General features: G+C 42.2%; 4 protein-coding genes and 1 pseudogene across 21 annotated transcripts; 4 read left to right on the top strand and 1 right to left on the bottom strand.

The window, feature by feature from the left end:
• Positions 1–14,022: 14,022 nt before the first annotated feature.
• ESD (esterase D) lies at positions 14,023–44,405 on the top strand. 5 transcript variants are annotated; one of them, XM_079779473.1, is made up of 10 exons: positions 14,023–14,124; positions 15,549–15,597; positions 18,985–19,059; positions 19,626–19,714; positions 25,644–25,742; positions 27,043–27,167; positions 28,206–28,325; positions 29,825–29,923; positions 33,052–33,219; positions 44,177–44,404. In XM_079779473.1, exons 3-10 carry the CDS (start codon positions 18,992–18,994, stop codon positions 44,255–44,257), a joined length of 849 nt encoding a protein of 282 aa, XP_079635599.1. In that variant the 5' UTR covers positions 14,023–14,124; positions 15,549–15,597; positions 18,985–18,991; the 3' UTR covers positions 44,258–44,404. The 5 variants fall into 5 exon arrangements, with proteins under 5 accessions (XP_079635599.1, XP_079635602.1, XP_079635600.1 ...); XM_079779476.1 differs by lacking the exon at positions 14,023–14,124 and adding an exon at positions 14,226–14,433; XM_079779474.1 differs by lacking the exon at positions 14,023–14,124 and adding an exon at positions 14,440–14,655.
• Positions 44,406–49,221: 4,816 nt separating this feature from the next.
• LRCH1 (leucine rich repeats and calponin homology domain containing 1) lies at positions 49,222–279,793 on the bottom strand. Of its 6 annotated transcripts, none has more exons than XM_079778890.1 (20): positions 279,250–279,793; positions 181,821–181,965; positions 141,925–142,051; positions 127,322–127,427; positions 120,965–121,101; positions 120,101–120,228; positions 116,042–116,105; positions 113,106–113,211; positions 106,565–106,689; positions 100,873–100,940; positions 100,070–100,150; positions 95,610–95,699; positions 95,474–95,510; positions 91,350–91,403; positions 89,896–89,968; positions 86,672–86,776; positions 80,879–80,988; positions 78,378–78,515; positions 71,272–71,349; positions 49,222–51,603 (listed from the first exon to the last, which is right to left on the bottom strand). In XM_079778890.1, exons 1-20 carry the CDS (start codon positions 279,560–279,562, stop codon positions 51,493–51,495), a joined length of 2,196 nt encoding a protein of 731 aa, XP_079635016.1. In that variant the 5' UTR covers positions 279,563–279,793; the 3' UTR covers positions 49,222–51,492. The 6 variants fall into 6 exon arrangements, with proteins under 6 accessions (XP_079635016.1, XP_079635017.1, XP_079635012.1 ...); XM_079778888.1 differs by lacking the exon at positions 49,222–51,603 and adding an exon at positions 51,610–59,155; XM_079778891.1 differs by lacking the exon at positions 86,672–86,776.
• On the top strand, positions 154,149–177,671 carry LOC307104447 (small ribosomal subunit protein eS8-like; annotated as a pseudogene). Its single transcript has 2 exons — positions 154,149–154,199; positions 175,517–177,671. The product of its transcript is annotated as a small ribosomal subunit protein eS8-like (transcript).
• A 79,601-nt stretch (positions 279,794–359,394) lies between the features above and the next one.
• On the top strand, positions 359,395–363,562 carry LOC307104078 (TP53-regulated inhibitor of apoptosis 1-like; the record flags this gene model as incomplete). Its single annotated transcript, XM_079778722.1, has 2 exons — positions 359,395–359,499; positions 363,320–363,562. The coding sequence occupies 2 exons, from the start codon at positions 359,395–359,397 to the stop codon at positions 363,560–363,562; spliced, it is 348 nt and encodes a 115-aa protein (XP_079634848.1).
• A 53,685-nt stretch (positions 363,563–417,247) lies between these two features.
• RUBCNL (rubicon like autophagy enhancer) lies at positions 417,248–492,328 on the top strand. Of its 8 annotated transcripts, XM_079778880.1 has the most exons (16): positions 417,990–418,097; positions 418,836–418,979; positions 443,403–443,621; positions 443,709–443,795; positions 447,790–447,872; positions 448,526–448,736; positions 465,005–465,106; positions 465,603–465,663; positions 466,226–466,358; positions 468,446–468,591; positions 471,777–471,841; positions 481,977–482,215; positions 483,910–483,971; positions 488,160–488,313; positions 488,933–489,023; positions 491,827–492,328. In XM_079778880.1, exons 1-16 carry the CDS (start codon positions 418,022–418,024, stop codon positions 491,937–491,939), a joined length of 1,986 nt encoding a protein of 661 aa, XP_079635006.1. In that variant the 5' UTR covers positions 417,990–418,021; the 3' UTR covers positions 491,940–492,328. The 8 variants fall into 8 exon arrangements, with proteins under 8 accessions (XP_079635008.1, XP_079635005.1, XP_079635006.1 ...); XM_079778882.1 differs by lacking the exon at positions 417,990–418,097 and adding an exon at positions 417,248–417,306 and having other exon boundaries at positions 443,183–443,795; XM_079778879.1 differs by lacking the exon at positions 417,990–418,097 and adding an exon at positions 417,279–417,306 and having other exon boundaries at positions 418,825–418,979; positions 443,403–443,795.
• Positions 492,329–500,646: the final 8,318 nt, after the last annotated feature.

The following is a 500,646-nucleotide window of genomic DNA, read 5'->3' as shown; positions in this document are numbered from 1 at the left end:
AACATAGCAGGTGATGGCCACAGTGGGATGATGGAACAGGTGAGCAGGGGGCCAGACCAAGGCAGGGCACCAGTCACTGTCATCGGGGCTAACCTCTGGTGGTTACTGAAAATTCTTTCCTTCCATGCACTGCAGTCCCTCCCAGCACTCGCACCCACTGCCAGCACCAGCCCCGCTCGCACCCGCTGCTGGCACCAGAGCCACCGCTCACACCTGCCGCTGGTGCTGAGTGATCGGGGCCAGCACCAGGTGCCAGCAGCGGGTGGGAGTGGCTGCTGCCGGCTCCAATCGCCCCTGAGGGCTTCTCCACATCCCCCTGCTCCTGAGGGGAAATCGGGGCAGCAGCTACTGCTCGCACCCTCTGATGGTGCCAGCCCCAATTGCTCCACGCCGTCAGCAGGTGCAAGCAGGGCCAGTGCCCTCAGTGCGTGGGAGCGGTGGCGGCAGGAGCGGGGCTGCTGGCATACAGGAGACCAGGGGCCAAGGCAGGAGGGGCCAGGTGGGGACACAGAGGATGGGCCAAGACCTGCACTGTGCCCACTGCAGCTTCACGGCCCACAGTTCCTTTCAAGGTACATGATTTCATGCACTGGGCCCCTAGTTTATATATAAACTAGCCACACTAGCAATAAAAAGAATTATTAACTCAGTCAACCATGTACCCTGGCCACATCAAGCATTAAGGAACAGCAACCATGGCCCTGAGCTACACTGTGGCAGTGGTCTCAACAAGGGTCACAGGTGACCAATGTTGGAAGCTACCCATTGTCTTCACTATCAGAAAAGTGTAAACAAGGAGCCCAGAATGCTGGTGAACCTTGAGCTCTAGCAAGGGCCAAAGCTATGTACTGATTGTTCAGTTGAGACAATGGTGGCTCAAGCAATTTCCTGACCAAATAGTCTCAAAGTAAATCTTTGCTAATATTTACTGACCTTTAAGAGAGTCTGTCTGTTACCGGAATTGCCTGCCTGACTAAGGGCAATATGTGTATCCAAAATTGAATAAAAGGTTGGCAAGGCCTGGGCACCAGGGAAGTCCTTCCTCTTGCATTGGACTCTCCACCTGGCCCCCCATTATTTCCAAATTATTATTTCTTGTCTTGTCATTTGCCCGCGGCCCTTCTCCAGATCCTGAACCCTGAACCACGTGGGACGTCGCCTCACACAGACCAAGACCATCAGCAAACCAAGGCACGGTCAACCCAGCAGGCGTTTCATCAAGCACACAAAGTTCCTGAGGAACATGATCCCAGAGGTGTCTGTCTTTGCCACCTATAAGTGGCACCAGGGAGCTGCTCAAGGTCTCTAAGTGTAATAGGGCCCTAAAGTTCACCAAGAAAGGGTAGGGACACACATCTGTGCCCAGAGGAAGAGAGAGGTGCTGAGCAATGTCCTTGCAGCCATGAGGAAGGCAGGAGCCAAGAAGGACTGAGACCCATTCCCTCTGTGCGTCATAAAACCTGTTCAGGGTTTTTAAAAAGGAATGATAAACTGCTTCCAAAGGGCTGAGATGTATGAGCTGCATCATGAACAATGAGCATGAATTCACTAAGCTGACATGAGAAAAAGAGCATTTTATTTTTTTTCATAACTATTATTTTACTAGAGGCCTGGTGCATGAAAATTCATGCACTGGATGGGGGTTCCTCAGCCCGGCCTGCCCCCTCTCACAGTCCGGGATCCCTCAGGGCAGGAGGCAACCAGCAATCAGGGGAAGGTGATGCCCCCATCACACCTCTACTGCTGCCTCTGCCAGCAGCACAAGCCTCTGCTGGCCCTGGTTACCTGAGTCTCAGGTGGCCTGGGTGGCTGGGCAACCACCATCTAAGGCTTGCCTGCCCCTTGGGCCGGCCCTGGGAGGCTGGGCAGCTGCCATCCGAGGCTTTCCTGCACCTTGAGCCTGCCCTGGGTGGCTGGGGGACTGAGGGGACTGGGGGACTCCAAAGACAGGTGCGCAGAGTGGCCAGACCCACCTGGGGGTGGGCCTGGCCACGCCACGCACCTGCCGCCCCAGCGGGGCTGAGGGGACTGGGCGCCACCATCTTGTGGCTGTGGGTGCTGCCATCTTGGAGGGCGTGGCAGTCAATTAGCATGTTCTCTCCTTATTGGCTGTGGGCACCACCACCTTTGTGAGGGTGTGATAGTCAATTAGCATATTCCCTCTTTATTAGATAGGATTATAATCATAAGTAAATTGCTATTCTTCATAGTAATTTTTGACAATGGAATAATGACCTAAGTTCACTGAGTAATATCTGGTATACCTCCTGTAGATGAAAAATCAATTAGAATTTTTAATTATTTTTTGTAATATCTGTATAAAAATTTTATTCAAAGCCAAATTACGTGGTCTTCCTGATGATGGTGTGGGTAGATGCATTTAGGGCATTTTAATAACAAATGAGCCCAGAGTTGGAAAAGGTAAGGACAATCAGTGAGCTGTAAGTCTTAGATTGAAAGTGAAGAAGGAAGGAGATAGAAACAACAAAAGACTATGTGAAACTGTATAGGTAGGAGCCAAATCAATGAGAACCCAAAATTGGAAAGTTTCATGCTAGAAATCTCTCTAGTGGGCAGTGATGGGGCCACTGACAAAATTAGTGAGATAGCATGTAATCAAATGTGCACCTTTGATCACTCAGGTGCCAGTGGGGAGCCCACTGTTGAAGGTAGAGGTGTAGCAGGTGGAAGTGTTGAGGGATGCATGTGCACAGGCCAGAACCTTGTCTAAAGCAATGGTAGACAAAATGTTGAAATTGTTTGCTAGTGTAAAGGATGAACTGGAAATGGGAGAACTATAGCATCAAGCCCAACAGAAGTTATTATACAACAGGCCCACAATCATTTAACCTGAATTCCAAAATCCTTTATCCTGAATTCCAAAGCCAAAAACTCTGAACACTAAAAAAATAATTCTTACTAACTTATTTTCTAGCAAAACCTGACTGCCCTAAAGTTTTCTGTGGCAATACTTGCCCCACACTGATATGAGAATATGCATAATTTTTAGTTACCCCACTTGGTGTGACTATGTTTCACTGCAGAAATATTAATGTGTATGATTCCTGGGAGCTGTTCTAGATCCTTCTGGTGATGTTATAGAATATATAGTTTAGAATCCAGATTACCTTTATAAAACTAGAACCATTTGAATTCACACTTAGCAGCATAGAAAGTAGATCAACAAGACTTAACAGACAAAGGAGAGAAAGAAATATTGTTTCCGACATGGGTTTAGGACAAGAAAGACTATCACTATCCAGAATAGGGAAGAAGGAGCCAAAATATTAAGGAAAATTCTATAGGAGTTTTCCAATTCAAATTACTCACTTTTAAAAAATAGTATTTAAGTGGGTATACCATGCATACCTGAAAATCCACGTGTCTGGAATATCTCAAAGCTCTTCAGAAGTCGATAAGGGTAGTGCTTTAGAGCTTAGAGTACACTTTTCCAGAATTATTGCACTTAGTCCACAGAACAACCCAAAGGCATTTTTGTTTTCATGTGCAAATATTTAGCTAAATCTTAATTTCCATAAAAAGCATTTAATTTATTTTTTACATATGCCGTGTTTCAGAAAATATATTCAGTACCAGACAAGCCTCTGTGTGTAAGGAAAGGTTTAATAGTCTGGGGGGAAAGCAACTCAGAGCCATATGTGGTCAAATTAGTTGCACTCCCACATCAATGTGAAAAATGTTGAAATGTATACGGAATTCATCAAATAAAATGGCATTATAGGACTGCAATAGAAAAAAGTACAAGGCAGTCTGCTGTACCTCTCTCCTTTCAAGCATTCTAACAATACAGATTGATCACTATTTCTTTTCATCAGTAAATTTTTTCTCTTCTAAAAAATGCACCATAATCTATAATTGTACATCTATTAACCTCAATTGTATTTATACATCAATATACTGAGTCAAAAACAAGTTAAATTGTTCCATATATATATATATATATATATATATATATATATATATATATACATATATATGTGTGTGTATATATATATATTTCTTTATTGATTTCAGAGAGGAAGGAAGAGGCAGAGAGAGATAGAAACATCAATGATGAGAGAGAATCATTGATCGGCTGCCTCCTGCACGCCTCCCACAGGGGATCAAGCCCGCAACCCAGGCATGTGCCCTTGGCCGGAATCGAACCTGGGACCCTTCAGTCCGCAGGCCGATGCTCTATCCACTGAGCCAAACCAGCCAGGACAAATTGTTCCATTCTTGATTGCATTTTTTATAATCCTATATTTATCAGATGGTTTCATGGTACTTGGCAGTGACTTTGCCAACTCCAGATGCTAAATATTTGTCTCAATTAACCTACACCTCTAACAAGATGAAAAGTATTCTTGGAAAAAGTTGTCAGTATTAATTAGCTTTTTAAAAAGTTATACAAGCTATATACTGTAATTTTGTTGGAAATGATTCAAATATACAGCAGCACATAGTGAAATGGAAAATGCCCTATTTACAGGTATTTAGGCTCTCCTACTTCACACCACTGACAATAATTTTGTGTAATTCATTCCAGTCTGGATACTCAAAATATAGTTCAAAGAGAGAATTCACTTGTTTTTCCCTTTAGGTTCTCTCTTCTCTCTATCTCTCTCTATGCCTCAATACAGTTAATACCTTCTCCATCAGGAAATTCTGTTGGCTCAATCTTCGAAATGTATTCATCACTACACACTGCAACTGCCTTGGTCCAAACCATCAACACCTCTCACCTGGATGACCTCTTTCCTGGTCACCTGGCTTCTGTTCTTACCCAACCCTAAAAATCTTTTCACAACTCAACAGTGACAAGGATCCTTTTGAAAACAGTCTTCTTCTCAAAAGCCTCCAATTGCTCCCTATCTCATGCCTTTTGTGGTCTAGAAATTCCTATGTAATCTACCCCAGCCCATATCCCTCCAAGCCTGTCTTCTATATTTCTTCTGGCTCTTTTCCAGCCACACTGGCTTCCCTGAAGTTCTGGAATGTGCCACATCTGAGTCCACTTAGGGTCACTAGAATGAACACAACTCCACTGACACATTCATCTTAGCCCTGAAAGACTCATTGTGGATATCTGACCTTTAGAATGGGAAAATAATAAATTTGTGTTGTTTAAGCAATTAAATCTGTGGCAATTTGTTATATAAGTAATAGAAAACTAATACATAATCTGCCCTTCATGTCACAGTAGCCACAGGCAAGCACCCCTTCTAGATACAAGTCGCAAAGAGCTTTTTTCCTTTTTTTTTTTTTTTGAAAAGTGGTTTTACCTTTGAAATTTCACTGTTTCTAGTGAATGTGTGGCTTGTTCATTTATTTATTTATTTGCTTGTCTATTTATTTGTTTGCTTATCCTATATAATAAAAGCCTAATATGCTAAGTGTCCGGTTATCCAGTCATCCGTTCAACCAATCCTACTTAATAATAGACAAATATGCAAATTGACCATACCTCTGACACAACCACGAACCACGCCCACAAGCCACGCCCACCATCCAATCAGAGCAAGCATGCAAATTAACCCAAACCAAGATGGCTACAGCCACAGAGAGCAAGGTTTCCTAGGTAACAGAGGGAAACAAGCTTTCTGCCTGCCCTTGCCAGGCCTAAGCCTCCACTCAAGCTACAAAGTTTCAATTATAGAAGGTAAACAAATTCAAACAAATGGCGGCAGAATGGAGCTTGAGAGAGCAGGCCAGGGTTGCCGCCGGCAACAGGGGAAGCAAAGCTTTCTGCACACCCTGACGAGGCCCACCCGCTTAAGGCAACAAAGTTTCAATTATAACCCCAACACAAATGGCTGCCGCCGTGGAGGGAGCCCCAGGCTTGGCTCCGCTCCAGGCTACAAAGTTTCAATTGTAGAAGAAAAATAAATTCCAGATACCAGGGCTATTGTAAATAGTGCTGCTGGGAACATAGGGGTGCATACATTCTTTCTGATTGGTATTTCTAATATCTTGGGATATATTCCTAGAAGTGGGATTACTGGGTTAAATAGGAGTTCCATTTTTTAATTTTTTGAGGAAACTCCATACTGTTCTCCACAGTGGCTGCACCAATCTGCATTCCCACCAGCAGTGTAAGAGAGTTCCCTTTTCTCCACATCCTCCAAAGCACTTGTCATTTGTTGATTTGTTGATGGTAGCCAATCTGGCAGGTGTGAGGTGGTACCTCATTGTCATTTTGATTTGCATCTCTTGGATGATTAGTGATTTTGAGCATTTTTTCATATACCTCTTGGCTTTCTGTATGTCCAATTTTGAGTAGTATCTAATTAGGATCTTTGCCCATTTCTTGATTGGATTGTTTATCTTCCTTTTGTTAAGTTGTATGATTTCCGTATAAATTTGAGAGATTGAACACTTATCAGATGTAACATTGACAAATATGCAGTGAGCTTTCTTGTTATTTTGTTGATGGTTTCCTTTGCTGTGTAGAAGCTTTTTATTTGGTGTAGTCCCATTTGTTTATTTTTTCCTTCGTTTTCATTGTCCTAGGAAATGTATCAGTAAACATATTGCTACAAGATCCGACTGATATTGTGCTGCCTATGGATACTTCTAATATTTTTTTGGTTTCCTGCTTACATTTAAGTCTTTTATCCATTTTGAGTTTATTTTTATGTATGGCATAAGTAGGTGGTCTAGTTTCATTTTTTTGCATGTATTTGTCCAATTTTCCCAACACTATTTATTTATTTATTTATTTATTTATTTAATTCTTTATTGTTTAAAGTATTACATACAGTCTTACATATGTCTCCTTTTTCCCCCATTAACCTCTCCCCAGCCATCCCACAGCCCCACACATGCCATCACCCCTCTAGTGTCTGTGTCCATTGGTTATACTTATGTGCATGCATACAAGTCCTTTGGTTGATCTCTTACCGCTCCCCACCCCCACCCCTGCCTTCCCTCTGAAGTTTTACAGTCTGTTCCATGCTTCTCTGTCTCTGGATCTACTTATGTTCATCAGTTTATGTTATTTATTATATTCCACAAATGAGTGAGATCATGTGATATTTATCTTTCTCCGACTGGCTTATTTGGCTTAGCATAATGCTCTCCATGTCCATCAATCCTATTGCGAATGGTAAGAGTTCTTTCTTTTTTACAACAGCATAGTATTCCATTGTGTAGATGTACCAGTTTTTTATCCACTCATCAGCTGATGGGCACTTAGGCTGATTGCAGCTCTTAGTTATTGTAAATTGTGCCGCTATGAACATAGGGGTGAATATGTCCTTTCTGATTGGTGTTTCTGATTTCTTGGGATATATTCCTAGAAGTGGGATTACTGGGTCAAATGGGAGTTCCATTTTTAATTTTTTGAGGAAACTCCATACTGTTTTCCACAAGTAGGAATGCAGACTGGTGCAGCTAACACCATTTATTGAAGAGACCGTCTTGACACCATTGTATGCTCTTGCCTTCTTGGTCAACTATTAATTGAGCATAATGGCTTGGGTCCATCTCTGGGTTCTTTGGTGTGTTCCACTGGTCTATATGTCTGTTCCTGTGCCAGTACAAGGCAGTTTTGAGAACAGTGGCTTTGTAATATAGCTTGATATCTGATATTATGATCCCTCCAACTTTGTGCTTCTTTATCAGGATTGCTGTGGCTTTTCTGGGCCTTTTTTTTTTTTTTTTCTATATGAATTTTTGGAGAGTTTGTTCTAGATCTGTGAAATATGCCATTGGTATTTTAATGGGGATTGCATTGAATCTATAGATTGCTTTGGGTAGTATGGACATTTTAATGATGTTGATTCTACCAATCGATGAACGTGGTATATTCTTCCACTTGTTTATATCTTCCTCTGTCTCTTTGTTCAATATCCTATAGTTTTCCGAGTACAGGTCTTTTACTTCCTTAGTTAAGTTTATTCCTAGGTATCTTGTTTTTTTGTTGTTGTTGTAATGGTTAATGAGATTGTTTTTCTAGTTTCTCTTTATGTGAGTCATTATTGGTTTATAAAAATGCCATAGATTTTTGAGTGTTAATTTTGTATCCTCCTACATTGCTAAATTCATTTATTAAATATAATGGTTTTTTAATGGAGTCCTTAGGGGTTTCTATGAAAATATCATGTAATCTGTGAATAATGAGAGTTTTACTCCCTCTTTTCCAAATTGGATGCCTTTTATTTCTTCTTCTTGTCTAATCACTATGGCTAGCACTTCCAGTACTATGTCGAACAGGAGTGGTGAAAGTGAGCATCCCTGTTTTGTTCCTGTTTGTAGGGGAAATGGTTTTAGTTTTTGCCCATTGAGTATGATGTTGGCTGTAGGTTTGTTACATAAGGTTTTTATTATATTGAGGTATGATCCTTCTATTCCCACTTTTCTGAGAGTATTTACCAAAAAAGGGTGTTGAATTTTGTCAAATGCTTTTTCTGCATCAATTGATATGATCATTTGTTTTTTGTCTTACAGTCTATTAATGTGCTGTATCACATTTATTGATTTGCGAATATTGTACCAGCCTTGTATCCCGGAAGAAATTCCACTTGGCCATGGTGTATGAGCCTTTTTAATGTATTTCTACATCCAAGTTGCTAATATTTTGTTGAGGTTTTAGCATCTATGTTCATCAGGGATATCGAGCTATAATTCTCTTTCATTGTAGTGTCTTTATCTGGTTTTGTGATTAGGGTAATGCTGGCTTCATAGAAAAAGCTTGGAAGTTTTCCTTCATCTTGAATTTTTTTGGAATAGTCTGAGAAGGATAGGTGGTACTTCTTTTTGGAATGTTTGTTAAAACTCACCTGTAAAGCCATCCATACCAGGAATTTTGTTTGCTGGAAATTTTTTGAATACTGCTTCTATATCATCAGGTCTTATCCACCTATTCAGGTTTTCTGATTCTTTCTGATTAAGTTTTGGAAAATTGTATTTTTCTAGAAACATGTCCATTTTGTCTAGATTGTCCAGTTTGTTAGAATAGAGTTGTTTGTAGTGATTTGTTTGTTTGTTTTTGTTTTGTTTGTTTGTTTTTGTTTTTTTACAATCCTTTGTATTTATGTGGGGCCAGTTGTTACTTCACTTCTTTCATTTCCAAATTTGTTTATTTGGGTCCTCTCTCTTTGTTTCTTGGTGAGCCTGGGTAGAGGATCATCAATCTTGTTTATCCTTTTGAAGAACCAGCTCTTGGTTTTATTTATCTTTTATATTGTTTTTTTTTTTTTTTCTGTGTGGGGAGTCCCTATGTCATATATTAGTATTTCATCTCTGATCTTTTATTATTCCCTTCCTTTTGTTTACTCTGGGATTTTCTTGTTGCTCTCTTTTTAATTCTTAAATTATAGGGTTAGATAACTTATTACAAGTTTTTTTTTTTCTTTTTGTGGTAGGCCTGTAGTGCTATGAACTTCCCTCTCAGGATTGCTTTCACTGTATCCCATAGATTTGGGATGGTTGTGTTTTCATTGTCATTTATTTCTAGAATTTTTTTTTATTTCTACTTTGATCTCTTTGGTAATTCATTCATTGTTTAATAGCATGCTATTTAGCCTCCATATGTTTGATTGTTTTTTAGTGTTTTTATTGTAGTTTATTTTTAATTTTATGCCATTTTGATCTGAGAAGATGCTTGATATGTTTTCAATCTTGTTTAATTTTTAGAGACTTAGCTTGTGTCCAAATATGTGGTCTATCTTTAAAAATGTCCCATGTGCACTTGAAAAGAATGTATATTATGTAGATTTGGGGTGAAATGTTCTGAAGATGTCAATTAGTTCCATCTGATCTAGTGAGTTGTTTAGGATTGCTGTTGCCTTGATGATTTTTTGTCTATAAGATTTATACAGTGATGTCAATGCAGTATTAAAGCCCCCTACTATGATTGTACTGCTATTGATCTCTCCCTTGATATCTTCCTGAAGTTCTTTATTTATGTATTTGGCTGCTCCTGTATTGGATGCATATATGTTTACCAGAGTTATATCCTCTTGTTGTATCTATTCCTTTAGTATTATGCAGTGGCCTTCCTTATATTTTGTTATGGCCTTCACTTTGAGGTCTATTTGATTAGATATAAGTATTGCTACCCCAAGTTTTTTTTTTGTTTGTTTGTTTTCTGTTTTCATTTCCATTTGCCTGAAAATGTTTTTCCATCCCTTCACTTTCAGTCTGTGTGAGTCCTTTGTTCTGAGGGGACCTCTTATAGACAGCATATATATGGGTCATGTTTTGTTATCCATTCAGCCACCCTATGTCTTTTGATTGTAGCATTTAATCCATTTATGTTTAAGATTATTGTTGATAGGTACTTGTTTATTGCCATTTTTATTCTTTATGTCTGTGTTTCTCTGTCTCTTTCTTTTTCTTCTTCTTACACCAGTCCCTTAAGGATTTCTTGCATTGCTGGTTTGGTGGTAATAAATGCCATTAGCCTGTTTTTGTCTGTAAAGCTCCTGATTTCACCTTCAATTTTGAATGATAGCCTTGCTGGACAGAATATTCTTGGATTCAATCTCTTGCTTTTCATTACTTTGTATACTTCATTCCATTCCCTTCTGGCCTGATGTGTTTCTGTTGAGAAATCAGCTGAGAGTCTAATGAGATATCCCTTGAAGGTAACTTTCTGTCTCTCTCATGTAGCCCTTAAGATTCTTTCTTTTTCGTGACATTTGCTATTTTAATTATGATGTATCTTGGTGTGGGTCTTTTTGGGTTCATCTTGTTTAGGACTCTCTGTGCTTCCTGGACTTGTGTGACTTTTTTCTTCCCCAAGTCAGGGAAGTTTTCTGTCATTGTTTCTTCAAAGAGGTTTTCTATTTCTTGCTCTGATTCTTCTCCTTACGGAACCTGTATTATATGGATATTGCTTCATTCATGTTGTCCCAATGCTCCCTTAAACTCTCCTCCTGCTTTTTAATTTTTTTCCAATTATTGTTCAGATTGGGTTTTTTTCCCTAACCTGTCTTCTACCTGGTTGATTCGGTCCTCAGCTTCTTCTAGTCTACTGTTGAAACCTTCCATGGTGTTCTTTATTATAGCTATGCCATTCTTCATTTCCTCTTGATTCTTATCCATGTTGGTGAATTTCTCATTCAGCTCCTTATAATCCCCATTAAGTTCCTTGTAATTCTGTCAGATGTTTGAGCATCTTTATGACCCTTACTCTGAATTCTTTATCTGACAAATTAATCACTTCCATTTCATTTAATTCCTTTTCTGACGTTTTCTCCTTTTCTTTCCTTTGGGGATTGTTTCTTTTTCTGACCATTTTTGCTGTCCCTTTGAATTTGATTCTATGTAATATGAGTTGCTATCTCTTTCTGAATCTGGGCAACCTGATTAAGGTTGAGAAGTTAAATCCCCAAGTGGCCCAGTGGTCAGAGACTCTTTAGTCCAGAGGCTGAGTTCACCTTGAGTCTCAGATCTTTATTGTCTCTGCTCTGAATTGTACTTTCTTCCCCCACAGATCTGGTCTCTCAGGTGTGAACTGTAGATGCTCAGGGTCAGCAGGGGTGCATGCACAGTTACTCTGGTGTGTGACTCCCTGGGGGTCCCAGATCCCTCTGGAAGGCAATTCACTGCTTGGCCATGGAACCTGCAGCAGGGTGGCACACGAGGTCCTTCTGGCTTGACATCACAGGGCTCGGTCCACAGGCTTGGGCAGGGTTTCTGTTATGCGCTCACAGCAGGGTTCTGGTGCCTGGGTGGGGAGGCATGCGGGGTCCCTCTGGCATGCACTCACAGCACAGGGTCCTGAAGCCTGGCACGGAGGCAAGGGAGATCTCTCTGGTGTACACTCACTGAAGCCCCAGTGAAATAGCACACCACTCACTGCAGTGGCATGGTGGGGTTCACTTGTGACTTATGGCTAGTGAGCAGCCCACTGTGCATGTTCAGTGTGGTATCTGAGGCTAGTCTGGGTGTGGTGTGGCTATGCTCTTAGACTCTGCTGCTCTCCCCTTCAAGATGGCATAGTCTCTGCACTAGAGCCACATCCGGCCTGGGAGTGCCTGTAGCAGTAGCAGGGACTCCCTGTCCAAGAAAGCCTGATCTGTCAGTTCCTGAGACTCCTGCAAGATCTAACTGTCCTTATCACACATGTCCCCACACTCTCCTCTCACTCCTTTACTTGCTCACATTGTCCTCCTCACTGCCGTCCTGCTGGCCACCATGTTGGGATCCCCAAAGAGACTGTCTTGACTCTATTTGTCAAATATTAATTGAGCATAATGGCATGGGTCAATTTCTGGGTTCTCTGTTCTGTTCTATTGGTCTATATGTCTGTTCTTATGCCAGAATCAGGCTACTTTGATAACAGTGGCATTGTAATATAACTTGATACTTGGTATTGTGATCCCTCCAACTTTGTTCTTCTTTTTCAAGATTGCTATGGCTGTTTGGGGTACAGACACCAGCTAGAGTCAGTGAAGCTGGAAGGTGGCGGCCAGAGGGAAAGCCTGGGTCCCAGGTGCTGGAGAAAAACTGGTGCCGGCAGCCAGGTGAAGGAAGTCCTATTGCACGAATCTTCGTGCAACAGGCCTCTAGTTATTAATAATGAACTACAACATTTGCTAATGACTGATTACTATAATCATGTTACATTCATTTCCCTACGCGCCTTACACACAGGCGCACCATTTCTCTTCAATAATACTAGCAGTGAATATTTTAGCAGCCGATTGCCACGTCATTAGTCTTGTACTGACTTGTTTGGTGTGTGCAACAGGAAATATTTTGCTTTTGGAGAACAAGAAAAATAGGTTTATTTGCGTTACACTTATTAATTTGTGCAGTTAACAGTGTCTGGTAAGTTAATGTTCAAGAAAAAAATATTAATTTTTATTAAAATGTTCTATTAGTTTATGTTAACGATTACCCGTTTATTTCAGCCCTTTGTATTCAGCATGTCTCTATTGAAATAAACCTATGTTTCTATGAAAATTGAAGTTTTTTTTGTGTGGCCCACATAAACTTAAACCTTGTTTATTTGGCCTGTGTTAGCCTTTGAGTTTGACATGCTTGATCTACTGGCTGAGTCCCAATTGACCCACAGGTCCACAGGTTCAGACCTGGGCCACAAAACTGATTCTGTGAGGTAATTTGTCAGCTTCCATAGAGGTCATTCACCTACCAGTCCTTTCAGCAGGATCAGTCCAACAATTTGCAGGGCCCAGTGTAAATGAGACTATGGGCCCCTTGTTAAAAAAACAATAAACAATGTGGCATAGGAAAGAAGCCAACCAGAAAATTAAACCAAATGCAGGAATCTTGTTCTACTACACAAGAGTATACACCCATGAAACTAGTCCTGCCTTTCAGATGATATTATTTACAATCTGTGAGTCTAGCTGTTGGTTAAAAAAATTTTTAAAGCTTTTCTGTAATTAGATTCATTTTCTCCAGGGCAAAGTACACTCAATCAGTTAAATCAAGCAAAAGAAGAAAAAGGCCAAGGGAAGATTTGTTGTAAGCCATCAACTAGCAACCATTACTCAGTTCAATTAACTTTCATTGAGAGAAGGGAAAAAAAGGATATTGGTGGAGTTCTTATTATGTTTCCAGGGATTTAAAAATGGCCCTTGTTTAACTTCAGGTACCAAGTGGGTATACTGGAAAGATTTTCTGTGGGTTTGGGGGTGGGAAGCAGACTTGAAATTATGTCCTAGTTTCCAAATAACTTCACGTGGAAACCTTGTCCACCAGTTAACTTGGGCCAGAATTCAGGTTTATTCCAACGTGGGAGTTTTCCTGTTGCCTCTGGGAAGATGGTGCGCCATCCATGGAGGCCAGTCTTTGATGTGTGGACCCGGGAGAGCAGCAGCAGGAGGCGGAGCCTCCCCTGGGGCTGCGGGGAGAGACCTGAGGGAGGGGCGGGGCCGGCGGGGCGGGGACAGTGGGGGCGGGGACAGTGGGGGCGGGGCCGGCGGGGGCGGAGCTGCGGGCGGACTGGCTGAGGTGGGCGGGTTCCGGAGGGGCGGGTTCCGGAGGGGCGGGTTCCGGAGGGGCGGGTTCCGGAGGGGCGGGTTCCGGAGGGGCGGGTTCCGGAGGGGCGGGTTCCGGAGGGGCGGGCCCAGGCTCGGGCCCCAGCGGCCCTGTCGAGGCCCCGCCTTTCGGCTCCAACTTGGGTTACTGCCGCCGTCGCCGGAGGTGAGACTGGGTGTGCGCAGCGATGGCTGTGCTGGGCTCTCCGGGGTCGGGGGCTGCACCGGCCACGCGGCTGGGGCGGGGCGGACGTGATGCCGGCGGGGCCCGCGGGCGCGAGCGCCGAGACAGCGGCCCGGCCCGCTCGCTGCCCAGCCCGGGCCGCAGGCCGAGCTCTGGGAGGAGCACTTTGTCCCAAATCCCTGGCGTTCGCTGGAATCCTGGAGCGCGTTCGGGCGCTGAGAGGAAGCCGCGTCCGCCACAGGCCACAGAGTTTCCCATTCCGTGGCCTCTTCCCGCCCTGCGCCGCCTGAGGTGGCTGTGCGCCCGGTTTACTGGGGAGACCGGCCACACAGCGCTAGTGTCCCGGGGCCCTGTTCGGGGGGCCGGGAGCCCGCACCGGTGAACGGGGGCCCGCGTCTCCTGAAGCTCTGGCGACTCTGCACCTCCTGTTTGTGTGGTACAGGCCTGTCAGCGCTGTGGCGGCCTGGGGCACATTTCTGAGGGCGTCCTCGGAGACGGCCTCCCGCAGACCTGGTAGGAGGTCAGTGGAGGGTGGGGGAGTAACGGGGGCGAACCTCTGTCTGTTAGCGGCCGGCAGTGCTCTAAGCCAGGCCTGAGTTAACCCCGTAGCCCCGGGGCCGCCGCGGTGCCTGACCCAGGGATGCTGGGGGGAGCTGTGTGTCCGTTAACCCTTTGCACTCGCTTCCTTTTCTCTCGATTCCTGTATTCTACTCGGGATTTAATTTTTTAAATACCCCAGATTTTACAAAGCGCAGCAGTAGAATAAAAAACTGGAGTTTCTTTTCATACAAACTTATTTATTTGGATTTTTTTATATTTCAAATTATTGATACATTCAATACAATTCGACATACGAGCTGCTACTGATGCTAACCGTGTCGAGTCACACTCGACATCCGAGTGCAAATTAAGAGCCAGTGGAGTGGACACTGCAAATAAATGGATCAGCATCAGGGAGTGTGAGGGAGCAGGAGCAAAAACACTACTTGGGAAGAAGGAAAGAATGTGTAAAAACGCAAAAATATTCCTGGAGGTGGATGACATCTAGCTTCAATAAGAGTTGACCTACAATTCTTGGCCAGACACATCTAGGCTTTTTATCTTACTCTGCTTTCCTAGTCCCCACTCCTATTTTCTTCACTCTCAGGACTTGACTACATCTTATACTTCTAAATTATATTTTAAAACTTTAAAAAAATTATTATAGTACCTTAATCCTATGAAGTAGAAATGCTGTTTTATCAGCTGCATTTTCCATGCTACCATATCCCAGGGTCAACAGCCACCTGACTAAGGGGAAGAAAATGTCTCCGTTAAGAATGGTTGATTAATCTACTGTACATGTCTGTATAGCCTTTGTTGTGAAAAGTATGTCCTGTTTATAAACCACTTGTGTTTTTTTCCAGGATCATTTACTCTTTGGTATAGACAAAAGAGCAGTTAGCAACTGGACAGGTAATTTAAGTTTTATATCTTGTATGTTACTTTGAAGTTGAATGAAAAACCTAATGACTTGATTTGAAACATTATTTCACTCATAAAAAATTTTTAATGAAAAATGTAAATTACCTAGTGTGTCATATCATAAATCATAGTATATCTAGTTCTTAGCTTATGTCATATTTCTTAATGAACCTGACTTTTTTCTTGATTTATAATTGACAGTCGTTTCTAAAATGGATTGTTAGAGAAAAAAACATGTAGAGCTTTTATTTATTTTTTATTCATTTTACAGATTTAAAAAAAAGTATTTTTACTTTGTTTTCTCTGACCAAGTGGAAAGTATCTGATTTTGAATTTGAATAAAAACCAGAGGAAATAGACTAGTTGTAGTTTATTCAAATGAATAACAAAGTATGGAGTGATAAAGGACAAACTAATTTTAATTTTTTTTTTAATTTTATCGATTTCAGAGAGGAAGAGAGAGGGTGAGACAGATAGAAACATCAGTGATGAGAGTCATTGATTGGCTGCCTCCTGCATGCCCCCTACTGGGGATGGAGCCTGTAACCTGGGCACGTGCCCTTCACCGGAATCGAACCCGGGACTCTTCAGTCCTCAGGCCAATGCTCTATCCATTGAGCCAAACCAGCTAGGGCAGGACAAACTGATTTTTAAAACTTTCACATAATAGGTAGTAAGAAGTTAAAATTTAATCATTAACTCAACAAATAATTATTAGTAACTCTTATGTACTAGATACAGACTCAGTGTACCCTGTTTTGGGGAAGCAGCAGACAGTACCTGCTAGGTTTAAGAAAATAGGATTTCCCTGTAGAATAATTCAGCACATCATTAATGTATCTATTAGTTCATTATTTAAGATAGGATCTTGAGCAAGAGTAGCTGAAGTAAATATTCAGAATTAATAACATCTAGTGAGTAGTTTGTTGTTTAAGAATTTATCCTTTATAGATTAAAAGCATAAATCTATGAATAGAAGGTTATGTCTCTATAATTGTAGTACCTTAATACTATAAAATTAGTCAATCTTAGTGTCTAAAAAACAGAGTATTTAAAGACCATCTAGGGCAGTGGTCGGCAAACTGCAGCTCGCGAACCACATGCGGCTCTTTGGCACCTTGAGTTTTTAGCAAAGGTCAGCTTAGGAGTACCCTAAGCCTCTCTAATAAAAGGATAATATGCAAATTAACCATCACTCCGCTACATAAGCCACGCCCACCAGCCAAGCCACGCCCACCAGCCAATCAGGGCAAGTATGCAAATTAACCCCAGCTAAGATGGCTACCATTGGGTTTCCCCGGCAACAGAAGAAGCCAAGCTTTCCACACACTCTGGCGGGCCCAGGCCTCCACTCAAGGATACAAAGTTTTAATTATAGAAGGTAAACAAATCCAAGCGGCAGCCACGGATCCAGCAGGAGGCTTGGCTCCGCTCCAGGCTACAAAGTTTCAATTGTAGAAGGTAAATAAATTCCAGATACCAGGGCCTCTGCTTGGGTCACCAGCAGCTTGGCTGGCCTGCAAACCACCATAGGCCCCTTGCTCAGGCCTCTCCACGCCCCAAGGGAACCCCACCCTGATCTAGGACACCCTTCAGGGCAAACCAGCTGGCCCCCACCCGTGCACCAGGCCTCTATCCTCCTATCTAATAAAAAAGTAATATGCAGATTGACCATCAACCCAGCACACAATATGGCTGCCCCCATGTGGTCAAAGATCCTGCCCCTATGTGGACACAAGATGGCCAGCAGGAGAGGGCAGTTGGGAGGCACCAGGCCTGCAAGGGAGGGCAGTTGGAGGCAATCAACCCTGCAGGGGAGGGCAGTTAGGGGTGACCAGGCCGGCAGAGGAGGGAAGTTGGGGGCAAACAGGTTGGCAAGGGAGCAGTTAGACATCAATCAGGCTGGCATGGGAGTGGTTAGGGGGTGATCAGGCTGGCAGGCAGAAGTGATTTAGGGGCAATCAGGAAGGCAGGCAGGCGAGCAGTTGGGAGCCAGCAGTCCTGGATTGTGAGAGGGATGTCCGACTGCCTGTTTAGGCCCGATCCCCAGTGGGAATCGGGCCTAAACGGGCAGTTGGACATCTCTCGAGGGGTCCCAGATTGGAGAGGATGTAGGCTGGGCTGAGGGACACCCCCCCTCCGTGCACGAATTTTGTGCACCGGGCCTCTAGTTAAGTTAATAACAATGTACCTGCCTATATAGTTTAAGTTTAAAAAATTTGGCTCTCAAAAGAAATTTCAATCGTTGCACTGTTGATATTTGGCTCTGTTGACTAATGAGTTTGCCGACCACTGATCTAGGGAGGCAGGAGAGCATAGCAGCAGAGTCTCTGATATCTTTCTGGTTCAAATCCCAGCTTTCCAATGCAAATCTAAGTATTTGGATTTATTGAGGGGATTGCTTTAAGGTAGGATTGAAACTAATCTTGTTTAGAATTTTGCAAAGACATTTCCAAAATTAGCTTTTTAAGTATTTTTGAGGAATTACCCTAGTTCTGCATCTGATCAGCATACAGAACCCTTTACTGAAAAGACCACCAAAGTGGTAATACTTGAGGGAAAGGAAATCCTTTCTTGAGAAATACAAACCAGAGTTAGTCTGGTTCCTCTTTGCTCAGTAAGCACTTATTGATAAAGGTGATTCTCCAATTTTTAAGTTTATTTTTAAAAATTAATAATGTGTGGTATCATAACATTTAAATTTAAAATTATTTATGAAAACTTAAAGGCTTTGCTGGAGAGAAAATAATTACCAAACTTCAAAATTTCCCTAATACAAGCTGTATTTTTATTTATTTATTTTTATTATTTTTTAAAATTTAAATTCTTTATTGTTTAAAGTATTACGTAAGTCTCCTTTTTCCCCCATTGACCACTCCCCGGCCACCCCCACCCCCCAGCACATGCCCTCACCTCCACCCCCCTCTTCTCCTCCCCCCAGTTGTGTTCATTGGCTATGCTCATATGCATGCACACAAGTCCTTTGATTGATCTTTTACCCCCCTTCCCCCCCGCCCGCCTTCCCTCATAGGTTGGACAATCTGTTCGATGTTTCTATGACTTTGGTTCTATTTTACTTATTTATATTCTGCCTCTTTCTAAAAAGAATTTGGTATAGTCCACACATACACAAAAACACTTGCTAATAAATTGATAATGACACACCATAATATTAAAGTTTTTTAAAGTGGTAACAAGTAAAAATGTGTGTATGAAAGTTAGTTTCTTAATATTACTTATTAGAGAAAAATAGCATGTGAGGAAAAAGTACAGGTGAAAAAAAACAGTTGTATGATTGGATAGTTTATCTGAAAACAGTTTTCAAATTTTTCAGGAACTAGTTCTATAGAAATTAATGAGATTAATCTTCATTAATAGGAAAAGAATGGCATTGAAACAGATTTCCAGCAACAAATGCTTTGGGGGATTGCAGAAAGTTTTTGAACATGACAGGTAACCACTAAGAAGATACAATTTTATATGTCTCTCATTCTTCTTCCATCCATTTGATTCTTTAAGACCATGAAGGGTCATTGCTGCATAAATTACTGTTCACATGGACAAAATATGTTTGTTTTTCAATGAAAATTATCTAGCCTTGATAGTAGTGATTTTAATAAAATATTAGTGATAAAGAGCAAATTAAGGATGTGGTACATTTCAGTGCCCATGAGTGAACATATAATTTAATATTTTTAGAATAAATTTTTTATGAAATTTTATACATCATTTTAGAACAGAAACAGTTTTTCTTTTAATAATATTAGTGCTACATTGAGCATATTAAAATTATTTTTAAAATTTATTCTGGCCAAAATGACTGTGTTTTTGTGCACAGAATAGGCTTAGGTTGGTTAATAAATCACTAGCCTAAGTTAGCCCCATTCTTTAAGGGCCAAGGTACATTCCTTAACGTTAGTGGAATTACATTGGGCATTAAATCACTTATTTTATGTTTCTGCCTTGACTGATGAGGAGCATTGATTTTGTGTGTGTGTGTGTGACTGTTAAAATTGCAGTGTTGAACTGAACTGCAAAATGAAATTTGCTATCTACTTACCACCAAAGGCAGAGACTGGAAAATGCCCTGCACTGTATTGGCTGTCTGGTAAGTGTTAAGTATTTGAGTTTTAAAATGGAATTTCTTTTTCTTTTTAACTGGCTCATTTATTTTTACTCATTTATCTTGACTTACTAGTTTGCTTTCTGAGCCATTTATATAAGGCTTTAGGAAACTGTCATAGTTTACTCTTACTTTATCCTGAGAATAATTTCATGCCTACTGAATTACATTTATTTCACTTCTGTTTTGTTTTGTTTTGTTTTGTTTTAATTTTACCTGTTAAAAATTCTAGGGAGAGGAAGATGAAAAACAGTAGGACATGGTTTTGCCCAGGCAATATCTATCCCAGGGAAGACCTTGATACAATATTAAGGCCCAGTAGTCAGCAATTTTTTTACTAAAAGGATGATAGATTAAATTTCATGTAATCATAAAACAGCATGACTAAAAATTATAGCTAGAAATCTATGGATTTTATACAGTAATGTTTTATACACATATCACCACCCCCACAAAAATAGTAAAGCTATTTTACTAAATACAAAATCACATTTAAAAAATTACTTTTTTTTAATTAAATGTATTGGGGTGACATCCTATATAGTAAAGACGTAATATGCAAATGGTTGTTATTCCGTGAAGCATAACGACCAACCGTGTAACGACTGGATCACAGATCAGCAGGAGGGTGGGGCATCGAGCTATAAGCGGGCGGTGGAGAGCTACAGGAGGGGGCAGGGCAGCAAGCTATGGGGGCGGGTGCAGAGGGAGCTACAGGAGGGCGGAGCAGCGGGCGGAGAGCTACTGGAGGGGAGCTGCAAGCTATGGCACATGGATTCGTGCGCAGGGCTACTAGTTGCTTAATAAAATTATGTAGGTTTCAAGTGTATATCATCTGTATATTTATTACATTGTGTGTCCACCCCAATGTATTTCACCTTCTTTTTCAGTTAGACCAAGTAATTTAACAGAGAATGTAAAGTTCTGGACTCAGTGGCAAGAGCTAAGAAAAGTTACTTACCTAGTTTATACCTACATACCCACGTATTTCTTGTAGAGATTTTACCACTCACATAGAACAATATTAAGGTAAAACCAGGACACCAATGACACACTAATTTGGAACTACATACAAGTAACTTCTTATCCTGTTGTCTGGAATATTTTAATTGGACTCCATGGATCTTTTCTGGCAACAGTTTGGAAAAATTACAAATAATAGTAATGCTTCTTAATCAGGTGAATATTAAAGACTGTAAAATGGATATTAGAGAGAGTAAGGTTTGCCACCAGTAGTTTTGAACCTCTGTGTTAACTTTACTTTTACAAGATGTTGGCACTTCATCTATGGAAGCAAACATTACAAGGAGAGACGCAGAAACCAAATTATGGCACAGAGTGCTATCTTTGTTTCCTTGAAATTTCTTCTTATAACTTGTCTTAATAAATCCTCTCTTACGTATGGTTTCATCAAGGATAACCCTAAATACCAATCTTTAAAAATTAGAATGGATATTTTAAATGGCAAAAATTAAGTGCCTATCTGATTTTAACTCAACAACCCATTACTGTGATAGAAAAAAAGCAAACGGTTTTGCTAGAAGAATATTGGGTATTTCCAAAAGCAGTAATAACAAAATTACATGTTTAATTGTTTTAGAAACATAGCTAAAGATGATCTTCCAAATCATGTAAGCTATTTTATAGGCCCAGTGAAGTTATATCATAACACCTAAGATCTCATAACAGGGTGAACAAGTTTTCTAATTCATGGTCCAGAGCTGTATTTAGTCCTTTCTCCTGTTATTTTTGCTTTTTGTTTCTGATAAGATCAACTAAAGTCAGATCTCTTGGTTAAAAGAATAATAATCCAGATCAGAAATACCAGGTGTTGTATAATAGGTACTATAATAATAAGACCCTAAATTCCTAACCAAGATTTAAATCCATTAAGACAAAACATTGAGCTTCATGAGTATAAAAAACAGAATGTTTTTTTATTTACATGAAATAATGGGATAGTTTCCTTAGTGAGATGCTGAAGAACAGATATACCTTGGAAATTAAGGCTTGATTTTCTGAAAAAAGGTAAGATTAACTAGTACACTTGAGAAATAATGACAAAATAATTTTAGAAGATTTACTTTACAATAAATTGAAGGAAAATAATTACAGAAAGATTACATTATCTGTTATACTTCTAAAATTAAGAAACTAATCAAAATCCAAACATTCAAACTGCAATTCTAGAAGGTGGTCTGGATTCATTGTATTGCATCTGACCATCAAAACAGTCTTTCATTAGATTCATGCAAGAATGGGCCTTCCTTCCCCTGGCTGCCGGCACCGCCTTTGCTCCGACTGGAGCTGCCTTTCTGCCTTTGCTCCGGCCTGGAGCCACCTTTCTGCCTTCCCACGCTGCCCAGAGGCCTGGAGCGGCTGGGGTGATGTGGAACGCCTGCATTGTCACCATGGCAATGACACAGGCGTCCCTCCCCGCTCCCGGCTGCTTGGCACCTGCGTATGCAAATTAACCTGCCATCTTTGTTGGATTAATTTGCATACACACTCCTGATTGGCTGGTGGACGTCGTGAAGGTACGGTCAATTTGCATCTTTCTCTTTTATTAGTGTAGATACCCAAGAGAATTGAAAACATGTCCACACAAAAACTTGCACACAAATGTTCATGCATTATATTATACACTAGAGGCCTGGTGCGGATTTGTGCACTGGTGGGATCCCTCAGTCTGGCCTGCACTCTCTCGTAATCTGGGGGATGTCCGACTGCCAGTTTCGGCCCAATTTCTGCAGGCTGCAGCTGCGCTCGCCAGCCGTGAGCCCGGTGTCTGGCACCCATCGGTCAGATAAGTAGCACTCATTCTGTGGGAGCACACTGACCACCAGAGGACAGCTCCTGCATTGAGCATCTGCCTCCTGGTGGTCAGTATGTGTCATAGCGACCTGTTGACTGGTCATTTGGTCACTTAGGCTTTTATATATATAGACTAGTAGCCCATTTGCAGGAAAAATCCTGCAAGCGGCCGCATGCGCAGCCGCTGCCGCCGCTGTTGCAGCCGCCGTGCCTGCACCCGCGCGCCGCTGCCACCTGCCCCGCTTCGCCCCGCCCGGGCTTTCCCTCTGGCAGCCATCTTGCTTTCTGCTTTTCCTTCGTCTTCCTTCTAAGTTGTCATCAGTCTTCACTCCTCCCTCCATCAGCATATGCAAATTAACCTCCATCTTTGTTGGGTAATTTGCATACTCGCCCTGATTGGCTGGTGGGTGTGGCTTTGGATGGTGGGCGTGGCTTGGGCGTAGCGAAGGTGCGGTCAATTTGCATATTACTATTTTATTAGGTAGGATTATAATAGCAAAAAAGTAGAAAAAAAATCAAAGGTTCATCAATTGATGAAATTATAAATAAAATGTGGTCTATCCATTATTCAAAAACATAAAGTAATAAAGTCCTCATAGATGCTACATATAACGTGAATGAACCTTGAGAACTTTTTTTAAATAAATTTATTGATTTCAGAGAGGCAGGGAGAGGGAGAGAGAGAGATAGAAACATCAGTGATGAGAGAGTCATTGATTGGCTGCCTCCTGCACACCCCCTACTGGGGATCCAGCCCACAACCCAGGCATGTGCCTTTGTCCGGAATCGAACTTGGGACTCTTTAGTCTGCAGGCCAAGGCTCTATCCATGGAGCCAAACTGGCTAGGGCAAATCCATAAAGGTAGAAAGTAGTATGTGGTTGGTTACCTGGGGCTAACTAAGGTTGGAAGAAATAGGAGTGAGTACTTATGGGTATGGGGTTTCTTTCTGGGGTGATGAAAATATCCTAAAATTAGATAATGGTGATGGTTGCATAATTATAAATATACTAACAATCATTGAGGTAGTACATTTTAAATGGGTGAATTGTATGGCATCCGAATTGTACCTCCACAAAGTTGTTGCAAAAAAAACCTCGGCTCTTCATATAAAATAAATGCAGTTGATCAAGTAGATATTAAGTAGTAATAATCTCCAGACTCCTGAGAGTAATACTACTATCAGAAATATCTTCATTTCTATTAATCTACAATTCAGTCCCTACTACTTTAATAGAGGGACTTGTATTCTAATTAGAAAAATATTTTTTTTCCTCTGATCTCTAAACAGATTTACATTTCCCGAGTGCAAGGTACTATGCATTGTGTACCAGACACAATTCAAAGCTCTTCACATGTTAACACATTTAATCCTCACACTACTTTATGAAGTAAAAATAAACAATATTATGCCCATTTTTCTTTCTTTTTTTTGGTTACTCCTCACCTGAGGATATTTTTCCATTGATTTTTAGAGAGAGTGGAAGGGAGAGGGAGAGACAGAGAGAAACATCTATGTGAGAGAGACACATCGATCGGTTGCCTCCTGCACGCACCCCGACCAGGGCCAGGGAACCTGCAACCAAGGTAGGTGCCCTTGACTGGAATTGAACTCGGGACCCCACAGTCCGCAGGCCAACGATCTGTCCACTGAGCCACACCGGCCAGGGCTTATGCCCATTTTTTAAATGAAAGAACTGAGCTCTGAATATTTGAGTTACTTTCCTGATTTTGTTTAGCTATAGTAAGTGGTTGTGTGACATGGGGAACCCAGATCTTTCTGAAATCCAAAGCCCGGGCTTTCTACACTATTATCCTTCCTCTTTTGAATACATTTATGTCCAGGTCAGCAAAATTATTGAACCTTTATCTGTATTTGGAGCAATTCTTCACCATGATATGACTTTCATATCTCTGGAAGATGTGCTACAAGGGAACATGGTGGACAGAAAGGATCTTGTTTTCTTGCCATGACTAGTGAAAGTTTGTATATCCTGATGGTTTATTTAACCATAAACTTCCATAACACTTTATCCAATGATACTTGTAACTTTATATGACCTTCACAGGACAGCTATGGGAGCATTTAACCTAAGACAGATCTTAGAGTAATACTGTTACGAATTTTATGAAAAGGGGAACTTTAGCATCTTTTTTTAGAATTATTTCTAAAAAATTATTAATTTAGCAAATCTTGATTAGGCAATCAATTCATAAGTCTGTGCTGCTATTAGGGGATAAATAGAAACTATAAAAGTGTTCTGTAGTTACTCATATTGCATCATGCATATCAGTAAGCTTTGACAGTGCTAATTACCAGGTGTAGTGGGGTATTTATCATTGGCTACTGAAAAAGGGCTGTTGGGTTGGGTGCTTTTGGACTCAGGCATCTATTGCCAGTTCATTCTTGGCCATTCTCACATCTTGGCCAGTCTTATCAGACTCCCATAGTAAGAGAAGTAAATCATCTCTTCTGTCATATTACTGAAAAGCTTAGAGGTAGGAAAAATAGAAGAAACAATTGTAAGAATGGGCTTAAACTCAATTTAAGGAAGGTATGTGGTAGCCATTACCCTCTTCTTAGTACATTGAGGAATACAGAGATGATTAGGCTGGATTTTGTTGCTGTGAACTACTTGTATATAAAAACATTAAGTTATTTGTATTATGATTACCATAGTATTTTCTCACTGTGAATATTTATGTTTTGATGAAGAAATAGTAACATTTCATTAGCATGTTTGATAACATTGCACTGGAGTTGTTATAACACTGGTTCTATGCGCCATATTGCTATTCTACAGCTTGAAAATTTCTGAATTCCCAAATGCATCTGATCCTAATGATTTTAGTGATTGAAACTTTAATGAGTGACTTTCAACGGACAGCTAAGGGAGCACTTAACCCTAACTCAGGTCTTAGATTAATACTGTTATAAATTTTATAAGAAGGGGAACTTTAAGCATCTTCTTTAGAATTATTTCTTTAAAAAAAAGCTTTTTGATAATACCTAGTGAGATTGTTTTTTTATATTATAAAAATGTTAAAGCTTCTAAATCACTTGCAATATAGCATGAGATAACAGTATTTTTGATCTTCAGGTTTAACTTGCACAGAACAGAATTTTATATCAAAATCTGGTTATCATCAGGCTGCCTCAGAACATGGCCTTGTTGTCATTGCTCCAGATACCAGCCCTCGTAAGTGTTCTTGTTCCCAAGTACTTTGTAAATAATATAAATATTTAAGACTAAGTTATAAGTGGGATATTATATACACTTTAAAATTAATTTCATATTTTTGCTATATCTCTATTAATCTTTCAAATGACTCCATGACCCTAAAATACCATGTTATATACATTTTGTATTATATAGGTAAACTGTCTTGTCATATGATAATTATGTCTTTTTTCATCTCTGTTAGTCATCAAATCATCATGCAGTTTAAAAAGGATTAGTTTTAATATAAATGTCTAAAATGTTTACATTAGAGAATATTAAACATTGTGCAGCTTAATCCATCAGATAGTTAAAACTTCTTTTGTGGACCCTGGAAGTCTCAGGAAATGGAATTTAAAGGCCAGCTGAAACTATCTGGAAGTTAAATGGCTGACCTGGAGAAGTAGTGCATTTCCTTTCACGGCTATATTACACAAAAGCAAGACATGTCTCACTAGAAATGTAATAACAAATTTAATTCAACATAGCATCAAAAATATAAAATGCCTAGGCATAAACTTTAAAACTATGGAGATTTATTTTTTTAAATGATAAAATTTGCTGAAGATCATAAATTAAAACCTTAATAATTGGAAAATTGTTATGTTTCTGGAAGGGTAGACTGAATATTACAAAGAGGTCATTTCCTTCGAGTTACTCTACCTATTACTCTAATTCTATTCAAAATTTTAATGGTTGGTTTTTTAGCTACATGTAAATATATAGAATAAATCCTAATAAATTGAAAGGAATACAAAAAAATCCCAATGAGGCATGAGTAAATAGGGGAAACATGATGGAATGATTCCAAAGTACATGAGACACTCTAAGTTCATGATAATAAGTTGAACGCAAGCATTTGTCTCCTGTCACTTCTAAGACCACAGTGATAAAGAGAATTATAGGAAGTGTTGGTTAAGGGCGAGGGTCATCAGAGAAGGAATCTCAGCAGTTTTTGAAATAAAAGAGGTTGTAAGCCCTTTGACAGGTAAAACTGAGTGAGGAAGTACAGGTGGGGACTTCACCATCAGTGCCGGGTGCTTTGTGTTGGCAGTGAATACCCAGCCTGGAAGGGCATTCTTTCTCTCACCTCATTGGCTAGAACATGGCCTCACTCAAGAGGGTCAGGAAGTATGTGCCCCAAAAGGCAAAGAAGAGAGGCCCACAATATCTGGCTAACAGCTTTAAAGCAAATGAACGTTCAGATTCATTTAAAAGTGTGCAATTAAACATGGACCATTACTACAGAGTAGATGAAACCACAAGTTTTCCTTGATAGGTGGCTGCAATATTAAAGGAGAAGATGAGAGCTGGGACTTTGGCACTGGTGCTGGGTTTTATGTGGATGCCACTGAATATCCTTGGAAAACTAACTACAGAATGTACTCTTATGTAACGGAGGAGGTAATTTTATTTATATTGTAATTATTAATCCATGACTGCCAAAACACTTGATTTTGGACACAAAATCCTTCTAGTCCTGAGAATTTTAAACTAGGATATGATATTGTTGAATCTGCTTTCTACAAATTTATTATCTAGTGACAGTTCCAAGGTTTACTAGTATTATCATTCTATTTACTGCCATTTAAATTAACACTAAATACAATTTTAGAGAGTTTAATAATTATATTGGTATCTATGTGTACTGCCCAGGTTACACAAAGAAAACAGTTTATGAAAAATTTTTTTATTTCTCTAGCAGCTGGTTCATTCACACATTTTATAGTGATTAATCAAGGCTTAGAAAGGATAAGTAGTAAAACATTACTTTTATTAATAATATTTATGTTCAGATTATGCATTTTTCTAAATTTTATATCATTTTAATTGTTAATGTATGCTATATTATAAAAACTCAGAAACAATAACATGGAAGTCACCCATTATCCTGTCACTCCAAATAATGGCTGTGTTTGGTATATTCCACATTTTTTTGGTATGATTAGTTTTTCTATAATTGTGAAATATTTTTTATCTTATTTTTTTTTAATTGAAAAAATAAATATTTTTCAATATTTATTTATAACATACTTTTAATAATTGCTGTCATATGCCATAATTTACTTTGTCCTAATGTAGGATATTTATGATTACATAATAAATATTAGTGTGTTAATTGTCTTTTTGTATAATTCTTTTCACTTAAGGACTTTTCCCTTAGAATAGATTCCAAGCAATGGAATTACTAGGTCAAAAGTTTAGGACATTTTAAAGGTCCTTTATGCATCTTCTTAAAGTTGGTTTCTGAGGAAGATATGCCATATATTCTCCAGTGATATATTAATTACCATTGTCTACCTGAGATTTTAAAAAAACTTTAATAGTTCATACCATTGTAAGACTGTGACTTAGAACTATTGATTGTGTAATTATTTTATATAACTGAAAAAGTTTGAACTTTCTCTTATATCTTTTGTCACACTATTAAATCTTCTTTAGCTTCCGCAACTCATAAATGCCAATTTTCCAGTGGACCCCCAAAGGATGTCTGTTTTTGGCCACTCCATGGGAGGCCATGGAGCTCTGATTTGTGCTTTAAAGAATCCTGGAAAATACAAAGTAAGGTTACCTAAGCTTCTAGTGACAAATATGTCTCTTGGATAATATAATTTTAAGAACTTTCAAAGATTGAAGTTAGGATATTATTATAGTACTGGGACCATTCTAGAAGTGTTGGGAATTTCAAGAGGTTGTAGGGGAGGAGTATTAATTTTGACCACACAATGTATGCTACATATTCAGAAGCATAAGAATTCAATCACAGTGGTTTCTTGTGGGTTTACTAGAAGTATTAAAAAATTGTATCATATTTCATTGCTTCAATTCAAACTATAGTTTTCTAGGCATTTTCTTTTCTAAAGGTTATTCTTGATTAATATTATATCATGTACTTATATTTTTACAAAGAACATTTTTGTGAAGTTTGATTTAGGTTTTTTGAGAGAGAATTTATTCATGATTTGTAAAAATGTAAGATTTCTCGATTCTTAATGCCTCTGATGAAAATTGGAATGCAGCTTGATTGAAAAATATTACTCTCAGCCTTCCTATTTATTTATTTTAAGCTTTACTTTTTGTTTGTTTAAGCCAAATTGGAATAACCACTGTATGTAGAATGCTATACTGCGCAGCACAGCATAACATAATATGGAAAAAGGAAATCTTGAAGCAATGGTCATCTTAAGATTGCTTCTGTCTTTAGAATCACAAGACTATCAGAGACCTCAAGATATATTTAATCCATTTCTTTCCCTTAGAAAGAACTTCTTAATCATTTGTGTGTGCCACTGAGAAATGAAAATATTTCTCATAGCAGTTTCTTGCTTTGTTACCAAATATTTTCCTTTTGGTAAGCTTTATAAAATTGAATTAATTCATGTCATGACAGAAAACAAGGGTTTTATTTTTCTTCTTTTGTGCATAAAGCAATCAAATTTATTGTGTTTGAGGGAGAAAATCAAATTTGGTTGAATTTTTTTGTCCTTTAAAAAAGCTAGTAGACATGGATAAACATAACATTGACAAACACTCTGAAACTCAGTGATTCCATCTTTGCATTTTTATCCAGTGACAAACTATATTGCATAAAATTATATTGTATTAAAAATTCTTCCATATTTAATGGCATTGTTCAGGGCTTTTTTGGCACTGTTTAAGAGAAATAATGTGTCTCAGATTTAATAATGTGTTCAGAAACGTAGGCATAAACTGTTCCATATTACTACACATTAATTTTAAGCAAGAAAAGGAGTAGAATCTCAATATAAACTTCCATTGTGCATTACTTAATTGAAAATGTAATGTATCACTTTGTATTATTTTAGCACCTGTAGTTTATTAGCTCTCTTAATAGAACACACAAAAGATGTATTATAAAAAGATCTTACAATATAAGCTCATAATATAGCAAATTGAAAATTATTCACAGGTGTTATCATGGAAGTCAGAGTCATAAGCAAGTTGCAAATAAGTTTTGAGTTCCTAAGCAAGTTTCAAATATCTGTTCATATTTGATTTAGCAACATATAACTTGTTTTTAAATTTATTTGTTTCTAAAGTCTGTATCAGCATTTGCTCCAATTTGCAATCCAGTGCTTTGTCCTTGGGGCAAAAAAGCCTTTAGTGGATATTTGGGAACAGATCAAAGTAAATGGAAGGTAAGTACCAGATGGCTATCTCAATACTCATTCTGAAGTTTTCAATTTTTTAAAAAAGCTGTACATAGGTATTGTGTAATGTACATTTATGAGAATACTAGTGGCCCAGTGCACGAAATTCGTGCACATTAAAAGGGAATTAATTAAAGGAAATATTTTAATATTGCTATTTGCCCTTTATAATAAAAGTGTCAGAGATTAAAGAAAATTAGTAAAATGTATATGAAAATCTTTCTCCGGTCAGAGTCTGGAGCGCGCCACGGGACCTTGAGTCAAGTCCCCGCCCACCACCTGCACGCGCTTCAAAAACGCAGAAGGCCCAGACCCGCCAGCCCCCACCCCTATCAAGCCCTGCCGGGCGGGGTGTGCAGCCTCACGTCCCCTGGCCCAGCACCGGGGCGGGGGGTGTGGCCTGAGGTCTCCCGGCCAGTACTGGGATGGGGGGACACGGCCTGAGGTCCCCGTCAAGCCCTGCTGGGCTGGGGGCACAGCCTGAGGTCCCTTGCCCCAGCCAGGTGCCATGCAGCCTCAGGTTCCTGCTGTTCGGTTGTGATGTTACGGCATCCCAGCTAATTTGCATATTCCTCTATTATATAGATAGATTATATAGATAGATTCCTAGCAGCAAGATTGCTTTTTCAAGCATAGGAACAGATGCTTCAATATGAAAATAAAAATAGTTCTTTCTCCTGACACTCATTTTACTCTTGTGTAGAAATGAGCCATTTGCAGACTACATCCAGACTTTGAATATTTTACAAATGAACTCATCATGTGCCTGTTAAGTAGAAAATACTTGAGTGCTTTCAAGGTCATTTACACATGGACCCCTATTTTAAGATTGATCTTTGAAAGTCTAATAAACTGGAGAGTCAATTCTTTGCTCACTAGATTAGAATTTTCTTTGGTTTTGTTCAGTCTTAGATTTTTGTTGTATTGGAAGAGGGTTGAAAATGATTAGTTTAGGTGCTTTGAGACCTGACAATGTGCTTACACCAGTATTTTGAGTCCTCGCCAAGTGCAGAGTCTGTGCAGCGTTTGAGATCTGTGTCAGGAGGGTGATGACCCTTTCCTTTCCACAAGGTACTTATGGTCTAATAGAAGAACTGGGTGGAAAACTAACTAATTAAGAGGAGGTAGCGACACAGTAACCTTTAAGGAATCTATGTAATTTTTTCTCCAAGTGGCAGTAGATTTTATCTTAATTATGCTGTGTTTAAGCTATTATTTAATTTATTATTGTAATGAGGAGGCCATGCAGAATTATGAAATCATAGAACTAGTTGGACTTTATAAGTCACTTTCTACTTCTTCCTTTTAACACATTGCAGACGGAACATGAGAGTTCTCGTATTTTCATATTACACAGTGTTTTACAAAGTATCATACTTTAAAAAGATATTAGCTTGTAAGAACATGTAATAAATAACTTCAAAATGCGATGGGTATTTAATTTTAAGGCGTGCCTTTAACATTTATGTAAAATGTTTTTTGTACTCGTTCAATAGAAACTTATCTGGCCACTGGGTAAAGCTAGCAATAAAACAACTGGTCCACAATTTAAGATTAAAGAAAATAAGTCTTTTTAAGCATGATACTTTAGAACAGCAGCAGGGAACCTTTTTCTGTCAAGGGCCATTTGAATATTTATAACATTGTTTTCGGGCCATACAAAATTAATCAACTTAAAAATTAGCTTGCTGCCTTTGGTCAAAGATTTAATTAACTCACCCCTAATGTCTTGGCAGGGCCAGATCAAATGATTTCTCAGGCCTTATATGGCCCGCAGGCCAGACATTCCCCACTCCTGCTTTAGAAGGAGAAATATTTTTATTTTTGTTCTTCTTGATCAATGCATAAAAGTTGTGGTCACTAAGTAGATATGAATAATCAAGAATATTTAAAGGTGGATGCTAAAATATAAAATTGTAACTAGTAGCAGCTCCTTAATTTTGAGTTGTTAATATGATTCAGATTATTCAAATCACGATTTCGTGAAAATTCATGGAGATAGCAGATCTTTTGTGCTGTTCAACAGATAGCAAAAGGTAGGGCTGAATGTACGTATGTCTGGAATTAGAGCTAAAAGAAAGAGACAAAAAATAGACTATTTATTTGAAATAGAGAAGATTTGGAAATAGAAAAAGGTAATGGAATTGGAAAAAATAGTTAATTTTTGGAGGGATTTACAAAGGAAAATAATTAAGGGTTTTGTTTTTTTTGTTTGTTTTTTGAGGTGAGAGGTGATTAAGAACCTTAAAAGTTTAGAATAAAAAAGGCTATACTCTATAGAATGTTTGAGATACAGGATTCTTATCACTGGTATCTGTCTGCTTCAAAGTAGGGGAGAGCCTATCATTGGGAAAGAATTCTGAAAACTTCCTATCTAATAAAAGAGTAATAGGCAGATTGATCATCACTGCAACACACAATATAGCTGCCTCCATGTGGTCAAAGATCCTGCCCCCATGTGGACACAAGATGGCCACCACAAGATGGCCAGCAGGAGAGGGCAGTTGGGAGGCACCCGGCCTGCAAGGGAGGGCAGTTGTGAGGGACCAGGCTTGCAAGGGAGGGCAGTTGGAGGTGATCAACCCTGCAGGAGAGGGCAGTTAGGGGTGACCAGGCTGGCAGAGGAGGGAAGTTGGGGGCAAACAGGCTGGCAGGGGAGCAGTTAGGCATCAATCAGGCTGGCAGCAGAGTGGTTAGGGGGTGATAGGCTGGCAGGCAGAAGCGGTTAGGGGCAATCAGGAAGGCAGGCAGGCAAGCAGTTGGGAGCCAGCAGTCCTGGATTGTGAGAGGGATGTTCGACTGCCCGTTTAGGCCCGATCCCACCGGGGCCTAAACGGGCAGTCGGACATCCCTCAAGGGGTCCCATATTGGAGAGGGTACAGGCTGGGCTGAGGGGCAACCCCCCTCCGTGCACGAATTTCGTGCACCGGGCCTCTAGTTATAAATAAAAACCAGGCAAGCCAGCTTTTAAGTCAACTTAAAAGCATATTTCCAATTTAATCAGCCTTAGAGTTTAAATGGCTTTAAATTTCTATTTGGTTCTAGTATAGTATATTCTAAAAATATATATTTCTGGGCACTTTTAGATTTATTTTTTAATATTTTTCTTTTCATAGGCTTATGATGCTACTCATCTTGTGAAGTCCTTTCCAGGTTCTCAGCTTGACATACTAATTGATCAAGGAAAAGATGACCAGTTTCTTTCAGATGGACAGTTACTACCTGATAACTTCATAGCTGCCTGTACAGAAAAGAAAATCCCTGTTGTTTTTAGATTACAAGAGGCAAGTATTAGGAAATCTTAGCTTGTTCTAAATAAGTATTAAAAAGCAGGATTCCAAGTACTTTTAAATTTTATTTTAGAATTTGAAATGCTACCTGTAGTAAGATATTTTTTAATTATAATAAGATACGTAAAGCCTTTCCATTAAGTTAGTGATATGTAAGACAAAAATTCATAGAAATAAGCTTTTGGAGGTGAAAAATATTTACAGTTTTCTTTTCCACTGTAAAAACAGTAAATAACAAGAAGCTTACATACTTGCATGGTACTTAATCATCAACATTACTGAATATATCTTACTGTATACATGCAGGACAAGCTTCCACCTTATTTTATGTACACTTCTTAGCCCCAGATGCTTTATATTGTTTGTCTGACACACACGTGTGTACTTTATATTGTGCTACTTAGTATTTCTAGTTGTTCAAGAATAATTACTAGGTTTCAGTTGGTTTGCAAGTTTCCTTGATTAAAATACTTTTGACTATTTACTACTCACCTAACTCTATGTTAATATAGTTATAATTAAAGAAATTCTGCTTTTATTTTTTAAAATATTTATTCATAAGCTTTGGAGTATAATATGAACAAAAACCATTTTTTTCAGAATGAAAAGTGAACACTGAAAATTATACATGATTGTGATTTCTAAAAATATTTTCATTCATGTTTAAGGGTAATTTGTCAGGTACATTGATCTACAATTTAATTATAATGATAAATGTTCAAATAAATCTAGATCAATGTGTAATGTGATGCATTGCAGTTTATGAAATGTTTTCATAGCATTAGCTTATTTTATCCTAATGAGACCATATGAGAGACCATTCCTATTCTATCCATCTATTTTTTAAATTATTTTTCAAATTTTTAAGTTATGATAAAATATCATACCTAAATACCATATCATTTTAGCTATTTTTAAGTATACAGTTCAGTGGTATTAAATACATTCATAATGTTGTACAGTCATCACTATCATCCATCTCCATAACTCTCCTCATCTTTTAAAATTGAAACTCTGTACCTATTAAACACTAACTCCCTATCACCAACCCCTAGACCTTGGCAACCACCATTCTACTTTCTCTCTCTGATTTTGACTATTATAACTATCTCACGTAAGTGGAATCATACAGTATTTGTCTTTTTGTGACTGGCTTTTTTCATTTAATGTTCTCAAGGTCCATTCATGTTGTACCATGTGTCAGAATTTCCTGCCATTTTAAGGTAGAATAATATTCCATTGTATGTATAGACCACATTTTGCTTATCCGTTCATGTGTCAGAGGATTGATGATAGTTGATTACTTTTACATTTTAGCTGTTATGAATAATCCTGCTAATAACATGTATGACACATATCTCTTCAAGAACCGCTTTCAGTTCTTTTGGATATATACCCAGAAGTAGAATTGCTGCATCATATGGCAGTTCTATTTTTAGTTTTTTGAGGAACCTCCATACTGTTTTCCGCAGCAGCTGTACTGTTTTATAATTCTACCAACAGTACATAAGGGTCCCAGTTTATCCACATACTTGCCAACACATTTCTTTTTTCTTTTTTGGTAGTAGCCATCCTACTGGATGTGAGGTTATATCTTTTATGGTTTTGATTTTTATTTCCCTAATGATTAGTGATGTTAAGCATCTTTTCATGTACTTAATTGGCCATTTGTATAACTTTGGAGAAATATCTGTTCAAGTCCTTTGCCTATTTTCAAATTGGGCTGCTTTTTGTTCTGGAGTTTTAAAACTTCTCTATTCTGACTATTAAAACCTTACAAAGTACATGACTTGCAAATATTTTTCTCCCATTCTGTGGGTTGCCTTTTTACTCGTTGATACTGTCTTTCGATGCATAAAATTTTTTAATGTTCATAAGGTCAAATTTGACTGTTTTTCTTCTGTTGCCTGTGCCCTTCGGTGTCATATCCAAGAAATCGTTGCCAGGTCCAGTGTCAGGGAGGTTTTGTCCTATGTTTTCTTCTAAGAGTTTTACAGTCTTAGAACTTAAATTTGGGTGCTTGATTCATTTTTAGCTAATTTTTGTATATTGTATTAGGTAGGGATCCAACTTTTTTCTTTTTCATGTAGATATCTAGTTTTCCCAGCACAATTTGTTTAAAAGACTGTCCTTTTGCCATTGAATGGTTTTGGCACTCTTGTCAAAAATCACTTGAGCATACATGCAAATGTTTATTTCTAGACTCTCTGTTCTATTCTATTGGTCTATATTAGTCTGTCTTTATACCAGTATCACACTGTTTTGATTACTGTAGCTTTGTAATAAATTTTGAAATCAGGATGCATGAGTTCTCTAGCTTTGTTCTTCTTTTTCAAGATTGTTTTGGCTATTCTGAATTCTTTGAGATTTCATATGAATTTAGGTTGATATTTCCCATTCTGAAAAAAAAAAACACGTTATTGAGATTTTTGCTAGGGATCGCACTGTATTTGTAGATTGCTTTGGGTAGTATTGACATCTTAACAGTATTAAGTCTTCCTACCCATGAACATGGGGTGTGTTTCCGTTTTTTTGTGTCTCCTTTCATTTCTTTAAGGTTTTGTAATTTTCATTGTAAAAGTCTTTCACTTCTTTTGTTAATTCCTAAGAATTTTATTATTTTGGATACTATTGTGAATGAAATAGTTTTCATACTTTTCTTTTCAGATTATTCATTGTTAATGTATAGACATGCAACTGATCTTTTTTGTGTATTGACTTTATATCCTGCCATTTTGGTGAATTCATTTATTGGCTCTTAACAGTTTATTTTTGGAATATTTAGGGTTTTCCACATGTAAGATTATATCATCTGGGAACAGAGATCATTTTATCTCTCCTTTTTTAATTTGGGTGCCTTTTATTTCTTTTTGTTACCTAATTGCTCTTGCTAGAACTTCCAGACTATGTCGAATAGAAGTGTCAAAAGTGGGCATCCTCGTCTTGTTCCTGATCTTAGAGGAAAAGCTGTTAGTATTTCACCATTAAGTATTACATTTGCTGTGGGTTTCCTTATATGGCTCAAGTCCATTTGTTTTACAAATGAGAAGACAGGCTCAGAAAAGTAACCTATATATATATAAGGTCACACAGCTAGTTTATAGTAGAACAAAAAACTGAAGCAAAGTCATTTAACTGCAAATACTGTCCTCTTGTCATCTGTGTAACCATTCCTAAGCAAGGTGAAGCAATACGCCTAAGGAGCAAAGGGATGAAATTATAGCTAACACAAGGAGAAATTGTGTATGATCTGCTTCCTGTCTAACCTATGCAGCAGGTCTTAGCACTCTTCCTATTATTTTAATCTTTCTGATATTTTGTTCAGGTAAACAATACACATATCATGTGAGAAAATATGTCAAAAAACAATACATTCTATATACCTTGTTGTCTCTGAGTATCCATCCTTAAAAATAGACTTTTTAAGATTAATTTAAACATTTATTATCAGCATCACATATTTTAGATCAATAACCTACCTAGATATAGTAGAGTAGTAGAGTGTTTAATTCTGTTAATTATAGCTATAAGTGATGTAACAAACAATGTTTTTTTCCAAATGACTTTAACTTTTAGTAATATTGGATACTTCTTCTGATTCCTCCAAGGTGTGCTAGGAAATTTTGTTGTTAAAAACAAAGTTTCAGCCTGCTAATAATAAAGGCTGAAAAAAAAATCTCTGGAATTTGTTAGGACACTGATGAAATTCTTGGAAGGAAAAAAATAATTAACGTATTTATTTCTAAAATATTTATATCCCAGGCAACTAAAAAACATAGTTGGCTGTACTTAATGTGGAGTCAAGATAAAGCAGTCAATTTTTCTAAAAAAGTGAGAAAGTATTGAAATCAACAGTCACAGTCTTTATCTCAGGCACAATTTTCTGTTCATTTTATTTCTAACAGGGTCAAGTTAAAGAGTGAACTAAGTCTGAAGCAGATTGTTTAGGCTTACTGTCATTGAATGGGTAACTGAATGGACATGCCTGGGCTCCAGAGAGGCTTCTGTCAGATTTTTCAAGCTGACTTTTACTGACTTCGCATTACCTAAGTAAGGCCTGAGAGTCTTAACTGCTTATAATTTGATTATAAGTACAGTATAACTATTTCTTTATGAAATGGGAGCTATAAAGAAATGTTTAAAATAATGGTGGATATACTAGTATATAAATAAGTTATTTAAGGAGGAAGAAAGTTATTACAGTCATATGCATTGTTTACCCAATTTCATTTCTTTACTTCTTTTTAATGGTGTTAAGTGCTCACAATCTATATTTATACTCTCAACTGTCAAAAAAAATGGGAGGGGAGGGTAGTGCATAGGGATATTAATTTGGTTGTTACCTAATATAAGTTTTCTTTTTCTGTTTGGCTTCAGCAAATCTAAATTGAAAAAGCACAGGTAGCAGAATCTTATAGCTAGTATACAAAGATCAAATCTTAGTCTGAAGAAGAAAATAAGTATGTCTTATTTTCAGTAATTGAAGTTGCATACGGGAGGGCGGGGGGGGGGGGGGGGGGGCGGAATTCAGTGGCCTAATGGAAACTTCCAGAAACATTTGAAGATGCAGAGATTGTCTTGGCCTCTGTACCTGCCCATTAGAGAAAAGTAAGAACATGGCACAGACTTTCAGAAATGGAGGGATCTCTCACTCATCTCTGTATCCCATGTTTGCATAATTATCTAGCACATAGATTCTCAGGAAGTACTTATTAAATAAACAAATGAGTTTCTTTCAACAATCTTTGTTCTTTGATGAGACTTAGCTTGAGAATTCATATCTGAGTTTTTCTAATTGGGTCTGGGAAATATATAGGAAAACTGCCTCCTAGAATAAATTAGTTTCAGGTGTACAACCCAGTGTTTAGGCATTTATATAACTTGCAAAGTGATCGCCCCAATAAATCTGCTGGAACACTGCTGCTTTTGTGAGAATTGAGTGAGGAATGAAAGAATATGTTCATTTATTTTTGTACTCTTAAGAGTCAGAGTTTTATTACAGAGGATTTTTCCATTTAAAGTGTGAGGTTAGAAGGGGAAGGACCTTTCAAGTGTCACTAAATATATATAATCACACAAACTGCTTAACATACCAAACCAACTCAGAATATAATGAAAAGAGCCACCTCCATTTTTACTGATAAATAGAACTTGAAACTAGTCAAGAATGACATAATTAGCTCCAATTATATAAGCATCTTCTATCTACAAGAACACCAATAATTCAAATATCTTCTCTTGCCTTTATGTTGACATTTAAAAAAAATCTTTTTTGGTCCCTCATGACAGGCATTTTCTAGTTTCTCATAAAGGTGGATCTTTGTTAAATATTATGAAAATTAAGGATATATGCTTTGTATTTTAGATGAAATGCACTGTTATCTTGCAGTACACCTGAGAGCTCAAGATTGTCACTTTGGTTTACCCTACGATTTCTCTAATAAAAAATAACAACCATAATGGTGACTACCCACTATGTACCTGAAACTTCAAGGTGCTGAACACAGTGAAACTAAGCATAACAATACAACATACTCAGTCATATTGGATATTTTACACAAGTGTTTTGAGAGATTTGTTCCTAGCATCTGTGCCTATTTTCAGTCAGATCTGTTTTTATTTGTGAAAAATGACAGGTTCTACCTGGTACTGTGTTTCACAGATTTTGTGACCTGAAAACCACGGGCCTGCATAACCTCTTAATAATTCAAGAATTACATGGGGGGGGGGCGGGTAGGGGCGGGAAATGCTTCTATTTAAGTTTAAGAAACTGTCCTTTAGCTCTAAATTTAACTAATTAACTGACACTTGTCTAATCATTAAGAGGCATAAAACCAAGTAATTGCAAAGTTCAGCCTCAATTTTGACAATGCTTCTATAATATTTACTTCCATGGTATGGTCACAGAAAACAAGACAGATTGCTTTTAAGTTACTTTTATGACTTTAAAACTGTTAACTGTTATTCCCAAGATATGCATTGCAAACCTCTAAAAGTAAGATGTTGAGAACATTTACCAGGGCAACAAAAACTTAGGTGTTTGCCTTCCCTGAAACCCAGATGATATTTTCATTAGGTCTATTTTTGTTTCTTTAAGGACATAGAAAAATTTCCATTTTCTCCCATCAGAGACTGTTCACTAGATTAATTTAAAAACTTAAAAATCTTTCTTAGACTTTATTGCTTTCAGTTCATTCTGTCTTGTGCACGTTTTAATTGTCTATTGAGGGAGTGATGGGCTGTCCCAAGAATTATTTGGTTTTTAAAACCTTAGGTTCTTCCCACCTTAATTTTTTTTCTTTGAAAATTACTTCTTACCTTTTTAAATTTTTTTTTAATTTTCCAGTTACAGTTGATGTACAACATTCTATTAGTTTCAGGTGTACAACCCAGTGATTGGGCATTTATATAACTTACAAAGTGATCACCCCAATAAATCTAGAACCCATCTGACACCATGCATAGTTATTACAGTATTATTGACTATCCCCTATGCCAGTGATGGGCAACTTTTTGAGCTTGGTGTGTCAAACTTCGCCAAAAAACTGAGCATAACTCGGGTAGTGTGTCACTTTGAGGAAAAAATATTATTTCGCGATATTTATAGTTTAAATAACATAAATGTATAATTGTTATATATAATTATATTTAATAAACCTCAGCGGCCGCGTGTCATCAGAAATGGCTACGCGTGTCAGTGCTGACACGCGTGTCATAGGTTTGCCATCACTGCCCTATGCTGTACTTTACATCCCCATGACTATTTTGTAACTACCAATTTGTATTTTTTAATCCCTTTATTTTTTTCACTCTTTTCCTTAAACCCTCTTCTATCAAAATGTTCTCTGTATCTGTGAGTCTGTTCTGCTTATTTATTTTGTTTTTTAGATTCCACATGTAAGTGAAATCATATGCCACTTGTCTTTTTCTCTCTAACTTATTTCACTCAGTATAATATCCTCTAGTCCATCCATGTTGTTGCAGATGGCAAGATTTCATTGTTTTATATGGCTGAGTCATATTCCATTGTATATATTCACCACTTCTTCATCCATTCATCTACTGATGGACACTTAGGTTGCTTCCATATTTTGGCTATTGTAAATAATGTTGCAATGAACATATATCTTTTTGAATTAGTGTCTTGGGTTTATTTGGATCAATGTCCAGAAATGGGATTGCTGGGTTTTTCTTTGTCTTGTTATAGCCTTTTTGTTTTTTGGTTGTTTTTTTTAATAAGAAATTAAGTAATTGGTTTATTGACTAGGTATTCGACCTCTTGGTTTCTTATAGTATTAAGTGAGTATTATAAGACTGTGCCAATTCATTTAATTTGACATAGCTTATAAAATTATATAGATTTCAAGTGTACAATTCTATTAAAGTGATATTTATTTTATTATTTTATCTTTATTGTTATATTACATAAGTTCCTCTTTTCCCCCATTGACCTCTTCCAGCTCACCGACCCCCCCCCCCCATTGTCTGTGTCCATGGGTTATGCATATTTGCATACAAGTTCTTTGATTGATCTCTTTCCACCCACCCTCCCCTGCCTTCTGAGGTTCGACAGTCTGCTCCATGCTTCTATGTCTCTGGATCTATTTTTGTTCATCAGTTTATTTATTAGATTCCACATATGAGTGAGATCATGTGATACTTGTCTTTCTTTGACTGGCTTATTTCACTTAGCATTATACTCTCCAGGTCACTCCATGCTGCCTCAAAGGGTAAGATAGTCTTCCTTTTTTACTGCTGCATAGTATTCCATTATGTAAATGTACCATAGTTTTTTAATCCACTCATCTACTGATGGGCACTTAGACTGTTTCCAAATCTTAGCTATTGTAAATTGTGCTGCTATGAACAGGGGAGTGGTTATGGGGTGATCAGGCAGGCAGGCAGAAGTGGTTAGGGGCAATCAGGAAGGCAGGCAGGCGAGCAGTTGGGAGCCAGCAGTCCTGGATTGTGAGAGGGATGTCCGATCCTACCGGGATTGAGCCTAAACGGGCAGTCGGACATCCCTCGAGGTGTCCCAGATTGGAGAGGGTGCAGGCTAGGCTAAGGGACACACACCCCCGTGCACGAATTTCTTGCACTGGGCCTCTAGTCTTGGTTATAAGTCCTTGGTTTTGTTTGTTTTTTATCACTGTGAATATTTCGTGACACTTCCTTCTGGTCTACACAGTTTCTGTTGAGAAATCAGCTAGTTGAGTCTCATGGGGGCTTCCTTGTAGCTAACTAACTGCCTTTCTCTTGCTGCTTTTAAGATTCTTTGTCTTTACCTTTGGCATTTTAATTATGATGTGTTTTTGTGTGGGCTTCTTTGGGTTCATTTTGTTTGGGATTCTCTGTGTTTCCTGGTCTTGTATGTCTATTTCCTTCACTAGGTTAGAGAGTTTTCTGTCATTCTTTTTTTCAATTATTTGCTGTCTCTCCTCTTTTTTCCAGCATCCCCATGATGCAAATATTATGCTTGATATTATCCCAGAGGTTCCTTACATTATTCTCATTTTTGTAGATTATTTTTTTTAAATATATTTTTAATGATTTCAGAGAGGAAGGGAGAGGGAGAGATAGAAACATCAATGATGAGAAAGAATCACTGATCAGTTGCCTCCTGCATGCCCGACACTGGGGATCAAGCCCCCAACCTGAATATGTGCCCTGACCATGAATTGAACCGTGACCTCCTGGTCATAGTTCGACACTCAACCACTGAGCCACACTGGCTGGGCTTTTTTTTCTTTTTGCTGTTATGATTGGTTGTTTTTCTGCTACCTTATCTTCCAAATAGCTGATTTGGTCCTCTGCTTTATCTAATTTACTGTTGATTCCCTCTAATTTATTCTTCGTTTTATTTATTATATTCTTAATTTCAGACTTATTTTTTTATGTTATTTATCCCCATTTTTATGTTTTTTATCTCTTCATTAAAATTCTCACTGAGTCGACCCCATGGAAAAGGACTCACTTCAGCAAGACTCTGGTGCCCATCAAGTAACCCCCTTGAGAGTGTTACTGGTGGAGGTGGTTGGGTGGTGCTCTGGTGTGATCTGAAGCCAGATGTGCTGACTGAGCCTCCTAGGAGATGCAGGCCACTGCTTCTGTCCTGCTCAGGGCCACCCAGCATGAGCTACTGAGCGATCTGTAGATAGCTACTACTTATCCTGGTCTTGGAGGTACCTGGGAGAGGCTAGGTGGGGAACTGAAGCTAACTGCCACTAGTGCCAGGCTTGGGGCCACTTAGCTCTGGTATGGGGCATGCTGAGGCCAGATGCTGCTTGTTTGGGGTTTGTGGACCTTTGAGAGATTTTTAGGAAAGTTCACAGCATGAGCCAAGACAGATTGTTTTTATGGAAGAGCCACTGGAAGCCACTTGGGTGGGTCTAAAAAGTGGGGCAGAGTCTCAAGGAATCACCCAGTGGGGTTGGAGGGGAGACTCGGCTATTGCTCCTGCAGGGGAGGACTCAGCAAGGGAACAGTGGCCTCTGTTAGCACTTTTGTCAGGGAGAAAGCTGCCCCTCCAGCCTTCTGAAGCCTGGTGATTTAGTTCCTCATATGTTCCTGGTGCCTTTTGAGATGCTGACCCAGAGCTGTATCTCAGAGCAAGTGAGTCTGAGTAAGTTCATGCAGGCCCTTTAATAGGAATGCCTTGGGTTCCAGCAGCCCTCTGTCTTACTCATCCATAAGCCCCACTGGTTTTTATAGCCAGAAGTTATGGGGAGTTCTCTTTTGGCACTGAAACCCTGCACTCTGGCCAGGACCCCTCACTCTGCAGGGGAACTTCAGAGATATCCCTCCTGATTTTTATCCACTACACGGGGGTGTTGAGACCTGCCTGTTCCTTGTCTCTGCCCCACTAACTAGTCTTGAGTACTGTAAATCCTTAGTTATAGGACTTCTGTCCAACTAGGTTTCAGGCAGTTCTCAATGATGGTTGCTCTGTAGTGTAGTTGTAATTTTTGTGTGGTTGTGGAAGGATGTGAGTTCCACATTTACCTATACTGTCATCCCGACTGGAAGCCAAGTTTGAGGAAGGATTGCCTTTCCATTTAACCTATATCAATGGTTTTAATTGACCGGATAGATTGATACTTGTTTCAACTCAACTGCCTGGCACATTACATTTCCTCTCTGTTTTATAGTAGTTTTCAAAAGAATTTATTAACTTTTTCCCAGTTTGATTTATTGCTGAAGGATATCAAAGTTTAATGAATTATTCCTTTTTCCTTAAGAAGAGATATGGTATGCTTTTACTGCGTAGGTGGAATTCTTAACAAGATTTATGATGACTGTTTGCCTTCCCAAATAGTAATCGATCATTTGGGTATTTTTGTGTTCTTTCTCTATATTGTTTATGTATGCTCATTTTGTATTTTAACATTCCCTCTCCTATCCTTGTTAGTGCACTTCTTTTGTGAGTTGAAACTTCTTACCCGTGTTTCTAAGTTCTCTAAATTCTGATTCTTTCAGTCCTTGCTTTACTCTGTACATTTAATTAATGTGTTATTTCCTCTCTTTGCATATAAATGGCAGCATCTAGAAACAAGGTCATGCAGAATGTTTAATTTTTCTTCATATTTTTAAAGTATATTTTTATTGATTTCAGAGAGGGAGAGGGAGAGATAGAAATATCAATGATGAGAAAGAATCATTGATTGGCTGCCTCCTGCATGCGCCACACTGGGCACATGCCCTGACCAGGTTCATAGGTTGACGCTGAACCACTGAGCTACACCAGCCGGGCTTTCTTCATATTTTTGCCACTCTTTTAATGTTCAGTGAAAATATTAAAGTACAGTAAGCTTCATTTTGATTATAAACCTGCTTCATATTATAATATTTTGGCTATTTATAAACAAATTGAGATGAGAGATTTAATGTCTCTAATATCAGTGTTTCTGAATGGTGGATAAATGTCTTATCATCTCTCTATTTTGTCTTCTAGGGTTATGATCATAGCTACTACTTCATTGCTACCTTTATTACTGATCACATCAGACATCATGCAAAATACCTGAATGCTTAAAAAACTTCAGATATGAGAATCTCTTCAGGATTATAAAAATTATAATAATTGCAGGGAAAAATATTTCAAAACATTGTATTTCATAGTGCTAAAAATGCTTCATTCTATAGTTGAATCACCTTCTGAATAAATATATGAAAACTTCTTCTGATTTTAAAAGTTATTTACCAGTGTTCACATGGGAAATCCATAATACTTTATAGTTTTTTTGGTCATTTGGAAATATCGTTGTTTGACCTCAGGTCACAATATGAATGTAATCCCATTCAAATCAGAATGCCAACTGTGGAACAGAGGATTTAAAAGTAATTTAGCCCGAACTCTTCACCTTTCCATACTTTAACCCTTTGCACTCGTTTGCTTTTTTCTCGATTCCTGCTACCGATGCTAACCGTGTCGAGTCACACTCGACATCCGAGTGCAAAAGGTTAAGCCTCTGAAGGTGCAGACTGTTTTTGTCATGTCCATTGTTATATCTCCAGTGTCTAGCAACTGCTTGGCTTCTAGTAGTCATTTAATAATTACATGCTAGCTTTGAATCAGGAAGTAGGCTCAGAAAGGTTAAGTGAATTTTCCTTCTCATTATACAGTTATTTGTGGAACACCTAAGATTAGGAGCCAGATTTCCTAAATCCAATCCAATGATACTTCTTATCTTTTGAGCCAAGTAGATTTATGGACATTGGTTTATGGGTGTATCTCAAATATAAGAATATGAATTATCTGAAAATAGCTATTAAGGAAACATAAGTTTCATGTGTTACTATAAACAAAGATTTTTCTCTTAGTTACATGTAGAAATTTAGCTTGTTGAGTTCACCAAGAAAAGTAATCAGTCTCTTTGTAATACCAGATTGTGTTCCTTTAAGAACTTAATGGATAAACTTGAAACATGATAGATGAAATCTGGTTGTTTTAAAAAATATATATTTTTCTGTTAAAGAGCACAAAGTGTATATATTTTAAACATTCAATAAGAACGTGTATTATGTGGTAATGGAATAAGACATCAGGTTCTTAAAGTTATAAAATTAGTACTTTTTAAATATAAATTAGGTTGTTTTAAAAATTAGTGCTACTTAAATATTAGTGAAAATTGAGCCCTGTAGTGAGCTACATACAAAACTGTTCTAGTCTACACACTCTACTTTTCTCTAATAAGGTTATGTAAATCACAAATGTTTTACATGTTGGTAGTTCCTTTGTAAAGAAAATGCTATGTGGTCCTAAGGTCAGTGTATTAGTTGAGAATTTAGTCAGAGAAGAATAGCTAGTAGCAGATCCTATCTAATAAAAGAGTAATATGCAAATTGACCATCACTCCAAGACACAAAATCGCCGCCCCATGTGGTCAAAGATGTATTCATGAGCAGAATGGAACTCCATGAGCAAGGGCTGCAGCTATTATCCATAGGCAGAATTTCTTAATCTCTTGAGGAAGCCTCAGTCTTGCTTTCAAGACCTTCTAACTAAGTGAGGAAAATTATCCTTATTTGAAATCAGTTGATTAGGGATTTTATATTTGCAAAATCCCTTCAGAGCAATAGCTAGATTGAATAACCGGGAACTGTAATATAGCCAACTTGGTACCTCATTATAAGAAAATAGTTGCAGGGTAAACATAAAAACATTTAAATATTCAGTAAATAATTGCTGACATATAGCCAAGGATAACTGTAATAAAGAAAAAGACCTTCAGTTACAACATGGAATTGACCATTGAAGATATTTAGGAAGCCAATAAATTTGAGCTGCTATGTGCTGCAAATATTGGCCAGAAAAGGGATGAATCTTGATATATGCCTAAATGTAAAATCTTTCCCCCACCAAAATATTTCTCTTTTAAAGATGCATCTATAATAATAAAAGCATAATATGCTAATTAGGCCAGACGTCCTTCCGGATGAAGTCAGGGCTGCGAGGAAAGCTCAGGTCCCAGCAGCCAGGGGAAGGAAGGCCTACTTTTGCACAAATTTCGTGCATCGGGCCTCTAGTATGTTTATAAGAAACCATCTCATCAACTTTATAGTAAACAATAAATAACCTAAAAATGACCTAATATTAATTTTGTGTGCTTCTAAAAATCACCTGACAGAATCAGGTACAAAAGTAGGCAAAGGAATTGACAGATTTCCTGGGTTATGATAGATATAAAATCCTTTTAAACGTCCCTTTAAGAAACAGTACAGTAAAGCCACCATTAAACGAAAAAGGGAAAATGGCAGTGGAGTAAATGGATTCTACACAGACATGATCTCAGGACCAAACTGGAATTACAACTAGAATACAAAAACACTATCCTGAATAATCAACTGAAGACTAGCTGGAGAGAACCCCGATAACCAAGGATGGAAAGTGGAGACTGCATAGCGACTGGTAGGAAGGGCAGAGACATGAAAGAGCTGGCTGGGCTTCCCTTAGACAGCAGCTGAAGTTCCAGAGAGATATCTGGGGGGGGGGGGGGGGGGGGTTTGCTACTGAGAACACTAGGGTCTAACCCCAAGCATGGCCCCCAGCAGAGAGCACCAGACCTGAGAAAGGTGCCCACATAACATCTGGCTGTGAAAAGCAGCAGGGTTACTGTCTGCCAGGGAGAGACGGCTGGAAATGCAGACACCCTCTTAAAGGGCCAATGTACAGAATTTTGAGTGCAGCCACCCACTTTGGGATCCAGCAGAGGGAGGGCAGAGTGGATTGGAGCTGTGTAAACATAAGCCAGGGTTGGGGGCTTTGGGATTAGAGCTCAGAAGGCAGATGCCAATTTCCTGTGCTGAGTCATTCCCTCCTGCTGTGGAGATCATCTTTCTCAGGCAGAACTTTGCTATTCAGGCAGTTTTTGCCTGGGGGAGGATAGTTGACCCACTCTATTGGAAAACCCTGGTCCCACTCTGTGAAGTTTCTGAGGCCCATTAAGAGATTGAGGATACCAATAAGCCTCCAGGCAGAAGCAATTGCCCCACTCTGTTTGGAAACCTCTCACCACACCTGTGGACCATTGTTTAGGGCTACTCAAGACTGAATCCAATCAATCTGCAGGCAGAGGTGGTTCTCTGGAGCCTTTGAGTCTTTGCTTGATCTAATTAGTCAGAAACAGCATTTGGGGAAGAGACTAAGTCAATTGTGAATAAGGTGGCTGCTGCTGAATCAATAAACAATAGCCAGGTAAGCAGTGTCAAGTAAGAATCATAAAAACCTCATGATCTATAAGGCAGGGTTAACTTCCTAGAAGAAAGTGGTATTAGGTGGGTAACTCCATAGGTGTCTACTACAAATTCCTTTCATATAGCATTTTGGTAAGAATTTCTGAGATAATGTATGCAAAATTGATTAATTCTCCTACCTGGCATCTCTTCAAAGCCTACTACATAAGCACTGTTTTTGCTAACAGAATTAGCTGAGAACAAAATAGACAAGCAGCCTTGATTTAATGGTACTTATGATTCAGAAAAAAACACCAGCCACTAAAAAATACTGGCCATTGTGGTGGTCAATCAGCATGTGCATGTGGGGAGTAAAGACAGTGGTTTAGGGTAGAATCCTGCTTTACATACATGCCCCACACTCAAGCAGTACCAATTCTGAAGATAATACCAGACTCAATGTGGCCTGATCTCTGCTAGCTGACCTCCTGGAAGATGCAAAATTAAGAGAACCAGCTCTACTGGTTCACTGTTGCCCAGGTCTCCCAGGCTAACCCAGCAAGAACTGAGAAGCCCCCAGATACAGCTGTTGGCTAGAACTCGGTCTCTGGGATAGTTCCAGCTGTGGCCAATGCCATATGGCTGAACTGCATAGATGAACTTATTGCAAACATGTTCCTGCCAGGCTCTCCCGAGTGCTCCCGCTGCCATCTTTCTTTTTGCCCTCACACACTCCTCAGTTGCTCCAGCCAACTTACAATGCAAAGTGTTTGTGAAGCCCTTACTTCTATGATGTGCAGAAGACTAAGACGACTGAGGTTTTGAAGTTTGGCACAAGAGCAGCATTTCCAATGAGAACATCATGGGCCAGGCATAGCTGAACATGAATCTTAAATGTAGAGGACCTGACACTCGTCACTGCAGTTCTTGCTCAGGCTGTTGGTCTCAGGTCTGTGTCTATTGTATATGGGTTAGGATGAGAAGACAGAAACAATCCGTCACTATTTTGACATGAATTCTTCAAAGCAGCTGCTCTTCTATCACAGGCAGGCTGTCCATGGGAGAAAACAGTAACACTGGCCAGATCTACAGGAAGTGTAATCAAAGCAGCCACTTGCTCACGCGTGCTCTCTCTCTCTCTTTCTCTCTCTCTTTTTTATTAAATCCTCACCTTAGGATATGTTTACTGATTTTTTTTTTTGAGAGAGAGAAAGAAGGTACAAAGAAGAGTAAAACATAGATTGAACAGTTGTCTCTCATATACACCCCGATGGGGATTGGACCCACCACCTTTGGGCATGTGGGACGACACTCCAACCAACTGAGCCATACCAGCCGTGAGCCACTTTACTCTCTCAGTGTCAGATTCCACAGGAAGCAGTTGAGGAAGGAGGACCAGACCCTGTGGTTTTACAACATGCACCACAGAACCTTCAGGCTTTCTCCAAGAAACTTCTGGAGCCACCACCCAAGGGATAGGTGGAGGGACACTCCTATCCCACCATATTAACTCTATTTTAACTGTTGTATGTTCTGTGGTTCCAGGTAAGATTTAGTTTGGAAATCACACACACACACGCACGCGCACACACACACACACACACACACACACACACACACACAAACATGCACTAGATGATTGTCACAATCTTTTTAAACAATGACCCCCTAAGATTTCTGTTGTGACCAGTGTCAACCTTTGCATCACATGGGTAAGTCAATCAGAAAATGGTTTGTTCACACTCAAAGTTTTAATGGCCGTTAAATAAGAAAAGGAAGGCTTTTTGCACTACATACATTCTGTCCACTGATGGCACTGTTAGCTGGCAATGCACATTTTATTGCACATATAAACAGTGTACAACGATCTTAAAGATATTTTAGCTACACAAGGGCTGCATTTAAAAGAAAGAAAGCCATTTTACAAAATATAGAAGCCATTTGTATTATATAGACGTCAAGAAAATACTGAAGATTAATATCAAAAGAAAAATTTTAATCTTGAAAAAGAAATCTCTCAAAACAAGGATTACAGAGCTTCATGTTGCCATATATACACATAAAAAATATTTCAGGACCCTGCATCTGAATGCCCATCACGGTGCAGCAATCAAAACTCCTATTTCTATAATCAACCTCTGAATGATGCTTATATTGAATACGCTCCTTGTTCAAAATTACTTTCTGTTTACATCATTATGCTATTTGACAACAGATATTTGTGCAGTACAGAAAAATATTAAAATATATTTTAAGTTAGGTTAAAGTGCACAGTACATTTAACAGGAAAGAACTGAAAGCTGCAAATGCAAACCACCATGTTCAGTAACCCCTCACTTTGCCCTTGGCTGATGTTAGATTGTGCTCAATGCACATCATCTTCCTGGTATGTTTTCTTTTGTTCACCTTTTATTTCTCTTACAAATTGTGGCTGGTGCTGCTCTAAAAGCTTACAATGGCTTTTCACAGAGGTGAAGAGGCAATGAGCATTCACAAGACTGTGAAAGGTGACTGACTGGAATATCCGGGACAGCAGGGTGAAGGCTCATTCATGTAACTGCCTACCAACAGGCTGTCGTGTCTGGGAGGTCTTGTCTGAGTCTCGCAGACCAACACGGGTACCTTTCATTGCTGGCTCTCTTTTAGTCATGTTTCCTTTGAACTAGCTCCCTGCTAGGCCACTCAGCCTCACAAACGCAACCTTCCCCTAGCCCTCTCCTATCCCCCTGCACCCCCACCCGTTTTTGCATGCAGCTAACTCACCAACTTACTGACTTACTTTTATAGTTTCACTCCAGAGACCATGAACCTTGCAGTGTTTTATGGGCTACTCTGAAAGCCACCAACTAAATTACAATAAAATGAGCATGTCCACATCTCAAAATCTTTTCCTCTTTGAAAACTGGCAGTTGTAGGAAGTGTTGGTTTCCCGATCCAGGTCTTATGTGTCTGACGTAACTCTTGATCACTCTCAGTTGAAGCTGCCCTTTAAGAAACTTTTTGGTTAAACAATAAACTCAGTATCATCTCCACTTTCCTATACCATTTCCTTGTTTCCTTTGGTACTAGACTTTAATTCCCAAGTTACAGTGCAAAATTATACTTCAAGATACATGATGCTAACACATTACTTCTTTGTGTTAAAATGTGAATGTTTTGTGTATAGCAAAATAAGTATGAATCCAAAAAATAACTGTTCACATTTTATCTTCAAGTTTAATGTATTTTTCCTCATCACAGCTATTTACAAATAACTTTGGGGCGCTCTCTTGATTTCAGTCAGTTTATTGTATCAGGGGTCAACAGGGCTGCTGGAATGTAGGAAACTGGGTGGAATGCAGAAATATACACAAGACCAGTGTTCTATAAACCGAAGTGTAAGTAATGCCTCCCCAGAAAACAGGTCTTGTCACAGAAGCACCTGTTATTTTTCTGAGTCATATATACCAGAAAACATGATTATTGAGACCCAGACAATGCACACCAAAGAGGATAGAAAATAACTCAATATTTATAATTTAAAAAGTGTTTAACCACAAAAAAGCAGTAATAAAATAGTTTCCTAATTTACAATTTGCACCCAAAGGATGAATAACAACTCACTAATAAATAATATTTATATAAATATTTTGTATGTCGAAAATAGATTTTTAAAAGGCAATGGTCTCAAGAAATCTCTTGAAAAATTTGGTGATGAAAAACTTGATTGAGTCCCTCCCTCATCCCCCCACTAAATACACAATGAGTTTGGCTTTAGTGAAACAAGTGCATGTTGCTGCAAAGTAGTTGTGCTTGGTATTTTGGTAATGGCAGTGGGTGAGCATGGAAGGGGTGCAAGAGGTTGTAAAGGCATTGATGTGCTGTTAGCTCTTCGTAACCAGCTCCCTCACTGGCTTCAAGATAAATACCTGTCACATCTTAATGTCGGAGGTCAGTTCTGAAAGTAGAATATCTTCTCTTAGGTCCTCCCTTAAATGCAACTAGACTCATGAACACAGGCAATGCGTGGGAGGAGGGGGAACTGGTGCCGAGAGCAGAGTTCAGGATCTCTGATGGGAGAAGGGTTTGGGCCGACCCCAAGGACAGGAGTTGGTTTCATGTGAATACAGCCTTCGTTATAGTTACATCTAGCAATGCTTGAACAGTAATGCCCACTTTGACCAGGCCTTTCTCTTCAAGGATGTGATGGGGTAGACATAGTTTTTCCTAAAAGAAAGAACAAACATCAATTTTTAATGACTAGTACCTAATCATAAAATCTTGCAACAGCACTGATGGCAGTTGAGCTCAGACCATGTTCCTTTTCTTGTTTTCAGCCCATTACATAGAACTTTACTGTGTTTGCAGAGAAAATACTGACTTTACACAAATAAGGGTTGATCCAAAAAAGTGTCCAGTCATCCTGAAATCTGCAATAGATCTAAACATTTAACAAAACTTTATACTGAATAACTGAGCCATACACAGTCAGCTGGAAACCACACATCAAGGGCATATTAGCTTATATTATTATTTTTTAAAAGCATTCTTTATGATTCCTCTTTTTTTTTATTTCAGAGAGGAAGGGAGAGGGAGAGATAGAAACATCAATGATGAGAGAGAATCATTGATCGGCTGCCTCCTGCATGCCCCACACTTGGGATCAAGCCTGCAACCCAGGCATGTGCTCCCCACCAGAATCGAGCCTGGAACCCTTCAGTCTGCAGACTGATGCTCTATCCACTGAGCCAAACTGGCTAGAGCAGCTTATATTCTTATAAAGCAAAGTTGCAAATAGCCTTTCACACATATTTTAAAAAATATATTTCTTTATTGACTTCAGAGAGGAAGGATAAGGAGACAGATAGAAACATCAATGATGAGAGAGAATCATTGATAGGCTGCCTCCCACACACCCCCCATTGGGGACTGAGCCCGCAACCCAGGCATATGACCTGGACCAGAATCGAACCCAGGACCCCCTAGTCCACAGGTCCACGCTCCATCCACTGAGCCAAACCGGCCATGGCCCATTCACACATTTTTAAAGGAACTCAAATACTCATTTATACAGATCACACACTGTTCTATTGACCATGAACTTTGGTTCAATTTATTTTTTTCCTACGACCTCTGGAACGGAGGCATGCTGGTGGATTGGCATCTTTTCTTCTTGGTTTATGAACAGTCTTATAATTAATTTTAATAGCCTCTCTTTAAGTCTCTTTCATACTGCTGTCAAAGACACAAACATCCTGCTACTTTCTTATGTTGTAATTTTGCTCTTAGGAAATGTCCAGCACACACAACTCAAGGAAAACAACACGAGTCACTCCCGGTATGTAGAACCTTGCATGCTAAAGAGTTTATAAAATAACATGATGAAGTAATTTTATGCCTTTTTCACTTGGCTCTGGGGATGAGGGGATCACTTTCCAGAGTGTGTCTCCTTGACTCAGAAAAGACTCCACAGCAAACACTGCCTCTTTTCTACTCCATGATGGCTGTTTCTCCACAGCTCAATGACCGCTGTTTTTAAGTGAAGTTTAAATGGAGACAGTGTTCAACAGGAACAAATCAGGGTCTCTGGACAGACTGCTTCCTTTTCATGTGACTCTTGCTTGAGGAACTAGTTCTTCCTGTTGCCTCAATGGTAGGATTCTCCACAAATTAGTACAGATACAGGCCTTCTGGTCTCAAAAAGACATTCAAAGAACACACCATGACACATCCAGTAACTTGTTGTACTGCCTCAAAATGTCAGTTTTCCTACACTGTCTCAATCATCTTCCTACTCCCACCTCTAACTCCTTCCCTAACTTGAGGTAAATTCAGAGTATCTCTGAGACTAAATCTAGGCCTAAGAAGTAGCACATGTCAACATAAGACAGCTGATTACTGAAAGCATAATTCAACCATTATTTCATCTGGTTGCTATGCATTGAAATACAATTATCTTGTCGCCAATGGCATATTAGGTGGGCATGCAAGTTTATGCTCCTTGCCAACTTAGTAGCTGAATGTCAACCAAGAAAAAGGATGAGTTGAGCTGTGCACTGGGCCAGGATGGGCAGTGTGTGTCCTCCTTGTGCCATAGCTGGAGGTCAGTCTGTACCCTTTCCTGATGCCATAGGCTTGTGAAGTCACCCGAATCTGGCATTTTATTGCTAAGGTTGGTGGGATGTGCTTTTCTCATTCTTATGACTCTCATAGCACCCAAGTCAACACCTGGTTTGGTGGGTCATGACCACTAATATGGTTAAGCTCCTAGTGCAGGGCATTAGTTGGGGGAAAAAATAAAATCTTCACTTTACAACCTATGTTAAAATCAAACTGAAATGAATTAAAGAGTTAATTGTTTGTTTTTAAAAATCTCTCCTAATAAAATATAGATTAATATATAGTACTTTCTCTTATTGCCTAAGCTAAAAAGGCAAAATAAAAAAATCATGAGAAATATAAAAAAATTCCTTGCTTAAAAGTTTAAAGCCTGCATGTGTCAAAACTCCCTACATTAATTAAAGATTAAAAAAAAAACTATAAAAAAGTATTTACATCAAATTACAAGTGTTTTATATGACTCATAAACTCAATAAATCAGTAAGAAAGGCATTAAGAAACCGATGGAACATTGGGCAAGGAACACAAATAGAAATTTAAAAATGAAAGTTATGCCCCAGGCATTTTGAACAAGATATTTCGCTTCTCAACCTCAGTGTTTACTTACGCTTAATCCTGAATGTTCCTGAATTCTAGTATTATTTCCACAGGGCCTAATCTCTGTGTACATGGCTTTTACAGGGCTAGATGTCCTATCCTGCATCCAGCTTGAGAGGGAACAGGTCTCCATTAATAAATGTCCCAGTCCCCTTGATGAGCAGTGGCTCCTGTGGCTGAAGAGGTTCCAAGCTAATGGTCATGGAGACATAACAGACTGAATTAGCTTAAGGTCATTGTCTCTCCCGGGCCTTTATTTCTTAAACCAGCATTTCTCACCTTCCTGGTCTCCCGAGCCCTTTGGGAATGAGAACCAAATAGAAGACATGAAAAGGTACTCCATAGACCAGCCCCCCTGAAGAGGTACCCTCAGATTACTCTAATGGGGTTGGAGGTACTAAGAAGACTAGCATAATAGGAACCCTCTCATACAACATGGCAGCTCCATTATTTTATCACTGGACTGTGGTGAACATTGATGAGAATTACGAGGTGAGGCACTGGTTGACAAGATGAGCAAGGGGAGCCTGCCAGAAATGAGGAGGGGTAACAACGAGGACCGGGAAGCCATTATCCATCACCCTGGTCCTGCCACAGAGGAGGGGATTCCTGGAGTGAGCTAGAGGTTGGGATGGGAAAGGAACTGCTATAGATTTATAGCTGGTTGAGAAGTGACAGAAAAGGGCCACCTCACCTTGTATATAACAGAGTTAAAGGTGAGATCATTGCACCTTTACATTGACTTCAAATACATTTAAATTTTAATGTTCGAGGAGCCTAATGGCTTTCCTTGAGAATATGGCAGCACACTGTTCTAGTACACCCATGAGCTTCTTTTTTTCCTTTTTTCTTTTTTAGCACAGAACAGCCATAATTACTATCTTGCATAACAATAATGCTTCTGACCCCCTCTGAAGAAATCATGCTTTGTTTTTTTTCTCTGATGGTGGAGTCAATGAGGTTCACTCATCCCCTCACCCGCCCCTCTGTGAACCGCAGCAAACAGGGCTGGCAACGGCAGGCACACCATAAGGACTACATGCTGACTTAGACTTTCTGGGTACCTCCCAGATGCCTGGCACCAATGCTACAGATCTGCACTGATTATTTCTTTCTGACAACCTTGTCAGACAGACGTAATAATACCTTGGTTTTATAGACAAGAAAACTGAGATGTAGAGTCGGAAAACTGAAGTCACACAGATGGTATGACCTGGAACCAGATTTGAACATGTGAATCATATTAGAGTTGAGGCCCCTTCCAGACATCATGCCGCTTCTCATAATGTCCTTGATCAACAGCAAGTATGTTCCGTCTTGTGCCCATGAGACAGAAGAGGCTCTGGACTCTCAGAGTCCTATCTAGGCAAGACCCAACACATTCAGCATCAGGTCGGGGATCAGAGAACCTTCAACTTGGTGAAAGGCATTAGCTCTGCCACTCAGCTCAACTGGCTCCTTCTCACAGCGAGGGGCAGGAGCAGGCAGACTGCACCCTGCCACTGCCTGGCTTCTCTTTTGTGATCCCTTATTCTCCCAAACAGCTACACACCTCCTTCCCAGGCCAACTGCTGGACAAAATGAAGTCATTCACATCAGCACATTTCACCTAAAATGTACATGCCTTGCACTAACTTGATTGAAACTTGAACAAAATGGTCTCCAGTACTTTAACACAGGGGAACTTCATGTTCCTGCTCTGCCACATGAGCTCTCTGAGGAATGAATAAGTGAACACAAGCATAACCAAAATTGTGGTGAAAATCCAAAGAACTGGACCCTGATAGTTAAAGAAGGGAAAAAAAAGCAGACACTCTATATACCTGATGGTTTATTGAGAACTAATTTTAAAATCTGAAGCCTAATTTAAAGAAAAAATCTCCTAAATAAAATCACCAAAATATTTTTCACCTAATCAGAACTCAATTTAGACTCCTGAAATTTTAACCCATTGTACATTACCTTTACCCTGAAGGTGGAACAACTTTTGTCCTTAAAACGTTTTCCCTTTACAGCAGCAGTAGGTATGGATTATAGAGAGAATCCAAACCACCAAGCACTAAATTTAATTTCTTACTCACAAATGGCATCAGGATATCAAGTGCCTTCACTTATCTGCTCTCACTGATGAAGTCCCTACGGAATTATTTTACTTTTGAGCTCTGTAGGACCCCTTTTTCACACGCCCTGTTTCATAAGTGTCTCTCCCAGAGGACAGTAAGCTGCATGCAAACCACAAATCCATAAAAAGAGGGAACGAATAGGAACTAGTTATCACACATTGTAGAGATCCTGACATTGAGTGGTGAGTTGCCACCATTTGGAGGAACTAGAGAAAGAGAACCTTCTATTTCAAATAGATCAGTCTGTTTAAATAAGTAAGTAAGTAAATAAATAAATACTGGTTCTTGTTATCAGGCATTGGAAGAAAATCTGAAAAATGGTCTTTCTTATCGGAGGAAGGAGATTGAGTTTGCACATACACATCACACAACTAAACCCCTGACCACCTCGCAGAGGACAAGTCGGTCAGCCAGGTGTCCCCAGGCACACTGTAATGGCAGCATCAGAGGATGAGTTGTGGGTACCTTGGGGAAAAACCATGGAGAGGGTTAATATTCTGAACACAAATTAACAGCCTGATAATGGGCAAGACAGTTCATTCCAAGTTTTTCCTAAAGGGCTACATTAAATGTGTTCTGCTAGCTATCATACTACTTGATGAAAAAATGCCATCCAACAGATGCCTAGAGGAGCAGCACATTAGGGTGCAGATACAGGAATGATGTGAGAAATGAAAGCGTGTTCAAAAAATACTTTAGACACCCGAACTGAAATATGAACAAAGTTAGAGAATAATGTTGAATCAACCCAGAAAACTAAATCTGATCTCACATGATTGGTCTACATTGACAACATTTTCTTCTAGGTGGCTACCCAGTAAGTTATCTCTCTTCTCCCCTGTTGTACCCTCCTCCCCCTCAAATGAAAAACAAACAAACAGTGCTGATCATTAAAGGAAGCCTCAATGCACTGCAGAGCTAGATGGAAATGGTGAGCGCCACTCTGGGTATGCACAAAAAATGTATTGATGGGCTGATAAAAACTTGGAATAATCACCCAAAATGTGTTTATTAAGAACTTATGGCTCAGGGTGCTGGTTAGACATTGTATAAAGGGATTTTATTGTTACAGATTGAAGAGTACAAGATAGCACCAAAGACAATTCAGTACATCTGCAGGTTATTTATACACAACTGAGGTTAATTTGGTAACTTCACATACCCTGTATTTCACCAATCAACACAAACTCAGAATGAAAAGGTTAAGTTAACTCAAGATATTATCATGTCATCTCCTGTTAGAAAATCTGAGCTGATTAGCAACAAAGAATCTTTATAAATATACTTGTCTAACTATATGGGTTATCTACATCCTCAAGTAGCCTGGATTCATGGAAATGTTCATAAAAATACAATTATCATCTTAGTAGCTGTCTATGAAGATCACTTGCATTGCATTAAACTAGAAATTTACTAGTATCTTGAGGAAGTTAACTCCATCAGCTCCCCAACTTAATAAACAATATTTGGCAACCAGATTAGATGAAAAATAGGGGATATTGTCTTAACCTTGGAGCAGGGCTTTCTCATATTAGAAAAAGACAACCCAGAACCAGAAATATCTTGGCCTAGATTAAATTCTATTGGTTTTATCTTTTCAATACAAACTGACCACCCTACTCCAAAGCAGATATAGTTAATATATAATCCTTTAAGCTTACTTAAAAATAAAAGCAGTATGCTAACAATGGTTAAATGGAAATTTCAATTTATTAGATAAATTACATTCTTCTAAAATAAGAGCAATATTATTATTAGCTCCTGCCACAGAAACCAGGCTCCAGGACCAAGAATGTTCCATGACTCATGACTTTATTTAAAAACAAATAGTCAAGTTTATCACATTCTGGATCTGCTGTTAGAATGTGATGTAGCAAAAGCCAAAATGACCTATTACATTATTTAAAAATAGAAATCTCTTCTATAGAGGCTAACAAGGAGAAGTAAAAATATATGGGAATTGGTGTGCAAGCAAATCTCCCAGGTGGTGCTCTTAACACAGATGGCCCTTCCTTCCCTAGCGCCCTTCTGTGCAGCTGGCTCAAGCAGCAGGGCAAAAGGGCTGGCTCAGGGTAGAAGTGGGCGGCAACCCTCCCTGGTCCCCCTCACAGCTCCCATAGTAGGAAACAGCGAGGAATCCAACTAAATGACCAGCAAAGCAGTCATTCCCCAGATGGGATTTTTCAATTTGGTCAATAGGTGTGTTTTTTTGTGTGTGTGTGTGTGGTGTTTTTTTTACTGAAGAGTTTTATAGACCAAATTGGGCCAAAATGCTGGTTTTCTGTCTCCCTTGCAAGGGGCGTGGGGAACCTCTACAACTCAATTGCCCAGTCCTGAATTGGGTTGGACTTAAATACTGCAAAGGAAAGATTTTCATATTCCCTTTTGCTCCTGTTCTGGAAATTCTACTCTACCTAGGGCAGTGACGCTCACTGGGGAGAGGGAAGAGGATCTGTATAGCACTCCTGCTGGCATGATGGGCTGTGGCTGAGGAAGCATGAGGTGTGAATACACTTTGTTGTCACTGTTTTCAGTAAGTGAGAAGTTACTTAAAGGGAACTGCATTCTATAAGTTTGTGCTTTTGGAAAATCTGATTGGTAAAAGTTCAGCTTCAAAACTCAAGAGACTACTGAAGAGATAACAGGGAAGTTTGCAAGGCAAAGGGTCAGATGGAGGAAGGACCCCTAATGGATCAGGGACAGAGCAGAGCGCTTGGATGCACATGCAGACTTTATGCGGACAGGGCATTCCAGCGGTAAGTGATATAGATCAGCACTATAAAGAGAATATGGACAAGACAGAAGCTTATAAGGTCCCTGGAGCGGAGGGCAGAAGTTGGTTGTGGGGGTTTCTCCCCGAGTGCCAGCAGAGTGTCAACAGTCTTTCGAATGTGACGAAAATCCAACTGCAGGATGTCATACGGAGAGCAGAGGTCAGCCTATTCCGAGGGCAGCCATTAGAACAGAAAGAGATAGTGCATACAATTAAAAATACACAGAAGAACAGCTGAAAAGAAGCATACATTTTTGGTTACTAGCAAATGGCAAGAGAAACCTCTTATTTCAAGCAGGTAAAACTCGTTCCACCATCAAAGATTTTAAAACTTTATTCCAAAAGAAAAGTAGCATACCAAATATGAGGTTAGAATAAAATACATTCCCACATAGGGTTATTATGTAAATTTCTTCACCACTAAACAGGTGTGGGGGCAGGAACAGATCTCCATGCATGTTTTGTCTACTTTACAGTCACCATATAGGGAGGCAGAGCTCTTATTTTATCGATTAAATGCAAAAATAAGAAGCTCATTTACTTGAATTGACCTCCGGATGTCTATTACTGTCAGGAAGAAAACAGTTTTATGATGTACTAATTCCTGAACCAGAAATGACAATAGCTTAAAATTTATAGTAATTATAATTCATGTCAGTATGAAAAAAGTTGTAGTTTTGTGTCCAAGTTAAACAAGGATTGAAAATATCTGTGATATATTTCATAAATGCAGTAGGCAAAGCGTTTAAAGTATATATATATATATATATATATATATATATATATATATATATAATGTATAGTATATATTTTATAACATATTTTGATAATATTGCCCTTTGTTTTAGCCTCATTGCTAAGCAGATGTAAATCACAGAGCAATTAAAAGATGATTTTAAAGTAGAGTTATTTGTCTTAATTGTATCCTCTGAGGTTATCTTGATGCCCTCAGGTAAGGAGGAATACAACAATATCAAGTGGGTGAATAAGATTAAGAACATTCTCATCTTATTTTAATTTATGAAGGTAGAAATACTCAACAAAAGATTTTTTTACGATAATAATCATGTTATATCTATTCAGATTGTGTCTTTTCTCAGTAGATTTGGAAGAATCAAGCTGCCACTGTTATTTTCCCAACAATTAAAACATCTACACATAGATTGAATTTCACTGGGAGAGAGATAGTAGACAAAGATTAACAGATGGGGAAATATCTAAAAGAAATTTTCTATTGCAATAAAATTTCTCTATTGCAATGTTGTGCTTAACCAGTGAAATCAGAGCAAAGAAGACATAAGACAAAAGGCATCCAAGAACTAAAATGTGATTTTCACAAAAGTGGTATTTCCACGTTAAAAGCAAAACATCCTATCTCCAGTATATATTTCAATAACTTCCCCAAACCCCATGGAAAATGTATGGTCTGCTCCCCAGCCACTCCGTCAGAGAACTCAAGTCAGTTCCCTTTTGCCGTTTTCAGGGCACTTAGTCAGCAGGACACTTCACAGGCAGGTGGGCAGCAAAGACCACTCTTTTTATCCTGGAGGTAATTTTATGATGCCACAGATTCTGGGTTAATTCACACTAAAGAGGGTAGGGCCTAGACTTACAGTCCATGGGGATATAAAATTTTTAAAATATATTTTTTATTGTTGGTAATATTACATGTATCTCCCATTTTCTCCCCCTCTCCTCCCTCCCGTGGTGATTTACATTAAATCGTGATCGCTAAAGGAAAAGGCACGGGGTAAGATTGTACGGTGGGCGAAATTCCGAGTCATCCTAAAGGGTGGCGCCCGGGCTGCTGTGGCCGAGCCGCCCTCGGAGTCTGCCAGACGACACAAGTCCGCTGCAAGCACGCCACCATGGGAATGAGGGCTGCGGCGACTAGGGGAACCTGGGAATTCTCTGACTCTTGTGCTTCCCAAATCTCATTCTTTTTTTCTTTTTTAATATATTTTATTGATTTTTTACAGAGAGGAAGAGAGAGGGATAGAGAGTCAGAAACATCGATGAGAGAGAAACATCGATCAGCTGCCTCCTGCACTCTCCCCACTGGGGATGTGCCCGCAACCAAGGTACATGCCCTTGACCGGAATCGAACCCGGGACCTTCCAGTCCGCAGGTCGACGCTCCATCCACTGGGCCAAACCAGTCAGGGCCCAAATCTCATTCTTAATGAGAGGGATTTAACCATTATACTTTTTTCCTCCTTAAAATTGCAATAGAAAAATACTAAAAAGGAAATAAATTTAAAGAGGCAAAATTTCACTGTGCATTTACAAAGCATTAGTAATTACCGCAAGGCATTTGAAAAACACAGTAACTGTCCCTGGAGGCAAACGCAGCAGCTAATTCTCATTATAGTGAACAGAAATCATAATCACCAGAGAGGTATTGGATGGATTCTCTTAGAGGCAGCCGTCAGTATGTGGCTAAGATTACTCTTCAAGATCGGCGCAGGTGCTGGGGGTGTGGCTCAGTTGGTTGGGCATCCTCCTGTGCACTGAGGGGTCGCAGGGTTCAGGTTTGATGCCTGTAGGAGGCAGCTAATCGATGTTTCATTCTCTTGGAGGTGTTTCTCTTTATCCCTCTCCCTTCCTCTCTCTCTAAATATCAATAATTTAAAAAATTGGCTATGGACAATACTACAGACTCAAGCAGAAATGTAGACAGATCTGGCAAAAGTCTAGGTTATAGATGTTCTGAGTAAAATGAAATCTAAATTCAAAGAAATTTAGAAAAAATTCAACCTACTTAAATATTTTAATTTTGAAAGTCAGAATGCTTACAAAGGATTTATTTTTAGTCTAAAATATCATAGTTCAGAATGTTGATGGTCATTCTGAAAATTTGAGGCTCTAATTAACAGTATAATGTGTCAGAGAGTGAGGTAGGAAAGGGTTTCTAGAGTTTTCTCCAAATATATGAGAACTAATTGCCGATTTTATGAACTTAGAAGATAGCTCTAATATTGGTAAACTAATTAATCTAGAAATGTAATTTAAAACTTTTTGAAGATACTGCTCATAACATGTTTATTCACAACTGTGTACATGTGAAAGGCTGTCAGACCGCTGGTAACTGCCACCAGGAAACACATAGTGGAAATGGTAAACACATACTAACTGTAAGAAATGTGAGTGACTTTAAAAGCTAAAAACTGGTTCTTTTTAATAAATTACTAATTTAAAAACTGATGTTAAAAATAAACATGTTGGCCTGCACTTCTGATTACTCAGAATTAACCATATAAATGGAAAAATAAAATAAATCTTAGAAGAAGAATCTCACCCTCCCCCCAAAAGTGTTTATTAGCTATGATTTAAATTGATACTAAAGTCTTTGATTTAAGAAGAAAAAGAGGCATTAGGTTCAAAGAGGAGAATGAACTCATTTATCCTACTCTCAAGATTCTTAAGAAACAAAAAATATATAGCAGCTTCAACTTATAAAATGTCTTTTAACAAAAAACTTCAGAGCAGTTACATATGTATAATTGCCTAAATTCTCACAACAGGTATTAAGTAGGAAAGTTGTTACTATTATTTTCAAATATAATGTCTCATTATAAAAGAATGAAATGCAAATATGAAAGCTACTGAAAACAGGCGTCTGAATTAATTTTGATAAGCACTTAGTAGGAATAGAATCACAGTTGTTGAATAATTATTCACCTTACTAACTATAGAACAAGAGGTTTTCTTAGGGATCCTCCTTGGAAACTGTGGAGGGCATGCTGTAAGAAAGTCAGAGTTGTAGAGATAAGCAGTCTGGGAGCCCAAATGGGCCTATCACTCAAAAAGAAAATAAATCTTGACAGCAGATCAAGGACAGGACCTGTCTGAAAGGAGACAGCATCTAGGTGCTAATTTTTATGGGGACAATGATAGGTTCCTCCCCCACTTAACCTTAGATAATAGCTGGCTCAAAAGGAGGTGTTCAGGGCAGTTTTTTCAAGGTATTGTGCCTGTCACTCTGTCGGATCACAGGCCATCTGAATAATAAAATGCACCACAAGATTCAACATTTTCTCTACTTATTTGACTCTGGTAGGGACAAGCTGCAGGACCCTGTCGTGTCCAGTTTCAATTCCACTATATCAATGTGATCATTGTTAGCATCTGAATGTACTTTAGGATTTTATTTTTAACTCTATTTGGCTGATGCAGAAGCTGAGGGACACCAAATCTATCCTTGTGGACACACAACGAAAACCTCCACTTCCAGCAGTATTGCGCTTCCCAGGCAGGCAGCACAGGCCAGGAATACCAGGTGTCTACCACATCCAGAGAGTTGCTGCCCTTAATCCTCTATTCTCTCTCTGGAAACAATCCTATATAATAAAGAGGTAATATGCAAATTGACCATCACTCCAACACACAAGATGGCTGCCACAAGATGGCCGGCAGGGGAGGGCAGTTGGGAGGGACAAGGACTACAGGGGAGGACAGTTGGGGGTGATCAGGCCTGTAGGGGAGAGCAGTTAGGGGTGACCGGGCTGGCAGAGGAGGGCAGTTGGGGGAACCAGGCCTGCAGGGGAGAGCAGTTGAGGGGGACCCAGGCCTGCAGGGGAGGGCAGCTGGGGGGGGGGACCAGGCCTGCAGGGAAGGGTAGTTGGGGGCAACCAGACCTGGAGGGGAGGGAAGTTGGGGGCAACCAGGCCTGTAAGGGAGGGCAGTTGGGGGTGACCAGGCCTGCAGGGAAGGACAGTTGGAGGGAACCAGGCCAGCAGGGAAGGGCAGTTGAGGGGGACCCAGGCCTGCAGGGGAGGGCAGTTGGGGGCAACCAGGCCTGCAGGGGAAGGCAGTTGGGGGCAACCAGGCCTGCAGGGGAGGGCAAATGGGGGTGACCAGGCCAGCAGGGGAGGATAGTTGGGGGAACCAGGCCTGTAGGGGAGAGCAGTTGAGGGGGACCCAGGCCTGGAGGGGAGGGCAGTTGGAGGTGACCAGGCCTGCAGGGGAGGGCAGCTAGGGGCAACCATGCCTGCAGGGAGGACAGTTAGGGGCAACCAGGCCGGCAGGGGAGGGCAGTTAGAGGTGACCAGGCCTGCAGGGGAGGACAGTTAGGGGCAACCAGGCTGGCAGGGGAGGGCAGTTATGGGTGACCAGGCTGGCAGAGGAGGGCAGTTAGAGGCAATCGGGCCGGCAGGGGAGCAGTTAGGTGTCGATCAGGCTTACAGGGGAGTGGTTAGGGGGTGATCAGGCTGGCAGGCAGAAGCAGTTAGGGGCAATCAGACAGGCAGGTGAGCCATTGGGAGCCAGCAGTCCTGGATTGTGAGATGGATGTCTGACTGCCCGTTTAGGCCCGATTCTGGTGGGATCTGGCCTAAGGCCTAAACGGGCAATGGGACATCCCTTGAGGGATCCCAGATTGGAGAGGGTACAGGCTGGGCTGATACTCCCCCCGCCCCCGTGCACAAATTTCATGCACCGGGCCTCTAGTAATAAATATGAAGAGAACACAAAGTGCATTTCTAGTCCAAGTTCCCTCCTCATCTAAAGAGGGCAAATCTAGCTCTGATTGGTTTGGCTCAGTGGATAGAGTGTTGGACTGAGGACTGAAGAGTCCCAGGTTCGATTCCGGTCAAGGGCATGTACCTTGGTTGCGGGTACATCCCCAGTAGCGGGTGTGCAGGAGGCAGCTGATTGATGTTTCTCTCTCATCGATGTTTCTAGCTCTCTATCCCTCTCCCTTCCTCTCTGTAAAAAAAAAAAAAAAAAAAAAAAAGCAATAAAATATATTTTTAAAAAATAGAGGGCAAATCTATTAACCTTTTGCACTCGGATGTCGAGTGTGACTCGACACGGTTAGCATCAGTAGCAGCTCTTTTTATACTCTTTGAATGTATCAATAATTTGAAATATTAAAAAATCCAAATAAATAAGTTTGTATGAAAAGAAACTCCAGTTTTTTATTCTACTGCCGTGCTTTGTAAAATCTGGGGTATTTAAAAAATTAAATCCCGAGTAGAATAAAGGAATCGAGAAAAAAGCAAGCGAGTGCAAAGGGTTAAATTAAGGAAGGACCTTGGTCCTTTAAAGAGGTCTGAGGCCAAAGCTATTTATTTAAAATCAAGTAGAAAAATTTCCCCAGTGAACCAAATATCTACTTTTTAACACTTTTGATGTTATTAAATCAGATTTCTCTCAACCTAAGTCAATACTACAATAGCCCTAAATTTGGATCAATGTGAAAACCCCTAAGAGCCAACCATGAATGCCCTCCATCAAGGTCAGAGGCCAGGAATGGCCACGCTGGCTCCGAAAAGGCAAAGGAAGCCTCAGTATGCCCATAAATGGCCCATGACCCCTAGGCTTAATTGGAGTCAGATTCCTGATTGAAACAAAGAATATTTCCTAAATAATTTGGAAGCCCACCTAGGGTAGGCCTGTCTTCAAAATCAAGTTGAAGCTTGCACCAGAGGTCACAGACAATTGCAAAGTCTGACCACGGGCAACAACACTACAAGGTGTGATGGGATGATGCCAGCAACATCATCCAATCCCCAGACTTTTCAGGGTGCCATGATGCATGACTCTTTGGTAATTCTCTGGCTGCTAAGCAACTGAGGAAGGAGGAAAGCAATTATGGAGCTGCAGGATGTAACCGAGCTTTCATGAAAATTAGAGCTCAGAGAAACCTGGGGGTCCAGTGATTCTCAAACTGTGTTTAGCAGCAGGACACTTTCTCTTTCCCCTAAAGGAAAAGGTAGCTGGCAAAAGGGAACTGCTCTGGCTGAAGCAAGGGGATGGGAGTGATCTGTAGACTCCCACCTGGCTTTCCCTGGATTCCTGTGCAGGCCATTCAAAAGAATCAAGGGCTTGGGAGAATGCGGTTTAAATCCGTTGTTTAATTCCAACACTTCCACTTTGCAGAGCAGGGAGCTCAGTCACAGAGAGCCTGTTTGTGCCGGAAAGACAAGCAGGGGACTCTTCATGCGCATAGACCGGGTCCAAATGCCAGCTCTGCTGCTTCCCAGCTTTCAGTACAACTTAGCAAATTACGTAACCTCTCTGAACCTCAGTGTCCTCACAGTGTGGTAATAAAATATTTACCTCACATCCTCAACAGTATTATATAATTTTATTAACCAGTGTCAGTTGCCCAGTCAATTTAATTTAAAAGATTAAAAAATAAAAGAATTAAAAAAAAAAAGAAATTAGTGCTTAAAAACAAATCCTCAACAGTGAGCACTTGAAATGATGCAGGCACAGGAAGTGCTCAGTAAATGAGTATTTTAAAGTGTTTGCCCTAAGGCGCATAACTAGTTATCAGCACAGGTGGGACTAATTCACCCCAAACCTACTCATTCCCTCACTCTTCTTCCAGGTTAGGCTCATTTGTGTCCCTTTAGCTGGGGAACTGGTCCCAAACAGAAAACCAAACCCCGAGGAAAGGGCAGCAGACAGGGAAGTGACCTGCTGAAAGAGCCATCGGAGGTCTCCTACACTGAAAGGAAACTTGCCAGAGAGAACGATTTTCTATCCCTTTTCTACAATCTTCCCTTGGCATTCTCATTAACAACCTTTCCCTCATCCCAGAATCCTTCACAGTTGACGGCAAATAGGCCTGCTGTCACTCGAACAGAATTTCTCCAGAACCCAACAGCCAACTTCCTTCTGTGACATCATCTGCTTTTCATCTGAGGTGTCCACTGTTCCAATCCTGTCTAAGATCCCTGACCCTGGACTAACATTCAAGGGTATAGATCCAGCCTTCTTCCAATGTCACAATTAGCAGAGGTCTGCAGTACCTGACCTTTCTACATACTGCAACCTGCAAATAATTAGGTTGTGCAATTCTGAATGCAGCCAATTTGAAGACACCAGGTTTATAGGTAAGTCACACCAGAATCACTCTAATAAAGCATACATGAACCTTGACTAACTCCAAGGCAGATATCTGGGAATGTGTCCATGGGGACTTCTCAAGATAATATAATAAACTATAACCAGAACAATTTTTAAATTGCTTCCATCCCATTAAATTACTTTATATGTAATAATTTTAACTAAATCTACTCAGCAACCACATTCTACCTATATGAACAATCATAAAAGCTGCCAACCGACTGGCTTGTAGTTTCAAGCTGTGATTCTGTTACAAAGGGCTTAGAGCATAGCTGTGCCTTTTCAGTCTCTACAGAATAATATATTATTGTCAATTAGATATTTAGCTTAAAACATACAGAATTCAAGATCTCTGTGACTTATGAGGGTAAGTTATGAGTAGAAAAGAAAGCAGGAAAAGCTTACAAATTAGGAGGAATTATCTGTTTGTCACTGGGAAGTCAATGAATATTTTGTTACCCAAATATTGTCTGATGCAAATAAGAAAATGTAATGTTACAGGTTCTCTGTTTTTAGGTAATATTCTTTTAATTTTATTTACTTATTTATTTATTTTTATTTTTTAAATATATTTTTATTGATTTCAGAGAGGAAGGGAGAGGGAGAGAGAGATAGAAACATCAATGATGAGAGAGAATTATTGATCGGCTGCCTCTTGTACGCCCTCTACTGGGGATTGAGCCTGCACCCCCGGGCATGTGCCCTTGACCAGAACCAAACCTGGGACCCTTCAGTCTGCAGGCCGATGCTCCATCTGCTGAGTCAAACCAGCTAGGGCTTATTTACTTATTTATAAATTGAATTTATGGGTGAGTTGGTTAATAAAATTATATAGGTTTCAAGTGTACAATTCTATGATATATAATCTGTATAGTGCATTTTAAGCCCACCACCCAAAGTCAAATCTTATTCCATCATTATATGTTTGAACCCCTTTACTTTTTACTATCTCCACACCCCCCTTCCTTCTGTTAACCACCATACTGCTATGTCTATGAGTTTTTATTTGTTTTTCTTGTTTGTTCATTTGTTGCTTTCAGTTTTATATCCCACATATGAGTGAAATCATACAGTTCTTAGCTTTTTCTGTCTGACTTATTTGCTTAGCATGATATTCTCAAGATCTATCCATATTGTCGCAAATGGCAGTATTTCATCTTTTCTTATGGCTGAGTAGTATTCCATTGTATATATGTACCACATCTTCTTTATTGAATCATTTATTGAAGGACATTTCGGTTGTTTCAAGGTACTGGCCAACATGAATAATGCTGTAATGAACATAGGGGTACATATATCTTTGCAAATACATGTTTTCAAGTGTTTTTGGTTACATACCTAGGAGAGAGATTGCTGGGTCATGTGGTAACTCTTCTAAATTTTTTGAGAAACCTCCATACTGTTTTCCATGGGGGCTGTACCAGTCTACATTCCACCAGCAGTGAATGAGGGTTTCTTTTCCTCCATAATCTCTCCAACACTTGTCATTACTTATCTTGTTGATAATAGCCATTCTAACAGGTGTGATGTGGTATCTCCTAGTTTTTATTTGCATTTCTTTAATAGCTAGTGAAGTTGAGAATCTTTTCATGTATCTGTTGATCATCTATATGTCTTCTTGAGAGAAGTGTCTATTCAGGTTCCCATTTTTTAAATTGGTTTGCTTGTTTGGTATTGAGTTGTAGGAGTTCCTTATATATTTTGGATATTAACCCTTTGTCGGAACTGTTCTTTGCAAATATCTTCTCCCACACTGTTGGTTGCCTTTTTGTTTTGTTGGTGGTTTCTGGGCTGTGTAGAAGCTTCTTAGTTCGAAATAGTCTCATTCATTTATTTTTGCCTTCACTTCCCTTGCCTTTAAGGTCAAATGCATAATAATCTCTCTTACACCAAAGTCCATAAGTTCAGTACCTGTTTTCTTCTGTGTAATTTGTTTCAGGTGATATTTTTAGGTCTTTAATCAATTTTAAGTTAATTTTTGTATATAGGGACAAACAGTGGTCTAGTTTTAATCTTTTGCATGTGGCTTTCTAATTTCCCAGCAGCATTTATTGAAGAGGATTTCTTTTCTCCATTGTATGCTTTTTGGCTCCTTTGTCGAAAATTATTTGTCCAAAACACAGTTTTATTTCTGGGCTCTCAATTCTGTTCCATTGTACCAGTCTTTTTAAATTTCTGATTGCAAATGGAGAATTTCTTCAACTTCACTTGTGATATAACTATATTTTTAGTGTAAATCACCAATTGTGTACCACATATTCATTCAAAACATCAACCCTCTTGAAAGAAATATAACTAAGTGGGAGGGTGTCATTTCACCCTCCCCAACTCATTATCATATTCTTAATGAAAATATTTCCTTATTTTCAATAACTTATTCCTCATTGATTCTGTGAGAGATTAAATCATGCTCTTTTGAGTGTACAGGAAGATTTGCCAATTGACTTTCAACTGGTGATTTATGCTTTTCCACTAGAATATTCCTTCCTTCTTTTAACATATCTTGTTAAAGAAGTTCAAATGAATTTTTTCTAGTAGCAATGAACTTAATGTAACTCTAGTCACCAGTAAAATGCAATTGGATTATCCATCAGGATGAACATACATGTACATACACACATAACACACACACACACACACACACACACACACACACACACATATGCACAATGCAAACGTAAAATCACCTCAGATCGTAAAAGTTTTTTCAAAAAAAAAAAGTTTTTTCAAAAATGGTTTAAGTGGGATATTGGCAAAAAGTCATTTACTCCTTGCAATTCTTCTTAGGAATTATGAGTTGCCTATTAGTGCCAGAGACATAACGCAGAAATTATTATAAAAATTTCTTTGCATTTTTCTAAATCCCATTTGCCCACCTTGAAAGGAAATCGTAATTACCAACCTTTACTAATGATAAATGAGAAAGTGCATTTCCATTGCATTTTGTATTACCATAAGCCAAAAAAACTTTGATGAGTTTAAAAATATCACAGGGGATTAGGTCATAACTCATTAGTGCTTTCTAGCATAAGCATGAATAATTTACCACCCAATTTGGTATGATAGTTTTGATTCACACATGAGAAATCTTATCAGTCCATGACAAAATAAAATTATTTTAAAAGGTAGGTGTATAAGAATTTTCACAAATATTTGCCTTAATAATTATTTTTCTTCAAATAAGATCAGAAAGCCACCACTAATTTCTCACCAAACTAAAAATTATGGAGAAAAGGAAGGAAGGAAGGAAGGAAGGAAGGAAGGAAGGAAGGGAGGGAGGGAGGGAGGGAAGGAGGGAGGGAGGGAGGGAGGGAGGGAAGGAGGGAGGGAGGGAAGGAGGGAGGAAGGGAGGGAGGGAGGGAGGGAGGGAGGGAGGAAGGGAGGGAGGAAGGGAGGGAGGGAAGGAGGGAGGAAGGGAGGGAGGGAGGGAAGGGAAAGAGAAAAGGGAGGAAGGAAAGAAGAACGGGAGGGAGGGAGGGAGAGAGGGAGGGAGGCAGTCAAGTCTTTCTCAATTTCAATAAACTCCTATCACTGAGTAAAATGTAATTTCTTCACATACTCAAAAACAGTATTTTATGATAGAATCTGTAATTATCCCTGGAACATTAGAAAAGATAGAAGAAGTTACAAGAAATGGAATTTCTGTTGATCCCAATGATGATAAACTTCTCAACTTACCCCCAAATCCTGAGTGAATTGCTTTTTTTCTCCCTAAGAAACCATCTTATGATATTATTAGCAAAGTCTTTAGAAGCCCCAAATTGGCTGAGGCTGGGGTTTAGCTTGTGAAAAAGAAAAGTAGCAAACTAGAGTTGGGCTGGCTATAGGGACTTGCCAAATGAGTCTACAGCAGACTAAAGAGGGAAATATAAATGCAAACAGTTAACAAACTATAAAGCAACATACAAACATTATTATTATTAATGGTAACTATTAATAATAATAATTAATATTTTAATGCTGATTATTGTGATCCACATACCCAAAATGAAATTCAACAAATTAGTTGTCTTACAGCTCTGCTTTACTTAAGAGTCTTGGAAAAGGAAAGTGATCAGTTCCAAATTCTTCCCTATGGGACCCGACTGAGGCTCATTGAAGGCTCAGGTTTTCTGCTCTTGGGGTAGGAGATCAAGCAAACTAAGTTTTTTTTTTTTTTTTTTTTTTTTCAAGTTTGGAATTACACACTTACTTTAAAACCTCAAAGAAATTATATTCTCCTTTTCTTCAGAATTGACCATAATGACTTAAGACATTTTAATTTCATTGAAATAGAACAATTTAAACTAAAATTTTATGACTTATTTAATATTTCTTTAGAAAGACAGATTAAAAGGATGTACAAAGTTGTACAACTATTCAGTAGGTTCAAACACATAAATAAAATATTTTCTAAAACACAGTATTTGGATAAGTTTGGTGTTACCTCTGGTACTCCTAATTTTCGGCATGCTTCCAAAAAGTTTTCCACATTTCTTCTGCATTTGGCCATGCTAAGCTTGGGCTATAAATACAAATATGCAGAAATAATGAATTATTAAAAGAGAAATAATTTTAATAATAACTTAAAATTTAAACTTTCTAAATGGCACAAGTAATATGTGTTTATGAAGAAAAATTATGTATGCAATTAAAAGACAATAAAAATTTACCTACCCAGAAATGTCCACATAGAGATAAGAACTATTAGTAGTTTTTATTGTATTTTCCAGACATTGTATGCATACATGTTTGTGTATACAAAGACATACATATATATGTGTATACATAGATATGTGTCTTATATGCAGAATTTCTGCATATCTATACTAATAAGAGATAAATATGGTGATTGACCATCACTCCACAACACCCATAGCCAATCAGGAGGGAATATGCAAATTAGCAGGACAAAGATGGCGGCGGCACAGACCCAGCCGGAGCAGGTGGGAGGCTTGGGTTGTCCCCGGTGATGGAGGAAGCCAAGCTTCCCACCTACCTGGGCCGGCCGCCAAAGGAGGGGCCTTTGTGCAGCGGCCATGGAGCAGGCCGGAGTGAGTGGGAGGCTTGGGTTGCCCTCAGCGATGGAGGAAGCTTGGCTTCCTCTGTCGCCGGGGGTGACCCAAGCTTCCTGCCTGCCCTGGCTGACCACTGAGGGAGGGGCCTGTGGGCGGTGGCCACAGAGCCAGCCTGAGCGTTTGGGAGGCTTGGGTCGCCCGGGACGGCCGCCGAAGGAGGGACCTGCAAACAGCCCTCAGTTCCTCACCTAGGCTGGCCACGCCACCATTGGGGTGAGGGTCCCCGCTGGGGGGCATGGCCAGCCTGCAAACAGCTATCAGCCCCTCACCCAGGCTGGCCAGGCACTCCAGTGTGGACCACCAACCTGAATGGGGTGTGGCCAGCCTGAAAACGGCCCTCAGCCCCTTACCCAGGCTGGCCACGCCCCCATGGGGTGAGGGTCCCCATTGGAGGGCGTTGCCAGCTTGAAATCAGCCATCAGCCCCTCACCCAGGCTGGCCATGCCCCCCAGTGGGGACCTCCACCCAAATGGGAGCATGGCCGGCCTACAAACCACCACAGGCCCCTTGCCCAGGCCGCCCCACCCACCAAGGGAACCACCACCCTGATCCGGGACACCCTTCAGGGCAAACCAGCTGGCCCCTCCTATGCACCAGGCCTCTATCTATACTAATAAAAGGGTAATACGATAATTAGACTGGGAGACCTTCCAGGAGACCTTCTGGACATTCTTCTGGACAAAGCCATAGTGGCGGGGCCGAGGTAGAGGTAGTTAGGGGCCAAGAGGGGAGGGCAGTTGTGGGTGATTAGGCCAGGATGAGATGGCAGTTGTGGATGATCAGGCCGGTAGGGGGGTTGTTGGGGGTGATCAGGCTGGCAGGGGGGGAGGCAGTTGGGGGTGAGCAGGCTGGCAGAGGGGGCCAGTTGGGGGTGAGCAGATCATCAGAGGGGATCAGTTGGGGGCAATCAGGTTGGCGGGGAGGGCAGGTGGGAGCAAGTAGGCTGGCAGGGGGGGAGTTGGGAGCGAGCAGGCTGGCAGGGGGGAGTTGGGGGCAAGCAGGCTCGCAGGGGGGCAGTTGTGGGTGATCAGGCTGGCGGGGGGGCAGTTGGGGGCGAGCAGGCAGGCAGGCAGATGACCGGTTAGGAGCCAGCAGTCCCAGATTGCAAGAGGGATGTCCCAGATTGGAGAGGGTGCACACCAGGCTGAGGGACACCTGCCCCCCCCCACCCCGCGCATGAATTTCATGCACGGGGCCACTAGTATGTATATATTTATACAAATACATACATGTATACATATATGCAAAATTTTCTGCATATATATGTATGTGCTTGTATACATGTATTCACACACACATACTTATCCACAATTTTTAAGGGGGCAAACTCTTGTGTGATATACTTTAGTTCACCTAAAAATACACCTTTTCCTATCAGCAATTCTATTTGTATATGAAGGGTTAAATTCAGCAGGCCAATTAAACTCCTTCCCATTAAAGCAATGAATTTAATTAGAAAGAGGCTACATCAAGATAAACAGCACTGAACAAGGTGGATGTTAAGGACTTAACCAAGAGCCTCTCACAAGAGTGCTGACCTGGTGAGGTGACTTCTGAGGTGTGTGGCATGGATAACAGGCACATCTTGATTCACATATTTTTATTTTTTACATGCTATGTTTTAAAAGCTTTACTGCTAAACTTAATATTCCACTATTAGTTCTTTTAAAAAGGGAGGCAAGAAGCATGAATAACTCCAACCGTCTACGTATAGAAGCAATGTTTTATAAAGACTGACCTTACCCTGCTAACAGCAACTAAGAGTGAAGCAACTCATTCCATCACTTAGGGGCCTGCACCAATCTTCATAAAACTAAATTTACACAGTATTTATTAATAAAAGGGACTTCCTCTATCCCACCCCTGAAAAAAAGAAAGAAAGAAAGCCTGCCTCCAGGTGGAACAATTTAATTTAAAGGCTAAACAAATATTCTCCATTCTGGCTAGAGAGGACATGAGGTCTGCAAAGATGGGTCAAGAAGCTGCTAGGTGGTTATGCCCACCCCTTGTATATCTTAGGACAAGACAGCTACATTCAGCCTCATGCAAAGAGAAGGCACAGAAATGGGTAATGTGATATGGGGATATCAGACGAATAGGTCCTGGCCCAGCACACAGGATACTGAGAGGCAGTTCTGACCCTCTTTTGCCTAATTACGATTTAGGGGAGTCTGTTCTGAAACTCCAAAGATGCTCAACATCATTCAAAATACTTAGGTCAGCCCAGTAAATCAATGAAAGTGTGCTTCAAGCTACATAAAGAAAATGTTCCATCTTTGGAAGTGAGAGAGCGCCCATTCTAAGATTGTTGCCTAGTATCAGTTAGAAAAGTACTTGCCGCAAATACAATAGTTCAAAGAATCAAAAATTACACCAACCTCGATGCCAGTGGTTAGCTTACCAAATTGTCAAAGACTCAGAAAGTCTATTTTAAGAGACTCTTAGCATCTATATTATAAAAGCCTAAGCACTCGAACAACTGGTCACCATGATGTGCACCAACTACCAGGGGGCAGATGCTCAATGCAGGAGCTGCCCCCTGGTGGTCAGTGCGCTCCCACGGCCCCTCCAACCTCCCTCGGCCCCTCCCCCCACTGGCCAACCTCCCGCAGCCCCAAACAGCCTCAATAGCTGGCCAGGCTGAGGGACCCCACCTGTGCACGAATTCGTGCACCAGGTCTCTAGGATTGACAATAATAGTGATTCTGTTTACCACTGTATTCCCTCAGTTTGGCATTAAAAATGGACAGTATTGGTTTCATGAATGAAAAATTAGCATGCTTAAAAAGCTGGCAATCACATGGATGGAAAAGGCTCCCATTCATGACTGATCAAGTGTTTACTATGTCTCAGATTCTTTATCTGGTGCTAAGGATGCACCTGTGAAACTGAAAGATACAACCCTCATGGTCACTTAGTTCTGGTCTAGTTCAAAATATTAACAAGTTCAAGAAAATTACAGTACAGTATGGTATAGGTCTTAGTTGTGGGGACGTTGTTATAAGAAAGGATAAAAAAAGGAAAACACTCTATCTCAGTGCTGAGTCAAGAATGGCTTGTGTCCTGTAAACACTACAGTAGAGAAGAAATGAGAGCTAGTGATGCTGCAGGTGAAGGATCTGGAGGCAGGGTGGGGAGCCGCCTTCTCGTTCAGAGAGCAGCCTCTGCAAATGCTGACGTAGAGATAGCACGCCACACGACACTGTGGCTTGGACCTTGTCGAAGAGGCTTTAAGATGCTCTCTGAAGGATTTTCGAAAAGTGGACATTTAGCAACCAGCTGCATTTCTAAAAAGGAAGCATAACATATGCTGTCGTATGTTACAATTACTAAAATGGATGTTTACGAAGAATTTTAGTGACCTGGGAAATATTTAGGTTTTAAAAATAAATTTTAAAAACAATTAAATATATATCAGATGCTCACAATTCAAAAAAAACTTAAATACAGACAGTGCTAATAGTATAGTAACCAAAATGTTTTGATTGTCTTTGGGTGATGATTTATTTTTCTTCTGCATTTCTCTATTTTTTCTTTTTTGCCAACTAGGCATTACTTCTCATATTTTCATTTAAAATGTTATTTAAAGAAGAGTAAAGGTGAAAAACCAAAGAATTGCTAATAAAATGTAGCATTTTCCTTAATAATAAACTATACAAATGCATATAGATACATGATTCATAGTGTCCTCTTACACCTTACAAAATGACAACTGTACATTTAAATTGGAAGCTGAGAAATCATAGGTTCTTTCTTATAATTTGGGAAAAATTATTTAAATGAGAATTTGGCACACAGCTCAGACAATATTATAACAGTTTGGATAAACTATTTCTAGTAAAAAATCCTAGAAAGTTTCCCATTGGATAATAGGACAAAATTTACTGCCCAGCCTAAGGCTGCTAGAGGCAGATTTGAAAGAGAAGACAAACTGATCATCCCCTTTCTCCCCCCGACCCACCTGTTCTCTGAAGCAAAAATGACCAAACTTTCCAAAGGAAAAACATGTTCAATAGTATAAAAGAGAAACTGAGAATTGAAATGGCATCATCAGCTAAGAGAACAGAGGAAAGAAATTAGGACAAATAGTGTCAATGTGAGGCTTTCCTGGAGGCCGAGGGAGGGCACAGATGGCTTCACAGCGGCTTTCCCCCAGTGCCCCTGCCATGTGGCCATTTTATGAGCACTGTGCCTTGGGATTAAGAAGTCTGAATTTTGAAAATTTGCTCTATTAACACTAATGATAAGAACGGCTTACATGTATGGGAATATCATATGTAGTACTTTATTTCATCCTCACAATATTTCCCATGGTAGGAAAAAGCAAGTTGAGTTTAAGAGGGGTTAAAAAATGTTTCCAAAGACATACAGCTTATGAGCAGATCTGGAATTTGAATCCAAAACCCAAGTCTTAGCCCTGACTCTTTTCCTGCCTTGTCTAAAGAACAGCAAATAGTGTGAACAGACATTCTTCTTTCTTCTCTACTTGTCTGAACCTAACATAGGCTTCCAGGACAAGCTGATTCCTGATTCTCCACCCTCATCTGACTGACCATAAAAGTGACTCCATAGTTCTCCTCTGGATGGTAACATGCTCTGTGTATACAGGAAGAGGATCTACTTGCCAGCTTTATTACCCCTACAGAGGGGACAAATATTTTTAGGGCATTAATGGAGTCTCACTTATTTTCACATTTCCCATCATTCCCCAGTGCATCCAATGTACCCTGGAGCACAGTGAATAATCAAGGAACTGTTGCATTAATGACGGCTGATCAGCTCTGCCTCGACATGTCACTAATGATTTTTTACACAGAGCCCACATTTTTTCAGAGCTATCCTAAAATCCCTAAAGATTAATAAAGAAAAGAAACCCCATTCAAGCCTTCTCACTGATAAATAACCCTTGGTAAGAAATGAATCTTTAGCACTAACCAGTTTGGCTCAGTGGATAGAGTGTCAGCCTGCGGACTGAAAGGTCCCAGGTTCGATTCCGGTCAAGGGCATGTACCTTGGTTGTGTGCACATCCCCAGTGAGAGGTGTGCAAGAGGCAGCTGATCGATGTTTCTCTCTCAACGATGTTTTTAACTTTCTATCTCTCTCCCTTCCTCCCTTTAAAAAATCAATAAAATACATTAAAAAAAAAGAAAGAAATGAATCTTTAGTCCCTAACGTCTTAAAATTAGCACCTCAATCAGTAATTTTGTAAATATGATTTGCTCTATATTTGAAATAAATTCATTTTCTGTAACTGACACATTTATTTTAAACTAGAGGCCCGGTGCACGAAATTCGTGCAGGGGTGTGTGTGTGTGTGTGTCCCTCAGCCCAGCCTGCACCCTCTCCAATCTGGGACCTCTCAAGGGCAGTCAGACATCCCTCTCACAATCCAGGACTGCTGGCTCCCAACCGCTCACCTGCCTGCCTGCCTGATTGCCTCTAACTGCTTCTGCCTGCCAGCCTGATCACCCCCTAACCACTCCCCTGCCAGCCTGATCGACACCTAACTTCTCCCCTGCCGGCCCGATTGCCTCTAACTGCCCTCCTCTGCCAGCCTGGTAACCCCTAACTGCTCTCCTTTGCCAGCCTGGTCGCCCCTAACTGCCCTCCCCTGCAGGCCCGGTCACCCCTAACTGTCCTCCCTTGCCAGCCTGGTCACCCCCAACTGTTCTCCCCTGCAGGCCTGGTCACCCCTAACTGCCCTCCCCTGCTGGCCCGGTCACCCCTAAGTGCCCTCCCCTGCAGGCCTGGTCCCCCCCAACTGCCCTCCCCTGCAGGCCTGGTTGCCCCCAACTGCCCTCCCTTGCAGGCCTGGTCCCCCCCAAATGCCCTCCCCTGCAGGCCTGGTTCTCCCCAACTGTCCTCCCCTGCAGGCCTGGTACCCCCCAACTGCCCTCCCCTGACAGCCTGGTCACCCCTAACTGCCCTCCCCTACCGGCCTGGTCGCCCCTAACTGCTCTTCCCTGCAGGTCTGGTCCCCCCCAACTGCCCTCCCCTGTAGGCCTGGTCCCTCCCAACTGCCCTCCCATGCAGGCCTGGTCCCCCTCAACTGCCCTCCCCTGCAGGCCTGGGTCCCCCCAAACTGTCCTCCCCTGCGGGCCTGGTCTCCCCCAACTGCCCTCCTCTGCCAGCCCGATCACCCCTAACTGCCCTCCCCTGCTGGCCTGATCAGCCACCACTGCCCTCCCCTGCAGGCCATCTTGTGGCGACCATCTTTGACCACATGGGGGTGGCCATCTTGTGTGTTGGAGTGACAGTCAATTTGCATATTACCCTTTTATTAGATGGAATATTCTCCCTTTTTACGGTGAAAATGTTGCTTCCTTCAGACTTACTCCTTTCTGCTTTTCTAGTGGTTTGGGGCCCAGCAGAGAGGATCTAAGCAGGCTCCTGGTGATCCCATCGGCATTGTTAGCCAGCAACACTGTCTCAAAAGAGTCTGTTTTATGTAAAAATTGGTTTCACTTTACTTACAACTGCTGGTGAGGGAACGTGGATGCTTGCAACAGATCGCGGGCGGATGTGATTGACCAGATGGCAGAGGACAACACCATCCATGAGTGCAGCCCCCAGGTCTTCGTGCAGGCTGACCTTGAGTCTCATCTCAATGCTCTGTGGGGGAATCAGGAAGTTTTGGTCAACGATGGACCATATATATATGGCAGTGGTATACCATATAGCAAAGGTGTGTAGTAGGCCGCACCATCTAGGCTTGTGTAAGTGTGCTCTATGATGTTCACAAAACAATGAAATTGCCTGATAACATATTTCTCAGAACATATCCCCACTGTTAAGCGGCCCATGACTGTATATGAGATGCTCACAATTTGGAGCATCTCATATATAGTAGATGCCAAAATGTTAACCCTTTGCACTCGCTTGCTTTTTTCTCGATTCCTTTATGCTAAGGCTAACCATGTCGAGTCACACTCGACATCCGAGTGCAAAAGGTTAACAGTGCTTGTCTTTGAGCAATGGGATAAAAAAGCATTTATTTTTCTTCAGCATGTCTCTATTTTCTCCAATTAGCATTATTTCTTATTATATTTTCAATTAAAATGTTATTTTAAAAAGGAAAAAAGTGACAACTAAAGGATTTCTAAAAGAATGTAGCATTTTCCCTGAAGAATTAATAAAATATGCAAATATGAATAGAAACATGATTGATAGTGTCCTCTTACACCTTATAAAATGATAACTGTATACTCAAACTGGAGGCCAAGGAGTCATAGTTTTTCTTTTGCAATTTGGGAAAACATATTAAACGAGAATTTGGTATACAGCTCCAACAACATTATAGCAGTTTTTATCTCATTTGTGAAAAATACTAGAAGTTTCGCATTGGATTATAGGACAAAATTTACTGTCCAACCTAAGGCAGCTAAAGGCAGATTTAAAAGAGAAGACAAACTGTCCACCCCACCCCCATGTTTTCTTAGGCAAAAAAGTGGTCAAACGTTAGCCATCGTCCCTGTCATCACAGAGCTGAAAATCTTCAATGTTACCCAGCACATGACTTCATGCTTGGTAGGAACTCAACTAGTTTTTCCATTAAATGACTGACTGAAAAGTTCTGACCAGTTTGGGAAATAAAGTGAGGATAACTTAAAACATCTTTAAATTAATGGAATATTACTATTAAGTAAATGAATAACAGTGCATTAGTTTAAAGTATACCTGAATTGAAATAATACTAGCTTTATACATATGCATTAAGTAGTTCTATTTACATTATCTTATATATTATATACAAAATCACACTATGGCAGATTGGAACTATTCTTTTAATACTTGAAAAAACTGACACTCAGGGATGTTAAGTGACTTGCCCAATATCAAATAGTCTGTAGGCAACCTGGCTAGAAACTAGCATTGTTTGCAGTGCTTCAAAGTCTATTTTTTAAAAAATACAATTGACCCTTGACCAACACAGGTTTGAATTGTGTGGGCCCACTTATATGAGGATTTTAAAAATATATATATTTTTATTGATTTCAGAGAGGAAGGGAGAGGGAGAGAGATAGAAACATCAACGATGAGAGAGAATCATTGATCGGCTGCCTCCTGCATGCCCCGTGCTGGGGATCGAGCCTGCAACCCAGGCATGTGCCCTTGACCAGAACTGAACTCAGAACTTTTCAGTCCACAGGCCAATGCTCAATCCACTGAGCCAAACTGGCTAGGGCAAGGATTTTTTCTGATAAATATGTATAGTACTGTAAATGTCTTTTCCTATGATTTTCTTAATAACATTTCCTTTTCTCTAGCTTACTTTGTTGTAAGAATACAGTACATAATACATGTTTAGTATGTGTTAATCAACTGTTGATGTTACCAGTAATGCTTCAGGTTAACAAGCTATTTAGTAGTTAAGTTTTTGGAGAGTCAAAAGTTATACTCAGATTTTCAACTGCTTTAGTGGTGGTGGTTGGGGGAGAGGTGCCCCTAACCACCATGTTGCTTCAATTCTGAAAATTATTACTCAATTATATAATACTAGAGGCCTAGTGCACAAATCCGTGCACCAGTGTGTTCCCTCAGCCTGGCCTGCGGGATCAGGCCAAAACTGGCTCTCCAACATCCCCCAAACTGTCCCAGATTGTAAGAGGATAAAGGCCAGGCCATGGGACCCCACGGGTGCATGATCGGGGCTGGGGAGGGATGTGGGAGATAGGCTTGCCAGGGAGGGACTGTGGGAGGGCTCTAGGGCTTGTCTGGCCCATCTCGCTCAGTTCCGATTGGCCGGACCCCAACAGCAGGGTAACCTACTAGTTGAAGCGTCTGCCCCTGGTGGTCAGTGCACATCATAGCAACTGGTCAACTGGTTGACTGTCTGCCCCCTGGTGGTCAGTGCACATCATAGTGAGCGGTTGAGCGGCCTTAGCATATCATTAACATATTATGCTTTGATTGGTTGAATGGACAACTGGACACTTAGCATATTAGGCTTTTATTAGATAGGATTTCTTGGGTACCTCACGGAGTTGTTCCACCAGTTCTTTTTCTTCTCTCATTTGTTCCATTTTCCTCCGAATTGTAAACTGTGGGTCTATAGATTCCAAATTTCTCTGCGGTCTTAGAAACACTATAATAGAAAGGAAAAAAAGCCTTTATGGAGTATCTAGAGTAGTTTGCCATAACACTATTCATATTTAAATTAAGCAAATGGTTTCTTTATTTATCCCAAATAATTCATTCACCACTCACAGAAATAATGGTAAAAATGTGACACCACATGAAAGCATGATTCAAATATTCTAAAAAAAAATTATATTTTAAAATTATACTGGGTTGTGTGACTAACAAAAGCTGTATTTTTTTGGTGGCAATAAATTGAATCCAGAAAAGAGCTTGGCTCATCTTCAGAGCCGGTCCATCTCACCCTCTGAAAGATTTCCTCCTCTCTCATTTTCCCCGTGCTTTCATTTTAAGTTTTCATTTACATTACACTCGAGGTTTCACATTCTATTCATTAAACTCAGAGAATCCATTTCACATAAGAAGTCTCTAGAATTGCTTTACATATTTAAAATAGCACAGATTAATGTTTTGTTGGCTAAAATTTTTCATAAGCTTGGGTTAAGAACTAAGTGATGATACACAGGATTATATGTTTGAGTGTGGAATGGAAAAATTCTGCCTTCTAGCATGCCACTGACCCTTACTTATATGTAGAATATTTTGTACCCTCTGTATTAGTCTTTAAAAGATGTTATCCTTCTGAAGTTTAGACTGGTGGTACGTGTGGTCTGAAAGGTTGGCGACCGCTGGTTTAGAGCATACCTTTTTTCTGCAGCCAGAGGCTTAACTCCTGTCAGAAGGGAGCACCACTGTTGGTTGCTATACTTGGAGGTCGTAATTTTAGGACCTGAAGCCAACGATAATCTCTTAACTGCCTCTAATCTTGCTAACTTTTCTAAAAGGAATCTATGGTCATCTCTAAAGAGCTAACTTTTTGGATATCCTGTCACTGGCATGATAGAATTTTTGTACTCCATACTCAACATGTAATCCTGTGTATCATCACTTAGTTCTTAACTCAGGCTTATGAAAAATTTTAGCCAACAAATCATTAACCTGTGTTATTTTAAATATGTAAAGCAATTCTAGAGACTTCTTATGTGAAACCGATTCTCTGAGTTTTATTATGACACAAAACCCAGAGGAGATTTAAACTTGAATTTTTTTTTTCCCTTGAGATTTTTATCCTATTAAGACTATCACCTTTCCAAGCACACAGAGGGAGCAAAGAGCTGGTAAGAGCCATATTTAGCTCCCCTTAGACTATGTATGTGTGTTTAGGGAGAAGGGTAGGGGAGCCCTTTAGGAAATTTTGGGCAGAGAACTCCAATTTTAAAAATCAATACAAGGCAGAAGACCGCATTGGCATGATACAATTCTAGTAATATCATCCACCATAATGTAAATAATCGACACTAATAAAAGGCTAATATGCTAATTAGACCGAGAGACCTTCCAGACGTCCTTCCGGACAAAGCCATGGTGGTGGGGCTGAGGCAGGCCAGGAGGGGAGGGCAGTTGGGGGCAATCAGGCCAGCGGGTGTGGCAGTTGGGGGCGAGCAGGCTGGTGGGGGGGGGGGCAGTTGGGGGCGAGCAGGCCGGCAAGGGGGGGGGGGGGGAGTTGGGGGTGAGCAGGCCAGCAGCGGGGGGACAGTTGGGGGCAAGCAGGGATCGGGCCTAAACCAGCAGTCATACATTCCCTGAGGGGTCCCAGATTGGAGAGGGTGCAGGCCGGGCTGAGGGACACACACACACACACCCCTGCACGAATTTTGTGCACCAGGCCACTAGTGTAGCACAAAAAGGTTATGCAACTATTATTCTATTTTGACAAACATTTCCTATGAGCCACTTTGAGTTATTCCAACTTATTCGTTTTTTTAGGTTGAATATTGTATACAAATATACTTTAAATAAAAAAATTAAAAACTCAAGTCCACTCCATAAAATCAATTATTCCATGCTCACTCAACAGAGCCATTTTAATCTCAATTTGTATCTTTGGACCAAACCATCTTATAAATGACTTTCGTTGTACTTCATATGTCTCAGTATTTTCTTTATAAATCAGTTCTAGAATTTTTAAATCATCATTCTAATGCTCTGTGAAAAACCAAAAGTTTGACACATCTTAATAGACCCTTGATTTAGAGTTAATGGAGAAAGGGGGTGATCTAATGTACATAATGTCTTCTGGAACCTCAGAGAGGAGTCAGCATGGGGCTGAGCCTCTGCCTCAAGCCATCCAAGGAAGTCACAGGCAAAAAGCTCCAAAAACACGCCACCAAAAGGCTGTTACCAAGGCCCAGGAAAACCAAACCCCACTTTCCAGAGCAATTATTTTAAATTATTTTAAAAACAAAGGCAAGACCGGAAAAGGAAGAGTAACCATCAGGGAGAAATGAGAACCCAGCAGGGAGAAATGAGAAGTTTACAGAGCAAAGGGAAATGAAGGAAAGTCTGACGAAATAGGAAGCATAGAAGAAACTGTAAATGCATTAAGCTTGCCCACACACCATACTGGGCCCAACAACAACAAAAAATTTCCATTTAAACACAGCAACCACAAGGGATATATACTAAAATGTAAAATCTAGAGATAATCCACACCCGAAGAAAAGAAGTCAACCAAATTTACCAAAAAAGTCAAGGAATATAGACAGAATTGAGCAATACCTAAACTAGCCAGCAAGGGGAGCCCAACACTATTTTAAAAAATCTAATGTTTGAAGGATTTTCCTTTGCCTTTTTTCCTGGGGACAGTCTTATATAATACTCCGTGTTTAATATTTCAATATGTTTTTATTGGCAGATTTCATTCAGAATACAAAACTATCAGGAAGTTAAATTAACCATAAGCTTTTGTTTAACAGCATACAATTCAAGTGTCAATGCCTTGTTGGAGCCCTGTGTGAGATAAAAGATATGCAATGGTGTCTAGGTTTTAATTTCTTGGCATCGCTTTTCATCTCAAATTCAAAATACAAAATGCATGCTTGGGTATCTGACTCTATGATGTTAATTAATCACAAAGTGTTAAAATACATTTGAACTGTGGATTTTTAAATGAACATTTCAAATGTACATAAAATTATTGCAAACCATGAATATACAACTACTACTAGTTTTTGAAATGGATTAATTACTGTGGGATAGATGAAAATTTAAAACAAAGTCTTTAGGCTAATAATAAATCTACAAAGCAGCTCTAACCAGTTTGGCTCAGTGGATAGAGCGTCGGCCTGCGGACTGAAAGGTCCCAGGTTTGATTCTGGTCAAGGGCATGTACCTCGGTTGTGGGCATATCCCCAGTAGGGGTGTGCAGGAGGCAGCTGATCGATGTTTGTCTCTCATCGATGTTTCTAACTCTCTATCCCTCCCTTCCTCTCTGTAAAAAAATCAATAAAATATATTTAAAAAAATAAAAAATATTTCCAATTTAAAAATAAGTAAATAAATCTACAAAGCACTTAAGTGCTTGCTTTTTTGCTGGGCTTGTTAGGAGAGAGTAATTCGAATTGGGACCATTATGATAGCTCTGATTATATTACCTACAATTTTTATTCTTTCATGTCATATTTATGTCTCTCTCACAGTACACATCATTTTCTCTCTTACTGTATAGATCTGTTTCTCTCCATTAAAAAGGAAGCACTCTGACTTCGTAACTTGCACAAAGAGTCCTCAATGAACAGCTGTAGAATGAATGTAAATATGATAGACAGGAGCCTTGGGCATGGCCCATCTCCATCTCTATCTAGCAATGTGACTAGACAGGTCACCTCATCTTTCTGGTTTTAGTTGGCTCATCAGTAATGATAGACATCCTACTGTTGCATAAGATGTCTAAACCTTTTCCAGCTTAAAAACAACAAAAAGTCCTTTGGTTTCAGATATCACTCTTAAGGAAATACCAAATCACACATAAATCTTTCATTCTAGGCTTTATCTCCTTTAAACAACATCAGACCTACAAATAGCCATGTTTTCTGAAAAAACAAAAATGCTTCCCCCTCTCTTTTTTAAGTAAAAGAAGTTTCCAAGGAAGTTTCCATTTAGCCCTCCTTAACTTTCAGAATTTAAAACAGAATAATATAAGGAGGGACTTTTGTTTTGTTGTGCAACCATACTTATTTTCAGTTAAAAAATTTAGAAATATATGAAATAATAAAATTCCTTTAATAACTAACCTGCCAAGATATATATATATATATATATATATATATATATATATATATGTGTATATATATATATATATATATATATATATATATATATATATGTATATAATTTCACATAAGACAACTGGAAAAGCATTTACAGTTGAATTTTGACCAGAAATCACAGCAAATGTTTTAAATACATATTTTCTATGTATTACATATATAACACACTTAGATTTTAAAAAATATTATTGTCCTGGCCAGGGCAGCTCAATTGGTTGGAGTGTCATCCCATACACTAAAAGGTCATGGGTTTGATTCTCAGTCAGGGCACATACCCAGGTTGCGGGTTCGTTCCCCAGTCGGGGTATGTATGGAAGCCAAATATGGATGTTTCGCTCTCTCTTTCCCTTCCTCTCTCTGTAAAATCAATTTTTAAAAATTAAAAAATAAATAATAAAAATTATTATTGGGAACTATATCTTCCTATTGTGTCTGCATTGTGCTGCTATCTCACATCTCACTTCTCTTCCCTGTAAATCATACTCTCCATTTCATTTGACATTACTTTTATCACTCTGTATGTATCTTGAAGTAAAATGTTTAAAATATGAACTAATAGAGACTCAACTATGTGGTATGTAACTCTAAATAAATTATATTTATTTTATTTTCATCTCTTAAGCTATTTAAAATATTTAGTGACATAAAAATATATCAAGTAGATGTCCTCAATTTTCATTTGAAGTTTGATTCTCAGGCCAAGTTACCATTCTTAAATATTATATAGATGAACTTACACTAAAAAAAGTAGAAGGTATTAAAAATCAAAATGTGCAAGTAATTTGCAAAAACAAAAAATGAGAAGGCAAATGAATTCTCTTCAATTTTAGAAATTTCTCAATGGTAACATTATTTTCAGCATGCCACCCTAGGATTAGCCATAGCACATTGTAACTACTTTAAAAATCTCATACAGGCCTGGTTGGCTCAGTGGTTGAGCATCGACCTATGAACCAGGAGGTAACAATTAGATTCCCAGTCAGGGCACATGCCTGGATTGCGGGCTCACTCCTCAGTGAGAGGCATGCAGGAGGCAGCCAATCGATGATTCTCTATCATCATTGATGTTTCCATCTCTCTCCCCTTCTCCCTTCCTCTCTGAAAGCAATAAAAATATATATTTTTAAATCTCATACAGAGAGCATAGACAATGAAAGACCAAAGTCTAAAAGTATTTCTTTCAGATGCAGGAGCAAGCATAGGTAATCCAAATGTGCAAACCCCAGATTTTTGTAAATAAGCAAACAAGCCAAAAAACTCAAACAGAAAAATAGAGAAGAAATTACTGTAAAGCTCTGTCCAAATTCAGAATATTCAAAATAATTAAAAGACGTTTGACAAACTGCTGGAGAACAATACACATGCACTTTTCTGGACTTCCCTTTCCAGGTTTACTCAATATCTCTTTTATCGGGCATGCAAGTGAATATAGCGCTATCTTTAGCTGCATAGAAATTAGTGCTCAATATATTAATTGGCTTATTAATAAGCACATGGAAGAAAAGGTACAAAGCCACCTACCATTGTCACTGTCTCCTTCAGATGGAACACTGTAGCTAGAGTTGTCCCATGTTTGTGCCTGTGTAAGTGTGTTGAAGGAGATAGGAGGAAGAGTGAGGGCTGGGTCTGCAGGAGAGCGAGAGAGCCGGTCCACGTGTAGTTGCACAAGGACCAGGAAAAACCAAGGGGCAGCGGCATTCCACAAACGGCACAAGGATTGTATGGACATGAAGTGGATTTCATATTATGGGATTTAATTTCAAACGTACAATATAGGAAAAGAATGAAAGATGGTGCATGGAATAAAAAGAATGATAAAAACTGAGTGTTAGTACTGATCAACCATATACTTTGCATGCAGTTAATATCATGAATCTTAATAGTTCCACAAGCCCACAGACTTTGAGTACTAATGAATCATGTCAGCAGAAAAAAAAGAGTACCCACAGATTATAGATAAAAAACAGGAGATCTACCAGATAACCTTTTCGGAGGCCTTCTAAATAATAATTTTAGCAAATATGATTCACACAAAAAATTTGGTTACATAGTACAACGTTAATATGGGTAGCTATATCTATTACTTAACAATAAAACTATTATAGAATCAGTGTTTACTATTGTGAATTTTTTTCACAAGGCAATATAAAATATCTCTTTAAAGACGTCTAAGTCTACTGGCATGTTTTATTGATAGGTGAATCTAGCCAACTCTTTGTTCAACACTTGACATACACACATCTAAATATTGTCTTCAATATTTGTTCATATAAAAACAATTATGGGTACTAGTAGAGTCTATTTAACAAAAAACCTCATTAACCAATAAATATCACTCAACTTCAAGCATTCTGAGTTGGTTATTTATGAAATTATAACATCTTTCTTTGCACTAAATATGCGTATAGTAATTATATGTTTAGGAAATACTTAAATGAACTATAACTAGAACATGTTATGCAGTTATAAGGCAGGGCCAGTAAAATAAATGGACATGGTTCTAGGACTATTTGGATATATACAGTTGTCTTTCTTTGGAGGAAAACACAGGAGAGAAAAAAATGTTCTTTGAAGTAAACTACCAATCTACTTTAAAAATATAAGTTCTTACTCCAACTTGCTGATTTGAGCAGTCTATGTTTATAACAAAGAAATCACATAAATCCATATACTGAACTTTAAAATAAAAATCATTTGGCTTTTAAAAGTTCCAAAGATACTCAATAAAAAAATATTTCTATCTTTTAAAATTATATCATGTTCAATTAAGGTTACTGTATATATTATTTTCTAGAAAATATGAAAGTACATACTTTAATATTTTAATATTATTAAATAAAATGAAAAAAAGCCCAATACATAATTCTAGTTTTATAAAGTTCCAAAATCCACTTGATGTTCTGAAGATAAATCAGCTTTATTTACATCAACCAAACTCCACCGAGCTTTCAACAACTAGAACAATTTCCACATTAGTTAGTCAGCATTATAGAAGGGTTGAAATTGGAGAGGAAATTGTCTTTGTTTTCTGCTATTCAAAATAAATACCCCTTTATTTTTCACCACTACAAAGAATTTGAAATGGTTTAACAGTACAAGTACAATGTTGATAAGCTGAGTTTTGATTCCATACAAGGAAATAAAAAAGTCACTGAGACAATTTTACAACTAAATTGCAATATTCAAAAGAATATTATTTTTTTAAGATCTATTCAACTTTTATTTAATCAATTAGAAAATATTTATTATTGTGTAAAACTGCTTTGTAAGGATTAGGGGAAAGTCTGTAGCCTAATATGAGGTCCTCAGTGTGTGGCGATCACTAAAGGCACGGATGACATATGCCCCGAGTGACCGCCATTCCTCTTAGCACACACTGAGACCATGAAAATGGACGCTGGCCCAGATCTCAGTTCCAAAAACGAAGAGGCTATTCATTTGAACTTATTTTGTCACAAAGAAAACACCTTTCTATAAAATGCCTACTAACAACCTTTGCCACACCCAAGCGTTATCTCAAATAGCTTTGTCTTATAGACCATTCAAAATGCCAGGGAAACCATTATACCTGGCCACAGGGTGACCATCAATCAACTTGCTTCCAAAACAAAATCCTTTATAAAAGAATTATCTTTGTTTTCTTTATGGGTACCCTTTTTCAAAATATACACACGTGTAACTTCAATTGTTGCCAAAACGCTTTACTGAAAAATCCAATGATATCTGAGTTTTTTACTAGCTTTTGCTTAAAAGTGCCTGAGTTATTTTCTAGTACTTAGTTAAAAGCATTAGTAGTGAGTATATATATGCAAAAGACCTAAGAATCAAAGAAGGTAGAAAAGTGCCAGAATTTTAAATATGTGGAGAAATCAGAAGAACCAAATTTTCCTATACATAATCCTTCTTTTTAAAATCAAGAGTCAGTCTGCACATTGCTATAATTTACATTTGTGAATACACTAATAAGAAATTAAAAGAAAGTAGGTAATATAAGCAAAAAGGCTCTTGAAAAAGACTCCTGGCCAGGTATGTGAGCCTTGAAATGATCTATCAGCCTGTTATACAAGTAAATGCACAGACCCTACTCCAAGGCTCAGAATACCAATGAGGGATGTCTCAGAAAGGAAGTCACCTCCCAGAAACCTTTCTGTAACTCATCAGGAACCATTTGGGGCACAGGGCTAGCTATTTTATCTTCCCTGGGTTAAAAAAACTCAATAGAGCCCAGCTGGTGTGGCTTGGTGGTTGAGCATCGACCTACTAGTATGAACCAGGTCATGGTTTGATTCCTGGTCAGGGCACATGCCCAGGTTGTGGGCTCGTTCCCCAGTGTGGGGCGTGTGGGGGAGGGCGGGGGAGGGGAGTGGCAGCAGCGGGGCAGCCAATCAGTGATTTTGTCATCATTGATGTTTCTATCTCTTTCTCCCTCCCTTCCTCCCTAAAATCAATACAAATATATATATATTTTAAATTCAATAGAATATTTCTTTCCCACTTTTATGTCCCATCACCTTTTTCCTCTTCGCTCTGATTCAGAAGGAGGTAAGATCTCTATTACTGACAACACGAACTTAATAACTGAATCACTAAAAACAAGGTTCCAAATCTGGCTTTCCCAAGCTGTAGCCAGGTTCTGACACCAGGATTGAAACTCACCAGAGTTGACAAGGCTGTGTACATTTAGAAGGCTAAAGAGAAACCACTGAGTTGTGTACAAGTTTAAGAATGTTGAGGCTTTAGTTTACCTGATCGAGGTTTCAGGCCAAACGGAGCTGTACTGCTGGTGGTAGGAGAGATTTCAGGGGAGTTTTCTCTAATCTGTGTTGTTACAAGGAAAGGAAATTTTGTAAAAAACTGAAGCAAAAATATGAATGCTTCTCTATGCTCAAGGATTTTAATAAAACCACAACCTTCTGCATTTGCTGCTGTGTGAAGTCCTGACTAAATAATATGAAAATCAATGCAAATGCGTCGAGTGGCCTAATCAACAGAAGGTTATTTTGGGGGAGAACCATTTAATTTTTATTTGATCATTATAAAAATACTAGAGGCCCAGTGCACAGATTCATGCACTGGTGGGGTCCATCAGCCTGGCCTGCACCCTCTCACAATCCAGGACCCCTCGGGGGATGTCGGGCTGGTGGTTTTGGCCTATCCCCACAGGCTGGCTGAAATCTTCAGTCTGACATCCCCCCCCCCCCAGGGATGCAGTTGTGTGCCAAGCAGCAGGGGGCTGGGGAGGAGCCCAAGCCCGGGGAGGAGCCCTAAGCCACCCCTCTGCTTGCTTATCCTGGCCCTACTGCTGCTAAGTAGCACTGCCATGGAGGCGGGAGAGGCTCGCGCCCGCCGCAGCTGTGCTCACCAGCTGTGAGCCTGGAGTCTGGTGCCCATCAGCTGAGCAGTGCCCCTGCTGTGGGAGCGCACTGACCACCAGGGTACAGCTGGTCAAATGGTTGAGTGGTCAAACAGTCGACTGGTCGCTTAGGGTTTTATATATATATAGAGAGAGATTTTACTATCATGTGAAACTGGCAATCCTTTTCTGCCCCAGAATGGATGTGTTCACGGGCATGCATGCACACACAAAGGCACACATCCACATCTACCTCACAGAGAACACATCTGATAAAGACTCATAATACTGAACACACGTCTCATCTACAGCAGCAGTGGGGAACCTTTTTCCTGCCAAGAGCCATTTGGATATTTATAACAGTATTCGCTAATGCAATTCACTTAATATAAATTTATGTTGCTATGAAAAAAGCTCTGAGACTTACTGAATTTTGAGTCCCACCTGTGGTTGCCTTGGCAGGGCAAAACCAAATGATTTCCCGGGCCTTCCTTATATGGCCCTCGGGCCAGACGTTCCCCATCCCTATCTACAGGCAAACCACTCACTGAATCACTGATGGGAAACAAGACATTCTATATGTGGCCTATTTGAACTATTTTCATTTTATTTTCTATAAAGATGTTCCCATGTTTGGTTTTCAAAATATGTCTTATAAAATTAATCTTTATTTATGGATAGGGCCAGTTAAGGCTCTGAAAGCTAATGAGATAGATTCCCATAGAGACTCTGCAATACAATTAATTCATTAATCATGACAGTCTTAGACTATATATTTCTATAAAAGGTATTCCAATTCAGGCTTCAAAGAATACATCAGCTTTTATTAATCTTCAAGAAACTTACCTTATTTGGAGAATACTCGCTCCCATTACTCTGTGGCATTAGATTATTTTGCACCTTAAAGAAAAACAAAAATGTATGGTATGTTTAATTATATTATAAAATTATGGAGGCAAGAACTATGTCTTTCTTACTTCCATCATATCCTTGGCACATAGGCACTCAATGATTATATACTGAATTAATTAATTTGTATGTTAAGTAGCTAGGTAGGTTTTACTTACATTTTCTAAAAACATGCAGCTGTATTCACAGAAAAATACATCTAAGGTATCACATAAAGTAAGCAAAGGAATTTGTCAGAACAAAGAGGCCAGCCCAAACCACCTGTGAAGGTCAGCCACCTGGAGGCTTCCACCCCCATTTTAATTACAGGTTTTTAGAAATGGTTCAAGGCAGTAGTTCCCAAATACACAGAATCTCATTGGGAGCTTTTAATACTGCCTGGATCCCAAATTACCTGGGAAACTCTTATGCTGTCAATTCAACATCAGTTTGCTTTCACAACAAAAGCTTACTTGCCTCAGATCTACCTTCTTTATATGGTAATCAAAAACCCCATTGATGCACCTTAATAAAAAATTTGGTGATGGCTAATATCAATATCTCCATAGAGACTACACCAAATTAGTATATCTTTAAGATATCTTTTCCTAGTCCTTTGTTGAGGAGTGCTATTAAAAAATATTCCCAACTTGGACAAATACAAGAATAAAACATAGTTTTAGAATAAATCAATATTAATTTCCCTACTCAATTAAATGGCTTTATTAGAACTGCTCACAGTAACTTCAGGTTTGATTCTCTTCATAAGCAACTCCTTCCTCTAATTTTTCCTATTGTGCCATCCCCCATTCAATATTATTTATGCATATAAGAATGTAATTTGCAATTCTTTCTGAATGGATGTCAATGCTATCCAAACAAGATATGGACAATTTTCCAAAGTATATTCATGGTGAGATATGATGTGCTGCCAATTACAAACCATTTCACAATCTTAGCCTCACCTATCTAACCGGCACCACCCACTCCACATTGTCCTGAATCTACTATGGCTATGCTGCCTTTTTCAGCACAGCCTCCTGGGACCAAATTCAAACCCAACTGCTCCCCAGATCTAGGTTACTTCCTTCTCCTTAAACTCTATCCCTCCCCCCATCTCCCAGACCACCTAGAACACTGAGGATTATAAATCATCTCATAGTCTTCTCTAAATTGTTTCAATATACAAGACTTCTTTCCTCCACAATTTGTTTTCCCTCCACAATTTTTAACATGCCTTAAAGTGAGGGCAACCTCATATCCTTCATATAGAAGTCCTTGACAACAAAAACAAGGCTGAATCCAGCACAAGTACTCAACAAATACTAATTCATTCAAGACAATGCTAAAGATATTGCTTTATTCCTGAATGAGATGGAAGAGAGAATATAAAAATAGCCACTCATGAATGAAGATCACTTTTAAGTTCTGCACTGGCTAATCCACTAATTTATTTTCTTTCCCTCCTCTTTGTGATTTCCATTTTCCATCAGAGCCAGCTAATACACCTTCCCTTTTTAAAATCATGGAGATATGTCTGTCACAAACACAGAATTGCCCTAGAAAGGGAAGAAAATTAACAATTTCTTATACCAAATGAATCCTCATTCAACCAAAAACAATGTAAATTAACACAAACAATATAAATCTATTAACACAAACAATGTAAATCAGAGATGGAGTGAAGATAACTTTTTTCTAGAGATTTTGTGTCTTCCTGGTAACTCCTAAAGTACACAGGTGGGCCTCTATGTTACTTGAGTCAATAGTGGGTTTGCAGCAGGATACTAACATGGTCTCCAAATACCTCTTCACTTACTGCTCATTGGTTACAAAGATAAAATAGAACAGAAATTATACAGTGAAGTCACCTCGATTGGGTGATCAAATTAGCATCACCACTGAGGCCCAGATGGACACAGTGTGCCCCCAAATGTGATACCTTCAAACACACCATCTCCTAAAAATGTAGAAACTTAATGTAATCATGAGGAAATATGAGGTACCTTTGTTCCTCAAAATAAGGGACATCCTATTTAAAAAAAAAAAGAAAAGAAAGAGGAGGGCTATATTCTTCAAAATGTCAGGGTCATAAAAATCAAAGAAAGATTTTGGAAATGTTTCAGAATAAGGAAAACTATAGATACCTGACAAATATCTGCCTCTAGACTGAATACTATACTGGAGGAGGAAAAATCCACTATGAACAACATTAGATCAACCTAAATATTTGGAATATGGATGGTAGATTAACATTTATCTAAAGTTGATAACGTAGTTATATAAGACAAAATGCCTATTCTTAGAAAACACGCACTGAAATGTTTAGCAATAAGGGACTATGACGTATACAACTTACCCTCAAATTTTCAAAAAAAGAGCAATGTATGTGAAGACAGAGACACAGAATAAATAAGACTGCAAATGTGGTAAAAGGTTAACCATAGGTAAATCTGGGTAAAAAGTTGTAAGTTTTTGTAACCTTTTGTAGAATCTTGTAATTTCTCCCCAAACTTTAATAAGGTTACAGTATTTCCAAATAAGCAGCTTAAAAAAAAAAAAAAAAAGTGGGCCCTAGCCAGGTAGCTCAATTATAGTTGGATTGTTGTTCACCAAAAAGGTTGCAGTTTGGATCTCAGTCGGGGCACACGGGAGACAACCGATCCATGATTCTCTCTACATCAGTGGTTCTCAACCTTCTTAATGCCGCGACCCTTTAATACAGTTCCTCATGTTGTGGTAACCCCCAACCATAAAATTATTTTCGTTGCTACTTCATAACTGTAATTTTGCTACTGTTAATGAATCGTAATGTAAATATCTGTGTTTTCCGATAGTCTTAGGCTCTACAGCAGCGGTTCTCAGGCATTAGGAAGGTTGAGAACCACTGCTCTGCATGGATGTTTTTCTCCCTCTCTCTCCCCTCCTCTCTCTCTAAAATCAATAAAAACATCCTTGGGTGAGGCTTAAAAAACACACACTGGGCAGCATGTCTCGAAAGGAGCTTGATGAAATGGGCCCAGGGCAGCTTCAAATGAAAGACGTCCTGATGCTGCACTATTGGGTAATTCTATGAGCCTCCACTCAGGGAGGAGGTGGTGCCGTGATTCTGTCCAAGGATCACACCAGGAACAATATACAGTAGTGGAGTAACAGTACCAGCTACCGTTTAGGTGTCCTGGGCTGTGAAACAATCCCAATTTACAGAAAATGAAGGTGAAGTTTACAGAAGTTACACACAGTCGCCCCTAGTCAGCAAGTCTTTGATGTGTAACTAAAACAACATAATTCTAAGTCATCGTGCTCAACAATGAAACCATAGCTGTTTCGACTGCAGTTCTCTTCCCCCTTATTTAACACAGATCCTTAGCTAGTTAAGCGTGTGAAAGTGCTTTACTACAGTACCTGTTCAGACACCTCAGGGGACATAAATCAGTTTGTACCACAATTAGCCATCCTAAACCCATTCATTGAAAAGGGATGAAATAGGTTGTAACCTGTTTCATTCTCGAGTCACCTCTCTCAATTGTTTCTACCTCTCTAGGACTGTTTCTTTGAGACCTTCTAGGCTCATCTCTAACTTTCTTCAGCAACCCAATTTCACCCAATGTCACTTTACTCTTACTGTCTGCAAACATCCCTACCACTTTCGCTTTGCTACGTTCTTTTAATCCTCCTAGGCAGTTCCCAAATAATTTTCTTGTTTTTCAAGTCCTTTCTATTTAGTTTGCGTCTGACCAGTTCATAGGTTTCATTTGTGGCTCTAAAATCTACATTGAATGGTCCTACCTCCAGTTTCTGACCCAGAGAGACTATGGATCTTAGTTGCTGTCATCTGACCGAGCAAGACTGATACACACAAAAATTTAGAGAATGTCATGGAAATCTTATCTCTAATGGAAGGTGAAGTATAATAGATAAACAGGAAAACTAAAGAGGGTAAAAAAAAATTGAAAACCAGATCTTGAACTAGTCTGCCTTAGGAATGTTCTACCCCAGGACCTATCTTCATAGAAGGTGGCAGCCACCATGCTGTGGCGGAACATTGCACGCGGCTCTGCTGAATCCAAGAGCAGCCTTACCTCACACACCGGAGACGGCTCCAGCTGCGTTTGACCACTGTAGGTATGAGGAGGGAAAAAGATATAAAGTGGAGTTTAAAGCACACATACTTCAATGTAAAAAGAGAAAACACTGAGTTTAAAAAGTTCAACACACTTCAGTGCAGAATCTTGTAATTCTAAGGCTTCTGCTGATTCCTTTGGATAAAAGTTTACCACGTTTTTCTCTGTAATATTGGTGCTTAATCTAAAGAGTAGGGGGGAAAAGATGTTAGCAATTTATTGAAATTTTAATAAATCCTACTGCTTTTGGTCATATTTAGTTTAAAATTTTAATATATTAAAAATTATGTTTACCATTAGGACTAAGTAATGAAAGGTTTATGGTAAAAATTTCAAACTACATGGTATGTTCCAATAATGTGCCAAATTTAATATAATTTTCTGACTGCTCTTTGTCAAAATTCAACTTATTTGCAATATAACAGTAATTTCTGATACTCATAATATTCATAGGTAGTACACAATAAATTTTATTCTAGAATTTGATTGAGTTACAGAAGCAAGTAAAGTTGCTAAGGATACTCTATTATGGTATATGTACTAAGGGCCCTTAGTTTTAAAAGGAAGATCTCTCTGATCTACACTAGTACCCTCATTAAAAATAAAAGAATTCATAAGCAATTTGATATGCATTATTTTTGAAAAGACCTTAGTTTCTAAATTTCTGAAATTTTAAAACCAGAAATTTCTGTAATTTATATAAATGTTACAAAGTTATCTTAAAAGGTAGGAATGAGTTCATAGTATAGACGCCTATTAAAAATGCTATAAAATCAACAATCAGAAGTCCTTAAGAGAAGAAACCAAGATAAAGGCAAAATAGGATAATAACTTACAAAAGTCTCAATCTATGAAATATGAGCTAAAGAAAAAATCCAATGTGTATGTAAAGTTTTTGTTACTAATATTCAGTCCCAAGCAGCTAGAAATAAATGACCTCTTGAAGTGTCCTCTTTTTATCAGAAACAAACACTGGACTAGATCACAGAAGCATTATTATAAAGTTAGAATTATCTTTATAATTATTTCAGGATGAACAACAAAGATCTAAAGCAGCCAAAGGAGTGAATTATTTGAGGGAGGAAATGAAATCCATGTAACACTTTACAACATACTATCATTTTAAAATATCACCCATAAAGATGCAAATCAACTATCACTTGGAAGGTTGCTCCTACAATTAGGCAAACACTCACCATTCCCACTTGCTCAACATCCTTGGCAACTCATTGCCTCAGACATTTCCAACCTGGATAGGAAGAATCTCACAATTCTCAGTTCATCCCACTTCTCATGAAGGATGGCAAAATTGAGGTCCAGACAGGAAGCCACGCCCCCTCTCTAGGTCACTTGGATCTTACCTCTGGGTTCCAGTCTCATATTCCCATGCCACTGCTATTTCCACCTAAATAGACTGCTCTTTGTTGCTTTGGGCTCATATATTAATCAATCTAGAACTTGTAATAAAATTTTATTGGGAGAATGATAAAAGATGTAAATGTGGAAGTATTAAAACAGTATAAAGTGTGAACCCAGTTGAGGCCTTCTCTGTCACGTCCTGTCTTCAAGGCTCTGTCCTGTGCTCACATGCCCTTTCCATCCATTTGCTTGCCCTTGAGAACCTCATCCTCTTAAATGGTTTCTGTTACTTCAGCACCTTGTGAAAATGACTTTCCAATCTAACTCTCAAAGTCCCAGATATAAACATCTAGCAGCTGAATGTACATCACCTTGGGTATTATTCAGCACATCTTAAGCTGACCCCAACATCCTCTTCAAAACTGCTGTCCCTCCTGATTCCCCATCTCAGACAGAGATGCCAGGGACTCAGGTCTAAAACACCTTGGACCATTCCCTCCCAGCCTTCTCACCACCCACTTCATGTAATCATCAAAGAACTACAATACTTACCACTAACTATAATATATACAGTATTAAAAATACTTAGAAACACTTACAGAAAAATCTCCATCATAATATACTTCCTTCCAGTTTTAATTTTTTCTTAGCTTCTTGAACATTTGAAACCTAATCCTATTTATATTATTGGGATCAAACTTTAAGCATTTTATATACTTTTTTTAACATTAGCATTACATAATGAGCATTCTAATACTGGAAACTTTAATAAATATTTTATTGGTTACATTATATCCCACCTTATTAATAACCAAAATATATTTCCTTTTTTCCAAATATTTGCTATTAAAATACCTCCCCCTTCACAATCTTTGTTCATATCCTTTAGCCCCTTAGGATAAGTTTCTAGAATTCTTTTCAATAAATGGTTTCTATATTTTTTAAACCACAACTACATATTACTAGGATGCCTTCTGGAATGGTTTTGCCAATTTATCTTCCCACTAGTAGTTTATATACTACTTCAAGTCCTCACAACCCTAAAAGTAAGTACTTGTAACACACACACACACACACACACACACACACACACACACACACACAGGTTCTTTTGTCCATTTTCTACCTTCTAATTACCTTGGTTTAGGATATGAAACTCAGCTCTCTAAAGAGCATGTCTTGATCAGGCACTTAGTAAAAAGGTAGGCCTGAAACAATGATTAGAAAGAATTAACAACATGAATAATCATATTTTTTATCCATCATTATCTTCCCTGCATATCCTATATAATAAAAGCCTAATATGTTGACCGAAAGGTGGAAGGACCGGTGGAAGGACTGGTCACTATGATGTACACTGACCACCAGGGGGCAAACGCTCAACGCAGGAGCTGCCCCCAGCCCGCAGGCCCCAGGCTAGCCAAGGCAGGTGCCACCTGAGGCCCACCCCTCCTCCATCACCCCGCCAGTTGCCCCACAGATCAGCCTTGCTCACCGGCCAGGCCTAGGGACCCTACCCATGCACAAGTTTTGTGCACTGGGTCTCTAGTAATAAAATAAAGTCTCAGCTCCCTAACAACATTCAAAGTCATCCCCTGCCCCACTCCAAATGTCCCCCTGGTGATTCTCAGTGCTGGCTGCACATCAGAGGCACCAGCATTACTTTTATAAAGTGGAAATGGCTAGAACCCAAACTCACAAGTAATGTCAAGGGTGTCTGTTTTGAAAGTTCCACAAGTGATACTGAAGCATGGCCAGGGTGGAGATCATCTTATCTGCCTGAGATTTTTGAAACTTGCTCCTTTCTTTTTGACCTCCATAACTTTGCCCAAGCTTTTAATTCAATCCAGAATTTGCCTTCTCCTTGAAATTGCTAGTTACTAAAGGTTAATACCCAAACCTTTAGGAAGGCTGGTCTAGCCAGCTCCCATTTTTCATCTGGGATCAGGTGACACTCTATCAATTTTTAAGCAAGTTAATCAATTACACTTACAATAACTACTCAAGGCAATCTCCATCTACTATAGTTTAAGTATATCCCCCAAGGTGCACACTGTAGATCTTCCTATGCTCTAAGCACTCAATTAATGTCTGTAGAATCAAAATGCTTTTCAATCAACAGCTAAAGATTTTCAGTCATACTCAATCTGACCCATCACTATTTTTTTCAGGGCCTGACAACACTGGTAGTATACACTCACTAACCACCTTTTCCTAAATTCCCAGAACCGAGCTGAAATCAGCGTGGTGTGATTTCCACATTCACTACATTACAAGACCACATAATTTTCATATTTAAATTCCCAGGACCCCTGAAGAGTTTACCAGGGATAGGCTTTGGATCTATTTCTCTAATGATAAGGTAGTTATTACCTGATACCAAGTATATTGTCTTACTGAAAAATACTTTGTCAATAGGAATTTCATTATCCTTAACTAAGCAACCAAAAAATGAATCTAAAGCATATAGTAGTTATTGACAATGGCTAATCTAATTTAAAAATCACCTTGTAACCCAAATCTTTAGAAATATATTATTTAATTAACATATATTTGCCATGATCAAATAAATATGGTAGTACCACTTGGCATAATGATTCTTCCCTTTCTGGAAAATCTCCCTTGTAGTTCTATAAACAGGAATTACCATATTTCTGTTTTGTTGTTTTTTTAATCCTCACCTGAGCATATTTTTCCATTAATTTTTAGAGAGTGAAGAGAGAGGGAAAGACAGAGAAATACCCATGTGAGAGAAACACATCGATTGGTTGCCTCCTGCAGGAGCCCTGACCAGAGCCAGGGCTGGGAGGAGCCTGCAACTGAAGTATGTGCCCTAGACCTGAATCGAACCCGGGACTTTTTGGTCCGCAGGCCGATGCTCTACCCACTGAGCCAAACCAGCTAGGGCCATATTTCTGTTTTCTAAGAATTATACCAAAAATACCCATATGAATTTCAGGAAGAGTGAATAAATTTCACTGAAGAATGGAGAAAGGGAGAACTGATTTCAATCCCTACAGAAGTTTGACTCTTATTTATGGTCTTGGGAAAACAGGCACTTAACATGACTTCTCTATTAGTGGTTAGACAGAGCCCATATTGTGTATATAACTATCTTTATAAAGTGAGATGTGTTCCATAAATTAGTATGTATTATTTGCACATGAAGCCTGGGCCAAAGAAAGACATGCATACCTGTTGGGATCTTGCAGCAAATCTACTGCTTCTCTCAGCTGTTCAATCATTGCTATAGTCATTTCCTGGTCTTTAGATGAACTTATTCAGCAGCATGAAACCGGGCATGAGAATGAAAACCATCACAGAATATGAATATCATCTAAGTTCTTATGAGCAAAATTACAAAAATCCATCTAACATATAAAAAACTGATTTTGACCTGGCTCTCTGTGACCTTGGGCAAAATAATCAATCTCTCTGTGCCTCAGTTTTGTCATCTGTAAAATGGGGAACAACAAATAGAACTTAATAGGATTGTTGTAAAGGTGAAATGGGGTACCTGTAAAGGTGAAGTGAGGTATTTAGGATAGTGCTTGGCATGTGGTATTTAATAAATGCTAGCTATTACAATTATTAAACTTAGGATCAAAGCATTAGATTTTCTCAGATCTTGAAACTGAAGAGCCTGGGTAAAGAAAGGGGACCGGGGCTACTTTAGGTCCAGTTGTCAGCTCCTTCATACAAAAGGAAGGAAGCTAGATTCTTCACTTTAGAAGTCCTATCTAATTCCCTGAATCACACATTTCTACCTCCAGTCTCAAATCTGATAAAATTTGGGGCCAAGGAAAAGGTATGACTTGGTACTGTATTGCCCCAACACTGTGACAATAAGCATCAGACAGAGGAAAACTGGCTACTTCTTATCAATATCAGCTACCCAAAGAAAAGCAGACCAGAATTCTTATCATGACAGGGCTTCCATTCTGCTTAAACCATGAACTTTACAGGATAGTGGCTCATAACTAGGCCTTGGTACTCACATTCCCTCGGATTGCCAGTGTATATCCTCTTCTATCCGTAATGGTTCTTCACAGTCTTCTGTCCTATCCTGGGGAAGAACACATGGGTTTTCTGATAGCCACTGGCCATCAACAGTCAACAGTCAAACCCTATCCCAGCCCATGTTAATGGAAGTACTATTCACAATAGGCAAAAGGTGAAAACAACCCAAGTGTTCCTCAATGAATGAATGAATAAACAAAATGTGGTCAATACATACAATGGAATATCATTCAACCTTAAAAAGGAAAGAAATCCGAGACCTGCTACAAAGCAGAGGAATATTCAGGACATTGTGCTAAGTGAAATAAGTCAGTCACAAAAAAACATACTATATGATTCCACTTTTATGAGATACCTAGAATAGTTAAATTTATGAAGATAGAAAGTAGAATGGCAATTGCCAGTGGCTTGGGAAGGGGGAGGTTTGGGGAGATAGTATTTAATGGGTAAAGTGTTTCAGTTTTACAAGATGAAAGGAGTTCTGGAGATGGATGGTGGGGATAGCTACACAATAACATGAATGTGCTTAACATCACTGAATTTTACACTTAAAAAATATCTAGGATGATAAGTTTATGTTATATTTATACTAGAGGCCTGGTGCACGAAATTCGTGCATGGAGGGGGGTTGTCCCTCAGCCCAGCCTGTACCCTCTCCAATATGGGATCCCTCTCACAATCCAGGACTGCTGGCTCCCAACTGCTTGCCTGCCTGCCTTCCTGATTGCCCCTAACCACTTCTGCCTGCCAGCCTGATCACCCCCTAACCACTCTGCTGCCAGCCTGTTTGCCCCCAACTTCCCTCCTCTGCTGGCCTGGTCACCCCTAACTGCCCTCCCCTGCAGGGTTGATCACCTCCAACTGCCCTCCCTTGCAGGCTTGGTCCCTCTCAACTGCCCTCCCTTGCAGGCCGGGTGCCTCCCAACTGCCCTCTCCTGCTGGCCATCTTGTGGTGGCCATCTTGTGTCCACATGGGGGCAGGATCTTTGACCACACGGGGGCAGCTATATTGTGTGTTGCAGTGATGATCAATCTGTATATTACTCTTTTATTAGATAGGATAGAGGCCTGGTACAGGGGTGGGGGCCAGCTGGTTTGCCCTGAAGGGTGTCCCGGATCAGGTGGGGGTTCCCTTGGGGTGTGGGGCGGCCTGAGCGAAGGGCCTGTGGTGGTTTGCAGGCCGGCCACGCCCCCTGGCGACCCAAGCGGAGGCCCTGGTATCTGGAATTTATTTTCCTTCTACAATTGAAACTTTGTAGCCTGGAGCGGAGCCAAGCCTGGGGCTCCCTCCGAGGCCGGCAGCCATTTGTGTTGGGGTTATAATTGAAACTTTGTTGCCTTAAGCGGGTGGGCCCGGCCAGGGTGTGCGGAAAGTTTTGCTTCCCCTGTTGCTGGCGGCAACCCTGGCCTGCTCTCTCAAGCTCCATTCTGCCGCCATTTGTTTGAATTTGTTTACCTTCTATAATTGAAACTTTGTAGCTTGAGTGGAGGCTTAGGCCTGGCTAGGGCAGGCGGAAAGCTTGGCTTCCTCTGTTACCTAGGAAACCTTGCTCTCTGTGGCTGTAGCCATCTTGGTTTGGGTTAATTTGCATACTCGCTCTGATTGGATGGTTGGGCGTGGCTTGTGGGTATGTCGGAGGTATGGTCAATTTGCATACTTGTCTATTATTAGATAGGATTACTATAATTAAATATAAAATTTAAAAAAAAGAAAACCTAGCCTAGGACCACAATACTTGTTAACCTACTGTCAAAAATTTAAAACATAATTCCTTACTGCTGTCTTAGCATCTCCTGATGTCCAAAGATTCTTCTGTTGGGCTTGTCAGTCACATGAGAATGCATTCTGGCATTTGTAAGAGGAGAAAAGGGTGTGTGTGTGTGTGTGTGTGTGTGTGTGTGTGTGTGTGTGTGTGTTTGGGAAAAAAGAATGTATCAAATAGTTAACAACAGAAAATGCCTCAAATGACATCCAATAAGCTTCATATATGCAACATCCAGATTTCACTGAAATTCCTGCCCCCATATCCCTGATTTTCTCAAAGAAACATTGGTGGGAGTATTGGAAAGGTGTGTACCACTGTTGGAACTTCCAGATGCTTCTTTCTACTTTCTGCTCTGATACAGAGAAATGCTACTTTTGCTCAGCCAACAGCTAGAACAGAAGCCACCCTGAATGAGTGTATGTTTCTCTGACAAGGAAGGTACAACAACCAAAAGGACTGTTTTCTGCTTCAAGGTTCTGACACGTTGTTAACTCAGGCCCAGCCAATTCTGCAGATGTGTCACTGAGAACGAGTCTTCTTCCAAAGAGGTGGCTTGCTACCTGATGCCAGTCTGTGGCTTGAAAATACTCAGACATTTTCTATATTGACTATACTTTTAGTGCATAATAAAGTCAACATATAAATTATTGTGCCACACCATCCAAATGATAGTGAAATTCATGGGAGAAAATACACTACCATATATGACTGAGAAAACATGTTCGTATCTTTTCTTGTTGGGCTTCAACTACAGGAGCCATGGGCATTTCCTTCTAATTTTAAGTTTCATAATAAAAAGTTGCCAATAGTATGAAATACTGGTTTTTCTTATAGTATGCAAAATAGGGCTTACTGGGTTTCTTTTGCTAAGTTACATAGACGATCCTCATTATTTGCAAATTCCATATTTATAAATTTGCCTACTCAATAAAATTTACTTGTAACCCTGAAATCAATACTCATGGTGCTCTAGAGTCATTCGCAGGCATGCAGAGAACTGAAAAATCCCGAGTTCCCGACATGCACAGTTCCAGCTGACCATGAGCAAGGAAACCCTCTGCCTTCTTGTTTCCGCTGTCATAGTGTAAACAAGTGTCCTTTAGAGTCTAGTTAGTGCAACATATTCACATTTTTGTGCTTTTTGGGGTTGATTTTGCTGTATACAATGCCCCCAAGCAAGGTACTGAAGTGTGGTCTAATGTTCCTAATCACAAGAAGGCTGTGGTGCCCCTTAACAGAGAAAACATGTTAGACAAACTTCACTTAGCCATGAGTTGGTGGTGTGGACTGAAAGTTCAATGTTAATTAATCAACAAAACATATTAAATAAAGTGTTTTTAAATAGAAACACACATAAATACAATAAAATCCATTAAACACAATAAGTGAGATTATGTATTGACCATTTGACAGGGAACTTAACCCTGTACTTACACTTTGGAGCAATGGCTCAGTATTAGATAATTCAGTGTTTGAGGTGACTTTATACAACAGAACTACTGAGAATAATGAGAATCAAATGTAGTTACAAAAACAAAATATGCTAATTCAGTGAAGGAGAGAAAACAGGGTTATATAAAACACAACTCTGGCTCTTCAAGGACTGAGTGGTCGGCACATTGTTGGCTTTCAAGTACACTCTCACAGGTTTTTAAAGGGATGCAACTCAAGGCTGGTTTTCAATGTATGACTTTTCATTGTAGATTTAGTTTTATTTTATTAGTAGTAGTTCTTTGCTCAAGTTTCCAAGAGAGGCCTCTTGCAGGAGTGGACATCTAGGAAACATTTGCAGAATAGGTTTCTACATCCCTATTTACTCCTCTAGACTCTACCCTCAGGGTCCATTTCCACAAAGCCCTTTGCTTCCTAAAATCTCTGAATCTAGGGAAATTTGCTTTTCTGAAACAAAATGCTTTATTTTACTAACTGCTTTGATTGTTATCCTTCAGAGTTTCCATTTTTACTTTAGATTCTCAACCTAAGATAAACTCTTCATAAAATAAAGACGAAAGCCCAATTTTCCATGTTTTATGACAGGCTTACTCCAGAGCTGATAGATAGGGGTCAAATCTGGGAGAATCTTATGAAAACTACTGGCCTCAGAGCAATATCATTAGAATTGCACTGTAGGAGAATGGCTGGCGGCAGAACATAAAGTGTGCAAGTGTGTGCGCACACGCATGTGCATGCAGGGGGCAGGACGTTGAGTGAGAAGTTGGGGTAGGTGGGACTCTTGCAGTCATCAGAATTAGAAATGATAAAACTTAACTAAAGCAATGTCAATAGAGGTAGAGGGCACAAACGAGGCAGTGGCTATGAGATATTTTGAAACAAGAATTGATGGATTAGATATAAAGAGTTAAGTATTTCTGTGTTTCATCCTTCTACAGGCATACCTCGTTTCATTGCACGTCACTGTATTGAGTTTCACAGATATTGGATTTTTTTTTTTTAAATCGAAAGTAAGACCCTCCACTAAGAAAAATATTATGACTTACTGAAGGCTTAGATGATGGTTACAAATTTTTAGCACTAACGTATTTTTTAAATTAAGGTATATACATTTTTTCAGAACAATGCTATTGCAAACTTAATAGATTACAGTATAGTGTAAACATACTTTTAATATGCACTAGAAAAACCACAAAATTCATGTGACTCACTTTGTTGAATTATTTGCTTTATTGCAGTGGTCTGGAACCAAACCCACAATATCTCTAAGGTATGCCTGTATATAACTTCTTAAAATCATCTTAGTTTCTACAAATGTAAGTACTATGTCAGGTTCTTTATTTTTGTCTTGAGAACATAAAAGACCTCTTGAGTACACCAGGGTACTTATTATACAGTGTAAATTCACAATTTTCCTCACAGTTCCCTTGGAGGTGATGGCCAAAGACGGTAGTTTAGACAGACTCCAGCCATTCTAACACAATTCTCAGGAAATAAGGATGTGCTCTTAGAGACCCCATGCTTGGCTTTAACACATTAACTCAAAGACCACCATCTCTCAGAAGCCACATCAAATCTGAATTTTACCAAATGAACCATCCTTGCATTCTTTGGTGCCACAACCTGAACCAAAAAGACTGGCAGAAACATACCAAGGCACTTAATCACGTCTCCACATGAAACCTTAACTACCAGCTTCAGTAAAAGGCTAGTTTTCCTCTCTTCTTTTTGCTGCCACTACGATGAAGCTTGGCAACTTCACCCAACCTTTCAACACCTCACTGTAACTACAACGGTTCTGGAACAACTGTCCTCAGAGTGAACTCCCAAAAACGGAAGACATTCATTTCCAGGTCCTGAAAGTCTCCATATTTCTCTTTATACTGTGGACATACTCCCAAGAAAAGCATTCACCTAGAGTACATTGAAGAGAATGTGAAACTTGTCTAGTTTGCCTTTTACTGAATGGTAATGGGTAACTCTGACATTTGCTAATGAATACAATGCACTGAGCAATGGCAAGATGAGTAATTTCTGAATACAAAAGAAAACCATATACATATGCCAACAAATGAAAAGGTATGTATGGGAGGGACTGGCTCCTAATGTCAGAAAATAAATACTGAGGCCCTGGTGGGTAGCTAATTTGGTTAGAGAATCCCAATGTGACAAGGTTGAGGGTTCAATTCTCAGTCAGGACACTACAGGAATATAGGAAACAACTAATGAATGCATAAACAAGCAGAACAATAAATTGGTGTCTCTCTCTCTTCTCTCCTCCCTCCTCTTCTCCCTCTAAAATCAATCAATTTTACAAAAAAAAGAAAAATATACTGAGCTTTGAGATGTTATAAAGGAAGGTGGCAGTAAGATGACATTTAAGGTGATGCATTGGTAACCTTGAATCAAACAGAAGTAAATAAATAAATAAATTAGTTGATCCTCAACTTGCCTTAATATAATTTATAAATTCCGAGTGGAGAACATCTGTTCCATGTGTAAATTGGTCTCTTTCTTCTCCAGAGTTGTCATTGTCACCAAGGGAAGGCTTTGATTGAAATTCCTGATGAAAGTCCCCTATTAGAAAAAAACAGACAGACAGAAAGCATGATTTCACAAACTGATGAACAAAATACAGATTACCCTGAAATGTATCATCTAATCATTTCAATTTTCTCTCTTACCTTTTAAGGAGGTATATGACTGACCCAAGTTTTCTCTTCCCTGAATGATATAAGGAAAAGATAAAAGAAGAAAGAAGAGAAAGAAAAGCAAAAGAAACAAAAAGCCATAAACTAAACTTAAAAAGTTAAAAGCTTCTATATGGCTTAGTTTTTTTTGAAAGAAATGAGCATGATTAAAAATGGTGGAGGAGTAAGTGGATGCTGCACGAACACGCTCCCAGGACCAAACTGGATTTACAACTAAATTACAGAAAAACTTCCAGACTAATCAATGGAAGACTCACTGGAAAGAACCCTGATAACCCAGGATGGAAAGTGGAGACAGCAGCTGAAGTTCCAGAGAGATATCTCAGCTGTGGAGGGTTCCCATTGATAACTCTCAGGTCTCATCCCTAAGCTGGGCTGCCCAGCAGAGAGCACCAGAACTGAGAAAGGTGCCCACAGAACATCTGCATGTGAAAAGCAGCAGGGTTGCTATCTGCCAGGGAAAGACTGCTGGAAATGCAGGCACCCTCTTAAAGGGCCAAAACACAAAATTCCCTGTGCAGCCACTCACCTTGTGATCCGGCAGAGGGAGGGCAGAGTGGACTAGAGCTATGTAAGCAGAAGCCAGGTTTGGGGGCTCTGGGGTTAGAGTTCAGAAGACTGACACCCTGGTTTCCTGTGCTGAGTCATTCCCTCACACTGTGGAGGTCATCTTTCTCATGCAGACAATTGCTATCTAGGCGGTTTTGCCTCGGGGGTATACAGTTGACTCACCTTATTGGAAAAAAAATCCTTTCCTCAAGGTGTGGAGTTTCTGAGGCCCATTAAGGGACTGAGAATAACAATTAGCCTCCAGGTAGAAGCAATTGCACCACCCTGTTGGGAAAACTCTTGCCATACCTGTGGATGATTGCCTGAGGGCTATTTAAGACTAAATCCAATCAGACTGCTAGCAGAGCAGACTCAAAGCTGGGGACTTTGAGTCTTTGCCTGATCTCATTAGACAAAAACAGTATTTGACACTGTCCTGCACTAAAGAATGAGAGAGGCATAGAAGATCTGCCTAATATATAGTCACAAAACCAAACAGGCACCCAAAATGAGGAGACAAAGAAACAATACCCAAATTAAAGAACAAGAGGAATTCTCCAGAAGAAGATATAAATGAAATGGAAATAAGAAACTTATCTGAAAAAGAGTACAGAATATTGATGGTAAAGATGCTCAACAGCATGAGAAAAGATGTAGTAACTATGAAAACAGAAATAAAGGATGACATAGCACAAATAAAGAACACATTGGAAGGCTATCATTCAAAATAGAAGGTGAAATAAAGAGCTTCCCGGACAAAAAAAAAAAAAGGAGTTCATCACCACCAAGCCAGCATTATAAGAAATGCTAAAGAAACTGCTGTAATGAGAAGAAGAGAGAAAAAAACCTAGGCATACAGAATTAAAATGGCAATAAATAAGTACACATCAATAATAACCTTAAATGTAAATGGATTAAATGCTCCAATCAAAAGAATAGTATAGCTGAATGGATATGAAAGCATGACACAACTATATCTACAAGAGACCCACCGCAGAAGAACAGACTTACATAGGATGAGAGTGAAGGGATGGGGAAAAACATTTCCATGCAAATAGAAAAGAAAAAAAGCTGGGGTAGCAATATTCATATCTGACAAAATAGACTTCAAAATGAAGGTCATCACAAGAGACAACAAAAATCACTACATAATACTAAAGGGATCAATCCAACAAGAGGACATAACCCTAGTAAACATAGATGCACCCAATAAATGAACATCTAAATATATATAAAAAACTTCTAGAGGACTTTAAGGGAGAGATCGACAACAATACAATCATAGCAGGGGACTTTAACACTCCACTGACTTCAATGGATAGAACTTCTAGACAAAAAATTAACAAGGAAACAGTGACTCTAAAGGACATGATAGATCAGATGGATTTAATTGACATTTATAGAACATTTCACCCCAAAGCTGCAGAATATACATTCTTCTCAAGTGTACATGGGTCATTCACAAAGATGGACCACATGTTAGGAGACAAAAAAAGTCTCTACAAGTTCAAGAAGATTGAAATCAGATCAAGCATCTTCTCAGATCACAGTGGGATGCAATTAGATATCAACTACAGTAAAAACATCCCAAAACATTACAACACATGGAGGCTAAATAGCACTTCAAGAAAGAAATTTAAAAACAAATGAAAACAAACACACAACAAGCCAAAATCTCTGGGACATAGCAAAAGCAGTCCTGAGAGTGAAATTCATAGCACTATAGGTATACCTCAAGAAACAAGAAAAATCAGCAATAAACTATTTAACCCTACAACTTAAAAAACTAGAAAGAGAGCTATAAAAAAAGCCCAGAGTAAGTAGAAGAAAGGAAATAATAAAGATTAGAGCAGAAATAAATGACATACAGACTAAAAAAATATATTAAAAAATCAATGAAACCAAGAGCTGGTTCTTTGAAAGGATAAACAAGATTGACAAACCATTAGCCAGACTCATCAAGAAACAAAGACAGAGGTCCCAAATAAATAAAATCAACGAAAACAGAGAAGTAACCATTGACACCACAGAAATACAAAGGATTGTAAAAAAATACTATGGACAACTATATGCCAATAAGTTGGACAAACTGGATGAAATGAAAAAATTCCTAGAAAAACACAATCTCCCAAAACTGAATCAGGAAGAATCCGCAAACCTGAATAGGCCAATACAACTGATGAAATAGAAGCAGTAATCAAAAAACTTCCAGCAAACAAAAGCCCAGGTCTGTATGGTTTTACAGGGGAGTTTTACCAAACATTCAAAGGACTAACACCTACACTCCTCAAATTAGTTAAAAAAATCCAAGAGGAGGGAACACTTCCCAGCTCTTTTTATGAGACCAGCATTATCCTTATTCCGAAACCACATAAAGACACTACAAAGAAAGAGAATTACAAGCCAATATCCCTGATGAACATAGATGCTAATATTCACAACACAATATTAGCAAATCGGACCCAGCAATATCTTAAAGAGATCATACACCATGACCAAATGGGATTTATTTGAGGAATGCAAAGCTGGTACAATATTTGCAAATCAATAAACGTGACACATCACATAAACACATCGATAGATGAAGAAAAAGCATTCAACAAAATCCAACACCCTCTTTTTATTAAAAACTCTCAGCAAAGTGGGAATAGAGGGAGCATATCTCAACATGATAAAAGCCATATAGGACAAACCAACAGAGAACATACTCAATGGGCAAAAACTAAAACTATTTCCTCTAGAAACTGGAACAAAACAGGGATGTCCACTTTCACCACTCTTATTCAACATAGTACTGGAACTGCTAGCCACCTCGATCAGGCAAGAAGAAGAAATAAAAGGCATCCAAATTGGAAAAGAAGTAAAACTCTCATTATTTGCCAATGACATGCTATTGTATATAGAAAACTCTAAAAACTCCATTAAAAAACTACTAGATTTAATAAGTGAATTTGGCAATGTAGCAGGATACAAAATCAACACCCAAAAATCAATGGCTTTTTTTATACACCAATGATGAATTCTCAGAAAGAGAAAATAAACAAACAAACAGCGGTGGATTGGAGGGAGTAAATGGGGGGAGGGGGAAGGGGACATTTGCAATATTTTCAACATAAAGATTTATTTTTTTAAATCAAATTCCATGTTATGCTTTTTAAAAAATCATATATGAGCATTTATTCTAAAAATGCTGGCAGTGTGGGAGAGCAGCAGGTCATCCACAAAACTCTGCTCTGCTCACATCTTACGTTTTTCTTTTTTAAATATATTTTTATTGATTTCAGAGCAGAAGGGAGAGGGAGAGAGAGACAGAAACATCAATGATGAGAAAGAATTATTTTTTTAAAATATATTTTATTGATTTTTTACAGAGAGAAAGGGAGAGGGACAGAGAGTTAGAAACAGCGATCAGCCGCCTCCTGCACACCTCCCACTGGGGATGTGCCCGCAACCAAGGTACATGCCCTTGACCGGAATCGAACCTGGGACCTTTCAATCTGCAGGCCGATGCTCTATCCAGAGCCAAACCAGTTAGGGCTATGAGAGAGAATTATTGATTGGCTGCCTCTTGCATGTCCCTCACTGGGTATCGAGGCCCCAACCTGGGCATGTGCCCTGACCGGGAATCGAACCCTGACTGCCTAGTTCAGGCATCCTCAAACTACGTACAGGCTGCGGGCCACATGCGGGTGTTTTTGCCGTTTTGTTTTTTTACTTCAAAATAAGATATGTGCAGTGTGCATAGGAATTTGTTCATAGTTTTTTTAAAACTATAGTCTGGCCCTCCAATAGTCTGAGGGACAGTGAACTGGCCCCCTGTTTAAAAAGTTTGAGGTTGACGCTCAACCATCCAACCACGCTGGCCAGGCATGTCTTATGTTTTTAAGGCACAAAGAAAAGAAAGTATAAGAGAGCTTTTGTGTTCTAAGTAATGTGTGATGAGTAAATATTTCAAATTCAAAATTCAACAAATACTTACTGAGCAACTACTAAATGTCAGGTATGCTAAACATTGTAGGAATTTAAAAAGCTAGTCACACCTGACTCATGGTCCTTAAGTAGCAAACAACCTCAAGGAAGAGTGTGGGAATAAACTAAAACAAGAATCTAACATCCTAACAACAAAAGATGTGACTATGGCAAGGGCCACATAGGGAAGAAAGCACTCTGAGCACATCCAACTAGGCTGTGTTCCAGACTCTGCAATCCGGAGGGTGAAGGGGAGGCAAAAGGAGCACAAATCTGAAGACTAAAAAGGACCAGGTAGGACCACCATGAAGGACTCCTGGCCAGCAGAATACTCACTTCTACAACAGATGTGAAAAATTCACTACCAACAAATTATATAATTTTTTTAAAAGTTGCCTAAAACACTATCTGCTATACTGCATAATGTAATAAAACTTATCTAAATTAATGAAGTAGCAGTTATATTTTTGCATAAAGTATACAGTTATAGTTTTGGACAATATATGGTTCCAATCATTATCTCAGATCAATAAATGCTAAACTTACATCCTCACTTAAAAACCTAAATGTAAGAAGTGAAAGCAAACATTAAGTTTGAGTTAGTTTAAATGGTTCACCCGTCACTAAAGAAAGCATATTCAAACTATTAGGTAATAATATGCATATTAATTTAATTCTATACTATTCATACATCATGAAATAGTCTCTGTCACAAATTAGTAAACACTAAATTTTAGTATTTTCTTTAAAAATCACTGAACAGGAGCAGTCTAAATACTGCCATAATGTAATCAAATGAGGGCTTCATGAGTGGGGCTTTCTGGGGTCCTGGTAAAGTCCCATTTCTTGAACTGGGAGCTGGTAATATGGTTCACTGTGTGAAACACACCAGTAATATATGTAATATATTACTAGTATTTTGAAAGTATGCAGGACATCATTTGATATGATCAAAGAACCATAGAATTTTTAAAGCTATAGAAGCAGTTAAAGATCACCTAATCTAATCACTTACTAGTACAGGTGAGAGGATTAAGGTCCATTAACTTGTCCAAAGTCAAGCTGGGGGATACAACTCAACTACATCTCCGACCTTCACTTGTAGTTAGCTGTGGCCATACAACCAAGTCTAGGGTATAAAGGCTGGATGCTCCTCCTAGGCCCAGTCCATAAAAACTTCTTTGAGCAAATCTCCATGTGCTCCCCCTTCTGTTTTGAAACAGAAGGATTCAGAAACTTTGAAAGTCTTATGTTAAAGACTGTGAAACTCAGCATGAAAGAAGTTTGGGTCCTTGAATCACCACTTGAGGGCAGTTGCCTGTCAATCAATCACTAACTCTATTTGAACTTAATTTGGATTGTATTAAAGTTTAAACCAATGAGATTTGGGGATTTTATGTATTACAATAAAGTTATTCTAAATAATATATCTGCATATATTTTCTTTCAAATAATGGATTTAAAGAATCCATATAAATCTTCAGAATGAGAACAGCTTCACTATTTACTAGCTGCATGACCACTGGCACGTTACTTAAACTCTCTGAGCCTCAGTTTCCTCTATAAAATTGGGATAATTAGGAGTATCCACTTCAGAGTTTCGAAGTTTCAATGAGATCATCTTCACAGATTAGCATAGTACCTGGTGCATAGTAAATGTGCAATAAAAATTAACTATTATTATTGCCATATTTGTGCATATTGTAAACACAGCATTTTAAACTTAAAAAACGAGCACTTTCTCCCCGTCTTTCATTCTCAGACCTTTTATGGGACTAAGGTGATGGCATGAGTCCTCCTTGATGATCTGTTCTTCTTCCATGATATTTGACATCGGGACATTGAGGCTAACAGTGTCTTCATCAGAAGGCTAGAAAGAAACAAGGCACTGCTTCATTCAAGGAGAAGTGTTATCATGTAGATTAAGAGAATGCTATATGGTTAAAAAAACAACAGAGTGTTTTTAATATTGAGTAAGAGACACCATATACAAAGGACAATTCCATTTACTTATGTTTAAAAACAGGCAAAACTAATCTATGGTATTGAAATCGGGATAGTGGCTGCTCTTGGGTGAGTGGGTGGGCACATGAGTGAGGCTTTCTGGGGTCCTGGTAAAGTCCCGTTTCTTGAACTGGGAGCTGGTAATATGGTTCACTGTGTCAAATTCATAGAGCTAACACTCATATACTTCTCTGTACATGTTTTGAGCTGAAATTTGACCAGGTGCCTGGCGATATTTGCTAACCTAAGAGCCATAGTCAGGGTGCTAAGAAGGACTTGTGCAACACCTGACAGAACAAAGGAATACTTGCAAATATATCAACACAGGAGTCCTATGTAGAATCAACCATTTTAACAGTGACATTACTGTGAACTCTGACAACACTAATTTACCAAAACACCATTAAGGTTTCATGTGGTTCATCACAGAAAGTAGACAGTCAACCTCTGTGACAATATCTCATTTATTTACAGTGCACTTTACGTGCTTTATAAATTAAGCTTCAGTTTATTTCCCTGTTTTAGGATGAGGCTGCTACCTTAAATGTATAAAAGTGCTAAATAATTTTGTGCAATTTTTGGAGTAACACTGCAATTTGGTAATTGGAGTAAGTTTTCTCTGGAGGTATTGTTTCCCATACCAGTTGATGAAGTTTATTCAGAAAATGTCTGATTCTATTACAAATAAAATATGGCGCCTCATTTATTTTCCTATGTTTCCACTTCACTGTTGTTACTTAGTGATTTCCAAATCACAAGGACCAGGAACCTCACATCGGCTGATTTTGGCTTGTTCCTAAATTCCCGAGGCTATGACTTTCAGAGTACAGTGTTCATTTACTTTTGGACATTACACAAATTGTTTAGAAACTAGCAGAAAACAAATGTGCATTTCCTTCAATAAACAGAATTTTAATGAGGTCCCAATTTTTTGGCTTTTTAATCTTGAGAAAAATGTGTTTTTAACTTCTTACTGACAAATGCTAAAGCAATCAGATAATGGCAACAGCAATAAAGGGAACCAGGTGTGATCCTTGAACCCCACAATGAGATATAAATGGGGAGCAAGATCACCTGACCATAGATTGTAACATACTGCCTAACAAAGTAAAAACAGAAGACTACAATGGTTAATTCAGAACCTTTATCATTCTAAAAAACAAAATTTTTTGGAGGTATCCTCAGGTAATGAGGCTACCATGTGAGAATTGTGCTTCTTATTCTATTGAATGTAATCTCTACAATCCTTCTTTCTTCCACCCTCCTCCCATCTAAAAACTCAGCAAAATTTCAAAGATATGCATCTAGTTAAAAAGGAGAGAATAAACTCTTGGCTTCCTCTTTTAAAATGACATTAGCATCCTATTTATACTAAGTGAGAACAGAAGGATAATGAAGTTCTTTGTGCAATGTTTCATTAATGAACTTAATTATCCTTAGAAGGCAGGTAAGGATAAAGCAGAGGCTATTTTAATTTATTAGAAATAAGCTTAGGGTGAGTAATTTCTAAAACAATAGGGCATTTCAGGAGACTTATGAGTTTTAATAAAGCTAAGGGGGTTGAATTAAATACAACTTATAAAGCAATGTGTTGAGTATTTCCTCCCCAGGGAAACCATAGTGAACTATTCATGTGGCTCCATGAAAGTAATTTTTCTTTTATTAACAAGGCCTTTTTATCTGCCTCCTAACTCTTCTTCCTTTTGAAATAGTCTAAGCATCCTAGTATTTTTTTAAATACACTGTTTTATAAAGCATTTTTTTAAAATAAATTCAAATACCTTAGCTATACATTACACTCAAATGTCTGACGAGAACAGGAAATAGGCATTTTTCCTAGAGTCATACCACATATAATAAAAACATAGATTCCTTAGATGGGGTAATTGGCCTATTAATTATATCTTCAAAGAAGACTATAATGTCTCAAACTCTACAACAACAGAAACTCAGTAAGTTCCCTCACCAAGGGAAGATCTGATGCTACATCATGCCTACTCCACCTAGCCCTTCTGCCTCCCCAGGTCAAGAAGCCCCATTTAAAGGTATGCTAGTGAAGATTTGGGGAAATCCAATAGACTATGAATGATATAATAATTGTGCTAAGTAAGCTATTTTACCACCACTTGAGGAAGCTCTAGTGTTAGAGGCCCCTTAGCTTACAAATAATTAAACTTTTTACCAATGATCTAAAAAGAGTTCCAGGAAACAAATAGTGCTATAAAAAGTATGGCTATTCATAAAAGCATTTTCTTGGGGTAAACTGCTAAAATGCAATGTACATTTGATTCCTCAACATTTATGCATGCATATAACAATGTTTTCCTAAATTGTTCTGTCATTTAAAAACAATCATTTATCAAAAATGCCTCATGGATACCTGTACATCACTTAGTCATTTCATAATATTTATTAAGCATTCAAGAATATTCCAGAAAATGTGTGTGGGGAATAGGGGAAAGAGATAGGAATCCTACTCCTGAGACATTTGCAAAATATTAAAGACTTAGAAAAAGCTAACCATAGCTAATATTTATATAACACTTGGAGTATTTCAAATTGCTTTCACAAACATTATCACACATTCCCATGCAGAGGGTTAATGCCTTTTTACCAGAAAGGAGTTCAATTAAGTACAGCAGATCTATATAGAAGCAGAGAAAGAAAAAAAATCACGAACAGATCACAAAATTTACCTCTGTGGCTGATAATCGCTTATCTCCATTATCACTTCCAACGCCCGAATCAGAATCCTTCTTGCTGAGATAGATGCCATCAATATTGAATTCATATAAAAAATTAAAATCACAAAGTTCACAGATATGTCAATTTATATTCAAATAATGAGTTTGCTATACAAATTGTTATTATTACCACAAGGCAGCAAATCAATTCAGTATTAAAGGATGTTAAGACAAGGGCCTAATGAAAACCAGATACTTATACTGTCTAAAAGGAGCACAAAATAAATTCTTTGTGTTCAGGGTTTCATGGATTTACACTTTAATCAAATAATCTGTTTTTTGAAACAGTTAACAATTTTCTTATTTTACTGATTCTAGCATATAAAAAAGCAAAAAACAAAACAAAAGAAAAAAAAAACCACCCTAATTGCTTTTATGTCTTATGTTTTGAAATGTTGGTAATCTTTTTTTAATTTTATTTTAATCTTTATTGTTCAGATTATTACAGATGTTCTTCTTCCCCCCCCCCCCCATAGCTCCCCTCCACCCAGTTCCCACCCCACTCCAGGCCTCCCTCCGCCCCCCACTGACCTTGTCCATAGGTGTAAGCTCTTTGTCCAATCTCTTCCCACACTCCCCACAACCCCTTCTCCCCAAGAATTATCAGTCTGCTCCCTTTCCATGCCCCTGATTCTATTACATTCACCAGTTTGTTCTGTTCATCAGGTTTTTTATTCATTTGATTTTTAGGTTCACTTGTTGATAGATATGTATTTGTTGCCACTTTGTTGTTCATAATTTTTTATCTTTACCTTTTTCTTCTTCCTCCTCTTTTTAGAGAATACCCTTCAGCATTTCATATAATACTGGTTTGGTGGTGATGAACTCCTTTAGCTTTTTCTTGTCTGTGAAGCTCTTTATCTGACCTTCAATTCTAAATGATAGCTTTGCTGGGTAGAGTAATCTTGGTTGTAGGTTCTTGCTATTCATCACTTTGAATATTTCTTGCCACTCCCGTCTGGCCTGCATAGTTTCTGTTGAGAAATCAGCTGACAGTCATATGGGTACTCCCTTGGAGGCAACTAACCGTTTTTCTCTTGCTGCTTTGAATATTCTCTCTTTGTCTTTTGCCCTTGGCATTTTAAATATGATGTGTCTTGGTGTGGTCCTCTTTGGCTTCCTCTTGTTTGGGATTCTCTGGGCTTCCTGGACTTGTAAGTCTATTTCTTTCACCAGGTAGGGGAAGTTTTCTGTCATTATTTCTTCAAATAGGTTTTCAATATCTTGCTTTCTCTCTTCTTCTGGCACCCCCATAATTTGGATGTTGGTACACTTGAAGTTGTCCCAGAGGCTCCTTACACTATCTTCATATTTTTGGATTATTTTCTCTTTTTACTTTTCTGGCTGGGTGTTTTTTGCTTCTTCATATTTCAAATCTTGGACTTGATTCTTAGGATCCTCTAGTCTGCTGTGGAATCTCTGTATATTATTCTTTATTTCAGTCAGTGTATGCTTAATTTCTGATTGGTCCTTTTCCATGTCCTTGAAGGTCTCACTAAATTTCTCGGAGGTTTCTATAAGATTCTTGAGTAAACTTATAACCGTGGTTTTGAACTCTATATCCAGTATTTTGCTTTCATCCATTTCTTTCATTTGTGACTTGTTTCTTTGTCTCTGCATTTTGGCTGCTTCCCTGTGTTTGTTTCTATGTACTGGGTAGCTGCTAAGTCTCCTTGAGTTGATAGAGTGGCCTTGTGTGGTAGGTGTCCTATAGGGCCCAGTGTCTCAACCTCCCCAGTCACCTGAGTTGGACGCTCTTGGTGCACCCCTTAGTGGGCTGTGTGCACAGTCTTGTAGTTAACCCTTTATTGCTGTTGGTATCACTGGTAGGAATTGGCTGTGATGACCAGCTGTGTCTACACTGGAAGATCTGTTGTGCAGGAGACACCCTTATGGTGCAGGACTTGCTTCAGTGGGGCTTTGGTGCTCACTGAGTCTGCCCCTTGAGTGTGTCTCTTATGGATGTGAAGAGTGGTAATCCGGTATGGTCTCACATTGACCACAGGGTACACTGGCTTTTGGATCTCCAAGGAGGTGCAAGGTCAGTCACTGTCTGGGGCCACCCAGCAGGAGCTACAGAGAGATCTGCAGATTCCTCCTCTTCATATGGAGTTTGGAAGTGCCCAGACAAAATCCAGCTGTGAAGAAAGGCAGGCTGCTGTTGCCAGGCCTTGGGCCTTCTTTTGGAAGCTCTGGGGCTCTCTGACCTAGCTGCAGTTTGACAAGTTTTAGGCGGAGAGAGGACAGGCCATTCATATGCAAAAGCTGATGCGCACAGCTTGGGTGGGGCTGTAAATTGGGTGGGGTGGGGTCTCTGGGAATCACCAGGGTAGAGTAAACAGCAATGGCTGCCAGTCAGCCCTGCACCGGAGAGATCCCCGGGTCTCCATGTCCCACGCCCTCACGCAGGAACAATGATCGCTGTGAGCACCTCTGCGAGAAAGCCGCCCTCGTGTTCCTGTCCCGATGCCAGACAGTCCAGTTTCTCCCTGTATGTGTCTGGGTCCCCAAGAGTCTCACCTGGAACTGGAGTTCAGAGCAAGCGGGAGCTTGTATCTCCCTCCTGATTAAACGAGCAGCACATCCAGGTGCCAGCACTTTTCGCGCCTCCACACCTCTTACCAGTCTCAGTGTGCTTTCTTCACCTCTCTAGTGTGGAACTTCCACTCAGCCAGCTTTCCTGCAGTTCTGGGTGGTAGTTGTTCTGCCTTTTAGTTGTAATTTTGATGTGGTTGTGAAAGGCAGCAAGTATAGATGTTTACCTATGCCGCCATCTTGGTTCTCTTCTCAAAATGTTGGTAATCTTGAATAATTCTGTAAACTTTAATCCAGTGACCAAATTTGATGGCATGTTTTAAAAAATAATGAATACATATTTTAAGCAGTATATAAAGGCACCACTATAGGGTAGTCTGAGATTTTAAGTCACTAGTTCTCCTTTTTAATAAAAAGTTAAGGAAGGATTTCTGCAGTGAAGACTTCTCAAAAACAATCTGTGTTTTATAAGTGTTCAGTGTGGGAATTTCATTCTCTGAAAATTCAAGGCCTGATTTATGCCAACAAAAGGACATGTGAAAGGATTCTAACACTTCCATTCTAAACAGGAAATGGCAAACTATACATTCTGCATTTTAAAAAGACAATTAAAAAAAATAAAACCTGCAGTTTTTCTTAACAATGTTCCAGAGGCATATTAAAAAATAATAATTTTAAAAAGACTTGATATTGTTGTTTTAATTGATAAGCCAAAGATACCTATGTTTATTTATTTTAACATGTTTTGATTGATTTTTAAAGAGAGAGGAAGGGAGAGAAAGATAACATCCATATGAGAGAGAAGCATTGATCAGTTGCTTCCTGTACCATGATCCAACCCACAACTTGGGCAAGTGTCCTGAAGGGGAATCGAACTGGTGATTTTTTTAGTTCACAGGACATCACTCAACCAACTGAGCCACACCGGCCAGGACCCTATGATTATATTATAAATCATACACACACACACACACACACACACACACACACACACACACGAGTGTGCACATACACACAGCACTCAAGAAGGACTGATTTTTGACTAGGAAAGAGTAAACAAGACTAGAGAAATGTCAAAATGTTATCAATAACATCAATTTTCTCTTTCCTATTCCAAAAGTTTCTGAAACTCTAAGTTATAAATCTGCATTGGTTGAATGAGGCAAAAAAATTTTGTTTACTTTAGTTACCTGGAATACCTTGGCCCAGTGGTCGGCAAACTGCGGCTCGCGAGCCACATGCGGCTCTTTGGCCCCTTGAGTGTGGCTCTTCCACAAAATACCACGTACGGGAGCGCACATACAGTGTGATTGAAACTTCGTGGCCCATGCCAAGAAGTCGGTTTTCAGCTCTCAAAAATAAATTTCAATCGTTGTACTGTTGATATTTGGTTCTGTTGACTAATGAGTTTGCCGACCACTGCCTGGCCTAAGAAAAATTCTAAAAGGGGCTTTGAGCCAGGGCAGTCACACTCACCTGTCTTCCACATGCTGGTGTAATTGTGGCCTCTCCATTGTGTGCAGATAAAGGGAGTCAGTTGCTTTAATCTGACAGGCTTGTATGCTCAGATACTTGAATATGTGCACTTTGCCCTTTGTGCAAATCTATGGAGAAATTAATAATACATAACTATTTTTAATGGCAAAACACTAGATATCTGACTCTGTATATTATAATTTTTGCATTTTCATTCTAAGTAACACTTCAACAATGCACACCAAATTTGACCTCTACAAAACATAAAAATTTAGGCAGTCATTTCCTCCAAATTCCACTTTGAATAGAAAATCATACTCAAGCAATGTACTAATTTTTTGAACTAAAATGCCAAATCCTAACAGAAATGTGTTTAAGTATAAATATATGAAAAATATAGAAGTCAGCTAACTGACCTGAAACAATTTCAATTCTGGAAGCATATATATTTCATTTTTTCTCATAGCTTAATATTTGAACTTGAATCTTGTCTCTAAATAACCAATAATTATATTTCAAAACACTTAAGATCCATTTTCCAGCTAACATTAAAGTAGGTACTATATTAATGTTTTACTCCATGAAAAAGTTTCAAATATATGTACAAATAATAAAATAACCAAACATAATTCTGGATTGCGGTGACCAGAATAGTGAGCCTAATGATGGCAAATGGACTTGGCGTAGAGAAGACAACTTATTGTAGTCAGATGCATCCAAGGTTTCATCTTTTTAGAGACTGTAACTGCTTATGATCATGTCTAATGCAACATTAAATCAGCAGAATATTAACAAACTGGCTCTGCCAAGAGTTGCCTGAGCACATTGATAGCATATCCCACGTATCTTTGCCAGCCCCCTCACCTGTGCTGGAGGAGACTGCAAAGGGTTATTTTCAAGTAGTAATACTTGCAGCTGCTTCATCTCTCTAAAACAAATGGGAATCACGAGCACTTTATTGCAGGAAAAGTCAAACTTTACCAAGGGAAGATCTACTAGTTCTAAAGGAACAGAAAAAAAAAAAGAAAAAAGAAGAAAAAGAAAAAAAAACACAAAACTCAGAAAAGCAACAAGATTAAATGGCCAAACATTCAGAAATTTATTTTCTGCTTATCAGTAGAAATGTCATTTAGCACAATCAAAAGCAAGTTGTTCATTAGGAATATATAATATATGCATAGGTGTAATATTTTACCAAAGGGGAGGGGACACCTTTGATTGGGAGTCCAATACATTTGAATTATTGTTAGTTCTGAGAAGAGCTAAAAATATGTGATATTTACAATATTTATTGTTTAAAAATGCTTTTATCTTCCCAGAAAAACAATCACATAAGCCACACCACACAGAATATGTTTTAACTTCAAAATGTTTTCAAGCAGTACTATGGTAGGCAGTTAGACATGAGCAGAGCAAGAATGATGGGCCAGGTACAGAAGGTCACCAGGGTGCAAAGCCCAGGGTGCCTAGCAATGGACAAGTGTAGGGTGGGACCTTGCCCCCAGGGTGACCTTTCCTCCCTTAGCATAGGACTTGTCATGTGGTTTAGAACCCCTGACCTTTCCTACCTAGAGATAACATCTAGGTTTCAGTTGTATTTCAGCTCCAGGCCCAGATAAGCAACAAAACTAGACAAGCAACCCCATGGCGGACCTCAGGACCGGCTGAATTGGATAAAGACCCCCAGTCCTGGTGCTGACCAATCAATCAGTGGAAATCCTAACCCTGAAAGGACACACCTGGTAGCTGCTGAATATTCTACTGAGATCATCCCCTGGGACCTCCCCTAAAACTCTCCACCCTTACAGCCCTTAGGATGGAGAACCTAAGGGTTGCTCTCCCTCCTGGGAACATGCCTGCACCTTCCCCTTCCTCTCCCTTTACCCTTCCCCACAGGCTTGTTACTAGTACCTTTACCTTTCTCACTTCCAAACTCCAAGGCCCTTCCTTTACCTCCATAACCATAACCAGCTTCCTTATCCCATTTCTTCTACAAATTACTTCTTCTGCCTCTGTGATTTTGTAAATAAACATTCTCTTGTAGTTTGAGTCTTGACTTTGAATTCTTTCTTAGCCAGAACTCAAGTACCAAGGTTGCTGAACCCAGGTCCGGTCAGAACCTACCTGGTGCCATTCTGGACACTGCCAACAGTACTTGATAACATATGAGCAATATGCTAATTATACAATATTCTTATACGTTTAATGTATCAAGGCTGGCATGACCTCAGAACTAGTTACAAGAAATATATTCACTTTTTTTAACTCCACTTTAAAAAATAAATGATATCTAATTCAGAATTTGCAGTGTACCCTGTAATCCTGATGACAGGGCTTTCTTCTGCTTTAAAAAATATATATATACATATTTCTATTGATTTCAGAAAGGAAGGGAAAAGAAGAAAGACAGGGCATGTGCCATGACTGGGAATTGAACCTCAACCTCCTGGTTAATAGGTCAATGCTCAACCACTTAGCCACCACGGCCAGGCTTTATTCTGCTTTTAAAAAGTCTTCTGTAACTCCACAAACAAGACAGAACATTATATTTAGCTTAAAATCCCCACCCAGTAGCATAGTAAACACTCAGTAATTTCAAGCATTCCAACCGACATTGGCAGCTGCAAGAAGCAAGTCAAATATGTTCCATACAGCAACGAGGCCGAGCCAGGCCAAACAAGTAGGTGGCATGGGACAACCCACTAGGATCTCTGCGTCAGAGGCTCCAGAGGGTTCATTTCAAAGCAGCCTTGCCACATTTGTTATGGGACCTGGTAAGGGTTGAAACGTGGTACTTTCAGATACTGAAGGATTCCAAAGAGGAGGAAGGGCAGAGACTATAAATAGAAGAGGAACCAAAGGCAGTGCCCCGGAGTAGGAATTAACACCATTCCTCCTCCCCACTAGACTGCCCCAGGGTTTTCACTTCTCTAAGCTGTACCAACTTTCAAGTTCCACCAGGAGCCACTAGCAACCAGTATCTCTTCTCAGAATTCTGCTCCCTCTGGGTTGTAAAGGACTTTCCTTCTTTTATGCCTTAGTGACTGCCTTGTATTAAAGAAAGGAGCCATGGGCCTGCAATGCTAAAAATGAGGCAGAAGAACATGGAACTCAGCGGGTCCCAAACTCAGGCCCAGGATGGGCAGCTGAGTTAGAGAAGCTCAGGAAGTGTGCTCTTTCAATTGCCTTGAGTTCACTGCTCAAACCCAGCTCTTCGGGCCAACAGCAGGATAAGTTATTTGCCTCAGCACACACAGTGCTGGTGATTGCCTGGAGGAAAGGGCTTTGAGCAGAAGGAGGTGGAGAAGAGAGGGAGGAACAGTTTGGAATCCAGAAAGTCAAAAGAAAAAAAAGGGGAAAGTAAGCTCCTTTTTCACTTCATGGTTTTTTCTATTAAAACAGTTAAGAATTAGGGGGTTATTTATAAAAAGAGTACAGTATCTGCTTGCTGTAACCTCTAGTAATATTAACCCTCCTCTGTGATGATTAACTTTACTCTTGAAACTTAGGTTAACAAAAGAATGGCAATTTTTTTTAAAGAATAGTTTATTGATTTTTTTTTTTAAGAGAGAGAGGAAGGGGGAGGGAGAGAGAGAGAGAGAAAAACATAGGCCCCCTGCCGGGGATCGAGCCCACAACCTGGGCATGTGCCCTGACTGGGAATCAAACTGGCACCTCCTGGTGCAAAGGAGGATGCTTCAACCAACAGAGCCACACCGGGCAGGACAACCGTGGCAAATTTTAATTGGACTTGGGATCTTCAGGAATTCTTTGCCACTTAAAAGGAAGACTTTTTAAAGCAAAATCAGAGGGCTGAATTCCTGGAAGACATAGCAGGAGGGAAAGGAAGGCCACTTACAGGTAAATAAAGCAGGAATAGCAATGACCATCTTAGTTTAGGAAAACTAGAACCTGACAGTTTCATAATAAGAAATTGGAGGAGAAATGATAACTCCAGCCCAGGAAAGGTCAAAACAAACAGCAGAAAAAGAGAGTAAGGAGGTGGAAAAATTAATCTCACTTTTCTGTCTGTTTTAAAGAGGGACAATGAGCCTGGCCGGGATGCTCAGTGGTTGAGCATTAACCCATGAACCAAGAGGTCACCGGGCTCCATTCCTGGTCAGGGTGTGCAGGAGGCAGCTGATTGATATTTCTCTCTCTCTATCCCTCTCCTTTCCCCTCTCTCTAAAATTAATACAAACATTTTTTTTTTTAAAGGAGGGACAAAAGCCCTAGCCAGCTTGGCTCAGTGGATAGACCGTCAGCCTGCGGACAAAGGGGTCCTGAGTTTGATTCTGGTCAAGTGCACATACCTCGGTTGCAGGCTCCTCCCTGGCCTGGGCCCTGGTCAGGGTGCATGCAGGAGGCAACCAATAGATGTGTTTCTCTCACATCGATGTTTCTGTTGAGAAGGCTAAAAAGGGCTAATTCCAATGTAACCCTGATATTTGGGGCTAGTGATCTGAATCCATGCCAGCAAGCTCAGTGTACTTTCTTGATAACCTATAATTAAGTCACGACCTCCTTCCCAGATACTGGTCTTGCAGAACCTGTTACTGTGAACAGTGCACTGCCCCGGAGGGAGGGTTATTAACGCTGACGCCAGGCCAGACCATCAGATATGGCCTGGAGACCCCCAGCACCTGGGGGCCTTCTTGCAAGGCCTGCAAAAAGGACCGGAAGCATAATCCATATTTGCGGGACAAAGACCACAGGGGGATATAAAGGAAAGCCCCATGCATGTTCCTTCACTCAGATTTGGAAGGCTATTTCCTGAGTCCGCCGGTGTATTAAACAGTGTCCCTCCTCTTCTTTAAAAAGCGTCGCTTGGTTTTTCTTTGGTCTTCTGCAACACTGTCTTTCCCGCTCTCTTCCACTCTCTTTAAAATCAATGGAAAAATATCCTCGAGTGAGGTTAAAAAAAAAAAAAAAAGAGGGACAATGAATGTTTACTTTAATCCTCTGTCTGTTCTGGTCCTAGGAAGAATAAAATATAGTCTCCTCTTTACAGCCATTATATAAAATTGTCATGGATAATTAGGCCACAAACATTTTTCCCCCTCCTCAAATTGAAAGCATATGAGGAGGGGATTCTCAAGAAGGAAAAACAAGTAAGTAAATATGGAAAGTCTTTAAGTTCCCTGCCTGAAAGCATTATCAATGCTCTTTTGTTAACAGAGTTCTCCAGAGTGAAGCAAAAAGAAACTTGATATTCGGGAAAAAATATTTTAAATGATTTTTCCAGTACACTGATGTTTTAGCTTTGAGTGGATTTTAAAATATTGAACCTGAGTAAACATAATTATGGAAAGTATAGAAATTTGTAACTGATCTTTTTAGGGAAAGGAATGCTTTTAAGGTAAGACAGAAAGTAGTGGTAAAAGAAATAAAAATCTTAATTTTGTAGATGTACTTTCCACACATTTCTATAGTATTACAAGGCAACTGTAAAAAAATTAAATTAACTTTTCCTTTTGAAAAGAATAATTAAATGATTTCTGATGATTTCTCAGAGATTCACATGAGAGCTTAAATTTAAATGAAAGCTTTCTTCTGTGCTATGAAAGGTGATATGCTTATAAATTATAAGTAAGAGTTTTCTCTTTGTACTTCCTCAAAGGAAGGAAAACAATTTCAAACATTAAAAAATGGGATTACAGTGACAAAATGAACAATCTATATTTTTATACCAAGTCATCTCAGGTAATAAATCTTTATGCTGAAATAGTTTCTAATTCTACTTCTTTAAAATGCTAGTCCATATGAAAAAGGTGAAGATGGCAGACACTTAAACCCTCCATTTATAAAGTGCATTACATTTCATAAAATTCTTTCTCTTTTATGAGTGCCATATTCTTGCCTCAAATAATGAAGCATTTCAAGTCAAAGATCAAGAAGCAGAAACAGAATAATAAAAATCAAGCAGCTTTCAAACAGCAGCATTAGTGTCAGATTAACCAAATGCTGACTGTTTCCAAATACGTATGTTTGCGCTCTGAGGCATATTTGTTAGCATATGTTTGAAATCGGGAAAGCCTAGTGTCCTTAAATGCAAACGCTGGAAATCAGTGTTCTTTGAAAACCAGAGGATGTTTTGGAGGAAGCATTGTGTCCTACTGCTCAACTCATTCCTGATTCAGATCCAAATAAGAATCCCAAAATCTGAAATCCTGATCTTCTACCACCTACAAGGCTGATGGCCAACATTCTTAATTTTACAAAATTTCTGAATAAATATGCCTTCTGATTTGAACTCCAACATACGTGTCAGGATGCTCCGTGGAAGCCCACAGAGCAGGAAACCGAGTCCGGCTCACAGCAGGGCTGTCTGAGGAGCTCAGCACTGAGGCTCAGGAGCCATCATTGCTTCCAGGCTTGGAGAAGTTCACCCAAACTATTAGTGACATTAGTGCAAATATCACTCCAAAGGGCAGTGAACTCTCCTGAAAAAATAGATTTTAGACACAAGGGTTTCCAACTAGGATGCCCAGATCTCCAAAAAACCAGAAACCCTGACAGTCAGATCTACAGGACCAAGCATGTCAACTCAACTGTTCCAGAACATCACAAGTCCACAATAAAAACAATTCATGTTGCCTCCTGTTATGGACTGAATAGTGTTCCCCAAATTCCTATGCTGGAGTCCTAACCCCCAGTGCCTCAGAATGTGACTGTATTTGGAGATAGGGTCTTTAAAGGGTAATTAGGTTAAAATGGAGTCATTGGAGAGGATGCTAATCCAATATGTCCTTATCGCTCCTTCTGAGAAGAGATTAGGACAGAGACATAGAGGTAAGACGATGTGAAGACACAGGGAGAAAATAGCCATCTACAATCCAAGGAGAGAGGCCTCAGAGAAATCAAACTGGTTAACCCCTTAATCTGACTTCCAGCCTTCAGAACTGTGAGAAAATAAATTTTTGTTGTTTAAGCCACTCAGTTTATGGTACTTATGGGAGCCTGATCAAATTAACACACACACACATACACACACACACACACACACACACACACACACACACACACATACACACACACACCCTTATACAGGGGAATGTTCTATTGCCGTGCCCCTTGACTAAAATTACAACTTGAATGTAACTTTTCTGTTATCTGCATGTGATATTCAAATTATAATATTAATAGGCATACACAAAAGCAAACAAAAAATAATCAAAGTCTCCAGTTTTATTCAAACCCCCGCCCCCCTTTCTTTTTTACCTTGTGGTAAAACTTTAAGGTAATTCCTTCTGACATTTAGTTCTCGTAGAGATTTCAATTGACCTATCTGCTGGGGCAAGGCTGTGATCTCGTTGCAGCTGACATCCTGTATAGAAAGCAAAGAGAGAAATAATAAATGCCTTTTTCCAGGAAATCAAGCACTTCATGCGAAATCTCCTTAAGGAATTTAAATGTGAGGACAACTACACAGGCAGACTTTCATATTGGTCTCTAGGTTCCTAACCAAGTAAGGCTGAGCACAGAGGAGAAACAGAAAGTTCAACAATTTAAACAATCTCTAAGGAGAGAAAGGGAAAAAAAGAAGGATGTTGGTAGCCTCCAGCAGCTACTCTGCCAGCCTCGTGGCCTGCCGCTTTCACATGCTTCAATCTTATTTCATTCTCACTTGAAACTCATGAGGCAATATTACTAGCCTAATGCTTACAAATCAGAAAAATGAAGCTCAGAAAAGTTGTCATTTGTCTAAGTCTTGCAAGTGTCAGAGCTAATACTTGGAACGAATGACTATCCCCACTGTTCAGCCACTCTCCCATAAAACCTCTAAATAACACCTTACCAAATGCTCACATTTTACAGAGAAAACTATAAATACCAATGCATTCTTTGGATACACTACTTATTTTAAATGGAGTTATCAATAGAGGGCTGGAAACCTTGGACCTGAACACCTTCACCTACATTTTACAAACAAGTCTGTGGGGTGTGTAGATTGTGTCTTCTTTGCTTTGGAAGATTAATATTCTATTAGTTATTGATTTGAAACACCTCTCGATACATGCAAAATGGAGGCATGACATTTAAAATCTTATATATCATTATTATCTTCCTTAATCCTACTCTTCCTCTTGTCTCTGGTAGCTCTGCCCTGCTCTCCACTCCCTCATCCCAGCTACTCCTTTAGTCCAGACCAGCAATTTCAACAGGTGCCACTAGAATTTTTTAAACATGCAATACCTGACTATTTAGTCAGGGGCATTGACCTCTTTTCCCTTAGACTTTCAAATAATAGTTTAAAAAAAAGACAACAGCCAACACAACAAGAGCTGTTTGGTGTGAATTAATCAAAATCATATCCTTTTTTTTTTCAGATCAGCAAAAAATATATTTCTTGGTGTCACATAATTTTACTAAATAGTTTATGTGTGCACCATGAGATGAAAAAGGTTGAAAATTAGTGCTCTAGACCAGCATTTTTTCTTATCTAGACACTATAATGGTCTCCAGATTGGTTTCCATGATTAATTCTCCTCCCTAGATCCATCCTTCCCAGAGTGAAAATTTACACAGTATAAATTTCATTGTCATTCACCAACTTAAATATTTGCAACAGCTCCTCAGGAACTACAGGACAAAGTTCCAAACTCTGCAGCAAGGCCCAGCTCTAGGATTCAGGTCTGTATTTCTCGAGCACCATCTCTCTGAATGCCCTCCCTTGTATACTATACTGGATTGTTGCTGCGTATAGTTCCCAGTGTGTGCCACGCTGTTGCACAGTCCCAAAACTTGTTCAGGCTTTTCCCATGTCTGAAATGTCATTCCCCGGTATTGTCTTCTTGTCCCATCTACTCATCTTTCAAGACTTAATTCAACCCTCACCTCCACGCTCAAACCTTTTTGAGGCTTCCACCCCCTCTCCTGCTCCAACATAACACCCAGGGAGAACTGACCACTTTCCTTTGTAGTCATACAGATAGTCTGTTACTGTATTTATCTGCTCAAGTGTTTCTCTTTTCCTGAAAGTCTGTGAGCTCCTAGATGGAAGAGACCATGTCTTATTCACTCCATCCTCTTGGTGCCAAGCAAAATGCCAGGTATAAGGTAAGGAATCAATAAATGTTGGATAAAATTCTAAGTCTATTGCTGTTGATACTCTAAAACGTTGCAGTTTACTCTGTCTCACTTAAGGGACACAGGATGCTCCAATACACATGCCAAATGTCTTGCACCCTCTTGGTATCACAGAACCACAGATATATTTGGGCTACTAATGATCCCAATGAGATCAAGTCTTTAAATATCCCACATCCCACATGCTGAACCTGCAAAAAACCCTCTTTCATGCTCCCTTTTAGAGCAGCAAAGCCTCATTTTGAAATTGGTTTCACATTCATTCAGATAAGATGAACTCACCATTGACCATCCCCCAGAAATCCTGGGCTCTGAGTAAAAGCAGGGCCACACAGAACACAAAGGACTGCTGCTCTCTATCCTCATCTCCTCTAAACGTCCTCAGGTGACCTGCTCATCTGTCAAGGTCATGAGGATACTTAAATGAATATCATTTGATGAAGAGGAATAATATCACTCCTGACAAAGGGAGTGAAGCTATAATCTATAAAGGCTGATGGCACACGGGTAATCAGCCTGGATACTGTTCTATACTCATCTGTCTACCTGGGGGTAGCATGTGATGAGCTAAGAACACTAGGTATTCAAGGGCATCACGCCCCAAGCTTGCTGTTGCTGCATCACTCCTGGCCCAGAAAAGTCATACAAAATTTTATGAAAAATATCTCTAGTGTTTATAAACACACACACACACAAACAAAACCACAAGCACATCTGCAGAGACAAAAAGTGTCAGGAAGTAATTTCAGAATTAGGCGGTCCAGAGATCTGTCCAATCACTCTTGGCCCCTCCCTGAATCAGTAAATTACTTTGCCTTTCTGAATATACTTCCATGTATGAGAAGTGAAAAGTGAAATGCCTGCTTTCCCAATTCCTAAGGCATTTGATCAGTCATATAAGTCAACAACCAAATCTTTCACAGAAAGCCTTATCTTGTCTTAACCAAGTTACAAATAAGCAAAAGATACCATTCCATTGTACTTTAAAAAAGCCCTCACAAATGGTACACAGGTAAGCCCTAGATATATATGAAATTAAATCATTCTATTGGACTCATAAAGTCACATTGGTGATGTTTTGAGGAAGGGGTGTTGTGGGGGAAGAACTAGTGGGAATTATTTTCCATCTCTAGAGAGAATTTATGTAGTTGACAACTAAAATAAATTGTTATAAGTCTGTGAGAGAAAGACAGCATGAGAAAGACCCATTTGTAGTTCAGGGAAATCAGATTTTCAATGTGAAACTGACAATTTAAAGAAGTTTCAAGGACATGATTTTTTAAAATGCCCTTCTCTTGAGCTCCTAGATGGAACAGACCACGTCTTACTCACTCCATCTCTTGGTGCCAAGCAAAATGCCAGGTATAAGGTAAGGAATCAATAAATGTTGGATAAAATTCTAAGTCTATTGCTGGTGACACTCTAAAACGCTGCAGTTTACTCTGTCTCACTTATGGGGAGTGGGGGAGAAAAAGAGAGAAAGAGAGAGGAACAAAAAAGATATAAGCAGCATTTTCACAGCATAAAATCTCATGAGATTGTTATTCCATTTTTTGTGTGTACTATAATCATTTTGCACTTTGTTCATTATCCTCTGGTTAGCCAGAATTTAGGATATCCTATTTCTCTAAATATAAGGTAAATTTTCCAACATATATTTTTAATATATTGACTTTATCAAAGAAAATAAACTCCCCTCAGCTATTAAATACTTATTTATCAGTAGGGAAAATGATAACCAATATACTTTTTCTGTTTTAGAGAACTTAACATGATAAAAGCGAGTTTTACCTTCTGAATTATAGAACTGGACATCTGTAGACAATTAGAAACACAAAATCCAATTGTCTACTCACATTTTAAAGGGTATTTGGTGAAGGACAGATTATTTTAATAATACTTTTCACTGATGCCAGTTACTTCCTGTTCTGCCAAAAGAATACAGAAAAAATGCCCAGGCAGATATAGCATATAAGTGAGATAAAGACTTTTCACTATAGTATAGTAAATATTGTTGAAAACTCTATTCCCTCCCCATTATTGAACTTGCCAAATTTAAGAAGTTATAAATTCCATCAAAAAAATTGAAACCCTTAGGTAATTATGTCTTGATTAGCTGGGGAATGAGGAGGAGGGAGGAGAAGATAATAGTATAGATGCTTGGGGATAAGCTATTTCCATAGAAAATATAAACGCAATATTCCTAGAGTGGCCTGGTTCTCTAGAACATGTCTGTCCATAATTAGCCTAAGGTAAGATAAGGTTGTGGTTTTGTTTGTTTGTTTGTTTGTTTTTTAGTTCGTTAAAGAAAAGAAGATTTAGGAAAATAAATTAAAAAAAGAAAACCACTAACGCCTCACACTTCTGAAATTAATTAGAATTTACCATGCTATGAATTCCATATTCAGTGGCTTCTTAGAATAGTCAAATGAATTCCTTCTGAATTATCTACTAGCCCTAAGCTATGTCTTAGAAAAAGGAAATTATTTCAAGCTTCAGTGAAATCAAATTACCATAAATTTAGTGTCACAATATTACAAATATGTAGGTAGACCAAAAAATGAACCATAAACATAGAATACATATTTACTAATTCTATTCTTTTTGACAGGGGAATAAATCTAATTATTAAATACTTGAACTTAGGTTTTTATGGAACAGCCAGTTCACTTTTGTCATTTGGATTAAAAAAAAATTGAGAAGTTTACCTATGACTTAAACTTATATTCCACTGGTTTAATCAACATACTTTTAAGTAACCACATTTCATCAGAGCCTTTCTAGGCAATAAAGGAAGTATCTAGAAGTTAAATACACGTTGAAGATTAACACACTTTTGCTGATAGGTGCTAGTTGCTAGCTTCCCTTTAGAATGCAAAAATGACAAGGATTTAAAGTGTTAGAGTAAATTCCGATATTAATAGGTAATACTCACTTTCAGATAATAATATTGGAAAAAAACTAGAAGTGTTTTGAAGGTGTGACCTCTAATGAAAACCAACATAAACACTGTGTCAAGATGATCTCTGAGAAGAGGTCTAGTGAGACCAGGTCACATTGTGGAATTGCATGTTGTATTTCCATGAGCTACCATGCTCTGACTCCCAGGTTTTAAAACTTAGTGTGGTTATATTATTGCTTAAGTCATATTTTTGTAATAAATCTAGCTCTTTTTTTTTAATTGAAGGAAACACAAATATCTGACAGGAATTGTAAGCTATTACCATTGGCCTCCCATCATGTGACCATGCCTTTTTCACTGTGTAACTTCAGTGAATGTCTTAACCTCTCTGTGCCTATGTAAAAGAAGAAGTGAGATTAAATAATTCTAATTTCCTTCCAACATTAGGAAAACCCATTTACCACATCAAAAATAATGAGCTGACAGCCCTGGCCTGTGCGGCTCAGTTGGTTGGGCAAGTTCCAATGCACGAAGAGGTTGCCAGTTTGATTCCTGGTCAGGGCACATCCTGGGTTGCGGGCTCGATCCCCGGTTGATGCTTCACTTTCGCATTGATGTTTCTCTCCCTCTCCCTTCCTCTCTCTTTAAAAAAGAAAAATCAATAAGATATAGGTGTTGTTGTTTTTTTTTTTAAGAAAAAGAAATAATGAGCAGACTTTGAAAGACAAATATCTAACTGACTCAGGAGTAATGTCAATTTTTATTTCTTAGCAATCAAAAACCTCAATGCCTGCAGTCAGAACTTTTTTTTTTTAAGAAAAATCATTATGTTCATTTAAACTCCACACTGTTTCAAGCAACTGCTAGTATGATAGATGTATTATCTCCCAAGACTTACTAAATGTTTCTTTCCAGTATAAAACTCTACTTCATACTGTTCCACACACCCACAAACACAGGTCCCACCCCACTGTTCTTCATAAGAAAGGCAGAAATTGAAGCAACAGAAGGAGTCTTGAATAAGCCATGGGTTTCCAAATGTCCCACAGAAACCAGAGATGTGAGGAGACACCTCCAGACTACAAATGGATGAAAGATCATGGCAGACACATGAATTTACATCTCCACTACCTAACTCAGAGGTTGAAATGCTACCTATAAAAATAATGAAGAAGGGACATTCCTCAGAAGCTGCTCAGTAAATCCTTGGATTCAAACTCTCCACACTACCAACATTTTATGAAAAGAGAATAAAAAATAGTATCCCTGGTCAGGGCCAGGAAATACACCTTCCCATCAGTTATTACTTGAGCCAGGCCCTGTGAGTTTTTGGTTGTAAAAGCAGGTTTCTGAATCCGTGATACTGAGTTCTCATACATGAAAGCAAGAGCTGGAAGACACAATTTTCACACACCACATGATTTGGAAGAGGAGAGAGCTGAGAAAACTCAAATTAGAAATAGACCATCTCTTGACCCCAGGATGTCAGCAAGCACAGAGAACTAATGAGAAAACTCCTAAACCTTTGGCAAATGCCCTTTAGTGTTCGCCAGTTTATTGTGTTCTATCTTAAGTGTGCCTGTCTTCATAGCTGTCTGTTAATTATAACATACTAGAGGCCCGGTGCACGGGATTCGTGCACTGGTGGAGGCGTAGTCTGTGGGGATCGGCCTGCTGTGGAAGTGCTGCTCATCCAGGTCAGCCAAGCGGCACCCCCACTGTGAGAGTGCACTGACCACCAGGGGGCAGCTCCTGCGTTGAGCATCTTTCCCCTGGTGGTCAATGCGTATCATAGCAACTGGTCAACTGGTCGTTCTGCCATTCGGTCGCTGGGCTTTTATTACATAAGACTAGGGGCCCAGTGCACAAATTCATGCACCTTGAAAGGAATGTGGGCCACAAGGCTGTGGTGGGCACAGGGGCGGGTCTTGGCCCATCCTCCACACCCCCGCCTGGCCCCTGCCGCCATGGTCCCTGGTCTCATCTGTCAGCAGCCCTGCTCCTGCTGCCACCACCCCCACGCATTGACGGTGCCAGCCCCACTTGCACCCACTGATGGCACGGAGCAATCGGGGCGGGTGCCAGCAGTGGGTACGAGCAGTGGGTGCTGCCCTGATCGCCCTTCAGGAGCAGGGGGAGGTGGAGAAGCCCTCAGGGGCAATCGGGGCCGGCAGCCACTGTTCATACCTGCTGACAGCGCCAAGCGATTGGGACCGCTGCCAGGCACCGGCAGTGCGAGTGGCAGCTCCGGCACCGGCTGCGGGTGTGAGCGGGGCCAGTGCCGGCAGCGGGTGTGAGTGCCCGGCGGGACCACGGCGTGTGGGAGCAAAGAATTTTCAGTAATCACCAGAGGCTTGCCCTGATGACAGCGACCAGTGCCCTGCCTTGGTCTGGTGCCCCCACTCCCCTGCTCCACTATCCCACCTCAGCCAATGCCCACCATGTTCCGCACTCTGCTGCCTACTGCTGACACCCCCCATGTTCCGCACGCACCCCCTGGTGGCCAGCACATGTCATAGCAACTGGTTGTTTGGTTGTTCCGCTGTTCAGTCTATGTGCATATTAGGGTTTTATATATATAGATGGCATTCAATAAGTATGCCTTACCAAATATTTGCCATACCTTATTCTTCAGGCATGATTGACAGCAAGAGAAGCATGTTTCCAATATGTTAACAAGGTTTCAATGAGTAAAGTGAGGTTTAGTCAATACAAGAGAAGTCTGCTGCCGAGACCAGTTTGGCTCAGTGGATAGAGCGTCGGTCTGCGGACTGAAGGGTCCCAGGTTCGATTCCGGTCAAGGGCATGTGCCTTGGTTGCGGGCACATCCCCAGTGGGGGGTGTGCAGGAGGCAGCTGATCGATGTTTCTCTCTCATTGATGTTTCTAGCTCTCTATCCCTCTCCCTTCCTCTCTGTAAAAAATCAATAAAATATATTAAAAAAAAAAAAAAAAAAGAAGAGAAGTCTGCTGCCCCTCCTTCACGGCTGTGGCTCTTTGGTGAGAAAACCTTCAGACAGATACTGCCCACCCATTTGTACCACCCCCTATTTTTGTAATATTTCTCTCATTCACTCTCAGCTGTTCATGGCTTGCCACAACTTTGATAGGAAAATCAGTCCAAGCTGAATCCAGGAATGCCAAAGAAGGAAGTCATGGCCCTTTCTCCATGACAGGCTCACTTACAACTAGATGAGGCACAATGAACACAGCTGTGGAAAGGGTATGGACTTTCATCAGACAAACCTGGTTTTCACCTCAGCTCCACTACGTTGTAGCTCCACAGCCTTAGGTAAGTAATTTGGAAACTCAAACTCGCCTGTGAAACGTAGATATAATCGCTACCTTGCTGGATTATTGTCAAGATTAGATGAAATAACACGTCATGTACTTAGCAGAGTGCCTGGCATACAGTAGGTGCTTAGTAATCTCTTCCCATCATAGAAGCACACACAGATGGTCAGATATTTTTTCCAACCCCAATTTCTCTCAAAAATTAGAAAGGACAACTCCTTTCTTGTAGATGGCTATAGTGTTTTTGTGTTTGTTTTTTAAGCAAGTGATTCTAGAATGCTCCACAAATACTCGAAGGAAAAACAGAGTTTACAACTCAATTTAGGAGTCTAATGTGAAAATTCTAAAATGATTTCTCTTCAAAATTCTTAAACAATACTGAGCCTATAAACTGAGAGATTTTATCAGCACGGAGGTGGCTTAAGATACTCTAAATGCTTGGGGAGCTCCCATATTTTTTAGTAAGTTGGTTACTATGTAGCACAAAACAGAAGCCACCCACATAATCCCAGACTTACTTTAGGCTCTCCCGGGAATTTTGTTCTAGTTAATAGCTAAAAAACATCTGACGTGATTACCTATAGTAATACTACTATTTTAAGCAAAAAGATTAAAGATAAGAAGGGATGGAAACTAATCTTTTTTTAGTTTGTGACCTTAAGCAAGGCTAGTTACCCTTTGTGGTTAAATAATGGCAACTTATTGCATTTTTACCAACTTCACAAAGAAATGTTTTTTTTACAAAGATCTAGCTTGCTTATACCCAGAGTAGAAAAAACACAGGCTGCCCATCCAGTATGGTAATCACCACATGTGGCTACTGGGCATGGGAATGTGACCAGTCCAATCCATGATGTGCTGCAAGTGTAAACACACACTGGGCTTCAAAGACTTAATACAAACAAAGAATACAAAATACCTCATTACTTTTATATTGTATACATGTTGACATTATGTCTTGGCTATCTTGGGTTAAAATATATTATTAGAGTTCGTTTGCTTATATATATTTTTATATGTAGCTACTAGTTACTAGTACATTTAAAATTATTAGTACATCTGCTGAGGCAGCCGATCGATGTTTCTTTCTCATTGATAGTTCTATCACTCTCTCCCCTCATCTCTCTCTAAAAATCAATAAAAACACATTTTAAAAATAAATAAAACAAAATTGCATCTGCTGCTTACTGGGTGAGGGTGTTTCAACTGAAGTTATAAGTTAACTACACTAGGACGATGCTCTATACATCCTCCTGCCTCGGTTTCATCATTTGTAAAATGTCAACACCTTGGATTAGATGTCTTTTCAAACCTCTATGGCTCTAGCGTTCCAGAACGCCAGGGTTCAATAGCTGTTGCTGGTAGAGAAAATTCACGAGGACTGGTTGATGACTGCTGTAACTAGGAGGCAGGGCAGCCTTCCTAAGAGCCGGCTCCAGACAAGGTGCCTAAGACAAGCTCAGGGCGTCCCTTCCACCCACCCAGCAGCCTGCGTGTCTCAAGGCTGCAGACAGTGCTGTGGTACTTCCTCAGCCAGCCCCGCAAGCTGACGAGGTCATGTGAGGAAAGCCCTGCTCTGACGCGGGTGGCTCCAGGGCTCAGCACCTGTGCCACCTGTTAACAGAGCTGTCCTAGTTCTAGGCACAGCTGATGGCTGGCACACTGTGGGCTGAAGTGCAGGGCGCAGTGGGACTGAAACACATTCTGGCTGCCAAAGGGGTCCAGAACACTGACTTCATCAGTCAGGGGCCGAAAAGTAGGAAACAACAACAACAATTTGTAACTTATATTGTATTTCTCAGACTCCTGAAAGAAGCATTAAAAAGACAACATATAACTATCAGTTTCATCCAAAGCATTATTCTATATTTGTTTATTTTCTGTTAAAATGGCACCTTCTGAATTAACCTGGACTGAAAGATAAAGTCCCCCCAACCCAGTAAAGTACTTGGGAGTCTGCACCAAGCCACCTTCATGGCCCACTCTCCATCATTGGACAGCAGCATGCAGCAAACATTTTTAGGTGTCTATCATGTGCCGGGCACCAGGTACAACAGCAATACACAGTCCCTTGTCCTTAAGCAGAATACCAAGTAAGATGACAAGTATGACTCTGTGAAAATTGGATGGTAAGTTTTGGGTGCTCATCTTAAAAGCACCTAACTCAGGACCTGGGAAGGCATTTTGGAGAAAGTGAGATCTAAGTGAGCTAAAAACTGACCAAAAGAGGAGGAGGAAGAAACAGTCCATGCTCCAAAGGACAGATATGAAAATGAACGAGGTGCATCACCAGAAGGCTGTAATTTAGAGGGTGAAGGGACTAAGGGCAAGAGAAGAACCTGAGAGGGAAGCAGGGGCCAGACCATGTGGGCCTTGAATACCCTGTGAAGGAGTTGATAATGGTGGCCTAAACCTGAGGCAGTCATCCCATTCTTCCTAGTCTCAGGAGGATTAAACTGCTTCTTACTGCCCAAGCATGCCATGCAGTACCACACTGTCCTGTCTTGGCACAAGTCATCCCTCCTTCTTGCCTTCTTGAAGGCCTTCCTGTCTCTGCCTTCTTATTTTCATCTCAGAAATCCCACATGGATTTCCGGCCCCAAAGAAATTAACTGGAGTTGGAGCACATAAGAAAAATGATTGGTCATCAATGTTCTATCTAGACTGGCATCTACTTGCAGGAAGGCACCGTGTCCTTTCCATGGTTGGAATCACAATATTTCACTCTGTGTTTGATACATGGAGTAATGTAAGGCATCTCTCAAAGGTCTCTTCCCTTAAAACCTTTCCCTACCCTGTAAGCACTCTTCTTGTAATAGACTTCAGGGTGAGAGGACCCAAAGTGATAACCATCTTCTTTCAGAACTGCCCCCATTGGTGGCAGCTGAGCAGCCAGGTTAGGGCAATGTGACCATGTGCCTTGGGTATTGCTGACTGAGTCAGGAGAGGACATGAGACTCAGATCTTGCCTCTCTCACTTGGAAACCAGGGCTGAGACCTGCTAGTAGGTCCCTGCTAAGTGCTTTAGCTGGGAGGACATTTACACTTGGAATCTGTGGGCTAGGCAACTTCTCCATTGTACGCAGAAGTAGAGAAAGTCATAAAAGTAACCATGGCCACAGTTCTTGACAATTTTCCAGTGTCTTGTTCTAGTCATTTCGTGATCCCTGATCAAATGTCCTGATACTGAGTGATGGGAAGACCTCTGGATCTCTATAACCAATCCCAACTTGGTCTGAGTGAGCTGGAATGGGTTTCAGATACTGCTATCACATACGTCCTGTTTAAGTAGCCCTAGTGCCTTGATACAGCAGTTACTCATTTCTATACTAAAGTCAAAGTGGATACACATGTGACACGGGTGCTGTCACTTTCCCAGCCAATTTTCGAAGCAGACATGAGTAAGTGATCACAGCACTCTATCTGGGCCTCACAAGCCATCACAACAGGATTCCAGGTGGCCCCAAAGAAATTAACTGGAGTTGGCACACAAAAGAAAAGTTATTGGTCATCAATGTTCTAGAATGGCATCTACTTACAGGAAAGTACCGTGTCCTTTCCATGGTTGGAATCACAGTATTTGCTCTGTGTTTGACACAAGGTCTGTGTGAAATAATGCTTGCTCGGAGGCCAAATTGTGACTGTTGTTTTAACCTGATTGCTCATTCTTGCCTCTACCTTCACCCATTTTAGCTCAATGGAAGTCTAGAAAGGAATCATTCTTTCCCACTCTAAGAAACAAGGTATGTAATTAAATAGGTAGAGAAAGAGCTGAAATACAGTAGTGCACCTCACCCTCAGGCACACACTTACAAACCCATCTCTGCCCGTCTGTAACTCATTCTTCTTTTTTATCCCTGGGGATAGGGTCACATTTTAAAGTTACATTAATTTAGGGCAGCGGTCGCCAACCAGTGGTCCATGGACCACTGCTGATCCGTGAGGTCCGAAAGGTTGGCGACCGCTGCTCTAGGGCACGGCTACTCAAATCCTCACAGAATCACAGCACGCCGTGATTTCTGTCTTGTGACTTATCTATATACATTCAGAAAGTGGGGCCTACTAACCTATTTGTAGATTATTTTTTGTTTACCCATAATTTATCACAAACTTATTTTCATTGTGAAAAAAATGATCTACTAGTAACTACCATATGATAACCTGTAAACTTCAGGAGCTGTAAGTCATATAAACTTAAGTGTAAACTACAGAAAATCTGTAACTTTCAGGAACTATGTCTGTTACAACAAAACCAAGGTTACTCCTCTCCCTCCTTAAAGTCTTTATCAGTAACACTAGAGACACGAGTGTGGTCCCTAGGTCTGGCCAGTGATCCAAGCGCGAGCGTCTGGCGTAGAGGGGCAGGTCTCAGCTGACCTCTGGGCCTTGAGGAGCACCTGGGCCCCAACCTCCCCCTGAACCCCTCCCCCCCCCACGTGCCCACCTCCGCCTGAGTCATGGCGACGCCCGAGTCCCCACTCGGAGATGCGGTAAGCGCGGCCGGACGCCACGAGCTGGGGTGCAGCGTGGGCCTCTGGGCCGCCCAGCAGTGCAGCACAGAAGCAGGGCAGGTAGCTGTGCTCTCTCCTGACCAGCCTACCCATGGCGGCTATGGCCCGGCTCACCTGGAAGATGCCACGTGGGTGCGGGCAGGCTCCTTGCAGGCGCCCAGCACCTGAGCACAGGGGCTTCCCTGGCGCGTGAGCCCTGGCGTCCCAGGGAAGGGTAGCAGGGAGCATGAGAGAGAGAGCTTGAGGGACACCCCGCATTCTCACCGCACCTCCGGCCCGTCATCCCTGGCCCTAGGTAGCCAGCAAGAGGTTGTAGCACATTACAGACGCCTGCCATGTTCTGTGCCACCCCCTGGCCCCCTGGTAATCAGTGCACGTCATAGCGAGAGGTTGAACTCCTGGTCGAACGACTACCCAAGGGGACAATTTGCATATTAGGCTTTTATTATATAGGACTAGAGGCCCGGTGCACAAAATTCGTGCATGGGGAGAGGGGGATTGTCCCTCACCCCAGCCTGTACCCTCTCCAATCTGGGATCCCTTGGGGGATGTCCGACTGCCCGTTTAAACGGGCGGGCGGACATCCCTCTCACAATCCAGGACTGCTGGCTCCCAACCGCTCACCTGCCTCTGCCTGATTGCCCCTAACCGCTTCTGCCTGCCAGCCTGATCACCCCTAACCACTCCCCTGCCAGCCTGACTGACACCTAACTGCTCCCCTGCCTGCCCAATTGCCCCTAACTGCCCTCCCATGCAGGCCTGGTCTCCCCAACTGCCCTCCCCTCCTGGCCTGGTACCCACCCCAACTGGCCTCCCCTTCAGGCCTGGGTCCCGCCCAACTGTCCTCCCCTGCAGACCTGGTCCCCCCCCCCCACAACTTCCCTCCCCTGCTGGCCTGGTCTCCCCCAACTTCCCTCCTCTGCTGGCCCGGTCACCCCTAACTGCCCTCCCTGCTTGCCTGGTCTCCCCCAACTACCGTCCCCTACAGGCCTGGTCCCCACCAACTCCCTCCCCTGCAGGCCTGTTTCCCCCCCCCCAACTGCTCTCCCCTGCAGGCCTGCCCTCCCCTCAACTGCCCTCCCCTGCAGGCCTGGTCCCCTCCCAACTGCCCTCCCCTGCTGGCCTGGTCTCCCCCAACTGCCCTCCCCTGCTGGCCCGGTCACCCCTAACTGCCCTTCCTACTGGCCTGATCGCCCCCAACTGCCCTCCCTGCTTGCCTGGTCTCCCCCAACTACCGTCCCCTACAGGCCTGGTCCCCACCAACTCCCTCCCCTGCAGGCCTGTTTCCCCCCCCCCAACTGCTCTCCCCTGCAGGCCTGCCCTCCCCTCAACTGCCCTCCCCTGCAGGCCTGGTCCCCTCCCAACTGCCCTCCCCTGCTGGCCTGGTCTCCCCCAACTGCCCTCCCCTGCTGGCCCGGTCACCCCTAACTGCCCTTCCTACTGGCCTGATCGCCCCCAACTGCCCTCCCCTGCAGGCCTGGTCCCCCCGCAACTGCCCTCCCCTGCAGAACTGGTCCCCCCCCCCCAACTGCTTTCCCCTGCAGGCCTGCCCCCCCAACTGCCCTTCCCTGCAGTTCTGGTTCCCCCCAACTGCCCTCCCCTGCTGACCTGGTCTCCCCCAACTTCCCTCTTCTGCCGGCCCAGTCACCCCTAACTGCCCTCCCTGCTTGGCTGATCACCCACAACTGCCTTCCCCTGCAGGCCTGGGTCCCTTCCAACTGTCCTCCCTTGCTGCCCTGGTCTCCCCCAGCTGCCCTCCTCTGCCAGCCTGGTCACCCCTAACTGCCTACAACTGCCCTCCCCTGCAGGCCATCTTGTGGTGGCCATCTTGTGTCCACATGGGGGCAACCATCTTTGACCACATGGGGGCAGCCATCTTGTGTCTTGGAGTGACAGTCAATTTGCATATTACTCTTATATTAGATAGGATAGGCTCAGTTCCTCTCTGTCCAACCATAGCAAAAAGTTTTTCTGACAACTTCAACAGACTATGATTTGTAAGAAAGCACCTTAAAAATCAGTACATACCAACTCCATTAACTGTTTGAGCTGACCAATCTCTTCTGGCAGCGATCCAAGTTTGTTGTTACTTGCAATTAACACTTTGAGAGGCAGACCACACAGGCAGGCAGGCAGGGTGGACAGCTGATTTCGACTGCAAAGACAATACAAGGGCACATGTGAACATACAGGCCACTCCATACCATTTGTGAACCTTTTTCACAAGCAAGGAGAAAAAGAGTAAGCTGAAAAGACACCTAACAAATATGAAAATCCAATAAAGTTTCTGTATATGTAATAACTCAAATCTCATATGTATAAGACAAGAAAATATATTTTACAAAAAGAGATCATAGGCTCTTCTGAGGGAAGCACAAGGAACCCCTGCAGAAACTGAGCCCATGGCCAGCCAGGGCACAGGTGGGCAACATGCCCTGCATCACCAATAGCAACAGGAAGCTGGTGCCAACTGTCATCTTCCTGACAACGTGAACAGGAAATCCTGAGAGGACCAAAGGCATTGTCTCACTTATTTTAGTAGTAATGGAGAGATCATTTTCCTGTAACTCACAACACCACCACCCAATTTCCAACGTTTTGACTCACTGTGGTTGTTTGTTTAGGTATGTGCAAGAGAGCTATTTAAAAAAAAACAAAAAAACAAAAAAACATTATTGCTGAGTTTTCTGTGAGGCGGGAAATATTGAAGAAATGAAATCTAAGAATCATCCACAAGTATATGGCAGTGACTTATTTTATCTCCTCCCTCACAAGCAGCCCCTTTCCTGATATCAAGTAAGGAGACAGATGGTTTTGAGCTTCCCTTTAGTTTTCTGGCCATTCTGTTGTTGAAATCAACAACGAGACAGTAAACATAAAACTCTGTTGTATGTCATGGTATTGCACCTACTTAGAACTTCTGTGTGTAAAGCTTCAGAGGCTGTGGTACTGGATGCATGTATCTATGGGTGCACATAACATCTGTGTGTGCAAGGGCATGAGACAGACAGATGGACTGCAAACACACAGACTGTTACCAGTGGTCATTTTGGGGGGAGTAGGTACAATGAGTGGATTTTATTTTCTTTACTACATTTTGCTAAATTTTCCAAAATGACTACAAAGTGCTTTTATAATTAGGAAATAAATCCTATATAATAAAAGCCTAATATGCAAATTGACCGAACGGCAGAACGACCGGTTGCTATGGCATGCACTGACCACCAGGGGGCAGATGCTCAATGCAGGAACTGCCCCCAGCCCTCAGGCCTCAGGCCAGCCAAGGTGGGTGCAAGCAGGCCCTCTGCCCCCCAATCGCCCCGCCGGTCGCCCTGCAGAGGGAGGTGACTGGCGGTGGCGGTGGGGGGTGGGGGGTGAAGAGGGGGGACAGGGCCAGTGGGCAGGCAGCGCCAGGCCAGCCAAGGCGGGGGCCAGCGGGGGTCCCCCCGATCGCCCCACCGGTTGCCCCACAGATTGGCCCTGATCGCCGGCTAGGCCTAGGAGCCCTACTCTTGCACAAATTTTGTGCCCCGGGCCTCTAGTATCATTATAAAAAGACTAGGGGCCCGGTAAACGAAATTCATGCACTGGGGGTCGGGGGTCCCTCAGCCCAACCTGCCCCCTCTCACATACTGGGAGCCCTCAGGGGATGTCCAACTGACGGCTTAGGCCCTCGCCCCACAGGGAGCGTACCTAAGCTGCAGTCTGGCCTCCCTTTGTGGGAGGCAACCGGGCTGGTCAGGGGAAGGCACCAGCCCCATCACCCCACTGCTGCAGCCACTGCCAGTCACCATAGCCACCAAGGTGTTTTCATCAACACGGACTCCAGTCCCTTCACCAAGAAAAAATGACAACTTTCTTTGGGCATTTTCAAGATGTGTCTTTCATAGGATATGGATTTCTTTCTTTATTTTTTTATCCTCACCTGAGGGTATGTTTCCATTGACTTATAGAGAATGTGGAAGAGAAAGGGAAAGACAGAGAGAAACATCAAAGTGAGAGGAACACTTTGATTGGTTGCCTCCTGCATGAGACCTGATCTGGGCCCCGGCCAGGCAGGAGCCTGCAACCTAGGTACATGCCCTTGATCAGAATCAAACCCAGACCCTGCTGTCTGCAGGCCGAGGCATTATCCACTGAGTCAAACCAGCTAGGGCAGGATATGACATTTCTTAGCCCTCCAGCAGCGGACCTTCATTTTTTTCTCCAGGAGTGTGGTGGAAAAACCCTAGATCACCTTTTTGGATTCTTATTACCCAAGTTACTAAGAAGATTACCAGTGGCATACAGGAAGCTTAGGCAATGTGCAGTCAGAACAGGTGTTTCCTCTATAGTTCACACCAATCATCGGCTGTGCCCTGCCCAGGCCTAAAGCCTCTGGCCAAAGCTTTAGGCCTGGGCAGGCCCCTCCAGCTTCCTCTGATCACTGGCTCAGCCCCTGCCCAGGCCTGCCCAGACCAAAAGCCTCTTGGGCAGGAGCGGACCCCCAGCTCCCTGTGATCAATCGCAGGGGGTCCGCTCCTGCCCAGGCCAAAAGCAGACCCCCAGCTCCCTGCCCAGGCAATCGATCGCAGGGGGTCCGCTCTTGCACCAGGCCGAAGCAACCCCCAGCTCCCTGCGATCGATCGCAGGGGGTCCGCTCGTGCACCAGGCCGAAGCAACCCCCAGCTCCCTGCGATCGATTGCAGGGGGTCCACTCCTGAACCAGGCTGAAGCAACCCTCAGCTCCCTGTGATCGATCGCAGGGGTCTGCTCCGGCACCAGGCTGAAGCGGACACCCAGCTCCCTGCGATCAATCGGAGGGGGTCCGCTCGTGCACCAGGCCGAAAGCCTCCGGTGGAAACTTTCAGCCTGGTGCCAGAGCAGATACCCTGCTCCCTGCGATTGATCGCAGGGGTTCTGCTCGTGCACCAGGCCGAAAGCCTCGGGCGGAGGCTTTCGGCCTGGTGCCGGAGCGGACCCCAGCTCCCTGCGATCTGTCACAGGGGGTCCGCTCAGGGCACCTATGTATGCAAATCAACCGCCATCTTGGTTGTGTTAATTTGCATACTTGCCCTGATTGGCTGGTGGGCGTGACTTGGGCATAGCGAAGGTGTGGTCAATTTGCATATTACTCTTTTATTAGGTAGGATAAACTTCATCTGCATACTGGTTATATGGATGCTTCTTTTGTGAAAATTCATTAAGATGCACATTTGTGATCTGGGTACTTTTCTGTATGTGTAAAGGTTTTATTCTTTCATTCCCCCATACCATATGAGAGCGCAGGGATCTGGTTAGCCAAAGGGTGTCTCTAGCTACTGGGCTCATAAAAAAACAGGTGTTGTTCTCTTGAAAGAACCTTCCTAATATGGATACTCTGTTGTAACACCCTGACATCTCTCCTGCTCCTGGTCCCCAATGCCCAGGTAATGAGGTTTTAGCAAGAAAAGATACGGCCACATCTTCTCTCTACTGCCCAGACCCAAAAAGAAAGCTATTTCCAGAGAGGAACATAAGAAGGAGAGAACTTTCTCTATGAGGGTCCAGCAGAGGAGAGGAGATTGAGAGCCCTTTGGGGTTGGTGTGGGGGTGGGTGTTCCTGGCACTAGAAGGACCAGCTGGCTCTTTGCTCCCTCCTGGTTAGGATGACAGGCGAGAATAAGGGTGATGGGCTCACCCTGGCCCTCTCTCCTGATCTCTGGGGATAGTGGCAGGAGAATCTAGGACTGCTAGCCTGTCTGTCTGTCCTCTCACCCACAGGAGCCAATGGGGCTCTACTGGATGTAGGAGGGGAGGCCCTGCTTCCTGGTGCCTGCTGGGAGAACTTCCTTCAAAGACACTACCTCCTGAAGAGAGAACTCAATTTATCAAAAGGTGGCAAGTAAGTAATTTGGGATGTAATTTGTGGTTACAAAATACTCAATAATATGTAATTTCATAAAATGAGGATTGGTAAATTAAAATGTTAATAAGATAATTTTATTATTTGAGCTATACTAAGCTTCCTTGTCAAGAGATAATATTGGGAACAAAGATAAGTATGTTCAAAAATGTCTACATTCCTATTTTCCATAGAATCAACGATTACAGTTGAGATCTTATCTTTGTTTCTTATCTTGGAAACTCAGATTTAAACTATTCCCAGTCTCACTACCTTAATGCAGGCATCTAATCAAATTAACAGATTTTGAATTGGAGAGGCATTTATCTTACTATTTAAGTAATGCAATGAAGGCTCTGTTTATTCAGAAGCATGAGTATTTGAAATAGCTTGGAATTCTTCCAGGGTGGGTACTAATTGAAAATAAAATAAAATTTAAGCTTGTGAAAGCATTTAGTTTATTTGATAGGAAAGAGTGCCATTTATGCTAAAAGCTGCTGAAGAGACAGGTATTTATTTATGCCTCATACATTCCTGTATTTAATCACCAGGAGACCAATAACATGCCAAGTCTTCAGTCATAATACATGCCACAGATCTGGGGCACATTTCTTCTACTGCATCTATCTGTTCCCTCAGCCTCTACCTCACATATTTTATCACAGGATGTTCCAGTATTACTTTTAATTTCCCCAATAGAAAAAGGAAATACACATGCACACAAAATCCCATTAGCTCTCCAGCAGGTCTTTATAAAGGAGAGGAGAAATTGCTCTCTTTAATCCTCTGCCCACATCAGCAGCCTGAGCTTTTTGAAACCACTCATCTGGCATTTTTCTCAAGCAAATAAGTGCCTCAGGCTGAAATCCACTCCCCTCCCCTCCCACTCGTCTCCTGGGGGCCTGAACCCTATAAATAGCCCTTTGAGGAAAGAATTTGTAAAAATAAGGCCATTTAGTGTCTGATAAAGTAACATTTACCTTAAAATCTAGCCTGTGAGCCACATCTGAAAACAAAATAAAAAATTAACTCACTCATTACAAAAGAGTAACTTAGTGGGGGGAAAGGGCCGCTCACTCAGTAGTAGAAATTATAGATCCAGTCATGGTGGCCTGAAACTTCCTGCCATGAAAGAGCCAAGCTCATCCAAGCATCCCATCAGCCTCCCTACCCATCTGCATAGAGGATGGCACAGGGGGCAATGAGGAGAGGAAGGCAGGCAGTGGGCTTTTACCGTGGGTACTGTTAATGCTTGTCTCCCATCTTTCTCAGTTGACTGACTCTCCATTAGATTTGTCTATTTCCTAATTCCAAGATGGAACAAGGCAGCGCAACATAGTATGAACAATTTTGATAGCCTAAATTTCTCTTGGTTTCAAGTATCACTTAACCTAATTCTTAAATTAAGAAATTCACAAACCAAGTCATTTATTTATGGTTTCACTTTGGCAGAATCTTATTTTAGTGTATTTTGACTATGGCACTTATTAATATGGCACTTATTATTAATGTTTCAAACTTAGTGTTTGACAATTTATTAGGAAATTATTTCCTTTAAAGTATGTAATGATGAAGGCATGCTATATTGTTACATGTGACTTTATTATCAGGGCATCATATGTATTTTTTATTCTACTGGACTATAGGAGTGAACAAAAGTAGGTTAATAATAATGATAAATACAATAACTAATAATAAATTATTATACAAAAATAAACTCACAACTATAATCTTACTTTTGTCCATTCCTGGACATTCTTTTTAAAAATATTTTTATTGATTTTTAGAGAGAGAATAAGAGAGAGGGAGAGAGAAACATCAACTGGTTGCCTCTTTCATGCACCCTAACAAGGGACTGAATCCACAACTTGGGCATGTGCCCTGACTGGGAATCAAACCACTGACGCCTTGGTGCACGGGACAATGCCCAACCAACTGACCACACCAGACAGCGAACCTGAATGTCCTTTTTCTGTATGTATGTGTATTCACTTAATAATGAAACATGGAACTCACTCTACAGAAAATAATTTATAGGGTGATTTCTATAACAAATTCACTTTAATTCCCTTGGTAGAAAGGTCGCCAACTGTGGAATTAGAAGACCTGGTTTCAAATCTCATCTTTGCCACAAATCATCTGTATGACTAAGTTTAACCTCTCTGGCTTTGTCGTCCATAAAACATAGGTAATAATACCTTCCTAACGTGACACATGAGATTATGAATACAAAAGTATTTGGCCCAACACTAAATCCATATATAAAGATTAAACCAAGCCCAACCATTCATTAATGTTGCCAACCAACTATTAGGGAGGTAACCAAAAAGAGCATATGTGTGCTTAGCTAGGTTTCAGTGGCTTTTATTTCATAATTGCTGAAATTTCAGCCACTTTTAGAATATGGTTTCATATTTCATTTATTAAAAACATATCAATTAAAAATAAAGATCATTATTCTAAGGCATACTGAGGAGAACCAGGCTATACACTTTTAGTCCAAAACAAACCTTGTAACTATTTCCAATGTGGAGAACCAACCTCTATACTAATAAAAAGGTAATATGCTAATTAGACCAGGAGACCACACATCTTCCTATCGTCTGACTTCCTTCCAGACAAAGCCACAGTGGTGGGGGCCGAGGCAGAGGCAATTAGGGGCCCTGAGGCCGGCTGGGGAGGGCAGTTGGGGGCCATGAGGCCAGCAAGGGAGGGCAGTTGGGGGCATGAGGCCAGCCGGGGAGGGCAGTTGGGAGCCCTGGGGCCGGCCGGGGAGGGCAGTTGGGAGCCCTGAGGCTGGCCAGGGAGGGCAGTTGGGGGCCCTAAGGCTGGCCGGGGAGGGCAGTTGGGGGCCATCTGGGTGGCAGGAAAGGGCAGTTGGGGGCCATGAGGCCAACCGGGGAGGGCAGTTGGGGGCCATCAGGCTGGCAGGGGAGGGCAATTGGGGGACATCAGGCTGGCAGGGGAGCAGTTAGGTGGCAATCAAGCCAGTAGGCAGGCAAGTGGTTATGAGCCAAGGGGTCCCGGATTGGAGAGGGTGCAGGCCGGGCTGAGGGACCCTCCACCCCCCATGCACGAATTTCGTGCACCAGGCCTCTAGTCTATATATATAAAAGTCTAAGCAACTGGCTGACCAGCCAGTAGTTAGGATGTGCACAGAGTGCCCTCTCGCACTTCAGGACCCCTCAGGGGATGTTGGACTGCCAGTTTCGGCCCAATCCCCACAGGCCAGGCCAAGGGACCTCACCGGTGCATGAATCCATGCACTGGGCCTCTAGTCCTATATAATAAAAGCCTAATATACAAATTGACTGAACAGTGGAATGTCAGGTAGGTGGGAGGGGACAGCGATTTGGGGGCGGCACCATCCTCCAATTGGCCTGCCAGTCACCTCCTGCAGAGGGAGGCCAGACTGCAGCTTAGGCCCGCCAGGGATTGGGCCTAAATTGTCAGTAGGACATCCCCCAAGGGCTCCTGGACTGCAAGAGGGTGCAGGCTGGGCTGAGGGATCCTTCCCCCACCCTCCGAGTGCACAAATTTTTGTGACCGGACCTCTAATTACAACATATAACCACATGGATGACTTTTTTTATCCATCATCTCTAATTCCAGGACCCCATCAGTTCTCGGGAAACCACGCATATCTAAGGATCACCACCTCCATTTACTATTTGGTTTCCAAAGACAAACAAGTAATGATGAATAGATCACAATTCTATTAAGAAAATGTCACAGCATACATCTGAAGGGACACAGAAAAAGTAGGCCAGATTTCCTGGTTGGCACCCTGGGCAGCTCACCCTCTGAGTCTCAGTCAGGGAGGGGAAGGAACAAGTGTGTAGTACTTACTGTTATTGTTTGTTTAAATAGCATTAATTGTCTGTGCATGGCACGGGACCTATAGTCAACAGCAATTATTACTGTAGCCAAGTAAGTTTCCTTTTTCACACCTAATTGTGTTTTTATGTTCTTTTTGCATGACCTATTCGCCTTTCATTAAAGGCAGAGTAACTTTTCTGTTTCGTATATGACACTTGACTGTTAATTGTCTTCATGCACATACAACAGTGAACCATATCCATAGAGAACCATTTCCTTTTCTTGCTTGGTCCATCCTAGAAAACCCACCCAGGCAACATGTTTCACCCTTGTTTCCCCTAATGACTACTGGTTGCCCTTGCATCACCAGTCTTCCGCCTTCATTCCCACCACCATCATATGCATGAGACAATCACCAACAACAAGAACATCATTTTATGTTGCCTGGTCATGTTTTGGTCAACTTTACTTTCATAAATATAAAAGCTATAAATATAATTTTAATCATATTTTACATGAAATTATTAATCTCAAGTGAGATTATGTATATGTATAAAATCTGGGAGTCTATGTTAAAATCTAACTTTGAAAGCAGTTATGCTACCTACAACTTGAGTATGACAATCATTTGGAAATTTATAATGTTTCAAAACTAGAAACACAGTATCTTCATTTCAACTGAATTTCAACTGAATATATATATATATATATATATATCCTCTTTTTTCTACTTATCCTGCCAAAGAAATGACCCTCATAATGCTTCTATCATGTAATTTGACAGCCACTGATATCACAGTTCCACTTACTAGTAACTGCTCTAATACTTATACAAACCAGTAGCATATCCCTTTACTGACAATAATATAAAATCCACTTACTGCCCTAGCCAGTTTGGCTTGGTGGATAGAGCATCGACCTGTGTACTGAAGGGTCCTGGGTTCGATTCTGGTCAATGGCACATGCCCAGGTAGTGGGCTTGATCCCCAGTAGGGGGCGTGCAAGAAGCAGCCAATCAATGATTCTCTCTCATCATTGATGTGTCTATCTCTCTCTCCCTCTCCCTTCCTCTCTGAAATCAATAAAAATATTTTTTTTCAAATCCACTTACTTTACTCAAATCTTTGCCACTGTTTTTCTTAGCCCATATTATAATTCGTATGACATGCCACAAAACTTGATTCAACAAATTCAACAAACATTTCTTGGGTAGTTATTACATACTAGTGGCCCAGTGCATGGATTCATGCACATTGAAAGAAAATTAATTAGAAGAAATATTTTAATATCACTATTCGCCCTTTCTCTATAATAGTAGTGTCAGAGATGAAAGAAAATTAGTAAAATCTTCCCACATGCTCAAAGAAAACTTCAATCCTATAAAGAAAGGAGCTGGGAAGAGAAAAAAAAACATTGAACAAATGTCATAAACAATTAACAAACGTTAAATCTGACTACTGGTGAGCAATTGAAATATTTTTTTGTACTTTTCAGTACTAAATTTTTCTTGAAATAAATTAAATATTGTAATTAGCAGAAACAAGTGAATATTTATGTATATTTAAAAGACGCTAAATAAATCAGCCTGAATGACAGCTCTATGAAACACACTTTATGCTAGAGTATTTCTGGGGCCTTTCTCTTTTCTACTTCTATTTAAGCTTATCTTTCAATACATTCAGTACATACAGATTACTTGGCCTCTGAATATGACATATGAAGATACATACTTTTTAGCCTCATCTTTTTTTTTAGACATGAGTTCTGGAGGATACTTTGAGTGATACACATTCTTGTAAGTCAGTGTTTACAAACTGGTGTTCTGAAAAACACTATTTTAAGGCATGGTAATAGGTAGTACCAAAAAAAGAGAAGAGTTATGTGTTGCTTGGAGAGTCACAATATCGATTAGCACAATACCCAAACTTTTCTAAAAGCATACCTACTAACATCTACCAGAATACTTTTCTACCGAATATATTTTGGGAAAATGACATTGTACTGACTATGTACTCCTATGGAGTCTGGTGGGTAGGTTTTCTTCAGATCAGTTATTCCCTACTCATGAACAGAGATTAATAAATTAACAGTTCCATATGACCCACCTCTAAAAGTGACCAAACCTTCTGATAATTTGGATCTTACCCTTCAAAGAGAGTTTATCATTCTATCTGTCCTGATAATCCACCTCGTTCAGAGAATACAAAGGTGTTCTAAGAAACGGGAGGAGACAAAAAAAATGCCTTCCAGAATAAACTGCTCTTGTGACGACCATACCTTTTGCGTCCTAAACACCTAATATCTTTTTCCCTGAACAAGTGCTATTTGAAATTCTTGGCTGCATTATTTTATCAATATTTCCCCTCCCTGAGTTTTCCGAGCACAAGCATTCCTTTCAGAAGGAGGGTAATATTTTTAACATCATATTCTGCAACTTCCCAGGCACTGCAGCATTTTTTATTATTTTTGTAAATGAAGTGATATATTTAGATCTGGATTGGGAAACTAAAAAGACTAATACTGTCTCTTTTTCTCAAAGCAACTCTTATAAAAACTTATTTTTTCATTCACCCAGTTACTGTAATTGTTACTAATAAGCAAATAAGAACACTGAGAGAACTAAAGTGAAGCCCAGGCTTGGCTATTATGCCCCAGACTGCAGTCAAAACCCACTTGCCTAAAGCTCCAATTCCATGTGGCCTTTAATTTAAGGGAAGTATGATTGCAGGATGCTAACAAGACAGAAAAGGCAGAATTCAACAAAGAAAGGATTGAAAATTATGAAATCAAATTTTCACAAACTCCAATTTAATGGGTCTAGGCTTCAAAACTAGTTCTTATCCAGTTTTGCAATCAAATAACTAAAACAACTCACAGAAATTTAGTATCAAGTGAAAGTTTTTTTAGTTAATGAACAAAGTATATTATTATAAGAATTAGAAAGTGGATAATATTTCATTGATAAGTAAAAATGTTTAGTGCTACAAATTCTTGTGCCACATATCCACTCAGAAAGAGTCTTTTCAATTAAGGAATCCGATAGCACCACAAGTTTTTGCATTCAAAGAATTACTGAACTTTCACTCTCAATATGTTTAATACCCAAGTAGAGCTTTTTGTAATTTATTGCCTTATACATCTGTTGTCACTTAGAGACAAAAGTAAACACAAGGAGTTTAAAGGCATTCTTGTGCTTGAAAGCCACCCCAAATGTAAAGAAATCCTCTCTAATAAAATGGTAATATGCAAATTAACCATCACTCCGCTACATAAGCCACGCCCACAAGCCAAGCCACGCCCACCGGCCAATCAGGGCGAGTATGCAAATTAACCCTATCCAAGATGGCTACAGCCACAGAGAGCAAGGTTTCCCAGGTAACAGAGGAAGCCAAGCTTTCCATAGCCATTGCAGGCCTAAGCTTCCACTCAAGCTACAAAGTTTCAATTATAGAAGGTAAACAAATTCAAACAAATGGCGGCAGAATGGAGCTTGAGAGAGCAGGCCAGGGTTGCCGGCGGCAACAGGGGAAGCAAAGCTTTCCACACACCCTGGCCAGGCTCACCCGCTTAAGGCTACAAAATTTCAATTGTAGAAGGTGAATTAACTGCCACAGAAATGGCTGCCACCCCGGAGGGAACAGCAGGCTTGGCTCCGCTCCAGGCTACAAAGTTTCAATTGTAGAAGGAAAATAAATTCCAGATACCAGGGCCTCCTCTTGGGTCGCCAGGGTGCGTGGCTGGCCTGAAACCACCACAGGCCCCTCGCTCAGGCCGCCCCACGCCCCAAGGGAACCCCACCCTGATCCGGGACACCCTTCAGGGCAAACCAGCTGGCCCCCACCCGTGCACCAGGCCTCTATCCTATCTAATAAAAGAGTAATATACAGATTGATCATCACTGCAACACACAATATAGCTGCCTCCATGTGGTCAAAGATCCTGCCCCCATGTGGACACAAGATGGCCACTACAAGATGGCCAGCAGGAGAGGGCAGTTGGGAGGCACCCGGCCTGCAAGGGAGGGCAGTTGTGAGGGACCAGGCCTGCAAGGGAGGGCAGTTGAGAGGGACCAGGTTTGCAAGGGAGGGCAGTTGGAGGTGATCAACCCTGCAGGAGAGGGCAGTTAGGGGTGACCAGGCTGGCAGAGGAGGGAAGTTGGGGGCAAACAGGCTGGCAGGGGAGCAGTTAAGCATCAACCAGGCTGGCAGCGGAGTGGTTAGGGGGTGATCAGGCTGGCAGGCAGAAGCGGTTAGGGGCAATCAGGAAGGCAGGCAGGCAAGCAGTTGGGAGCCAGCAGTCCTGGATTGTGAGAGGGATGTCTGACTGCCCTCCAGGAGTCCCAGATTGGAGAGGGTACAGGCTGGGCTGAGGGACAACCCCCCGCCGTGCACGAATTTCGTGCACCGGGCTTCTAGTAAGAACTATAAAAGAGTTTATAAGAAATGTGAAAGATAGAATCAGATGTTCAACATATAACTAACAGGGAATACCCAAAGAAGATAGAAATAATAGAGAAATGGAGAACAGAGCAATATTAAAAAAGATAATGACTAAAATTTTTCTCGAGTTGATGAGAACCATCAATCTTCAGACTCAGGAAGGAAAATGCATTTATAACAAGGTAAGTCAAATTAATAAAATGTATATATAATACATAAAGTTCAAAAGTATCAAAGACAAAGAGAAGATATGGGAAAAAAGAAAAAGAAAAAATATGGAAGATTTTTCTACAAACCTAAAACATTTAGACTAGCAAAGAATTTCTCTGTAGCAAAACAGAGACCAGAAAACATGTCTTTAAATACAATAGAAATAATTGCCAACTTAAAACTTTATATTAGTGTAACCTAGAACTTTATACTAATAATTTGAAACTTCTTTCAATAATGGGGGTGGGGAATTAAGACATTTCAGAAAAAGACTGTATTTACCACAAACAGTCTTCTTAAAAATGAACTTCTTAAAAATGCATGTTATAAAAGGAAAGTAGACCCTAAAATGAGTGAGATGAAAAAATATGGGTTACTACTAATAATCAGTTGACTAAAAGCAAGGACCTAAAATAAAGAATAAAAATATAATCTAAGTTTGAAGAGAGGAGCTTGCAGTTTAAGCTTTCTATAAATGCTATTATTTTGGGAGGATAAGAGAGATATTTTTTTACCTACAGAACTTTAGACTTTTGTAAGTCAAATATTCATATTAACAACTTATAGTTAACTTCTCTACTAAAAGTATAAAAATATAATGATTAAACAAAAGAAGAGGAAAATTAGAATAAAAATTCAGAATATTCAATAGAAGGTAGGAAAGGGCAGAAAAAAACACACAAAGAACCTTGATAAAAAAAACACAAAATATGAAGGAAAATATAAATTCACATATACAAGTGATTATAACAAATGTAAATGGCTTAAATTCACATATCATAAGATAAAGATAATCAGATTGCTTTTTAAAATAATTTATCTATATTCTACTTGGAGATATACCTAAAACTTTAGAGAGGTTGAAAATAAAGGAGTGGAAAAAGATATATGAGGGCAAAAGAAAGCTAAGGTATAAGTATTAATTTTATATAAAATATGTCAAGAAAAGCATTTTAAAATCTTACATCTATGGACGAGGACAGTGGGGGGGAGGTGAGGGCATGGGATGGGGTGGGAACCAGGTGGAAGGGAGCTATGGGGGGAAAAAAGAGGAACATCTGTAATAATCTGAACAATAAAGATTTTTTTTAAAAAAAAGCACTTTAGGGATACAGTGAACCACCACACAATGACAAAACCTAAAATTTACCAGGAAGACATGCAATTTTGAATTTGGCCTCAAAATACTTGGCCTGTAACTTCGTCTTAAAATAACACATTAAGAGGGAATCCAAGATGGCAGTGAAGTAGGTGGATGTTACAATCACTTCCTCCCAGGACCAAACTGGAATTACAATTAAAATACAGAGAAATCAGCCTGAATAACCAACTGAAGACCAACTGAATAGAAATCTTATAAGCAAGGGTTACAGAAGAAGCCACATCGAGAATGGTGGGAATGGTGGAGATGTGAAAAGGTCTGGCCTCGCTCCACCATGTGGTCGCTGAGATTCCAGAGGAATATCTTAGCTGCAACGATCCCCAATGAGAAGCATAGGGTCTCAAGCCCAAACTGGGCTCCTCAGCCCAGAGCACCAGAACCAGGAAGAAGCACCCAAATAACATCTGGCTGTGAAAAGCAGTGGGCATTCTGTCCACCAGGGAGAGACAGGCATCTGTTAGAGACACAGGTGCTCTCTGAAAGGGCCAACGCAAAAGAATCTCATTGTACCCTGGGCTGTGGTGGAGGGTAAAGCAGACTAGAGCCACTTGAGGATCGACCGGGATTTGTGGCTCTGGCTGGGGAGAAAGGAGAAGGGGCGGCCGTTAGAATTCCTGTGCTGAGAACATTTCCTACACTACGGACACCATCATTCTTGGGTGTGGCACTCCTTTCCACAGGGCATCGGGTGGGGGAATGCAATAGCCTTACCCTCTAGATTCCGTGTTGCCCAACCCTGCAAAGCTTGCACCCTGCTGAAAAGCCAGCTGCCTGGGCCAGGGTATGGTGGTACTGGCAGACTCAAGGGTACCAGTGACTGAGTTGTGTGGCTTTGGGTCAAGGATCATTCCCCCCACTTTCCCATGAATTTGACCAGTGGTGCCACTCCCACACAGGAGATCCACTAAGCCCACCTTTCCGGCTCCCAGGGGCCTACCCTCCCAACTCCTGGTGGCTCTGCTCTACTGAGGTATGGGAAGCATCTGAGACAAACTGAATGGTGTGGCTCTGGGGTAGGGGCTACTCCCTCCACCTCCCCCCAAGCATGACCGGCATCTCCCCGTCATGGGAGATCCACAAATCCTATCCTCCCGACCCCAGGTGACCCTTCCCTGCTGAAATCAAACTCCTGGCAAAATCTGGGACAGACTGAGTTGTGTGGCTCAAGGACAAGGACCAATGTTCCCTAGCAAACCAGACGGGTGCAGAGTTTTCCCTTCACACAGCCAAATCTTGATATGTTTGAGCCTGATAAACTCTGCTGGCCTCACCCTGACAACTCTCTGAGATTCTGACCCACCACAAAGGTGTGAGCACCCAGCAGGTGGCAACTAGATGTAGTATACCCTCAGACATTTGCTGAGTGGTCTCAAACCCAACACTGGCAACGAGTGTGAACCTGTACCAAGCTGATGAATAACACTTGCCCCTACCTGGTGACTAACTGAAACCTTACTCATGCAACTTGAGTACCAAGCAGGCCCTTTCAGTGACTGAGCTGAACAAGCTGCCAGCAGATGGAGACAGGCAGGGGTAGATCTCGGGGTGCCGTGGGAATTTTGCTGACCTGCCCCTAGACCCATAGCTGGTAAAAAAACAGACTTGATGCATAGATTGGTCCTTCCAGCACACACCCAGTCCCAGGAGAGGCAGCCACAAACTGTGGATGGCTTTGTAGCTGTAACAGGTTGCCCAAGGCCAGTCACAGTGTCTGCACCAGAGTCCCTTCCAAGAGGCCCCAGAATAAACACACCCAGGGGTCAGCTTCAGACAACATAAAAGAAGAATCCAATTGGTTTCACAATCAGCAAATCAAAAGGGAGATCTCAGCAGGCAAAAGACCCTGTTGAGGTGAATTCCCTGTGATCAGCACCTACACAGCAGCTTGAACACTGATCTGGGTTGATTTTCACAATTAGCGATCTTGAGAGTCAACACCATGAACAAAGTGCCCAATAGCAATCAAGACTCAATTACAAGAGGAGAGCTAACAAAACACATACAAGGGACATTACTGGAGCACCCAGCTCAGGTGATCAAGGAGACTGTGACATCGGGTTCCAGAAGGCACCTACTACATAAGGCCACGCTACCAAGACTCGGAGTCATAGCAAATCTACCTAATCTGTAGAAACAAACATAAAGAGACAGCCAAAATGGGGAGACATAGAAACATGCCCCAAATGAAAGATCAGGAGAAATTTCTAGAAAACTAGCTAAATGAAATAGAGGGAATCAATATATCAGATATAGAGTTTAAAAACTAAAATGGTTATAAGGATGCTCAAGCAGCTTAGTGAAAACTACACAGCAGTTAAAAGGACATACAAACCATTTAAAAAAAACATCAGAAATGAAAAATACAATATCTGAAATTAAACATACACTAGAAGGAATAAACAGTAGGTTAGATGAAGCAGAGGATGGAAAATTAGTGATTTGGAAGGCAGGGTAGCAGAAAACACCCAATAAGAGCAGCAAAAAGTAAAAAAAAAAATTAACTGAGGATAGTTTAAGGGAATTTTGGCACAGCATGAAGTGTAACAACATTGGCATCCTAGCGGAAGAAAGACAGTAAGGAATGGAGAAACAATTTGAAGAAATAATGCTTGAAAACTTCAACTAACCTGGTAAAGGAAAAACACACACAAGTCCAAGAGAGTCCCAAACAAGATGAATCCAAAGAGGCCCATAGCAAGACACATCATAATTAAAAAGGCAATGTTTAAAGACAAAGAGAGAATCTTAAAAGCAGCAAGAGAAAGATACTTAGCTACCTAAAAGGAAGCTTCCATTAGACTGTCAGCTGATTTTTTTAACAGAAACATTTCAGTTCAGAGGGGATTTGGATGAAACATTGAAAGTGATGAAAAGCAAGGACCTATATAACCAAGACTACTTTACCCCGCTAGGCCAACGTTTACAACTGAAGGAGAAACGAAGGGCTTACCACACAACCACTATTATAGGAAATGTTAAATAATCTTCTTTAAGAAGAAAAGGGGGTGGGGGAAACACAGGAAAATAGTTAAAAAGAATAAAATGGCAATAAATACCTACCTACCAATAATCACTTTAACTGTAAATTGCTTAAATGCTCCAATCAATAGACATAGGGTAGCTGAATGGATAAGAAAACAAGATCCAAATGACAAGTGCTGGCAAGGATGTGGAGAAAAGGGAACCAGTCATACATTGCTGGTGGCAATGCAGACTGCTGCAGCCTCTGTGGAAAACAGCATGGAGTTTCCTCAAAAAAATTAAAAGTGGAACTCCCATTTGACCCAATAATCCCACTTGTTAGAAATATACCCCAAGAAATCAGAAACACCAATCAGAAAGAATGTGTGCACCCCTATGTTCATAGCAACGCAATTGACAATAACTAAGATTTGGAAACAGCCTAAATGCCCATCAGCAGATGAGTGAATTAGAAAACGGCGACACATCTACACAATGGAATACTACGCTGCTGTATAAAGGAAAGAACTCTTACCATTTGCAACAGCATGGATCAACCTGGAGAGGATTGTGCTAAGTGAAATAAGCCAGTCAGAGAAACATAAGTATCACATGATCTCACTCATTTGTAAAATATAATGAACAACATAAACGGATGAACAAAAATAGATCCGGAGACATAGAAGCATCAAACAGACCGTCAAACCTCAGAGGGAAAGCAGGGGATGATGGGTAGGGAGGTGTGGTGGCGGGGGTAAGAAATCAACCAAAGAACTTGTATGCATATAAGCAAAACCAATGGACACAGACAATAGGGGATGAAGGCCTGGGCTGGGGGGCGAGGGCAGGCTGAGAGACGACAATGGGGGAAAGAGGGGACATATGTAATACTTTCAACAATAAAGAACTTTTTTAAAAAAAGAAAACAAGACCCATATATACACTGTCTTCAAGAGGCACACCTCAGAATGCAAAATACACACAGAATAAAAATAAAGGGATGGAAAAGATATTTCATGGAAATGAAAAAACAGCTGGGGTAGCAATACTTATCCTATCTAATAAAAGAGTAATATGCAGATTGACCACCACTCCAACACACAATATGTCTGCCCCCATGTGGTCAAAGATCCTGCCCCCATGTGGACACAAGATGGCCACAACAAGATGGCCAGCAGGGGAGGGCAGTTGGGAGGCACCCGGCCTGCAAGGGAGGGAAGTTGGAGGCGATCAACCCTGCAGGGGAGGGCAGTTAGGGGTGACTGGGCCGGCAGAGGAGGGAAGTTGGGGGCAAACAGGCTGGCAGGGGAGCAATTAGGCATCAATCAGGCTGGAGCAGAGTGGTTAGGGGGTGATCAGGCTGGCAGGCAGAAGCGGTTAGGTGCAATCAGGAAGGCAGGCAGGCAAGCAGTTGGGAGCCAGCAGTCCTGGATTGTGAGAGGGATACCCAACTGCCCATTTAGGCCCGATCCCACTGGGATGGGCAGTAGGACATCCCTCGAGGGGTCCCAGATTGGAGAGGGTACAGGCTGGGCTGAGGGACAACGCCCCCCCTCCGTGCACGAATTTCGTGCACCGGGCCTCTAGTATCATATAATATTGACTTTAAAACAAAGTCTATAGTAGGAGACAAAGAAGGACACTACATAATGATAAAGGGAGCAAATCCAACAAGGTGATATAATCATTGTAAACATTTATGCCCCCAACAAAGGAGCACCTAAATATATAAAGCAAATCTTGATGTACACAAAGGGAGAGATTGAAAGTAATATACTCACAGTAGGGGATTTTAATACCCCACTGGCAGCAATGGATTAATCATTCAGACAGAAAATCAACAAGGAACGGGTAGCCACAAATGACACATTTTACCAGATGGGTTTAATGGATACGTTCAGAGCATTTCACCCCAAAGCAGCAAAATATACATCCTTTTCAAATGTACATGGAACATTTCCTAGGAGAGACCATAGGTTAGTACACTAAAAACTCTCAATAAATTAAGAAGATTGAAATCATATCAAGCATCTTTTCTAACCATAATGATAAAAAACTAAAAATCAATCACAAGAAGAAAACTGGAAAACACACAAAGACATGAAGGCCAAATAACATGTTACTAAACAGTAAATGGGATAACAATGAGATCAAGGAAGAAATCAAAACATACCTTGAAACAAATGAAAATGAGAGCACAACCACCCAAAATCTATGTGACACAGTGAAAGCAGCCCTATGAGGGAAAGTCATAGCATTACAGGCCTACCTCAAGAAACAAGAAAAAGCTCAAATAAACAATCTAACTTCACACTTAAGAAACTAGAAAACAACAAAACCTAAAGTGAGTAGAAGAAAGGAAATAAAAAAGATCAGAGCAGATATAAACAAAATAATCTAAAAAAAGCAACACAAAAGATCAATGAAATGAAAAGCTGGTTCTTTGAAAAGATAAACAAGATTGACAGACCTTTATCCAGATTCATTAAGAAAAAAAAGAGGCCTGGCTGGTTGGCTCAGTTGTTTGGAACATCATCCCATACACCAAAAGGCTGCTGGTTCAATTCCTGGTCAGGGAGCATACCTACGTTGTAGGTTCAAACCCTAGCCTGGGAATGTATGAGAAGCAACTGATCAACATTTTCTCTCATTATCTCAATCTCTCTCTTTCTCTCTCCTTCCTTCCCCTTCCCTCCCTTCTTTTTGAGTGAGGATTTTAAAAAAAGGAAAAGAGACTACCCAAATAAATAAAATTAGAAATGAAAGAGAATAAATGACCCCAGAGAAATACAAATGATTATAAGAAACTGGTATGAACAACTATATGCCAATAAATTAGATAATCTGGACAAAATGGATAAATTCTTAGAAACATACAATCTTCTACAACTGAATCAGTAAAAATAAGAAAATCTGAATAGATAGATTACAACTAATGAAATTAAAACAGTCATAAAATAACTTCCAACAACAAAATGTCCTGGACCAGATGGCTTCACAGTTGACTTTTACCAAACATTCAAACCACAACTACACAAGGCAGGTGTGGCTCAGCAGTTGAGCATCAACCCAGAAACCAAGAGGTCACCTGCAGACTCGATCCATAGTAGAAGGCATGCAGAAGGCAGCCGATCATTGCTGTTTCTCTACTATCAATGTATATATCTATTATCAATGTATATCAAATATATATATATATATATATATATATATATATATATATATATATATTAAAAAAAAAAAGAACAACTAACACCTATCCTTCTCAAACTCTTCTAGGAAATTCAAGTGGAGTGAAGACTACCAGGTTCATTGTACGAAGTCAGCATTATCCTAATTCCAAAATAAGATAAAGACACTACAAAAAAAGAAAATTATAGGCCAATATCCCTGATGAACATAGATGCTAAAATCCTCAACAAAATATTTGCAAATCGGATCCAGCAGCACATTAAGAAGATCATACACCACGATCAAGTGGAATTTGTTCCTGGGATGCAAGGTTGGCACAATATCCGCAAATGAATAAATGCGATACAGCACATAAACAGAATGAAGAATAAATATCACATGATCATATCAACCGATGCAGAAAAGGCCGTTGATAAAATCCAACACCCATTTATAACTTAAAAAAACAAACAAACCTCTCAGCCAAGTGGGATCATACCTCAACATAATAAAGGCCATATATGACAAACCTACTGCCAACAGCATACTCAATGGGTCAAAACTAAAAGCATTTCTCTCAAGATTGGGAACAAGACAAAGATGTCTGTCTGCTTTCACCTCTTATTCAACATAGTACTGGACTTCCTAACCACAGCAATCACAAATAAAATTTATTTATATATCAGAAATTAATGAAATAGAAAATAAAGCCCTAGCCGATTTGGCTTAGTGGATAGAGTGTTGGCCTGCAGACTGAAGGGTCCCAGGTTTGATTCCAGTCAAGGGCATATGCCCGGTTGCAAGCTTGGTCCCCAGTCGGGGGCGTGCAGGAGGCCACGGATCAATGACTCTCCTACATTATTGATGTTTCTATCTCTCTTTGTTTGTCTCTCTCTCTCTCTCTCTCTCTCTCTCTGAAATCAATAAAAAAAAATTTTAAAGAAAAATAAAAAAACACAAAAGGATGGTAACTAACATCAAAAGTGATTTTTTTAAAAATACAAAATTAAGACAAACTCCTGAATGAATAAAGGAAAACAATGTACAAATTTACAGTATTATGAATTAAAATGGGGAACCAACTAAAAAGGCAGTAAAAACTTTTAAATTACAAAGGCCTTCCCTTATTAAATATTTAGTTGGTCTCCTGGAAATTTTTCTAAATATTTTTATGGTTATGACATTGTCTTAATGAGTATGTAATGCAATGAAGCACAATGTTAAGCACAAGGATAACAAATGTGGAAGTGCTGAGCAAGTCATAACATGCCAAGAAATTCCACTAATTTCTATTATTTATATTTATGAAACAGTGTGACCTGTTAAATCACTTTGCTACTTCCTATCTAAAGTAAAGACTGTTGAAGGGCTCAGAAATGATTATTTCAAATTCCCACACATGTCTAAGTTCTTTTTTTTCTTTCTTTCCCTCTTGTTATGTACAGTACTTGTTATAAACTTGGTAAACTACAATGCTGTAGAGGAAATATAAGAAGTTGATTATTGATAAAATGGCAATGTTTCAAAGGGCTTTTGTTTGTCTAGTTAGAAAAATAAATGTAACTTACAGGTTGTTCATTTTGGGCTTGCAGAAAAAACTTTGAGAATTACTATAAACAAGAAAAAACTATACAATAAATTAGGAGAATGTCTTCACCCCATTTTAAGAAAGCGAATCTACAGCACAAAGATCTCAAAAACTCTATTAAGATCAGAAGCAGAACTGAAAACAGTGATCTAGCTATCAAAGTCATAATGTCCCTTTTGTGTCTCTCCGGGTTTGGTGTGTGTGTGTGTGTGTGTGTTTTCAATACAACACTGATCTAAAACAATATCTGTAATCAGGTGATGTGTATAATGGAAAAACCCTCTTTGAAAGCCTTGCCATGTATAGGCTATATTAAAAGAAATGGGATCTGATAAGGTTCCACCTTAAAAACAAATGCCCAGGAGCACAGGAGAAAAGGCAAGGCTTAAATCATACCTGATGGCCACTGCTAACTCTAACATTGGACAAAAAATATTTTCAAATTTTAAGATAATACTTCCAAATACCTTGAATTTTAGTGTCCTCCTGTTGATCTGTCATTTCACAAGAAAATCTAGCTACCAAAAGCCATAAAATATATAAAGTATTCTCATTTTCCCTTGGAATAAGATAAGATCTTCATTAAAAGTTGTAGAATTTACAAGTTTGTCTTGAATTAAACAAAATTCCTCACCTTTTCCATATTAGGAAGACATCATCAATTTTATCAGTTTACAGAAAGAATAAATGCTATCTTATAATTGAAACTTTCCTCAGAAATGTCAGTTCAAGGAGACTTAGGGATAAAATTTAAATTCTTAGAAACAATGAAAAATAATTTTCATTCACAACAAAAAATGTAAAATTTGTACTATCTACCACAACTCTAGTTTACAGGATACTTCTTCCAATCCTTCAAATAGAGAGCTACATTCTGAGGATTAAAGATTATTTCTCAGAATGACCACTCCCACAGGAATGTGGAGATACAGGTTACACAGCCATCAGGAAGTTGGCTCTTTCTGCACATTGTTTAGCAGCCAAAAAGGATGCCAAGCTTCTGAAAAAGCAGCCAAAACAGATTCCTTTTTATGGTGTGATAGCATTTTGTTCAAAAAACTGTTCTCTTCTTTACAGGCAATGTCTCAGAGAGATAAGGGGTTCTAATCAATAAACCAGCTCCTGGCTGTGTACTAGTATTTCACTCTCGGAAAGTAAAATCAGTCACTGAGAGTTCTGGAAGCAAGGTGATCAAGGCTGTAAAGAACTTTCATTTGTTGGCACCTTCTATTCCCAAATGTCTCTGAGATGAAACTTTAAAGCCAAGGTCCCTATTCTTAGAATCACAACATCCCTAAGGTTGCCAAGAGTTCTGCTACCCCGAGTTAGTCTGTTTTCCTAAGGTACATTTTTTTCCATGAGTTTCACCAACAGCAACCTCTCCATGTCTTGAAATAGATTTTAAACTTTGTGAGGCTTTCCTGTGTAATTCAGGTTCAAAATGTTTGTTCCTCTATAGGAATAAGTCTTGCTTAATCACTTTTATTGTTCCTGGCCACATTTCTTGGTTTAAGACACTTTGTAACAGGAAAAGACACAATGGCACATAAACTAACATAACCTAATGTAGCAAACACCAAGAAGCAAAGATTAAAAGCCCAGATCCTTCAAGCACAGGCTACATAAACAACAATAAATTAATGTTCCCACAAATATGATATTCCAATCATGTGAAAAAAATGTAGAAAACGTGTTTTTAACTGCATTGAAGGTATTTTTTTACATGTGCTAATTAAGCCCATATCTAGTCTAAGAGAGGAATTGGGTTCCTGACACCAAGCAACCATTTGACACTTAAAGATAAAATCCCTGAGAGAGCCTCTCAGCCAAGAAGTTGGGAAAGCAGTGACACATCACCACCACCATCATCTCTGTTGCTATTATCACCATCAGCATCAAATATTCATGTCTTTGCTCTGCTGCAATACCCAATATATGCCAGAGGGTATACTCAATGGTAAATGTTTCCCATATGGCATCTCTCCTACTTTGAAATATACAAAATTAGCAATTTTTACATGTGATTTACTTAAAAATAGAAAAAAAATTTTACTATAGTGAGACCATGTTTAATTTTAAGTATAGAAATAAGAAATCTATGAAAGTTTGAAAAGTAGCTTCTCTTCACTATTTCATCCAACAATTTTTTATTCCTATTTAATAGAAATATGAGTACTTCATATAAGTACTTCAGAAAAGAAAGTGTTTTCAAGTACTTATATCTAAAATTTTATTAACTTGCCTATTTGTTCAAGCTGTTTAAGAATGTGTTGTCTTTGATTAGTCAATCTGAAGTGAGTGCTCAAAAATAATTTACAGTATTTCTTTAATTTTCTGTAATCGTACCTAATAATAGACAAATATGCAAATTGACCGTACCTTCGCTATGCCCACGATTGGCCAGGAGGCGCGGGGGGGCGGGACTAGGGGTGGCCGGGGTGGCCGATTGGGCCGGCGGGACGCTGAGCTCGCGTTGCCAGTGGCGGCTCGAGCTCAGCGTCTGCGCCATGGCTGTTCTGCGGCACAGAAGGGGCCTTTGGGGCAGGGAGCTCACGTCCCACCACGGACCATCAAAAGCGGGGGAGCTGGGTGCCTGTCCACTCAGGCACCAGGCCTTTCAGAAGCCTCCGCTGCGCCGGAGGCTTCTGAAAGGCCTGGCGCACCAGTGGACAGGCACCCAGCTCCCCCGCGATCGAAAGCAAAAGCGTGTAAAGGACCCTACACGTGCATGATTCAATCATGCACTGGGCCTCTAGTTTATATATATTTCCCTACCATACGTTAGTGACAATGTCATGATTTGATTATATACTATCTAGAATATAAGCTTTCTTTGACATATTCTCCCATTTATAACTTCATAGACAATAAACTGGACTGGAGGCAACTCAGAAGTTCTTTTACAAGGCAGTGTGTTTGCAGCACCTTTGCTCCTTTTTTCAAATAAATGGACTAGCAGCCTCAAAGGCCAAAAGTCCACATAAGTCCATCATATCATGCCTCTTCACCAAACTGAAGAAGAAATGTATTTTACTCTGTTGATTGGATTTTCACGAGGGGAGAAAAGACAGGAAAAGGCTACCACGCCAATGCTGGTTGTTGTGGAGGCGGCGTACATCATGATCACAGACAGCACAATATTCTAAACTCCTCCTGGCTACCAGCCGCCGGGTGGCTGGGAGTGGGTGGTAGTGTGAGGACAAGAACTCACACAGACCACCCACGTGTCATGTGGATGATACTACTCAACATCTTAGAAGACTTGCCATTTAATTAGATGCCACTAGTATTTTCCAGTAATCCTACATAATAAAAAGGTAATATGCAAATTGCATCACTCCGCTACGCCCACGATTGGGCCGGCTGGAGGCGCGGGGGCGGGACTCAGGGTGGCCGATTGGCTGGCGGGAGGAGCGGGGAGCGGGGACTCGCGAGTCCCCACCCTCCGCCCCTCCCGCCGGCCTAAACGGCCGGCACTGCAGGAGGACCCAGGGGGCCGGCGGAAGACGCTGGTGGCGGAACTCGGGGTGGCCAATTGCGTGGCTGCTGGCAGCAGTTTTCCGCCAGCACCAATTTTCCTCTGGCCACCCCCCGGATCGGAGCGCCTCCCGAGTCCTGCACGCAGCCTTCGGAAGGCGCTCCGATCGGCGGGTGGCCAGACGAAAACTGGTGCTGGCGGAAAACTGGTGCTGGTGAAGGAAAGTCTATTGCACGAAACTTTGTGCAACGGGCTTCTAGTCCTATATAATAATAGAGGAATATGCAAATTATCCAGGACACTCACATCACCACCGTTCAGCAAGGCGGGCGGGGCTGTGGGGCCGCGGGGCGGGACTCCGGGTCTCACACGATTTCGTCCCGCCCAGGCAGACTCCCCCGTGGCCCGCGGCCCACAGCCAAATCCCGATGCGGACCTGGGGTTTACTTAACTTTACTGGAGCTGCTCCCCACACCCCACCCCCTCCCCCAGGACCGCGCTGCCCGCAGCAGGGCGCCCCGGCAGCCTCCTGACAGGCGGGTGGCTGGGGAGAGCCCAGTGGGGCAGGGGTGGCCGGAGCCAAGTTCCCTGGAGTCTGAGGAGAGCGCCTGACAGGAGCCCGGACTGCAAAGAAGGGAGAGGAAGCGGCCATGGGGAGCTCTTCCGATCCCCCTTGCACCCCTGAGGGGACAGGGAGGCTGAAGACCCAGCCTCAGGGGTAGCCACAGCCTGCACCTCCGACTCTCGATTTCCCTCCCCCCCCCCTTCCCCGCAAGGGGTGCCCACAACGACAACCCGTCGGCACCCCCAAGGCACCCGGGGCCCACGGCCCGTCGCTGTCGGGCCCCTCCACTGGGGCTAGACACGCCTCTCCTCCCTACAACCCCAGACCCGGGTGGAGGCAGGCCTGAGCGGCCCCCCAGGGTCAGACCCCTCCCCGCCCATAGCAGCAGCGCTGTCTCTGCAGTGGAAGCACACTGAACCTTGCTGGGGGGCCACGGCTAAACCCTCCCTCCTAGCCTGCCTGGCCACACCCTGGCCTGGCCCCCACCCTGCTCCAGGAGATTGGAGCCCTGCCCTGAGCACTTACAGCTGCAAAAATGCCACCTACAATTTAAAGAATGGCGCCAAGCAGGGAGGTTTGACAGTCACTCCCCATTCGGCCTCGCCACCCCCTAGCATAAGGTGACCAGACGTCCCGCTTTTGGCGGGACAGTCCGGATTTTTAACAATTTGTCGCGCGTCCCGCGGCGTTTTAAAAAAGTCCCAATTTTTGGAAAGAATGCACAACAAGCTAGGGAACGGCGGGAGAACGGGAAGGGAATATATGGTTTTCGGCGGCCATGTGGCTATTTAGCCAGGATATGAGTTTTATATTATTTTTGTTAATTTTATAATGTTAAACTTTAATAATAACAAATAATTGTTGAGAACTGATTATAGAGAACTGCTTATCAAAGTTCGCATTGTTGATCAGTTGTTAGAATTCGACCACCATTGTTTGGACTTAATGAACAATGGTATTTTTGGGGATTGGCAACGACGAAAACATTTTGTAACCGTCTCTCAGACGAGACACATGTACTGCGTGCTAGTAAGCTAGTTAAACAAGTGATGTCATTACAAATCAGCTATTCAGATAATTTAGGTAAGTAATTTATTTATTTATTTCATAAATACATAAATTTACTTGAATTTAGCAGACAGTACTCATATTATTTATATTTCATAGTGGCAGCAAAAAGTCTAGCGCCAGCCTTGAAAGTGACACTTACGACATACGTTACGGCAAATTCAGAGGAAAATAATACAAGTTAGTATTGTTATTATTTAGAAAGAAATATAGGATTAAAATAATTTTTAAAATATCGTTACTTTATAACAATCAAATTAATTTAATTTATAAACTAACAATGTAATTATGTACCTACTTACTGTGTTTTTAAGCAATATGTATATAATAATTTATAATATAATTTTAAATTATTTTTTTTAGATTTTTAACATGAGTAAGAAAAGAGGATGCAAATTCAACGATGATCTAAGAAGTGAATTTCCTTTTATTAAAAAAAAACAAAAGTGATTACAATATAGACCAAATTTTTAATCAAGAACCCCCCCCCCCAGGCTGAAACTGGTTTGGCTCAGTGGATAGAGCGTCGGCCTGCGGACTCAAGGGTCCCAGGTTCGATTCCGGTCAAGGGCATGTATCTTGGTTGCGGGCACATCCCCAGTAAGGGGTGTGCAAGAGGCAGCTGATCGATGTTCCTCTCTCATTGATGTTTCTAACTCTCTATCCCTCTCTCTTCCTCTCTGTAAAAAATCAATAAAATATATTGAAGAAAAAAAAAAAAAGAACTCCCCCACCCCTGGTCAATGGTGTCCCGCTTTACCATTGTTAAAATCTGGTCACCTTATCCTAGCGCCCCCTAACTGCACCCCCCTCCGGCCAGCGTCTCCAGGGACTACCACAGCTACAGGCCTGTGGAACCCTCTGCAAAGCTTCCATAGCTACAGTCCCAGGAAACAATCATGCCTTCCTCCCCTAATCAGCACCTGCTACCTGCAAGGGTACATGTGGGCTTAAAAATAACAATCCCTTCCCGTTTAGACATCACTTACTTGATGAAACATTTCTAGGTTTATTAGCTCAGAACCTCCTCATGACAACCCAGTGAGGTAGGCGGAGAAGAGATTACAATTCCCATGGTATATGCGTATGTAATTCAAAAATGAAGCTCAGAGAGGAAAAGTGTCAAGCCCAGTGGTTCCCAGGTGCAGCACATGCCCCACGGGGGGGGGGGGGGGGGGCGCGCAATTTGATTTTAAGTGGGGGCAATTTGAGAATGAGTTAACAGTGAATTTTTTTGCATTTCTTATGGTTCTAAGGGGCCTCATCTACAGCATATCCTATATCAGTGATGGCAAACCTATGACACGCGTGTCAGCACTGACACACGTAGCCATTTCTGATGACACGCGGCCGCTGAGGCGGCCACATGCCGAGGATGAAATATTTGCTGCTCCTGAGGATGAAACATTTGCAAAATAATGTTTTTTCCTCAAAGTGACACACTATCCAAGTTATGCTCAGTTTTTTGGCGAAGTTTGACACACCAAGCTCAAAAGGTTGCCCATCACTGTCCTATATAATAAAAGGCTAATATGCAAATGACCGAATGGTGGAATGACCAGTCACTATGATGCGCACTGACCACCAGGTGGCAGACACTCAACGCAGGAGCTGCCCCCTGGTGGTCAGTGTGCTCCCACAGGGGGAGCGCTGCTCAGCCAGAAGCCGGGCTCACGGCTGGCGAGCACAGCAGCAGTGGTGGGAGCCTCTCCCGCCTCCATGGCAATGCTAAGGATGTCCAACTGATGACTTAGTGGGCCTAAGCCATCAGTCAGACATCCCCCCAGGGCTCCCGGACTGCGAGAGGGCACAGGCCAGGCTGAGGGACCCCCCCCCCCCGCCACCCAAGTGCACAAATTTTGTGCACCGGACCTCTAGTTATTACATATTTGTCAGTAAACATGTGACAGTCACCTACTATTTCACAAGCTACAAATAAAAATTTTAGGTGAATATAACAGTCTACCTCAAAATTACTCCCAGAGAAATAAGTCAATTTCAAGAGTTCAATTCTTAGAAGACATGTTTTAAGTAAACTCAATATTCAAACAGGAGTTAAAGATCTTATAATTGAATAAACAAGATGACCACCTCCTGGTCACTTTAAAGCTTGCCTTATGTTACTATTTTATGTTCATGCAATAAATTTAATAGGTGTCAAAATAATTATACATGTATATACAGTCCCTGGCTTTCAAAGAGTTTAAAGGATGTACATACATCTTTTATATACCCTGATACAATACCTCTGAAAAGTAAGAGATACATTTTTTTAATGTTCTCCATTTAGTTAGCAATTCCTTTAAAGATTCATGACTCAGCCTTGGCCAGGTGGCTCAGTTGGTTGTGGGTTCTATTCCTGGTCAGGGCACATATCTAGGTTGTGGATTCTATCCCTAGTTGGGGCATATACGGGAGACAACCAATCAATTTTCTCTCTCTGTCTCCCTCTCTTTCTCCTTAACATATCCTCGGGTGAGGATTAAAAAAATAAATAAAATATAAAAAATCATGACTCAACACTAGGGAATATGTCTTAAAATGTGGTAATAGAAAAATAGATGTGAGTTATCAATGTAAACTGTAAGAATTTTTATGAATTTATTTGAGCCAAACTGATTAACAATTGCCAAGAAGCAAAAGTTCAACGGACTGAGAAAATGCTCCAAAGTATGGCAGTTTTGCACCTTATTTATACACTAGAGGCCCGGTGCACAGATTCGCGTACCTGTGAGGTCCCTCGGCCTGGCCTGCAGGGATCGGGCCGAAACCGGCTCTCTGACATCCCCTGAGGGGTCCCGAATTGTGAGAGGGTGTGGGCCAGGCCGAGGGACCTCACCAGTGCATGATTGGGGCTGGGGAAGGACTGCAGAAGGCTCCAGGGTGTGTCCAGCCCGTCTCGCCCAGTCCCAATCAGCCAGACCCCAACAGCAAGCTAACCTACAGGTCGAGCATCTGCCCCCTGGTGGTCAGTGTCGGTCATAGCGACTGGTCAAACGGTCGGACACTTAGCATATTAGGCTTCTATTATATAGGATTACAATCAGAGGAGACGTTAAGTGGGTTACATAAAATCCACTGGTGATAGATTAAGGAGGCTGGAGAAAGCAAAGCAAAACTTGGAAACCTCTGGGATTGGATAAAAAGTAAAAGGAATAGACACATGCTTCTTTTACAAAGGATAGTTAAAAGTTAACAATTAACTTGATAACAATAATTATGAGGAATCTTGTGGTCTCTGCAGTGGTGGAAAATTGTGCCCCGAGGGGTCTGGAAAAGGAAATTACGTTGACATTCCGAAGGTATATTATCATTGATGCAAAAAGACAACAGACAGGCTCAGTTAAGGTGAAGACTGACCTTTGTCAAGGAAGACACTGGCCTAGGAATGACTACCCGCCATGACTCACTGGTAGCCAGGAAGTTATAATTTCAGGCCGTCCTATGCGGTTATTTCAGGTCTGAGTTCGTAAGGCCCGCCCTGCTGGCCTCCCCAGAGCTTGTCAGGTTTAGTATGTGGCCCCTTTTTTGTCCACAGAGCAAGGAAAAACAAAACAAAATACAAATGACCTATGTAAGTGCGAGAAAAGATAGAGGCAAATAAGAAATTAAACAATTACAGACAGAAAATAACATTTAAAGAGTTGGGTGCTTTAAGGTCCCTTTGTTAGGGGCAAATATAGAATATTGGAGACTAGCTTTGGTTATGGGAAATATTAATCATGCTATGTTAACCATTATTGCCTTGTGTTATTAAAGAAAGGACATTCTGGCCTGGCTGGGAGTTGTATGCCCCCAGGACCTGGGAGTCAACCTTGCAATACAGTCATTTTCATTCAAGAATTGCCTATTATCATGGAAAGATTAACAACCTTGTTGCCCAGACAATGGAGCCCCTTCCTCCTTCCCCCCCTCCCCCAATCTCCTACTTCCCCAGGCCTGTAATCCTTACTTCCCCATGTAATCCTTGTCCTACCCTATATTATATAAGCAGCTGGTTTATGGGGTCCTGCAGAGCAGATTTTTGTGGGTGACCTGCTGCTCTCCCATACTGCTGGAGATATTGGAATAAACACTCATATATGATTCAATCCTGTTTCTGCTTAATTGGCTCAAGTAGCGACAGGCAGCACGGATTCATTGATTGTCTGGTTACACCTTTACTTCTTTATCACTTTCAATTACCCAGGAATTCATCATAAAACTCCGTTTACACCCTAGCCGGCTTAGCTCAATGGATAGAGCGTTGGCCTGTGGACTGAAGGGTCACAGGTTCGATTCCGGTCAAGGAGGTATAAATGCCTGGGTTGTGGGCTGGATCCCCAGTGGGGGGCGTGTAGGAGACAGCAAATCAATGATTCTCTCTCATCATTGATGTTTCTCTCTCTCTCTCCCTCTCCTTTCCCCTCTGAAATCAATAAAAATATAGAAAAACAACAACTGTTTATTATACACCTACCATACATCTCCTCTTCAGCCATCATCAGTTTCAATAACTTCTCTCTGTTCTTTCCCTAAAGGATCTGAGAACCATATTCCAATATGTTCTTTCTACCATTCTACTCTGAACTAGGCTCAACATTAAAATCATTCCAGAACCAATTTTATTAATGATTTTAAAGCATAATATAAATTTTGAAATTAGGTTACCTATTGTTTGTAGAATTTTATACTTTCTATCATCCCAGAAGAAAAATGTCATCTATACCCAAAAGTTTCTCAGTGCATATGGACTTAATGCAAAGCTAAATCTATTTATGTACATGCAGAACTGTTAGAGATAAACATGTCACAGCAAAACAGGAATAGGAACATAAAGTAACAGAGTAATATTCCCATGGGATATTTCACCTATATGAATTGGGATTAGAGGACAGATGTTTTAGGGAGATGGTGAACCAAAATCTATAGACTCCACTGTGCCAGCTCCATCAGGCAATTCCAAGGTAATTAACATTCTGCTATAGCTGAAATAACTCGATCTGTTCTTATGCAAGAAAACTCAAATTAGTTTCTAGTTAGATAAACCAGAACCAGGAGAAATGAAAGTTCAATATATAAGCTTCTAGATTATCCTAATAGGGTCTTCTTTAAGAAGAAAAAGAACCAATAAAAAATAGGAACAATAAAATGGCAATAAATACATATTTATCAACAACTGAATCTAAAAATCAAAATAAATGAACAAGCAAAACTTACAGATACAGAGAACATTTTGATGGCTGCTAGATGGAAGAGGTTGGAAATACAGGTGAAAAGGGTGAAAGGATTAAGAGTACAAACTGGTTGTTACAGCTAATAACCATATATGGTGTCAGATAGGTATGAGATTTACTAGGATGAAAACTTAGTAAGTTATGTGGGTATACAACTGAAACTAATATAATATATGTCAACTGTAATTGAAAAATAATAATTGATTAAAATAAATGAATAAATCCTATATAATAAAGAGGGAATGTGCTAATTGACTGTCATGCCCTCACAAATATGGCGGTGCCCACAGCCAATAAGGAGGGAATATGCTAATCGACTGCCATGCCCTCAAAGATGGCGGTGCCCACAGCCACAAGATGGGGCAGCAGGCGAGCGGCACGGCTGGGCCCACCCCAGGCTCATCCGGCCACTCTGTGTGCCTGCCTCTGGAGTCCCCCAGTCCCCTCAGCCCCCCCAGCCACCCAGGGCCGCCTGAGGCTCAGGTAACCAGGGCCGGCCGAGGCTTGCACTGCTGGCAGTGACAGCAGCAGAGGTGTGATGGGGGCGTCGCCTTCCCCTGATCGCCAGGTTGTCTCCCACTCCTGAAGGCTCCCAGACTGTGAGAGGGGGTAGGCCAGGCTGAGGGACACCCCCTACAGTGCATGAATTTTCATGTACTGGATCTCTAGTAAATAAATAAAAGTCTAGGCTTTTGAAATTTAAAAAATAAAGTTGGGGGCATAAAAAACATGTTAAGTGGAAATTATTGCAAACCATTATGTACAATGTGACATTAATATTGTTTTTAAAGCACTAAACAATAGCACATATTATTTATGGAAATATACATACTATGTGGAAAAAGCACAAAATATATTTGGGAATAACACACTCCAACTACAGGATAGCATTTACTTTTGGCAAAGGAAGAAGATGGGTGAGATTAAGGGCAGAATCTAGCCTGTATCTGATATTTGATTTCATTGAAAGGGTGAGAGGAAGAGACCAAGTCTTTCATTTAAATAGTGATACACTTTTACACTCAGACTTGCCAATTTTATACCTATTTTAAAGTAAAATTAGCTTTATTTGATTATACAAAAATTAGTGATCCATAATTACAAAAAAGACTGGGTACAAGTTATACCTTGATAAAGTTGATTTAATAAAAACTGGAGGCAGGCTCTTTCCAGACAGTGCCAAATCAGGGGCATTTTTGGGGATAACTGGTACAAGTGAAAGGAGTTTTTAGAGGTGAAATAGGCAGGTTTAGGAAATTTTAGGAATTAAGGGGTCCATGGAAAACACAGGACTACAGAGATGCAAAGGGTACATTTCCATAAGACAAGGGAGCTGGGAGCCACAGAAGTTACATTTCCATAAGATAAGGGAACTGGGGGTAGCAAAAGGTACACATTTACAAAACAGAGGGAGGAAGAAAGCCCAGAGAGAATCCTATATAATAAAGAGGTAATATGCAAATTGATCATCACTCCAACACACAGGATGGCTGCCCCCATGTGGGCACAAGATGGCCAGCAAGCGAGGGCAGTTCGGGGGGTCAGGCCTGCAGGGGAGGGCAGTTGGGGGGGACCAGGCCAGCAGGGGAGGACAGTTAGGGGCAACCAGGCCGGCAGGGGAGGGCAGTTAGGGGTGACCAGGCCTGCAGGGGGAGGGCAATTAGGGGCAATCAGGCAGGCAGACAGGTGAGTGGTTGGGAGCCAGCAGTCCTGGATTGTGAGAGGGATCCCAGATTGGAGAGGGTGCAGGCTGGGCTGAGGGACACTCCCGACGCCAATGCACAAATTTCGTGCACTGGGCCTCTAGTAGAACAATAAGGGAGAAGGAGGAAACCTCACCTACTTCATGTGAGACTTGAGCTCAGGAGTTGCTATAGTGACCAAATCAAAGGGGGATAGTGACCAATCAGAGGGGATATTGAGGCACAAAAACAACCTGCAGCCTTTATAAACTGTGGAAAAAGGAACTCAGTGAAACTCTTTCCCCCTCCCCTCGTGGGAGTCAGTGCTTGTTTCTCAATAAATTTCCACCTTTGCTATACCATCTTTTGCCCATGGTTTCATTCTTTGACTCCACCAGACAAAGAGCCTGGGAACCATCCTGCTCAGAGAGACACCGTGTGTTTCCAGTCCAAACTTCCCATTTCACAAGCACCGTAAGACCAGAAGCAAGAGAAAGCTCACCATAAGAAACAAAAATATGACCTGAGACACCCTGCTGCCAACATTAAGATTGGCCCTTGCCCATACACACAGTCCATATGTGGGGTGGTAACAAGAAGTATCAAACCTTAAGGCTGGATGTAGGCAAACTTCTTCTGGGGCTCAAGGGTAGTACTTGAAAAACAAGGATTATTGATCTTGTCTACAATGCATCCAATAACGAACTGGTCCATACCAAGCCCCGAGAAAAGAACTGCATTGTGCTCATTGACAGCACACTACACCTACAGTGGTATGGGTCCCACTAGGCACTGCCCTTGCACCACAAGAAGGGGGTCAAGCTGACTCCTGAGGAGGAAGAGATTTTAAACAAAAAATGATCAAAGAAAATTCAGAAGAAATATGCTGAAAGAAAAAAGGATGCCAAAATCAGCAGTCTTCCAGAGGAGCAGTTCCAGCAGGGCAAACTTCTTGAAAGCATCGCTTCAAGACCAGGCCAACATGTCCAAGCAGATGGATATGTGTTAGAGGGCAAAGAGCTGGAGTTCTATCTGAGGAAAATCAAGGCCCAGAAAGGCAAATAAATCCTCTTCCCTCCTATCTTAGCACATGTAACGAAGATGTTTATTTAAAAAAAAACAAAAAACTGATGAGGGGGGAGGAACCAAGATGGCGGCATGGTTAAACAACTAATCTGCTGCCTCGAACAACAATTTCAAAAATACAACTAAAAGACAAAACGTCTACCACCCAGAACCACGGGAAAGCTGGCTGAGTGGAAGATTTACAACTAAGGAGAGAAAGGAGCACAAACGCTGAAAAGCTGAGGTACGGAGGCGCGCGAATCGGGCTGGCGGCGGGCGACTGGGCGCGCGGTTTTTCTTCAACCCGCAGGGAGACAAGCTCCCGATCACTCTGAAACCCAGTTTCTGGGGACTCGCGGGGGACCCAGACACCTACGGGGAAAAGCTGGACTCTCGGCCATCGGGTCAGAAAGTGAGAGTGACTTTTTTGCAGAGGTGCGCCCAGCAATCATTGTTTTACTGCGCTGGAACGCGGGGCGCAGGGACTTGGAAACGTGGAAAGGCAGAGACGGCTGACGCCAGCCATTGCCGTTGGCCACGCCCTAGCCTAGGGACGCCCTGAGATCCCGCCCCGCCCTGAGGCCCGCCCCGCACATTCTACAAACCTGCCCAGGCTCCACACAGCGGCTTTTGCATATAAGTGGCCTGTTCTGTGGCAGCTTAACCAAATAAACTGCAGCTCCAGTCAGACTGCTCCAAAACCGCCCAAGCAAAGGAGGAGAAAACTAGTTCTTGCTGTAGCTCCTGCTGGGGGGCACACAGTACACAAGGGTACACCAAGAGTGTCCACCGCAAGTAACTGAGAGGCTGACCCATTGAACCAATAGGACATCTAGTACACAAAGCTACCCTACCAATTCAGGGAAGCAGCGAAATGAGGAGGCAAGGAAACAGATCACAAACCAAAGAAATGGAGGAGAACAAGCGACTGGACATAGAGTTCAAAACCACGGTTATAAGGTTTTTCAAGAATTTCATGGAAAAGGCCGATAAATTCAATGAGACCCTCGAAGATATGAAAAAGGACCAACTAGAAATTAAACATACACTGACTGAGATAAAAAATATTATACAGAGACCTAAAAGCAGACTAGAGGATCGCAAGAATCAACTCAAAGATTTGGAATACAAAGAGGCCAAGGACACTGCTCCAGAGAAGTATGAAGAGAAGAGAATTCAGAAAGTTGAAGATAGTGTAAGAAGCCTCTGGGACAACTTCAAGCGAACCAACATCAGAATTATGGGGGTGCCAGAAGAAGAGAGAGAGCAAGATGCTGAAAACCTATTTGAAGAAATAATGAATGAAAACTTCCCCCACCTGATGAAAGAAATAGACTTACAAGTCCAGGAAGCACACAGAACCCCAAACAAGAGGAATCCAAAGAGGACCACACCAAGACACATCATAATTAAAATGCCAAGGGCAAAAGACAAAGAGAGAATCTTACAAGCAGCAAGAGAAAAACAGTTAGTTACCTACAAGGGAGCTCCCATACGATTATCAGCTAATTTCTCAACAGAAACCATGCAGGCCAGACGTGAGTGGCAAGAAATATTCAAAGTGATGAATAGCAGGAACCTACAACCAAGACTACTCTACCCAGCAAAGCTATCATTCAGAATTGAAGGGCAGATAAAGAGCTTCACAGATAAGAAAAAGCTAAAGGAGTTCATAACCACCAAACCAGTATTATATGAAATGCTGAAAGGTATTCTTTAAAAAGAGGAAAAAGAAGAAGAAAGATAAAAATTATGAACAACAAATACATATCTATCAACAAGTGAATCTAAAAGTCAAGTGAATTAAAAATCTGAGGAACAGAATAAACTGGTGAACTTAATAGAATCAGAGGCATAGAATGGGAATGGATTGATAATTCTCAGGGGGAAAGGGGTGTCTGTGTGGGGGGTATGGGAAGAGACTGGACAAAAATCATACACCTATGGATAAGGACAGTGGTGGGGAGGTAAGGGCAGAGGGGGGGTGGGAACTGGGTGGTGGGAGATATGGGGGGAAAAAGGAGAAACAATTGTAATCTGAACAATAAAGATTCATTAAAAAAAAAAAAAAACCAAAAAACTAAAAAAAAAAACACACAAAAAAACTGGTGACAAGAAAATGAACTCCAAATTTCTGAAAAAGCAAACAACTACTGGGAAGTTGCTATTAGAATAGTTGAAGCCTTGTGTGTATGTGTGATAATATACATATCCCAGGACCAATGGTGTGAATGGGAAGGTGGGAGATTTGAAAAAAATGACATTAATATCTGTTAAGTCAAAATTATTGCAAATGGTTATGTGCAGTGTGACAACATTTATGTATGTTTTAAAAGCACTAAATAATATCACATTGTTAAATTGGAATGGTGGGAACTTGAGCACCTATTTTATTATTTTCTACTAGAAGCCCGGTGCACGAAATTCATGCATGGGGGGGTGGGGGAATGTCCCTCAGCCCAGCCTGCACCATCTCCAATCTGGGACCCCTCAAAGGATGTCCAACTGCCCATTTAGGCCCCATACTGGTGGGATCAGGCCTAAACGGGCAGTTGGAGACCCATCTCACAATCCAGGACTGCTGGCTCCCAACCGCTTGCCTGCCTGCCTGCCTGATTGCCCCTAACTGCTTCTGCCTGCCATCCTGATCACCCACTAACCACTCCCCTGCCAGCCTGATCGAAGCCTAACTGCTCCCCTGCCAGCCCGATTGCCCCCAACTGCCCTCCCCTGCAGGCCTGGTCCCCCGCAACTGTTCTCCCTTGCAGGCCTGGTCCCCCTAAGTGTTCTCCCCTGCAGGCCTGGTCCCCCTCCAACTGCCCTCCTCTGCCAGCCCGGTCACCCCTAACTGCCCTCCCCTGCTGGCCTGATCGCCCACAACTGCCCTCCCCTGCAGGCCTGGTCCCTCCCAACTGCCCTCCTCTGCCAGCCTGGTCACCCTCAATTGCCCTCCTCTGCCGGCCCGGTCCACCTAACTGCCCTCCCCTGCTGGCCTGATCACCCACAACTGCCCTCCCCTACAGGCCATCTTGTGGTGGCCATCTTGTGTCCACATGGGGGGGCCATCTTGTGTGTTGGAGTGATGGTCAATTTGCATATTACTCTTTTATTAGATAGGATAAGTTTGAAATATTTCATAATTTATATTTTTAAACTAAATTTTAAACAAGGAAAATAGACAGGGTAGAGTTAGTAAAAATGTCCTTTCTGATTGGTGTTTCAGGCTTCTTAGGATATATTCCTAGAAGTAGGATCACTGGGCAAATGGCAGTTCCATTTTTAATTTTTTTAGGAAACTCCATACTGTTTTCCACAGTGGCTGCACCAGTCTGCATTCCCACCAACAGCATACAAGGGTTCTCTTTTCTCCACATCCTCGCCAACACTTGTCGTTTGTAGATTTGTTGATGATAGCCATTCTGACAAATGTGAGGTGATACCTCATTGTCATTTTAATTTGCATCTCTTGGACATTAGTGACTTTGAGCATTTTTTCATATCTCTCTTGACCTTCTGTATGTTCATAGCAGTGCAATTTACAATAGCTAAGATTTGGAAACAGCCCAAGTGCCCATCAGCAGATGAGTGGATAAAAAAGCTATGGTACATCTACACAATGCAATAGAACGCAACAGTGGTTAAAATGGAGGAACTCTTACCCTTTGCAACAGCATGGATGGACCAGGAGAGCATTATGCTAAGTGAAATAAGCCAGTCAGAGAAAGATAAGTATCACATAATCTCATTTATATGTGGAATCTACTGAACAAGATTCAGAGACATTGAAGTATGGATCAGATTGCCAAATTTCAGAGGGAAGGCGGGGGTGGATGGGGAGAGATTAACTAGGGAATTTATATGCATATATGCATAGCCCATAGACACAGAAAATAGTTGGTGAAGGTCTGGGAGGGGTGGGTGTGGTGTGGAGGGGGACGTCAATGGGAAAAAAAGAACAACAAAGGGGACTGCAAAGAGAGCAGAGCAACAGAAGACCCCTAATTCTCAGTGGTCAACCCTCCCCACAAAAGAACCAAAAAAAAACCCCACTAAAAATTAACTGACATTATCTATCATAATTTAATGCAATACCTGGTTCATTGGGAGTTTTGCATTTTAAGCTTAGCATATTTGTTACACAGCACAAACCTTGGTAATCAGGTGATACCTTTTGCATATCAAGATAATGCAACTGACACCAATGGAGTGAAAGCTATGCTCAGGCTTGAACTTTGGAATCTTGTTTTTAGAGTACAGATATATTTGATAAAAGAGCTCCCCTCTCTCTCATAACATCCCAAATGTGAGTCAAGGATTTAGAAGACAAGGAGCCAAAATCTAGCTAGGACAATTGACACTCACCGCAGCAAATTCTAAAACCTACGCCTTAAAATAGCTGCTTTTCTTAACTTCAGGGCTATTCAAGGGCATTAATATGTTACACTGTATTGTCCATAATTAGAGAGTCAATACAGACCACTGACCCATTCTCAGCAAACACTGAACTAACTTAATGGTCTATAAAGACAGCAAACTTTCTGTCTTGCTGGATTTGCTCACTGTCCCTTCTAAACTTTTCAGGTGACCGTAAGTGAACAAGCTCAGTGAGTACTAGGTAGCAAATACAATGGTACCAAGAACTCCCAAAGACCATCAAGGCCCCAATTTGTCCTAAATCTCATGTTCTTGTTTTACTTCCTTTCATCTTCCTCCTCCAAAATCTACATCAATACCTGAAGACAATATACCAACAACTTTCCAAGCACCAAAGAGACAAAAAGTAGCCTGGCCAGTGTGACACAGTGGTTGAACGTCGTCCAATGCACCAAGAGGTCACCAGTTTGAGGGCATATGTCTGGGTTGTGCTCAATTCCTGGTGGGGGGCATGCAGGTCGCAGCCAATCGATGTTTCTCTCTCATCGATGTTTCTCTCTCCCTCACCTTTCCCGTCTTTCTAAAATCAATAAAAACATTTTTAAAAGAGACAGAAAGTGTGGGGGAGCACAGGAGACTTGGTTGGAAAGTCTGGAGGGATGACTATCCAAAAGGTCGGGGCCTTAGAGGGACCTTGCTGAAGGTGGCAGACCCTGCCTTGACTTTTCCAAACAAGTCTGAGTCCCTGGGTGTTTACCGGAATCTTTATGCTTAGTCTTTAGGTGTCCTTGCTTAAAGGGCACTGCAGACACATGTGTCCCCCCAAGAATACTTACCCTACTAAAAGATAAAGTTTATCTCAAACTGCTGTTACAATAAAAGCCTAAAGAGGCAGGTAATCGAGGCTGTCTGGTTCCTTTAGCCAAGCAGTCCCTTAGCTCTCTCTTTGACAGCGAACCTGTGTCAGAGTAATCATACATCCATCACTCAGAGTCTGCTGATCAGCCCCGGCAAAAACGTAGAAATGATACCATATAAATTATTTTTAAAAGCAAAAATATTTTGTCATATTAACATTCAGAAAAGTCTAGGACCAAAAACAGCACTAATGACACTACAAATGTATTATAGAAGATAGTTCTTAAATGATCTTTGTGTGATTTACTTCAAAGGGTGATCAGCAATTGGAAAGAGAAAAAAACTTGATATAAATAAAAGCATATTTTTACTTGAATTTTACTACAATCTTTATAGTTAACCTACCTCAAGTTTAAGTAAGTCAGCATCTGCAGATTAACGATGGCCTCAGGAATGACTCTGATACAATTATGATACAGATTAAGAATTTCCAGTGATACAAAGTGGCACAATTCCATTGGAACTTCAACCAGTCTGTTTTTAGATAAATCTATGAGAAAAGGAAAGAATATTTTGTCAATACATCTTCAACATTATCTAATACAATCTTATCAACTACCATACTTTTTTCTTAACATCTTTTAAAATAATCATTATAACCTACACTTAGATCAACATTATCATTTTTTACACCACTGTTTGTTTGATGTTGTGATCTCCATTTATTAGCATATTAGTCCAAGATATATGATAAAACAAAAATACTACTGAAATAGTTTTAGCTCTCTATATTAATTTGTAAATTCAAGCCAGAAAGAAGGGTGACTGAATCAATATTTACTTTTCACTCTATCTGAAAATTATTTCAAAGTTAAATGTAAAACTGTATCCTTTAATATATCTGAATACATATAACTACCACATTTAATTTCTTCAATTCAACTTTGCATTTATAACATGTGTTTTCTCTCAAAATATGACTTTTATATCTTCCCCAAGCAAACATATAGTAGATGGTGAACAAATATTTCTTTTTTTAAAATATATTTTTATTGATTTCAGAGAGGAAAGGAGAGAGAAACATCAATGATGAGAGAGAATCATTGATTGGCTGCCTCCAACACACCACCTACTGGGGATCGAGCCTGCAATCCAGGCATGTTCCCTTGACCGGAATAGAGCCCGGGACCCTTCAGTCCACAGGCCTATGCTCTATCCACTGAGCCAAACCAGCTAGGGCAACAAATATTTCATTCACTAGGATTTCTGAGTGCCCACCATGTACAAGAAGGAGATAAATCAGTTGTACCCATTATGGACTGGCACTGTGTCTGCCACATGACCTGCAGTAAAAATGGGTTCTCTTGGCCAGATGTTCTCTTGGTCTACCAAGCAATGTAAACACACATAAGGTGTATAATGTCACATCTCAACAATGAAAATATAGACTAGTCCTTACTGTTTAAATCTGGGAATGGTAGATTTCAAATACCATAAAACACTGAATATGAAAAGAGCCACCACTCTCAAAAACAATAACAGATCACCTCATACTTTATTATGAGGGACTCAATCAGTGTAACTTGAAGATGTTTAGTAAATAACATATAATGTATATTTAAGGAACCACACTACACACACACACACACACACACACACACACACACACACACACACACAAACTTAAATAGGTCAATACTATAATGAAACAAAATTAAAAGAGATACCTTCATGACTGTCCTTCCAATGAACAAATACATAAGTAAACAAAAACAGGCCTAGCTGACTTTAGGGGGAATTCTAAGAAATTCTAAATGGACAATTCTAATAATATTTAAACTATTTGAAACCATATAAAAAAAAGAAAAGCACCCAAATTCTTATTTAAACAGTAAGATATAATATTGAAACCATTACTTAATAAAGAAAGTACACAAAGGGAAATTAAATGAGTATCCTTTCTAAGTATTGACATAAGTCCTAAATTTAAAAATTAGCAAACAGCCCTGGCAGTGCGGCTCAACTGGTTGGAGCATTGCCCCATACACTGAAAGGTGGAGGATTCGATTCCGGTCAGGGCACATATCCAGGTTGCAGGTTCAATCCCCAGTCAGGCCATGGATGAGAAGCAACTGATCGATGTTTCTCTCTCTCTCTCTCTCTCTCTCTCTCTCTCTCTCTCTCTCTCTTCCTCCCTCCCTCTAAAAGCTATTTTAAAAAATTAGCAAACAGACAAACAGAATTGAGCACTACATAAAAACATTAGCATACTATGGCTAAGTGGGATTTATTCTAGCAAGATCAGTATTTCTGTATTATTTAAACAATACACCACATAAACAGAGTACAAGTGGAATGGTACATGATCATCTCTATACGTACTAAAAGATATGATAAAATTGTCATTCTTTTTATAAAATAACTTTATTGTTTTACATATCATAAACTTGACCCATTTAAAGTGTACAATTCAGTGATCTCTAGTAATTTTACCAAATAGTGCATTCAGCACCATAAATCAGTTTTAGAACAGTTATATTAATTCTTAATGCAATCCTATATAATAAAGAGGGAATATGCAAATTGACCATCACTCCGCCACAAAAAAAGCGGCACCCACAGCAGAGGCAGGAGGGGGGGGGGGGCGTGGAGTGGCAGTTTCCGTAACACAAGATGGCTGTGCCCACAGCAAAGGCGGGGTTTCCATAACACAAGATGGCTGTGCCCACAGGGGAGGCCGAGTTCCCGTAATGAGCCTTAAGGAGCAATCAGCAGGGACCTGAGGCTGCACCCCCCACCCCGCCCCTGTGGGGCTTGATGGGGACCTCAGGCTGCCCCCCCTCCCTGGCGCCAGGCCCGGGGCACCTGAGGCCACACCCCCGGCCCCGGCACCAGGCTGGGGACCTGAGGCCGTGCCCCCCCTCCCCCCGACAGCACTGGGCCAGGGGACCTGAGGCTGCACCCCCTGCCCCGGTGCCAGGCCAGGAGACCTGAGGCCATGCCCCTGCCCAGCAGGGTTTGACGGGGGACCTCAAGGTGTGTGCCCCCGCCCCAGTGCTGGGCTGGGGGACCTCAGGCTGCTCCCCTCGCCCCGGGCCAGGGGACCTCAGGCCATGTCCCTGCCCAGCGGGGCTTGACGGGGGACCTGAGGCTGCGCCCCCCTCCCGGCACTGGGCTTGACAGGGGATCTCAGGCTGTGTCCTCCACCTGACGGGGCTTGACGGGGGACCTCATGGTGCGCCCCCTGCCCTGGTCCAGACCCGGGGAACTCAGGCCACGCTCCCAGCCCCGGTGCCAGGCCACGGGACCTGAGGCTGCGCCCCCCGCCCTGTGGGGCTTGACAAGGTTGGGACTAGCGAGTCTGGATCTAGCCCAATGGGTGGGGACCCGGCCAGGTCTGGGTCTCACGCAATTTTGAGACGCACGTGGGTGGGTGGGGACTTGACTCTGGGTTCCATGGTGCGCCCCAGACTCTGACAGGAGAAAGATTTTCATATACATTTTACTAATTTTCTTTCATCTCTGACACTTCTATTATAGAGAAAGGGCAAATAGCAATATTAAAATATTTCCTCTAATTAATCCTCTTTTAATGTGCACGAATTTCATGTACCGGGCCACTAGTTGCTTAATAAAAGGAGAACAGTTGAACATTTCCTTACATAATTTACAACATGAGAGAAAGAGACTATGCTTTTATTCATTACTAAGTCATAAACAACTATACATGTTACCATTAAAGTCAAGACAAAACATCACCATTATTACTACTGTTACTATTTACTGTTATTCAGGAGGTACTAGCCAATGACAGGGGATAAGAAAAGGAAGAAAAAAAGAAAATTGAAAAATAAAAGACAGAATTATCATTATTTACATAAAATATGATTGTTTTTCTGGAAAATATAAAAATATTAATAGAAAAACTATTACAAATGTAAAAAGGTACGGGATAGGCAATTAATATACTGATATGATAGTCTTCACACACAAACTAGCAAAACAATACAACAGAAGAGACCCAATTTATTATAGCAAGGGAGTAAAAGACCTATGAAATCTTAGGACATATGCAAAGTTTATATGAAGAAAATGTTACAATGCTACTAAATAACACCAAAGAAGTTCAAACAGTTGAAAAGATATTTCATGATTTTAAAAAAGAAGACACCATCAAAAAGGCGTCAAGGCTCTCTAATCTATACCTATATAGTTTAATACACTCCCGATTTTAAAAATACTCATAGGATACATTTTTAAAACTTGTTGGGTTCTAAAGTCCGAAAGTCCACATTGCGTGGTAAAACAACAATGCAAAAATAACAGCTCCCAGAAAAGAAGAGCTCTGAGGGGTGCCAGCTCTCCCAGACGGTACAAACATACCATAAAGCAGTGTGGTGGACAGGTGGGAAGGTCAGTGGAACAATTTACAAAGATGGGAAATAAGTGAAAGATACATACATGTGGAAATAAAGTATGCAATAAGGGTGGCATTTCAAATCAACAGGAAAAAGATGTGAAGTAAGTGAACAGTTTGAGAAAACTGAATGCCATCTGAAACAAACAAAGGATGACCACTTATTTCACCCCTTTTAGCTCAATAAATTCTAGATAAATCAAATGATTATTTGTAAAAAATGAAGCCATAACAGCACTAGGACAACACCTATGAAGTTTGTGTTTATGATCTATGAATGGCATAAAGCAAAACTGATATATTTGACACATTGAAAACAAAATTTATGGCATTTTAAAGCAAAAACTCCACCAAAAACACAAATGACAATCAAGAAACTTGGGGGAAGGTGGAAAGCCCTACAATTCATAAACCCAAAAGGTTCATTTTTATACATATAAAAAGTTTGTTTTTTAATATATATATTTTATTGATTTTTTTTTACAGAGAGGAAGGGAGAGATAGAGAGTTAGAAATATTGATGAGAGAGAAACATCGATCAGCCTCCTGCACACCTCCCACTGGGGATGTGCTCGCAACCAAGGTACATGCCCTTGCCCGGAATCAAACCCGAGACCCTTCAGTCCGCAGGCCGGCACTCTATCCACTGAGCCAACCCGGTCAAGGCATATACATATAAAAAGTTTTTACAGTCAATAATAATAAGACTGAAAACCAAGAAAATAATAAAAGAAAGAAAAGGGATATGAACAGATGGCTCACAGAAAAGGTTCTTAAGAATATGAAAAAAAATGATAACCTCACTCAAACTAGAACTACATGGGAAAATATTTTTCATCTACTATTCTGGTAAATATCCAAAAATTTGCCTGGCTGGTGTGTCTCAGTGGTTGAGTGTTGATCTATGAACCAGTTGGGTAAATAATGTTACAATCGACTGAGCCCTACCATTGTGCCAGACACTATATCTGCAGCTTTGCATCTAGCACCTCATATAAATCACCAACTTGTGACTTGCCCAAAGTCATTAATAAGTCAATATAGTCACAACTAACTTAGAGTTAGATATAGGCCTGAGTGAGTTCCCCACACAAAGCAACTTTTTCTCTGTGGAATAATGACGAGCAAGACCATGATGTATCCCTGCAGCTAGACTGCTAGAAAGGTACAGCAATGAAATCTTCACTGAATTTTTATTTGTCCAAAACACAATCAAAATAAAGTCAATACATTCTGTGCATAATCCCAGAGTGTGAGAATGTTATAAATATTAATAGAGGCCTGGTACACGTAATTTGTGCAGGGAGGGGGGGTCCCCTCAGCCCGACCTGTACCCTCTCCAATCTGGGACCACTGGCTCCTAACCACTCACCTGCCTGCCTGCCTGATCGCCCCTAACCACCTCTGTCTGCCTGCCTGATCACCCCTAATCCCTCTGCCTGATGCCCCTAACTGCTCACCTGCCTGCCTGATGTCCCTAACTGCTCGCATGCCTCCCTGATCACCCCTAACCACTATGCCTGCCTGCCTGATCGCCCCTAACTGCTTGCCTGATTGCCCCCAAATGCTCTGCCTGCCTGCCTGATCACCCCTAACTGCTCGCCTGCCTGCTTAATCGCCCCTCACCACTCACCTGCCTGTCTGATAGCCCCTAACTGCTCACCTGCCTGCTTGATCACCCCTAACTGCTTGCCTGCCTGCCTGATTGCCCCTAACCACTCTGCATGCCTGCCTGATTGCCCCTAACCACTCGCCTGCCCTCCTTATCGCCCCTAACCACTATGCCTGCCTGCCTGATTTCCCCTAACTGCTCACCTGCCTGCCTGATCAACCTAACCACCTCTGCCTCGTCCCCCACCGCCATGGCTTCGTCAGGAAGGGCGTCTAGAATGACGTCTGGAAGGTTGCTCGGCTGTCTGGTCTAATTAGCATATTATGCTTTTATTATTATAGATTATTATAGATATTTTGGGGGAAGAAAGTACTGAAAACAATGGCAGCTGATGGGCTAAATGCTGGAAGTGGCTATAGGAAGCATGATAAGTAGAAACTTAAGCTTAAATCACTAGTTATGCTAAATATAAGCACTGCGTTTCACTGAGGTTAGAATGGGTTTTTTTAATACATGACTTACTCTTCCCTTCTCATCTCTGAGTATCATTTAATTCTCAATAAACTTTATTATTGGAAGAGAGAAAAGGGGTCCAATAGTAAGTGCTGGTCAGAGCTTCTAAGGAGATAGGATTAGTCCTGCCTGCTGAGCACGTTTACCTTTCTATGCTTTACTTATTCCAATACTGAAACCATCTTGTACAGATGGCCAAAGGAAGTCTGTCTGGATTAAGATGTTTTGACACTGATAAACTAGAGTGGATAATCCAATTACAGATAGTGGGAAAAAATTTTTTGTTCAAAAATGTTTTCTGTTAGTTGAAAGCAGAGAAATAATAATAAAAGTTCTGGTCCCTCTCTTTCTAAAAAATTAAGAAGATGAAGGAGAAACTTAGGACCTAGTTGTAATTAAAGACTACTGTAAGAGAACAGTCAGTTCACAATGCTCACATAGATGCGTGTCCCTCCCTTGGCCTTGGAAAGGGCAAATCCCTGGCAGAAGGCGGACAGAGTTCAAGCAGGGGCTCTTATATATGGCGGTATTAACAAACTGGCATATGAGCTATTTTCCTAAATAAAACATTTGCCTAGTGTTTCTCAATCTTGTTGGCACACTGGAATTACTTGAAAGATTTTGATAAATCCTGAGGCCTGGAGCCCACGGCCAGAAATTTTAGGGTGTGACTTGGGCATCAGGATTCCTTAGATATACAGTTGATTCCCTGTATTTGAGGGGGAACGTGGATGAGTAGAAAATCCAACCTTTTAGCGTTTCCTACAAAAACACACCAACAGGTGGCGCTCTCCTAGGAGCAAGTGGTGGAGTCCAGGAAGGGTCCATTTGGGACACCAGGCTAGTACCTCACCAGGCACCTCAATTTGATAAAGGAAACCTGTGCCAACCAGAGTTAACCTTTGCACAATTAGATTCTTCCTCTAAACTCCTCCTCAACTACTTTTTGTTGCAATCTGAGCAACAAAAATCTGATCTGGAATGGAGTTTTACATATTATGAATTGGCTACGATCAGGGAAATTTAGGCTTTTTCCTTCTTGAATTCTCAGCATAACCTAGTGAGGCAGATGCTGTTATGACTCCCAGATACCTGTGGGCACTAAGGCCCACAGAAGTTAGGTAACTTGCCTGAGGACACAGCTACTGTAATTGAAGAGCCAGCCCTATCCGGTTTGACCAGATGCTGACTTGTTTTCTAGACAGCAGACCAGGACTTCGGGCCAAGCAGCTGAAGCATGCACAGAAACGAGACCTTTGGCCTCCAGCTGCATCTGGAACCAAAGAGAACACACACACACACACACACACACACACACACACACACACACACAACCAAAGGACCCAGACATAACCGAAACTTGAACACAGGAACAATTTCAGCATCCAAGGGTACACTGATCCCATGGTGATGATGCCCCTTTACCATAAATGACCAAGTTCCAAAATCCTCCAAGTAAAACTTGCCCCCACCCTGTCCGATGTGGGTCAGTGGGATGAGTGTCGTCCCATGCCTGGAGAGGTCACTGGTTCGATTCCTAGTAAGGGCACATGCCCTAGTTGTAGGCTCCATCCCCAGTAGGGGGTGTGTAGGAGGCAACTAATCGATGGTTCTCTTTCATTGATGTTTCCCTCTCTCTACCCTTCTCCCTTCCTCTCTCTCTCTCAAATTAATAAAAACATTGTGTGTGTGTGTATGTATATATGTAAAACTTAAAAAGAAACTTGCCACACCAGCATTTGCTCATCCCTGATCCCCCTGGCCCCTTAAAAATCGTGGCCTCATCCAGAGAATAAGATGCATTTGAGGCACCATTAGGTCTCGCATCTGCTCGGTTGGTGCCTTCTCCATCAGGAAACCTTTCCTTACTCCAAACCCTGATGTTCGGAGTTTTTGCCTTCTGAAGCATAAGGCACCCATGACTTTGGTTCTGTAATGCTACTAAATGGCAGAAGCAAGAGCTTAAACGGGTAGATAAGACACCAAAGCCCTGTATTTATAGCACTGTAATACAGGGAAGCTCAATTGTTCCTGTGGGTATCTCTTGTAAAAAAAAATAATCAGGGATACATTTCAGATGCCTGCTCAGGAGACATTGCATGACCCCAGAGCTCTGTACTAAAGTAAGTGGCCTTTGACCAGGACCCTAATATTTTCTCCAGGAGAAGGGGTGTGTCATTGGTGCCTTGTTTCTTCCACCCACCCCAAGCTGGACACGGTCCTTCCTGCTGCAAACCCTTCCTGGGGTCTAGCCCTGCCCTGGGGAGCGAGGCACCCCACAGCTCTGCAAACACAGCCAGGCAGCAAACCAGAACCTGAACCACGTCCTCCCATGTCCCTTCTTTCACACGAAGCGTTCACATGAAAGCCGTGCAGCCAAAAATAAAACGGTAAGTTTCGCCATGGCCAAAACAAGCTCAGCGAATCCCTAAAATATTAGTAAAGTAACCAAATGAATAAAAATACGCAGAGGAAGGCAGAAAAACAGTCAATGGAATCTCATGTGTAGTCAGCACCATTAGGGGCACGATGTTGTTTTGTATAAAGAAGGAAAGTGGTGCCTCCGGAGGAACTGGATGACGCCCGGCTCTCCAGCAACAACATCCTGCCTTCCACCTCAGCAAGGAGCAGAAGCGCTGACAGAATAGGACAGCTGCGAAACTCATCTGCAATGTATCCTCTTCTAGTCAGAAGAAAAGGCCTAATTTTGGAAATCAGGATCACACCCAGTTCCAGCAAGACCAAATGATATATATATATATATATATATATATATATATATATATATATATATATATATATATATATATTTAAGCTGAACTATAAACATGGTATCATGTAAGTTTAATTTTAGAATATTAGCACTAATCACGAGGTCTCAATAAATGGGTAAAATGGGTGTCCTCCACATATAAATCTAAACCCCTGGCCCACCAACAAGAGCATGAAACTGCTGCTTTCCTAGTACTAAGGAGACACACTCTATGTCTAGCCATCTCACCCCTCTTGCTTGGTCCCTGTTGGGACCACTGTTCAAGAATAGTCTTCTCAGGTGTAAGGATGGTCTGGGTCCACTTGCCCTCTCTGAACAACCCATATCCCTCTCTTCACCTAGGTAGGTGTCCCTCAAGAAGAATCCCAGTTATATCTTTCTATCCCTGCTGAACTCCCTCCACAATGTCTGTGGCCTCTGACTGCCCCTCACTTCAACTCCTGTCTGGCAGACACCTCACACAGCCCCCTGACCCAGCGCCTGGGGGCACTCTGGGACTACAGCACATTTAAGAAAGCACTAGAGAAGGGAATGCTGCTCCAGGCAGTGAAGCAGAGTCCAGAAGCTGACTCAACCTTGACTACAGAGACAAAAACACCCACACTTCAAGGTTAAACAGGCAGAAATAAGCAGATTCCTAAGAGTTTTGAGTGAGTCAGTCAAAATCTCAGGTTACATCTCTTAAGAGATCAACACAAAAAATCATGTCAAACAGTAGAGATTTGTTAAATAATTCTTCATGAACCATGAGGTCTCTTCCTTGACCATCTACTTAAAATTTCAGCATATCAGACCCTGGCCAAGTGGCTCAGTTTGTTGGAGCATCATCCCATACATCAAAAGGTTGTGAATTCAATACCCAACCCGTCAGGGCACATATCTAGGTTATGGGTTGAATAGCAGTTGGGGTGAGGGTGGAAGGCAACTGGACCATCTTCCTTCCTCCCTTCCTCCCTTCCTCCCTTCCTCCCTTCCTCCCTTCCTTCCTTCCTCCCTTCCTCCCTTCCTCCCTTCCTCCCTTCCTCCCTTCCTCCCTTCCTTCCTTCCTCCCTTCCTCCCTTCCTCCCTTCCTCCCTTCTTCCCTCCCTCCCTCCCTCCCTCTCTCCCTTCCTTCTTTTCTTTCCTTCCTTCCCTCTCTTCCTTCCTTTCTTCCTTCCATTCTCTTTCTTTCTTTCTCTCTCTCTAAGAAAAAAAAGAAATCAATAAAAACATATCCTCAGGTGAACATAAAAAGAAAGTTCTTCATCATATCAGTCTTAACCTCCTTATTCTGTTCAATGTTTTCTCTTTTTTTAGCACTTAGATAACCTCTAACATAGCATACAATTTATTCATATATTATGATTTTTAAATTTTCTATTTTCTCAATGAAGACTGGGACCTGGTATACAGTATGGTTTACTGGTATACAGTAAGAGCTTAATAAATACTTGTAGAATAAGTATACTAGGAAAACAGGTTCTTAGGTCAGACAGTTTGAGTTCAAACCCTGGTCCCACCACTTAGCTGTGTGCACTCGGAAATATTTACTTAAACTTCTCTATGCCTCCATTCTTTACCTGTAATACGAAAATACTAATAGTACTGGCCCCGTTGAATTATTGAAAGAATTAAATGAGATGATACAGTCCTTAGAGCAGTGCCTGGCACAGAGTGAAGCACTCCAATAATAGTCTCTATCACTGTGGTAGTTAATGCTGAGTTTGTACCAAGAAATCAGATCTGGGCCCTGGCTGGGTATCTCAGTTGGTTAGATCGCTGACCCCATATACCAAGGCTATAGGTTCAATTCTGGGTCAGGGCACATACAAGAATCAACAAATGAATGCATAAGTAAGTGGAACAACAAATCAATGTTCCCCCCCCCCCCCCTCTTTCTCTCCCTTCCTCTCTTTCTCCTATCCTTCCTCTCTCCCTCTAAAATCAATAAATAAAAAAGAAATCAGGCCTGGGCTGGAAAGGAGTTTCAAATCTAACTGACAAGCACATGAAGCACACCATACACACAAATGCCTCAGGATAGCAACAAATCTTAGATGAAAGAATTAGAAATAAATAATTCTGTATTATGAGTGAAAAAAACAAGCTGGTTTGAAGGTTGCCCTTTCCAAGGATAAAGGAGGAAATAAGAAATAGAAATTAGTTTTGGTAAACGCCAAAAAGCATATAATGAAAGATTAGACTCTTAGCCAGGTGATTTTACTAGTAAGTGATACCTCTTAAGGACACAAAGTACTAAACAGGTAATTACATATAGGTAGCTTTTATTGAACAGATCCATTTATTGAAATACTGATAGCAAAATAAATTGATTTCTTTATTAGATCTCTCCTATCCAAAGAGTTGCAAAAATATTAAGAAATAAAATTTTACAGATTATCTATATATATAAAAGCCTAAGTGACCAGCTGACCGGCCAGTAGCTATGACATGCACTAACCACCAGGGGGCAGACGCTCAATGCAGGAGCAGAAACCACAGGCATGGAAATATAGAACAGACTGATGAATCTCAGAGGGGGGGGAGAGGGTAAGAAGAGATTAACCAAAGACCTTACATGCATACTAAAGGCGCGGTGCACAGATTCATCCACCAGTGGGGTCCCTTGGCCTGGCCTGTGGGGATCGGGCCAAAACCGACCCTTGCACTGGTGGGGTCCCTCGGCCTGGCCTGTGGGGATCAGGCCGAAACCAGCTCTCCGACATCCCCTGAGGGGTCCTGGATTGTGAGAGGGCGTAGGCCAGGCTGAGGGACTCCACCGGTGCACAAATCCGTGCACTGGGTCTCTAATGTATTATAAAACTGCACATCTGAAACCTGTATTATTTTATTAATTAATGTCAGCCCAATAAATTCAATTCTTTAAAAAGAAAAGAAATAATATTTGAATATAAACATAAATGTGAGAGAAAAATATCCCTGCCCCAAAGTATAATCATTTTAGTTAACCTCTAAAAGGCTCACTCAGAGGCTTTTTACTCTTAAACATAATTCTAATAAATTTTATTATTGTCTGTTCCAGCTCCATAGCATTTTAGAAAACACAAATAAATAAGGAAAAGGGAGGTAGTCATAAGAAAGTACCCTTTCTAACAAAAAAAAATTACATATATTTTAAATTTTAAGTATTTTAAATTAAAACGTTTTTAATGTGCTAATCCCAAGAAAGAAGCCCCCCACCAAGAAGGTCTCCTGATGGCTAACTGGATTCAAATTTACAAACAGAGACTAGCAGTCATTCCTAAACAGGGGCCTCTCAAGCAAGCCCTGCTTTAGGGAGAAGTCTGCACTGAACTGCCTACCTGCACTGTTCCCACCATCTGAGCCCAGCCCTTTTAAAGGAGTTCCTGGAATGGTATTTCAACCAATAGGACTGAGACCTTCCCTGTCCAAACAGAGCTGCAAAGCTTTATTCTCCCTCCAACCCCCACCCCATCAACATCTTCACCAACCAATCACAGTAGCTCCACTCTGACCAATTAGGACAGTGCTTTTTGGAACAATCGGTGAGGATTTGGAGATCTCATTTTCATGGACAGACCAAGCAGGGATCTGGAGGGTGTGGAGAATTCTCTATAAATCAGCTTCCCTGTAGCTCAGAGAGCAAACTTTCCCTTTCTATCGAAAACTGAAAATTGTATTTCCTGGCTGGAACTGAAACATCTAAGATGTGTCTCTGGACCAGAGCAAAGCAGAGCTGTCTTGCTGGAGAGGGGTCTAGGCCCAGGGCCACCTGACAGCTGTTCTGTATTACAATTAAGCTATCTGTACTGACTAAAGTTTTCTTCTTCACCACACCCCAAATCGGGGATTCCTCCTGGCATTGAATTGGCACCAGCAACCATCTGTTGACAAAGACGATACAGTACTTTTATAGTTTACATAGCACTTGCGCATATATTATTGAGTTCATTTCTTAATTGATTTTCATCTTTTAATAAAGAGCTTTTTAGAAGCAAATCAAAATTATCATTATTTTACAAAGTAAATAATCTCAGGCATGAGATCATGTATGATCTTTAATTATCAAAGATAACATTATGATCCTCCAAGAGACTTTCTAAATGTCATGGGAATGTATTAGTACATTATAAAAGAGTTCCAAGATAAAGAAATGAATCTTTCCTTTTGTTAATTATGAAGTTAGTCACAGTTCCACTAGCCAGATAACTCATCATTCAAATTTTCCAAATACTTGTGTTAAACATAAAGCAGAGTGAGGATAATAGCCCTCATTTTGAAGTAGAAATCATGTAGCATTCAAAATTTATACCATATGGTGTTAATTACATCAGTATTTGATTAATTTCAAATGAGGCAAAATTTCTAAATCTACCCACAAGTTCTGTACTATCACACACATTATCAAAAAACCCTAAAGGTATTACCAGTGATATATATATTTTTAAATATGTTTTTATTGATTTCAGAGAGGTAGGGGGAGAGAGACAGAGAGATAGAAACATCAATGATGAGAGAGTCATTGATCAGCTGCCTACTGCACAACCCCTACTGGGGGTCAAGCCTACAACCTGGGCCTGTGCCCTGACTGGGAATTGAACCAGTGATCTTTTGGTTCATGGGTCAATGCTCAACCACTGAGCCACACCAGCTGGGCTCCAGTGATGTTTTTAAGTAGACATAATTCAGGAAATGTAAAGCCACTGTAATATTTAAATTTAATATTCACAAGAAAACAAATTTGATGAGTTTACTTGAAAATGCATAGTACTTGTCCTGTACATAATGGAAATACTACTTTTACCACTAATGACATTTTATGTATATAAAAAAGTTCAGAGCAGCTTAATTATTATTTTGTTTGTATGTTCTTCTTTGAAAATGGATACATTGTTTTGGGGAATAAATCCAGCTTTGTCATCTTTTAGATAAAATAAAAACTTGAATTTTGAAATTAAGCCTGTAATTTTAAGAGGGGGAAATGGATAAATAATTATGCTTTTCTGCTTAGAAAAGCTTATTTTCTATAAAGTCATTCAACAAATACTTATTATGCACCCACTATGGCCCATGAATATTTCTAAGGAGTGGACAAACAGCAGCGGACACTGGCAAAATCCCTGTCCTCCGGAACTTCCTCTAGTGAGGTGACCTACACAAAACTAATAGGTAAAATACACAGTATGTTAGATAGGAGTACATGCTAGAGAGAAAAGTAAAGAAGAAACAGGAGATTAGAATATGGAGGAGAGGACTATGATTTTAAACAGGGTGAACAAAAGAGAATTCACAAATAAGTGACCATTGGAGTGAACAACTGGAGGAAGTAAGAGAGGAAGTCCTGGGAACATCTGGGGGATGAGTGCCTCCCCCAAAAGTAAGCAGCAAATGGAAAAGCCCTAAGCGGGGAGCAGGGTGATATCCAGCAGGGACACCAGGGAAGCTGGCCGGACTCCAGCTGAGGGTGAGAAAACAAGAAAGTAAGACTATGGGGCAGCAGGTCAAGTAGGACTTTCAGCTATTGTAAAGACTTGGCATTTACTGGCCACATGGTGTTGAGCAGGATGCGGCTGACCTCTTAAAAGATTCTTAGATTTTTGTATTGACAATATCTTGTGAGGGGCAGCAACATCAGTGAGGAGGCTACTGCCATAATCCAGGCAAGATAAAATCATGGGCAGACCTGAGTGGTAGAGTGGAAGTGATGAGAAGTCAGATTCAGGTTTTATCTTTTGAAAGTAGAGTTAACCAAATTTGCTGATTGGATATGAGTTTGAGAGAAAAAGAGCAGTCAAATATGACTTCAACTGTTGGCTTCAGGAAGTAAAAGAGTGGAGTTGTCATCCAGAAATGCAGAAGCCTGCAAGCCAATATTGTGGGGAAGATGGAGAGTTCATTTTGGAAATGTTAATATTGAGATGCCTATTCATTATACAGGTGAAGCTACCAGGTAGGTAAGTGCACAAGTTTGGAGCACCCTAAATGAGTCCAAGCTGGAGATACAAATGGTGGAAGTTATCCTCTCTAATAAAATGGTAATATGCAAATTAACCATCACTCTGTTACATAAGCCACGCCCACCAGCCAAGCCACGCCCACCAGCCAATCAGGGCGAGTATGCAAATTAATCCCAATCCAAGATGGCTACAGCCACAGAGAGCAAGGTTTCCTAGGTAACAGAGAAAGCCAAGCTTTCCATAGTCGTTGCAGGCCTAAGCCTCCACTCAAGCTACAAAGTTTCAATTATAGAAGGTAAACAAATTCAAACAAATGGCGGCAGAATGGAGCTTGAGAGAGCAGGCCAGGGTTGCCGGCGGCAACAGGGGAAGCAAAGCTTTCCGCACACCCTGGCAGGGCCCACCCGCTTAAGGCAACAAAGTTTCAGTTGTAGAAGGTGAATTAACTGCCACAGAAATGGCTGCCGCCCCAGACTACAAAGTTTCAATTGTAGAAGGAAAATAAATTCCAGATACCAGGGCCTCCCCTTGGGTTGCCAGGGGGCGTGGCCGGCCTGCAAACCACCACAGGCCCCTCGCTCAGGCCGCCCCATGCCCCAAGGGAACCCCACCCTGATCCGGGACACCCTTCAGGGCAAACCAGCTGGCCCCCACCCGTGCACCAGGCCTCTATCCTATCTAATAAAAGAGTAATGTACAGATTGATCATCACTGCAACACACAATATAGCTGCCCCCATGTGGTCAAAGATCCTGCCCCCATGTGGACACAAGATGGCCACCACAAGATGGCCAGCAGGAGAGGGCAGTTGGGAGGCACCCGGCCTGCAAGGGAGGGCAGTTGTGAGGGACCAGGCTTGCAAGGGAGGGCAGTTGGAGGTGATCAACCCTGCAGGAGAGGGCAGTTAGGGGTGACCAGGCCTGCAGGGGAGGGAAGTTGGGAGCAAACAGGCTGGCAGGGGAGCAGTTAAGCATCAACCAGGCTGGCAGCAGAGTGGTTAGGGGGTGATCAGACTGGCAGGCAGAAGCGGTTAGGGGCAATCAGGAAGGCAGGCAGGCAAGCAGTTGGGAGCCAGCAGTCCTGGATTGTGAGAGGGATGTCCGACTGCCCTCCAGGACTCCCAGATTGGAGAGGGTACAGGCTGGGCTGAGGGACAATCCCCCGCCGTGCACGAATTTCGTGCACCGGGCTTCTAGTTAGAGTATAAATGGCACTAAAAGCATAAGTATATAATATTACCAAGGGTTTCAATTAAAGTGGAAAAGAGGACCAAGCACAGGGCCCTGGGGCATGCCCAAGGCGGGGGTGGGGGAGGATGAAGAGGAGACTAAGAAAGAGTGATGTCTGAGGAAGGAAGAAAACCCAGACAAGTACAATCTCCTGGAAACCAAGTGAAGAAAATCAAGGAGGAGGATGCCACTGCTGGGTCAAATATGCCCAAGACTGAGAAATAACTGTTGCGTCTAGCCAAAGGGAGGTCACAGGTGACTTGAGAAATGTAGGGGGAATGCAGGAGCAAAGCCTGATAGAAATGGGTTCCAGAGGAAATGGAAGGACTACTAAGAGTAGTCAAATTAACAAAGGCAAAAAATAGAAGAGGTGTTGCCAAGGGCTGGGGGGAAGGTGGAAGTGGAGAGTTACTGTTAATGGGTATAGTTAAAGGGGTTTCAGTGTGACAAGACCAAAGAGTTCTGGAGAGTGGTTGCATAACAATATGGATGTGCTTGCTACAGGAATTTATACTTAAAAATGGTTAAGCCCAACCAGTGTAGCTCCGTGATTGAGTGTTGATCTATGAAGTAGGAGGTCAAGGTTTAATTCCTGGTAAGGGCACAGGCAGGTTCAGTCCCCATTAGGGGCATGCAGGAGGTAGCTGACCAAGTGATTCTCATCACTGATGTTTCTATCTCTCTCTCCCTCTCCCTTACTCCCTGAAATCAATAAAAATATATTTTTAAAAATGGTTAAGATGGTATGTTTTACATATATATATATATATATATATATATATATATATATATATATATATATATATATTATTTTGAGAGATAAAGAGAGCATGGAAAGAGAGGAAGAGGTCACAATGAGTTTAGTAAATCAAGACTCCTGTGATAAAGGGGTGCAGAGAAATGGAATGGAAGCTGAAGGAGACATGATCTTAGGGGAAGGAATATCAGCATGTTTGTATGCTGGTAGGAATTACTTGGTGGAAAGGGGAAACTGAAGGTACAGAAAAGAAAAAAGACTGTTGATGAAGTGATGCTCTTAAGAAGGTGGGAGGGAATGGAATCTTGTGTTCAAGCAGACGTGGTGACCTTCCACAGAAGGCAAGTCTTCTCTAGCAAAGGAGGTAAAGCAGCAGATATGGCACAGCTGCAGATAACTGAGTATATGGGGGAGAGGTATCCAGGGAAGTTCCCTTATGATTGCCTGCAAGCCCAAATGGTTGAGAATAAGGGATGGAGGAAAAGATATTAAGGTTTAAGGAGGAACAAAGTATGAAGTAGTTGATGAAAGAGTAGGAAAGGAATAGCACTAGAAAAATGTAGAGTGACAGGTGGCCCTACACACCCACTTGAAGTTTGTGGTCATGAACTGAAAGTGAGAACACCGAGATGGCTACAGTACATGTAGATGCCTCATAGAAATGTGTATAATTAATTGTGCTGGATTGGTTGTATTCAACCTTAGTAACTTTGTAGTAACTTTGCCTATCAAAAAGCTCAATCTGGAGATAATAAATAAATAAATACATACACACACACACACACACACACACACACACACACACATATATATATACACACACACATATATATATTTATACTAATAAATATATTTATTATTATTATTATTATTATTATTATTATTATTATTGCAGCTCTGGTCCCAGAGCACGTATCTAATTGTAGAGAGCCAAGCAAAGTTACCATGTAAGCCTGCTCAGCAGTTAAGTCATAGATGCTGGAGGGAGATTCCAAGGGCTTGGGCACCTTCCCAAGCCCCTCCCACCCCAGGAAAAAACTGTGCACACAGTCATTTATTGGATTTCTTCTATGAGCCAGACATACCATGCCAGATGCTACATATAGTGATATGAATTCAGGACTCAATTCATAATCTCAAATAACTCAGAGTCCAATAGAGGAGGCAGAGAAGTAAGAAAAACCAAGTACCATGAGTTATATCTGGATTTATGAGCATGGTTAAATATCAACTCAGTCTGCAAGATTGAGAAAGGCTCCAAAGAGGTATTGGCCTGTAAGCTGCGGCTGTGGACAGGTGTCTGGGAGATTGCCAGGGGCAGAGTGGATAATTCCCTTCACATTAACAGGTGCTGCCTAGATGAAGAATGCAGTGGTTGGGTATCTCTTGGCTACTGGCATTATGGCTGAGGCACACAGGATCAATGTTTAGCAGGGACCAGTGGAGCCAGTTGTTAAAGAGAGAGGCCACAAAATCCAGGAGAGAAGTGAGGAGCATCTGAAGTGAGGAGAAGATAGCTGATATGGAGGAAGGGACACCACCATCATCGTCATCGTCATCGTCATCACCATCATCAGGAGGAGGAAATGGACAGGGAAGACATTTATGAGGTAAAATTGGCAGCACTTAGCGATCAGTACAATAGAGAAAGTGAGGAGAAAGAAAGAGCTGAGGGCATAGGTTTCCGGTTTGAGTGAATGCCTGGAAGTGTGCTACTTGCTCAAAATGAATGCAGAAAAACAATTAGGTTTGTGGATAATGGTGGGAGAGAAGAGTCAAGATGAGTTTAGTTTTGGACACATTAAGATATCTATGAAACAACCAAGTAGGGTGGGTTGCTGGCCATTGGATTATGCATCTGGAGTCCATGAGAAAGGTCTTGGCTAAAATTTAGGTTTGGAAGACATTGGCATATAAATAAGGAGTGACAATACATGATGCCATCCTAGAAAAATGTGAAAAATGAGCTAGAAAAACAAAATCCTTCTAACAGCTGCTACCATAAAGCCAATGCCTTTCTCTTTCCCGTCGCAACTTCTAGAAACCCATTGCTTGGTTCCATGGCCCAAGGGCCCTGGCGAGTCCTGGAATTCAGGCTTCCTGAACGAAATTCCGATGTAATTTCCACTACAGCACTATATCCTCCCATGTTTATGACACACTTCAATAATGACGGTGTTAGACTGACACCCAGGCGAGGTATGTGTGACATCGCAACAACACTTAATGGCTACACTATCACTCACTTTTTAGAAACTAATGAGGACCAATGCTTTAGAAATGAGTATTCTTTTAGTTATACTTAGGATTACCATCAATTCCTAAATCAACAAAAATATCGTAGGCTAAGCTACCAAGGCAATTGAGACATTTGACTCCTTCCAAAAATACCTCCTTGGACAATTTTTTCCCCCATAGCCCAAAAATATGAAACAAAGAATGAACTGTCTAGAAAGTGCCTGGTTTTCCAATTTTTAAAGTTCACATTTAGCTAACGCAGTACTGATAAGAAAGACATTTTTGTGATGGTGACTGAATATAGTATATTCCATTGTAGGAGCATGAATTTTAAAGCTAGAAATCGTTTGTTTCCGATGATTTTTGCATCCTCTTTTACAGATCTAGTTGGTCACTTCTGCTGAACTAAAAAGTAATAAGATTGTTGATAATAAAGTACAAAATGTTTCACATTATCACTTACTAGACACTATAATAGAAATGCAATTTATCAAAATTATTAAACTAAATATACTTAACTGGTTTATTATTTTTAAACATAATTTCTAGAATATTTAAATGTAAACATAATGCTTATTCTCTTGAGACTTCTCTTTTTCATTTTGATCACATGATTTACTCATCCAGGGTTTATGAATAACAAATTGTTGCTCACATTTTTTTAAAGAGCTTTCATTAAAAGATCTGAAAGTGCTAGTGTTTATGGAATATATTCAGAAATCTGCCCTCTTTAGGCCTCTTGCATTATGTTTTAAACTTAAAGACACACTAGATTTTACCTTTTCGTTACTAATTGCTTTGCAATTTGAAACCCAATTCTTAGAAATTTATTTTCCCCCTGAAGTTCAAATTGCATGTTAGTCACATGCTAAAGTGGACTCAGAAATAATACAGAATTATCCAGTTTTTGCAATGAGAATTCTCTAGGTCTTCAGTCTCTGTTTCAATGGGCAATAATCGCCACCATGTATGCATTCTTATATACACACCATACCTATGTCATCAGCTCATCACCAGTTCCCACTAGCAAATGGGGGCCTGCTGGTACTGCACATCATCATGGCTACTGACCATTACTGACAACTTACTGTGTCCTGGTGTTGTAGTAATATATAGAAATGTTTAAAAGGTTTTAAAATGTGTGAGTTAACTTTCCTGAAACTTAAAACATGATATTAAGGACACAGACCCCACTACCCTCAACATGTGTATCCCATAAATAAGGATTTGAACTTCGAATTACTGACTTAGAGTGACTTGCTATGTGTGAGTGATGTACTTTCCCCAGATATGCACTTACGAGTGCACACCCTGATTGATAACCACGTGTAGCCCCTCGCCCTGTTAAGATTAACACGTGTGCATTGACATAATTCATTAATAGCCACCTGAACTGCTGAGGGTTCAAACAGGCTTTAAAAATGGGTCCTGAGCAGCCAACAGTGCTTGCCTGTCGAGACAGCCACAAAGGCACGTCCTTCTGCCAGTCCGCCAGACGACGCCACCCTGAGCCGCTCCCCGCTCCGCTCCCGGACAGGCCACAGAAGAACGGCTAGTGCCTCCGATCCTCCGATCGAGAGGCCACCGAGCTCTCGGGGTAAGGAACACCGGGCCCCTGCCCGGACCGGACCAGCTGAACGCCAGAGGACACCACTACCGGGATCCCGTTAGGCTGTACCCACAGCATCAGGAACTTTTGTGAGTAATAAAATGTTGTGTGATTTGCAACTGCATCTGTTTCTATGTGGTGTAATTCCTCCAGCAGTTATTTAATTTGTTTGGCATACGCTTGAAACTGAAACTAAGGTTTTTGGTCTTTTCCGTCCTAAGCCTGGCCTTGGTCCTGCTTGCGTAGAGCAGTCTCTTCGCTAGCAACTACTGAAATGTCCCAACACCTGCATGGTCAAGCTTATCTCAAGGGGCGCCTTGGATAACACCCCAGATCCTTTTCCGGAATCTACTTGGGACACCTGGGCACACAGAGTGTTTTCGATGACTTGGCGACCTCATGAAAGTTTAATGGGGGTGTTATCCCCCCGGGCAGATGAAGAAACAGACACAGAGAGGTAAAGTAATTTGACCTTTACGACCTAGCTAAAAAGTGAAAAAGTTGTGAATGTACTTAATACCAGTGAATTGTATATCTAAAATGGTTAAAATGGTAAATTCTACTTTATGTATATTTTACCACAGTAAAAATAATCATTTAAAAAATAGCTAGATCCAAACTCGACTCTTTATACCAAAATGAATTCCAGGTAGATTAAAAATTTAACTGTAAGAAGAAACAACAAAATTATAGAAAAAATATCTTGAAAGGCTGGGGTTCAAACCCAAATAATGGATTTTCAGAGTCCACGCTACACGCTAACCGACTTCCACAAATTACTATTTTATAGGCAAAAACTATCCAAAGTGCTATATTATAGACACCCCCTCACTATCATCAAATTAAGTTTCATAGTAATTCAATAGTACTGCATGGCTTGCTGGAAAATGTGCAATGGCCCTAGCCGGTTTGGCTCAATGAATAGAGCGACGGCCTGCGGACTGGACTGGAGGTTCCCAGGTTAGATTCCGGTCAAGGGCACATACCTGGGTTGCAGGCTCGATCCCCAGTGTGGGGCATGCAGGAGGCAGTGATCAATTATTCTCTCTCATCATTGATGTTTCTATCTCTCTCTCCCTCTCCCTTCCTCTCTGAAATCAATTAACAAAAAAATACTTAAAAAAGAAAATGTGCCATGCACTGGGCATGACTGGCTGCTAAACACATGAAGGGCAAACCCCAAGACAAGGTTGCAAGTCACCTAGCAAGCCTCAAAATTGCAAGAAGTTCGTCATTGTAGGGACAGTCACTCTCCTTAAAGGACACTGCAGGCCAAGTGCACTCAAGAAACCATTTTTAGAACCTGTAGTTGAGGGGGAAATGTTTGCTATGGAAAGGATGCAGAAAATAATCACATTTGTGTTTTAAGAAACCACATGCATACTGCAGAGAACAAACAAAATTGCAGCTTTCCAAAATACCTCAGAGTTGAAAGCTTGAAAAAAGCCTCAAATTTTTACTGAAGATCTAAAATAGAGTCAGAGAGAGGAAGAAGGGGGCAGATTGCAGTGTTAAGGCCTCCCCTTGGCCTTCAGACAGAAAGATTCCCAGTACTCAGGAGCATATTTCTTCCTAGGGGCACAACTAGAGGGACAGGGAAACTGCAGAAAAACAGAAAAACAAACAAACCCAGATCTCCCCAAAGCCTGCTGTTCCAGAGGGAAGTTTCTAAATGTCTCATGTAAATGACTGCCGACCACATTTATTTTGCCATCTTCCATATACTAAATGAATTAGCACTTTCTCATCATTGTTCTGAATATCAGTTTGACTGCCATTTTCAAAAGGAAGACAAGTTTTTCTTTTTGAATGCCCCTCTCATCATGCATTCAGAGCTACAATGCTGAGTATCTCTTCCATTTAACAAACAATGCAGTCCTCTCCTGTCCCATTTTCTTAAGGCACACAAAAGGTTGGCAGAGAACAGACCTGACTGCCCACTGAAGGTCTCAGCAAATGTGGGACTGCACAGACCTAGTAAATGAATCTCAGATGCGTCAACAACGAGTCACAGCAAAATAAGACATATCTTTAGATTCAGACGTCCCTGACTTATGAAAGCCTTAAAGCCAACCTTGTAAAGACTAAATAATCAATGTCACTTTTTTATCATTTTGTTGAGAAAGTAATAGTAAGAAATAGAAATAGTCTTCAATCATTTTGGAAGCTAGGACCACAAAGAGAATGCCCATTTTTATAGACAACTGTCATCGGTAGGAAGATAACAATATTCTTGCCCTATCCATCTGCTTTCCACCTGCCAATTATGCTCCAGAGACCCATATCTTAGATAAGCTCTGAAACTTTCCATATGGCCATTGTCATCAATTTTCAATAAGCATTCATTGAGTGAGTGATGAGAATATTGTTGAGAGGTGGGGGAGGAGGGACAGAGAGAGAGAGAGAGAGAGAGAGAGAGAGAGAATGAGAAGCCAGGATTTCCCTAATCCCAAAACCAGATAAAGTAAGGTGACCAGATTTTAGTAAAGCGGGACACCATTGACCGGGGAGGGGGGAGGGGGTTCTTGATTAAAATTTTGGTCTATATTGTAATCGCTTTTGGTTTTTTTAATAAAAGGAAATTCACTTCTTAGATCATTGTTGAATTTGCATCCTCTTTTCTTACTCATTGTGTTAAAAGTCTAAAAAAAATAATTTAAAATTATATTATAAATTATTATATACATATTGCTTAAAAACACAGTAAGTAGGTACATAATTACATGAACATATTTTATTGTTAGTTTATAAATTAAATTAATTTGATTGTTATAAAGTAACTATATTGTAAAAATTATTTTAATTTTAATCCTATATTTCTTTCTAAATAATAACAATACTAACTTGTATTATTTTTCCTCTGAATTTGCCGTAACGTAAGTCGTAAGTGTCACTTTCAAGGCCGGCGCTACACTTTTTGCCGCCACTATAAAATATAAATAATACGAGTACTGTCTGCTAAATTCAAGAAAATTTATGTATTTATGAAATAAATAAGTAAATTACTTACCTAAATTATCTGAATAGCTGATTTGTAATGACATCACTTGTTTAACTAGCTTACTAGCACGCAGTACGATGTGTATCGTCTGAGAGACAGTTACAAAATGTTTTCGTCGTTGCCAATCCCAAAAAATGCCATTGTTCATTAAGTCCAAACAATGGTGGTCGAATTCTAACAACTGATCAACAATGCGAACTTTGATAAGCAGTTCTCGATAATCAGTTCTCAACAATTATTTGTTATTATTAAAGTTTAACATTATAAAATTAACAAAAATAATATAAAACTCATATCCTGGCTAAATATGGCCGCCGAAAACCATATATTCCCTTCCCGTTCTCCCGCCGTTCCCTAGCTTGTCGTGCATTCTTTCCAAAAATCGGGACTTTTTTAAAACACTGCGGGCCGCAGGACAAATTGTTAAAAATCCGGACTGTCCCGCCAAAAGCGGGACGTCTGGTCACCTTAAGATAAAGACAATACAAAGAAAGAGAATTACAAGCCAATATCCCTCATGAACATAGACGCCAAAATTCTAGCAAATCGAATCCAGCATTGCATTAGAAAGATAATACAGAGAAATGCAAATTAAAACCACAGTGAGATATCACCTCACACCTGTTCGAATGGCTATCATCAATAAATCAACAAACTATAAGTGTTAGCAAGGATGTGGTTTTAGGAAAGCAAGCACCTTGTGCACTGTTGGTGGGAGTGCAGATTGGTGCAGTTACTGTGGAAAACAGCATGGAGTTTCCTTAAAAATTAAAAATGGAACTGCCTTATGACACAGCAACTCCACTTCTGGAAATTTATCTGAAGAAACCCGAAATACTAATTGAAAAGAATATATGCACCCCTATATTCATTGCAGTGTTATTTACAATAGCCAAGATTTAGAAGCAGCCCAAGTGTCCTTCAGTCGATTAGCAGATAAAAAAAGCTATGGTACATTTACACAATTAAATACTACTAACCTATAAGAAAGAAGAAAATCTTACCTTTTGCAACAGCATGGATGGACCTGGAGAGTATTGTGCTAAGTGAAATAAGCCAGTCATAGAAAGATAAATACTATATGATTTCACTTATATGTGAAATTGTAATGAACAAAATAAACGAGCAAACTAAATAGTGACAGACTCATAGAAAAAGAGAACAAACAGAGAAGGGGGGTTGCAGGGCTGAGTGAAAAAGGTGAAGAGATTAATAATAAAATTTTAAAAAAACCTCATAGACACAGAGAACAGTGTGGTGGTTACCAGAGAGGAAGTATAAGAGGGTAAAGGGAGGGGGAAATGGTGATGGAAGGAGACTTGGGTTTGGATATGGAGACACAATAAAATCAATGTACAGATGATGTACTGTAGAAATGTACACCTGAAACCTATATAATTTTATTAATCAATGTCACCCCAATAAAGTCATAAAAATGGAAAAAAGAAATGGCACTGAATAAAGCTTCGAATGGCATAGCCAATAATATGTAAATCATTCTTAGGTTGTTGTTTTTTTTAAATATATTTTATTGATTTTTTTACAGAGAGGAAGGGAGAGGGATAGAGAGTTAGAAACATTGATGACAGAGAAACATCGACCAGCTGTCTCCTGCACACCTCCTACTGGGGATGTGGCCGCAACCAAGGTACATGCCCTTGACTGGAATCGAACCTGGGACCCTTCAAACCTCAGGCCGATGCTCTATCCACTGAGCCAAACCAGTTAGGGCTCATTCTTAGGTTTTGACATCAGTATTGAAAAGAAAAATTTTATAAACAAAGTAGAATGGTGATTGCCAGGGGCTGGGGGGATGGGAAAATGAGGAGTTAGTGTTTAATGTGTAAAAAGTTTCAGTTTGAAAAAGTTTCTGTGGGTGAATAGTGGTGATGGTTGCATAATAATGTAAATGTATTTAATGTGACTGAACTGTAAAACTTAAAATGGTTAAGACAGTAAATTTTATGGCATGTGTATTTTACCACAATTAAATATTTTTAAAAAAGAAACATGCCCTCCAATTCTATGACACTCCTCTTTATCAAGAGGTGGAGTCTATGTAACTCCTCCAAAAGTGAACAGACCTTTGAAAACAATGCGGCAAAAGTGACTGCGTGACTTCCAAGGCTAAGCAGGTTCTGCCAATCTCTCTTGGGACACTTACTCCAGGAGCCTGCAGCTGCCAGGGAAGAACCTGGCTCCCTGAGACTGCCATGTGGAGAAATGGCACAGAGAGGGAGTTGCCCCAGGAGCCTCAGCAGTACCAGCCCCCAACGGTACAACTCTTCCAGGCCCCAGCACCAGACCTGCCAGCAAGGACACCTCTGGGATGAATTACCAGCACCCTCTGATCCAACCTCATGAGCCTTCCAGACAGTACTCCTTCCCTGTGGCCAGTCATCTCTAGATTCATGAGCAAAAGAAATGATCTCCAGTGTTCCAAGCTGCTGTTTTTGGGTGACTTGTTTCATGGCAAGAGAGCTGGGACACAGAAGCATGCAGAGGATGTTCAGGGAGTTTGGAAGAGGGTAGTCCTACCTAAGACTGAGGGTATCCAGGAAGAAGAGACACGTAGCTCAACTTGAACATGCCAATGGGACATCACTGAGCATTTGTGCCAAGGGAGAGGGCTGGGCAGGCAAGCAGATAAAACAGTACAGCCATGAATGGTAAGCAAGTGGATATGGTTAGAACTTGGTCAGAACAGGGGTAATGCCAACGATGAGGCTGAGTTCATTGTCAGGGGTCTCTGTGCACATGACCCAGGGGCTTTGGGAGCTACTGAAAGTTAAGAAAGTTACAGGAAGAGTTTCAGTGGTAGGAAGATTACTGATCATGATGAATCTGCCTAATACAACATTCCACTCCACAAATACTAGTAAATGCAGTAAGAAGGGTAACAATGTATCTTGAAAAGTCAATTCACGTATTTGGAGTCACTAGATTAAGCTCACAGTATTGAGATTTTCCTGTCAATAGTAGAGCGAGTCATTCTAAAGGTGTTAATAGTTTTTCTTTTTTCTTCATCCTGACTAAAACAATTATGTCACCGGACTATGCAACTAAATTCTAACTTTGCAAGGAGTTTTCTCCCCCTGCCCACTCCTCTCCCTGCCCTGCGATATTCTCACAACAGATACCTCCATGCTTCCCTGCTTTCCTACGAGGCTCTTCAATTCTGTGGATCTCCTAATTATTCTCAGCAAATTCAAACCACCATTTTAAGAGGCATGTGCGTCCTCTCACCATGGAAAAATGAAAAGAGTGAATTCCACTGAAATGTGGGTTATCAGCTGCAACAGCTCAAGTCTTAATGAGCACAGACTCATCAAGGGAGAAACTGCAGGACTGCCAAAGCATGTCATTCTGAGACTAAGTTCAGTGGGTCCTGGTCAGGTCTCAAAGTGCTGTCCTTAAAAAGGCACAGAACACGTCCATTCTCAAACTCCAACTAGTCAAATCAAGCACCAGAGAACAAAAATGAATAAAGGAAGCTTTTACTGTGGAGTGTTCTATTTTGTCCACAAATCTTACAATCTTGCATAAATGCAGGACACTTTTATCAAAGAAGCGAAAAGATTGGGAACTTTGCCTTACTGATACTGAAAAGCTAACACTTTATAAACATTTTATGTAAGACTCTTAAACTGATCATACATATACTGGTATGGCTTTCCTTATCCTGCAAAATATTAACCTTCTCCTCATCACCATTCTTCTATTAAATACTAGAGGCCTGGTGCATGAAATTCATGCACTGGGGGGGGGGGGGGTGTCCCTCAGCCCAGCCTGCACCCTCTCCAATCTGGGACCCCTCGGGGGATGTCCCAATGCCGGTTTAGGACATCTCTCTCACAGTCAGGGACTGCTTCTGCCTGCCAGCCTGATCACCCCCTAACCACTCCCCTGCCGGCCCAATCACCCCCAACTGCCCTCCCTTGCTGGCCTGGTTGCCCCCAACTCCCTCCTCTGCCGGCCTGATCTCGCCTCCAACTGCCCTTCCCTGCTGGCCTGATCACCCCTAACTGCCTCTGCCTGCCTGATCACCCCTAACTTCTCTCCCCTGCCTGCCTGATCTCACCCCCAACTGCCCTCCTCTGCCAGCCAATTTGGTTCTGATTCGTCGGTTTCTATGTCAGTCAGTGTCAAAAGCTCCACCTTCTAGGCAGGCATTGGCTCCTCACAGTTGACCCAGATTTGGTTCTGATTGGTCAGTTTCTATGCCTAGTCAGCAGCAAGAGCTCCACCTCCTAGGCAGCCATTGACTCCTCACACTTCACCCAGATTTTATTCTGATTGGTCAGTTTCTATGCCAGTCAGCGTCTCTGGGCCTATCAACAGGGACTGATCAGAAAGGCAGGGCTGATCAGCAGCCCCGGTTGAGGCCTGGAGAGAAATGGAGGCGCGGCTGCTGGTCAGGCCCAGAGAGAAAGAGAGAGGCATGTGCTGATCAACAGCTGCCACAGAGGCTACGGATCAGACCCTGCTTATCTCTTTAGGCCTCTCTCCCAGCCTGATTCACAGCCCCCTCAGCAATCAGTGCTGGGTCACTGAGCCTGCTGCTGTAGCAGTTAGTGCTGGGTCGCCACGGCAACCCAGCACTGACTGCAGGACTGACTTCCGGTTGATCAAGCCTCCGGCCATGACAGACCCAGGGTTTTTATATATTAGGACTAGAGGCCTGGTCCACAAAATTCATGCACAGGGGGGTAAGGGGGACCTCAGCCCAGCCTGCACCCTCTCGCAATCCAGGACCCCTCGGGGGATGTCTGACTGCTGGTTTAGACCAGCAGTCAGACATCCCTCTCGCAACCCAGGACCGCTGGCTCCTAACCACTTTGCTTGCCTGCCTGATCACCCCTAACCGCTCTACCTGTTTGCCTGCCTGATCACCCCTAACCACTCTCCCTGCCTGCCTGATCATCCCTAACCACCTCTGCCTCTGCCCCCGCTGCTGCAGCTTCATCTGGAATGATGTCCGGAAGGTCGTTCAGCTGTCCAGTCTAATTAGCATATTACACTTATTATTATAGATTTGCCTTCCACCACCACTATCACCTTTATGTCAAAGCCTGTACTCAGTCTACACATTCTAATAACCACAAGCATTATCTTTCACCAAGAGTATGCATTATTACTATTATCATTATTATCAAATAGCTCCCAAGATGAGGCAGGATTGCATTAAAGACCCCAGATGACTGATCTCCAGCTCACATACAATTTGCAGCCCTTCACCAGCTGCTCTCCTTGGAATTATAATGTAAAGCTTGGTCTAAAGTCCCGTGCTCAATTTCAGTGCAGAGCAGGCATCTTTTAGCTACACTAAAAGCTTCCAGCCCTGCTCACTCTGGGACACATGCCAGTGGGATCAGCTACTACACCGTGGGTCTCTCTCCAAATGCTGTTTTCCCAAAAGGCTTCATCTCAGAGAGGAGTATGACTCAACAACAGAGCTGCTTTACCAAAATGACTAATTGCAAACTTTTTACAAAAATGAAAGCAAATGTGAAAAGATGTCGACAGAAATGCCAGCTTTACCATAGTGTTCTTGAATGTTGCTGGAAAATCCTACAGGCTGTCAAGTTGTTCAAATTAGAAAGTAATTTTCTTAGGTTAATTCATAGCATATATTAATTTCAATAAACAATCTGAGGATTTCTTTTACCTCTCATTTCATGAGTTCTTTGGATCTTTGACAGGTCCCTTGGATTTATTTAAAAATCAGTATTATTTGAATGGTACTGATCATACTCAGTCTTCTAGCTCTAAACTCCCATGGTGGCATGAAAAGAATAAGAAAGTTTTACTGATACTAGAGGTCCAATTCACTTACAACGCTCTGCAAGTTAATGCCTGCTGCTAGAGACACTGTCAGGATTGCACCGATTTCTCAATGAGCTTCTGCAAGCAAAAATACTTGCAGACGCTTGTTGGTTAAGAAGTATGTAAATCACACCCAAGCTGAAGAGAATTAAAATCTATTTAATAGCCAAGATTGTACAACGATAAATTGTTTTCTTTCCTTTGAAGGGCTCAGTGTCACTGACTTAGTTAGTAGCACACTCTATTAGCCAAGCAGGTGGTTGGGCAACTGTAATTCAAACAACATAGAAGATACAGAATACCCTGACTTTAGAAAAACCATAGAAATGCATCCAGGACACAGAAATGACCATGCTTAGATTTCAGTTTTTAGAAATTCTTTTTTTTTTCTTTTCACAAATACTTTATCACAGGGCTTAATAGTAACTTCTTTTAGCACAACCCATTTAATTCAAGTTACTCGGGGCTGATCTGCACACAGTTGCATAAACAGTTCTATTACGTATGAAAAAAAATACAATACTGGTTTTATGTTTGTAGTCCAATAAAACGCATACACAATAACCCTGTATCTTGCCCATCTCTCAATCCTTCTAGCTTATAGATCACAGAGAAGGGACTAGATGAATGTCTGAGGATGAAGAGATGAAAAGCAAACTGCTCAAAGCAACACTCTCACCCACTTGGTGAGTATTCTGTTTATCATAAAAGAGTGTAAAAGTACAACTATATAAAAAAATATTATCCTTGCCCTGGCCAGTTCGATATCTCCCTCTCTCTCTCTTCCCCCGCCCCCCATCTTCCTCTAACACAACAGAGGGGGTGCTGTGAAGTCAGTGAAGTTCTTCCTGGCTACCTACATAGGCACTCTGGGCCTCCTCATAGGCAAAACTTAAAAAAGAAAACATAACTGACAGGTAACAATGTTCAGTGACAAGGGGGAAAGAAACCTTACAAGATACTTTGGGTACTCTATGTTTTGTTATTGTTGTTGTTTTGGTTTATATTAAACTTAAGCTTTAAAGAAATGCCCACTGAGGCCTTCATGAGGGGCTGCTGCAGTATAAGGTCAGATCATGGTAAATGCAGAAGATGGATCTGTAGTTACAATTTTTTGCACCAACTTTTCTTGTAAGTTGAGGAAAAGTTTGCAAAGCAAAATTCAGTGCACTTAACACAAAAGAATAATTTTCCTACATATCAGGGTTTGCTAAAATTTGAAGTAGCTATAATTTCATATATATGAACACACATATATATAGCTTGAGGGCATCACTACTAGGGTGTAAAACTTCTCCAAGATGGGGGCTGTGTCTGATTTATCTTTGTGTCCAAATACCTAGTAATACCTGGTACTCAGGAGACTCTCAAAAATATTTATTAAATGAATGTGCAAAGGCAAAATGAGGGATGACACCCTATCATGATAAAAAATAGTTTGGGGGACTATCTTGAATGAGAGCTTTTATTATCCCTCAAGAACTTTCTTAAAAACTATCCTTCTCTAATGAGAATATGAATAAATTAATCTAAGACAGAAAGATGACTTAACTACCCCAGAGAGAAGGCCTGGCATACGCTTTTTGAAGAGAAGGGTTAGGCAAGGACCAATGACATCAAACAGAGGTGACCTCCAGAGGACACTTGAATGAAGTTGAGATTCACCCTGCAAGAACCCTGCTCTAGGTCCTTGGGCCACTTCTCTCAGCCTCCCTGAGTAACAAGTAAGAATGCTCAGCTTCAAAGACCCTTTCCTGAAGCTCCTACTTCACATGTGCAGGCTCCAGCTCACAAAAACACTGCGTCAGAAGGGCCCATACAGATTCACTGACATCCTGATTTTACAAAAGGAAAAAGGGAGGTCAGACAAGTGAAGTGACTTGCCCACACAGCTAGTCAGTGACAGATCCAGGATGGGAACCAATTCCCCGGTCCCCAGTCCAAAGTTGTGTCTAATTCACACTCCTATGCCTGAAACAAAAGGCCGACTCCCTGACTATTCTCATCCAAACCATCCAAGTATAAACAACCGAAAGCACATTATTCAACGTCAGCCAGAAGCCCGCCTGGGAGCTATTCATCTGACACAGAGGGCCTGACAGCTTTGAGCACGGTTTATGCCTCCCAAGACACGTAGACAACAAATATTTCAGATCAGTTACCATCACATAGAAACAAGAGATTTTATTCTGGGGCATTTTGGTTTTCGTTTTGTTCTTACAAATGATACTTCACCACTGTTTTCCAATATACTACTACTTAAAGTTCTCTGGGCAGAATCTGGAAGGAAGTAACTTGAGAAACTACACCCACTTTTATTTTCAGAAACTCACTAAATAATAAACAGCAGTCTACAGGGCTACTGAGGCACTGGCACCCACCAGGCTGCTATTTTATTTTACAGGCCGGGCTTACAACCAAGGACGGGATAAGGGATACTTGTCATCTTACAGGCAGAGGAAAATTCATCTGTCAGACGGCAGTTCTGTTTTAAGCTTATTTTGATAGCAAATCAGTTATTTTTATGGCACTGTAGCATAAAAATTTAGTTTATAGGGCTCTGTCTCTATTTTGTGCACTTCCTTACTTTCAAGTTCTATTTGGAAGTTGGTCTCGTGCCCAGGTAGATTCATCTGGGAAGAGAAAGTACTGACATCAGGGCACAGGTCTTGTATTGTTCCAATTTGCTAAATAAAGCCAGATTCCTTATCTGCAAAACTGAAACTCACTTCAGGATATTTTTAATACACAATCCCTCTGCCAAATGCATTACCACAACTTAATTCTAAGTCTCATGTTTACATTTCCAAGAAGCAATGTTTAATTACTCTAGGAGGAAAATGTAAGGGAGCTACTAAAACCGTTTACACACTATAACTACAAGAGTTGCCTTTACAGGGGGTGCAAACAGAGAGGAAAGGCAAAGAAGAGACCAGAAATGCACTGCTCCTCATCTGGTGGGCTCTCATCACCAGCACTCAATGCATCAAGTTTCTTGGGAAATTTTTCTATCAAACCCTTAATAATGACAATACATTTTAAAAATCATCCACACAGCCCAGCTGGTGTGGCTCAGTTGGTTGAACATCATCCCATGCACGGGGGAGGGGGGGGTTGCCAGTTCAATTCCCAGTCCGGGCATATGCCTGGATTGTGGGAACCATTCCTCCATTCCCAGTATGGGGTGTGCAGGAGGTAGCCAATTGATGGTTCTTCTCATCAATGTTTCTATATCTCTCTCCCTCTCCATTCCTCTCTCTGAAATAAATAAAAACATATTAAAAAAAAAAAAAAAAACACACAAAACCATCCACACAGAATACCATAGTTGAGCATATCTGTACATGTCAGGAATACTTAAAGAAAATACAGCGGAAAAATATTCAATCTTGCGGATTAAAACATCCTTGAAACACTTGAGCTTACAATCCAATAAAACAAAAAGCAGGTCCCAATACCCATCTACGATGAAGGTCTGGATTTTTTAAAAAGCAAAATGCCACCCTAGCCAGTCTGGCACAGTGGATAGAGTGTCAGCCTGTGGACCAAAGGGTCCCGAGTTTGATTCCGGTCAAGGGCACTTACCTTGGTTGCAAGCTCCTCTCCAGCCAGGCCCTGGTCGGGGTGTGTGCAGGAGGCAACCAATCAATGTTTCTCTCACACCAATGTTTCTTTGGGTCTTTCCCTCTCTCTCCCACATTCCCTAAAAATCAATGGAAAAATATCCTCGAGTGAGGATTAACAAAACAAAATAAAAAGCAAAAATGCCACTTAGCCATGGAAGAAATGTTTTTAGGAATAAGCACTAAGTCATCAGAAGCAATAACTCAGGTTCACTGATATGTAATGAATTCATCGATGTGGACAAAAACCAGCCAGAGCCCTAAAAAATAAAGCACTCTCAATTAAATTTATGAGGAGGTGTGGCCATGGAATGAGTCAGAGTTTCAGATGCCCAAATGTCAGATGGTGATGCTGAAAGGACTTCCTACATTATAACACAACTCCAATAGGATTTTCCGAGACACTGTCATCTCTTCCTGGGACAAAATGTCATGATATTGTTCATGGATCATCTTTAAGGTCTTTTCATAGTCTGTCTTCTAGTCTTTCTCTAACAATTTCATTTCTCTGGAACCAGATAAAAGGCCCTCAGAATTCAGTGATTGCCAAATATCACACTACACTACCTTAAAAGCATAATCAATGAAGTGGACGTCCAGAGTTTAAAACACACACAACCTGGTTCACCAAAGAAACATTACGAAGTATTAAAGCAACAAAACAACCTGCTGTGCTTAATGCTGGAAAGGAATGTTTGGATCAGACACCTGAGGGTAGGAGAAGGAATTTGAGGGTGTTTAGAAATGCATCAGACTTGATGATGAAGTCTGTGGTCACCTTACTTACAATGCATCTGTTTTAATGCTTTCAAGCCACAAGTATCAAAGAACCCATTTCAAAATGGCTTAAGCCAAGTCCGGCACCTAACCAATTAAATCAGTATCTCTGTGGGCAGAGCCTGAGCATCTGTATTTAAAGTTCCTAGAGCAATCCTAATAAACGCAAGGAGTGCAAAATTACAGCTCTGGCCAATCATGTTTCAGCCCTTAAGTCTCAGACCACTTACGTAAAGCACATGGAAGGTAGAGAGAGGCCTGAGAAAGCTGGGGTTTTGGTATCAAGGAAGAAGTGATAGGGAAGGGGTGATTTATGAGGAAGAAACAGAGTGCTAAGTAAAACTTTAGAGGTTAATGGGCTGTTTTTGTTGTTGTTTAGGAAACTGAAAACCTGGAAACATCTATTATGGTGATCTAAAATAATAATGTGCAAACTACAGGTTTCTGCAACTTTTAAGTGGCTTTCAATAAATTATGTTATCCATATAATATATATATATATATACACACACACACATATAAACACTTACAATTACTTAATCATCCCTCTGTATGATTTCAATAAGTCAAAATGAAAGTGTTTTCCTTAAATTTTGGTTCTCCAATAACTGACCAAGTGCATAAATAGCAAACTTTATTGCCTTGGAGATGAGCAGGAAATATTATTGGTATCAACAAATTATGTGACACATCAATGTACATATTCTTAACCAGAAACCCTCACAATAGGTTAATCATTCCATTCTATAGTTTTAACAGGTAAAGATGAAAATGTTTTTCTTAAATTTTGGTTCTTAATGACCAAATGCATAAAAACAAAATACAAAACCTTAAAAATAAGTAAGGAATTAATTTTTATCTTCAAAACAATATTGCAGTATTTTCTGATAAATCATCTACTTCTCTAGTAACACATGCATAGAGTATAGAATTTTCCTGTTTCTACGATTTTCCTTTAAAAACTCAATAAACCTACTTAAAAAGAACAGATCCACCATGCTAACCAATACATTTTCCCCAGAAAACACAAAATGAAGACAGTGTTTCTCCGAGTAATGTAACTGGTCTTGTGCCAAGAGGGGGTGAGGAGCGGGGGAGGGGAGGAGTGCTTCAAAATTAACACACGCAAGCCTATCTCTCCAATGATGTGAAAGTTTCAACAAAACTGTGAGCTCTTTTCATGGATTTACACTTGGCACACCTAGATATAACAGGCTCAGTATCAAATCATTATGGTATGTCAAGTTACTAATTGCTTACATATTTAAAAGTACAAGACAGAACTATTCATGATTTTTCTACTCATTAATGTCCATACATCTTTATAACTATACTAGAGGCCCGGTGCACAAAATTTGTGCACAGGAGGGGGGTTGTCCTTCAGCCCGGCCCACACCCTCTCCAATCTGGGACATCCCTCTTACAATCCAGGACTGCTGGCTCCCAACCGCTCACTTGCTGCCTGCCTGATTGCCCCTAACCGCTTCTGCCTGCCAGCCTGATCACCCCCTAACCACTCCCCTGCCAACCCGATCACCTCCAACTGCCCTCCCCTGCTGGCCTGATCACCCCCAACTGCCCTCCCCTGCTGGTCTGGTCACCCACAACTGCCCTCTCCTGCCAGCCTGATCTTATCCCCAACTGCCCTTGCCTGCCAGCCTGATCACCCCCAACTTCCCTCCCCTGCTGGCCTGGATGCCCCTAACTTCCCTCCCCTGCAGGCTTGATCACCTCCAACTGCCCTCCCCTGCCAGCCTGATGGCCTCCAACTGCCCTCCCCTACTGGCCTGGTCACCTCCAATTGCCCTCCCCTGCCGGCCTGGTCTCCCCTAACTGCCCTTTCCTGCAGGCCTGGTCCCCATCAATTGCCCTCCCCTGCTGGCCCAATCGCCCACAACTGCCCTCCCCTGCTGGCCTGTTCACCCCCAACTGCCCTCCCCTGCTGGCCTGATCACCCACAACTGCCCTCTCCTGCCAGCCATCTTGTGGTAGCCATCTTGTGACAATGTGGGGGCGGCCATCTTGTGGTGACGTGGGGGTGACCATCTTGTGACAACATGGGATGGCCATCTTGTGACAATATAGGGGTGGCCATCTTGTGATGACACGAGGGCGAGACACCACCTAGGCTTTTATTAGTATAGACTAGAGGCCCGGTGCATGAAATTTGTGCACAGGGGGGTGGGGGTTGTCCTTCAGGCCAGCCTGCACCCTCTCCAATCTGGGACCCCTCGAGGGATGTCTGACTGCCCGTTTAGGGTAGGATCTGGCCTAAACAGGCAGTCAGACATCCCTCTCAGAATCCAGGACTACTGGGTCCCAACTGCTCGCCTGCCTGCCTTCCTGATTGCCGCTAACCACTTCTGCCTGCCAACCTGATCACCCCCTAACCACTCCCCTGCCAGCCTGATTGATGCCTATCTGCTCCCCTGTCAGCCTGATTGCCCCTAACTGCCCTCCCCTGCAGGCCTGGTCACCCCTAACTGCCCTCTCCTGCAGGCCTGGTCCCCCCAACTGCTCTCCCCTGCAGGCCTGGGTCCCCCCCCAATTGCCATTCCCTGCAGGCCCGGTTGCCCCCAACTTCCCTCCTCTGCCAGCCTGGTAACCCCTAACTGCTCTCCCCTGCAGGCTTGATCGCCCCCAACTGCCCTCCCCTGCTGGCCCTCTTGTGGCAGCCATCTTGTGTCCACATGGGGGCAGCCATTTGTGTGTTGGAGTGACGGCCAATTTGCATATTACTCTTTTATTAGATAGGATATCAAAAATATGCATTTTTATTGCAGGTAATCATTTTGAATAACAGCAAACATAAAAGGCATTTCTTGAAAGACCTATTTTATTTCATTGCATAACTGTTAAAGCTTCATTTATGTCTTCTAAGTATTTTCATCTGCCTTTTATCCATACAGGGTGGGGCACAGTAGGTTTACAGTTGTTCACATGGAAAATAATACAATTAATAAATAATAACACAAAAATAATTCTGTACTCACAACTGTAAACCTACATTTGCCACACCCTGTATAACAGGCTCAGTTTCCTTTTGCTGAGGAAAACGTCTCAGGGGCAGGACTTGTCATGTTGCTCTTTAGTGATACTGACATGACAGAATATAAAGGGAATCTACTTTGCTTCTGAATACTAAACACCTTGTACACACTATCATGGCATATGGAGCCTTATTATTTTTTTTTCTACATCAGTGCCTCAAAATAGAAAAATAATGTAAGCCGCCTATGTAATTTAAAATTTTCTAATAGGTAAAGTTATTCTAATATTTAATTTAATATATCCAAAATGTTATTAGTTCAACCTGTATTCAACATATTTTATATTGACTCTTTGAAATATGGCCTGTATTTTACACTTAGAGTACAGTAAAGCCTCACTTAATGTCATCAATAGGTTCTTAGAAATAGTGACTTTAAGAGAAACGATGTATGGGGTGTCTTTATTTGACCTACCACACTAATGAATTTCTATCCAAAAGGCCTTTAGAAGGTGGGGTTTCCTTCATATAAAAATATAATTTCAGTGAACTAATGGATACAATTAGGTTAAAATATATTTCATTCAATAATTTTTATTGTATGACCTTGGTCACCCCAAACTCCCTTTCTCTGCCTCAGTTATTCCACCTCTAAGAGCAGAATTACCCCTCTTGGCCCAGAAATGCTGAGTATAACATGACTAGTGCAATGCCTTACAACACTTTATTTATTTAGACAGGTTAATATGTATTACATACAGCAGTTTCTGACATTCCTGCAGTAATTCAGCAGGCAGCCTCAACTATCAAGACCAATCTGAAATCCAATAGGTAAGCAACAATGGTAAATGACAAGCCTCTACAGATGTCATTCAACAAATACTTCCAGGCACCTAATAAGCATTAGACAAGGGGAATACATGACATGATAGAGGACCTTGCCTGGCAGAGGAAAGGAATTGCACATAGAAAAAAAAGACAAAAAGTGGTAAATGCCATAGTAAAAGAACAAAAACAGTGCTTTGAAGTTTGAGCTGACAGAGGTGGTTGAAGGTGACTCTCTAAACAATGACATCACAGTAAAACAAGCACTTGGGCTTAGTTTAAAACATCAGTAGTATTTCACTACAGACCTTCTCCAATGAGAAGAAAATGAATCATGGGTCACAGGGCAAGAAAACCCTCACTCAAAATCTTTATATCACTATGCACATTGTGTATCCAAGTAAAACAGACTTGTTTCTAAGGATAAAAATATCTAGCTTTTGGTAAAAATCCAAATTTACAGAAAAGCACAAAAATAAAATAAAAAAACCACCATTCACCAAAAATAAGTACCCACTCTTGCAGATACCTCCCATAAAAATATACACAATTCCAAGAGGTTTGGAATTTCTTGGTTCACCAGAAAAATAAATGCAGCAAAGTGAGCTGGGAAGCAGGGAAATCTATACGAATAATAGAGGAATATGCAAATTGTCCAGGACAACGTCACAGTAACGACCGAACAGCAGGCTGCATGGGGCGACAAGGCTGGCAGGGGGTGAGGGATGACCAAACGACTGACCAGCATGCTGTGTGGGGCGACCAGGCCGGCAGGGGGATTAGTGAGGGCCAACCAAACGACTGAACAGCAGGCTGTGTGGAGCGACCAGGCCAGCGGAGGGGGCAGTTGGGGACAACCAGGTCAGCAGGGGGGGGTGCAGTTGGGGGTGACCAGGCCAACAGGGGGGGCAGTAAGGGGCAACCAGGCCAGCAGTGGTGGGGGGAGGCAGTTAGGGGTGATCAGGCTGGCAGAGGGGGCAGTTAGGGGCGATCAGGCAGGCAGGCAGGTGAGCAGTTAGGAGCCAGTGGTCCCGGATTGTGAGAGGGATCAGGCCTAAACCAGCAATCAGACATCCCCTGAGGGGTCCTGAATTGGAGAGGGTGCAGGCTGGGCTGAGGAAATCCCCTCCCCCCGCCCATGCATGAATTTCATGCACCGGGCCTCTACTGCTATTATAAGTATCACCACTGAAAGTAGTAAAAAGTGACAACTGACAACGAGGAAGGATGCCAAAAAGTTGTTAAGTTTAGATCTACGCATTAATGAGGCCTGTCATGCTAGAGTTTGAGTATAACTACAGGTAGAGTGTTTTATAGATTTACTAGAGGCCCGGTGCATGAAAATTCATGCACTGGAGGGGGCATCCCTCAGCCTGGCCTGCCCCCTCTCATAGTCCGGGAGCCCTCAGGGGCGGGAGGCGACCCAGCGATCAGGGGAAGGCGACACCCCATCACATCTCTGCTGCTGCCACTGACTGGTTACCTGAGCCTCGGGTGGCCATAGGCGGCTGGGCAGCCGCCATCCGAGGCTTGCCTGTGCCTCGGGCCCACCCTGGGCAGCTGGGGGGCTGAGGATGGGTCTGGCCCCACTGCGCGCCTGCTGCGCGCCCTCTCCGCTCCCCCCCCCCCACCCCCCGGCCGGGCTGATAGGACTGTGGAACTCCAGCGGGGCTGAGGGGACTGGGCACCACCATCTTGTGGCTATGGATGCCGCCATCTTTGTGATGACGCGACAGTCTATTTGCACATTCCCTCTTTATTAGATAGGATAATAGCAAAGAGTGCATATGTATTAAACCACAAGCAATAACTGATGCTCACATGACAGTGTGGCTAATAATGAGACTGAGAAAAAGTTACAACATGCTCTATCAGGGGTGGGAACCTTTTTTCTGCAAAGGGCAATTTGGATATTTATAGCATCAGTCACAGGCTATACAAAATTACCAACTTAAAAATTAGCCTGCTATATTTGGTAAAACATTTAATTAACTCATCCCTAATGCCTCAGTAGGACCAGACCAAGTGATTTCTTGGGCCTTATAGGGTCCAAAGGCCAGATGTTGTGCAACCTGCTCTGCATAGTCACTTTAGACTTCAGAAGAGACAGCATTTCAGAACAACTTCCAGCAAAAACTGTTCAAATTAGAGTTTGGGCACTTACAAGAATATTTCAGTTATTTGAAAAGTTAAACTATACTGAACTCCTTTTTCTTCAGGAGTTGGGAGAAAGCTCTGCTCTGGAGTTAGGTAACCCAGGTCCTCCTCTCAGCTTTACCACTAACTTTGTTGTGTAACTTTGTAAAGTCACTTCACATCTCTGAGTCTCCATTTTCTTTAATGTGAGAAAATGTTAAGCTACAGCAAATCTAAGATTCTTCCAAGTTCTGACATCTTATATTTTATAAGTGAACTGTCACCGTTAAACCTAAAAATGAATTCCAATCACATATTTCAGCCATTATCACAAAGTATAGCTCCATTTTTGCGTCATCTCCTGAAATGTAACATTTTTAGTCAACAAAACTGAAAGAAAAAAAGGAAGAGGAGGAGTAATAAGAAAAAGTTCCCTCATCTTCAATGCATACAGCCAATGGAGCCTCTATACAGAAAATATTCCACCATTTGTGTACCTCTGCCCCTGAAGGAAACAAGTATGTTTTCCACGTGAATATGAATGGATTAAAGGCACAAGACTGCTATAAAATAAATATGTAAAGCAGCGTGGAAAGAGCACATTATTGTTCAAGAGTCAGGAGGCTTTGGAGCCCAGCCCAGGAAAACACTCTGTAACCTAAGGTGTGCCCTTCCAAGTCTTGGCCTATTTGTTTATAAAGGACTCAGAGAGATAATTCCAGACACATGTGTTTTTATGTCAATCCAACTTTCCTTAAAGGAAAAGTGTTTTAAACTCAGCATAGTTAAGATTTGGGAAGGATAGGTGAAGATTACTCTTTCACATACTTCTCTCAGTAGTGTTGTGCGCTAAACAGAAGATGCCTCCTGGATGGCCTAACTGAGGAAAAAGCACCTTAATGTAAGTATCTATGACATTTTGCTCATCGATCTGTGTTCTTACTCAATACACCTCAGCCAATATCCAATGTAGCTTAGAACATTCTCTTATGCATCTTTTCCTCTCATTAAAACATTTGGACTAAAAGAGTTTGTCTATTCCTAATTTGATAGAGATCAGGACTTTGTCTGGTTCCTTAGGATAGTGTTGAAAACTCTGTGGATTATGCTATGATGACATAGGTGACTTAGGCTCTAAGCTCATCTAGCACTTCACAAATTCCCATTAGATTTTTCTGAGATATCTCAGTCCCTGAGTCATGAAAAAAAAGGGGAAATGATCAACCTTGTAGGAGTGAGTCACTGAGAGCTGAGCAAGACCTAAGTTCTGCCTGCTCTCCTCCAGCTAAATTCATGCTTATTCCGTATCTTGGGAAGAAAAGGCAGACAATGATAATTAAAATAACGCTATCATTAAGTCAATTTTCCAGGAGACTGGCCCACTGTGTTCCTTCAGAAGGAAGCTATCTTGTTACCTAAGCCAATACCTTCATCCTATCCTCTCTGACTATAAGAGAGGGCACGGAGCTGTAGACCCAGACAGTAAGGCCGCCACACTGCAGCACCCTCTGGCAGCCAAAATAACCCACCTGAATTTCTGAGACACTCCCCACAATTCCCTACCTCAGTTAAGGTTGCCAGATAAAATAAGAAACACCAGTTAGATTTGAATTTCAGATAAATGACCAATAATTTTTTGCAAAAGACATACTAAAAACTTTTACTTGTGTATCTGAAATTCAAATTTAACTCTTGCATGGGACATAGTTATACTAAAAATATATTCAGTGTTTATATGACAGTCAACTGCAATTGGGTGTCCTGTTCTTCCATTTGCTAAGTATGGCAACCCCAGGCTTTTCTACAACAAGAAAAAAAATTTATTGCAGCCAGCAAAACAAATCTGGAAGGAAGGGGGTTGGAATCTACACAAGCTGATTTTAAAAGGAAAGTTCTATTTTGATGTAGTCCTATTTGTGTCCTATTTGTTTATTTTCTCCTTAGTTTCCATTGTCTTAGGAGCTGTGTCGGTAAACATATTGCTATGAGATATGTCTGATATTTTGCTGCCTATGAATTCTTCTAAGATTTTTATGGATTTCTCGTCTCACATTTAAGTCTTTTAGCCATTTTGAGTTTATTTTTTGTATGGTGTAAGTTGGTGGTCTAGTTTCTTTTTCTTTTTTTTTGCATGTATCTGACCGCTTTTTCCAACACCATTTATTGAAGAGATTGTTTTGACTGCATTGTATGCTCTTGCCTCCTTTGTTAAATATTAATTGAGTATAATGGCTTGGGTCGATCTCTGGGTTCTCTGCTCTGTTCCATTGGCCTATATGCCTGTTCTTGTGCCAGTACCAGGCAGTTTTGAGCGCAGTGGCTTTGAAGTATAGCTTGATATCTGGTATTGTGATCCCTCCAACTTTGCTCTTCTTTCTCAGGATTGGAAAGTTCTACAATAGCAAGGACAAATGATTTTAGAGACTATCACTTCCACCCGAAGTCTGTGTATCATTGAAATTAAAGGGTTTACTATCCTTATTTGAAACAAACAAAGGTATTGTGGTAGGCAGAACATAACCTCTTTTCATAGTACGTTGAATATTAAGTCATCTGATTAAAAAGGTGAAGGTAGATTAAAAAGTATTTTAAAATGCTCAGAATTCTCCAATACTTAAAAAATTTTCTAAGCATTAAGACTAATGACTAAGTCATCTATGGTAGGTATAATTTTCAAACTTATTGGTGGCATTCAGTGTTAGCATCCACCACTTCCCACTTAAATTTGCTCCGGTAAGACATGTGAGCACTCCTTAAGTTCTTTGCCGTCAGACAAAGAACACCTCTGCAGACGTCAGCCTGGGAAACAACCCATTTGGGTTGAGTAAGGAGGGCAGCTGATAGAAAGAGAGCGGGGCTGACAGAAGACTTGCAGGGAAGACTTGAGTCAGGGTCAGGAGGAGAAAACCGGATGGTTCCCAGTATCTCAGATCTCCGCAGTGCCGCTTTGTTCCTCCCTTAGAGATTAGACACACCCCGGCTCAAAACACAACGCCACTCCAAAAGGAAGTAATCTGGAGATGTGCATATCTCTGTTTAACGGGTATAATGAAGGGAGAGGAGCCTTCTCCTTCCTAGAGCATGGAAACTGCAAGAGATACAAAATAATTTAAAAGGTGGAGCCACAGAATGCAGGCATTTTAATTATAAAAATACAGCCATTTATTCAGCAAGAAACATTTATTTAAATTTACTTGCTTATTATTTTTTAAGATATTGAGCAGTGGTGATCAATAACCAACTCCTGACCACACAGAATTTCAGCCTGTTGTTCAGAGAAGCATGCTGAGGAATCGGAAGCAATGGGCTTTAAGAAATAATGACGCTGAGCACATTCTGGATGCTAGCCACAGTGCAAAGAGCTTTGCAGAAATTTATCTCATTTGTCCTTCACCACACCCCTACGAGTTTAAAAAAATAATTCTTATAATAATTCTTATTTCTATTTCAACTCAAGGAAAGACGAAGTCTGCAAGAGGTTAAGTAAGCTTTTCTCTAAGGATGCAGACACGGTAAACTGCAGGGGGATAATTTGGATCCACTGCTGACTAATGGCAATCCCATGCTCTTAACCCTGCATGGACACTCTGTCCCCGATTTAATGGCACGTGTTCTGGGTAGTCATAACACTACCTTTGACATAGTGAACAGAAGAAACGCACTTTTATTTCTCTGGCACTTCGCTGTACAATGATGCTAGATCATCTCCCCAAAATTCCCACACCCAACAATAAAGGCTCTATTCAATTTGAACCGAAAATTCCTCAGGTCAGCAATACCTAGTCCCATTTCATCCTCCTGACAGCTCTCGGGTGTGCCGAGGATAAGTGACTTCCTCAAAGCTACACAACTAGATCTCAAATTTTGATCTTTCAAATCCACATCCAGGGCAGGTACCATTACACCACAGCTGGATCCATGATCTCTAATTTATGTCACAAAGTTGCAAATCAGTAGACACAAAAACATCCAGGTTACACACCCAACTACAATACACCAGCTATTAATTCTCAGGTTTATGAAACAGGTTCTTTCTTCCCGATGAAAAAGAAAGTAGATGAAAATTCAGACTCAATGGCAGGATTTCAAGAGTTAGGCGGCAATGCTGACACCGTGGTGCAAGCCTAGCTTATGTCTGCAATGTCCCAGGCACTGGTAATTGTGGGAGAGACCTGCCACTTCACAGCTCACCCACAGAAAGCTCCTGCTCCTCCTGGATCTTCACAGGGTACAAAGAAACTCAACAGAGCTCTGCTTGGCAGGTTTTGGGTAGCAAGAAACCTAAAAGCTGCTATGGAAATCCAATTATCCTTATTAACCCAATAGTCCATTTAGGGTTTTGCAGTTCTTCAGATGGAGTCAAGCCCCTTCTGGATTTAAAAGAATTGAATAAGAAAACTCAGATTTCGCCTGGCCGGTTTGGCTCAGTGGATAGAGCGTTGGCCTGCGGACTGAAAGGTCCCGGGTTCGATTCCGGTCAAGGGCATGTACCTTGGTTGCGGGCACATCCCCAGTAGGAGGTGTGCAGGAGGCAGCTGATTGATGTTTCTCTCTCCTCGATGTTTCTAACTCTCTATCCCTCTCCCTTCCTCTCTGTAAAAAATCAATAAAATATATTTAAAAAATAAATAAATAAATAAATAATAATAAAAAAAAAGAAAACTCAGATTTCAAGAGGACATTGAATCAACCTTAGGGGACAAGTGATTTAACCTGTTAAAATCCTCTATTTACCTTAAAATCCTCTATTTACCTACAGTCAATGAGATAATTGTTAGTCATTCTCCTCTATGGCATTTTTAAAAATTTTGTAATTGTATTTTTCCTTAATTTAAAGATTAATTTCCCCCAATTTGCCTCAAATATAAGCTTTTACATACAGGCAGTCTCCACCTCCCACACAAGTTACCTGTCAGGTCATTCCATACAGTCTATCTCTTGCTGTGTATAATTCCCTGTTTCCTATAGGGAGAAAGAAAAAGCACTGGAGAAAAAAAGAGGGAGAATGAGGAGACTCTACCAGACCCAAGACTGATGCATTTTCTACACACAAGGCATGCTGCTAAGGGTTGTAAAGAATAGAAAACAAACCTCAACACAGCCCCTCTGTTCGCAGTGTCCAGGAGGCAAGTGATGGTGTGCTATTCCAGGTGGGCATAAACCTAAGCTTTTAAGGGCTAGGGTGGGTTGACATGTGATTTCCATCCTGCTGAGCCTTCCTTTGTGCACACTCACCCCAACCCCAAGTACAAGGCTGTTTCTGTGGACCTTTCAATCTGTTTTGCAAGCCCTACCTCCCAAGGAGCAGCTGCCGAGACAGGGAAAACTGAATGCACAGCCAGAGCTAGTAACTTTGACAATCAAATTGCTTTGAAATACTGACAGAGTCCCACAGTACCAGGTGATCAGTCATAAGCAGAAAGGTTGACTGTTGCAAGAAAACAAAGCAACAAAATTCTAGGACGCCAGTGTTCAGTGTCTGCAAACTGTATGACTAAACAAATCAATTCAGTGACCAGCATTTTATGTAAAGAAATGGAAACACATCTTAGCAAGAACTGGGTGCATGGCAACAAATAACGTTAGGTTCAGCTGTGTGTGTATGTGTGTGGGAAACTGGTCAGGATGTAAAATGGATTTCTTACTGGGGCAGGGGGTTGTCATGATTTTAAAAGCTTGGAAAATGCTGTCTTGGGTTCAGTAGTAAACTCAGTTTTAGGTAATAACAGCGAAAGGGAGCATCAAAAAAGACCATGACCCAAGAAAAGGCAAACAAAAATGAATAAAAATAAATACATCCTCGCCCTAGTCAGTGTGGCTCAGTTGGCTGAGCGTTATCCCATGCACCAAAAGGTTGCTGGTTTGATCCCCCAGTCCGGCACATGCAGGAGGTAACTGATTGATGTTTCTCCCTCACATAGATGTCTCTCTCTCTCTCTCTCTCTCTCTCTCTCTCTCTCTCTCTCTCTCTCTCTCTCTCTCCTCTCTAAAATCAATTAAAAATAAATAAATACATCCTCTGAAGAGCTGACCATACAGTCTTGACGCCAAACTTATTCTTGGCATGAAGTAACCCAACTATCTGAGAAAACTACCTCAAAACACCTAAAAGATTTCAAATGCAGGTGTTTTGAAGGCACAGACCAAAAAAATAAACATCAAGTTTTGAAAGACAAGAAGCCAGATTCCCAAACCATAAAGACATTACTAGAATAAAAATGTTTATGTTTCTACATTAAAAAGCCTGAGAGTAGACAATGCATACTGCAGAGCATGAGAGTGGCCCAGGGATAACACACAGGCAAAATGTCACACAGGCGATGCCCTAGTGTGGGAAAATAATATAGGATCACTTTCTCTTAAAGGTCTAACACATTTAACATAACCAACACATTTAACATTCAATAACATTTACTCAAATTCTTTTAAATCTACTAAATTGTTTACCTTTCAGTATTTAAAGCAAATATTTTTATGTCTTTGAAATAGCTAAGAAGTTAACAAAGGGAGGCTAATACATTTACCCTAAGTCTTTCCCAACCCTCATATGTCTCTCCATGACAAGTAATAGATTAAATGACTTCATGGTCACTGATTCATTCATTAACAAAAATTAATTAAGCAAAAATTAATTTAGAATCTACCAGGCAGCAGGAATAGTTCTAAGGTAAGGTAATGTAAGGTAAGCTGGTTCTATCTGCTTTATTTTTAACCTACATAGGGGGAAAGCTTCATGACATTGGATTTGGCAATAATTCCTTGGACACAACACCAAAAGTACAGGAAACAAACAAACAAACAAAAGATAAATTGTACTTCATCAAAAAGAAAAACTTTTGTGCATGAAAGGATACTATCAACTAAATGAAAAGACAACCCACAGGATGGGAGAAGATATTTAAAAATCATATACATGATAAGGGGTGTTAATGTCTAGGATATTTAAAGAAAAACTACAACTCAACAACAAAAAGAACCCACAAACCACCCAATTAAAAAATGGGCAAAGAGCCTGGCCCCGGGTCTGGGTGAGGCCGTGGGCCCCTGGATCCGGGTGAGCCTGGCCCCGGGTCCAGGTGAGGCCGTGGGCCCCTGGATCCGGGTGAGCCTGGGTCCTGGGTCCGGGTGAGGCCGTGGGCCCCTGGATCCGGGTGAGCCTGGGTCCCGGGTCCGGGTGAGGCCGTGGGCCCCTGGATCCGGGTGAGCCTGGGCCCCGGGTCCGGGTGAGGCCGTGGGCCCCTGGATCTGGGTGAGGCTGGGTCCCAGGCCCGGGAGAGGCCACGCGCCCCTGGGTCCGGGTGAGGCCATGCGCCCCTGGGTCCAGGTAAAGCTGAATCCTGGGTCTGGGCGAGGCCGTGTGCCCCTGGATCCAGGTGAGGCTGGGTCCCGGGTCCAGGTGAGGCCGTGGGCCCCTGGATCCGGGTGAGCCTGGCCCCGGGTCCGGGTGAGGCCGTGGGCCCCTGGATCCGGGTGAGCCTGGGCCCCGGGTCCGGGTGAGGCCGTGGGCCCCTGGATCCAGGTGAGGCCACGCGACCCTGGGTCTGGGAGAGGCCACGCGCCCCTGGGTCCGGGTGAGGCCACGTGCCCCTGGGTCCGGGGGAAGCTAGATCCCGGGTCCGGGCGAGGCCGTGTGCCCCTGGATCCGGGTGAGGCTGGGTCCCAGGCCCAGGAGAGGCCACGCGCCCCTGGGTCCGGGTGAGGCCATGCGCCCCTGGGTCCAGGTGAAGCTGAATCCTGGGTCTGGGCAAGGCCGTGTGCCCCTGGATCCGGGTGAGCCTGGCCCCGGGTCCGGGTGAGGCCGTGGGCCCCTGGATCCAGGTGAGGCCACGCGACCCTGGGTCTGGGAGAGGCCACGCGCCCCTGGGTCCGGGTGAGGCCACGTGCCCCTGGGTCTGGGGGAAGCTAGATCCCGGGTCCGGGCGAGGCCGTGTGCCCCTGGATCCGGGTGAGGCTGGGTCCCAGGCCCAGGAGAGGCCACGCGCCCCTGGGTCCGGGTGAGGCCATGCGCCCCTGGGTCCAGGTGAAGCTGAATCCTGGGTCTGGGCGAGGCCGTGTGCCCCTGGATCCGGGTGAGGCTGGGTCCCGGGTCCGGGTGAGGCCGTGGGCCCCTGGATCCGGGTGAGCCTGGGTCCCGGGTCTGGGTGAGGCCGTGGGCCCCTGGATCCGGCTTTCCTTCCCCCAGGTGGTCAGTGCACATCATAGCGAGCAATTGAACTCCCGGTCTCCCAGTCAAACTCCAGAGAAGACACTTTGCATATTAGCCTTTTATATATATAGATAGTCATTGCAACATTATTCGCAGTAGCCAAATGGTGGAAGCAACCCAAGTGACCATCAACAGATGAATGGATAAACAGAATGTTATATATATAAAACATTGAAATTCTGACACATGCTACTAGTTGGATGAATCCTGAAAACACTATTCTACGTGAAATATGTCAGCCACACTAAAAACAAAAAAACTGTATGATTTCTCTTATATGCAGTACCTAGAGGAGTCAAATTCATAGAGACTGAAAGTAAAATGGTGGTTTCCGGGATCTAGGAGTTGGGGAAAAGGGGAGTTAGTGACAATGAGTAAAGTTTCAGTTCTTTGCAAGATTCAAAGAGAGCTGGAAATTGGTTGCACGCAAATGTGAATATACTAACACTACTGAATTGTATACTTAAAAATGGTTAAGACTGTACATTTTACGTGTATTTTACCACAATTAAAAATCATATATATCAGACAGTGTTTAACCTGGGTTTTTATACACGTAGTTGCACCCAAGGTTCTGGAAGCAGAGAACAACTTTTCAACTGCTCTATGGAAAATGAACCCCAGGCTTTGTGGCCTCGCACATTTCCCTTCCAGAAAGCCCATCCTGGACGTTCTGAATTTCTTTAATTCATTGTCTAACCAAATAGCCTCAGAAAGCATTTCCTCAAAACTACAGAACAGGGCTGTTTTGTTTGTATCCTCCTACCCTTCCCCTCCCCCGCCCAGCTGGGGTCAGGGTTGTGAAACTACAATAGATAAAGTCATAGGATATACAGAAAGATAGACTTTTTCCCTTGAATTTTTTTTATATATATATATATATATATATATATTTTATTGATTTTTTACAGAGAGGAAGGGAGAGGGATAGAGAGCTAGAAACATCGATGAGAGAGAATCATCGACCAGCTGCCCCCTGCACACCCCCTACCAGGGATGTGCCCGCAGCCAATGTACATGCCCTTGACTGGAATCGAACCTGGGACCCTTCAGTCCGCAGACCGACGCTCTATCCACTGAGCCAAACCAGTTTCGGCTCCCTTGAATTTTTTGAACTTGGATTTTTTCTTGAGCCTGTAGAAAATCACCCATTCTGATGCAAAAGCTTCTATAAATCTGCAATCACCTCTTTCCGCAGACAGGCAAGTTCCTTTATAGTCTAATATTATATGATTGTGCACTGAAAACCACCTCTGGGCTGCTCAAAAGAGGCCATTTTTACACATAAAGAAATAGTGGTATTTCCAGAACTTGAAGGGGAATGAGTACAATATGCACTGACTCACTGAAGTAACTAAAGTTTAAACTGTTGTCACTTTACTAGATCTGTGGGTCCAGACCAGCACACCAACATATATCCACACTTGTAGATTGACCCACTATAAAATGGTATCAAGAAGCTCCCAAAGTTTCCCAGAACCCTTGGTACTCTTGGTAATATAATATGGTTTATGATCTAACTATGCTGTCTTTCAAATTTTAGAGGAAACAGGTAGGATGGACGGAGAGGAGTTCCTACATACAGTTGATCCCTGTTATTCATGATAATTCTATTTTATAGTTACCTTCCACACTGAATTAGCAAATACCAAACCACTGTTAACAGAGAAAACAGAGTTAGGTAGCGATGTTTCTCTTGTCACAACATCCTATTTTTATTTTTTTTAAGTGTTTTTATTGATGTTCTTTTAGAAAAAGTGGAAGGGAGAAGAAAAGAGAGAGAAACACTGATGTGAGAAACATTGAAGGCATTCTGTACACACCTGGCTGGGGACCGAACCTCACACTGGGGCATGTGCCCTGACCAGGAATCCAACCAGCGACCTTTCAGTGCATGAGACAATGCTCAACCAAATAAGCCACATTGGCCAGGACCTGATCACAACATCTTAGTCAACTGAGCAATACCTAACCATACTTTATGTGTGTGTTTCTGTTTAAAAACACCTCATTTGATATACATTTTTAATTCATTAACATTGCACTCATGTCTGAAGGAAGCTTGCCTGACACATGCATTTTCTCCACAGGACACACCTATCTTCTTGCCCTTAGGAACAGGAGACAGGCTTCAACACTGTGCTTGGGGGCATTTTAAACAGTGACTCACCAACAAAAAGTACAAAAATGTCAGGACTGGAAAAAGAAGTCCTGTTTATGGTATAAGAACTGAAACAAGAAAGCAAAGCGTGGCCTCAGCTACTCACAATTTTCACTGTTCTACACATCTGATAACTACCTTAAAAGCACCATGCATATGGATTTGGGAGTTATAAATAAATCTTAGCAAGTAGAATTCACAAATACAAAATTTGCAATCAATGAGGAATGACTGTGTTAGCTGACTTAATGCTTATACTAATAAATATGACATCTATTTAAACATATTAGTGGTGACCCTTTTAAAGGCCATTTGAAAATTCAAGTGTTCTGAACTACGCAGACTGCACACAAGTGACTATCTCCTTTAGGGGGAAGGGGATTCTCCCCTCACTCCATCAAATTCATCAGGCTAAGTACTGAGTAAACTGCTGATCACTATGGACCTAGCTTGATTACCAGCATAGCATCTACCACACAACATCTGCATGATTTTGATCCAATCACCAGCTGTTTGTTTATCTACCACAGAACCTCCCACCATCTCTAGTGGGCACTTCCCTTTGTCTATTCATGCCTTTAAAGTCCCATCTGAAGCCTTGGCCAAGTGGCTCAGTTGGTTAGACTGTTGTCCCCATACACCAAGGTTGTGGATTCCATCTCTGGTCAGGACACACAAGGAGCAACCAATGAATGCATAAATAAGTAGAACAGCAAATCAATGTTTCTCTCTCTTTCTCTCCCCTCCTCTCTCTCTCTAAAATCAAAAAATTTTTCAAAAGTCCCATTTTAATGTAAAATCAAGTTAGAATTCAATGGCATTCTTTCACACTCCAACAAAGATCTCTGTTCTTCTTAATATTTTATTTCCATAAATATCCTTAAGATAAAATTCAAGATTAAAAAATATTCAATTTTTTTCCCTATTTACTATTCATGGCAACATTGAGTGTCTTCCATAATAAAAATAAAAACAGATGACAAACATAATGCAACTAATACAGGATCCTTGCAAAGTAACAAATGATTTTTAATCTCTCTAGAGAAGTAAAGACTCTGATGTACTGTTACTGTATCAAATCACATTGCCTCCATGAGGCAGAGAATGTTTAGGGCCATAGGACAAGTACCAGGTCCCTGGGAGTTCATTAGGATCACAGTATTTCTTCAGAGCTGTAGGCAAAATTCCCCAGCCGACACTCCCTTGGAATGAAAGAGAGAAGCACTCAAGATGTGCTTCTAGAGAAGAAACCATCTTTTAAAATTACATTTATTACATCCTATCTAATAAAGAGGAAATATGCTAATTGACCATCACACCCTTACAAAGATGGTGGCACCCACAGCCAATAAGGAGGGAATATGCTAATTGACTACCATGCCCTCAAAGATGTCGGCACCCACAGCCACAAGATGGCAGTGCCCAGTCCCCTCAGCCTCATTGGGGTGGCAGGCACACAGCACAGCCGGGCCCGCCCCCAGGCGGGTCCAGCCACTCCGCACACCTGCCTCCAGAGTCCCCCAGTCCCCTCAGCTCCCCAGCCTCCCAGGGCCGGCCAGAGGTGCAGGCAAGCCTCGGATGGCAGCTGTCCAGCCACCCAGGGCCGCCCAAGGCTCAGTAATCAGGGCCGGCCGAGGCTTGCGCTGCCGGCAGTGGCAGCAGCAGAGGTGTGATGGGGGCGTCGCCTTCCTCTGATCACCAGGTCACCTCCCACCCCTAAGGGCTCCCAGACTGTGAGAGGGGGCAGGCCTGGCTGAGGGACCCCCCACTCCAGTGCATGAATTTTCATACACCGGGCCTCTAGTTGGTTAATAACATTATATGTTTCAGGTGTACAAATTTATAATACAACATCTGTATACTCCATGGGTGCTCATCACCCAAAGTCTAGTCTCTTTCCCACCACATATTTAACCCCCTTTGTAAGGAGCCATTTTTTTTTTAATTAATCTTCACCCGAGAATATTTTTTCCATTGCTTTTTAGAGAGTGTGGAAGGGAAGGAGGGTGGGGGGGGGGGGGAGAGAGAGAAACATTGATGTGACAGAGACACATCGATTGGTTGCCTCCCACATGAGCCCTGGCGGGGACTGGGGTATGTGCCTTTGACGGAGCATCGAGGCCATGAGCATTCAGTGCGTGGGCTGCCACTCTAACCACTGAGAACACCAGCCAGGGCTATAAGGAACCATTTTTTATTGTCTCAACTCCCTTGCCCATCACAGCCATTCATTCTCAGCTCTGAACCTCTTTCCTGTTGTGTACCAAAACAGGAAGCATTGTGTTCTAAAGGTTCTGCTTTTTAAAAGTCAAAAACTGGTTACTTTTTAAAAGCCTTTTTGATAACACAACTACGAAAGCTTTGGAGCATTAATTAAAGTTGAGATTTATTCTATTTAATTCTAAAGATGTTTGCCATTCTTAATTACTTTCCCACTTTTAACATCTCTCTTCTACAGACATGACTCTAAGAAAAAACGCTGAGGCACGCTTTCATTTCACATGGCCAGTTCCGCTGCGTGCTGTCTGGGCCATGCCCTGTGTGCCTAGGGCCTTTCCTGTTCTTCCTGTTTCCTGAGTCAATTCCTGTCAGGTGCAAACGTCCCAGAAGTGCAGAACTGTGACATGGGAACTCACCCTGAGTCATAGCTGGGACCCATGTTCTCAGTTCTGCGTTCACATTTAAAAACAAATGAAATCTAAAATTACATTTAAAACCGAAAGGTAGGTGGACATTTTAGGTATCTGTGGCTCAGCCCCAGCTGGCTATGTTCAGGAGGAACAAATGTCAGTAAACCTGGGAGAGCTAGGAAGGATAGTTTATATCTATCCTCAGTCTACTTTTTCGAAATGTTAGGGAGATGCAGGGGAGTTCTGTCACGTTAGAGGTGAGGAAGTGAGTATATTTCACGATTAGGGCAGTTTACAGGAAGCACAATCAGGAAAGCTATGCTTTCTTCTAACAGCTGGCACAAGGTTTATTCATCTTCTTAGTTCCTAACGAAAATGTGTAACCCACTGTTACATTCATTCCAGCCCACAATAATGGAATATGGTTTTCTATGAGGTCTGGGGCGATCAGAGAACAAAAGGATAAAAGACCAGGAATAGTATAAAATTAAATCTGCAGTGGCCAGGCTTGGTAGCTCAGTTGGTTAGAGCGTCGTCCCCACTACGCCAAGGTTGAGGGTTCGGTCCCCTATCAGGGCACATACAAGCATCAACCAACAAATGCATAAATAAGTGGAAAAACAAACTCATGTTTCTCTTTCTCTGTGTGTGTGTGTGTGTCTCTCTCTCCTTCTCTCTAAAATCAATCAATAAAATATTTTTTAAAAAACTGCAGTGACCAGTGGGGAAAAAAAAATTTAATCATGATCATCATGAAGATGGTAATTAAGGAAAGACTGCAACTCAGAATACAGCAGGAGAAAACCCAGAGCTTGAAAAGTGAGAGGAAGTTAAAGTAATGATACTGAAAACAGTGTGAATATGACTTAGTAAAATCTATTTATGAGACTTTCTTTATAGCTATGGACTGGAGAGCTACATAAAAGTCAATCAGGTTTTCCTAAATTATGCACTTGTTGTTTGATCTTATTACAGCCTTCACATTTCAGAGCTAGATATATTGCTTTAAGAAAGCATCAACTTGAAAGTAGGGGTGGCTGTCTTTACTTATTTTTCAGCATTTTACACAAGTTGGTGATTTTTATTCATCAAAGCTAAATGAAACAGTCATTTATGAAGTCATATGAACTCATTAAGTCGAATTTAGAAACTTTAAATATTAAATTCTACTGTGAAATTCAGCTGGAAATCAACTCTCCCTTCCACCAAACTCCCAGGACACCTGGTACCTTTCCTAGGAACCTAAACATTCTCTCCCTCAAGGAGACATGATAGTGACGTTAAGTCCAGGTCTTCTCCAGGAAGATAAAAATTCATTTATTATGTTGTAAGGATCCCTTCTCTAAATTTTTATTTGGGTCAGTAACACTCGTCAGAAAACAAGGATTCATCCCCTGTCTTGTACTGACTTCCTTAGAAACTTCACCAGCAAATACGTTTTCTTAAATAATTCCCTAATTAGCTTGGAAATTTACTAGTCTGTGTATATTTTGCTAAACTAATAAATGTGTGTTTTCCAGTTTTTTCCCCCTGAAATTAAGGAAGGATCCAGTGCCAAACAGTAAGATTATAGGTAAGAAAGGAGAAGACAATAAATGTCTTGACTTGCTCTTTGGCATCAGACAGCCTGAGTTTAAATCCCAACTCTGCCACTTACTAGTTGTGTGATGTTGGTCAAGTGGCTTAAGCTCTCTGTGCTTCAGTGAGGATAAAATAGTTACTACCTCATGGGGCTGTGAGAATTAAATGAGCCAACCCAATATGTAAAGCACTTAAAAATGTTCCTGTCACATCGTCCTTATTTATTATTACTAGAGGCCTGGTGCACAAAATTCATGTATGGGGGGGTGGGGGGAAGGGGTGTCCATCAGCCCAGCCTACACCCTCTCCAATCTGGGACCCCTCGGGGGATGTCCGAATGCCGGTTTAGGCCCGAAACCGGCAGTCAGACATCCCTCTCACAATCCAGGACCACTGGCTCCTAACCACTTGCCTGCCTGCCTGCCTGATCACTCCTAACCGCCTCAGCCTGCCTGCCTGATTGCCCCCAACTGCCCTCCCCTGCCTGCCTGATCGCCCCCAACTGCCCTCCCCTGCCTGCCTGATCGCCCCCCCAAATGCCCTCCCCTGCCAGCCTGATTGCCCCTAATTGCTCTCCCCTGCTGGCCTGATTGCCCCCTAACTGCTTGCCCCCCATGCCGGCCTGATGATGCCCCTAACTGCCTGCTCCCCCATGCCGGCCTGGTCGCCCCCTAACTGCTTACTCTCCCCCATGATGGCCTGACCTCGCCTGATCTCGCTCCTAACTGCTTGTTCCCCTGCTGGCCTGATGGCCCCTAACCACCTCTCCCTCGGACCCCCGCCACAGTGCTTAACCATCTCTACCTCAGCCCTCGCCACCATGGCTTTGTGAGGGAAGACGTCTGGTTGACTCATTTTAATTAGCATAGTACCCTTTTGTTAGTATAGATTATTATTATTTACATAACTATATTATTACAAATCCTATATCATTTAAAGTTATAATATTTAATTCATAATGATACCTTAAAATTTTACCATATCAAATTAAAATTAGCTTTATATAGGAACTGATGCATAATAAAAAATACCTAACAAAAAATACAGGTTTTTTTTCCCTATATCATTATTGTGGGCCAAATGAACCAAAGCTACCACAATGAACACATATGAAATCAGACCAGGGTAAGTTTAAAATTCAGCAAGGCAAGAAAAGAAACTGTCCGAGACTGGGAGGGAAATCCCATGCTCCTGGACTTGATGTAGTGGTAGCCTCACATCAGGGGCTTACCGTCTATAGGATGGCCCCCACCTGGATCATGTTACAGGCGTACTGCAAATGCACAGGTGTGCCCACTGGTTTACTACACAGCCATTAAAAAAACTAGCCACTAGGACCAACCCACATAACAAATTTACTGAGAACATCACCTCCCTTATCTGAGATCATAGTGAGGTTCTCGAACGGCACTTTGCCTTCCCCTAACTCTAAGATTCAGTGACTCTCTGTGTAGACTTTTAATTTCTGCCTTTGTATTCTCCAGCGTGAGAATATTCTTCCGCTACCAAGTACTGGGATTTGCAGAAAAGTTTGAAGAATGTCACATTCCGTTAACTAAATGTGTCTAACTAAAAAAAAAATCCTAAAAAAATTAAACATCTTGTTGAAAAATGTTTGAAGATACACTGATAAACTTCCATATTAAATAAATGGAAGTACTGAACATTGGTTAATTTTTTTAATGACTTGAATTCTAATTAAACTTCCTTCGGGTCTTAAGAGAGCTATAAATATAGGGTTAGCGATTTCGGGGAGGATGACATTATTTCCAATTTAGAGGGAAACAGGAAAGGCTACTTTGACTGCGGGGCACAGGTCCATGAAAGCCCAGGGGATCTGAGCAGATGGCAACTGGAGGGGGTGGAATAGGCTGGGGGCAGAGAGGGAAGGGAGGAGGAGGGCATGAGAGTGCAAGTAATGAGGGAGTTTTAGGTAGAGAAAAGCCACAAATTTATGGAAGCCATAAACTCAACAGCATGTTGGGCGTGAGAGCTGATCCCCATTTTCGGTGCCAATGCAAGCACGAAGGGAGGTCTGAGTCTGGAAAGGTGGCCCAGGGTCAGCCCACAGGAGGCCTCACCTCACACAACCAACCAAGGAGTTTGGATTTTACCCCATACGTAGTAGGGAATCACCGAAGTTTGTTCAGCTCATAGAACAGAGATTAGGAAGAGGAATGATGTGATCAGAGGAATAGTTCAGGATAATAAAACTGGCAGAAATATAAGCAGAGTGAGTAATGCTAAGTACCATCTGTTTCACACTTGCTAAGTACTTAACATACTCTACCAATTTAATTTCATTTTCTAGATAAACTGAGACATTGGGGGATTAAATAAACTACCCAGGGCAGTGGTTCTCCCCTCCTTACCCTTGCTATTCTGAACTGGGAAAGGAAAATCCAGAAGCTTAAAGGATGAAATGACACAGTGGCCTGGATCACTTAGACACTGTCACAGGCATTACATTTTCAGGGGCCATAATGGTTAACTTGGGATACAGTCTCTCAAAAACGGCTGCTTATAAATAGTGGCTTCACTCTGAATCAGAAAACTTCTATTTTTAACAAAAATTAGCAATCCAAAGTCAGGAGACCCTAATTTTCTAATGATGTGAGGCCTTAATGAGATAATACACTTTAAAATCTATCACACCAACAGAAAAATTTGTAGGGCCTCTGCAATGCAGTGCTAACATTCAAACTAAAGACTGTGCCACAGGAAGTGCTGCTGGGTGGGAGGTTTTGCTGTTCTGAGGGTTTTAAAGCAAGAGTCTAGTTTTGATTAACATACAACATGGCCCTAGGGAAGCCTGAAAACAAACCAGGGACGTTTTCACCCAGTTCCATTAGGAAGTTCAAGAATGACTCCAGGCAAATAGATAAGTTTCAAATAGATGATTGAACTCCTCTCATTTCTCAAATTATAAATATTAGTATCCTTGATATTAACCTAATGAAGTGAATTAAAATAGATTTCTTATTAGAGAAGGGAAAGTGCAGTAAAAGGTGACAACCCAGGCTCCAGTTCTGATTCCTACATTTGTTCCACGCACCATTACTGCTTTCAACTTCTCACGGGGAGCAGGGGTTAATGTCTAATTTACCTGAAAGCAAGGGGCTTGCTCTGCTGGCTTTCTGTGGCCCCTTCCACGTCTCAAAAGTCTCACTTCATTAGGTTTGCTAGGCTGACGGCTCTGCAAAATCCCGACCCTCGTCTTAATGGCCTTCAGGACCCTCCCTGGTGGCTCGCATGGAGAATGCCTGAATAAGTGAATAAACCATCTGATGTTTCTCTCTGGCTCTTGCTCATGCTCTCTTTCTCTCTCCCTCCCTTTCTTTCTCTCTTGCTCTCTCTCTCTAAAAAAAAAAAAATTCCATAAAAATATTAGCTGAGTAAATATTTAAAAGTTAATGCTGAAAGCAGCCTTTCCTATTTATCAAGTGCATATTCAATAATATTTCTTTCTTTTTTTTAAATTTGATGAAAGTATTCATTCCATTATGCCTTTCTAGAAGGGAGTATAATGAAGTCATGATAATCCTACTGGAATCATTTCCATTCCAACAAATTATCTTACCTAATAATAGACAAACATGTAAATTGACCATACCTTCGATAAGCCCACAGCCAATCAGAGTGACTATGCAAATTAACCCAACTAAGATGGCAGCTAATTCGCATAAGTAGGCACCCAATGGCCTTCATCCGGGAACCGGGAACATCCTCAGCACCCAGAGCGAGAGGGAGCCAGCAATCGGAGCCAGCAGGAGCCAGTGATCGGAGCGAGAGGGAGCCAGCCATCAGAGCGAGAGGGAGCCAGTAATCAGAGCCAGCGATCAGAGCGAGAGGAAGCCAGCGATTGGAGAGAGAGGGAGCCAGCGATCAGAGCCAGCAGGAGCCAGCTATCGGAGGGAGAGCAAGCCAGCCATAGGAGGGAGAGGGAGCCAGTGATCAGAATGAGAGGGAGCCAGTGATTGGAGGGAGCTGGAGGGCCCCATAGGCTTTAGGCCTGGGCAGGGGCAGAGACAGCGATTGGAGGGTGCTGGAGGGCACCTGCCCAGGCCCGAGGCTTTAGGCCCCAGCAGGGGCAGAGCCAGAGATCGGTGTGAACTGAGTTTCTAATCCACTTGATATATGTACCTTTTCTGATTGCTCATTGGCTAAGCTTCCTGTATGCCACTGGTAATATTCTTAGTAACTTGGCTAATAAGAATCCAAAAAGGTGATCTAGGGTTTTTCCACCACACTCCTGGAGAAAAAAAAAACAAAGGTCCGCTGCTGGAGGGCTAAGAAATGTCATATCCTGCCCTAGCTGGATTGGCTCAGTGAATAATGCATTGGCCTACCAACAGCAGGGTGTGGGTTCGATTCTGATCTAGGGCATGTACCTAGGTTGCAGGCTCCTCCCTGGCCGGGGCCCAGGTCAGGGCTCATGCAGGAGGCAACCAATCAAAGTTTTCCTTTCACTTTGATGTTTCTCTCTGTCTCTCCCTCACTCTTCCACACTCTCTAAAAATCAATGGAAACATATCCTCAGGTGAGGATTAAAAAAAGAAAGAAAGAAATGTCATATCCTATGAAAGACACATCTTGAAAATGCCTAAAGAAAGTTGTCATTTTTTCATGATGAAGGGACTGGAGTCCTTGTTGATGAAAACACCTTGGTGGTTGCGGTGGCTGGTGGTGGCTGCAGCAGCGGGGTGATGGGGCTGGCGCTTTCCCCTGATCAGCCCAGTTGCCTCCATAAAGGGAGCAGGCCTAAGCTGATGTAGGACATCCCCTGAGGGCTCCCAGTATGTGAGAGAGGGCAGCCTGGGCTGAGGGACACCCCCCCGGCCCGTGCACAAATTTCGTGCACTGGGCCCCTAGTATATTAATAAAGGTTTATTTTTACAATTGGAGAAAGGAATGAATTCATTAAGAAAATGAGTAACACACATAGTGCTTATCAATGGCCTATAATATAAATATTTTCAAATGAAAGCTGTGTTTATATATCCTAAAATTATTTCCAGCATTTGGCACAGAGCCACAGCAATTCAGTAACTTTGCCATTTATAGCCAAGTTTAGGCTCAGTCGCAGGGCACGCACATTTTCAGGCCATAGAGCCAGTCAGAATGTCTGTGCGGGAAGGGACTTTGTTCAACAGATATACTGAGCTCTGGGAAAGCAAAAGAGAATCCACACGTTTCCACAGATATAGCTGGCAGAGCACTTAGGAAAAAAATGCCACAGGCCATGGAAAATTAAGTTCAGAGAAAACACAACTCCTTAAAAAATAGGACATCCACTGGTATACACACCTACCTTCTCCCTTCACCTGGGAGCACCTAAAGCCTGGATGTGACTGAACCTAGCCAAACTAAGGACAAGAGAGAGGATGAATCCAGCCAGCATTTGAGAAAACAGCCACCTCCCAAGCAGAGACAATGCAGTCGTGGATTCAGAAAACTCCTTTCCTGTTCAATCTAAGAAGAAAGTTTGAAATGGAAATAAATCAGCCTGTGGCAACATTGCGTTGGGCTTCAAGAGGTTCCACAAAAAGCCATACCATCCCTGCTGTCAGATCTCACTGGTTGGTAGGCAAGACAGAAGGAAAAGTACACAGGACAGTTGCCCACTGTGTGAAAAGGCTCTCCTGGTGACACACAGTCCTGTGTGCCAGGGAAGCCAAAGGAGAAGAGCCAGGAAGGGATGGGAGAGGCGTGGCTAACTTTTCTCTTAGGTCTTTTAAAATAACAGAGAGACTCTAATCAGAAGCTTACAAGTATTACCTGCCAATAAAATCATATACTTCACTACTTAACTCAATATCACAGAGGTCTGGGTTTTAAGGAAACTTGCCCAGAAAAGACAACATTCATTCTTCATCTCCTCCACCCTAGCCTAAAAGAAAGATTAAAAGAAGTAATAATCTCCAAACTTTCCGCCTGACTTCCAATTTAGAGGAAGAAATACAGGGATGACAAAAAACTGAATGGCCCCAAGGAAAACAACCCATCAGACTCATCCTCAATGTGGGACATTCTCCACGGCAAGTTGCCTGGACTTTTTCAAAAGTCAATGTCACAGAAAAAAATACAAAAGCTGTACTACACTCTAGAATAAAAAGTAAGAGACTGTAAAGTTATAACACTATTGTAAAGCTTGAACACTGATTGGATCTCAGTTCAGGAAATAAACAAACAGCTATAAGAGACATTTTGGAGACAATTCTGGAAATCTACACATGGACTAGATATCAGATACCATGAAGATATTACTTTTTGCATTTTTGAAATGTCACTGTGGCTATGTAGGAGAATGTCCTTGTTTTTAGAAGTTTAAGAAAGTAGGGGGTAATTTGCTTACCCCAATTTACCTGAAATTGTTCAGCAAAAAATACACACACACAGATAAAGCAAAGGCAGCACAATGTTAACAATGAATCTAGGTTATAAACATTGCATGTTCGATGTGCTATCCATTCAATTTCTCTGTTTGAAACTGTTTATAATCAAAAGCTGGGTGCGGGGTAAGAAATGTTGCTAAGACCTAAAACAAGTGAAAAGAAAGTAAATATATTTATAAAGACTCTTAAAAGAGTGAAAAAATAAAGTTATATATTATTTATCATGTAACTGGGAGAGACATTTAATCAGACTAATAGGTAACTTATTTATCTCTGAAAGTTGCTACCACTCTCATATCTCAGATTTGTAGGGGTTTTCTACTCTAATCTATCCCAGATTTACTATGTAAATAAAAAATTTTATGAATTCAGATGGTAGCGAAACTGTATGGTTCTGGTTTTCACGCTTTTGTGCACAGCATGTTGTAAATATAAATTACTCCAAGATAAGTCAGTCAGGAAAGAGTAAATAATTCATCATTTACAATCCATATGACTGGATTTACTCATAAAGGAGAAATACAGTCTCAAGTTGGCATATTCTTTTGGTTTTCTCATGTTAAGTTATATTTAAATAAAATTTATTGCTAATAATCATAGTTCTGCTATCCCTTAACTACTAAAAACAAAATGGAAACACTACGACTGGTTTCAGGTATTGAGAGAAGGAAGCAGAGAGATTATTAATTTATTACATTGTGTATAATAATGTGATATATGTTTTTCCCTGTTTCTCATAGATCTCTAAACTATACTAAGATTATAATTTCAAAGCTATATTATCATAGATGTTAACAATATGGCAGATTTGTTTCAACTTTTCACCAAGAAATCAGTGACATTTGATGAAATTCATCTCCAAAAGTTTGTTATAAAATAGCAAGAATAACAATAAGCTACTCTGAAATTTTTCTCTAATTCCTATCTAATGATAACTGCCCCCAAAAAAGCACCTACTAAGAGACCCCCTCATAAATCAGGGACAATCTAATTTGGCTGGAGTCAAAAACTTCTTATCAGGCATTCACAATATGATCCAACACTCCTAATAATTTTCTTCCAATCCTTTTTCTACAATGTCTCTCACATACTGCAAGGTTATCAGAAGTGTACTGAAAGGCAGTCTAAATCTACCTCAATTCATCAATGGCAAAAAACAGTTCTCAAGCCTCAAAATTTTTTTTACATCATCAGTATTACAACCTGTACATTCTATTTGCAATGCAGCCCATCAGACCTTTGCAGAAAGCATAATACATATTTAGAGGATACTGTTTTCTTTCAATGAATTGCCATTCCATTGACTAAAGAAAGTGTGGCACATAAACAGAGTCAAGAACAAAGATGATGCCAAAGACCATCCTTCCACTGGTCTCTAGAATCAGGGTTAATGAAGACACGAAGCTTTACCTTTAGCAGGCGGCAACCTTAGGGTGCTGTTGTTCAGAACATTTACAACTCAAGCAATTTCTATTGGTAATGAAAGGTCTAGACTTATAGTTATACTAGTGGCCCAGTGCATGAAATTCGTGCAGGGGGTGGGGTGTCCCTCAGCCCGGCCTGCACCCTCTCCAATCTGGGACCCCTCGAAGGATGTCCTACTGCTGGTTTACAGGGATCTGGCCTAAACCGGCAGTCGGACATCCCTCTCGCAATCCGGGACTGCTAGCTCCTAACTGCTCACCTGCCTGCCTGCCTGACTGCCCCCAACTGCCCCCCTCCACCAGCCTGCTCACCCCCAAATGTCCCCCCCACCAGCCTGATCACCCCCAACTGCCCCCTGTGCCAGTGTGCTTGCCCCCAACAGCTCCCCCTGCCAGCCTGCTTGCCCCCAACTGCCCCCCCCCTTGCTGGCCTGCTCGCCCTCACCTGCCCTCTCCACTGGCTTGCTTGCCCCCAATTGTACCCCTGCTGGCCTGCTCATCCCAAACTGTCTCCCCACTGTCCTGATCATCCCCAACTGACCCCCACTGATGGCCTGCTTGCCCCCAACTGGCCCCCCTGCTGGTCTGCTCACCCCCAACTGCCCCACCCTGCCAGCCTGATCACCCACAATGGCCCCCCCTTACAACTGCTGTCCCATCTTGGCCTGATCACCCACAACTGCCCTCCCCTCTTGGCCTCTAACCACCTCTACCTCAGCCCCACCACCATGACTTTGTCCAGAAGAATGTCTGGAAGGTCTCCTGGAAGGTCTCTCAGTCTAATTAGCATATTACCCTTTTATTAGTATAGAAAGAGGCCTGGTGCATGGGTGGGGGCCAGCTGGTTTTCCCTGAAGGGTGTTCCAGATCAGGGTGGGGGTTCCCTTGGGGCATGGGGCATGGGGCAGCCTGGGTGAGGGGCCTGTGGTGGTTTTCATGCCGGCCACGCCCCCATGGGGTGAGGGTCCCCCTGGGGGGGGCGTGGCCAGCCTGGGTGAGGGGCTGAGGACTGAAAATTATTATTTTTTTAAATATATTTTATTGATTTTTTACAGAGAGGAAAGGAGAGGGACAGAGAGTTAGAAACATCGATGAGAGAGAAACATCGACCAGCTGCCTCTTGCACACCCCCTACCGGGGATGTGCCCGCAACCAATGTACATGCCCTTGACCGGAATAGAACCTGGGACCTTTCAGTCCGCAGACCGATGCTCTATCCACTGAGCCAAACCGGTTTCGGCGGGCTGAAAATTATTTGAGTGAATAATACATATGTCACTGAAGCATATTCAGGAACAGTAATTTCAGATTATACTCATTTCTACAACACTATTGCAAAATATAGAAATGCTGGATGCATTCTTATTAGTAAGTAGCAGAAACGAAAGTGTCAAGTGATTTTAAAACATCTAACTTAACAAGTAGATTCAAAATGTTCCGAAATCTATGTCAGAAATTCTACCAACTTGCTCCTACTCATTTCCTTACTAATCACAAAAGGAAAAAAAAAAAAATACATCTGTTGGATTTTAAAGCTGGAAATGTTTCCAGTTACCTATGAAAAGAGCAGTTCTTTTAAACAACTACTTCTCAATGTCATTATTACCCCATAAATTTCCCTTTACTTTTCAGCAGTAAAGCAAATTGAAAATTCTCTGCACTTTCATTGTTTAGTTGTATGGAAGCCGTTTGCGGAAGGAACGTTTATAGCTGACCAAAACATATTTCTCCATCGGTTCCCAATTGACGTACCAATTCCATCCATATTTTACATATAGCTTCGTCTCAGGAAGATCCACTCTTTTTTCATAACAAGTGGCGCTTTATAAACATTATTAAATAAATACTATGTGGGTTTTGACTATGAAATTGTCACCAGACTGAGATGGCCTTGTTAAAATTAAGAAAAAACTATTACCCACAGAGCACTTAAGAAGAAATGAAAAGGGACAAAATCTTAAATGACGAAAGCACACAGGGGCACAGTGACACAGCCTGGCAAGGGAAACACAGGGATCAGGGACCCTCAGAGGCCCCACGGGGCGGGAGTGGGTGTCTCTGACACATCAGCTGCGCCAGCCACGCCAGGAAGACTCAGTGGGAGACATGCTTGCCATGCGACCCCAGGAACAAGTTAACTGGCATCTTCAGCAGCACTTTTCAGACTTTAACAGGCATTCAAATCTCGGGCATCTTGCTAAAATACAGACTCTGATTTAGGAGGTCTGGGGTGGGGCCTGAGAGACTGCATTTCACCCAAGCTCCAAGGTGATGCCAAAGCTGCTGATCCATAGACCATCAGGATCTTAAATCATGTGAGAACATGGGGTTAACACAGTATGCTATGAGAAGGAATGAGGCTATGTGTGTAAAGAACTTTAGGTTCCCTGGAAGAAACCTACTATTTAACTAAAATAAGAGCTATCCAAGTGGTGAATTGAACAGACTATAATTAAAGCATCTTAATTATCCTTATATCTTTGAGAACAAGTCTCATTGCTTAGAACTTCAGTTACACATACCTTGGATGAAATTTGCAGAAAGATTAATTTTTACTAACAAATGTCATGTTTTTTCCAACCTAAGGGGGTCTTTTCGGTAGTTAAAATGCATTTCTAATAAAAGGCATTATGCTTCCCTGGAAATATTGGAAAACAGTTAACATAGTTTCTGTAATTTCTTTTTGCTTTTCCAGGCTAAACATCTAGTTTCTTTAACTATTCCTTGAATAATAAGGTTTATTTTTATTTCCCTATTTTAGGTTATCTATTCAGAAAATCATTGTTTTGATCTATATGTGTCACCCTCCTGTTTACTATTTAAAAACTATGTAATAACAATAAATAGAAATTATAACATTAGTTTGCATTTTTTGAGTTTACTGTTTGTCAAGCTCTGTGCTTCAGGTGGATTATCTCACTAAAACTTCCCAATATTCCTGTCTATCCCCATTTTTCAAAATAGGAAAATGGGGTCCAGAAAGATTAAGGAACCTGCCCAAAGACACACAGCTAGCCAGGGGCCAGGCCAGGAACTATATAAGATGAGGAGACTTCTAAGGTCACATCCTTAACTTCTACCCACACCACCTCTAAAAAATACCTAGAAAATATTCTCCAACTAGTATATGAAGGGAAAATGCATTAAATAAAAAATAAGTTTCCTGACCTCGTGGAGTTTAGAATGTAGGTGACTAAAATCAACAACAACAACAAAAAAAAACCTTATTTGAAATGTTAACAAAAAATGCAAATCAATGATTAAGGTAAAAAATTTATAGCAATCTAGTCAGACCAGATCATATTGTTAACATTTATTCTATTGAGTAGAAGAGAAACATGGGGGTTGTAGTTACTCCCAATAGCCTAGACACTCACAATTAGATATCCTGCCCAGAGGGGAGTACTGATATTCACAAATGCAGCCAGGAATCGGAACCACCCTAGGAGCCAAATGAGTGGCTTCGGAGTTAGAGCAGAAGAGTAGGTGTGCCACAGGAGGGCAGAAGAGTAGGTGTGCCACAGGAGGGCAGGAGAGTAGGTGTGCCACAGGAGGGCGGGAGAGTAAGTGTGCCACAGGAGGGCAGGAGAGTAGGTGTGCCACAGGAGGGCAGGAGAGTAGGTGTGCCACAGGAGGGCAGGAGAGTAGGTGTGCCACAGGAGGGCGGGAGAGTAAGTGTGCCACAGGAGGGCAGGAGAGTAGGTGTGCCACAGGAGGGCAGGAGAGTAGGTGTGCCACAGGAGGGCGGGAGAGTAAGTGTGCCACAGGAGGGCAGGAGAGTAGGTGTGCCACAGGAGGGCAGGAGAGTAGGTTTGCCACAGGAGGGCAGGAGAGTAGGTGTGCCACAGGAGGGCAGGAGAGTAGGTGTGCCACAGGAGGGCAGGAGAGTAGGTGTGCCACAGGGCAAAACTCCACCACCACATTCCCAACCGAGACCTGTGGTGCACAACATGGATTGTTGACTTAGTTTGGAAAAGAAAATCTCCTGGTACAGCGACCCTTGTTCTTTTTAATATATTTTTTAATTGATTTTAGAGAGAGAAACACCCCGATGTGAGAGAGAAACATCCACTGGTTGCCTCCACACATGCCCTGACCAGGGTATGTGCCCTAACAGGGAATCGAACTGGTGACCCTTTGGTGCATGGGATGACTATCAACCAACTGAGCCACACAGGCCAAGGCAACCTCATTCTTTTTAATCTGGCCAGTATGCTCACTGGCTATATTTCTTTAGCATCCAGAAAGGAACAGAAAATTAGACTATGGTTACAGCAAATTTCACCAGAACCTTTAGAAAAAGGGGAAGCTAGAATTGATTCGTCTTGGTAGCTGTCAAAATTAAACATTTAATGTGAGAATTGATAAACTTTTAAAGAAAACGCTTTTCAGTTTTATGACATTAGGATAAGCCCCTGGAGAATCCGTGGCAGACTGTTCCATAAGATTACAGTGTATAGACACTGATGCTGCTGGCTTTGATCAAAGCAAGTATCTTGGGGACACATTTTTGAGAAATGTATTATGCTCCCAGCTCCACCGTGGCTGAATGGAACTTTTTTCTTTCTGAGAGAGCATGTTTTCATGGTGTAAGGTGTTAGGAGAGTTGGATTAGGAGCCTTTACTACTGAACCCAATAACCTCTGAGAAATGCTTGGTAGTGCTTCCTGTCTAACTCCATCAAACAGCATCATGCTCCTCTCCTGTTAAGATATCCAAAGGGACTGAAAGCCACCTCGGAGAGCCTCTCGTGGTTCCCAGCAACTGGAAGGATAACATGACAAAAAAAGACAAGAGCAGCAGTTGTTTTCCCATGGGTGGGAAATCCTAATAACGAGTCCTTTGTATCTAAAACGCACTCAGGCTTTTATAATGGCCAGGGTCCCGTGGAATGAGCAGCTTTTAGCTATACCGCTCACTTTCTTCAAATCATTTTTAAAAATTCTTTTTGGGTTATATAAAGGAAGAACAACCCAGTATGGAAAAGAGGGGACAACCAAAAGGACAGGAGTACCAGGCTTGAAAAGGTGGAACATGAATTCAAGGTGGGGGGCTGGGGTTGGTGGGATATTCCAAAGGCTCAAGCCATCTTTGGTTGTGATGTTCACTCCACCCTTTTTCAGTATAGTATAATGGTTAAGGGCATAAACTAGAGTCAGACTCCTGGGGTCTGGTCCCTGAAACGGCCACTTCACAACTGAAAAATTATTTTCCTTTTGTGGTTCTGATTCCTCACCTCTAATATGGGGATGATAACCTTGCCTTATAGAGTTCTTGTGAGACATGGATGAAATGATAAATCTCATGCGCTTGGAACCATGTTCAAAGGATGCTGGCGAGTCTCATTGTATCTTTCTCTCGCAATTCCCATTTCCAAATCCTTTGTGCCCCATTTCCTTTATTCTAACTTCCAGTTCCCTTTTTGATATTGTTGTTGTTTTGCATTCATTTTTGTCCTTGGCCTTCCCACCTGGCCTCACTTTAAGCCTTTTCCTAAAATGCTTCAGGCAGTGAATACCATATTCTATTTAGTGCACAAAGATTTGGCGGGGGGAGGGAGGAAGGGGATTGAAGCTAGGGTGAAAGACAAGAGGCCGAAGCAGAGGCAATGAAAGAAACGAGGAGACTGAAGGAGAGAACAAAACCTACCCACAAGGTTCCAAATGTCTGGAGGGAGTTAATACATGGAACCCACTTTCTGGTATAAGAGTGTCACAGGGACTGTGTTTTGCTTTATTTCTTTAATCAAGGCAATGCTCGACCCATTGATGAAGCAGTCTAGAAGTTTACCCAATAATGTATTTATTAACAAAAGTATGACTTCCAGCTACACACTTCAGTATCCAAAGTGCGGCTAAAATACTACTACTATTCTAATGAGGATGAGGATGAGGATGATGAGGATGATAAAGGTCTATAGTTAGCTTCTGTGCATAAATTCCCTTTGCTATGAACTTCAGTAGAACTCACTCTCAACACTGAAAACTTTGGAATTTCTACCCATTCCCGTTGTGCACTGCTCCTCTTTGGGAATAACAACTTTGGCCCAAAAAGCTCTGACCCTACTAACATCACTACAAGGTCCACTGTGTGTCAGAAATGTCTCACAGGTGACAGGTTTGGTCACTATGCCAGCACTCATTAAGCCACATTTTACAGGATAAAGGTGGCAAGAAGGAACGGCACTTTCCTGTTGGTCTCACAAACTAGTTCATCAGACACATCTGTCCCAAATCCAAAAGTGTCGCCGAAACTGGTTTGGCTCAGTGGATAGAGCATCGGTCTGTGGACTGAAAGGTCCCAGGTTCGATTCCGGTCAAGGGCATGTACCTTGGTTGCGGGCACATCCCCAGTAGGGATTGTGCAAGAGGCAGCTGATCGATGTTTCTCTCTCATCGATGTTTCTAACTCTCTATCCCTCTCTCTTCCTCTCTGTGAAAAATCAATAAAATATATTAAAAAAAAAAAAGTGTCTTCCATTCCAATGTCAGTGCCCCGGAACAGAAAGCAGTGTGCAGTAGCCCTAAATGCTAGCACGACAGGAAGACCTGGGTTCCTTTCATTTCTTTGTGGCTTTGTTGTTGTTGTTCCAATTATTGGGTAGGATGCAAACTGCGAATTATGCTTTGGACAATTTCACATCCTCATTCTAATAACACATGATTCTGGTAAGGAGGTAAGAAGAGGAGGGCCTCAGGGGGAAAAAAAGTAAAATAACTGGAGCTCTTTTTAATATTTTCAAACTTTTAGATACAGTTTATAGTAAGGTTATAATTTGATTACAAGAGAGAATTAGTTTTAGAGCTCCTTTTTCATTGAAAATAGTCCTGCTAAGCTTATCCAGAGCTAGCTCACTATCAAACAAGACTGTTTGAGTTAAATGGGGCTGAATTTCACACCAAAATGCATAAGAGATTTCAGTCCTTCACAAAGCCACTGTTTAGACCTGACTTTTCAGAGGTACAGATGGCAAGTCTTATCTAAATACTCTCAAGCTTCACAAGACTAACACGGTTACAACACTGAGGGTCTTGAGATCAGATACCTTAGGCTTCAACATTTTAAGTTGCCAAATGATGAACAATCATTGTACATATGTTTCTGAAGCCAGTTTTTTTATTTTCAACTGACAATTACTTGCATGTTCACACTGCTTAGGTACATTAGGGATAAAGTAGGCAGCTGCCTTCGGTGGGTTTACAAAAAAATAAACTCCCGTGCATGAAGATGGTGAAAAGGTAATGTAGGAACAAAACTTAAGATTATTTGCTTTGTTGTAATTATTGAGATCTTATTATCTCTTTATTGATCACATCATCAGGACAACAGTGAAAAAACTCAGGAAAAGCTCAGCTGGAAAGGGGATTGATATGAGGAAAAATAATTTTCCACTAACTGCAAAGTGGGTATATAAGCAAAAAACCACTTCCAAGAAAGAAAAAATAATCATAAGCAAAAAGAACATACCAATCCAGCTAATATTGACACCTTGTTCCATGGAATTCTAAGAAACCAGATGGATAGTCAGTCTACTTTCCATTATGGTCAATATTTCTCTGATGAGTTATAATAACGAACACGAGTGACTGCTGACCGTCAGAGCTAGAGTTGTGTTCTGTGGGTTCATACAGGTGGCAACAGTCTGCAAACTCTGTCTACAATTAGATGCTACAGTTGAGCATGTGACAGCACTCCTGCTGGCTGAGTCAACCAGACCAGAGCACAGTCCTTTCGGCATATTTTGTTTTTATTTCAAGACCTACATACAAATTCTTGGGAATGCAGTACTTTCCCTGCACACAGTAAGTTCCCCACCTACACACCAAGGAAAACGTCCCAGCATTCTTCATAAGGGAGGGTACTTTTATCAGCATTATCTGCAAAGTTGGGAGGCTACAGTGTGTCTCTATCAGTGAAAATCATTAATAAAAGGGAGAGAGTGCCAACCTGTCCTCCCCAGGAAACTCCCCCAGAGTCTGCTTCCCTGTCCTTTCTGGAAGGAGGGCCAAGCCTTTATATTTCCAGTTTCCAGGATGTTAGCATCGGACTGCAGTAATTCAGATATTCCCAAATCCAACCCAGTGACTGCCAACTCTGCACAAGAGCCCAGAGACCAGTCAGCAAGATATTTGAGTTCTCAAGGGAGCCCAAAGGACCAGCATGTTAATTTTGGAGAGAGTGCGAGAATTGGAAAACAGGGATAAGCTATCAGAAAGAAGAATAACATGGTACTTCTGGCTGAAATGCTGGTTCTTACCATCCAGAAAGGCACTCACAATGTATCCAAGTTTAATCAGATGAGACAGACTCACTATTTGTACATTACCTGGCTCCAGCCTTCATATTTTCCTCTGAATTTTAATGAAACCCTCCAGGAGCTGCTATTAATGTGTCATCTTTTTGCCTCTGCGATGCACTAAAAGCAGCAATGTTTACACAAGGTGGCACCCATGCCTGGGAACTGTCAGGGAAGCAGGCCATTGTCTACACAGGAAGCTTCTAAGGCCGGGCAGAGAGCTATTATGTCACGGAGGCTTTCATACCATGTGGGCGCCACAAAACACACATCCTTTCTGCTCTTCCAAATTAAACACAGACAGCCACAAGCCAACCGGAGCCAGGAGATTTTAAATTAAGGCTTCATTCCCACACCTAATGCACCTCACTGCCAGAAAATTCCAAGGGGATGCCGCATGTGTGGATGGTTATAAGCGATGAAATAAAAACTCACACTAAAGCAGAGATTCCATCTCTGGAAACTAGAAGCAAAGCTAAAGGGGGTTCCCTTTAGTGGGGCCTCGACCCTGTGTGTCCATAGTGGTTCTGCGCAAGGGCAGAATTGAGGTGGGACACAGCCTAGAAGGTGGGTACAGCTCCTCGGAACTGATACCTGAAATCAAATCTCCTTCTTTCCTTCCTTTGTGGCTGTTTCTTCTCTTTGCTTATACCTTTACTAGAGTCCCGGTGCACCAAATTCGGCCATGGGGGGGTCCCTCAATCCGGCCTGCACCCTCTCCAATCTGGGACCCCTCAGGGGATAACCGGCAGTCGGACATCCCTCTCACAATCCAGAACTGCTGGCTCCTAACCGCTCGCCTGCCTGCCTGATTGCCCCAAGTGCTTCTTCCTGCCAGCCTGATCGTCTCTAACTGCTCCCCTACTGGCTTGATTGCCCCTAACCACCTCTGCCTTGGCCCCGCATCTGGGACCTAGGATTCCCTCCTCTGGCTGACCACAGGCACTCGGGATCTGGGCTTCCCTCCCTCTGGTCAGCCATAGGTGCCCAGGCTGGCTGCAGCCTCAGGGGATGGTGGGCAGGTGGCTTCGCCTGGGCTGCAGCTGCAAGTGCTGGCACCCAGGACCGCGGGGTGGGCGGCTTCTCCGTCTCCTGGGCCACAGCCAGCCGCAGGTACTGGTGCCAGGACTGTGGGGTGGGTGGCTTCTCCATCTACCAGGCTGTAGCCAGCCACAGGTGCTGGCGCCTGGACCGCAGGCGGGCGGCTTCTCCATCTTCCCTGGGATGCAGTGGGGGCGATTTCTCCGGCTGGCTGCAGCCTGGGATCCCAGGGAAGGTGGCTTTTTCATCTCCCGGGCTGCAGCCAGCCTCAGGCACTGAGGCCCAGTTTCTCCATCTCCCCCAGGATGTGGGGTGGGCAGCTTCTCCAGCTGGCTGCAGCCTGGGATCACTAGGCAGGCAGCTTCTTCGTCTCCCGGGCTGCAGCCAGTCTCAGGTGCTGGGGTCCGGTTTCTCCATCTCTCCCAGGACATGGGGCAGGCGGACATGGGGCAGGCTGTAGCCTGGGATCACAGGGCAGGCGGCTTCTTCATCTCCCGGGCCGCAGCCAGGCTCAGGCGCTGGGGCCCAGTTTCTCCATCTCCCCCAGGACGTGGGGCGGGAGGACGTGGGGCAGGCGGCTTCTTGGTCTCCCTGGCTGCAGCCAGCCTCAGGCACTGGCACCCAATTTCTCCGACTCCCACAGGCCTGGAGCGGCTCGGGGGTGGGGCTGCCGCCATCTTTTCAGTTTAATTTGCACACTCACTCTGATTGGCTGTTGGGCGTAGCGGAGTGACGGTAATTTGCATGTTTCTCTTTTATTAGTATAGATAGCTACCAGGAAACTGCTCATTAGTGATAAAGAAACTGCTGGCAACTGCATTTTACAATAAGGAACTCAATACCTTCACTCATTCTACAATAAATATGGCTGCTGCGTTCATCTATCAGGATTCATTCACCTCATTCATTTATTCTTTCAACATGATTGAAAATTCTGGGAGGCAAAATTTTAAGGTGGTCCCCAAGATATCTTCCCTGGTCTATATACCCTGTATAATTCTCTCCTCTTGAATGTGGGTAAGACCCTCAAATATGATGGGATATTGTTCCCATGATTATACTACCTTATGTGGCGAAGGGACTTTGCAAAAGCATTTAAGATCCCCAATAAGTTGATTTTGAGTTCATCAACAGGGAGATGATCCTCAGTGAACCTGACCTAGTCAGGTAAAGCTTATTAAAAGAGGCACTGGGACCTCTTCTAAAGAAAAAAAAAATTGCCGTGAGTTCTGTGAGTTCTACAACTGGATTTTGACAATAAGCTCAAGAACTCCGGAGAGGACTCCAAGCCTCAGATGACAGCAACCCCGACAACACCTTGATTACAGTCCTGTGAGACCCAGAGCAGAGGACCCAGCTAAGCTGTGCCCTTACTCCCGGCCCAGGGAAATTGTGAGATAATAAATATATGTTGTTTACGCCACAACTTTTTTGTGGCATTTTATTATGAAGCAATGGAAAATAATACAAATGTCAATGTGGGCCTAGACTGTGCTGGAATTCTGGGGACAAAGAAATAGAGAAGTGTGATACGAAAAGGTGCATATGATAAAGGCTAAGTACAAAATTCGCTAAGACCAGAGAAGGGAATGTCTAATTGTTCATTGGGAGAAGTTGAGAACATCTAGCGAGAAGCAGCATGCTCCCTTTTCGAAGGGCACCAAAGTTAACAACATTTAAAACTCAGAACTTTAATCAACATCACTGTGACCATGTTGTGAGAAGCCTCCTAGATCTTGAAATATATATTGATAATCAGAATAAATATTGCAGTTATTCTGCTGAGTCCAGCAGCAACAGACAACTTCAGGCAGGAATCCAGGTTAGTAGAAGGAAGGGCGTTTAAATTGTTTCACTTAGGAATTCTAACAAGATTTACACTGACAATCTGAATCCTATAGGAAAAAAAATTGAAAAGGACATTCTTACATGGATCTCCAACTGTTTTTATGGCACCGGCAGGGCTCTAGAAGCTTTACTGGCTGTCAACTGAGAAGCTAAAATACACAGGCAAAGCTTTAAAAATCCTTGCCTGAGAATTTCTACAAATAGGAATGCGACCACTCCACCCTCCCCCTCCCAAACACACATGCACACAGCTTTAATTCTGCAGATAATTGCTTCAGGACAATGTCTCCTTCACCTTCGAAGGAGAACCATGTGTGTGCAAAGCATAGAAATGGAAAGCCCACCCAAGCTCAGTTCTAGCACCATAACCAAGGCCACAGTAAGACTTCCTTATTTAAATAACCGTACACACATCCTGTGGTTCAGTGAAGCTAAACCATTAAATAGGCAATCCTCACCTAGGTTTGGGGTGCAGAGCTGAGCTTAACACTCTGCACCTTTAAAGTTACTAATCTGCAGCAGAGAGCACAACCTTTTGTGCTGGTGACAAGGGGGAGAAGCCGCAACCAGCCCTTCCAGCAGGCCTGCTCCCATGGTCAAGTCATCCTCCAGGTCGGACAGCAACGGAAAGAGCGCGCCCAAATAGGGGCCACTGCCTGGTGGGTCAGGTACATCAGGCATATTTTGATCCAATTGGCCAGAAGAATCTGTTATTGTAACATTCAAGAATGTACTTGTAAATATTTAATGTAAACCAAAGGCTAAGAATAAGCAGAATCTTTATTGTTACTGCTGTAAAAAATAATGATGCTGGCTGAGTTTATCCAAACAGACAAGAAAAAGATGAAGGAAAAAAAAAACAAAAAAATCCCATACACCAAAATGAAAAAAAACCACAAAAAGAAATTTCCAAGCAACTAAAAGTAAACAAGTGAGTATGTTTCATAATCAGTTTTCAGTAGCATAGATTGACTTTTTTAAAAAATCTTCTAAGTCATTAAGGTTTAACTTCCTTTTTAAAACATTAGAACAGGAACACACTGTTTATATGTTTGAAGAGAGGAAATAATTGAGATGGAAATGCTTTAAAAAGCAGAAGGGGGAATTCACAAATAATTATAGTAAAACTTTGATATAACAGACTAATTTGGGCAAGGAGGTGTCCATTAAAGCAGAAAATCCGTTATAAAATAAAGTAGGTTTCCCAAATGTGTATGTTAAATATTGACAAATTAATTTACCTGTTTTTACTTATGTAGAGACATTTATAATTAAGTATGTATGAAAAGTTTAATTTATGTGTTACTATAACTTTATATTTATACTGAATAGGTCTAGTAAATGTGTGCATTCATTAGTCACCTCGAGCAAACAAATGGGTTGTGGCTTAGCCCACATCAGAACATCGGCCTGCATGCATTAAAACTGCTGCAGCCCTAGCTCTCTAAAAATCAATGGAAAAATATCCTCGAGTGAGGATTTACCAAGAAAAAAACAACAACAAAAAAAAAAACGCTACAGAAAGTCACATCATGAGACAACAGAACCAAGTACCTCATATGATTCAGTGTGATCACATGCTAATCATTCACTGAATACTACAAGTGGTGACTCTTGGATTTAAATATGTAGACTATAGTTGTACATATGTAATACTTATTTATGCTGGCAAAAATACTAAAGTGTTTTTTCCAACATGTGGCCTATTTGCTAAAATTTGTTTAAAATAATAGTGAATTAATAACAAAAAAAATAACCTGTTAATTTAATTATAAGCAAATCTTGGTTAAAAGCATTTTTAAATTAATAGGGTGTTAATTTTTCACATATGACATACAGACCTGAAATTGTGTTCGTTAAATCTGAAGTCCATTAAATCGAGATCCACATAATTGAGGGTTTACTGTATTTTGAGTCTTCAAATGGACAATGAGAGAAAAGGTGTCCTCTTTATCAGTCAATAGTTTGAAAATTCCACTTTGTCCCTGAGCATGCAATCCAAAACATCCCCACCTGGTTCTTTCCCTGCCATGTCAACTGTCACCATTTGTCATTATACTCACTAGTTTCTCCTCCACTAGACTAACTGGCACCACATTTTGTTCACTACTGTATAGGAAGCAACCATCCCCATTCATTTATTCACTTAATGAGTTGAAATATTTATTAAGTTCCTACCATGGGCTAGAAACTGTCCTAGGAACTAGGGAGACTAGTTACAAGAGAAAAAGAAAAACTAGGTTTCTCTCAGCATTTGATGATGGAGGGGGAGATAACAAGAAAGAAGCAAACAAATAAGAAACAAATAATCTATAATAATAAAAGGCTAATATGCAAATGGTCGTGATGCCCTCACATCGTAACAACCCATCAGCAGGAGGCTGCGTGTGCAGTAGGTACGGGTGGGCGGGGCTGCATGCTCCACGAGGCGAGGGGACATGAGGCTGCATCCCCCACCCAGCATGGCTTGATGGGTGACATGATAATTTTCTTTCATCTCTGACACTTCTATTGTAGAGAAAGGGCAAATAGCAATATTAAAATATTTCCTCTAATTCCCTCTTAATGTGCACAAATTTTGTGTACCAGGCCACAAGTAACGAATAATTATTGAGTGTTGCTCATGTCAGGCACTGTCCTACACTCCTTACATGTTCTACTCCCAAAAGGCCTCTGAAATAGATACAATTATCATTTTTATTTACAGGTGAGGAGACTAGAGCACAGAGAGGTTATGTAACTTGCCTGAGATCACTAGGCCAGGAAGTGGAGGAGCAGGAACCCCAACCTTGGCGATGAGGATCCAAGCCACTGTGCACACTGCTGTACTCATCACACACACAGAGATAAGCAGAGGGAAGGGACAAGTTCCTTGGCAGTTCACATACACTAGATAATAAATAATTGTTGGATGAATGAATGAAAAAACACAGCTCTTCTTAGTTCACGCAGTGAGAGGGGTAAATGGAGAACTTTCGAACTTAAAAAGCCTTTTAGTCTTGAGATGTTTCAGTACCTTCTATTACCCATACCCCTATACACTGCCTTCTCACTCTATATTCTACATTACCCCACAAGTTAAAAAGATTTTATTGAGATTTTTTTCCCTTTAATCAATATAATGATAATAATGGTTATAAATATTTTTGCCAAACTATATCCCATCCTTTAGGAATCATCATTCTTAAGTATTCATATTGCTAAGCAAAATTTCCCTTTACATCACCCTGTTCTCCAACCAGCATCCATTCCTCTCTTCTTCTCTCTCCCTTCTTCCCTCCCTCCCCTGTTCTTCCTTGCCTCCCTCCCATTTTATCTTTTACCAAAAGCTCAGACACCATGCCACATCATAGGCTGTGTCCCAAATTAAAGTCACAGCGCTTAAAGTGTTGCAGTGAGTCCCAGGACGGCTCAAATAAGATGACACACGTATCCGGTCAGGGAACCGACGACAGCCTCAGAGGCGCTGCAGCGGACCGGGCAGCCCAGGGGAGACAGTCCAAGTCCTCCAGCCAACAGGTAAAGCTGCAGACTAGGCGAGCAGCGCTGACAGCCAGGGAGGCACTGCCACGGGTGGGCGTACAAGGAGGAAAGGCGTGCAGGGAGTGGCACCAAGGGAACAGAGGCAAGAGATACGTTCCCAGACGAACGACAGAGACAGGTCCAAGTCCCAGCTCAGACGGGGGTTGGGATCAGTGAGAAGATCCCTTTTCCCCCCAAAAAGGACATCATAGTTCAAAAAGCAGCTACCACCAATGTCACACATACAAACACACCTCCAGGAGCCAAGTGTGATACACTCAGAATTTGTTATTTTAACCATCACAGTAACCCCATGAGATAAGTTTTATTGTTTTCACTTTACAGATGAAATATCAGAGCTCAGAGAGGTGCATGAATTGTCCAAGTCACCTAATCAGTAATTGACGGAGCCAGAATTTGACCTTGATCTTTTGGGCTCCAAGCCCAATACCTAAAGAGCAATGATGGTTTGAGACGTCATGGATGGTCACAGCAAGAGAGGGATAGAAGCCAGTAACAAGCACATGGTGATTTGAGCACTTCGGTATTTATTCTGGGAGGATTCTCACATCATGTACAATTCTAAGCAGCTCCATTGCCCTGAGAGATGACACAGCTAGCACACTTTCTGAAAACCCAGTGCACCCAGCTAGCATTTCTCCGGGTACTGGGAGCACAAAGGGCCACATCTGGAAGGCAGAGTTGGTGCCCATTACTCAAAAGTCCATAATTGAGTCTCTTCTGGTCCTCATGCCAACAACACACACCACTGCAAACACCACTGCCAACTGTTATCTTAGCACATTCAACCGACTCTATGGATAAAAGTGAAAATAGAGGACATATCCCAAGACCCAGGAACCATACGTGATGTAGACCTGTCCTCTCATCGAATTAGGTTACTTGCACTAACAACTTGAGATTCACAAGGTGCACAGGGCAGTTGGAGAATGTGTGGTTTGATCAACAAAATTCTAATATATGGTTAACATATTTTTAGAACATAAGAGTTTCTTTTTTGTTTGAGTTTTATTTTTTTAATAGTTAATTACTCTGAAGATGAGTTCTATGGTGAGTTTCAATGGTCTACAAATTGACCAAGGGAAGAGGGGTGGGCAGGTGGCAAATTGGTCATTAGCATTTAACTCTGCACTTGAGAAGGACACTGAGAAGTGGGGAGGTCAGCTGATGGAGCAGACTCAGCTGATGGAGCAGACTAACAACAGAGCAACTGCAAAATCTGAACAGGAATTCCAAGTCATCCTCTGCTGTCTTTTAATTGTAGACATTTCTGCTCTACTATCGTAAAATTCAAGAATGTATCAAGTAAATCTTTCAAAAGATACCAAAACATTTCTGCAGTTGCCATGCCATTCAAGTATCTATTTCACCTCATCTTTGTTTGTACATTGTTTCTTCTCAAAATGTAACATTCTTTATGGGCTCCACTCTTCCCTACTAGAATATACCTTCCATGTTCATGCTTCTAACAGAATAAAATGAACCTTTTTTCTTTCAATCAACATATAACTAATTGAAGCTCACTAATAGCCAGCACTGTGCTAGGCTCTGCAGAGAATCAGAAAACAAATATAGATGGAATTTCTCATGCATATAGTGGGGTATCTCTAGGGGCAGAAAGGCCTGGTTTAATGTTGATGTCCCCACTTATCAGCTCTGTGTCCTTGAGTACATTATTTAAACAAAGCCTCATTTCTTTTTGGAGACTATAACATCTCACTCTTAGCATCAGGGTAAAATCATGTGAGATGGTATGTTGAACCACCTCTACGACGTGCCCAGTAAAGGCACGCTAAATGACAGTTCCTTTCTTTCCACTCTCTTGGAGAGATCACAGGAGTCAGTAAAACGTAGGATGTGACCACTCAAGTCAAACTGGATTTGAATCCCAGTGTCTCCATTTGATAGCTATGTAACACTAGGCTTTTTTTTTTTTTCCCCTGAGACTCAATTTTCTCATCTGTCAAAAGGAAGAAAATATATATCTATATCCTAAGATTGTTGGGGGATTAAATGAGGGAAGCTGCCTAAAGTACTCTAACACAATACCTGACTCAATAAATAAAGCTACTATCATTCTTATTGTTATTATAAGTTGGAGAAAAGATATGAAATTAAAGAACAATTAAGGATCAACTCAATCACTTAAAGCACCTATTATATACCAACAGCATAAAATGCAAAAAAGCTGGGGAGGCTGGGGTTTGGGACATCATTGAAGAGGCAGGAGTTACGATTTTGGAAGGACGAACAGGGACTGGAGAACTGGAGTTTTACTTTTTTGTTGTTTTTTGTTTGTCTGTTTTATATTACTTGGCAAATGCAGAGAGGTAAGGAGAGGCATGGTCAAAGGTGAAATAGAGGCACTTAACCTGGGACATAAGAAACATTAAAGAAAAAGGCAGCTGGAGCCACAGAGACCCATGAGGAGGGTGAGAGAAAAGCCCAATGAGGTAGGTAAGCAGGGTGGCACCAGATTCCGGAGGCCCATTATATCCTCAGTCAGGCAGCTGACCCTGGGTGGGCAAGCAAGAGAGAGCTGTAGGAGGAGGCTGGGCCAGGAGTGTGCAAGATCAGTTATGATGTAGGAAATGTGCAAGTGACCTTCACATGGCCCCAGTGCTATAGGATACAACCAGGGGTCTAGCCCATGTGCTCAACTTTCTCCAGTAAAAGGCAGTTCTAAAAATAGCATCCTTGGTAGGAAAGGTGAACGTTTTAGTCAGACAGCTGGGGTTCAAATTGGCTCCCTCACTTTCCATGTGGGGATATTGATCAAGCTACTTAACATCTATGAGCCTCAGTTTCTGCACTCAACAAAATTTAAGGTAAATGACACCTACCTTACTCAGCTGAGGGGAAGAATGAGATCAAGTCATCAAAGTCGCTAACACCCAACAGGTGCTCAAAAAATGCTTTTAGGACTTGCACTTCATCATCCCAAGTCACCCCAAAACCTTGGCTTAGTGTCAGTTTTTTCTATCAATAAAATAAAATGCCACTCATAAATAGAGTTAGAATATTAGTGTGACTAAACAGACAGCTAACAAGCTGTTTCAAAATAGAAAAAAAAAATGAAGATCAAAGAATCTGTCCACTAAAATGGAAATATTGGTCTTCTAATAGCAGGCATAGATTCTTCCATGTTCTGTGTTTTAAAACAGCTTGTCAATCAGGGATACGTAGAATGCAAAGAGCTAAAAAGATGTGAAAATGTTCTACTTTTTAAGTTGAATAATGGATATCTAGGTGTATCTTTAGTCTACCTTATTAAGGTATAATTTATACACAACAAAATGCACCCGTTTTAAGTGTAGAATTCGATGGGTTCTGACAATGGCATACTCCTGTGCAGTCACCATTGTAATCAGGGCACAGAATGTTTCCATCCTATCTTGTGCCTCCCCAGGCAATCACCTCTCCACCCCCAGGCCCAGCTTCCTACCTGTTCTCTGTCCCTAGACCTATTATACCATAATTTAAATAATGCCTACATTTTGTACAAACTCCTTTCTATGTATGCTACATTTCATAGTTTAAAATCCAGTATTTGCCCACTAAAATCAATGACAAATGCCAAAGACCCAAAAGAGAAACCATCCAAGCATTATCATTACTTCAATAGACAGTAGTATGGGCAGTTGACAGAGATGACTAGGGTAAGCCATTCGATTCTAGACCCAATCTGACATTAACTGGCTGGTGGTATGGGCAAGTCACTTGTTTCCATATTAGTTTATTCTTAACTAGGGGCCCGGTGCATGAAAATTCGTGCACTGGTGGCGGGGGGGGGGGGGGGGGGTCTCTCAGCCAGGCCTGTACCTTCTCACAATCTGGGGCCCCTCGGGTAGGGTACCTAGGCCTGGCCTGAGATCAGGGCCTATTGGAGCTTTCCTTCCCTCGGCTGCAGGCTAGCCTCACCCCACCAGTGCCACTGCTTGCCATCTGTGCAGCACTGCCCCCCTCCCCCCCGCCCCTGCCACCAGTGGCCTCCCTCTGTAGGCAATAGGTGTGAGGTGCGATGGCTTGGCTGGCCTGGGCTTCCCTCTGCAGGGTGATCGCTGGCCGGCCACACACCTGCCACAGAGTTACCAACGGTGGCCTGGGCCTCCCTCTTTCTTTGCTGGGGAGCGGGGCCAGCCCTGCGAGGGGCTGTCTGCCTGCCTGATCACCCCTAACCACTCACCTGCCTACCTGATCACCCCTAACCACTCACCTGCCTGCCTGATCACCCCTAACCGCTGGTCTGCCTGCCTGATCACCCCTAACCACTCTGCCTGCCTGCCTGATCACCCCTAACCACTTGCTTCGGGGCGGGGCTAGCCCAGCGAGGGGCCGTGGTGGTTCTGGTCCCTGGTTGTTACGCTTATGGTAGCTGGCCTTTTATTATATAGGATAGATGGTGTATACAGTCCCATATGAGTAGAGTGACCATATAATTTATCACCCAAATCAGAATGTGTTAAAAGGAGGTGCTATTATTCATTAAGCCAGGGTAAGAGGTATAAACCAGATCGTACTCAGCAAAGCTGGATTTAAGATGACACTACTTATGAGCCTCCTATAAGAGCACCTCCTATGATGTCCACAGTGACCTAAGGTTCTTTTGAAAAAAATAAAAGAGTGTGGCATAGATTTCTGGGAAGTGATTATGTCTGAGAGCTGAAGTCTTTCATTCAAAGGTGACAGGCCTCTTCTTAGCCATGTAGTATTGAGATTACAAACTGGGCTGCCTGCCTGCCAGGAGAAAGAGTCTGAGACAATGGGACACAAGGGGGCACACACACCAAAGCTATGAAACCACTTTAGAAGGACCCAGACGCCTGATTATGAAAGCACTTAGCTGGGTTATGCTGTCTTTGTCACTCTATGAGGCAGACATTAAGGGCTCTATCAGGGCACAGTACCTCAGAACTCCCACTGTGCAAATTTCCCTTTAAGATATCAAGTCTTTATTAACATACTGTTTGCTAGGACTTTGCATATCATATCAGTGAAGTTATAGAATAGTAGTGCTTGAAAGTAGTGCATAGATACAAGAAAATATTAATTGCAAATATCAGTACAAACCACAGCTACGCGTTTATTACAAGACTATAATCACTGGAATGACTGGCACAACTAAAATCAACTTTGATTTAATCAGGCTTTCTAAAGACCAGACAAAAATACGTAATTGCTTTAAATTGCATGCAGAGATTATCATCCACACCTCCAAGGGAAGTGTACAACGAAAGATCTATTTGCCTTCAATTGCACAATCAGATTCCTTTGAATCACATCAATTTGCATAAACACAAAAACTTTTGGGTATTTCATCATAAACTATGCTGCCATTTTAGCCAAAATGGGCTGCTGTGCTATTTCATTTATAAAATTGTAAAAGCAATTACTTAATGTATTCAAAGATCTTCATTAAAAAATAAAATGCATTTTTATATATCAAATCAATGGTAATTACTTAATGAAACAGCTTTTTGATGTTGTTGTTGATCCTCACCCAACTGATTTTTTAAGACAGAGTGGGAAGGAGAAAGGAAGGGAGAGAGAGCAACAGAAACAGAGAGAGAGAGGAAAACATAGATGTGAAAGAGACACATCAATTGGTTGCCTCCCAGCAGGGTATCAAACCTGCAACCCAGATACATGCCCTTGACCAAGAATGGAATCAGAGACCCTTCAATGTGTAGGCTGACGCTCTAACCACTGACCAACACCAGCACGAGTTAAAACAGCTTTTAGAATGTAAACACTTACATCACAAAGGCAACAGTCTAAAAGGTAAACTTCCTGGTCATTCACCCAAAGGCTATTCATTCTTTTCTCGCTGCAGGGAATACAATCTAATAAATTGTAAATACGCTGTACATTTAGGTGACTTATTATAGTCTAACAAAATTTTATACCAAAAATAAAAACCCAAATGTGTATTTATTTACATTGTTAAGTAATACATACCTTGGAGAATTTTTAATACTATTAATTATCACTTGCTTTAAAACACAGTTCTTAGAAATGGCGCTGATAACTGGCCACTACAAACAAGTGAGGATTAGAACTCAACTGCCTGTGCCTACACATGGGCCCTGCATCCAACTTCAGATTAGTGGGGAAAATAACATTAGTACAGAAGCTGGGTCTTACTCAGAGATCTGCTCCTCAGTCTCTGAGTCACCCCAAGGATTGCTGTCAAAATGCTCCCGGCTTATTCTAATGGAAAAATCTCCTCCGACCCAATCCTCCAGCTCTAAATATTCAGTGGCACTATGAAAAAGCATAGCAGGGGCTCAGGCACTTCAACAAGAGTTCTGATTCCCATTTGGGCTCTGTCTCTACTGGATCTGCAAACACAAATTGCCTAACTGACAAGTTTCCTTCCCAGCAACAAAGACACTACAGACCCTGCCCAGTGGGAGTGAGAACTGAAGGAGGAAACATTCTCAAGGACCCTGGACCTAGATGGTATCCCTATCAGTTCCCTTATCAGTAACTTCAGGGTGACACGGAACCTGTTGCAAAGCTTTTAATGAACTAACTTCTGATTAAAGTTCAAAATAAAAGCCAGAAAAACAGTGAAAAGAGGAAGTATGTTTAAATCTATATATGTATTCTTAAATCTTTGCCTCCTCATAGAAATTTCCTCACTTCTTATAGAAAAATTATTAGCTACACATCCTCAGAGTAGTTGTTAAGAACATAAAAAGATTCACAAAACTGTTCTTTGCCAAGAGCATAAAAAGGAGATCAATTTATTTATTTATTTATTTTTAATATGGAAAAGCTTTTAAGTCAATGCAGGACTCTTGCAGAGGACGAGGAGCTGCACTCCTCTCAGGCCCAGCCCTTCCGTCCCCCCTCTCTGATCCCCTGCCCCAAAACAAGCCTTGGTCCCAGCACCCTTCTCCTGGATTCACAGTGTGGCACCAGAATATGACTCCTTACTCTCCACTGGGAGAATTCTTAACTTATTCTGTTCTATTAGCCTTGTCCTCCTCAGGATTTCTTTGTCCTGATAAAATCAAATCATACCTAACACTTAAATTGAGGAATGAAATGGAAATCACATCAAAATTCAGAAGATGTGGTCCTGGCTCAACCACTTACAAGCAATATAACCCAAGGAAAACCCTTTCACCATCTAGTCTGGGATTTCTCACATAGCTCTGAATAGCTAGAGCTGGAATAATAAAAACCTCCTACACTACTATCCTCCAAATACTGTCAAAAGAATATAAATATCACTTACGCAAACTGAAAACATGTATACTCAAGCTTTCTGGATATTACTACCATTTTATTAATGTCGCACTATTTCTAGGAACGTAACTAGTCTTCTTGTGCCTCATAAGATTGAATCTCTTTGCTAAAGATAATGGAGTCTGATACTGGCAAACATCAGTGCCAAGCACTTTGCACAGATATTCATTCACTTATTCCTCACCATAACCCTATTATTATTATTATTATTATTATCCCCATTTTATGATGAGGAAACTCAAGTAGAGGGAGGTTAAGAACTAGCCATGTCATGGTGGAGCCAGGACTAAGACCGAGCCCAGACTGTGCTCTTAGCCACTGTGCTAATGATACATTGACAACTTGCAGTTATTTACTTTCCTGAGAAAACTATAACACATAATGTCAATGGGAATCAAGGAAGGCAAGTGACATCTATTGATTACTCTACGGATCACCACCGTTACTGTGCCTGGGTACCACACCTTACCTCATGCCTCGTCACAACCCTGAAGGAGAAGAGTGTTTTGATTTTTAGCAAATACAAACCTGAATTTCAGAGATTCAGTAACTTGCTTCCAATTCTAAAATTAATAAATCGGGGAGATAATATATAAAACATATAAAAATTAAGCAGAGAAGTGTTTAAATTCCTGCCCGTCTCCCTCAGTGGGCATCTCCTGAGTCAGCTCCTCCTCAGCCTGGAGGCCTCATCCAGTCCCAGAGCCGACTCCAATGATTTAAATGCCAACCTTTGTTCCCCACAACAATGAGATGGGGGTCTCCAGTATGCTGGGCCCACTGGCCAAAGGGCCTGGAGGAGGGTAAGGGAACTTCATTCACAGCCTGATGCCAAAACCTTCAGATTCAGAACTGAGGTTGCATTAAACAAATAAATAAATAAAGGAAGAAATCACTATTAACATGAAGGCCCACCTCTGCTAGGGTTAATTAAAGGGCTAGTGAGAGAACCAAACCACCACTTACTACTTTAGTTCCAGAGGAAAATATATTCCAAGGTCTAAGAAAAACCTTGCTAGGAAAGACCATGATGTCCCTCTGCTTTGTGAGTTGGGGACTTCCTACACACCTTTTAGTTTTTGGAATCCAATTTATATGGGGCCCAGGCATATCCCCCAAACCACATGCAGTAAAATCCTGAACACATTTCATCTATAACCACTATCAGTTTTATAACTTATTTCCCCAGATGGACCAGATGTTATTAAAGGTTTCACGGTACTTTTTATTCTTTTAGGGATATTCCACATGGCTGGTCTGGGTGGGTTTGACCTGAGAACTCTACAGAGGCAGGGAGGTCTTCCATCCATCCCAACGTTGCCTCCTGGCTCTACAGAAACAGCCCTTTGGTATGAGGTTGTGAGAATGTGGTTGGCTCAGGCACCCATCCACCCTGCTGTGTGACTTAAGCTGCCTGAGCCTCAGTATCTTCAGTTATTAACTAAGAGAGAGAGATGTAAATGAATGGTTTCTAGCTACCTAAACTCCCTCTTCAAGCTACAAATCAGATAAATTTGAACCAGATGCAGGAAGTTGGGTGGAACCTAGATGACAGCTAGAACAGTTTAGTTACTAAGCTCCTACTACAATTAAAACAAACACGTAGCAAGAGCCAAATGAGGTACTACATACATTAACCCTTTGCCCTCGCTTGCTTTTTTCTCGATTCCTTTATTCTACTCGGGATTTAATTTTTTAAATACCCCAGATTTTACAAAGCGCGGCAGTAGAATAAAAAACTGGAGTTTCTTTTCATACAAACTTATTTATTTGGATTTTTTTATATTTCAAATTATTGATACATTCAAAGAGTAATTTTAATCTCTATAATTTTTCATGGTGTGATATTTTTTGAAACATTCACCCACATGAAGACCTGGTTTACATTCACATGTTTCGCAAATATAAATCGTCTCTCTTCTTCCTCCTTTGATTTTTCTGTTAGAACACACAACCCAATCTTTGTGTTTTTTGTTAGGGTGAGGTGTGATTATATGGGGCTTTCCATCTAAACGTTGCTCTAAGTTAGTGGATAATAATCTACCCCTGGAAGTTAGTGTACTGGTCTAACCTTTTTCACGTGACTGATGTGTCTTAGAAACAAATAGCCTTTGAAGATGCCACTGGTGAAGCTTAGGTGGTGGCATCAGTTGAGACGGCATTTACATTTTACTTGTCCTTTCATGCTAATGAAAACAAGAAAAGATACTGGAAAAATAGACAAAAATCCCCCTTCCCCCCGCGGTGAAACTACGTGTTGAGTGTGGCTCGACATCCGAGTGCAAAACGTTAAACATATTTAATACATATATTTACATCCAAAACATTTGGAGTAATATCTGGCAAAGAAAGCACTTGATAACATTGTCTATTGTTACTATAATCTTTGTCCTTACAACAACTCTACTAAGTACATATTATTCCCATTTTACAGGTGAGGAAATGGATACTTAAGATTTAAGTTATCTGGTCCGAGTGACACAATTTACAATGGACACAGCCAACATTTTTAACCTCTAAACTATACTGATGAAAGAAGAGGAAAAAAAGCCATTTTGGCTGAGGGCTGAAAGGCTTTATCTGAAAATGACACTTATTGATGAAAATATCATATGTGTACTGTTCTTTCAAATACATTATTTTTTTTATTGTTGATACTATTACAGATATCCCCTAGCCCCCTCCTTTGCCCATGCCTCCCCTGGCCTTCACCACACTATTGTCTGACCATGGGCTATGTATACATGTTCTTTAGCAACTCTCTTCATCTTCTTTTATCCAGTCCCCCCAACACCTCTTCCTTCTGACCTCATAACGCATAAAAATCCTGGGAGAAAACATAGCCAATAAAATCTCAGACATCTTGCATAGCAATATTTTTATCAATACATCGCCGGGTAAGGGAAACGAAGGAAAAAAAATAAACAAATGGGTCTACACCAAACTAAAAAGCTTCTGCAAGGCAAAAGAAAGCAACAACAAAATGAAAAGGAAAACTACTGTATGGGAGAACATATTTGCCAATGCTACACCTGATAAGGGATATGTTATTTTGTTAATCCTTATGCAATTCTGAAAAGTAGGTAGAACTATGTCTCTATTTTCTTAATAATCCACAGTTCCTTATCCAGGATAGGTGCTCAAAAACTGTTTAGCTTTACTTTACTTGTTAATTTCAAGCAATCTTTGATACAATAAAATCCCTTCCAACTCTTTCAGAATTCACTGTAACTCACTCTACCTCTGAATGTAACACTGATTTATCAAACACTTGCAAATTTTGATGGGAAACAGCTTCATCTTTGTTTTAACTCTTGTTGAGAGGAAAATAATAATTCTGGGGACCTGAAGACTATGCTCAATTTGGACTATGAGAAATAAATAATTATTTCTGATTTATTTATTTCCGATGGTCTTAGGCTCTACAGCAGTGGTTCTCAACCTGTGGGTCGCAACCCACAGGTTGAGAACCGCTAGCAGGGTCGCCTAAGACCATCGGAAAACACAGATGTTTACATTACGATTAATAACAGTAGCAAAATTACAGTTATGAAGTAGCAATGAAAATAATTTTATGGTTGGGGGTCACCACAACTTGAGGAACTGTATTAAAGGGTCGCGGCATTAGAAAGGTTGAGAACCACTGTTGTAGGGCATCAACACAAAAAATATGAAAGAAGCCCGCTGGTGTGGCTCAGTGATTGAGCGTGGATCTATGAACCAGGAGGTCATGGTTCGATTCCTGATCAGGGCACAAGCCCGGGATGCGAGCTTGATCCCCAGTGTGGGGTGTGCAGGAGGCATCCGATCAATGATTCTCTCTCATCATTGATGTTTCTATCTCTCTCTCCCTTTCCTTTCCCCTCTGAAATAAAAATAAATATTTTTTCAAAAGAATATTAGAGGAATACATTGTGTAGCAAAACTCCATGTCTCACACTGAAAGGCTGGCTTGCACAAGCCACAGGAGAAGCCAGAAAATTAAAAAACTAAGATGTGGCTTCTTTCTGACCATTTGGAGAGAACAGTGGAGAAAAATTCAAGACTCATTGAGCTGAAGGGCTCCTGACCCTGTTTCATCTTCAGGGTCTTAGGTCTCCTCCAGCAAACAGACTGAGGAAGCACAGCAGAAAGAAGAACAGCAAACATCAAGGAAGATTCCAAAATCATATAGCCTGACTCTGATGGCTTAAAAATATCCTGGAAGAGTAACAGATATACTATAAATTGAGATGGCTCAGTATCAACATCATATTAACAGAGGAGCAAAAATTTCTTAACAAACAAAAAAAAAAAATATTTCTGTTTTGCAAATCAAACATTGTTCTCTAACTTGGTTTTCTTTTTCCCACCTATATACTCCTTTATGGCCAGTGGACATATACAGAAATCTGACTACAAAAACCATTTCCCTTCTGCTACAAAGAAAAGCCAAATTCTCACAGTCATCAACTTTCTATTCATGTAAACAGTCTGACTTTATTTCTGAGTTACTCTGTGGGAACAGATGGCTTCCAAATGTATGCCTTCTTACTACATACATGGAAGCAGCACTACTGCACTCTTAAGTTAAGATGCAGAAAACACAGGCATGCTTCAAGTTTGCGTCTATATTCGTAGGCCCAATTTTCCAAACAAAGGTTTACTTGGAATTCTCACATTTCTTTTTTAACTTTTGCCTTCTCTAGCCTATTTTTTTGTTGTTGTTGTTAAATACAAATTACATCACACACATAAAAAAAATATCTAAAATATAGCAACTGAAAATTCTGGTGCATAAAAACTTCCAGACAACAAAAAATTAGCAGCAATGACAGACTTCTAGACTTCTTATAAGTTATACATAAAGGCATCAGATATGTAAATGTAGTTGGGTTTTATGGTTGACATTCTTAAACCTTTTATGATAGATTATAATTTTATAATTTGAAATAAACACTGCAATTAACACCAATTTACCTTAACTCCAACAACTGACACATCATTGAAAGTGTTCATAAATGGTGATCTTGGTGGCATTACCAGATCTACTAAACCCAGGCCAGATTCCCCTGGCGTCTCTCTAAGGCTAACGCAAAAGTCTAATTTTCCAAAAAGTTAAACCAAACCTGGAAAATGGCATCACGTACAGGTTTTTGTGATGCACAGACAATATGGCCTGACAAATGAATGCATAACAACCCTGAGTAGAGTTAATAGCATTTCTGCCATTTAAATTGCCAAATCTCTAGAAAAACATACTTAATGCAGCACCTGTGGAGAGATGACTTTGGGGAACTATTAAGAGAAATTAAATGCTGCCCAGTCTAAATAAAAAGTCTTTATATCTATATCTACATCTATATCTATATATCTGTATATGTATCTATATCAACAGATATAGATTAGATAGATATACAGACACATAAAAAGGGGAAAAATAGAAAGTACACACAAAATAGGGAAACAATTTATGTTTAAATAAGCAATGATGGAGTTGAATAACAGAATAGAGTAAGTCTGTACACACCGCATGGACAGCAAGAGCAAAAATAAATTGACTTCTGAACTGATCAACATCAACATGGATTCCAAAAGGTATCTATCTACCCTTTAAACGCTTACACTGAAGAATTGCTAAATCACAGCAGGAAAAATTTAAGTTAGCAACAAAACTAAAAAAAAAAAAAAAAATTAGTCAATTACTTAGATAAAGTTTGAAATAGTGGGGTATGCCAAAAATCAAATAAGATGTTGCAGTGACTGACAGACTATTCAGTGGAATCATTTCAATGATGAAGGTCAAACCTTGAATTTCCTTTACAAACTGGCACAGAACAAAACTTTACACTCTATGGCCTATAATTTTATATTACATTCTGGAAACATGAGTAGTGTGCTCCTGCCTTTTCAAAAAAGAGCAGTCTATCATGCAAACAATGATACGAGCAGTCTGTCTGCGGAGACGGTTTTCACCATACACAGACTAGTGAACAGCACACCTGAACAGGATTCCCAGCCACCATAGAGTATATACTGTCTAAGCTGTTCTAAAAGGTTTTACTTTAGAAGTCTTTACACCTTAACAGGAAGGAAATTAAACCTGTCCGAAGAAAAAGATAATATTAGGGTGAAAAAGGATGTGACCCATCACTTGTTAATGGAGAAGTATTTTGAATACATGTAATGAAAATAGGCATTAATATGGTAGTGACTACAATAAATGATAGTTACAGCAGTAACTAATAAATTTAATAGCAGAAAACAATTTGAAACTAGGTATAACTTTTTAAGTATGTGATTTCAAAAGTGTCATTCCATTTGTAAAGAAAAATATTTATGGCCAAGATTATGGAACAGAACATGTTTTTCAAAACAGAGAGATTTCTCTTTATCAAGTCCTGTGTGAATTCCAATGACTACAAGAGTCCTAATATCCCAAGGACTCCATTGCTATAGAATGGTACTGGGGTGGGGAAGTCAGCCTTCAGTAGATAAGCCTGCCTAATACCTCACAGAAGATTCTCTGAATGTGTACAGACGTTTGAGAGAGCTAGCTCAGACTAGGGCGTTAGTCCCACAGGCTGACAAATCCCAGGCCTGTGGGCCATGTCCAAACAAAGGGTGTAGAGCCCTATGCTCTGTTACCCATTATACATATGGGAGGATATGACCATAGGCATAAATGCTCTCTCTTACTAATTTATTTACCAACCTCAGTCTCTGTCAGGTTCTCACATCTTTCCAACCACAGAATCTTCATAGGCACTTCTATCCAAACTCTCTTCATCCTACAAAACCTAACCCAAATCCCACCTGCGCTATGATGAAAGTCTTTCCTAGCCAGCTTAACTGCAATGGCCTTTTCCTCTGAATTTTGCAGTCTATCTGTGGTATTTGGCATCTCACCTTGATCTGTCTGGAGGCTCCCATGGCTTTCTAGAACTGTTTGCTTCTCCTGTATTCCTGTATTGTCTTACACTCTTCATCAACTACCATCCTCTGCACTTGCATATGCAGGACCTCAATGAATATTTTTATGCTTCAATTCTATAGTCCTGCCTTCCTAAGCTCTTCATTTCCCATATAGTCTTTTCTGCTTCCAGCCCTCTCACAAAGATATTGTCAATGATATACTCCACCCTCTCCCTAATGAGACCAATTTTCAACAATTGTTCTGCACATCAAATCCTAGGACTTTCTTTTATTTTCTAGAACCTTCTGCAATCAACCTGAGACAGACACTTTCTTTTTTTACTCATTCAGTTCAATATGCTTTATTTTAATCATGCAAACACCCTTTTGGACTTCTCCATCCCAAAATGACACTACTTGATAAATCTAGGAGAAAAAAAAAAAAAAACACATTTTCTTTCCTTATGCACATTCTAGAGGCCCAGTGCACGAAATTCATGCACAGGTAGGGTCCCTAGCGGCTGCTGGCAGCTGGCTGCTGGCCAGGCCTGCCTTCATTCTGGGCCGCCCCCTAGAGGTCAGTGCACGTCATAGCAAGCAGTCAAACTCCCAGTTGGTCGAACTCCTGTTTGGTCGAACTCCTGAGGGGACACTTTGCATATTTGGCTTTTATATATATAGATTGGTGTAATACTTTTCAACAGGCTCAATATTATGCCTCTTTATGTTTATCACTAGCCATCGTTTGTGCTGTTGTTGTTACAAGCCATTCAAGTCCCCTTTAATACAATGCAGCATGTATATTTCTAAAAACAAAGACATTATATCTATACTATAACTCTTCCTACTCATCCTGCAAAATAAATTTGTTCATTATCTCCCCAACCCTCTCCAAGTAGAATGAAAACTGTAGGAATGGGCACGGGGATTCTCTATTGGTCACTGCTGTATACCTGGTGCCTAGAACAGTGCCTGGCACTCAGTGGTGCTTGGTGGGTATTTATGGAATGAATGTTATTTTACTGAATTCCCAGATTCTGCTCCTTTCCACCTTTTCCCTGCTTAACAGGAATATAGTAAAAAATGTAAATACTAAAGTGAAATTGTCAAAGTCCAATCACCGGTTCACCATCTAAGTCGGGGGATGATCTTGAGCATATTACCTGACTTCTCCTAATCAACATCTCCCCTGCTGTAAACGATGCTGTGAACAGGCTTCTAGAGAGGACTGAGAGGAATACTGCAGAGAGCACAGTGCACACACCAAGTGCTGACCGCGGCTCTTTGTTCACACTTCTCCCACTCAGCCAGTGTCACCTGCGTCACCAAACCCGAGTGGATCAGCCTTTCTTCCTCCCTCCCACCTGCAAAAAGACCAGACCCTGACAACAACACTACTTTAAATCAAAACGAGTAACTCCACAGGCTCACAGTGAGAGTCTGAGATTTTTCCCTATGAAAAATGTGTTTGCATTTGAGTGACTGACTTTAGACATCTACTGAGTGGCCCAGGGCCTCTATGTTGCTGTGTTGACATCTTCTGTTCAGATAAGCTGCATGGTCCAAGAGTGCAGAGAACTGCACTCTGCATAGGTGGCTGCCAGAAGAGGTACTTTTACAAGGTAGAAACCAAATGGCCTGCATTGTACAACTGAACAGTGAGGAAAATATGTCTATGCCACTCCTATCTTATAAAATTTTTCAAAAAGTACACTTTAATCTTAGGTCTTTAAGGACCTTCATGTGCCATTCTGATTTTAAGAGATATTCTGTAAACTAAATATTAATCTAGGAGGAACCACTATCTTTATTGTATATGCTACTACTCATACTATCCATTCACACAGTGCAAACTGAAGGTAATTTTAACTCTTGCTTTATTTTGATTTTTGTTCTTCCAAATAAGGAAAAGTGCTCAGTAAATGTCTTTAGAACAAAGGACAGAATACATTTGGTTTTCAGACTCATCAAGAAAAGAAAGAGAGGTCTCAAATAAATAAATCAGAAATTAAAGGGGATAAATAATTGACACCACAGAAATACAAAGGATTATAAGAAAAAATACAAATAAGTATTTATCAATAAATTGGACAATCTGGAAGAAATGGGTAAATTCCTCAAAACATACAATCTTCCAAGACTGAATCAAGAAGAAACGGAAAATCTGAACAGACTGATGACTACCAAGGAAATCAAATCAGTAATCAAAAAACTCCCAACAAACAAAAGTCCTGGACCAGAACTTTCACAGGTGAAATTTACCAAACCTCAAAGATGAGTTAACATCTGTCCTTCTCAAACTACTCAAAAACAATCCAAGTGAAGGGAAGGCTCCCAAGATCATTTTATGAGGTCACCATTACCCTGATTCCAAAATCAGACAAAAATCCTATATAATAAAAGCCTAATATCCTAAGTGTCCGATCATCTGGTTGGCTGTTCAACCAATCAAAGTGTATATGCTAATGATATGCTAAGGCCGCTCAACTGCTCACTATGACGTGCACTGACCACCAGGGGGCAAACACTCCGACCGGTAGGTTAGCTTGTTGCTGGAGTCTGGCCGATCAGGGCTGAGCGAGATGGCCTGGACCCGCCCTGGAGCCCTCCCACGGTCCCTCCCCGTCCCTGATCATGCACCGGTGGGGTCCCTCGGCCTGGCCTGTGCCCTCTCGCAACTTGAGACCCCCTCAGGGGATGTCAGAGAGCTGTTTCGGCCCAATCCCACAGGCCAGGCCGAGGGACCCCACTGGTGCATTGCATTCATGTACCAGGCTTCTAGTATTACAAAAAAAGAAAATTATAGGCCAATATCCCTGGTGAACATAGATGTAAAAATCCTCAACAAAATTTTAGCAAACCAAATTCAGCAATATATTTAAAAGACCATACATCATGATTATGTGAGATTTATTCATGGGATGCAAGTTTGGTTCAATATCTACAAATCAATTAATGTGATACTCCCCCTAAACAAAATGAAAGATAAAAAGCACATGATTATATCAATAGAAGCAGAAAAAGCATTTGACAAAATCTAGTATTCATTTATGATAAAGACTCTCAGCCAAGTGGGAACAGAGGAAACCTACCTCAACATAAAAAAGGCCATATATAACAAACCCACAGTTAACATCATACTCAACAGGAAAAGCTAAAAGCTTTTACCTTAAGATCAGGAACAAGAAAAGGATGTCCACTTTCACCATTTTTATTCAACATAGTATTGGAAGTCCTAGTCACAGCAATCAGACAAGAAAATAAATAAATAAAAGGCATCCCATAATACCCAAAATACTAATTTTAAAAGAAATATGCACCCTATGTTCATTGCAGCATTATTTACATTAGCAAACCAAAGTGCTCATAGGGTGCAACGGATGATTAGATAAAGAAGATATGGTACATATATACAAATGAATTTTACTCAGCCATAAAAAAGAATAAAATCTGACCATTTGTGAGATTGACCTAGAGGATATAATGCTAAGTGAAATAAGTCAGACAGAGAAATACATGTGATTTCACTTATATATGGAATCTAAAGAATATAATACACAAAACAAAAACAGCCTCAGATACTGAGAACAAACTGATGATTGCCAGATGGGAGGGGGTCGGAGTTAAGGTGAAAAGGGTGAAGGGATTAAGAAGTACAAATTGGTAATTACAAAATAGTCACAGAGATGTAAAGTACTGCATAGGAAATACAGCCAAGAACATTGTAATAACTGTGTATGGTGCCAGGTGGGTACTAGACTTACCAGGGAGATGACCGTGTAAATTATATAAATGTCTAACCACTATGCTGTACACCTGAAACTAATATAAAATAATACCAAGTGTTGCCCTAGCTGGTTTGGCTCAGTGGATAGAGCATCGGACTGCGGACTGAAGGGTCCCAGGTTTGATTCTGGTCAAGGGTCCATGCCTGGGTTGCAGGCTCAATCCCCAGTAGGGGGTGTGCAGGAGGCAGCCAATCAATGATTCTCTCTCATCATTGATGTTTCCATCTCTCCCTCTCCCTTCCTCTCTGAAATCAATAAAAATATATTTAAAAATAATAATAATAATACTGAGTGCCAACTCTGAGAAATAAAAAGTAATATATATATATGTGTGTATATATATATATGTATATATATGGCATATGCATATACATACACACACACACACACACACACACACACACATATATATATACTAGTACACATTTGGTTTACACCCAGCTTTAGACCCGAGGCAAAGATATTTTGCAGAAGCAAATCTTTAACATGTTCAGATATTCACATGTAAAATAGCTGACTACCCTGAATATTCTTAATCTGTATTGGATTGTGGTAAGTTTCTACAAACTTAGGTGACAGTCCCCTACCGTTATTAATATTGCATTTTTTATGGGAGTTACCATTAAGCCTCTTAGTTTAACTCATAAGAATTTTCTGAGCATTGAAACACAAGCAAATGAGGTTCACAATTAAAAACTTGTAAAACTCACAACCTAAACTCACCACAAGCAAGCAAAAAAGGAATATAGGAATATTTGTAAGCATTTACCACACAGAGCAAGTTCTTAACATAAAGATGTTGTCCCTGCTTTTAAAAGCATAGGTTTTCTCAAAGAAATGCCAACACAGCAGTTTAGCCTACTTTGGAAATAAAGGGCAGCATAACTGAAGTAGGGGAACAACTTTCCAACCCCCTACTGAAGGTACAAGCACATGCTTATTGTTACTGGTCATGCCAGCTCCATTTTCTGCAGTCATATCTAACCCTTCCATAGTTCATGTACATTCTATGGCAAAAAGTAGAACTTTACAGATTTTTTTTTTAAGTTAATGATTCAGGCAATTCTTGGAATAACTTCCACTTGAGAAAAAGTAACTAAGAGATCCTATCAAGAGACTCCCCAGCTGTTGACAGCTCAACTCTGGAAATTCCCTTTTTTTTGCCTATTCCTGACTGTCCCTAAATCCAAATGACAAAGTTTAATGACCCTGAAGAGCCCTGTGTGCCTCCACTGAACTCAGAACTCGGTCTAAATATTCACTGGGACTCTCCATAGACGTTTATTGAATTAAAGGGAGAAAAAAAAGGCGCTGGAAACCTAGCTCCAAAAGCCAAGTGCTGGTTCGCCTGAAGGAGCCGCTTTCCCCACCAGAGGAAACGGGGAGATCTGGAGCTGAGAGTCCATCCGGAATGCAGGGGGTCTGACCCTGGGCTCCGGGGGTGATGACAGCCAGAAGGTCTGGGCAGCGGTTCCAAAACGGGCACTGGGAAACGGTGGGCTGGGCGCTGGCCAGGATGGAGACCCTCCCCCCGGGAGCTGAACCGGATGGTAGGAAACCAAGTCCGTTCTGCAGGGATCCCCAGGCCCCCGTCGCGTTCCACCGCCCCAGTCCTGCCTCTAGACCCCACTCCCGGAGCTCCGACTACCAAAGAGAAAGCCCAGGTCTCAGAAATGTGTCAACACATGACAGAACTTGAAAAGGCTGGCTGCTCGTTGGCGCGAGTTATAACTTGTCCGGCTCCCACAGGAAAGCAGGCTCACTTTAATTACGTTTCTTTTAATACGCTGTGCAGTCCCCTCCAGGCCCCCGCAGAGACCGGGTTACAGAAAACCAGGTAGCTCCGGCGGTAGGAACCCAGCCGTGTGCGCGGTGAGCTAAAGGCAAGCAATCGGAGCCGACCTCCTGCGCCGCGACTGCGGATTCGGGTTCACGGCCATCGCAGCGGCTCTCTCCGCGCGCGCGCAGGAAGAGGAAGCCCCGGCACCTCCACCCCGCGGACACCCACTTGCCCTGTCGCTGGTGTCGCCGAGAGGGCCTCGCGGCACCGGCCGCTGTCCTCGGGTCGGCCGAGGGCGCGCCACCTTTGTCCGGGTTCCCCCACCGGGATGGGCCGGGAGGGCGGGCCGGGGTCGGCGGCGCAGACGCGGCGCTCGGGGTCCCGGTCCCAGCGCCGAGCCCGGGAAGCCTGCGCGGCCGCCGGACCCCCCTCCGCTTCCATGGCGCGCCCGCCGTGCGCCCCCAAGTCCCGGCCTGGCGACCACCGCCCCGGCGCGGCCGCCACGGGTGGGGAAGCCGGAGACCAAACCGCCAGCCAGCTCTCCCCGGGCTGCCCTGCCCGCCGCCGGGCAAGGCGGGGTCACCGTGCCCTCGGCCGGGCCCGCCTCGACCGCGTCCACGCGGCCCCTCACTCGGGAGAGCGCCGGCCCACGGACCCCAGGAAGCGACCTCTCCCGGGCCGCTGTGCGGGGGGGGCAGGACAGCCAGGCAGCTCGCACACCCGCCGACGGCCCCGGCCCGCTCTCACCTGCCTGCACCGTGTCCGAGAGGTCGTGCCCGGGGGCCGCGGTCCTGGGAAATTCCTTCAGTTTCCTAGCGCTGAGGTTCAACCCCCCCGAGGTGGCGGCTTCCTCCAGGGCGCGTTCCAGCCCCCGGTTCAAGGGCAGGTTGAAGCCCCCGCCGCCGCCGCCGCCGCCGCCTCCCGCAGCCCCGCCGTTGGCCCCGGCTCCTCCGAGGTGCTGGTGCTGGTGGTGGGGATGGTGGGGGTGATGATGTGGGTGCAGCGTAGGCACCGAGAGGGCAGGGGCGAAAGATTGGGGTTCGCTTCCCGGCGTCGCCATCTTCTCCGGGCCCCCACCCCCACCCGCTCTGCCGCTGCAGCGGGGGGGCGTCACAGCCTCACCCCGGGGAGGGGGGACGGCACCGGGGCCGAGCTCCGCAGTGCGCCGCCGAGAGGTGCTGGGAGAGGGGAGGGGGAGTGGCAGGCGCAGGACGAGGGGCAGCCGGAGCGGCGGCGGCGGCAGCTCGGCCCCGGAGGTTTCCTGTCCCGGGGAAGCTCCGGGCGGCGGCGGCGGCGGCGGCGGGGCGGGCAGCGCGCATGTGTCTCCGCCCTCCGCGGCCGCCTCCCGCCTCCGCCCGCCGCGCTCCCCGCCTCTTTCCTCCGAGCTGTCAGCTCAGCCCCAGACTTCCTACCCGCGGTCCCGGCTCGCCCTGGCTGCTGGGCTGCTCTCGGCCCCGCAATCCCGGTCCCGGGGGGAGTGTGAGCGCCGGCGCGAGGGGTCATTGTCATTGAGACGCCCAACTCCTCTGCCTTTCTCTTTGCTGCCCCGGTGGGAGTGTCGGGGGAGGGGACCAGAGATTTCAGAGGTCTGAGAAGACGGGGACCTGGTAGTGAATGTGGATTGAAATACAGTGAGGTCACGGGGAGGTGGGAGGTTATCTGGGTTCTGTGAATTATTCTGGCGCTTTGACCCAGAGTTCACCCGGAGACCTTTTTCCACTGCGCTGTTAAGCCAACAGGCCACCCCTGGCATTGGAGTTCCTACAGGGAGCCAGGCTCTGGTCTAGGGAGTCTACATTATCTCATTAATCCAGGAGCCCCAGGAGCAGAAGAAAAATGTTTTTTCTCCAATCTACAGAGGAAATTAAGAAATTTGTATAAGGTAACCCAGACACCTAGAAGTGGACCTGAATTCCAGCTTGCAGCCTGAGGGTGTGATTGCCCTCCTGCCTGTATACTCCCAGGCCCTATCAGGGGTAGGGAACCTTTTTTGTGCCAAGGGCCATTGGATATTTATAACACGACTCGGGGCCGTACAAAATTATCAGCTTAAAAATTAGCCTGCTATATTTGGTCAAACATTTAATGAACTTATCCCGAATGTCTTGGCAGGGCCAGACGGAATGATTTCGCTGACCTCCCCTCCCCTCTACCCCTCCCTCCAGACATTCCCCATCCCTGCAGGAAGGACAGGTTTCCTGAGGGATGATAGAAAACTGCAGACCCAGGAAGGAAGGACTTTCAAAACGAGGGTAGTTTTTATGGTGGACAGAATACATTGTCACGTGAGGGAGAACAGCTACCGATGGCTGACTGAGCCCCAGAGTTGGAAGGTGCAGGGCCAGGTTAGAGAGCCAGTGATCCCAGCAAGCCAGTAACTCAGTTACAGGCTGAGTCCGTGCACAGATACATTAGTGTCTCCTGCATCTCCTTTTCCTCCACCACTGGAGCACGGACACTGACATGTCTGCTTGCAAACCAATTCACGTTCACTCACACCAAGGCTGGCACACAGACCGGCTAGAAGAGTGATCAAGTTTCAGCTCCAACTCTCTAGGACAGTGATTTTTATTTTTATTCATTTATTTTTGCCTTGTAATCATTTATTCGTTTATTATTAATACTAGAGGCCCAGTGCATGATTCAATCATGCACGTGTAGGCTGTCTGTCCTCTGGTCGGGACCCGGTGTGGCGGGCAGCTCCGAAGTCCCTGGGCCCCTAGGGCGAGGCGGGGCGGGGGCGTGGTCCTCCTGCAGCCGGAGCCCAGGCCGGGGTCTTGCTGGGGCCGCCGTTGCCTCCTCTGCGGACACCGGGACAGGGCCGCGCGCAACTGCTGCCAGACTCCTCCCCCAGGAGCCGCGCCGCCCACCCACCCACGCCGCCTCCAAACCTCCAAAACGCGGGCTCGCTGCCCCAGAGGCCTGTCTGTGCCGCAGCACAGCCATGGCGCAGACGCTGAGCTCGCTTCGCTGCTGGCAACACGAGCTCAGTGTCCTGCCGGCCCAATCACCACCCCAGCCACCCCAAGTCCCGCCCCCTGTGTCTCCCACTGGCCCAATCGTGGGCGTAGCGGAGTGATGGTAATTTGCATATTATCATTTTATTAGGTATGATTACTTTCTTTATTGTTTAAAGTATTACATATAGTATTACTTTTGTATGTCTCCTTTTTCCCCCATTGACCTCTCCCCAGCCACCCCCATCCCCCTAGTGTCTGGTTCCATTGGTTGGTTATGCTTATATGCATGCATACAAGTCCTTTGGTTGATCTCTTACCACCACCACCACCACCCCACCCAACCCCACCTTCCCTCTGAAGTTTGACAGTCTGTTCAATGCTTCTCTGTCTCGATCTATTTTTGTTCACAAGTTTATGTTGTTCATTATATTCCACAAATGAGTGAGATCATGTCATATTTATCTTTCTCTGACTGGCTTATTTCACTTAGCATAATGCTCTCTAGGTCCATCCATGCTGTTGCAAGTGATAAGGTTTCTTTCTTTTTTATAGCAGCGTAGTATTCCATTGTGTAGATGTACCACAGGTTTTTAATCCACTCATCTGCTGATGGGCACTTCGGCTGTCTCCAAATCTTAGCTATTGTAAACTGTGCTGCTATGAACATAGGGGTGCATATATACTTTCTGATTGGAGTTTCTGATTTCTTGGGATATATTCCTAGAAGTGGGATTACTGGGTCAAATGGGAGTTCCATTTTTAACTTTTTGAGGATACTCCATACTGTTCTCCACAGTGGCTGCACCAGTCTGCATTCCCACCAGCAGTGCACGAGGGTTCCTTTTTCTCCACATCCTCACCAGCACTTGTTGTTTGTCAATTTGTTGATGATAGCCATTCTGACAGGTGTGAGGTGGTATCTCATTGTCATTTTGATTTGCATCTCTGGCATGATTAGTGACTTTGAGCATGTTTTCATATGTCTCTTGGCCTTCTGTATGTCCACTTTCGAAAAGTGTCTATTTAAGTCCTTTGCCCGTTTTGATTGGATTATTTATCTTCCTTTTGTTAGGATGTATGAGTTTCCTACCAATTTTGGAGAGTAGGCCTCTAGGGCAGTGATTTTTAACTGTTGTGCCCTAAGAAGTTTTAAAACGTGCAATACCTGACTAGTCAGAGGCACTGACCTCTTTGCCCTTAGATTATCAATAAAATTTTAAAAATGACAACAGCCAGCATCACAATAGCTGTCCGTTATGAATGAATCAAAATTATACCTATTTTTTTATCAGATTGGCAAAAAATATATTTTTTGGTGTGCCACAGAATTTTAGTAATTAGTTTGTGTGCCGTGAGATGAAAACGGTTGAAAAGTCACTGCTCTGGGGCCTTTACCTGTGCTCTATGCCCAAGGCTTGACTCTCACTGTAAATTACTTGGCTAGTGGAAGTGAAGATGTGGGTCACGTAGAAAATGATACAACCCAGGGAGTAGGGGAGCCTGTCTTTTAAGTGGTAATGCAGAAAGGTGATGGTCCAAGCAAAAGTCTGGAACTTGTGACTTCATGGACTCTGCACTAAGGGATGGCATGATCTTTGTCACTTGCATTGACTGTGTGCAGAGTTGCACTTGTTCCTGCGGGATTCTAGGCTGAGTGAAACAGTCTAATCTCGGAGGAGACAAGCGCCACCTGCTGGTAACCTCTTCCCGAACCTCCTCTCTCACCAATCCCTTTTTTTCACTCAGCCTCTCAGTCTTTTAACAAAAACCAGGCTTAATGGTAATGATGATAATAACAAATGAAAGTTTACTTACATAACTTATAAAAAATAAGCTACCTTCCCCTTTCTTCACTGTTTTTTTTTTTCCCAAAAGGGAAGTGAGGAACAAAGAGAGACAGAAAAAATTTTCAAATGAAAACCTTCAGCTAAAACCAGGTGGTAGTTTTGTGAGCTGTTTGTAAGGTGTAGCTGAATACGTCTGTCAGACTGCAATTGTAGTTCAGACCACAAATTGTGGTGATGCATTATATAGGACATAATCTTTTTTTTAAAAAAAGACCACCAATTCTTTTTCAGAGGAAATGATGGAAGGTGAGGACCTGCTTTTTAACAAACGATCAGTTAAATATATTAGGTTGACCTAATCAATATAGCTTGCTTTACCTTCTACAGATTACTAAAGAGTAAACTCCTTGAGGGAGGGACCTGTTCATCTTTGCAACTGCCTCCCCACATTTCAAACTCTAGAGAAGTACTTTGTACACAATGAATATTAGTAATTGAGCATTGTACAATAGACCAGGTATTCTATAGGCTGTCATTTGTTGCTATAACTTTCAAATGAGGTCCCTGAATAAAGGAGTTTTTCCTTAAAATGAAGGAGAATATTTGACCCTTGAAACTGATCTCAGTTATTTCTAAATATTCAAGAAACTAAACAAGCCATTTTTGTTGTTGTCTTGCTTCTTCCCTTTAGTTTTTTCAATAAGGTGGACATCTCTGTTTTTTTTAATACCCTTTTTACTTCTTCTGAATACAGTACCCTCTTCTTGTTCCACCCTCCCTACTCTATACAGATAGTCATCTGGGAGAAGTCATGTTACATTGACCAAACTGGCTGTCTTGGTTGGTCCAGAAGTGGACTTCTAACAGATCACCCAGAGGATCCTGATGGTGCTCAGACCCTAGATTCTGACCGTTCCTGACTCATTTCTTTGGTTGTTATGAGATATCCAGTATATTTATAATACATTCTGATGTTTGCTTAAGTCAATTTTATTTCTTTTTCTGTCAATGCAACCAAGAGTTCTAAATAACATATTCAATTTACCATATTTTGACCTTTATTCCCCCTTGTTTTCCTATATAGCCTCATTTTTGGATGTCCAAAAAAATCTTTTTTTTTTTTTTCAGTTTTCTCACATTTATTTATTTATTTTTAAATCTTTATTGTTGAAAGTATGAAAGTATTACATATGTCCCTCTTTTTTTCCCCATTGACCCCTTCTAGCTCGCCCCCACCCACTCCCACTCCAGGCCTTCACCATACCACTGTCTGTGTCCATGGGTTATGCATATATATGCATACAAGTTCTTTGGTTGATCTCTTCCCACCCACCCACCCACCCACTCCCACCTTCCCTCTGAGATTTGACAGTCTGTCCCATGCTTCTGTGTCTCTGAATCTATTTTCTTCATCAGTTTATTTTCATGAGATTTCACATATGAGTGAGATCATGTTATACTTCTCTTTCTCTGACTGGTTTATTTTGCTTAGCATAACACTCTCTAGGTCCCTCCATGCTGTCTCAAAAGGTAAGAGATCCTTATTTCTTTACTGCTGCATGGTATTCCATGGTATAAATGTACCACAGCTTTTTTATCCACTCATCTATTGATGGGCACTTGGGCTATTTCCAGATCTTAGCTATTATAAGTAGCATTGCTATGGACATAGGGGTGCATATGTTCTTTCTGTTTGGTGTTTCAGGTTTCTTAGGCTATATTCCTAGAAGTGGGATCACTGTGTCAAATGGCAGTTCCATTTTTAATTTTTTGAGGAAACTCCACATTGATTTTCATAGTGGCTGTACCAGTCTGCATTTCCACCAGCAGTTTATTAGGGTTCCTTTTTCTCCACATCCTCGCCAGAACTTACTTGTTGATTTATTGATGGCAGCCATTCTGACAGGTGTGATGTGATACTTCATTGTCATTTTAATTTGCATCTCTCAGATGATTAGTGACTTTCAGCATTTTTCTATATGTCTCAAAAAAATAATATTTTACAAACTATTTGGGTGTTGGCAACAGATTATTTTTCATGCTTTATCTTTATACCTTTTTATCATTTCACAAAGTTAATGGAATTCAAATTGTGAGGAAAATAGAAATATTCTCAGCTTAAAATGTTGACTATTAGGAGAAAAGTGATCAATTTCATCAACAAATAAAAACATTTTAGAAAGATTTTTTCCAAAAAAAATTATTATGCTTAGCCTAGCTGATGTGGTCAATGGACTGAGCATCACCCCATGGACCAGAAAGGTCCCGGGTTTGACTCCCAGTCAGGGCACATGCCCAGTTTGTAGGCTTGATCCCCATTAGGAGGCAGGCAGGAGGCAGCCGATGGACGTGTCTCTGTCATCAATGTTTCTGTCTCTCTCTCCCTCTCCCTTCCTCTCTAAAATCAATAAAAATATAAAAAAATAAAATAAAAAATTTTTATTATCAGAAAAGATAATAAGAGTCTACATTTAAGACCCAACTCTTGTATTGTTTCCTAAACAATGGAGCTGTGGGCAAGCTTACAAGAACCTAATTTATTAAGAATGGTAGCCGAAACCGGTTTGGCTCAGTGGATAGAGCGTCGGCCTATGGACTCAAGGGTCCCAGGTTCGATTCCGGCCAAGGACACATGCCTGGGTTGCGGGCTCAATCCCCAGTAGGGGGTGTGCAGGAGGCAGCCAATCAATGATTCTCTCTCATCATTGATGTTTCTATCTCTCTCTCCTCCCTTCCTCTCTGAAATCAATAAAGAAATATACTTTAAAAAAAAAAAAGAAAAGAATGGTAGACAGACTTGGGCACAGTTATTTAGCCCATATCACCGTCTCAGAAAATCTCTGAGAATTCACTGACCAACCAGAACTCAAAGCATTTGCTGAGAGTGGCCATGATCAGCTATGTGTGTCCTTCATGATCCTGACTGCCCCTCTTACCCCCACCACCGCCACAGCTAATTGGACAAGAGGAGCTGACACAGGTCCAGTTATCCCAAGGCAGATGAGTTCACCCATCCTGAAAATGTAAGCAAAAATAAACTGAGACCATAGTCAAATAACAACAGGCATTTGACCTCAAATGCAAGCAGAATTCAAGGCTTATTCACATTTCACCCTGACATTCTCCAACTTCTCCACTTTAGTTTTCCCCTTTCCTAAAAAGGGAGCAAGAATATTCCCTCCACATGCTTTCGGTACTGTATCTGTAAATATAAGTAAATACTTATCTGTAAATGATCAGGGTATGTAATATTCATTAACTTTTAAGTACATCAAGGGCAGAGCGCAGGCCTTATTTTTTTAACCCACTGCCTAGAACAGTGGTTCTCAATCTTTCTAATGCCACGACCCTTTAATACACTTCCTCATGTTGTGGTGACCCCCAACCATAAAATTATTTTCGTTGCTACTTCATAACTGTAATTTTGCTACTGTTATGAATTGTAATGTAAATATCTGTGTTTTCCGATGGTCTTAGGCAACCCTGCTAGCGGTTCTCAACCTGTGGGTCACGACCCACAGGTTGAGAACTGCTGCTGTAGAGCCTAAACCACCACCCCCCCCTCCGCCCCCGGTCAATCGTGTCCCGCTTTACCAATGTTAAAATCTGGTAACCTTATGCTAGAGCCAAGTGCTAACATGCCTTGGATGGAAAGTCACCCGTAAAGATGGCAATGTCAGTGGAACCACGCTGCTTGAATTGCATCCTACCACCAACTCGTCCAACTCACAAGCCCCTGTGTCTGCCCCTTCAGGATGTCTACAAAATTGGTGATGTTGATACTGTCCCTGTGGGCCGAGGGGAGACTGGTGTTCTCAAACCTGGCATGGTGGTCACCTTTCTCTAGTAAACATTACAACTGAAGTAAATTCTGTTGAGCTGCACCATGAAGGTGTGCGTGAAGCTCTTCCTGGGGACAATGTGGGCTTCAATGTCAATAACGTGTCTATCAAAGATGTTTGTCGTGGCAGTGTAGCTGGTGACAGCAAAAATGACCCACCAATGGAAGCAGCTGGCTTCACAGCTCAGGTGATTATCCTAAACTGTAAGCCCTAAAGCATCCAGGCCAAATCAGTGCTGGATGTGCACCTGTGCTGGACTGTCACATGGCTCATACTGGCTGCAAATTTTCTGAGCTGAAAAGATTGATTGTCGTTCTGGGAAAAAGCTGGAAGATGGCCCTAAGTGTTTGAAATCTGGTGATGCTGCCATCATCAATATGGTTCCTGGCCAGGCCATGTGTACTGAGAGCTCTCTGACTGCCCTCCTCTGGGCTGTTTTGCTGTTCGTGACACGAAACAGACAGCTGCTGTGGGTGTCATCAAAGCAGTGGACAAGAAGGCAGCTGGAGCTGGCAAAGTCACCAAGTCTGCCCAGAAAGCTCAGAAGCTAAATGAATATTATCCCCTGTACCTGCCACACCAGACTTAGTCAGTGGTGGATGAATGGTCTCAGAACTGTTTGTCTCAATTGGCCATTTAAGTTTAATAGTAAAAGACTGGTTAAGGATTATAATGCATTGTAAAACCTTCAGAAGGAAAGGAGAATGTTTTGTGGACCATTTGTTTTTTGGGTGTGTTATTACTTTTTAAAATCAATACTTTTTAATAGAAATGATTTGACCAAAAATCTGCCACAAAATTCTGAGATCCAGTCAAACAAAGTTTAATGAGAAGAAAAAAGATGATATGCTGAAGGGTTAAGAATCTAAATGTATACTATCTGCTGAGAGCAGAACTGGAAGTAGGATATGGGGAGATTATGAACATTTTTAAATTTAAAAAACAACAACTCCATTATAATTAGAAATATTCCATCTTTGACTTTCAGCCCTAACTAGCAAATTACCCTATCACTGAATTCTAGATTCTGCCTACAACTGATGTTTTTCCTCTTGGGTATGTTTATTTGTTTATAGTCCAATGGATTTGCAAAATCCCAAATGTCTAAAAACATATAGCTTGGTGTTTAAGATTTTAAAAAGTAATAAACTTGCTTCTAATAAAAGACCAGTCCTCTCCTAATATCTCTTTGTAGACAGGGCCACATCTCGGAGTTTATTCATAGTCGGCCATGACCTCAGCTAGGGAGGCCTCAGGAATCTTGTCCCACTTCCTCATTCTTCAGGTTGGGAAACTGAAATAAATGCGTGAAGGTGAATTACCCAATGTTAATCAGCTGGCCAGTGAAGAATGAGGACTAGAACTCAGGTCTCCATTTCCTATCTATTGTGTTCTCCTTATGCCTCATGAGAACAGAAATCACTGACTATGCCACTACCTGCCATGTTTGGACATCTATTCTTGTCCTCCCATCAGTGTAATTCATTTGCTCTCTGCCTGGGTCTGACTTTATTCAAGGGAGATCATCTAGGATGCTCACTTACAGGGATAGTGTTGGGTAAGGACTGTCATGGGAGCTGGTCCAAGGTACCTGAGATGGCCTAGCCACTTGTCTCTGGAACAGGACAGACAGGGTGCCCTGTGCCAGTGGAGTGGTGATGTAAGTATGCAAAGACCAGGCAAAATCCAAGGCTGTGATTATTCAGTATCTGTTCTGCTATGATTAGAAAGGTTGGGCTTCCTTGGCCTCCATACCAGTGGCTACAAAATATTCTGGGGGTTGCATCTCCTTTCAGGTTCTTTGGCAAGAGATACACTCTCTTCCCAGAAAAAAAAAAAAAAAAAGAACATTACTAGTAAATCCTACACACACTAACTTGTATATAATTTCACAGGCATTAGAGATGCGCTGAACCTTCAAGGGCTGGTCAAGCATCATCCAATCAATTCTGACTCTGAACAAACCTTCCTATTGGAAAAAAAAAAAACACCTCAGGAGAAGTAATTTTTTCCATGAGACTATCTCAGAAACATTGTTTTATATACAGCAAGTTTTCCTTTTTCCCAAACCCCTGATATTTTCCTTGGGCACAGAGGGAATTGTGTAGCATTGGAACTGTCTTCCAGCATATAAGGAGAGTTGAAGGGTAGCTGAGGTCATGCTGATGGTGAAGATTTCTCTATGCTGACCTTGGGCCCTGTATTTAACACTAAATTCCTCTCCAGGCTTCCATAGCCACCCACCAGCTTTGATCCACCTCCAGCCTGTCCCAATCTCCTCCCACAGGCCAGGTTAGATTATTCATGTGTGTTCATGCCCTTTCCAGCATTTCTGCCATCTGACTAATGATGGGGCACCATATTTTAGCAGCAGGATATGGGCACCCACTTATGGGTTGGTGCAATAACTGCCCTCATGAAAACCAGGGCTTACCAGAGTGTGGCTCACTCCACACTGACACAAGGCATCTCTTTTGCATAAGTCTACGATTAGAACACAAATGACTGGGGTTCCTCCCACTGTGGGCTGAGTTTGTGGTAAGTGGCATACATATGTGTTTGAGTTACCTTTAAGCCATCCCTCACCTTCCATTTACCTGGCAACTTAGAACAGCTTGAGTTGTTTCACAGGTACGTGCAGATATTATTTAACTAAACAACCCATTACTCCTACAAAGTTAACAGATCAGGATGCAAAGGCTTTATGATATGTTAAACAGATTTTCACCCAACACCATTCCCAAGGGGTTCCAGATTACTCAGGTCACTCAGTGAATTATGACTGAGAGGAAAAGCACGCTTGAAGCCTGATGTTAAAATACAAACAAACAACAACAAAACCCACAAACTAGATATCTGTGACACAAGAGGTACTTTTTTGTCTTCAGACTTCATTAGATGGGAGACTGGTGAGCATATAGATTACCTTGTATGGCTGGCACTTCTGTGTATCAACCAACTGGGGATGTAAAGATGCATATTCCCCAAACAATGGATTGTAACTTCAGGATCAGAATCACACATTTTTGAAGTCTTTGCTCCTGGTTAGGTTACACTGTTCTCCACTGGCTGTTTCTAATTATATGTGCCTCTTTCTGTACACAGGAACTTTTGGGTCCAGAAGGCTGCCTTAAGCAATATCTGTTTTGCTTTATCATGCTTGAAAATCCATGATCATCTAAGTTTAAACTTTTCTAAAAATGAGGCCAGGCTTTTATTCACTTTTCCCCTAAAACTTTGTTTTCAGATTAAAAAATAATTTGATTGCAAATAAGATATTAAATGCAGGGCTTTCAATAATTAACTGTTTTCTTAGTCATTAGCTATAGAATCAGTAGGCAAACAAATATGTGTTCAACATTCATTAGCCAAACTTGCCTAAGAGAAAAAGCCAGAGGGCTGTTGTACGTATATGAAGAGAAGTGAGAACAACAGTGAAAATTTGGTATTAACTTAAAATTTATTTTTGCAAGTTGTAATTTAAATGCAAATTTGCAACCATTGACCTCTTATTTTTTTCCTTCAAATTAGTAAATCAATAAACTTTTATAAACTACCTGATTAATAAAATCAGAGAAGTTCAGGGAATAATGTGCATAGTAACTACTGTGCTAATTGGATTTCTTGAAGGCCAAGGTCACGGAAATACTGTATGTCACAGAAAAAGAACTGAACTGAAAATGAGGATACTGCCCTATTTCTAGCAAGGCTGCCAGTCAGCTGTGCTACTGTAGGCAAGTCATTTAATTTTATTAGAACTCAGTTTCCACATCTGTCAAATAAAGAGAGTGAAGAGTTTTTGCCTAAGATCTTCTTTTTCTGAAATCTCATGACTCTCAAAATTACAGTTTAATCAATAATTTCAACTTTCTGTTCTACCAAAAGTATTCTGACTCTACTTTCACCCAGGGAAAGATGCATCTCTAAAGTGTCCCTGTCAAGTCAGAGTAGGATAAAACTATTAATGGCTACTAAAGAGCTTGAGGCTTGTGAGTGTTACAGGATGGGAGGGAGTCTTGTCCCCATGGGTTGCTGGTGGTAATGGGGTCCTAGGGGTACCACTGGAATAAGTATTTCTGGAGGCCCCGATGGGAGAATGCGATATGGTAGAAAGTTTTACTTCTGTGGAATTATACCTCTGGGTTTCCAAAGTACCATTTCCCTTAGTCCAGTCATAGAAGAAGTATAGCTGGAGCTTCAGCAGAGCTAAAATCAGAGCCAGTGTCCAGAGTTTCCTTTCCATGTTAGAGCAGCGTTCAATCCAGCACCAAGCTGCTTCACTTGTGTTTCCCACTGCAATCCTTTAGTCTTGCATGTGGGGTCTGCATGGCTGTGGGCCAAACAGATGAAGGCAGTAAAGCCAAGTACAAGCCAGATGCCAAAAGAGGGATAACTCCTTTATTTAGAGCAGTGGTTCTCAACCTTTCTAAGGCCGCGACCCTTTAATACACTTCCTCATGTTGTGGTGACCCCCAACCATAAAATTATTTTCGTTGCTACTTCATAACTGTAATTTTGCTACTGTTATGAATTGTAATGTAAATATCTGTGTTTTCCGATGGTCTTAGGCGACCCACAGGTTGAGAACCGGTGCTGTAGAGCGTAAGACCATCGGAAAACACAGATATTTACATTACGATTCATTAACAGTAGCAAAATTACAGGTATGAAGTAGCAACGAAAATAATTTTATGGTTGGGGGTCACCACAACATGAGGAACTGTATTAAAGGGTCGCGGCCTTAGAAAGGTTGAGAACCACTGATTTAGAGGATTATGTATTCCAAATTTTTCACGTACTTGCAGTGTCCACACCCATTCTGGCCAATGAACTCTGTTCCCAGGTGTAATAGACAGGCAACTACCTTCCCTATGTCACCCCAACTTTACTGTGCATGCATCTATTTTTCCTTTGTTGTATTCTTTCCTACAATGTTTTGCAGAGAATAGACCAGTGGTTCCTGGGGAGTGCAAAGCTGCAGCTTCCTGGTAAAACTGCCCAAATGACATGCCTATAATGTCTGGCCTCCCCTTTGCTCCTTTTTTATTATTAACAACTCGCTAATTACAGTGTTATCAATAGGAGAAACTAGTATCTTGAATACACCACAAAACACATACTAATCTGTCATATGATTAGTTGTGTGAAGTACGGCCAGCAAGTTCAGTCCTAAAATTCTTCTTAATGAGGCTACAATTGTATATTTCCCTTCTAATACTACCTTGTTTCTACAGTCAGTAAGCAGAGAAAGTTAATTTTGCAGGAAAAGCGAAAAAAATTCAGAGGGAAATGAGAAATGTAGTAGCAACATTGGAGAAGGAACTGAGAGGACCATTTCAACCATCAGTCTCAAATGGTAGCTAGTCAGCCAAGTGAGTTTTTAAAAAGTTCAGATGATCAGACTTTTCAACTGCTCGATATGCTGATGTTGCAAACACCTAAATTATGCAAAAGAAGCCATAATAATGAAATAACACTAACATTGTTTGTGATTATATTGATGCACATAAAAAAATACATTCTGCTAAAAGATAGTTTTTTAAGGGTACAATTATGATGGTCATACAAATATAAAATAAATACATGTCAAGGAATGTATTTAACTCATTAAATAATCATTGAACCAGTAAGATTTTAGCTTGTTCAAAGGAGAATTCAAATTAATACGCACATATATAGGCAGATAAGAAATGCTGAAATGAATTTACAAATAAATACAAAAAGCAGTGTATTCACAGGGCAGTATTCAATCTCTACAGCAGCTTTACTCATAACTGTCAAAACTTGGAAATAACCAAGATGTTCTTCAATAGGTGAATAGGTAAACTTCAGACCATGAAATATTATTCAATGGTAAAAAGAAATGAGCTGTGAAGCTACAGAAAGACATGGAGGAAATGTAAATGCATATTACTAAGCAAAAGAAACCAACCCAAAAAGGCTACATAATTCTAGCTAGATAACATCTGGGAAAGGCAAAACTATGGGGACAGTAAAAAGATCAATGGTTGCCAGTGTTAACAGCATGGAGGGCGGGATGCATAGAAAGAGCACAGCTAATACCCATGATACTGTCATGTTGGATACATGTCATTATACATTGCTCAAAACCCATAGAATGCACAACACAAAGAATGAATTCTACAGACTCCAATTAATAGTGTGTCAATATCAGTTTATGGACTATAACAAATGTTCTGCACTAATGCAAGATGTTAATAATATAGGAACTGGAGGGGGGTGAGGGAGTATATAAGAACTCTGTGCTCAATTTTTCTGTAAACCTAAAACTGCTCACACACACAAAAAAATCTAACATTTTTAATTAATTATTTCCTTGTTCTTGCTGATCTTTAAATTCTGTAAGCCTTCATTTCCTTATCTGCAAAATGGATATAAATGCAGGATCTTCTCCCATAGGATTGTGGTGGGAATAGGGGGTCTAGCAAAGCAGCACTAATATTTAGCAGATGTGTACCTGGTACCTCTGTACTGGTTATTCAAATATGGAACATTTTCATGCCAGTTAATAAATAGCTGCCCTGAGCATATCTCCCACTCACATACACAGACCCCCATGCCATCTGCTCAGCTTCCCCCCTAGATTGCTCACATTTTGTCAGGACCCGGACACTAAAGGGTTATTGCCCAGCGTGTGGCAAGCCTCAGCTATTCTATTGCAGGGCAAAGACTAATGACAATTCTGATAGATCAGTGCTCATGCCGGACTGTTTGTTTAATGCTTTTACATTATTCCTGGTACCTAGTTAGTAGTAAGCCCTCAAATATTATTAGCTCTCATTATTAGTATAACTATTTCTATTATTTAGATGTTATACTTCAAGCATAGTCCTGTTTTTATCAAAAAACGTCAATAGCATATGGCTATTAAAGGAACATGTGTGCCTTAAAGAATTTCTTTTCAACTGTGGAAAAGCACTACACGCAGAGTGGAAGCTTTTTGTGGCAGTTTATTGTCTGGGCTTCAAATGCATGCTGCAAAGATTTAACTGCAGGATGATGGAAAGCAAGGCAGTCAGCTGGTATAACCATGTTATATAGTTGCTTTATCCTTAGTGTATTATTCAAAAGTTATTGAGCAATCACTGGAAATGAGAGTCTTGTTGATCGGTTGACATAAATAAACAGCACCATATCTAATTTGGATGTTTGTTCTTGGAACCAAAGTACTGCCATCACCAAAAAATAATAAAAAAAGAGACGAGTCAGAGTTTGTGACTTTCAAGAAAAAAATTAAAAGGGAGAAGTGAACCATTCTGGGGGATTTGATCATCCGAACTAGATTATCCAAGAGGTATGGACCATGGATACATGTCATTATACCTTGCTCAAAACCCATAGAATGCACAGCACTCAGAATGAACTCTACAGACTCTAATTAATAATGTGGTTTTCCCTTAAGAACAGCTTGTTTAGCCATGTTTCTGAGTCTGTAAAACTGCCTGAGCTGTCCCTTTGACACTGTCTGTGCTGACTTCAGAAAGGAGTAAAGAGAAGTGCGCACAGGAGGATATTGTCAGCAGAACAATGAACAGTTTTACATGACCGCTCATGCCCACAGTATGGCAATCAGAGTGCTGTTTTCATTCCTAAACATTAGTAAGAGGAAACTCTTTTTGGTTAGCTTAGCACAGTATGATCCAGCATGTAAATCAATCTAATTGAATCAACTCTTCATCCTATACAGCAGCTCTATAATGAGGTGGAGGAGCCCAGCTGAGAATCCTCACAAGGTGGCTCACCCAGACAGCCTGTTTAAGGCTGCAAAGTGCTTATTTGGCATGTTCTTAGGCTGCCCAGATTTCCATTGCCAAGGATAGTAATAGCTTCACTTCATGTATGAAGTATCATTTGCATAGCTCTATCAGACGAAACAATTTAGCTTCCAGTCACCCCTACTCTCCAATCTGCAAACAGAAACCCATCAAGTAACATGGTAGAACAAAGGTTTTTTTAGGAACACCATTTTTTTTCTTTTCTTTTCTTTTTTTTTGTAGAGTGCAGCACAGTTTAATGGTGGGGTGGGAGGAGTATAAATAGTAAAAAAAAAAATTTAGCCGTTAGATCTACATGTGGAGAAAGATACAGAGGTAGACTCCAGAGAAACAGAATGTTATCATACAAGTGCATTCCTCCCACGATCCTTCCACCTGTGCCACCTTCGCAGCATTCACACTTGGTTTACTTTTCAGGACCACTCCCAGTTTGCCTGGGACTGCACAGTATTATCTATCTATCTATCTATCTATCTATCTATCTATCTATCTATCTATCATCTATCTCTCATGACCCTCACTTGGGCCATCATCTGGTTCTTTCTTCTGGTTTTGAGGCTGGCCACTGACACACAATCCTAATGGGAAAACTGCCTTCCAGAATAGGAGGGTAAATCCTATTATATCCCAGCCCATTATTTGTTTGTCTGAATTTGTCTTCTTTTGTTTCCTTTTTTTTTTTTTAACTGCAAGCATCATCTTTCCTTTTCTGTCTGTTGAATAGGCATCCATTGTTCTAATATAATCATAAACACTTGGACATAGTCAACAAAAGCATTATCTACAATAAATCATAGCTCTCTTTGGAAGTAGTTATGCCAGTTTGTTGTGTGTGTGTGTATATATGTGTGTTCCTGTGACTTATCAAAGTTGACCAAAGGGATATGGGAGTCAGTTAAATCCAAGAGCTAATGTGACATGACCTCCAGTTACTGGACTGTTACCAGTGGATGTCCTCTCACCAAATCCACCTAATAGAGGCTATTTATTATCCCATTAGGGGGCTTATCTTTGCTCCACTTTCATATTGTTTATAATACATTTTACTATCAAATAGGAGTAGGAACTCTTTTTTAAAATCATTTCTTAATTATAGTTAAAATAAAATATTATATGAGTTTCAAGTGTACAACCCAATGATTACACATTATATAACTTATTAAGTGATTTCATACCCATCTGACACCATAAATAGTTATTAGAATATTATTGACTATATTCCTTATGCTGTATTTTACATCCTCATGACTATTCTGTAAATACCAATTTGGACTTCTCAATCCTTTCACCTTTTCCACACATCTTCTCAACCCTTCTCCTGTCTGGCAACCTCAAAATGTTCTCGGTAACTATGAGTCTGTTTCTATTCCACTTGTTCATTTATTTTTATTTTCAGATTCTATAGTTTATAGATATGTAACTATTGCCATTTTATTGTTCATACTTTTTATCTTTTCTCCTTCTTCTCCCCCCTCCTCCTTTCCCCCTCCTCCTCCCCTTCCTCCATCTCTCCTCCTCCTCCTCCTCCTTCTTCCTCTTCTTCTTCTTCTTCTTCTTCTTCTTCTTCTTCTTCTTCTTCTACTTCAACTCTTTACCATTTCATATAATATTGGTTTGGTGGTAATAAACTCCTTTAACTTATTCTTGTCTGGGAAGCTCTTTATCTAACTTTGATTCTAAATGATAGCTATGCTGGATAGAGTAATCTTGGTTGGCTTTTATTTTATTTATTTATTTATTTATTTATTTATTTATTTTAGGATAAAGAATTGAAATTTAATTCTCAGGAGCTATTATTTTTTCATTATTTTTTTCCTGAGACATACTTTATTTATTTTATTTTATTTTATTTTATTTTATTTTATTTTATTTTATTTTATTTTATTTTATTGTTTAAAGTATTACAAATAGTAGTACATATGTCTCCTTTTTTTCCCCATTGACCTTCCCCCAGCCTCCCCTACCCCCTGGCACATGCCCTCATCCACCGCCCCCAGTGTCTTGTGACCATTGGTTATGCTTATATGCATGCATACAAGTCCTTCAGTTGATCTCTTACCCCGCCTCCCCAACACTCCCCAGCCTTCCCGCTGTAATTTGACAGTCTGTTCGATGCTTTACTGCCTCTGTATCTATCTTTTTATTCATCAGGTTATAATGTTCTTTATTTTCCATAAATGAGTGAGATCATGTGGTATTTTTCTTTCATTGCCTGGCTTATTTCACTTAGCATAATGCTCTCCAGTTCCATCCATGCTGCTGCAAATGGTAAGAATTCCTTCTTTTTTATAGCAGCGCAGTATTCCATTGTGTAGATATACCATAGTTTTCTAATCCACTCTGCTGATGGGCATTTAGGCTGTTTCCAAATCTTAGCTATTGTAAATTGTGCTGCTATGAACATAGGGGTGTATATATCCTTTCTGATTGGTGTTTCTAGTTTCTTGGGATATATTCCTAGAAGTGGGATTACTGGGTCAAATGTGAGTTCCATTTTTAGTGTTTTGAGGAAACTCCATACTATTTTCCACAGTGGCTGCACCAGTCTGCATTCCCACCAGCAGTGCACAAGGGTTCCTTTTTCTCCGCATCCTCACCAGCACTTGTCGATTGTTGATTTGTTGATGATAGCCATTCTGACAGGTGTGAGATCATACCGCATTGTCATCTTGATTTGCATCTCTCAGATAATTAGTGACATTGAGCATGTTTTCATATGTCTTTTGGCCTTCCTTCTGTCTTCTTTTGAAAAGTATCTATTTAGGTTCGTTGCCCATTTTTTTTATTGGATTGTTTATCTTCCTTTTGTTATGTTGTATGAGTTCCCTGTAAATATTGGAGATTAAACCTTTATCAGTAATAACATTTGCAAATATGTTCTCCCATACAGTGGGATTTCTTGTTGTTTTGTTGATGGTTTCTTTTGCTATGCAAAAGCTTTTTATTTTGATGTAGTCCCATTTTTTTATTTTCTCTTTAGTTTCCATTGCTGTAGGAGCGGTATCGGTGAAGAAATTGCTTCTGCATATGTCTGAGATTTCTCTGCTTGTGGATTCCTCTAGTATTTTTATGATTTCCTGTCTTATGTTTAAGTCCTTTATCCATTTTGAGTTTATTTTTGTGTATGGTGTAAGTTGGTGGTTCTTGGTTGGCTTTTAATCATTTTCAATGTTTCTTGCCATTCTGGCCTACAAAGTTCCTGGTAAAGAATCAGCTGATAGTCTTATGGGAACTCCCTTGTAGCTGAGTAACTACTTTTCTCTTGCTGCTTTTAAGATTCTCTCTGTCTTTATTTATTTTTTATTTATCTTCATTGTTGAAAGTACTAAAGATGTCCCCTTTTCCCCCATTATTCCCCTGTTCTCTGCTCCCAGCCCCTCCCCAGGCCTTCAACACACTATTGTCTATATCCATGTGCTATGCATATATGCATATAAGTTCTTTGGTTAATCTTTTCCCACCCTGTCCATTCTTCTGAAATACATCAGTCTGCTGCATGCTTCAATGTCTCTGGACCTATTTTGTTCATCAGTTTATTTTGTTCATTAGATCCACATATTAGTGAGATCATGTGATACTTCTCTTTCTTTGACTGGCTTATTTAATTTAGCATAATACTCTCCAGGTCTCTCAAAGGGTAAGAGATCCTTCTTTTTTACAGCTGCATAGTATTCCATTGTATAAATGTACCATAGTTTTTATATCCACTCGTTTACTGATGGGCCCTTGGGCTGTTTCCAGATCTTAGGTATTATAAATAGTGTTGCTATGAACATAGGGATACATGCATTCTTTCTGATTGGTGTTCAGGCTTCTTAGGATATATTGTTAGAAGTGGGATCATTGGGTTAAATGGCAGTTCCCATTTTAATTTTTTGAGGAAACTCCACACTGTTTTCAATAGTGGTTATACAAATCTATATTCCCACCAACAATGTACAAGGGTTCCTTTTTCTCCACGTCCTCACCAGCAAGTGTTGTTTGTTGATTTATTGATGATAACAAATCTGGCAGATGTGAGGTAGTATCTCATTGCTGTTTTAATTTGCATCTCTCTATGATTAGTGATGTTGAGCATTTTTTCATATGTCTCTAGGTCATATTTATGTTCCTTGGAGAAGTGCCTATTCAGGTCTTCTGCCATTTTTTTTTTTTTTGAGTTGTTAATCTTCCTTTTGTGGAGTTGTCTGAGTACTATATATATTTTGGAAATTAACCCCTTATCAGATGTATCATTGAAAAATATGTTCTCCAATATAGCGGGTTCCCTTTTCATTTTGATGCTGGTTTCCTTTGCTGTGCAGCAGCTTTTTACTTTGATGAAGTCCCATTTCTTTATTTTTCCTTTTTTTTTTCTCTTGCCCCAGAAGATGTACCTGTGAAAATTCTACTACATGAAATGTCTGATATTTTGCTGCTTATGATTTCTTCCATGATTTTTATGGTTTCACAATTGACATTTAAGTCTTTTATCCATTTTGAGTTTATACTTGTGTATGGGTTAGGTTGGTGGTCTAGTTTCATTTTTTTGCATGTACCGGTCCAAATTTCTCAACGCATTTATTGAAGAGACTGTCTTTACTGCATTGTATGCTCTTGCCTCCTTTGTCAAATATAAATTGAGCATAATGTCTTGGGTCAATTTCTTGGTTCTCTGTTCTGTTCCATTGATCTGTATGCCTGTTCTTGTGCCAGTACCAGGCTATTTTGATCACAGTGGCTTTGCAGCATAATGTGATATTTGGTATTGTGATCCCTCCAATTTTGTTCTTCTTTCTCAAGATTGCTGTGGCTATCTGGGTTCTTTTTGGTTCCATATGAATTTTGGAGTATTTGTTCTAGAACTGGGAAATATGCTGTTGGTGTTTTAATAGGGATTGCATTGACTCTATAGATTGTTTTGGGTAGTATAGACATTTTAATTATGTTAATTCTACCAATCCAGTGAACTTGATATATTCTTCCATTTGTTTACATCTTCTTCTATTTCTTTTTTTAACATCCTTTAGTTTTCTGAATACACATCTTTCCTATTTCAAGGAATATGCTATTTATTCATTTATGCAGTCTTCTTTTATATCTTCAAGAAAATACTTTTTAATAGAGGTCATTATATTCATTACCTTGATAGTAACAAAAGTAAGTCATTTACTTTGCAAATATGAACTATGTTTTTTGTTTAATCATTTATGATTGCACCTCAGAAGCTGGAATTTAGATGTTAATCTCATGACTAAAATACTGCAATTTATACTGTCCACAATATCTTGCAACCAGAACTGCCTTATATAAGCTTTTCAAGCAATGGATGTGAAAATGAATGGAAGAGATAAAAAGGTCCCTACATTCCACATTGCTTTAGTTTTCTAAGCACATGTATTCTTAGGAACTCGGTATCATGATTTTACAGTAACCCACTTAACTCTGCCAGTTCTTTCAAGCCCTTGGTGTATGTTTTAGGTTTGGAAGGTGCTGATCATGCCTATTACCGAGTCTCTCTCTAGATTCTGAACCAATTTTTAAAAGACACAGAAGCCAGACTTAGTTGCAATACTGTATCAGCTATATTTCAGGTACACCTTGTGGTTTAGAGACTGTGGCTTGACCCATGTCTGAACTCAAACTTCCTATTCTCCCTGACAAATCTGCCAGTCACAAGTTAAAAAGCGGGAACTCAGGGCTTCCTTTGTGGAAGGGAGGGAGCTCTCCATTGGGCTTAGCAAGGAAGAAAAAGTGGGGAGGAGACCTCCTCTGCTTGCTGGCAGATAAGAGAACTTGAGTCATCATCTCACTATTCATATTGGTCACTCTCTACTGTCATGAGGATCCAGTGAGAGAAAACTTTTCTCCCAGTTCTCTAAGAGGCCTAAAGGGCTGGAGCAGTTCCTCAGCACCTTTTGGAGGGGCCAGGAGTTGCCATTCTATAGCTAAGGTAGAGAGCACTGGACAAGAATGAAAAGAAATATAACCTCCACTGCGAAATAGATTTCATTCACATGCTTTCCTTCTTGGCTGATTGGCCTCCTGTATGATGGATTGTGGGCCCACATGAGAAGATGTTTCTAAAGACAGGGGTGGGGGGTAAGATTTGGATGAATCATGTAGGAAGACTTAAGTGTAGAATGAAAATGAAATCAAGCCATTTTTTAATGTACCTGACATCATTTGAAGGCCAAATCTCTACTTTACAGCCTCTGTATTAAAGTCTGCCTGTGAATTTAACACAGAGAAATACAAGGATTCAGAAAAGCCTGGAAGTGAAGCTTAGTCTTCCCTCAGTCTCACTGAAATTCTATCTGGCTGTTTCAGCTAAAATGTAATTAAATGGGTAATTGCGAGGGCCTGATGCGGCGGGGGCCAGACATGGCGGGGATCTCCCTTTTCCGCGTCCAGCACGGAAAGAGAGATGAATGAACGGGTTCTAAGTGGAGGCGGCCAGGGATTGAGAAATAATAGAAAGAAAGCAAGCAAGACGCAGAAATAGATTTATAAAGCTGGGAGCTGGGTGGGCCGCCATTCTCTCTGATGGAGAGGCAGGATGACGACCCCAGCCCATGCAGCACACTTATTTATACCCCCAATTACCAGGAAGTAACACCAAAACTTAGGATCAAAGGAGCTTATTTGCATTCTTAACTAGGCCCTAGCATTACTGGATTTACGTATCTAGACCCGCCCCTGCTGACACCTGGACAAAGGTAAATCAGAAACTGATAACAACACCCCCCCCCCCCCCGCCTTCTTGGGGGAGGGGGGATGTAACCCGGACACGATTCTGCCAGTGCCTGGGGCTCAGCTGACAATTTAAAGAATGTCCATGTGCCTTCCCAGGCGGCCCTCTATAGGTAATCATTGTGATAAACGCCAGGCATGTAAAATGAATATCAAATAGACATAATTGTGAACTTGAAATAGCATGAGAAAGTCCAAACAGATTTTTATCTTGAAAAATTCTCTCTCTCCTCTTTTCCTCCATTTTTTTTCAGGAAAAGGAGAAATGTTTGTGAAGGAACAGCACTTATAAAAGAGAAAGGTTTTGCCCAGTAAATTCAGTTTAATCTAAGAAACAGCACAACTCTGAAAATACAGTTTTAAGTTCTTAAAACCTCTAACAAAACCTTGGATAAAATGAATCAACAAATGATTCATCAAAGAGTCTGGAAGAATAAAATTTGTGAAGTTAAATTAGTTAACTAATTTTCATTCACCAAAGAAAAGACTTAAGGACATTCACAGCACTTAATGAATATAATTTAATAGTAAAAGTGTTGGGTTTATTACTTTAATGTGTCACTTTACTGGGCCAGAGGGTGCTGAGACGTTTAGTCAAACATTATTTTGGGTGTATCTGTCGGGGTGTTTCTGGATGAGATCAGTAGACGGAATAAAGCAGACTGCCTTCCCTGAGGTGGGTGAGCCTCATCCAATCAGTTGAAGGCCTGAAGAGGACAATAAAGCTGACCTTTCTGTGAGTAAGAGACTGACAGCCTTGAGCTGGGACATTGGCTTTTCCCTGCCTTTATACTCTAACTGAAATATTAGCTCTTCCTGGGTCTCAAGCCTCCTGACCTTCAGACTAGGATTTACACCCTGGCTCTCAGACCTTCAGCTTGTTAACTAAAAATCTTGGGACTTGTCAGCCTCTATGTGAGTCAATTCTTTATAATAAGTCTCCCCACTCTCTCAGTCTCTATCTATCCAAAAATCAATTCTATCGCTGTTTGTATCCTATTGGTTCTACTTCTCTGGAGAACCCTGACTAATGCAGATTTATTCCGATATTTGTGTCTATTAGAACTCTATTGGTGACAAATGACAGAAAACTGTACCCAAATTGCCTTCCATAAATGGAAATTCTGGAGGTAGATGGCTTGGTCTTAAGCCTGGCTTTATACAGGGGTTCAAATAATGACATAAGAATCAATTTTCCTGATTTCATCATTTCTTAATCTGCTTTCTTTGAGTACACTCCAGTCTCACACAAGCTTTTCTCTAATTGGTCAGAAGATGACTCTTCTAGATTCTCCTCTGAGGTGGAGGTAGGGTGGGAAATAAGATGCCTGCAATCTGAAACAAAAGCTTCAAGGTTTTATTTTGTCTCAGTAGTTCTGGTTGGGTCATATGCACATCCCTGAGAAAATATGATCCTGTTAGGAGGTGCATGGCCCTGTGGACTTACACGTACCTGCTGGGTGTGCCGGGCTGCGAGGCCTGTCTTCCTTCTCCTGAGCAGCTCTGTAGCTAGTCCACAGGCAACTGAGTAGGTCACTGCCCCACAGTTTGACTATATCTTGCATGAGGGGAACAAGGGTAAAAAGGCTGACTCATTGCTGACAAATTGCTCTCTGCTTGCTCAAATGTACTGAGCCCTCAGTAATAAGTTTATCTGCCGTTACACAACCCACTACACGTGTAGGTGTCATATGGCCCTTTTTGTCACCCTGTAGAATTGAAACTTGGGAGACAAGTGAAAATATGCTGACACTCTGGTGACTGCTTCTGCTAAGAATAATACATTTGTGTCTGTGTTTTTGTCGAGTAATCTTATGTTCTCTGTCAGCATCCATGATATGGTAGCAGGCTTTCTTGATTTCTCATAAGTAGAGTACAATCTCAGCGCCTTCATGGTTCTTGACAGATCTGCTGATTGATTTCAACCTGGATAACCCACTCCAGGGCATCTCCACCTGGAATACGTTGACTGAGAAGGGGAGGAGGAGATCTCCCAGAGGAAGATTGGGTAAGACACCAGAAGATGGGCAGATAGATGGTGGACAGAGAATAAAAATGGGAATTGTGCCCACTTGCCCACTTGTGTCCTACCTCCAGGCTCCCATGTCTATTTAAAATGCAGTATTTTTAAGTCCATTTTAACATTTGGGCAATTTTATGTTCCAGTATCTTCACCGGGCTCAGGACTCCATGAAGACTAACAGAATTCTGCAGGACTCAGGGAAAGGGAAAAGAATCCCATAGCTGCTACAAACTAATATCCAGGATAAGGACATCTGTGAGTGAAGAGAGACAGAACTTTTTTTCTTTCATTTTAAGGAAAGGCTGTTTAAAATGTAATTTTAAACACAGACAACACTAACAGAAATTAAACTAGAATTTTAAAAAGTTCACTCTACTCAAAACTTATCATTCCCTTCTAAATTTTCCATTTCCCCACAAAGTAACACAAGTAAATAACATTTGTATAACTTCAGGCTTTTTACATTTTATTTTACTTGATTATCCTAACAACTCAGTGAAGATGGCTTAGTTATTTATTGTTATTTATTTGTGCAGTTGTGAGAAGAAAAACTGAAAGATTAAGTTTTCCATTCTCAAATACAGAGCCTGGTGCCACAGGATGATTACGTAAGTGAGCCCAGTGCTAACAGCACTTCTAGATGCCACTGGCTTTGCATTTGTTGGTGCTGACAGATTTTACTTTTAGAACCTAACTGCCTAGTAACTTCTGACAGTGGCACAAGTCTCAGTGTCAATAAGCAGAGCTCGCTGGCTTTATGAGTAAAGGACCTTTACAGCTCCCTAGATGGAGTAGCTTGAAGACTCGGAGAAGGCTTTTATGCTCCCGAATATCTCATCTTTTAGAAAGGAATTTCTCCGAGTTTTCGTGACCTTTTGGTTTTTAAGAGGCTCTTATTAAAATCTCCAAAACTTTGAGAGGGATGACTGCATAAACAAGGTTTTGCTAACTCCAGTAAAAGGTTGTTTTTCAACCGTTCATGTTAGTGGACCATTGCAGATATCTGTTGTTTTCTTTGCTTGGCACCTCACACCCACTCTTATTTAATGGAACTCTCTCTTCCTCCCAGTGACATAGTTATTATGGGAACAGCTTCTTAGAATAATGTGATGATTGGTAGTAATCGTCCTAGTGCCAGAATTGTGTCAATGGAGTGCTTCCCTGGAACTTTGGGATTGAGATGCAGAGAGATAGAGCTCTCTGTCTCTCTGTGTGTGTCTCTCTCTTTCATTAAAGGCTAATTTCACAGTCCACACAGAAGGAAAAAGCAGAAACTCTCTGCCCAGAGGATTGTGAAGAAAAAAATTGAGCACCATCCTAAGAAACCTATAGAGGCACAGCATAAGAATATTTTGAAATCCATGGAGGTGTTAAATGTTAGTAATCTCTCACACATCTTCACAACTTGTGCACGTTTAGGTCATCTTATTTAATAAACACCGATTGAAAGCCTACTGTACCATGCCCTAGAGACACAGAGATGAAATCAGTTCCATCCTCAGGAAGCTCCTGGGCTGGGGAGAGAGCCACACAAGCAAACAGATTACTTCAAAACTGTGACCAGCCCTCCAAAGACAATAAATATGTTAGATCCTGTAACCAAGAAAGGTGGTTCTGGAAGAAGAGGGAAGCCAGGATGGGGTCAAGTGGACTTCAGGGAGGAGTTAACTTTTGAGTGTGTTTTGTGGGATGAGTGGGAATTTTCCCATGGAAAGATGGGCTTGTAGACTGTTATTTTGGACATATACAATGCTCCGTGTGAGGAGAGGAGAGTGTGCAAATGTAGGGAGAAGTGAAAAAAAGTATGGTGCTTGAGGGGAAGGCTTGCAGTTTGTGAGGCTGAACCTCAGGGTGCATGATAGGAACAATAGGACAGGATGCCTGAAGACAGGTAAAGGCCATCCCGGAAGGGGCCTTGTGCTCTGGGCTAGCGGATTCCATCCTGTGTTTGAGGACGATCACTTTGAAAGCAAGAGAAGAGTGAGGGGGTTAAGCACATGGGCTCTGGAGGCAGTTAGGGTAGGGTTCAGGGACCCAGCTCTGATGTCCAGTAGCTGTATGACCTTGAGAAAACTGATGATTCTAAGATGCAGTTTCCGCACTTGCAAATTGGTGCTCAATGGTTTATACCAAAAAGTCTGCTTGTGAGAATTAAATGAGTCATGTCTTTAAAGCACTTAGCACAGAGTCTGAAACACATAGTGATAGCTGAAATCTAAGTAGATACTATAAATAACTTGTGTAGCAGTAGGTTGATGGCTCCCATAGGGAGTAAAGACACTTAGGATGTATCTAGGATCTCCCAAGAAATAAAAAGCTATCACCAGTCCTGGAGAGAAAGCTTAGAGATCTTGTTCACTGAAGTGAACTCATGGCTAATTATCTGGAAAATGTGTTTTCAGGTAGATTGGTAAGAGAAGACAATTAGAAATGATGGTGAAATAATTTTCAATGAATAGACTATGTCAAGTACAGGATAGAAAACCAAAGACATTGGAAAGTTGCTAAGACAGTAAATCTTAAAAGTTCTCATTACAAGAGAAAAAAAATTTGTAACTATGTATGGTGATGAATGTTAACTACACTTATTGTGATCATTTTGCAATATATACAAATACTGAATCATTATGTTGTACACCTGAAATGAATACAATGTTATATATCAATTATACCTCAATTAAAAAATAATAAATAAAAAAAGAGAGAGTAAAGGAGGTTAAAACATGTCTTGTTTACATTAGTTTAGGCTTCATCATACCAAGGAAGATCAAAATTTTCTTTTTAATCTCATAACACAATTGAATCTGTTGGACTTTGATGCATATGTGTTCAGCTGATTAAAGAGTTTGCAAAATGTGGGGGACTTTTTTCTCTTTGTTAGATTGGTGAGTGGCTTGAAAAGATTTTTGCACTAGAAATTAGTATTGGGAGCTTTTGTTGTGGGATACTTTTTGAAAGCTGAAATATTAAAATCTAATAATTTCTAAGAAAATATAGTGTCTGCAGGATGCCAAAACATTATAGCATGTGTTGATTAATTAGATGCCAACAAAATATTTGGCCAATGAACCAAAATTTTGTTCTACATGATGCCAAACATCTGGATATTTGGAAGCAGTTGTCTGGCATCCTGTGGACCAAGTAGAAGCATCATTGTACCACTGTATAATGATGAAGGCTCTAGCCTGCCTTCTATCTGATCTGCTCATTGCCCCTAAGATTCTGTTCCAGGAACACTGCTGAACAAGCAGGGCCAGTACTAGTTGGGGCTCAGATCAAGTGTAAAGTTGATGGAAACAGAATTCCTCATTGGGATTCAGATTTGAGGAGTAAGCATGGGACAAGTTTGTTAAGAAGACTGAACCTCCTAAATGCAACAGTTTAGGAGGCCATGATGCACTGGAACAGGACAGGAAGTAGTGTGGAAATGAGGCTAGGATGATATCTCCTTGTTTCACCTTTCACCTGTCCATAGCATAGTGTAGCAGAAGAGGCCCAGGGCCTAAAGAACTGGGCTCTGGCCCTGGCCAGTGTGTCTCAGTGGTTAAAGCATCAGCCCTCACACTAAAGAGTCTCAGGTTTGATTCCTAGTCAAGGACATGTACCTAAGTTGCAGGTTTGATCTCAGGCCCCTATCAGGCATGTGCAGGAGGCAACCAATCTATGTGTCTCTTTCACATCAGTGTTTCCCTCCTTTCACTCTCCCTCCCTCCCTCCCTTCCTTCCACTCTCTGAAAAATCAATGGGAAAAAAATATATTCTTTGTGAGAATTAACAAAAGGACCAAACCAAATCAAAACAAAAACTGGGCTCTGCTCCTGGCTCTACCGCCCCTAAACCACAGCAGTTTAGCTGTGTATCATTGGAGAAGTTACTTATCTGTGCTTTGGTTTCCTGATTTGTGAATTAGGCTCAATAATTGTAGCTACCTCAGAAAGTTGTGAGCACTAACTGAGATAATGCTGGCAAACACTATACCTGGCTCAAAGCACACAAAAAAGGACTGCTGGCATTAGTATCAGAGAGCTTCCTGTCACTGAAAGGTTTCAAGCAGAGATGAATCCCAAGGTGTCCAAGGTGTTGATGGTGTGCAAGGATGTTAGGCAAAATGACTTGTAAATCTCCTTTAAATTTAAAACTTCTATGAGTTTCTGACATTAAAAAAAACCCCACAATTATAGAAAAGAAACAAGAAATGAATTTTGATTCCTGGAAAAGCTCATTTAACTTATGAGAAACTATATATGAGTAAACATCAAAAACTATGCTCCCTAAATTTTTACTGGCATCGAATCCAGCCTATTATTTAGCAAAACCCAACACAAACAACTAGTGAGCTTGTTCACAATATCCTCTGCTTCAGAGTGTCGCAGTTTCCATTTCTCCACTCTTGTTGGGTAAGAATATTTCAGAGAGTTCTTAGTAGGATTGGGTTGTCCAGAAAGGTACTGGGAGACCTGAGTGGAGGAAAGTTTGGGGTTTGGAGAAAAGGGACCAGAAGATAAAAGACCAGAGGATCTTGTTGGCAAGTTAAAGAATGAAAACAGTAACAGCAGTTATCAGTGTAACTGTGTCATTAGTCCTAAGTTAGGTTGTAATTGCTGGCCAAACAGATAAAGTGCTTTGAGGCAGGGCTATCAATGTTTCTGGCTTGGTGAACAAAACACTATTCTTCCCATTATGCTCATCTTTTAGGAGAGAGGAAGGACAGCCGATCTTTGGATACTGAGCCCTTGTTGAATAATCGGTGTTATAGAGAGAAAAATTCTCTTTAGCAAATGTGAATTTCTCTTTGTCAGAGGTAAAGTTAAGTGTGAAAACATCAATAAACACAAGCAACTTTTAAGTTTTTTTTTTCATGTATTCATTCATTCTTTCTTATTTGTTAATGCCAGCTATGTGCTCAGCACATTGCTAAGTCTTCTGCATGTTCTGCCAGGCATTCTCCATTTGCTGCTCCAGATCTATTTTTCCCCTGGGCCCTGGGACCCCAGGAAACTGACCTGGAATAGATGGTATCACCCCAGCTCCACTGACTTCTGTTTGTAGTGTAGTTTGACCACTGGGAGGCAACAGTAAAAGTTAGGACAGGGGAGAGAGAGGCTAGGTTATTTATTCCTACCTCCTATCTTACATCCCTTCCTCAGTTTTGAAAGGGGGCAGCAATATAATTTGGGGAACCAGTTAGCATTGTAAAAAGATATTAATGATACTCTATTAACCATGATTGTTTTATTCTGATTAAAGAAGGCATATTCTACCCTGGCTGGAGCTGACCTGAAAATGCAGCCCTTCCTCCCCATTTGGAGCTGCCTATTATCATGGAAAAATTAGTATGCTGCAGAAACCAGAATGGCCCGGCCTTTGAAGATCCCCAGCCCCTTTAGCATACCTACAGGGCCTTGCAACCCTCCAGCCTGCTTACCTGTTAACTGCCCATCTGGCACTCCTTTTTGCTATTTCCCCATGTAACCCCAACCCTTGCATATCACTAAGCCCTTTGAAGACCCCCTAGTCCTTTTGCATATCTGTAAACTGCCCTTTTGCCTACTTTTCCTTTGTGCTTTTACTATATAAGCAACTGGCTCATGGGGTGCAGAGCCGATTTCTGTGGCTGACCTGCTGCTCTCCCGTACTGTCGGCAGTACTACAATAAACGCTCATATCTGACTCAATCCTGTCTCTGCTGCATTGGCCCGAGTAGTGACAGGCAGCACAGACACATTGTTTGCCTGGTTACAGTTTCAGATACTGAAAATTCAGGACCTGAACTGAGCTGGTAGTAGCCCTGTAGTTTCTCTAAAACCTGGTCACAGCTTTATTTTTTATTATTATTTTTTTTATTTTATTGATTTTTTACAGAGAGGAAGAGAGAGGGATAGAGAGTTAGAAACATCGATGAGAGAGAAACATCGATCAGCTGCCTCCTGCACACCCGCCACTGGGGATGTGCCCACAACCAAGGTACATGCCCTTGACCAGAATCGAACCTGGGACCCTTCAGTCCGCAGGCCGACGCACTATCCACTGAGCCAAACCGGTTTTGGCTGGTCACAGCTTTAATCCATTAAACAGTGACCCTGCAGAGTCTTTTTTCTTTCCCCCCAAACTCTAACTCTACACATGCCTATTTCCAATGGACCATAACCAGAGAGGACATAGTCACTTTGAGGCCAAGGCAGTAATGAGCCAATGTGGATCCTCCATTTATTAGCAATCAAAGACTCCAGATGCCAGTGGCCCAGGTCCTTGAGCAGCCTAGGAAGAAAGCCACCTGCACCACCTTAAACTGTGACATAAGCAAAAAGTAAGTTTTTGTCAGGTTAAGTCACTAAAATATTGGGAGTTGTAGTTTACTACAACAGAACCTATAATATCCCAATTAACCCTCTTATCTAATTTAACTCTTATAACCACCCTATGAAGTAGATGCCAATATTAATCCTCATTTGATAGATAAAAAAAACTGATGCAGGAGGAAACCAAGATGGCGGCACAACCACTTCAAAACTAAAACTAAAAGATAAAACGGACATCATCCAGAACCACAGGAAGGCTGGCTGAGTGGAAATTCTACAATTAGAAGGAAAGAGAAAAGCACAATGAGACTCAGAGGAGCTGCGGAAGTAAAGTGCAGAGGTACGAAGGTGAGCGCGGGCGGAAAAGGCTGGCAACTGAGTACGCGGCTGTCTTTTCAATCCGGAGGGAGACACAAGATCCTGACTGCTCTGAACTCCAGTTCCGGGCGAGACTCTGGGGACCCAGACTCATATGGGGAGAAACTGGACTGTCTGGCATCGGGCGGAACTTGAGGGCAGCTTTCTCTCAGGGTGCTTGCAGCGATTACTGAGGACACTGAGACCCAGGGGCCTCTTAGGGCAGGGTTGTGGAACAGCCATAGCTGTTTGCTCCACCCTGTTGATTCCCTGAGACCCCACCCCACCCAAGTATGAATGGCCTGGTCCTTTGAAATCTAAAATTACCTAACAAATTGCAGCTGAGTCAGAGAGAACCAGAACATCCAAAAGAAAGCCCAAGGCCCCACAGCACCTTGCATTGCTTCATCTGGGCACCTCCAAAACTCAAACAAAGAAGAGGAATCTGCAGATCTCTTCATAGCTCCTCCTGGGTGGCCTTAGGCAGAGGCTAAATTAGCACCTCCTTGGAGATCCAAGAGCCAGTGGACCAGTGGTCAGAGTGGGACCATCCAGATTACAACTCCTCAGATCCATAAGGGACACACTCAGGGGGCAGACTCAGTGAGCACCAAAGCCCCACTGAAACAAGTCTTGCCTCATAAGGGTGTCTCCAGCACAGAAGTTCTCCCATCATAGACACAGCTGATCCTCACAGCCAGTTGGCCTGGAGGTCAATTCTTCCCAGTGATACCAACAACAATCAAGGCTTATCTACAACAAGACTGTGCACACAGCACACAAAGGGGTGCACCAAGTGTGTCCACCTCAGTTAACTAGGGAGGCTGAGCCACTGGACCCTATAGGACACCTAGCACACAAAGCCACTCTATCAACACAGGGAAGCAGCCAAAATGCGGAGACAAAGAAATAGGTCACAAATGAAAGAAATGGAGAATATAGAGTTCAAAACCACGGTTATAAAGTTTTTTAAGAATTTCCTAGAAAAGGCTGATAAATTTAGCAAGACCCTCAAGGATATGAAAAAGGACCAACTAGAAATTAAACATACACTGACTGAAATAAAGAATAATATACAGAGATCCAACAGCAGACTAGAGGATCGCAAGAATCAAGTCAAAGATTTGAAATACAAAGTGGCAAAAAACACCCAACCGGAAAAGCAAAAAAAAAAAAAAAAAGAATCCAAAAATTTGAAGATAGTGTAAGAAGTCTCTGGGACAACTTCAAGCGTACCAACATCCAAATTATGGGGGTGCCAGAATAAGAGAGAGAGTAAGATATTGAAAACCTATTTGAAGAAATAATGATAGAAAACTTCCCCCACCTGGTGAAAGAAATAGATTTATAAGTCCAGGAAGCACAGAGAACCCTGAACAAAAGGAATCCAAAGAGGACCACACCAAGACACATCATAATTGAAATGCCAAGAGCAAAAGACAAAGAGAGAATATTAAAACCAGCAAGAGAAAAACAGTTAGTTACCTACAAGGGAGCACCCATACGATTGTCAGCTGATTTCTCAACGGAAACTATGCAGGCCAGATGGGAGTGGCAAGAAATATTCAAAATGATTAATAGCAAGAACCTACAACCAAGACTACTCTACCCAGCAAAGCTATCATTCAGAATTGAAGGTCAGATAAAGAGCTTCACAGATAAGAAAAAGCTAAAGGAGTTCATCACCACAAAACCAGTATTATATGAAATGCTGAAAGGTATTCTTTAAGAAGAGGAAGAAGAAGAAAAAAGTAAAGATAAAAATTATGAACAACAAATATATATCTATCAACAAGTGAATCTAAAAATCAAGTGAATAAAAAATCTGATGAACAGAATAAACTGGTGAATATAATAGAATCAGGGGCATAGAAAGGGAGTGGACTGACAATACTCAGGGGGAAAGGGGTGTGGGGGGTGTGGGAAGAGACTGGACAAAAATAATACACCTATGGATGAGGACAGTTGAGGGGTGGGGGGGGTAGGGGCATGGGGTGGGGTGGGAACCGGGTGGAGGGGAGCTATGGGAGGGAAAAAGAGGAACAACTGTAGTAATCTGAATAAAGATTTATTAAAAAAATAAATAAAAATGCAAACTGCTTTAAGTAACTTGCAACAACACTGGAAGTGGCAGAGCTAGTGATCAAACCAGATCTTTTTTACTCAAAGCCTATCTCTTATCAGGACATAGTATAGTTTACCCATCAACCACACTCTTTTTGCCATGTGTGTGAAGATGCACTCTCTGTCAGTGGATCTTGCAAATAGTATGAGCCCAGGATAGGCCTACTAGCCAGGCAGACAGTATATCCAGCAAATGTTGAGGGAACTTTTCTGAAGTTGGGAGATGAAGGGTCAGCCCCTTGCTCACCTTCCCTACCTGAAAAAAGAGAGATGTAGGGGTTGTTGTTGTTTTTTTACTTGCTTAGGCTTATAACATTCCTGTTGATACGGGATTTGGGACTAGAACCTGATAGATCCTCCCTTCCCCTGTTACAGAAAACTGAAGAAGAACAAAGCAATACTTAGAGAGATGGAGTTACATTTATTACGCGTGGGTCCAGAGGAAAAATGTATCTCAAATTCTGGACCCCAACATGCAGTAATTTTCCCTATTTATATGTTTTTACCTTCTTTGTCTCCCAAATATGGGGTGTTTCCGGCCTCTTTTGCAAGTTCTTAAAGAGCCCCTATATGATGGGGCCTTGAGACCTCAACCAAAGGTCTGGCCTGGTGCCAGCACTGATAAACTTGTCTGGGGAAGGTTTAATGGCCTTGCTGAAGTGGGAGTAGTCTTAGCAAGCAAGAATTTACAGAAGCCAATTAGCAGGGTTAAAATTTCAAACAGCAGTTTTCATATAAGATGGATGCTTCACCCCCAACTGGTGGGTGGAATAACAGTAAACATGATGTAACCTGCAGCCCAGAAATACCTGAGTGCCTAACTATGTACCTTATATGGACTATACATTGACTCACCAATCAGCACCTGCCAAATACCCTAAGCCCTTGTTCATGAGTCCTGAGTGCCTAACTATGTACCTTATATGGACCATACATGAAGCCATCAATCAGCACCCACCAAGTACCCTAAGCCCCCATTCCTCCCCTCAAAAGGAGTGCTCACTTCTGCACAAGTTGCTGCTCTCCCCTTGAGAGACAGCCCGGCAGGTCTTTCTCCTAACAAAGCCTGTAATACCTGGTTTTCGGCTCCTGACTGATCTTTCAGAACCCAGATTCTTTGTCCACTGGAGTTGAAGAATGAATCCATGAACAGAAGATGGTATAGCAAATGTGGACATTTATTAAAGAACAAGTACAGACTCCCACGTAGGGAGGGGAAAGAGTCCCACAGAATGGACTCCCACGTGTTGAGGGGGAAAAGGGTCCCACCCATCCTTTCTTCCTTAGTTTATAAAGGCTGCAAGTCCCTGTGTCCGGATATCCCTTCTGACTGGCCACTATTGCAACTCCTGAGCTCAAAGGTCTAACACCACAAAGGACATGTGATGCCCTCCTCCCTCATTGTTCTTTTATTTCTGGCTTTCTTCCTTCTTCTTTATTTTGTAAATATAAACCTTTTTGGCTACTTCCAGCTCCCTTGTCTTATGTAAATGCAACTGTTGCTGCTCCTTGCACCTGGCTTCCTTGTGTTATGGAGATGTAGCTGTTGCTGCTCCCTTGTCTTATGGAAATGGAACTGCACCTGGCTTCCTTCTGTTATGGAGATGTACTTTCTCCCAATCTGTAGCCCTGTGTTTTTTCCCATGGATCCCAATTTAAAAAAAATCCCTAAACCTGCCTATATCCCCCTAAAATTCCTGTTTCACTATGGAAGTATCAAAATTTTCCATTCTTCTCTAGAACAAAAATATAGCTCTTTCTTTGTTCCTCCATTGAGTATATTTCTTCAGAGACACTAGGGGCTCATTTATAGCTATTTGTTTTTAATATATTACTCTTTTTTTTAATGTTTTTGGGGTTTTTGTTTGCTTGTTTTTTAATACATTTTTATTGATTTCAGAGAGGAAGGAAGAGGAAGAGAGAGAGAGAGAAACATCCATGATGAGAGAGAATCATGGATCAGCTGCCTCCTGCAAGTCCCCCACTGGGGATTGAGCCCACACCTGGGCATGTGCCCTTAACTGGAATCGAACCTGGGACCTTTCAGTTCACAGGCCGATGCTCTATCCACTGAGCCAAACCGGCTAAGGCAAAAATATGATTCTTTATATACATAATGTCACTGACTTGTAACTTAAAATGGTTAAATGATAAATTTTGTTATGTATGCTTTTTATCACAACAGAAAAAAAATTATTTTAAAACATGATTCTTCCCAGCTGTTGTAGCTCAGTGTTTGAGCATTGACCTATGAACCAGGAGGTCACAGTTCGATTCTTGTTAGCGCACAGGCCTGGGTTGCAGGCTAGATCCCCAGTGTGGAGCATGCAGGAGGCAGCTGATCAATGATTCTTTCTCATCATTGATGTATCTATCTCTCTCCCTCTCCTTATCTCTCTGAAATCAATAAAAACATATTTTAAAAGAGGGGTTATTTGAAAAATAAATAAAACATGATTCTTCTCATTTGATTAAGTTATAGCACTGCATCCTTGCCAGGGATTATTTGTTTTTGAAAATACATGTCCAGTGTATTTCCAGAGTTTCATTAGCAACTGGAGGAAACAGGCTTTGTCACTTGAAGGAAGAAATCATTGACTCTAGGTCAGATCAGTTCTTGCATTCAACAACAATGACTATTTTTTTTCTGTCACCAAAGGAAACTCAGCAACACAGTGATTTCTGAAATTTTGTATGTAGGAAGGAAAAGCTAAAGCAGGAAATGTGACCTTTTGAGCTGTTTTGAGCAATTGAGGTCAGAGAAATCCTTTATCCTGCTAAGCTGGATGTGTTAAGCCTCAGCAGTTTGCATTCTATAGCTCTGTTGAAGATGAACTCAAAGGTAAAATTTTGATCCATATGTGCTACATGCATTCCCATAATCAGTTTGCCCTGCTCCCGTCAATGAGTTTTCAATGCTTCTGGGATTGGTCTTAGTGTGTGGAAATCATTCATTCCTATTTATATTTTCTTAGACATGACCTGCTCCTTGGAAACAAACAAACAGGAATTTACTTGTAAAAGCCAGCAACCTTATTTAGAATCATGTTTGAACGAACACTCATTTGCCCAGAGTTCTTTTTATTTTTTTAAATTAACTTTATATAATTATTTATTTATTTATTTTGCCATTTAATCATTTTTTATTTTTTAATTACAGTTTATGTACAATATTATGTTAGTTTCAAGTGTATACCCCAGTGATTAGGTATTATATAACATACTACGTGATCATTCTGGTAAATCTTGTACCCATCTGATACCGTACATCATTATTAAAATATTATTGACTATATTCCCTATGCCAGTGATGGCGAACCTATGATACGCATGCCGTTTTTGATGACACGCAGCCGCTGAGGCGGCCGCATGCCGAGGATGAAACATTTGCTGCTCCTGAGGATGAAACATTTGTGAAATAATGTTTTTTCCTCAAAGTGACATACTACCCGAGTTATGCTCAGTTTTTTGGCGAAGTTTGACACACCAAGCTCAAAAGGTTGCCCATCACTGCACTATGCTATACTTTACATCCCCATGACTATTCTGTAACTACCAATTTATATTTCTTAAACTCTTCACCTTTTTCATTCATTCCCCCAACCTCTCACCCATCTGGAAACCATCAAAATGTTCTCTTTAACTATGAGACTGTTTCTGTTCTTCTTGTTCGTTTATTCTATTTTTTAGGTTCAATTATTGATAGATGTGTATTGCCATTTTATTATTTATGTTTTTATCTTTCTTTTTCTTCTTGTTCTATAAAAGACGCTTTAACATTTCATATAATACTGGCTTGGTGGTGATGAACTCCTTTAGCTTTTTCTTGCCTGGGAAGCTCTATATCTATCCTTGGCTTCTAAATGATAGCTTTGCTGGGTAGAGTAATCTTGGCTGTCGGTCCTTGCTTTTTGTCACTTTGAATATTTCTTACCATTCCCTTCTGGCCTGCAAAGTTTCTGATGTGAAATCAGCTGACAGTCTTATGGGAGCTCCCGTGCAGGCAACTAATTACTTTTCTTTTGCTGCTTTTAAGATTCTTTCTTTCATCTCTTGCATTTCAATTATGATTTCTTTGTGTGGGCCTCTTTGGATTCATCTTGTTTAGAACTCTCTGTGCTTGCTGGACTTCTAAGTCTATATCCTTCACCAGGTTAGGGGAGTTTTCGGGCATTTTTAAAAATAGATTTTCAATTTCTTGCTCTCTCTCTTCTCTTTCTGGCACACACTCCCCCCCCCCCCCCCCTCCACTCCAATGTGAATGTTGGTAAACTTGAAGTTGTCCCAGAGGCTCTTGACACTATCTTCATTATTTTAAAGTTTATTTTTTCTTTTTGTTATTCTGATTGGGTGTTTTTGCTATCTTATATTCAAAATCATTAATTTGATCTTTGGCTTCATCTATTCTACTATTGATTCCACAGAAATTAGTCTTCATTTCAGTTTGTATATTCTTCATTTCTGACTGGCTCTTTTTTATAGTCTCTCTGTCCTTTTTTGTGCTGTTTAAGTTCTCAGTAAGTTCCTTGAGCAACCTTATAACCATTGTTTTGACTTGTATATCTGGTAGTTTGCTTGCCTCCATTTCATTTAGTTTTTTTACTAGAGATTTCTCCTGTTCTTTCATTTGGGACCTGTCCCTGCATTGTGACTTGCTTCCCAATGTTTGTTTCTATGTTTCCTGGACTTGGTAGAGTGGCTTTGTGTAGTAGTTGTCCCGTAGAGCCTAGTGGCGCAGCCTCCCCAGTCACCCAAGCAGTGTGCCTCTGTGCAGGAAGTGTGCACTGTTCTGTTGTTGAGCTTTGCTTGCCAGTGCCGGAAACCAATCATTGTTTCACTAATAGAAAGATGTAAAAAGCTGGTCAACCTTGAAGCTCTGAAAGGTCAGAGCCAACCACTCCCTATCTAATTGAGACAATAGTAACTGAGGCAACTTCCCCATCAAATAATCATGTAAATCCTTACTGATATGATAATCCGCTTATTACCTGCCTAAGGGCTATGGGTATATCCCAAGCCTGCTTAAGGGTAATGGGTGTATCCCATCCTACATAATAAAATGGTAATATGTAAATTACCATCACTCCGCTACGCCCACGATTGGGCCAGCAGGAGGCGCAAAGGGCGGGACTCAGGGTGGCCGGGGTAGCTGATTGGGCCAGCAGGACGCTGAGCTCACGGCGCCACTGGCTCCGCGAGCTCAGCGTCTGTGCCATGGCTGCGCCGGAGGCTTTTGGAAGGCATTGTGCCGGAGCAGACAGCCGGCCAGCTCCCCCGCTTTGGCTTTTGATCGCCGGGGAGCTGGCCGGCTGGCCGCCGGTGCACCAGGTGCATGATTAAATCATGCACTGGGCCTCTAGTAGTCTCAATAAAAGGGATAACAAGGCCAGAGCCTAGCAGTAGTTCTCCCACTAGAGTTAGACTACCACCTGCCCCCCCCCCCCATATCGCCAAATTAAATTTCTTCTAGTCTCTTTTCATTTGTGTGGCCCTTCTCCAGAACCCGAACCCTGAACCAGAATGCTGAACCATGCAGGACGTGAAAGGGGATCCCACAGCCAGGAGGGATTAACTCCCCGGCCAATTGGCTATGAGGATTGGCTACAACTACAATGGAGGAGCTGCTGTGGAGGATTAAACCCTACAGAGAAGAGTTTGCTTCAGTGGGGCTTTGGTGCTCACTGAGCCCACCCTTTGAGTGTGTTGGTCATGGAGGTAGTAGGGTTATAAGCTGGCATGGTCTGAAGCTGTCCACCATGCATACTGCTTCTAGAATCTCTCAGGAGGTGCAAGGTCAGCCTGCACCTGTGCCTTACCCAGGGCTACCTGGCATGAGCTACAGAGCAATCTATATATAGCTACTACTTGTGCTGGGCTTGGGGGTGCTCATGAGAGGCCAAGGCTAGCTGTTGCTAGTGATGGGCCTGGGACCACTTAGAATTATAGGACACGCCAATGCCAGATGCTGCTTGTTTGCCCTTTGTAAATCTTTGAGAGATTTAAGGAAAATCCAAGGCCATTTGTATGGACAAGCCACTGGAAACAGCTTGGGTATTCAGAGTCCTTTAAAAAATTGACTTGTTAAGAGAGTGCCCATATGACTGCCAGCTGATTTTTCAATAGAAACTTTACAGGCCAGAAGGGAGTGGCAAGAAATATTCAAATTGATGAAAAGCAAGGACCTATAACCAAGATTACTGTACCCAGCAAAGCTATCATTTAGAATCCAAGGACAGATATAGAGCTTCCCAGACAAGGAAAAGCTAAAGGAGTTCAACACCACCAAAGTAGTATTACATGAAATGTTAAAGGGACATCTTTAAGAAGAAGAAAAAAAAAGATAAAAAATATGAACAATAAAATGGCAATAAATACATATCTACAAACAATTGAATCTAAGAATCAAAATAAAAGAACAAAGAATCTGATGAACAAAATAAACTGATGAATAAAATAGAACCAGAGTCCTAGCTGGTTTGGCTCGGTGGATAGAGCATCATCCTGTGGAAGGAAGGGTCCTGGGTTTAATTCCCATCAAGAGCATATGTCAGGTTGCAGGCTTGATCCCCAGTACAGGGCATGCAGGAGGCAAGGTGGTAAAGACCTGGGGCAGGGTGAGATCTGGGAGAATGGGGGCAGTGGAGGAGGGGGGTCATGTCTGAAGTCAAAATAGACAGGAAAGGGGACAAATCTGAGGTGACTCCCACACCTATGGTTTCTTCCTCTTAAACCTGACCTTGCCTTGGTGGTCAAGTTGCCTAAGTAGCTTTTTTTCTTGTTGTGGTTGTCAAGAGTGACTTTTCCCCTTTTCTGTTCTTAAGGATGATAAATTTTAAAGTAGTCACACATTTCTATAAAGAAAATGAGAATTTTCAATCCATTCTGAATCTCTTATTGGAAGGACTGATGACCTGCTTCTTTCCCACTAACCACCCATATACATTCCCTGTCCTTTTCTACCCTGCTCTGTTCCATGGGGACATGACTCCTGGAAAGCATCAGGGACTCTTTCTCTTCCAGTTGGATTTGGCCAACCCTAGTCATCCAGGGGAGAATAAGGTATTTTTCTCTACCTCCTTCCTCCTTGCGTTAGCACCATGGTTCTGCCCAAGGCCAAGGGTTTCCTCTAATGCAGTGGTTCTCAACCTTTCTAATGCCGCGACCCTTTAATACAGTTCCTCATGTTGTGGTGACCCCAACCATAAAATTATTTTTGTTGCTACTTCATAACTGTAATTTTGCTATTGTTATGAATCCTAATGTAAATATCTGTGTTTTCCAATGGTCTTAGGTGACCCTGCTAGTGGATCTCAACCTGTGGGTCGCGACCCACAGGTTGAGAACCGCTGCTGTAGAGCCTAAGACCATCGGAAAACACAGACATTTACATTAGGATTCATAACAATAGTCCTAATTATTCCTTGACCTTTCTTTTTTAAATTAATTTCTTTATTGATTAAGGTATCAAATATTTGTCCTCATCCCCCCATTCCCATCCCAAATCCCTCCCCATGCATGCCCCCACCCCCCTGTTGTCCGTGACCACTGGTTAGGCTTATATGCATGCATACAAGTCCTTTGGTTGATCTCTCCCCCTTCCCCCCATCCTCCCCTACCTTCCCTGTAAGGTTTGACAGTCTGATCGATGCTTCCCTGTCTCCGGGTCAGTTTTTGTTCATCAGTTTATGTTGTGCATTATTTCCCCTAGATGAGTGAGATCTTGTGATACAAGAAATACACCTATAAGAACCGAAAATGAGACAAGCAATAATGGTTATGCTGAGAGGCAAATGAATCAGTCTGTAGTGAGTTTCTTTCTGGGCCAACAGTTCTTTTGAGTCCCAATTTCAATGTCAAACAGTTCCTTATGTGTACATGTCAGCAATGATATTTCAGTTCTGGATGGTGGACAAATGGTGGTAATGCAGGTCCGACCCTCTCTGGTTTGGTCCTGGGCAACCTGCAGTGATGCACAGCTGCTAACTGCTAGTATGGCAAGGCGTTGTCAGTGTCTTCCATCTCTGGACTGCTTCTCTTCTGTCTTCATGGCTGGAGTAGTCCTGTCAATTCCTCTCTGTTGCAGGAATCCACATAGTCTTGGAGTTGTTTTCTGAAAATATACAAACATATTCTCAACCAAAAGTTAATAAAGGAATATTTTCTATAAATTTGACTTGGGATCCTTTTTCATTTTTTGCCCAAATCTTTTCCTTTGGCTTGTTTTGACACCATGTGTGTTTTTCATGGGTGTCTTTCTGTTAGCATTACAAATGAAAAGTTAATTTTCTAAAGAATATTTTCCCTTACATGATATATTTAGAAAAAATTTTTACTTACAGGATATTTTCCCTTACATGATATTCTTCTACTATCCCCCCTTTTTTTATTTAAATATTAGGAGACTTTTGGAAATTTTATAATGTAGTCTTGATAGCTTTTAAATTTTAATTTTTTGCACTAAAATATGACTGCTTTAGGTTCATTACATGTTACGCAATTTTAACATGAGATGAAATGCCAATAAAAATTTTAGTTAACACTTTAGGAACAGCTTTTTGTCCAGTACAATTAATTTTTCTAGAATATTCACTTATTTCAATTAGCCAATTTAAATTAGTCTGAAAACTTGACTACTAATTTACTGTAAAATTTAATACTCTAACAACAATCTTATTTTACCCTGTGGAAAGGATTATTTGCCTTCTTGAGTAGGCCCTGAGCAATCCTGGTACTAGGCTGGATTTAGATATCAAAAACCCACTTCCCCACACTATGGGTACAAGACAACTCAAACAAGTCTTGTTGCAGTGAGAGGGCAGCTGCTGTCGGCCAAGTCTCTGTCGGTTACCTGGGTCCCGATTTGAGCTGGGCATGGGATGCAAAGCAGCCATGGGGGCAGGAGACCTCCCTCAGAAGGGGTGAGGGTTCAAGCCCCTGCAAAGTTGGGGGGGGGGGTGAGGGTCTGTGCCCCACCTCTGTTGACCCCCAAGTTCTCTCCTGATGGCCCCTCTGCAAGTGTACCTGTCTTAGGTTGTTTCTTCCCTGAGGAATCTTACCCATCTCTGGCTAACCAGCCATCCTCCAGGGCCAAGCAGGGTGATGTGAGGTTCAGTTCTGTCTCCTTGGTAGCCTATGTCCCTGTGGCCTCCACGCCCAGCACCTGCCTTGGGATCCCCTTGCCTGCTGGTGGGGCCCCAGGACTGATCACATATCTTGGGGAACTCGAGTTTCTTCTCCAAGGAGGGCCCAGCTCACCACACTGAGCACGAGACAGATCCATGGTACCAGCCACCACGAGGCTTCACCCTCGGCATGAACAGAAAGCTCAGGCAACAGCTGTGGGCAATTGGATTGTGAGAAGAGGGTCCCTCTTGGCCAAAATGGCAAGAGGGGCCAATATAGAATACTCAGGTGCCTTCCCAGGGGGCCCTCTACACAGTGGAAGGGATTAAATCCTTTCATCTCCTTTTTAACTTGCTGCCAGACATTCAAAGAATTAGTTTGTAAGTTTGTTTGGGATAATTGTACATTATGCTGTTGTAATTCTAAAATATCAAGAGATGTGTTATCTTTGTCTCTAAGCACCAAAAAGATGATTTCTTATTGATTCCCAAGGGTGCGAGGTACTATTATAGGTAATGGGAGTAACACAAATCTGAGAAAAATTATAATGACATTGTAGAATAATATCATGCAAAGATATTCTTTGCTCTAGGCCATGGCAATTCCATTTCAAACTGGCTGTCTCTATGTCATTTATTTCTGCTCTGCTCTTTTTTTTTTTTTTTTTTTTTTTTGGTGCGATGGTAAATGGGATTGCTTTTTTAGTCTCTCTTTCTGTAAGTTCACTGTTGGTGTATAGAAATGCCATAGATTTCTTGGCATTAATTTTGTATCCTGCTACATTGCCAAATTCATTTATTAAGTCTAATAATTTTTTGATGGAGTCTTTAGGGTTTTCTATGTAAAGTATCATGTCATCTTTGAATAAGGACAGTTTTACTTCTTCTTTTCCAATTTGGATGCCTTTTATTTCTTCTTCTTGTCTGATCACAATGGCTAGAACTTCCAGTACTATGTTGAACAGGAGTGGTGAGAGTGGGCATTCCTGTCTTGTTCCTGTTCATAGAGGAAATGGTTTTAGTTTTTGCCCATTGAGTATGATGTTGGCTGTAGGTTTGTCATATATGGCTTTTATTATGTTGAGGTATGATCCTTCTATTCCCACCTTGCTGAGAGTTTTTATCAAGAAAGGGTGTTGGATTTTGTCAAATGCATTTTCTGCATCAATTGATATGACTATATGATTTTTATCTCTCAATTTGTTTATGTGATGTATCACGTTTATTGATTTGTGGATATTGTACCATCCTTTCATCCCGGGATAAATCCTACTTGGTCATGGTGTATGATCTTTCTGATGTACTGCTGGATCCTATTTGCTAGAATTTTGGACCTGGGCTGTGTGCAGTGGGAGCTTCGCACCACCCGAGTGTCACTGAAGTGCTCTGACACTAAGAGGTGTGGCTGCCATGGGTTGGTGGGAACCAGGCTCACCCAGGGTCAGTGTTACCAGAACTCAGTGTGGTCTTGTGTACACATCTAGAATCAGGCACCCCGTCTGCACCACACCGAAACAGATACCCTGTTGGCGTGTGCCAAAAATCAGAGTCCCCTAGCACATGCCAGGAGTCAGAGTTACCCTGTGTCTTTACCAAGAGTCTAGTATTAGCATCTCTGTTGCTTCATGAGGCCTCTCGCTGAGAATCAGGGTCCCTGTGTGCGCATGCACCAAGAATTGGGGTCACTGGCTGTTAGTGTGAATGCACTGGGAGTCAGGGATCTCAGGAGCACACAATAAGAAACAGAGTCAAGTCAGTGGTGCTCAGTGCTGCCTCCCATCTGGAGAATCAGGGTCCTAGTCAGCTTGGGGGACTGGGTTGCACAGTAGCACTCTGTCGGCAGGAGGTCCGCTTCTGCACTGCGGAAAACAGACTTCCGTGTGCGTTTGCCCAGAATCGAAGTCAGGTGGCACTGCCGCCCTGCGTGGGCTTTGGGTTTGGTTGCTCTGTTGCATTGTGGGGAACAGATTCCCAGTGCCTGTGCGCTCCCAGGCTCAAAATCCTGTAGTCGCGCTGAGGCCTGTGCGAGGGGCAGGTCTATCAGTTACTATGGCACTGCCAGCAAACCTGCGGGGAGGGGGATAGGCTCCTTGACTCACAGAAATCTGCGGCCGGGATGTCTGGATTCTTGTTGTCTGTTGGTCTGCAGCTGTGGTCACAGGTCTCTGTCCCCAGTGGCTGCAGGGTCCTGGTTTGCATCTGAGACCAGACTGGGTGGTGCTGAGGCCAGGATCCTAGTCTCAAGCAGCTCTGTTTCTCAAGATGGCATATTCTTTGTGCCCGCACTGGCCACCCTGAAGTGTCCGCATTGCGCACGGGGCTCCGCCATCTAAGACTGACAGGTTTGGCAGCCCCTTGGAAGACCTGCAGAATCTAACTATCCCTAGCTCATACACACACACACCCCACACACATCCACACACTCCTCTATCACTCCCTCACTCTCTCACACTCTCTCTCTCCTAACCTTCCTGCCAGTCGCCATCTTCCGTTCCTCTCCCTGAACCTTTTTTATGTGTTTCAGTAACATATGGGAGGGAGTGTTTTGCTTTGGAGTTTCCAGTTCTCTCTCTCTTTTTTTCATTTAAATTCTTTATTGTTTAAAGTATTACAGGAGTCTCCCTTTTCCCCCATTGACTTCTCCCCCACCACCTCCACCCCTACCCCCAAGCACAAGCCCTTACCCCCCTAGTGTCTGTGTCCAGTAATTTTGCTCATAAGCATGCATACAAGTCCTTTGGTTGATCTCTTACCTCCTCACCACCTGCCTTCCCTCATAGGTCGAACAGTCTGTTCAATGCTTCTATGTCTCTTGTTCTATTTTTGTTCATCAGTTTATGTTGTTCATTAAATTCCACAAATGGGTGAGATCATGTGATACTTATCTTTCTCTGACTGGCTTATTTCACTTAGCATAATGCTTTCTAGTTCCATCCATGCTGTTGCAAATGGTAGGAATTCCTTCTTTTTTACAGCAGCGTACTATTCCATTGTGTAGATGTACCATAGTTTCCTAATCCACTCTTCTGCTGATGGGCACTTAGGCTGTTTCCAAATCTTAGCTATTGTAAATTGTGCTGCTATTAACATAGGGGTGCATATATCTTTTCTGATTGGTGTTTCTGTTTTCTTAGGATACATTCCTAGAAGTGGGATTACTGGGTCAATGGAAGTTCCATTTTTAATTTTTTGAGAAAATGCCATACTGTTCTCCACAGTGGCTGCACCAGTCTGCATTCCCACCAGCAGTGCAAGAGTTTTCCTTATCCAATTCTTTTTTAAAGTACTGTTTGCAGTCAATGACGTAGAAAATACAGCACAAAAAGCCCCCTTGCCTCTTGTATTTTTTTTAAACTCTATTTGTTATTAAACTAGAGGCCCAATGCATGAAATTTGTGCAGGGGTGGGTTCCCGAGGCCTGGCTGGAGATCAGGGCCAATCAGGTTCCCCACCTCCCCACCTCCTCCTTCCTTCACCACCCACGCTCTACCACCGCACAATTCCCCATCTCCCCGTCTGCCCCCCCCCCCCATCCATGTCCTTCCCTCATCATCTGCATCCACCGCCACCCACCTCTGGCTCCCCATCCCAGCCTGGGGCCTTGCCCTAATTGGGTGATCGGGAACTGCTGGCCAGGGGGGAGGGACTGCTAGTTTAATGCAATTTTCTTTGATGTTCTGGGGACCATTGCTCTGAAAGATGTTTTGGTTTATTGCTAGATGGAGGGGTGAAGATTGACTTAAATATGTGATTTATATTTGGGATCTAGCCACCAAAGAAAAACTAGTTCGGAATACCTATTTGCAAATATTTACTTATTTTGTAGTATAAATTGATCATAACAGAGCTCAAATCTATAGTGCTCAATTGTCTCCCCACATAGGCAGGAGCAAAACCCCACTTGGCCAGTCCTGCTTGGATTCCTAAGCATTTTATCCCTTTTCTTCACTAATAGGGCAATATGCTCCAAGCAGAGATTCAACCCAGATTGAAGGATCTACTCTGACTTTGATGTTCTTGGCAAAAATATTAATTCACCTTCATTGCTAGTCTGAAAACTGACCTTGTGTTTTGGCCCTGAGACCAATTCCCAATCAATACCTGGTTCTAATAATTGATTCCTATTTTCTACTCTGTGTCTAAGTCTGGATCCAAAATTCCCACATACTACTCATTCCTATAGGGATGGGGACTACCGTATACTTCACCAATCCCAAGGTATGTGATTAAATAATGGATACCTGCTGACAGAGTTTTCAGTGTTTTGGGTTCTTGGAATGTTCACATGTAGATGAAAAAATGAAGCTATGCATAATTACCTAAAGAATCATTGCAATGTGTTGTTAGTATTGATAACCAGAAGGAATGTTCTTGATCAGCATTTAAATGTTCTCTTCAGTGAACAATGACCAGCATTTAAATGTCCTGTTTAGTGGACAAAGCTCTTTTTTTTTTCTTCTAAAAACACAAAGCTATTGCACATAAAACCTCTTTAAGCATAAAACAAAATCAAAGAGAATTCTTGAGTGTATCCACTCTGGAGGGCATAGTTTGGGCCAAGTCACTAAACTTACTTTTGAGAATTGGATACTACTCGCAACGGTGAGGAATTTAGCAGACCCCCTGAATTTTGGATACCTGCAGATGGCTTCTCTTTTTGCCCATGTTCAGTCCTTCTTGGGTTGATGCTCAAAAAGTCTATGAATTGGATTACTTCCATTTTCCAGTAGCAATGTCTCTCTGCTTCTTAACTATTTTCACTTTTCTTATACTCTCTAGATTTTAAAAAATTATCTGTAGGTCTTAGGGGCAAGGAGGGAGAAATAGAATAGTGGGGACTATCTATAGTTATAAGAAATATTAATCATGCTCAGTTCATCATGATTGTTTTGTTCTGATTAAAGAAAGCACATTCTGACCTGGCTGAGAGTGTAGGCCCTGGACCTGGGAGTTAACCTCCAAATATGGTCCATTCTCCTTATCTGAGAACTACCTTCCATCATGGAAAGATTAACAACCTTGTTGCTGAAACCATGGAGTCTTGGAGGTGCCCAGCCTTTGCAATCTCCAGACCACATTGCCTGTAACCTGTCACTGTTATACCCATTCTCATTCCTTTTGCCAACTTCCTCATTTAATCTTTGTCCTTCTACCCAACATAAGCATCTGGCTTACGGGGGGGGGGGGGGGGGGTGGGGGTGGGGGGGTGGTAGAGCAGATTTTTTTGGATGACCTGCTGCTCTCCCATGCTGCTGGCATTATCTACATTATAAAAGATCAGGGACCGTCACGTCCTAAATGACCAGAGGGATGACCAGTCACCAGGAAGTGCATGGAGAACCTCTTGATTCCTTCTTCTCACCCCCCCCCACCCATGGCCCGCAGGCTCCCATCACTGGATGGCCAATGGAGAGCCACGGGGAACAAGGCTGGGTGGCAGTGGAGCTGGACTGGGGATTAGAGAGCAGGCGCAAGGCAGACCTCCTGGTGCCTCCCTCCAGCTGGCAGGTTCTGATCAATCCTCAGTTTCTTCTGAAAGGAACATGGCGCCTCCACTGTGCAGCCTCCCCAGACAGGGACTCACTGCTGTGAGAGGCTCCGGAGTGGAGACTTCAACAAGGACTTCAGTGCCTGCAGAACCCCTCAGCCTTCACTATTGGGAGATGGATGGAGAGCATCAGCTTTAAAGCACAAACACCCTCCTCGGGGGTAAAACCACCACCTCCCTACTCCACAGCTGCTTCCGTGCCTGCAAGAAACTGCACATGCAGTTGAGTGGTTCCGAGATGGGGGAGGGGCTGAGCCAGGTGGCTGGGCCAGTGCAGGGATGGAGGGAGGGAGGGGCAGGAGCAAGGGGGCAGCCCTGGTTCCCTGCACCTCCTCCCGCAGGCGTAGCCCTTCCAGGTGTTATGATAAAAAGAATTGTTTTTTTCTAACTCTGTCCAAGTAAAGAAAACAAGTGTCTGTCGACTTCCAATCTTACTCTCCCAGCCACCAGTTAATCCCTCTGGATGCATCATATCCAACCTCCTAAGGATCCGAGGGGCAGGTTCAACCTTCATTCCATAGTTGAGGAAACTGACCAATAAACACGTGTCTCATGCCTCAGTGTCAACTCCCACGGAAATCTCTGGGTAATAACTCATAATGTATATCTAAGGGTATATTTTCTTCTGTTTTCATGTTTAATTCAACCCAGGAATCAAATAATACAATAAAGAATAAAATGAGTTTAGAGGGCTCAGCATTGTATTCCCAGGGCCTTTGGTCCCAGGCAAACCACAGAGCTCAGTTATCCTGAGATGTAAGAAAAGAAAAGAGAAACATCAAAGGTTTCCCAGCTCAGTCACAGAGACATCTCATAGCCACATACTAAGGACATGACATTAACTTAGGGGTGGAAAGGACACAAATGGAATGGAAGATGGAGCCATTTCCATTCAGATTCAAGCCAAGTTAATGAGGCAGAAGAAACACTGGACACCATGGAAGAATAAGATGAAGTGGTCCAGTAGGGAATATCACAGACCTTGCAGGGACAGCACCTGGGGCCCCGGACATGACAGGAGGAGAGAGGGGGCTGGTTGAGAGGAAGTGCATAGAAAGGCCGGGGAGTAGGAACAAGAGGGTGATATGTGGAAGGTGAGCCCCACGGGGTGATGACAGGGGGCAAGCCTGTGAGAGGTGGCCAAGTGCCCCCACCTCTGCTGAGGGGTGCATGCGTCTGTCCTGGGAGCTGTGGCTGATGGAGAGGGAGGCTATGGCTCTATGTGGATGAGTTGCCAAGGAGAGCTTCCCTGCAGCCACAGTACTCGGTGTTCTCAACACGGCGGGAGCACAGGATCATGCACACAACGTCACGAAAGAAAAAGCATCCTATTCCCAACTTATTCACAGACTTCTATTTCTGGTATCTATATTCCCAATGTGTCCACAAGTACATTTGGGAAAAGAAAAAAGATTTGTATGTGATATGACTGTATCTTTAGAAAACCCAAGTGATCACAAGCAGAGCACTTTTAACACCTAATGAACCAAATACACTGATGAACAATAGACACAGAGACACAGACGCATGAACAGACTGTGGAACCTCAGAGGGAAGGTGGGGGAGGGTGGGTGGGTGGGAAAAGATCAATCAATGGCCTATGTACATATATGCATCACCCCTGGACACAGACAATGGGGTGGTGAGGTCCTGGGGGGGAGGGGAGTAGGCTGGAAAAGGTTAATGGGGGGAAAGGGAACCTATGTAAACCTTTCAACAATAAAGATTTAATAAAAAGAGTAAAAAATTAAATTAAATTAAATTAAAAAGTAAAATAAAATAAAATAAAAGCCAAGAATAACTACCCTGGCTGCGTGGCTCCATTGGTTGTAGCTTCGTCCTGTACATTGAAACACTGCAGGTTTGAATCCGGGTCGGGGTGTGTGCGGGAGGCCACTGAGCAAGTGGTGCCTGGAGGAGGGAGGCTCCTCGAACCTAAACACAGTCCAGGCCTCGCCCATGATCTCAGGCCCGTCCTCTGCTAAGTGAGACCAGACTTCCCAGCTTCCTGTCGAGTCCCTGGTCTCTGAGTCATAAGGCTGCCCCCCGTGTTCCCCGAAATGCACTGCTCAGTAACCATCTATACTCATAAAAGAATAATATGCTAATTAGACCGGGTTACCGGACATCTTCCGGACATCTGACTTCCTTCCAGACAAAGCCACGGTGGTGGGGGTTGAGGCAGAGGCAGTTAGGGGTGATCAGGCTGGCAGGGCAGGGCAGTTGGGGGCCATCAGGCTGGCAGAGGAGCGGTTAGGCGGCGATCAGGCTGGCAGGCAGGCAAGCAGTTAGGAGCCAGCGGTCCCGGATTGTGAGAAGGATGTCCTACTGCCAGTTTGGGATGGGGCCTAAACCGGCAGTTGGACATCCCCCAAGGGGTCCCGAATTGAAGAGGATGCAGGGGCTGGGCTGAGGGACCCCTCTTCCCATGCATGAATTTTGTGTACTGGGCCTCTAGTTGGAAAATAAAATGCTTGCTAGTATATATGATTCAACCCTGTCTCTAGTCCATTAACTATAGTAGTGACACGTAGCCTAGACCTATTCATTGTCTGGCTTAATAGGAAGTATACTCAGGATTTACCATAAAGTGTTTTGAAAGGAATTCAAATTTGTCTCATCTATTTGTCCTTGCTTTTGCTTAACTCCTTCATAGCCTTGAACACATGACCATTCATTAGATTTCATGGCTGACTAAGAGAACTAGATTTCATTCTAGGTCAGATGGAGTCTTGTTGATGAGACCCATTCTACCTTATCTAATCACACCTGTCAGAGAAGCAGACTTGATCACTGATTACCTAATCACCAAATAACTCCTGAGGTGTGTCAAGAGTTACTACATCTTATAGAGTTACTTTATCTGTCAGTATCCTCATATCTTAAATTGCTACTATTACCCACCCACAGGATGATTGTTGGAATAAAGAGTATGCATATATGCATAACTCTTGGGCACAGAAAATAGTGTGGTTAAGGCCTGCAGAGGGGGTGGGTGTGGGAGGGGGGTCAATGGCAGAAAAGAAAGGGACATCTGTAATACATTCAACAATAAAGATATGGTTTTAAAAATGTGTTATTAAAATTACTACAATACATTCTTACCAGGTGTCATAATAGTGAATTCAACATGTATCAAGTTCTTCAAATTTTTCATAGAATATTTCATTTGAATATTTATGCATAATGTTTTCATCTGACTGTATAAGATGAAATTTCTTCTTTTTATAAAGTATTTTTATTGATTTCAGAGAGAAGGCAGAGGGAGAGATAGAAACATCAATGATGAGAGAGAATCATCAATCAGCTGCCTCCTGCATGCCCCCCCACTGGAGATCAAGCCTGTAACCCGGACATGTGCCCCAACTGGCAATCAAACTGTGATCTCCTGGTTCATAGGTCGATGCCCAACCACTGGGCAACACTGGCCAGGTGAAATTTCTTCTTGCTATCTGACTTAAATTATCCTTCAATAGTCCTCTCTTGCTTTCTCAAGGCATGCTCACCACCACCAAGATCAGACCTTTCTGTTAGGTCTGTGCCAACTGGAGCCAGGCCAAGATATGTGAGAATTTAAGAAATTTTATTACATTCTCTCACAGTGAGCTGAGACCAGTGTGTTGGTGTCAGCACCGAGGGAGTGTTTATGTCCTTTTATATAGGGACTGGACCAGGGTTGCACCAGCCAGCTGGGGTACTGCCTGAACAACAGGATGTTCTTGGAAAATAGCAGGATACCTGGTGGGTGCACAACTCAGGCAGAGGGGAGCACCACAGTTGGCTGGGGATTGTATCTTCTGCAGGTGCAGGCCATTTGCTTCAAACTATGGGAAAAAAAACTTACGATACTATATTTCAGGAAACATGTCCAAACAGGAGAGACCAAGGGTAGTGCATCTTAACACTTTCAGTGGATGGAAATTAACTGGCTTTCTCCAGTATGCCTGATAATAAATAGCATTCAGATTAGAAACAGATCATTTTAAAAAATGATATTTTGGCCTCAATACCAGGAACCCCCAGACTAGGCAACAAACAGGATACCTGGTACTCACCCCAGAGGAGTCCCAGGTTTGGGTCCTGGCAGAGTCTCCAGACAACCAATAGGTCTGAGTTGCCTGTCACCACTTGAGACAATTAAGCAGAGACAGGGTTGAATCATATATAAGCGTTTATTCCAATAATGCCGGCAGTATGGGAGAGCAGCAGGTCATCCAGGAAAATCTGCTTTGCCCCCATAAGCCACATTTATATGAGGTACAAGGACAAAAATTGAATGGGGAAGTAGGCAAAGGGTATAATGGCTGCAGATAACAGGCAATGTGGGCTGGGGGTTTGCAAAGGGCAGGAGGCATCAGGGATTCCATTGTTTCCTTTCCAGAAAAAAAAGTTGTTACTCTTTCTATGATAATAGGCAGTTCTGGATACTCCCATCTCCCTTCTTCTGGGGCTGCATTTCCAGGTGAGCTCCCAGGTCCCACATACAACTCCCAACCAGGTTAGACTGTGCTTTCTTTAACCAGAACAAAACAATCACAATTAAGAGAGCATGATTAATGTTTCTTATACCTTATAGCTAGTCCCTGTGAAAAAATGCTCACCTGTCCAAATTCAAAGGATGGACTCGGAAGTAGGAAATATGGTGAAAATGAGACTTTTAATAATATGGTCTTGAGCAAGCATGTCAAACTCAGGGCCTACGGCAGTGATGATGAACCTATGACACGCGTGTCAGCACTGACACGCATAGCCATTTCTGATGACACGCGGCCACTGAGGTGGCTGCATGCTGAGGATGAAACATTTGCTGCTCCTGAGGATGAAACATTTGCTACTAGAGTCTTGGAGTTAGAGTCTAACTCCAAGTCTAACTCCAAGACTCTAGTCGCAAATGTTTCATCCTCCCCTATTAGACACTCTGTGCCGGAGGTCTGTAGGCCAAAACAACAGAAGTCCGGCACAGAACGTCTACTTCTGGGACTTCCGGTTAAGCCGGGATCTTTGCCCTCACTTCCGCCGGCAGAGCAGGGAGCAGCGGAACGCAGCGGGGGACGCATCTCTGGGGGCCCTGCCATTACCAGTAACCAAATAACAGTTAACCACAGCAACCATTATCTACTGTTCTGGGGTGTCATGGATTTCTAATCCATCATTACTGAGATAAGTGAGGGGGATGCTGGGAGAGGCGAGGGTTTGTGGCATGCTATGGGTGCCGTTTCCCGCCATTAGAAATAGCGGCAGCCATTTTAATTCACATAAGGAACACCTTGCTCCATAGTGCAGACTCCATTTCACCACTATTACTGTTGTGCATCCTTATTAACCCCTATTTCTGCTTATTAACCCTGCCCTTTCCTAAAAGACAGTTATATGCACCATTTTGTGGTTAGTTAGGCTAGTTAACCCCTAATTGCCTGCAGGCCTAACAAGCTATCTATAATTCTATCTTCTGTCACTGCCCCCCTGATGGAGAACCCAAAAAATAAAAAAACTAAGGTTAAATAAAGGAAGTGGTAGTAGCAGTGGCTGACCCTTTCAAGAGACATGGACCGAGATGTATGGCTTTATAGAAAAAAATGGCAGATCATTTTGCTTTCTATGTACTCAAACGGTAGTAAGCAGAACGTGGAATATAAATAGACATTTTGAAACTAATCATTCCCAGTTCTTGGGAAAAAGTGAGGATGAAAGGAAGGAATACATTTCCAGGCAGCTACACCTTTATAAGAGCCAATCTAATTCCATCCTTAAATTTATGAAAGGCTCTGCAAATTTAACATCTGCACGTTTGAGCATTGCTCACTCTATAGCTCAGCATGGAAAAGCGCTCAGTGAGGGAGAATTTATTAAAGAAACTCTCCTAAGATGTGCACCAGTTCTATTTCACAATATGCAGAATAAAGATGCAATTATTAAGAGAATATCTGAGTTACCACTCAGTGGAAATATCATAAAAGACCGAATAATGAGACTGAACATAAATGTACAACATCAATTAAAGAGAGACATAAGGAAGTGTAAATATTTTTCGATCTCTCTTGATGAAACTACTGATGTCACATCACATGCTCAGTTGGCCATTATTGGTCGTTATTCTGATGGTCTCACAATGAGAGAAGAGTTGATAAAGTTAGTATCAGTGTCAACAAGTAAATCAGGAAGCGAAATATGTAAGGTTGTTATACAAACATTTCGTGACCTAAGCATTGATATCTCTAAAGTTGTGTCAGTGACGACAGATGGGGCACAAAATACGGTGGAGGAAAAAGTCAGATTTGTCAAATTGTTTACAGAAGCTATTGGACATCCGATTGTGCCTTTTCATTGTATTATCCATCAGGAAGCTTTATGTGCCAAGACAGGATTCACCGACTTAAACGACTTAATGTCACTTGTTACAAAAATAGTTAATTTAATAGCTGCTTGCCCCCTTCACAAGCGAAATTTTCGGCACTTTTACTGGAGGTTGATTCCACCTACAGTGGACTGCTGATGTACAATAATGTAAGATGGCTGAGCCGAGGCAAAGTTCTTGAGTGCTTTGTGGAGTGCTTTGAAGAAATTAAGGTATTTCTTGACGATAAGGATCTGGGAAACTTTCCTCAGCTTAATGATGATAAGTGGGTCAACACCCTGATGTTTTTTACAGATCTCTCTGTTCATATTAATGAACTGAACTTAAAGTTACAAGGTTTTGGCAAAAGTATTGACGTTATGTTTGGATACATAAAAGCTTTTGAAAGTAAAGTTAAAATTTTCAAGCGAGATGTAGAAACTAAAACTTATAAGTATTTTCCTCGAGTAACAAAGTATTTTGAGAAGGCCAGTGCAGCTGTACAAAATGAAATGGAACTCTTGCATATGAAGTACCAGCATGTTTTAGACTCGTTACTTGACCAGTTTAGTGATAAATTTAGTCAATTTAGAAGTCTAGAACAGACCATGAAAATAATTAAGTATCCTGATGTAGTAGTCTACAGTAGTTTGGAATTAAATGGTTTCCAATGGATGCAAATTGATGATTTGGAGATGCAACTTGCAGAATTTCAAGACAGTATCTGGGCTCAGGTGTTTGTTGACTTGAGGTCAAAGCTTGAGAATCTGGAAAGGTGCCGCTTGGAGAATCAAGAGGAGTGCCACTACGAACAGGAAATTTGGAGTGCCTGGAACCGACTACCAGACACTTTTAGCACCCTGAAAAATATAGCAATGGCTTTACTCACAATTTTTCCCTCTACATACTTTTGTGAGGCCTTATTCTCAGCGTTAAATAATATCAAAACCAACAAAAGAAACAGATTGACAGATGAAGTTAGTAGCGCTTGCTTGGGCCTGAAGTGTACAAAATACCAACCTTCAATTGAAGATTTAGCCAATGAAATTCAGCAACAAAACAGTCACTAATAGGCAGGTTAGTTAAAGAATTCCCCCTCCCCCTCACTTACCTTAGTTCACGGCACCCCACACAAGCTAAATAATATCAAGACCAACAAAAGAAACCGACTGACGGATGAACAAAGAAGTCACTAAGCAGGTAAGTTAAATATTTAGTTTTTGGTTTATTAAATACAATTATATATAACAATTATACATTTATGTTATTTAAACTATAAATATAGCGAAATAATGTTTTTTCCTCAAAGTGACACACTACCCGAGTTATGCTCAGTTTTTTTGGCGAAGTTTGACACACCAAGCTCAAAAGGTTGCCCATCACTGGCCTACGGGCTGCATGTGGCCCACAATGAATATGTTTGTGGCCCAGCCAATATAACAGATGTAAGAAACGTTTTAATAAAAATTTTGTAACTTAATTTTTACAATAGCCTGTTATACATAATCTTATATAATAAAAAGCTAATATGCAAACTGTCCCCTCAACTGGGAGGTTGGCCAGGAGTTTGACCAGGGTGTGGGGCTGGCCCTGTCCCTGATCACCCCCTCTCCCCACTCCCCGATGGGGGGCGGGACTGGCCCACCAACCACCCGCAGCCCCTCCCCCCGGCCATCTGGCCCAATTGGCCCCAATCTGGGCAGGCCAGCCGGACCCCACCCATGCATGAATTCATGCACCGGGCCTGTAGTTATTAATAATGAACTATAATGTTCACTAATGACTGATTATTATAATTGTGTTGCATTCATTTCCCTTCTGCACCTTAAAGGCAGATGTAACATTTCTCTCCACTAATACTAGCAGCGAATATTTTAGCAGCCGATTGCCATGTCATTAGTCTTGTACTGACTTGTTTGGTGTGCACAACAGAAAATATTTTGCTTTGGGTGAAAAAGAAAAATAGGTTTATTTTTGTTACACTTATTCATTTGTGCAGTTATTCAGTGTCTGGTAAGTTAATGTTCAAGAAAAAATATTAATTTTTATTAAAATGATGTATTATTTTATGTTAACAATTACTCATTTATTTCAGCCCTTTGCATTCAGCATGTCTCTATCGAAATAAACCTTTATTTCTATGAAAATTGAAGCTTTTGTTTTTTTTGCGGCCCACATAAACTTAAGGTCAAAGCTTTGTTTATTTGGGCCATATTAACCTTTGAGATTGACATGCTTGGTCTTGAGAATGGGTGCCTTTGGTTACAGGAACACCAGAATTAGCTAGCAAGGCAATATTTATCCTATTGCACGGGAGTCCCTTCTCCAGTTCTCATTGGCTGAGTACTATGGCATTTACAGCCTATCCCAAGCATTGCCTAGGTTTGTTATCTACTATTGGATTATTTAAACAAACAAACAAACAAAAAAGGGCTGAGGCCTTTTCTAGTTGCCTCCACTTCCCTTTGTCTAGAGAAATCTTACTGGAAAATGTGCTACCTGACACATGCACAGCTCTCATACCCTCTCCCCACACCCCACATTCAGTTTGCTCTGGGGAAATTCAGCAACCACCTGGCCACATGCTATTTCTTTTCTATGAAGATCAGTCAGAGGCATGTCTCATACAGGTCCCAATATTCTATTTCTGCCTCTAACACTTGTTTCTCATATAAACAGCTGGTTTATGGGGGAGAGGTGCTGCTCTCCCATGCTGCCAGCATTATTGGAATAAATGCTCATATATTATTCAACCTTGCCTCTGTTTAATTGGCTCAAATATTGACAGGCAGCCCAGACCCATTGGTTGTCCATTTTCAATTCCCCAGTTGAAAGACATTTGTGTTGTTTTTTTACTGTTTTGAGCACTTATGAATAAAGTTACTAAAATGTTTGCATACAGGTTTTTATGTGAATACAAATTTTATTTCACTTGTGTAGATACTTAGGAGTGAGATTGCTGGGTCATATGGTAATGCATGCTTTACTTCATAAGAAATGGTCTAATTCTTTTCTATGGTGGCTCTAACATTTTACATTCCCACAACAATGTGTGAGAAGTCCAGTGGGTTTTGCCTATACTTGATGTTGTCAGGTTGTTGCATTTCTTTTAGCCATCCAAGTAGGTGTGCTCATTGAAGTTCTAATTTGCATTTCCCTAATGACTGATGGTTCTAGTGATCATCATCTTTTCATGTGCTTATTTGTCACCCATTTTTCTTCTTGGGTCAAGTATTTGTTCAAATCTTTTATCATTTAAAAAAAAAGGAGGGTGTCCCTAGCTGGTGTTGCTCAGTGGATAGAGCATCAGCCTGTGGACTGAAAGGTCCTGGGTTCGATTCCAGTCAAGGGCACATGCCCAGGTTTCAGGCTCGATCCCCAGTAGGAGGTGTGCAGGAGGCAGCCGATCAATGATTCTCTCTCATCATTGATGTGTGGATGAAAGGGGCCACATGTTAACTTGACAAGGTCAGGGGAGGCCTGCATGGCAGTCTTGCAAACTCAGAGACCTAAAGTAACCACAAAGGATGGTCTGAAATTAAACTTTAACTAAAAGTAGTTATGGTGGGCAGTTATGTCCTAGGCTGGTATCTTCACTGACAAGGTCAACCTTTACCTTAACTGAGCCTATCTGTCTTTTTGCATCTATAACATACCCTTGATATATCTGGGTAACTTGTAACTTCCCTTTTTCTGTACCCCTTGAGGCATGACCTAATGTGTTAGGTGCCAAGACAGATACCACAAATTCCTTCATTATCATGTTAATTGTTCCTGCACCCACCTAAGTACGTGTCTATCATTTTACTTTTTATCCAATCCCAGGGGTTTCCCCACTTTTCTTTCTCCCGCCTCTCTACTCTACCACCAGTGGATTTCATGTAACCCACCTACGTCTCTTTCCTTTGATTGCAATGTATAAATACAGATGTAATCTGCCAATATCTGGAGCATTACCTCAATTTGTTGAGGTTCTGCTTCCTGGCACATGTCAACAGTTTGGCTCAAGTAAAACTCACAAAATTCTTTACAGGTTTCAATGTTTTTTTCTCATTAACATTACTTGGCGTAGTTGGCAGGATTCCAGAGAAGCTCACCCAGGACCATCCATTGCAATTGGACTCGGTGCTAGGATCCAGCAAGGGCCCATTGAGCCCGCCGGTTCTCTGCCCATTGGGTGAACTTGGGTGAGTTTTCTCTTGGATCCAGGACCTTCCCTTGCTTTGGTAGAGGGTCTGACTTTATTTGAGCTGTGTTTTAAAATCCTCGAGGTGAAACCAGAGTTGATAGAACCCAGGTTAAGTGTTGACAGAACCCAGGCTAAGGCGGGACTGGAGGAAAAAATGGGTGGCTGGTTTTGGTTTTGGCTTTTCAATGGGAATTGCTGAGAGTCTGAGCAAAAATAACCTTCGCTGTATAAATGAGCTGAACTCATTCTGCTCCAAAGGTAAAGGGGCACATCCTCCCTCCAGTCTGATTCTGGGGTGTTCTTAGGTGAGTGAGAATCTTTGTGGAGGTGTCAGGAATGCAAGAGCCCCATAGGGAAGTCCCAACGCAACTGTAATTAACTAAATGGCTCATCTAGGGGGCAACCATAAGGCTTGGTCTGCCCAGGCCCTGAACCTTTCCTGTGGTTTTAGCCAAGAAATAAACTGAGGCCACACTTGACCCACTACATAACATGTCTGGAAAGTTTGCTCAGACTACAGATATCCAAAATTAAAAAAAAAAAAAAATAACATGGGAAATTGTGCCTCCAAGGCCAGAAGTTCCCAAAACTCCAGGCCTCATTTAATACTCCTGATAGGAAGCTTTACTTGCAAGTACTTTACAGAAATGGGAAAATTCAAAATTTTCAGAAAATAGAAAATATTAACTGATAAATGGCAAAAATGCAGTTTGTTTGGGGTTCCTACATTAATATTTTGCATGCAGAAATTAGAAAATGTCGGCTCTGAAATTAAACTGAATGACTATATGGGAAGCATATCTTGATTTGGAAATTAGAAGCTCCTAAGGAAAAGCATAGGAAAAAAAGTTTTTCTTCCTAAAAGATGAAAATTAGTAAGAAATGTTAGATACTGTCTCAGAACTATTCTGAAGTTAACAAATGCCCACACCCCGTTTTCCTCCCAGTAGGAAACATGCCTCTGATTTATCTCCATAGAAAAGAAATAGTAGGTGGCTAGGCCATTACTGGATTTCCCCAGAGCAAACAGAATGTGGGGGTGGGGAGACACATGGCCGACGGCACATGTCCTAGGAAGATTCCCCCAGACAAAGGGAGGTAGAGGCAACTAGAAAAGACCCCAGCCCATTTTTTTTTGAATAGTCCATTGGGAGTATACTGAAATTCTAGAGAGGGGCAGTTCCTGAACCAGGGACAAAAGACATTGCTTTGGTAATTTTTAATGCTGGACATTCTCTGGTATAAACTTTTAGTGTGTTTTAACTCCAGGCTCAGAAAAACAGCAAAGCCAGATGAAGTGACACCATGTCTGGCATCAGGATCAGATGCAATGATGAATGATCCCTTACCCTAGCACTGACCAATCAGTAAGAAACCATACCCCTGACCTTATACACTCATTTTGATGAATCAGCATATTAAAGGACATACCTGGAAAGCTGATGAATATTCTATTGAGGTTCTTCCCTGAGACCTGTCCTAAAATTCCTGCCTTTAGAAAACAGATTAAAGACCCTTAAGACAAAGGACCCAGTATGCTCTCTCTCTAGACCATGCCCACACTTTCTTTCTACAGGCATGTATTTTTGCTTTCATTCTCCTAAGCTCTAAGGATCCCCATGAGACTTGCAATCAGGGGAGCAGCAGGCAGCGGCAGCGGCAGTTTGTCCCTGGCTAACCCTGTAAACCTGTCTTCAAGGGTCCTTCATTTGCCTCTGTAACTTGTTTCCTGAGTCCACACAGCCCAGTTGGCTCACTTCTGCCTCTGTGACTTTCTAAAAGGCCAAGGCAGCTCTCTCTGAGCAGCCCACTTGAATCTTTTCTTCAAGTGAACTTTCACTTTTCATGCTAAATAAACTTCCTCTTGCACTAGAGCTCTTGGCTGTAAATTCTTTCTCTGCCAAACTCAAGAATCAAGAACCTACATCGATAGTAACAAATACATTTCCATACCAAATTACTAGTCTTTCTTACAGCACATAATATCTACAAGATAATTTTAAAATATATAACACAGCCCGACTGGTGTGGCTTAGTGGTTGAGTGTTGACTTATGAACCAGGAGATCACGGTTCGATTCCCAGTCAGGGCACATACCCAGGTTGTGGGCTTGATCCCCAGTGGAAGGTGTGCAGGAGGCAGCTAATCAATGATTCTCATCATTGATGTTTTTATCTCTCTCCCCCTTATCTCTGAAATAAATAAATATATATATTTATAAAATATGGAACATGGCCATTTGCTTTATGGTACAATTTCCATGCACAATCTTTGATACTCAAGAAACTCATCAGTATCATCCCTTTAAGATTTTGTAGGATTTAAACAAAATGACACTTTTATTCTGTAGCTGACCTGTACACTAACATGAATTCACTGTGATTTCAAAACAGCATAAATAGAAAAACAAGATAAATAAATGGAAATAATGAAATATTAGTTACTCTTTCCCTTTAGTATGGTAGAATTATTGCTTCACAATTATTCTTGGACTAAAAAGAAAGACAATCTAAGAGCCTGAAGTCAATCTCAGACAGTTTTAATAACTTACACACATTCAAGTTTTAAAAGAAAGCCTGCAGCCAAAGAATGTAGGCAGATGGACATCTCAGCACTGTGCTTTCTTTCATCCTACTGCCTAATCTGCTGTCCTGAGTTTAATCAGGGGACTGGTGGTGAGTAATAGTTCGAACCCATGGAATATCAATCAAGTGAATCTCAGTTTGCTTTCTGTGAGAGCAATATAAATAGTACATGCCACATAGAATTGTTAAAAAGACTAAATGAAATTATGTATGGGAGGCACCTAACACCATACATAATGAACATATAAATATTTCATAAATTATACATTATTATTAGCCATTTTATGAGAGGCAACTTACAGTTTTCTCTACTAACTACAGGCATGATGGCTAAAGCTAGGACCCTTGACAGCGGGGGAAAGCAAAGGCCTGAGGACTGGAGGAACTGTGGCAAATGAAGGAGCAGAGAAATAAATGTGATTGAGGAAAACCCTTGAGGAAAGAAATGACAGGCTGTAATAAATTGCAGGGAAGATGGAAACATCTTTCCAGGTGTCTGGTTAGTCCCTCATGTAACCGCTACTTCCACCCCCTGTCAACCTCGCCAAAGACCAGACCACATCTTTGGAAGCCTCCACAATAATCCATGTGCACCAAAAAGAGTAGTGAGCAAAGTAGGATTTACTAAATGTTTTATAAGGAAGAGATACAAAAATTAATTAGTTATACTTCCCTAATACACAACTTCATAAACTTTCCTCGAGTGATGGTGAATATGTAGAACTCAATAGGAAAATCTTAAAATAGTTAACATCATTCCCCACTCCATTTCCCCATGGAAGACATTGCTAATCAATCAGAGAACTATTTTCTTGCAAGTTCTGATTATCTTCTGAACACTTCTCAACAACACATCATCCGAAGAATCAGAATGTCTCTCAATTACCATTTCTCATAGGCTCCTTCACTGCCCTTTCCCCACCAATTCCCTGTTTCTCCTCAACTGCTTCCTGAAATTGAGAAATTTAACGTGTTTTTTTGAGCATAAGAGCTTTTTTTAATTTTTTTTTATTCTGTACTCTTAATCCAAGCCATTTACCAAAGGAGTCCTTCCAAACACATACCAGAAAGAATACTGGAAAATTCGGTTTTCTCTGTTTTATTCCAAAAGGGAGACAGAAAAAGGAGATAACCTATAAGGAATGCATGCTAGAAAAAGAGCAGTTAAAAATAGATAAAACTGGAAAGTGTTTGGAGGTAAAAGCAGAGGAGGAGAGAAGAAGGAAAGGAGCAGAGATTTGGGAACAAACCATGTACCTGGTGTCGGCATCACTGACAGCATAAAAAGAAGACTGCCAGCTGCTTTCAATATTTTATAAAGATCTGAGCCCTGGCCAAGTGGCTCAGTTGGTTGGAGCATTGTCCCATACGCCAAAAGGTGGCAGGTTTGATTTCCAGTCAGAGCACAACTCAGGTTGCAGATTTGATCCTTGGTCAGGGCCTCTTTGGGAGGCAACTGATTAATGTTTATTTCTCACATGGCTGTTTCTCTTTCCCTCTTTCTCCCTGTATCTATCTCCCTCTGTCTCTCTCTCTTCCTTTCTCTCTCTAAAATCAATAAAGATTTTTTTGTACCAGGAGAGGAAACTACAGTTTAGAACACACATCTAGTCAGGTGTGGGATTAGGATTACAATCCTGACTCCAAAATTCAGTGGTCTTTACACCTCATCCTATAACTTTGAAAAAGTATAAAGATGACATAAGCAGGGAAGTAAGAATATCCTACCTAATAAAACAGTAATATGCAAATTGATCCCACCTTCACCACGCCCAAGCCACGCCCACCAAACAAGCCACACCCACCATCCGATCAGAGCGAGTATGCAAATAAACACGACCAAGATGGCGGTTAATTTGCATACATAGGCTCCCTGATCTGACCCCCTGCGTCGGATTGCAGGGAGCTGGGGTCCTCTCTGGCACCAGACCGAAAGCCTCCGCCGGAGGCTTTTGGCCTGGTGCACGAGCGGACACCCAGCTCCCCTGCCATCGAAAGCGGGATCCGGAGCGGACACCCAGCTCCCCTGCCATCGAAAGCGGGGAGCTGGGTGTTCGCTCCGGCTCCAGGCCAAAAGCCTCAGGAGGCTTTTGGCCTGGTGCACGAGCGGACCCCCTGCCATTGATTGCAGGGAGCTGGGGGTCCGCTCCTGCCCAAGAGGCTTTCGGTATGGGCAGGCCTGGGCAGGGGATGAGCCAGTGATCAGATGGAGCTGGAGAGGCCTGCCCAGGCCTAAAGCTTCGGCCAGATGCTTTAGGCTTGGGCAGGGCCCAGCCCTCCATTGGTGTGAACTATAGAGGAAACACCTTTTCTGACTGCACATTGGCTAAGCTTCCTATATGCCACTGATAATATTCTTAGTAACTTGGGTAATAAGAATCCAAAAAGGTGATCTAGGGTTTTTCCACCACACTTCTGGAGAAAAAAATGAAGGTCCGCTGCTGGAAGGCTAAGAAATGTCATATCCTGCCCTAGCTGGTTTGACTCAGTGGATAATGCCTCAGCCTGCAGACAGCAGGGTCTGGGTTTGATTCTGATCAAAGGCATGTACCTAGGTTGCAGGCTTCTCCCTGGCCGGGGCCTAGATCAGGGCTCATGCAGGAGGCAACCAATCAAAGTGTTTCTCTCTGTCTTTCCCTTTCTCTTCCACATTCTCTAAAAGTCAATGGAAACATACCCTCAGGTGAGGATAAAAAATAAAGAAATGTCATATTCTATGAAAGACACATCTTGAAAATGCCTAAAGAAAGTTGTCATTTTTTCTTGTGAAGGGACTGGAGTCCGTGTTGATGAAAACACCTTGGTGGCTGTGGTGACTGGCAGTGGCTCCAGCAGTGGGGTGATGGGGCTGGTGCCTTCCCCTGACCAGCCCGTTTGCCTCCCACAAAGGGAGGCCAGACTGCGGCTTAGGTACGCTCCCTGTGGGGAGTGGGCCTAAGCCATCAGTAGGACATCCCCTGAGGGCTCCCAGTATGTGAGAGGGGGCAGGTTGGGCTGAGGGACCCCCGACCCCCAGTGCACGAATTTCATGCACCGGGCCCCTAGTAAGAAATAATTGAGTGAGCACTTGTGTGAGGATACTGTCGCTGCAACTAACAAAAAAACTGATTTAATGGTTTAAACTATCAGGAAGGTGATTATCTCTAAGAAAAGCAAAAAATAAGGCAAATTCTGTACTCAATTTCTACTTTTCATGAATCGATCCATTGGTAACAGTCTCCTCAAGAGACAACCACAAAGTCGCTGCAATAGGATGTTTGAGACTTAAGCAGATGACATTCAGAGGAAGGAAAAATGGCATCTCTTCCAGTAGAAAGGAATTAGGATTACTCCTCCATCCTCAAGCTACTCTTATAACTCATTGGTCAGAATTGGGTCACATTCCGATCTCCAAAACATTCACTTGGAAAGGGGAATGAAATTCCCATTGGCCGGCTAAGCCAATCAGGATTTACTGATGGGGCTGGAGAATAGGGTATCAGGAAAAATTGTTGAAGACTTTGAACTGAACAAAAAAGATTACAGGTCTAGCAATCCTTCCAGGTTTTCTCCAACTTTTATTGTCTTTGTGCTATTTCTATAGCAAGCTGTAGAAAATTGATGATAATGTAAACAAGTCTTTTCTGGAGAAATGCAAATAAATATGTGCAGTGGACTAAACTGACCATTGCCTTGTGATCCTCTGGTTGTGTATCTATTTGTAAATTAATCTCAGCAGTCCTTCTATGCCTCTATATGTCTGGTTATTTTGAATTCTTATAGCATCTTAATGGTTTTCCCAATAATTAGTGAGTTAAATAAAACCACATGTTCATTTTATATTTGGAGAAGACTTGTGATCTCATCTTTTAAAGAAATTTATTTAATGAGTCACCTTTCCTGAGGGATAGGCTCACCCCAAAATGGGGACCCTGCAAGCAATGAACAAGTTAAGTAGGCAATCAAAAGTGATATTTGAAGAACTATCAGGAAAGATAGACTTCATAATGAAGGCAAAGGAAGAGAGGAAAACTATTTCCCAAAATTGAAGGAAAAAAGATTTTTACAAACAGAAATACAGACATATTTTGAGGAGGAGAAGAAAGAGCTTGAGGGACCTCATCCCCTTTGTATCAATACAAAGAGAGCTACAGAGAGTCTTGGAGAGATGCTGGAGATCAGTGCTACTCAAAGTGTGGTTCTCACAGTGGCAGAATTGTTACCAGTCTACCCAGAATATGCACAGAAGTTGGGAGTAAGCATTTAGTAATTTGAGCAGTACTTTGGCTTGCTGTAAAATACAATTGTATGGTCAGTGGACTCATCTTACTGAACAGAGCCTGGACCAGTTTGATATTGTCAAACTCCTATTATGAATAGAACGGTGTCCAGCTGGTCACATATAATGGGCCCCCACTATGTTATGTGATATTTTAAGGTTAGCTTGTCAACTGCAATCTAAAAATGTAAAATCTGGGATCTATTTCTTTCATTGAGATAAGTTACTTTTACATAGGCTAAATCTGTTGAAATTGGATCCTGAAAGGTTAGAAAAAAAACTTTTGAAAATACAGCATCACTTGCATTATTTTTTCCTGAAATTCCTCTGAAATCTTTCATTCCTATGAACATATCTCTTCAAGACTGGTTTCTCTACTATTGTTATTAAAACAATACATAGAAATAGTTTAGATATACATTATCCTTTGTGAATTATGTTATTATCAATGCAACTTAGTTAACAAAAAAAATTTATCATTAAAAACTTCAAATATTGATACATATAATATTTATTGAAAGTGTGCATAGAAGTTTTTTTAAAAAACATATATTTTATTGATTTTTTACAGAGAGGAAGGGAGAGGGACAGAGAGTTAGAAACATCAATGAGAGAGAAACATCTATCAGCTGCTTCCTGTATACCCCATACTGGGGATGTGCCCGCAACCAAGGTACATGCCCTTGACCGGAATCGAACCTGGGACCCTTCAGTCTGCAGGCTGACGCTCTATCCACTGAGCCAAACCGGTTAGTGCTGCATAGAAGTTTTTAATATTGAGAAAATTATTTCACTCAGAATTTTTTGTTTAGTTGTAACTTCAAAGCAGAAAGCAGTTACAAATATAATACAGATTTTTTCATTAATTGCCTAAGCCCATATTTTCAATAAAGCTATATAGTGTTTGTAATTTTTTTTCTTTACCTTCTGTTTTTGGTCTGATTCAATTTACCAAAATGTAATTTTTTTTTGTTTGCTGATGCTAATAATAAATAAACCGAGCTCATTAAGTTTATATATATTTACATTTATTTTCCTAGTAATTCATGTTTATTTATTTTATAAAAGTGTCAGTTCTCAAATGAATTGGAATTCTAAAAAACTGGTTCTTCACTACAGATGTTGGAGAAGCACTGGCTATAGATCAGGCTTCTCAAACTCTGTGCATATGAATCATTGAGGATCTTATTCAAAATCAGATTCTGAGTCAGTAAGTCTGAGGTGGGGTCTGAGATGCTGCATTTCTACAAGCTCCCAGGTGATATGAATACTGCTGATAGGAGAAACACACTGAATAGCAAAGCTATATAAAAGTGGAAAATTGATCATTCTAGGACACTTTGAAACACCATGGAAACACCTGGAAAGGATTAGAGGACAGAATCAGCCTAAGCAGCAGAAAGGACCCAGGAGAAGCAGAACTGTATGGGGTGCTAGTCAACCTTTAACTTGTGAAAGAATTCTCCCACTGGCACCCCTAAAGATATGAATAATAGTCTGGAAGTAATTTTCATTGTTGTGCAAGGAGCTGGTGTTGTGAAAATGACTAATGCCCTCATGAAGCTAATGAGACCCCTGAAGGAGGGTCACCCAGGCTCAGCCTCCTACTGGACAGTTGGCTTCTCCCCATTTCAGTGGTAATAAGATATGGTTATAACATCTCATGGGTCTCAGGGACCCCAACCTGCTCTAAGTTTCTTCATGGGCAGAAGGTCTGGTGTTCTGGATGAGTCTGTAAATGGTTGGCTGAGCAGTTTCCATGATCCTGACAAGACCATTCCTCACACTTGACCTATAAGAAGGTAGATCCAAAGAGGAAAAAAGTCTGTCCATGAAATGGCGTCATGGCCTGGCTCAACTCGCTAAGTGTGGTTCTCATACAGAGGTCATGAAGAGGCTCATTGGCCATGTGCACCTCTGCCTCACTCCTGAATTTTTTCCCTGCTTTATTTAATAAAGGCTATGTCTGAACCCATATCATGTGACAGTGTAGAGTTTGTCCTTCCTTGTAGGAGTAATAGCCTGAGAGGGACCCTCCTGACATTAGAAAAAAAAAGTAAAGTAGTCTAATAGAACTATATTTAACTAAGATAAATCTGTATGAGCAATTATTTAATAAATTGCCTTGAAGAGAAATCATTCAAAATATGATATTTGAAGGCAGAATAAAATAAAAATGGAATAAGTTCCTTTTCAGACAAAAATTAAAAATCATCAAGCTAGGCTCAACATACTAGAAGTGGTATTCATTGAGAGGTTAATTTGTGCCATACAGGGTTGGGCAAAAGCAGGTTTACAGTTGTAATAGTGGGGAATTATAACCCACCCCACCATTCCTTTGACATTGTTTCTGTAAATGCTACTCTGACTAATATATAGATTATAGATAAACAGCATCTATACATATAAAACCCTAAGTGATCAGAACAACTGGTCATTATGACACGCACTGCAGGGGGCAGGGCCAGCCAGCCAACCTCCTAGGGCCCCTCCCCCCGGCTGACTTGGCTCCCATTGTCCCCTATCCAGGTGGGGCCAGCCGGACCTCATCCGTGCACAAATTCATGCACTGGGCCTCTAGTGTTTGTATAAGAATCCTAGAAACTAACTTCAGAAGATGCAGACTCGGACCTTCAGTCATTCATGTTCTGGGAGAATTGCTGACCTTCAAATGTAGAACCAGGATGACGAAGACCAGGATGATGCACACCAGACCATCACTTGACAAATTTCAAGGTCCTTATCATAATGGACTGTGCTGCTCATAGAGAAGTTTTCAGCCTTCTTTCCTTGATTTCATTGTTCTGCTTTACCTCTTCCTCCCTTTAAAAATCTCTGCCTGCACTGAGATGTGGAGATGGTTTTGCAACAAGAGTCCCCCATCTCCTCAGGTTACCAGCATTTGACTAAATTACTTTTCTTTTTCACCAGCACCTATCTCACGAGTTTGGCTTTTGTAGTGGCAGGCAGTCAAACTTGGGTTCCAGTTATATTGTGAGTATGCAAAACAAAGTTTTATCATTATTCATTAATTATTGTAATTGTGTTCCACACAAACTATAACCTATTTTTGTCCATGCTGTATTTTCCTTGGATTTTTACCTTTTATTTTGACTCTGGGAAGTGGTTGAGTCTTTGTGTTTTTTTACCGCAAGGCCCAAAGTAGACGTTTCTTGGAGATAATCCCACTATTACCACCACCTCCCTTTCATTTGCTCTTAAAAGCCTAAAGGGGATTATACTCCATTTTCCTAGGAAGGGAGGAGAGGAGTGAATGTCTTCAAGGCAGAAAGCAGTAGAAGCTGTGATAACAGTAGAGAGAGGGCTCTCCCAAGTCTGGAACATGGACAGGAGTGTGTACTGTATTGGTTCCTATCTCTTGCAGCACCTCTGGGAGGTGACCAGACCTCAGAGGGCAATGTCTGGATGGAACGCCAAGGGTGGGTAGACACTCTACATGAGGGCTCCCATGCCTGGCCATCTCTGTTTGGCAGAGAAGGATCAGAGTGACCCATCTCCAAAGGACTTGGACAAAGGACCTAGAACCAGTGCAACTTAAGGAGTAATGACAGAAGCCATTTCTCTGACATTTGTGGATAAGGGAGGAGTCTATTAATAAGACTGAGACTAAATTCCTACCTGCCAGCTGGGGTCAGGATCAGAGTTAACTTGGCTCTAGAAAAATGAAAGAATGTAACAGTATCTAGTGTACCCAAGTTTGTGAAGTAGAGTTCATACCTGCTTCATCATCATGATACAGATGATCAAACTAAGCTTTAAGATTAGAGATATAATTATTTCTCCAAGATCATGCAATGACCAGAGGCCACTGTTTTTATCTATAGCTTGCTGCTCACCTTATTATATCTGCTTAGAGCAGTGATGGGCAATCTTTTGAGCTTGGTGTGTCAAACTTCGCCAAAAAACTGAGCATAACTCGGGTAGTGTGTCACTTTATTTCACAAATGTTTCACCCTCAGGAGCAGCAAATGTTTCATCCTCGGCATGCGGCCACCTCAGCGGCCGCGTGTCATCAGAAATGGCTACGCGTGTCAGTGCTGACACGCGTGTCATAGGTTCGCCATCACTGGCTTAGAGATTAGTAGGCCAAGAATAAAACAGATCCAATTCTTAAGTCATTCAATAATAATAAGAATACCAACAACACCAATACCACTCTACCAGGGGCTTTACATTTACCATTTAATTAAACTCTCATATACCCTATAATATATTATTATTTCAATCTTGCAGAAAACTGAACTTCAGAGAATTTCTCTAGCTTGCCCAAAGCTGCACATCTGGGAATGCTGAATCAGCATTTAAACCAGAGCCTGCACACCTAACCACCACACTATTCCTGGGGCACTTACCCACAAACGTGGGCTTCAAGATGTGAGGACAAAAGTTTTGCCATCTGTTTTCTATTCAACCAACCTGATTTATTTTAGGCTTTATACATTGACAGTGTGTTCATATAAAATCCTATGTTACAAGTCTATTTCAATTAGGGAAAAGATGGAGCTTTGTAGCAATGGTGCTCTTTATTCTTAACATGAAATTATTTTAGCCTAGCAGTGAACTGTGCCCAGACCACAATTCTGCTTTTCAGTCTTTACTTCCAGAAAGTTTTCAAGTAGAGCATGGATTTAAGCAGTTGTAAACCTCTAAGAGAGTCTCATAGCTGAGGCATTTTGAAAATGAAACCATGTTACTTTATTGTAGGTTTGGCAAATAAGTTCAAAGTCAATATATACCTTAGTCTGGTTTCCAACAGCTTTTAGCCAATGGTTAACTACGTGTCTCTAGTCTACATTTGAGTAAGGTGTAAAATGTTATTTGAACAAACTGGCTTTTATTTTCTCCTTCCAAAAATCTAATTTTTCACAACCATGTGGCTGAGCAATTTTACATGGCTATAATTAAGACCACATTCGCAATACTTGATTTTCTGGTCTCTGATAAACCATATGAATGGAGTATTCAGGTTCTAAACACCCTGAGCACATAATTCTTTTTACTCCTGGCCTTTCATTTTGCTTCTGGTAATGGAGCTATTAGGCACTAAATGTTTATCTCCCCTAAGTTCACATGTTTAAATACTAATGCCCAATGTGATGGATGGTGATAAAGTCATGATGGTGGAGCCCTCATGAATGGGATTAATGCCTTTATAAAAGAAACCCTAGAGAGTTCTCTATCCTTCTCTTTCCACTATGTGAGAACACATAAGGCAACCCAGAAAAGAGGCCCTCACCAGAACCTGACTATCTTGGTTCCCAAACAGTGAGAAATAAGTGTCTGTTGTTTATTTCACTAATTCTATGGTATTTTGTCCCAGGAGCTTGAAATGACTAAGAAACAAAGCAATGTGCTATCATTCTCTTGGTCTTCACTGTCCATGACACTTGGATGATGGAGTATGTTCTTACTCTTGCGGGAAAAAGAGATTTCTGCTCAAGAAACAAGAAAAACCAAAGATGATATCCATTGGCAGGCGCTAAAGACATCTTGTGACAGAATTAAATGATAAACATAAACTTTTTCAGCAGGGCCCTGTGAACAACTAGGTCTGACCTCCCTCTCCCAGAGCCAGAGAGAAGAAAGGGGGCAAGTTTGCTCTGCCAGGATCTCTTCCCCATTGTGCAGTTGGTGGGGTCAGAAACAGACACTTCAGATCATTGAAATGTACATATAATGGAATGTTATTCAGCCTTTCAAAAGAAAGAAAATTCTGACACATGATACAATATCTATGAACCTTGAAGACATTATGCGAGGTGAAATAAACCAGTAACAAAGGACAAATACTATATGACTCTGCTTATATATGACTAGAGGCCCAGTGCATGATTAAATCATGCATGTGTAGGGTCCCCTAGGCCTAACCTGCCATCCAGGCCATATCCACTGCCCCGTAAAGCCTAGCACGCTCCGCGGACACTGCTGGCAGCCTGCTCCCCGCTTTTGATGGCAGGGGGTCTGCTGGTGCTGGAGCGGACACACAGCTCCCTGCTTTCGATTGCGGGGGAGCTGGCTGTCTGCCACTGGTGCACCAGGCCTTTTGAAAGCCTCCGGCGCGGTGGAGGCTTTCGAAAGGCCTGGTGCCGGAGCGGACAGACAGCCAGCTCCCCCCCCCTTTGGCTTTCGATCGAGGGGGAGCTGGCTGTCTGTCCACTGGTGCCAGAGCAGACAGACAGCCAGCTTCCCCACTTTTGCTCCCCGCTTTTGATGGTCCGCAGCAGGATGTGGGCTCGCTGCCCCAGAGGCCCCTTCTGTGCTGCAGCACAGCCATGGTGCAGATGCTGAGCTCGCACCGCCACTGGCGATGCGAGCTCAGCGTCCCACCGGCCCAATCAGCCACCCTGGCCACCCCAAGTCCCGCCCCCTGCGCCTCCTACTGGCCCAATTGTGGGTGTAGCAGAGTGATGGTAATTTACATATTACCCTTTTATTATGTAGGATATCTGGAATAGTGAAATTTCTAGAGACAGAAAGTAGAATGGTGGTTAGGAAATGGGGAGTTACTGTTTAATGGGAGTTTGAGAAGATGAAATATCTCTGGAGATGGATGGTGGTATGATTGCACAACAATGTGAATGTATTTAATGCCACTGAACTGTACACTTAAAAATAGCTAAGATGGTAAATGTTGTTATCTATTTCTACAACAATAAAAAAAAGAACTTTGCATTGAAACGGAAATCGTCAATTTTATGGTGACACTAGAAAGACTTTCACAGATTGTTGAGAACAATAGTGTCAATTCAGAGATAAGTAAACTGAGGTCAAGTAGGTAGCATAATTTACTAGAAAAGTTTGTGGCAAGTGAAAGTCCCAGCCAGGACTCAAACATAAACTTTTTCAGCCTCCCAGGATACGGCTTTTCCCACAGCAGCTTTAACAACCCAGGGCCTTTCAAGAGACATATAAATTATGGAGAAATTTAGGGCTCTTCCCACTGATCCCACAACATTAAAATACCCTCCCTTAGAGCAAAGACCACAAGGCATTACTTTTGTTTGTTTAGCTGTCTGCTCCCTCCAGACTCTAAGATCCTTGATAGCAAGATCAATGTCTTTTTTTTAAAAGACTTTAGTTTTTTAGAGCAATTTTAGTTCACAGCAAAATTGAGAAGGTACAAAAATTTCTCTTATAGCCCTGCTCCATTAGGAAAACCTGAACCAGAGGTTTTTGACCCATCATAATCACTGAAAGTCCATAGTTTACCTTAGGGTTCATTCTTGGTGTGTACATTCTATTGGTTGGACAAACCTATAACGACATGTATCGAACATTATAGTATTATACAGAGTAATTTCACTTCCATAGAAATAATGTATGCTCAGCCTATTTACCCCCCTCCCCCAAACCCTAACAACTAGTAATCTTTTTACTGTCTCCACAGTTTTGTCTTTTCTAGAAAGTCATGTAGTTGGAATCATATAATATGTAGCTCTTTCAGATTAGCTTCTTTCACTTATTAATATGCATTTAAGTTTCTCCTAAGTCTTAGTATAGCTTGATAGCTCAGTTATTTTTATCCCTGAACAATAACCCATTGTATGGATTTATTTATTCACTAAATAAATGAATTTTATTTATTTATTCATCAGTTTATTTATTCATTAAACATGTATTATTTTACCTTTATATTTCAACACCTAGCAACTTGCTTAGCACATAATAAAATATGCACAAATATTTGTTAAATGAATAAATAAATAAACAAATCTCCTATGAGCAGGCATAGTCTATTCAGCCAGGAAGACAAGTATCAAGAAGAGAATGGTCTGGAAGGTTTGTTATTTTATTTATTAACTAGAAGCCCAGTGCACAAAATTCATGCACTGGAGGGGGGACTCTGAGCCAGCCTGCACCCTCTCACAGTCCAGGACCCCTCAGGGGATGTCCACCTGCCGGCTTAGACCCATTTCACATGAGGAACAGGCCTAAGCCAACAGTTGGAAATCCTTCTCACAGTCCAGAACCCCTCACTCCTTACTGCCCACTTGCACACTGCTCCTTACCACTCGGTTTGCTGCTCCTTAGGGCTGCCATGGAGGCAGGAGAGGCACCTGCCACCACGACTTTGCTCACCAGCCGTGAGCCCTATCTTTCTGTGTAGTTGTCTGTGGGCCAACTGCTCTCTTCGTTCTCATTTAGCGCGAGCAGCATGTGAGGGCAGAGGGCGCTGTCCTGGAATACAGAGGGATGCCCGGCGCTGAGGGGAGTGGCTAGGCCCAGGGGGTGAGAGGTGGAAACAGAGGACGCTATCTCACCCAATTGTGGGGCGGGCTGGCTGCCCTTCATCTGCCTGATCCCACCCAGGGAGGGACCGAGCTGGGTGTCCACCTCTCCATTCTCCATCCTTCCATCTGTGACACCCGTCACCCTTGCCAGGCCTCCCCCAAAGTGCGTTCAGCTCAATCCCTGAATGTAAAAGGGCATGGGGCGGGGGCTCCACTCCAGTGCCCCCTGATTCCCAGCGACAGGACCTGGTCGACAGGACCTGGTCGACAGGACCTGATCTCAGGACAGTGGCTACAGCTGCAGAGCATAGATCTGTTTTAAGAAAAGTTAGGAATGCAAATATTTGTATGAGCCCCTATTCCAAAAGGTGGCAGTTTATTCACATGGTGGCAAAGACGCCTTCAAGAGTAACATAAGTGGGTAAGTCAGGGCCAAGCCGGGCCATTTCTGCACCCAGTCTCTCTGAGGCACATGGACAGAACCAAGTCTCAGCTCTTCGCAGGACACTTTCAGGGCTTTTTAATTCTAAAGGACAGTAGTCTGTCTCCATTCTTGCTCTTTGGGATTTTTTCATTGTTGGATAAAAGGATACGTACATTGGGGCAATCCTCTCGAGACACAATATTTCAGTTGCACCCATGTGACAATGCAAGTGCCCCTCAGAGTGAGGGAGCCCACAGATGGGGAGCAGGGAATTCTGAAAACCAAAGCGATGACAGAGATGCTAAACCTTTCCTTCACACATCTGACACCCTCCTCAGGCGGCCTGCAGGCCAGGCGTCTGCTGGACCTTTACCACTTGATGTCCTGGCAGGCTGCCCTGGGCCCTGCTAGGTGGTGTGCAGGGCCTTCTGGGTCCAGGGGGAGTCATCCCCCACCCACCCCAGCCACTCCTGGTACAGCTCCTGCACATGGGCACTGGTCTCCGGGGGCCACAACGGCATGGCAGTGTAGATGGGCCAGGACCTCCACGAAGTGGCAGGGGAACTTGCCCCTCTACAGCTTCAGGACCACTTCTGGATGTTCCAAAAGCCATAAGCAGCCTCAAAGCATAGCAGAGTCTCTCCATCCCTTTCAAGGGTGACCTCCTGGAAGTGTTTGTTCCTCAGGGTGTGGTAGGTGAGCACCCCACGTCCTCATTGAACAGCTCCTTGGCCATGTGCCTGAAGATGTGCGCCAGGTCCCCGTCGGGGCTGGCTCCCTCATGGAGCCTCACCTCCTCCTCCTTCATGTCTCCAAACAGAGTGTCCAGGGCGGCGGTGTTCAAGGCGAGTTACTTTGCTCCATTATCTGGACAATTTCATCTGAGGTTAACATGCAGTCAGCACCCTGGGAACTATGTAAAGCTGTGGGAACATCTTCTCAAAGGGCCTCCAATTTCTTGTCATAACACAGGGCCACAATGACGTGGAAAATCTTGTCTGGGGACAGATTCTGCCATCTGGTGAAGTAATCCTTCACCAGAGAGCCCATGATCTGCTGGGGAGACTTGGCTGTGCAGAGGTGGGGGTGATGGGGTAACCCAGCACATGCTCTGCATATCAGATCCAACCGGAGCAGGCGGAGGTCAGCATGGGTAGCTGGGTCTCTTCCTCATGACGCACAAATTTCTTCTGACTCTCCAGAATGCTGAAGTCCGAAGCTATCTTCATGTCAAAGACAGTGTGCCCCAAGGCTTTTGAGGAAGCAACAGAGCCTTCTGGAGGCATCAGTGACACTGAGGCTGAATTTAGCAGCAAAATAAGGCAGAGACTGAGGACACACGGACACTGCCAGCACCTTGTGCTGTGAGGTATCACATTCCTTATTAATGTTCAGAACACAGAAGAAGTCCTTGGTGTTCTGTTGAGAAACTTGGACTCCTTCCTCTGTGGTTACACCACTGTCACACGCCAGGCAGTCACTCAGAAATATCTTGACATTGGCTAACTTATGGAATTCTCCCTTCTCTCCATTCTCCTGAGCCAGACTCCAGACATTGACTGCAGCATTCTCTTGGTCATCAGTTTTTGGTGTTTTTTTTTTTTACTACATTTTTTCCATGTGCAGTGCTCACACTTCATCTGGAGCGGGGCGGGTGGGGGCCTGGCTTGAGTGACCTGGAGGAAGCACGGAGAGAACAGTCACCATTGGTCATCCCTGGTGCTGCTGGCGCTATCCTTTCTTCCTTGTGGAGTGTCTATGGAGGGGAAGCGGCCACAGTGCGCTGGTCCATTGCTGCCTGGCCTGTCCTCTGGAGATTGAACCTGTAGGACTACTAAGGGAGCCAGTCCCCAGTTCTGCCCCTCCTCCACTACCGATTGATTGGAGTCTGAGGCCCAGGAGGAGGAACCAAGTGGTTTGCCTTCCACCCATCTGCTCACCAGTTGCTGCTGCCACGAATTCATCATAGCCAGAGGGACCTCAGTTCCCCCATTAGCTTTCGCCTGATCAATGGAGCCTGCTTGTTCAGTGTCCATCTGGTGTTTAGGTCATGATGGCCCCTGGCTTTTTATATATTAGGATAATTGAGTAATGGGGCTCAAAACTAACTTCAAGAAGTAATCATTAAGAATACAAAATGGTGGAGAAGTATGTGGAAGCTGACACTCTCCCAGCTGGAAATACAACTAAAATGTAGAAAACCATCCTGAATAATCAACTGAAGACTAGCTGGAGAGAACCCTGATAACCAAGGATGAAAAGAGGAGACTGCATTGAGACTGATAGGAAGTGTAGAGGTGGGAAAGGGCTATTTGGGCTCCCACAGATAGCAGCTGAAGGTCCAAAGAGATATCTCAGCTTGGGGGATTCCCACTGAGGACTCTGGGGTCTAAACCAAAAACTGGGCTTCCTAGCCCAGAGAACCAGAACTGAGAAAGGTGCCCCCATAACATCTGGCTGTGAAAAGCAGTAGGGCTGCTTTCTGCCAAGGTGAGATGGCTAGAAATGCAGGCAAACTCTTAATGAGCCAATGCACAAATTTTTGTGTGCAGCCACTCACGTTTGGCTCCAGCAAGGGGGGTGGGCAGAGTGGACTAGAGCTGTGTTGAAGGTGGGAGCTCTAAGGTTAAAATTCAGAAGGCAGCCACCCTGGTTTCCTGTGCTGAGTCATTGCCTCATATTGCAGAGGATATCTTTCTCTGACAGACTTCTAACATCCAGGCAGCTTTTGCCTTGGTGGAGGGGGAGAAGCAATTGCCCCACCCTTTTGGAAAATCTCTTGCCCTACCATTTGGTCAAAAGCCTGAGGCTAATCAAGACTGAATAACAATCAGAGAGAACCAAGATGGTGGCAAAGTTAAACAAATAAACTGCGCCGCGCACAACAATTTCAAAAATACAACTAAAAGACAAAGCGTCTACCACCCAGAACCATGGAAAAGCTGGCTGAATGGTAGATTTACAACTAAGAAGGAAAAAGAAAGAACAAACGCGGAAGGGCTGAGGTATGGAGGCGCATGAATCGGGCTGGTGGCAGGTGATGGGATGCGCAGCTTTTTTTCCAAACCGAAGGGAGAAAAGCTCCTGATCACTCTGAAATCCAGTCTCTGGGGATGCGCAGGAGACCCAGACACCTACAGGGAGAAGCTGGACTCTCAGCCATCGTGTTGGAAAGTGAGAGTGACTTTCTTGCAGAGGTGCACCCAGCAATCAGTGTTTACTGTGCTGGAGCACAGGACATAGGGACTTGGAAATGTGGAAAGGCAGAAAAGGCAGAAAAGGCAGACTTGCAGCCATTGCTGTTTGCCACGCCCTAGCTTAGTGATGCCTTGAGACCCCGCCCCGCCCTGAGACCCGCCCCGCACATTCTACAAACCCGCCCAGCCTCCAAACAGCAGCTTTTGCATATAAATGGCCTGCCCTGTGGCAGCTTAACCAAATAAACTGCAGTTCCAGTCAGACTGCTCCAAAACCACTCAAGCAAAGAGGAGAAAACTGCAGTTTTTGCTGTAACTCCTGCTGAGTGGCCTCAGACAGTAGCTGACCTGCGCCCCATTAGAGACCCAGAAACGAGGGCATCTAGTGGTCAGTGTGAGACGACACCAGATTTCAACCACTCGCATAAGGGACACATTCAAGAGGCAGACTCAGTGAGTGCCAAAGCCCTACTGAAACAAGTCCTGGCCCATAAACGTGTCTCCTGCACAGCAATTCTTCCTTTATAGATACAGTGGGTCCTCACAGCCAATTGGCCTGGAGGACAATTCCTCCAAGTGACACCAACAACAATCAAGACTTAACTACACAAAGGAGGACCAAGATGGAGGCATAGGGCGGACGCCTAATTGTTGCCTACCACAACAATTTTGAAACTACAACTGGAAAACAGAGCAGACACCATCCAGAACCACCGGAGGGCTGGCTGAGTAGATGCTCTACAACTAGAATAAAAGAGAGGGGTACGCGGGATGATGCTGATGCCGGTGAGCCAAAGATCACACTTTAAGAACTACGGCTCTGGTGACACAATGGCAGCCTGGAACGTGCTCAGCGCAGTTCCCCCGGCGGTGTCTGGCTGAGGGGACGGCTCCACTCGCTGCCGAGCATGGACAGACGAGCCCCTGGAAGACATGGGGTGGGAGACTCCGCGCTTGCTGACCTCCAAGTCCTTCGAGAATCTCAGTGCCCCGGAAGTGGCCAGGTGCGCACGCCCGGCGACCGGCCACTGCTGCAGACCCGAGCGCCGTCGCAGCGACCTCGGACCAGCCCGCCACCATGCACCGGGTGCACCGGAGCTTTGCCTAGCCCGCCGCCCAGCAAGTTCCACGGCAGCCGCCCCAGAGCTTTGAGAAAATGGCTGGAGGAATTGCTGAGAAGGAATTGACCGATGAGAGTTGGGATCGGGAAGACGAGGCCCCGCTGGGTCCTGGATCCAGGAGCGCTCACCCAGCAGCTGGTCGCCTCTGCAGACCCGAGTGCTGCTGCAGCGACCTCGGACTAGCCCGCCGCTGTGCACCGGGTGCACCGGAGCTTTGCCGAGCCCGCCGCCCAACGAATTCCGCGGCAGCTGCCCCGGAGCTTTGAGAAAATGGCCAAAGGAATTTCTGAGAGGGAATTGACCGACAGGAATTGGGATCAAGAAGACGAAGCCCCGCTGGGTCCCAGGTCCGGGTGAGGCCGTGCGCCCCTGGGTCCAGGCAAGGCCACGCGCCCCTGGATCCGGGTGAGGCCGCATGTCCCTGGGTCCGGGTGAGGCTGGGTCCCGGGTCCGGGCGAGCCCGCGCGCCCCTGGGCCTGGGTGAGGCCACGTGCCCCTGAATCCGGGTGAGGCCGCACACCCCTGGGTCCGGATGAGGCTGGGTCCCGGGTCCGGGCGAGGCCGCGTGCCCCTGGGCCCGGATGAGGCCACATGCCCCTGGGTCTGGGTGAGGCCTCACGCCCCTGGGTCTGGGTGAGGCTGGGTCCTGGGCCCGGGTGAGGCCGCACGCCTCTGGGTCCGGGTGAGGCTGGGTCCCGGGTTCGGGTGAGGCCGCGCGCCCCTGAGTCCGGGTGAGGCCGCACCCCTGGGTCTGGGTGAGACCAAACCAGAGCGAGTCGGACCTGCATTACCACCATTTGTCCACCATCCAGAGTTGAAAAGTCAGTGCCGACATGTACACATAAGGAACTGGTGGACATTGAAATTTGGTCTCAAAAGAACTGTTGGTCCAGAAAGAAACTCACTACAGACTGATTCATTTGCCTGTCAGCATAACTATTATTGCTCGTCTCACATTCGGTTCTTATAAGTATATTTCTAGTAACACATGATCTCACTCATCTAGGGGAAATGATGAACAACATAGACTGATGAACAAGAACAGACCCAGAAACAAGCAGACATCGACCGGACTGTCGGGCCTCAGAGGGAGGGTAGGGGAGGGTGGGGGTAGAAGGGAGAGATCAACCAAAGGACTTGTGTGCATGCATACGAGCCTAACCAATGGTTAAGGACAACAGGGGGGTGGGGGTATCCGTGGGGAGGGGTGTGGGATGGGAATGGGGGGATGAGGACAAATATGTGACACCTTAATCAATAAAGAAATTAAAAATAAATAAATAAATAAATAAATAAATAAATAAATAAAAAGACTGAATAACAATCAGACTGCAGGCAGAGGCAGATCTCCAGAGGCTTTGAGTCTTTGCCTGATCTCCTTCTGAGCCCAAGGCTAGAAAAAGCACACCTGGGTGTACATCTTGGTGCTTTCTAAAAGCACCAAACCCCAGCAGAGGGAGCCACAAGCTGTGGATTGCTGACAGCTCCAAAAAAGGGACTCAGGGCCAGTCACAAACAGCATGTAACATTGTTCTGCACTAGAAATTGGGAGTCATAGCAGATGTACCTAATTCATAGACACAAACCCAAATAAGCAGCCAATATGGGGAGACAAAAAAAGCTCAAAATGAAAGTACAAGAGAATTCTCCAGAAGAAGAGCTAAATGAAATGGAGATAAGAAATTTATCAGACATAGAGTTCAGAATAATGATGGCAAGGGTGCTCAACAGCATGAGAAAAGATAGAGTAACCATGAAAAAAGATCAGTTGGAAATGAAGATTGGCATATCACTAATAAAGAAACATTGGAAGGAATAAAAAGCAGATTAGGGAACGCTGAGGATTGGATCAGTCAATTAAAAGACAGGAAAATCACTCAATCAGAGAAGCAAAAATAAAAAACAATTAAAAAATAAGAGGACAGCATAACAGAGCTAAATCATGAAACGTAATATTTGCATCATAGGAGTTCCAGAAGGTGAAGAAAATGAGCAAGGGATAGAGAATGTGTTTGAAGAAACAATGGCAGAAAATTCCTCTAACCTGGTAAAGGGAAAAGTCATACAAGTTCAGGAGGCACAGAGAGTCCCAAGCAAGAAAAACCCAAACAGGCCCACACCCAAATACATCAAAATTTAAAAGCCAAAAATTAAAGTCAAAGAGAGAATCTAAAAGGCAGCAAGAGAAAAACAATTTGTTAACTATAAAGGAGCTCCCATTAGGCTGTCAGCTGATTTCTCATCTGAAAGTCTACAGGCCAGAAGGGAATGGCATGAAATATTCAAGGTAATGAAAAGCAAGGATCTGAAACTAAGACTACTCTATCCACCAATACTATCACTTAAAATAGATAGTGAAATAAAAAGGCTAAAGGAATTTATCACCACCAAACCAGCACTGCAAGAAATGTTAAAGGTACTGTTGTAATTAGAAGAAGATATATATATATATATATATATATATATATATATATATATATATGATATATATATATAGAAGAAGATATATATATATATATATATATATATAGAGAGAGAGAGAGAGAGAGAGAGAGAGAGAGAGAGAGAGAGGGAGAGAGAGAGAGAGAGATAGACATACAGAATAAAAATGGCAATAAATAATTACTTATATCAATAACCTTAAATGTAAATAGATTATTACCACCTAACCAGCATTGCCAAATTCATATCTGACAAAATAGATTTCAAAATATAAGCTACAAAAGAGATAAAGAAGATTAACATACACTACTAAAGAGATTATTCCAAGAGGATATAACCCTGGTAAACATATATGCACCTAATATAGGAGCATATATATATATATATATATATTTAAATACTGGAGGACTGTAAGGGAGAGATAGACAGCAATACAGTCCTAGAAAGGAACTTTAAAACCCCACTGACATCACTAGATAGATGTTCCAGACAAAAAATTAACAAGTAGAGGTTAGGAGACAAAATGGCAGCCGAATAAGCAGACATGTCCTGAACCTTATCCTGGAATTCGCCAATTCCAGGTGAATAATATCCACCTGGAATTGGCGAAGTAGACACAGCTGGTGAGACAATTCACAGCCAGGAAGGTTAGAGGACACCTGGAGAATGGTAAAATCAGGGATCTGTGCTGCAGAGAGTTGTGAGACCTCTGAGCCCAGAGGGCCAGAAGGAAGCTGCACAGCACCAAGGCCGCATTCCTTGGGGACAGGCATAAAATCAAAAGACATAGGATAGCTGAATGGATACAAAAACATGACTCCATCATATGCTGTCTATAAGAGACCCATGTCATAAAAAAAGATACACAGGATGAGTGTTTTCTGTGCAAATGGAAAAAAAAGCTGGGGTAGCAATACTCATACCTGACAAAATAGACTTCAAAATGAAGGCCATCAGAAGAGAGAATAAGAGTCACTACATAATACTAAAGGGATCAGTCCAACAAGAGGATAAACATATATGCACTCAAATATAGGAGTACCTAAATATATATATATATATATATATATATATATATATATATATATATATATATATAAACTTCTGCAGAACTTTAAGGGAGAGATCAACAGCAATACAGTCATAGTAGGGGATTTTAACACCCTACTGACTTCACTGGATAGATCTTCTAGACAAACAATTAACAAGGCAACAGTAACTCTCAATGACACACTGGGTCAGATGGATTTAATTGCAATGTATAGGACAAAATACTATGAATAACTATATGCCAACAAGCTGGACAATGTGGATGAAATGGACAAATACCTAGAAAAAATACAATCTTCCAAAATTGAATTAGAAAAATCAGAAAACCTGAATAGACAAATAACAACTGATGAAATAGAAGCAATAATCAAAAAACTCCCAGCAAACAAAACCCCTGGTCTGGGTGGCTTCACAGGGGAGTTTTAGCAAACATTCAAAGAAGAACTAAGACCTATCCTCCTCAAGTTATTCCAAAAATCCAAGAGCAAGAAACACTTCCAATCCCTTTTTATGAGGCCAGCATTATCCTAATTCACAAACAAAATAAACACACTACAAAGAAAGAGAATTAGAGGCCTATATCCCTGATGAACATAGATGCTAAAATCCTCAACAAAATATTATCAAAATACATTCAGCAACATATTAAAAAGATCTTACCCCATTACCCAGTGAGATTTATTCCAGAGATGCAAGACTAATACAATATTCACAAATCAGTAAATGTGAAACATCACATAAACAAATTGAAAAATAAAAATCACATGATCATATCAATAGATGCAGAAAAAATCCAACCGTTTTTGATGAAAAATCTCAGAAAAATGCGAATAGAGGAATCAAATCTCAACATAATAAAGGCTATATATGACAAACCTACAGCCAACATTATACTCAATGGGCAAAAATTAGAACCATTTTCCCTAAGAACAGGGATGCCCACTTTCACCACTCTTATTCAACATAGTACTAGAAGTCCTAGCCACAGCGATCAGACAAGAAGAAGAAATAAAGGCATCCAAATTGGAAAGGAGGAAATAAAACTGTTATTATTTGCAGATGACATAGAAAACCCTAAAGACTTCACCAAAAACTACTACATTTAAGAAACAAAGTTGGCAATGTAGCAGCATACAAAATTAATACCCAGAAATCGATGGAATTTTTATACACAAATAATGAGCTCTCAGAAAGAGAAACTAAACAATCAATCCCATTTACCATTGTAACAAAAAAATTAAGATACTTTGGAATAAACTTAACTGAGGAGGTAAAATACTTGTACTCAGAAAACTATAGGACAATGAAAAAAGAGATAGAGGAAGATATAAACAAGTGAAAAAATATACCGTGTTCATGGATTGATGAAATTAACATCATTAAAATGTCCATACTACCCAAAGCAATCTATAGATTCAATGCAATCCCTATTAAAATACCAGCAGCATATTTCACAGATCTAAAACAAATACTTCCAAAAATTTACATGGAACTAAAAAAGACCCAGAATAGTCACAACAATCTTAAGAAAGAGGAACAAAGTTGGAGGGATTGCAATCCCAGATATCAAGTTATACTACAAACCACTGTAACCAAAACAGCCTGGTACTGGCACAAGAACAGGCATACAGATCAATGGAACAGAACAGAGATCCCAGAAATTGGCCCAGGCCATTATGCTCAATTAATATTTGACAATGGAGGCAAGAGCATACAATGGAGCCAAGACCATCTCTTCAATAAATAGTGTTGGGAAAATTGGACAGATACATGCAAAAAAAATGAAACTGGACCACCAACTTACACCATACACAAGTATAAACTCAAAATGGATAAAAACCTTAAATATATGTCATAAAACCATTAAAATCCTAGAAGAAACCATAGGCTGCATAACCTCAGACATCTCTCATAGCAATCTCTTTGTAGCTACATCTCCTAGGGCCGTGGTCGGCAAACTGCGGCTCGCGAGCCACATGTGGCTCTTTGGCCCCTTGAGTGTGGCTCTTCCACAAAATACCACAGCCTGGGCGAGTCTATTTTGAAGAAGTGGCGTTAGAAGAAGTTTAAGTTTAAAAAATTTGGCTTTCAAAAGAAATTTCAATCATTGTACTGTTGATATTTGGCTCTGTTGACTAATGAGTTTGCCGACCACTGTCCTAGGGCAATGGAAACTAAGGAGAAAACAAACAAATGGAATTACATAAAAATAAAAAGCTTCTGCGTAGCAAAAGAAACTATCAGCAAAATGAAAAGGGAGCCCACTGTATGGGAGAACATATTTGGCAATGATACATTTGATAAAAGGTTAATATCCAAAATATGTAAAGCACTCATAGAACTCAACAAAGGAAGACAAACAATCCAGTTAAAAGGTGGGAAAAGGGAGAAGCAGCACAGGGGAGGGATGCACCGGCATGAAGCGCGAGTATGATCAGTGTTTTAATCGCTGGCTTGCCGAGAAGTTCCTCAAGGGGGACAGCTCTGGGGACCTGTGCACTGACCTCTTCAAGTGTTACCAGCAGTGCATCCAGAAAGCAATAAAGGAGAAGGAGATTCCCGCTGAGGGACTGGAGTTCATGGGCCATGGCGGAGACAAGCCTGAAAGCTCTTCTTGACCTTGACAATCATCTTAAAAATAGACTCCTCAAATCAGGGAATTGGGGCCTCTGGATTCTGTCAAGGCTGTGAAGATAGCCATTAATTTAATGAGGATGTATTTTCCTCGTAGATGTCTTCCTCTCACTAGTAAAAGATGATGAACCATCACTTTTTACTTTGGGATGATTTCTCACTTGCTCTGACATCTTGCAGGAACTTGCTGTGCTAAACTGAATGATTTCTTGGGATTATGGTTGCAATACTTCATCTGGGATCAGCTTTAAATATATCTTGTACCTAAAGACTGATAAACTTGTGAGGATAATCATGGTTGCCTGACCACTTGAGTTTGCCTCAAAGGACATTAGATATACTGTACTGGGGTCATTGTTCATGGAAGCAACTGGTTAAGACCTCTTTTCTCTCAGGGATCTAATGCTCTGAAAAGGGATCCCAGCATGACTGTTTCTATCAATGCTTAGGAGCAGTTTTATTTTTATACTAGAAACCCAGTGCACAAAAATTGGTGCATTGCGGGGGGGAGGGGAGGGGGTCCCCTCAGCCTGGCCTGCCCCCTCTCACAGTCCAGGAGCCCTCAGGGGATGTCCTACTGACAGCGTAGGCCCATTCCCCATGGGGATCAGGCCTAAGCCACAGTCTGGCTTCCCTCTGTGGGAGGTGACCAGGCCAATCATGGAAGGTGCTGCCCCCATCACCCCGCTGGTGCTGCACTGCCAGCCACCATGGCTGCTGGCCCTCAGCCCTCTCTTCTTAGTGCTGGCCCCGCCCCGCCTCCCCACTGGTGGGTGGGGAGCGATCTGGGGCCAGGCTGGCTGGGGGAGGGGGTGTGGGAGGTTGAGGCACACCAGGTTGCACCCGGTCCAGCCTCTGCGGAGGCATGGCGCTGGGAACAGGCCTGGGCCACTGCCTCTGTGGCTGCCTTTGCAGAAGGGGCAGCACCGGACCCGGACCGTGCAGCCCCCTCTCCCACTGCCTCTGCGGAAGGGCCCTGGTGCTGGCCCGGCCCGTGCGGCGGCCTCTCCCATGCCGCATCTGTGGAAGGGCCAGTGCAGAGGCCGCTCCCGGGCCACCTGTGCGAAAGGGGAGGTGGCGGATGCAGCGGCAGCGCCGCCTCTGCTCCGGTTCTTGTGGCGCCACCTCGCAGCCACAGTGGCTTTGTCCGGATGGACATCCGGAAGACGTCTGGTCTAATTAGCATATTACCCTTTTATTAGTATACATGGATAGTAACCTAACTGCTAAGATTGCTCAATGGTGGACTGGGTTAGCCGAGAGGAAGTTTTAACAATTCCCTGCTTTAACAAAAGGTGTCAGATCCCAGGTTAAGATGTGAAAGCTTCAAGAATGTTAGAGCGAATACCATTTCAGAGTTCATAGTGTAGTTCAGTCATTAAGATCTTTGGAATATGCTATGGAGGAAGATCCTAAATTGCAAAGGTTTGCTGCTATGGCCAGCTTTCAACATAAGTCAATGAATTAAGTCAACCTGTATATCAGGAAAATGCCAAAATACGGTATCTGGTTAGGGGAGAAAGGAATTTGCTTTATTTGCCTTGTTTACCCACCCTTCTCTGTAATATCTATAATCATGAAGATGGAATAAATTGTAACATTTAGTTTCTATAAAAAAGTAATAAGTGAGCCCTGACTGGTTTGGCTCAGTGGATAGAGCGTCCGCCTGCGGACTAAAGGGTCCCAGGTTCGATTCTGGTTAAGGGCACATGCCTGGGTCACGGGCTCGATCCCCAGTAGGGGGCGTGCAGGAGGCAGCCGATCCATGATTCTCTCTCATCAATGATGTTTCTCTCTTCCTCTCTCCCTTCCTCTCCCTTCCTCTCTGAAATCAATAAAAAAATATATTTTTTTTAAAAAAGTGGGCAAAAGACCTAAATAGGCACTTCTCTAGAGTGTACATACAGATGGCCAAGAGACATGAAAAAATGCTCAGTTACTGATCATAAGAGAGATGCAAATTAAAATGACAATGAGGTATCACCTCACACCTGTCAGAATGGCTACCATCAACAAATCTACAAATGACGAGTGCTAGCAAGGATGTGGAGAAAAGGGAACTCTCCTTCACTGCTGGTGGGAATGCAGACTGGTGCAGCCATTATGGAAAACAGTATTTAGTTTCCTCAAAAAATTAAATATGGAACTGCCATTTGACCCAGTGATCCCACTTCTAGGAATATATCCTAAGAAACTCAAAACACCAATCAGAAAGAATATATGCACCTCTATGTTCTTAGTAGCGCAATTTACAATAGCTAAGATCTCCAGACGAAGTGCCCATTAGTAGATGAGTGGATAAAACAACAACAACAACAACAACAACAACAACAACAAAAGATGGTACATTTACACCATGGAATACTATGCAGCAGTAAAAAAGAAGGATCTCATACCCTTTGAGACAGCATGGAAAGACTGTATTATGCTAAGAGAACTAAGCCAGTCAAAGAAAGAGAAGTATCACATGATCTCACTCATATGTGGAATCTAATGCACAAAATAATCGAATGAACAAAAAAATAGATCCAGATACAAAGAAGCATGGAACAGACTGTCAAATCTAAGAGGGAAGATGGGGGTGGGTGGTTGGGTGGGAAGAGGTCAACCAAAGAACGTGTATGGATGTATGCATAACCCATGAACACAGACAATAGGGTGGTGAAGGGCTCGGGTGGGGATTGCCTGGAAGGGCTCAATGGGGCAAAAAGGGAACATATGTAATACTTTCAACAACAAAGATTAAAAAAAGAAGTAATCACTAATGTATTATTTTTGCTGTTGTTATTTTTGTTTGTTTGTTTTTTAAACCCAAATTTGGAGTTTAGAAAATAAACCAATACTCATATTTATGCAAAAAAAATTGTATATTTAATTTTATTAGAGAACAAAAATATGCCTTCAACCCTAAGTTACCTTCAACTGTGACCTCTGCATTTGTACTTGCTTATTTCTTAATCAAGAAAAGTGAATTCTGGCGCCCTCTTGTGGACTTTCGTTTTTAAAATAAATGCGATAAAGAATTTTGTTATCCTAGGAAATTTTATCCATTAAATAGCACCTAGCTTCTCTCGGGAATAAGATTGTTTCCTGGAGACTTATTTTTTTTTTAATGTTAGACATGTCTCTCAATAACTTCAAATCAGAATGTTCCACCTGCCAAAGATGTGGTCAGGCGGGTTCTGATTTTTGTTAGTAGCCAGGGCAGGTCCTTTGAGGTCCTATGGAGCTGCTCTAAAGAAAGAGAATAAGCTTAAATAAGATAAAAAAATTAAAACCCTTTTCTAATTCCACAGTCCTGGCAGTTCAATTCCACATGCCATATAAGTTCTTTCATGATCTAGCACTTGTGTAACTTTTAGTCTCTCTTCTCTCATGCATTCCTCATCCCTGTGCCTGTTTGACTCCCAGAAGACCTGGTGTACAACTACTTCAGTGTCATTTTCTTGAAAAAACATTTTCTGGGTTAAAAAAAAAAAGTCTGTTTCTTCTTGGTGCCCCTCCCCCTTCCCACAGTCTTCTAGAATAGCAGACAACTATTTTATTGTGCTATGTATTTATCTAAGTTCTTTTTTCTCAGTTTTTTTATTTCAAGAAAAATGATTTAAAATATAATAATGTTACATGCAGTAAACCTTCATATTTCAAGAAAAAGGATCCTCCTACATAATAAAAAGGTAATATGTAAATTACCATCACTCTGCTACGCCCACGATTGGGCCAGCGGGAGACACAGGGGGCGGGACTCGGGGTGGCCAGGGTGGTGATTGGGCCAGCAGGACGCTGAGCTCGCGTTGCCAGCAGCGGCGCGAGCTCAGAGTCTGCGCCATGGCTGTGCTGTGGCACAGAAGGGGCCTCTGGGGCAGTGAGCCCGGCGTTTGGAGGTTTGGAGGCGGCGGGGGGGTGGGCAGGTGGCGCGGCTCCGGGGGAGGAGTCTGGCTGCAGTTGGGCCGCAGGAGCGCTGGCCGTGTCAGCAGAGGACGAGGGTTTCCAAGAAGGCAGAGGATGCGGTGGCGGCCCCAGCCTTCCTGGGCGGGAGGCGAAGGCAAGACCCGGGCCTGGGCTCTGGCCGCAGGAGGACCACGCCCCCGCCCCGCCTCGCCCTAGGGGCCCAGGGACTTCGGAGCTGCCCGCCACACCGGGTCCGACCAGCGGACAGACAGCCTACACGTGCAAGATTAAACCATGCACTGGGCCTCTAGTCTTAAATATAATAATGTGACACACAATAAACATTAATCTATACTAATATTAGCCTAGGACCGTCACTACCAGACAGAAGACTGGTCACCATGAAGGGACCCCGCCTGGATCGGGGACGTGGCCAGGCATGGACAGCGGAGTCCGGGCGGCCTCGGGCCGTGCAGATGGACGGACCACGGTGGCCAGGCTGCGCGGAGGGCGCAGAGGCACGGAGCTGGTAGGGCGGTGGCCCGCGGGGGCAGCCAGGCGGGGGTGCCAGGGAGGCCCCTGGTCCTCGGGCGCCGCCGGGGGAGCGTGGCCGTCCAGAGCGGGAGAAAAAGCCCTTCTTTCCGGAAGAACGCGGATGGTTTAAACGTGCACAGAGAAACTGCGGCGGTACCGACATGGCTCTGTCAGCTCCCCGAGCTGCCTGTCGGCGATCGCAGGCTTCACTGTGGGCGTAGGCCCGGACGTGGGCCAGGACGTGGCCTTGGCAGCCGGACTCACCCCCTGCATCGCCTCAGCGTCACGACGTCACCGCAAGTGGCCATCGCTGCTGGTTGTGGGCCCGGTGAGCCGGCCGTGCGTGCTCGGGGCAGCGCTCTGTGTGTCCGTGGAAAGGACACCGTGTGCGATGGTGCTGCTGGTTCCTCAAGGGTGAAACGGGGCCGCCTGAACTTGCTTAGGACGCGATCTTTTCTCCGATTTTACCGCACAGTCCTCTCGGGCTCAGGGAACCGGCGGCCACTGGACCGCCAGCTTGGCCATCCCACCCAGCCAGGCGCCCCCAGGAAGCACAGAAATGCCAAAGCCCCAAAGGAATCTGTCACTAAACAGACCCCAGTTCACATACTGGAGCGGAAACAAGAGAACAGTGGCACCTGTTGGACCTCAGCGGGGACTGTACCCGCGGTCTGTCTGCAGGCTCCTGCACCCTGGCCGTGGCCTAATGGCCGAGGAGGCTCTGTAAGCCTTGATCCTGGAGTTACGGATCTTAGCAAGTAGGCAGGTGCACAAGGGTGGAGTCAAAAAGAGCAAGGTTAGACTGGGTGTGAGTGTGTGCATTTATACACATATCTGCCCATTTCCCCCAGTCTTTTTCTGAGCTGTTTGGGAGCATGCTCTACACATGACAGGATGCCCAGATATGCCCCTGTGTGTTTCCCCAAAGCAGACACTCCTACATAACAATGCTCCACGCAACCACGTGAGGAAATCTCCATTCAAACGGTATTAAGGTTCAATCCACAGACCCCATTTGAATTCTGACAACTGTGTCAACCATGTTCCCCACTCCCCACCCCCAGGATCCCATCCACCTAGGACGGGTCCTCTGTCATTCCTGTCCCTGACAGTTTTTCAGTTTTAATTAAAAATCATAGACTTTTGCCCTAAATAAATAAATAAATAAATAAAAATAAAGAAAGATCTGCTGGCACTCCAAGGCGCCTCCTGGCACTGGCCGCCCCGCCCCCACCCCTACCCTGCAGGAGCCCCTGGCTGAGCGGCTGCGGTGGGTGTGGGCCGTGTGGCCCCAGACCCCAGGCCCTGTGGGGGTGGAGAGGTTGGCGCCTCAGCCATTTAACTTTGCTGGGGAGTCCAAATTGGACTGAATGGACTGCAGCTGGCGGTGCTGGCCAGGTTAAGCTCCAGGAAGATGTTTTGTAAGAAGAGTGGGCCAGCCTGTTCTCCCAGTAGAGTTCTGATCGCTGAGAAGGATGTGAAGGGAAGCCTCCAGAAGTCTCACATGTTGTATGACCGAGCAGGAGAAGAGCCTACAACTGCATCTCTGCTCCTCATCAGTCGATGTGGGGCTCAGACCCGAGCGCCTCCCTCTACTGGCTGGCACGCATGTTCGAAGGAGGAGAGGACCCGCTGTATGTGGCAAGGAGGCTGGTGAGGTTTGCCAGTGAAGACATAGGTCTGGCAGACCCATCCACATTACCACAAGCAGTGGCTGCCTACCAGGGCTGTCACTTCAATGTGAGGTGCTTCTGGCCCAGTGTGTGGTCTATTTTGCCAGAGCCCCAAAGTCTATTGAGGTGTACAGCCCCTACAACAATGTCAAAGCCTGCCTGCGGAACCACCAGGGGCCTCTGCCCCCATCCCGCTGCACCTGAGGAATGCGCCCAACCAGCTCATGAAGGACCTGGGCTATGGCAAGGGCTGCAAATACAACCCATGTACAGCGAGCCTGTGGACCAGGAATACCTGCCCGAAGAATTGAGAGGAGTGGATTTCTTCAAGCAGAGGCAATGCTGACTCTTTGAGGCTCTGACAGCAGAAGGATGTTACTTTCTCCTCCTCCTCCTCCTCCTCCTCCTCCTCCTCCTCCTCCTCCTCCTCTTCTTCTTCTTCTTCTTCTTCTTCTTCTTCTTCTTCTTCTTCTTCTTCTCTCCCCCCTCCTCCTCCTCTTCTTCTTCTTCTTCTCCTTCTTCTTCCTCCTCCTCCCCCTCCTCCTCCTCCTCCCCCTCCTCTTCCTCCTCCTCTTCCTCCTCCTCCTCTCTTCTTCTTCTTCTTCTTCCTCCCCCCTCCTCCTCCTCCTCTTCTTCTTCTTCTCCTTCTTCTTCCTCCTCCTCTCCTCCTCCTCCTCCTCCTCCTCCTCCTCCTCCTCCTCCTCCTCCTCCTCCTCCTCCTCCTCCTCCTCTTCTTCTTCTTCTTCTTCTTCTTCTTCTTCTTCTTCTTCTTCTTCTCTTCTTCTTCTTCTTCTTCTTCTTCTTCTTCTTCTTCTTCTTCTTCTCATAGGAATGGCCAAAGAGAGTAAATGGATTGTGAAGTTGGTTTCCTGGTAAAAGTTAAAACAGGCCATCTTTTTGTGCCAGAAATTTGTGAGCTTCTTAAGTGGAGGCACAGCCACTTCAGCTAAGTGTGTAATGTTGAATTGTGTTCATTTGCACTCTGTAATGGTTATGCGTATGGAAGTGTCTGCAGCTTTGTGCAATGAATTAATGTTATAAGGAATTATCTATTTTGTCATAGTATTTAAATCATAATGTCATTTCAGAATTCAGTTCTGTAGGATTTTTTCCCTTTAAAAATGTATATTCTGGGTAGTTTTAATTGGTAAAAAAAATGCAATTGTGATTTAATACTGCATAGTGTTCTGGAGTATTTTTTTTTATATGCAAAGGTCTTACGAGCCAATAAAACTATCCAAAGTAAAAAAACAAAACAACAACAACAACAAAAACTTTGCTGGGGAGGCCAACGGGGCTCCAGTGTGTTCGGGGGCAGCCTGTTTATGCCAGGACCCGGGTGCATGGCTGCACACACGCTGTGGGCATGTGCTGGGAGCCTGGTGCAGGCATCATATGGACATTTATGTGTGAAAAGGTGTGCACACACCTTTGTGTGCATAAATACATCTGTTTCTCAGAAGCGTACCTGGAAAGGTGCTTTATCTGTAATAGGCAGTTTTCAAAATTTAATCCGGAGGAAGGGATCTGTAGCAAAAACACGCACACAAGAAAAGGTTTTTGATACTAAACACAAAGCTTTAATTGAAGTCTTTATGCCCAAATGTACTGTGAATCAAACATATGGTGATATTTATCATCTGTTGGGTCTGTTTGAAAGTTTTGAAGTTTTGGTCGATCAGTTCTCATTTCACAAAAATAAAATAATGTAACTAAGTGATTACTAAATATATACTTCTAAGGCAAAGTAGTTTACCCACTTTGTGTACTTTTTGCACATGTGTAGCACACCAAGGGTGTTTATAAAGTACTAGAGGCCCGGTGCATAAAAATACATGCACTGGAGGGGGGTGCCCTCAGCCCGGCCTGCCCCCTCTCACAGTCCAGGAGCCCTCAGGGGTGGGAGGCAACCCGACGATCAGGGAAGGCGATGCCCCCATCACATCTCTGCTGCTGCCACTGCCGGCAGTGCAAGCCTCAGCCGGCCTTGGTTACCTGAGGGTCGGGCAGCCCTGGGCGGCTGGGGGGCTGAGAGCGGGTGCGGCTGCACTGTGCACTTGCCGCCACCCTCCCCCTCCCCCGGAGGGGCTGAAAGGACTGGGGGACTCCAGCAGGGCTGAGGGGACTGGGCGCCGCCATCTTGTGGCTATGCGCGCCACCATCTTTGTGACGGTGTGACAGTCAATTTGCATATTTCCTCTTTATTAGATAGGATAACTTGGATGATGTGACAATATGGTTGAGGAAGGGGGTGTGGTGTGGCCGGTTGTTTTAAAAATTAGGCACCTCACAGTTTTTAAGACAAACGTGTCAACCTAAAATCTTCAGAAGGCAGGGTAAGGGGTCTTTTAAGACCTTTGTAGAGAAAACAAGATGGTGGCATAGGTAAACACCTAAACTGCTGCCTCACACAACAATTTCAAAACTACAACTAAAAGACAAAACGGACATCATCCAGAACCACAGGAAAGCTGGCTGAGTGGAAATTCTACAACTAGAAGGAAAGAGAAAAGCACACGGAGACTCAGAGGAGCTGCAAAAGGCAGAGGTACTGAGGCACGTGCACGAGCGCAAGCGGAGAGGACTGACTGCTGAGTGCTCTGCTGGCTTTCTCTTAGTGGGAGGGAGACAGAAGCTCCTGACTGTGCTGAACTCCAGTCCCGGGCGAGAATCTGGGAACCCAGACCATCTGGGAGAAACTGACTGCCTGGCAGCGAGCGAAACTCGAGGGCAGGTTTCTCTCAGAGGTGCTTGCAGCAATTACCGAGGGACACTGAGACCCAGGGGCATCATAGGGCAGGGCTGACGGGAAGCCAAGGCTGTCTGCTTCTCCCTGAGACTCTGCCCCATCCAAACTGAGCACAGAGGCTTTTGAAATTTTGCAAATCTTGTCTCACAAGGGTGCCTCCAGCACAGACGTTCTCCCAACATAGACACAGCTGATCCTCACAGCCAGTTGGCCTGGAGGTCAATTCCTCCCAGTGATACCAATAACAATCAAGACTTAACTACAACAAGGCTGTGCACACAGTCCACAAAGGGGTGCACCAAGAGTGTCCACCTCAGGTAACTGGGGAGGCTGAGCCACTGGGCCCTATAGGACACCTAGCACACAAAGTTACTCTACCAACTCAGGGAAGCAGCAAAAATGCAGAGACAAAGAAATAGATCACAAATGAAAGAAATGGAGGAAAGCAAATGACTGGATATAGAGTTCAAAACCATGGTTATAAAGTTTTTCAAGAATTTCCTAGAAAAGGCCGATAAATTTAGCGAGACTCTCGAGGATATGAAAAAGGACCAACTAGAAATTAAACATACACTGACTGAAATAAAAAATATTATACAGAGACCTAACAGCAGACTAGAGGAATTCAAGAATCAAGTCAAATATTTGAAATACAAAGAAGCAAAAAACACTCAACTGAAAAAGCAAAAAGAAAAAAGAATCCAAAAATTTGAATAGTGTAAGTAGCCTCTGGGACAACTTCAAGCGTACCAACATCAGAATTATGGGGTGCCAGAAGAGAGAGAACAAGATACTGAAAACCTATTTGAAGAAATAATGACTGAAAACTTCCCCCACCTGGTGAAAGAGAAGAGAGAGGTGTGTATGGACTTGGAGCAGGGGATTGGAAATTAGATATATAAGTAGGGTAAAATTTTAACAGGGGGTAAAAAGAAGGAATAGGGAAAATCTAAAGCAGGAATAGGGTAAGAGAAATAGGACAACAAAAGGGGAAAAGTGAGGAAGAGAGTGTTGGCATAAAGATAAAGTTGAGACAGAGTAAAATGATGCTAAAGGAAAGATGAAAATAGAATGTAGAACACTAATCCCAAAGTAAAATAAAGAGAAAATAAAATGAAAAAAACATAAAATAGTAGTAGTAATAATACTGATTGAAAATAAAAATGTAATAATTAAAAAGGTAAAATCAAGTGAGGAAAAAAGGAAAAAAAATAGTTTCTTAAGTAAAAGATGAAAAAAAAATAAAAATAAAATTGTGCAGTAGTGAAGGTCATTCACTTCCTCTACTGTTCTGTTTGGCACGCCTGTTTCCTAGTCAGGACAGTATTGAAGTTCCTGCATTCCACTGCTCCTCAGTGTTGTAAGCCACAGTCCTGATTTTTAAGCAGGCAGTATGTCTTTATTTCTTATATTCCTTTATTTGTGTTTACACAAGAGTCAATTTGTGATTCAACCCCTGAGTGGTAGTGTTTCTGGATTTGCCTCTGGGTCTATAGGTCCTCTCTAGCTAGTGTTTAGATTTTGTTTTCCCTGTGGCACTTAATACCGGTTTGGGGGAGTGGGTTGCCCCAGAGCTGGTTCTCTGATGGTTATTCCCTGCTCTGATCCCCAGGTTCCAGAAAAACAACTTTCCCCTGCAGTCTCTTAGAGTGTCCCCAATTGGATGATCCTATGTATTGGGCTTAGTAATTAGAAGCAAGGATTTAAAGAGGAAAAAAAAAATGAACCAGAGTAAGTGTGCAAACTCCGGGGCTGTGCACAAGTCTGTGCTGTCTTTTTTCCCCTTGGGTCTAAGCAGCCAGCACACTTTTAAAAATTTTAGGCTGTCCTTTTGCACCCAGATCAAAATGGGTTGCTTTTTAGAGTTCTCTTCTGTTAGCAGCTCTGAGGACCCCCTTCCACATTCACGGATCATGCCAGCCCCACACACTCTCCCTTTGTTTTCTCACTCACACACTATCTTACCGTCTGCCTTCCCGTCGTCAGCCATCTTCCTTCCCTCCATTCTTCCTCATGTCCCATTTCTAAGGTTCAGAGGCTCAAGACAAGAAACTATTTATTTATTTATTTATTTATTTATTTATTTATTTAAAAATGTTATTGTTCAAAGTATTGTGAAAGTCCCCCTCCCCCCACTTCCAATTGACCCCCCTTTCATCCCACTCCTGGTCTCCCCAGGCCTTCCCAGCACTACTGTTTATCCATAGGCTATGCATATCCTAATATATCAAAAGCCAGGGTCTCCATTTCCTTGTTGAATTTTTGTCTAGAAGATCTATCCATTGATGACAGTGGGGTGTTAAAAACATTCTACTATGACTGTATTGATATTGATCTCTCCCTTAATGTCTACCAAGATTTGCTTTATATATTCAGGTCCTCGTATGTTGGGTGCATAAATGTTTAACAGGGTTATAGTCTCTTGTTTGATCATTCCTTTTAGTATTATGTAGTGATATTCTTTGTCTCCTGTTTTTGCCTTTGTTTTGAAGTAATTTTGTCAGATATAAATACTGCTACCCCAGCTTTGTTGTTTGTTTGTTTTTATTTGCATGGAATGTTTTCCCATCCCTCACTTTCAGTCTGTGTCTATCTTTTGTTCTGAAGTACATCTCTTGTAGACGGAATAATGTATGGGTCACGTTTTTTATTGATTCAGCTACCCTATGTTCTTTGATTGGAGCATTTCATCCATTTACACTTAAGGTTTTTATTGATAGGTACTTATTTATTGCCATTTTATTATTTATTCCTATGTTCTCTCACTCAAATTTTTTTTCTTCTTAAAGCAGATCTTTTAACATTTCTTACAATACTAATTTGGTAGTAGTGAAAGAAATGCTTTAGCTTTTTTATTATTTGGGAAGCTCCTTATTTTTCCTTCAATTTTAAATGATAGCCTTGCTGGATGGAGTAGTCTTGGTTTTATGTCCTTGCTTCGCATCAGTTTGAATATTTTGCTTCTCAACAGTTTGAATATTACATGCCAATCCATTGTGGCCAGCAGTGTCTGTTGAGAAATCAGCTGGTAGCCTATGGGACCGCCCTTGTAGGTAACTGTTTTTTTCTTGCTGCTTTTAAGATTCTCTCATTATCTTTTACCATTTGCATTTTAATTATGATATGTCTTTGTGTGGGCCTCTTTGGGTTCATCTTGATTGGAAGCCTCTGTGCTTCCTGAACTTGTGTGACTTTTTTCTTCACCAAGTTAGGAAATTTTTCAGCTACTATTTCTTCAAACAGGTTCTCTATCCTTTTCTCACTCTCTTCTCCTTCTGGTACCCTATATGTTGTGGATGTTGTTATGCTTTATTTTATCCCAGAGATGTCTTCGACTTCCCTCATGTTTTAAAATTATCTTTTGTATTAGTTGGTCTGCTAGTGTGCTTACTGTTATCTTGTCCTCTAAATTGCTGATTCAATCCTCTGCTTCACCTAACCTGCTATTGATTCCTTCTAGTGTATTACTTATTTCAGGTAATGTATTCTTCATTTCTGACTGGCTCTTTTTTATGGTTTCTATGTCCTTTTTAATGCTTGCTATCTCTTTGTTTAAGGTCTCACTAGAAAATCCATTCTTTGCCTAAGGTCCATGTGTATCCTTATAACCATTTTTTAAAAATCCTCACCCAATGATATGTTTTTATTAATTTTTGAAAGAATTTAAGGGAGAGAGAGAAACATTGATGTGAGAAAGAAAATCAATTGGTTGTTTCCCATACATGCCTGGCTGGGATCTAACCTGTAACATTTTGGTGCCCAGGATGATGACACTCCAACCAACTGAGCCACCTGGCCAGGGCATAACCATTGTTTTAAACTCTGCATATGGTATTTTTGTCTATTACATTTCATTTAATTTTTTTCTGGGGATTTCTCTTGTTCTTACATTTGTGGCCTATTTCTTTGTCTCTCCATTTGTCTCTGTGTATTATGTCGATCTGATATGACTCCCAAACTTCTTGTTATGGCTTTATGATGAAGGTGTTTTATTGGGTTCAGTAGCACAGTCTTTCAGATCACCTGAGCTCCGTGCTCCAGGAATAATTCTTTTGGGTTATGTGCACCTTCCTGGATGCTTTTGAGTCTTGAATGATGTTGCAGTTGAGTCTTAACTGCTGTTGGCCCTTTTGTGGGTGGTGTTAACCCTTAAGCCTGGCTGACTATAAGAGTAAACCTCAATCACTATTTATGAGACACTGTGCAGAAGCTTCACCCTGAAGCAGAGTTGTTCCCAGCAAGATCTGGTGCCTGCCAGAATTTCCCTTTGGGTGTGCCATTCATGTAGCTAGTTGGGTAAGGCTCTGGTGTGGTCTGAAGTCCAAGAGTGGTTGTGTTCGTTCTGGGTCCACTTGGGTGGAGTTCGGGTATAGGTCAATGTCAGACATTGTGTGTAATCAGCCTTGGGCTACCTGTTTAGTGCTACCATGCTGTTCACTGTTTGTAGCTGTGTCTACTGGGCCTGAGTGTGCATTGGAGGGGCCAATCTGTGTATAAGGGTCAACTTCCTCCAGCTTAGAGCTGGGGGCAGATCTATAAAAGGGCCAAGGTTCCCTGATGTCTGCCTCCACCTTCAGTGACTGTGCCTCCCTCTGAGGTTGTCTTATCTTTCTGCAGAGCCTTCCAAAGAAAAGTATAGAATGCAACCAGGCTTGCTGAGACCTACAGACTCTTTCACAGGTTAGGAGTTCATTAGGGTGGGGCAACCTGATTCATCAAGATGGGACTAGTGGGTCCCCTTCTTAGGAATCATGCATTCAGACAATCAATGAGGGGAAAATGGCTCATGGCCCCTACTTTAGTGCCAAACCCCTCAGTCTCTGCCAGCATCTCCAACTCTAGTTCCCTAAGAGGGTGCACCACAGGTTCAGGTTGGGTGCAGCCAGCTGTCCCCTCTGCAGGAGCAAGCTCAGCCTGGCAAAGTCATTAGACTCAGGAGAACAGATCAGAAAAGGCTCCCATTGCGGGTGATGTGGTCTCAGCCCACAGAAGGGGGCTAAGCACTTTATTCTGGTCCTAGACAATAGTCTCTGAGGGACTCACACATTGGATGTCCCATCTCTGAGCTGCCCTCCCATCCTCTCACAGCACTGACCTTGGGGGGGAGGGGTAGCAGGTTCTAGGACTTGGCAGGACTGATCCAAACACTATCCCATTTGGGATAGTGCCCACGAGCCTGTAAAAGGGTGGTAGGCACTTCATCCCCTTCCCAGGATAGTGAGAGTTGAGCTTACAGGAGAGATAGGGTTGTCTCCCCACAATGTAGCCACACAACCCTGCACCCACCCATTGGATTCCCAGACAAAAGCTTCCCTGGGAGAAGTATTCAAAAAATCTTACCTCTGCATGGTAAGGCTCCCTGAGATCTGCCTCCACCTTCAGCTACTGTACCACCCTGAGATTGTCTAGTCCCCATGTGAGTCTGAACTCAGCAGTATAGGGCCAGCCAAATAATTCAAATATATAGTGGGGTGTTAGCTGTGTGCTTGAGGTGGGGGATTCTAGTCCCCTTTCCAAAACCACACACTTTATTTTTTAATATTTAAAGAAAAACTATTTTAAATATAATAAAAGAGTAACATGCTAATTGACCGTACCTTCACAATGCCCACCAGCCAATCAGAAGTGAGTATGCAAATTAACCCAACAAAGATGGAGGTTTAATTTGCATATGCAGGTGCCCAGCGGCCATTCCAGGCCTCTGAGCAGCGTGGGAAGATGGAAAGGCGGCTCCGGGCCGGAGGGAAAAGATGGTTTCAGCCAGAGCGAAGGCGGTGCCAGCAGCCAGGGGAAGGAAGGCCCATTCTTGCACGAATCTTCGTGCATCAAGCCTCTAGTTTTAAATATAATAATGTTCCATGCCATAAACATTAATATTTCAGAAAAAATTTTAAATGTAATAATATTACCAAAACTATACTAACTTAGTATAATATCACAAAAGTTGTAGGAAATATTAAAATCTGCAAATAACAGGATTACTTCTATTATATTCTAAAATATTTTTTTCTCTGGCTCTATTTTTGTTCATCAGTTTATGTTGTTCATTATATCCCACAAATGAGTGAGATCATGTGATATTTATCTTTCTTTGACTGGCTTATTTTGCTTAGCATCATGCTCTCCAGGTCCATCCATGCTATTGCAAATGGCAAGAGTTCTTTTTTACAACAGTGTAGTATTCCATTGTATAGATGTACCACAGTTTTTTAAACACTCATCTGCTGATAGGAACTTAGGTTGTTTCCAAATCTTAGCTACTGTAAATTGTGCTGCTATGAACATAGGGGTGCATATGTCCTTTCTGATTGGTGTTTCTGATTTATTGGGATATATTCCTAGACGTGGGATTACTGGGTCAAATGGAAGTTCCATTTTTAACTTTTTGAGGAAACTCCGTACTGTTTTCCACAGTGGCTGCACCAGTCTGAATTCCTACCAGCAGTGCACGGAGGGTTCCTTTTTCTCCACATCCTCACCAGCACTTGTCGTTTGTCGATTTGTTGATGATAGCCATTCTGACAGGTGTGAGATGGTACCTCACTGTTGTTTTGATTTACATCTCTCAGATGATTAGTGACTTTGAGCATGTTTTCATATGTCTCTTGGCCTTCTGTATGTCCTTTTTTTTGAAAAGTGTCTATTTAGGTCCTTTGCCCATTTTTTGATTGGATTGTTTATCTTCCTTTAGCTAACTTGTCTGACTTCCCTGTAAATTTTGGAGATTAAACCCTTATCGGAGATAACATTGGCAAATATGTTCTCCCATGCAGTGGGCTTTCTTGTTGTTTTGTTGATAGTTTCTTTTTCTGTGCAGAAGCTTTTTATTTTGATGTAGTTCCATTTGTTTATTTTCTCCTTAGTTTCCATTGCCCTAGGAGCTGTATTGGTAAAGATATTGTTATGACATATGTCTGAAATTTTGTTGCTTATAGATTCTTCTAAGATTTTTATGGTTTCCGGTCTTATGTTTAAGTCCTTTATCCATTTTGAGTTTATTTTTGTGTATGGTATAAGTTGGTGGTCTAGTTCCATATTTTTTTTTGCATGTATCTGTCCAATTTTCCCAACATCATTTATTGAAGAGACTGCCTTGACTCCATTGTATGCTCTTGCCTCCTTTGTCAAATATTAATTGCGCATAATGGCTTGGATCGATTTCTGGGTTCTCTGTTCTGTTCCACTGGTCTATATATCTGTTCTTGTGCCAGTACCAGGCAGTTTTGAGAACAGTGGCTTTGTAATATAGCTTGATATCTGGTATTGTGATCCCTCCAACTTTGTTCTTCTTTCTCAGGATTGCTGTGGCTATTCAGGGTCTTTTTTTTCCATATAAATTTTTGGAGAGTTTGTTCTAGGTCTGTGAAATATGCACTTGGTATTTTAATGAGGATTCCATTGAATCTATAAATTGCTTTGGGTAGTATGGACATTTTAATGATGTCAATTCTACCAATTGATGAACACGGTATATTCTTCCATTTGTTTATTTCTTCCTCTATCTCTATTTTCAATGTCTTGTAGTTTTCTGAGTACAGGTTGTTGTTTTTTTTCACCTCATTAGTTAAGTTTATTCCTAGGTATCTTAATTTTTTTGTTGCAATGGTAAATGGGATTGTTTTTTAAGTTTCTCTTTCTGGGAGTTCATTATTGGTGTATAAAAAAGCCATAGATTTCTGGGTATTGATTTTGTATCCTGCTACATTGCAGAATTCATTTATTAAGTCTTTAGGGTTTTCTATGTATAATATCATGTCATCTGTGAACAATGACAGTTTTACATCTTCTTTTTCAATTTGGATACCTTTTATTTATTCTTCTTGTTTGATCACTATGGCTAGCACTTCCAGTACCATCTTGAACAGGAGTGGTGAGAGTGGGCATGCCGGTCTTTTTCCTTTTTCCTGTTCTAGGGGAAATGGTTTTAGTTTTTGCCCATTGAGTATGATGTTGGCTGTAGGTTTGTCTATAATATAATGCTTTTATTATGTTGAGGTGTTATTCCTCTATTCACACTTTGCTGAAATTTTTTTTTTTTATCAAGAAAGGATGTTGGATTTTGTCAAATGCTTTTTCTGCATCAATTGATACAATTATGTGATTTTTATCTCTCAATTTGTTTATGTTATGTATCATATTTGATTTGCGGATATTGTACCAGCCTTGCATCCCCGGAATAAGTCCCACTTGGTAATGGTGTATGATCTTTCTAATGTAATGCTGGATCCAATTTGCTAGAATTTTGTTGAGGATTTTAGGACTTATGTTCATCAAGGATATTGGCCTGTAATTCTCTTTCTTTGTAGTGTCTTTATCTGGTTTTGGAATTAGGGTAATACTGGTTTCATAGAAAGAGCTTGAAAGTTTGTCGTCATCTTGAATTTTTTGGAATAGTCTGAGGAGGATAGGTTTTAGTTCTTCTTTGAATGTTTGGTAAAACTCCCCAGCAAAACCTGTCAGATCAGGGCTTTTGTTTGCTGGAAGATTTTTGATTTCCTTGTCAATTTCATTGGTAGTTATTGGCCTATTCAGGTTTTTTGATTCTTCCTGATTGAATTTTGGAAGCTTGTATTTTCCTAAGAATATGTCCATTTCGTCTAGGTTGTTCAGTTTTTTGGAGTAGAGATGTTCATAGTATTTTTTTTTACAATCCTTTGTATTTCTGTGGGGTCTGTTGTTATTTCACCTTTTTCATTTCTGATTTTGTTTATTTGTGTCCTCTTTTTTTGTTACTTGGTGAGCCTGGCTAGAGGTTCATCAATATTGTTTATCCTTTCAAAGAACTAGCTCTTTGTTTTATTGATATATTTTATTGTTTCCTGATAAGTTCCTTATCTCCATTTTCTTTAGCTCCTCTTCTAGATAATTCTCTTGTTCTTTCATTTTGTCTCCCCATTTTGGCTGCCTGTTTGGGTTTGTGTTTATTTATTAGGTTTATCTGCTACACCTCCCAAACTCTAGGGCAGGACAATGTCAGAAGCTGTTTCTGACTGGCTCTAAGTCCCCTGTTTGAAGCTATTAGCAATCCACATATTGTGGCTGCCTCTGCTGGGGCTGCGTGACTTTGGAAAGGACCAAGATGTGCACCAGGCTCTGCTTTTCCTTGCCTCAGGCCCATAAGGAGATCAGGCAAAGATTCAAATTCTCTAGAGACCCGCCTCTACCTGCAATCTGATTGTTATTCTCAGAGTCATAATTTGTCTCAGGCTATAGACCACAGGGTGGGGTTATAGGTCTTCCAACAGGGTTGGACAACTGCCTTTCCCCCAGGCAAAAAACCTCCTAGATAGCATAGGTCCACAGCCTGGAAAGATATCCTTTGTAGCATGAGGGAATGACTCAGCATGTGAAACTGGGTGACTGCCATCCAAGCTCCAACCCCAGAGTCCCCAACCCTGGACTCTCCTCACACGCTCCAGTCCATTCTGCCCTCCCTCTGCTGGAGACTAAGGTGAGTGGCTACAGACAGTAACCATGCTGCTTTCCACAGCTCATTGTTCTCTGGGATCCTTTCTCAGTTCTGGTTCTTTGGGTTGGGGAACCCAGTTTGAGATTTAGACCCCAGAGTTCTCAGTGGGAATACCCCTCAAGGAAAATTGTGTTTCAGTAGAACCTATAACACACAGTTGTGGATATTACCATGAACTATAGTTTATTTAATTATATGTAAAATTTTATTTTTTACCTATAAACTAGACTGGATCCTGAATTTTTCTAGTTTTCTGAAATATTTTGGCTACAACCTCCTAGCTTTCATGGAAATGGAAGAAAAATGGACAATGGTGAATTGTAACCCAACCCACCATTCTTTTGACATTATTTCTATAAATGCTGATGCTGACTAATATGTAGCTTGTAGACAAACCGCATGTCTGTATAAGAATCCTAGGAACTAACTTCTGAAGATGGAGACTCCATCCTCCAGTCATCCTTGTTCTGAGAGATTTGCTGACTTTCAACTGTAGAACCAAGATAATGTAGATCCAGGATGAGGAAGACCAGGATGACACACACCAAACTATCACTTAACAAGTTTCAAGTTTCTTATTAGAATAGACTGTACTGTCTTGCATGTAAAATCCCCTTGATTTTATTGTTCAGATTTCTGTTTTTCCCCTTATGAAAACCTCTACCTGCACTGAAATGGAGAGATGAGCTTTGGACAAGAGTGATCTGTAGATAGCTCCTACTTGTGCTGGGCTTGGAGGTACCCAGTAGAGGTTAAGCTGTGAACCAATGCTGGCTCCCTTAAGTATCAGGCTGGGGGTCACATTGCAAGAGGCATGTGGTAGGCCAAGGTCAGATGCTGCTTCTTTGAAAGATTTTAGGAAAGTCCGAATCATGATCCAGGACTGACCATTTGTATGGCAAAGCCACTGGAAATGGCTTGGGTTGGGCTACAAGTTGGGTGGTGCAGGGTTTTAGGGAATTAGGTTAGGGGACAAGAGTTTTAGCCATGTTGATGAATACTCAGATATGGTGCCTGCCTGTTGGCTCTTTTGGAGGAGGGCCTAGAAAAGAAGCAATTTCCTCTGCTAGCATGTCTGTCTGAGAAGTTGCCCTCCACCTCTCCTCTTATGCCAGACTACAGACTACTCAGTTCCTCCTTATATGTCCCTGGTGCCCCAGTACTGGAACTCAGAGTGGGTGAGTTTGAGTAAGTCTGTGCTCAAACCTTTTAAGAGGAAAGCCTGAGACTCTAGCAGCCCTTGTCTCACTTAGCCACAATCTGAGCTGTCTGCATCTCCAGTCTTCCTACCATCTCAATGTGGCTTCTTTTTTTATATCCTTAATTGTAGCATTTCTGTTCAGCCATATTTCAGGCAGTTCTGAATGATGGTTGTTCTGTAGTTTAGTTGTAATTTTGATGTGGTTGTGGGAGCATTAGAGTACTGTATTTACCTATGCCACTATGTTTACCAGGACTCTGAACCGTTTTTCAAAGTGGTTGTACAATTTTATCTTTCCATTAGCAGTTTTTGAGAATTCCAGTTCTTTCACAAATGTACCAGCACTTTGTATGACAGTCTTTTTAACGTTTGCCATTGTAATATGTGTTGTTTATGAAATCTGGCAATCAGAAAGTTTTGATAATCTTTAGAAAGTATCTCCATATAGTTGTGGGTACACAAGCCAGACTGCAATGAGCAGAAAGGGCAGAAGTTAAGCAGTGGAGCCAATGAGTTTAGGCTGTTTTCAGAGACTTCGGGCTATAAGGGAAGGCTCCAAGTTCATGTGAAATTCATGATCATACAATCAAAATAGGTCTGCACTATATCTGAATTGCAACTTTTTAAAGTTTATTATTTGCCCAGTTTACCATGTGAGCCGTTAACTGGGGTATTACTGAATAAACCATTTCTTTTGAATTTTACCAGATCACAAGGTAATGTTGGTTCTCAACAATATCTAAGTGTTAAGGTTAAATAAAAATCATCCGGAATGTCTCACAGTCCTTTATTCAAGCTTTAAATATGTCACAAGTGTCTTTTTCCCTTCCAACAGGGCACACCCAAATAGAAGACAAAGAAGCTGGAAAAGGGATACAAAGACAGAGTGAGAAGTAGATAGGGTGACCATCTGTCCCAGTTTGCTGGGGACTGTCCCAGTTTTATCATAAAATATCTTGAGTTAGTGAGTGTGTGTCTCACTTTAGACAGAGCTAAAGAAATTAAAATCAATGAAGCCCGAGGACTTGGGTGGAGGAAAGAAAATGTCACACAACCTCAAATTGGTTTTGAGAATATTTCTCACTTCTCTCTAACCATGGGAAGTATAACTTCACAAATCAATGTGGTACGTGTGGAAGAGTCATACAAAAACTAGGGGCCTGTAAGGTGGAAAATGTTTCAGAGCCGCACACTGAAGTGAATAGATCCATTGAAAGCAGGCACAAGGCCAAGATGAGTTCAGGACTCCTCCCCCTGCCCACCTCTCTTTATTCTGTGGCTACCAGCTTCTCCTACCTTTTGGGATGCCATTGTGTCCCCCTCCCTCAAAATATATGTCAAAGTCCTAACCCCAGCTTCCTTTGAATATGATCTATTCAGAGATGGGGTCTTTTGATGTCATCAAGTTAAAATAAAATCATACTGGATTAGGGTGGGCCCTAAACCAATGACTGGTGTCCTTATAAGAAGAGAGAAATTTGGAATCAGAAACACACACAAAGGAACAAGGCCATGTGATAACGAAGGCAGAGATTGAAAGGATGTATTTATAAGCTCAGGAACACCCAGGATTGCTATCAGCCACCATGAGCTAGGAGAGAGGAAGATTCTCCCTCAGAGCTCCCCAAAAGGAACCAACCCTGCCTAACACCTGGATTTGGACTTCTAGCCTCCAGAACTGTGAAAGAATAAATTTCTGTTTTGGTAAGCCACCCAGTTTATAGCACTTTGTTATGGCGGCCCTAGGAGACCAACACAGATGCTTCCACATATGTATCCCCAGTGTTCATTTATGTCCTGAATATTTGTTTAACAAACATTTATTGAGTAACTATAACGTTCCAGGGCCTATGTGGGCATTATGAAAGAATGACAAAGCCTGGCCTCCTCCTTTCCCCGAATTACCTGGGTGTACTTTTCAAGTCTCCGTGTGATTGATATACTTTCCACAAAGCCTTCCCTTATTATAGCTCCTTAGGTGGATTCCAATGGTTCTGAACCATCTCTTGGCATCAGAATCACCTGAAAAGCTTTTAAAACATACTACTGTCCTGCTGAATTGAGATGCTGAGTCCATGAGTTTATGGTGGAATGAGGGCATATTGTAAGTTCCACAAGGGATTCTGACATTCAGGATGGAGACTCTCTGGAAGGGTACTTCTCCTCCTTGGGGTTTTCACAGAACCCTGTGACCACTTCAGCCACAGAACACTCAGTATACTATTGAACTGAAACTGATGTGCTTCTTCTTTTTTTAAAATCCTCACCCAAAAATACGTTTATTGATCTTAGATAAAGAGGAGGGAAGAGATGAAGGAGGGGGGGAGAGAGAGAGAGAGAGAGAGAGAGAGAGAGAGAAGCATTGGTCAGTTGCCTCCTGTACACGCCCAACCTGAAACCTAGGTGTGTGCCCTGCCTTCAGAAAATCAAATCCGCAATCTGTTTGGTGTATAGGATGACACTCCAACCAACTGAGACACCTGGCTGGGACTGATATGCTTCTTTATTTCTACTAGAAGAATCTTTCTCAACTTCGGCTACACAATCAAATCACCTAGGCCAGTGGTCGGCAAACTGCAGCTCGCAAGCCACATGCGGCTCTTTGGCCCCTTGAGTGTGGCTCTTCCACAAAATACCACGCGCACGTACAGTGCGATTGAAACTTCGTGGCCCATGCGCAGAAGTCGGTTTTCGGCTCTCAAAAGAAATTTCAGTCTTTGTACTGTTGATATTTGGCTCTGTTGACTAATGAGTTTGCCGACTACTGACCTAGGCAATTAAAATTTCTCATATACCTGACCAATCCCAGACCAATTGAATCAGAATCTCCTCAAGTGACTGCAATTTACAACCAAGTTTGAGAACTACTGTACTAGATCATAAACTCTTTGGGGGCAGAAGTCTGAGAAGACACTCACTCTAGGAAAGGCCCACAGTATTGGAGATCCACTGAGGGGAAGAGTGACTAACTCCAGCTCTGCTTTCTCCTAAATTCAAATGTAAGTGCTATTTTCCTCACTACTTAAATTGTATTGTCTCCCTTTTGACTAAGAACATATAATAAAATGTGTATATAATTCCATTCCTCTGTTACAGCAAACAGCTGAGAGAGAGAGAGAGAGAGAGAGAGAGAGAGAGAGAGAGAGAGAAGCTTATTTATTGTGAGATAAGGGATTGCTTTTTGAATGGGAACAGGGTTAGAGCTGCTGTTAGTGTTAAACAGTCAAGGAAACAAAGTTGTGACTCTCAAAGCTGTTTCTTATTTGTGTTATCAATTGTTTTCTTTCAGACTTCTCCATACATTAGGGTTAATGGCTTCCAATGATTTAGGACACCTGCTTATAGTTTTACTTCTAAGCTAAAGGGAATATAAAACTAAAGAAAACATAAAACTACTTTAAGTTCCAATTTGGAAAACCACACAGGAAGGACTCTGGCTGATCAAGCTTAGGACAGATAGTTTTTGGTAGAGGACAGGTGGCTTACTGCGGTTGGTAGCCTTCTTCATAGGTAAAGGATTGGAGCCGAGAGAAACAGCCACCCAAAGACAAAGGTGGTCCCCATGAAAGATCATTAAAGCCTGAATGACACCCACACCGATAAGGACAAAAGAAAAACTCGGCGATTAATTGGGTGAGAATTACTAGAGAAAGGGAGGCCTTAAAAATGACTTGAGAGTTCAAGTTTTGATGACTGGTAAAACGATAGTGCTGTTATGATTAATGGAGGCTCCAGGAGGAGAAACTCATCTGAAGATAAAGCAAAATGTCTGATTCCAGATGTGCTGTTTGAATCGATGCTCCAGGACAGAGATGATGATTTGTGCACTGATCACTGAAATAGGAGGCTAGTGCTCAGGAGAAAGGGAAGGTCTTGATAAGCAAGTAGAAATAGACATGATCTGCACAGAGAAAGAATAAGGGGGTTGATGTCAACATTAAAAGAGAACATATAGAAAGAGAAAAGAAGAAAAGGCTGAACCCGGAGGGAGCCCCTACATGTAAAGAGTCAGAAGAAGAAGAGAAATGTGCAAAGAGCTAGAAAAAGGGCCTAGAAAGAACAGTTGAGGGAGGAGGACTGTGTGAAATGCCTGAAGGTGTGACTGAATGTTGAACCTTGACAGGCAATAGCATTGCCCAGGAAAAGGATGTGGTATGAGTGGATTTCATGGACTTCAAAAGAGAAGCAGGAGGATAGATGTCGATGGGGTCCACTTCTTCCTAAGCTGCTCCCATGCCTTCCCCATCCCTCCCTAGTCCTATTGCCCCTTCCCCAGCCTATGTACTGACAGGTGGCAGCAGGAACCAGCAGATGGTAAGAGGGTGGGACACATGTCTTCTAGCCCATAGATACCTGAGCCTTTGTTATCCTTTCTCTGAATTGTTCCTCTGATACTTATTAGCAATATAGCTGAGATCATTGAACACTATCAGTTACAATGTCATTATATTTAGTGCCAGTCTTCATAAAGATGTAGGCAGCTATTTATTACAGGTAGAATTTCCTTAACTTATAGCAGATGCCTGAATTCCATCCACTATTGAAGTTAAATATTGTTAGCTTTGTTCCTTGTGGGGACACAGATCCCACTGGGGGAACAAACACATGCATCTGCTATCAGTACATGGATTCTGTTAGAGTATTTGTTATACTACTTCACAGTTCTTTACTTGATTGTCTATCTCTTCAACCAGCCCACGCATTAGTCTATGAGGGCACGAACTGTTTTATTTACCTCCGAACCCCAGTCCTTAGCCCAGCCAATGATGTGTCAGCTTGCACCCTTGTGCTCATCTCTTCCCAGTTCTGTGTGCAATAGCATCACATTAGTAGCTTGATATCACCCATGGTGGGAGTATTTGCACAAAAATTGGTAAATGGGGCTTTTGGTTTGTTAAACATTTACCACCACACCACTCCCTGTTCTTTTATTTTTTCTTAATCCTCACCTGAGGATATGTTTTACTGATTTAAGATAGAGTGGGGGGAGGGAGAGAGAGAGAGAGAGAGAGAGAGAGAGAGAGAGAGAGAGAGAGAGTAATTGATGTGAGAGAGAAACATTGATCACTTGCCTTCTGTACTGGCCCCGACCGGGGATTGACCCGGCAACCTAGGTATATGCCCTGACTAGGAATTGAACCCACAACCTTTTTGTTGTAGGGGCAATACTCCAACTGAGAAGGAAAATAGGGGGGCACCTTTGGGGGCTTACAGCCTAGTTCAGTATCTAGTTCAACAGTAATCTTACAAGCCCCATTCTAACTGACTTAGGCGGAGCTGCAAAGCCCACCCCGAGGGGCCGGCCACAAGAAGATAGATATATATCAAAACCTCCCACATTGGCAGTTCAGGCTTTGGATCAGAGTCCCCTGGACTAGCATCGCTGCATAGTAAAGGTTTTACTTTCCTGATTCCTCTGAGTGCTGACTGATGGTTCTCCTGAGCCATTTGAAGAATTGCTGCCACAACGCAACCAACTGAGCCACTCGGCAAAGACTCTCTGTCTTTTAGACTAGCAGCTTATTTTTCCATTGAACTTGTGGGCCTACAATAGATTGATTATAAATTGTTCCTATTATCTATAATAATAAAAGGGTAAAATGATAATTTGACCGGACGTCATTCCAGATGTCCTTCCTGACGAAGCTGGGGCCAGAGGGAAGCAGCCCGGGTCCCAGGTGTCGGAGGGAAGCTGGTGTCGGCAGCCGGTGGAAGGAAGGCCTACTCTTGCATGAATTTTCATGCATCAGGCCTCTAGTAAAATAATAATAATGATTGCTGGTATTTTCATAATACTTTATAGTTAATCTCTAGCTTTCATCATCTGGCCTCTCTAACCTCTAAGGTAGGCCAGGAAGATTATTGAGTTGTCCGTTTATGTGGGGATCTTGTCAGAATGTGACAAGCTGAGTCAACTCTCACTGCAAGGGGGGAACTCTCCAGGATGGCAGGTAGGCGAATAGGAAGGCATTTCTCCCAGCCTCTCACAGAGCAGGTCTGGCCACTGAGCTGCAAACATCCTCTTTGCCCCTTTTCTCAAATGTTTTTAGCTTTTAACATCTAAGAACAAAAGTTGGCTTCCACTTTGGGCTAAGTGACACTCCCAGAATGCATACTTGAACAGTTAAGGGATCGTTTTGAATAGCAAAAAAGCAGGCCACAGGGTGGACAGGATGTAAGAAATTATCAACCTTATCCTGCATGATTCTATGGCTTTCAATGATCAGTGTTCCAGAAGGTCTGTCATATTAGGGGACTCTAAGTGGGCTATTGACAAATACAATGTGTTCCAGACTTCTCTGGAGGCTAAGAGAGTTTCTCTGCATGGTAGGTCTCTGTGTACTACAACCTCAAGACAATTGGAATGAGGCAGCCATCTTAAGCCAAGAAGAGAAAATCCAGTAGCATTCTCTAACTTTGATGTGCTTCAAGTGGTATGTTATTAATCACAGTAAAAGATCCAAACCAGAGATCTGAGGCTTCCTTGGGGAAAAGGCACTTGACTCAGAAAATTGAATCATGTGTTTTAAATGAATAATTTCTGGCTCTGCTGCCTGGCTCTGACTTCTGACGTTCCTGGGATCAAACTCCAGGTTGACTCCACTTAGAGTCATGTCCTCTGAAGAGTTCTGCCAAGCCTGCACCACTGTGATAACAGGTCAGGTAATTCAGCCCCTTAAGGACTGGGCTGTTCCCTGTCTTCCCAGTTTTCCCTGGCCCTGAGCCATGTTCAACCTTAATCACAGACCTTACTCACAGGCCTCATCTCTGCCTTTTTCTGCACTTGAGAGCTCCTTTCAGACTGCTGGTAACTTCTCATTTAGAGGTCTTTCTATTTTTCTTTCTCCTGAAGATCATCTCTCATCATTCTTGAACATCACCCCTCCCCAAGCCACTCTTAATTATATTATCTTATTTTCTTGATAATACCATGTGGAATTACCTGCTTCATTGTATAATTACTAATTTATCATCTGTCTCTCCTGACTCTTCTCTTCCTCCCAGAATGTAAGTTCCAGGAAGATAGGGACTGTTTTGCTTACACTGGATTTCTAATTCCTAGGATAGCATCTGGACCATAGTAGCTCTCAATAAGTATTTAAATGTGAATCCTTAGACAACTCTGCCCAGTCACTTACTCTGTCACTTTTCACATTACCTTCATCTGGGACTCCAAGTCCTGCTGCCATCACAGTAGGTGTGTGTACTTTTGAGTTCCCATCTGTCTCTCCTTCTCCAGCTCAGTTAAGCCCATGCCAGGAGACTAAACTTCACATGTCCTACGTTCTAAGTTTCCATTCTGAAAATTTGACAGTATTCATAGATGTCTACATTTAAACTTGCCTGCCTTGTTTTGACACATTGTCTTGTTCTTACCATCAGTAGCTCTGCCTGCTTTACCTTTGGCTCCCACTGTGACCTCTGGTCCCCCTGGCCTGCACTGTATCTTCCCCCTCCTCTATCTTGCTCCCCAACCTTTTGTCCAGCCCTCCTCATTCCAGCTCCTGTCCTTGCTACCTATTGTCTCAGGACTGACAGGAGAAGCCAGCATCAAGGTCAGTGGTTCTCTCAGCTGCTGATCCTAAATTGAAGGACTTCAGGGATCTTCAAGTGAGAACTTCACTCTGGTACAACCCAGAGTATGCCAGTCACTAAATAGTCAATGATGCCAAGTCTCATCCTTGAGAAAGTGTTTCTCTTCCAAGGGATGATTAGTTTATCAATTTTTAAAATAATATTTTTTTAAATTGTGAAATAAAACATGTACTCAGAAAAAAATGTATAAAATACTTGTGCATCATTTAATGAATAATTATATAGCAAACACCTATGTTGCCACCACACAGATTAAGAAAAAGAACATGAATGGCTATCAAGACCCCACTGTAGCTTCTACCCAAGCTAATCTGTTCCCACCCCATTTTCTAGTGGAAACCATGGCACTGACTTTTGTGTTTATTTAGTTTTTTCTTTGTAGCTGCACCACTTACGAATATGTCCCTAAAATATAGGGTTGAGTTTTGTCTACTTTGAACTTTATAAGCATGAAAACAAAACATATATATCTTTTTATGTCTACTTCTTTGATGGTGACTATTTTTTTTTAATGAGAAAGTTGTTTTTTATGTGTGTTTTTTGTTAATTCTCACCCAATGATATTTTTCAATTGATCTTTTACAGAGAGTGGAAGAGAGGAAAAGACAGAGAAACATCAATGTGAGAGAAACACATCGACTGGTTGCCTTCTGCATGCGCCCTGACCAGGGAGGAGCCTGCAACCACAGTACGTGCCCTTGACAAGAATCCCTTTGGCCCACAGTCCAATGGTCTATCCATTGTGTCAAACCGGCTAGGGCGAGAAAGTTGTTTTTAAAACACATTCTTCTTTTTGGTCATCTTGCCTATACCAGCAGGATGTAGCAAGAAGCATTATTGCTAAGTCTACCCTTTTCAGGCTTCCTTGGAATGTGACTTGCAATTTCCAGGCAGGGTTTATGGCTGTTTTCCAGATTGCTTGGTAGTAAATCCAATTCTGGTGTGCAGACCGTTAGTCACTCCTGTCTACCTACCAGCTTCTCATCAAACAAAGCAGTAAGGTGCTTTTTTATCTCTACATTTGCACATTTATGATAGAGATTCAAATGCCTCATGACTTGCATTGGAGGCTAGTATGTACAAGCTTTTATTCTACGGAAAAATGGAAGGATAATGACCGAGGTGATTGTCCTGAAGTGGGAAAAAAATGTTGAAGAGTTGGCTAATCTTAGATAAAAATAATCAATATGAAGTAGCTAACCACTAAATCCCTTGTAAAAAGAAACTTTTTATTTAGGGCTTTCAAAGGGGAGCAAACTATACACTTTAAAGTACCCAATTCTACAGTATATTCATACACTTAAAGAATGTTGCCCAGCCATCATGGCTCAGTGGTTGAGCATCAACCTATGAACGAGGAGGTCATGGTTCGATTCCTGGTCAGGACACATGCCTGGGTGATACACTCTATCCCCAGTGTGGGACATGCAGGAGACAGCCAATCAATGACTCTCTCTCATCATTGATATTTCTATCTCACTCTCCTTTTCCCTTCTTCTCTGAAATCAATAAAAATATATTAAAAAAAAAAAAAAAGCTTTGGCTCAGTGGTTGAATGCCAACCTATGAACCAGGAGGTCATAGTTCAATTCCTGGTCAGGGTCATGTGCCTGGATTGGGGGCTCAAGGCAGCTGATCAATGATTCTCTCATCATTGATGTTTCTATCTCTCTCTCCTCTGGGGAGATATATATATATAAGTATATATGTATATACTTATATATACATATATACTTATATATACATGTATATACATATATACATATATACATATATACATATATACATATATACATATATACATATATACACATATATACACATATATACACATATATATATACATATACTAAGGGGCCAGTGTACGAATTTGTGCACCTTGAAAGGAACTGTGGGCCACAAGGCTGCAGCAGGCACAGGGGCAGTCTCGGCCCATCCTCCGTGACCCTGCCCAGCCCCTCCCTCCGTGGCCCCCTGTCCCCTCCCTGCCAGCAGCCCCGCTCCCGCCGCTGCTGCTCCCACGCGCTGACAGTGCTGGCCCTGCTTGCACCCACTGACAGCGTGGAGCGATTGGGGCCAGCACCAGCAGCAGGTGCAAGCAGGGCTGGCACTGTCAGTGGGTGCGAGCAGTGGATGCCCCTCAAGAGCAGAGGGAGGTGGAGAAGCCCTCAGGGGCAATCAGGGCTGGCAGCCACCACTCACACCCGCTGATGGCACCGAGTGATAGGACTGGCACCAGGCACCGGCAGTGGTGTGAGTGCCGGGCAGGACCGTGGCGCGGGGAGCAAAGAATTTTCAGTAACCACCAGAGGCTTGTCCCGATGACAGCAACTGGTGCTCCGCCTTGGTCTGGTGCCCCTGCTCACCTGCTCCACCATCCCACCGCAGCCAATGCCCACCATGTTCCACACATGCCCCCTGGTGGTCAGCACACGTCATAGCGACTGCTTGTTCAGTTATTCTGTTGTTTGGTTGTTCTGATTGTTCTGCCATTTGGTCTATTTGCATATTAGCCTTTTATTATATAGGAGATATATATAATGTTAAGATAGTCTAATTCTAGAATATAGCATTTTAAAAAAGTAATAGTGGTATGAATGAGTCTTTTGATTCAAAATAAAATTTTTGGTAAGCCTATTGGCCACCTCCTACATGCCCCCCACTGGGGATCGAGCCCGAAACCAGGGCATATGCCATTGACTGGAATCGAACCTGGGACCCTTTAGTTCACAGGCTTATGCTCTATCCACTGAGCCAAACTGGCCAGGGCAATATGTTATTTTTTAAAGCCAGATAATACTGGTGATACAAGATTAGAAGCCTGGTGCACGAAATTCGTGCACGGCAGGAGGTTGTCCCTCAGCCCAGCCTGTACCCTCTCCAATCTGGGACTCCTGGAGGGATGTCCAACTGCCCGTTTAGGCCCGATCCTGGTGGGATCGGGCCTAAACGGGCAGTCGGACATCCCTCTCACAATCCAGAACTGCTGGCTCCCAACTGCTTGCCTGCCTGACTTCCTGATTGCCCCTAACCACTTCTGCCTGCCAGCCTGATCACCCCCTAACCACTTCGCTGCCAGCCTGGTTGATGCTTAACTGCTCCCCTGCCAGCCTGTTTGCCCCCAACTTCCCTCCTGTGCCAGCCTGGTCACCCCTAACTGCCCTCTCCTGCAGGGTTGATCACCTCCAACTGCCCTCCATTGCAAGCCTGGTCCCTCTCAACTGCCCTCCCTTGCAGGCCGGGTCCCTCCCAACTGCCCTCTCCTGCTGGCCATCTTGTGGTGGCCATCTTGTGTCCACATCGGGGCAGGATCTTTGACCACATGGGGGCAGCGATATTGTGTGTTGCAGTGATGATCAATCTGTATATTACTCTTTTATTAGATAGGATAGAGGCCTGGTGCACGGGTGGGGGCCAGCTGGTTTGCCCTGAAGGGTGTCACAGATAAGGGTGGGGGTTCCCTTGGGGCGTGGGGCGGCCTGAGCGAGGGGCCTGTGGTGGTTTGCAGGCTGGCCACGCCCCCTGGCAACCCAAGGGGAGGCCCTGGTATCTGGAATTTATTTTCCTTCTACAATTGAAACTTTGTAGCCTTAAGCGGGTGAGCCCGGCCAGGGTGTGCGGAAAGCTTTGCTTCCCCTGTTGCCACCGACAACCCTGGCCTGCTCTCTCAAGCTCCATTCTGCCGCCATTTGTTTGAATTTGTTTACCTTCTATAATTGAAACTTTGTAGCTTGAGTGGAGGCTTAGGCCTGCAACGGCTATGGAAAGCTTGGCTTACTCTGTTACCTGGGAAACCTTGCTCTCTGTGGCTGTAGCCATCTTGGATTGGGGTTAATTTGCATACTTGCCCTGATTGGCTGGTGGGTGTGGCTTGGCTGGTGGGCATGGCTTATGTGGCGGAGTGATGGTTAATTTGCATATTACCATTTTATTAGAGAGGATGATTTTCTATTTTGCAATATGTGTGTATACAAATATATATATACTAGAAGCCCGGTGCACGAAATTCGTGCATGGGGGGGGGTTGTCCCTTAGCCCAGCCTGTACCCTCTCCAATCTGGGACTCCTGGAGGGATGTCCGACTGCCCGTTTAGGCCCGATCCTGGTGGGATCAGGACTAAACAGGCAGTCGGACATCCCTCTCACAATCCAGGACTGCTGGCTCCCAACTGCTTGCCTGCCTGCCTTCCTGATTGCCCCTAACCACTTCTGCCTGCCAGCCTGATCACCCCCTAACCACTCCGCTGCCAGCCTGGTTGATGCTTAACTGCTCCCCTGCCAGCCTGCTTGCCCCCAACTTCCCTCCTGTGCCAGCCTGGTCACCCCTAACTGCCCTCTCCTGCAGGGTTGATCCCCACCAACTGCCCTCCCTTGCAGGGCTGGTCCCTCACAACTGCCCTCCCTTGATTGCCGGGTGCCTCCCAACTGCCCTCTCCTGCTGGCCATCTTGTGGTGGCCATCTTGTGTCCACATGGGGGCAGGATCTTTGACCACATGGAGGAAGCTATATTGTGTGTTGCAGTGATGATCAATCTGCATATTACTCTTTTATTAGATAGGATAGAGGCCTGGTGCATGGGTGGGGGCCAGCTGGTTTGCCCTGAAGGGTGTCCCGGATCAGGTGGGGGTTCCCTTGGGGCATGGGGCGGCCTGAGCGAGGGGCCTGTGGTGGTTTGCAGGACGGCCACGGCCCCTGGCAACCTAAGCAGAGGCCCTGGTATCTAGAATTTATTTTCCTTCTATAATTGAAACTTTGTAGCCTGGAGCGGAGCCAAGCCTGGGGCTCCCTCCGAGGCCGGCCGGCAGCCATTTGTGTTGGGGTTATAATTGAAACTTTGTTGCCTTAAGCGGGTGGGCCCGGCCAGGGTGTGCGGAAAGCTTTGCTTCCCCTGTTGCTGCCGGCAACCCTGGCTTGCTCTCTCAAGCTCCATTTTGCTGCCATTTGTTTGAATTTGTTTACCTTCTATAATTGAAACTTTGTAGCTTGAGTGGAGGCTTAGGCCTGCAACGGCTATGGAAAACTTGGCTTGCTCTGTTACCTGGGAAACCTTGCTCTCTGTGGCAGTAGCCATCTTGGATAGGGTTAATTTGCATATTTGCCCTGATTGGCTGGTGGGCGTGGCTTATGTAGCGGAGTGATGGTTAATTTGCATATTACCATTTTATTAGAGAGGATGTATATATATGTGTGTGTATATATATGTATATATATGTATATATATGTATATATATATATATATATATATGTATATATATGTATATATAGATACACTAGAGGCCAGGTGCATGAAATTCATGCATGGGGGGGGGGTGTCCCTCAGCCCGGCCTGCACCCTCTCCAATCTGGGTCCCCTTGAAGATGTCCTACTGCTGGTTTACAGGGATCGTGCCTAACCAGCAGTGAGACAACCCTCTTGCAATCAGGGACTTCTGGCTCCTAACCGCTCACCTGCCTGCCTGCCTGCCTGATTGCCCCTAATCACTCTGCCTGCAAGCCTGCTCACCCCCAAATGCCCCCCCACAACAGCCTAATGACCCCCAACTGCCCCCCGTGCCAGTGTGCTCACCCCCAACTGCCTCCACTGCTGGCCTGCTTGCCTCCACCTTCCCTCCCCACTGGCCTGCTTGCCCCCAACTGCCCCCTGCTGGCCTGCTCACTCCAAACTGCTCCCCCCCCACTGTCCTGATCACCTCCAACTGATCCCCACTGATGGCCTGCTTGCCCCCTACTGGCCCCCCTGCTGGTATGCTTACCCCCAATGGCCCTGCCCCCACCAGCCTGATCACCCACAACTGCCGTCCCATCCTGGCCTGATCACCCACAACTGCCCTCCCCTCTTGGCCTCTAACCGCCTCTACCTCGGCCCCGCCACCATAATTTTGTCTAGAATAACATCCGGAAGGTCTCCTGGAAGGTCTCCCAGTCTAATTAGCATATTACCCTTTTATTAGTATAGATAGAGGCCTGGTGCATGGGTGGGGACTGGCTGGTTTGCCCTGAAGGTTGTCCGGATCAAGGTGGGGGTTCCCTTGGAGTGTGGGGTGGCCTGGGTGAGGGGCCTGTGGTGTTTTGCAGGCTGACCAGGTCCCCATGGGGTGAAGGTCCCCATTGGGGGGGGCGTGGTCAGCATGGGTGAGGGGCTGAGGCCATTGTCAGGCTAGCCACACCCACTTCAGGGTGGGGGTTCCCACTGGGGTGCCTGGCCATCCCGGGTGAGGGGCTGAGGGCCATTTTTAGGCTGGCTGTTTGCAGGCTGGCCAAGCCCCCCAGCAGGGACCCTCACCCCATGGGGGTGTGGCCAGCCTGGGTGAGGGGATGATGGCTGTTTGCAGGCTGGCCACAGCCCCTTCAGGGTGGGGAGGTCCTGCTGGGATGCCTGGCCAGCCTGGGTGAGGGGCTGAGGGCCATTTTTAGGCTGGCCACACCTCCTTCAGGGTGGGGGTCCCCACTGGGGTGCCTGGCCAGCCTGGGTGAGGGGCTGATGGCTGTTTGCAGGCTGGCCACGCCCCCCAGCGATCCAGGCTCCCAGCCCCTCCTTTTTTTCTTTTTTTCTTTTTTCAGCACCCCCTTGAGCAGAGGCCAGGGCCGGCTGGAAGCAGGTATCTGGGATATATTTATCTTCTATAATTAAAACTTTATAGCTTTGAACGGAGGCCAGGGCCAGCCTGGGCAGGCAGAAAGCTTGGCTTCCTCCATTGCTGGGGGCAACCCAAGCCTCCTGCTCACTCCAGCTCTGTGGCCGCCGCCATCTTTGTTGGGTTAATTTGCATATTTGCTCCTGATCTGCTGGTGGGCGTAATGGTCAATTTGCATGGTTCTCTTTTATTAGTGTTGGTGGAGTGATGGTCAATTTGCATGGTTCTCTTTTATTAGTGTTGATATATATATACTAGAGGCCCGGTGCACGAAATTCTTGCACGGGGGGGGGGGGGGTGGGGGGGTGACCCTCAGCCCAGCCTGCAACCTCTCCAATCTGGGACCCCTTGAGGGATGTCTGACTGCCCTATTTAGACCCAATCTCACCAAGACTGCTGGCACCCAACTGCTCGCTTGCCTGCCTGCCAGCCTGATCACCCCCTAACCACTCCCCTGCCAGCCTGATCAACATCTAAAGAAATATATTAAAATATTAATAATGGTTGTCTATAAATTGTAGGGCTATGTATGATTTAGAAATTTAGAATATTTTTTCCATTCCAACTATTCTACAATGAATATATTTTATTTAACATCAGAAAAAATTCCACATTTTAAATATTTTTAAGAATTATAACTCCCAAAGTATCTAAACTATTTTCTGGTAACTACATTGGGCAAATAAGGTGACTTTCTTTCTTATGATTTGGATATTTTAAAGAGGTAACCAGTTGTTTCAAGCAAGAACAGGACTGCACTCAATATCCATATTATCTATTTTAATTTTCATAACCACTCAGACTGAGGCTCTGTAAAGACCTTAAATATTGTGTCCAAGGTTAAATAAATACATAATTTATATTCCACCGCTTCATGTTATTGACATACACACATGTGGAAGGGGGGAAATTTATTGAGTAATTTATTATATTTAGCTGCTTGAACAAATGCCTCATGTTGTAAAAAAAAAAACTTTTATTGGGACACATTGCCACAATACCAAGTTACTCATAAATCTAAATATGAAAGTCTGTCAGAAAAGGATGATGTCTGATTCACTGAAAGGGAAATGACCTGAGAGCTGATGGATTAGGACAAAGACTGTAGAGAGCGCCTGGGAGAGCACGTCGGCAGAGCCATGTCCTGGAAACATACCTCGCCAAAGGCAGGAATGTTGTCAGTCCTGACCTTTAGCTCAGGCGCCAGGGGGTGGGTGCCATTATCTAGGTCCAGCCAGGCCTGACAATTATGAGATGCCACAAGAATGAAGATTGTAGCCTGATCTTTAAGCATGATTTAACACAATTTCCTTTGTCTTAAACTCTAGTAAAGCTTCCTGGTATTATGCTGTATATAATAAATGCGCTGCACTAGCTCTGAGTCACTGTCTCTCCATCCAAGAACAGTGTCCTACTTGGTCCCAGCTTTACTTACTTTCTCTGTGTCTTTCTTTTTATCAATCCCCAGTCACCCCTACTCAGGTCTCATTCACTCTCTAGTTGTGCTGGACGTGGCTAAAACCCATAAAGACCAGTTGGGCTTTAGGAGAATTTAGATGGTAAGTGACTGGATTTTTATGGCAATTAGTGGAAGAGAGAGAACAACACTATAAGTGAATTTTTATGCTTCAGATTATGTAGTTTATAATTTCTATTTGCATTAGAAAAAACAAATAAATGGACACAGGATAAATAACATATTCCCCCTTTCCCACCCCGCCAAGTAGAATTTTAGTCAAAGAATAAAATAGCACTCATTTTTACCTGTCTAATAAGTTTGATTGTACAAACCTCTATGGCTGAACCTGAATCTTTCAGAAGACCTGAAGCACTGCACAGGTTCATGAAAGAATGTATAGATTTTTCTCCTTATTTAATAGTATCAATGTTGACCAAGGGAAATCATGCATGTACTAGTGTGTGCATGTGTGTGTGTGTGTGTGTGTGTGTGTGTGTGTGTGTAGAGCTAATGAAGCAAATAACTTACAGACATTTGTTCAAAAAGATAATTTTATTAATTACCATGTATCAGAAACTGTATCACACATATTTAAAAATATATCTCATTTAATATTCATAAAAACCTATATAATATGTATTATTATCCTCTTTTACAGATAGAAAAATTAAGTTATAATTAAATTATCAGCATTATTAATAAATAATGTTTTGAGTGCTTATTATAGGACAGGCTATACTAAATATTCACATTATCTATTTTAACCTTCATAATCACCATATTGATATACTCTAATCATGCAGCATAATATACAAAAAAGCAAACTGAGGATTAGAGACCTTAAATATCTTGTCTAATGACAAATAACATACATCATTTATACTATCTATTGTTTTTGTGTCCTTGACAAAGTACTAAAATTAGTCCTAAGCATATCTCTGAGAAACATATACCAATACCATATAGACAAATTTTGGGAAGTTATTTTTTCAATTATGATCATCGGTGAAAGGCTGGGATAAAAAAGGTTTTATGTCTTCAAACTTGAATCTCAGTCTATTAAGGCTGCCTATTTTTCCTTAGTTTCCATAAAAAAGTGATGTACACAGGTATTTGGGACACTAGGAAGCTTAGATGCTGGGAGTCAAGAAGAGTTTGATTGACCATAAAGCATTTGAGGGTTGATCCTTAAGAAACATAAATGTAAGGCAAAAAATAGAGTGCAGTTCTGCTGTATGAGAGCCATGATCTTTATACAAATAGTTAACTTCTTCATGTCAGACCCTGTGCTAAGATCTAGATGTCTAACCCCATGTGCTAGATGTTATTAGTATTATGTCCATTTTACAAAGAAGGTAATTAAGACTCAGAGAGAAGTATCTTGCCTGAGGCATGTAGCTGGTAAGTGGCAAAAGGAGGATAGAAACCTCCAGAGCTACAGCACTAAACCTCAGCTCTACTGCATTTCAGAAAACCAAACTGAGGGAAGGCTGCTGGCTGGGAAAGAGAGACTGGGTTTGTAAAAACAATCTTGTTTAAGTTTGTTCTCATTGTTAATTTTGAAAAGGAGGAAACCAAAAACAATAAGAGGAAGATGAGGACCTATGGAAGAAATCAAAGTAGGTAAATAGTATAAAGAAGAATCACGGTGTCATGAAGATTCCATAAATTATCTACCTTATTATCTTCTTTTCTGATAGTATAATCTAATGTATAGTTGCACAAATGATGGCCTTAAGTTTGATGGTGAATGGCCTGCTGAAAAAGGTTTGAAAAAGACATCAGTGCTATAGCTGGATGGTCACATGACTCAAAATAATGCTGAAAACTTCATTATGAACTGATTCCACTGACAGCCAGTTTTTGTTCTACTGTATTGCTTTTTAGGGAGGATTCTAAAAATGATTTCAGGCACTTTTCCTGTAGTATCTTTGCCATAGACATCTTTGCTGCAAATATTTTCACCACACAACTCATTAGCCATGAGGCCAATAAAGGATGTCATAAAAAGGATGAAATAACTGGTTGACAGTTTGGATGTTTTTGTTTGGTTGGCTGGTTTCATTTCTCCACTGATAAATTAACCAACCACCATGAAAAAAAAAATTAAAAACAGGTTGACAGTTTTTCATTTTTTTTGTTTTTTGTTTGGTTTCATTTCTCCATTGACGATCAACCACCTTGACTGACTTAATATATTTAAGCTAGTTGTCAATTTGGTTTCATTTCTCCATTGATGAAGTTCTCACAGTAACTCTAATTTTTGTGTTATATATAAATCTTAGCTACCCCTCATAATAGTCTATATATAAAGTAATGAGTAGACTAGTGGTGGTGATGATGGTTTTAAAACAATTAGCCTTTCTTCTAGATTATAAGGATTTACCCCAAGAGTTTGTTTATTATCTTGAAACACATTACATGGAAAGAGAAGGAAAAAGAGAGGCCAGGATCTTCATTGAAGGCACAGAGTTGAACCCACATTTTCCATAGAGTGAAGACAGGTGCTTAGGTACAATCCACAAAATAAAATCAGTTATTTGTTCAGTATTGCCATGAAGCTAAAGCACAAATACTTTATTTTTTATTTCTATTTATTTATTTTTTCCCCATCAGCATTTATACTCCATATACCTTCTTCCACCTCCACACTTCCCTTCCTCTCCAATCACCACACTGTTTTCCATGTCCATAAGTTCTGCTTCTTGCCATAATTCTATTGACATAACAGGGAACAGAAGCTCATCAAAATCATATCCTCTTCCTTCTCATCATCATCATCATCATCACCACCTCATGATAGCTATGGTGTTCTCAGCATCTATCATGTGCAAGGCACAATTCTAAGTGCTTTACACAAATTACTTTACTTAACTCTCTCAACCTCTCTATAAAGCATGTACTCCTATATAATAAAAGGCTAATATGCAAATTGACCAAATGACGGAATGACTGGTCGCTATGATGCGCACTGACCACCAGGGAGCAGACGCTCAATGCAGGAGCTGCCTCATGGTGGTCAGTGCACTCCCCTGCTCAGCCAGAAGCCAGGCTCATGGCTGGTGAGTGCAGCGGCGGTGGCAGGAGCCTCTCCTGCCTCCGTGGCAACACTAAGGATGTCCAACTGAGGGCTCCAGGACTGCGAGAGGGGGTAGGCCAGGCTGAGGGACTCCCACCCGCTGAGTTCCTGAATTTCATGCACTGGGTCTCTAGTATGATAATAATAGCTACCACATATACTAATATCTAACAAAATAAACTTTAAAACAAAAGCTATTGTAGAGACAAAGGGGGCAACCCAACAACAAGACATAACCCTTGTAAAAATTTATGCACCCAACGTAAGAACACCTAAATATGTAAAGTAAATCTTGATGGACATCAAGGGAGAGATTGACAGTAATACAGTCATAGTAGGAGATTTTAACACCCCATTGACATGAATGAATAGATCTTCAAGACAGAAAATCAACAAGCATATGGCAGCCTTAAATGACATATTAGATCAAATGGATTTAATTGATACCTTCAGAGCATTTCACCTCAAAGCAGCAGAATATACATTCTTTTCAAGTGCCCCTGGAATGTTTTCTGGGATAGACCACATGTTAGTACACAAAACAAGTCTCAATACATTTAAGAATATTGAAATCATATCAAGCATCTTCTCTGGCCATAATGCTATGAAACTTAAAATCAATCACAAGAAAAGAACTGGAAAACTCACAAAGACATGGAGGCTAAATAACATGTTACTAAACAATGAATGGGTTAACAATGAGATCAAGGAAGATATGAAAAGATACCTTGAAACAAATGAAAAGGAGAACATAACAATACAAAATCTGTGGGACAGAGAAAGTAGTCCTAAGAGGGAAATTAATAACATTACAGGCCTATCATAAAAACAAAACAAAAACAAAAACAAAACCACAACACACACACACCAAGAAAAAGCTCAAATAAACAATCTAAGTAACTTGAAAAAGAACAACCAAAGACCAGAGTGAGTAGAAGGAAGGAAATAATAAACACCAGAGCAGTAATAAGGTGTAAAAAAACCCCCAAAAAAACAAATGAAATAGAGTGTAAAAATACAATACAAAAGATCAATGAAACCAAAAGCTGGTTTTTAAAAAAGACAAACAAGATTGACAAATCTTTAACCACACTCATCAAGAAACAAAGAGAGAGGACCCAAGTAAGTAAAATCAGGAATGAAAGAGGCAAAGTAACAACTGACACCACAGAAACACAAAGGATTGTAAGAAAATATTATGAACAACTATAAGCCAAAAAATTGGACAATCTGGACGAAATGGACAAATTCCTAGAAACATACAATCTTCCAAAACTAAATCAGGAAGAATCAGAAAATCTAAATAGACACATTACAAATAGCGAAATTGAGGCTGTAATAAAAACAACTCCCATCCCTAACCGGTTTGGCTCAGTGGATAGAGTGTCGGCCTACGGACTAAAGGGTCTCAGGTTTGATTCTGGTCAAGGGCATGTACCTTGGTTGCGGGCACATGCCCAGTTGGGGGTGTGTAGGAGGCAGCTAATTGATGTTTCTCTCTCATCAATGTTTCTAACTCTCTATCCCTCTCTGTAAAATAAATAAATAAATAAATAAATAAATAAATAAATAAATAAATAAAATCTATTAAAACAACAACTCCCAAACACAAATGCCCTCAACCAGTGGTTTTACGGGTGAATTTTACCAAACTTTGAAAGAAGAACTAACAACCTAGCCTTCTCAAAATATTTCAAAAAATTCAAGAGGAGGGAAAACTCCCAGGCTCATTTTCTGAGGCCAGCATTATCCTAATTCTAAAACCAGATAAAGAAACAACAACAAAAAAAATTATAGGCCAGCATCCCTGATGAACATAGATACTAAAAATATATTAGCAAACCGAATCTAGCAATTCAATTATGTGTGTGTGTTTTTATGAATTGCATTTTTCATTTATTCAGTACTGTTAATTTTCAGTGTGTGTGTGTGTTTTTAATCCTTACCTACGGCTATATTTCCATTGATTTTTAGAGAGAGGGAAAGACAGAGAGAAATATTGATGTGAGAGAAATACATCAATTGGTTGCCTCCTGCACATGCCCCACCAGGCCAGGAAGAAGCCTGCAACCGAGGTACGTGTCCTTGACTGGAATCGAACCCAGGATTTTTCGATCCACAGGCCGACAACTCTATCCACTGAGCCAGACCAGCTAGGGCTCCAGCAATATATTTAAAAGATCATACACCATGATCAAGTGGAATTTATCCTAGGGATGCAAGGTTGGTACAATATCTGCAAAACAATATACATAATATATCACATAAACAAAATGAACAATAAAAAAATTACATAATCATATCAATAGATGCACAAAAAGCATTTATAAAATTCAGCACCCATTTATGATGATAAAAACTCTCAGCAAATAGGAATAGTGGGAACATACCTCAATGTAGTAAAGGACATATGACAAACCCACAGCCAACTCATACGCAATTAGTAAAAACTACAAACAGATGGGGAAAAAGACAGGGATATCTGCTTTCACCACTCTATTCAACACAGTACTGGAAGAACTAGCCACAGCAATCAGACAACAAGAAGAAATAAAAGGAATCCAAATAGGAAAGGAAGAAGGAAAACTGTCATTATTTGCAGATGACATTATACTGTACACAGAGAACCCTAAAGATTCACCAAAAACTACTAGAGCTGATAAATGAATTAGTAAAGTAGCAGGATACGAAACAAATACCCAGAACTCAGTTGCATTTTTATACACCAGTAATGAACCATAAAATGGGAAAAAAAAATCCCATTCACAATTGCTTCAAAAAATAAAATACCTAGAAATAAATTTAACCAAGGATGTAAAAGACCTGTAAGAAAATTATAAGACTGAAGGGAGAAATTGAAGAAGATACCAATAAGTGGAAGCATATACCATGTTCATAGATAGAAAGAATTAACATCATCAAAATGTCCAATCTTCAGATTCAATGCAATTCCTATCAAAATACCATTGGTGTGTTTCACAGAACCAGAGGAAATATTCCATAAACTTATATGGAACCACAAAATACCCCAAATAGCAACAGTGATCTTGAGAAAGAAGAACAAAGTTGGAGGAATCATGTTACCTGATATCAAACTATACTACAAAGCCATAGTAACCAAAACATCATGGTACTGGCATAAAAACAGGCATATAGATCAATGGAACAGAATAGAAAGTTCATAAATATATATTGGACAAAGGAGGCCAAAACATACAATAGGTGTAAGATAGTCTATTTATAAATGGTGTTGGAAAAATTGGACATATTTGTGTAAAAATGAAACTAGACCACCTTTTTACAATGCACACAAGAATAAACTCAAGTCCTGGCTGGTTTGGCTCAGTGGATAGAGTATCGACCTGTGGGCTGAAGGGTCCTGGGTTTGATTCCCAGTCAGGGCACATGCCTGGATTGTGGGCTCTATTCCCAGTGGGGGTTGTGCAGGGGGCTGCCGATCAATGATTCTCTCTCATCATTGATGTTTCTATCTCTCTCTCCTCCCTTCCTCTCTGAAATCAACAATAATATATTTTAAAAAAGAATAAACTCATTTCTTTTAGAAGTATAATTTTCTGATATATCTCCTCAGGCAAGAGAAAAGAAAGAAAAAAATAAACAAATTGGACTATATCAAACTAAAATGTTTTTGCAATCGCCCTAGCTGATTTGGCTCAGTGGATAGAGCATTGGCCTGTGGACTAAAGGGTCTCGGGTTTGATTCCGGGCACATGCCTGGGTTGCGCAGCCAATCAATGATTCTCTCTCATCATTGATGTTTCTATCTCTCTCTCCCTCTCCCTTCCTCTCTGAAATCAATAAAAATATATTTTAAATAAAAAAAAAAGTTTTTGCAATCAAAGGAAACCATCAACAAAATAAAACAACAACCCACTGAATGGGAGAATATATTCTCCAATACACCTGATAAGAGGTTAATATCCAAAATTTATAAAGAACTTATAAAACTCAACACCAGGAAAACAAACCATCTAATTAAAAAAAAAAATGGGCAAAGGCCTGGCCAGTGTTGCTCAGTGGTTGAGCGTCAACCTATGAACCAGGAGGTAACAGTTTGATTCCTAGTCAGGGCACATGCCCCTGTTGTGGGCTTGATTCCCAGGGGGGGTTGTGCAGGAGGCAGCCAATCAATGATTATCTCTCATCGTTAATGTTCCTCTCTCTCTCTCTCTCTCCCTTCCTCTTCCTCTATGAAATCAATTTAAAAAAAATGGGCAAAGGACCTAAATAGAGACTTCTCCAAATAAGAAATACAGATGGCAAATAGACATATGAAAAGATGCTCAATGTCACTAATCATCAGAGGAATGGAAATTAAAACCACAATGATATATTACCTCACATCTGTTAGAATGGCTATTATCAATAAATCAACAAACAACAAGTGTTGGTAGGGATGTGGAGAAAAGGGAACCCTTGTGCACTGTTGGTGGGAATGCCGATTGGTGTAGCCATTTGGAAAGCAGTATGGAGATACCTCAAAAAATTAAAAATGGAACTGCCTTATGACACAGCAATTCCACTTCTGGAAATTTATCTGAAGAATCTCAAAACACTATTTTGAAAGAATATGTGCACCCCTATGTTCATTGCAGTATTATTTACAGTATTTAAGATTTGGAAGCAGCCATGTGTCCATCAGTAGATGAGTGGATAAACAGGTATGGTAGAGTTACACAATGGAATACTACTTGACCATAAAAAGGACAAAAATTGTACCATTTGTGAGAGCATGGATGGACCTGGAGAACATTATTATGCTAAGTGAAATAAGTCAGTCAAAGAAAGACAAATACCATATGATTTCACTCATATATAGAATTTATTGAACAAACTGGACTAACAAGCATAATAGAGATGGACTCATAGAGAGAAGGCAGACAGCTCTGGCAAGAAGGGAGGTGTTGGGGGCCTGGAGGGATTGAGCAAAAAAAGAGAAAGAACTCAGGACACAGAGAAGAGTGTGGTGATTGTGAGAGGGAGGGTGGCGGTGGAGGTGGATGGGTGTATAGGGGCGATAAATAGTGATGGAAAAATAGAATAAAGATAATGATAGCTACCATATACTGGATACTTCTTGTGTGCTAGACACTGTGCTCAGTACTTAACATTTATTATTTCATTTATACTATACAATGGTGTACTATATATGCTATATTGACAAAACAAAGACTAGAAGAATCCTGTGTGTCTCCCTACAACATCAGTTTAAAGGAACCTAATTTATTGATTTGCAACCTTCCTTCACATCCTCTCCTGGGAGCTCATGGCAGCACCCAGGGGCTCCAGCTGAGAACTACTGGATCAGAATCTGCATTTTATCAAGGTTTACAATGGTTCCTATGCACTTTAAAGTTTGAGAACTAATAAATACTAGATCTTCAAGACAGAGACATACAAACATTAGTAGGCTCCAAATCTGATCATGTCCAACTGTTCAGAACCCTTCAATAGCTACCACTGCCCTCAAAATAAGGCTTCAACTCCTTAACACAGCTTTAGACTCTCACGTCTAGCCTCCTCTCCTTGTGCTGCTTCCCTCTCATATTCCAGTCAAAGGCAACACATTCCAGCCAGGCTTTCTTTCTGCCCTTTGTGTTGCACATATTTTTACTGACTGAAATAGGACTGTTTTAAAGCTAAAGAAATACAACATTTGTTAGGAACAGTGAGCATTAAAAAAAAAAAAAGTGTCTTGGCCCACACGGCCCAGTGAAGGTGGTTGGATCAGTGCATCAGCTCTGCTCACAACTAGCTCAATTGGAGAAGCACATCTCTTCCCAACAGGGTTTTTAAGTCAGCAACTTTCAACCAATGGCCTTTTTCAAGGGACCTTTTCTTTTACACTTGGTTTGACTCTCTGACAGCAGCTCCAAAACTACAGAACGACAATGGGACTCTTGGGAGGCCTTCTGAGCTGACCAAATGTTGTAATGATTCATTGAAATGTTCTACTTGTCTTTCCTTATTCAAATATGCCTAGTGGTTAGTGTTGTACATGATATGAGTGTCAGCTGTGTTTGCAAGAATGTCACAAGCCAGACTAAAGAGCTTCTGATCCCCTCAGAATAGAAATGAAGCTTCCTCTTTTATGAGGAAGTATTTATTGGCAGTAAATACTATATGCTAAGACTAGGTATTGACTTTTAAACTGAATCCACATTTTCCCTGTAAGTAAAAAAGAGAGCCAGGTATTATCATCACAATTTCTCTGCTACTTTAAGTCCATATAATTTAACTACCAATTTCTTGATAGTAAAGACATTCATTCACAACTAATTAGAGAGAGGGATGGTTAATATTTAAAGTTTCCAGACTATAAAAATATACCATTCATGGCTCATAGTCTGTATATTTTGCCAAAACTCATTTATTCAATATATATTTTTAAGAGCCTGTATTATGTTCCAAGCATTTTAATGATTAGAAAGAGAAAAAACTGAGATATTTCCAAGGGATTCCAGGAAACCAATTGGCAGAGATACTACATTGCAGTTCCAGGAACTACATTTCATCAGTGCATTGTCTTGGGGTTTGTACTAGTTTTCCATTGCTATAATAGCAATAGTTCCTTACTATATAACTATAATGGTTTCCTACTGCTGTTTCATATTACTACGAATTTAGTGGCTTAAAGCAGTACAGATTTATTATATAGTTCTGGAGGTCATAAATCAGAAATAGCTCTCACTGGCTAAAATCAAGGTGTCAGCAGGGCTGTGTTCCTTTTGGGGGCTCTAGGAAAGAATCTAATTCTTTATCTGTTCCAGCTTCTAGAGGTACCTGCATTCTTTGGCTCATGGCCCCCTTTCATCTTCAAAGCTAGAGATGATGGCTGCTAGAATCACTCACATGGCATCACTCTGTCTCCTTCTTTCACTTATAAAGTCTCCTGTGATCACACTGGGTCCATGTGGATCATTGAGGATAATCTCATCTCAATGTCAGTTGATTAGCAACCTTAAGTCTATCTGCAAACTAAATTCCCCATTGCCAGTAATGACATAATTATAGGTTCTGGGGATTAGGATGTGGACATCTTTGGGGACTCATTATTCTCCCTATCACAGGATCTGATTTACTCTGACCAAACGTACTGGAAATTAATATATAATATATAAGCAAGTACAATAATATATTACTCTTTACCATGAAAAATATACCTTTGGGGGAGTAGAGTAGGTGGAAATGTTCTTGTTGGCTGGTCAGCACCTTCTTTTTCCTTAAGCAAATTGATACAGAAAATCTATTTTTAAATAGAAGATATCTTGGAGAGCATGAAATCAGAGCATAAAATCAAGCTGAATGACTGTAAAGCTGGTTGAATTAAATCAGTGAGAGAAAAGGTGTTGGTTGGACCTATTGGTGATATAATTTCTCTTGAGACAGGAGACCAGTATCCATTGGTATTCATTGTATTGGTACATTAAAAAAAATTAACTTATTGTAGCAAAAAAACTTATTGACAAATTTATTTGTATCTTGTTGCTGGTTATTTATTGAGATATTCACTTGTTTTGTTTTTATTGCTTTGTAGACAAATTTGAATAAATGAAAGCATTTTTCTCTCACCTCCCTGAGGAGGGCCAGCAGGGCTTTGAGTTCCTGAGGGCAGAGTTGAGATTTTTGTATTTAGCTAAATTGTGGTTCTGTGGTAATGTAAGCAAAAAGGCAGAAGTTAACAGAGTGGAAAGCACTTTCTTCAAGTAGAAGCTAAGAAAAAGGGATTTTTTTTTCTTTTGGAAATGGTCTGTGAGAAAGGGGCAGACTCTCTGAAGGGGGAGCATTTGGATGCTGAATGACTGAACCTATAGGAACGGGTGAAGGATCCCTGTACCCACACTTAGCAGACTGATAGAACTACCTACATTAATAGACTTCATAAATGAGAATCTCAGCAGTGACCATGATGAAACAAAGACCAGAAGTATTTCCTCAGATGTTATATAAATACCTGAGGAGGGGGCAAGGCTCCTCAACACATGACAGATTTTTTTCTTGTCACTTATTCAAGTAGGGACACCAAGTCAACTTAATTTGATTTTGAAAAAAAATTTAGAAAAATAAGGCAATATTTTTGGCACCAGAGTTGCAGAGGAAATTTCATACTAGCCACACAGGAGTTTATCTAGGTGTTTCAACTTTTCCTTACTAAGCAGTCCAGGTGGAAATGACTGGGGAAATTTTCTAAACTGGGCTAGAAGTCTACTGCAAAAACTAATGAAATGTGACATGAAATGCTGAAGCACCAGGGAAGCAGATATAAAAAAATATATAAGATGTAGTAAATGGCATAAAGGTATAAAGGTAGAGAAATGTGAAGAATGTTCCAAGAGCAATTGGTGAGCCATTGTGGGTTTTAGGGTAAATGAGGCAGGAGTGAAAGAAGAGACTGAAAATTGGTTTGAGATTACAGTAATGAACACTTTATCTGTGAAGCTCCTGATTTCACCTTCAATTTTGAATGACAGCCTTGCTGGGTATAGTATTATTGGATTCAGTACCTGGCTTTGCATCACTTTATATATTTCATTCCATTCCTTTCTGTCCTAATGTGTTTCTGTGGAAAAATCAATGGATAGTCTAATGGGAGATCCCCTGGGGGTAACTTTCTGTCTCTCTCTGGCAGCCTTTAAGATTCTTACTTTGTCATTGATGTTTGCCAATTTAATTATGATGTGTCTTGGTGTGGGTCTTTTTGGATTCATCGTGTTTGGGACTCTGTGTGCTTCTTGGACTTGTGTGGCTTTTTTCTTCTCAACATCAGGGCAGTTTTCTGTCATTATTTCTTCAAACAGGTTTTCTATTCATTACTTAGCTTCCTCCCCTTTTTGTACCCCTGATATGTAGATGTTGTTTTGTTTCATGTTGTTCCAGAGCTCCCTTAGGCTCTCCTGATTTTTAAGTTTTTTTTTTTCCTTGCTGTTGTGTTTGTGTGTTTTTTCTACCTTGTCTTCTAACTCACTGATGCGGTCTTCAGCTTCTTCTAGTCTACTGTTGAAGCCTTCCCTGTGTTCTTTATTGCAGCTATGTCATTCTTCATTTCCCTTTGATTCCTTTTCATGTTGGTGACATTCTCATTCAGTTCCTTATAATTCTAATTGAGTTGTGTGTATTTGTCATCCAGAGGTTTGAGCATCCTTATAACCATTACTCTGAATTCTTCCTCTGACAAGTTACTTGCTTCCATTTCATTTAATTCCTTTTCTGGTGATTCCTCTTTTTCTTTCCTTTGGGGATTGTTGTTGCTTGTTTTTTTTTGTCTCCCCATTTTTTCTTACTGTAACATTTTAAATGTTTCTGTCTTAGATCCAACTGCTTTGCTACCCAGTTTCTTTTGGGGGGTGGTCCTATGTAGTCGGTGATTTGGGGGACCCAGTTGTGCAGTCTCTCAGATATCCTGAGCTTGGTAATCTAGTAGAGCCCCCCACTTGAGCTATTTGGGTTCTCCTGATGTAGTTGGGTCTTGAATGTTAGTTTCTCATTCATGAATGAAGTCTCACCATGGATTGTCTGGCAATGTGGCTCACCCCCGGCCTTGCTGTGCAAGCTGTTGTGGATGTGATCATGGTTCCAGCTCTTGTGGAAAGGGTTGCCTGAGGTCTCACTGGTATATGCTCACTGTGAGATCACGGAGTCCCCAGCCTGGGAGGAAGGGGTTTTGGGGATGAGGCTCAGTACTGTGACTGTGGCCAGTGTTGTGTGACTCTTGCTGGGGTAGCATCACTTTACAACTCACTACGAGGGTCCTGGAGTCCATGATGGTGGGAGGTAGCTGTCCCATAGTCTGCGGTTGAGGCAGTGGGATTCTGGACAGAGTGATTTCCCTCTGCGAGTCATGAGGGGGTCCAGGAGCCAGCAGCTGGGGATGTGGGAATCTCAGAGTCTGTGGCCAAAACAGCATGACCTTGTCTAGGGAGGCGAGTCCTCAGTAACTCACCAAGATGTCCAGGAGCAGGCAGCCAGAAGGGGGAAGTCACGGATCCTGCTGAGGGAGCCATGTGCCCTTGGCTGGAGAGGCATGTGCCCAGTGGCAGCTCACAAAGGGGCCCAGGAGTCATCTGCTGGGGCTGTGGGCTCTCAAGGCCCACACGCTGGAGTGGTGCCACTGTGGTGTCCAGAAGCCTGCCAATGGGGAGGGGGAAGTCCCAGTTTCTGCGTTGGGAGCCGTGTGCCCTTGGTTGGATATGCTCGCACCTTACAGCGGCTCACAGAGGCACCCAGGAGCTGCCTGCCGGGGCGGATGGCTCAGGGGCCCTGTGCGCTGGATTGGCGTGACTGCGATGTCCGGAGGTCAGCAGCCAGGGAGGGGGAAGTCCCAGTTTCTGCTGTGGTAGCCGTGTGCTCTTGAAGGTAGACATCCTGGGGTCTGCAGGTCTGCAGGCGAGGCAACACGACTTTGGCTGGTGTGGCTGCGGGGTCCCAGGCAGTGTCCAAGGCCAGTCTGGGTGGCAGTGATGATGGGTTCCTAGAGGAGGCTGCTCTCCCCTTCAAGATGGTGTGGGCTCTGTTCCTGAGTCCTGCAGCCCAGGGAGTGCACACAGTGGTGGCAGGGGCTCCCTGTCCAGGAGAGCCTGGTCTGCCAGCCCCTGATACTCCGGCAGGATCTAACTGTCCTTCACTCTCACACACACACACACACCACACATCCACATACTCCCCTTACTCACTCATATCCTCTCCCTCACCTCTATCCTTCCAGCCGCCATCTTCAGATCCTACAGTAATGAACACTAAATGCTAGATTGAAAAAAATGAGCTTTGTATACATTAACTGTTTCCAAACATGTAATAATTTTAACTTAATGTCTTCCTCTTTGTAGGATTCAAATCACCCCAAAGCCGTGTGAGCAATTAAAAATTGTATGAAGCACCTGAAACAAGTGAAGTACAGGGTTCGGTTCTAGGGCAGGGAGTTTTAGGGGAAGGAATTCAGAAATGAGTAAGGTCCTCCTAGGTCCATAATGTAGAGGGCAAGACAGAATACAAACAACTTGTTATTTGAACTTATTAGTTCAAATATCACATTACTGAGGAGAAAACAAGATGGCGGCTTAGGTAAATACATATATTCCTGCCTCGCACAACAATTTCAAAACTGCAACTGGATGAGAGAGCAGACATTGTCCAGAACCACCGGAAAGCTGGCTTAGTGGAAAATCTACAACTAGAAGGAAAGATAGAAGGACACAGACTCAGAGGAGCTGTGGAGGACAGGTATGGAGTTCTGCGTGAGTGGAAAGGGCGGGCGGCTAAATACACAGCTGGGAGACTCGCGGCGCGGCTGGGAGAAACACTGCCCGGCTGGGAGACTAGCAGCGCGGCTGGGAGAAATGCTGCCCGGCTGGGAGACTAGCAGCGCGGGTGGGAGAAATGCTGCCCGGCTGGGAGACGCACAGCGCTGCTCAGACACCAGCGGCGCAGACGGCCGACAGCAAGCTTGCGGTTAGCTTCCTCATTCGGGAGGAAAACAAAACCTCCACTGAAATTCAGTTTCGGGTGAGACTAACCAAACTCACTCAGGGAGAACCTGGACTGTCTGGCAGCAGGCGAAACTCAGGGCAGCCTTCTCTCAGAGGTGCGTGCAGCCTTTGCCATGGGACACTGAGACACAGGGGCCTCGTAGGGAGGGGCTGCCGGGAAACCAAGGCTGTCCGCTCAGCCCTGAGACGCCGCCCCACCCAAGTTGAGCACAGAAGCTCTCCCAGCAAAGACACTTCTGATCCTCATAGCCAATTGGCCTGGAGGTCAACTTCCTCCAGTGATACCAACAACAATCAAGGCTTAACTACAACAAGACTGCACATACAGCCCACAAAGGGGTGCACTCTATCTCAGGTAACTGGGGAGGCAGAACCACTGGGACCTGCTGGGACATCTAGCACACAAAACCACTCCATCAACCCAAGGAAGCAGCTAAAATGAGAAGACAAAGAGGCAGGCCACAAATGAAGGAAATGGATGAAAGCAAAAGACTGGATATAGAGTTCAAAACCACGGTTATAAGGTTTTTCAAGAATTTCCTAGAAAAGGCCGATAAACTTAACGAGAACCTCGAAGATATGAAAAAGAATCAACTAGAAATTAAGCATACACTGACTGAAATAAAAAATATTATACAGAGACCTAAAAGCAGACTAGAGGATTGCAAGAATCAAGTCAAAGATTTGGAATATAAAGAAGCAAAAACACTCCTCAAGAAATGCAAAAAAAAGAAAAAAGAATCCAAAAATTTGAAGATAGTGTAAGAAGCCTCTGGGACAACTTCAAGCATACCAACATCAGAATTATGGGGGTGCCAGAAGAAGAGAGAGAGCAAGATACTGAAAACCTATTTGAAGAAATAATGACTGAAAACTTCCCCTCCCTGGTGAAAGAAATAGACTTACAAGTCCAGGAAGCGCACAGAACTCCAAACAAAAGGAATCCAAAGAGGACCACACCAAGACACATCATAATTAAAATGCCAAGAGCAAAGGACAAAGAGAGAATATTAAAAGCAGCAAGAGAAAAACAGTTACCTACAAGGGAGCACCCATACAATTGTCAGCTGATTTCTCAACAGAAACTATGCAGGCCAGATGGGAGTGGCAAGAAATTTTCAAAGAGATGAATAGTAAGAACCTACAACCAAGATTAATCTACCCAGCAAAGCTATCATTCAGAATTGAAGATCAGATAAAGAGCTTCACAGATAAGAAAAAGCTAAAGGAGTTCATCACCGCCAAACCAGAATTATATGAAATGCTAAAAGGTATTCTTTAAGAAGAGGAAGAAGAAGAAAAAGATAAAGATAAAAATTATGAACAACAAATACTTATCTATCAACAAGTGAATCTAAAAATCAAGGGAATAAAAAATCTGATGAACAGTATTAACGGGTGAATATAATAGAATCAGGGGCATAGAAAGGGAGTGGGAGTGTTGGGTGCGGGAAGAGACTGGACAAAAAGCATACACCTATGGGATGAGGACAGTGGGGGGGGGCGGGTAAGGGCAGAGGGTGGGGTAGAAACCTGGTGTAGGGGAGCTATGGGGGAAAAAAGAGGAACAATTGTAATAATCTGAACAATAAAGATTTATTAAATTTTAAAAAAAGATTAATCTTATAAAAAACAACAAATATCACATTACTGTTTACCGTTGCACTCATGCAAGATCCCAAATTTTTATGTATGCCACATTGCTCATCATGAAAATAGACCACAGAACAGGTGCAGTTTCTGATTTCTATTAATCCAGCTAAAGTCATCTTCAAAGAGAAAATGTGGGAACTGTGTAATGACAGAGAGGAGGAGGACTAAGGACAAGGTTTACTTATCTGTCAGACCAAAGGCACATGCTCCTGGCCTTATCATTTCTATGGGAAAGGCTGACCCTGGGATCGGCATTTGCCTGAAGCTATGGGGTTGTATCTCTGGTATTCCTGGATGGTTGGAAGCAAACAGTATTTTTGCCTAGGTCCACAATCCTTTTGTGTTAACTTTATCTCTTAAAGGTAAAGAACCTTTTTCAGAGCATGGCATCTCTGAATATGCCTCATACACTGCAAACTACCTATTACCAGCAGAAGCAAATAGTAAAATGGCAGGACTATTCTTCCTTGTGAATGGGGGAGTGCACCAACCCAAAACTGGGGTCATACATCCCTAAAGGAAGGCAAAATAGGGCAAAATTTGTTAATATTCAAGAAAGAATTTTGCTTTCTTATACTCCAAAGAAGTATTACATAATTAAAATGCATATATTATTATGGTAATCTATATATAAAAGCCAGTTTCTGTGATGACCAGGACGACCAAACGACTGGTCGCCATGAGGTGGCATTGACCACCTCTCAATCCCTCCCTCCGCCTCCCCCAGCCCATGAGCAGGGTGTGGTGGGACTGGGGACTGGTGAATGGGCTGAACGGCTGACCACTTGGTCCCTGCCCCTGGTCCCACAGGCTCCGATGGATCAGCGATGGTGACCGGGGGAATCGGGGTGGGTGGCAAGAGGACTGGGCTGTCTGTCTGGCTGTTGGGATTACCAGCTCATCCCCTGCTGCTCGGGGGCTCAGGCCTGCAGGCACCGGTGACTTCACCTCCATGCACATGTGCTGCCCGCTCAGGGCTGGGGCGGGTAGGTTGCAGGCACACTCCACAGCTTCCATCGGCGCCTCAAGCCCCAGCAGCAGCGGCAATGGTGGTGGTGGCAGCCGCAGCTGCCCGTGTGAGCGGCCCTGAGCGGGCAGCGTGCTCCATCAGCTGCCAGCCAGCACAGCGCATGGAGGTGAAGTCGCTGGCGCCCGCTTTCCCGCAGGTCTGAGCCCCCAAGCAGCTGGGATGAGCTGGTGATCCTAATGGCCTGACAGCCTGGGGGCAGAGGTGGCGTTTGGCCTGGGGTCTGGCGAACGGGCAGAAGATGGCCCTGATTGCAGGAGTCTAGGCCTAGGGACCCTACCTGCACGATTTCGTGCGCTGGGCCTCTAGTATATACCTAACAAAGTTTACTATTTTAACCCTTTTTAAGCATACAATTCAATGGCATTAAGTATATCACCCAGAACTTTCTCATTGCAAGAGACACTCTGTGACCATAAAACAGTAACTCCCACTTGTCTGGTGTGGCTCAGTGTTTGAGCCTTGACCTATGAACCAGGATGTCATAGTTCAATTCCTGGTCAGGGCACAAGCCTGGGTTGTGGGCTCAATCCCCAGTAGGGGGTGTGCAGAAAGCAGCAGATCCATGATTCTCATCATTGATGTTTCTCTCTCCCTCTCCCTCTCTCTCCCTCTCCCTCTTGTTCTCCTTCTCTTTTTCCCTCTCCCTCTCTCTCTCTCTTTCCCTCTCCCTCTCCCTTCCTCTCTGAAATAAAAAAATATATATATTAAAAAACAAAAACCCCAGTAACTTCTCATTTCCCCTTTCCCAGCCATTGCTAACTATCCTATTTTCTGTCTCTATGCATTTGCCTATTCTAGGTTCCTCATTTAAGTGGAATTCAAGTTGTCCTTTTGTGGAGAACGGGTGTTTCAGACTGACAGACAGGCAGGAGGGAAAGAAACTGAGACAAGCCAAATGCAGCTTCCCTCAGTTCTGTCACGCTCTGAGGCATGTCTTGGCTTCCCTCTCATGCAGGATCATCCCTCCTTCCCTGGAGAGCTGCTTGGTAATGATGCCAAAAGGCTCCTTATTGTAGCTTGTTACGTAGTTTATCTCATCTCAGTTCCTTCCTCTTTTGTACAGAGACTAATTTTCCCTATGCTGACTCCATCAGTTGAGCCCCAAACAGGGTCACATCTCTGCTTATGGCACAAATTGCTTCTTGTGAAGCCTGAGGGAGGGCAGCTTCTACTCTCCTAAGAGGCTGTCCTGGCCACAATGGAACTTTGTGTATGACCAATGGATGCTGGGTGTGAGCCAGGCTGGATGAAGTGGTGAGTTGTTCCTAATACTCAAGCCCTGAATTTTGGAGGGTACTGTGATCTGGAAGATGACTTTCCTCATGAAAAATAAAACGAAACCAGCCTCTGCTTTTCCTGCATGGTGCTTGGTTTGTAGTTACTAGTAACTTTCTCAGAATTGACCAATCAACTTGGCAATCTTGGAAAGCCTGTCCATCAGCAGTTAGCACTTGGGCAATTGTACTTCCAGATCCCACTGGAGACAAAGCAGATTTCCCATGGGTTATTCCTAATTTGAAAAAGTCTGTCCTCGAACTTTCTTTCTTAGTTTTAGAGCTACTTTTCCAGAATGTGAGCCTCCTATATTTGTGGCTAGATGTTCTATGTATATGTTCAAATATATAAGATGCCACATACAATAAATAGTGCACAGGCCAGACTATGGCATTTTTGGTTAAGATGGTTTCAAAGTGGCTTCAAAGGGAACTAACTAGATCTTACAGTCATGGTCCAAAATCTCTTAGTCTCCTTACAAGAATGCTTTTCCTGCCTTGGACTATGTCCAGTCTGCTATGCTGGTACAGTTTGTTGCTGGTTGGCTAGTAGACTCAATGATATACTTTGCATGACGTTTGCTCTTATTTTAAGATTCTTTATCTTGGCATCTTCTTGATTCCTCTTCTCTTTTCCATAGCCTGAAACAGGTTCTTGCTTGGTCTCTTCATTTCATTATTCTTCTGTCTTGCTAATGGAGATAGGGTTTGGTGTTAGCTACATCTGCTTTCAAAGCCCGACTCTGCTACTTACTAGTTGTGTGACATTGGGTAAGTAACTGAACCTCTCTAAGTCATAGATTCCTCCTCTGCAAAACAGGAATAAATGATTTGCTACTCTCAGAGATGTTGATAGGATTGCCTAAGATAATTAGGAAAAGTACCTGGCACATGGCAGATACTCAACAAATATTAGCACACATACCACACCCACTTCTTCTGATTGAGTTTAATGTAAGCCCCTCCCAGTCATTCTGAATTCCTGAGACAGAACCCCAAATGTCCAGAGTTCCTTTAGGTCTAAGCTACACACAGCTGCTCTCAACGGAAGCGGCGTGATTGACAGCTACTATTCACCTGGCTTTGTGATATTGGTTCCTGCTGTCTTCATCTGAACCAGCAGCAACTACTCAGCACCGCGCCTTAACCTCCACGCCAGGCTATGCCAGGGAGGATGGTGTTCCACCGGTAAATTAAGCCCCAAATACCTGTGATGTGGTTCCACGTGTGAAAGTGACAAAGAACAAAGCTAAGGAACCAAAGTTAGGGCGGTAAGGTGTGGTTTCACCAAGTTGAAGGGACTCTTCTAAGCAAGCCAGGACCGGCTCACCTGCGCGTTGTTATAGGGCAGGTGACTGGGAGATCCTTTCTCCCAGGCAGGGGAGGGCGCTTCTGGCGCGCGCCGAACCCCCTAGGGGCGGAGGACGGCACGCGCTCAGCTTGACTAACAGTCGGGGCTTAGGTTTCTGCTTGTGAAACCTTCTGTGTTGGTTGGCAGCTTCTCCCCAGCACCCACCCGACCCGGATGCTCTCCGCGGCACAGCTGCGATGGGATTCCAAACCTTCGCCGCCAGTGGACAGATACTGACAGTGAAGTCCTCGGCATGGGGCTCCGAGCCAGCCGAGGTCTGAAAACACTCGGCTCCGTAACGGGTAAGTTGTAGCTCCCCGCTGGGCCCATTGAGGTCGGTGCAGACTTTAACCCAAATTACTCCCGAGGATCATTCTTCCTTTCAGGCAATTGTACCAAATGCGAAACACTGCTGCTCGCGGGCGTTTGGGGCTGGGAATATATGTCTTCCAGGTCTACACACCTCTCTTTTCGACCTCTGAAAGCGCGGTCCCGTCTGGGCCCCCAGCGAGGGCAGGGCGAGATTTTGGGAGGGAGGACGACAGAGGGGAGCACAGCTGCTTCCGGCTGTCCCCAGCCCACGTCGTCTAGGGCCCTGGAGAGGGACGGGGCCGAGGACACAGCAGCGCGGGGAAGGGGAGGGAGAGGGGGCCCAAGTTCCTTCCAGCGCTTCCCCAGCATCTCCTTGTCAGTCGCGCGGGAGCTTCTGGGGTTGCCTCGGTAGCCCCGATTCCCTGGGCCGGGGGAGGGGTGTGAGGCGCCTGGGCTCCGCTCCTCGCTCCTCCCTCCCGCGGTCTCTGCTGCCGGGGAGCGCGGGGTTCCCGCTCCGCTGCCTGGACCGGCGCGAGCCAAGACCAAGGCGTTGCGCACGGGGAGCAGCTTTCCACCTCCCGGTGGGTCGCGCGGTGCGGGTGGCGAGAGAAGTGGGATGGGTTGCGGGGGGTGGTGGGCGCCAGAGACTGAGGGATCCCAGGGTAGGTCTGGGCAGCTCCGCGGGCTTTTGGAGAAGGTAGGAAGCGGCTCCCCTGCAGGGGTGGCAGGTTTTTATTGTACTGACTTGCAAGGGAGGGCGACTCTGCTGGGAAGGACCAGAGCGGGACCTCCAAGCACTTGTGCGCGGGACGACTATCGGCCCAGAGCCTGCGCCCCGCGTGGTTCCAGGCGCCGTGTTCCGGATTCGGTGGCTTTTCTCGGTTCCTCAAAAGTGCGCACCCAGAGGACCTTCTCCTGAACTTAACCAAGCTAGGCTGCAGCATGAAAACACGAAGTAGGCTTTGGTCTGAGCGCACCTGCAGAGACTGCCCAGGGAAAAAGCGGAGTTGCTGCATTTTATTCTTACCCCGCCCACCTGGCCGGGACCGCGAGGTGGGGTGGTTTGCTACAGACCCCTGAGAAATTGATCGTTTATAGAACGTGGAGAACTTTCGGAGGAGGGGTTACTCCGCCCTAATAGGAATTAAGACTCAAAGGAAAGGGCATATTCAATAGCTGCCCTTACTACGCTATTACAAGGGAATTTGGAAGGATCTTTGAGTTGAAGTTGTGGTGGGAAAGTGCAGAGAACCGAGGGCTCGGGAAACTTGAGTTTCTTAGGCTCTTTCCTAAGGCCGAATAGCAGGGAACTTCGGTTTGCTCTTGAACTTCACTTGCTGGTGTGAGAAGTGGGAAAAGAACTTGCTCTGCTTCACTGGGTGGTTTGGAAGACTACTGGGAGGGGAGTACTTTGAAAAGTATGAAATGTGGTCTCTACACATTGCTGTCCACACTTCCTCTTGGCTACCAACAGTACCTGTTGAGAACACAGAGTTAAGGCAGCAAACCCCCCCACCCCCCCCACCCCCACCCCCAGTGCTGGAGTTTTCCAGATTACCTGTCCAAAGTGGCCGGATGTGCCTGTTTCTCAAGCTCTTGCTTCAGTTCCTCTTCACTGCACTACCATGTGAAACTGCCCATCAGGGGGCACCAGGGGACCAGAACTTTGCCTTTTTTATCAGCTTCTCCAGGGCCTGTACAAAGTGGGGGAGCTGCTAGGATCTACATGAGCACTGAGAGCCGTGGCCTCTGGGGGAGTTAGATTTGATTAGACATGTTGTTCGTGAGACCTGTTTAACTCTGAAAATATTGCTTGCTTTCTAAAGTTGGAGTTCTTAATTTCTGACATGGAAGATTCTATCAGAGCCAAGGATAAATATCAAGAATGCCATTTTCATTTGAATGGTCTTTAGAGGAAGATAAGTCAAGTGCTCCAGAAAGAGTATATCCCCCCACCCCCATCTGAAGGTATCTATACTAATAAAAGCCTAGGTGATCCTCGCCAGCCGTTGTCACAAGATGGCCACCACAAGATGGCGCGGCACAGAGGAGGCAGGTCCCAGCAGAGGAGGCGGGTCGTGGCAGGGGCGAGAGTTGGGGGCAATCAGGCTAGCAGGCAGAAGTGGTTAGGGGCAATCAGGCAGGCAGGCAGGCGAGTGGTTAGGAGCTAGCAGTCCTGAATTATCCTATATAATAAGCCTATATAATAAAAGGGTAATATGCAAATAGACTGAACAGCAGAACAACCGAACAACCAATCAAAGTATAATATGCTAATGCTATGCTAAGCCTGTTCAACCGCTTGCTATGATGTGCATTGACCACCAGGGGGCAGATGCTTTGACCGGTGGGTTAGCTTGCTGCTGGGGTCTGGCTGATGAGGACTGAGCCAGATGGGCTGGACACACACTGGAGCCCTCTCACAGTCCCTCCCAGGCCCGATCGTGCACTGGTGGGGTCCCTCAGCCTGGCCTGCGCCCTCTTGCAATCTGGGACCCCTCAGGGGATGTCAGAGAGCTGGTTTCAGCCCGATCCCGCAGGCCACTCTCCTTGGGAGGGCGCCAGATGCAGAGCTCATGGCTGGCAAGCACTGCTGTGGCAGCGTGAGCCTCTCTGATTGTAACTGAATGGGCGCGAGCCCACGGCAGGCACAGTGGGGCTGGGATGAGCGGGTGCGGTAGGTAGGAGCTGCAGGCAGCATTGGACTGCGGGTTTCAGCCCGATCCCTGCAGGCCACCCAGAGGGACCCCACCCGTGCACAAATTTGTGCACCTGGCCTCTAGTGAGATAATAGCATTGAAAAGTTTGAATAGTTTCCCTCAATACTAAATTTAGATTGATATGGAAAAGAGAGATTCACCTGGTTGGATGTGTTACTCTTAAAATTTAAGCAATTATTTTTAGACTAGTGGCCCAGTGCACGAAATTCGTGCATGGGGCGGTCCCTCAGCCCAGCTTGCACCCTCTCCAATTGGGGACCCCTTGGGGGACATTCCTCTCACAATCTGGGACTGCTGGTTCCTAACCGCTCACCTGCCTGCCTGCCTGATCGCCCCTAACTGCCCTTCCCTGCCAGCCTGATCTCGCCCCTAACTGCTCTCCCCTGCCGGCCTGATCACCCCTAACTGCCTCTGCCTGCCTGATCACCCCTAACTTCCCTTCCCTGCCAGCCTGATCTTGCCCCCAATTCCCCTCCCCTGCTAGCCTGATCTCGCCCCAACTGCCCTCCCCTTCAGGCCTGATCTCGCCCCCAACTGCCCTCCCCTGCTGGCCTGATCTCACCCCCAATGGCCCTCCCCTGCTGGCCTGATTGCCCCTAACTGCCTCTGCCTCAGCCCCCACCACCATGGCTTTGTCCAGAAGGAATTTGGACATCCGGAAGATGGCTGGTTGACCTGGTCTAATTAGTATATTACCCTTTTATTAGTATAGATAGATTATATGAGATAGGATTGCTTAAATGGTGTGGGGGGAGCCTTTTTCAGCAGGAGGAGATGCTCTTGGCAGACACAAATACATAATCCCTATATGTGGACTGATAGCCAGCCGTATGCACTATACTGCCAAACCGGTCATTAAAAAATTGAACCGCTTTCTTACACGTTACACCAAATAGCTGTTGCCCTTAAAACGCCTCCTCAGCCCCCACCTTAGGTTCTGCCTTCACAGTTTACCCATATTAGGTTCTGATTGGTCGATTTCTATGCCAGTCAGCATCTCTGGGCCTATCTCTGGACCTGATCAGAGAGGCGGGGCTGATCAGCAGCCCCCGTGGCTGCTGGTGAGGCCTGGAGAAAAAGAGAGGCAAGGTGCTGATCAACAGCTGCCTCGGTGGCTGTGGATCAGACCCTGCTTCTCTCTCCGGGCCTCTCTCCAGGCCTTATCCGCAAAGCCCTCGGCAGTCAGTGCTGGGTCGTCAGAGGACTGACTTCAGTGTTCGGTCGTCCATTCGGTCATTTTGGACGTTACGGACCCTGGCTCTTTATTTATTTATATATATATATATATATATATATATATATATATATATATATATACACACACACACACACACACACACACACACACACACATACACATGTCCAGCCTGCCTGAGATTATAAACATGAGTGATACTAGTGCCCGGGTGTCATATTGTATCTTACCATGATTCCAAATAAGGCTTCTGATTTTTTCCCCCATTTTTTTCCATTTTGACTAACAAATGGGAGTTGAAGGATCACTCAGTTAAGAGGTTGAAAAATAAAACTAGATCTCCCTTATTATGCTGACTTAAACTAAACTGTAAGTCTTTATAAAATCATACTGATGGTGATAATAAAGCTAAATTTTATAGTATATTGTGTGTCAGACTGAGATATGCATAATACAATTCATTTAGTTCTCACAATAATCCTGTAAAGAAACTGAAGCAGAGAGCCTTGCCCAAGATGAAACGGCTAGCAATTCATTTCTCTCAGACTGGTATTAAAATTAAAATTGGGACCCCCTTTTTTTAACTTCTGTATTGTGTTTAATCCCACACATAGGGGTGGCCTGAGGGGTGCCACTAAAGGCTCTGGAACAACGTTCCAGAGTTTGGACCCTGAGAATGCCACTGGGTTGCTATGTGGTGTTTACTTTTCTTCCTTTTTCTGTCCCTCAATTTTTTTCATCCACAAAATGATGATAATGATTCCATATTGAATGAATGCTTCATTTCTCACTAGAAGTGTGAACTGTGGAAGCGAAACAGTTCTCAGAGATAAAAAAAAACAAGTTTCAGAGTCACATATTTTTAACATTAGGCTGAAAAATGGCAAATGAATAGAAGCTAAAAATTGTTATGGAACTGAAGGGGTTTGTTTGCCTGCAGACATCAAAGCCCAATAAAATGCCAACAGCAAAGAAAGTAAGGGTTTATTTAAGGAATGGCACTAACCCCAGACACACAGGTGAGCTAGTTCTCTAAAACCTGGCTCCCCAGGGGATGGGTTATATAGGGGAAAAACAATAATCATGATGACTAAGGGAATTAGGGTCATGCATTTGGTCCTGATGTCAGCCATAGGACCATTGTGTCTGGCTTAGCAAGGATGTGGTCAGTATGGTTTTTCTGCCTTTCTGGGTGTGGAGCTGAAACACAACTGGGCTTAGATGTTATCTTTAATTTGACTGAAACTCTGTCCCTATGGTAAACAGACCCAGCCTTTGTTCCTAAGACTGTTAGATGCCAACCAGAATCTGATGTCCTAAGGGCTAAATGACTAAGGGAATGGACAGGCAAGGAAAGAGGGAGGCAGGTGAGTCATGGTGCTCCTAGGCTGGACAAGGCCATTTTGAATCAAGAGGAGACAAAGAAGAAAAGGTCATATTGAAGAGAGGAAATTTCTGCCGTTACAAAATTAACAACACACTTCATGTGATTTGCCTGAGTTAAGTTTGAACATTGTTTGTTGATTTTTTTCCCCCTAAAATAACTTCAGTTTTGCTCTTGGATCATCCTCCCTACATTTATTAAAATAATTAAATATAAATTAAACTTCAAAGGTTTTTTTTTGTTGTTGTTGTTTTTTGTTTTGTTTTTTTGTTTGTTTTTTTTTTTTTTTGCTTTTTGCTTTGTTGAGGAGGAAGCATTTCCTCTACCCTTTTAGGTTCTGCTGGCTGGTCTAATAGTCAAAATGACATGATACAGATTATTAGGCGAAAAAAAAGTTAAAGTTTAATAACATGTCTACCTCTTGTATAGATGGGAGAGACCCAGGAAAACGGAGTAACTTATCAAAATGTCAGAAGCCACCACCTTAAATTACCACTCTCAGATAAAGACAAAAGAAATTGAGAGTAAAGAATCAGATATGGGAGGTTACCAGGAATAGCATAGCAAACAAGAGTAGGATTGTTATGTAGACTTAGGTCCTTGCTTTTTTCATTGATAACTTATTCTAGAGTTTTAGACAGCCTCTGCTTCCTGGTGCAGTGAAGGAAACACTTTTAAAAATTGATATTTCCTCTACAAATGTCCTTAGATAAATTCCTTTTACAAAGGGTAACTTCTTCTTAGTTTTCAGAGCTTCTCCATGTCTGTTGTTTTTTGAAATTAACCAGTCTAAAATAATCAATATCCCAAAGAGGCATATTTTGGGTATGGCAACTCTACTTACTCCTCTTCATGGGTAACATTGAAAAGCACCCACAGCCAGCAGCTTCTTTTCTCTAGTTTATTTCAGGTGATGAAAATTGGAGGGTGGAGTTTATTTTTATCTTTACACTTTTTTTCTACCTTCTTTTATTCTAACGAAGTATAATGGATCAGAAATCAATTGAGTCCTGAAAGTACATATAAAGTACTTTCCTATTCTCTCTTTATTTGAAAACTAGAGGCTCAGTGCATGAAATTCACTGGATTCCATGATTGCAAGAGGGCGAAGGCCAGGCTGAGGGACCCCACTGGTGCACGATTGGGGCCAGGGAGGGATGCGGGAGGTTGGCCAGCTGAGGAGGGACCATGGGAGGGCTCCAGGGTGTGTCCAGCTCATCTCGCTAAGTCGCAATCAGCTAGACCCCAGCAGCAAGTTAACCTACTGGTCAGAGTGTCTCCCCCTGGTGGTCAATGCAGTCATAGGTACTGGTTGACTGGTTGACTGTCTGCCCCCTTGTGGTCAGTGCACATCATAGCGAGCGGTTGAGCGGCCTTAGCATATCATTAGCATCCTAGAGGCCCAGTGCACAAATTCGTGCACAAGTGGGGTCCAGCCAGCCCGGCCCCAACCAGGGCAGATCGGGGCTGGGCCTGTTGGGAGGAGGAGATGGCGGGAGGTTGGCCACCTGGCCCACCCTGACGAGGGCCGATCAGGGCCGGGACGGCTTGGGGGAGGGGCTGTTGGTGATTGGCTGGCAGGCCCTACCCCCAATTGGGGTTGGGGGGCCAATTGGGGATGGGACCAGCCATGGGGAGGGGCTGTGGGCAGTGAGCCAGCTGGCCCTGCCCCCGAATGGGGTGGGAGGTGCTTTTTTGGGGCCAGCGGCCTGGGGGAGGGGCCATAGTTGTTTGGCAGGCCAGCCCTGCCCCTGATTGGGTGGGGGGGGGCCAATCTGGGGTGGGGCTGGGTGGGAGGAGGGGCTTCAGGAGGTTGGCTGGCTGGCCCCACCCCCTATTGGGGTGGGGGGTGATCAGGGGTGGGGCCGGCCAGGCGGAGGGGCTGTGGGCCTATCATGGTGGGGCAGGCCAATAGGGGGTGGGGCTGGCCAGGGGTAGAGGGTGGGGTGTTTGGCCAGCCGGCCCTGCACTTGATCGGGGTGGGAGAGTCTGGTAGTGGGCAGTACTTATTAAAGGACTAGAGGCCCGGTACATGAAAATTCATGCACTGGAGGGGGGGGGGGGTCCCTCAGCCTGGCCTGCCCCCTCTCACAGTCCAGGAGCCCTCAGGGGTGGGAGGCGACCTGGCAATCAGAGGAAGGTGACGCCCCATCACACCTGTGCTGCTGTCACTGCCAGAAGAGCAAGCCTTGGCCGGCCCTGGTTACCTGAGCCTCGGGTGGTCCTGGGCGGCTGGGCAGCCACCATCCAAGGCTTGCCTGTGCCTCAGGCCAGCCCTTGGCGGCTTGAGGACTGAAGGGACTGGGGGAATCCAGAGGCAGGCACACAGAGCACCTGGGCCCGCCTGGGGGTGGGCCTGGCATTGCTGCATGCCTGCCATCCCAGTGGGGTTGAGGGGACTGGGCACCATTATCTTGTGGCTGTGGGCGCCACCATCTTTGAGGTGTGGCAGTCAATTAGCATATTCCCTCCTTATTGGCTGTGGGCACTTCCATCTTTGTGATTGCGTGAGGGTCAATTAGCATATTCCCTCTTTATAAGATAAGATTTAAATTTTACTGGAGGGTTCTATATTTTTATTTGCTAAATCTGATAACTCTAATAGCTCTGTGTCACTGCCCACAACCAATTCTTTCATCTAAGATGTGGCCTGATCCAGGCTCCCATATTTCCTCCTTATTGGCTGTGGGCGCCTCCATCTTTGCAATGGCATGAGGGTCAATTAGCATATTCCCTCTTTATTAGATAGAATACTTTTAAGAACAGTAGCTGGGAAGAATGGAAAAAGAGCAGGTTTGAGCAGAGGAATAAGTAAAGCTGCAATGCTGGCCAGGGATCAGTGTCAGCTAACCACATAGAGAGATCTTGGGTCAATGGGGAAAAAAGGAGACATATGTACCTGATTGGGCAGTTCACTGGCCACAGTGGGGCATCATAGCGACTGGTCATTATATATATAGATTACACTTTGATTGGTTGAATGGCTGACCAGATGACCGGACACTTAGCATATTAGGCTTTTATTATATAGGATTGTTCTTAGAAGACAGATTTTGGTACATATGGCCACTTTACATCTGGTAGGTGAGGAGATTTGAACATTTGTGAATGCATATTTTAATAGTATTTTAAACAAAATTGCTCAATTGTTAAATCATTTTGAGGATATTGAGGGAAGCTAGATAGACAGGAACTGGCACCTTGGAGGAGGAAGGAGGAGAAAAACAGGAACCCAACTAGGTGGAGTTACTAAGACACCCCAACTTGGTGGGGAAGGAAGGGCACATGCAAGAGGCATGAACTTTATGACAGGCAACTTGCAGATAACCAATCACAGGACAGTGAGGCATCTAACCCATCCCAAGAATGTTATTAAGGCAGAATTCTTTGAAAAGGCCAATCAGGAACTAGTAAGGCTGTCTCCTAAATTAAGAGGTATGCGCTTCCTCTCGCCCTCTCCTCCCCTGCATGCTAGGTTCTTGGGTTGATGGCAGGAGATGTGCTCCCTGTTGCCCATGTGGCTTATGGCCATGTGGGCCTTCACACATGGACTATTAGACTTTAATTACCTTGGATGCTGAACTACACCTGACTGTAACATGGAAAGGAAGATCTGGACGCTAGCCTACTCTTGGAACCCCAGCTGCACCTTTTGCAGGACTGACTTCCCTCAATAAACTCCAGTACCACTGACTGTTTTTGTTTGAGACTTCATTCTTTGATTTTACAAGACAACAAACTCAGACTCAAATGCCACATTTTGATTGCAATTTAAACTGCGCTAGGACCTATATAAAAATCTGTTTGTTTTTTAATGCAGCATTTTTTTTAATTTTATTTTCACATATAAAAATGTCATGATTTTATTTTATTTTATTTATTTACTAGAGGCCTGGTGCATGAAATTAGTGCACGGTGTGGGGGGAGGGTGTCCCTCAGCCCAGCCTGCACTGTCTCCAATCTGGGACCCCTCGAGGGATGCCTGACTGCTGGCCTGATCGCTCACAACTGCCCTCCCCTGCTGGCCATCTTGTGGCAGCATCTTGTGTCCACATGGGGGCAGCCATCTTGTGTGTTGGAGTGATGGTCAATTTGCATATTACCCTTTTATTAGGCAGTCGGACATCCCTCTCATAATCCAGGACTGCTGGCTCCCAACCACTCACCTGCCTGCCTGCCTGCCTGATTGTCCCGAACTGCTTCTGCCTGCCAGCCAGATCACCCCCTAACCACTCCCCTGCCAGCCTGATCGACACCTAACTGCTCCCCTGCTGGCCCGATTGACCCTAACTGCCCTCCCCTGCAGGCCTGGTCCCCTCTAATTGCCCTCCCCTGCTGGCCTGGTCACCTCTAACTTCCCTCCACTGCAGGCCTGATTGCCCCCAACTGCCCTCCCTTGCAGGCCTGGTCCCTCCCAACTGTCCTCCTTTGCAGGCCTGGTCATCCCCAACTGCCCTCCTCTGCCGGCCCGGTCACCCCTAACTACCCTCTCCTGCAGGCCTTATTGCCCCCAACTGCCCTCACATGCAGGCCTGGTCCCTCCCAACTGCTCTCCCTGCTGGCCATCTTGTGGTGGCATCTTGTGTCCACATGGGGGAGGCCATCTTTGACCACATGGGGGTGGCCATCTTGAGTGTTGGAGTGATGGTCAATTTGCATATTACCCTTTTATTAGATAGGATTTATTAGATAGGATTATTTTTAAATTTTTTATTGTTGAAAGTATTACATATGTCCCCCTTTTCCCCCATTGACCTCTTTATGCCTGGCCACACCTCCCAGCCCAGGCCTTCACCCCCCTATTGTCTGTGTCCATTGGTTATATTGGTTATGCTTATATGCATACAAATTCTTTGGTTGATCTATTACCCTACTCCCCCCCAAAATGCCCCCCAGACCCTCTCCTGCCTTCCCTTTGAGGTTTGATGATCGGTTCGATGTTTCTATGTCTCTGGATCTATTTTTGTTTATCAGTTTATGTTGTTTATTATATTTCACAAATGAGTGAGATCAAGTCATACTTATCTTTCTCTGACTGGCTTATTTCACTTAGCATAATGCTCTTCAGGTCCATCTATGCTGTTGCAAATGGTAAGAGTTCTTTCTTTTTTTACAGCAGCGTAGTATTCCATTGTATAAATGTGCCACAGTTTTTTAATCCATTCATCTGTGGATTGGCACAGGTTGTTTCAAAATCTTAGCTATTATAAATTGAACTACTATGAACAAAGGGGTGCATGCATTCTTTCTCATTGGTTTTTCAGTCTCTTAGGATATATTCCTAGAATTGGGATCACTGGGTCAAATGGGAGTTCCATTTTTAATTTTTTGAGGAAACTCCATATTGTTTTCCATAGTGGCTGCACCAGTCTGCATTCCCACCAGCAGTGTAGTAGGGTTCCCTTTTCTCCACATCCTCACCAGCACTTGTCATTTGTTGATTTATTGATGGTAGCCATTCAGACAGGTGTGAGGTGACACTGCATTGTAGTTTTAATTTGCACGTTTCTGATGATTAGTGACTTTGAGCATTTTTTCATATGTCTCTTGGCCTTCTGTATGTCCACTTCCGAGAAGTGTCTATTTAGGTCCTTTGCCCATTTTGTAATTGGATTGTTTATCTTCCTTTTGTTAAGTAGTATGAGTTTCCTATAAATTTTAGAGATTAAACCCTTATCAGAAGTAACATTGGCAAGTATGTTCTCCCATGCAGTGGCCTATCTTGTTGTTTTGTTGGTGGTTCTTTTGCTGTCAGGAGCTTTATATTTGATGTAGTCCCATTAATTTATTTTCTCCTTAGTTTCCATTGTCCTAGGAAATGTATCGGTAAACATATTGCTAGGAGATATGTTGCTGCCTATGGATTCTTCTAAGATTTTTATGGTTTCCCTTTTTGTATTTAAATCTTTTATCCATTTTGAATTTATTTTTGTGTATGGTGTAAGTTGGCAGTATAGTTTCATTTTTTGCATGTATCTGTCCAATTTTCCCAACACCACTTATTGAAGAGACTGTCTTGACTCCATTGTATGCTCTTGCCTCTTTTGTCAAATATTAATTGAGCATAATGGTTTGGGTCGATTTCTGGGTTCTCTGTTCTGTTCCATTGGTCTATATGTCTGTCCTTATGCCAGTACCAGGCTGTTTTGATTACAGTGGCTTTGTAATATAACTTGATATATTACAAGTTATATTACAAAGCCACTGTGATCCCTCCAATTTTGTTTTTTCTTGATTGATGCAGCTATTCGGGGTCTTTTTTTAAAAATTTATTCCATATAAATTTTTTGAGAGTTTGTTCTGAGTCTGTGAAATATGCCGTTTATTTTAATGAGGATTGCATTGAATCTATAGATCGCTTTGGGTAGTATGGACATTTTAATGACATTGATTCTACCAATTCATGAACATGATATAATCTTCCATGTTTTTATATCTTTATCTCTTTTTCAGCATCCTATAGTTTTCCAAGCACAGGTCTTTTATCTCCTTAGTTAAGTTTATTCCTAGGTATCTTAATTTTTTTGTTGCAATGGTAAGTGGGATTGTTTTTTTTTAGTTTCTCTTTCTGTGAGTTCATTATTGGTGTATAAAAATGCCATAGATTTCTAGGTATTAATTTTGTAACCTGCTACATTGCCAAATTCATTTATTAAATCTAGTAGTTTTTTTTATGGAGTCTTTAGGCTTTTCTATGTATAATATCATGTCATCTAGAAATAATGACAGTTTTACTTCTTCTTTTCCAATTTAGATGCCTGTTATAGCTTCTTCTTGTCTGATCACTATGGCTAGCACAACCAGTACTATGTCGAAGAGGAGTGGTAAAAGTGAGCATCCCTGTCTTGTTCCTGTTCTTAGGGGAAATGGTTTTAGTTTTTGCCCATTGAGTATGATGTTGGCTGTAGGTTTGTCATATAAGGCTTTTATTATGTTGAGGTATGATCCCTCTATTTCCACATTGCTGAGAGTTTTTTATCAAAAATGTGTTGGGCTCTGGCTGGTTTTGCTCAATGGATGGAGCATCGGCCTTCAGACTGAAGGGTCCCAGGTTCCATTCATGTCAAGGGCACATGCCTGGGTTTTGGGCTTGATCCCCAGTAGTGGGTGTGTGGGAGGCAACCAATCAATGATTCTCTCATCATCATTGATATTTCTATCTCTTTCTACCTCTCCCTTCCTCTCTGAAATCAATAAAAATATATTTTAAAACAACAATAAAAAAAGGGTGTTGGTTTTTGTCAAATGCTTTTTCTGCATGAATTGATATGATCATGTGCTTTTTGTCTTTCAATTTGTTTATGTGATGTATCATGTTTATAGACTTGTGGATATTGTACTAGCCTTGCATCCCTGGAATAATTCCCACTTGATCATGGTTTCTGATCTTTTTAATGTATTGCTAATATTTTGTTGAGAATTTTACCATCTATGTTCATCAGGAATATTGGCCTGTAATGATCTCTCTTTGTAGTCCTTTTATCTGGTTTGGAGATTAGGGTAATACTGGCTTCATAAAAAGAGCTTGGAAATGTTCCTTCCTCTTGAATTTTTTGGGATAGTCTGAGGAGGGTAGGTGTGAATTCTTCTTTGAATGTTTGGTAAAACTACCCTGTGAAGCCATCCAGACCAGGGCTTTTGTTTTCTGTAAGTTTTTTAAATTACTGCTTCAATTTCATCAGTAGTTATCGGCCTATTCAGGTTTACTGATTCTTCCTGATTGAATTTTGGAAGATTGCTTTTTTTTAGGAATATGTCCGTTTCGTCTAGGTTGTCCAGTTTGTTGGTATAGAGTTGTTCCTATATTGGGTGCATATATATTTACCAGAGTTATATCCTCTTGTTGTATCGATCCCTTTGATATTTTGAAGTGGCCTTCCTTATCTCTTGTTATGGCCTTCATTTTGAGGTCTAGTTTGTCAGATATAAGTATTGCTACCCCAGCTTTCTTTTCATTTTCATTTGCCTGAAAAATTTTTTCCATCCCTTCTCTTACAGTCTGTGTGAGTCCTTTGTTCTGAGGTGTGTCTCTTGTAGATAATATATATATCAGTCATGTATTCTTATCCATTCTGCCACTCTATGTATTTTGATTGGGGTATTTAATCCATTTTCTTTTAAGGTTATTGTTGATAGGTACTTACTTGTTGCCATTTTTCTTCTTTATGTTTGTGTTTCTCCCTCTTTTTCTATTCTTTCTTCTTACACCAGTCCATTTAGTATTTCTTGTTTTGCTGATTTGGTTGTAATAAACTCCCTAAGTCTGTTTTTGTCTATGAAGTTCCTGATTTCACCTTCAATTTTGAATGATAGTCTTGCTGGGTATAGTATTCTTGGATTTAGTCGCTTGGTGTTTTTTTTTTTAAACTTGCCACTTCCCATTATTTTACTATTTTATCATGAATATTCTTTTTTTTCCAAATATGTTTTATTGATTTTTTACAGAAAGGAAGGGAGAGGGATAGAGAGTTAGAAATATCGATGAGAGAGAAACATCGATCAACTGCCTTCTGCACACCCCCCATTGGGAATGTGCCTTCAACCAAGGTACATGCCATTGACGGGAATCGAACCTGGGACCCTTGAGTCCGCAGGCCAACGCTCTATCCACTGAGCCAAACCAGTCAGGGCTAGTCGCTTGGTTTTCATCTCTTTGTATATTTCATTCCATTTCCTTCTGGCATGATGTGTTTCTGTTGAGAAATCATTCGATAGTGTCTAATGGATGATCCCTTGTAGGTAACTTTCTGTCTCTCTCTTGCAGCCCTTAAAATTTTTTCTTTGTCGTTAAAATTTGCCATTGTAATTATGATGTGTCTTAGTGTGGCTCTTTTTGGGTTTATCTTGTTTGGGACTCTGTGCTGTGTCACTTTTTTCTTCCCCAAGTCAGGGAAGTTTTCTGTCATTATTTCTTCAAATAGGTTTTCTATTCCTTGATCAGCTTCTTCTCCTTCTGGCACTTCTATTATGTGAATGTTGCTTCTTTTCATTTAAACTCTCCTGCTTTTTAACACCCCCGCCCCAAATCCTGTTCAGATTGGGTGATTTTTTTTCTACCCTGTCTTCTAACTTACTGATTCAGTCCTCAGGTTCTTCTAGTCTGCTGTTTAAACCTTCCCTTGTGTTCTTTATTGCAGCTATGTCATTCTTCATTTCCTCTTGATTCTTACACATGTTGGTAAATTTCTTTCCAGACATTTGCACATCCTTATAACCATTACTCTGAATTCTTTCTCACTAATTGCATGCCTCCATTTCATTTAGTGCCTTTTCTAGTGAGTCCTCCTTTTCTTTCCTTTGGGGATTTTTTTTGTCTCCCCATTTTTGCTGTTCCTTTGTATTTATTTCTATGTAATGTGAGTTGTTCTCTCTTTCTGGCCCTGGGCAACCTGCTTGAGGTCCAAGAGGTTGAAGCCCCTAGTGGTCTAATGGTCCAGGGATCCTTAGCTCAGAGGCTGGGTCTGCCTTGAATCTTATGCCTTTATCGTCTCTGCTCTGAGTTTTACTCCCTTCCTCCACATGCCTGGTCCCTCAGTTGTCCATTGCAGATTCTGGGGGTTTGCAGGGGCTCATGCACAATTTCTCTGGTGTGGGACTCCCTATGACAGTGGTCGGCAAACTCATTAGTCAACAGAGCCAAATATCAACAGTACAACGATTGAAATTTCTTTTGAGAGCCGAAAACCAACTTCTGCACATGGGCCATGAAGTTCCAATCACATGCGCCCGCACCTGGTATTTTGTGGAAGAGCCACACTCAAGGGGCCAAAGAGCCGCATGTGGCTTGCGAGCCGCAGTTTGCTGACCACTGCCCTATGAGGTCCCAGAGCCTCTGGCATGCAATTCACTGCAGAGCTGGCGCCCAGGGAAGGGTGGTGCCCTAGGTCCTTCAGGCTCACACCATCAGCATGGTCCTGGGGCCTGAGGGGGTCCTGCACCGGGTACCTCCAGCTCACACCATGAGCTTGGTCCTGGAGCCTGAGTGGGGCACCAGGTGCCTCTGGATCACACATTTAGCATGGTCCTGGGGCCTGGGTGGGGTTTTGGGTGCCACTGGCTAACACATTTAGTGAGGTCCTAGGGCCTGGGTTGGGTGCCACTCTGGATACCTCTGGCTTGCACCATCAGCATGGTCCTGGGGTCTGGGTGGGGTACTGTGCCAGGTGTCTCTGGCTGGGACCATCAGCATGGGCCTGGGCAGGGTGGGACATGGGATCTCCCTGATGTGAACTCAGTGTGGCATCCTAAAGAGCAGGATCCTGGACCACGGGGTCCTTTAGCGCAGTGCAAGAGTTCTCTCTGGTGTGCACTCACTGCAGATGTCTGGGAGCCCGAGATGAGGTAGCATGCCACTCACTGTAGGGATGTGGCAGTGGCAGTCATCCCTTGCAAGTTATGGCTGGCCAGCAGCTCACTGCGTGAGTTTAGGATAGTGTCCAAGGACAGTCTGGGTGTTGGTGTGGCTGTGTTCCTGGCCTCCCCAGCTCCCCTCTTCAAGATGGCATGGGCTCCCCGCCAGAGCCGTATTGGTCTGGGAATGCCAGTGGCAGTAGCAGGGTCTCTGCATCCAGGAGAGCCTGATCTGCCAGCCCCCGAGACAGCTGTGAGATATAACTCTCCCTCACTCATCCCCACACACACCACATACGTCCACACACTCCCCTCTTACTCCTTTACTCACTCATACTTTCTCCCTCCCTGCCATCCTGCTGGCCACTATGTTGGGATCTCCTGTTTTTGTTTGTTTGCTTTTTGTTTTGCTTTTGGTTGCTCACTCTTAGTTTACACTTGTTCTCTGTGATATTTGGGCTGAGAGAGATAAGCATGTCAATGTCAGTGATATTGCTGGATTCTCAGCAGCTACTCTGTGCTTGGTGCTTTTTGACATTGTCTTCGCTTCACCCCTGTGCTGTTTTGGGTAAGACTGCAGACTTGGGAGCAAGACTAGCTGGGTGTAAACTGTCCCCACATACTAGCTGTGCTTCAGTTTCTTATCTGTAAAATGAATATAGTGATGTCCTAAGTTGTTAGGATTATAGGTTGTGTGTATATATAAAATTTAGAACAGTGCCAGACACATAGTAAATGCCATGCATTAGTTATAAATTAATGATGATGGGTAAGATACCAGAAGATGAGTGCTATAGAAAAAAATAGGGCATAATAAAATAGTAGATACAGTAAATGGGGATAGTGTATATTTGTAGGGAAAAAGTTTTAAAAAGGTTGATGGTGAATCTCAATCTGAATAAATTTGAATAAAGATAGAGGGGTGGAAGAGGGCAAAAGGGGTTGCAGGAGAGGTATGGAGATAGAGGAGTGTAGAGGTAATAGATAAAGAGGTCAGAGAGGTAACTTAAGTATACATGGACAGATACAGCAAATGTTGTGTTTTGTTTTTGTTTTCCTAAACTTAGGGAATTTTCTAATGGAAAATTTCAAACTGAAAAGTAGACAGAATAGTAAACAAGTACCCTTTTCCCATCTTCAGCAGTTATCAATATGACCAATTGTGTTTTATCCATATTCACCGACAGCACTTCCCACTGTATTATTTTAAAGCAAATTCAAGAAATTCTGTAAATTACTTTTAAATACTTCTGAATATATTTCTAAAAGATAAGCACTTAACCAAACAACCATGGTACTGAACCTTTTTGACTTTGTTTCCCATCTATCAATCGGGACCAGCAGAACCTTCCTTGTAGTGCTGGTTTCAAGGTAAGGAAGATGCCCGAAGCCCTTAGTGTAGGATTTGGCAGTCAGTGCCCAGTCACTGCTGGCCATCATGCTGATGATCTGTCTTTACCAGCCCTTGTTTTTTATTTTTATTTTTCTAGATGGTGCTGTGGTGGTATTTTCACCTCTATTTCCTCTTGTCTCTCTATATACCTATGTTAGACACATTTATTAAGTATTCTTTTGTAGGTCAAAATTAACTTTAGACTATAATTCTATATAATAAAATCCTAATATGCTAAGTGTTCAGTCGTCTGGTCAACCATTCAACCAATCAAAGCATAATATGCTAATGATATGCTAAGGCCACTCAACCGCTTGCTATGATGTGCACTGACCACCAGGGGACAGACACTCCAACTGGTAGGTTAGCTTGTTACTGGGCCCTGGAGCCCTCCCACAGTTACTCCTCGGCTGGCCAACCTCCTGTATCCCTCCCTGGTGCTGATTGTGCACCGGTGGGGTCCCTCAGCCTGGCCTGTGCCCTCTCGCAATCTGGGACCCCTTGGGGGATGTCCGAGAGCCAAAGCCCCATCCCACAGGCCAGGCCGAGGGACCCCACTGGTGTATGAACTTGTGCACCAGGCCTCTAATAAAGTATAAAAAGCATTTACTTGATGAAAATGAGCTATAGCTCAAGAGACACAGATTCATGTAGAAACCTAAATTGTATTCAACCAAGCCTTTTATAGCCAAAGTTTCCACCCAAGTTCCCAATTAGGTCTGTTTTTTGTAAATGAGGCATCCAGAGTGTGCTGTTCAATTTGGATGGGGCTGGTCTAAGTTCCTTGGTCATAAAGAGGAAACTAGGAACTCCCTTATAATAGTTGACTCATGTGGCATAAACAAGCAGGGCATAGTGTGGGAAGTGAGGATTTAGTCTGAGGGTCTTCCTGGTGTAGAGAGTGCATGAGAATCCCTTGTCAGCAAATGGCTCCAGGCTCGTATTATTCACAAAATTTGGGCTTTTGATTGACCATAGGAAGTCCATCTCAGCAGATAAATTCCTTATTGGGGTTCACATCAAATGAATCTTTCTTCTGAAGTCCACAGCCTTCATTTATTCTCTATTTCCCCTTTTAACTTTCAATGCCTCTGTTTACAGCCTAACTTATAGCTTATGCTCCTTTGATATCTGTAACCTATGAAATACCAGTGCTTGCTAGTCTTCCTAAACTGTTTTGATGAGAGATGGGTATTTCTTCCCATTTCATTTTTTGACAGCATTATTGAGATTCAGATAGAACTCACATAACATACAATTTACCCAATTCAAGTGTACAATTCATTGGTTTAAGTACATTCACGGATATGTGCCATTATTACCAGTAGATTTTAGAACATTTAGAACCTCAAAAAGATATTCTAGAGGCCTGGTGCATGAAATTCATATTCATGCATGGGGGGGGAGGTGTCCCTCAGCCCAGCCTGCACCCTCTCCAATCTGGGACCCCTTGGGGGATGTCCGACTGCTGGTTTAGGCCCGATTCCACAGTCAGACATCTCTCTCACAATCCGGGACTGCTGGCTCCCAACCACTCGCCTGCCTGCCTGCCTGATTGCCCCTAACCACTTCTGCTTGCCAGCCTGATCGCCCCCTAACTGCTCCCCTGCCAGCCTGATTGACGCCTAACTGCTCCCCTGCTGGCCCGATCATTCCCAACTGCCCTCCCCTGCTAACGAAATAGAAAATTTCTTGCTAATTTTAGTCCAAACAGAACATGTAAATACCAGTGGAAAGAGCTTTGGATCAGGTGTCAGACTTTTGGTTTTGTTCTACTTTTGCTAATTACTAATGGTGAGACATTGGGCAAGTCCCCTAATGGCCTCCATTTCAGTTCTCAAATAGGCATAATGAAACCTGAAATATCACAAGTTATCATTGTTCAGAGTGAGAATGGGAAGCATGACATATGTAATGACCACAGGATGTTAGTGATTTATGTGTCTTGGGCAACCATGCAGTATTTCTAGATAAAATATGTAGCGTGCCTTCATCTTTGCCTTCATTGGGTTTTCCCCTTCTCGTCCCACCCCACCCCACCTATTTCTCTTAACTGTTTTCTGTGCTTCCTCTGTGTTCTTCTGACAATAGACCTTCAAATCTAAAAGTCATTGCCAAAGGGTAAATTAGTCATAGAGGAGTCCATGTGATGCCACCATTGCAATATGTTTCCCTCCTAGTTTTTTAGTATTAGAACAGAGTGTTCAGCTCGTACTGTGGTGAAGGTGCAGTTGTGTGAAATTGCAGTTCACTCTAATTCCTGGCCACTGTGATGGAAGCTATGGCATCACATTATTGAACATCTTCATGGTTTCTGTTTGATATGTGATAGTTTGAGTCTATCAACATCTTTGGGAATGTGAATCTTTGTTTAAAGTCAAAGCATGAAGAGTCGTATTTGGTTACAAAAAGAGTTGAAGAGGTTCTGGGGAACTGTGTTAACCAAAGAGCTCACATGCTATGGTTAAAGATCCATTCATTTTTTTTTTTTCTTGCATTAAGACATCATAAAATTGATAGAAATAAATTTCACTTTTTATCCTCAAGTCTTGTTTGTAATTCCTATTCTCTAACATTCTTTCTAAGGAAGTGGTTGGCAGATATTTTAGGCCATGATCTCCAATTTTTTTCTAAACGGTGACATCTTTTCTTGACTTTCTTTCTTGAGCAACAGAAATAATCAACATAACCATACTTAGATACTGTTCATTTGTTTGTTCATTCTTTCATTTATATACTCAGTATATATTTATTGAGCACCTACATGTGCCTCTTTCTAGTTCTGGGAACAAAACAATATCTAAAATAAAAATTTTTAAAACTTGCTCTCAGAGATTTTACATTCTAGTGGGTATTAGTCACTGAGCTTAAATAAAATAGGGATTAGTGCTAAGGAGTAAAGAGAAAAATAAGAATTGGGAAGGGGAGAGGAACTATTAGGGAGAGGAAGAGTTACCATTATTTATAGAGTGACCAGGGAAGCCTCACTGAGGAATTAACATTTAAGATGAGTCTTTATTATGATGGTCCTATTTATGTTTTCAGTTAGTAGTGCTGGGGCAGAGAAATCCTAAATCCCAAGTCTGCCAATTCAAGAAGTAACTTCAACATTGTTAGGGATATTAGGAGCTAAAGCCCTCATCTGCCAACAAAGTGCTGGCTGCTTATGGTCTGAAAGACTTTTGTGAGGTCCCTATAAAGGTCATGGTGGCTCATGCCCAACCCTCTTAAAAAGGTTGCATATTTACAGCCACTAATGTGGTTCTATAGCAGCCCTAGTGATGTAGTCATTCTCGACAAGACCGCTGACTGATGAACAGGGACCCATCTAGAATGACTTGGCTGGGAAGTCTTGGAGTCTCTCTTTGTCTCTAGGGCCTTGGCTGCTGCCTGTGTAGGAAAATCTCAATAGAAATGACGGTAAGCTTTGCAACTTGACTTCTCTACCTTTAAAATGTTTTGGGAAATTGATTTTATCTTTGTACCTAACCATCTCTTATTCAAAAGACCCCATTTATGACAGTGGGAAGCACTTTGAGAAGATGTCACACATTGCTTAGACGCACATTACCTACTGCCTATCAGTACCTGGAATATATGAATGTTTGTTTAGTCACTATCTTTCCTCCATCAGAATGTAAATAACTGGAGGGCAGGAAGCCTATTTTAATCACAACTGTTAACCTAGTGCTACCAAAATAAAGACAATGTGGTAGATGATCAAGAAATATTTGTCTAATTGAATAACTAACAGACTTCAAGCAGTGTGGCACCAAGCAACACAACTAGCAACTATATGATAGTATCTTATGGATTATCTGAAGATCAAGAAATGGACATGTTGACCTCTTATCAGTAGGGCCTGGACTTATCAGTAGGGCCCAATCATTGCTCTCTCCTCTGTGGCAATCTGCCTCTCAGAGAAAATCATGTTCCTTAATGAGTGTTCAACCTGGCTTGTCATCTTCTCCCTGCCACTACCCAGCTGTGACCTTAGACATGGCTTTGATCTCGGTGGGCCTATTTCAGCTCTCAAAGATTATCATTTTATAACCTGGAAAAGCCAACACCCATTGGTGTGATGCAAGAATACGTTTCTAAAGGAAGTGGAGCAAGCACCTGCTTCTGAAAATTACTTTTTATAAGGAAGTCTGTTTTTGTTCAAGGCAGTTAAGTCAATTCTGTACCAGGGAGGTTTGTAAATGATATCATTCTTTTTTAATTATTGACTTCAATCTGTTTATAAAAAATACTGGGATTTGTTTGAGGCTTTGTATTTTTTATATGATTTTATATCTGTCATCTCTCACACACAAAAACGGATATGAAGTATAGAGAATTGAGAATAAAACATGACTTAAAACATGACATAATTCTCTTGGAAATAGAGAATGTCATCATGAACTATGGAGGCAGAATTAAAATTGGAACTAGTAACACAAAATATTTGGTAAAAGAAAGCCAACAAGAAGCAACATGAGCAAAGATGTTTATTGCTGTATATTTTTTGTAGTGAAAACTAAATTTCCATCAATAGGCATCTGAGTAAACTATGATGCATTTATACTATAGAAAGTGGTAAGACAGTTAAGACGAATGATATGATATATACCCTCAAGAAATAGTATTGAGAGAAAAAGAAGGTAGGTTATAGAATATGGTCAGTATACTCCCATGTGTGTATATAGAAAAGAAAACAAAGCATATTTCTGATCTGACATATGTATGTTAGCTCAGGAAAAGGTCTCAGAGGAATAAAATGGTTAACAATGTTATGTCTGGGAATGAAGTAGGGTTGGTGGTGCTTGGTGCAATCAGAGATCTTCACTTTCTGCTCTAGGCTTCTGTGCTTTGGACATTTTATTAAACCATAGTTATGGTTTTCTTTTGTAATTATAACATTTAAAATGTTATAATTTTGGAGAGCAAAAGATGTGACAAAGAGCAATTGAGATACAAGGTAAGAGTTTAGGTTGGGAGAAGGAAGATGAAGCACTTCAGGGTAGCAAGTTCTGCCAGTTATCACTGTATTCTGTGATATTTTGTGAGAGATGAATTGGACATTGCACAGTGGTTTCAGGATGGCATATAAACATATCTACATTACTCCAAGAGATGTGACCTCGAGCAGAAGATCCCCCAATAGACAAAAGCCAAGGATTTTTCATAGAATTTTCACATGTACCTTTTTGTCTCTTTGCTTGGTGGAAAAATTTTCATATATTTATGAAACATGGATTATTTCTATCTCTGTATGAATAATTCTGCCACAATAATAAAGCAGTTATATCTATCACAGAAATTGTTTCTCCAGCTTGTGACTTTATTTCCACTTCGTTGGATTTGTTCATTTAGTTTGTAATTTTTATTGAGTCCTTGTATACAACTCTGTGACCTGGCAGAGAGCACACAACAAGGCCTCTGCTCTCATGGAGCTTATAGTCAGGGGGTGGAGGTGAATGACAGTAAGAGCCAATAAAAATACCAGGAAGTGAGAACTCCTATGATGAAAATTAAGCAAGGGGATGTGATAAGGTGTAATGGGGGGACAACTTTAAGATAGGTAGTTAGGAAAGACTTCTTGAGGAAGTAAGTCATAAACCAAGGCATACAACAAGACAGGAAGGAGCCAGATGAGCGATCATTTGGAGGAAAAACATTCCGAGCAGAGGGACTAGGGTGTGCAAGAGTTTGTAGGACTCAAAAGTTTGCTGCATGGTTTGAACAAAGATAAATGAGAAAAGCAGGAACATGTCATGCTGTAAGGACAAGGTAAGGATTTTAGATTTTATTCCCAATTTGATGGGTCGCTATGGGCAGGGATCTGGAGGGAGGTTAATTACAGGAATCTGATATAAGTTTATTAAAAAATATCTCTGAATACCTTTTGATTACAAATAGACAAGAGTAGAAGTGGGGAGACCCACTGGAAAAATAGAGGAGGTTCAGGTGGGAGAAGATGGTGACTTTAGAATAGGGTGGTAGCTATAGATATAAACTTGCTAGGCAAATATAGGATCAGAGATAACTCCTAGATTTTGTAGCTTCAGCATTGGAAGGTGTGTTTCCTGAGATCGAGCAAACCAGGGAGAAACCGGTTTGGGGGAAATCAGTGTCTCCTGGAGTTCAAGGAGAGATCAGGAATAGAGATCCATGTGGGAGCCATCTACGTACATAATGATGGTATTGAAAACCCTGGAAATGACTCCAAACTCTCATACTCACTGTGTGCCCCACCCTTTATTTAGGTAAAACTCGCCTAAGCAGAATGCTTGTTTTTAGGTCTTCCCCTTTCTGACCTTGTTTTTGCTGTTGAGGTTGCTTTGAAGCCTTACAGTGTGAAGGACAGTGGGAGAAGAGCAGAAAGACACTGTGCTGGGCCTGTAATTACAGTGACAAGAGTGCTTCTCATTTGTGTAGCTCTTGACATTTTAATCATTACCTCATTTACTAAAGCTAAAAACTGAGCTTAAAGTGAGCAGACCATATTTTAGATAGATTCTAGATTTACACTGTGTTCTTTAGTTATGATAAACTAATCATAAATTTATATTGCTATTATAGTATAAACATTATATGCTAATGTAAGTTACATGTTTTTAGTGCTATTGATTGTTCAGTCTCATGTGCCATTGTCTACTTTGTTGAAATACAAACACAAACTAAATAAAAATAAGAAACTATGAAAATGTGCCTTTACTTCTAGATAATATTTCCAATTTTGTTTTGACATTTGCTTTTATTGGAATAATGCATAGATGTTTTACATTTTTATTTGTTTTATCAACAGTATCCTTATACAACTTTATCCTTATAATAAAAACACTCTTCAATTATTTTTATGCTTTGAAAACCCTTTCTTACCCTCATGTTTGCTGCTAGTTTATGACAGATTTTATTTTATTTTTTTTATATTTATTGTTGAAACATCCCCCTTCCCCCCATTGTCCCTTTCTAGCCTGCCTCTGCTCTGTACCCCAGGCCTTCACCACACTGATTTATTTTATTTTTTGACTTATAGATCCAAATGGATGAACTGTGCTGTTTAGGGTGAAGTACAAACTCTTTATTTTTCATATCCTCAACAGAAATTGCATTAAAAAAATATGGTTGAGCCCTCATTTATCTTGAATGATTCTTACTCACTGCAGATCAACTCTCCAGCCCTCCTACTGGCACATGGTGAATCCAAGGCCCTGAGCTAGTAGGACAACGGAATTCACATCCACCCTGAGCCTGGAAAGATGGTGTCACAGTCCTTGGGCCAGCAGGACTTTCCTGTGGAGCCCTGGGAAGGGGGGAGTGATGACTCTGGTGACACTGATGGTTCGCCCAGCCTCCTGGACACTGACTGCCCCTCTTGCCCATCAGACGTCAGGTTCACGAGGCACAAAGCTGCCTGGATTAACCCCCAGGATATGCAGCCTCCGCTGCAGGATTTGCCGCTTCAGGTGCCAACAGTGAGGAACATTGGCAGCACCTTTGTGGGGGATGCTGCCTCTCCCTTGGGAACTTCGCCTTTGTCTCTTGAGAACTCCATGGTGGAGACATCATTGTGGAAGGACACTGTGGGCTCCGTGGGCAGCTCAGGTAAAAAGAGCAGCGACTTTTCTTTTAACCCCAGACAAGAGCGCGCAGTGCCCCCAGGACGCTCTCCTTGGATGTCTCCGTTCACAGGCTCCAAGATATTGACTGCTTCCCCATGTTCTGAAGCCGACAGTGCTTGTTTCAAGCCTTCTCACCTGCCAGCTTCCACGGACGAAGGTAACTTTAGTCAGGGACTTCCCTCATTCCTGTCCGTTCACACACTGGCTTTGTCTTGGTCTAAAGGTCTAAAGCCTGCCTCACCGTCTTCCTCATAAGAAAAACATGTCATGGGTTTACTCTTAGACCAGAAGCCAGTGCATTAACTCATGTAATATTGTCTTTGGCCCATCTACCTGGACCGTCACAGCTGGGAAATCAAGTATTTCCTTTCTCCTTAGACTGCAGGGAAATGCCATCCTAGCTCAATGTAGTTGATAATCAATGCCACCAGTTAATTTTGAGCTGCTGTGTGCCTTCAGGGACTTCCAGTTTATGAAATTACCTGCAAGGCCGGGCATTGGAAGTACTCTCAGTTCACTGTGCTGGTGTTTCCAGACTGAGTGGGCTCCATTGCACACCAGCACCCAGTACTTACTAGGAAATGAACTTGCCTTTCCTGTTATATTTACCTGGATAGAGTGTGACTAGAAAACAGTCAGTTTTAAAAGTAGTAACCATGCCCTGGCTGGTTTGGCTTGGTGGATGGAGCATCGGCCTGCGGACTGAAAGGTCCTGGGTTTGATTCTGGTCAAAGGCACATGCCCAGGTTGCAGGCTCGATCTCCAGTGGGGGGTGTGCAGGAGGCAGCCAATCAATGATTCTCTCTCATCATTGATGTTTCTATCTCTCTCTCCCTCTTCCTTCCTCTCTGAAATCAATAAAAATATATTTATAAAAATAAAAATAGTAACCACAATTTCCCAAAGGCTATACAAAACTTTTTTTAAAAATTAAATTAAGGGTTCCCATTGCTATGAGGTGATGCACATATTCCTAAAACAATGAAATTCCTAAAAGGAGATAATCCACGCAAAATGCCACTGAGGAATCAATAAATTAGCTATCATTGTTATAATTTGTATAACAATGCTTATTTTATTTTAAAATATTCATTATTTTATTTTAAAATATTCATTATTTTATATTCATGCTTTGCATTAATTTATATTTCTGTTAGTCAATGAAGTAAAGTAGTCAATGAAGTTTTTTCTGTCAGAACAATTTAAAAAGCTGCCTATGTGTTGTGTGTGAGTTTGTATGTGTGCATGCTTGTATGTATTTATATCTCACTAGCAGGAACCAGTCCTCCCCTTTCCTAAAATATGGGATTTATTTGTTCTATTGGAAACTATGAAAAGTCAAAGATGATGATAGTCTTCAACACATGAATCATTGCTGAAGAGTAGCAGATTTGGGGCAATCTTTCAGTGGACTAACTATAAATAAGAACCAAATGTGAGCAAAATAAAACACTTTGATTATAGGCTTTTTTTATGTATTTTTGCTCATCTGCTGGGATAGTTCTCAGGCAAAGAGTAATATGCAAATTTAGTGGTTGCCAGATAGGAGGTTAGTCTCCTACTAGATTGCGTCACAGGGGAGAGTGAAGAGAACATGGAGAAAAGGGAAAGCCCTCTCCCTGCAAACCACCACCACTATGACAAGTTATATAGTGACAGAAGGGTCTCTTTAGGGACTAGTATACGCTTGACCCAAATCATTTGTTGTATCACTGCATAGAAGTGGTTGTGCAATTTTAAATTATCCTGTAACTTTGTCTTTATAGAAAATAGGTACCCCAACCCCAACAATCTCTCTGAGTACCTTTAAAAAACCACTCTGTCTTTTGGGAGTATTTCTTCAACTTGGTAAAGGGATTCATTCCATGGGATTAAAAAAAAACACAAAAAAACAAGTCCTGAGTGATCAGGTCTTTCTGTCTCTGCTGTGGGCGGCAGCAATGGGGAGAACAGGCATTTGCCTCTACGACTTGGGATTTTCCTGTGACTGTTGCATCTCTAGTGGCAGCAGCAGGGTTTTCCTTTCCTAGATAAAATGGTAAGGAAAGACCCCTTGAGCTGTCAGAAACAATTCCACAGTTCCTTCATTTGCATAGGATCTACACATTTACAAAGCACTTTCACATTCTCTACTCTTTTAATTTAATAAATACCCCAGTTCAAGGGATGAGGAAAATTTTTTTTACTTATTTTTATTTTAAAAAATATATATTTATTGATTTCAGAGAGGCAGAGAGAGGGAGAGAGAGGGAGAAACATCAATGATGAGAGAGAACCATTAATTGGCTGCCTCCCACACAACCCCCACTGGGGATCAAGCCCGCAACTCGGGCATGTGCTCTGACCAGGAACCGAACCGTGACCTCCTGGTTCATAGGTTGATGCCCAACCACTGAGCCATGCCTGTTGGGCTATAATATATTCATTTTATTTTATTTTATTTTTTAAAGGATTACAAATAGTAGTACATATGTCTCCTTTTTTTCCCCCATTGACCTTCCCCGGCCTCCCCTCCCCCCTCCCCCCCCCCTCCCCCCTCCCCCCGCACATGCCCTCACCCCCCCCCCCCCCCAGTGTCTTGTGTCCATTGGTTATGCTTATATGCATGCATACAAGTCCTTCGGTTGATCTCTTACCCCGCCCCCCCCCCCCCCAACACTCCCCAGCCTTCGTGCTATAATTTGACAGTCTGTTCGATGCTTCTCTGCCTCTGTATCCATCTTTTTATTCATCAGGCTATAATGTTCTTTATTATCCATAAATGAGTGAGATCATGTGGTATTTTTCTTTCACTGACTGGCTTATTTCATTTAGCATAATGCTCTCCAGTTCCATCCATGCTGCTGCAAATGGTAAGAATTCCTTCTTTTTTAGGGATGAGGAAATTTTAATGCATAGACTCAGCTGGTACATGGAGAGCTGGAACTGGAATCTACACTGTCTGTACTTTCCTCTACGTTCAGGGTCCAAAAACGATGACTGGACAAATTCAGCCAGCCTCCTGATTTCACAAATAACACTTTGCTTGTTTTGTCTATAGCTGCTTTCTCACTACAGTGGAAAAACTGAGTAGTTGGAACAAATGCCATATGGACCTCATATCCTACAATATGTACTAGCTAGTTGCTCTTTTCTGAAAAAATTTGCCCACTCAAGATGGCTTCTGATTCTAAGAGGTTCAAAGTTTTCCATGGCCCCGACCAGCATGGCTCAGTGGTTGAGCATCGACCTAAGAACCAGGAGGTCACGGTTCAATTCCTGGTCAGGGCATATGCCCAGGTTGCGGCTCAATCCCTATTATGGGGCATGCAGGAAGCAACCAATCAATGATTCTCTGTCATCATTGATGTTTCTATCTGTCCCTCTCCCTCTCCCTTCTGCTCTGAAATTAAAAAAAAAAGTTTTCCATGGAACCAGTGGCTTCCTTGAAGATGAGGCAAGGGATTTGAGTGATCCTGCTTGTCTATCTGTCACCCTGAAAGCTGTATAATCATCAAGACATTGGCAGCAATTTCTTCTAATTTAGTGGATTGGGACAACCCAGCTTTTATGGCTCTCACAAAAATGTTTTGACTTAAATGCTACAATAAGAAATCACATGTGTTTTGCTGGTGTTCATTGCCAGTAATGGAGTTGCTTAAGGGTACAGACTGGATGAGTCAACTGAATATACTTTCTGCAGTTTCTTCTTGTTTTTGATTGGAGGAAGACCATTGTAGAGAAACAAAGCTGACATTTTTCAGATACTTTCTTTCTGCAAACAGGAAGTTTGTGGTCAATTGCAGGGAGTTAGAGAAGTGAGTCCATGACTCTTATGGCTGTTTCTAGACTGTTTCTTCTCACCTTTCTTCATCTCCTTTAGGTAGTTTCCATAACTCTCTTCTCTTTCTGCCTCATTGGTCTCCTCCATCCCAGGGTTCTTCCAGGTGTTCTTATTGTTCCAAGGGCCTCTTGTAGAATGATCACCATTAAGGCAATATCTGCAAGCCCTACCACCAGAAGAGTCATTCTTCTTTTGTCATCCTAATTTATTCTAGAGTTGTGCTAATTAAAAAACAATATTTAAAAGCCACTCCCTAGAATTATTTTGTTTTCGTAAATAATCTTTGGACTTCTTTTTCTCTATTTTTAATAACTTGCTATATTGTCAGGTGCTGTTCAAATCAATGGAAGAAGCATTTTGTTAAATTCCTTCTCACCAGAAGCATTCATGCTTCCAGTTGATGTAGAAAAGGTGAATATTTTACTTTTACTTTTTTTTTTTTTTTTACGCCACAGAGAGTGTTAATCCTTTAGATAGTGCTGTTATGATTCATGAGGCATGGCAAGTAGGTTTCATTTCAGCATTTGATTGATAGAGGGTGGAGGCTGCCAAGAGCCCCAAGCTGAGAAGGGCTCTGAGGCAGTGTCTATGCTCAGCTGGAAAGTCTGCCGTGATTGATGAATGATGTCAACCATTGGGCCACCACCAACCTAGGGTTTTATATCACAATACAAATTGGGTTGTTTATTGATTGCAGTGGACTATGTCTTATGTCTGGAAGATATGGGCTATACTAATTAACTCCATTTAAATATAGCTTCTTGATATTTTTTTTTTTTGTAAGAGAACATGTATTTAGTAAACTACAGAGGTAGAAAAAGTAATTCCTAGAAGAAATGGGCTTAGGAGACAATTTATGGAGGTAAAGGAGGAGCCCTTGGAGCTTGGGAGTGAGGAAGCTAACGGTAATGTGCCTGGGGTGGGGTGGAGGGGTGGCATGGGAGAGGGAAGGGAAAGGCACAGGTAGGGAGAGTGCCTGCTTCTTGGTTTTTTAAAATCTAATGTACCTCAATGAAAAAACGTTGATTATCCTTTTGTATTTTAACTGATGATTTTTTCTATAGGAAAATGCCCACTTTTATGCTGCAGATATGATTATAGCAGCAATGGAGAAAATGAAGTGTCACATCCTGAGTCAACAGCACACAGAGACCTGGAGTGTAGAAGAAGCCAGTGGGTCACTTGGGAATGATCAAAGTGACCCTGAAGTGACCTTTTGTACCAATAGAAAGCAAGAATCCGGGTCTTCCACTTTTTCAAACAGTGGCTATGAAGGCAAGTGGGGCAAATATGAGAAAACTTTATGCTGTAATCTCTACACATATTTATCTCCTCTGTCAAATCTGGAAGTACATCTTTAAATCCTTTGTCTAAAACTTCTGAAATAACCTACTAGTATATTATCCTCATCATTTGTGCCATTTGGTCTTGGGATGGGTTAGTATGCTCCACTCCATGGTTAAATCGATGTGTTGTTGTTGTTTTTCTTGGACTTCATCCTAATTTTCCTTTTGGCAATGGCTGAAGTTTTCCATCTTCCTTTGCTTTCTGTCCACATAGCATTCTCCTAACTCTTCTTCCTTTCCGAGTCCTCTTTCATTCACTCCACAAACAAGGAGCCTGAGGGGTGCTGGGTGCTGGGCCTCTCCAGGCAACAGGATGTGCTCCTTCCCTCCAGGAGCTCCCGTGGGGGGGCCCGGCTGTGTGGGCTCACTGGGTAATAGGCAGGGACCCAGTGCAGCGGGGCCCAGCATAGAAGGAGCTCCAGGGAGTCCTTCCTGGAGGGGAGGGTACCTAAGCTGAGAACTGAAGGTAGGGTTTGTCATTTTCTTACCATTTCTTAAGTGTGAGTCCTGCTTCAGTCCTAGCTTCTTCTCTTTCTACCCAGAGATTTTATCCACTGCAACATCCTTCCATTATTCCCTCTCTGTTGACATCTCTCAAATCTGTGTTTTCAGTCCTGCAACTCTTTTACATGCTTGCTCAATATGGCTGGGACTTGTGGAACATGTCCACCCGAATGGCCTCCCAGGATCTCTAGCTTAACATGTCTAAACCAGTCATCTCTCTATCACTTGCTCACAAGCCCCTTTCTGAAAAAAGAAAAAAAAAAAGATTAAAAACGAATGCTTGCTTTTCTTTTTGACGTCCTTTACCTGCATTTTAATCAGGACCCTTTCAGGAGGGAAGAACTCACTCCCCGTGGTACATATGTAACACAATGCCTGGCATAAAATAGGTGTGTAATAAATTGTTGTTGAATCCACTACCTGGCTCAAATTAAAAGGAACATTATTTAGACAGTATATAGAGCATCCTCACTGAACCCAGTGATGGGAAATATAAAACTTACCAGTAAAAAGGCAGCTCTCGCATCTGTATTTTCTGGGGCAACAAAATGCAGTTGTTACTCTTCATGCATGCAGTTGCTTCATCCCCCTTTTCCACAGCCTGACTTCTTCATCCCTACCCACCCCTTAGCCCTTGTTTCTGTCTGCCATATCCTTGACTTCTCAGCCAGGGCCTCACAGCTCAGCCTAGTCTTGCTGGACCCCAAGTCTAGGTTACCAGGAAGAGCATGTGGTGGCACCTGCTTTAACTGGGTGTCCACAGCTGGTCAGCTAGCTGTGTGACCAGTTGGGCCAGGGAATGCAATATAGATGATCATCCCCTCTGAGGCCACCAGTGGAGAGAAAAGGCATGTGGTTCATATTTCAGCACACTATCGTTGACGCTTTCTTCTTCCTTGTGCCTATAGCCCTGTCCAGTTCCTAGTTAGTGAACAAATCAATTCTGACTTCTCAGTCATAGTGACATCCCCTCCATCCATTCTCCATTCCTGCCTTTTACCTGAACCACTGCAGCAACCCTCTGGCCAGTCATTTTGTAAGAACTGCATTTAGGTCCTCCATATGTATCCGCTGCCTTTAATTTTCTCTCTTTGCTTTCAAACTCTTTTCCCTTATTATTGACCCTACACACATCTGTCTCTCTAGTCCTCTAAAATGGCCTGCTGATTTTGTTCCACATGGATTTTTAGCCTCCCGGGAACCAATTTCTCCCTACCCTCTCACCAGGCATATCCTGCCATTTCTGTCGTACCGTAGGCTTCAGTTATACTAGCCTGTTATACTTGTTTGTAGACATTTCTCATAAGCTCCGGCCTCCCTCCCTTTACCTCAGCGAGGCTCTCTTGGAACACACATTAGTTCCTTCATCATTCCCATTCTTCCAAAGCAGTTTTTTTTTTTTTGTTTGTTTGTTTTTTTGTTTTTTTTTGCCACCAGCACTGTGATGTGTTCCCTGATTTCTATCAGGAGAGGAGTACCATTCATATGGGATGAAACATAAGTTGTGCTCTGGAATGCTCTCTAATTGTCTAGGCTCATGTCTCCCCCTGGAGTTGTGCAATGTGGAGCTCGCCTCTGAACTTCTTAAAGCCCATTGCATACAACTGTGTTTCCTTAAATTCTTTGATAGATGAGATTTATCTAATTTGTATATGCATTCAGCACAGTGCCTTGTTTGAAATAGGTATTTTATAAAAATGTGTTAAATGGTTGAATACTAATGTTTAGATGAAATTTTAAGAATATATATGTTAAAGAAATTTTAAAATATTTCTACCATCCAAATAAAATATTTATCTTTTACTAGTATTAAGTATCATTCTTTTAAAATTTATTTATTATTCATATTTTTTATTATTGACAGTATTATAGCTATCTCTCATTTTCTCCCTTTTTGCCCCCCTCCACCCAACCCTTGCCCCACCCCAGGCCTTCCCCAAACGATTATATGTGTCCATGGCTTATGAATATATGCATATATGTTCCTTTGTTAATCTATTCCTGTCCCTTCCCAACCTCACCATTAGAGATCTATTATTCTGTTCCATGCATCCATACTGCTGGACCTATTTTATCCATCAATTTATTTTGTTCATTAGATTCCACATATAAGTGAGATTGTGTGATAATTTGTCTTTCTCTAAATGGCTTATTTTGCTTAACATAATACTCTACAGGTCCCTCCATGCTGTCTCAAAGGGTAAGAGATTCTTCTTTTTATAGCCACATAGTATTCCATTATGTAAATGTACCACAGCTTTTTTCATCCACTCATCTACAGATGGGCACTTGGGCTGTTTCCAGATATTAGCTATTGTAAGTAATGCTGCTATGAATATAAGCATGAATATGTTCTTTCTGATTGGTGTTTCGGGATTCTCAGGATATTGCTTTGGGTAGAAGGGACATTTTAATGATATTAATTCTTCTAATCCATGAAGATGGTATATGCTTCTACTTGTTTATATTTTCCTCTATTTCATTTTTTAATGTTCCATAGTTTTCTGAAGTCTTTAGGGTTATCTATATACAATATTATATCATCTGCAAATTATGACAGTTTTACTTACTCCTTTCCAATTTGGATGCCTTTTATTTCTTCTTCTTGTCTGATAGCTATGGCTAGAACTTCCAGTACTATCTACACCAGTGATGACGAAACTATGACACGCGTGTCAGCACTGACACGCGTAGCCATTTCTGATGACACGCGGCCGCATGATGAGGATGAAACATTTGCTGCTCCTGAGGATGAAACATTTGCAACTAGAGTCTTGGAGTTAGTTTTTTCCTCAAAGTGACACACTACCCGAGTTATGCTCAGTTTTTTGGTGAAGTTTGACACACCAAGCTCAAAAGGTTGCCCATCACTGATCTACACTAATAAAAGAGAAAGATGCAAATTGACCATACCTCCGCAACACCCACCAGCCAATCAGGAGTGAGTATGCAAATTAACCCAACAAAGATGACAGGTTAATTTGCATACGCAGGCGCCAAGCGGCCTGGGTCCCAGGAACATCCTCGGGACCCAGGCCACTCAGAGCCTGTAGGCCTGCACATAGGCCCTGAGTGGCCAGGGTCCCAGAATGCCCCTGGCCTATGGGGCCTTGGTGACGAGCAGCCAGGGCTGGTGTGGTAGAGGCTTGAGCAGGGCCAGAGCAGAGCGGGAGGGGCCCTTCCCAAGCCATGGCAGAGGCTTTATCAGAGCCAGGGGGCCCTGCCCAAGCCACAGCAGAGGCTTGAGCAGGGCCTGAGCAGACCAAGCCACGGCAGAGGCTTGAACAGGGCCTGAGCAGACCTGGGGGGCCCTGCCCAAGCCGTGGCAGAGGCTTGATCAGTGCCAGAGGACCCTGCCCAAGCTGCAGCAGAGGCTTGAGTGAAGCGGGGGTCCCTTCCCAAGCCGCGGTGGAGGCTTGAGCAGGCCCGGAGATGGGGGGGTGGTGCCAGCCTCAGCTTGCAAGCAGTCCCACCTCTGTGCATGAGCTGCAGAGGAAACACCCTTTCTGACTGCTCGTTGGCTAAGCTCCTTGTATGCCACTGGTAATGTTCTTGGTAACTTGGGTAATAAGAATCCAAGAAGGTGATCTAGGGTTTTTCCTGGAGGAAAAAACGAAGGTCCGCTGCTGGAGGGTCTAAGAAATGTCATATCCTGCCCTAGCCGGTTTGGCTCAGTAGATAGAACCTTGGCCTGCCAATCGCAGGGTCTGGGTTCAATTCTGATCAAGGGCATGTACCTAGGTTACAGGCTCTTCCCTGGCCGGGGCCCAGGTCAGGGCTCATGCAGGAGGCAACCAATCAAAGTGTCCCTCTCACATTGATGTTTCTCTCTGTCTTTCCCTCTCTCTTCCACACTCTCTAAAAATCAATGGAAAAATATCCTCAGGTGAGGATAAAAATAAAAAGAAAGAAAGAAATGTCATATCCCATGAAAGACACAATCTTAAAAATGCCTAAAGAAAGTTGTCAATTTTTCATGGTGAAGGGACTGGAGTCCATGTTGATGAAAACACCTTGGCAGCTGCAGTGGCTGGCAGTGGCTGCAGCAGCAGGGTGATGGGGCTGGCACCTTCCCCTGATCAGCCCAGTTGCCTCCCGCAGAGGGAGGCCAGACTGCGGCTTAGGCCCGCTCCCCACAGGGGATATCCCATCAGTAGGATATCCCATGAGGGCTCCCAGTCTGTAAGAGGGGGCAGGCTGGGCTGAGGGACCCCCAACCTCTAGTGCATGAATTTCATGCACCAGGCCCATAGTCTTGAATAAGAGTGGTGAAAGTGGACATCTCTGTCTTTTTCCTGATCTTAAGGAAAATGCTTTTAGTTTTGCCTAGCTGCAGTGGCTCAATGGTTGAGCATCGACCTATGAATTAGGTCACAGTTGGATTCCTGGTCAGGGCACATGCCCGGGTTGTGGGCTTGATCTCTAGTGGGGCATGGGTACAAGGCAGCCAATCAATGATTCTCTCTCATCATTGATGTTTCTACTCTCTCTCCCTCTCCCTTTCTCTCTGAAATCAATCTATACTAATGAGAGAAATATGGTAATTGACCGTCATTCCACGATGCCCACAGCCAATCAGGAGGGGATATGCAAATTAGCGGGACTAAGATGGCAGTGGCCACGGAGCCAGCCAGAGCAGGTGGGAGGCTTGGGTCACACCCGGCAATGGAGGAAGCCAAACTTCCCACCTGCCTGAGCCGGCCGCCAAAGGAGGGACCTGTGGCCGGCGGCCACAGAGCCAGCCTGAGCACACGGGAGGCTTGGGTTGCCCGGGCTGGCAGCCAAGGGAGGGGCCTGTGAACGGCCCTCAGCCCCTGACCCAGGCTGGCCACACCACCATCGAGGTGAGGGTCCTTGCTGGGGGCGTGGCCAGCCTGCAAACAGCTATCAGCCCCTCACCCAGGCTGGCCAGGCACCCCAGTGGGGACTCCCACCCTGAAGGGGGTGTGGACAGCCTGAAAACAGCCCTCAGCCCCTCACCCAGGCCAGCACCGTCCCCAGTGGGGACCCCCACCCCAATGGGGGCATGGCCAGCCTGAAAACCACCACAGGCCCCTCACCCAAGCCCCCCCGCCCCCCAAGAGAACCCCCACCCTGATCTGGGACACCCTTCAGGGCAAACCAGCCGGCCCCTACCTGTGCACCAGGCCTCTATCTATACTAATAAAAGGGTAATATGCTAATTAGACTGAGAGATCTTCTGGAAGACCTTCCAGGAGACCTTCCGGACATTCTTCTGGAAAAAGCATGGTGGCAGGGCCGAGGTAGAGGCGGTTAGGGGCCAAGAGGGGAGGGCAGTTGTGGGTGATCAGGCCAGTAGGGAGCACCATTGGGGGGTGATCAGGCCGGCAGGAAGGGCAGTTGGGGGTGAGCAGGCTGGCAGGAAGGACAGTTGGGGGTGAGCAGGCCAGCAGGGGGGGCAGTTGGAGGCGAGCAGGCCGGTAGGCAGAGTGGTTAGGGACAATCAGGCAGGCAGGCAGGTGAGCAGTTACGAGTCAGCAGATCCCTGTGGGATTGGGCCTAAACCAGCAGTCAGACATCCCCCGAGGGATCCCAGATTGGACAGGGTGCAGTCTGGGCTGAGGGACAACCCCCCCCCCCCATGCACGAATTTTGTGGCCATCTTGTGAAGGCCATCTTGTGTCCACATGGGGGTGGCCATCTTTGACCACATGGGGGCGGTCATCTTGTGTGTTGGAGTGATGGTCAATTTGCATATTACCTCTTTATTAGATAGGTAATATGCAAATTCGTGCACGGGGGAGGGGGGATTGTCCCTCAGCCTGGCTGGCACCCTCTCCAATCTGGAACCCCTCAGGGGATGTCCGACTGGTTAGGGGCGACTAGGCTGGCAAGGAAGGGCAGTTAGGGGTGACCGGGCCAGCAGGGGAGGGTAGTTGGGGCAACCAGGCCTGCAGGGGAGGGCAGTTCAGAGCAACCAGGCCTGCAAGGGAGGGCAGTTGAGCGGGACCAGGCATGCAGGGGAGGGCAGTTGGGGGTGACCAGGCCTGCAGGGGAGGACAGTTAGGGGCGACCAGGCCTGTAGGGGAGGGCAGTTGGGGGCGACGAGGCCGGCAGGGGAGGGCAGTTAGAAGCGACCCGGCTGGCAAGGGAGAGCAGTTGGGGGCAACAAGGCCTTCAGGGGAGGGCAGTTGGGGGTGAGATCAGGCCTGCAAGGGAGGGCAGTTGGGGGGGACCAGGCCTGCAGGAAAGGGCAGTTGGCGGGGGGACCAAGCCTGTAGGGGAGGGCAGTTAGGGGCAATCGGGCCAGCAAGGGATAAGTTAGGCATCAATCAGGCTGGCAGGGGAGTGGTTAGGGGATGATCAGGCTGGCAGGCAGAAGTGGTTAGGGGCAATCAGGCAGGCAGGCAGGCGAGTGGTTGGGAGCCAGCAGTTCTGGATTGTGAGAGTGATGTCCGACTGCCCAATTTGGGCAGTCGGACATCCATCGAGGGGCCCCAGATTGGAGAGGGTGCAGGCTGGGCTGAGGGACAAAGCCCCCCCAACACCCCCATGCACAAATTTCGTGCACTGGGCCTCTAGTAAAAATATATTTAAAAAAGTGTAAGAAAATGTTTTTAGTTTTTGCCCATTGGCAGTATGATATTGGCTGTAGTTTGTCATATATGGCTTTTATTATGTTGAGGTATGTTCCCTCTATTCCCACTTTGCTGAGAGTTTTTATCATAAATGGGTGCTGTATTTGTTGAATGCTTTTTCTACATCTACTGATATGATCATATGATTATAATCCTTCATTTTGTTTATGTGGTCCATCATGTCTATTAATTTGCAAATATTGAACCATTCTTTCATCCCTGCATTAAATCCCACTTAATGTATTGCTGGCTGATTTGCTAATATTTTAATGAGTATTTTAGCATCTATGTTTAGCAGGTTATTGGCCTGTAATTTTCTTTCTTTGTAGAGTCTTTATCTGGTTTTGGAATTAGGATAATGCAATCCTCATAAAAAGAGCTTGAAAGTGTTTCTTTCTCTTGGACTTTTTGGAGTAGTTTGAGAAAGATAGGTGTTAGTTCTTTGAATGTTAATAAAACTTCCCATTGAAGTCCTCTGGACCAGGGCTTTTGTTTGCTGGCAGGTTTTTATTTATTTATTTATTTGTGCTTCAATTTCATTAGTTTTTTTCAGACTATTCTGGTTTTCTGATTTTTCCTGATTGAGTTTTGGCACATTGTATGTTTCTAGGAATTTATCATTTCACCCAGGTTGTCCCCTTTGTTGGCATATATATGTTCAAAGTATTTTCTTACAATCCTTTGTATTTCTGTGGTGTTAGTTGTTACTTCACCTCTTTCATTTTTTATTTTATTTACTTTGTTTCCTGGTAAGTCTGGCTAAAGCTTCATCAATCTTATTTATCTTTTCAAAAACCAGCTCTTGATGTTACTGATATTTATTTATTTATTTATTTATTTATTTATTTATTTATTTTACTCTCTATGTCATTTATTTACACTCTGATCTTTATTATTTCCTTCCTTCTACTTTCTCTGGACTTTTCTTGTGTTCTCTATCTAATTCTTTAAGTTGTAGGTTTAGTTGTACGTTTGAGTTTTTCCTATTTCAGCCAATCAAAATTGTTTTCAAAAACTGATATGAAGACTAGGTGACAGAGAGTTGGGCTGTTTTATCTACGATGGAAGTAAGCCCAGAGGCTATACTGCCTCCCCTAGGGGCATCTGCAAGTGTGGGGGCATATTTAGTCATCACAATGTGTGGAAAGCCTAGTGGCGTTTGCTGCAGAGAAGCCAGGGATGCTGACTATCCTGTAATGCATGGGACATCCACACAACAAAGAATTATCCATTCCAAATTTTCAATAGCACCCACATTGAGAAACGCTAAGCTAGACCCTTCACTTGGCTTCATTCATTAATTCATTCATTCATGCCATATGAGAGTTCTTTTATGAGAATAAAGCAAATTGAGGTAACAGAAAAAACAAGATAGAGTGAAAGAGAGAATGTAATCTATGACCTTCCCTCTCAGGACTGCTTTCACTGTGTCCCATAAATTTTGGGTTGTTGTGTGTTTATTTTTGTTTGTTTCCAGGAAGTTTGTGATTTATGCATTGATCTCATTGGTAATCCATTCATGGTTAATAACAAGCTATTTCATCTCCGTGTGTTTGATTGTTTTTGAAGTATTTTTTTTATTGTAGCTGATTTCTAGTTCAGGCCATTGCCATCCAAGAAGATGCTTGATGTGATTTAAATCTTCTTGAATTTGTTAAGACTTATTTTGTGTCTTAACATGTGGTCTATCTTTTAGAATAATTTATGTGCACTTGAGAAGAATGTGTATTTTGCCCCTTTGGGATGAACTGTTCTGTAAATATCAATTAGATCCATCTGATCTAGTGTGTCATTGAAGGCTATGGTTTCCTTGTTGACTTTTTGTCTAGAACAGTGGTCGGCAAACCGCGGCTCGCGAGCCACATGTGGCTCTTTGGCCCCTTGAGTGTGGCTCTCCACAAAATACCACGTGTGGGCACGCACGTACAGTGTGATTGAAACTCCGTGGCCCATGCGTAGAAGTCAGTTTTCGGCCTGGGCAAGTCTATTTTGAAGAAGTGGCATTAGAACACTCAAGGGGCCAAAGAACTACATGTGGCTCATGAGCCGCGGTTTGCCGACCACTGATCTAGAAGATCTAGCCAGTGATGTCAGTGGGGTGTTAATGTCTCCTACTGTGACTGTACTATAACACATTTCTCCCAAGTTATATATATATATATTTAGGTGCTCCTTTATTGGGTGTGTATATGTTTATCAGTATTATGTAGGGTCCTTCCTGGCCTCTTACTATGGCCTTTGTTTTGAAGTCTGTTTTGTCAGATATGAGTATTGCTAAACCAGCTTTTTAAAAATTTCCATTTGCATGGAATATTTTTTCCCATCGCTTCACTTTCAGTCTGAATGAATCTTTTGTTCTGAGGTGGGTCTCTTGTATACAGCATATATATTGGTTATGTTTTCTTATCCATTCAGCTACCCTATGTCTATTGATTAGAGCACCTAGTCCACTTATATTTAAGGTTATTGTTGATAGGTACGTATTTATTGTCAATTTTTTTAATACTTATGTTCCTCTCTCACTTGATTTCTTCTTCTTCTTAAAGCACTTCCTTTAACATTTCTCACAGTGCAAATTAGGTGGTAATGTACTCCTTTAGCCTTTTTTTGTCTGGGAAGCTCTTTATCTTCAATTTTAAATGGTAGCTTTGCTGGATAGAGTAGTCTTGAGTTCAGTTCCTTGTTTTTCATTATTTTAAATACTTCATGCCAGTACCTTCTGGCTTGAAGTGTTTCTGTTGAGAAATCAGCTCACATTCTAATGGATACACTTTTGTAGGGTTTTTTTGTTTTGTTTTTTTTGTTTTGTTTTTTGTTTTTGTTTTTGTTTTTTTTTTGTTTTTTTTGTCTCTCTCTCTTGCTGCTTTTAAGATGCTTTGTCTTTAAGGTTTGTCATTTTAATTATGATATGTCTTGACTGGGCCTCCTTAGGTTTATCTTGATTGGAACTCTTTGTGTTTCCTGAACTTATGTGACTTTTTTCTTCACCAGGTTAGGGAAGTTTTCTGCCATTATTTCTTTAAATAGATTCTCTATACCTTATTTTCTTCTCTTTCTCTTACCCCTGTGTTGCAGATATTGTTCTGTTTCATGTTGTCCCAAAGTTGCCTTAAACTATACTCCTGCTTTTTAATTCTTTTTTTTTTCTGCTCTAATTGGGTGTCTTTTTCTACATTGTCTTCCAAATCACTAATTCGATCTTCTGCCTCATTCCATCTACTTTTGATTCCTTTTAGTGTATTCTTTTTAAAAATATATATTTTTGTTGATTTCAGAGAGGAAAGAAGAGGGAGAAAGAGATAGAAACATCAATGATGAGAATCATTGATCAGCTGCCTCCTGCAAGCCCCCACTGGGGATCAAGCCCACATCCTGGGCATGTGCCCTTGACTAGAATCGAACCCAGGACTCTTCAGTCTGCAGGCCGATCCTCTATCCACTGAGCCAAACCAGCTAAGGCCCTTTTAGTGTATTCTTGATGTCAGATATATTATTCTTCATTTCTGACTGGTCTTGTTCATGGTTTCTATTTCTTTTTTTATGCTGTTGTAGTTCCCACTTAGTTTCTTATAATTCTTACTAAGTTCCTCGGGCATCCTTATAACCATTACTTTGAGCTCTATGTCTGATAAATTGCTTGCCTCCATTTCATGTAAATATTTTTCTGGAGTTTCCTCCTTTTCTTTCATTTGAAGTTTGTTTGTTTGTCCCCCCATTTTTGCTGCCCATTTATATTTGTTTCCATGTGTTAGTTCAAACTGTTATGCTTCCCCCATCTTCGTGGGGTGGCCTTATGTAGTAAGTGTTCTGTGGTGCAGCCTCTTTAATCTTCTGAACTGGGTGCTCTAGGAATGTCCTTTGGTTTATTTGGGCTCTCCTGTTGTAATTTGGCCTTGATTACAATTGTTCCATTCATGGGTTGGATCTCTTCTCAGGCTGGCTGACTGTGAGGTTTATCCCCGACTATGTTGTGTGAGCTATTGTGACAGGACAGAGCAAAACACAACACAACAAAACAAGAAACAAAACAAAAACATACAATATGCCCCTACAACAACAACAACAACAAAAGCAACCACAAAAGAAAAGAGAATTAGGAAAGAGAACAAGAATAATTAAAAAAGAAAAGAAAATCTACAAGAAGGAAAATACAGGGAAGAAAAAGGGATATGAAAGTGCAGAGGTGAAAGAAAATAAGAATAAGGAGTAGGGGAAGAAAATGGTATAAAAGAAAAGAGGAAAATAAATTATGAAATGGAAAAAAAGATGAGAAAGAAGAAATACAAAAAATAAGAAAGAGAAAGCAGGAGAAAGAAGAAAAAATAGAGTAAGAAAATGAAAGAAAAATTAGATATATGAAAGAAAAAAAGAAAGGATAGAATAATAACAAAGCAATAAAGAAGATAATGCAGGGAAAAAACAGTGAAATGGCATTCGTCTCAGCAGAGTTTAGTGCCTCCTGGGAGCTCCCTTTGGATCCTGCTCTTCTGTTGGCTGAGGCTGACTGTTTTGTCTCCCAAGTCTGGGCCTCTTGGGAGGTACTTTGGTGCTAGCCAATGTCAGAGCTGTCCACGTTTGGCTATCAGTAACCTGTTACAAGCTTTAAGTGATCCAGAGTTTGTGTCTGTCCCCACAGCACTTGACTGCACAAGGGAGGGTCCAAGCTGCACTCTCAGGCCTGTTTGTTAGCAGCACAAAACCCAGTTAGCAAGCTTCCTCATTTCCCTGCATTCTGCCTCCACCTGCCTTCTCCTGCCAGCCAGCTGTCAGTCTTAATACATGAAAAGGCTATTTTTGAAAGGGATTTTGGTGGAATTGGAAGTCTAGACCTCTGGGTCTTCTGTGTGTGTGGGGAGGGGGGTGGGAGGGGTGGGGGGGGGGCGGTGCCTTTCAGATTTCAGGGAAAGTGGTGGGTGTGTTTCCCCAGAGCTACTCCTGTGAGAGTGTTCCAGAATATTTCACTGTCCTTAGCTGGGTAGAGATCCTTGTATACAGTCTAGTGGGTTCTGCTAGAAAATGGGAGTTTCTATCAGCTCTCCTGTGAAGAGTGAGCACCAGTCAGGTTCCCAGGACGGTGGGGCGGACAGCTCCACCCCCAAACCAATCACTGAGGCTCCCTGAGACCGTTTAAACCCCCAGGCTTGGCCTCTGCTGCCATCTCCTCTACAGTGATTGAGATGCAGAGTGTGGAAGCAGGTTCCTGAGGGTGGGGCAAGCTGTATCCCCTGGGGTGGGGTATTTGACTTGTCCTGAGCTGTGGCTTCTGGGTGGGGTCTACACATCTCAGGAAAAATGGCCGCTTCAATTTGGGGGTTTATGACAGATTGCAGATCTCCTGGCTGCCACTTTTCCACATCTACCCCGAATGCTTCCCACCCCAGCCTCTCCTCAGGCATCTCCAGTCCACATTGCTCTCTCTCCATCAAAGCCTCTAGTGAATAGCTACAAAAAAAATCCTGTGCTCTGGATTAAAAAATAAATAAAAATGTGGCTTTATCTTCAACCAGCTCTGGTCTTCCCAGGAGATAGAAGCCCCCTTCCTTTCATGGCTAGAAGCTCTTGGCTCTGGTGCTCCGGCCTGTGGAGCCATCAGATTCCTCCTCACTCTTGGCCTACTGCCTGTGGAAGCTGGGTGAGCCCCTCTTGTAACCTCCCCTTCCTTCCAGGCTCCAGGTGTTTTCTGCCCTTCCTTGTTATGTCTTCTCCTCAGCTGGACTTCAGTTGGTAATTCCAGGTGAATGTTCCCCAGTTTAGTTTTATTTCCAATCTGGCCCTGGGAGGAGGTGCCACCATCTTCTCCTCCTAATCACATGATGGTGACAGATGCTACTCCATGAGGTAGGTCAATTCTTTAAATTGCAAGTTGGGCCTTGCCAGCATGGCTCAGTGGTTGAGCATTGACCTATGAACTAAGAGATCATGGTTAGATTCCCGTTCAGGGCACATGCCCGAGCTGTGAGCTCGATCCCCAGTGTGGGGCGTGCAGGAGGCTGCTGATCAATGATTCTCTCATCATTGATGTTTCTATATCTCTCTCCCTCTCACTAACCTGAAATCAATAAAAATATATTTAAATTGCAGGTTGGTCATGAGAGCATTAAATTGAAAAAAAGAAAAAAGAAAAGAAAGTATCAGTGTGCACCTCAGTGAGGTCAGTGAGGATGAGCAAGGAGTGCTTCTTGGAACTTTTTTAACAGTTACATATGTTTGTGCTTACACTAAGTTGCAATGTAAATTGTTTCTACTGTGGATCATGGTCAAAAGATTGTGGGAAAGACGGAAATAGGTGGCATTGCCCCCATTTTATCCATGAGGAAACCAAAGCTGAGACGTTTATTGCCTACTGTCACCTGGCTGGGATGGGCCAATGCAGTGTTAAACTGGCCAGTCAACTATGAAGCCCACTCACATAACCTCTCTGTAACACATGGACTACACTATTTCGCTAAACACCTGTGTTCATTTCTATGTTTATTCAAGTGAATTCAGTTTTACAGTAATTATATGCTCATATTAATGTAATTACATCACTAATCTATCTATATCAAAGACTAAGTGTCCATCTGTCTGACTGGTAGCTATGATGCACACTGGCCACCAGGGGGCAGATGCTCAATGCAGAAGCTGCCATCACACACACTGGCCATTTAAAAATAAATGGTGTGGTGCCCACAAAGCAACACTCAGCTTCCCCCAAGTGGGTCATAGGTCCCGCCATCACCCCGGAGTGACACCCCACCAAATTGCAGCCAACGCTGCCAAAACCCCATGGTGCAAAATGTGGCCCACAGCCCAGCCCAGCCCAGAAATGGTCACTGTGGGCGCTGGGTAATGATGTCACATAGCAGCACTCCACTTCCTCTCCCTAGTGACTAGCCTCCTTGGAGTTTCTTCAGCCCAGGAACCTGACTTGCTTTATAGCCAGGTGCAAACATTTTACACTTTAACCAAATGTTTGTGAAGCTTTTGCATATGCCTCATCTCATTTGATCCTCACAGAACTCTTAGAGTAGGTAGATAGGAGACTCAGTAGAATCCTATTTTTTTTTCATTAGCAAAATGTGAATAGCGATATTAAAATATTTCTTCTAATTAATTTCCTTTCAATGTGCACAAATACGTGCACTGGAACACTAGTATGATTATATTAACAGTATTTCATGTCCATTTTTTCAAGTTGTTATGACTTTCACATTTTTCAATGATGTTATTTCTTGAGTTAACAGTGATTTACAATATCAATTCCCTATTATTTGGCACTAAAGTAGCTTTCAGTATTTTAAATAGACTACAAATAGCTCCTTGGTGATCAAAGCCTTCTTCTTTCTTTAAAAAAAAAGTATTTATTGATTTGAGAGAGAAAGAAGAGGGAGAGAGATTGATTAGTTGTTCCACTTATTTATGCATTCATTGGTTGCCCTGACCAGAGATAGAACCCGCAACTTTGGTGTGTTGGGATGATACTCTAACCAACTGAGCTATCCAGCCAGGTCCCAAAGTCTTCCTCTTTCATTAAATTTTCTTTTTAATGACATTCTTACGACAATTCCCCAGACTGGTATTAGGGATAGAAAAGTATGTACATATTTTATTAGTTTCCTAGGGCTGCTGTGACAAAATACCATGAACTAGGTATCTTAAAATAATAGAAACTTATTGTCTCACATTTATGGAGTCCAGAAGTCAGAAATGAAGTTGTGGGAAGGGTTGGATCCTTCTGGAGACTCTGAGGGAGAATCTGCTCTCTCTCCCAGCTTCTGGTTGTTCCTGGTAATCCTTGATGTTCCTTGGCTTGTAGGCGCATCACCCATTCTCTGCCTCCATCTTCACATCTTTCTCTCTATATATATCTGTGTCTGTATCCAAATTTCCCTCTTTTTATGACCAGTCATTGGATTTAGGGCTCATTCTACTCCAGTAGGACCTCATCTTGCAAAGACCCTATTTCCAAATAAGGCTACATTCACTGTTTCTGGGTAGACATGATTTTTTTGGGGGGGTGGGGGTGGAGGGAGGATGCCACACTATTCAACTCAGTACAGTGTTTATGTCACCTATATTCTTTCCCTCACTGTGAAGCTGAATTTTTTTTCCCCGCTACCATTTTTTAAACCTTTGTATTATTGGAATTTTCAAACATATGTAAAAGCAGGCAAATTACTTTTATGAACTCCCACAGACTCAGTGTGTTTTACTTAGTGATAGTGAATGTAAGAACAACACAAAAATAGTTCCTTGTGTGGTAGGCAGTTAGACATGAGCAGAGCAAGGATGATGGTTCAGGTGCTACAGAAGGTCACCGGGGTAAAAAGCTCTGGATGTCTAGCAAAGGATAAAACTGGGAAAACAAGAACCTTATCCCCAGGGTGACCTTTTCTTCCCTAGCATATTGCTGGTCATGCGATTTAGACCCTCTGACCTTTATAACACTGGTCATGCGGTTCGGACCCTCCCCTGACCTATCCTCCCATGGCCTGTTGCTAGGCATATAGGCTAGACACCCACCCCTCAGAAGGAAAACAAACAACGGGGGCAGAGAATAGCCCTTAAGCATTAAGCTCCCAGGACAAGGAGGTTTTGACCTGCATCAAATTCATCTAAGCCTCAGTTGTATTTCAGCTCCAGGCCCAGAGAAGCAGCAAAACCAGACAAGCAACACCAGTGCCTTTCCCCACCCCTCCCACTCTTCTTCCCGCAAGGCTCATTTTCCTGGCTTCTCTCTTTCTCCTAAGCTCCAAGGACCCTTCTTTTTCCTCTGTAACTTGTTTCCTGAGCTCATTTCTTCTATAGCTCACTTCTTCTAACTCTATGACTTTCTAAATAAAATTTCTCTAGTAATTTCAGTCTTGGCTCTGAATTCTTTCCTAGCCAGAACTCCATTACCGAAGTTGCTGAATGAAGGTTTGTTCTGACTCCGCTGATCTAACACCTGGTGCTGTTTTCGCTGCTTACTACAGTTGCTTTTTAAAAAAATTCTTGAAGCTGAATTTTAAAATTCTTAGCCCTTTTTATTCCTAACTTCTATAGAGTTGCATGTTACAGATTGTGTACTTTTTTTCTTGTTGGTGAAACCCCCTTTTCTTTCTTTCTCTAGGTTGTGCTGTATTACAAGTCAGCCCAATTGTTAAAACACCGACTTACTGTGATGTGGTGAAAGAGGCCTGCAAATGTGACTTTGATAAATTTGTTATTGTAGGTAAGATTTAGATACTCCTCGGATCTGACTAGATCCCTCCCTCCTGTCCCCTTTCTATCTCCCCCTCTCCCTTCCTCTCTGAAATCAATAAAAATATATATTTTAAATGCTATTTTTTTTAAAAAAAGAAAAGAAACATTAATGATGAGAGAGAATCATTGGTTGGCTGCCTCCTGCACATCCCCCACTGGGGATTGAACCCACAACCCAGGCATGTGCTCTGACTGGGAATCGAACCATGGCCTCCTGGTTAATAGGTTGACAGTCAATCACTGAGCCACACTGGCCAGGCCAGGTGAGTATATTTTGAAATTCCGTCTTTGGTTATTAGCTGTAGCCTCATAATAGAAACTCAAAAGACACTGACTATGAAGATGCTGAATAAGTGGTTCTTTCTGAAATGAAGGGGAGCTATTTTTGTGTGCTTATAAAATTGACTGTGATTAAGTGGAACAGACTAAAAGACCTCTCTACTCTTTCTTCTATTTTTCCACAGAACTTGGAGAGTTCAGCAATACCACAGAAACCTGTGGATGTTCCTGTAGCTCCTCTAAGAGGTATCTCCCCTTCATGTCCTCCTTCACATAGGCCCCTGGGCCATCACCTCTGAGATACTGAACTCCAGGCCTCTGTGAACATCTCAGGCCAAGTTCAGTCAGTTGAAATGCAACAATCACCACTCAAGTTTCTACAATGTTTTTATCGTGTTTAAAAGACTTTTGTATACATTCGTATACATTCTAATGTAATCCTCATGGATAGGCTTTTTAAAACCCCATTTTAAAGATGTACAAACTAAGGTTCAGACAGGGTGTGCCTCAGGGCACAATACTGTTAAATAACAGAGGTAGGATTTGAACTTAGGTCTTCTAACTCTAAATCCAGTGCTCTTTTCACTATACCTCTCAGTCTTGGCACCCTCACTAAATAAAGCTGCTCTGTTGAACATGGAGGAATTGTGTTGAGTAAGATAACTGTTGGTACCATGGTTGATGCATGGTCTCTTATATGATGCCTCCTCTGAGTTTTTGGAGAGGGAAAGATAGTTGAAAATCTGAAGAAGAACCTTATACTCCTCATGAATATAATTGTTAATTTTTTGCATCTCTTACATTTCAGTGTTATTTATGAGCCAAACTTCAATTCGGCTGAGCTAATAGCCAAAGAATTGTACCAAGTATTCCGTAAGTGCTGGATGTTGTCAGAAGTTAATTATCAGCTGGCCGTTTCCCTGAATGCATCTGGCTCCATAGTAAGTATCAAAAAAAGTTGACTTTGAATGGAAGTTTCCTAAATTCACATTTCGCCTGCTATTCACTTCAGACATGTATGCGTTTCCTTAGTCACTGGGTGTTGGGGGAGGAATTGAAAGGAAGGATGAATCTGAAATTTATTGAGTATTTATTATGCACCAGAAATTCACATTTTAATTCTCATGTGTCCTATTAGGCAGATGCTATTATCATTTTTATATTATCATTTTTATATTAAGACACCCAGCAGGGCTGGTCAGTGTAGGTAAAATTTAGATACTCCTCGGATATGACTAGATCCTTCCCTCCTGCCCCCTTTCTATATCTCCCTCTTCCTTCCTCTCTGAAATCAATTAAAAAATATATTTTTAAATCTTATTATAGGTAAGATTTAGATACTCCTCATGTATCAGCAGGAGTTATGCCTCATGCTGCCTAATTTGAAAGTCCAGGCTGGTTCTGAGGTACCAGGTGTCTGACTGGTGGGGTCAGACCAAACCTGGGTTCAGCAACCTCAGTACTTGGGTTCTGGCTAGGAAAGAATTCAGAGCCAAGACCCAAACATTTTTGGGGTGAATTACAGAAGTAGAAAAAGTCATTTCTAGAAGAAATGGGCTGAGGAAACAAGTTATAGAGGTAAAGGAAGGGCCCTTGGAGCTTGGGAGTGAGGAAGCTAACAGCAATGTGCCTGGGGCAGGGAGAAGGAGGGGAAAGGGGAATGAAAAGGCACAGGGAAAGCATGCTCTCCTTCTCCCTCCCTGGAGGGAGAGACAGCGCTCTCCCTGGAGTCCCTGGAGTCCCTGGAGTCCCTGGAGTCCCTGGAGCTGGCAGGGTCCTCTGTCCTAAGGGTTTTAAGGGTGGAGATTTTAGGGGCGTCCCAGGGGAAGATCTCAATAGAATATTCAGCAGTTTTCCGGGTGTGTCCTTTCAGGGTCTAGGTTTCCACTGATTGATTGGCAAGGACCAGGCAGGGGTCATTATTCGGTGCAACAGGTCATGAGGACAGTTGTGGCTGGTTTTGTTGCTTATCTGGGCCTGGAGCTGTGATACAACTTTAGGCATAGATGTTATCTCTAGGGAGGGCAGGTCAGGAGGTACTGGTCCAAATCTCATGACCAGACATATGCTAGGGGAGGAAAGGTCACCCTGGGGACAAGGTCCCACCCTACAATTGTCCTTTGTTAGGCACCTGGGGCTTCCCACCCCGGTGACCTTCTGTACCTGGCCCATCGTCCTTGCTCTGCTCCTGTCTGTCTAACTGCCGACCACAGTTCCCTGTAGACCACTCTGCCCTTGGCAGCATGCAGCTCATGGGGGACAGAGAACTTTGTGGCAAAGGCTAAAATAGAAGTAGCCCTCCTATACTCAATAAATTTAATAAAATTAAATAAACAAATAAACTAGGGGTAGGCAAAAATCTCTGGAAATGCAAAGGAGGCAAAGGTCAGCTGGAGCAAAAATGACATTGAGGTGTGTGAGGTGTTTATTGAGCAGAGAGATTTGGTGTGGTTGGATAGCATGTGTTTGCCTGTTTGTGTGTGTGTTGGTGGGTTGGGGGAGGGCAGTGGTGATCCTGGGAAATAAGGCTTGAATACTAGTGGCCCAACTATGGAGGACCTAGAATGCTGATTTGAGGAGTTTAGATTTTAAATGATAATAGGAAATTTAATGGTTCGGAGGGGAGCCAAGCAGGGGAATGGTCTTGAAAGATGTTTCTGGGGAAGTCTGACAACCACAGAAGGTTCTGATTGGCAGCATCTATCAGCCTATTTACTAAAATGCTATCTATAAAAGCATTGCAGGTCACAGTGACCTACTTGCAATAATTTGAAGTCTGGAAACAAATGAAATACTAAAATAACTAAGAAACAAAGAAAAGTGACCTCAGCTGGGTGGTGTTTTAAACAATTTTTCTCCAGATGGCTTCAGATACATGAAGGGCTCTTGCCATGTCCTTTAGTTCAGTTGAAAGCAGTTTTAATTTATCATGGTAAGTTTTAATGTTGGAAACACATTTGAGTGCTCTTTTAATTTCAGTTCCTGAAATAGGCTTGTTTAAGTTCCTAAATTCTCTCTTGTTATGCAGGTTGTAAATGAAGAGCATGTCCGAAAAGACTTTGAATCCAGTGTGGATTTAGGAGAGGAAATTAAATTTAACTCAAGGATCAGAGGGACAGAAGACTGGGCACCCCCTAGATTTCAAGTCATAGTTAATGTTCATCCACCACAGAAGTAAGTTGGGGTTGCAGTTTGGGCTTCCAGTCCAGTTAGAACAAGTTAGCTCTGTTACCCATGTTGGGGTTCTTGGGTTCCCCAATATAGAAATTGAGAAGAAACCACTGAGAAATTATCAGACATCCTACCTAATAATAGACAAATATGCAAATTGACCGTACCTTCGCTATGCCCACGACTGGCCAGGAGGCGCGGGGGGGCGGGACTCGAGGTGGCCGGGGTGGCCGATTGGGCCGGTGGGACGCTGAGCTGCGTCACCAGCAGTGGCGCGAGCTCAGCGTCTGCACCATGGCTGTGCTGCAGCACAGAAGGGGCCTCTGGGGCAGCGAGCCCACGTCCCGCCGTGGACCATCAAAAGCAGGGGAGCTGGGTGCCTGTCCGCTCAGGAACCAGGCCTTTCAGAAGCCTCCGCCATGCCGGAGGCTTCTGAAAGGCCTGGTGCACCAGCGATCGAAAGCGAAAGCATGGGAGCTGGGTGCCTGTCCGCTCAGGCACCTTCTGAAAGGCCTAGTGCACCAGCGGACAGGCACCCAGCTCCCCTTAACTAAGGGGATTGACTTTTTCAGGAAAGAGTCTAACTTAGGACATGACTACCTGCCATAAATTGCTTTTAGTTAAAAAGTTTTAATTTCAGACCATCCTTTAGGTTTACTTTAAGTCTCTGAGTTTGCAAGGCCACCATGCAGACCTTCCCTGGGCTTGTCAGGTTAGCATGTGGCCCCTTTCATCCACAGGCAGGTTTTATTAAGCTTATGCTGGAGCACAAGGGAGGCAGCACAGAGTAAAGGAAGGAAATCTGAACTGGCCCTGAGGGTTGGCTCTGCTTTGCTCCTTTTCTGAGCTGGGGACAAAGCAGGCTTGTGCAAAAAGGCAGTTCTTCTTGAAAGAGGTGGGCTTCTTGAAAAAGGCAGGCTTGCGGAATTTCTGTTTCAGGGTGGGGTGATTTCACTTTCCAGCTGAGTTGCCTGGTAACCATGTTCCCACCTGTACTGTGAAGGTAAGATGGCAGACTGCTCATTACCACCACCTTAGGAAGGTCATATAGCAGGCAAACCTTGATCAACTGAGTGTGGTCAGTAGTTACAACACCTGTAAGAAATCAGGCAGTTATAAGGAAATAAAATCAGCTACTTCTGCATTTTTAAGTAGGGAGTGGAGGAGTGGTGACATTCTTGAAGTCAGCTCATATGGTGTTCCTCTGGCCACTTGTCTTCCTACCTACCCGCTATTTTTTCCATTCCTGGGCCCAAGTCCCTAAACTGTCTCAGTTCCTACCTGACTCTGGAAGTAGGAAAAGGAAAAAAATAATACACTTAGGGACAAAGAAAAATTTTTTTTAGGAAAAGGTAGGTTGGGCATATTTTTCTGAGTTAGCTTTCTTGGCACCTGGCTTTTGAGGGGCTCTGTAAGTTTTGACAAGTTGAGATTTAATTATGAACATTACATAGCAACTGAAATAGGCTTAAAGGGACTATTTTAAGTGGCTAATATTAAACCTGAAAAATCATATACAATAATTTTAAAAGATTGGATCCTTCTGTTTTTTAGTGCTATATATATGTGTATATATATATATATATATATATATATATATATATATATATATATATGCAAATTAAGCCGGGACACCATAATGGTCACAACCAGCTCAGGAGGAGGGGCCAGGTGTGGGCCCGGAGCCTGAGAGAACAACAGACAGGGGCCTGGAGCGGAGACACAAACCCGCAGGGGGGCCTGGTCCTCAGCAGCCTCATGGCCAGGGTGCACCAGCAGTCCTGCTTCTGTGCAAGAGCTGCAGAGGAAACACCTTTTCTGACCGCTCATTGGCTAAGCTTGTGGTATGCCAGTTGCTTGGGTAATAAGAATCCAAGAAGGTGATCTAGGGTTTTTCCACCTCACTCCTGGAGGAAAATACAAAGTCCCCTGCTAGAGGGGCTAAGAAATGTCATATCCTGCCCTAGCCAGTTTTGCTCAGTGGATAGAGCCTCAGCCTACGGACTGCAGGGTCTGGGTTTGATTCTGATCAAGGGCATGTACTAGGTAGCAGGCTCCTCCCTGGCCAGGGCCCAGGTCAGGGTTCATGCAGGAGGCAACCAATCGAAGTGTGCCTCTCACATTGATGTTTCTCTCTGTCTTTCCCTCTTTCTTCCACACTCTCTAAATATCAATAGAAAAATATCCTCAGGTGAGAATAGAAAAAAAAAAAAAGTCATATCCTATGAAAGAGACATCTTGAAAATGCCTAAAGAAAGTTGTCATTTTTTTGTGGTGAAGGGACTGGAGTCTTCGATGAAAACACCTTGGTGGCTGTGGCAGCCAGCAGTGGCAGCAGCAGCGGGGTGATGGGGCTGGCACCTTCCCCTGATCAGCCCGGTTGCCTCCTGCAGAGGGAGGTCAGACTGCGGCTTAGGCCTGCTCCCTGTGGGGAATGGGCCTAAGCCATCAGTAGGACATCCCCTGAGGGTTCCTGGACTGTGAGAGGGGGCAGGCTGGGCTGAGGAACGCCCCTCCCCCGCCCCCACTGCACAAATTTCGTGCACCGGGCTTCTAGTATGAAATAAAAATCAATTTTTTAAAAAGAAATTTAATCTTGAGGAGAGCTCCTGTAGTTAAGAAAAGGCACATGGGTAGGGTTCTGCATATTTTTGCCATGACCATTTTTGCTGACCCTAAAGTATAATAAAATTTTATAACTTATTTTGTATTTCCAAATCACATGTGAAGTCATGGCACCAACAGTTCAATAGAAAACACTTCACCAAATGGTTTCTCACCAGAAATATATAGTTTTGTCTTACATTATCCTTATTTGTTTAAATTTCTTTGGGTCCACTTATGGACTTCCCAAGTACATCACCTCTTGGTGTCTGGTCTACCTGAACTTTCTCCCTGCATTGCCTGTTTCTAGTTCTCTCTGGAGAGAGGATCCTGTGCATGCGCAGTGTGAAGTCTCTAAAGATCTTGGTGGAAGTGTTATTTGTAATACTAACTTCTGCTTTAGTGACCCAGGGATTTCAACTAGAAAACTCTATTGAGTAATTCTATTTCTTCACAAGGGGAAAATGACAAAATTAAGGCCCCAAGCCAAGAAAAGTATCATGATATCAGTTTATTTTCCAATAAGTGAAAACTGCTCCATTGGCCTTTTCTGACATGTAACTGTCATTGTTTTCTATACCTAGGAGGGATCTCGTAGTAGCAGCCCAGAATTTTTTCTGTGCTGGCTGTGGAACTCCAATAGAACCTAGTAAGTATGGAAATGGACTGATGGCTTATTATGTGATAACAGGGCAGAGAATCACAAAATTGGGCACTGCATTGATTGTGTGAGAGAAGTTAGTATGAGAACTTCATAACATTGTCTTCTCTTTCATAAAGAGGCCATTGTGACCTCCAGGGCTATGTGACTGGCTTTTCAGACTCATCTCCTAGTTCCCTTCCCATCTGGGACTCAGCTCCAGCCACAAGGCCTCCCTGCTGGTCCTTGAATGTGGCAGGCTCACTCCTGACTTGAAATGGCAGACATCCCCAAAGTTGGTTTCCTTACTTCCTTCACATCTTTGCTCAAAAGCCATGAAGTTTTCCCTGGCTGCCCCATTGAAAATGTTCACCTTGCCACAAACATACACGTGTATGCATTATATTACTCTTCCTTCCTATTCTAGCACATATCTGCCTAAAATGCCTTTTTAGATTTTATTGGTTTTTCTTATTATTGACTTTCTTCCTCCTCACTAGATTCTAGGTTCCATTAGGTCAAATGTGTTGTCTCTTTTGTTCATTGCTTTAGCCCCTGCTCCTACAAGGTGCCTGGCACATAGCTCAAAAGATAAATTTGTTGAATGATTGAACAGCAGACCAAGGAGCTAGCCAAACTCCTCTGAGAGGGTTTGGGGGGATCATCCCTGGGATAGCTGAGGCCCAGAAAATCAAGGTTCGCCCAGTCAGAAATGCAAGTTGCCCACTTGAGACTAGGAATCACTTGTTCTGCTGTGAGAGTGTCCATAGGTCTGACCCTCAGAAAGACTGGGAAGAGGAGCTTTATGGGAAAGGGTTCCCTTGACTTTATGGGAAAGGGTTCCCTTGACTTTTGATAGGCAGACTTTGAGGACCTCCCGCTCGAGAAATAAAAATAGAAAGCAGAAATCTATCTGGACATTCTTCTACAATGTTGAATGACCATTCCAGCCATGCATCACAGTTGTAACTAATTTTATTTAAATAACTCATCTTCCCAGTCTAGTAGGAACCATGTATATTTGATTAACCACTGTATTCTGGTGCCTCAGTAAATATTGAATGCATGAGTCAGAAACTATGAACACATGACTATGATTCCACCAACTTTTCAAGTACTTCCCTAAATTTATTCAAATATGAAGTTGCTTGCCCACACTGTTGATATAGTCCTTCCCTTATAGTCATCAGCCACGTAAATAACAAGAACAATGCATGCAACAAAAGAGAAAGTCGAGAATGCAATGTGATTTGCAGCAAGGGAAATTAATCTGAGCTTGAGGGTGGGTAGAGTGAGAATTTTTGTAAGGAAGTGATTATCCCCAGAAGAGTGTGTTGGGGGAGGGGTGTGGAGACTCACCATGTGCAAAGGGCTTGAGGCTATTGCAATGAAATTTTGTGGTACTAGATACTATGAATAAGAGGAGAAAACATGCTACAAAGATAGGCAGTGCACAGACCCTAGAGGCATTATCAACCCAACTGTGTAAATAATTTTGGACTTTTCCTATGAAATTCCTGTAGTTCTTATGCTACCAGAGAGCCCCCTGAGTTGGAGGGGTTGGCTCTCCCCTCCTTAGCTCTTGAGAAAGAATTCAAATGAGTGACAAACAGCAGTGTTGAAGCAAAGCAAGCAAATTTATTTAAGAAGAAAAGTAAGTGAATTTTCTAAGGAAGCAAAGCAAGTGAATTTATTAAGAATATAGTTGGCATAAAGATAAGTGGGCCACTCAGCTAGTCTGAGCACCCTGCCTGGTGGGGATTCAAGAGGTTTTATACCCTCCACCCTATAGGTTTCAAAGCTCCGCTGCCAAATATTTTGGGAAGCAGACTAAGTTTCAAAGTCTCCTTCTATATTATTGTGGCTTATCTCAGAATGTTTATACATACATCTGGTCATCTTGTTTAGCAAGACCTAAAACAGCTGACTTCTTTGTTTAGTGGGTGAGATAAACTCCCCTTTTTCTCCTCTTCCCCCATCCTGCTCTAGCACCTATCTTTTCTGCCTAATATCCCCCAAGTGATACCATCCCAAAGTTTTTGGGATTTTGTTGTTTGTCCCTCAGACTTTATCTGTCCTTGTGTTTATCTGGCACAAATGACATTATTTTGGTCTTTGTTCTCTATTTTCCCAAGCCAGGGTTATTTAAGCTATGCATTCTCTGGTTAGGGAGGAGCTGTCTAAACCATTTGCTCTCAAGTGTCCTTGGTTGGGGAAGATAAGGTCATGTGATTCACAATCTGGCTGCAAGCTGCCCAAACTGTTTGGCCTTGTTTAATTTTCTTGTCTCAATTTTCCCATTCCACTTGCCCACTAGCTTCTTACTATCCTGCCATACTTAGGGCAATTTTTTTAAAACTTTTTATTTTGAGATAATTTTATACTTACAGAATAGTTACAAAAATAGTACAGATATCCCATATACCCTTCACCTAGCTTCCCCTAATGCTAACATAATCATAGAATAATTATTAAATGTGAGAAATAAGTATTGTTACAATCCCATTAAATAACTACACAGACTTTATTCAGATTTAAATAATGTTCTTTATTGGTACTAGGGTCCAATCAAGAACGATACATTTGAATTTAGTTGTCATGTCTCCTGAGTCTCCTCTAATCTCATACTCACAGAGACACTTAAAAACTGAGCAGCAGACAACATGACATTTTACCCTTTAATACTTAAGCCTCCTATATAATAAAGAGGAAATATGCTAATTGACCATCACACCCTCAGAAAGATGGCAGCACCCACAGCCAAGAAGGAGGGAATATGCTAATTGACTGTCACACCCTCAAAAGATGGCGGCACCAAGTCCCCTCAGCCCTGTCGGGATGGCAGGCGCACTGCACGACCAGGCCTGCCCCCAGGTGGGCCCGACTGCTCCGTGTGCCTGCCTTCAGAGTCCCCCAGTCCCCTCAGCCCCCCAGCCGCCCAGAGCCAGTCCGAGGTGCAGGAAAGCCTCTGATGGCAGCTTCCCAGCTACCCAGGGCTGGCCCAAGGCACAGGCAAGCCTTGGATGGCAGTTGCCCAGCTGCCCTAGGCCGCCTGAGGCTCAGGCAACCAGGGCTGGCCAAGGTTTGTGCTGCTGGCAGTGGCAGCAGCAGAGGTGTGATGGGAGCATCGCCTTCCCCTGATCACCAGGTCCCCTCCCACCCCTGAGGGCTCCCGGACTGTGAGAGGGGGCAGGCCAGACTGAGGGACCCCCGCCCACCAAGCAGCAGAGGCAGTACAGCCCTACGGGCCTCTAGTATTTTAATACTAAGAATTATGGGTAGTTATCACACCAAAGAAAATAACAATTGTCGATATTGTCTAATACTAGTCCATATTCATTGTTGTCCTTAAGTTGTCATTTATAACTAATTTTTCTATACAGGTCTCAACCAAGTTTCATCCATTGCATTTAGCTAGTATTTCTCTTTAGTCAATTTTCTTCTAGAGCTGCAGTATCCATGATAGTAGCCATTAGCCCCTGTGGCTACTTAAAATTAAATTAAAATTTATTTAATTTGGGGGAGTGACATCAGAGGAATGGTAGTGTAAGGGCACATCTATCCTCTCCCCCTAACATTTCAACAAAATAGCCACCTATAATTCAACAAAGAAGTCCCTGCTCAACACAGATGCATGCCTGAGAGACCTGCACACCGGAACGAGTAAGCTGGGCTCCTTGGAATAAGCGGGGAAACGAGAGAAGGGAGGGAAGCTGAATATGGCAGCTGGGAACTGACGGCAGCAGTGGTGGGCATTTTCTTCAGCTGGTCTGGACCAACAGAAAGCTAACCCAACAAGTGGCTGGCTGTTGGAATAGCCACCAGAGTGGCGGCATTGTGTGGTTGTGCACACAAACAGTGAGAGAGTGTCTGAACCGTGGGGGCACGTTGTGAATGAGATCTGAGTTGCATGCATAAGCTGCGAGTCAGCAGACACCCTCCTTACAGAGTTGCTCCCTACATAGTCGCTCCCCACAGCTGGGCCTGGCTTCCCGCTTTCAGGCAAAGAAAGTAGATGGCAGAGCCCTGCCATTGATGAGACGCCCAGGTCTCGCCTCCAATTGCCCTTGGATTGTTCCCAGGACTGTACTGTCTGTAGGCCAAGAGCTGTCGCCGTAGAAACACAGTTTCCCTGTGTGACTGAACCCCAGGAGGGTGCTTGGGCTAGACCAGTGGTCTGCAAACCGCGGCTCTTTGGCCCCTTGAGTGTGGCTCTTCCACAAAATACCACCTGCGGGAGCGCACGTACAGTGCGATTGAAACTTCGTGGCCCATGCGCAGAAGTCGGTTTTCAGCCTGGGCGAATCTATTTTGAAGAAGTGGTGTTAGAACACTCAAGGGGCCAAAGAGCCGCATGTGGCTCGGGAGCCGCGGTTTGCCCACCACTGGGCTAGACCATTGGAGGTCAGGGACTGCCATTACCATGAAGGAAAAATAAACCTCACCCCCAAGCAGCAGAGGCAGTATAGCCCTGCGGAAGCTGCAGAGGCTCAAAACTGTGAGGACACAGAGGAAAAAAAATTTACAATTCAGTGCCATCTACTGGAACAGAGTAGAAAGACCTCCTCAGAGATAAATGGGAAAACAAACGAGAACAAGGAACACCATGAACAGCCACAACAACAAAGATGACCAGAAAGAAAATGAAAAATCCCCAGAAAACAGGCTGGAACACACGGAATTATGCGAGTTGAATGACAGAGATTTCAAGATTGCAGTTCTGAAAATACTCAATGAGATATGAAAAAATACTGACAGGCAATTCATCTTACTCAGAAAACAAATTAATAAACAAAATGAGTGTTTCTCCAAAGAAATTGAATTGTTAAAAAAGAATATAGCAGAAACCCTGGAAATGAAGCAGGCAAAGAAATTAAGAGTGAACTGATAAGCATAGAAAACAGAACCAGTGAGAGGAAAGAACTAGTGATATTGAAGATAGGAATCAAGAAATGATGCAGAGGAAAGAAGAGAATAAAGAAATACAAAATAGTCCTATGAAAGACCTCTCTGATTCCATAAAAAAAAAATAATAACATCAGAATCATAGGCATAGTGGAGGAGGAAGAGAGAGAGAGAGTATGGAATGGATAGTTTATTAAAACAAATAGTGATGAGAACTTCCCAAATCTATGGGGGGAAAAAAACTAGATCCTCGAATCCACGAAGCAAACAGAACACCTAGTTACCTCAATCCAAAGAGGCCTTCTCCAAGGCACTTGGTAATGAAGCTGTCAAAAATTAGTGACAAAGAAAAAATTCTCAAAGCATTCAGGGAAAAGAAGGAAGTGACCTACAAAGAAAAACCCATCAGAATTTCACCCGACTTCTCAGCAGAAACTCTACAAGCAAGAAGAGAGTGTAACCAAATATTCAAACACCTGAAAGAGAGAAATTACCAGCCATGCATATTATATCCAGCAAAATTATCCTTTAAATATGAAAGAGAAATAAGAACATTCCAAGACATACAGAAACGGAGGGATTTTATCACTAGAAAACCTCCTTTACAGGAAATACTCAAGGGAGTTATTCTACCTGAAAAAAAGAACATAAGGTCATAACACTACCAGTAGGATTGCCAAAAACTCGCAGCATAAACAGGGATAATGTGTGACAATGAAATCATACAAGGGGAAGAGGGACCGGTATGGACAGGCAAAGAAAGATGAAGATCAGATGTACTCAAAAGGGAAAAAAATATGGTATATTTGCAACTTCACTTTTTATAAAACTAATGGCAACCACACACAGAAATTCCCCAAACAAGACATATAGCTTAAAAAAAGAGGAAACAGAGGAAAGATGTATGGAATACCACAAAACAAAAACAACAGATAGAAGCATAAAGGAAAAGAACCAATTGAGGCACAGAGTTACCAGAAAAAAATTAATTTAAATTTAAAATCCAGTTCTTCAGTGATGCTAGCTACATTTTAAGTGCTCAATAGCCACATGTGGCTAGTAGCTACTATATTAGACAGCACAGATATAGAATATTTCCATCCTCACAGAAAGTTCTATTGATAGCGCTGTTGTAGATTTTTGCTTCCTTTTTCCCCTATAATTTTGACTTTTCCTAAAATGAGAACAATTGTGGTTTAGAGCAGGGTTTCTTGGCCTTAGTACTATTGACTTTGTTGGGGGTTGCTGTCTGATGCACTGTAGGATATTTAGCAGCATTACTCGCAGCTATGCATTGTAACAACCAAAAAGTCTCTAGACATTTCCAAGTGTCCCTTGGGGTAAAAAGTCACTCCTAGTCAAGCACCAGATTTTGGGTCTTTGTTTTGTTCTGTTTTAATTAAAGGATTGAAGAAACCAAAAAAGATGGACATAATTTATTCTGTATTGATAATATAATGCTTAGTATATATTCCATAAAATCTGATGAGTGAGTGATTGGTTATTGAAATGTTAGTATTTTAGATGTTAGGGAAAGATGAATTATATCCAGAAAATTTATAGGCCCTTTGTTTTTTTCTTCCCATCTTGCTAAGTTTGATTAGAAATGTATAGTACAGCCCAAACTGGTTTGGCTCAGTGGGTAGAGCGTCGGTCTGCGGACTGGAAGGTCCCAGGTTCAATTCCGGTCAAGGGCATGTACATTGGTTGTGGGCACATCCCTCGGTGGGGGGTGTGCAGGAGGCAGCTGGTCGATGTCTCTCTCTCATCGACGTTTCTAGCTCTCTATCCCTCTCCCTTCCTCTCTGTGAAAAATCAATAAATATATTTAAAAAAAAAAAAGAAATGTATAGTACAAGAGCCAGGATATACCTCCTTTTTTGCCCATCCTATATAATAAAAGGCTAATATGCAAATCAACCGAGCAGTGGAATGACCAGTCGCTATGACACGCACTGACCACCAGGGGGCAGACACTTAATGCAGGAGCTGCCCCCTGGTGGTCAGTGCGCTCCAGAATCTAGGCTCATGGCTGGCAAGCGCAGTGGCGGTGGTGGGAGCCTCTCCCGCCTCCGTGGCAGCACTAAGGACCCCTCAGGGGATGTCTGCCTGCGGACTTAGGCCCGCTCCTGTGCGGAGCGGGCCTAAGCCGGCAGGCGGGCATCCCCCGAGGCATCCTGGACTGCTTGAGGGCACAGGCCAAGCTGAAGGGATCCACCCTTCCCAGTGCATGAATGTCATGCACCGGGCCTCTAGTTTAGTATAAAATGTATTGGAACCCTGTCATAAGCAAAATAATACTCATTATCTGCTACACCAGAGATTTTAATTTGGGGGGTGGGGGGAAGATCGATGCAATACAATAGACTTTTCAAAGTTTCAAGTTTGAGAACTCAGACATAATTATTAGGTACTTAGTAAGTTTTTAACAAATAATTTGTCAACCCTAGAGAGATGTCACATAATTAAGAGTTTAATAATAGTGCATGGCCTTGCTAGCATGGCTCAGTGGTTGAGCATCAACCTATGAACCAGAAGGTCATGATTTGATTCCAGGTCAGGGCACATGCCTGGGTTGTGGGCTCGATCTTCAATAGGGGGGCGTGCAGAAGGCAGCCAATCAATGATTCTCTCTCATCATTGATGTTTCTATCTCTCTCTCCCTCTCCCTTCTTCTCTGAAATCAATAAAAATACATTTTTAAAAATAATAGTGTATGTACATATATATGTACTTACAATTATCCTCATTATTCACAAATTCCATAATTGTGAATTCGCTTGCTCCCTAAAATTTATTTGTAACACCAAAATCAATGCTTACCATGTTTTAGTCATTCACAGATATGCACAAAACACTGAAAAATTTGATTTGCCTGAAATTTGAATTTCCTGTTGCACACGTTCCCAGCTGAAGTTGAACAAAACAATGCTTTGCCTTCTTCTTTTAGTTCATACAGTAAACAAGTCCTTTCAACAGTCTATTTAGTACCTTTTAAAAAATATTTTATACTTTTTGTTGGTGGTTTTGCTATTTAAAATGCCCTCAAGCATAGCGCTAAAGTGCTGTCTAGTGTTTCTAAGCACAAGAAGGCTGATGTGCCTTACAGAGAAAATGTATGTATTAGATACATTTCTTTCAGGCAGAGTCACAGTGCTTTTGGCCATGAATTCAATGATATGAATCAGCAAAATATATTGAATAACGTGTCTTTAAACAAAAAACACACATAAAACAAACTTATGTGTTGATCGGTTGATGAAAATGCTTTTCCCAGAGACTTATAGGAACTTAACCTTGTATTTCCCTCAGGAGCAATGCTTTAGTATTCAATTCAGTGTTCATGACAACTTTCCAGAACATTAACTACTACAGATAATAAGAATCAAGTATTTATTTGTCTGTATTTAAAAGTCAACTCTGAGTGTGACCTGGGTGTGAGGATAATCTGTGCAAGTGCGAAGACATTCGTTTTTTGCCCTTCCCATCCATGTACTGTGGCAGATGGGAAGTGGGATATGATGGCTAAAACCTGGAGCTTCCCCAGTCCAGACTTGGGTTGGAATCCTGCTTGCCTGCTTACTGTTTTTTTGTCTGTGGTATGTGGTTTAACCTCCCTATATTGTGCTTTCATCAGTGAAGTAGGGGAAGTACCAGTCCTCACCTCATAGAAGTTCAAGCACAAAATGATACAGGCATGTGTAATACATTTAACCAGTGCATGACACAGACTAAATGTTCAATAAAGGTTTGCTTCTGTGGTCACTCAGACCTTGATTATTTGTAAAGTCCTTCTAGGGAAACTACATTCAGAATATACAGTGTGCTCTGTACTGTGGGAGCTATTTTGCCATCATTGTTTCATTTAGTTCTCACAATATCTGTTAACTAATAGGAGTCAAATGGTGAATGATAAATATGAACCTTGGCTCATGTTAGATAGACCCTACTGTTGAGGAAGGGGCACATAGGAGACTTAACTGAATCGCTGTTTTCTTTCTTAAGGCTGGGTGATGGGTACCCAGGTGTTTGTTACATTAGTCTCTGTACCTTTTTCTTGTCAGTATATTTTATTGAAGATGCTTCCAAGAGCAATGCATGTTTATTTCAGCAAATTAAAAGTGCAAAAAGCAAAAATCCTTTCCCCTACCTTCCAGAAGTGTTAGCTTTTTGGACTGTGCATGTATTCTTTTTTAAAAACAAAATCAAGATCATGTGCTACATACCTGTAACTGGATGTTCACTGCCTGTGCTCTTCCATGTATTGCATAGGCTGTCTTGCATTTCACTGTGGAGTGCACCATATTTATTTAGCCAGGTGCTTCTTAATGGATGTTTACTAGTAGATTGCTCACCACTTCATTGTAAATATGCTGTAACCAGCACCATTCTATATCTCCACTTGTGCACGTTCGCATTTCTGTCAGATGTCAGCATTAGGATTCATGCTGCATGGTTAAGAATTAAAGTATATCATGGAAATGTCCTCCTCTGGGGTAGTGCTCCTGTCAGCATGTGAATGAGTGCCCACTCTCCATGCCTCAGCTGCTCTGGATTCTCTAAATTTGTGACAGTCGAGGCAAAACCAAGTATTTCAGTCTTTTAATATGCATGCCTTTGATCATTACTGAGATGGTGTGCTTTTCACATCGTTACTGGTTATATGCATTTCTCCACTCCATGTATTGCCTGTTCTTACCCTGTGTGCATTTTTATATTTGTTTCTCACTGATTTATTCAGGAATTCTTTTGGATACTACATTTTTAATGTATATATAGTGCTTTAGCATTTATAAAGCACTTTTCATATGTATAATATCCTATAATCCCATTTTGAGTTTCTCTCTGTGGCCTCATGTCAGCCTGAAGAAATTCCGACTTGCCCACCCCCCAACCCCCTTAGCCTCCTGCCAATGACAGACCCAGTCTGGACTCCCGCCAGATGGCAGACCCTAAGTCTCACTGCAGTTTACACCGCCCATCTTCCAAATCCAGCAGTACGTTGGGAAGGTTCTATGTTTCCGACTTCTGTTCCACAAAAGCAAAGCGCATGAATGGCCATGATTTAAGGCCTCCAGTCCCTGCCACCACTGCTTTCCCAGCTGCTGTGAGGCTGAGTATGGCTTTAGCAGCATGTAATCAGTAATCAGCATTGAGCCTTGCATGAAATTGGAGGTAGGGCCACAAGGTAGGTTTTCAGCATCAGCTGATTGGTACTCATCCCCTGTGTGCTCCGCAGAGTTTGTGAAGCGGCTCCGGTACTGCGAATACCTGGGCAAGTATTTCTGCGACTGCTGCCACTCTTATGCGGAGTCCTGCATCCCTGCGCGGATCCTGACTGCGTGGGACTTCAGGAAGTACTACGTCAGCAATTTCTCCAAATGGCTGCTGGATAGTATATGGCACCAGCCCATTTTCAATTTGCTGAACATCAGCCACAGCCGGTATGCGAAGGCCAAGGAGCTGGACAGAGTGAAGGTGAGCAGCGGCCTTTTGGGGGAAGCCAGTCCAGCAGCTGAAAGGGTCTGCTGCCACAAATACACATTGCACCTATCACGGGGACCCAATTCAGACAGACCCTCTGAGGGGCGGGTTTCCTGTTGTCCAGTGGATGGCGTTTATGCTTCAGGGCCCCTGGCCTGCACTGGCTCTAGCAAAGGCACCATGTCAGGTTGTATATTTATGCATAGTTTTGCGTCTACACAGAGCTTTTAAATTTTATTATCTAGTTTATACTAATAAAAGAGTAATATGCTAATTAGACTGGGAGACTTTCCGGAGACCTTCCAGACATCCTTACGGACAAAACCGGGGGCTTGGCCGGCCTGCAAACCACCCCCAAACGGCCCTCAGCCCATCACCCAGGCTGGACCTTCACCCTGATGGGGGCGTGGCCGGCCTGCAAACCACCTCAGGCCCCTCGCCCAGACTGGCCCTGCCCCCCAAGGAGACCCCCACCCTGATCCAGGACTTCCTTCAGGGCAGACCAGCTGGCCCCCACCCATGCACCAGGTCTCTATACTAATAAAAGGGTAATATGCTAAGTAGACCGAGAGACCTTCCAGGAGACCTTCCGGACAAAGCCATGGTAGCGGGGCCGAGGCAGAGGTGGTTAGGGGCAATCAGGCCAGGAGGGGAGGGCAGTTGGGGATGATCAGGCCAGTAGGGGGGGCAGTTGGGGGAGATCAGGCTGGCAAAGGGAGGGCAGTTGGGGGTGAGAAGGCCGGCGGGGGTGCAGTTGGGGTGAGCAGGCTGGCAGGCAGAGTGGTTAGGGGTGATCAGGCAGGCAGGCAGGTGATCTGTTAGGAGCCAGTGGTCCTGGATTGCGAGAGGGATGTCTGACTGCCGGTTTAGGCCCGATCCCACAGGAACATCCCTCGGCAGTTGGACATCCTCCGAGGGGTCCCAGATTAGAGAGGATGCAGGCTGGGCTGAGGGACACCTTCCCGTGCACAAATTTTGTGCACCAGGCCACTAGTTTTTAAATAAAATTGTATATGTTAGAGTGTACAAAATGACTTGTTACACGTAGTGAAATGATTACTACTCAACATATCCATCTCCTCACATAGTTACCTTTATGTATTTGTGTGTGTGTGTGTGTGGTGAGAGCACCTGAAATCTACTCTGTTAACAAATTTCCAATATTCAATACAGTATTGTTAACTATAGTCATCATGCTGTACATTAGACCTCTAGAAGTATTCACTCTATATAACTGCAACTCTGTGCCCCTTGACCAACAGCTCCCATTTCCTCCACCTCCTTGTCCCTGAGAACCAGCATTCTACTCTCTGCTTCTATGTACTTGGCATTTTTAGATTCCACATACAAGTGAGACCATGCCTTCTTTTTTCTTTTTATGTCTGGCTTATTTAATGTCTTTCAGGTTCATCATGTTGTTGCAAACAACAGGATCTCTTTCTTTTATACATGGTTGTGTATTTTTCTTAAAGAAAGCCAATGCTATGTAAACTTCAAAAACTGGGTCCATCCTGAATCCTCTGCAAGTCTCAGGACTCAGTCTTGAACCCTTCCTAAATAGACTTTACTTTAAAGGCTTGTTTTATAGTGTTGTAGCATTTCCAGGTTAGAAATAACATTTAAATTTGACATACATTTCCAGTGTCATTTATTACATTATGAGTATCCCATTTTGTTTCTGACATTAGGAAATCCAGGAGCAGCTATTTCATATCAAGAAGCTATTGAAAACCTGCAGATTTGCTGAAAGGTACCAATGTTGGCTGGGACAGTCTGGGCATGTGAGTTGGGAGCACTGATAACCTCCACACATTTGCTAATCCTCTGTGTGCCTCCTGGCCTGGCCTCTCCAATACACAGGGCCTCTTAGTTTTCCCTCAGTATTGGGAGGGGGATTGGTTCCAGAAACACTAGGATATCAAATGCTCAAATCCCTTCTATAAAATCCTATCGAATAAAAGAGTAATATGCAAATTGACCATGACTCCAACACACAAGATGGCTGCCCCCCATGTGGACACAAGATGGCCGCCACAAGATGGCCAGCAGGGGAGGATAGTTGGGAGGGACCAGACCTGCAAGGGAGGGCAGTTGGGAGCAATCAAGCCTGAAGGGGAGGGCAATTAGGGGTGACTAGGCTGGCAGAGGAGGGAAGTTGGGGGCGACTGGGCCTGTAAGGAAGGGCAGTTGCGGGGGACCCAAGCCTGCAGGGGAGGGCAGTTAGGGGCAAACAGGCTGGCAGGGGAGCAGTTAGGCTTCAATCAGGCTGGCAGGGGCGTGGTTAGGGGGTGATCAGGCTGGCAGGCCGAAGCAGTTACAGGTAATCAGAAAGGCAGACAGGTGAGCAGTTGGGAGCCAGCAGTCCTGGATTGTGAGAGGGATCCCAGATTGGAGAGGGTGCAGGCTGGGCTGAGGGACACACACCCCCGTGCATGAATTTCATGCACCGGGCCTCTAGTGGCATAATATTTGCATATCCTATATAATAAAGTGGTAATATGCAAATTGACCCTCATGCTGTAAGGCTGTCATGAGATGGTGGTGCGCACAGCAGAGGTTGGGTTCCTGTAACACAAGATGGCTGTGCCCACAGCAGAGGCTGGGTTCCCGTAACACAAGATGGCTACACCCACAGTGGAGGCGGGGTTCCTGTAACCGTAATGAGCGATCAGCAAGGACCTGAGGCTGTGCCCCCTGCCTGCCTGGCAGGGCTTGATGGGGGACCTCAGGCCGCAACCCTGCTGGGCAGGGCTTGATGGGGGACCTCAAGCCATGCCCCCCCCATCCCAGGCTGGGGGACCTGAGGCTGCGCCCCCCACCTGGCAGGGTTTGATGGGGGTGGGGCCAGCTGGGTCTGGGTCTTGCACGATTTTGAGGTGTGTGCAGGAGGGTGGGAACTTGACTCTGGGTCCCATGGCGCACCCCAGACTCTGACAGGAGGAAGATTTTCATATACATTTTACTAATTTTCTTTCATCTCTGACACTTCTATTATAGAGAAAGGGCAAATAGCAATATTAAAATATTTCCTCTAATTAATTCCCTTTTAATGTGCATGAATTTCGTGCACTGGGCCACTAGTAACCTATATTTGTATAAAGGTACAGCAGGCTATGCTTATCCATCATGTCATTGACATGGACTCAGCATAGTTCTTAGTGCATGGTCACTTCAAGTATGGAACTTTCTGGTATATATTTTTTCTGAATATTTTTTTTATCTGTGTTTGGTTGAATCCTTGGATGCTAAACCCAACCCACAGATACAGAGGGCTGACTGTAATTACCTCGTGTCTCTCCTTGGGAATGTAAACCTTTTTAGAGTTATTAAACCTTCTAGCTCACTATTAGTGAGTTTACTTTTTTAAGAAGAATGGGTCAGGATGAGACAACTCTAGCCAGTGGCCTTTTTATTATTTTTAAATTGTGGTAAAATAAACATAACATGAAATTTTCCATCATATGGTAACCACTTTTTAAGTATACAGTTCAGTGGGGTTAAGTACATTCACATTGTTATACAACCACCACCAACATCCATCTCCAGAACTCTTTCATCTTGCAAAACTGAAATTCTTTGTCCATTGAACAATAACTCCCCAGTCACTCTTCCCCTCAGTCTCTGGCAATAACCATTCTACTTTATGTACCTATGAATTTGACTACTTAAGTACCTTATATAAGTGGAATCATACAGTATTTTGTGACTGGCTTATTTTACGTAGCATAATGTCAAGCTTTGTCTAAGTTGTAGCATGTAGCAGAACGTCCTTCCTTTTGAAGGCTAAATGTATGCATATACCACATTTGTTTGTCCATTCATTCATCTCGGGTTGCTTTTGTGAATAGTGTTTTTTTTAATGGCTTTTTTTAAAAAAACCTGACAGCTATGTCAAACTTTTATTGGGTATAATAGTATTCTTGAGTATGATGTGGTGATAAATTTAAGTATTTTCCTATTACTGATAGATTTTTAGCCAACAGATTTTTAAATATCTTAATATTACATAAAATAGATTTAAATATCTTTATAGATATTACACCTAATAGAGTTGTAATATTTAATATATATTTAAGTATATTTCTAATATCTTTTGTTATTTAAAAAACTAATTACTTAGAATAATACCCTCTAGGTCCATCCATTTGTCACAAATGGTAAGATTCCATTCTTTTTTATGGCCAAGTAATATTCCATTGTATATACAGTATATACCACATCTTCTCTATCCAGTTGTCTATTGATGGACACTTGGGTTGCTTCCCATAGCTTGGCTATTGTAAATAGTGCTGCAGTGAACATAGGGATCCATATGTCTTTTCAAATTAGTGGTTTGTATTTCTTCAGATAAATACCCAGAAGTGGATTGCTGGGTCATATGTAAGTTTTATTTTTAATTTTTAATTTTTTGAGGAACCTTCATATTGTGAAATAAGTCAGTCAAAAAAAGACAAAGACCATATAATTTTACTTATATGTGGAATCTAAAATACAAAATAAACAAATAAACTAGACTTATCAGGGGATAAATCACTATGCTATATACCTGAAACTAATATAGTATTGAATGTCAACTGTAATTGAAAAATAAATTGTTTTATAAGAAACCTAAGTTTTAGCTGAATCTCTGCCCACATCCATAGGTATGTCCTTAGGATAAACTTGTCCAAGTGAAATTTCTGGAAGCTTTGGCTATAGAGGTATAGGCATGAATTTTTTGACAGAGAGATTTTTAAGTGGAAAAAGAGTATATTAAAGAGTTAAGATTATTTGTTATAATAGGATCATAGGATTAGAGATATATCTTTTCGTTTTGTTTTAAAGTTTCTTTCAGTTTTTAATCTTTACTTAATGATGATGGATTGCTTTTGAATTAAATTTCTTGTGGAGGAGCATGTCTTTAGTAGTCATTTAGGCTTGAGCTTTACCTCATGGCATTGCTGTGACAGGTTAATTATGCCTCAGACCCTCAGTTTTCTTGTATGTAACATGTAACAATACCCACAATTCTTACCATCTACAACAATTTCTTGCATATCCATTTTGTGCTTCAGATGAACAAATCAACAGGACTCATGTTAAGTCCAGGGAGGGAATCAGCACAATAGTCCATTGCTGGATTGTGTGTTAGGTACATATGTACAGAGCCCTGAGGATGCAGAGGAGCATTGTGTTCATAAGGGAAGGGAGCAGGCCAGGCTTCCAGAGATAAAGCCTGAGCTGGGAATGGAAGGCTGAGGGAGTGCCCCAGGCTGGATGGAGAATTAAATATGGTTTGGCATCACTAGAACTTCAGGTCCAGTGTAGGCAGTGGCTGCCTTCGGAATGCAGTGTGTGGTGATGATCAGAGACCATCACTGATTTAGGGAATTTAGGAGGAGGTCCGAGGGTTTGGAGAAGGTTTTGTTCAGTTTTGAATGTCGTTGGTGCATCCAAGTGCCTGTGACCAGCCCACAGATGGATAGTCTTAAGCTCAGTTTTGAACTCAAGGATTTGGGAGTTATATGCCTGAGCAGTTTTTTGTTTGTTTTTTTTTGTTTGTTTGTTTGTTTTTTGCCATCTAGGGCAACTGTCAGTGACAGACTTGAAATTTAGCTGGAATCAGTAAGGTAGTGAGTTTTATCCCAGTACACAGTTTTAAGACTTGAAATAATATTCAGTTTTCTTTTGCTTGGTCAGTCTGCAAGAAGCACATTTCTCTGCTGGTTCAGTTTTTTGAAATCAGTATGGGATTTTACCTTGGCTTCCAAGTGAACTCGCAAAATCTAAAGTGTTGAATGAGTAAGGTTAACTTGTTCCTGGGGCTCTTTTAAAAAAATCGAGTTAAAAAAGTAAGTGTGAATGCCAGGAGAAAACAACTACCTGCTCACCCCTTTCCCTCTTCTCCCCCAGCCTGTGTGGGTGGGTTCTTGAATCCTCTTTGTTTTCTCTCTGGCAGTGCATTAAAAGAGTTTGAGCAGGTGCCCAGACATTTGACGGATAAGCTCTACCTGTTCTCCCTGGAGGACCTGGTCAGGGTCAAGAAAGGGCTGCTGGCGCCCGCGCTCAAGGACATTCTGAACGCTTCCCTGGCTCACGTGGCCAGCTGTGAGGTGAGGTTACAGGGGAAAGGTGTGTTCCTGAACTGTCTCTTGTGTTCCAGGGCCTGTCCTAGGTATTCGGCACTTTATATCATTTAACTTTTACAAATCCTGAAGAAAGTGCTGGCAATGCCCTTTCCAGGTGGGAAAAATGAGGTTCACAGCTGTCAAAAGAGTCTAGGTAATCCTGGTGGTAAGTCTCAGGGCTGGGATGCAAGCCTGGGCCAAGTGGCTTCTTAGTCTGGATTCCCATCTGTCGCATCTGTGCCAAATGCGCAACGTCAGCTCAGGATCCAATGGAGCAGGAGCTCTTTGTCTGTAGGGACTGGAGAATCGCAGTGCAGCTATCAGAAACAAAATTAGATAATGTAAGAGTCCATGTTTAAAATCATGATCTTGCTCTGGTGCCTTAATCCAACTCAATGTGACGTTTTTCCATGCAAAATGAATGCACATTTATTGTTCTCATCCACTCATTGTAGCAGAATGTAACACCTTGTTCCTTCCAGAGGCTAGAATTGTAGACATTTTAAAATGCCTACTTATCAAATTCTGTAAAAGTAGTGACTAAGATTCTCCATCGAAAGAGATATTACCAATGAAGATTTTAACTCTTTGACTCCTCTTACAGCTGTGTCAAGGAAAGGGCTTCATTTGTGAGTTTTGCCGGAGTACAGCTGTCATCTTCCCATTTCAGATCACAACATGTAGAAGATGTTCAGGTATCTTAATAAATAAATAACATAAGCTTATCCTATCCAATAAAGAGGGAATGGCAAATTGACTGTCACACCATCACAAAGATGGTAGTGCCCATAGCCACAAGATGATGGCACCCAGTCCCCTCAGCCCCGCCGGAGTCCCCCTGTCCTTTCACCCCCGCTGGGAGGGGGGGTGGCAGGTGCATGGTATGGCCAGACCCGCCATCAGCCTCCCAGTTGCCCAGGGCTGGCCCAAGACACAGGCAAGCCTCCGATGGCAGCTGCCCAGCCAATGCCCGAGGCGCAGGCAAGCCTAGGATGTTGGCTGCCTAGCCACCTAGCCACCTAGGGCTGGCCCGAGGTGCAGGCAAGCCTCGGATGGCAGCTGCCCAGCCAATGCCCGAGGCGCAGGCAAGCCTAGGATGGCAGCTGCCCAGCTGCCCAGGGCCACCCAAGGCTCAGGTAACCAGGGCCGGCCGAGGCTTGTGCTGCCGGCAGTGGCAGCAGCAGAGGTGTAATGGGAGCATTGCCTTCCCCTGATCGCTGGGTCACCTCCCACCCCTGAGGGCTCCTGGACTGTGAGAAGGGGCAGGCCAGGCTGAGTGACCCCCCACTCCAGTGCATAAATTTTCATGCACCGGGCCTCTAGTTAACTTAATAAGTGCAGAGTTAACATCCTATCTAATAAAAGAGTAATATGCAAATTGACTGTCATTCCAACACATAAGATAGCCGCCCCCATGAGGTCAAAGATGGCTGCTCCCATGTGGACACAAGATGGCCGCCACAAGATGGCCTGCAGGGAAGGGCAGTTAGGGGTGACCAGGCTGGAAGAGGAGGGCAGTTGGGGGAGACCAGGCCTGCAGGGGAGGGCAGTTGGGGGGAGACCAGGCCTGCAAGGGAGGGCAGTTGGGGAGAACCAGGCCTGCAAGGGAGGGCAGTTGAGGGGGACCATGCCTGCAAGGGAGGGCAGTCGGGGACAATCAGGCCTGCCGGGGAGGGCAGTTAGGGGCAACCAGGCCTGCAGGGGAGGGCAGTTCAAAGCAACCAGGCCTGCAGGGGAGGACAGTTAGGGGTGACCAGGCCTGCAGGGGAGGACAGTTAGGGGTGACCAGGCTGGCAGGGGAGGGCAGTTAGGGGCAATCGGGCCAGCAGGGGAGCAGTTAGGCATCAATCAGGTTGGCAGGGGAGTTGTTAGGGGGTGATCAGGCAGGCAGGCAGGCGAACGGTTGGGAGCCAGCTATCCTGGATTGTGAGAGGGATCAGGCCTAAATGGGCAGTCAGACATCCCTTGAGAAATCCCAGATTAGAGAGGGTGCAGGCTGGGCTGAGAGACACCCCCCACCCCTGCCCGTGCACAAATTTCATGCACCGGGCCTCTAGTAAGTTTAATAACAAGCACAAAATTAGCTTAAGCTTGCCCTGGCCTGTTTGGCTCAACAGATAGGGCATTGGACTGCAGACTGAAGGATCCCAGGTTCGATTCTGGTCAAGGGCACATGCCCAGGTTGTGGGCTCAATCCCCACAAGGGGTGTGATTCTCTCTCATTGTTGATGTTTCTATCTCTCTCTCTCTCTCCCTTCCTCTCTAAAATCAATATATATATATATATATATATATATATATATATATATATATATATATATATTTAAAATTAGCTTAAGCTTAATAATAGCTAAATAACATTTCTTTAAATTATAATGATGCTGGTTGTGCTATATGTTGAATTGGAGCTAGTACAGTTTGGGTGCACAGGAAGGAGTATTTGGGTGCAGCAGGGATAAAGGGTGATGTCTCCTAGTACAGGGTTTGAAGAGAGGAAGTGGACCCAGTTTTGCCTGTGCCCAATTCTTCTATACCAGGGTAAGCTACAGCACTGCATTTTGTAGTTGAATCCATTTTGTAGTTGGATCAAGGTCATGCCCAACACTGAAGTGTTACCTCTGGCTTCATTTGCGCTACAATGGCAGAGTTGAAAAGTTGTTATGGAGACCATATGGCCCACAGGACCTAAAACATCTACTATCTACCTGTTTACAGAAAAGGTTTGCAGATCCTTGTTCTACTCTATTAGTGCCCCAGGAAATACTGTGTTCTCTAAACTGTTTCATGGGAGAGATATGGTGAGAAATCTGCCTTCGCCCTTGATATGAGCAAGCCCTTCTCTTAGACCACTCAAGTGTTGTTTCCTTGACTCATTGGGCAGTGTTCCCTGCAGGGAAACTCTGAGGCAGGGATTTGCATGCAGAAAGTTCACTGTGGCACATTCTTAGGCTCAACACCCATAGGGGTGTGAAGACAGCAAGGTTGGGCAGAGGGAGAAGCTGAGCTGTGATGAGGCTGCAGTGAAGGCTTAGCACATCTCACAGGGAGCTCTGAAGCAGGAATGGCCTTCAGCATTGTTTCAAATTGAGGAAAGGGGGCCAGCCAAGTCTTTAAAACCCACATTGGCCAGTCAGTCACCCAACATGCTGGTGCTAACAAGGGGACATGACCTTGAGCAAGGCAGCTCTCTCCCATTAGGGCCATTTCCAGGGAAGGGACACCACCCCCTGAGCCATTGGTTAACAATATTCTCAGCAGCTGGGGGAATGTCCCTTGGGCAGATCTGGGGGCCACTGCAGCATCCACTCATCAGGCTTTCAGAGGTCAATGTTCATGACCTGTTGAAGACTTTATAATCCCTCTGAGTTTTAATCTGCCTGATTTCTTTTTGGAAGAACCTGGCTTCTGGACTCAGATCCTTTCTCTCTTGGGGATGAGTGTACATATCTGAGAAAACAAGATAGCCCCTTTGCTGATGGCTGTCCTTCCCGCTTGCAGAGTGTAGAGCTTGCTTTCACAAGCAGTGCTTCCGGTCCTCTGAGTGCCCCCGGTGTGCAAGGATCACAGCCAGGAGAAGACTTTTGAAAAGTTTGACCTCTGCAGCGACCTGATGCCCCAGTACTGTGAAAAAGACTGTTCAGCACGCCTGTGACAACACCAATTTGTATCTGTTATTGATAACATTATTTTAGATATTGAGTATTATATATTAAGAAGAAAAATGGTCACTATTCTCTTTATTATATCTTTAGTATTTTAAAACAATGCAGATTTGTTGTCATTAAGCAAAGGGTGGTTACTGGCAGTTTTGTTTACAAATAAACACTGCTACTATTTATTTTAAGAGTTTTTTATACTAATAATGTATTTGCAGAGTTGTATTTAACTAATTTTGGAGCTTATTTTTTTATGAATTTTAACTGGCATGATGAATTACTCCATTCTTCCTGTAAAGCTGTTTGTGAAGTGGATTGGTACTTTCACTGATTAAAAATACAACCAAAAATCTCTTTGCTTAGGTTTTGTTTTTGGCTTAAATACCATTTTGTATAGTATCAGTCTTACAAACTTTATTTCAGGGTTTGTATAGAGAGTACACACTACTTCTGCTGTTACATCTATTTCAAGATGAGTTTGAGTTGCTTAATTGCCTGTGGAGATGCTCTTTGAATCATTGGCCTCTAGACGGCGCTCCTTCAGATGGCTCAAATCAAAAGTTGTTTTTGTCATCTCTTTAACACACTCAATCAAGGGATGCATGGGTGAGTAGAACCTTATCCCTGCCCTTTAGGATGTTGTCTCATAGGTATAAAGTTGAGCATAAGATATTTGAAGACGTAAATAAGGTGTGGGAAAATATTGCTAATAACAATGTGATAAAGCAGTACAAGTTGTTCCCTAACCCCATCCAGTCCGGGGTGTGTGTGTGTGTGTGTGTGTGTGTGTGTGTGTGTGTGTTTTATTCAGTTGGATAATATTGAGCACATGAAAGAAATTAGTATCTCCTATCAATGTGGTGTTTTCTCATCCTGTCACTTGTTTTCCCATCCTGATGCCTTTGCCAGATCTCTGCTCCCATTTATTATTTAAGCTGTGTCTTATTTAAAAAGAAATATTGTCACATGGGATAAGATAAATAAGATAAATTAAAAAAATAAAAAATATTTTATTCTTACCCAGAGCTTATAGTCTATGTTAGGAATCAAGGGGTCAGAGTGGAATGTTGATATTCCTTATAACAGCTCTATGAGGTTCATGTCAATATCTCCATTTTGCAATAAGGAAACTGCGGCTTCAAAGAGAGAAATAACACACCTAGGTCCCCATAAGTAGTGCATGGTAGAGGTGGGATTAGCATTTTACTTGGCCTGCCTCCAAAGCCATGTTCCTACTTCCTACTTCTTCTGTAGTATCCTTTTGAGGTAATATGAACAAAAACAACTTTAACTTGTAAGTTTTGCTTCGGTCTCAGTTAGTGGCATTGGGCTGAGTGGTTTCTCACATTGCCTTGCACTGATTTGAGGAAGTTGCTGTGGCTTGTGCATCGCTTGAAGGTCTCTGTGCTCTGGTGCTGTGTCTATAAGGCGCTGCTGAGTGTGTGTATGACACAACTTTGATGTTGAGGAAGAGTGCACAGCAACTCTCAGGAAGTGATGCTTTTGATTTCTTTATTTTGAGCAAGAATGAATCAATTTAAATAACCATTGTATGGATTTCGCTGAGACAGGTTCCTCCCCATCATGGTCATAAAGTCTCCTTCCCAGTAAGGTGCCTGTGTGAACAGAAAAGTGGCTTCAGCCCGCATGCAACACGCTGTAGGGAAGTAATTAGTTGTGACAAATATTACTCTTTCATGACATTTACTCCTTACGTGGTTTTTCCATGCAACTTTTCTTTGGCCTCCAGAAAGAAGATGAAGATTTGATCTTTCTCATCAGACTGTCACCCACTGTGAGGCATTGAGTTGCAGTGCTGTGCTCCCAATGATTAATTTTATGCTTTTACATGGTTCACTTAGGAAATTCCAGTAACTTGTTCTTTATAGCCATGACTCTCAGCTGCAGGTAGGGAGTTATATCAGGGGAGAGTATAAAGGGAGTGAGAGTGGTGAGGCATCCCAAAGATGTTCTGGTATGTTGAATTGGGTGAGAATTATTGGATTGATTCTCAGATCTGTTACTTCCTACCTATGTGACTCTGGGCAAGCTACTTAAGTGATCCGAATCTCTGCTTGTAAAATTGGGTATAATAACTATCTGCAGGATTAGAAATGAAAAGGAAGCACCCAGTAGAAGACCTAGTACAAGCAGGCAAATTAAAAACTGAATTATGCCACCCATTCTATATCTCTGTATAAGTTACTCTCTGATTCTAAATTTAACATGAGAGTGAGAACAATAGAATGATACTATTAATGGGTTGTGTCCCCAAAAAAAGAAATGTTCAAGTTATAATTTCAGGTACCTTAAGTGTTATCTTATTTGGAAATTGAGTGTTTAAAGATGAATTAAGTTACGATGAGGTAATACTGGATTAGGGTGGATCCTTATCCAATAACTGGTATTCTCATAACAAGAGGGAAATTTGGACAGAGATTTAGTCAGAAATCACAGGGAGAATACCATGTGAAGGTGACAGAGATTGGGGTGATATGTCTATAAGCCAAGGAACATCAAGGTTTTCTGGCAACCAGCAGAAGCGAGGAGAGAGGCATAGAGCAGATTCTCCCTCAGAGCCTCCAGAAGGAACCAATTCCACGGACACCTTGATTTTGGACTTCTAGCATCCACAACTGTGAGAGAATACATTCCTGTTGTTTTAAACCACTCCGTTTATGGTAGTTTGTTATGGAATCCCTAAGAAACTAATACATCTACCATTTGGAGTTATTAGGTTAAATGATGATTAAGTAGCCTGTGTAAAAGAACTGGTGTGCCCTAAGAGGCATTATCAAGTATTAGACCTCATACCTTCAGGCATCAAGACACAGAAAATGGACTTTAAAAGATAACATGAAAGACTATACTGTCTATACAGGGTGAGGCAAAAAATAGGTTTATCGTTTTTTGGATGGAAAATAATACAATAATTAATAAATAATAACAAAAAATAACTGTGTTTCGCATACTCACAATTATAAACCTACTTTTGCCCCATCCTGTAGATTTGTGGGTGTCTATATAGACAGAGATCCCCAAAACAGAGCACTAGCAACTGAATACTACTGCCTCGTTTACCTCAGCTCTTTAGTGTTGGAGAGAGCTGCTTACCCTCAGGTTTTAGGAGACAGCCATGAATTTGTAAGGTAGTGGTTTGAATCATGGTGGAGGAGGTAGAGGATGCTCGCTGTTACCTCACTAATTGAAAGGCAGATGAAACCACCTTAATATTCAGATGTAATAGAAACTGAGATATATCTTAAGATAAATCTTAAGAACCTGATTGTGAGCGTTAAGAACGCCCTCCTCTTCCCTTGTCTGCACAGGGTTGGAGTGGGATTGGTGCTGAGAAGTAAGGGCAGCTGTACCTGCCCCACGCTGTCCTCACTGGTGAACCCACTCATGGGCATCTGCATACAACAGAGGACAGGTTCTTATGGCTCCTCCCCATCCTAGCTTCATGTGGAGGACCTCAGAGGGTGAGAGAGGCTGTTAAATAGATGGTGTCATGATATCCTGGAATAACTGCCTGTGAACAACTGTGGGCAGGTCACTTTTGCAGCCCTTAGTTGTAGGTGTCTGTAGTATACAATCCTAGGGGATAGGGAGCCAGTCGAAAACAAGACTCCATTTTCAAACTAAGTCTGAGGTATCATTGGGATATCCATCAGGTGGAGGGAAGATCTGTGGAGAAAGATCCATACAGAAGCCATGAAGGAGGTGACTAAGATATTTGTCAAAGTATAGGCTCCAGCTGGAGGTTGAAGAGGCGCCAAATAGTAAGTCAGCAGTGCTGTCATCCAGCCCTGGGCATAGGGAACAAGGTATGGACTCTGCAATCAAGGTGCTCACAGCCACCCCCAGGGAGGCTGGCAGGAGCAGGATGACAGGTAAAGTAAATAGAAGTCAGAGTGTATATTTTCTGAGGAAAGGGGAGGGGAGAGGGGAGGGGAGAAGAGGGGAGGGGAACGGAGGAGAGGGGAGGGACTCCGGGAAGAGCAGCACAGAGGCAGTGTGGTGGGGAACAGGCTTCTCTGGGGAAGGCTGAGTAGACCAGCATAGAACTGAGGGGTTTGGCTGGGAATGAAGCTGGAAAGGTTAGCAGAGCCTTTGACATGGAGCCCAGTGATATGGGAGGGCCGGGGGGGGGGGGTGTTGGACTCTATAGGAGGCAGAGAGTCTATGAAGAAATTTGAAGAAGAGATGGGCACAACTCAACTTCCACTCAAGGAAGAAAATACTGAGTGCAGCTGTAGGATGGATCAGAGCAGGGAATGGAGGCTGGTGACTGAGGGCTGCCACAGAGGAAACAGAAAGGGAGGGATGTTTGAAAAAGCGGGGGATGGGGGGAGGACTAGGGTGAAATGATTGAGGCATTCATCTTAGGTGTAAAATTCAAGGGAACCCCCAAAACTCCATATTCAATAAAAGCCATGTTTTCATACAATTTTAAAAATTAATGTAAAAATAATCCTCCTATATAATAAAAGCCTAATATGCAAATTGTCCCCTCGACTGGGAGTTCGACCAGGGGGCCGGGCTGGTCGGCTGACTTTCCTTGGCCCTTCCCCCCTGCCAATCGGCCCTGATCGGGGTGGGCCAGCTGGACCCCACCCATGTACAAATTTGTGCACCAGGCCTCTAGTCAATGAGAAAATCTCAAAATTTCAAATAAAGACAGGATTCTACTGTCCACTGGCCCAACTTGGCCTTATTCATCTCATCCAAATCCCAGCCTGTAGGAAAGACACTGAGGAGACACAGTACCTGGAAGTTGAGCCTGGAGGGGTGGGGAGGCTTGCAGGTGAAAGTCCTAGAACAGTGATGGGCAACCTTTTGAGCTTGGTGTGTCAAACGTCGCCAAAAAACTGAGCATAACACGGGTAGTGTGTCACTTTGAGGAAAAAACATTATTTTGCAAATGTTTTATCCTCAGGAGCAGCAAATGTTTCATCCTCGGCCTGCGGCCACCTTAGCAGCCGCATGTCATCAGAAATGGCTACGCGTGTCAGTGCTGACACGCGTGTCATAGGTTCGCCATCACTGTCCTAGAAGATAAGGGAAGCTGTGAAGCCATCTAGGAAGAAGGTAGCATTGTTAACTAAGAAGGGGACACACTTGAGAAAGAGGTTAGAGCTGACAGTGAGCCCTCTGTGAGAAAGCTTGACAATCAACTAAGAATGAGAGTTTGGTAGAAAAACAGGTGCCAAAGCTCCTGAGTTGGCGGGGGGGGGGAGGGGGGGGGAGAAGAAAGCCTTGGTTCACCTTCAGGGGCTAGATAATCCAGTGGAGGAGAAAGGGAGGTGCCTGTGTCAGAGGCTCAGAGAGAAGAGACTCACCACTAACATTTGCAGAGGCTATACAGGAAAACAAATGCAGCTCACATACAATATAGCTCAATGTTTAAAAATTAAAGTATGGTGTATCCTCTTACCATGATGAATATATTCTCATCAGGACCCAGGAGGGCAGGTTTGAATTTTAAATTCTCAGAGCCCTGGTGCTCTGCTCTGGCATGATGGTTCAGGGATAGCTGGTGATGGGCGGAGGCCTGCCCCTTTTCTCTTGCCACCTCTGGCTCCATCCCACAAGCAGCTGCGCTTGGCTGCCTATTGATCTCAGTGGGGCAGTAAAGATCACCTTTAGGAGATTGTGTTATTTGAAAGACCGTGAATGGTCTTTCTCTATTGCTAGTGGGAATGGGGTTCTTATGATATCTCGAGAAAAAGAATTTTCTCAGACTTGTACCTGAGGATGAGTGATTTTTATTTGTGTGGAATTATATCTCTGGTTTTCCAAAGTCCCGATTAAGAGAAATAATCGAGTCCTGGAAGATGTGCAGCTGGAGATTCAGTAGATCTAGAAGCAAAACCAGTGTCCAACATTTCTGTTCCATGGTGGAGCTGGGTTCTGTACAGCATCAGGCTGGTCATAGTCCATTAGTCCATTAGTCCATTGTTTGGGGTCCACATGGCCATGAGCCATGCCAGCAAATGCAGGGGTGTGAGAGCCCGGTAAGCCAGGAGTGCAAGAGAGCAAGAGCAAGAGCGTGAACTCCTTTGTGTAGAAGTTTAAATATCAGATCTTCCCAGGCCTGCAGTGGCCACGCATACTCTGGCCAATGACCTGTTCCCAGGTATGACTCGCAGGTAAGTACCTTGCCTGTTTCACCCAGACTTTACCGGGCATACTTCTATTCTTCCCCTGTCTAGTCCCTTACCCCCGGGATCTGCGGAGAATAGACTGACCTGAGGAGTGTTAAACTGCAGCTTCCTGGCAAAGCTGCACAAATGCCATGCCTATATATTTGGCCTTCTCTTTGTTCCTTTCTAATTATTCGTAACTATGTTGTTCCAACAGTATCAATTGGAGCAAGGGAAAGGTCCTGAGCAGCTCCTGTAAGTGGTCTGGGCCATTGGGTAGGGCATTCAGGAATACTCAGAGCACTGTCTAAAAAGGAGGGTGGGGATTTGGGTTGGGCATGTCTGCTTGGCTTTTGTCCCATCACCTGTGGGGCATGTGTGTGGGGGGGCGCATAACCAGAGGGAGGTCACAGCAGGGCCTGAGTTCTAGGATCTAAGGGCACACTGACCCCAGGCAGGGGCTAGGCTGGGGAAAGAGCAGGAGCTAAAGGCAGGAACAGACTGAGATGAGAGTGAGGACGAAGAGATACTTGGAGGCATAGGCAGAAGCCCAAAAATGAACAGAGAAAAGTACATAATTTGCCTTAACTCTATTTCAGTCTCTTAGAATCTCAGTCCCCCGCAGATAGGAGAGCTTCTCCTAAATGTGTGAGGAAGTGGTGGACTTGTTTTCTCCGTTTGACGCTGAGGTTTTTCCAAATGTGTTTGCTGTCTGCCTACTATGACATAACTCATAGGAGCATTATTTTGATACAAAATTTTTGGACTGGAACCCGGATTCTTTGTCCATTAGAGTCAAAGAATGAATCCACGGACAGAGGGTAGTATAGCAAAGGTGGAGATTTATTGAAGAACAAGTACAGACTCCCACGGGGGGAGAGGCAAAGTCCCACAGAATGGACTCCCACGTAGGGAGGGGGAAAGGGTCCCACCAACTTCCTGTTTCCACAGTTTATAAAAGCTGCAGTTCCTGTGTCCTGATATCCCCTCTGATTGGTCAATATTCCCTTTTGAATTGGTTACTATAGTAACTCCTGATGAGACTGTAGAGAAGAGCATTAACAGTCACGGGCAGGGGGCACGGCCTGAGGTCCCCCAGCCTGGCGCCGGGGTGGGGTGTGGCCTCAGGTCCTCCAGCCCAACTCCAGGGTGGGGGGTGCAGCCTCAGGTCCCCAGCCCAGCACCAGAGCAGGGTCATGGCCTGAGGCCCCCTGTCAAGCCCCACCAGGCAGGGGGTGCAGCCTCAGGTCCCCTGCCCTGGCCCAGAGCCACGCAACCTCAGGTCCCTGCTGATTGCTCATTAAGACTCATTAGGGGAACTCAGTCTCCGCTGTGGGTGCAGTCATCTTGTTATGGTATGACAGTCAATTTTCATATTTCCTCTTTATTAGATAGGATGAGATATAGCACCCACTCTGCAGTGTTATGATGATAATGTAAGATCATTAAAGGGAAAGTGCTATAATGTAAAATAGTATACAGAGGTAACTTAGAATAATTACTCTTTTCTGATGCTAATGTCCATAAAAACCTAAAGATTTCCACTCTCAAGGTGGAATTGCTATTGGCTTTCTTGAGAGTCATTTTCCAACCAGTCTTCTTTCATTGTCAGAGCCAGGATCAGGCCCCATCTTTAGATGAGAGAACTGGTTGTGGGCAGTGACACAGCTCTATTAGAGTTGTCAGATTTAGCAAATAAAAATATAGACTCCTCCAGTAAAATTTGAATCCTATCTAATAAAGAGGGATATGCTAATTGACCCTCACACCATCACAAAGGTGGAAGCACCCACAGCCAATAAGGAGGGAATATGCTAATTGACTGTCCCACCCTCAAATATGGCGGTGCCCACAGTCAATAATGAGGGAATAGGCTAATTGACTGCCATGCCCTCAAAGATGGCATTGCCCACAGCCACAAGATGGCGGCTCCCAGTCCCCTCAGCCCCGCTGGGGTGGCAGGCACGCAGCAAGGCTGGGCCTGCCCCCAGGCAGTCCTGGCTGCTCCATGCACCTGCCTCCAGAGTCCTCTAGTCCCCCAGTCCCCTTAGCCCCCAGCTGCCCAGGGCTGGCCCAAGGCACAGGCAAGCCTCGGATGGCAGCTGCCCAGCTGCCCAGGGCCACCTAAGGCTCAGGTAACCAGGGCTGGCCAAGGCTTGCGCTGCTGGCAGTGGCAGCAGCAGAGGTGTGATGGGCGTCACCTTCCCCTGATTGCTGGGTTACCTCCCGCCCCTGAGGGCTCCCGGGCTGTAAGAGGGGACAGACCAGGCTGAGGGACACCTCCCCCCCCCTCTAATTTTATATAAACAGAAAATAAGTTTTAAGTATAACCTGTGCAATTTGTATTTTTCTAGCAACCCTGAACTCTATAGAAAGCTGAGTGGACACCAGTCCTGTGCTGTGACTACTCACTGTGGCCTTTGATCACACCTTGGCCAGCCTTCCAGGGCACATGGCACCCTTTGGCCAGTCGTCACACCCAAGGGGCTGCTCTTGGTGACCATAACCAATTCATG

Source organism: Cnephaeus nilssonii, assembly GCF_951640355.1.
Source record: "Cnephaeus nilssonii genome assembly, chromosome: 8".
Lineage (NCBI taxonomy): Eukaryota > Metazoa > Chordata > Mammalia > Chiroptera > Vespertilionidae > Cnephaeus > Cnephaeus nilssonii.
This window is presented reverse-complemented; position numbering and strand designations above follow the sequence as displayed.

Coding starts and splice junctions, on each gene's coding strand:
- ESD (XM_079779472.1), top strand. CDS start 18,962: ATGAGATTAATCTTCATTAATAGGAAAAGAATGGCATTGAAACAGATT. Junction 19,715..25,643: donor TGCACTGTATTGGCTGTCTG/GTAAGTGTTAAG, acceptor TTTGATCTTCAG/GTTTAACTTGCACAGAACAG. Junction 25,743..27,042: donor TGCTCCAGATACCAGCCCTC/GTAAGTGTTCTT, acceptor TTTCCTTGATAG/GTGGCTGCAATATTAAAGGA.
- LRCH1 (XM_079778888.1), bottom strand. CDS start 279,562: ATGGCGACGCCGGGAAGCGAACCCCAATCTTTCGCCCCTGCCCTCTCG. Junction 100,941..106,564: donor AATTTATAAATTATATTAAG/GCAAGTTGAGGA, acceptor GTTCTTCCCCAG/GATAGGACAGAAGACTGTGA. Junction 80,989..86,671: donor TGAAGGAGACAGTGACAATG/GTAGGTGGCTTT, acceptor TTTCTATTATAG/TGTTTCTAAGACCGCAGAGA.
- RUBCNL (XM_079778878.1), top strand. CDS start 418,022: ATGGAGATAGGGTTTGGTGTTAGCTACATCTGCTTTCAAAGCCCGACT. Junction 448,737..465,004: donor TTCAAACAGTGGCTATGAAG/GCAAGTGGGGCA, acceptor TTCTTTCTCTAG/GTTGTGCTGTATTACAAGTC. Junction 471,842..481,976: donor TGGAACTCCAATAGAACCTA/GTAAGTATGGAA, acceptor TGTGCTCCGCAG/AGTTTGTGAAGCGGCTCCGG.